General features: G+C 40.5%; 3 protein-coding genes, 3 long non-coding RNA genes and 2 other non-coding genes across 43 annotated transcripts; 5 read left to right on the forward strand and 3 right to left on the reverse strand.

Moving 5' to 3' along the window:
- Positions 1 to 19,825: 19,825 nt before the first annotated feature.
- On the forward strand, positions 19,826 to 22,274 carry LOC106980009 (zinc finger protein OZF-like). Its single transcript, XM_015077983.3, is given in 2 exon segments — positions 19,826 to 20,472; positions 20,475 to 22,274. Coding segments are annotated over 2 exon segments (876 nt in total). The 5' UTR covers positions 19,826 to 19,985; the 3' UTR covers positions 20,864 to 22,274.
- A 71,174-nt stretch (positions 22,275 to 93,448) lies between these two features.
- Positions 93,449 to 323,326, reverse strand: NEK10 (NIMA related kinase 10). Of its 22 annotated transcripts, XM_053221538.1 has the most exons (39): positions 321,870 to 323,325; positions 308,227 to 308,569; positions 304,900 to 305,010; positions 304,616 to 304,676; positions 298,914 to 299,044; positions 297,288 to 297,386; positions 288,298 to 288,382; positions 280,137 to 280,178; positions 278,698 to 278,776; positions 277,517 to 277,584; positions 275,742 to 275,821; positions 274,237 to 274,323; positions 271,312 to 271,536; positions 268,020 to 268,159; positions 265,951 to 266,012; positions 263,858 to 263,935; positions 261,962 to 262,026; positions 258,053 to 258,155; positions 257,816 to 257,944; positions 257,113 to 257,250; positions 253,961 to 254,006; positions 251,109 to 251,230; positions 250,869 to 250,971; positions 229,049 to 229,124; positions 188,363 to 188,492; positions 187,749 to 187,819; positions 176,195 to 176,408; positions 159,881 to 160,064; positions 159,687 to 159,773; positions 157,863 to 157,917; positions 147,362 to 147,399; positions 147,122 to 147,262; positions 128,305 to 128,334; positions 126,339 to 126,439; positions 116,363 to 116,473; positions 105,715 to 105,823; positions 103,738 to 103,790; positions 103,599 to 103,654; positions 93,449 to 99,507 (listed from the first exon to the last, which is right to left on the reverse strand). In XM_053221538.1, exons 3-39 carry the CDS (start codon positions 304,971 to 304,973, stop codon positions 99,459 to 99,461), a joined length of 3,522 nt encoding a protein of 1,173 aa, XP_053077513.1. In that variant the 5' UTR covers positions 304,974 to 305,010; positions 308,227 to 308,569; positions 321,870 to 323,325; the 3' UTR covers positions 93,449 to 99,458. The 22 variants fall into 22 exon arrangements, 20 of the variants coding, with proteins under 20 accessions (XP_053077513.1, XP_026896698.2, XP_026896700.2 ...); XM_027040897.2 differs by lacking the exon at positions 308,227 to 308,569; XM_027040899.2 differs by lacking the exons at positions 308,227 to 308,569; positions 321,870 to 323,325 and adding an exon at positions 321,677 to 321,862.
- LOC113594162 (uncharacterized) lies at positions 112,640 to 114,645 on the forward strand. Its single transcript, XR_003414482.2, has 3 exons — positions 112,640 to 112,823; positions 113,040 to 113,124; positions 114,286 to 114,645. It is a non-coding gene; the product is annotated as an uncharacterized LOC113594162 (long non-coding RNA).
- On the forward strand, positions 193,511 to 193,617 carry LOC113594178 (U6 spliceosomal RNA). Its single transcript, XR_003414507.1, has one exon. It is a non-coding gene; the product is annotated as a U6 spliceosomal RNA (small nuclear RNA).
- Positions 273,302 to 297,524, forward strand: LOC113594161 (uncharacterized). Its single transcript, XR_003414480.2, has 4 exons — positions 273,302 to 273,526; positions 291,446 to 291,682; positions 294,175 to 294,265; positions 294,651 to 297,524. It is a non-coding gene; the product is annotated as an uncharacterized LOC113594161 (long non-coding RNA).
- A 3,230-nt stretch (positions 323,327 to 326,556) lies between the features above and the next one.
- Positions 326,557 to 432,323, reverse strand: SLC4A7 (solute carrier family 4 member 7). 14 transcript variants are annotated; one of them, XM_053221548.1, is made up of 26 exons: positions 432,147 to 432,323; positions 390,633 to 390,714; positions 386,272 to 386,418; positions 381,218 to 381,356; positions 380,485 to 380,645; positions 378,860 to 379,009; positions 375,928 to 376,296; positions 369,947 to 370,062; positions 367,799 to 367,956; positions 366,098 to 366,185; positions 364,226 to 364,372; positions 360,458 to 360,564; positions 358,103 to 358,277; positions 354,404 to 354,537; positions 352,986 to 353,231; positions 351,247 to 351,352; positions 348,949 to 349,110; positions 348,442 to 348,555; positions 345,590 to 345,751; positions 345,155 to 345,406; positions 341,703 to 341,771; positions 340,237 to 340,410; positions 335,532 to 335,663; positions 332,937 to 333,034; positions 329,932 to 330,039; positions 326,557 to 328,086 (listed from the first exon to the last, which is right to left on the reverse strand). In XM_053221548.1, the coding sequence occupies exons 1-26, from the start codon at positions 432,192 to 432,194 to the stop codon at positions 328,005 to 328,007; spliced, it is 3,726 nt and encodes a 1,241-aa protein (XP_053077523.1). In that variant the 5' UTR covers positions 432,195 to 432,323; the 3' UTR covers positions 326,557 to 328,004. The 14 variants fall into 14 exon arrangements, with proteins under 14 accessions (XP_053077523.1, XP_026896683.1, XP_053077521.1 ...); XM_027040882.2 differs by having other exon boundaries at positions 378,821 to 379,009; XM_053221546.1 differs by lacking the exon at positions 432,147 to 432,323 and adding an exon at positions 427,500 to 431,104 and having other exon boundaries at positions 378,821 to 379,009.
- On the reverse strand, positions 336,224 to 336,308 carry TRNAR-UCG (transfer RNA arginine (anticodon UCG)). The gene has a single exon. It is a non-coding gene; the product is annotated as a tRNA-Arg (tRNA).
- A 53,563-nt stretch (positions 432,324 to 485,886) lies between the features above and the next one.
- Positions 485,887 to 494,788, forward strand: LOC106980014 (uncharacterized). Of its 2 annotated transcripts, XR_008298036.1 has the most exons (4): positions 485,894 to 486,478; positions 488,206 to 488,679; positions 490,065 to 490,244; positions 492,135 to 494,788. It is a non-coding gene; the product is annotated as an uncharacterized LOC106980014 (long non-coding RNA). The 2 variants fall into 2 exon arrangements; XR_008298035.1 differs by having other exon boundaries at positions 485,887 to 486,478; positions 488,206 to 490,244.
- The last annotated feature ends 81,928 nt before the right edge of the window (positions 494,789 to 576,716 follow it).

The raw sequence follows: 576,716 nt of genomic DNA on the forward strand, positions 1-576,716 counted from the left end.
AGAGTTGCTGTGAATACACGTGTAGTACGCAAGGGACAGTGTCTCGTGCACAGTGCCAATAAATATGAGTGATTATCATCATATGGACAAGCAGGTCCCTACCATCTCACAGATAAAGTATCTTACTTCCATATACTTGTGTTTCTAAGTGAGTTAATGGGAGCCTGGGGATGTGCAGCAAAATGCCAGGAACACTCAAAGCCACAAGACAAATGTAGTTCATGTTCCTAGAGTATCAATTGGACTCTTAAGAAGTAATTTAAAAGAATGAACACACCTATCTGTACCAACATGGATGGATGTCAAAAATGTCATTTTTAAGTGAAGAAAAAAAGCTATAGAATTGTTCTCAGTGTAACTATTATTTTTAAAACAAAAAAGGTGGGGCGCCTGGGTGGCTCAGTCGGTTAAGCGGCCAACTTCGGCTCAGGTCATGATCTCGTGGTCTGTGAGTTTGAGCCCCGCGTTGGGCTCTGTGCTGACAGCTCAGAGCCTGGAGCCTGTTTCAGATTCTATGTCTCCCTCTCTCTGACCCTCCCCCGTTCATGCTCTGTCTCTCTCTGTCTCAAAAATAAATAAACGTTAAAAAAAAAATAAAACAAAAAAGGTATCTTTTTTCCACATATGTATATATGAGTATAAATCTCTAAGGATTAACCACAAAAAAGTAGCAATTATTTCTAGGGAGTTGAGAGGAGACAGGTTACCAGCGGTGGTCAAAGGGGACTTCAGACTATAATGTTCCGATTGTCTTTAATGTGGGAGAATAGATTTATAAACTGTTTGTTAAATAACCTTTTCTCTTTAAAAAGTAATTTAAAATATTATTTCATTTTACAACAAGCCCAGCTATATCATGGGATAGAAAGTGAATAAATTTGTATAAATTTTCAAAATGAAACATGACATATCAAAGATGTTTTCCAATTGCAGTGTGAACTAGCTACCAGAGCCTCCCAAGATATACATTTACCTTGTTTTGTTGTTAAAGTAGCTTTGGAAGAAGAGATTAAGGAACACTGTATTGACTGGGTGGGATCCCATTCCATTTTTCTCAAACATAGCTGGTAACGCAACATGCATCCATTTACCCAGGCCAGAATGTCACCTAGCCATCCTTCGCATTCTCTTTGCTTTCAACACATATCCAAGGCTTAGCTCCTAGATCCCTCTAAAAAGTGCCCATTTCTTATAATTCTCATGTCTGGAGTCTTCCCTGGAAATATTGCAGATCCTCAGTACTGGTTCCCTTGCCTTTATTCTCCCAACTCCCTCCACTGACACTGATGCCCTCATGATCTTTCGAATGCAAATACCATCAGGTCATTCTACTATTTAAAATTCTTTGGCGATTCTCCATGAACTATAATTCATCTAAGCAGCTTTATAGCAAAGACAATTCATGACATGATAGGGCAGCTAACTGATCACTAAACTGTCCCTGTCTTCATTACCACAAAGTTTTAGCTTAGAGACAGCTGCCTAGAAGGAGATGCATTTTGTAGATCACCTTACACCTAGGTAGGGCCAGATGACAAAGTCTAGCCAATGAAATGTGAACAAAAATGATGGATTCCTCTATGGTTCGTTCTTTCTTTCTTTCTTTCTTTCTTTCTTTCTTTCTTTCTTTCTCTTTCTTTCTTTCTTTCTCCTTCCGCCAGCTGGATGCAGATCACAGGCTCTGGTGATGGTAAGGCCACCGGAAGAAGGGGGCCTGGATCCCTGAATCCACATGGAGGCCAGCTGCTTGCTGGTCAGAAACACCTATCTTAAATGGTGGCACACACAAAAAATAAACTTCAGTTGTAGTTGAGCTGTATGAAATAGTATATACATTGATGTCTGCCCCCAGTTCCCAGCAGACAGCTCGTAAAACCCTTGTTATTTCCTAAGTGATAAGATCCCTAAGGGTGTCTTTTGTTCTACTGAGGTAACTCTGAGCCTTGATTAGAAGCTTTGAATTTTCAGCCCCATCCCTGATCCTCCAGAGAGAGGAGAGGGAAGAAAATGGGAGTTAACAATTGCTCATGCCTACATAAGGAGGTCTCCACAGAATTCCAACAGTAGAGGGTTTGGAGAGCTTTCAGGTAGGTGAACACAAGCACACCAGTGCTGTGACACCCCCAATTCCATGGGGACAGAAGCTCCTGTGTTCAGGACCCTCACCCTACACAAGAAAACCTTGGTTTGTGAGCATAATTTATTCTGGAAACATGCTTGCAATCCAAAGCACTTGTATATCAAAGCAAATTTCCCCATAAGCAATCATGGAAACTCAGATGATTCACAACCGAAAATATTTCGGGTTTCCACAACCGGAAAATATTCATATCAAAATGACTACAGTACTGTAATATAATACAAAATAATAAATAAAATACAAAATATAAACAGAAATAAACAAATTAACCCGCACTTCCCTTTGAAAACCTTCGTGGCTGGTGTGAGGGAGACAAGAGAGAGGAAGGTAATTGTCTAGGACGACTTTTACTATCGCTAAAGAAACCACTGATATCTATCGGCTCAATGGAACCTTTTTTCTGCACGGAGGCCTATTATACGCTTGCACGGATGTTGACTAAGTACGGTATTAATAAACTCCTGTCACATACTGTATTTAATGTAACTGGCAATAAGGCAGCAGAGGAAAATGTCTATGTCTGCAGGCAGCCTGGCCTAGAATGAAGCAAAGCATCCCTAAGCTTACTCTTATATGCAAAAGCAAAGGACTGCCCACAGGTGCTTTGAAGTGACAAAAATACACCAGTGTCAGTTGTGGGCACCTGCCAATGTTCTGAAAAATCGCCGATTTCTGCCAAGCACCGCGGCCTGAGACAGAGTATCTGAGCATGGGAGACGATCACCCACAATCCCACAGGGAGGGAGGGAGGGAGAGAGGGAGATCAGCTGTGATTGGGTGACATTCAGCATCACATGCTACTCGTGTTGCAAGATATGGCTCATGTAGCGAGTTAAAATGTATTAGAAATGCTTGCGCATCATGGGGAACGCTTGCAGAACGAGCTTCTCGCATTCCAAGGTTTCACTGTGTATCTCTTTATCTAGCTGTTCATCTGCTTCCTTTATTGTATCCTTTAATAAACCGGTAAACTTAAGTGAGTTCTATGGCTGCTCTCACAAATTGTTCAAATCTGAAGAGGGGCTCATGGGAATCTCTAGCCAAATCTGGCAGAAGTTGCTGAAGGCAACAGTTCAAGTGAGAACCCTCCTAGCTTCTTAATTGTTTGCCACCTCCTTCCTCCCTATCCCACCCACCCCCAGTGGAATCCCCAACGGCAGCTGGAGAGGGAAAAAGAGAAGCAGCAGGACCAGGCAGGAGGTTCTCATTCGCAGACCCATCACTGCAGCAGGCCAAAGCTGGGGGCAGGGCAGAAGAGTTTCCCACGCATTCAGTTCCGGTTTCGAATTGTAACTTCAACTGAACACTTGAAGGACTAAAAACAAACAAACTGTACTTTGACCTGTCTAGGAGTTACAATGAATAGAAAAGTCATAGAACCACCAGAATTTCCATTTGGAAAAAGCAAACATTACCTCCCCTGAATAAATTTTTAAAAGACAGTGGAAAATAAAAATAAATTTGAACTTTGATTTGGTAACTTGAACTTTACAAGTTCTGCATATTCCATATACTAGTTTCATTGCTGTCAGAACCACTGAAATAATCATAATTTAGAGTCAGGGGGTAGACTGTGGGGAAATAGGTTTTCCCACAAAATAGAAATCCGAAGGCAGAAATATCATCCAAATCCAGGTGACGTGACTATACTTTCTCTTTCTGGATGAAGAGCCAGTCTTTATGGTAATGAATAGGATTCAAGAGGCCTAATATTTTTTAACATCGTCTTAAGTTGAGATGTCTAAAATGTTAGCTTGCTTTTTAGACCAACAGCATCATTATCACCTAGGAACTGGTTAGAAATGCAAATTCTCAGGTCCCTCCCCTGGCTTACTGAATCAGAAATTTAGAGAGTGGTCCCAGCACTCTGTGTTTAACAAGGCTGTGATTCTCCCCCACCTCCCATTAACCCTCAGTTTCCTAAAGTCTGAGGACCACGGGTGTAGGATATTCCAGAATATTGACATAAGCCTTTATATCAAAAGGCAGCAACAGAACACAATTCTAGCATTTAAAAAAAAAAAAAAACTCATGCAGTAGACAGGACACTATTTGAGCTGGGAGAGAACTGTCCCAGCAGATAGGGGTGGGGGTCATGTAGACACAGCTGACAAGCAGAGGGATGTAGTGTCAGGAAGCCATGCAGGGAATCATGCTAGCCCCCCTGTCATATGTGTTTTATGTGCCCATGAAGCAGTCAGGTGGGAATAAAGTCACATACAAAGATGCATACATTCACACAGGTCAGTGAAATGTCATGTCCATGACTATTATGCACATGCAGGTGCTTAAAAAACTTAACATTCTTCACTGAACACTTGAGAGTTCAAGAAAAGAGTGAATCTATATATGAGCCATACAACTGCATTATTTATTAAATGAGCTGGAAGCTTATGGCTTGTCACACAAATAAAAGGTTGAATTGTTTCTGTCTCTGTCTGTCTGTCTGTCTCTCTCTCTCTCACACTCAATCACACACACACACACACACACACACACACACACACACACCCCTATTTATTAAAACCTGCACCAGCAGGGGCACCAGGCTGGCTTAGTCGGTTAACCCTCTGACTTCAGCCCAGGTTATGATCTCACGGTTCTTCGTGAATTGGAGGCCTGAGTTGAGCTCTGTGCTGACAGCTCAGAGCGTGGAGCTGCTTTGGATTCTGTGTCTCCCTCTCTCTCTGCCCTTCCCCCACTCAGCTCTGTCTCTCTCTCTCTCAAAAATAAATAAGTATTTAAAAATTAAAAAATAAATAAATAAATAAAATCTGCACCAGTATAAAAGTGAAAATTACAGGTGTAGCTGGTCACCGTAAACACCCAAAGTCACGTGGCTAGGATGGGGTAGACCCAAGTCGCCCACCCAGGCAGTAAATTGTTCTTTTAACCACTCCACTATACGACTTCCTGCGAAACTGAGAGCACTTTATACATTAGTCTATAATAACAGATAGTCTGCCTGTTGCAACAGATTATCCATTTTCCATCTAAAATTTATCTAAAATTACTTCTTGTGAGAACTGGGGCAAGGTATCTAACCTCAATGAGTAAACCAATGTTTACTCTTTCAATTCATAAGGCTGTTATAAAAATGATGCAAAGTATGTGCAATAGCACCTAGGTCCCTAGGTGGGAGGTCCATAAAATTCTTACAAATGCTTTGAAGAGCGAAGAATACACCACCACCGGTCAGTTCCGACTCCCTCAAGGTAGACCCGTAAAGTCTAAGTGTGGGGGAGCATTACCATACATATTCCCAACTTGGAAATTGGTTGGCTTAATGGTATCTCCCGTGAAACAATGGATTTGTGTATTCAATTCACAAAGACTCAAAGAATACCAACATGCCCCCAATCACAGGAAAGTGCACGCTATAGTCAGAGGGCTACAAGCTGCTATGGACCAGCTCAAGTGTTCAGCCAGCCACTGTAATGGGAGTTTATTCACATTATCTTAATGAATCCTCATGACAGTGAGTTTGATATCATTGTCATCATGTTCTAGATGAGAAGATGACAGCATTGGTGGGTTAATCAACTTGTCCATGTCACGATTAGAAGATGTGACAAAATAAATGGAGTACTACATGGCAATGAGAAAGGACGAAATATGGCCCTTTGTAGCAACGTGGATGGAACTGGAGAGTGTGATGCTAAGTGAAATAAGCCATACAGAGAAAGACAGATACCATATGTTTTCACTCTTATGTGGATAATGAGAAACTTAACAGAAACCCATGGAGGAGGGGAAGGAAAAAAAAAAAAAAAGAGGTTAGAGTGGGAGAGAGCCAAAGCGTAAGAGACTCTTAAAAACTGAGAACAGGGGCGCCTGGGTGGCGCAGTCGGTTAAGCGTCCGACTTCAGCCAGGTCACGATCTCGCGGTCCGGGAGTTCGAGCCCCGCGTCAGGCTCTGGGCTGATGGCTCAGAGCCTGGAGCCTGTTTCCGATTCTGTGTCTCCTTCTCTCTCTGCCCCTCCCCCGTTCATGCTCTGTCTCTCTCTGTCCCAAAAATAATAAATTAAAAAAGTGGAAAAAAAATTAAAAAAAAAAAAACTGAGAACAAACTGAGGGTTGATGGGGGGTGGGAGGGAGGGGAGGTTGGGTGATGGGTATTGAGGAGGGCACCTTTTGGGATAAGCACTGGGTGTTGTACGGAAACCAATTTGACAATAAATTTCATATATTGAAAAAAAAAAAAAGAAAATACCAAAAATCAAAATTTGATAGTACTCCCTTCCACTGAAAGTTGATGAAAAGGAGATTTTCCAGTTTCCGGGGTGAGTAGAAAGTGGTAAGTTCCTGGAAAGTGATTTGTCAGTAGGTATCAATAGCGTTAAAGATAAAACTTCCAGGAATTTCTCCAAAGAAGGCGATCATATTTAAAACTATTTAAGTACATGGTTGTTTATTACAGCATTAAATGTAATTCCAAACTGATCTGAAAAAAAATCTAAGCAGAAATTTTAAATAAAATATGGAGTGTTCCTTTAAAAAAAAAAAGATGTGACAAAATAATATAATGTAATATATTACATTGCAATATAATATATAATAATATATAATATATATATTAGAAGATGTGACAAAATAATATAATGTAATATATTACATTGCAATATAATATATAATATTATGATGTATAATATGTATATAATTTTTCTTTTTATATATAATATATCTTTTATATATATGTATAATTTCTTTTATATATATATATAATTTATTGTCAAATTGGTTTCCATACAACACCCAGTGCTCATCCCAACAAGTGTCCTCCTCAATGCCCATCACCGCTTTCTCCACTCCCCCACCTCCCATTAACCCTCAGTTTCCAAGAGTCTCTTATGGTTTCCCTCCCTCCCTCTCTATAACTCCCCCTCCCCCATGGTCTTCTGTTAAGTTTCTCAAGATCCACATATGAGTGAACACATATGGTATCTGTCTTTCTCTGACTGACTTATTTCACTTAGCATAACACCCTCCAGTTCCATCCACGTTGCTACAAATGGCCAGATTTCATTCTTTCTCATGGGCAACAGACTTTACACATGTGTGGGACTCGATTAATGGTTTCTGGATTTTCGGCCATGGGTGCCACCTTCATGACTTATGCTATTTCCGGATGATACCTGTAAGGGACCACCATCATTCCTTGCCACAGACAAAAGGTATTTACAGAAATTAAAACAAAAAACTGAACAATGGCATTAGGCCCTAGCTACAGGCTGTTTCCTTTCTTTTTGTGAAAATGGAGATTGACAAGCATTTGGGAAGGGTACAAACATACTAGCCTTAACCTGAAACTTTCTACTTACCATAACCAATATGATTTTATAGTATTGGAAAGAGAACGCTATTGGGTAGGTGATTTAATGTCATTTAACGTCTTATCCAGAAACCAACTCCAATTGTGTCATGTGTCACCAAAGAACATTTGCAGTGGCCCCAGTGTTACTTATCTACACTTTAGGAAATGATGGACCAGAATGTTTTCAAGGTTCTTTCTGGTCCTTCAATTTTATGGAAAGTTTTCCTTCTTATGCCTTTGGAATCAACCTATTACCTAAATTAATGTACTTTCAGGCAGTGCTCAGTCATGCGTGGGTGTGTCATAAACATTGGTAATGGATAAAATGGATAAAATACATACATCACCCCCATTCAAACTTACGTCAGCGATCAGAACACAGGAATGCAAGTTATCCAATTCACCTGTAAATTTAACAGTTCCCTAAAGCTGAATATGTCTCCAGTGACTAGGAACAAACACTGGGGAGAAGGCTACCTGTCAAAACAGAACACAGCTCACATCAGCTCAAAATGGTGCGAAGGAATTTTGCTGGCTATTTTCTACTGAGTAAAGAGCACTATCAATTCACATCTGGAGTTTATCTGTAAATATAAATCACCTTCCAAATGAGCCTTTCTGCCTCCCCAGAAAGTTTCATTTCTATAAAGAGATAAGACAGACAATTCTTAGGCAGAAGGAAGAAGATATGGACAAAGAGTGTGCATGTCTGCTTGCTCCTTGCCGGCTTTCCCCAAACTGTAAAAATTAAAACAATGAATAATGAATTGGAAAAATAACAGCTGATTAGAAATAAAACAACTTGATAAAAGTACTGCAGAACTGTTCTCTGTTGATTGGCCTCACTACGGGCAGCAGAAGCTCCCAGATAGTCAATACTGGCGATTTTTAAATGCAAATGTCCCTTCCATTTCCAATTACCCTCCTGGGAAATTTCACTTGAACAATTCACTAGATACAATTTTCACCTCTGTAAATTTTGCTGTCCCTTTCACAGACTTGAGAGTCCGTGGAAAGCATGCATAAATGACTTAGTAAAGCAAGTGGCTGAATGTCATGCTTAATTTTAAGTGCTATCTGAAGATACCATGCCAAGAATCGAAAGATGCTAACAGAAACGTCAAGGAGAAAACCCCTGCTAGGGTCCAGTGTGAGTATATATCATCCAAACTGGAATGGACTTACAAAATTAAGAAGAAATGTATCAGTTACAGAATAGGATGCTAAAAACCACCCCAAAATTCATTCCCGTAAAAGAACGATTATTTATTATTTCTCTTGAGTTTTTGCATCGGCCAGGGGTTGACTGATACAAGTTGAGCTCGGCTGGGAACAGCTCTGGCTTCATGTGTCTCTCATTTTCCTCCTGGGTCCAACCGGCTTGTCTAGGCATATCCTTCTCATGTCCATGGCAGAAATTCAAAGGTGTAAACTCAACGGCATAAGTGCTTTTCTCAAGCTTCTACATGAATCAGTTAACATGCAAGTCACGTGGCTGAAGCTAGAATCAAGAAATAGGGAAATACTGTCCCTTCCTTGGCGAACAGAACTACAAAGGCACATGCCAAACAACACAGATATAGTGCACTGACCACTACAGTTGTTTAGGGAGAGAAGTATTGGTGCCACAAACTCACTCTATCTCGGGCTAGAATTAATAAACCAAGACATCTTAAACAATCTGCCTCAAAGTGAGTGTATATTGAAAAAACACAATAGAAAAAGATGCGGCTATTGTATGATATTAATCAAGTCACATCACCTCTCTAGGCCTCTCTAGGCCTCAATTTTCTCGTGGAATCTTATATCTTATGATTCTAAGTATTACTAGAAGCAATTGTATTCATTTCCTCCATAAATGAAGATACACATGAAAATTGAAATGAGAAAGCATACATGTTGTGATTTATCTTAAACCTTCTGCTAGATGGTCATTAATCTCATTACTCGATACAGATTCCAATCAGGATGAGGGCACGTAGGCCAGTGCTTGTTTCCATGACTGTGCAGCTGTCCCACCTACATGGAAATACCATAGGAACAGACTATTAAACCAAGCTGTGTTTGCAACTGCTCCCTAGAACCTTATTATGAATAATATGTGTGCTAATCAGAAATTCAATTAATAGGGATTTGAAAAGATTTAGAGCAATACATCCTTTTCCCTTACTTCATTCTCTTGCAATGAGAGTGAAGAATGGATGTGGTTATTTTAATAACAAAAAAAGCCATCTGCCTACAAGGGTGATTGCAGCTTGGTACCCTCTGTCCCAGGTACTCTCAGAAGTCCACAAACATCTTGGCCTAACACTGAAGTCTGTCTGCTTTCACATTTGAGCATTTTTTTCTCTCCCTCCTACCATCACTGCATTCACTTACACAACTGATCAAAAATAACCTCCCCCCCCGCCCACCCCCCCCCCCCCCCCCCGTGGTACCCTTCCAGCTAGAGTCTTGGACATCTTCCTTACTATACTCTGAAACATGTCAGGTGCCAAGAATAGATGGGCCTCTGTCCTATCGTAAAGGGGGCGGATGGGAGGTATTCTTGTATTTTTTCTTACTTTTTTTCCTTTTTAATAGACTTTATTTCTTAGAACAGGTTTAGATTACAGAAAAATTGAGAGAGTAGTAGAGTTCTGATTTCCCTCATATTACTTGCCCCTACTATTAACATCTTACATGAATATGACACATTTTTTTTGCATATAATGAACCAACAGCGATATACCGTTATTAACTAACGCTCATAGTTTATTTAAATTTCCTTGGTTTTTACCAAATGATCTTTTTCTGTTCAGGATTCCATATTACATTTATGTTAGGTCCCTTTAGGCTCCTCCTAGCGGTGGTCATTCCTCAGACTTTGTTTAGATTACCTGGAGACTTTTATTTTTTTTTAATTTTTTTTTTCAACGTTTATTTATTTTTGGGACAGAGAGAGACAGAGCATGAACGGGGGAGGGGCAGAGAGAGAGGGAGACACAGAATCGGAAACAGGCTCCAGGCTCTGAGCCATCAGCCCATGAGCCTGACACGGGGCTCGAACTCACGGACCGCGAGATCGTGACCTGGCTGAAGTCGGACGCTCAACCGACTGCGCCACCCAGGCGCCCCGACCTGGAGACTTTTAAAGAGTACTGGTCAGGTGTTTTGTTGGATGCTCTATTATTAGAATTTGTCTACTATCATGAAAGAGTGGGTTTATGGGTTATTGGGAAGAAGTCCAGACAGATAAATTTCCATTTTCACATCCTATCAAGTATATGTACCAGCAATGTAATTTATAACTATTGATGTTGGCCTTGACCACCTGACTAAGGTAGTGTTTGTCAGGTTTCTCCACAATGAAATTACTCTTTCCTCCCCTTTCTATGCTGTACATTTTGAAAAGAACTCCCTCTGGTCGGCCTACATTTAAGGAGGGAGAGTTTATGCTCTAGCTCCTTGAGGGTGGATCTCTACATAAAATATTTGGAATTCTTCCGTGCATGGGCTTTGTCAATTCTTACTCATTTATTAATCTATTCAATCACTTATTTACGTCATTTGGAGTCATGTATACTTATTTATAGAGTTAAAGTCTAATACTCTATTTTTTCCCCTCAAGTTGTCCCATTTTTGGCCATTAGGAGCTCTTTTAGTTGGCTCTTGTCTCCCATTGGTATGTCCCCCTTACTGTGTGTGTGTGTGTATGTGTGTGTGTGTGTGTGTGTGTGTGTGTGTGTGTGTGTGTATCACCTTCTTCTTTTTTATTTAGTTCGTTTTTACTTTCTGGTGCTACAAGATGATGCAGGCTCATCTTGTATATTTCCTCTCCAAGTCGTAGAATCAGTCATTTCTCCAAGTAGCCCTCGCAGGGCTACTTGTTTTGGAGAACGTTGTTAGAAACCAAGGTCCAGGTGCTAGTGTGTTTATTGCTATTGGAATGTTAATTCTATTAGTCTCTCTCAGCTGACAGAGCAAAAAAAAATGTGTTTATACTAATCTATATATATACTCATATCTATAAATATTTATATGCATAAAAATCTGTGTCTGTATGAAGCTAAACATAAGTTCATACTGATGGGCCCAACTCTAATCCACTGCATATGGGTCATTGTAGCCTCTTCTTGCTCATCTGGAACCTCCCAATCCAATAGTGGAAGAACTGGTCCCCACCATCAGCTATCCATTTAATTCTTAAATTCCAGGATACATGCATGGCAGTATCAGAATTGTTAAACTGAATCCTCATGGGAAACAACTTTATCAACTAGGATACAGTTTGTTTTTTTTTTCTTTAGTCTGACGAAGTCAACTCATTTCCAATAATACTTAGGTTGACAAGTTTCCCCCTCATCTGCTTCAGTGAGGTACTTCCACACATTTGTACTATAGTTAGATTCTTTTGTCACTGTCTGTATTCCTTCTTGAGGTCCCAAGATTCTTTATTTATATCTTTATATAGTAAATGGTAATTGGGAGTTCAAAGTCAATAACGTCGATCAATGTTCCCCACTTCTCAAACCTTTCCACACAATGATTCCTCTGTTTTTCATTTCATATCATTGAAGAATTAAATAATAAACTCATAGAATATAACAACCATTAGGAGTCTCAGGGGTTTCCTCACTCGTTCAGCCAAGGAATGGCAGGCCAAACAAATCATACAGTTTGTCCAAGGACTAGGACTCAGATCTCTTAGTTCCCAAACCAAAACCATTTTCCTTATACCACCTAATATACGGGGAGAAGAGTGCTGTCTGTAAGGAAAATCAAGCTTTGATTGTTCTGATATATCTAAGTTCCCAGTTCCCGGTGACATTGCAAACTTGGGCTTGCCACACTGTGGCTCTTTATGCAGTGTGCTTTCAAGTCAGTTAACTGTCCCTTTGTCCTATAAGAGCATGCATGCCGACCCAAGCAAAATGTGGTCATTTCCAGGGTAGCCTCTACGCTACCATTGCACATAGATTGAATATCCTTTCCAAATCTTGTGAAAAGGAAGGGGAAGAAGAGTGGATCTCTTTAGATCAACAAAAATCATAAATCTTTAGTTCTCATTGTTCAGAGCATCAGCTCCAGCGTTGCCTCTTCCTGCAGCCTTCCCAGATTCATCTCTCTCTTTCCCTGTGTTTCTATAGCCTTTGTCACACTACTTTCTGTCATTAGATATAAAATCTTGAGGTCTGAGACCGATGGCATTTATTTCGATTCCTTCCATAGATGACTTTATCAGTGGCAAATAAAATATTTTGATTAATATTTGTTTAGGCCATTAGTAAAGGGTGAATGAAGGGAGTTAGAAACACCATTAAGAAGTTAGAAAGAGGGGGCACCTGGGTGGCTTAGTCGGTTGAGCATCCGACTTCGGATGAGGTCATGATCTCACAGTTCATGAGTTTCAGCCCCGCATCAAGCTCACTGCTGTCAGCCCAGAGCCCACTTTGGATGCTTTCTCTCTCTCTCTCTCTCTCTCTCTCTCTCTCTCTCTCTCTCTCTTCCCCATTCATGTTCTTTCAAAAATCAATAAAAAAATTTTTAGAAAACGTTACAAAGAGGGGTGCCTTGGTGGCCATGGGATTGAGCCCCATGTCAGACTCCATAGTCAGCTTGGAATTCTCTCTCTCTCCCTCTCTCTATGCCCCTCTCCTGCTTACACTCTCTTACCCTTTCCCACTCTCTCTCAAAATGAACAAATACACTTTTTAAAAAAGTTAGAAACAGGAATAAGATGGGAAAAAGAGAAAACCAATACCAGCCATGAAAAGAACAAGAAAAGGATGAAAAAAAGTATGATTCAAGTTGCATTAGCAACCTTAGGGCCCAAAGGAGAAAGAGGATTCAGGCTACCTAAGAAAGAGTCCATACACTCTGTAAAAACATAGATATGGGATGATCATGAATATATAGTCCTTCTAGAATGCTAACCATCATGATATCAGTAAAGATCCTTCTGTGTCTCCAAGGTAGAGGATGCCCATAGACTTATGACATAAAGGTTAGAAGAAATCTAAAAACAACCTCATCTACCTTCCTCTCACTCATTGCTATACCTCATAGTGCCCAGCACTGTAAGTGGAAGTCAGAGTATCACAGGTCCCCAGGGTTGCATGAGAAGGGATTCTGGATAGAACCAAAGACCATGAAAGCCAGAGCCTCATATTCCCATTTGAGATACCTTTTAGCCAAGAGACAGAAACTTGACCTTGGGGTTCAAAGTCACAGAACCACAAAGATCTTTCCATAACAGTGACTGATGCCTTCACAAGGACATGAGAAAGGTAGATAGAATAGATAGATAGAATTTGTAGTTTCAGATGAAAAAGCTGGAAAAAAAAAAGCCTCTGTCATTGATAATGGACCCTAGGGTAATCAAGAACTGAACAGAATCATGGAAGAGACTGTTAAGTGAAATTGTTTCAGAAAAGTAAATAAAAATTACATGTCTAGGTGGCTCAAATGGTTAAGCATCCCACTCTTGGGTTCAGCTCAGATCTTGAGCTCTCAGTTCATGAGATCAAGCCCTGCATTGAGCTCTGTGGTGTCAGCACAGAGTCTGCTTGAGATTCTCTCTCTCCTCCTCTCTCTCTCTGCCCCTCCCCTGCTCATGATCTCTTGTATTCTTTCTCTCTCTTTCTCTCCTTCTCTCTCTAAAAATAAATAAATAAACTTTAAACAAAGTGGGACACTTGAGTGGCTCAGTCGGTTGGACATCCGACTTCGACTTAGGTCATGATCTCACAGCTCATGAGTTTGAGCCCTGCGTTGGGCTCTGTGCTGACAACTCAGAGCCTGGAGCCTGCTTCGGCTTCTGTGTCTCCCTCTCTCTGCCCCTCGTCTGCTCACACTCTGTGTCTCTCTGTCTCTCAAAAATAGTTAAACATTGGAAAAATGTTTAAAAAAAAGTAAATAAAAGTAATAGAGAAGAGCCAAAAATGTCTATAGACATGTATTCAAATCTGCCCACTTCTGGGTGATTTGGGGCATGTTACTTGCACTTGTCTAGCCTTACTCTCATTTCTTGTAAAATTATAATAATGATACTTATCTGGTAAGATTGCTATAAGGGTAAAATGAGAAAAAGTAGGTAAAACAACAAAGAGCCTGAAATACAGAGAAAGAAGTCATCATCATCACCATCAACAATCAGCAAATCAACAATTGCCAAAATTTGTCAAGTACTTATTGTTTGCTAAACATTGTACTAGGTGTGTTACATGTAGTTGTTATTATTAGTATTGTTGACCAATCAGCAATATCAGAAGGTTATGGATTTTCCTTTTTATAAAAAGGCCATCAAGTCAGACTAGTTTTCTCATGCCTTGAAGAATTTGTATAAAGCAGCCTAAAGGCAGGAGAATGGTAAGTGATCCCACCCAAGTCTTTTGCCTTCTTAAAATTCGTGGTGAAATGAAACATCCCAGGCAATGCTAGTCACGAGATAGAGAGGAAAGAGACGTGCCATTTGTACATTTCCCAGTCTTCTGAGAGTTAGCTTTCAATATCTACTGCCCTGTATCAGTCCAGAGAGGAGGTTTTATGAACTGGTTTCTTCTCAGGCCCAGATAGCTGCAGCCATGTGTCTCTTTAGAGTGAGGGCTGAATTTCTCAGTTACTGGTAACAATTTCTTTTAAGAAAGAGGAAAGCAAATTGCCACTTAAAAAAAAAAAAACCTGCCTAAATTTCAGGAGCATTAATTACTATTGCCCTTAAGCTTCTGGGAACTCATGCTGTCTTTTTCCATGGTGATTATCATGATTACATATGCTATTTAATTTTATATCTTGGTCTCTACAGAAATTACAGATATGTTTCAGCTTAGCTAGAGGAGTTTTCAATCAAAGCAAGTTAACATGATTTACCTCATTCTAGATTAAATTCAGTATGGTTGTGTTCATCTTAAATGTGTGATCATATCCTTGGGCTTTTCAACGCGAAGTTTTGTATAGATATCCAGTCCTTTTTATTGTCAGCTGGAAAGCCTTATGTGATCATTTGGTCTAGGTCCTGACCTTCACTGCTAGGCTAGCCCAGTGAGGAAATGGCTAAAAGGTCAGGCTACATCCTTCTCCCGCACTGATCTGGAATAATTTGAAGCCAGTGCCAGACTCCCACTGGTTCCCATTATCTTTGTCTGATACAACACAGTAAGAATTTCCTGGTCAAATCAAGGGACAGATAATTCCTGATGAGCCTGAGAGCCAAGAGGAGCTCACATCAAGGGCTTTGGAGGCCCTACTCTTCCTTTAAATGGAGATATGTGTTGTCAAAACCAAGCAAGGAACAGAGGATTATAACAGGTTCCTGATTCTACATTTCCCCAAACACCAGTAATTGTTTTATACCAACTTTTCAAAAGTGAGTACATTTTATTTATGTTTTTGCTCTTGAAGCTGGTGACAGAGAGCTCAATCTAGGAAAATCCATATTCGTGCTGAGAAGTTGTCTGCACAGCAGCAGAGAGAACTTATACTGGTTTCGGTTAAACCTGCGTACAGTTTGGGGACTTTTTGCCTTAAAGGCCCACATGACAAGTCAGACAACTTCCACAAGATGCCATGTATTTGTCCAGTTCGAGGACAGCCTGACATAGCTAGTGGCTTTGCCACTAACAGGACACATATACTTCAAGAAGACACAGCCTTCCTGGACTTTAAGTCCCTCATCTGTGAACTAAAGTAGTTGGGCTAAGTTAATATTTCTCAGCCCTGGACATTGGGGATTTGAATCACTTGGGAAGATTTTTAAAAAGCAATGCCCAGGCCTTACCTTAGACTAATTAAATTAGTTTCTCCAGGGTGTGAAGCTATTTGTTTAAAGTTCCTCTGGCTGAGACGCTTGAGGCCAGATTAGTCCTGAGTTCACATGGTGTGGACATTCTGTCACTTTCAATTTCACATCATCTTGGAATTTTTGGTCAGAGGTGACCGTCTGGTCTCCTGACCCACAGAAACTATGAGATAATAAATGCATATTGTTTTAATTTGCTAAATTTGTGGTAGTTTGTTATACAGCAATAAAAAAGTAATATGTTTTCGAAATGGTATGCTCATGCTCAGCGTGACGGTGCCTGGTGGTATCTTACAGAAAGGTGCGAGGTATATTTTGGGGAAAACTGGACTTGTAATCTGAAAGATAAAATGTAGAATTAAGATTTTCAAAAAAGTGATATACATATGTAAAATTTAAGTTATAATTCCCCAAATACAAGTGCTTAAAATTTATTTTAAAAATTTATTAATTTTTAATTCAGGAAAGACCTATGTGAAAATCTTTGCCATCACAAAACTAAATGCCTTAAGGCTTATTCTTGCCATGTCTTGACCTCAGGTCTCCCATTGGTAAAATGAGGTGAGCAGAGAAGTTCCCTTTCAATTCCTATGAACCTAGGCTCTTTCCATAGCAATCACATCCGCACGACAATGAAGGGTATGCAGTCTGAAGTCAGCCTGATCTGATTCAAATTCTGGTCCACTCATCAGTTTTAGATTTTGGCAAGTGACTGATCAATCTTACTAAGCCGCAGTTTCCTCATCTAAAAAATGGGAATAATAAAATAATCTTCTAGTTTTGTGGGTGGGTTTATCACACGGATTAATGGACATAATGGGTTTTATTAAAGACAGGACTTGACACGTAGTAGTGACTCAAAAACGGTAGTGGTGGTTGCTTTGGTTGCAAGCTGTTCGCTTGATGGCACGAGGAACAATTTGTTTATTTTTGGCACCTGTAATGATCCATCCTAGAAGATCGTTCAGAAAACCTAAGGGGTTGACAACACACATTTGAGAACGTGGAGTTGGGAGGAGAATGAAATCATGGTAGTGTCTGCAGAGGAGGGCAGTGTCCTGCTCCAAAACCAGCATGGAGAGGCAACGTCCTCTACCCCTTCCTCTATTTTCAATGCTTCTTGCTTCAACATCACCAAAGACCAGCACCAAAAGGATGGACGTGACAGAGATTAACAATGCATTCCTAGTAGTTTATCTGGGCTAAAGAACAAAAATATGAATTTTTCCCCCATTCTTTAACTTGTCCCCGATGTATTCTTTCCCTTTTCACTATTGAAGCTAGTCTTCTTCAGACACTATTCTGAACTACTTTCAAAGAGCAGATGTAGTTCTGTTGAAGTTAAATAATGGGTGGCTCGTTGACAGGCTTAAGAAGTCTTCAAATATTATTGTATTGAAGCTGCATCATCGAGGAAGATTATGGCCAAGAAAGATACTCTTTGCTCAAGCAGAGCTGTTAAACAAACAGTTTCCCAAGTCTCACCCTAAATGTGGAGAAGAGAACGATAAAGCTGGCCCCAAGGGAGACTTTATGATTGGCTGACGAGAGTTTTTAAGAAAGTTGCCTGACAACCCCCAGAGCCCGCATTTATTTGGCAAAGAATGGATTGCTTTTCAAAAGAGAAATAAATTAAATAAGAGATAACTTCCCTTGAATGAAAAAAAATTAATAGAAACAGAGGAAGTTCTTAGAGGATAAGTATATGAAATACTAAATTATATTGAAAGATGAAAGTCAAGGCTTAACAAATTCATGACCAGAAATTCCATATGAGCTAAAAATAAAGAAGTTTAGATAAATTCATGGATAAGAGAACCACAAGGAATCATCAGTTTCAAATCAGAGGTCTTGGAGGTGTTCAGAGTCTGAAATAACTTGTCTTAAAAATACAGTCTTGAAAAACATCAAGCACCCCATCCCACAAAAGGTCCCTTGATGATACCATCAGAAAAGTAATTCATCACAAATTGGCCCCTGTATTACATTCTTTTTCTCTTAGACACAAAAGAATAAAAGACAAGAAAAAGAATGATAGTCTGTTTTTTTCAAAATGCTTTTATCTTAAGCATACATACTTTTTTTACAATGTTGCCTATTTATTTATTTTTTTTATTTAATTTATTTTTTTAATTTACATCTAAGTTAGCATATAGTGCAACAATGATTTCAGGAGTAGATTCCTTAATGCTCCTTACCCATTGAGCCCATTCCCCCTTCCCCAACCCCTCTAGTAACCCTGTTTGTTCTCCATATTTAAGAGTCTCTTATGTTTTGTCCCCCTCCCTGTCTTTATGTTATTTTTGCTTCCCTTCCCTTATATTCATCTGTTTTGTATCTTAAAGTCCTCATATGAGTGAAGTCATATGAGATTTGTCTTTTTATGACTGACTAATTTTGCTTAGCATAATACCCTCCAGTTCCATCCACGTGGTTGCAAATGGCAAGATTTCATTCTTTTTGATTGCCGAGTAATACTCCATTGTATATACGTATATACCACATCTTCTTTATCCATTCATCTGTCGGTAGACATTTGGGCTCTTGCATACTTTGGATATTGTTGATAGCGCTTAAAGCATACATACTTTTAATACATACCATGGTATTTATCTGAGGGGCAATCTGCATGAAATTTGTCTTGTTCAGTCAGAATAATTGCTGTAAGCTTTATGATAAAAATCAGAAGAAAATGGCCTATGAGACAGTCCGGCCCCTGGGTCCATGTGGCGCAAAAGTAGGAGGGCCGTTTCCTTGTGCATCCCTGGAAACTGCACCTTCTTCCTCATTCAGAAGGCCGGGAGGCCCCAGGGCTCAGCCTGAGTTCTAGGATGGTACTTTGGCCCCCAGCATTAATATTCTAGTGCTGTGTCATTTCCCCAATAGCAGGTTATAAACCGACTACACCATACGTGATCCTCTGTTGGAACAAGAAGACAAACTCTGGATGGTGGAGAACAAAGTGGAAAGAAAATTTGTTCAGAAGAAGCCTGAGAAAATGATGAGCAGATAGAGAGGCAACAAGATTTGGGAGGCAAGTTGCATCCATCTCCAGTAAAGTACAGACTGAGGAAAAAAAGCAGTGAACTAAGAAAATTGGAAAGACACTTCCTCTGATCTCAGACCTTATATCTTTAAGGAAACACCTTTTTCAACTTACCTGGAAAGAGTCTGAAACACAATTTAGACTTAATCATGAGGGAAGTTGTGTAGGGGAGAATCATCAGTTTAATTAGGAAATCCTTCCTCTGCTCTCTCCTTATGCTAATAACGCCCTTTAAATGTAAATCAGTGCGGAAATGTCTTCAGTTAAAACCATTTGAACCCATAGAAAACCCCTATGAAATTACTGAATGTGGCAAAACTTTCACTCACATGTCACACCTCATTAAATGTGGAAGTCAGGCTTAAGAGAGACCATGTACTAAGGCATACCGAAGAGCCTTTAGCTAGATGACAGATCTCTGAGCAGAAGAAAATGTTTACTGGAGAGAAACCAGTGAATATAACAAAACTTCGTTGATTCTTAGAAAATTTGGACAGAAAGCTTTTAAATGTACTGAGTATGATAAAGTTTTCTGTCAAACTTCTCTCGAACTTTATCCCTTCCTCTACATTTGAAAGGTCATACACACAGAATCCTTACAAATGTTAAGAAATATGGAAATCCCTTTAGCCAAAAGCAAATCCTAATTCATCAAAAAATTCATACTGGAGAGAAACCTTGTGAATGTGGGAAAGCTTCCATTCATATGTCACACTTCAGTCAGCAGAAAACTTGGAGTGGGGAAAACCCCTTTGCCTGTAAGGTATGTGGGAAAGTCTTCAGCCACAAATCAAATCTTACTGAGCATGAACATTTTCATAATAGAGAGAAACCTTTTGAATGTAACGAATGTGGAAAAGCCTTTAGCCAGAAGCAATATGTTATTAAACGTCAGAACACCCACACTGAAGAGAAGCTTTTTGAATGTAATGAGTGTGGAAAATCCTTCAGCCTGAAGGAAAACCTTCTCACCCATCAGAAAATTCACACTGGAGAGATACCTTTTGAGCGTAAGGATTGTGGGAAAGCTTTCATTCAGAAGTCAAACCTCATCAGACACCAGAGAACTCACACGGGAGAGAAGCCTTTTGTATGTAAGGAATGTGGAAAAACCTGCAGTCGCAAATCTAACCTTACCGAGCATGAGGAAATTCATATTGGAGAGAAACCCTTTAAATGTAGTGAATGTGGAACAGATTTGGCCAGAAGAAGTACCTCATAAAACATCAAAACATTCACACTGGAGAGAAACCCTATGAATGTAATGAACGTGGAAAAGCCTTCTCTCAACGAACATCACTTATCATATATGTGGGAATTCATTCAGGTGATAAACCTTATGAATGCAATGTATGCGGAAAAGCCTTCTCTCAAAGTTCATCTCTTACTGTGCATGTGAGAAGCCATACAGGTGAAAATCCCTATGGTTGTAATGAATGTGGGAAAGCTTTCTCTCAATTCTCAACCCTTGCTCTGCATTTGAGAATACACACAGGTAAGAAGCCTTATCAATGTAGTGAATGTGGGAAAGCTTTTAGCCAGAAGTCATACCATATTAGACACCAGAAAATTCATACTCATTAAAAACCCTATAAATATCTTAAAAATTGGAAAGTGTTCATCAGGAGTTTAAACCTCATAGCACATCAGAAATGATCATACTGAAAGAAGATATCACAAATGAGGAAAACAAAAGCTAAAAACTTACTGGACACCATGGAATTTATACTGAAGAGAAAGACATTTATATGATTAAAAATCCTGCCCCCCCCAAAAAAAAAAGCTGATGGCCTAGGTAATGCTGAAACTTTAGATGCATTTCCACCAAACATGCTTCTTCTTGCTGTCTGCATTTATCTGGAGATCTTCACCAATGTAACCAAAAAATAACTTTTAAGTATTGGAAAGGAAGAGACTTTTATGGTATTGATTTAGTAGAACAGAAGAGATTCCGGAAACACCTATGCATCCATTAAAATTTAGAATATGATAGAAATGGCAATAGGAGGTGAGAAGATAATGGGACTATGTAAAAAGTGATTTGGAGGTAATTTGTTCCCCAAAGAAAAAACAGACCATGAACTGTAAACAGAGGTAAGAGCCAAGAGGATAAAAACAAGAATAGAAGCTGTAAACGGAAATGGTTATGACCTTCGGAGTAGGGAGACATCCCTTATAACGAGCTCAAAAATTCTCTGAATTTGTATGCTTAGGAAATATGTACCAGTGTGCTTCCTGTGGCATGATTTGTAGTTAGCCATAAGTTGGAAACGACTTAAAGGCCCATCGGGAACAAAACGGAAAATACTTATGATGGAATACTGTATATCTGTAAAATTTAACAAATGAGATCTGTATGCATTACAGAGAAAGATCTCAAAAGTCATGTTGAAGGGGGAAAATGAAGTTGCAGAATAACACATATATTACAATGCATTTCTGTAAATTTTAACTAAAACTTTACTCACGAAATTCAGTACTTTGTATTGGTAATTGATACATATATGTATGTATGTTTTTAAAATGTTTTTGAAATGGATTGGAAGGATACAGACCGAAATCTTGATAGTGGTTGCTTGTGAAGAGTGGAGCAGGGAAGGGGGTGAGGGTGGGAGGGATGGGATGGGGACTGTTTAAAGGGGGGGGGGTGTTCATTTTTATATATAAATATCCATTTCTCTTAAGAACTAAAGACTGCAAGTAAATATCTCAAAATACTGGATAATTCTGATTGTGGTATGTGGATATCTTGTCTTATTTTTGTACTTTTCTGTATTTTTAAATTTTCTCAAAATTAGTAAGAATGGGGGTGAGGATGGGAACATGGTACCTATAGAAATCATGTTCTAATGGATTCATTCCCAATCAAGTACTAAACTTTTCATAGAAAATATTTCTAGAATTTTATCAATGATGAGTGGATGGACTTGCTCTCTATGTAATATGAAATTATCTATTTTATTAAAATTAAAAATGATCATATAATCCAAAAAAATGGCCTATGAGAACCATATTCAGATGTACAGTTGGCCCTTGATCACACAAAATAAAACATGACTGCTGGTCTCCAGAGATCTTCTCTGGTTCAGTCTACAGATGCAAGGCTGAAAATAGAGCTGTGTAGAGGCTAAGTGTTGGGGAAGGTCATAGAAAAGATGTGACCACACATCGACCCATGAACTGGACCCAGGCCATCAGAGGCTCCTCACTCCCTCTTCTGTCCTTGAAATGTGGGTTCTGTTTGCCTTTCCTACTCTCAGAGGCTGCTCCAAGGATATAAGATATAGCCATGAAATGGGGTGTGGTGTTGAAAACACCTTCATGATGTACATGAACATGACTGAACCCAGTTAAGGCCTTTATGCAAACTTTAAAGGTTTGGCAGGCAGATGTAGGGATCCCCTGTTTTGCTGTTGCCCAAGACAACATCATATGTAAGTTCCCTTTGCTTATTAAACCTGCCACCTACCCACCTGGAGTGGCCTGCCTTTTTCTTGGGGCTCTCCCTGCCCTCCACGCACAGGATCTGGTTTCAGATTGTACTCAGGTAGCTCCCAAGGAGGTTACGGACCAACACTAAGGAGGGAGATATTACAAGGAGGAAAAAAGAAGACAACAATTTGGAAATTGTGCTCAAGATGGCTTCTTGTCAACTCTTGCTGTTGTCAACTTCCGTGGAGGGAAAAATGAGTTTTAGGATATACTGCACATGCTACAAACCCCACTGGAGGGATGTCCTCCACGCTGGGACCAAAGGGCTAAATCAAGCAACTCCAGGTGCAAGAGATTATTAAAAAGATGTTCCCACTTTTCCGATTGCTCTCATGGCAATTCCAAAACTACATCAACACTTTTTTTCAGCATTTTGGGGGGTCTGATACTTCTCCAACCAGTTAGAGAAACATTTTTCAAACCCTAATCACATATGTGAGGGCCAAAGGGATGTTTTCTGGATACATGGCCATACATAGGAATTTTAAAAATGTATAAATGTTTTATAGTCAAGCTGCAGAGCAAGAAGCAAAAAGACCAATATACCTTGGAAAAGCATTTAGCTTTATTTATAATTTAAAAAAATGGAAATGGAGACATTAGGATAGCCTCTTTCTCATAAAATTGGTAAAAAAATAAAAATATCAGTGATGGTGAGGATCATAGACAATGGTCATATTCATACAGCCCTGAGAGGGCAAAGTGGTACAATCTGTCTGGGGAGAGATGTGGAATTTGGCACTATTTATCAAATGCTTAAAAAATTCACATACTCTTTGGATTCCAAATTCCATTTCTATGAAATGAAAGTATCCTAAGAAATTAATTAAGGATGCATACAAGCATTGAGCTTCAAGAATATTCAGCACAGTATTTTTTTTTATAATAGCAGAAAGGCAGAACCTACGTTTTTAAAATTTACCAGTTCAGCAAAATATTGTAGATCCATATAATGGGATATGATTTTGTCCTTGAAAATTACACTGCAGATTTTTTTTACTGATATATACATGTTATATATATATATATATATATATTATACACACACACACACACATATATATACTTGTAACACTTTTTTTAATGTGTATTTATTTTTGAGAGAGACAGAGAAAGCATGAGCAGGGGAGGAGCAGAGGGAGAGAGGGAGACACAGAACCCGAAGCAGGCTCCAGGCTCTGAGCTGTCGGCCCAGAGCCCAATGCAGGGCTGGAACTCACAAACCATGAGATTGTGACCTGAGTCAAAGCTGGACGCTTAACTGACAGAGCCACCTGGGTGCCCCTGTAGCATATTTTTGATTAAAAAAATGAGTTAAGAAATTATGACTTGGGGCACCTAGGTGGCTCCGTCAGTCAAGCATCTGACTCTTGATTTTGGCTCAGCTCATGGTCTTACAGTTAGTGGCACTGAACTCCACTGCACTGCTCTGCACTGACAGTGTGGAGCCTATTTGGGATTCTCTCTTTCTCTCTCTTCTCCTCTCTCTGCCCGTCCCCTGCTCATTTATTTTGCGGGAGAGAGAGATCTCTCTCCCGCAAAATAAATAAATAAACATTTTTAAAAATTATGACTTTATTATGGTAAAACCCAGTGTAAAAGGTAGAAATGTGCACGAGGTTCTGCGAGGAACTCAGGAACACCTGGCTTTTGCCCTGACAAGTTTCCCTATTCCTTTCAGCTTTTCCAAAGAAGAGAAATACAAGGAACAGATTCAAATAGCAAACAGAGTAGTAGTTTCTTAGCTGCATCAGTGCCTGAGATGTCCATAAGACTTCTCAGTTAAAAGTAACTGGGAACCTATGTGGGGCTCCTGTCTCCCACCACAGCCCAAAGCAGGGATTTCAGTAAGACATGCATACAGAGAGTAAGAGGAGCCAATGAAAGGAAACTACCAGGGAACCACCTTTTAATTACAGTGAAGAGGCCCTTTAGTAGACATGGCCCCATGATTACTGTAGAATTTCATCAGTAAAATTACCATCCCTAGGGTGGAGGATTAGGGAGGGAGGTGTGTATGCAGATGCGATAAAAGACAGACCCAGAGCCACAAGATCCTGTCCCTATGACATTGTTTCAATAATCTTCTGCTGCATAACAAGCCACTCCAAAGTGCAATCGCTGAAAACAATGACACTATTTCTCCCAATTCTGTGGGTTGATGGGGCTCTGATGTGTGGCTCTGCCCCACGCAGTGTAGCTGAGCTTACTCAGGCAGAGACATTCAGCTAAGAGCTCAGCTGGTGCCAGAAACTCCAAGATGACCTCTCGTCCTCCAGGGTCTCACTCCTCATTAGGCAGTGTTTGCCCGAACCTCTTAATACACAGTGACTGACTTTAAAGAAAGGATTTTAGGAAAACAAACCCTGTTCTAAAAATGTGCCTGGGATTAGTTTTAGCCGGGTATGACATTCAGACAGAAATGATGGTCATGAAGATAGAAGTTTAACAACATCCCTAGAAACAAGGGCAGGCGGAAGAGTGGTGGCTTGGTGTGTGATTTGGATAAAAAAGATTAGAAGTTGTGGACTCTGGATTGGTTGGTTGGTGCATCAAAGGTACACTTGCAGGAGCCTGGAAGCTCAGTTGGTTAAGCGTCCGACTTTGGCTCAGGTCATGATCTCACGGTTGGCGAGTATGAGCCCCGAGGAGGGCTCTGCGCTGACATTGTAAAGCCTGTTTTGGATCCTCTCTCTCTCCCCTCCCCTGCGCGCGCTCTCTCTCTCTCTCTCTCTCAAAAATAAATAATGAAAACAAACATTTTTTTAAAAAAGGTACACTTGCAGGGAAGTCATTTACTATCTCTAGATATTAGAGAGCCTGGGAGGGACCATGTCTCCAGGACAAAAGTCCCAAACTAAGAATAAGGAAATTAGAAAGTACAGTCTGTACAAGCCCCACAGACAAGCTCTTGCCAAGCTTCTGCTTGCATCATGCTTGCTAGGATCCCACTGACAAAAACAAATCACGTGATCAAGGCTATAGGAGAGGACGAAACAAGGGCACAGACATGGGAGATATTGCCCATTGAGGGCCATCACTGTAACAGCTACTGCATCAATACTTACAAATGAAAGGCGATTTGCCATGGTCAACAATGGTCACCCTTGGAGTCTAGACTTGTGTACTGTTTTGTCCTTTTAGCTAATTTTGTCCTTTTCACCTTACGGATTTTCCTATGTTCAACAATGAGTATGCATTATTTTTGTAATAAGAACAAAGCCAAAATTAATGAACAAAATAAATACTACTGTCTTACATAAGTTTTCCCAGAAGCAGAACCGAAGATGAGGATCCTTATGTCAAGTGGTTTAGTATCCCACCCCAAGAAAACCAACCACAAAGGGCTGAGAAATGCAGGCTAGGGCAGGCGAAGGAGCTGAGGAACAATGTGATCTCAGCTGAAGAGCACTCGCAGCCCAAGACCACAAGGAGCTCTGCAGGATGAAAGTGCCATGGGGCTGTCTCTCCATGAAGCAAAGGGTCAGGCTTCGGTACTCCATTCCAGTGCGTCAGCAGCCGTGGCTGCCCTTTGGCAGGAAGACATAATCTCTTAGGCATCTCCTAGAAATATAGATCCCACCGGGTTGACAAGTCACAGCAGAAGGATGCTGCTGTCTGTCCTTATCAGGAAAGCCCAAAGAAGCTGAGGGACAGGTGCACTCACTCCATAAATGGGACCCAAACATCTACCATCACTACTCCAGCCTATTCCAAAGGGTTGCCTCTGTAACGCCTCCATAACTGCCTCCAGCCACTGCCATATACTCCATATATGCTATCTAAACAGAAAGTAGATATCAAGTAATATATATCGGGTAAGTGAATGATAGATACGTGAAACACAGCATTTCCCTGTTATGTATATACCATGTATCCTTAAAGATGGCTTCAGAAAGTGGAAATTTAGAGAGTATACCAGGATATTATCGATAAAATATCTCTTTGAATAGCTCTGTAATTGTGATGACGAGGCAGATTTTGCTACACTTTCCAAAAAAAAAAAAAAAATCTCCTCTGGGCTAAAATAATGCATGAGAAGTTTCAAGGGGGAAGGATCATTTTTTCTAAAGGTTACAGGCCTAAATTATAAACTCAAGTCAATAAGTTAGACGTCTAAAAACTCTAAAAATAGGGGCGGATAATAAGAGTGCTTTCTCAACCAAAACCACAACCTTCCCTCTGCTGCGCTCAGAGAAAGCAGCAGAAACTAATCTTTCTCCCCAAGTGGAAAAACGGGTAATAGAAATCCACCAGATGCCTTGAATTCTATGCACTGACAATGTATTTCCATCAATCTCATTTATTTTTGTCTGAAGTCTTATTTTCAGGTCATTACATTCAAATACCGAATCAGGCCATATTCACCAAGGTGCTCTGGGAGAAGGAAATGCCTTTTATTAGCAGGCACGCTTATTTTCTGGGTTTTACCATCAATGATGACAAGCCTCCACTAAAGAAGGGAGAGATGATGGTTCATAGAATCTTAAGCAAGCAATTTGATAGAGGTTCTCAGAAACATGGAGAAGTCTTAGGTATCTCTGTTAGGTGAAATATGGACAGGACAGAGAAGGCCTGGTCAAAAGGGTTCCAACTTCACCAAATGGAGAGATGGACAAAAAAATAAATAAAATAAAACAAAGTGAAAGAAAGAAAGAAAGAAAGAAAGAAAGAAAGAAAGGAAGGAAGGAAGAAAGGAAGGAAGAAAAGAAAAATAAAATAAAATAAAATAAAATAAAATAAAATAAAATAAAATAACAAAGTAAAATAAAATAAAATAAATGAGGGTTCTAGAACTATAGTGGTCCAAGTGAGATGGGGTTGGAAGCCACAGTCCTGCCCACTTGGCTTCTTCCCAAGCCCTACCTGTCTTCAACAACTAACCTATATGATTGGTCAGAAAGAAACTGGAAGCCTGGAAAGAAAAAAAAAAAAAAAAAGAAAAGAAAGAAAGAAAATGCACACAGCTATACAGCCAGTTAGAGAGACAGCCAAAACTGCAATCCAGAAATATCAGGACCTTTCAATATCATTGTTAAACCTTTGATTAAATATAATTTTATTCTTTTCAATATAGGTGATAACGTTTTAGACTTTTTAATAATTTTTTCGTATAAAGAAATGCACAGAACAATAGATAAATAAATCTTTTAACAGATTGTTTCTTGTTTGAACTTTGGATAATTCAACTGCCCTCATTTTTCTCATGTAAGATTTTCAGGGGGGCATACATCCAGCAAACTCGTTTCCTATTTTCAAGCTTCCAATTCTTGCTCAATCTCCCCTCCCTCATTCTTTTTTTTCCTTCTCCTTCTTTCCCTCAATCCCCTCCTCCTCCTCACACAATTAAAAGCTTGACAGATCAGTCCCTTCCCCTTATCACAGGGGCTCACCACAAGCCATCTGGTCCTGTGATTGCCAGGAAGGGCTGATGACGTCTCTGGGAGATTCTGCAGGATAGCAGCAGTCTTTTGAAGATGCCACCTGCTCTTTCTATGCCTGGGAAGTTGAAGGAGATAGCACCACATGCTGACGCTCCCTCTCCCTGAGAAGCTGGCTTTAGAAGAGGGGTGAGATCAGCAGGGGTCCCCTAATGGTAGCCTGCAAGCTGACTCCCCCCCAGGCAGGGGGCGAGCAAAAGAGAGTATTCTAAGTCCTGGGGGCTCCTCCCCTGGGTGTTTCCCATCATCCAGCTGGCAGGATGCAGCAGCTGCCAATGGACAGGAACAGCGTATTCTAGTTTCTGCTCCAAAACCAGAAGTTTCAAGCCAGTTCTAGTTATTTCACTTAGAATTCATTGGGTGAAATCCCATGAAATTGCCCATATCTGACTGCTCTTTTTTTTTGAAAAAAAAATTTTTTTAATGTTTATTTATTTTTGAGAGAGAGAGACAGAGCACGAGCAGGGGAGGGGCAGAGAGAGGGAGACACAGAATCCCACGCAGGCTCCAGGCTCTGAGCTGTCAGCACAGAGCCCGACACGGGGCTCGAACCCACAAACCGTGAGATCATGACCTGAGCCCAAGTCGGACGCTTAACTGACTGAACCACCCAGGCGCCCCCAACTGCTTTGACTTACAAAATGGTCAAAGCTAATCTCATGTGGGTCTACCTAATCTATCCTGTATGGTATCTCCGAATGACAAGGAAATCATGGCAGAGAAAGAAAATCTTTGGAAGGCCTCCACTCATCATTTTGACTCCCTCACTCCCCTGCTTAGAAATACTCATTGTATCACTATTAACTCCACGATAAAATTCACACACATCACAGAGGTGATCAAAGCCCTCTGCAAGTCCTCAGCCTACCTATCAGTAGTATTCATTCCTACTTACCAGCTCCCACCCCCCCTTTTCTCTCAACCTTTTTAAACCTTTCTTTTCCTCCACCTCTTGAAGTCTCAATGAAAGTCATAGAAGTTTGCAGAAAGTTTCCAACTTTTCTCTCACTCATTTGCACATTCAGTTTAACTTGTTAGTCTTCCTTAAAGCAAATGATAACAGAAGACATAAGAACTATAATCAAAGTATGATGAAGCTGCTATTAGCTTCCAGAACTGAATATTCATTTAAAAGTGACATCACAAATTTAGGGGTGTCTGGGTGGCTCAGTTGGTTAAGCGTCCGACTCATGGTTTCAGCTCAGGTCATGATCTCACGGTTCGTGGGTTCCAGCCCCGCGTCCGGCTCTGTGCTGACAGCGTAGAGCCTGCTTGTGATCCTCTCTCTCCCTCTGTCTCTGTTCCTCCCCTGCCTGTGATCCCTCTCTCTCTCTCTTTCTCTCTCTCTCAAGATAAAGAAATAAACTTAAAAAAATAAATAAATAAAATTGAAAAGACCATTTTGAGTTTCTGTTCAAATAGTAATACATTACTTGTTCTTCAACCAGTAAAATGCGAGATGTGACAGAAGTAAATTTCGGTCAAGCACGTGCTTCTATGGGGTTGAGGAAACGGATGTGCATTTTCCAGGGTTACCATCACACGGAATCCCTGGGAGGAAAAAAAAACCATGTTTGCCCAGTACCTTAGGTGAGGCACTCACGGTGGATCTTCCTCCAGGAGTTCCTTGGGGGATTGGTTTCACAGAAAATTGGTGTTTTTGGCACTGTGTCCTTCCATAATCGTGAACAACTATCTGAATCATGAGCAAGACAGAGCCCTACTGACCCCCTTGCTAATACTCACGCTATGAGGTTACTGAGGCTGGTTGGGAACTGCGAACATGTGCACTACAGAGGCCCAGTGTTCTTGACTGGATCTCTTCCCAGAGCTTCTACGGACCACATTCCCTACGTCATACTCTGACCCTTACAATGGGCATTATTTTCTGGGCACATGATATATTTTCAGGGATGTTCAGAGAGGTTGAATCTGGGATTGATGAAAGCCTGTTTTCGTTTGGATTCCCCTATGCGCATGGGTCATGGCCCCCAAGACATAGATTCAAGTGCAAGTGCTTTATCTGGGGGGGTGATCCCAACAAACACCTGGAGGGGTGTGGAGAAATGAGACAGGTAAGGGAAAGAGCCAGAAAGTGTTCAATATCAACGAATGTACCCCATGGGTAAATGGAGCTTAAATTGCTGAGGAACTCTGGGAGCAGCGTAGAACATGCTTCAGAGTTATCCCACTGGAGGGGCACAAGGGAAATGGAATTTATACACCTACTCCCTCAGTCATCTGGGGAGAGCTGCTGAGAGAAATTGGGGAAATGGGAAATTCCACCGGCGTTCTGGCCACCTGGCAGAGAAAGACATGAAGCAAAATAACTGCTGGCAGTTGGAAGTTAAGGGGATGAGGGACAGGAGTTGACAGAGAGGTACTGACAGTGTCTGCTACAGAGCTAAAACTCAATTAAGGGAAAAAGAAAAGCAAATGCATCAGGAAAAACAAAGTGAGAAAGATGCTAATCGGTAAAAAAAAAAACAAAAAAACCTGTGTCAGAGAATCTTAGAAGGCTACTCAATCCATTCCTAATTTCCAACCAAAACCATTCATAAATTATACTGAAATGGTACTTGTGGAAAAAGAGGCACTATCCTCCAAGTCCTGGGTGAATATTTGAGGCTCCATCCCAACCTTTCCAGTTAACTTCCCCACCGTCCAATTCACAAACTGTTGTCTTTAGGTAGACCATCTCCTTACTGCCCAGTGGGCTCACGACGGGCTCACTGTGACCATCGTACCTTTGCTCATGCTGCCCAGCCTGCCTGGACTTGTCTCCACATCATGAGAAGCTCCCTATTTTTAAGACCTAACTCGAACCCTCCTCTGCCCAATGAGGTCCTACCAACACTGATTGCTCCCTTGTCTGCTTGCTTGCTCATTGCTGTGGTAGGCAGAATAATGGCCCCAAAGAAGTCCACACCCTGATTCCTAACATCGGTGAATATGTTACTTTACTTGGCTGAAGGGACTTTGTAGATGTGATTAACTTCAGGATTTTGAGATGGGGAGATAATTTTGGATTATCCAAGTGGACCCAATGTATAATCAAAAGATACCTTAAATGATAGAAGAGTCAGAGTCAAACAAAACAAAACAAAACAAAACAAAAGACAAAAAACAAAACCTGAGTATGTGACCCTATTTGGAAATAGGGTCATGGGCCCTAAATTTATGTGACTGGTGTGCTTCTAAGAAAAGTAAAGATATACAAGAAGAAGGTCATTTGATGATAGAGGCAGAGATTAAAAGGATGCATGTAAAAAACAAGTAATGCCAAGGATTGTTGCCAATTCTAGAAGCTGAGAGATAGGTATGGAACAAATTGTCCCCACAGCCTTCAGGGAAAGCTTGGCCTTACCCAATGCCTTAATTTTGGACTCCTAGTCTCCAGAATTATGACAGAATGCACTTCTATTGTTTTAATTCACTTAGTTTGTACTTTAGTTAATAGTAGCTTTAGGAAACAAATCCACAACATTATAGGTTTCCGGTAAAGATTAAATGTAATAGTAGGTATAAAGTCCTTAGACCATACCTTTGTCATATTGGAATGTTGGAGAAATGAATAAAGTACTGCGCCAAAGATGGCCAAGGGGACTAAAACAAGCTCCGGTCTCCAGTTTAGAGACCCTCTTCTTGGTTCTTCTTGCCTTGTTTGCCATGCAGCCAAAAACCCACCACAGATATGGAAGCTGACAACTATCAATTACCCTTCCCCCCTTCATTCGGAGCTCAGATCTTTGGAGAAACGGTCTCTGAGCCCGCGGGTGTTAAATAAATCTCGGATCCACCAAGATCTTCGAGTGCCACTGGTTTTTCCGCCAGGGTTCCAGCCTGGTTCCATAACAGGAAGTGTTAAATAACAGTAAGTAATCATCACTGCTTCATATTTACTAGCCTTATTATCATTAATTTTTAAAAACGTGGTTGAGTGACTACTGACACACTCTCTTAAGCATCTCATGTGCAGAGATCACATCTTATGCTTCCTCACTGATAATAAATCTTTAAAAAATTTTCAGTTTTAACTTTTAATATGATAGACATACCGAACTATAGCTCACATAATAGAGGCTCTTAATGATCCTCAATAATTTTAAAAAGTGTAAGAAGTCCTGTGAGCAAAATGCTTGAGAAATTCTGGAAGCGAGTCTTTAAAATTAGAGGCTTTATTTATCTTTAATTATTCAGGCAACTGGTCTTCACTCAATATATAGTCTTTGCACAAAATTGATAGCGCCAGCCATCTGGGAGGTTGGATTTGGATAGTGATAGTGCAAAAATTATTTTACGCTTTTTTTTAATGCTAATTTATTTTTGAGAGAGACAGCGTGCAAGTGGAGGGAGAGACAGAGAGAGAGGGAGACAGAGGATCTGAAACAGGCTCCCCACTGAGAGCAGCAAACCCGATCCAAGCAACAGTTTTACTTTAGCCTTTCTAAACCTCATATTACCATCTCTTCGGCAAGAGATGTTTTGCCCTTAATTTCAGTGGTGTTGATAATGACGATGACGATGGCTTATTGACCCAGAAGGTATTGTATTTTGCATCGTATTTTTTTTCAATCACTTTTCCATCCTGTGACACTAGGAAGATTCTGTAATTTTATGATCACTTTCAGTTATTATAAGCTTAGATGTAGGACAGTTCAGTGTCTCCAGCTTAATCAGACATCTAATCTGTTTTCCTCTTTATGGAATATTCCCTTCATGCTCCACTCTCTTTGCTTAGGATTCTCTCTCCTATTCTGCAGAGAAAAACCACAACGCATCTCATTAGGCTAAAGAACTTTCTCAAATGTAAAGGTTTCTTTTTCCCTACCCTAGTCTTTTGAGTTTTTTTATTCGTGTCTAATTTATTCACTGCTTGATCCCAGGCACTTATTACAGTACCTGTTACAGGATAGGTGCTCAATAGATATTTAGTGAATCTGTAATTGATTGAGTATCCTAGACCAGGAAAGATGTGGCCCACACTTAGTAAGCCCTAGAAGGAATGTCAGGCCACCAATTCCTTTGCAGCTTCATTTGGATTATGGGGATAGAACCACCATCCCCCCGTATTATTTTACATCTTTCTCCTCAGGCTTTGGTTCTAGTTTCTAATCCTGGGGAAAATCAGGATGACTATTCTATTGCAATAATCCACTTAAAACAGCAACTCCTACTATTTACTCAGCACTACTGTGTCCCAGGCATTGTTCATATATTACCTTCATTTCTTACCAGCACTCTTGCGAGACAAGGATTATACTCTCCATTCTCAAATGAAGAAACTGAGTCACAGAGAATTTAGGAAATGCGTTCAAGGCCACAGCTAGGGAGTAGTAGAGCTGAGAAATTGAGAAAATCATGTCTCAACCTTTGGTGAGTCATTAGTTCTCAAAGTGATTACGTGTGGAAATGAAAAGGGCCCTGTAAATTAATGAATAACTTAAGTGCACATTTTTATCCATACTTTTCATTTTATTTTATTCCTTTGCAGAGCCTTAATAACCATCTTACTTGTCCTAAAAAAATAACACCAAATAAATTAATGAATATAAATAAGCTTCAATACTTCTGAAACACAACTATATTTGTATTTTCTGTCTCTCTTTCTCTCTCTCCCTCACTCTCTCCTTCTCTCCTATTCTCTCTCTCCCTCTCCCTCTTTCCTTCTCTTTCAGTTGAGAAGGATTAGTTTAAACATAATCTATGGTTCATGAAACGTGACCTTCATTTATTCATCCATAGCCCTCTTTCAGTATTATATTTATTACTTTCTAAATATTATCTAATATAACACCTACAAAACCACCATCTAATAATGTAAAACCTACAACAGCATCTGTAACTAGTATCTACTTATATATGTTTGTGCTCCTTCTATATCTCAACACCCTATCATATTTCAACTATCAAAATAGTAATTCCATCCTGAACCTGTGATCATCACTCCCTTGCTTTTTGTTTCTTGTTTTTGGCTACATTCTCCAACAATAAAATGAAACAGAATACATTTTTCTACTTATGTGGCAGGTCCTTAAAACAATGAATTCACTGACCTACTAAATATTTCCAGTCTTTTCTTTTCTGAAACCATACTGTTCTTTAAGAGTTAGAAGCAACCTTGGGGCAGGGCGGGTGGGGGGGGATGGAATAAGAGTTAGAAGCAACCAAACTTTAAAATATCCAGCTAGGGCCACCTGGATGGCTCAGTCAGTTAAGCATCTGACTTGGGCCCAGTTCGTGATCTCATGGTTCGTGAGTTCGAGCCCCACATTGGGCTCTGTGCTGATAGGTCAGAGCCTGGAGCCTGCTTTGTATTCTCTGTCTCCCTCTCTCTCTGTCCCTTCCCCACTCATGCACTGTCTCTCTCTCTTTCTCTCTCTCTCAATATAATCAATAAACATTAAAAAGATAACAAAACTTCAAGTAAATTTTAAAACATAATAAAAATAAAATAAAATAACATATCCAGCTAGTCTTCCATAAAAGAAAAAGAATCACCATAATCTAGGCTTGAAATCTTAACATTATTTCTGTCTTCAACCTCTCCCTCACCTCCAAATTCTATTTTGACTCTTTATTAATATACATTTTAGCCTTGGAGCAACCTAACTTGAATTTGGTGTCCAAATTCTACCAGGCTGCAGATTATTCTTTGGAGGAATCTTCTTAAGTGTCCAATTCTCTAGGTAAGAACAAAACTGCAAAGACACAGTCTTTGCAGAGAATAACAGGAAGCCATTTGGTTTCCATAAACAAAACCTTCTGAAGGAACACACCACAGGGGTCCCCTGTGTGGGACAAAAGAACAATTGGACACACCTAATAGCCCCAGGGCAGAAACCAAAACAACCACACCCTTCAAGTGATCAGGTCCTTCAAGATTATGCATACAAAAAAGCAACTATGTAAGGAACCAGTTTCCTTCATATCCCAGGGTCACAGCGGTAAACACATTGATAACTGATAAATTGCTTGATAACCTACCTAAATAATAATCACCCTACTAATAGTAATCCTTTTCAGAATCCTGGGGCAATTGCATCTGTAGGGGAACAACCAGGATTGGAAATGAGTAACCCTTAATGATTAAGAATGAAATAAAATTTAATTAAATTATTTCTAGGTGGTGGAGCACTGGTTTAGACAGAGCACTCCTGAAGGCTCAGGAGTACTGTCTTCAGTCAGTTTCCCTAAGTGGAGTCTGAGAGGGGTATTTGGCTGCCAACAATTAACTGAGGAAGTATTCTTAAGGGAAAAATGTTAAGACAGTGAGGGAAGCAGAACAAGAAAGGGAATGGATTGAAGCATGGGATTCAGTAAAGTCAAACTTTGCTGGACCAGTTCCACCACCAGGCAGGGGAGGGCTCTAGACCAGAGCATACAGGGCATCTCAGCAATGTCCCCGGCTGACAATCAAGCTAATTAACATATCCATCACCTCACACTGTGGTGTGTGTGTGTGTGTGTGTGTGTGTGTGTGTGTGTTGAGAACAATTTGGATCAACTCTCAGCAGATTTCAAGTACAGAAGGCAGTATCATGAACTAAAGTCACCATGCTCTACATTAGATCTCCAGAATTTATTAATCCCACATAACTGAAACTTTGTACCCTTGGATCAGCATCTCCCCATTTCCCCCATTCCTTAGCCTGTGGAGACTACCATTCTAGTCTCTGCTTCTGTGAGTTCAACTTCTTTAGATTCTACATGTAAGTGAGATTATGTAGTATTTTTTAATCTTTATTTATTTTTGAGAAAGAGACAGAGTGTGAGCAGGGGAGGAACAGAGAGAGAGGGAGACACAGAATCCGAAGCAGGCTCCAGGCCTTGAGCTGTCAGCACAGAGCCCGACATGGAGCTCGAACTCACAAACTGTGAGATCATGACCTGAGCCAGACGTTCACCGGAGCCTGAGCCACCCAGGCGTCCCTGAGATTATGTAGTATTATGTGCATGTCTTATTTTACTTAGCATAATGTCCTTCAGGTTTATCGGTGTTGTTAAAAATGGCAGGACATCCTGAATACTATCCGTGTGTGTGTGTGTGTGTGTGTGTGTGTGTGTGTGTGTGTGTGTGTATAGATAGATAGATCTATATATTTCACATGTTATTATCCACTCATCTTCAACAGATATTTAGGTTGTTTCCATACCTTGGCTATTGTGAATAATGCTGCAGTAAACAGGGGAGTGTGTGGAAAAAGAAATCCTTGTACTCTATTGGTAGGTATGAAAATTGGGGTAGTCATTGCGGAAAACAGTATGGAGTTTCCTTTTAAAACATAAGAAAAAGGACAACACTCTTAAAAGTGCTCAACATTTGATCCAGCATTTCCACGTCTCAGAGTTTGCCTTCAAGAAGCAATTAAGAATATGAGCAAAGATTGAGCCACAAGATTTGTACATTACTATTGTTTATAATGAAAAAAAAAAAAAACTTGGAAAAGTCTAAAGCCCAATCAGAGGGGACTTATTAACTAAATTGTAGTTCACTCACAGAAAGGAACACTAAAAATGGCCATTAAATGTTGTAGAGAAATATGAATTCACTTTAAGGAATGATATTTAAGTTAATTTTTCAAAGTAAGCTACAAAAAAGAACAGCTTGATATAATATCAGTTTTCTAAAAGAAATTGATAACATACAATAACTAATATATTGGCAAACCACGTACACCACACATATATAATATATAATGTTAGATAATATATATATAATATATATATAATAATATACATATAATAATATAATATACATAAAATATATATGTATATTATAATACATATAATAATATATATGTATTATATATGTAATATATGTATATTTTATAATATACATAAAATAATATATATATAATATATATATAATATACATATAATAATATAATGTTAGATAATATATATATAGATAATATATAATGTTAGATTATTCACTAGACACCTGGGTGGACCAATAGCTCAGTAACTAGAGGTAGGTGGTAAGTACTAGGTCGTAGGTAGTGGGTAGGCAGGTAGTAGTAGGTCGATAGCTAGACAGCAAGCTAAAGAGCCTGGAAGGAAGTGTAGCAGAATTCTGATATTTTCTGGGATGCTGGAATGAATTACATGCCATAGTAATCTTTACCTTTTTGCTTATCTGTACTTTCTAAAATGAACTTATTTTACTTTTATAAAAAACATGTAGTGGTGAAAAATACACATTTCTAATAAGATATGTCTATCAATTATGAAGGTAGTCCTAAAAGATTGGCCCCACGATAGCCACAACTCAGCGAAGCTGCTCCTTCTAGTGACCCTCCCTAGTACCTGTAGTTACCACAGACTTACTTACACAGCCTGTGTTGAGGCTTCTCTGCACTTGGTCCCTTCCAAGTCACCGCTTATGGATCTTAGAGCCTTGGTAAAGCCTGTAACTTCCCCACTCTTCTCTTCGTTTATATTCGCAAGGATTGTTCTCTCCAAATATGCCCCAGGCCATTTTGTTAATTTGCTACACTGTCCTCAACTTCCAGGTAACTTGACACAAAAGCACATCAGAACTCTTTCAAGTGGCAGTAGCCAAGGCTGGAAGACCCATGTTGTAGGCAATAAATTTCCCTTTCTCAGGGCCTCTTTTAATACCTCCTGCCCTATGCTTATACCCCAATGTTTATAGCAGCACTCTCAACAATAGCCAAATTATGGAAAGAACCTAAATGTCCATCAACTGATGAATGGATAAAGAAATTGTGGTTTATATACACAATGGAATACTACGTGGCAATGAGAAAGAATGAAATATGGCCTTTTGTAGCAACGTGGATGGAACTGGAGAGTGTTAAGTTAAGTGAAGTAAGTCATACAGAGAAAGACAGAGACCATAAGTTTTCACGCTTATGTGGATCCTGAGAAACTTAACAGAAGTCTATGGGGGAGGGGAAGGGAAGGAAAAAAAAAAAAGAGGTTAGAGAGGGAGAGAGCCAAAGCATAAGAGACTCTTAAAAACAGAACAAACTGAGGGTTGATGGGGGGTGGAAGGGAGGGTAGGGTGGGTGATGGGTATTGAGGAGGGCACCTTTTGGGATGAGCACTGGGTGTTGTATGGAAACCAATTTGACAATACATTTCATATTTAAAAAAAATACCTCCTGCCCTAGAAACTCCGCATGTTTACATTTCTGAATGGTACCATGTTGCGGGAAATGCTGTATCATGATTTGATTGGCAATAGCCCTCATGAGGAAGAGTTATTCAACTCATGATGGATTTGCAGCAGATGTGAAAGATGAAAAGGAAAGGTCTGTTTTTTTAAGTACGTAAGCTATCATGAGATCATGTTTTTAAAACTATTAATAAGGAGAATATGGCATTCAAAGCATTAAAACATTGAGTTATCCTGGCATTCATGAAATTAAATCCATATGGTTATGATATAGTACTAAATTCCATTTGCAGTTATTTTATTAGGATTTTCAAATCAATATTTGTGAGATTAATCACTTCTTTTCTTGCTACCCTATTCAAGATACTTTTTTTTCTGTTTTCTGTTTAATCAGTGACTATTAATTTATGGGAAAAAATGTAAGGCTCTTTGTTTTAGGTCATAGAAGCAAAGACTGCAACAAAGATTCTGTGCAACCTATTTATTGAGCGATTTCTTCCAGAAGAAACCAGTGAGGCAAGGACGGAAGCAGATAGGGCAAAGGAAGAAGAAGTCATGACACAGCCTCTATCTAATCCCACGGGGAGCTCCAGCATGTAAATGGTGTCACAGAGCTGTGCCACTTGAGGCAAGGGGTTAGGGTTTCTCCCTTCACCATAGTGTGCCATTTGCTGCGGGGTCCTCCAGGGAAATGAGCAGAACCTCTCAGGTATTTCTGGGTCAGTTGGCTGCCAGAGGCAGGGGGAGTTCTCCTGTGCAGAGTGCAAGTGTGAGGCATTAGGAGTCAACAGTCACAGCAGCTCATGAATGAGTACTCTGGACACATCAGATCAAAGTGGAATACCAAAAGCATCTACTAAGTGTCTTTACTTTTCTGTGCTCTGGAATATTTGAGATATACTCAAAATAATCTGTCACTTAAGGGACTGAAGAATTTATTAACGGAAAAAGTATGAGATGAGTATTTATTGAGTGGAAAGTCCTTTGACCACATTCCCAGTTGTGTACCTGACAACTGGTCTACTTAGATTTTCTGTTTCTTCCAAAGTCAGCTTTGGTAATTTGTATTTTCTTTAGACAACCATTACTTCACTCAGGTTTTAAAAATGTTTATCACAAAGTTACACAATGTAAATTACCATAATTCTTTTGATTTGTTTCTTTAGTTGGGCCAATCTTCAAGTTATGGTGGCTGCAGTATGGCCCCTCTCCTTCTGATAATTTCTGTCCACTAAATTGAGGAAATGTCTGCTCTCTTTGGGGATGATTTTTTGATCCTGGAGAAAGTGTCTACTTCATTCCACTTCTGGAATTCATTTCCAAGTCCTATTGTTTTCCTTTCCAATTCTCCCATATTCATTCTGGGTAAAGTGAGCAGAAAAGAAATGCCGTCTCCCTGAGGCTTGATTAGCAGTGATGCTTGCATGTCAATGTGTAACAAAATGGACTGTATCCACTGTTCCAGTGTTTACTGTAATTCTCTTTTTTCCCAAGGCCTCAATTAGGCTGAAACTGGAGTGAATTAACAGCCTTCTTATTGTGCTCAGAAACCTCCTAAGGCTTTATTAAAAGAGGCAATAGCTTTATACTGTGTCAACTTATCTAAGCTGGAACATTTCCCCAAATACCCTGCCTGTGTGGTTCTAGGTTAGGATTGGCCACAGAGAAATTTCATTGAGATTTGGGAAGTGGAACTGTATCCACAGCAATTTTGTTAAGCTCTGAAGGTAGGTGTGTGGCTGGGTACTGATGCAGCTCATACAGATTTCACTGGTCTGGCTTCTCTGGGTTCTACCAGATCTCCTCCTTCAGCTTCTCTCTAGTCTTGGACCACGTGTGTTTTCATCTCCATGGCGGGGGAGGGGGCTCAACATGAGCATCTTCAGTAGCCACCGTCTTCACTGGAATTATAGGAAGCGAGGGACAGACACGGATACCAGCTCATCCTCGCAGGTTTCATTTTGCCCTTGGTCTCCACTACATTCAGTCTTCCTTTCGCAACTGTCTGCCCAGGACCAGACACAAAGGCACCCAGCTCCACCTAGAGCTCTTAATCAGCTTCCTAGACTAGTTAAGGTCTAATTCTGTAGAATTTAGGGTGGGTATTTTCTTCTGCTTGGTCCCTGACTGATACAAACGATCAGGCTCATTAGCCTGGCTCCTCCTTACTGTAAGTTTAATTTTTGTCTGCAAACGACCTTAGAACTCCTGAAAATATACTTATTCAGGGTAAATCCATAAATTTGTCAGCTGCTGAGCCCCACAGTGGACCTACTCTATCTAGGTTTAAGCTGAGATCTCCTTGCTATAAATATGGTTTCAACTAAAACCCACCACAGTGCAATGCAGATATTATTCTTCAACTTTACAGATAGAAAAAACAAGGCTCAGAGGTTATGTATTTGGCTTAAAGTGACACAGCTGATAGGTAACAGAGCAGGGATTTAGGTCCAATCTGAATCTAGGCAGGAGCTATATCTTTCATGTATGTCCCAAATCAGTCAAGACAGAGCTAAGGCAAGGCAATCAAGGACAAAAATCCAGAAGTCCACTGGCCATAATTTCCCCTCTTCAGTTTACTTCTTTCAAGCTTCAGTGTCCTCTATCCTGCCTTTCCTCCCAAACCCTAACATTTTCCTATAAGTGGTGTGAGCCTTAAAAATACCTTACATGGGCAGGCAACCAGGGTTTGGGCCATGCAGCCCTCTAGTTTCAGACAATTCTTGCCCCAAATGGTATTAACTGGAAGTTCTATTCACCATTTTTCAACTCCACACAAGTTCCGATTGGCTCCTTGGCCCTTGTTCGTGGATTTTAAGTCATGCCTCCCTAACGTGACTTTTTGAGTGCTATACAGTTTTAGTACAGAAGGTGATTTTAAAGATAATTTTATATGAAACCTCCTTTTACAGGTGAGAATACTGAACTCAGAGAAGGCAAGTGACTCTTTCAAGATCACATCTTGTGATTTGCAGTTAATATTGAGGGGAAACCCACTGTCTCTGATTAGAAGCTAAGGGAAATGCCAAGGGCTACAGCCGTGGACGTGACATGGGTTTAGCACCGTAAAAGCTAGATTATCCTACAAACTTCTGCAAAGGAGAACATCAAATGCCTTCGAGCCTTTTATACTGACGGAACAGAACATTTTGCTGTTGCCATACTTGGTTTAATCCCTCTGCCTCTAATACCCACAAGCAGTCCATTTTTTTTTTCCAGTGTCACAGCCAGCTGTGCTCTAACATTGCAACAAATTAAAAAGTAATTACCTCAATAATGGGTTAGTTGCTGAGTTTAATCACTCTGAAAAAGTACTTGGCTTTTCCATTTATGGAATAATAAAATGTTGCATTTCTGTGTGGTCCATCATTCAGAGGTCCATAAGAAGATCATGCTTTGGTGGTATAGACTGACATTAACAACAGAAAAGGAGAGGACGGATGGATGGAGCCCCAGTATCTACAAGAGGGAAGGAAGGCTGGTGACCAACAATATTCAGGGGGTTGATTTTACACTTACCTAGGTAAGAAGTAACAACAAACAAAGTGTATCTCATACCTTCAGTAGACAAAATCAAACGAATAAGATATAATCAGTATTTTTATAATCCATAGCCTCATCCTCTCTCTTTCCATCCACTAGGTTTTGTCCAATTTCTCCATTTCTTCCTAACTGTAGTGAAATTCCCTTCTAATTCTATTGAACTGCACCTTAAGCAGAAAACTCCCTCACTCATTCTGTAGCTTTCTTAGAGTCAGCCGACCTAGGCTGGGCTCAGCACTGCTCTACAAGTATCTCATCCTTTTCTCTGGACTAGTAATGAGTCCAAACATGTTCTTATGGAGATGGCAGAGGCCCAAGAACAAAAGAAAAATGAATCTGCTTGAGACCTAGTCTTGGTCTGGACATAAGCATTTCTATTACCTTTTATCGACCAAAGCAAGTCACATGGCCAATCCCAAAGTCAAGAGGCAGAGTAGCACTCTTTGCCAACATCAGGAGGACACTGCAAAGTCACATGGCAAAGGACATGGATAAAGGGTGAGGTAAATAATTGGGACCAATAACACAAGCTATCACAGCAGGGTTTTCAGCATTCTATCCTAGAATCCCTTCCATTCTGTTCCTGGTGGTCTAAGAGGGAGATTCTTCATTCTCAAACCCACTCCACTGACTCTTTTTCTCTCTAGATCACTCTATTTTTAGTTGCCATTCTATCTTCTTTCCCTTCTCCCAAAGTAGCCTCATCTAATACTCCCAGAGGGAAAAGCCAACTTCATGAGACCGCCCCTGAAAACTCAAGTTCAAAGTATCTTGAGAGTTCATTTTTGATTCATTAACTAGAAGGAATAGGGATGTGTTTAGCTTTAAGTCTGGGCTTTTAATCTCTCTCCATCTTACCAGCCCTGCCTCTCTCTGTGTGGTTTTATTCTTTACACAGCCTCCTTCCATGTAGTAGGCAAGATGGCTGCTAGGAGCTCCAAAATAACATTCTCCAAGCCCAACACTCCTTCTTCCAAAGTGTACACATTCACCCTGGCAACATCTCTAATTAGCTCTGTTTGGGTCACTTGCTTAGGCTTGTATCAATCACTGCAGCTAGGATAAAGGAATGATCTTATCAGCCAATCCTGATCATGTGCCCACCCTTGCAAAGAGTGGTAGGGGGCTTGTTACTATGACATCAACAGGACCATATGGCATGGGAGAGTGATTATTCATATGAGCCAAGAGAAGGATATTAGGAAAGTAAGCTGGCTAAACAAAAACTCTAACTGGTGTGGTACATTAAAACTAGAGACTGAATAGAGCCTTGTTTGGATTTATATCGTCCTTATTCTAAGTATAATGGGCTTTGCAGGATGGCTGCTATTAATGTGAGGAATAACCCCTTCTGTTTCCCAGTTCCTGTATTCACTTACCTACATTTGCACGCATGAAAACTTTTATTATGTAATTGGGAGAAGATAAAGGAGACTATGAGAGAAGAAGAATTTAAGAAGAAAAACAATGATAAGTGGGATGAATATATAGAAATCTGTTAACCACTGGTTTCTTTTCATTGACTTTAGAGTCCCTTTTGTGAAAGGAGTCATTAAAGGGAAGTGCATCAAAGAGGACTTTTGATATTCTGGGTTTAAAGAGTTCTTTGGGGTCCAACTAAAGTGGAACAACTTTAGAAAGTATTACTCTTTTGTTCATTTAAAATCATTTTTATTGAGAAATAAAATGCCATACATCACTGTATAAGTGTAGGGCATACAGCGTGATGGCTCGATTTACATATATAGTGAATTGATTACCAAAATAGATTCAGCTAACAACCATATTTTCATATGGACACAATAAAAAGAAAAAAAATGTTCTCCTCGTGATAACACCTCATAGGATTTACTCTCTTAAAAACCTCCCTATATGCCATCTAGCAATGTTTGCCATAGTCAACATGTTGTACCTTATATCCCTCACTTATTTGTCTTATAAGTGCAAATTTGTACCTGTTGACCAACTTTCTACAGTCCCCCCAACCTGCCCCATTTCTACTAAGTCTGATCTCTTTTTCTAGGAGTTTCTTTTCTCTTTTTCTTTCTTTCTTTTTTTAGATTCCACATATAAGTGAGATCATACAGTTTTTGTCTTTAGTTCACTGTTTCTGATAATATAAACAAAAAGAGAAATAGAGAATGAAATTTAAAAACATTAACTGTATAATCCAAGTAATCCCAAATATCTTATTTAAGGTAATGTCATTACAAACCAAAAAGTATACATTTGGAAAAGAAAAGAACTTTTCCCTACATGTTTATTCTGTCATTTATTAGTTAATATGACAGATTATATTTTTATATTCTTTAATGTATGTCTATATCAAATAGTGAGGTCAGATGTAAATATAGCCATAATAAAAGCAGCAAAGCTTTTTTTTCTTCCCCAAACCCAAAATAAAACCAGAGTACCTAAATAGCAATATGAAAATCTACAAACAACATCTACAACAAAACTAAGTGGCAAGGTATCCCTTAAGTACAACCAGGAAAACAAAGAAAAACAAAGAATGACAAGCCCAGTAGCAAAGACTATCCCTAGCACCCAGGTTGTTGACCAGACAAGGAAATGTACAAGATGAGCCTAGAAAGTCCTACTGCAGAGTAAGGAAGATATCAAAGACTAGAGGGTTCACATGGAAACAGATTTGTGAACCAAACTGAAGAAGCTCCCACTGGCCAAATTTGGTACAGAGTGGGCTTCAGTAAAGATAAGAATTGCAAACTTATCAAATCATGTATTAATAATGATATAAAAATTGGTTGCTTTCAAAGGATTACAGAAACAAATTCATTGTTTTAAAAACTGACAAATAGGGGCATCTGGGTGGCTCAGTCTGTTAAGGGTCTGTTTGGCTCAAGTCATGATCCCAGGGTCATGGGCTCATCAGACTTTGCACTGAGCATGGAGCCTACTTGAGATTCTCTCTCTCTCTCTCTCTCTCTCTCTCTCTCTCCTTGTCTTGCTCACATGTTCTCTTGTTCTCTTTCTAAAAAAAAAAAAAGAAAAACTGGCAAATAAAGGGAGAAAATCAAGTATCTATTCTGTCATTCCTATGTGAACTGTACCACTAAGTGACCTCTACAACTCACAAATGGATCTAAGTATCAGCTCCTGCTAAAAGAAGAAATGATGCACCTCCTGATAAAAGAATACATTACCTAGAGTCTGGCCAAAGGGAGTGAAGCTGAGTCTGGTAAAACTTCATTTTATTTGCAGGAAATACACAGTTGAACTTCACCATCATTATACAATCCATAAAACCCACACTGTGCAAAACTCTACCGGTTAAATGGCCTAGGTTTTTTAGCAGATAAAATGTAAAGAAAACAAAAAGATAGAAGGAGAATCCTTAGATTAAAAAAATTTTTTTTTAAGTTCTTAAACGTGAGCAAATGTAAACTATTATATCAAGGGATAAACATGTGAGAGATGAAACCATAAAGAAATGCAAGAAAGTTGTAATTCAAAAGTTAAGATGGTGCTTATTTTTTGGAAAGAGGGAAGGCCTAGAGTTGCACATGGATGCTTCCTGGGATGCTAGCGACACTTTCTTTGTTGACCTGGGTAGTGATTTCACGGGTGTTTCCTTTATAATATTTCGATGACTTGTACATTTGTTTTCTGTGGTTGCCCTTCTATTTCTTTTATTTCTTTTTTGTTTTGTTTTATTTTTTCAATGTTTATTTATTTTATTTTGAGAGACAGAGAGAGGCAGGGGAAAGGGGTGGAGAGAGGGAGAGAGAGAGAATCTCAAGGTGGCTCCGAGCTGTCAGTGCAGAGCCTGATGCAGGCTTGATCTTACAAACCATTACATCATGACCCGAGCTGAAATCAAGAGTCAGTCAGTCAGTCAACTTCCTGAGCCACCCAAGTGCCCTTTAAAATATAAATGGCAAATTACGAAACAATGAAGGGCAAAAAATATAAGTGGGAAATAGTATGGTAAGCTTACCTTAAATTCAAGGCCATCTTTTCATTGGAACACCAAAGCCAATCACCCTGGGGCAGAAAAAAAAGGAGACAGAATGTCACTCATGGACAAAGTTGAGACCCTAGAGATAACAAAGTGTCAGAGCAGATGCTACTGTCCAGAATCTACAACTTCCACCAGGCAAAACATGCTGACATTCTAGTCCCTAGACGAACAGAGAAAGTAATCATAAAAATGCTTTTAAAAATAAATTATCAGTGAATGGAATCAAGGGGTTGAGGGGATTCTCAACTATAGATATCATATTCATAAAATGGGAAATAGAATCCACTAAATGCAAATGTACTTTGTTACCAACTTTTCTGGACTGCATTTTATCAGTCCTCTTACAGAAGCCTTTGTCATATACTTCCCTCTCATAGCAAACAATAGTGACTCCCTAGTAAGCCACTGAGTAACCTAGGAGCACCTGGGTGGCTCAGTTGGCTAAGCATCCAACTCTTGGTTTCAGTTCAGGTCATGCTCTCACAATTCATGGGTTTGAGCCCCCCATCAGGTTCTGTGCTGACAGTACGGAGCCTGCTTGGAATGATTCTCTCTCTCCCTCTCTCTCAGTCCCTCTCCTGCTCTCTTTCTCTCTCTCTCTCAAAATAAATAAATAAACATTTAAAAAATTATAAACTGAGTCACCGAAATGGGCAATTCAATTTGTCTATTTTGAGACCCTCCAGGTTAGAAGGGGCTTATACATGATTCTTTCTTTTTTTAATTGAAATACATTTGACATACAATATTGTGTAAATTTATGGTGTACAAGATGTTGATCTGATACATTTACATATTGTAATAAAATTGCCATTTGGTGGTAGCACCACTATCATGTGACAAAATCATCAGTTCTTTTTTGGAGTTATTCTTCATACTAAATCAGACAAAAGGAATGTAACTTGAGTTCTTGCCACAGTGGGGTCTACCTTGACATTTCCAAAAGCAGAAGATGAAAAGCTTAGACCTGGCTAATTGTGAGAGACTGAATTAGTGCACTAATTCTTTACCTATCTTTGTACCCACATCTTTTGCCAAGTCAATGAGGGGTTCCTCCTACTAGAGGTATTCTTCTTCTTTCTCTCCCTCTCTTCATGTTGGCCTTAACCAAGAGAATGGCCAAGAAGTGTGCCATTTTCCATATGTTATGCTTCTCTAATTTTTCCTTCTCCTTTAATTCCTGACTGCAGACTAAAAGAGAGGACGAGGAGATCCAAGCTTTAGCAATAAAATTCATATAGAAAATTCAGTTATCTATACATTGCAGCCTTCATCCCTGGCCTCCTACCTTTTATTTCTTTTCTCTCTTCCCAACTATGTGATTTTATGATTTGATCCCTCGCGTGGCCTGCATGAGTGGAGTACATGCACTCCCCACATTGTCTTTTGCCTCTATTCCTAGATAAGGGTTGGAAGTGGGGTGGAGGGAAGGAAGAAAAGGGGGAGGAAAAACTTGTCACTGTTCGTGTTCCATTTTAAACTGCATCCCACCTGCAGCCTATTTTGTCATTTCGGAACCATCACTCTCACCTATGATTCATTTCTGCATGTTTTGTTATTCCCAATTTCGCAGTCTCAAGACACTACAAAGAAATATGCCAGGCGATAAAGAAGATTCTCATAAGGAGAAAATGGATGCTGTCTTCCCCAACCCAACACATTACAAGGTAGTGAAATTGCCAACAATCCTCCTGGAGGCAAACAAACTGTCGCAAGAAGACATCCTCAAAGACTCCCTTTCATCCTGTGAATCAGGATGAAATGACAGGTGCCTCGCATTCATCCTGGGAGTGTGGGGTTCTTCCCCAGAGAGGAACCACTGGCCATACAGGGCTGGATGACCAAGCATCACCACTGCAAAAGAGAAAGAGTGGCCATGACAATGCTGCCACCTTCCACTGGAAATTTCTCTCCTCCCCTCTTTCTGGCTGGGTTACAGCCTTGTAGCTGCCATGGCTGGAGTTCACATGTCTGATGCTCCAGGGCAGTGAAATCTCATGAGTGGAATATTCCGTATCTTTGATGCAGGGAATTTTTTTGGATGATTACCTTTTCCAAACTGTGAACAAAAATTTGCATGACTACATCAGTGCTCCTAGGGATTGCCAAAGAGCCGTTACAAGCCAGTGTCTTTAAATCTGCCATTCAATTACCCCAGAAACATCTTCTGAGGGAATGAAGCTAAACATTGAGTGTGCGCTATTTACCATGTACTTTACATACCTTACCTTTTATTCAATTCTCATAACATCCCGATAAAACACGTATTTTTATTTCCATTCTACTGATGAGGAGGATTAAGGGTCAAGGAGATTCAGTTACATTATTTAAGGTTATATAGTTTCTAAAAGGTGAAACTACTTGTGGGAAGAACAAGACAGCTCACCAATTGCACAGAGCTGTTGTGAAGAGAAGATGCACTATTTTAATATTCTTAAAGTTTATTTATTTTTGAGAGAAAGAGAGACAGAGCACAAGTAGAAGAGAGGCAGAGAGAGAGGGAGACACAGAATCTGAAGTAGGCTCCAATCTCTAAGCTTTCAGCACAAGAGCCTGATGCAAGTCTCGAACTCGTGAACTGTGAGACCATGACCTGAGCCAAAGTCAGATGCTTGACCTACTGAGCCACTCAGGCACCCCAAGAGAAGATGCATTATTTTATATGATGTCACATGGTGCTTAGGTATATAAGAAATGCTCATGCCCTCCTCCTTATCCCTCAGTGCTCTACTCATTCACCCATTCATTTATTCTTGCAACAAACTCATACTGAGTGCCTTCTCTGTCAGAGACTGTGCCAAGCACTGGGAGGTCCAACCCTTGAAAACAGATACAGAGATAAAAATGGGCTCGTCCTCAGATTACACACAATATGCTCGGTCCACTTGGCAGGAAGCCTCTTGATTAATAGGAACTTCACTCTTGTTCAAGTTACCAGATTAGACCCAAGATGGAGTCATTCATGCCAAGCTCCACATTAGCAAACCAAACTTAACAAATTTCTGTGCTCAGATCTCCCAGAAAAGGAAGGCCTGTTTAATCCAATCAGTACTTGCCTGCTAGCACAATTTACCTAATCTAGCTGCTAGACCTCCCTTTGCTCCATGTAAGGAAAGAAATTTCACTTTAACCAATCAGCAAATGCCCAGTATGACTCTCTTGCTCTTGCCCTCTGTGGTCTATCACTTTGTTAAGGTCTTTGAAGCTCCTTTCTATCTGCTAGGTTAAATGCTGCCTGATTCATGAATCACTGAATAAAAGCCTATCAGATCAGTAAGTTGTCTGCGGAAATTTTTCTTTTAGCACTCTAAATACTAACTGCATCATCTGTCAGACCATTTTGTCACTGGGGATTCCTGATCACCCCCAACGTGGGTGCCAAGCTCCACTTTGTTTCCTTAGGCCTCCACAGGCTCGGTTTCCTCCTGGGGAGAAGGTTGATGTGTTTTTTCATAGAGAAATAGGTGGGCTCCAATCAAAGTCTCCACAGTTATCAGTTTATTATGTCATACTGACTTGGAAACTTTAATTTAAATTCACCTCTTGTCTACAATAATGCTGATGGGATTCAATCAAGTCAGGTATTAGATCAAATCACAAGCTTGTTAACTTCCTAATTAGCAATTTGTGGCCACTGTGTATATAGAAGTCAAACCCTAATGACAACCATTTAAACTTCACTTTGCCTTACTCGTTTTTAAGTGTTTAGGTCTTTTTGTTTTTACCTCCATAGCAAATTCTGCTGAAGCCCAGCATGGCTCTGAACCAAAAGGCTGACTTCAGCTACTCAGTTTATACTGCCCACATCCAGCATGGGGCTATACTCAAGTTCCATGCTCTCTTCAAAGTCTAAGATGCAGCCTCTGACCCAATGCCACTCTCTCACAGTCCTGGGCCCGTAGAAACCTCTTATTCATTTGTTAATTCATTCAGTCAGTCAGTCACTCAGTCAATGAACAAGCCTTTCAGTGCATCCACTTGTCAGCTCTGTGCTAGGCTGTGAGTGTAGAAAGGATATATCTCTGCCCTCAAGGAATGTTCAATATAGGGAGGCAGAAGTCAACAGGCACTGGCCATTCAATGTGACAGGAACTACAGTAGGGAAAGTAAGGTGCTATAAGGACATGTAAGAGAGGGAGCTGACCCAACGGGGAGAGCAGAGTAGGCTTTCCCAAGGAAGTTACATTCCAATCCTGAAGGAAAATTTAGGATTAATCTGATGTGTGTTTGGAGAGGAAGAGACACCTGAGTGAAAATGGGGAATGGGATGAAATGTTTCAGGCAAAGGAAGATGTGTACATGAAAGCTTCAAAGATAAAAAAAGAGAATGGTACTCTGTAGAAATTTTTAAAAAAGAAAAGTTCAGTATTTTTTAATAGAAGATAGCTCATAAGAGGAGAGTGGACAGGATAATTTTAGAAGGAAAGAAGACTTATTCAGATCTCCTTGCTCCATGTGAAGGAATTTGGACTTAATTATGAGCCAGGATCTCACCATAGAGCATGCTAAAATATCAATGATTTTCCATATTCTACTTTTGGAAGCCTGGTTCAGTGCCCTCTGTCCATATGTCTAAAGCCAGTTCAGACAGTGGAGATTATTTCTAAAGATTTCAATTGAGGTCTTTATTAACCCCCTCTGGTAAAATTATAACTGTTATCCCTGCCTCCATCCCTCTGTATTCCATTACAATGATGTCTCCACCATCAAAGAGCTATACATTATGGTGGGGTGGATTAGACATGTGTTCTGTGTAACTCTTATGAGCCCAGATACATATGTGGTCCGGTTTCGGGATAGTGCCATGATTAAAGAAACAGAGTGAAGCAATTAAGTCAAAGTGTTTCTTGACTTAAACACTAAAACTAAAATTTCTCAAATACTGAGAACAAGATCTGAAGAGATCTTGTCTGTGCCAACAGATCTTCATTTTTCCAGATATCTAAGCCAAACCTGGAGTAATTCTTGACTCCTCTTTTTCTCCTTATCCCACATCAAATCCATTGGCAAATCTTGTTAGCTCTACTACATAAGTTATTCAGAATTTCAACCACTCCTCCCAACCTTGGTCCAAGCTACCATTATGTATCACCCAGATTATTGCAGTAGCCTCCTGACTAATCTCCACACCCGCCATCCTCACTGTGCTGCAATCCACTCTCAGCACAGCAGCCAGAGTAAATCCTCTATGATGGAAGTCAGGTCAAGCTCCCCCTCTGAGCAAACTTTCCACTGGTGTCCCGTTTTAATGTCCTAGAGACCTCCCCCTTCCGTTCTTTCTTACCATTATTCATCATCAAGCCATACTGTCCACTTCACTGTTCTTAATACACATACCACACTCCTGCCTCAGGGCCTTTTGGACTTCCTGTCTTGTTTGCTCAAAATACGCCCCCCCCCCCCCCCCATGTATAGACAGAGAGAAGTCGTTCTTTCAGGTATGCGCTCACATGTCAGTATATTGGTAAATACTACCTTGACCGTTGTATGTAGAATGGTATTTCTACCATAACTTCATCACAGAAGCCCTTATCATTTTAATGTTATTTGTAGGGGCCAAGGTCAATCTCCTTTAAAATGTGCCACTTTGGCATATTGAATATTTTAAATAAAAGTAACTTAAGAAACAGCCAATACAAAAAGAACACTCTGACTGCCTCACTATCTTTGTTTCCAGAAAGTGAGAAATAAATCTGCCATGCGAAAGGCACTCTCCCTGTACCAGGGAGGAAGAAGAGAGCCTTATGACCAAAGATAAGAAATAGAGAGCTGAGAAGGCTGTATAAACTCCTTATAACTTTTTACTAATTCACTGCCCCAGCACAAATTTTGTTTAGAATTCCTTACAAATAGACATTCCCTTTAAAGTTAAGTTTTCTTTGTCCCGCGAATTCCTCACAGATATGTTGTCTCCTTTGTCTAAAAAAAGTATAAAAATGGCCTGCCTTGGTCATTTCTTTGGGTCTTAATTTCATTATTGGGCTTCCATGTGTACATAAAAGAACTTTGGATTTTTTCCTACTGGAAAAACCTTGTAACAGAGGAAGAATCTTACATAGAGGAAAATTTCTTCCTCCCCCACATACTTATTTTACTATATATATGTGTGTGTGTGTGTGTGTGTGTGTGTGTGTGTGTGTGTGTGTGTGTTGTCATCTCTTAGAACTTTGTGAGGACAAGAACTTTGTTTTACTTACCACTATCACCTATGTCTGGATAAATGCTGGAAACATGGCTTAACAAAAATCCACAGAATAAATGAATGTGGTCCCCTGACCAGCAGCAGCATCCCTAGGGAACTAACAAGAAATACAAATATTCAAGCTGCACCCCAAACCTACTAAATCCAACTCTGACGGTGAAGGCCAGGAATCTATATTCAATAATCTTCCAGGCAATTCTAATGCACAGAAAGTTTGAAAACCACTGCTCTTGCTAATACCTTCTACCTCCTACATACAGATAATGAAGTCTGAAAAGGCGAAATTACTTCCTGGGGTGGGAGCCCTGGATTACAACTACAAGTGTGTGATTCCCGAGACTGCCCACATAATCACGGCATTGTGATGGTTGCGTACAAGGTTACCTTCCTCTCGGAGAAATTTTTATATTCCCCTCATTGGAATATTTCCTACTCTGAAGACACAGTATGCACTTCCAAACAGTTGCCAGAATGAGGCAGAGACTAAGACCATGTCAGAAGCGAACTCCCTGGAGGCACAATTATTTCTTAGAACTCCTGTCTGCCTCCAAGACGTGCTTTGCATTTTAAACCCGGGCAGCGGAAAGTCAAAGTCGCCACCTGCCTGCTCCTCCTGGACACCTATCTGGGCTCCTCTCATCACCAAACAAGCGCAAACACCACTGCCTCCTGGAAATTGGTTTTTAAGAGAAATGAATAAAAGGAGGTCTGTGAACTTGAAAGGCTTCAGCGGCAAAGCAGACCTCCGGCTTCGATGGTCTGCTCCTGTCTCGGCTGTCAGCCGGAAATGCTAACAGCTAGTCCAAGGAGAAGTCGCTGCTGAGATGTCCTGCAAAAGTACTCCGGGAAAAGCCAGAAGCCTCTCCTGCGGTCTGTGGCCTCCCAGCTGCCAGTGGTCAGCATGGCGTATCCCTTTAAGGTGCTTTCTGACAGCTTAATCCCCCTCATCTCCCCACTGCCCATCTCCCAGCCACCCTCTCCACATTTGCCTCCAGCCTTAGGCTATGCTCCTGTGGAATTTTAGTGAGAGGAGGCAGCCTAATGCGGGCAGCCTCTCCCTGGAGATTCAAGAACCAGCAGGACAAATAAAGTTCAAGTTCTACCCTGTTGCTCTCACACAAGCCACCTGCTTCATTTCCTCCTTCAAATTCAGTCTCGCTTGGGATGTTTTCTGTCACATCAGGCAATCTCCTAAGGTGTAAAAATGCCGAGAAGAAATTGGCTGCATAGACCCAAGAATCTAATATCTTTTATTTAGCTAAATGCTAAGGCTGCCGCCCAGCAGATCAGGAGCGGAGAAGGCAGGTGGGGGTGCTGCTTGCCTCGACTATCGTCAGGCCTCAGCTAGAAGTGGCAAAGGTGTCTGCTCTTCAGCACTGAGCATCATGGCTATCGACTCAGCCTCTGTTCCTGGGAGTGTGTCCGCAAGAAAAACCTGTGACAACAGCCAGGGAAGCCTCGGCACAGCTAAACGTGCCATTCCGGGTCCTGGAGGCACCTAGGAAAATGTCCATTGACCCAGGAACATGCATCCTGCAACCACTGGGTCTCAACCAAAGCAGCACCACGACTGCCTTTTGCCATGGAGAGTTTCTAGAAAATCAGCCACATAAGACATGGAATGAAACGAAATGAAATACATTAGTTAACATAAATTGTGTGCCAAACACTTTAAATATCTTACCTTTAATGCCACACTCTTCCGTTTCCTGAGAGGCTGAGGCACATAAGCAAATGAGCATTACCTTGAACACTCACAGATTTGCTTTAAAATTTTTTTAATGTTTATTTATTTTTGAGAGGAAGAGAGAGACAGAGGGCAAGAGGGGCGCAGAGACAGAGGGAGACACAGATTCTGAATCAGGCTCCAGGCTCTGGGCTGTCAGCACAGAGCCTGACATGGGGCTTGAACCCATGAACTGGGAGATCATGACCGGAGTCAAAGTCGGACGCTTAACCAACTGAGCCACCCAGGCACCCCCAGATTTGCTTTGAAATGTTACCTCCAAAGCTTACTCATGCTATTACCTTGAGCAACTCAGTTAAAGTTACTGGCCCTCCATTTCCGGGGTGCCAAAGGGGCCACTGTGAGCAATGGATGGTTGGCATCTGACTGCAAACTGGAATCCCCTGGGGAGCTCCGAAAATACCAAGGCCTTGATCTGCAATGTGGCCCAGACACTGGGATTAGTGGCAAACTTTCCCAGGCGATTCTCACACAGTAGAGCTGAAGTACCACTGATTATAAGACATGAGATTATGGACGTCAGACCCTGACAGCTGCTTAATAAATGCGTCCACAACCGTGTTCACTGCTCATCGTCCCTTGAAGCAGAGAAAAGGCCCAGAAGGAGAGCAGAAATGCTCTAATTGTCTGACCATCTGACATGCAGTGTATTCACATCCAGGCAGAAACATTGACATTAAAACTGCTGGCTGCATGGGCTTGGAGGATTATCTGTAGATTTACGTTTTTTTCTAGGTCATCCGCCATATCCCGTGACAGGCAACTTGGCAGTGACTATCTTTAGCCGGAGAGCGTGTTATTGGACTTCAAGGTGATGTCAGTGAGATAACCATGAAGGATGATATACATGTAAGGAATTATTATTAGACCCAGTAAGGAACTGGGGACATGAATTTTCCCCTTGTGGGAATGCTGCAAATTCATGCCTCTCAAATTAGATATTGAATTAGCTTAAGCAATAAGAAGTTTAAATCCAGCCATGGTAACTCCTTACTTATCTCCCAGCTGATATCATCCAATTACACTATTCTTCAGGTTGAGATAACTTCTCCCTAATTATAGAATCCTAATAGGGTTTGAAATATTATTCCTGCTCTGACGGATGACACCTGAAATTCTTCATTTTCTGTTCCAGCCTACACCAGTTCTCGATTCCTGGCTTCTCAGTTCTCCATCAAATGTAATATGCATTTTGAAAAACAAAACAAACCGAACAAACAAAAAAGCAGGTAACCTGAACATCACGGCATTGTGGTAACCCAAGGTCTCCCTAACTGCATAGCTCTCAAACAGAGAGACAAATACATGGGCAACGGTAACCAGGAATGAGAAACAAACTTAGTTTTCAAAACCCAGCTGTGAACAGGCTGAGCCAAAGAAAGCATTAGTCATACATTAACTTGAAAATGCACTTTAACTTTAAGCTGCACTTTGGTGATGTCCGATGGGTTTGTGATTTTTTTAATTGATTGAACTAACTTATGTTTGGTAATTGAAAGTAGCTTTACATTCTAGTTCTCTGGGACAACATCTCTGCATTGACGATGCCCCAGCTTGGCTCGCTCCACAGATCACGCCCCAGGGCCATGTGTGTCTATATGGTAACAGACAAGGAGGTGGGATGCAAAGCGAATACAGATAGAAGATGAATCTTGAAGATGGATGGGCCAAAAGTGAAGGGCCTCACGGTGGCTCCGTGAACCAGGGTAATGCGAAACATGTCCATCTGAGAGCAGACCAGGAGAGAAAGCCCAGCCAGGGAGGGACTAGATGGTAAATGGGAATTCAGCCTGGTTCAAGGAGGCATAAATGAGTTGAAACGGACAATCATGTGGAGAAATCCTAGAAGAATACTAGCAGTAAGGGCACAGAGGCACACACAAGAGCCCATAATAAATTCTACCCAGTGCCTGCAGAATTAAGGAATGAATCATGTCTTCCCAATGGACATTTACCTCTCTTCTTCCCTCTTCTGGTAATCATAGCTCAGGAAGGATTGGGAACAGAACACACTGGGACTTCAGCAGCAAGGAATTTATGCCAGGACTAAATGGGAAAGGTCACATGCCAGGACTAAATGGGAAAGGTCAGAGAAGATAGGCACAGCCCCCCAAAAGGCAGGTCCACGAGAGTCAGTTGATTCATAATAAAAATAATATTCACAATAATAGGTGACATGCATCGATGCTGTGCTTACTACATTACACGCTTTATTCTCATTTAGAACTACCAATAACTCTACTTGTAAAGTTAAGATTCTTTTGGCCAAGGGTGCCTGGATGGCTCATTAAGCATTGGACTTTGGCTCAGGTCATGATCTCACGGTTCATGATTTTGAGTCCTACATTGGCTGAGCCCAAGACCCGCTTTGGGTAAAACAAGAGCCCTGCTTTGGGTGAACTCTGCTCCTCTCTCTCCCTCTCCGTCTCCCTCTCTCTCTCTCTCTCTCCCCCTGGCTCACTTGTGCCCTCTCTCTCTCTCAAAAAAGATCCATTTAGCTAAAATAAATAAAACCTCTTACTCAAATGGACTTAACTAGGAAGTAAATCTATTCTCTCTATTAGAGGGAATCCAGTGGAAAGGAGACTTCAGGATTGGGTTGATCCCTGTGCTTCAACCGTGTCATGCAAGAAATAGGTGTCTACCCGTGTCCATGCTCTTATATCCTCAGTGTTGGTTGCATCACCAGAGGGTAGCAAGATGGCTACAGCAGCTTCAGGTTGTCACATCCAATATCCAGACAGAAAAGAGACTCTCCTCGTGGCTCTCAGGAGTCAGGGACCTGGCCACGAGCAGATTTCCCCTCAATTCTCCATGAACGTAACAACATGCCCATTCATGAAGCCAGTGTTACAAAGCTCCCTTTCCCTGAGGATCAATGGAAGAAGGATGGAGACCAGAACAAAGCTGCAGTTCAGTTAGAAAGAGACAACGAAACTGTGCCTACTACATTGAAACTGCTGTTATCCTCTGAAAGAGAAAATGAAGCCCAAGGAAAATTTAATAACCTTCCCAAGGTCACAAAGCTATCCAGAGGAAGAAGCAAGAAATATTCCAGGGAAGTCCGACTTCAAAGCCCATACTTCAGACTTTTAGCCATACTGCTCTGTCGATGAGAGAGAAGAGGAAAGTTGAAGCCAAGAGAAACTACTCATGGATATCTGTCAGTAGTGTGGGAAAGCCAACACGTAATGCCCTAGAGCTTTTCAGCATTTGGTCCCTGGTCATCCGGATTCGAGCCAGTAGCTGGTCAAAGGGAGCACATCTGACCTCTTCAAATAATTGGGCAAAACGTGAGGCAGAGTATTAGCATTCCAGACATGTTCACAGGCTGAGACTCTGCAGGAGGACAGGGTAAGCTCCCAGGGAGAGAGCCAGCACCCAGGGCCTCATGACTGAGTCCAGGCCCTACTAGAACTGAAGGGAGCCTGAGGTGAGGTAGGACCTGGTTCAGGCAGGGGGTGAGGCCGCTGGACCGTGCACCCAGGGAGCTGGAAGCTGGCTGGAGCAGGCAGAAACTGATTCGAGTTTCACAGCCATAGCCAGTGTTAAAACCAGCAAAGTAGGGGAATCCACAGTCTGGAACGGACCTTGTAATCCCTTGGCACTTGTGAAGTCCACAAGAAGCAACAGGCCCCACCTCCCACAGTGTCAGCCTCTAATAAGAGACAACCTATTAAGTAGGTAAAACATCTACGATTGGAGGAATGGAAACAGAAGTAAGAAATAATGATGATGAGGTCAATGCAGGATTCTTTTCTCCCCAGCAGAAAGGCTGAGAATCGCTCAAACTATATCCTGTATCTCAATGAAAGACACAAAGGCTTCCTTCAAGAATATGTGGGCGACTGACTAGAATCATCCTTGAAAACCACAGACAATATATTTATTCCACCTCAGGCCCCAGGTGGTTTCTGAATATGCTTTTTTTCTTACTGCTTCTCTCAGATGTGAGGACCCTCCTCAAATTCTCTCTGTTCCTGGGTAGGAGATGCCTGAATGACCCACCTTAAAGCAACTTCTGAAGAGACAAAGGCAAAGACCCAAGGCTGCTTTCCAAGAATACTATTCCTATAAAAAAGGTTTTCATATTTCTCTTCTTGGGTAAAATCATTTATATTCAAATCACAGCAAAGCAGCATATGAAATGGGAAGTTGAGCAAGAGTCTGGCTAACTTAAGGTAACAAGGGCCCCAATTTCTCTTCAATTACGTGGATCATTTGCAAACATCAGGGGTGGGTGGGAAGTGATCTAAATGCTCTATGTAGCATCTAGTTTTAAATTAACCAATGCATGATGCTCCTGCGGTCCATTCACTGCTGTCCTGTCCCCACTGTACACACAGCAACAAGGACTTCCTGTTCTATATGCTGCCCTCGGGGTAGGTTTGCCACAGCAAAAATGCAGAGAAAAAGAAAGGAAGGCTGCACAGCCTTGAATTTCAAAATGCACTTCTGAGGTCCTTGGCAAAGATAGTTGATTTTATTTTTTTTTTATTTTTTTTAACATTTTTTATTTATTTTTGAGACAGAGAGAGACAGAGCATGAACGGAGGAGGGTCAGAGAGAGAGGGAGACACAGAATCTGAAACAGGCTCCAGGCTCCGAGCTGTCAGCACAGAGCCCGACGCGGGGCTCGAACTCACGAACCGTGAGATCACCACCCGAGCCGAAGTCGGACGCCCAACCGACTGAGCCGCCCAGGCGCCCCGATAGATAGTTGATTTTAAAAGAAAGGCTTTCTTCACAAGAACCTGGCTTTTTTGAGTAGCAAAAGAAAAAAATGCTGTATGATCAATAATAGATTTGAGGATGAAGAGCTGGCTACCCCTATTCCATTAGAGGATCAGGAAGAGATCTGTGGGTGGGGTGGGGACACATGGAGGGTTGCATGGAGAGGCTTGAAGGGACAACATAACTAGTAACAGTTGGTGTCACAAGATTCCTCAGAATTGGTCTGCAAGGAACACAGGTGCAGCACCAGGGAGCTCTCAGAAGTTGAGTCAGTGTTTATAGACCCTCTGATTGCCAGTAGAGAATGTTCTATACTGTTGCCTCTACCATCGCTAACTGTCCTCAGGTCATCAGTAAACAACATTCACCCACAGCGGCCAGTGATGAGCCTGTGGGTTCTCCAGCGAGAGTGATATCATTCGACCCTTCCCCAAATTACTACATGGGTCAGTTGACCCTTGTCAATGGTCCAGGGCAACCAGAAGCCCCATGGGTCTGAGGATAGGGGCTGGATGCCTAGAAAGTTGCTGATGGTGAAGATGGAAACACCAAGGTAGAAGAAGAGACTTGTTTGAGATCTTCCCCTTAAGGTCCTCCAATAGTGCAAGTGCCTGCCTTCCATCTCCAACAGAGTTGGCTTACAGCATTGACCTATCTAGGTCAAGTTCACAGTATCACTTATAAGCCCAAAATGTATTAACAATCTCTTAATAATGTCATAATAACTTCCTTCAGGTAATACATAATGATTTCCTTCAGCTAAGTGCTCACAGGATTTGACCTGAAGGACTGAGGCTCCTGTTCCAGCACAAGAGGCAGGATGGAGACCCAACTTTCCAAAAGAAATCCTTATGGAGCTCAGCAGGCCACAGCCTTGGAAACTTCTTTTGAACTGTGGAGGCCTTGCCTGTCAGTGAGACAATAATGTCACCTCATAGCCTCAGCTTCCTCCTCTGTAAAATTAAGGGAATGAGGCAGATAGTCTCTACAATCACAGATTCTACAATTTCCAGAGTCCTTGGCTGGACTCCAACAGAAATCTTTCATTTTTTTCATTCCTGTCTCCAAGACTAAAAGCTGTAAAGCTAACGGGCAATCAACAACAGCAACAAAATCAAGAAATGCAGAGAAAAAGAAAACCACATCCATTCAAACTGCCTGATTCCTCCATCGGTCACTATTAAAGATGCTGCCAACAGCTAGAGTGCCATTGACATTGGGTTTCCTTATCGCCTTGGAGACCCTGCCATCCTCTACCTAATTGATGGGCCCTATGAGAAACAGAGAAAACAGGAATACAAACTAGAGAGGAACATTCTTTGCCAAGTTGTCACTGTAGGGTTGACAGATGAGTTTTCTTCTTGAATGTAGGCTATGCCTCAAATGTGAGATGAGCTTTTACTTCTGACTGCCTTTAGTTTGGTGCTCGTCTATGGTTTCTTGTGACTCTGGCAAATGATAGGACACCCCTAGGGTTTCTAAAGCCAGAGGTCATAAACAGGCTACCTGTGGACATGCTTTACATGCTAAATAGCCCACCTGGAGCCTCAGTATTTTTTTTTTATCGCTTGTAATTTATTTATTTATTTTTATTTTTTATTTTTTTAAATTTACATCCAAATTAGCTAGCATATAGTGCAAAACTGATTTCAGGAGTAGATTCCTTGGTGCCCCTTACCCATTTAGCCCATCCCCCTTCCCACAACCCCTCCAGTAACCCTCAGTTTGTTCTCCAACCTTAAAAGTCTCTCATGTTTTGTCCCCCTCCCTGTTTTTATATTATTTTTGTTTCCCTTCCCTTATGTTCATCTGTTTTGCCTCTTAAAGTCCTCATATGAGTGAAGTCATATGATTTTTGTTTTTCTCTGACTGACTAATTTCACTTAGCATAATACCCCCCAGTTCCATCCACGTAGTTGCAAATAGCAAATAGCAACTTTTTGATTGCCAAGTAATACTCCATTGTATATATATACCACATCTTTATCCATTCATCCATTGACGGACTTTTGGGCTCTTTCCATACTTTGGCTATTGTTGATAGTGCTGCTATAAACATGGGAGTGCATGTGTCCCTTCCAAACAGCACGCCTGTATCCCTTGGATAAATGCCTAGTAGTGCAAGTGCTGGGTCATAGGGTAGTTCTATTTTTAATTTTTTGAGGAACCTTCATACTGTTTTCCAGAGTGGCTGCACCAGATTGCATTGCCCCCAACAATGCAAAAGAGATCCTCCTTCTCAGTGTCCTCGCCAATATCTGTTGTTGCCTGAGTTATTAATGTTAGCCATTCTGACAGGTGTCAGGTGGTATCTCATTGTGGTTTTGATTTGTATTTCCCTGACGATGAGTGATGTTGAGCATTTTTTCATGTGTCGGTTGGCCATCTGGATGTCTTCTTTGGAGAAGTATCTATTCATGTCTTTTTCCCATTTCTTCACTGGATTATTTGTTTTCTGGGTGTTGAGTTTGATAAGTTCTTTATGGATTTTGGATACTAACCCTTTATCTGATATGTCATTTGCAAATGTCTTCTCCCATTCTGTTGGTTGCCTTTTAGTTTTGCTGATTATTTCCTTCTCTTTGCAGAAGCTTTTTATTTTGATGAGGTCCCAGTAGTTCATTTTTGCTTTTGTTTCCCTTGCCTCCAGAGGGAACTTGCTGCAGCCAAGATCAAAGAGGTTTTTGCCTGCTTTCTCCTGCAGGATTTTGATGGCTTCCTGTCTTATATTTATGTCTTTCATCCATTTTGAGTTTATTTTTGTGTATGGTGTAAGAAAGTGGCCCAGGTTCTTTCTTCTGCATGTCGCTGTCCAGTTTCCCCAGCACCACTTGCTGAAGAGACTGTCTTTTTTCCATTAGGTATTCTTTCCTGCTTTGTCAAAGATTAGTTGGCCATACATTTGTGGGTACATTTACGGGTTCTCTATTCTGTTCCATTGATCAGTGTCTGTTCTTGTGCCGGTGCCATGCTGTTTTGATGATTACAGCTTTGTTGTATAGCTTGAAGTCTGAGATTTGATGCCTCCTGCTTTGGTTTTCTTTTTCAAGATCGCTTTGGCTATTTGGGGTCTTTTCTGGTTCCATACAAATTTTAGGATTATCTGTTCTAGCTCTGTGGTGTTATTTTGATAGGGATTGCATTGAATATGTAGATTGCTTTGGATAGTATCAACATTTTAACAATATTTGTTCTTCATATCCAGGAGCATGGAATCTTTTTCCATTTTTTTGTCTCTTCTTCAATTTCTTTCATAAGCTTTCTATAGTTTTCAGTGTATAGATTTTTCACCCTTTGGTTAGATTTATTCCTAGGTATTTTATGGTTTTTTGTGCAACTGTAAATGGGATCGATTCCTTGATTTCTCTTTCTGTTGCTACATTGTTGGTGTATAGGAATGCAACAGAGTTCTGTGCATTGATTTTATATCCTGCAACTTTGCTGAATTCATGAATCAATTCTAGCAGTTTTTTGGTGGACCCTTTAGGGTTTTCCATATAAAGTATCATGTCATCTGCGAAGAGTGAAAGTTTGACCCCCCTCCTGGCCAATTGGGATGCCTTTTATTTCTTTGTGTTGTCTGATTGCAGAGGCTAAGACTTCCAATACCATGTTGAATAACAGTGGTGAGAGTGGACATCCCTGTCTTGTTCCTGACCTTAGGGGGAAAGCTCTCAGTTTTTCCCCATTGAGGATGATATTAGCGTTGGCTCATTCATATGTGGCTTTTATGATCTCAAGGTATGCTCCTTCTATCCCTTCTTTCTTGAGGGTTTTTATCAAGAAAGGATGCTCTATTTTGTCAAATGCTTTCTCTGCATCTATTGAGAGGATCATATGGTTCTTGTCCTTTCTTTTATTGATGTGATGAATCACGTTAATTGTTTTGCAGATATTGAACCAGCCCTGTGTCCCAGGTATAAATCCCACTTGGTCGTGGTGAATAATTTTTTTAACATATTTTTGGACCCGGTTGGCTAATATCTTGTGGAGGATTTTGGCATCCATGTTCATTAGGGAAATTGGTCTATAGTTCTCCTTTTTAGTGGGGTCTGTGTCTGGTTTTGGAATCAAGGAAATGCTGACTTCATAGGAAGAGTTTGGAAGTTTTCCTTCCATTTCTATTTTTTGGAACAGCTTCAAGAGAATAGGTGTTAACTCTTCCTTAAATGTTTGGTAGAATTGCCCTGGAAAGCCATCTGGCCTTGGACTATTGTTTTTGGCACATTTTTGATTACTAATTCGATTTCTTTACTGGTTATGGGTCTGTTCAAATTTTCTATTTCTTCTTGTTTCAGTTTTGGTAGTGTATATGTTTCTAGGAATTTGTCCATTTCTTCCAGATTGACCAATTTATTGGCATATAATTGCTCATAATATTCTCTTATTATTGTTTGTATTTCTGCTGTGTTGGTTGTGATCTCTCCTCTTTCATTTTTGATTTTATTTATGTGAGTCCTTTCCTTTTTCTTTTTGATCAAACTGGCTAGTGGTTTATCAATTTTGTTAATTCTTTCAAAGAACCAGCTTCTGGCTTAATTGATCTGTTCTGCTGTTTTTTGTTTTTTGTTTGGTTTGGTTTGGTTTGGTTTCTATAGCATTACTTTCTGCTCTAATCTTTATTATTTCCTGTCTTCTGCTGGTTTTGAGTCTTATTTGCTATTCTTTTTCCAGCTCCTTAAAGCATAAGGGTAGGTTGTGTATCTGAGATCTTTCTTCCTTCTCTAGGAAGGCCTGGGTTGCTATATACTTCCCTCTCATGACTGCCTTTGCTGCATCCCAGAGGTTTTGGGTTGTGGTGTTATCATTTTCATTGACTTCCATCTACTTTTTAATTTCCTCTTTAACTTCTTGGTTAGCCCATTCATTCTTTAGTAGGATGTTCTTTAGTCTCCAAGTATTTGTTACCTTTCCAAATTTTTTTTTGTAGTTGATTTTGCGTTTCATAGCATTGTGGTCTGAAAATATGCACGGTATGATCTCGATCTCTTTGTACTCACTTAGGGCTGAATTGTGTCCCAGTATATGGTCTATTCTGGAGAATGTTCCATGTGCACTGGAGAAGAATGTATATTCTGCTGCTTTAGGATGAAATGTTCTGAATATATCTGTTAAGTCCATCTGGTCCAGTGTGTCATTCAAATCCATTGTTTCTTTGTTGATTTTTTGATTAGATGATTGGTCCATTGCTGTGAGTGGGGTGTTGAAGTCTCCTACTATTATGGTATTACTGTCAATGAGTTTCTTTACGTTTGTGATTAATTGATTTATATACTTGGGTACTCTCACATTTGGTGCATAAATGTTTACAATTGTTAGGTCTTCTTGGTGGATAGACCCTTTAATTATGATATAATGCCCTTCTGCATCTCTTGATACAGTCTTTATTTTAAAGTCTAATTGTCTGATTGATATAAGTATGGCCACTCCGGCTTTATTTTGTTGACCATTAGCATGATAGATAGTTCTCCATCCCCTTATTTTCAATCTGAAGGTGTCTTTAGGTCTAAAGTGGGTCTCTTGTAAACAGCATATAGATGGATCTTGTTTTCTTATTCATTCTGTTACTCTATGTCTTTTGACTGAAGCATTGAGTCCATCGACATTTAGAGTACTGAATGATATGAATTTATTGCCATTATGATGCTTGTTGAGTTGGAGTTTCTGGTGATATTCTCTGGTCCTTTCTAATATTTGTTGCTTTTGGTATTTATTTATTCATTTATTTCTGTATATATTTGTTTTTTCATCTTTTCTGCCCTCAGGGAGTCCCCCTTAAAATTTCTTGCAGGGCTGGTTTAGTGGTCACAAACTCCTTTAATTTTTGTTTGTCTGGGAAACTTTTTATCTCTCCTTTTTTGAATGACAGCCTTGCTGGATAAAGAATTCTTGGCTGCATATTTTTCCAATTCAGCACATTGAATGTATCCTGCCACTTCTTTCTGGCCTGCCAAGTTTCTGTGGATAGTTTTGCTGCAAACCTGATCTGTCTTCCCTTGTAGGCTAGGGACTTTTTTTCCCTTGCTGCTTTCGTGATTCTCTCCTTTCCTGAGTATTTTGTGAATTTGACTATGATATGCCTTTTTGATGGTCAGTTTTTGTTGAATCTAATGGGGTCCTCTGTCCTTCCTGGATTTTGATGTCTGTGTCTTTCCCCAGGTTAGGAAAGTTTTCCACTATGATTTGCTCACATAACCTTTCTACCTCTATTTCTGTCTCTTCCTTTTCTGGGACCCCAATGTTTCTGATGTTGTTCCTTTTTAATGAGTCACTGATTTCTCTAGTTCTTAAATCGTGCTCTTTGCCTTAATCTCCCTCTTTTTTTCTGCTTCATTGTTCTCTATAAGTTTGTCCTCCATATCACTGATTCTCTGTTCTGTCTCATCCATCCTTGCTGCCATGGCATTCATCTGTGATTGGAGCTCAGTTATAGCATTTTTGTTTCATTCTATTTTTTACTTCTTTTAACTCTGCAGAAAGGGATTCTAATCTATTTTCAACTCCAGCTAGTATTATTATCCTGATTGTAAATTCTGGTTTAGACTTCTTGCTTGTATCTGTGTTGGTTAAATCTCTGGCTGTTGTTTCTTCATGCTCTTTCTTTTGGGGTGAATTCCTTTGTTTTGTCATTTTGAATGGAGAAAGGGAATTAACGAGGTAGAAAAATTAAAATTAAAAAAATATTAAAATTAAAAATACACACACACACAAAACTAATAAATGATGCTAAATCCTAGGTGTGTTTTTGTCTGGCTATTGAAAGTGGTTTGACAGATTAGAGAAAAAAAAGAGGGGGGAATGAAATTGTTTGAGAATTTGAAAAAATGAATACACTGAAGTAGACTAAAAGGAGATGATGGGAGTAAAATAGAATTTGAAAAAATTTACCCAAAAATAAAGAATATAGTAGGAAAAAATTAAAGAAAAATAATTTCATTAAAATTTTTTTAATGTTTATTTATTTTTGAGTGAGACAGAGACAGAATGCAAGTGGGTTAGGGGGAGAGAGAGGGAGGCATAGAATCCAAAGCAGGCTCCAGGCTTCGAGCTGTCAGCAAAGAGCCCGACGCGGGGCTCCAACTCACAAGCTGTGAGATCATGACCTGGGCCAAATTCAGACACTCAACCGACTGAGCCACCCAGCTCCCCAAGAAAAATATTTTTAATAAAAATTAAACATAAAAATGATTTTTTTTCTTTCTGTAGTCAAGAAAAAGGAAAGCAACAAAAAAGAGAAAAAGAAGAAAATAAAGAAGGAAATTGTTTGAAAATTTGAAAAAGTGAATATACTGTAGTAGACTAAAATAAAATGATGGATGTAAAATAGAATTTGAAAAAATTTACACAAAAGCAAAAAATATAGTAAAAAAATTAAAGAAAAATATTTTTAATAGAAATTGAAAGTAAAAATGAAGTTTTTCTCTGTAAGCATTCAAGAAAAGAAACGAAAAAGAGAAAAAATAAAAGAAATAAAAAAAGGAAATCATTTGAAAATTTGAAAAGGTGAATACACTGAAGTAGACGAAAATAAAATGATAGAAGCAAGATAGAACTTGAAAAAATTTACACAAAAGTAAAAATATAGTAAAAAAATAAAGAAAAATATTTTTAATAACAGTTGAAAATAAAAATGAATTTTTTCTCTTTCTGTATTGAAGAAAAGGAAAAGAATTGTAAAAGAGGAAAAGAAAAAAGAAAAAAAAAAGAAAGAAAATTGAATAGATGAACCTGCTAACAGATTGAAGTAGGACTGAAATTGCCTCATTTTCCCCTAGAAGTCAGACTATGAAGCACTTTATAGTGCATAAAGTAAGCAGGCGGTGAGAGGTGTCTTCTTGAAGAGCAAGGTTGGCCCAGTTGGGCGGGGCTCAGTGTAATGGCTCCGCTCTCCACTAGATGGCGCTGCTGGCCTACTGGGGCGGAGCGTTGTGGCGCTGGTAGGTGCATATGCGCACCCGCGGGAGCGGTTAAAATGGCGTCACCCAGCCACCCAGGCTCTTCTCCTGGGTCAGCAATCGCGCACCTGTCCTCTGTCTTCAGCTTTCATCCACTCTCCGCTCTTTCACTCTCCGTGACCAGGCCCCAGGCAGTACCTCTCTTCCGAGTTTTGTCTCAGATGTGGCTGTTTTCCCTGGTGCCTTACTTCTGAAGGACTGTGGCTTCCACCCGTTCCGCCCCTCTGCAGGAGGGTCTCATGAAACAATGGCCGAATGTCGGCTGCACCCAGGAACACTTGCTGGACCCTGCTGCTGCCGGTGCCCCGAGACTACGGCCAGGTGCCACCCGCCCCAGATACAGTTCACGAGACGGTGTAGCAGCAGCGTTTCAGGGATTATGGAAAATCACAACACACATCCGGCACCAGGCTTCACCCTTAACGACCTTGTTCCAGCACCAACGAATGTGGCCGCTTTCTGGGGTCTGCTGAGACCAGGTGGCTTCAACAGTCTCTACCAAATGTCCTTCCAGCAGTGAAACCGCTTTTCCCTGTGTGGCCCGAGAACCTCCCGGACCCCACTCTGTTCCTGGGGATTCGCCCTTCCCACCAGAGCACCGCCAGGTATGGAGCCGCGGAGTTGCAGACTCTGTGCTCCCCTTGTTTACAGTCTTAATGGAATTTAAACCCTCTCCTTTCTCCTTTCTCCCTTTTTAGTTTAGTCCCTGCGGCTGTTTCCAATTTTCCACTTTCTCTCCAGCTGCTTGGGGGATGGGTGCTTTCCCCCCGTATTCTTCCCCCCCACCCCCGGCTCCGTCCTCTCTCCACCCTTAAAAGCACCTCCCTTCCCGCGGCTTCTTGCTCCCCAAGTTCACCTCTCCGTGCCGCCTACCTGCTGAATTCCGTGGTTCAGGTTGTGCAGATTGTTGGGTTAATCCTCCAACCAGTTTTCTAGGTGTGCAGGATGGTTCAGTGCTGGTCTGGCTGTATTTCATGGACACAAGACACACAAAGAACTTCCATGCTCTTCCGCCATCTTGGCTCCTCCCCCTCAGTATTTTTTTTTTTTTTAATTAATTGCCAAAGCTTGCAAAAGAGAATAGGATCTGGCAATTTTACTGGGGCCCAATAGCAGCTTCCCCTTTTTGAGTGTGTGGCTCCATTCTCCTCTGTCTCTACCCTGCTCACTTGCTGCTTGCCCTTGTAGGCATTTGAGTTTGTACATCCTGTCATGAAATCACACCTACAGAACAAAACCCATCTCCTCCAGAGTCCTAGAGGGTTCTAGACACTCACAAAATATGGTTGCTCAGATTCCTGGAAAGTTCTGCAGCTTCTCCATGATTGAGACAAAACTTCATTTAAGTGGGACTTGAAGCTCTTGGCACAAGAATGGTTGCAAATTTGTGATCAGATTCCTCAAAATATTTGGTAAAAAGAAGCTCCATATCACTGGAGAGTGAAGCAAAGATTCCAAGACTTCCCTGTGAAGACTAGTCTCCAACCTCCTGTGATCTCTCATCCCCACTTTCTCCACAACCCCTCCATCCAACTTACTTTACATATCCACAGATTGTAGCTGATTACACTGTATTGTAATTATTTGATTAAAAATTAATCAACTATGCTAACCCCGGGGGCTTCTCCAAAGGAAGAATACCCTGAATCCTAAACACTTAGCCTAGGGCTCAGCACATAATAAGTGCTCAAGAATTGGGTCCTCGGGGCGCCTGGGTGGCTCAGTCGGTTAAGCGTCCGACTTCAGCTCAGGTCACAATCTCGCGGTCTGTGAGTTCGAGCCCCGCATCGGGCTCTGGGCTGATGGCTCAGAGCCTGGAGCCTGCTTCTGATTCTGTGTCTCCCTCTCTCTCTGCCCCTCCCCCGTTCATGCTCTGTCTCTCTCTGTCTCAAAAATCATAAAAAACGTTAAAAAAATTAAAAAAAAAAAAAAAAAGAATTGGGTCCTCAAACTGTCTAGGAGCTGCTTAGGCAGTTGTCCTAGTCATTGCCAAACCTTGAGGAGAGTCCAAGGACAGAGCCCTGATCCATGCTGCGGCATGTACACGTGCATGTACACAGCTGTCTGTCCTCCTTGTCTCTAAGATGCTAAATCACTAGGAATGAAAATGAGCACAGTCGGATTCTATGCTGGGCCTCCTACGTAGCACCCCGTCCAGTTGGAATCTTCCAACATTAGAATGTCAATGGAAGTCCTAATTCGACATCCTAGTTCCCAAGCACAGTTCAGTTCTGTCGCTCTCAGACTTACCAGCCTCTGCAGTCAACATGTCACCTATGAGATAAAGTTCAGATGGCTTGGCAGACATTCAAGAATCCTTACTGTCTCATGCCAGCTTTCCAACTCCTGTCACCTGTCCACCTCATCTCTTCTCTCTTTTCTGGTCTTGGGGATCATCAACACTCCAGCACCCCAAAGTGCCATGACAGATTGCCCAGAAAGCCCATGTTTCCACCCTACCATATGTTTGTTCCTGCTGTTTCCTCTGCCAGGAATGCCCTCTCCCTGTTTCACCATTGGCTCCAGCAGCACACCTACGTAAGGCCAGGCCCTCTGGCACGGCGGCTGGGCTGTGGCAGCAGTACTTGAACAGATGGGCTTGTGAGTGCAGAGAACTGCATGCTGCTGCTTATGCAGCGAAATGAAGGAGTCATCAAGGCTGCCATGACAGCGGTGGACAGGGACGACTCCAATGTACCGGGTCTTATGACATCCACAGGACCGATGACAGCCAAATGGTAGGCCTACTCATTCATGACCAGACTCTCCCAAGTCTCTCTGCCTAGTGTTTGAAGTCAATGATGACCACATTGGACATGAGTAACCCCCAAAGTTCTAGAAAAATCTATAAGTGGAGTAGGAAGAGATTACAGAAAGATGTACTATTTTCTACTACCATGGGTAAGTAAGAGCTCAAGGGGGAAATATGTGAAATAAACAATATGTAGCTAGATTTGTAGCCCAACATGATGAAGCAGCTAGAACCCCTTATGTGAATGTTCTCTCAGCATGGAACATACCTCTTTCTTGCCCCTTCCTGGGAGGAATGACACGGGGTCCAAGCTTCTTCCCAAAGGAGAGTGAAGAGAAGGCCTTTGTGGTGCAGTCGACTTGCTCCTTCCCATTAGAAATCTGAAACTGAGGGCTCCAGGTAAGGCCATTTTGCCTGGGCTTGGGGCAGTATTTCAGCTGAAGGGAAGTGGCCAGGAGAACATAGAGTCGTAAGGCCCTCCTGACAGGAATCGGGGCCCATTCAGGACATTCAAACTGTGATGTGGGCCTGGTTTGCCCTCGAATATATGGCTTTGGGTCTCTGCTTCTGCTCAGGCTCGCCTGGCAGCTCTGTGATCTCTAAAATGGAGAAAGGAGAGGAGGAAGGAAGACAATCCATGTTTATTGCACTCAACGTGTACCAGACACACCAGGATAGAGTGTTGTGGAGACTGTAATTCAAAGAGACCTTCCGGGGGTGCCTGGGTGGTTCAGTCAGTTAAGCACCAGACCCTTGATTTTGTCTCAGGTCATGATCTCACTGTTGTCAGACTGAGCCCTGAGACCGGCTCTGTGCTGAGAATGGAACCTGCCTGGGATTCTCTCTCTCCTCTCTCTTCACCTCTCCCTGCTCACGGGTACGCTCTCTGTCTCTCTAAAACAACAACAAAAACAAAACCAAAGAGCGTTTCTGCCCTTCCCCTGCTTTAGGACTTTGACAAGCTTGGCTCAGGGAGTGGGGTGGGAGTACCTCTCTCTGTTTCTCACTGTCCTCCCAAAGCTAGCCAGCCAGGGAGAGAGAATTAGGGAAAGGGCAGCCGTATGGGGTCTTCTTGTGACCTGGCTTCAGGACCAGGTGATTCATTCTCATAGCAATTATCATGAATCATGAATATGATACAATAAAAGTTTAGGCACTTGAATACAGCAGTGAACAAAATAGACCTAAATCCCTGCCCTGGTAGAGCTTTCATTCCAGCAGGATCTGTGTCTCGGGATCTCTGGATTCTCAGAGGCTCTTGCTTCTGAGGCCACCACTTTAGGTGAGCAGTATATCTCCTCTTGCTACCTGCTTCCATGCCACATCAGCATCTGAAGGGAGATCACCGGTATCTGGGGGGGAGAAGCTGGAGTGGCACGCTTTGAAAAATGAGCTCTGACCCGCTCCCTTTGCCCCAAATGCACACAGCCTTCCTCTTTGTCTTGTGCTTCATGCTTCCTCCAGGAAAAGTGTCCCAGCCATTTCTCTTCACTTCAGGTGCTTACTAGGAGGACGTTACATCCCAGGCCAAGGGGTATGCACCACGCTCTTGGAGAGGGTCCCTTGGTGTTCTGTCACTTGGCTTGAGGTGGGGGAGCGCCCTTCTGGTGCCTGAGTGGAGAGAAGACAATGCCACAGCTGTCCACTTTCTTCAAGGTGTACTCCTCTCTGGGCCCTTTTAACTTTCACCTGTCACAGACTTCTTATCTGTGCTGACCCATCCTAACCACATATGGCTCACTGAGCACCGGAAATGTGACTAGTTCAAACTGAGATACGCCGTGAATGTAAAATTCAAACCCGATTTAGAAGACTTCGTTTCTAAGTGACAAAAAACCAAAACAAAGAAACAACAGTAAAATATCTTCGTAATAACTTTTGTATTGAATACATGTTGAAATGATCCTATTTGGGGAATAATATTGGATCAAATAAAATATATCATTAAAATGAGGTTTTTAAACTTTTTCAGCTGACTACTGGAAAACTTAAAATTACATAGGTAGCTCACGGGATATCTCTACTGGGTAGCACTGCCTTGGATGAATGATCTGGCTACTGGAGAGCTGGTTTCAGTCTCTTAGCCTGTCTTGCACGGATGGCCTTGCCCCTCAACAGAGAAGGTCCAGTATATGATGTCTAGTGTATTGTTCTAGGCCTCTGGGAGCCTAGAAATGCATTTCACACATTCATTTCTCTGGAGAGAGGTGCAACAGCTTTCATCAGCTGCTTTAGGGGTCTGTCATGCTGTCTCTGGAAAAAAAAAAAGTTAAGACTTCTCATTTAATATAATCCTAACGTATTCCAGGGACTAATGCATCACTGAGCATTGAAACCAGAAAATAAGAGAAACACATGCAGCTCCTTGGTCTGTAAGGCCAGTGGAATTCACAAGAGCTTGAAGAAAGGCAACTAAGCCTTGCCTGACATCCATATATAGCCTCCAGGACTAGAACTCTGTTTTTTCCTCTCATTGGGTGTATTTCAGAGTTTACAATCTTGGGATGCTAGGTTTCATTTCTTTTTTTTAATTATACTTTGTTGCATTTTTCCCACTAAAGTAGTCTACCTACGAATCCAAAAGACAGAGAAGTAGAAAAGGGAGGTAGGGGGGAATAGCAGTATCTATGGCCCTTGGAGTTAATTTTGGGGATCTTTCTCTTGGTTTCTATGAAAACGTGAGTAGAACAATTGATCTCTCTGAGCCTTTTTCCCCCCATCTGTTAAATGTGGATAGCCAGGCTACATCAGATAATGTTTTTGAGAATTAAGAGAAATAATTAATTGGACGAACTTTCAAGATGTTATTTTCCTCATTCTGATCTCATCAACCACCACAAACACTGGTGATTATTTTTGTATATTTCCTTCCAAATAATTTTCCAATAAATAAAAATATGATGGTAATGAACAGAACACAGATACGACTTTTTGGCATGCTTTTTAAATTTCTAATTTGATAATTTTAGACTTACAAAAAATCACAAAAAGTGTAGAGTTCCTATATACCATGCATCTAACTTTCCCTATTGTCAACATCTTACATAACCATAGCACAATTATAAAAATGATAAATTAACATTTACACAATACTTTTAACTAAACCACAGATTTTATTTGGGTTTCACACGGCTTTTAACTAATGTCCCTTTTGCTTGTTTATCTCAGGATCCAATCTAGGATCCCACACTGCAAGTTGTTACCATGTTTCCTTAGTTTCCTTCAAATTGGTAATAGTTCTTCAGCAGCCCTTCTTTGTCGTGAGCTTGACACTTTTGAAGAATACAGATCAATTGATTAATCGTTTGGTAGAATATCCTTCAGTCTGGGTTTGCTTGGTGCTTTCTCATTATTAAAGTTAGGCATTTGAGGCAAGAATACTGCGTAAGTGATAATGCCTTCCTCAATTGCATCAAAGTCTCATGACTGGTGACACCAACCTTGATAAAGTTATCACTATTTACTTAGCAATTGATACATGTCGTGCGGCAGATACTTTGAGACTATGAAACTATTCTGTCTTTCCTCAGTCTTCTTTCAATCATTTTAACAACCAGCAGTGGATCTTTCCTGCAACAATTACTACTACGATGTTCTAATGACGATTACCTATTTTCTTCATTCTTTCTACATTTCTTTGTTGCAATGATTCTATAAAGGGGAGAGCTTCCTCTTCTCCCTTATTTGTTCACTCAATATTATTTTATCTCTATGGACTCAGGGATCTTCATTTTATTATCTACCCTTGTTAATTATTGTTCAAATTGTTTCAGCTTTGGACATTGGGAATTTGTTTCCTTTGGCTAAGCATGGCCTTTTAACATGTCCTCACCCTTTTTTGAACACTATCTTACTCCAGACTCCTGTTGTAGCCCACCCCCCTCCCCCAGGGGTTAAGGTATTTTATTTTCTTTTGTTTTCTGTTCTCTTGCCCCAGCTACAATGGGCTTTTACCAGTGCCCCGGGGCAATGATTTCTGTTCCTCTCCCTCAAGATTAAGGATTTTATTCCATGTTGGAGAAAATAGGAAGGGAGCAGGGTCCTGGAGGAGTTTTGTGTCTCTCCTACAGCAGCTGCTTTTAGTCTCCCCTAGGCCTGCACCAGATGGAGGTTTTCTTGGGAACCTTCCATGTCTTCGCTGTGAACACCTGGTACATTTGGAGAAAAGCCTGCAAGGGCTCCCTGTGTCTGCAACCCCCACAAGCTTCTTACTCTCCCACCAGCCCAGACTCAGCTTCCACCATTTTGTCGACTATTCCAGATGAAATCCTGCAGGTGCCTGTCTCACGTCAGATTTTTAGGTATGTTGATTGCCTTGTGACTTAGCTATCTGGCAGGTTCCAGAAAAGCCAGGGTCTGCTATTCTACAACAATGCCTGCATTCTCGTTGCAGGGGTGGGCGTGATGTTCTTCCCCACTCCATTCCCAGTGGAAACTGGAGACCCAGCATGACTAAGGGCTTACACCCGTTCTTGTTTGCAAGCTTCCTTCCTCCCTGGGTCAGGGACCTGTCCTCATTAGCCTAAGCTTCCTGCTTTGGTAATCATCACACAAACACGCACAGTTCCCCAAGAGCTATTAGGCAGAACTTTCTGTAATTATAAATTTGGTTAACCTTGGGACCCCTCTGTGATTCTTCAATGACTGCTTCTTGTTATGCCAGCTGAAGTCCAGGGAATTTAAGCATCACATTGTTAGCTCTCAGAGGAGGTGTTGGTGCAAATGGGGGCTGGAAGGAAAGCACTAATGCATCCACCATGCTGGGATCAAGCAGGAGGCCGAGGAGGGGAAGTCCATCCAAAATACTTGAGTTAGATATGTGACAGGTGCACACTAAGCAAGGGGCCCACGTGGATTAGGATGGCATGGGTCTTGCCTCCTCCACCTCACAGTCTAACACGTAAACAAATAATTGCAAGGAATTGTGATAAATGCTGCACCAAAGGTATATACAAGCGCTAAGGAAAATAGGAAGGAAAGCAATTACTACTCCTCACCCCCACCCCCGGGGAGTTCTCAGAAAGCCAGAGGGGAGGGAAAGCAGAACCTGAGGTAAAGATACAAAGGTTAGGTAATTTTGAAGGTGATTCCAAGAAACACAGGTGAAGGGGAACGAGAGTTAGGGAAGGTGAGGTGATAAGGGACATGTTACAAGGTCAATTCTGCTGGAGAACCTCGGTGACTGTGTGCAGTATGCACCTGGTGTTATTCTGCCCCCAGAGCAATTGTGCTGGATACTGGTGACAGCTGCTGAATCTGGGGACGGGGACAGAGACACCAGGTTAGCTTCTCTGTGCTGCCAGCCAGTCTGGCCCATAGGCAGGATGGACTCTGTGGCCAGAGAGTGCTCTCAGGCAGAGTCACAGTGATCGGCTGTTGGAAGGCAGGTGGACATACACCAAAAAGAAAAAAAAAAGGTGCTGAGGGGGCACAGGAGGGCTGCTGACAGCCTTGGCTGTACGACGTGGCATTTGAATTGAACCTTGAAGGATGATGAGTAGCTCCAAAGGGAGGAAAACCCCCATGGGCGAGATGGAATGGCGGCAGCAGATAGTGAGAGACAACTTTGTTACAGTGTGACAAGAAAATAGTTTAGGGGATACAATCAATGGAAAGGAGGTGGGAAAAACCAGTTCTGGAGGACTTGGTGTTTACTCTGTGGGCAGCAAGAACCAGCAGAAAAGAGCAGGTGGGGGAGAAATGGAGAGCTGAGGAAATGGGGCATGATGAGGATCTGTTGTGATGTCTCCTCTCTTTCTCTCCCCATCTCTCTCTCTCTCTCCCAGACCTACTTCCACATACATTTTCAGATTGCTCTGTGTTGTGTCTTACCCCATTCTAGGGCTTGGATTTCAAAGGAAAATAGGCAGGGTCTGGTCCTGGAGGAGTTGACGTCACTGAGCTTTTCCTCTCCTGCCAACTTGGAAGGTGACCTGGATTTTGTTTCTTGTTTTCCCTTCAGAGGGAGCAGCATGCCTGGCTCAGGGCAGACCCTCAATATAGATTTGTGAGAGAATGAATTAAAGTTTGTCATCGTCCCTCAGCAATCAAGGCTGAAAAAAAAGAGCATCAGGGCCCAAATTTCACTCCCAACTCAGGCATACACTAGTTACAGGGAGATAGTGGATAAGAATAAGAACAGCTAATATTAATTGTTTTAGCATGCACAAGGAACTGTTTTGAGCATTTTACAAAGGTTAAAAGAATTTAAACTTAAAATGCCCCTATAAGTAAGGCATTACTATTCTTACCTTATAGACTTGGAAACTGAGGCAGCGAGAGGTTAAGTGGCTTGCTTAAGTGACAGAGTTGAGATTGGAACTGAAGTAGACTGGATCCAAAACACACACATTTGACTACTGTTTGTACTGCCTTCCTAACAAATGAGACAATGCATGTGATTATGACTTTCCCTGAGGCAAACTATAAAACAAACCCAGTGTCTAGTCGGGCCCTCTCCCACTCAGATGTCTTCTCACCATGGCAGCCCAGGTCCTAGTCCTAGACCTTGACCAACCCTTTAAAATGGATCAACCTTATTTGCCATACCCTTAAGATGCTACTTTCTAAATAAGGATTGCTAATCTAATAAACCACCTGTGCTTTCTCTCTCTCAGCTAGTACCCCTGTTTGGACATTTGTCATTGATCTTTCTACCTGGATTAAACCCTAGAGGCCACACAGAATACAACTTTCATTTTACAAATGGGGACACGAAGCTTAGAAAAGTTGAGTGACTTACCAAACGTCACACAGCAACGAGGCAGTTACTGGAAACTAACTAACTTACTTTCTCTCTCTCTCTCTCTCTCTCTCTCTCTCTCTCTCTTTCTTTCTTTCCTGAGTTTTTCTCAGTTCAGCATGTTCTTCTCTGCCTTCTCTACCTATCTAGAGCCTACTTCTCTTTGAAGTCGAGCTCAAATCCTACTGTGTCTTCGATGCCTTCTCAAATGTCTTATCAGAATTAACCTTCATCTCTTTGGGCTCCCACTTTATGTCATTCCCACAGCGTGGCAGCTGGTAAGCCGCTTGTGATAATGACAGCTGTTGACTGGGGACTCTTGGGGTAGGTGGGTGGGTGTTGTTAACAGCGTGGTCAGGGAAGGCCCACTCATGATGCGATGCTTAAGAGAGGTTAGGAGGTAAGCCGTGACCTAGGAGAGAAGCATTCAGGCAGGAGAACTGTAAGTGCCTAGGATGCAGGTGGCACCTGATGTCACAAGTTCAAGGAGGCCAGCATAATTGAAGTGGAAAAAGCCAGGCAGGAGAAATGGAGGAAATGTGGAGAGGTAGAAAGAGTTCTGATCATTGGAGCTTAGGTCTTTACTCTGAAAGAGATGGAAACCTTTGGGGAATTTTGAGCAAACAAGTGACATGATCCGATTTATTTTTTTATAAAATCGCTCTGACTACCATGTGGTCACTCTGGTGGATGGTAGTAGTGGGTGGTGAAAGCAGAAGATCAGTAGAAGCTATTGCAATAACTCATGTGAGAGATGGCTTGAGCCAGGACAGTAGAGGTGGAAATGATGCTATGGCATCAGATTCTGGATATATTTTGAAAATATAGCCAGTAGGGTTTGGTAAAGGGGGTCAGGATGTGAGAGAAAGAAAAAAGTACAGATTATTAAGAAGGTTTTAGCTTAGGAAACCAAAAGAATGGAAGTGATGTTTACTGAGATGGGAAAGACTTTGAGAGGAGGAAGTATATGACAGGCGGAAAAGCAGGATAACAGCATGGGAGGGTTCAGGATGCACAGTAAATACTGGCATGGACCTAGTCAGTTGTATACATGAGCTTCAAGCTCAGAGGAGAGGCCCAAGCTAGATGCAAATTCAGGAGTCATCAATATACAGGCTTAGGGGTGGTATGTAAAGCAGGATGTGAGTGTAGAAAGACAAGAGAAGTTTTGCGAGCCCCAGGTACTCCAACATTTAGAGATCAGGAGAGCAAGGAAGAACCAGCTGAGATAGAGAAAGTGAACAAGCAGTTAGAAAGAAAATCAGAAGACCATGAAATTCCAGAATCCAGAAGAGAATTTTTCAAGCATGAAAGAGTGATCTACATGGAAGAGTCATTGGATTTAGCAACATGGCAGTCATGGTGGCCTTGACGGGAACAGTTTTGTTGGTGTGATAGAGATGAGTGCCTGAGGGGCGGGAGTTTAGGAAATAATGAGAGAGGAAAGGAAGTAGGAACACTAACTGTAGACAACTTTCTCAAGAAGCTTTGCCACAAGAGGAACACAAACGATTTGGTAACTGGAGAATGAGTAGAAGAAAAGGACATTTTTTAATATATATTTTTTGAAATGGAAGAAATCATAGCATGTTTATATACATGGGATGATCCAGAAGAAAAGAAAGGCAAATGATGGAGAAGAGGGAGAAGACAGCTTCCTGGAGCAGTGTCTTTGAAGACATGAAAGGAGATGGATGTAGTAGGTAAGGGAGGGGTTGGTTTTGAGAGCAAGGGTACTTTAACCCTGGGAGGAGGATGGAGGGGGAGTGAGAGGCACCAAGAGGCTAGATTTGGAGTAGGTGAGATAGTAAGAGGGAGTGAAAGAGCTTCTAGATGCCTAGTGGAAGATAAGTAAGGTGGTCAGACTGAGCGAAGATGGCAGAGGAGGTGCTCAAGTTGTGAAAGAGTGAAAATAAATGATAAGAAGAGTGAAATAAGTAACAATAGGAACAACAGGAGTTTGTGAGAGCAGAGGCCCCAGAACGATATGGCAGTACCCCTCGGTGGCACTGAGGGCCCTTTCGAGTTTCACGAGACCAGCTAGCAAGACTGTGTGCTTTTCTCTGACCAGCTTCAGTGTCAGCTGTGGAAATGTGTTGTAGGATGACAGTCTGATGTAATCAGGGGAGGGGGTTGCCAGGTAATAAATTTGATCGTGAATGTAAGGAAGCAATTGTAATGACGATCCATAGAATCTATACTGGATAGGGAGGGAAATAAGGTTATGAGGGATATAAGAGATGGTAAAAATGTGGCAGGATCAATTGATTATAGCACCAGTGACGTCAAAGAAATGTTGAAAATGGGATGAGTTTCACACTACCCCAAAGTTCAGTGGCTTCAAACAACAATAATTATTCTCACTCATTTGGCTACAGGTCCAGTGGGGGTTGACTAATCCAGGCTGAGTTTGGCTGGGCCTGTTTCCAACCTACAGACTGAGCCAGGTTTGCTTCCTATCTTGCTCATTCTCCTAAGAACAGAAGGCTGTCCAGGACATGTTTTTCTCACAGAAATGGCAAAGCACAAGAGCTGAGTCCCCACCGCACAAGTACGACTGCTTGTGACACGTGTGGTTACTATCCATAGACGAAAGTAAGTCATGTGATGGAGCCAATATCAATGAGGGGGGGAACCACAGTAAAGAGCTTGATCTAATGATATCTCACATCCAACAAACCGGGAGGCTTAGGAAATTACCCATTATTTTTGCATAGGCCTAACTTCTCCTTAGGGTGACTGTTGAAGAAGAAAACGTTCCCACTGAAACCGGACTGAGCTTGAGAACAGCCAGATATTTGTCACATCCTTGCTCGGCACACAACGTAGTAACTCCTCTGCCCAGTAAGAAATGCTGGACTGACATTCTCTAAGAATGGGATTTGTGAAGACAGGGAAGAAAATGCAACAGAGCGCTGGAAACCCGAATCCAGAATATGATGATGTCACGGTCAGGAGGCGATGGGCACAAACAGCAGCATACAGCCATATAGCTTACACACTGCACACCCCCCTGAGCTGCCACTCACAGAGATGCCTATATGAGTGGAGCCTCTGACACTGAGGATGCATTCACAGTGGCCCTGAATATGAGTGGAGTATAAAATGGGAGGCTTGGAGAATCCTGATGTATTTTCACCATCCGTATGGTAGGTCAATTGTGGTTTATACATAAAACTTTTCAATCCATCACTGCATTTGCTCCTTATAACAATCCATTTTAGTGGTGAAAAAAAAACAGACTTTGGGGTAGGGAGGCAGAGAAACAAAGCTAATAAGTAACAGAGTTGGGATATAATCCAGGTCTGTCTGTTTCTAAAGCCCAGGCACTTATCAATATGCTAGTATCTTCAACAATCTCTCCATATTTCAATGGACATTCACCAACAAACAGCAACAGCTCAACCAGCAAGCAAACAGACCAAATGCCCTGGATGAGCTCCCATCTCAGGACCTCCCAGCAGTGAGCCTCAGACATGGAGTAGCTTGGACGGCTTTCCTATCTGCCTGATCACCCACCATCTCTCCTGGGAAGTGGACCGGACAAGGAACCGTATTTGAAGCAATTATAGGGTCAACATGGTGACAGCTGCTGTACTGAATCCCAAATTCCTCACAGCTCAAGATTCCTAATGGACAGTCTATCTGCAAGAATTCAAGGAGAAGCATTTATGTCCTTCAGGTAAACGAAGCCCTTTTTTATAAAAGCAAAAAAAAAAAAAAAAAAAAGGAAATGATTCCTCAAGCAATTCCTAATGAAATAGGACTTGTCTCTCTCTGTATTTAGTTTTAAAAAAAAAGTTTCTCTCCAGTCTAAATAAACGTTGACAGCTTCCCAGAAGCTTCCACAGCCTGTTGAATAAACAGAGAACATTTGAATTAACATTTTGTAGCTCCCTTAGCATACAATAGTTTTTTTTAACTAAGAATGAAAAACAATTTTAATTTGATGATGTAATCCTTGGCTTCGGCAGCCCATGTTTCTCTATTCTTTCAACTGGGTTCCAGAAGGAAACTCAAGGAAGAAAAGAACAGGACTGAGGTGAATCTGAAACTGCACTTTTCAAATTTTAATGTGCATAAGAATACCCTGGGGATCTTATTAAAATTCAGATTATGATTCCATAGGTCTGGATTATGGCATGAACTCCTGCACTCCTAACAAACTCAGATGATACAATTGGTGCTGGCCCATGGACCACAGTTTGAGTAATGATGGCCTAAAATTTAGACTCTCAAGGATTCAACATGGCTACTCTTCAGGATGAGCCCTTGGTCTTGCCTTTTCCCTCTCTTCAGTGTCATCAAACAAGTGCATGCATATAGGCAGTATCTACCCCCGTCAATGCACTGATATTCTAAAGTCTCAGTGTTGAGTCCAAAACTTGGACTCCCCACTCAGATGCCTCTCGATTTGGCATGCTCATTTTCTTTACCACTCCCTGTATTTGTTCCTCTCCCTTAGTACCTTGTCGCGGCCAATAGCACCACCACTAAATTATTCAAGCCAGACACACATGAGTCCAGATTCTTTCCTTCCCACTTCTTTCTTTATCACTTATGTATCTGGGCATTTTTTAGTAATGAACTTTACAAAGGTGTAACTTACAGTCAATAAAATACACCTATTTAAAGATTACATTCCAATAAGTTTTGACAAATAATAAAATTATATTACCACCACCACAATCAAAACAGAAAAAAGTCATCCCTTGAAAGTTATCCTGTTTCTCTTTGAAGTTAATCCAACCCCACCCCAAACACCTGGTAACCACGGATCTATTTTCTATCACGATAGTATTGCTTTTCCTAGATTTTCCTGCAAATGGAATCATTGCAGTATGTACTCTTTTCTGTCTGACTTCTTTCACTTAGCATAATACTTGTGAGATTCATCCATGTTGTTGTATGTACCAGTGGTTTGGTCATTATTATAGCTGTCTAGAATTTCATTTTTATAACACTAGCTCTACTGATAGCCACTGAATGGCTGAGAATTAGCTGTTTATTTAGCTATTTCTTTCTGTTGGGTCGGAAGAGAAAAAAGGAATGGAGCTGCTTCCTCCAGGATGAGCCACAGTGCAAGGCTGTCCCACACACATAAAAGATCACGTACAAAATCACATAGATCACCTACAGAATCAAATCTGTTTGTTTGAATATTTAGTTTTTGGGAGGGACAGAGAGAGGGGAACCGGGGATCTGAAGCAGGCTCTGAGCTGCCAGGCTGCCAGCAGTGAGCCTGATGTGGGGCTCCAGCTCACGAACCGCGAAATCATGACCTGAGCTGAAGTCGGATGCTCAACCCACTGAGCCGCCCAGGTGCCCCTCAAATCGATTTTTTAAAGTGCCATCTTCTGTATTAATATTAGATGCATTTGTGTGTGCGTGCGCAGCTGTGTGTAAGTGTATGTGAACACACATGCTTTTAGAGCCGTAAAAAGAGACTGACAAATGTAGAGACAGGGAAAATACCCCCCTTTGTATCCTGCTGTCTCCATTAACCTCCTCCCTCATCATTAGGAAAGATGGCAGACACTCTCCGTGAAATGCCCAGCATACCTCAGGTTACAAGTGGGGTTCTGAGGAACTTGGGGCTTAGATCCAATTCCAGGCAGCAGCATAAACACCACTTCAGGCCCTGGCCAAAGTGGAACTGAAGCAGAGATAACCTGACTGGTGAGACTCCAGCCATGACAGCCCCTCTCACCCCAGAAGAGGCATGTGTAGATGATAGCCCTTCAAGATGCGACACAAACCATCCAATGAAACCGCACTGGTATCTCTGAGCTGCCTCCACAAGCTGGCTATTTAAGTGATGGTATTTCTGTGACGATTGTGACGTAGGTTGAGCTGCAGGACAAAACCACTGGCATGGAAAAGGGATGGATCATCTCTCAGTCCCTGTGGCCAGCCATTCTTCGGGCTGCAAATTTAGAGCATAGTAATGGAGTGTCTCGCTACCAAGCTGCATGAGGTGGCCCAGGTGGTTTTTCAATCCTCTTGCTTTCTGAGCATAGTTTGTAGTTTTAGCAAGAGCAGCTATGGAAAGAGCAACATCTCCATTTTAGCAATTACTACCTTAGGAAAAGCTCCTCTGTCTACAGATGGAGAAAATATGACAATGGTTACCAAAATCCCTTAAGAGAAAGATTAAAAAATCCTTTAACTTAGTAAATTCCAATCCTCAGCAAGTTTCCTAATGGAAGGTTAAAAAAAAAAAAGGCAAATATTAGTGAATATGTTCAGCCCAGTGGCGAATGAAATGGGAAAAAATCTAAATGCTGTTTCAAATAGGAAAGAACTTGCATGAGCCTCGGAAGAAACTGGCTCAATCAATAGATATGATGATGCAGTGAAATATTGCTTAAATATTAAAAAGTGATGGTGTAGATCAGGGATCAGGAAAGTTTTTCTGCAAAGCACCAATAGTAAATATTTTAGGCTTTGTGGGCCAGGTTGTATTTTTTGCAAATACCCAACTCTGACACTGTAGTTCAGAAGCAGCCAGAGAAAATACATAAATGAATGAGTGTGGCTGTGTTCCCATTACATTTTATTTACAAATTCAGGCAGTGGGCAGGATCTGGCTGTCAGGCTACAGCCTGAAGAAACCTGGTATAGATGAGGGTTTTCTTGACATGTAAATGTGCCACTTATATTGATAAGTGAAAAAAAAAAACCTCTCAGGTTAGAAAATGTCCATTATCTTTAAAGAATAATAACAACAATGTATAAGCATTAAAAAAAAGCTTTAAATGGCAAGATTGTGTTTTACTTTTTTTCTCTTTGTGTATACTTTTTGTATTCCTTTTTTTTTTTTTTCCTGGGGGAAGAGGGATGTAAATCAGAAAAGGGTGTTCAAACCTAAAAATAAAAAGATAAAATCTTAGAGATACACTGTCCTGATATACAGATAACAGCGGCACTCTGAAAACCTTCCAGCTTTGGCAGCTGTCATCCAAATCAGAAGCTGAAAATGTCACCTTGTCACCAGACACAGCACCAAGCCAACACGCATTAATGGAACAAGCCCAACCCAAGCCATTTGTAATTCAAGTATGGTTTTTTCAATACATGCTTCCAAATTCAGCCAGAAGGTTCTCCTCAAACTGTATTCTTCCATGAATTTGAAGTGGTGTGACATTGAACGAGTTTTATAACCTGCAGAGTAGAGCCCTAGGATGCCTCTCTCCGGGCTCATCCTGTAATAAAAGTCCATGATTCAGTGACTACATTGAGGGACCATTAGCTGTTCATGGGGAGCAGTTTCAGTCCTTGGATGCTTGTAAAATCTACAATGGTTATAATAGCTAGGACAATGAAACTTTGAGGTCAGATGTGGCCTGCTCAAAAAGTTGATGAATGTTTTGGGTTGTCTCCTACAGCCAGCTGAATCATGGTCGTGGGATGTGCACAGTTCCACGCATGACCTCAGGTGAGCTCAAGTTAATGGCAGGTTAAACCGAAATGGCTGCACAGGAACTCTAATTTAATCCCCTTGCTATTTAAGTTGGAAATAGAGTCCATTCCAGAGAGAAGAGATGAAATGTAATTTGTAGGGGGTTTGGGTTTAAGAGCATAGGCAAAGTTGTTTCAGGTGATGTTTATAGGAAACTTACCATTAAATTTTACTTTAAAAAATTTGCCCCCTGGGGTACCTGGGTGGCTCAATTGGTTAAGTGTCCGACTTTGGCTCAGGTCATGATCTCATGGTTCATGTGTTCGAGTCCCACGTCGGGCTTTGTGCTGACAGCTCAGAGCCTGAAGCCTGCTTCGGATTCTGTAACTCCCTCTCTCTCTGCCCCTCCCTGCTCATGCAGTGTCTCTCTCTGTCTTTCAGAAAATAAATAAACATTAAAAAAATTTTTTTAAATATATGCCCCCAGCTCAACATATCTGAGGAACCAAAGCTCTGTACAGCTCCTGTCTGAGGCTATAGTGCCTGTGGCCTATAGGAATACAGGCTGGCAGGCAAGGAGGTAACCAATACACGAGCAGTCCTCATTTCCAGCAAGTTTCAGTTAAGGGCAAAGTGTTCATTTTGTGAAGAGCCGGAGTTCAGGGGTAGCAATGACAGCCCTAATGCTTCCACCAGTCGCCATTAGCCCCTCTCCAACAGCAGCCTCCTCTTTAGGCCTCTTGGGGACCTCTAATGAGCTCTTTCCAAGGCAAGATTACTATGATCCACAGAGAATGGGCTTTCAACTCACCTCTGTCAAATGGCTTACCTTTTACCTGCTGTGTTCCTCCTTCACAGCAAACTTCCCTACAAACTAGGCTGTGAGCTGAAAAATGAACTTTATGAGGGTTTGCTTTGTCCATCTTATTTGCTTTAACAAAGAAATCAAGCCAGGAGTGCCTGGGTGGTTCAGTCGGTTAGGCGTCCGACTTCGGCTCAGGTCATGATCTCACGGTCCGTGAGTTCGAGCCCCGCGTCGGGCTCTGTGCTCACAGCTCAGAGCCTGGAGCCTGCTTCCGATTCTGTGTCTCCCTCTCTCTCTGTCCCTCCCCCACTCACTCTCTGTCTCTCTCTGTTTCTCAAAAATAAACACATGTGAAAAAAATCAAGCCAAAACACAGTAAAAGGGGAAGAAAATAATAAAGATGAAATGTGGGGGGGGGGGCCTCATCTCTAGTGGGATATCTTGGGCACGTTCCATTTTTTACCTGACTTGAGCTTTCGTAAGGTTTTTGGCAATCTACACATGACATGCTATAAATGGGGCATGTAGGTTACTGGTTACAAAAAAAAAAAGCAATAATTAGGCATCGCGTGTGTGTGCGTGTGTGTGCGCGCGTGTGTGTGTGCATGTGACTCTAAAGCCATGCTTATACAGGGGGACCTGGGTGGCGCCCGAGTTTGGCTCAGGTCATGATCCTCACAGGTTTGTGACTTTGAGCCCCACGTTGGGCTCTGTGCTGACAGCTTGGAGTTTGGAGTCTGGAGCCTGCTTCGGATTCTGTCTCTCTCTCTCCCACCATCTCCAGCTTGGGCTCTGTCCATCTCTCTCAAAAATAAATAAACGTTAAAAAAATTTTTAAGTGCATAATATACAGAGCATATTGGAAAACTGTGAGTTCAAAAAGAACAGTCGACAGTCTTAAAAATCAAGTAATTGAAATGCTAACCTGAAGTTGGCTCTGTTTCCCTTAGGAAGAGACAAGGGAGACACCTCAAAAGCCATAAAACATGGATAAAGGGGAAACACACCAGGAAAGCCTCCATTGGCAAAGGCTTTAGCTTTTGACCCAATAACTGTCACTTATAAATAACTTGCCAACATTATGCCTCTCTTTTCTATCTATAAACTAAAACTTCTGTTCAAAACTTTGATTCAGGTTTTCATTCATTTAACATTCAACAAATACTTACTGAGTTTCTATATTCCATATTATTGACTCCCATTCATGAAATGTCTGCAGGTATATCACACAGAAACTTCTTAAAAGCACAGAAGCCCAGGCCCCACCCCAGGCCTACTGAATCAGGACCTACCTTTTAATAAGACCCACAGGTAATTAGTATGCATGTTAAAGTTTTAGAAGCATGGGGAACATTTGTTGTATGAAAAAATAAAGGGATGGACAAGAAGCTGACTCACAAAAGCTTCTCAATCAGGATGAGCCAGCTTTGCTGTGTTTACAGAGGGAAAATTCCCCCAGTGCCATAAGTCACATGAACAGGCTTAGCACCAAGCACACTGGAAACTGTGATGCCTGGTACAGAATTGGGCAGCGAAACAAGGAAAGTTGGCCCTCTGTAGGCTGAAGGGCTAAAGGATGGTACCCAAATATCATTATCCAAGTGGACATTGAAAACTTGGGCTTGATGTGAATGTCATTATCCAAGGGGTCACTCTGGTGTTTGGTGAGTAGCAGGCTCTGTGTGGGGTTTCAGGTGGTAAATATATTTGGGATTCAGGCAAACGGGTTGGGGTGGAAGGCCAGGCCAGGGCCTGGGTTACAGTCAGGCAGATAACTCCTAAAAGAGGGTTAGATGACAAGGCTGACAGAGGGCGTTAAGGGCTCTATCTGACACAAGTGACAGCCAGCAAGAACAATGCAAATCTCAGCAGCTACTGGTTGGGGAAGAGGTTTGGTGTGAATCTAGGCTTGCTGGTAACATACTGGCTGCCCCAGGCAGGATGGGACCAAGGCTCAGAAGGCCTAAACTTACAGGGTCACAAAGGTGCAAGCTAGGAGTACAGTTTGGGAAAAGGCTGAGGCGTGCTCTGGCCCAAAGGAGAAGAGTGGTGGAGAGAAACATGGGCAGCAGCACTGCATAGAAACCAACACACTCCTTTGGAGAACAAAAGAGCTGGGTATTATAGAGGAAATAACAGGTATTACAATAACAGAGCTGGAAACTGACCACAGGGAAGGATATGTCTATTTTTCCTTTTTCGCCGTTCCTACTTTGTCTACTATTACCCAGTGAGCTTTCTGACAAATGAAACACAAGATCTATGCAGACAATTGTTCCCCAGGCTTCCTAACTCACTTTGATTATATTTCTTCCCTGCTAAAGTCTTTTGCTTAAGAGATGGTTTATCTAGGTGCCTCTGAGCAAACTGAGATGATGGAGTAGTGAGGCAGGAAAAGTTTGGCCAGAAATCTCTGTCAATGGTCAGACACAAATGCCTCCTGCTAAGACTAAGCCAAGTTCATAAACATCTACTTTTTGTCTGCCAAAAATCCAGCTCCTCGTTTTCCTTAGATTCTTCATTTCCCTGCTATCACTCTTGGATAACTGCTCCTTCCCACTGTCAAATCACGGTGTTCCATGGGCTCCTCTCCTCCGGTCTCCACAGATGGGCATCTAGTTTCCCTAGTCACAGTGATCAGCTCAAGGTCAGGCACATGATCCAGGCCAAAGCCAATCAGCATATCCCATTATCCTCTCTTCTCTCAGCTTAAGTACTGAACCTGTTGCCCAAATTGGTCTACTGAGGCTTAATTCCACAATTTTTGTCAAACTGGTAAAGAAATCTTTCTGAAGGACTAGGAACTAGAAGGACATAATTTAGTGTTAGGGGAACCACTGTGGGAAGAGAACCTGTGTGGAAGTAAAATTGGGATGGAGGAGAACAAAACTTAGAAATGAGTGGCCAAAGGTGTCTGGGTAGCTTAGTTGGTGGAGCATCTGACTTCGGCTCAGGTCATGATTTCACTGCTTGTGAGTTCGAGCCCCGCGTCACACTCTGTGCTGACAGCTTGAAGGCTGGAGCCTGCTTTGGATTCTGTGTCTCCATCTCTCTCTGCTTCTTCCGTGCTCTTGCTCTCTCTTTCTCTCTCAAAAATTAATAAACATTAAAAAACATTTTTTTAAGTGAGCGCCCAAGAGAGAAAGAGATTGAGAAAGAGCAAAACAGAGGGTTTTGCTGATACCTTCTGAGCCCTCGAATTTAGCAATGCCTAAAGCTTGTCCTATCCTGTATATTTCAATTAAATAAGCCAATAAGTTCCCTTTTACTCTTTGAACTAGTCGGTATTCTATCTCTTGTATTTAAGAGTTGAACAGGATGCTCAAGTATCAGCAGACCCTTCTGACACTGTCTCGCTGGAAAGGGTGTCTTCGGTGTTGGACATCCTTAAGGAGGCAGTGCTGGCTGGGGTGTTTTAAAAATATGAAAACTTGTAAATTAGTCAGAAAGGCTATCCTTTAACCTCTGGGAAACTATAGGTTGATAAAACTGTTTTATTTACTTGATGTTTCCATGATTCACACATTATGGAACTATTTCTCATATGATAGCACCTTTAATCCTTATGGGAATACAGTAAGAAAAGCACTATTATCCCACAACATTGAGGTTCACAGCAGTTAAGTCATTCACCTTGGGTCATACAGCCAGAATATCTCTTTCACTTCATCTCTGAAAGGAAAACCTTTGGTCTGTTGTCTTTTTCTTTTCTTTTCTTTTCTTTTTTTTTTTTTTTTAACCCATTGACTTTTAAAGACTACCCATTGATTTTTGAGCCTTTTAATTAGCAAGTATTACTTGGGAAACTGACAACAAGTCAAGAGGTTACATGAGCAGGATCATCAAAGCACTTTATAGAAAGTTGGGTCCCACTGAAAACATTAAAAAGTGGGTTGAAGGGGCTCCTGGGTGGCTCAGTCAGTTAAGCGTTCACCTTTGGCTCAGGTCATGATCTCATGGTTTGTGAGTTCTAGTCCTGAATGGATTGGACAGCGCAGGGCCCGCTTCCAATCCTCTGTCCCTCCTTCTCTCTGCCCCTCCCTGTCTTGTGTGCACAGGAGCACACTCTCTCTCTCTATCTCTCTCGAAAATAAATAAATATTTTAAAAAGTTGGGTTCGTCTGTGAGTATCCTGGGGTGGCTCAGGCTCCAGCAGTAGAACAATCATTGAAATGCTAGTGTGGTCTGCGTTCGTGCTTTTGTAAAGAATGAATAGATCTTTCCCCCCTATAACTACTTAAGGTATTCATCAGTAAGACATACAAAGCAGACACTAGGACCTAGAAGCAAAATGATGCCATTAAATAAAGCATGTAGAGAATTTTTTAAATCTCATAAATTGAGTAAACTTATCTTGATGGTATAAACTAAGGGTTTTACTTGCTGAATTCTGGGATTCTAGGTTTTCTTGTTTTGTTTTGTTTTTTACCACTAGCTATTGGCTTCTTCACTTCCCTGAACCTTGTTTGTTTGTTTGTTTTTTCATTTCTACAATAATAATAGTTATAACCTTTTGCACAGTGGCTGTTAACGATGAATAGACATCTGGAAAGTGCTTTGCACAGTGCCTGCTATGCAGTAACCACTCAACCCATCTCTCCTGCCCCAGTACGAAGCACAGACTGTGAATTTTGAGGTGAGGATTTTAGAAATCACTCTCAGAAACTTACTGCTGTTGATAAATCTAGCACCTCTTTAAACTGATCTGATTACTGTTAAGTGAACGAAAGACTTTCTGATTCAGATATTACTGGTCAACTTTTCATTGGTGTGTTTGGTTTTTTAATCCATGTAATTCAGTAAAAAATTTTAAAATAGAAATGCTAGTTAAAGATGAGGTCAGATTTTTGTTTTAAAGTTAGCAATTCACCTCTATTGTTTCTGAGGAAAACAACAAAAACAAAAATCTATTGTGCTATAAATGCTCCTGAGGTTGCTATGGGGTCTACTGGATGAAGTGAGAAAACAAATAATATTTCCATCATACTTCATATCCCTTACAGTAAAAAATACACATTAAAATGTTTTTTAAAAATTAGGAGAAAGTGAAACAGAAGATAAGCTTTCACATTAAATAATATCAACAGTATTGACTCTTCAAGTCATTGTGTTGGACTAAAATAGTTTCCTGTTAGACACAGTGTTAAATAGGGTTAGCATTTACCCAACACAGTCCAAATCTACAATAGGAAAAAAGGGAAAAATAATGAAAGAGATGAGTAGATAATTGGAATCATGGCCAACATAATGCTTCAACTGACCACTGAAAATGCTAACCAACAGGAAAAGGATTGGGAAGATTCTGTCCACCTTCTGGAGGGATTGGTGGGGTGGTGTATGTGTGTGTGTGTTGTGTGTGTGTGTGTGTGTGTGTGTGTGTGTGTGTGTCTGTGCACATGCAGACAGGAGGGGGAAGGACTGGTATAGGGAGTAGAAGGGGCCAGGAAAGCGTTCCTAGTGACAGTTCTACTGAATCCTTCAGGAACCGGTAGTGAGTGGTCTTTTCCTCCTATCTGGCGCCCTGTGGGCAAGCAGACCGTGAAGAACCAGTATTTCACTATTACCCCCTGCCTTTCTGCACCTCTGACTTTGGAAGACCCTTTCCAAACTGGAGCACCTGTTACCAAAATGCTAAGGATGCTACTGCTAAGGCCTAACCACGCAAGTATGAGAGGAACAAAATGGGACATGACAACCTTTGAAGATTGTCATAACAATTTTTTTCCAATGAAAATAGTTCCTAATGTGTCACGGAGAATAGGTGCTGATAAGCATTTCAACAGAGTAGTTACTTGTTATGTAATTCATGCTGAAAGCTACATGTTTGTCATCAGAATTCATTTTTTGGAAAGGCAGAAGATACGATCATTTAAGAGGTTCACAGTGGGATTCGTAAGCAGAACTTGAAAGCATTTTAAAAATAAATTACCAGATACCAAGATGCTCTTTACCTTGGTTGAGGTTATTTGAAAAAAAAAAAATTTTTCAAAGGAAAACAGGTGAAGGACATAGAAGAAAACCATCCTTCTCTCTTAGAGACCAAATGAGAGTCAGCTAGCCTTTCTTTCTAGACAGCGGTGGATTGCCCCTCTACCCGAGTTATTCTGTGTGTGGAAGACCTCTTACTCTCTGCCTAAGTTTCTCTCTACTTCCTGTGACTCCCTTTGTTGAAATTCTGACCTCATTTGATCTACAATATAATAACAGAATTGCAGGGGCTGGGGCGGAGAGCGTAGGTGACTCCGCAGGGATGGGAAGGAATGCCTCCAAGCCATTTTAGGAGGCCAGGGAGGTGCCACAGCACTGTAAATCTGTCCTGTCTTCAAGTTGCTAACCCGTGTCATCCTACTGGCAGCCAGAGTACCCACTGGCCCCCCCTTGGGAGAGGAGGCCGGGAGAGTGCAGTCACCACGCCTAGTTTAATTCCTGCTTAGTGGGAATTCTACACCAGGGCACATCACAGTAACACCAACCATATCCTTGGGCACATGTACCTTTAGGAGATTGTCAATCCATGCTCCTCATCACAGAAATATTAAGCTAGTTTTAATTTACCAAGCCATTTATGTTCTGCCATTGCCTTGCGTGGTCTTCCCTAGAAGCCTATCCTGAGATATGGGATGGATTTATCAGGAAATGTTGCTGGGAAAACTGATTGATGAGTGGAGAGGTGAGGCAGGGACCGGAAGGAAGCCAGGCTAGGATACTTTATCGGACACAGTGACGTGGAGGGGGACAGGCTCAGTTCTGCCAGAGAAACAGTGAGACAGTGAAGGGCATACCTCAGAGCTGTCCCAGGCGGGGGAGAGGGCGCTGGAGGATTTGTTCCCCTGAGCCTCTCTGTAAGCGGTTAAGGCCTGCCTCTGGAGAATGAAGTTCTGGATGTTACCAGTGCCAGGAGACAAAGCCGGCTCCCGCAACCACAGGACGGTTCCGACCAAAGAGACACAGACACGGACTGTTGGGAGGAGAAAGTGCACAGGAGGCCACATGCACAGAAATCGTCCAGGGTCTGTGGGTCTGGGCGGACACAGGCTGACATGGCTCCGAGCGCTTACGTCTATTGTGGTGTTTAATTTTTACATCAAGCCTAGGCCCAATAAGCTTTGAAAGTGGAATCTGCTGGTACCTCCCTTACACAGACGGGGAAGCTAAGCCTTCAAGAGGTTAAGTCCTTGCTCCGAAGTCATCCAAACAGAAAATCATGGAGCTAGCATTCAAACCCAACTGCTTAATCATGTTTACCTTGTGCCTCGTGTGCAAATAAATTTAGGGAATTTGGGGCCTTAAGTGATTTGTTTCTTGATCCTTGAACAATTCACAATATGTGTACCTATATCCTCATCGTGAAAATTACAACTGTTTTCCTGCATTATATAAACAACCTTTTTGCACTTACCAAAGATGGTTAAAACATCTGTAGCAACACTGCATTGGCTCAAGAGATAAAACCAGTATATGAGCAAAATGAATTCATGCCATTTTGGTCTTCATATAGTATGGTAGCAAATTAAATCTGCATGATAGGGGCAGCTTCATACAAAGCTTATATAAAGAGCAAAATAAATTATGTGCTCAATCTTGAGAAGAGGGATGGAATCTTAAAATTTGGGCGACATTTTCATTTCTTCATTGCTTATGATGTATTTTTTTAAGATCGCAGCTTGTAGCTATATCCAGCTATACTCTATAATTCGCTTCTTTAATTCCTGTTCTCTGCCATAGAAACATAATCACCAAGAACAATCAATTTGTTCCCATTTGGTAAAGAACTGAAATGAGAAAAGCAGATCGCCCCGCACAGAGTTTGAAGGATGTGGTGTTCCCGAAAGCCTCTCTGGCTTCTAGAAGAACAATTTCCATTCCTGCTTCTCATGCCAGTGACTCAGGTTTGTGGGTCTGTTGGTTGGGTTAGATCTGGTCTTCAAATAGCCTGCTGGAGACATCTGAGTCCTGGGATGGGGACTGGAAATGTTCTGGAAGTCAGGCCCTATAGTCTGAGGTCATGTTCATGAGACTACTTCACATAATTCCTCTCCAGGTATGTTGATACTGTGATATTTCATATTCTGTGGCCCCAGTTGTCCAGATCTCCCTATATCTGTGCCCTTTAGTATTGCACTCCGTGGCAGACATACCCCTAAGGTGACCTCAGTGACCCATTTCCTTGTATAATCCCCTCCCTCTGAATGCAGGCTGTGTCTGTGACTTGTTTGTAATAACTAGAATCTGCTAGAATAACTAGAAGGTGACAGGATGTCACTCTCCTAATTTGGTTCTGTTATAAAAACTCTCTTAGTTGACAACGGGGAGAGAAAGAGATCAACTCTGACCAGCAGAAACGAGCTGCCTTGATGTGAACTATCTATGGGCAGGGCCTTGGGGCAGGGGACTTCAGGTGACCTCTAGTTGCTGAGGACTGCAGTCCTACAAATACAAGGAACTGAAGTCGGCCAACGATCACATGATCTTGGAAGAGGATCCCAAGGTTTGAGTGACACCCAGCCCCCCTCCCACACTTTGATTCCAGCCTATGAGAGGACCCTGTTTAAAACATGATCAAACTCCTGACCTACAGAAATTTCAAGACACAGAATTTCTGTTGTTTCTAACTGCTAAGTTGATAGCAATTTTTTCCACGCCAATAAAAACCTGATGTACCTCCCCACACTAATGTTAGATTTGCCCATGTGATCTGCTTTGGCCAATAGGATTTGGGAAAATCTGATGCAGGTAGAGTCTCGACAAGGGGGTCATTGCTTTCCGCATTGGCTCTTGTTACTGCCATAAAACACATCTGGACTAGGTTGCCGGGAGGGTGAGAGACACATGGAGGAGAGCTGACCTTTCCCACTGGGTCCATCGGGACCATCCAGAACCAGGCAACCAGTCTGCTGACCAGGCAGGCACATGAGGGAGCCCAGCAGAAGTCAGCCAAGCCCAGCTCAGATCAGCAGAACACCCAGCTGGCCTACAGACTCACGAGAAATAATAAATGTTGTCATTTTAAGGCACTAAGTTTTGAAGTACTCACTATTCAACATTGGGGACACACATAGTTGCCACCAATTAAAGCTGCGGAACATATTTGAGCATAAACGTATATACGATCACCTTTTTGGAACTTTTTTTTTAATCAAAAGGCTTCTAAGCATAAAGGAGAGATTTAGGAGAGCTGGTGAGGGAAAAGCAATGACCATTTGCTATAAACCTTTGACAAAAGAGAGATTCTTTTTCCATAAGATTGAAAATTCATTTTTAATTTTCTTTAGCATCTTACAGAGCATATTTAAGCAATAGCAAAAATAAAGGCCACTCGTATCTTTTATATAAATCTTTCATAGAGGCATGGCATTTCTCTTCTCTTCCAGGGCCCCCAACTTCGTTACTTCAGAGTCTCAGTACACTCACACCAGAGGTTTTGTTGGAGTTTGGGGAGGACGGAATCATGTGCAGAGAAAGAAGTCCATCATCCTTCTGCCTTCCCTGCCACGTACCACCACAGAACTCCGAACGTTCCCTCTAACAACGCAGGCTCCCTGCAGGTAACCTTCTAACAGCCTGCTCTTCCGGTAGGAATGGGAGTGGAGGTAGGGCCAGACAGCAGAGAGACCTGTGGGTGGGACTGGAACAGAAAAGGACCTGCTCCTAGAAGCTAAGGGGGAAAAAGCAAATGAAAGGTACTTTCCCATTCTGTGGGCACTGAGGGCCTGTGGTGGTCCAGAACACGGAAGCTCTGGGCAACATGACATCAGGGGCTGTACTTTTTCTCAGAAGACAGCTCTGTCCTTTTTGATCGCCACAGACTCACCACTGGGAACAACAGAATACAGGAAGCATCGTAACTCAGTTTTGATCCACTAAATGTCAGTACACAGGATGCACTTAAAAGATGGTCCTTTGGCGTGATTTTTGTTTCCCATTTTGGAAGAGCAACACGATGGCATCTTTCCGTAGCCTGATTATCAACTGGTTTGTTTGCAAACAACTGAAATACCTTGAAATGCTTCTTTCTGATCTAGCCAAGTGTAAATGTATTCAAATCTGCCTGCATTTATCTATAGAACATCCACACATATTTCTGGTAAAATGTATTTTGTCAAACAAAACAGGCCTAAGGCCATGGATGAAAGATGGAAGCAAACGTGGTACCAGGGGCAGAGGGCAGAACCACAAGACAGAACTGTGTCCCTGAGGAGCCTAATATCTTCAGAATGCTTCACAGGGACCCTGTCCTAAGGTCTGGACCAACACGTTACTAGGGAGCCTTAGGGGCCCATCTGCTACTCGCTGGGGTTTTCAGCTCACAGGTGACAGTGATCAGTCGATCAGTAACTGCATGTGGGGGAAGACCCCTGATCCAGGAGACTCAGAGCAGGAATCAGTGAAGCAACGGGAACTGCCTGGCCTCCTGCCAACCGCCCACCATCCTGTGACTGGCCTGCTGGGAGATGCCGGGCTCTGGGACACCCCTTGCCTTCCACTTGCCCTGTGACTTCTCAGTTTTTATTTGTAGATTGTCCTACCTCTTTGAAAGAGTCATCTTTTATCCTTAACAAGTTAGGACTTCACTTCTGAGTACTTCTATTTATATGCCTCCCTCAATGCTATGTGGGGTTCATACAAATACTTCACACATTCCTTCTTGATATAAGGTATCCTTAAACCAGCTCCATTACCTTCCAAATTTACTGAAGTATGAGGTAAACATACTTGTATGAAGGGCAAGGAAAGCTAAAATTTAATAGCCATTCGTAAGCATTCTATTTCTTTCCAGAATTCTGACTCAAGTGGTGCTTGAAACGTAGAACTGAATCACGGATTAAGAATATTATTTTCTAAGTGACCTCTGCAGTCTGACTTACAGGTGCTAAGGCCTTAAAGCTTTGGTTCCTCTTGGTTTGTTATTCTAGTCCAAACCTCTCTCCGCTTGTTTTATGGGGACTAGTTCATGACATGTTTGCAGAAACGTCAGCTCATTTTTCATTTGTGAGCTCACCAGATCAATTCCAAGCATCTGTCCAGACTTGCTGATTACCTGATTTTCTATAAACAACAAAACTTCTATCTCTGTTCAGAGGAAACAAAGGGAAGCTACCTCCAAATGACAGCCTTTAAACAGTCACATATTAGCTATAATGAATGCACTTCTGCTACCTCTAAATACAATTCCTGGGTACAGAGCAGAGCTTTATAGTATGAAATGGGAAAAAGAGGCCACTTGCTACAGGTTGAGGAATAATATTCAAGCTTCAATAGAGAAGAGAGTTCACTTTTAGGATAAAAATCAATGAATTTTTAAATTTAAAAATCGGTTCATTACTACATATATGTAGTAAAAAAAAAAAAAAAATCAAACATAGCTCACATCCCAACAATGCTGTTACACTCCTAGGGTGTGTGATCTTCATTTTGAAAACAACTGTTGCCCATGGACCCAGAGGACATGTAAATTTGCAATATCCATCAGTCACTCCGTCAAAATCATAAAATCCTTCCTGTCCCTGTTGCAGATCTCAAAGCAACATCACGGCAGGAATGTAATCAAGCATAACAGTCATATTTACAATATGCAATTTAACTGCAATGACACACATAAGAACCTCTTTATCGCAAAGTTTCCCTGAGACATTTGTGTCCTCCTATCAATATGAAAAATAGCGTCTAAGGGTAAGCAGCACACTTCAGTGGGGAAAAATAATCTATCCCAAACCCTGTCCATTTCCATCAAAGGATACTATCTGGAAGATATAAAGGTACATAAAATATACTTATTATCACATGCAGTTGTTGAACATGAAGAATTTCATGTTTTGATGGAATTTCACCCCCAAGAGACAAGGTCAGTACGTGATAGCTGCATCTCCGCGGTGCTGAAGACGTGCTTCACCCTGATTCCTTTGCATTGCCTCTCCAGCTGATTTCTGTATTGTGAATACACACCATAGAAAAAGTGAAAGGCAAACAATAAAAGTACCTTACAAAGAAGTATTTCCCACCTTCCAACAGAAGCCGAAGCCATTTCTAAAGGAATCCAACATATTTACTGCACATGGTCCCTCGTCATTCCAAAGAAGAGAGAGAAATAGCAATAAAAATATTTTGCGATTCAGCAAATCAACCAGAGGGATGTGGATTCTATGCATATTAATACTGACGGAATTGACTACACATTATTGCCCTCACACATCTTAGATATGAGTGGTGAAAAACTGATGCTATTGCTGGAACTGCATGTAGTCAACTGGTCCTGTATTTGTTTTTGATCATCAAAATTCATGGTATTTAATAAGTCATAGATGGTACTCTAAGAAGACCTTGACTCCCACTCAGTTCCATCATTTGGGTTAACTTCATAACAGCATTTCTTAATTAGGGTCTGCTTTAGAATGCCCACGCTGTGCACACTGCCCGGTGCCACACAAGTGTCCACATTATACTCAAACAGCCTTTCTCTAGCAAGTTCCTGAAATTCGCCCATGAGCACTGGGTCCACTGTCCACGTTACTATTCCTTAGGGACCTCCAATTACATATCAAATATCTGGAAGAAGACAAGGTTAACAACCAGCAAGCACATGTGACTGCTGCAGTCACTTCCCTGAAAATGGAACATTCTGCTTTTAAAAAGCAAATTCAGGTTTCAAGTGCACACGTCCAGAGTTGGTAGATCAAAACACAATTAACTGAGGCATGTGTGTATCCAAAGTGATCTGAAAAGACTGATTCAGATTCTGTCCTATACAAATATTCAGTGACAGAGAGTTAGATGGGGATTTCATTGCACAACAAATAATTAACAATTATATACAAGAGAAAAAGAAAAAAATTAAATGTAATCAAGAAAGAACTATGAGGCCGATTACACTCAACAACTTCTTTGCACTACAACGCAGTTCAGAGTGAAAACAAAATGATCATTCTTGTTCTTTTGTGACGACAGGGGACTCCTGGTTGGAGAGTTAGAAAGTGAGGGCTTTTGAAAAGGTAACATCACTGTTGGGATGAGACTCCATACCCAAAAGGGATCCCTTCCCAGTGCCTAACTTTCTCTCGGAGGCCTGCCCTTGCACCGGGAGAATGTGGATCCAGTGACTGGTAGTTTAAGAAGGGAATCAAATAAAACACATTCATGACTTTGGCAAAAGAATGCATCAGTCAGCATAGAGGTGACAGGCCTAAAGCTGCTGTTGAACAGGACATCCGTGTGTTTATCTTTGTTAATCCGTACTGGCTTCTAGAATAATAAATGCCACTTCTATGGTCTAAAAGAAATAGATGGAAACATTTTGCTCCCTTTCTGGTCAATAAGGGCAACTGTATGCATTTGAAAACACCTTTAAATAAATCATTTCTTTTTTTTTCTTTTTTATTTTTTTTACTAAGGTGTGACCTCTGACTACTCTTCTCTTCTAAATGTTGTTGAGCATATATTATCATTTGAGAAAGAACTTTATTGTTCAAACTTTCACCCACAGCTTGGTTTCTTTCCAGGTGTTGGCTTCTATCACAATTACAATTTATGCCCCTGTAGGCCTGTGCCTCCTACATAGTGAGGAAAGGTGCCCATTCCATACAGGAACAGATATAAAAAATAATAGTGCAAGTTCAAATTCAGTTGGGATGGAAATAAAATTTTACCTGGGTAAGTCAACAAAATCATAGCATTTTAATTTTACACATAAATTTCACATACGGATGGAATTGGTTTGAAGGCGGAAACTGACATTTTTCATTACTGTAATTGCATCTGTTATTTAAAATTACAGTGTATTTGTAATCATTAATTTGGCTTAAAGACAAAGATTCGTTGGCAATTTCAAAGGCATTAGTTAAAGGACATTTGGATATCTTTTAAGTTTTGGATGTACAAATTGTAAAAATAGTATGGATTCATATTACGAGATTTTCCATACTATACAAAAGGTTCTTAGGTTTCAGTCACTGTAAAATATATTGAACTAAATCCTGTTCAATGATGCTAAAAATATATCAGTGTAAATAAAGATACCAGAACTCAGTGAGAAGTAAATAAAAAGCAGAATTCCAGCTTTCAGATGACTAATTACATAGAATTAGAATGCCCTTTAAGCAGTTAGAAGTGCAGTCTGACTTGGCAATAAGGGCACGTCTTGGTGATCCACCAGTGAACAGAAGCCAGTTGAAGAGATTTTAGCCCAATAAGAATCTAGAGAATTTTCATTGTAAAGTCTTCCTACAAAGGAACGAAACACTATTTGGCGTTCTGATTTCTTATGTTTTTAGGGATGTCTCGGTGAATAAAGAAGGGACTTATATTTCATTATATAGCTTATTTTCATTTCAAATTCTCAAATAATAAAAACTGTAAAACAATGGGGCTAATTTTAGTAAGAAGGGAATTAGAATAAGGAATATTGCATCTCTTTCATAGATTCCATGAAGTCTTCAAAGTGCTCTAAAAACACTATAAGTTTGATTAGCAGCAAAGCATTAGCCTAATCAAAACCTCTCCTCCCTCCCCCCTTCTATATGTATATAGACATTGTACAGCAATATATTCTATTAGTGTAGCTTACATCCGACAATTTGACAGTTATTCCCAGAGGCTGTGCAAGGTTACAAATACTGTCTACCGTCTTCAGACCACTAGCACCCAAGTGGTTAAGAGAGAACCAATCCTTTCCTTAAAACAACAACAACAAAAACAATAAAATTCAATCACCTATTTTGAATTTCTTTTAAAATAAAAAAAAAAATGGGGGAATACAGTGAATCACCCAATATATTATTACTCTGGGGCCTGTGATTTTCTCTCTCTAAAACTATTTTTATACATGGAAGGCTAGATGCCTTTAAACGTAGTTTCGGCAACTCTAAATATAAAATATTCCGTTGAAAAATATGACTTTTTGTGTGTTTGTTTTGTTTTCTCTTGTTTTTCAATGTGGAGGAAAAGTTCTGTGAGGAGCGAGTTTTCTTCCCACAGATGAATTTTGCAGCATTTTCTCCCAGCAGCACGCCGAGAGCCCTGTCCTCTCGTGCCTGCTGGATGTGAGGAGCAGAGCCTTCCCACACTGCTGCGGCCACGTAACCTAGCACAGGACCTCCAGAAAGAGGCCTTGCAGGTGCCATGGCAGCTCGGTCTTTTCTTTTCCACACCCTTCCAGCAGCTCCCAATCCCTGGGCATCTGGTTGAGCTGAAGTCCAGAACCTGAGCTTCACTAGGAAAAACCAAGTCTGTTCAAAATGCAGGGTTTTCATCTTTTGGTTGGGTGATTCTTGGTCCCCCATGGATAGGAGTGATATCTAGAAGATTCAAAAGTGCAAAGAGTTTGCTGTAGTCACACATATTTGATTTCACACATTCAATTTCAAAAGCAGTAGCTCAGGTGTGTGTGTGTGTGTGTGTGTGTGTGTGTGTGTGTGTGTGTGTATATAAATCACCGTGAAGAAAAGATGATTCTAAAACAAAATAGGATGGGGGATTTTTAGAAAGTCACCTTTTTGCTGAAGTTCAGTGCTAACTGGCTCTTTCTCAAATTATAAACTCAATTAGAAATGATAGCCCTTGAGAGAAGAAAATAAACACCCAAAGTAGGTTGTGCTTTTAAACATCTAATTTACATGTTACTGGTTCATTGGGGGAAAAAGCAATGCAAAGCGCAGATTTTTTTTATCTTGCAAATTTTACTTCTCAATACAGATTGCATTGTTAAAAATGGTGATATGTGCCCCTAAGTATATAAGGATGATACGCTTGCCATTTATTCACTCACAGGATTCAAGCAGTTTTACTGTCACAAACAACAATGATAATATTAAGTCATGCTAAGCTGTCTCCTTCTGGTAAGTAAGCTAAATGTTTATGAATGTAAAATATAATTAATCATACATCCTGCAAATGATGAAGAATACAGTGTACTTCAGGCTGGCCAAGCCTGTTTTGACCTCGTTTCATTTTCTTTATACTACTTTCTTCCTCTCAACTCATTCTACTTCCTCTTCCTGGAAGCCCAGAAATGAAGGATTCCCCATTTTGCTGAGGGCTCCTTGCTGCTATGTCTCTTTCTGTTACCATTTCCTTTCCCTACTACAGCATTTTGTGCCCAAGACGGTCTTCCTAACCAACTGTCCAAGCAGTCTCCCCTTTATTTAAACAGTTGCAGAAACTGTCCCTAAAGAGAGCTAAGAGATGGATAATGGCTTCATCCTGAGGCTGTCCGTCTGATAATGGTATCTCTCTATCCCTGACTAAATGGTCACTCTATGGCCGAAGCTAAAAGCATGCTATATCTTGGCTTCATGCTTTCGCTGCTGACGTAAGTTTGAACTGACTGTCTGAAGTTGTAAACTTCGGTAATACAGAAACTATGTATGCACTTCTCGGTGTGGTGCTTGACCAAGATCACTAGTAACATTCTGCAATGATGATGACAATGGCAATGAGAGCAACAGCAGATCTGGGCAGGTGCTGGTGACTTTTGGGGAGTTAAAGCAATGTTTCCCACTTCCAACCACATGTGAAAGATTGAAGAAACACTGGGCTAAACAAGGCCAACAGATTTCTTCCTTACAGCACATCTCAGACTCTGTGATATGGTAACATGTGTCACCATCCTCTGAAAATGGAAAACTGTCCTTTCACAGTTTCCCAGATATGTTTGATCACAAAATTTTATTTTTCAGGGAACATCTATTAGCATCTGTGAGAATATTGGCTAGTCTATGGAACCAATTAAGGGAATACACTCCAGTGACTCTAAATACTAGTACAAAATAAATAGATAAATACATACATACATACATACTAGTACATGTCCAGTGATATTTAGCATCCTCCATCCTCTGACTACAGAAAAATCATCACTGACATGGCTGATTTGATTCATATCTGGAATTATGTGTGTTTCTAGCTTGTGAACTATTAGATGCTTCTAAGTGGAAGCTGACTTTCTGGGTAATTAATTTGGAACACCCATAAACAAGTAGTTTAGGCACAACTAAGGGTTCTTTTTACTAGTAAACTGTGAGGAGTCTTCCCTCAAGGTATACTCTATCATTGTTATTAGAAGATGAAAAGGGAATATCATGGCTGTAAGAATTTTTAAATTGCTGCTTCATTTTACTTTGGAGCATTTTAAGAATATTTTACGTATGTCCTATCCAACGTATGTTGCTTGAACTTGACCATTTAAGTCATGTCTCCATAGTCTATTCACTATTCTGAATAAAACTGTAAATAATTTTTGGTCTTTGTTACTAGGCATCTCATCATCTATTCATCGTAATAACAAAATGTGCGATGTCTTTTAATATAGGAGTGCATCTTTGAAAGTAGAAATAATGTTTGAATTTTTTAAAACTTAGTGACAGAACTTAAAAAGGATAAAAGCGAATTTAAAAATAAGACTACGACTAAATTTTTTAGGGAAAAATAAGAGCTCTTGTATGAGCTTCCCAACTTCCTTACACACCTGGTTTTTCACTGACATTTAGTTTATTTTCTGCCAAGGTATGAAGCCATTCATGGCCCGTGATCCTGAGTCTCTGAGCATATGTAGATAAATCATGACAAAAATGACTTTTGCCCCCACTCTAAGCCAAAGGCACTTAAAATAATAAGGGGCTAAGAGTCAAGAACAAAGACACTCATTCTATTCATGGAAAGTTGGATGTACTCAACCCAAATTGAAAATGAAAATTCAAAATCTCTCCAAGGAAGGTGGGAGAAGAGTGATTATGAAGATGGTGATTTCTATTAATAATATACCTTTGGAAAATGAGAATTACTCATCATATCTCTGTAGTTATAAATCACAACAGAACTAAATCTACAAAGGTAGTATTTTGGAAATATGTTATCAAGCCAAAAGAACAAGCAGTTGAATAAACTTAACTGTGTGATTCATACGAACAACTTGTTGTAATAGGAAAACTAAAAAAAAAAAAAAAGCTGGAGACTGAAATAACCTCAAAAAAGAATCTGATTTCCATATAATAACCTTCGCAGAATGCTCTCGAGGCCTCGTTCTCATACCATGGCTAATACCTTTGGAGATGACTTCTGGAATGATTGATTGATTTTAATATGAAATTTATTGTCAAATTGGTTTCCATACAACACCCAGTGCTCATCCCAATAGTGGAATGATTTAAATAGTGGTCACAAGATAGCTTCACCAGCTGGAAAGGAAGGCAGCTCCTTCAGGCATAAAAGGCCACTTTGAGAGAACAAATTAAAGCAACTTGGAGCCACGCAGAATGTGGATGTGGCTGCTTACGATCAATGTGATGGTCTGTTAGGAGGGGCTCCTTAGAAAAGTCCAGAGGCAACTCGGATGGCAGACACGGTGAGTGCCCACCTCCCCTCATCCACGCCACTTCACGGCGTGCTGGCCTACTTTCTAGCTGCCTGCACCTGCGTTTCTTTTCCTGAAGATTTCTCTGGCCTCTGGAGTCTGCTCTGTCCACCTTTACAGAAGGCCAGAAATGCCAGGGAACTAACATTCTCTGGGCAAAGGCCGCAAACAATGACGGATGGAAACTGTATGACAAATACCCGGGTTGCCTCAGCCCTTGAGTGGGATAACTGAGGTACATGTTCAGTACCAGCTCTCAGATTTCCCCAGCGGGATCAAGCCCCCATCAGCCACAAGGGTAAATTGCTTCAAAATGACACCTTTATTGAATTATTTCTTCACTCCCCTACCAGCGTTTCCTGGAATTGCCTCTCAAGTAAACTAACTGTAGTCAAACCTTTGTGCCCAACACTGTGCCCAACGGTAAATGGCAGGAATCAGAACAGGACAAAAGTCAGAAAATAGTATATTTTTTAAAGCACCAATAGTGGTTATTTTAGAAGATAATACATAGCTCCAGTAAACTGAGGTTTCTCACTTATGGTGATCAAGAGGCAATATATAACAACAAATTCCTTTCCCACCAACATATCTTAAATTCACCAGAAGTGATTCTTTGTTTAGTTGTATTCTCTCCCTCCCTCGCCCCTGCATTCTATACAAATGATGGGTAGATTTCAGTGATGGAAATCTGAGTTTACAGCTCTACTAGAATGGAACAAATGTTTAGTTAAAAAAAAAAAAAGCTTAGAAATGCCTTTCCATTTCATTATGTTTCTTATTTTTTAGGAGAGTAAATTACCACTAAGCTATCACCCTTTCTTTTTCAACACAGAAACAGCAGCTGCTTCCATACAAAAGATGGGCAACATATACTCTCCCCATGGTTGTATCTAGTCTAAGCCAACAGATTTTACAGAAGTATTTAAAATGAAAGTTGAAAAAAAAAATCTCTGGAATCCAGGATAGAGAAATCAGATCTAACACCCAATGATCTCAACTGATTTGTCACATTTGAAAGAAAATTCCAGATCTCACCTGTTAGATTTAAAGTTGTAATAGCCACTTTCTTCTAGGACTTCTTCAATCACAGTCTGGAGTTGAAAAAAAAAATCAGGTTAGTATTGAATTAAAAGCAACAAAATAAAATTGTTCAAAGGCACTGCAAAAACTTCACCTGCATCTGTTCATACGTTATTCCCTCCTCCAAATCAAAGCTGGTGCACAGACCTGAAATAGATAGATTATGGAAAGTCTGAACTCCAGTTCATATTTTCTTGATTAGACTTTATTGGCGATTACAACTCAACTGTAGTGAAAACGGTGAATTTAGACATGAGGAAGAGGAGTACTTATAAGCACATTCCAAATTGTCTTGCTTTGAATATTCAAACTCTTTCTTTCTCTTCCTTTAATAACTGGCTGCTTTTGGGGCATCACAAAATAATACGCAAATAGTACACAAAGGTATAGGGGCATCTCACAGGGTATAAATCGGGTAATTTTGTTAGAGGGGTGGGTGTGTGTGCACACTAAGGACAGGTGAGGAGTATTCCAAACGCAAACTACTTGGTGAGTTTTCCGATCAAGAAATTCTCCTTAATCTACAAGCAAAACCAGTAAATATGTGCTAAAAAGAAAATGAATTCTTAGAGGGAGGCAGAAATAGACAGTGAGAGACAAGGAATACCTGGCCCTTTCCTATGACTGCCTAAAGGGAAATAAAATACTTTTAGTGCCAGAAGGCAAGACTTTCTTGGATGTCTGTTCTAAGGATGATCTACCAGCACCTCGCCCAACTGAGAGCCACCCGAGGCAACGCTGACCAGCTTCCACTGCAATCAATCAGCACTGGTGTGCTGGGAGGCGCGGGAGCTCCCCTCCACTTAGGGGAGACAAGAGGTGCTGGGTTGACGTTGAGGGGAGGCGTGGGGCTGAGTCCTGGCAGGTCGTCTTCAATGCTCTGCCTTCAGGGGTTCCCAAAGTGCCCGCAGCCTCTGCTGTCTGAGCTGGTGGCCAGCCTGCTTGGACGGGACTCGTCCGCTCCACCTTGGGGTGGCATGTCAAGCTGCCACAGGCTGCCCCGGGGATTTGCACCAGAATTCTCTGTTTCATCAGAGTTGCCGCTGTAAGAAGTCTGGCCCGCAGACTGACTGGCCTGCCCTGGGGGGCACTTTTAAAAGCAAAAGACTTTCAACAACAGTTTATCTTGAGCTTATGGGTTTCTCAGGGAGTATTCTAAATGTAATTCTGCCTATGGGCTCGCTTCATCCCAGGGGTCCAAGACTTAAGGAAAGTTTGAGAATTCATATATGAGATGATTTGCCTAAATCGAGGAGTGAGGGCAGAGTGAGTCTCCCTCCCTTTAGCCATAATTCCTATCTATTTCAGAACTCAGTGATGTAACTCTAGTTTATAGGGACTTCAAACTTATTTAGGAACTCTAAAACCTCAGAGTAGCTTGAAAACCTCTTCTGAGAGTTCCATTATCATGAGAAGAATTACATTACGCTGAGCCCCTGCTGATGGCCAAGCACTTTTTATATGTTTACACTGGCCCTCACCATCACCCTAAAGTGCAAGTACCATTTTTACCCCCATTTTACAGGCAAGAAAACCGGGGCTCAAGGGGTCGAATAATTTGCCCAAGGTCAACTACTAAATGGTTAAGCTGAGATTCAAATATAGGTATCCAGGTTTTGAGAATCCACACCTTTCGTCCCTAGGCGATGTGGCCTCCCTATGTGAGATTTATGCAAAAAAAGAAAAAAATTTAAATATGTCTAATGTGGATTCTGCAGGTAAGTTTCAAATTTTCTCCATTTTAAATATCCAAACTCTTCACTTCTGCTTTTGGGCATTTGATTTTGCATCATCAGATAGCAAGAAGAAATAAAAGGAAATACAATTCACCCACACAGATTCTGCTGTTTGTTTATGGCATTAATAAATGATCAAGGAAGCTGCCACAGCAGGGTACAATAAATCTCAGGGAATTTCTATATTCCTACTGTATATCCTTTCCAACTATTGCCATAGATAATCAAAATAAGCTCTATCTTTTAAATTGAAGATAATCTTTTAAGGGTAAGCTGTTGATCCAAATAATAGATTTCTTTGTGAAAGCCAGATTTCCGGTGTTGCAGGCCATTACCTGTTGGGTCATCTGGGGACAGGCTGTTTCCACTTGATGAATGATGTAATAAATGGTAATCCACTGTGAAAAAGTTGGGCTCGATTGGTTCTGGAGATCCCTGAGATAACTGGAACAGAAAAGGCAAAGCCACATGTTATTCTGCACTCAGAAGCAAATGATAGGAGATCACTTTCCCTATGTCTCCACATGGAGAATTTAGTGCTGTGGTTTTCAATCCCTTGTAAATAGATAAAGGCACATCATCCTTTCAAAAGAACTTGTAAATTAGAGGCAGGCAAATTATAGCAGAAGCAAGGTAGACAATTCCCTGGTCACATGAAAAAGTAAAAACAACTCTGCACTTTTTAGTTTTATGAGAGCAAGATAAAAACGGATAGAAAAATAATGGCATGGGCTTGGAACATCAAAATGTTATTTGTATCAGGCCTATGAGGAATAACCTCCAGTTATTCAGCAGAACAATATGTTTAGCCCACATCATCATTGTTTTTCATGTATCTGCTTTGAACAATGCCTTCTTGTTTGACCAACACAACCAAGTTTCTTAATACATTTTGCTAAATTACTGTTGCTTAATTTTAATCTCCAAATATGAATCCTCAACACTCTAAAGGAGAGAGTTATTCACTAAACGACAGAATTTATTAAGGTTCCAATTATTTAATGGTCTTCTATAAAGCTGATTTTTTTAAGCAGAATTTTAGGCTATAAATATTTCTCAATCTCCTTTCACCTTTAATTCCAACCAGCACTCGGGCTGGCCAAGTTTTCATGCCTGTGTTAATGTAACATATTAAAATGCCAATTCTTATTAATAAACCAGAAACAAATGGCACAATTCAGACTATGCAATAGTAGTTGCCTTGGATTCACATGCTCTGCTCAGGAATTAAAATACACCATTGTTCAATCACTTGAGAAAACTCGCAGTATTCATTAAAATTCAACAACTATGCCTACCCTGTGACCCAGCAATCGCACTCTTAGGTATGAACACAAGAGAAATGAAGGACTTCTGTCCATCAAAAGAGGTACACAAGAATGTTCATAGCACCTTTATTCATAATAACCCCAAACTGGAAAAACCCCAAATGTCTACAGACAGAAGGATGGGTAGATATATTGTGGTGTGCTTATCCAATGGGATTCTGCAAAGCACAAAAAAGAACAAACTATAGATACAAACCGTAACAGGAACAAACATTGAGCAAAAGCAGCAAAAAGAAAACATAACGTATGACCTCACGTACATGCATGTTCACAATCTGGCAAAGCTAACCAATGGTGATGAAGGTTAAGATAACAATTACATTGTGGCAGGGGATTTGACCAGGAAAAGGCAAGCAGGAACCTTCTTCAGCACAGGAAATGTTCTACATAGTGATGAGGGTGGTGGTCACATGGGTGAATGTGTAGGTAAAAGTTCATGGAGCTGGCCAGGTACCTCACTGTAGGCATTGTGCACTTTGTACCCTAATGAAAAACATTTTATATGAGCAACTATTATTCCATCTATGTACTTTGGACACTATTAGTACAAATCATTTTTGTGTTTTCTAGTCTCCATGTTGCCAACAAATGTACTGTAGAAAAAACTAAGTTTCCACCCTTTTTTATTCTTGAAAATTTACTTTCTTTACTTCAGTGACAACTGATAAAACTAATAACCCATTTGTAAAGGGACAAGATCATAGGATTGTAACATATCGTAATGCAGGAGGATCAGATAGTCACATGCTTACTAATGCTCTCATCAGTGCCATTAGGATGCCACAGAGGTAGCCCTGATCACTCGGCGTTTCTCAGAGCCAAGCTAGTAGCTTGCTCCAACTAAGCTTAATACGTCTTGTAATGCTGAAAATGATTTCCTGGTATTGCCTTCCAAACGACTTCAGATGGGATTGTTTTTCATGTGATTGAGCATAGGAGTAATTTGGCTGCCTGAAGTGCTCATCCTAATTATAGAAGGCTTATTTAAGTCAACTTAATTATTTAGTAAACACCTTGGACTCCTCTTTCCCAGACGGGAAGTGTTTAAAGCTGTACAGTGATATATGTGAATTGTGACCCAGAGAGATCAAGAGAGCCATTTTACAATGACAAAGGCAAGTTCTTTTCCTTGATGCAAACCTTGAAGAGAGGAGTACTTGAGATTTCCAGTGCCTTTCACATAAGCAGTGTCCTTTAGCTTAAGAGCTGCAAATCCTCAGAGGGATGGGCCCATGGATGAAGGCAAGGGCTGAAATTCGGTTGAATCCCTTTTGTGTGTTTGAATCCCAGATACGTTTATTTTTATTCCAGAAACTTCTCGGAACTTCTTGCAGTTCAGTGTTTTGACCTACATATTCTTTCAGTATATCGTTTTTGCCCCTCGCTGTGTGTCATGGTCTGAGCAGGTTTTGTAAAATAGAGATGAAAACCATCGAATCCCATATACCAATGGTGTATCCAGCTTATCAGCACCAGGCTGGGCAGCATGGAGGACATAGAAATGATGTGGCCTGCAATTCGGGTAATTAGGCTAATACACACGAACAAAATGGTGAAGGAATAAACACTGAAGTGTAAAATGAGGTGGGGAGTTCTAAGCTTCCAAAAAGAAGTATGCTTCAAGAAGACCAGCATGATTTTCAGAAGCTCTGGAGCAGAAACACTGGAGCCAAGTCTTGAAGGATAGATTTGGGTGGATGCAAGGAAGTGAAGCAGACATTCCAGGTGAGTAGAACTTGGGGGCAAAGGCTGGGCACTGCATACCACTAGCAAGGTGAATACAGGGATGTGACATAAGTCCACATTATAGAGATGTGGGAATCTAGGCTGAAGAGAGGAAGGCAAGTGTCGCTCATTAATTCAGTGGGGATTTTCTACCAACTACTGTGTGCCACACACACAGATCCAAACAATGGAAACAACCAATGGTGGCCAAAAATTCTACCCTGGAGCTTACTGCCTAATTGGGGAGGAATATGTCGGTGAAACAACCACCTGGATATATGGGAAATTGCAACTGTGCTGAATGCATTAAAGGACAGATCTATGGTTCTAGGAGAACAGACAGATTTAACTGTCTGTTTAACTGGGGAGAGGTTTTCTGGAAAAAATGACACTTCTGCTGAGAGCTGAAAGAATCAGTGAGAATGAGTAAAGAATGGAAAAGGAAGATGTTTAAAGGCAGAAAAACAAGCATTTGCAAAGACTTAGGAGGAAGCTGCGTGGTAGACAGGCCTCAGACAGTGCCTGTGGCTGGTGTAATTTCGACCACGAATGGCAAGAGAGTAGGAGATCAAGGTGGAGAGGTGGGCAGGGCTTGGACCAAACAGGACTGTCAATATGGTGGGTAGGATTTGGCAGTTTATACTAAGAGCCCCTGAACAGTTTTCAGTGTGTAGGGTGTGTGTGTGTGTGTGTGTGTGTGTGTGTGTGACATGATCAGATTCTGTTTTGAAAGGATCATTCTGGATGCAATGTGCACAGCAGTCTGCATGAGGCTGGTGATGCCAGGGTGGGTGCAGACCCAGAGGAAGGCTCCTGCAAATAATGCCAGCCTAGAAGCTGGGAGCCAGAGTTTACATGGTGAGGCAGGAAACTGGAGGCTATACAGCTTTTCGAGTATGCCTTAAAAAAAAAAAAAAAAGCTAGTGTTTAGAAACTCTTAGTCCTGCAAGATGGGTTAGAGAACAGGGAGGTCATCAGAGAAGCTGTGGCACTAACACCAGCTAAGACTAACACCAAGCTAAGAGCTTGGACTAGGCGTTAGCCAAGAGGAAGATCAAAAACCCTCACTAATAACACTAGTAGTGCCTATAGCCATTTACTGAGGACTTAAACATTCTAGACACATTGGATGTTCTATCTGGTTCTTACATCTACCTCTACGGTGGGCATTATCCCCGTTCCACAGATGGGGACACCGAGAAGGAATGTGCTCAAGGATCATAGCTAGCAAGCGGCAGAAGCAGGGCTAGAACCCAGGGCTGTAACGTCAAGGGGTGAGCAAAACCGCGTTATGTGAAGAAGATCCCGGGTGTTGATGACTCATAGGGCAAAAGAAATAACATGGAGCAGCCGAACATGACTGCAAGGCTTAAAGACTGAGGAAAAGGAAAACATGCTTCCAGCGATGGCGATGCAGATGGAGGGAGGAAGAGGAAGAGTCCAATTCTGGACACACGAGACAGGCAAGAAAATGCTCACCCCGTAGGTGGAATACGGATGCTACCACAGAATGTTCGAAGCAGCGGCCCCCACGACTGGCAGAGGCTCGGAGGTGGCCAGCAGTCCTGGGCCATGTGGGCCCTTTTTTGCCTCTTGAGCATTCAGCTTAGAGGGGCACTGCCGTCTCTGGCTTGTATGTCCTGTTGGGAAGAATGCTTCTGAAATGACGGAAAAGGGCTCTCCTGCCCTGAACAAACATCGACAGTTCTAAGGAGCAAATGACTGTACACACTTTGGAACTAGAGCCAAGTAACCATTAAAGAGAACAAACTGTGTCCCTGTTACCACCCCTCCTCCCCCCCCCCCCCCCAACTCAACTGATTTTGAGCAAGGGCTGAGCAATTTTGGCTCGTCATTGTTCAAGTGAGAATATAGTACTTTTGGGGCAGAACCTAAATGAGAAGCAAAAAAAATGTAATCTTCATTAAATTCCCCAAACTATATCTTCTCTTCCATATCATAAAATAAGGGGATCTTCGCTGCAGAACAACTACACAAATTATTTGGAATCTAATGCACTGAGGTAGGACTCCGAAGGAAATGAAACAACATAAATGCAATGAGGTGCCAGAAATGAGAACATTTTTAAGGCACTAAATCACACGTCACTCACCAGCCCTCTCTGATCTTTCTCCCTTCAGATTTCCCTGTCCTCTTTGACTGAATTGTAACATGTTAAGACGGAACATACTGTCTTCTTTTTCATCTTTTCTGACCTACAGCTCCTCTCTAGTCTTTTTTGTCAGGCTCTTACAGGCCACTCTGTTAACAGACACGTCCAGTATCTGTGCTCACTATTCTCTTACACTTCAGCACTCTCTCGCGGATGCACCTGTATCTTCTCACGGGTGGTCACTTTGCCACCCTCGCCCCTACTGCCCCCGGCAGCGGCCTTGCTGTTTACGTTTGCAACAAAGACTGTGTTTCTGACAAAGAATTCCAAAACTAAAAGAGAAAGGCTGGAAAATCACCATCCTATGCTATTTACAACCAGGAGCTCGTCCTCCCAGGACCTGAAGGTGGGACTGAGGGAGAAGACGAACGGGGCCCGGCCCGCTGGGCGGGAGAACCCTGCCGTAGGCGCTTTCTCCACTTGGTCCAAACAGGTCGGTGTTGGGCGCTGCTGATTTATGATGCCTCCATGGGGCCCTGACAGGGGCTACGCAAAAATAAGGTAATTATTATGTGCATAAGAAGCCATTAATTAAAGCATGAAGACAGGGTCAACCTGCTAATTGTAAAAGAGCCAGAAACCTGGAGTTTAGGAGTTAGAGATTGCCAGCTACTGAATAAGGTAAGCTTGACCTTGCTGATCTGAGTTGAAGTACAGATTCAGAACCAAAGAAATGTGTTCTCCTCTCCTTGCAGTTTATTTATTTAAGAAAAAGGTTCTTCTTTTTTTTTTTTTTTCCTGTAGAATCCCCCAGTCTGGATTTTGCTGATTATCCCCATGGTGTCTTTTTTTTTTTTTTTTAATTTTTTTTTTTTCCCCAACGTTTATTTATTTTTGGGACACAGAGAGACAGAGCATGAACGGGGGAAGGGCAGAGAGAGAGGGAGACACAGAATCGGAAACAGGCTCCAGGCCATCAGCCCAGAGCCTGACGCGGGGCTCGAACTCACGGACCGCGAGATCGTGACCTGGCCGAAGTCGGACGCTTAACCGACTGCGCCACCCAGGCGCCCCTCCCCATGGTGTCTTTTAACATATTCTCTTGTCCCACGTATTTGCTACCCATTTGTAGTATCTGGATGTAGAGCAAGGGATTGGCAAACTTCTTTGGCAAAGATCAGGTAGGAAATATTTACAGATTTACAGGTCTTGCAGTCTCTGTCACAGCTACTGTGCCTACAACCATAGACAATATGTAAGTGAATGCATTGGTTGTGTTCCAATAAAACTTTATGTCCAAAAACAGGCAATACACCAGATTGGCCTGAGGACCACGGTTTGCCCACTTCCAATATACAGGCTTCCTCAGATGCAGATCCAGGTTTTTAGCAAATACACAGCCATTGGGAGGCGTATGCCTGGTGGCCCCTCTTTCTGTGACATTAGCAACCACTGGTAATCATGTCTAGGTCCATTATTTCATTACAGGCTGCAAAATGACAATATTTTTTATTCCTTTAGTTGTTACTAGCTGGAGTACTAGTATAATGAGAAACTTCCCCCTGATCAATTTAATTACCCTGGGATAGAATTCATAAGGGAACCACAGAATAAATGAATAAAGGTTTGATTCTTTCCTTTTGCAAATAATTTTCAAAACAATGAGTTGGTTACTTAGCATCCTCCAAAGGTAACCAGTGAGGGATTTCTCATTTTACTATCATGAACTCTTAGATTGAAACTTTACTTAAGGCTTTCCATCCATTGCAGTTATTATCCTTACTGATGCTCTAATTATCCACTAGACAGCCAGCGGGAGCCTCTTTAAGTTGGCTCCTGAGTCCTTTTGACACATCCCCAGTAATCCTTGATGGCATCCTCACTATGCATTCTATTATGTCAAGACATTCCATTCTAATCTCATTCAGCTCCTGTTCTAGCCCTGCAATCACTCTATCTCCTAGGAGCCATGGGTGCTCAGGGAGCTCTCCGCTGCTTGCTTAGTTTCTAGACAATTTAGTGGAAATATTAGGAAATATGTATGTATGTATGTATGTATGTATGTATGTATTTATTTATTTTTAATGTTTATTTATTATTGACAGAGAGAGACAACATGCGCAAAGGAGGGACAGAGAGAGGAGGAGACCCAGAATCCGAAGCAGGCTCCAGGCTCTGAGCTGTCAGCACAGAGCCTGACGATGTGGGGCTCGAACCCACAAACCACAAGACCCTGACCTGAGCCGGAGTCAGATGCTTGACCGACTGAGCCACCCAGGTGCCCCGAAATATGGATATTTTTAAAAGAAAAGATTTATCATGAATTCATACTTATTCATATTGGTATTTCCAATTCTACATTAACTAGATAATATATAAATATTATCTACATATTATATTGATAATATGTAAATATTATCAATATAAATGTATATTGAATTAATATATTCTATCTTGTTTCTATTTCTCCTTTCTCCCATGATGAAAATCCTAGTTTCCCCAAACTCTATACAATCACATGCTGTATTCTCCTACAATTTTAGCCAAGATTGAGAAGACCGGACTGAAGATCCGCTGAAGTAAGTCATAAATAAAGAGCTTAGTTTCTTAGAAAAGGGCTTTTCCCACTTCTTCACTCTTCTATATATCCTGCTGGGTCTTAGGCCATTAATCAGAAGGCAGGCACAATCATCCCATAACTGTTCCTCAAACTGGAGACGTAGAGGCCCTGGATTTCAGAACAGATTTCAGAGGGGAAGGTGGAAATCAAATGCATTTTATATGCTATCACTGCTTGCTTCTTCCATGGCCCCGATGTAGGTGACTGTTAGTAGTCAAAGGCCAATTGGCCACTCTACCGAGATCACATAGGGGATGAAAAATCCATTTCCAAACAAAAATTGTCACTAACAAAAGATTATACCAGAAAGCGTGAAAAACAGAGGTCACAAAGTTTTCTCATTTGTGTTTAGAGGAGGGCAGGAGGGCTTCTTTTTATATCCATATAAAAATATAAATATTAAATATATCAGCATATATCATATATTATATATATCAATAAATAGACTATATCATACACAACATACTTATCAATATAGAATATACTCTCTATTCAACGATCATACATTAAGCCCCATCATGTGCCAGGCTCTGTGCAAGACCACGGGCAATCAAAGATGGATACGACACACTCACTGCCTTTGGGAGAGACAGAAATGTAAGCCAGATAAAAAGCTCTTTAAACACAACAATGTGAGTAAACTAAAAAAGCACAGAGAAAAGGGAGATTGATTCTGTACAGGGAAAAGTGAGGGAGATTTTTATGGAGGAGCTGGCCTCTCAGTTCAGTGGTGGAGAATAGGAAGTGTATTAATATTCCAGGCAGATTTGTTTAGCGCACAGGAGAGGAGGCCTGCCTCCATGATCAGGAGCGCATACACCGTGATGGAACGAACCACCACAAGCTTGTAGTGTCAGAGGGGACTATGGCATTCCTCACCGGAGAAATGTGCCTCTAAACAAAGTTGAGAAAAGGGATAAGTCTTTGGGTTCGTCCCCCCCCTTCCCCTGCCACCCTGGGCTCCCTGAATGCCCTTGACCACCCCCATTAATCCCTTTGTATTCCCCAGACCAAGGGCAGAAGGTTAAGCGCTCTGAGAGAAGCCTCCACTGTACAGAGGAAGGCCTACAAGGTGGTGGGGTCGGTTTAACAAAAGAGCATCTTTTTTCTGTCTGGACAGAAAAGAAAGCCAGCAAGAAAGGGATGCAAACCAAAAATCTAAGTGACGGAAGAGAGAATACTCTGCTTTAGGGAAGGACATGCACTGGTGGAAAATCTCAACAATGGGGAGGGGGTGGGGGAGGGGAGGGAACCTTCCTGCAAGCTGTGATGCAGGCACTTTGATCTCTTAAAGCTGGGATTTCTGTTAAACTAAATTTGCATACAAAGAGGATTATTCCGCATATCATTTTAATAAGAATATGAAAACCCAGCAACATGTAATGTTTTCATGGGAGACTTGAGGCTCTGTCTTCCTAAAATACATTTATTGGTATTCGTGATGCAATATGTAAATACCATAAAAATAAATATCCACAGTCTCATCCACTTCTGTTTGATCTACTTGAGCTTTGTTTCTTGGCCTCATTTGCCAACACAGCCCATGAAAGAAATTGCGCTCTTGGATCTCTGATGAGGTAGGTTTATGTTCTGTTGACCTGCTGCCGTGTCTGTTTTTCCATCTCCTGTTTGTGTGTCGGCAGACACCGCTGATGTAAGGTAACAGAGCAAACACATACTGTTTGCATTTCGTATCAAAGGGCCCATCATACTGCCTGAATAAGGAGTACATTTATGCTTAAGATTGGATCCATTAAAGGAAAAAGAAACTCTAAAGGAAAAGAGCATTGGCGCATGATGGTTTCAAAGTTTAAGTGTAGGCAAAACTTTACAAATGTACGTATAAAATTGGAACAGGCCCAAACCGCTAGGGCCTGGGGTCTTTCGGGGACAGGAAAAGGGAAGCTTGTGACCAGCTCCAAGGGCTATATCGAAATGGCTACCGACCAGGACAGAGGGATTTCCTCTTCTCCAGTCGTGCTAATCAGAGATAGACAATTTTCTTTCCATCCGGTTGATTTAACCTTTTTGTGATTTAATATTCGTGGGTATAATTAGAAACATTTACTAACACCCAAGGTCTAGGGGAAAAACTTAAAAATACAGTTGGCTCTTGAACAACATGGGTTTGAGCTACATGGGTCCAAATATGTGGATTTCTCACAGTGCAGTGCTGTAAATGTATTTTCTCCTCCTTATGATTTTATTTCTAGCTTACTTTATTGTAAGAATACAGTATATAATATATAACTTCCAAAATGTGTTTTAATCCACTATTTATGCTATCGGCAAGTCTTTCAACAGTGGGCTATTAGTAATGAAGGTTTGGGAAAGTCACAAGTTATATATGGGTTTTCAACTGTGCAGGAGCAGGTGGTCAGTGTCCCTCCTCCCCAAGGTGGTCGGGGGTCAACAGTGGTTCATTCCACCCTCCTAGGTGATAAAAATCACAGCTTCACCCAGTTAAATGACTTGTTTGGGTGGTACAGCTCAATTAAGGGGCTTCCTAGAGAATGTTCTAATAAAATATTACATTCTCTTAAAAAACAGAATTCTTTTTAAAAAAGGCTAAAGTATATTTTTAATTAAAGATGTTTAATAACATTTATTCTTTGGAAAACATGTAATCATACTGAAGCAATTTTCTATTCGTCTTCTGAGATGATGGCCCCAGAAATAAAGGTGAGAAAATTAGAGGCAAAGATAACCTTGATTTAGTATCATAAGCAGTGCTGTGGTCTGAATGTTCGTGTCCCCTCAAATTTGTATGTTGAAACCTAACCCCCAAAGTGATGGTATTGACTCATTGTGAGGTAATTCGGTCACGAAGACAGAGCCCTCATGGAAGTGCCCTTATAAAGAGGCCCCAGAGAGTTTCCTTGCCTCAATTGCCACGTGAGGATAGGAGAAGTCAAAAGTCTGCAACTGGGAAGAGGGCTTGTACCAAACATGACCGTGCTGGCACCTTGAAATTGGGCAGTCAGTTTCCAGAACTGAGAGCAGTCTCTGCTGCTTATAAGCTCCCCGGTTTATGGTGTCTTTTTTATACAGCTTGGAAGGACCAAAACAAATAACGATAGTATCCTTTAATAGAAGATAGACTTTAAAAAGTACAAAGCAGAGAAGGTATAAAAATTTAACTCTCCCGATGTGTTTTTGTTAGCCAAAGAAGAATTCCTATATGTAGAATACGGTACCTTTTTAATTTCCGATTTCAAATTGCAAGGGTTACTCTGCTGGCTGAAGAGGGATTTCTTGAATCTCTCTATAACCCTTCTTTTCAAATTGTGGTGCAAAGCTGGAGGAAGCTGCATAAAATGAGAAAACAATTATTGTAAGCAAATTGTTAACACTGTACAGACAACTCCTGGAAGCATTTACTGAGGGTCAGTGTAACAATACGAATTCAACAGGACTAAATAAGAATATAAATTTGACTCCAAATATCATGACTAGGTGTGATAATTTTTCATTCCGCAATCCAGAAGGAATATATTACTCCTCTCTCTTTCAAAAGGCTGCTTCCATTTATACTATTGTTCCTTCATTTTCTTGGCATTATTTTTCATATAAAACCTAAATTGCACATATAAATTGAATTTTGCAAAGAACAGACTTCACGAGGAAGGATGCATTCTGTCAGATGTTTACGTGCTATGTCATGCCCAGAATTGTGCTAAACAACCTGACCAAGGTCCTAAAGGATCTGATGCTTTGTGTTTTATGTTTTGTGTTTTGTTTTTGTTTGTTTAGAGAGAGAGTGAGCACGAGCTGGGGAGAGGGGCAGAGGGAGAGAAAAAGAGAATCCTAAGCAGACTCCACGCTCAACCCTCAGTACGGAGCCCATCGCAGGGCTTGATCCCATGACCCTGGGATCCTGACCTGAGCTGACATCAAGAGTCGGATGCTCAACCGACTGAGCCACACAGGCGCTCCTGAAGGATCTGACACTTTGGAACAGGAAGCACATATCTGCACTACGAAGTCAGATGCCTGTCTGTGAGCGCTCCTGATATTCACATAGAGATCAGACTGTAGGGACCAATCTTGTCAAGAAGAAAAGAATGAATTAGTATACATTAGGGCTGTGCCAGGATGAGGTGGATTTAATAACTTAGTAGCAAGTCACTTTGAAATCTCTGAAAATATGGCAATTGGATGAAATTGGAGATTTCAAAACAGTGATTTTGTAGAGATCTGCAGGTTGAATTTACACAAGGAAACCAAAGATCCCGAGAAGCACAGGGTTGAAGTAAAGTTTGGAAGAAGGATAATAGAGCAAAGAAATAGGGTCAGAATGACAAGTAGTCTCAGAGTGGAAATAACATTTGGTTTGTTTAAAATATGGAGAGGATTTGGAAGGAGAGGAAAAAGAATCATTATGAAAAGAGATGGCTAAGTGGGAAGGAAGATGTAGTAGTAGGCGCTCTCAAGATTAAAAACAAAATAAAACAAATCCAGCCAACAAAAATACAAGAATAGAATTAAAGATTCAGGCCACAAGGAGACAAATGTGGCAGTGGCAATTATTTACCCCCCCATTCCATTTTTCTATACTCTCTTACTGTTTAGGTTTGGTGCCATGTGACCCCTTTGGCCACTAAAAATGATATGTGTCACTCCGAGGATGTGGCAATTCAAAGACGGCATCCTTCTCCTCCATCCCTGTCTGCCCTGGGCAAGGAGCTTGGCATCCATCCGTTCCAGATGGCACAACCACAAGATGGAGGAGGGCCACCTGACCCGCCCAAATTTAGCTGAGTGAGAGATAAACCACTGCTGTGCCAAGCAAAGAGATTTCGGGTGTATCTGTTAGTGTAGTGTAACTTACCATATCCTGGCTACAAGGAATGTCCATTCATTCCAGTTACATGAAGCAGGGGAATGTATAAAAGGTAATAGAGAAATGAATGGGGTCAGTGGGGTCTCACAACGGCTTCTTATACCCAGAGAAAAACTGTTCATCAGCCCAGACACAACAGAATGTGGGACCCATTATGAAGCGCTGTAATGCCATAAACAGAAAAACAATGTAATTGAAAAATGTTTTAACAGCACCATCTGTAATTCTAGTCAATCCTTTGATTTTACTTGAGTCAAAGCAGGCTTAATTACAGAGGAACCAAGATTCTGCTGGAGGATCTGAAGTCCTTTAGTATACTCTGGAAGGTTCTGTAAGTTGACAGCATTGAATCTACAATGAGCTCTTTTTATTTCAGAACTAGAGCATTCTTGTACCTTGCTCCAGATGTAATTGAATCACTCTCCTTATCCCCAACAAATGGTCATAATTATTGTCCTTGTATACGGAATGAAAAGGGAAATAAATGTGGACAGAGAGAGAGGGAGAGAAAGAGAGCGAGGGAGAGGGTGAGGGAGGGAGAGGGAGGGAGGGAGAGAGAGAGAGAGAGATTTCTTGGCATTAATAAGCAAATGGTTGGAAGACAGATGAGAAGGAAAATGAGTATAAGTTATACACGTGTGCATGACAGATTAGCAAAAGTAATGAATTTAACTTAAGAGTGGGACCAGACAAAGAAGGGAAGGGTCCTGTGCACACCTTTCTAGCAAGGGGATTGGTTAGAGAGGAGTGGATGGGAGAAGTGCCTGGAGATACCTTTTTGGTTCTGAGAATTCCCTACCCTTACCCACGGGAAGTTGCCACTTCCCTAAATCAAACACCAGAGGGCAGTGTTGGCCCAGGACCGTCTAGTGGTTGCCTCGCACGATTCCAAAGAGTGGCAGCAAGCCTTTTGTGATCCACCTAATTGCACAGCGGACTTTTGAAGGTGTGAAGTACCAGTGGGTCCACAGGTTCCTTTGAAAGAGACTAACCCCAGCACTGGCAGCTGTCACTACCGGATTGCTAATTCAAATAGTCTTAAAATCCTTTGCTATTCATTTAACTTGATAAGCCTCTAATTAACTCAGAATTGCTTTTATTGCTCCTGATTGCTTGAATTAATTCTCATAAAAGCTTTCTTGAATAAGTTAACAGTCGACTTAAGATTCATACACGAGACAGTATTAGAAAGCTATTTTACTTATTGGAATAATTATCACGATAGCCAGCACCCCACCTTTAAAATTTTCATGGAAGAATTTAAAATTTTGCGCAGAATGATACATAGTTCAATTGCTGAAGAAGTAAGTATACTATACTATATACAAGAACTATAATACTAAGAATAGAATATTAACACCTATGATTCTTATGTGCCAGTTACTATGATTACTCTTTTGTGTGCATTATGTCCCTTTTCTCCCCACAATAAACTTGTAAGGCAGCTACTGTGTTGTAAGTAAGGAAATCAGAGCTTCAAGACATTATGTAACATGCATAACGACTGAGTTGGTGCCTCTTTTAACACAACCCTTATCCCAGAGCACACACACCACCACTGGTATTTCTACAGTGTAACACTTTACAAACACTCCACATACATTATTTCCTTCATTGCAATAGTCCCAGAAGCTACCCGAATCTTACTGATGGAGAAACTGATTCTAGAAAAGATGAGTCTCTCAACACCACACATCTAAGAGCTTATTTCTTGTTTTTACCATCCCAAAGTAACAACAGAAAAGATGAAATCTGATCTCTATGTTCTATACCAGAGTCTTGAACTTGCATGATGTAGGGATACTTCTTAAAGATACATTCTCTAGTGTCTCTAATAATACCTAGTGCACACCAGCAATAATGGAGAGTGCCCCATTTGAAGTGACTTAAATAATATCTTTTCTGTAAAAACAAATTATTTTGATATATTACCGCCTAAAAGGAGATTTCCCTAAATGCTAACAAAAATTCAAAGATCATTATCACAATAAAGGCACAAAATGTAAGCTTTCTCTTGGAATCCGCGAACCCTGAAAACACGAGTCCACTTGGATGCATGGCTTTACCCTAAATCCGGTGTAATCTATCCCCCTTGCCATTAGGAACCAGGAGACCCAGATAAGAGACAGTAAGGAGGGTTCCAATTCCATCTACGACTATTGCTGAAAAGAGCAGTTTGTTCCACTGATGACAGCCAGGGTATAACTTCAGCTGAGGGACAGCTGTTCCCAGCCACAGTTTTTGTTCTATCGGCAACAATTGTGGTTGTTAAGATGGCAGTCTGAAGTTGGTCCACCTAACTGCCCGTCTGTGCTCTAGGAGACAGATGTTTGATTTTTAAAAGTTGCTATGTGCTGATTTTCAAAGCATTTCTTTAACCAAGTCATCGGATTCTGAGTACAGAATTAAATCCAAAGCATAAGTTGGCTGCATAGGTCTCAGCTAAGCAACAACACACAAAGACTCGTATTAAAAGGTAACGTATGTACCTTGGTCACCGTATGTGCCCGGAGATGGATTTTGGTTTCCAGCAATGGAAATGAACCACTGATTTTATTCTCAGCTGGCTGTCTTAAGATTACCATCTCAGTTTTGATAAAAGCAGATGTCAAATCAGTGAAGGCAGCGTAAGGATTTTAACATCCTGCCTTTTACAATAGTTGCTTTTAGATGATTTCCAAGATCTGTCTCCATGGAAACTGGATAGGAAAGGCCACCATCAGCCCAGAGTGTCCCCTGTAAGGTTATCTGCGGGTTGTCGGGAAGGGTGAGGTCCTGCAATTCAGGGCAGCTACCACAGGCGTAAGCCCACCAAGGAGTCTGACTAGGAAATAAACATGGGGACAAGAAGAGTTGTTTGTTTGTTTGTGTGCTCGTTTGTTGATTCAGATTTACTTTCAGCAGATTTCCTTTGGAATTAGCAGACAGAGAAGACTGATCTTGGCCTTCCACCTGTAGCAAATAGGAAGGTATCATGTTCAGACTTGTTTTTATCTCCTTCATTTGAAAGGCATTGTCTTGGGCTGGCATGATAATTTAAAGTTCCCCAAAAGGGAAACATTCCTTCCTATTTGTAATGTCATAAACTTTCAAGTGTTCTGGAAATACATTTTAAAAACCACAATGGTTACATCTGAACTTGTAGCAAGGAATGCCAGCTTGCCAAAAAATATGAAATCATTTGTTATGCTGAAGTGTGAGAGCATAATAATAAGATATTTATAATCATTTCATTCTTGCTTTAACATTACTTTGAAATCCAACAAAGAAATGGAACACATCCATCAAAAAGTTTTTTATTATATAAAAATTAGCAAGACAGGCATATGGAAACTATATTTAAATTTCAAAGTATATTTTCTCTCAATTTAGTAGTTAAGCATTGAGGTAATCAATAAGCTATTTAAAGCTATTTCCTTAACACTAAAGAATGCTTCCCCATATTTCTACATCAGCATTTAAATGGAAATGCATTTTTGAATATAATATCTTTACTCAATAGAGATATGGCAGATTATGTTTTGATTTATTAACCAATTTTCTACATCCCCCTCATATTTCCTTGTACCCCTTCACCCTCTTTCATTTAATCAGGTAGACAGTTTGGTGGGATTGCCTAAGGGAAAGGTTGACAGCAGAAAATGGAGGAAAAAAGTAATCAATTTCAGACTCTTGAGTCTCAAAAGGCTAGCCCTAAGAGTGATTGGAAGGAATAGCAGATTTGGGGGAAAACGTGACAGATAAGAGCCAGGCTAGGGAGAAGCCAAAGGGGAAGCAGTGAGAACTCAGAGGTGGGTAGGTCCCACAGAAGGGAGTCCCTTGCCTAGTCCCCCAGCCCAAGTGTGACAGTTGCCTACTTGTTGCCTCTCGGCTCCAAATTCACCCTTTGGTGCCCTGCATGTGACAGTGGAATTTCTCCCTTGCCAGGATGTTGGGCTCTGTCTGTAGAGAGAGAGCACTCGAGGGATGCTGGAGGAGAACGGTGCTTGACTTTCTGGTCCCAGTGATGCTCCCGTCTTGCCCCAGTCCTGCAGCACTGAGTGGTCAGCAGCCAAGGGGAAACCAGAGTGGTGCTTACCCCTAGACAGTTTCACTGGCACCAATCCTATAGGCAGCTTCCCAGAACGTTCCATGGAGCAGCACCTACCAGTGGGAAGCCTCCTCTGGTCCCATAGAGGGTATTTCCCAGCCCAAGCCACACGTGCTGCTTTCCAGCAAGTTCCACAGCATGACAGCTCAGCATGGATTACTTGCCCTAACCCCCCAGGGGAAGTCTTCCTGCAAATTTCTCTAGCACAGCATCTCAGTGGATTTCTCTGATCTTTCCGATGAGGTCTGGACCTGAGCCCAGGATGGGAGTGTCCTCTTTTCTTCCTTTCTTGGATGCTCTGCCTGAGCCCTATAAATAGTGACTTCCATAGCTGCTCTTGCTATATTCTTTAGATACTCTCTTCCCCTCCTTCTTAAATAATACTGTTACTATTAATAACTTTTAGTAATTCTTTATATTAAATCTTCCCTATTGAAATTACTGTGTGGTTTCTGTCTCCTAACTGGACCCTCACTGATAACAGATTAGGCTCCAGCAAGGTCCAAGAAGAAGGACCCATACAGATGGGAATTGGGACTTGGTTTGATTGTGCCCTTGGAACCGAGCCCAGTGCTGAATTTTGCCACAGGACACGGGCGATAGCCCATGACATGCAGTGGCATCACAACTGATCAAGTATCACCATGATAAAGAGCCAACTGAAGGAAGTGCCCTGGAAGCTTGAGTGGCTGCTGCACTACGAAGTAGGAAGACCACAAGGACTGCGTTGTGGGATGGATTCTTCAAAGTGCATCAGAGCACTTAGGAAAAAAAATGACAAGCTTGGGTCCTTGAACTCTTGGCTCACATCATAGTCTGAGCCCCAGAGAGATTCCATGACAGCCCTAAAAGAGCCTGTGATTTTCTTGCTACCACAGCACAGATACGGCTGATAATCAGATACAAATTTAATTGGGCAGGTTGCTAAATTACAACGTCAGTTGAATGCCTACTTTGCTGAGGTTTTCATGTGAAAGTTAGAAAAAAGAATAGGATCCTAAAGCTTGAAATAGGGACACCTTGTTGGATCCAGATAAAACAGACAGTCCTGTCACTCTGAGTCATTATTGCCAGCGGAAGTAGCTTGTCACTCTGTGTCAGAGAAGACCAGCCTTCTTTTGCTTGAAAACTCTACACTAACCTCATCCGGGATAGATGAGGAGTGAGATCTTAAAAAGAAATGCTTATTCCTCCTAAGACCCACAACAACGAGGGTCAAGTCCATCACGTGGGCCATATCTCGACATGATGCAGGGGAACTGGTGCACACTATGACCCGGAAGGAAATAGCTTACCTGTCAGAATTGCAAGACTTTGCTACTTTGTACCAGCAGCAACGCAGGGAACATGTGTAGTAGATTCAAAGGGTTTTAGGCCCAGAAGGGTGAAACACGACACTAAATCAGGCTGAATTCATTCATATGGGTGCTCTTACTAGAGAGTCCAGATTTAGTGTATTAGTTCCTGCAGCTGAAGGTAACTGCTTACTTGGTTGGCATGCTATACAACTCCAACTCAATGGTGACCTTCGTTTAATGGGGGTAAAATGCCAGAGCTACCCTGACATGTGGAGGAGGGAATCCAAAGGCTTGGGGACCTGCCACTCACCATGTGTGACCTGCACACTCACTCCCCAATTATGTTCAGCAAAAATACTCAGAAGCCACTCCTGTCACTAAGGTATGGAGAAGTACATTAGAGACGGGAGCACCAGCATCCTTAAAAATCTCTATGGCTGCTTTCCTTTGTAGGCCAGGTACAACACTGAAAATATAGGATCCCAACGGGGATGACGTGATCCCAAAGAAGCAGAGGCCAAGGGACGCCATTTACCCACCAGTGACAGTTAGAAGCATTTACCAGAAAGGGTGGGAGGAATGCACTGTTAATTAGAGTGCTTCGACCCCAGTGGTCTTTGGTGGTGGCTCAGAATACTGGACTATTCTTTAATCCAAATGACAGAAAAGAAACTCTGGGTCTGGTAGACAAAAATCTGACCCGATTTGCCGTCGCCACAGTGGACAGTCACAGCCTCTCATGCAATTTCTATACCTAGGTCAATTTAAAGACCCAAAGCCCTTGATTAGGGGGGAATAGCTGGGACTCCTTTAGGAAGGGCCCAGAAACACTGATATAAGTATACACTATACATTTTCCTCCAAGTCTGAGGCCCAAAGAGACCTACAGCCATTTATTATCATAATGCCACCGTCATACACCAATCAGCATGGATTTTTGTTTGTTGGCTTGTTGGCTTGTTTTGTTTGTTTGATTTTGGGGAGAGAGTAAGTGTATTAGCCCAGTGTGACCTACAGTGGGCCCATTCGGTCCACCAACCTGGTGGCATTTCTCTTTAGTCCTCGAACATATAATTGGAATCGCTACGATTGGCAAGTGACAGAGTCATAAGATTGGCTCTCTGGATCTTAGACTGAGTAAATGTTTATATGTTTTGCTCATTGATACGTCACAAATGCATAGAACAGTGGCATCTGATAGTAGGCACCTAATAATTATATGTCAAATGAATGAATGAATGAACAAATGAACTGCATAAGACACGCAATCTTAGACTCCAAAATGCTAGTTACTTTCTCATCCATATGCCTACACGTCATCTACAAAAATTTCTTTTCTTATTAACATTAAGACCTTGGTTAGCTTTGGTAACTTTGTGTATATATGTATACACACACACACAAGAAGAATTGACCAAAAACCAAATCAGAAACTATGAGCCTTATTCCAAAGAAAAAAAAGAAGCGGGTAGAAAGAAGAAGAAGAGAACAGAGAAGGAAAGAAAAGAGAGAGAGAGGGAAAAAAAGAGCAACAGACTAACATACAAAATGGCAGGACACTTGTCTGTTGGTGTCTGGAACCGGTGGCTGTGCGGGTCTGGAGGCGAGGCCGCCTGGCTTGCCCAGTGACAGTCTCACTCCAGTAGATGCGCAGTTACCAGGCACAGACAGGCGGGGTTTGGTGTAAGGGGGTCCAGCCTCCACTGGACCCGCTGCGCCGTGCCCTGAAGCCCCACCGTGTCGGTGTTGGGGAGAAAATGGTGACACCCAATCTCTCCTCCCCACTGGGCGTCTCAAACCATGCTGCTCAGGCAGCCCTCACAGAGTAGTGGGGGGCAGTCAGCTTGCCCTGCTCCACAGTCTCCCGCACCCCCTAGGCGCTCAGAAGGGATTCAAAACCCAATGTCTTAAGGGATCGCACACCATGCAGACCTGGTTCTGGGGAAATGCCAATCAGCCCTGCTGATAAAGGGCCTTTGGCTGGCACCTGCAGGGTCTTTTGTTCTTGCGGGGGGGCAGTATACCCTCTTCTCACAGTACTCAGGGAGGGAACCGTTTTCTCCCAGCGCACTCCTGAGATCACTACCTCGACCCAGGGCTGGCTCCCCTCCCCTCCAGGCACACACACACTTAGCGGCTTCAGTCCGGAGAAAGTCATGCACTTTTGAAAACTCTGATCTTCAGCTCCTAAGGCTGTTTGCAAAGTAGAGACTGGCACTCTCCGTATTTCTCATTCTCCAGTCCGTGGTCCAGAGCGCTTTTTCTCTTGTCCTAACACAAAACTGCAATCCACAGCTTCTCTTTCTCTTCCTTTTGTCTCTCCACAGAAGGGGATCCCTCCCTCTGTGCCCACACTGTTTTGTCTCCCCCAATTTGCATACACGCACCACTGTCCCGCCAATCTGTCTCCCTCCATCTGTGGAGATTTTTTCTGTCACTCCGGAGATAGACTTTCTGGGTATTCCAAGTGTTCTGACCTCAATACTGCTGTGTGTGTGAGGGATAAGGGAAATCCTGGTCCCCCTGCTTCTCCACCATCTTGACTCCTCTGAGAGGTCCTAGTTTTAACCCAGCATCCTCAGGATTCCTCAGTGGGCACTAGTTTTTCTTTCCTGTAGCGAGGCTGTTCAAAACCCAGCCCTGTCCCCACTTTCACCCCCATAATGAAGGGCCATTTGTGTTGAAATTTATTTTTGGTGGGACACGGACAAAAGAGTAGGTTATGAGTCATAGGGGGAAACTGCCATATTTGCTTTTTATACCCTACAACCTTTCCAGCTCTAGCTCTGCCGCTAAGCCAAAGTGTTCCCAAATATATGCAGCTGGAGATAATAAAAATGAGCATTCGTTCCAATTTAAAATTCCACAAAGTAGTTCTTCAATGACATTACCATCAAACTTGTACTTAAGATGAAAAGGAAATAAAATGCTAGCATACTGACCTGTGTGATGTAGATGATTTTGTGCAGCTGAATTAAGATCTGCTGAATAGGATCACTGATCTGTCGTACTTTCCTCTGGGACACAGCAATCCCTGCAGATGCTGTGGATGATAAATTCTGCAGTTAGTCAAGATCCTGGTTTTCTCTTTCAAAAATATTTAGTAGAAAATATTAGTAGAACTTGGGGTAAAATTCTGAAAAAATAATTAAGCTAAAATCTTGATCCTACCAATGAGATAATATTCAGAGACCTTGTAACACTTCCATATTTTACAATATGGTATGCACTTCTTCCTTTTACTTATATGACTTCTGAGTAACATAACAATGTTACCTTTTATAACAATTAAAAATACTCCTGGAAATTTTGCCTGCGATTACACCAGGCTGCCACCAGGAGTCAGTGGTGCTTTGGATACTGTGGCCTTTGAAAAGCTGGGCTTCAGATATGTGCAGTTAACAGACTATCAGGCTTTTACATTTTAAAGTCATTATGCCCTTAATATCATATTTTAAAACTAATTTTAGTAAAACTACTAACACAAACACCGAATAGGCAATCTTACAGAGGAAAAAAAACCCAGAAACAAACAAACAAAAAAATACACAATTTGTAATAAGGGTTTAAAGGTTACTGTAACCCTTGATTATTACAAATTATAATGTTCACCTGGATGTTTCTCTAGCTCTAAATAAGACACATTGGTAACTTATCCTGACTTCTCATCATACTGCCACTCCACTTTCACAGTTTGAGGCTGGCTTCGTGTCAAACTGCATATGAGTGGCTTCCTCACCTTCATATATCATAGCCACAAGTAGTCCATTCTTAACTTTAAAACTCTTTAAAGAAATGGCCTTAACCTCTAGATGGGCCAGAAGGCCACCTCTGCCCCCTCTCACCCTCAGGTCCACATTGGAGAAAAAGAAAAACTGAAGAGACACTTCAGATATGTGGATATATATTATCCTCTCCACCTTCCCCAGGTTCCTCCTCCTCTTGCTCTCCCTCCCTCTGACCCATAGCATGATTGCTCCATTAATACTCTTGCCAATTACCCCTTTTAAAAGAAAAGCTCCAAAGTCCCTCTTTTCTTCCCTCCATACGACCTTGAGCCTATATGAAATTAAATGTGAACATAATCATTGCTTTAGCAATAGCTAAAATTCTGAAAAATGAGTCTTATATAAATGCTTTCTGAGAAAGCTTGCATATTTTACCATAAAATTGTTTTCAAAACATTTGCAGAGAAAATTTAATGTGGTCATTAAAAGATTCAACCTATTTTATTATGAGCATGTGAAAATTTATATTTAGACACAAACACAAAAAAGAAAATAAACAGAACATTTAAAGAAATATTACTTTGTTTACAGGCATCTTTACTGAGTTAGTTGAGAAATTCTTATAAAAAATAATCTAATTGTAGTTTATCTGCATTTAATACCTTGACTAAGTGTTTGAAATTGAAAGGATCTATCTCCCCTAGGCAGTGTGTCCAACTCCTTTAAATCATCAATTACTTGACTATTAAGATGAGGTTTAATAAATTACCCTTAGGGTAAAAGTGTGAATATAGGTCAGAAAGGTAGCTCTAAAATAGAAACACACAAGGCTGGAGGTATCTGCTCCAGCCTATAGAGATAGCCAAGTTTACATATGTCCTATTATTTTCTACAGTGGTGTTTCCTATAGAAATGATTCTTACAACATAGCTATTTGTTTTTCTAGGCCAATACTGAAAACTACAGACCATGTAACGTGGCCAAGAGAAGGTTGTTACGGCAACATTACCTTCACATTTTCTGAAACTGGAGGGTTTGATTTTTTTGATCAACTATGTGCTGACTACTTTATGTTATTGATCTGTGGATATATTTCACAAGTTAAAATCTCACAGCGTGGCAGAGAGTTCTTAGACTGTGATGACATTTCGAGTGGGGTATCACACGGGTTTGACTCTACCTTGCCACAAGAATGTGCTCATCTGTGGCCCTAAATACAAAAACAGAAATAGTTAGCTAGAATGCCTGTCTTCTGAACTACTCAGTTATGCAATGCAGCTTAACAATTTTTTTCTTAAGACCTTTTGACCTCTGCTCCCTCCAACCCAGTAAATCTTTGACTTTTAAAAATAGTTTAGATTTATTCACCAAAAAAATAAAGAATAACACATGCCCGATGTAAAGCAAGCAAAATGAACATAAAAACAACCTAGGCATTACATAAAAGGCTTGAGGTTCCCTGTAACCACCACCCCTCAGCGCCTCTCCAGAGCTGGATCAGCTGTACCTGATATCAGCTTCCAGTTACTTTTCTATCCATTTACATACATAACTGTGTACTTTCACAACAGTATTTTTCAAGGGTGATTGAATCCTGAAAACAGTTTAATGTGTCAAGACCAGCATTTTGATATATGGGATGGAATGAGATGGAATGAAATGGGACAGAATAGAAAAATCTCAGAGTGCATTGAACATAGTAGGTCCACTCAGTTGTGATATAAAACGTGTACTGTGTTGAGGTTCGCTTATTCCCAAAAGAGTCTGAAAGCTACTACTGTAGAAAATCTATAGTATTACTAATGTTTTCTTTCTTTCTTTTCATGTTTTCATGTTTTCATGAAACATGAAACATTTCTTTACAATGTTTTCATAAATGATGACACCTTATAAGGCTGTGCTACTTTTTTTTCCCTCATGACTCTGTCTGTCATGGAGATTCTTTTTTCTCAACACACACAGTTCTAGCCCATTCTTTATAACCACTATTATATAGTACTACATGTTCAGCATACATCATAGTTACTTAGCCACTTCTGTCTGGAAGGGAACTTAATTTGCTTTTAGTCTCTCATGATTATAAATGATGTTGCAGCGAGCAAACGTGCGTGAGTACATTGCATAGAAGTACAAAAGGCCTTTTAGGGTAGATAAGCAGAAGTCAAATAGTTAGGCCCTTGGATATACGTGTTTCTTATTTTAACAAATACATATTTGAGTAGCTGAGTCAATTTTCACATTGACCAGAAGAGAATCAATTTTTTCTGCACCTTAATCAACACTACATATTATCAAACTTTTCAATTTCGCCAATCTGACTTTGTTTTATTTTGTGGTTATCTAAATGCTGGTGAGACTATTGGATTTCTTTGGTGAATTTCCTGTTTGTGTCCCATGCTTCTTTTTCTTATTGATTTGTAAATGCTCTTTATATAGACTGAATGCTAATCATTTTATTGTACCTTATATGTTAAGAGCATTTTTATCTAACCTGTTACTGCTTTTCAATTTCCCATCCTTATCACCTAGACTAAAGGTAATTTTTAGTCTTAGCTACCACCAGAACAGTCTCTCAGATACCTGCTGCTTCTGTACCATAGCAAGATTTACTGAAATACTTCAGCTAATCCTGGTAATGAGAACCAATTATTCCTCTGTTTCCACCTGATGAAATCCTTACAAGTTTTTATATTTCCTCATGCCAAAATATATTTATTTAGCCCTTATTAATTTCAGGAAAACAAAGTGATAAAAGTTCAAATAGTTAATTTTTAAAAATTTTTTATTATTTAAATATTAATAACTACCAAGTTTGTGGCAAATGTTAGCCATATCATTTTGAGTTTTAAAGCGTTCTCTCTCATCTTTCAGATTAGCACACTAAAAATACTTTGCTTCCTAACTGTTCACCAAAAAAATGCAACACATATTTACATTGATAACTTTGTCCTGAGTATTTTTATTAAAATAATTTTCTCCTAAAAAATATCACAGAAGTAATCATATTTCAATATCAGTCATACCTAGTATGCCTATAATTCGTATCTATAGGGTTCCTACTGCAAAAGACAGACAGTATTCGGTACCGTTAAAATTTAAATAAAATCAAACTTTAAAATTGATTCCATTTTAATTTCCTTTTACAGTTTTGTTATAATAGTGAATTTAATTAGTGTTTTAAAACTTAGGATGAAACTTTAAAATTCCTTATAAAAGGCAATTAATTTAAAGGTAGCAGAAATTTTTAAAAGTAACGGTACTTGCTAGCTTACTCTGGCGAGAATGACCCCACACAGCAATTTTTCTTTCCTCAGGGGTGGTAAGTAGAAGGACTTGGAGGAAGACTAGTGCATGAACTTGGGCCAGACACCGGGAAGTGTTTTACGTATGTAGTTTCATCTAGTCCTTCCAAACTTCTGAAGGGTAGTTGTTCTTATCCCATTTTACAGATATGGAGAGTAAGAGGAAAGAAACTGTCCAGTAAGTCCCAGAGCAAGTGAAGGCCGGGGCATGAAATGAGGCGGGCCCTACGACACCACACTGACTCAGTCTACACAGGAGCTGAGGTGCCTCCAGTTCTCTTTCCGACTCATCACTAGGACACTTCCTCTGGTTACCTCAGATCTAAACTTATATTTATGCTCCTTCCCAGGCCTCAAGGACTATTCCTCTTCTTAAAAGGGTCACTGTTTTTAACATGATGTTCTACCTAGACCTTTGAACATTTAATTGATTAGGTATTTTTGGAAAGCATATACATGTAATAAACTGGAAGCATTAGGTCCTTGTAGTCTCTGCAGTGACTCTATCTGTTGTTGTTGTTTTTAATCTCATGGCACATTAAATGGTCAAATTCCGGGCCCTTTCTTGGTGCTTTGAGACTTGGTTTATGCTATATATCCAGTCTACTGAAACTACACTTCATAGCACAAGCCCTGAAACTGTTCATTACTACAAATTGAACAAAAGATGGATTACACTGTATTCTTCCAAGTTAACCAAGATATGGTAAATCCCCCTATTTGTCCGAACTCTCTCTGCTAAGAGTCAGGAATTTTTAAACAACTGGAGAAGAGAACATTTTGGGCAGGAGTTGCCTGAAGAAGCAAAGAATATTTTTGCTCCACGAATGGGACCAAAACATACATCAGCTTCTCCGTGTTTGACCAAATGCTTTGTTGAAAGACAACGCAACCTTTTAAGTTTTAGCATAGCGGACAGATTTACTCTCACGTCTTTCCTTAACTGTTGTAAAATGAGACAAAGTAACTCAACTGTAGTCTAAATCTACAAATGCTCAATAATCTACCCTTATGGCCAGCAGTGTAGAAGGCACCAGAAGTTCCACAAAGGGTATGGCACTCACAAAGGCTTCATGAAAGGTCCACCCAGAGTAACAGGAAGGGAGATTGAGAGTTGATGCAAAAGTTTCATTTGAGAAGACCATGGAGAATTAGTAGGCACTCAACAAGCACAGGACATGGATTTGGTGTGCGGGAAGGTATACTTCAGTGGCAGCATCTGAGTAGAAGAAAGTTTCAGCAAAGGACAGGAGTCAGCTAAGCGAGGGCTGCACCTGGAGAGCAGCAAGGTGTCCAGTTTATCTAGTGTGAAGTATGATAAAAAGCTATAGTACTGAGTACAGCTAAAGAGGTAGCCAGGGACTGCATACGATGGTAAGGAGCCATAAGGGAGACTGTGTTTCAGAAAAGGTGATCTCATGAGAAGAAGCCCAGAGCTGAAGTCGGAAGGCCTGATTTGGAATAGCAATGTGGTGACCGTCTGCCCACGGGGAACAGGAGCTAAGGAGGGTGCTGAAGCTTGGGTCCCAGTCACTGAATGACATCCCATCATGGAAAGTGAGGCGGAAGTGTGGGAGAAGATGACGACTAGCGGGCTCGGGCATGGAATCCTTCCCAACACAGACCAACGGTTCCACAAGCAGGCAGAAATGATTAGGAAGAGACTTGACAGTCTGGACCCAGTCGCCCCCCTCCCTCATCCACCCTGCCCCACATCCTCTCGCTTCCCCTGGTGGAATTTCCCACAGGACAGCAGGAAGCTGCATCAAAGTCTCAGCACCTTTCACCCTCTGGGTGATCAGGCTTCGTTCACTCCCTTTCACTTGAACCGTCAGAAACAAGCTGTGTAAAGGCCAGCTTTGAATCCCTTCCCTCTAGAATTCTGGCTTAGGGGAACCTGGGTGGCTCAGTGGGTTAAGCGTCTGACTCTTGATTACAGCTCAGGTCATGATCTCATGGTTCGTGAGATTGAGCCCCACATTGGGCTTTGTGCTAATGGTGTGGAACCTGCTTTGGTTTCTCTGTCTCCCTCTCTCTCTGCCTCTCTCTCTCTCCTTCTCTGTCTCTCTCTTTCTATGACTAAATAAACAAACATTAAAAAAAAAATAATTCTGGCTTAATCACCTTTACAATAAGCATCTCACATCCCGTTCAGGTAATTTGCGCATGTGTGAGGATTAGAGCTTTCCTCACTTCCAAATTTGCTATCCCTTTAGTTACTTTTTCAAACTATAAGATACAATCTCAGGATTTTTAAACTTGAAGTTCCTAGAAGTGACTATATAATACACAAGGAGAATTCACTGCTGCATTATTTCCCACACTTTCTCTTGACTTCATGAGCCTCCTGTCATCAAGCAGCAGAGTGTGAGGCTAGCACTGCCCAAGGTGGGGTGGCCTAGAGCAACCAGGAACAGAGAGAGTACATTTCTGGGCTTTAAAAAGCGAGAGTCTAAGCAGAAGGCAGAGAGATTCAAAAGAATTGTTGCTGAGCAACCTTTCCTTCCCGCTCCTCAAAATAAGTCAAAGCTTCTCGAGGAGAGAGGACAGAAAGACAGAAGAAAAGAAGTCTCAGAAGAGACTCAAATTCCATCTCATTTTAGGCAGTCTGGGTGGTGGCAGGAGGAGGCGAGTTAGATGATGGAGCTCTCTTTAAGTTGGGGATTCAAGTGTGGTAGGGCTGGGGGCTCAGTTCCCATGGGGAACTCTGAGAGCTCTAGGCATGAGATGTTCCCTGCACCACAGCAAGGGGCAGGTTGGGGCAGGAGAGATAGCTTCCCGGGGTGTCAGAGGCAAAGAGGTCTTGCTGACTTCCCAAGTCTGTAGGCCCAGAGAGGTAGGGAAAAATGGGTTGGCCCTTCCAATCTCGCGAGAAGGTAAGCTGACAAAATGAGAGAGTTTGCCCTATAGAGAACTTGCCGCCAATCTAGGGGACGTGGCCACAGACGGAACTGTGGACCGGGGACTGGAAGTCAGATAGGGCTGTGCCACTACATTCTCTGGATGCCACATGGAAGTATAACCATACCCAACAATCAGCTCAGACACCAGCACAGGCAGTCTCAAAGCCCCAGTATCATGATGCCAAAAATACCACTCAGGCAAAAACAGAGAGAAGAGCGATCCTCAGTTTGTCCGATTTTAAGCTGACAAAGAAATACCAACATATTGAAACTTGCATTTAGGCTAATGGATTATGTTTTCTAATATGTGGAATGGGGCTCAGTATAAAAAATTAAGCTCAGTGTTGGGAAAATATAGAAAGTTAGATTTTTATTGCTCAATTTGTGGCCTAAAATCAGCATATGCATTCGGTCTAGTCCACACAGGCTGACTTTTTTCCATTGTCTTAGTTATTTCTTACACTATGCTACAATGACCACACAAGTCATGCTTGCTCCCTTTATTTGTCCTAGAGGGAACATTTTTTTTTAAAGTCAACTCTATTGATGTAACCCGCAATTTTCAAGAAGAAAATATTGTGGTGTAAAAATATAGTCTATTTGGCACTATGGATGCAAAGGCTGATCAATCAAACTAAAAAAACAAAACAACACAACACAGAAAGAAAAGATGGGACCCCAACTCCCATTCAATTACCTAAACAAGAATTTATCACAGTCATGAAGAACAGGCAAAATGATCATTGCTTGGTTCTCTGACATCACGCTAGAGCATTTTCTAATAACTCCACTTGATCCTAATCTAATATTGTTGGGAAATGTTCCAGTATATTTAACTAATAATCCACGCCAATAAAGGTACAGGCAGTTTACAGCCTGTAGAGTTCATGATTAACCTGTAGAAATTGATATATTGGTATGACTTTATAGGCTGATCAAGAAGTTAATCACAAAAATATATAGTATTATTTCACCAGTCTTATGCTCAATTTAACAATGTTATTTCAGCTTTTCTTTCTTGACTACTCTATAAATCCCTGTTCTTCAAATGTTCTTGGAACCAGGTCTTTGATTCCCCATCTGGTTCCATCAATAATGGGTTAAATAAAACTAGGACACTTGCTAAAGAATAACTTCAAGCAGAATTATGCTTTTGCGTTCCAATGCAGTAAAAAAACAGTAAGTTGTTATATACATTTAAAAAAATTAACTAACACCTTGTCTCAAATGTCCCAAATAATCTATGGAACCCATAGTGAGGAATGTCAATTAAGAAGGAGTGAGGTCTTGGCTATACAGGAGGGAAGGTGGTTGGCTCAGCTAGTAGAAAGCGTCTCTTGCCTCTTACTAATATTGGCTCCCCTGTCACTAACCACAATATTCAAATTATTTTAAGGGGATTGTAAACACCCTGAAACTATTTTTAAGTTCCATTAAAAAACATTAATAATAGCAGTTTAGAATTTGACAGCCTTGCCTTTCTCCATTGAATCAATTATTTTGTACACTGCTACAATCCATCCACGACACACTGAACTCCCTTTATTCCTACTAGAGGCTGGTGTAGCTTTCTTGCCCCACCCTTCCACTTAGCCTTCCCCCCCAGGGCAGAAACCCCCAGGACAGGGTTGTGAGCTACCACTCAATAGCTGATTTGCAATTTGCACTTGGTCTTGGATTCTAGCCATGAATACCTTCTGTGAGACTTGAGTATCTCTTTGGAAAGACTTTATCCTACAAAGAACATGAAAAAAATCAACATCTCCAGGAAGCATTCACCTGCGACCTGGTCCACACTCCCTCAGTGTCTCCCTTGGCAGGAAGAACTAGGAAGCAGATCACCACTGGTAAAAGAAACTTGTTGTCTCCCACCCCTTCCCCAATCTTAAATCTGACACTAAAATGTCATTGTTCCCCACTCTTTATCATCAGAATATTTATGCAGTTGCTCTTAACAGCAGTGCTCTCAAACAATGGTTTATACAGTGGTAGTCTGTATCAGTTACTCAAGAGGTAATTTTCAAGGGCCTGACCTCAGAGGAAGTACTCAAGACATATTCAAACTTTACTAAAGACGCTTACAATTTGGTTGGAAAATCTAACCAATATATCCAAATCCCAACAAACAATATTAAAAAAAGTATCTAATTATATGCCAAATTGTATGGTTTAGACTAGTATTATATAAATTGGATCGAAGTCTGGTGAGCACTTTTTTTTTATATGCTAAAGAATTGCCATGCAATAAAATAAGAGAAGGCATGTACTCAAAATCACTTTGGCAGTTGTAAAATTTAGTATTAATTACTTCATGTCAATAACTAACTTGAAAGCAAGCTTCTGAAGGTTGCTCAAAATAAGGACTGGAATATTAAGCCATACTCTCTGGAACATTTGGATGAAATATTGACTACTTAATTTAGATCTGACCTTTATGAACAAAAGACAAGTATAAAAATAGCTTCTCAGTCATCTAGTAAGAAAGCATAATTAAGAGCCCAGAAATCATGATGTGACAATTTCTATTCAGAATGCAGAGCATAAGAATTCCCATACATCAGCTCAGTGCCTGGCTGTTCGCTGCTGAGAAATGGGAAAACTGAGCAAGGGAGGGGGAAATATTGGTGTCAATCCAGTCAAATTAGGCCATATTCTTAGTTGACATTCCATTTGCACTTTAAATTTGGGTTTAACTGGCACTCCCCAAAATTTACATTTGACCCATGCTAACAGCATCCATATTATTAAACCGTACTCTAGTACTTGACAAAGGATAGATTTCTCATAATAATAAGTTGCGGTATAGTTTAATTTTCACAAATATATGATACCATTTTCCCTACCTCAAGAGGAAAGGTCTGTTTTTTATACACAACCTACCCCATGCTTCCGCCCCATTCAAAATATCCTGTTGTTTGATTGATAGACAACAGAACTAAATGATTATTTTTAAAGAACTGAGTCTCCTAAGTCATGAGGCACTTGTACAGGATAATTTTACCTAGTAAGTAGATTGGATATGAAACTTTTCCAATTTTCTTTTCTTTCTATTGATTCTATCAAGGAATAAGTTTCAGTGTGGAACAAGTATGTCATCATCACCATTTTTCAGATTAACTAATGTTCTTTCATAACAAAGAAAGCAGACCTCAGGATAAGCAGACAACAATATCTACTTAGAATTTAATCATGTTGTTTTGCTTATATTTCATTATTTTTACAATTGCCATCTATTTATGGTGAGTGATTCTATAGTGGTAGCAATAAATTATAGCAATAGTATAAACTCTCCTTTAATTAAATTTGGTAAAGTGAATCAAATTAAAGAAACACATATTAGGAAAATAGTAGTACAGATGATACTCAGATATGGCCAAATTTGTGCATTGGTAATCTATCAGTGACTAAAGTTAGGGAAATAGAGCTAAAATATTTAACATGCTAAAAATGTTTGTTCATTCACTCAATCCATGTTAATGAGTGTTAATATTTTCATTTATGCAATATAGAAATTCTTTTTTTAATATGAAATTTATTGTCAAATTGGTTTCCATATAACACCCAGTGCTCATCCCAAAAGGTGCCCTCCTCAATGCCCATCACCCACCCTTCCCTCCCTCCCAACCCCATCCACCCTCAGTTTATTCTCAGTTTTTAAGACTCTCTTATGGCTTGCCTCCCTCCCTCTCTAACTTTTTTTTTTTCCCCTTCCCCTCCCCCATGCTCTTCTGTCAAGTTTCTCAGGATCCACATAAGAGTGAAAACATATGGTATCTGTCTTTCTCTGTATGACTTATTTCACTTAGCATAACATTCTCCAGTTCCATCCACGTTGCTACAAAAGGCCATATTTCATTCTTTCTCATTGCCACGTAGTATTCCATTGTGTATATAAACCACAATTTCTTTATCCATTCATCAGTTGATGGACATTTAGGATCTTTCCATAATTTGGATATTGTTGAGAGTACTGCTATAAACATTGGGGTACAAGTGCCCCTATGCATCAGTACTCCTGTATCCCTTGGGTAAATTCCTAGCAGTGCTATTGCTGGGTCATAGGGTAGGTCTATTTTTAATTTTCTGAGGAACCTCCATACTGTTTTCCAGAGTGGCTGCACCAGTTGCAATATAGAAATTCTTGAGTTTTCATTTCTTTTGGCAAAGAACATGTATATGTAATGTATATGTACATGTAATATGTATAAAATATGTATGTAATAAATTATTTACCCAATCCAGTTAGTATTAAAAGACAGAACAAGAGGACTTTAATAGTGCTAACTTGAAATGGTTCCATGGTTATTTGTTCTACAGGAGTTTGAGGTGCATTAAATACTGCTGTAACACCACAGTATGAACCTAGAAGTTCACATTAGGAGTATCAGATATTTTTCATCGGGGGAGGGGCCAAGATGGCAGAGCAGCATGGAAGTTCTCTGTTTCTCTCATCCCTGAAATGTAGCTAGAACAGCACCAAACCATTTTGCACACCTAGAAAATTGAGCTGAGGATTAACACAATAATCCACATAACTTGAGCCACAGAACTTGGCAGGTATACGGTGCACAGAGGTGAAATGGGAAAGAGAGAAGCCACGGAAAGTAGGGAGCTGTTTTTGCAGAGAGAGGACAGAGAAAGTTGGGGGGGGGGGGGAGTAGAGGAAAAACACTCTCCCTGAAAGTAGCTGGAGAGAAAGAGAAAGAATGGGAACACCCACAAGTGACTGAACAAGAAAGGGAGAAAGGAGAGGGTTTTAATACCATCAGGACTCTATAAACAGGGGACAGCAGAGTTGGAAATTCCACAGCTCAATACCTGGCAGTGATCTAGTGGGAAGGGTGAATCCCCAGTAGCAGGCAGCAGGGTCAGAGGGGTCTGGCCGGGCACACAGGGAGAAGCGGTTCCCCTGATAGGAGGGCATGTGGTAGAGGCCCTAGGGCCTCCCCACAGGCAAAGGTCCTAGCAGACCCCAGAGAACAGCCACGATTGTTGGTATTGGAACAAAGACACCAGGGTGTGGTGAAATCTGGCGCCAGTTGTGTGTTGTGATTTACCATAATCCCTGCACTGCTGCCACTGTGATCACATGAATTTCTTCTGAGGCAAGCCAGCACCCAGCCACAATCTCTGAGCCTCTGTAGCAATGTGACAGCATGAATGTTCCCAGGGGCAAGCCGGCATCGCCCACTGCCCAGCGAGACCCTCCTCCAGAGGGTGGGGGAAGGTCCAAGTCGCAGGGGGTTTGGAAACACAGCCCCATTTGAGATAAAATTTGGGAGGAAGGTGCTGCCTAGAAGTCTGACAGCTTGGATGCAGAGAGTGTAGAAGCAGGGAGTGGACAGAAGCCAGAGCAAAGGAGGGGTGCTCAATTGCCGGTTGGTGAGAACACAGAGTTCTGGTGCTATGGACTGGGAAGCTGCGTAACACCATTTACACCTCTCCTGCGCATGTGCATACGTGCACACACAAGACACATAGATCCACCCCAATAAGCTAAGCAGCGCCACCTAGTGGAGAATGGAGCCATTACACCAAGCCCCATCCAACTGCAACAACCAAGTCCTAAAAGGACCAACACAAGTCTCTCCACCTGCTTAGTGTACAGACTATAAAGTGCTGCATAGTTTTACTTCTAGAGGAAACTCGATCTAATTTTATTCTGTTTCCTGGTGCATCTATTCATTTTTTTCTTTTTCTTATTCTTGGATACAGAAAGAAAAAAATAATATTTTTATTTTCCATTTTTATAAAACAATTTTAATTTTTTACTATATGTTTTATTTTTTGTAATTTCTAAAATTCTATTTCACTTTCATTTCATTTATTCTATTTTATTGTTTACATTTTTAAAATTTGCGAACATTTTCTTACCTTTTTTTTTTCTTTCCCTTTTTCTCTATGCTATAAAGCTTCCTTCAAAAAGCAGACCAAAACACACCTAGGATCTAGCTTAATTTATTTTCTTTTTGTGTTGTTTTAACGTTTTAATTTTAATTTTTTATTTTATTAATTCTTCTTCTTCCTCCAAAATGACAAAATGTAGGAATTCACTCCAAAAGAAAAAACAGGAAGAAATGACAGCCAGGGACTTAATCAACACAGATACAAGCAAGATATCTGAACTAGAATGTAGAATCATGATAAAATGAATACTGGCTGGGGTTGAAAAAAGCACAGAATCCCTTTCAGCAGAGATAAAATAAGTAAAATCTAGTTAGGAAAGTGTTAAAAATGCTATAACTGAGCTGATGCCACAGCGGGAAGGATGGATGAAGCAGAGCAGCAAATCAATGATATAGAAGACAAAATTATGGAGAATAATGAAGCAGAAAAAGAGGGAAACTAAGGCAAAAGAGCATGATATAAGAATTAGAGAACTCAGTGACTCATTAAAAAGGAACAACATCTGAATCATAGGAGTCCCAGAAGATGAAGAGAGAGAAAAGGGGGTAGGAGGTTTATGTGAGGAAATCCTAGCAGAAAACTTTCCTAACCTGGGGAAAGACATAGACATCAAAATCCAAGAAGCACAGGGTTCCCATTAGATTCAATAAAAAACGACCATCAACAAGGCATATTATAGTCAAATTCATAAAATACACAGAAAAGGAAAGAATTATAAAAGCAGCAAGGGAAAAAAAATCCTTAACCTATAAGAGAAGACAGATCAGGTTTTCAGCAGACCTATCCACAGAAACTTGGCGGCCCAGAAAGGAGTGGCAAGATATATTTAACATACTGAATTAGAAAAATAGGCAGCCAAGAATTCTTTATCCAGCAAGGATGTCATTCAAAATTGAAAGAGAGATAAAGAGTTTTCCGGACAAACAAAAACTAAAGGGGTTCGTGACCACTAAACCAGCCCTGCAAGAAATTTTAAGAGGGACTCTCTGAGGGGAGAAAAAAGACCAAAAGCAACAAAGACTAGAAAGAACAAGGGAACACAACCACAAACTCCAACTCCACAATGGCAATAAATTCATATCTATCTTTCTATACTTACTCTAAATGTCAATAGACTAAACACTGAAATCAAAAGACACAGGGTAACAGAATGGATAAGAAAACAAGATCCAGCGATACACTGTTTACGAGAGACCCATTTTAGAGCTAACGGCACCTTTAGATTGAAAGTAAGAGGATGGAGAACCATCTATCACGCTAATGGTTGCCAAAAGAAAGCTGGAGTAGCCATACTTATATCAGATGATCTAGATTTTAAAATAAAGACTGTAACAAGGAATGAAGGAGGGCATTAGATCATAATTAAGGGGTCTATCCACCAAGAAGATTTAAAAATTGTAAACATTTATGCCCCCCAAGATAGGATAAATCCCAATGTGGGATTTATTTATGCTCCAAAGGTGGGAGCACCCAAATATATAAAGCAATTAATCACAAACATAAAGAAACTCATTGATAATACTACCATAATAGTAGGGGACTTCAACACCCCACTTACAACAATGGGCAGATCATCTAAGCAGAAAATCAACAAGGACACAATGGCTTTGAATGACACACTGGACTGGATGGACTTAACAGATACATTCAGAACATTTCATCCTAAGCAGCGGAATACACATTCTTCTCCAGTGCACATGGAACGTTCTCCAGAATAGACCACATACTGGGACACAAATCAGCCCTCAACAAGTACAAAAAGATCAAGATCATACTGTGCATATTTTCAGACCATAACACTATGAAACTTGAAATCAACCACAAGAAAAAATTTGGAAAGACAATGAATACTTGGAGATTAAAGAACATCCTACTAAGGAATGAATGGGTTAACCAAGAAATTAAAGAGGAAATTCAAAAGTACATGGAAGTCAATGAAAATGATAACACCACAGCCTAAAACCTCTGGGATACAGCAAAGGCAGTCATGAGAGGGAAGTATATATAGCAATCCAGGCTTTCCTAAAGAAGGAAGAAAGGTCTCAGATACAAAACCTAACCTTGCACCTTAAAGTGCTGGAAAAAGAATAGCAAATAAAACCAAAAACTAGCAGAATACAGGAAATAATAAAGATTAGAGCAGAAATCCATGCTATCAAAACAAAACAAAACAAAACAAAACAAAACAAAACAAAAACAGTAGAACAGATCAGTGAAACCAGAAGCTGGTTCTCTGAACGAATTAACAAAATTGATAAACCCCTAGCCAGTTTGATCAAAAAGAAAAAAGAGGGGCGCCTGGGTGTCTCAGTCGGTTAAGCGGCCGACTTCGGCTCAGGTCACGATCTCATGGTCCGTGAGTTCGAGCCCCGCGTCGGGCTCTGTGCTGACGGCTCAGAGCCTGGAGCCTGTTTCAGATTCTGTGTCTCCCTCTCTCTGACCCTCCCCCGTTCATGCTTTGTCTCTCGCTGTCTCAAAAATAAATAAACGTTAAAAAAAAATTAAAAAAAAAAAAAAGAAAAAGAAAAAAGGACCCAAATAATTAAAATTAAGAATGAAAAAGGAAAGATCACAACCAACACTGCAGAAATACAAACAATAATACAAGAATATTATGAGCAATTATATGCCAATAAATTGGTCAATCTGGAAGAAATGGACAAATTCCTAGAAACATATACACTACAAAAACTGAAACAGGAAGAAATAGAAAATTTGAACAGACCCATAACCAGTAACAAAATTGAATTAGTAATCAACAATCTCCCAAAAAACAAGAGCCCAGGGCCGGATAGCTTTCCAAGGGAATTCTACCAAACATTTAAAGAATTAACACCTATTCTCTTGAAGCTGCTCCAAAAAATCGAAATGGAAGGAAAACTTCCAAACTCTTTCTATGAAGCCAGCATTATCTTGATTACCAAAACCAGACAGAGACCCCACTAAAAAGGAGAACTATAGACCAATTTCCCTGATGAACATGGATGCAAAAATCCTCAACAAGATATTAGCCAACCAGCTCCATCAATACATTAAAAAAATTATTCACCATGACCAAGTGGGATTTATACCTGGGATGCAAGGCTCATTCAATATCTGCAAAACAATTAATGTGATACATCACACTAATAAAAGAAAGGACAGGAACCACATGATCCTCTCAATAGATGCAGAGAAAGCATTTGACAAAATACAGCATCTTTTCTTGATAAAAACCCTCAAGTAAGTAGGGATAGAAGGATCATACCTCAAGATCATAAAAGCCATATATGAAAGACCACCGCTAATATCATCCTCAATGGGGAAAAACTGAGCGCTTTCCCCCTAAGGTCAGGAACACGACAGGGATGTTCATTCTCGCCACTGTTATTCAACATAGTATTGGAAGTCTTAGTCTCAGCAATCAGACAACACAAAGAAATAAAAATCATCCAAATTGGCAAGGAGGAAGTCAAAATTCCACTCTTTGCAGATGACATGATACTCTATATGGAAAGATTCCAAAAGATTCCACCAACAAAACTGCTAGAACTGATCCGTGAATTCAGCAAAGTCGCAGCATATAAAATCAATGCACAGAAATTGATTGCATTTCTATACACCAATAATGAAGCAATAGAAAGAGAAATCAAGGAATCAATCCCATTTACAACTGTACCAAAAACCATAAAATACCTGGGAATAAACCTAACCAAAGAAGTAAAAAATCTATACACTGAAAATTATAGAAAGCTTATGAGAGAAAGTGAAGAAGACACAAAAAAAATGGAAAAATATTCCATGGTCATGAATCGGAAGAACAAATATTGTTAAAATGTCGATTCTACCCAAAGCAATCTACAAATTCCATGCAATCCCTATCAAAATAACACCAGCATTCTTCACAGAGCTAGAACAAACAATCCTAAATTTTTTATGGAACAGAAAAGGCCCCAAATGGCCAAAGCAATCCTGAAAAAGAAAACCAAAGCTGGAGGCATCACAATTCCAGACTTCAGGATGTATTACAAAGCTGTAACTATCAAGACAGTATAGTACTGATACAAAAACAGACACTCAGATCAACGGAAAGAATAGAGAACCCAGAAACAGACCCACACATGTATGGCCAACTAATCTTTGACAAAGCAGGAAAGAGGATCCAATGGAGTAAAGACAGTCTCTTCAGCAAATGGTGCTGGGAAAACTGGACAGTGACATGCAGAATGAACTTGGGCCACTTTCTGACACCACACACAAAAATAAACTCAAAATGGATGAACACACAAAAAAAACCCATAAAACAGGAAGCCATCAAAATCCTACAGGAGAAAGCAGGCAAAAACGTCTTTGACCTCGGCCACAGCAACTTCTTACTCAACACATCTCCGGAGGCAAGGGAAACAAAAGCAAAAATGAACTATTGGGACCTCATCAAGATAAAAAGCTTCTGCACGCTGAAGGAAACAATCAGCAAAACCAAAAAACAACTGACAGAATGGGAGAAGATACTTGCAAATGACATATCAGATAAAGGGTTAGTATCCAAAATCTATAAAGAATTTATCAAACTCAACACCCAAAAAACAAATAATCCAGTGAAGAAATGGGTAAACGACATGAATAGATACTTTTCCAAAAAAGACATCCAGATGGCTAACAGACACATGAAAAAATGCTCAACACCACTTATCATCAGGGAAATATAAATCAAAACCACAATGAGATACCACCTCACACCAATCAAAATGGCTAAATTAACAACTCAGGCAATGACAGATGTTGGCGAGGATGTGGAGAAAGAGGATCTCTTTTGCACTGCTCGTGGAAATGCAAACTGGTGCAGCCACTCTGGAAAACGGTGTGGGGGTTCCTCAAAAACTAAAAATAAAACTACCCTACGACCCAGCAATTTCACTACTAGGTATTTATTCAAAGGATACAGGTGTGCTGTTTCAAAGGGGCACATGCACCCCAATGTTTATAGCAATGCTATCGACAATAGCCAAGGTATGGAAAGAGCCCAAATGTCCATCTACAGATGAAAAGATAAAGAAGATGTGGTGTCACACACACACACACACACACACACACACACACACACACACACACACAATGGAGTATTACTCGACAATCAAAAAGAATGAAATCTTGCCATTTGCAACAATGTGGGTGGAACTAGAGCATATTATGCTAAACGAATTTAGTCAGTCAGAGAAAGACAAGACCAGAGCTCTAACCCCTGAACTATGGAGCCTCATCCTGAGAAAGACAAATATCATATGACTTCACTCATATGTAGAATTTAAGATACAAAACAGATGAACGTAAGGGAAGGGAAGCAAAAATAATATAAAAACAGGGAGGTGGACAAAACATAAGAGACTCTTAAATACAGAGAACAAACTGAGGGTTGATGGAGGGGTTGTGGGTGGGGGGATGGGCCAAATGGGCAAGGGACATTAAGGAAGACACTTGTTGGGATGAGCTCTGGGTGTTACATGTAGGGGATGAATCACTGGATTCTACTCCTGAAATCATTATTGCACTATATGCTAACTAACTTGGATGTAAATTAAGAAAACAACAACAAAAAAGGAGTACCAGATAGAAAAGATCATGTTATAATACAGTCACTCGGTACTCTAAAATCATAGTTCTCACCATTTTTTTCTTCCATAGCATATGGAAAATGATGTTTACATTCTAGACAGAGTCCTGGAAGCATACCAGGTTTTGACAAAATTCTTCCCGCCCTGACAACTTTTTCCAGAACATTTAGACAATACAGGCTGTGGCTGTTGGTTGTACATAATGTTCCTTTCATCCAAGCATGTTCCTTTCTATCCAAAAAAGCTAAATCAAACATTAAGTGAAAATACATTAATACAGTCTGCTTTAAAAAAATTAATCATCCACACATTTCAGTGTTTTGCCTATTCTGAGTAACGAATATTTAAGATATAACCTACAACTGCCCAGACCAATGACACCGTGGTCCGAACTTATTTCCCTACTGTTGGAGAGCTCTATTTATGGCACCTTCTCTGGGGTGCCTGGGTGCCTCAGTCAGTTAAGGGGGCAACTCTTGATTTTGGCTCAGGTCACGATCTCCCGGTTTGTGGGATGGACGGTTTCTGCGCTGACAGCACAGATCCTGCTTGGGATTCTCTGTCTCCCTCTCTCTCTATCCCTCCCCCACTCATTCTTTCTCTCTCTGTCTCTCTCTCTCTCAATATAAATAAAACAAACTTTAAAACAAAAACAAATCACCTTTTCATTCTCTGAGTTAGGCTAGAGACACAGAGAAAACAACTGGAATGGAGCATGACTTGCAGGTGAGGTGAGCTAAGTGGATGGGGCTGGTATCAGTTGTTTGTGATCTGATAAAGCAAAAATAGTCCAAATTTACCCACAACGCTAAAAAGTATGACTTCTGTAATGAACAGAAAAATAATTTTGCCTTAAGATGGAGAAAAATAAAGATTTTTTTTTTACTCGAAAGTAGAATAACCTATAGGTACTAACCCAAATGTTCTCATATGCGCTGATGTGTCTACAATATTAATAGAAACATTGCCCTTTATGGGTGAACTTTTGTATTCACTGACAACACTGTAGTATATTGTTTTAAATAAGAAATATGTCAGTGAACTTTTAAAAACTGGACGGAACAGACTGTAAGTCTAAAAAATACAATATATTACATGTAAACTGCTATAATGTGATTAGTTTGTTTAAAGGTCAAGAGATCTGATCAATTTCATGGATATAAAATAAGTCTAAAACTGAGCCAATTCAACATGCCCTTTAGGAAAAGGAATTCCTATTATGAATCAGAACAGAATTGTGAATTGCTTACATAAATACGTGTTCTGCTCTTGCTATTATAAAATCAATCCACAACAATCATTTCAGCTTCACGATTATGTTACGTATGAACTTACCTTATGCCAGACAGCATGGTCAGCATGATAACTATGGACATCTTAATAACAAAACCACCTTTTTTTTTTGCATCTATGCTGATGGTGTAAATGGCCCCAGACTGTCAATAACTCTTCCAAAGCAAATTTAATAAATGTGAAGACATGGACTAATGTTACCAAAAATCAATTCCCATCACTTATGTTCACCATAGGTGTTAACTCTACAAAAGAATGTGAGTTAAGGAAGCCAAAATGAAAACAGCATTAAGCAACAATTTCAAATTAACCAAAGTAGTAAATTAGAACTCAAGAGTCATACATGCATACATATGTTAAGAGCACAATTGCTATACTTTTTCCCTGAATTGTCCAGACTTAGCTAACAGTTTTACTACTACTGTTGTACTTTGGTCCTCTTTAATGGAAATTCAAAACATTAAGCGATACACTCACCCTCCCCCCCAAACCATTACTATAAACTTTTATGTTTTAAGAATCCATAATTTTTAAATTATTAACAAAAACAGGATACAGTATTGTTTTAATCAGATACAAATAGAAATAACTAAAAAGGACTATCTATGCCAGAATAAAGGAGCCAGACAAAGATAAATTTCACTCCTTTGTATCATATAGGCATAAAGCTTATAGAAACATGAATATAAAACAGTTACTATTTTTTGCCAGGAGGTATGCATTTTAAGCACCAATAGTTTAACTGGCTAACATCCCCGCCAAAGCAGAAGTGTAAATTTTAGAAAAACAGCCTGTAATTATTTCAATCAAATAAGTGAACACAGAAAGCATTTTGATACTGTTAAATTGCCAAACTAATAACGGTGGACAAACAAACCAAATTCTCCTGCCGCCTGTATTAAAATTACCTCCCAAGCATCATTCAGACCCATTCAGTCCCAACTATAATTCTGTGTTCGCCCATCGTGTGCTTGACATCAACTTGATCTAATAAGTACTACCATGATCTCTGAGATTGCGAAGAATCACAGCGGGAAGGCTATGGGACTGCCACCCCGTCACTAACTCGGCCTCTAGCTCCTTAACGTGGGCCCTGAGCATGAGGGGTGGTACTTTCAGAAGCAGGTCAAGAGGCAGCAAAGCTGAAGAAATAAAAGGGGGAAAGATATGAAACTGTAACATAAATCATACTGAATATCAGGTAGGCATGTGTGATTTTGTTACTGCCAACACGAAATTACCTGGTCTTGGTCTGGATCCTATTCCACCAGTGAAGTCCCTGAAAACAGAATTAGGGGCCGTTACGAGGACTCATTCAACTTGGATTTGACTAACATTGACTGAAAGCCTATACCCCACTATGCTTTACATTGTAAAAATTGAAAGAAGATTATTTTCCCTCAAGATGTTCTTGAGAGCTTAACAAACAGAAGACCAAGCCCATGCAAGCCCACAGCAGACCTGACATTTTACTGGCACATGGAAAAACCCTATCTCATCACAGTGGTTTAGAAACTCTCAGAATGATTAAGCTGGGGAGGGGCAGAGAGAGAGAAGGTCACAGAATCCAAAGCAGATTCCAGGCTCTGAGCTGTCAGCACAGGGCCCGATGAGGGGCTCAAACTTGTGAACTGCAAGATCATGACCTGAGCCGAAGCCGGCCGCTTAACCGACTGTGTCAACCAGGTGCCTCGGGATTTAAATACAAATAAACATGGTTAATAAATCTCTTACACCGACACTTTCATTTTAAGCATATAATTCTTGATACATAAATGCAACACATACCTTAAGTTACCAAGCAAAACAAAACTGGCACTCATTTACCCACTGACCAGCTGACGTGCTAGATTAATGGCAAAATCTTTGCATTTGATGGCAAGTTCCTTCCCTTCCTTTCCCGCTCCTAACTCCCCACCATACCAGCACTCTCCTGATCCCATTATTTTCTCTGTCCCTTTCCCAGCCCAAGTTTTCAGAACCTGGAAAAGTCAGTGAAACTTGCCAGACTTGTACAGTTAATACACATCGCCTAGTTGTGGGAGAAGCGGCATGTTTAAAGAAAGAAAATGGGTAGCCCCCGCCCTCAGAAAGAGGGGCATAATCTCAGCAGTGTCCAAAATGGGCAGGATGCCTCCCGGCTGAGGAGCAGACCATCTGTTTCAGCACCTCATACCCTCACATCCATGACATACTTGCTCTATCACAGCAAGTGCCAATGAATAACCCTGCCCCTTAGCCTTCCGGGTGGGTCTAGCACAGCCCAATAGAAATATAATGCAAACCACAGACATAAGTCTAAATCTTCTGGTAGCCACATTTTTAAAAAGTAGAAATAAAGAAGTGACATTAATTTTCAGAACACATTTTGTTTAACCCTTTATCTTTAAAATATTCTCATTTCAGCATGCACTAAATACAAAACTCATGAGATACTCGACATTCAGTTTTGTATTTAAACCAATATTAAAATGAAATTAAAAATTTCGTTCCTCTGTCACACCAGCTACATTTCAGCTGCTCAAGGGTCACACGTGGCCAGTGGCCTCCATATTCAACAGTGCATTCCAGAGTCACTGTCTTCACAGAAATTACGACTGAGGCTAACAGTCATGTCACATAGCTGCAAAGCCTGTGATACCTCTTGGACTATCCTAAATGTTGAATTAAAATGTAATTTGCGAGGGGCACCTGGGTGGCCCAGTCAGGTAAGCATCTGACTTCGGCTCAGGTCATGATCTCACGGCTCGTGAGTTCGAGCCCTGCGTTGGGGGCTCAGAGCCTGAAGCCTGCTTCGGATTTTGTGTCTCCCTGTCTCTGCCCCTCCCAGCTCATGCTCTGTCTGTCTGTCTCTCTCTCTCTCTCTCTCTCTCTTAAAAATGAATAAATATTTTTTTAAAAATTAGAAAAAATGTAACGTGCAAAAATCTTTTATTCCTAAGGTTACAGGTACTTTTGATAGATCATAACCACTCACAGGTCGAGTTAACTAGATGAATCTTCCAGTTGTCCTGAAGAATCCAAAATTCCAAACATTTTTATATGTTAAAAAAATGGGCTAGTCATATATGTGAAATAGACTATCCTGACAATGCTGAGTTGCTGCCAACTTTGCTACTCCTTAATATAATTCTAAATTCTTCTTTAGGGGATCTAAATGAACTTTAGGGGATCTTTAAAAATAAACATCACACATTCATTCAACAAATATTGATGAAGTGCCCACTACGTGTAGAAACTGTGCCAGACATTAGAGACGGGATGGTGAAAAGAAACAATCCTTAGCCTTGGAACTTACAAGATTATACAGGTATAGCAGAAAAACTGTTAATTTCTCTGCAAATCATATCATGGATCACAAGAAAGCATACTCATCTGCAATTGCCAAATAGAACAGACTAATTGTAGCCAGAAGGAACAACATTTAACTACACAATCGTTAGGTCCAGATGGACAAAAGATTGAAATTATGCAAAGCCTGAAGGAAGTCTGCCTCTAGGACTGGATTGAATGTTTATGCGCAATAGAACATTATGGCTGCAGATGATGGTTTCCCATGAGAGTGTAAGCTGGAAAACCGGCAGAGATGACTTAACACAAAGAGAACAGTCTAGAAATGTTTTCTGGTGAAAAGGCTTAATATAATGAAGCTTGTGTCCTCTGAAACTTTTAAAATGGGCATTGACTAATAGAACTTCAGGCTGATTAAAACAGAATTGCAGAGAAACGGAAGGTTTCAAAGGATTCCAAAAGGTCATGCCTCCAGCTCTCTTCAGATCCGGGGCGACTTCGTCCAGAATTTATAACCTAAAGCAGAAATTGAAGCACTGCATCTGAGTGTTAGCCTACAACTTCCACCCCAAACCAATAACAGGTAAGGTGGAGATTGAAGGTTTAGCTTTGTAATTTTTTAAATCAACTTTCCGCTGAATGAATTCAAGTTCAGAGTAAATTACTGGGATACTTATTGTGTTTAGAGGAGTCCTGGCCGTAAAGAGATGGAGTTCTAGAATTTTATACGTTGTAAAACTGTTTCAAATATACTTCTGAACCAAGGAAATATTTTCACACGCATAGGAGGCACATTACATAACTTAATTCAGTGGTGAAAAGTAGTCAATACTATTTGATGTGGGTAAAAAGAAGAAATATTTAACCTTCTGAAATGAGAAGGTTGACTTACAGTACTAAGATAACGCTGTCTGAGGCTACTGCAATCATACCATCTGAGCTAACTAGCATTTTACCACTTAGAAGTCTCTTTCTGGTAGTGACATTCATAAACATGTCCTGTGTGAAAACACGGCATTATGCAGGATTGAGTTCTCCTGTTCAATATGGGCTTTTCACTTATCTATAATGTTAACAGAGGTGGTGTCACTACAGGAAAGGAAAATAGTGACCCTGTGGCTCTCCGTCCTTACTCCAATAACAGCCAGAAACCAACAAGCAATTAGCCAGAAAAGTTTAGAACTGTCACAGAAAAGAAATAAAGTGGTCTTACTGATCATTGTTTCTGTGAGGCTGCTTGATTGTGACATTGGCAGATAGGCTAGGTTGATTCTGGCCAGGAGTGATCAAGTATTCAATTTAAGTAAAACAAGATATGGATTATGAAAAGGGCGAGTAGAGAACACCTACAAGTCAAAATAAGCAAGGCTTCTGCTAAAAGGAGGCAAAACCCATAGGTCCTGAGGTTCTACAAGAGTCTTTCTGGTCACCTATATGATGCTGGATGGTCTCAAATGTCCACAATCATCTTTTATGTGACTCAAAGACTAACGCCAGGTGCACATCCTTGAGTACAAATTACGCATATCCTGATTTATCAAAGAAGTTGTGAACCAAACGCATCTCCAAGACCGCAAACATCCAATATCTCAAACCAACCTGCCAACTACACCCTGTTGCCTTGGCAACAGGATGCAAGCAGGCATGGAGAAATCTTGTTGCCTGAACAACAGAATCTTTAAGAAAAAAAAAATAAACTAAAATGGGGACTTATGCTGTGACTATGGCAAAGGCTTGTAGGTTCAAGTCAATAAGTGGGACTTTAGTCCTATTCCAAAGAGAGATATAGAATTTATGCTAAGATAACAGTCATTCATCAATTAATTAACAAGTATTTGGGGGCTGGCACCTATGCACAATACACTGCCACCTAGGAAATGCAAAGATGGACCTGGCATTGTCTGGTATGTGCCAGTGTACAATTATAAATATTAATTGAATGAGTGAACGAATGTTCTTAAGAAAATCATAATACAATGACCAAAGCTTACTTTGTAGTCAGTGTATATAGTAGTTAGAGAAGTTGAAGGCCCTGTGTGCATTATCAAATTCCACTATACAAGATAATTTATAAATTGAAATAAAAGTTAGAATGCAGTGGATTATATCTATCTATCTATCTATCTATCTATCTACCTATCTATGTATTGAGACTATAAAATCCAGATAGAAACTGGTAAAAGTCATGCCCATTCTTAATTCCTTCCTAACAAGTAGTAATGGAGGCAGGAAATTTTAGATTATTTAGATCACTGAAAATGATTAAAATTAGAAATTTCAAAAAAAAGTCCTAATTATTGAATTTGTGCTTTTTTTCTTGACACAGGCAGTAATTAATCCAGCTTTTGACTATCAATGTTCGCAAAACATCAAACAATAAGGATAATTACTTACTATGATTATTTCAAAACAGGTAATGTTTTGTGACAGATGGCTGTAAAGAGTGAATTGCGCTCTTTTACTCTGTGCAATTTCAGAGATGTCCACATCAAAATAAAAGATGATTTCCACAAACACTATCATGCACTTCAACATTTCTCAATATATGTGTGCGGTTCAAATCTCTAAAACTGGGAACTTAAAAATGGTACAACCACTCTGGAAAACAGTTGGGCAGGCTTCTTTAGAAAGTTAAGCACCACCTACCATACGTTCCAGTCATTTCATTTCTAGATATTTACCCAAGATTTTTAAGAGTATGTATCCAGATAAAGACACAAATGTTCATCACAGCTTTATCTGTAGCAGCCAAGTACTGGGACTCAAATGTCCAGTAACAGATGAATAGAAAACAAACCATGATATAGCCATACAATGGGCTACTACTTAACAATAAAAAAGAATGAACTATTGATAGACTATGAAAACAATATGGACAGATCTCCAAATAATTACGCTGCCTAAAATAAGCCAGACAAATAAGAGTATGTACTATATAACTCCATTTACATGAAAGTCTAAAATGCTAACTAATCTAGAGTGCAACAAGCAGCTCAATGGTTGCCTAGGGTGGGGAGTGAGGAGAAGTGAGGGTACAAACAGACATGACGACACTTTTACATGGATATGTTCTCTATCTTAATTGTTATTTCACAGGGATATGCATATTCAAAACTTATCAAATTGCACATTTTAAATATGTGCAGCTTATTTTGTGTGAATTATATCTCACTGAAGCTCTTACAACAAAATAACTTTTCACAATCTCATTCAAGAAAAGTTATTCAAATAGACCATCACATGACCTGTACATGTGTTAAAAGCAATATATAAAAAATATTCCATTAAGTTCACTTTTGTCTGCCTTCTGTTACTTATGAGACGGAAGCTAAATGTAAGCCAGTTCTAGTTATCTCATGGTTCGACATCTTCAAGAGAGCTAACTGGTTAGCCCTCAGTAGAGTATGAGTTTATCACATCCAAAGCAGCTATTTGGTGACACTCAGATCGATAAGCATTTACAGGAGTGTCCCAAGTGACACTCCTGTTCATGACTCTCCAATAACATGCAAAGAATGAAGATGTAAAATCAAATGTCTACTCTAGTAAGTCAAAAGCCTAAAAGCAAATTGTACTCAGTGAATATACATATAGTGTGAAGGACCTGTTCATCATTAGGAAATGTGGGTCATCTAGAAGCTCCCCATAGTCTACCTGTATAATGTCAAAAACGCTCTCCTGACATCTCCAGATTTTCTTGGGGTGGGGAGGGGTAGGAGAGCCCTGGGAATGGCTGCTGCCTGGATGGCATCCTGCTGAGGGAGATTTCATGTCTGGAGATCGGAGAATGGAGATTTGGAGATTCACTTTCTCTTCATGAATGCTACAGTTCCAGAACTGAGGAATGGGGCTCTCTCCACTGATATGGAACTTCAGCTTTGACTTTGGCTTCTAGGACTTTCGGTGATTTGGGGATGGGGGAGGAGATATGGGGAGGAATATGTCAAGAAAAGGAGCCCACAGGAATTATTTGCTGGCTTCATGTCACTTCTGCTCAGTAGTTCATAGAACAAGTATATACTTTTAAGAGTTGAGAACTCATTCTCTCTTGGTCTTGCTATTAGAGTCTGGAAAAAATTTCATAACTTGATGATGACTTGGCTCACCAGGATGCCTTCCAGTTCTAATATGATGTTTCCTCTCACCAGCCCTGAGACCAGTATTTCTCTGAGGAGGCAGAAGCTGTCCCTCTAGTTCCATTTGCCTAGCTCCATTTGAAAGTCTATGGCAAATTATTGGTCCTTCAACAGGCAATTGGCTTAAATCTGGTCCCTGATATCTGGGGTGATAGAATCTCAGAATTTATGCTCAAGTTTTCTCTCTGAGCTATTTAGCCAGGACCAAGTTTGAATTCTAAACTCTGTGGCTTTTTCTCAATGGTACCAATTCTGTTGTTTTAAGAGCCAATAAGGATCCCCAAGGGGGAGAGCTGCCCAAGGTCTCACTGTAACTGGTCTACCGTTTCATATGTGACACAGAATACCCAAAAATCTCTGCAGGCTTGATTTTCTACTTATTTTTATTCTACTTTATAGCTCTGCTATCTTCTTTTAGGTTCTAACTTCTCATTTAGCAACTAAATATTTTCTATTATGTAGCGTTGCTATTTTCTTTTAGATTCTAACTTCTCATTTAGCTTCTAAATATTTTCTATTATGTAACTTGGCTATCTTCTTTTAGAGTCTAACTTCTCATTTAGCTTCTAAATATTTTGCAGAATGGTTTCACATTTCACTTCAGTAAACCAAGAAACCCAGAAACATCCTAAACAAATGAGATGGCAAATAACTTTACCTTTAATGTCTTTTAATTTAAAGAATTAGAAATACATTTTCAAATTGTCTCCTTTTAATTCAGAGAAGGCCTGGGGGTTACTTGGAAGGACGTCAAACGTCATTAACTGTCTCTCCTCTTAGTTGGCATGAATCACAGGCTGTCTTTTGTCATTCATCTTCTTCTGAAGTCTGTCCTTGTCTCCCTGTTACACTCAGAGTTCCTCGAGGGAAGAGAGCTCGTCTTAAACCGACCTGTGTTCCTGATGGCATGTTACACTGCACCACACACAGCACAGCTTTCAAATGTTACTTTAGCTCACGTCCTATTCACCTATGCACCTTCTGATGCATCAGCCTCAACATCTGCGCCATTTTCCATTTTCCACCTGTTGGCTTGGTCATTAACCTCAAGTGAAAAGGGTTAATGTAATTGCACTCTGTAATATCCCTTTTTCGATAAGCTTCAGATTGAACGTCTCCTTTCTGTTGGTTCTAGTTTAGCCAATTCACTATAAAATCTTCAGATAATAACTAGTTTTAAAAGCCAGTTCAAGCTCCAAAATATATAGAACCTATGTTTCTTTTGTTTTTGAAGGTTTGGACTTAACTGGGCTCTTTCAAATAAGACAATTTTCCATGAATCCTTTTAGAAAAAAAGACCAGAATTATTTAACAACTTCAAGATGCCTAAATTCATCTGATTGGCAATTCCCATTTTAATATAAAATTCTTTTAATTGGGGAGTTAGACCCATATGTCATGAGGCATTTTTGTACTAAAATACTTGTTTTGCATGTATTTTATACTTTTAAGCACATTTATATCACTGAATAAAGTATCCAATAATAGGAGGGAAAAAAAAAAAAAAGCCTTTTAGGGATGTTCTTAAAAACATAAATAGTCACAAACCCAGTAATGGCTAGATTCCAGAGCGCGCTTGCTAGTTATGTTGTGGGAGAACTCGTTGGACATTTCCCTATGCAAATCAAATACTGTTCCAAGCAGTTGGCTAGATTTCCAGATCAGCTCACAAAAGTCTACTGAACTGGTGATGTGGCTAAGGTAGAAGCCCTGATACCGGAGTTGAGGAGGACATCCCACTCTGTGGTAGCATCAGACCCCCAGCTCTGCAGCCACATCTTCCAACCCTGTCCCCTCTCTTGCTGGGCCAGCAAGCAAGAGCTCCCATGGCTCCAGGCTCCTGTGTGTGGCTTCCTTGTCTGTGGAAAGTGGGAGCAGAGGTGGTGGCTTAGGGACAAGAAGCCAGAAGGAAGGCAATTGGAGGGAACTGCAAGCCCAGCAAATTCCTTGGGCGATCCTCTATTTCAAGTCCCAAGTCCTCTAAATCCCCCATTCTGGTTCTCCTGGGGTTCGGGACTGTTTCTCTTTCCCCTGCCCTCTCCTTTACGTCTGACCATCACTTCTCGGCACATCGGCCCACTAAAAAAATGTGTAGGATTCCCTCAATGGCCCTTCTGGTATTTTATGCACTCTGATAGGTTTTCCTTGGGTTTTTGTCACTAGCAACACTGGAAATGAATTAGGAAATTAAAAGGCTTCGTGCTAACCCTTTCTGAGCCTTACTTGGAAAAAAATAAGTAATTAGTGATGCTGTATCTTTGACTAGACAAAAAGTAGTTTTCTACATGAACCCTCCTTTGCCCCCTAACTGAGCCCTTCAGGATTTTGCAAGGCAGCTTCCTCATTCTGAAATTCATCTTCCCAGTGGACAGTAGTTCCATTCTGGCTGCCCAGTACCCACTGTGCTCCCTGCAGCAAGGACCTCCTGATGGACTTGGAGGGGGCAGTCGATCAAGGAACTCAGCTCTCCCGGCAGCGGTAAATAGGATTCTGATTCAATCCAGGCCAACTGACTCTCTCTAGTAAGACACTGAGTCCTGAGAAAGGTGACACATGGGTGCCAAAAGCAAACTGGGAGATCCTTTATCCCAGCATCAGGGCCTTTCTGATTCTGCCAGCAGTGCCTCCTCCACAGACTTCAGGGGCTCATCTGGCTCTTATTCCTTCCTAAGTTTAGAACCTCTGGGTTTCTAATTACATGAGCACTGCCCTCCCCACCCCCCGCCATAAAGGCTTTTAATGAACCTCTGTTGCATGAGTCAACAAAAGTCAGGTTCATTTGCTGGCATCCAGAAAGCCCAGCTGAGAAAGCACACCATAGCCTTACCCTTTTGTCACATTGCATGCAGCCACGTCCCTAGCCAGGGTCACCCACAGTGCCACAGACCACTGACTGGAATCACCACCTACGCGCTTATGCACAGGTAGCCTCAACTGGTGTCTCTGACTAAGAGCTGTCTGGCAGTCCTTCTGCCTGTCTCCACTCAGTTGTCTGCCCATCTTTATATTGGTTCTTCCCAGGTGACCACTCCTCAAATCTAGACCATCTTCACAGCAGTGACCTTGAAAATCATCTAGTAGACAGAAACCACCAAGTATAATCTTCTCTGCTTTTCTAGCTTAATTTTGTCTTTGCCCCCTTTTCTTCAGACACAGAGAAAGAGCTGTCCCTTCATCTTTCCCGGACCCACTCTCTAGGCTCAAGCTACTCTGTGCCTGTGTCTTATCAATTCCTTTTCTCTCTTTATCTCTCCTTTCCACTGGCTGCCTCTCCTTAGTACCAGTCACCCTGAAGTCATCCTGATTCTAAAAAGGCCCCTTTTCACCAAACGTCCCCTACCAGCTAACTACCTCGCTCACTCTTAGTTTTCTTCCCCCCCATCACTGCCTCTGTAACTTCTAAACGCACCACAATCCCACTGCTGCCAACCTCACTCAATGCTATGGAAACTGCCCTCATGACAGTCACCAGGGACTTCACTAGGCCAAACCTAATGGTTTCGTTTTAGTTTTAGCCCAAAAGATAACTCTTGCAGAAACTGTTGATTATCCCCAAATAAGTTTCTTTTTCCCTTTAAAACAGAATCCCCCAAACATATTCATCCCTCCCATAGGAGATGTGCTCCTATGATTACATTCTGGCCAATGGTATGTGAACAGAAGGGATGAGCACAATGTCGGGTCCTGTCCTTTCCACTTCCTGCAGGCTGGGGTGTGGATGTGATGTGGTCCACATTTGCCACATTTGCCATGAGGATGAGCCGTATAGCCCACCTGAGGAGGTGGAAAAACAAGATATAAGGAGCCAGGGCTCCAGAGGAGCCCATAAAGCACAACCACCTGCTTTCCTGGTCCACCCCTGAGCTCCGAGAGGCTAACTGCTTAGCTGAAGGTCACAAAGCTAGAATTAAACCCTGACCCAAGCTTAGTACTCTTTTCCTAATGTTTATTTATTTATTTTGAGAGAGAGAGAGCGAGTGAGGGAGAGGGCAGGGGAGGGGCAGAGAGCAAGACAGACAGAGGATCTGACGTGGGCCCTGCACTGACAGCAGAATCCGATGTGGGGCTCGAACTCAAGAACAGTGAGATCATGACCTGAGCTGAAGTTGGACGCTCAACCAACTGAGCCACATGGGCACCCCTAAGCTTAGTACTCTTTATGGTAGGCTGCTTGGTAAACCGTAATCACTGCTGGGAGGGTGGGCTCTCACAGCCTCTAGTACCACATGTCCATGGCGACTTCTAGCCATCAGGTTTCACTTTAGCCACCAAGAACTCAGCTCTGCAGAGTTCTGGGAGCTCAATGTGTACGCACCTTGTTTGGGATTGTCTTTCTCCTCCCGAGGCACTAAAACTTCTCTTTAAAATGCCTGGAACAAGAACATAAAAATATCTTTATATTTTCCCTCTACAAACCTTTTATTTATTTACCTATTTATTAATTTAAAAAAATGCTCCATCCTATAATATGAGCAATTTTACATACTCTAAAGATGGTCATCATTTATAAAAGCATCAGCTGAAATATAATGTTTCGAATTACTGTTTACTTAATGGGATTGTGTAAGGTCCTTTTTCCAAAGAAAAGGTACTAAAAAGGCAACTCTGTTACTAATAGCTAATAAAGGAAAATAAAATATCCATATCATAATTATCCTAAAGCCCTTGCCAAGATACCTACAAGTTGCCACATGCAAGTTTAAATGTTCAACTTTTCCTCCTCGTTTCCCCACTGACCCTCCCCACTATTGCTACCCAGAATATAAAAAGCTGAATTCATCTCCAAACAGCCAGTAATTAACTTCTTCTAGAATTTGCTACATATGAATGAATATTTTTCATTTCATTCATTTCATTCATTTCATTTCATTCATTCATCAATGAATTTATAACATTCATGTTTTCCCAATCACATATCAGGATATTATATCTAGCAGGCAGGAATTTGCAGGGAAAAATCAATGTTGGAAACTGAGATCGTTCCAGAAAATCTGGAACACGTAGTCACTATTTTGATGGACAATTAAATTCGGAAAGAAACAAAAAAAAAAATGAAGCTCAATCCTTAGGGTTTAACTTTGATCCTTAGGGAGATGATTTTAAACCTTCTTTTGAGATTTTCATAGTATACTCCTTAATGAGAGAAATTTATTTATACTAACTTTATTTCAAAATATTTCTATCCTGGAATGCCTGGGTGGCTCAGTCGGTTGAGAGTCCGACTTCAGCTCAGGTCATGATCTCACAGTCGATGAGTTCGAGCCTCGTGTTAGGCTTTGTGTTGACAGCTCAGAGCCTGGAGCCTGCTTCAGATTCTGTGTCTCCCTCTCTCTCTGCCCCTCCCCTGCTCACACTTTGTCTCTCTCTCTCTCTCTCTCTCTCTCAAAAATAAATAAACATTTAAAAAAATTCAAAATATTTCTACCCTAATTAATATGCCTTCAACTTACACTTTTAAAAGAATTATTCTTTCGTCTCCATATTCTATTTTAACTTCTCTTTTCTTTCAGTTTCAGATTTGTTGAATGCATTGAATCCTATCTTTCCTTACCAATTTTATCCAAATATATCTTTTCTTTTCTTTTCCATACCCCATACCCCAGACTATTTACTTTACTGTTTTAAAGTAAGAGGCAAAATTAACATATGGACTGAATTTATATAACATATTTTTCATAGTACTAAACAATTAAAATATTTATTCTACTTTAGTGTTTGAAATTATAATCTATCCCTTACATAACATAAATAAAATCATACAAAACTTAGTCTACTCCAAGACTAACTTCTTCTCCAGGTCTCTAACCCTTAGAGGACAGATTCACAAGAGGTCACTTCCATTATTCCTGTGGTTATTTAGTGTTTCTCCAAATTAGTTATCTCCACTCCGCAGTTATAAGCTGTATTTGCCGGTAGAAATAATAAAACTAACTATTCGTTTGACAGCTAAGGCAACAGCAGACCACAGTGCCGATTGGCCTCTGGGCCTGCCGGAAGGCTAGACAAACCTGTCCTAATTAGCACTGCACCTAGAATATAAACCGCTGCGTTACGCATATGATGGCGGTCACCCGACTCCCAAGCGTGATTCCCAAACCGCGACCTACCGGCACCCCACAAGCCGGCAAAGAAAACTTACTGAATGTAGATTCTTTCACAGGGCTCGAACTGGAGCTGCTGGAGTTGTCCGAAATGTCCAATTCCTCATCTAGCTCTGAGTACATGTCTGCACATGAACAGAAGAGTAACAGAACAAAGAAAGAGAGCAAATGAGCCTCGAAACAGACAACACTGAAGAGCGCATTCACGTGGCCACCACTTCACTAGAAATACCTTTGTCAATATTTTCCAAGTTGAAGGTCTCCTCGGACAGGATTTCATCACAGGCCCTGTCTTCATCCTTACTGCAGGGGGCCTGGAAACCCTCGGGGGGCAGGTCTGCGCTTTCTGAAAGTTCGCTCTTCAGGCTGGTGCCTCCACTGCTACTGCTACTCAAGCTTGCCTTCTCAAAGGTGTCCTGCGAGGGAAATTCAACGCACAGCTGTCTTTTCTTCCTTCCTCCGCTAGGACCCAACGCTTATTAGAACATACATTAAAATGCGTGCTAAGCATATATATTTGTGCTAACGTACCACCGGTTATTCTATCTGCGCATTTGTGGCTGAGTTCACTTAGTCCCTCTCTATAAAAAAATGCATCCCTGCAGGCTACCACGGGACAGACAAGAACAGAGGTGCCAAGATGCTCAATGACAAAGGTCTGTGCGATGCAGCAAAAGAAAATGCAGCGCTAAGGGAAAGATACGTATCAGTTAAGTGGAAATTACTGTCACCTTAATAACATTTGCCCTCTCAAACAAACATGGGAATAAAAGGTACAGCATAAGAACAGTCAATGGTGTTGTCATAGCACTGGATCGTGACATGTGGTAGCCACGCTTGTGGTGAGCAAAGCATAAGGTAGGGAATTGCGGGTGTATACTACACTATCCCGTACTGTGTCTTATACCTGAAATTAATGTGAGCTCACGTGCCGGCTATACTTAGTAAAGTACAACAATGCTACCAAATCTCAGCACCACAGTGGGCGAGTAGGACTTAGTTTTTTCAAATTTCAGGAAACTCTGCAGCAGTAGTGGATGCCGCCAGGCCATGGAGAGAGAAAGGCGCCGTCCTCTGAAAGGTGCAGAGACCAGCACAGGCTCCAGTGGTGACCAACGCTTGCTGGAGACAGGTCCAAGGGTTTACTTTTGTTTTGTTTTGGATACTCTTTCTGAAACTGAATTGACACCCACAGCCACCAGAGGCAAATTTCTAAACTCCATGGTGACAGAATTGAAGGTAAAGAAAATCTAAGACCATATGAGCAACGGGTGTTAGAAGTCTGCCTCCGAAAGCTCTCGCGTGTTTCTGTTCCCTAAACAAGACAAAACATGAAAAGAATAGCAAAGACATTTTGTGCAATGCAAACTGTCCCATCAATGTTATCTCTTTTTCCTAAGAGTTTTTTCACGGTACTTTCCTCAAGCTTCCACCAAGATGCTTGGAGATCTTTCTTGCTCTGTTGGAGCTAATGTGCAGTTGAAGCGTTTTCATTTTCTTTGTCGAGTCCTCCATCCAGTGACTGCTTTGTGACTCAGCATTGTTCCTTCCTGTTTTTTGGGTCTCCTCCTGTCTACTACCTTAGAACCTAAAATGGAAAATGCTTCGGACACCCTTTGGATTGCTCATGTGTTCTCAGAAATCTTCCCCATGCTTAAGACTCGTAAGGAGCTTCCAATGCCAGCCTCAGCGCTGCTGAAGCTCAGCCCGGACACCAAATTCAGGAGCTCCTTCTAAGGCTCACAACTTTCCTTCCGAACTCACTCAACCCCTTCCCTGTCTTCCTCCTTCTTCTGTCCCAACCTGCAGATCCTTCTTCCTCCAACATCTTCAAGTGAAGTCAGAAATGTACACAGAAATAAATTTAGGGCTTTCACATCCTTATGACTTTTTATTCGAAATCATTTACTGCCCTATTCTAAAGCCCACAACTGTACTTACAACCCTGTAGGGACCCTACACCCAAGATGCAACAGTTGCTATCAATGTTTAAAAAATAAAGAGAGAGATAATTTTTGAGTTGACAAAACTCTATTGCATTGATGCAATTAGATGTCGGAATTCATATATCTCGAAAACTGGCAAAACTTCAGCAAAGGCTTTGTTTCTTTTTAGAACAGGCATGGAGAAGACATCAAAGGAAGACATTTTTTCTTTGGACAAATGAAGAGTGAAGAGAAGCTGTGAGTCCTGACACAGGTATCCCAGACTTGAGGAGTTTTGACTTGTAACCAATACCAAAGAACCAGGAACCAGATGGCTTGCAAATCAAGTCATTTGCAACCAGTAAAATTGCATCCATAAGTAATTGGGTGTTTGCTTAACTTCTGAAAAAGGGGAATTCACATACTGAGAGCGATGCTTTTTCAAACTCTGTAAGAGGGGAAGCAATAAAGCGATAAAGCAATGTAGAATGTACAGTTTGTTTTAGTTTGAAAAAAACCCCTGTTTCTGTAATCTCCTGCAGCAGTTTTGCTTCAAAAAAATCTATATAGTTCTTGAACTTGACATAAAAGATACGTCACTGTAGACACATTTTCCCAAATGTGATTTCCAGTCTTTTTCCTTGTGAATATTTGAGTACCCAACTCATTACCAACTCACCCCTTGAAGAACTGGAGGCTATTTTAGTCCCTTTTGAATCCCTCCATGACTTGCACGATGCTTTACACATAGCAAATGCTTAATAAGTAGTTGCTGTATTGAGACAGAAGGGAGAAAAGGGCCAGGGAAGAAGGTGAACTCCCCTACATGATAAGTAGGTTTTGTAACATCTGTGTTTGTTTTCTGTTTGTTTGTTTTTTGTTTTTGTTTATCTTGCCCGTTTATCCAGAATCCTGGGTCAGAATCCATCGTGCTGTTTCTCTAAGAGCTGAAGAGACTATCTGGTGATACACCAATGAATAAAAGTGCATGCTTCCTTTCCTTTTTCCCCTTTGCATGTTTGAGAAGTTGTAAAGCTCGATTCATCTGTATTAGAGACGGCTGGCCCGGCAATGACAATCCAGCTCCTCTGTAACCCAGCAGGCCCTGGCTAAAGGCAGAAATGGTTAACTGTTTTTAACCTGAGAGTTGAGGCCATTAAGATGTTTTTGAAAGTTGCCTCCAGCAAGTACATACACCTATTAAAGGGAGCTGGGGGGAGCAGGGAGGTGCAGCCTTGGGGGATGCAATTTGGCTGCTGTCATCTTTTTTACTTTTTGATTACTTAAGATTTTTCTAGGAATAGAAGAGGGAGTTAACTACATTTTTTTTGGCATCTACATATCTCCCAGGAACGGATGGACACATTCTGTGCATCAATATGGCAGCAAGAAGAAGACAATGCAAATGAGACAATAAAATTATCACTGATATGGAAATCATCACCATTACTGGAGACACTTCCTGTCACAGTGCTGTTATAGGCACAATTATGTTTAGCTCGGTTTTGCTCATTATAATGTAATTTTTTATGTGTGCAGCACATTATAATACATTTTCAGTTGAATAGCAGTTCTAACAGTAACAGCCTGACATTGCCTAAATTAACTGCAACAGTAGGGAAAGAATTAAGAGAGCTATTTTATTAAAACTAGTGCAATTTTTTAAATTACCCAGAATGTTTTCTAAGGAGAGAGAAAAGCAAGAAATAAATATAAAACATAACACTAACTATATCCTATAGATGCTTTACTTTAGCACGATAAAGAATGTACTATTTCTTTTGTTCTAAAATAGTCACTCTATTTGAGCTATGTCTTTGCCTAGATTCTCCTATTTGTTTAGTTAATAACCATGACCTTAGACACATAAGTTCAGGGCTACCCACGGCTTGACAGCAATTCACCTGGCTGAGGTGATCTCTTTTTAATGGCAAACCACGTTCTATGCTTTTCATGGAGGATGGCACAAAGAAAGTCCAAATAGGAGACAGATCATTACCGCATATTATTGCGCATAAGTTCTGTCCCTTAATTTCAAAGTATTAAAAAAATCAGTCAGTGTGATCGAGAGGGCTGAAGGGGCCACACAGACCCAGGCCATAGCTGAGTGGACTGGCCACTTCAGCAGGTGTGGTGAGAGGCTCCTGTCCAGGACCTCACTCTGGGACACTTGGTTTTGCCATCACGGAGAGGTGGGCTGCAGGAGCAAGCTTGGAGCCTGGTCCCTTCCTACGGCAGCTGAGGATCTTTTAGCTGCAAAGTTGTTTGGTGGATACCCCTGTCTATTTTGTTTATGAAATCCTGAAGTATTTCCCTGCTCTTGTGTTCCACATATCAAGTAGAAGAGCAATACATTCAAATTAAACCAGAAAAACCGGTGTGTAAGGTGCTGGAAATAACTAAATTTACAAATATTATATAATAAAGGAAAAATATTATCTTCAAGTTCAGATATTAATTATTTTTTATTTTGGACTTCTTAAAAATATTCATACAAAGCTAAATGTTTGGCTTTAATATAATTAAATGCATATAATTATGATCCTACTATTATCATGACATTCTCTTAATTAGAACTTCTTAAGAGCACAAGAACATACTAACGAACTATCACCAAAATAAGTAAATTAGAGAATGAATTAATTATAACAATTCAGTATAAAGTTCCACTATCAAATTTACCATGCTTGATAAAGTTTCACTGCCACCCCATAATTAATCTAGTATCAGTAATAGGTTCTCTGTGTTTCCTAATTCAAAGACAGGTTTTCTAGAAGTAATACTACTAATAAGGAAGAAGAGAAGAACAGTGCTATAGTCTGAAGGCATCCCTTACTAAAAATACCGAAGATTTAGTCTACATCAACATTTACTGAGCACCCTTTTGTTTCAAAACTGCACATTACCAAAGGAAAAGAACTGAATGTATGTGTGAAAACTGAAATCATTTCAAAGGAGGCCAAAGGCAGGTAATTCCATTTGACATACAGAAGAAGTCATGCACAGAGAATCATCAAGTGGTCAAGTTTTAAGACATTCTAATTTGGATTGCTCAAAAACGAGAAATGCGGTTGAAAACCAGCACTGCTTACGGCATGAACACAGTATGGAATTAGACATGGGTGGTATCAGTATGAGTGAACCATACAAATTAGAATTCTACTTACTGTTTCATTTTTAATATGGAATTACACAAAGAAATGTCTACCTCTTGTCAAAGCACACACTTAGTACCTGACATCAAAATACCAAACTGATTAAGTGCCAGTAAACAAAGAGTTAAAAATCAAGGAGAAGAATCACCATCATCTGTTACCAATCTCCCTGCTTCCGTTCTTAGCTTTCAGTAGTCAATTGGTACACAGCAACAGCTATATCATTTTAAAACATTATGTCACCCTTTGCTCAAAACGCACATCATTCAAGTCTATACCATGGACCACACCAGCCTTATCTCTTCCTCTCACCCCCTGCTTCACTCAATTCCAGCCACACAGGCCTCCTTGCTTGCCCCTTGAATTTGGCAGGTATGCCCCGCCTCCAAATATTTGGATTTGCTGTTCCCTCTGACATCAATGTTGTGCCTCCAGATATTTGCAAATTTCACCCTTCTGATGTATTCAGGTTTCTGCTCAAACATCATGTAGTTATAGAGCCTTTTCCTGACATCCCTATTTAAAATAGCCTGTCTTCGCACATCTACCAATCACTATCACTTTGATTTCTCACATTTTTGTCCATAGTACTTAAATGTATATTAATTTATTTATTATTTGTCTTTCTTTACTACAAAGATGGAGTTCTTTGACCATTCCGCTTACTGATAAAACACCAGGCTAGAATATTCCCCAGAGAGAATAGATGCTCAATAAATTTTGATAAACAAATGAAATAAAAGACCAATTCTTCAAAGTACTGCAAAACTCTTCCCCATATTAAAACAGAAAGTAGAAATGAAAAGAGCAGCATTAATAAGGAGTGTAGAGGAGGGCCTGGATGTGGCAATTTTGGAGACAGCTCTGGTTATAGAGGAGGAAGAGAAGGAAGTGGTGGTGGAGGACCTGGATATGGCAGCCTGGCAGGGGAGGGGTGGCTACGGAGGTGATTATGACAAGCGTGGAGGAGGAAATTACGGAAATGGAAATTACAATGATTTTGGAAATTATAACCAGCAACTTTGTAACTGTGGTCCCATGAAAAGTGGAAACTGTGGTGTTGGCAGGAACATGGGGGGACCATAGGGTGGAGGAAACTCTGGGCCTGGAGGCAGTAGAGGAAGTGGGGATATAGAGGGAGAAGCTGATATCGGGCTTCGTTGTGTAAATAGGAGAGGATGAGAGCCCAGAGGTAACGGAACAGTTTCAGGCTGTCAAAATAATGTTAAGGGAACTCTTATCTAAGTCATGCATAAATCTGCAGTGATATAGCAGAAGATACCAGAGCAGATGCAGAGAGCCATTTTGTGAATGTGCTGGATAATTTAATAACTTTACCTGGCTATGGAGGAAGGAGTTGGGGAAAAAATGCCTTCGGGACAGTTTCTGAGCTTTTCAATTGTTATTTCTTTCTAGTGGTTTCGTAAGTGTAGAAGCATTCCTTCTTTGATAATGTTAAACTTGTAGGTTTCAGGTAACATGTGAAACCTTTTTAAAGATTTTCCTCAAAGTTTCAAAAGCTATTAGCCAGGATCATGGTGTAATAAGACATAATGTTTTTCTTTAAAAAAAATTTAAGTGCATGTGTAGAGTTAAGAAGCTGTTCTAGATTTATGATTTAATAAAATAATTCTAAAGGAAAACAAAATAGCAACATTATTTTTTTGAAGAAATTGACAAACTGATTCTAAAATTAATAAGTAAATATAACAGATCTAGAATGGCCAAATCAAATTTGACAAAGAAGAGCTAAATTGGAGCACTTATACAACCTAATTTCCAGACTTCTTAAAAAGCCAAAATAATCATGACTGTGTTGTATTGGCTGAAGAACAAATACACAGATTAATGCAACAGAACAGAGTTCAGAAATAAATCCACATATATAGTGTGAAATGATTTTCAAAAAAGACATGTAGTAAAGTCAGTGAGGAAGGATTAGGCATTTTAAGAAATGATGCTGGGGAAACTGGGCACCCATAAGGAAAAAAAATAAATTTCAATCTCTTCATTATTCTATGCATGAAGTTAAATCAAAATGGATCATGGACCTAAACATAAAATCTATAACCAGAAAGAATTTAAAAAACAAAAAAAACAGCCTATTTTTGCAATCTTCGGAGAGGCCACAATTTCTTTAACAGGAAGCAAAAAGCACTAACAACAATGAAAACCTAAATGAGTAAACGGGACTTGAACAAAATTAAAATTTAACAAAATTTCTGCTCATCAAAAAAATATCATTAAAATAGTCAAGTCATAGATTAGGAAAAACATTTGCAATACATATACATACATACATACAATACATAGTCATATATAGACTATTTAAAGAACTCCTAAAGTCAACAAAACAGACCTTCAGTAAAATAATGGCCAAAGATTCGAACAGATACTACACACACACACACACACACACACACACACACACACACACACACAGATATATAATTGATCAATAAGGAAATGTAAAAGTGTTCAACAGCCTTGGCTATCAAGAAAATGCAAACTAAAACCACAGAGAGGTACCCTTTTATTCCCAACACAATGGCTAAAATCTAAAAGACTGACAATACCAAATGTATACAAGAATGTGGAACAGGTGAGCAAACCTCATATATTACTTCTAAAAATGCTAACCAGTACAATTTTGGAAAACTGCTTAGTAGTTTCTTTTAGAGTGAAACATACATCTACCTTATGACCTGGAAATTCTACTCCTAGGTATTTGCCAAAGAGAAATGAAAGTATCTCCATAAGAAGACTTATATAAGAAAATTCAGAGCAGTCTTATATAAAACCCCAAATCTGGAAATGACGTGGTGTTCATCATCAACAGAACAAAATATGATACATTCATACAACATAATACTATCCAGCAACATAAACAACTGCCAAACACAGTATCATGGATGAATCTCACAGACATTAGGTCATGTGAAAGAAACCAGATGCTAAAGCATACATACTCTGCGATTTATATGAAGTCACACAATAGGCAAAAGTAATCCATAGTGTCAGAAATCATGGCAGTCTGTCCATGGGCAGGGAACCGCACGGCAAGGGGCATGAAGGAAATTTCTGAGGGCATGTCAATGTTGCGAGTCTGGTTTCAGGTGCAAGTTGACCTTGTGTCAAAAGTCATTAAACTAAGTGTAAATTATACTATATGTAAATTATATCTCAATAAACAAGGGGGGAGTTATGGTGTGGATGTAAGAATTGTGTGTATATTTGTCTGGGAGCCTAAAAGGCATTGCTTTATTTTTTTAACCCATAACAAGTATAGAACATTTCCAAAACAAGTCATGATTTTTCCCGATAGTTCTTTCACTGCATCATTATTTGTTGCCTTTTCACAGCCTTGGGGGAAATTCAGCCAACAATTAACCAGACAATAAAAGCAAAGATGTTCACAAAAATATTGTCCTTTTAAAATACATCATTTTCTACATGGCTTAATTTAATCTCTTAGCAGAGGATTGCAGACACACGCCTTTAGTGGCGTACTCAGCAATTGTAAATGACATATGGTATAATAAAAATAAAACAACTCAGATAAATAAATAGCACAACGGTTTTTTAAATTTGCACTACGAAAATGAGAATCGGGTGCTCGCGTATCTGTTCAATTCTCAAGTGGTCAACTTTAAAGATATTTGAGAATTTAAGATAAATATCCAATGCCTCTTGATAAAATTTGCTAAGAACATATAGATATTGTATTAGAAAGCTATAATAAGAATCCCAGAGTAAAGAAGTGAAATTATGAAGGGACTGTGGATTTAGAAATTAATCTATGCTGACAAGCACTCTACTAGCTGTTTCCTGCACAAGGTAGATGGAATTTAGTACAATAATTATGTGTGCCATATGTCAGCAGTTTGACAATATGAGACGATCACATAAATCTTTTGTAATTCACCGAAAGTTTAGAGTAAATTTCTAGGACTCACTACAGGAACATTTACTCACCTTTTTAATTTTTTTTTTTTAATGTTTATTCATTTTTGAGAGATAGTCAGTGTGGGTGAGGGAGGGGCACAGGGAGAGGGAGACACAGAATCCGAAGCAGGCTCCAGGCTCTGAGCTGTCAGCACAGAGCTCAATGCAGGACTCGAACTCATGAACTGTGAGATCATGATCTGAGCCAAACTCAGATGCTTAACCCACTGAGCCACCCAGGCACCCTAGGAACATTGACTCATCTTAAGCATGAGATAATTTATCAAGACCAAGTGTGAGTTTTGAAAGATCATCTTGGTAGCTACATAGAGGATGGTTAAGGGAGGGAGATGAGTCTAGATAACTTGAGTAGAATGGATTCAATCATTTGGAAGGTCTTCAAAGCTGAGGCTTCTTTGCAATGAAAAAGAAATTCTCTCTGTGGACAGCAGTTTCAGTCCATGTCCAAGAGTTTCAACTTGCCCTTCCTGCCAGCCTACCCTGTGGATTATGGACTTACCTAGTCAGCCCCCACAATTGTATAATTCCTTGCAATAAATCTCTTCACATGTATCTCCTACTCGTTCTGCTTTATACACTGTAAGTAGGACTGTTCTGTATCCGACATAATATTAGCATCCCTGGCTGCTTCCCCTTAAGTACCAGTAGCGGTCAACATCATTGTGATAAACAAAATGGCTCTCCTGATGACCTCCTGTAGACAGTACAGAGGCGATATACTGAATCACTGCTAGGGATGAGGAAGCGAGTAGAGGCAAGAAAGCTGGATATCTCACCCTATGTGAGATAATGAGAATGAGAATTGTAAGGATAAGATGGAATTGTCAGACATTTCAGAAATAGATTTGGTAAAAGACTGCTAATAAAATGGATGTAGGATTTGAGGGAGAGTGAGTTGAAGAAAATGTTCAGGCTTCAGTTAAGGTGATGAAGTGGAGAACATGACTGGGTTAAAGAAAGAGATTCCATTCACTGTGAGAATGGCTCAGCATAAGGTACTTATTAGAGATAAGGGTAAATGTCCAGCCCAAAATCTATGTCTGTCATGTAGGAAAGGGTACGATCAGGCACACAGTTTTGGAGGTCTTCAGAAAATGGATGTGGAAATTATGTTGTAAAACACATCCAATGTATTTCGCCTTCTTAATTATATTGTGTACTTTTTCTCCCAGAGCCCTTATACTATGGAGACCAGACCATGAGGCTGCGGCTTACAAACCCAAGGAAAGGCCTAAATGAAGAACACGTGGGGAAAGAGAAGGTCATGGTGGAAGGGCAGTTTCTGGCAGTGTGGATGGGAAACAGGGAAGTCTTTCTGAAGCTCAAAAAAGGAGCCAGATGGGAGGATAGAAGATAAGTCAGGTTTAAGAATCCATGTTTTTCCTCCTCACATCCTTTCTAGCAGGAGTGAACATTAGGAGTAGAGCAGAGGGTGTGAGGGGGCAATTCAGGTTCGGCCAGAAAAGACTAGAAGCTTCAGAGAAGCTTCATGATCATCATAACGCTATATACTATGTAGTTGATAAGGGCATTTAGTAGAAGGCCCATGAGGGTAGATACCCTGTGTTCACTGTGGTATCCCCCACCCCTAGAATATTATCTGACACTAATAGGCACTCAGTAAATATTTGTTGAATGAATAATGGAATGACTGGCACCTGGGATAAAGGAGTAGGAAAGAAAAAAGAAGATGGGACTGATACTATGTCCCTTTACTCTCAGTTCCCCGTGGACTGTGCCTGGCAGAGGTGCGAATCCAAAGCTCCCAGGCACCACAACGGGAACGTGGAAAATGGATGTGGAGCTTCCGGTGAGTCCACCAGGTTATCACTGCGTGGAGAGGAGCACAGAGAAAACAGTTCAAATCAGGGATGCCACGGTAGGTCCCCCAAAGCTCTAGAGATAGGCTCGCCTCATCTAAAGTCAAAGAGACCAAAAGAAGAAGGCAACATGCAGAGCCCCCTCCCATTGGTGTGAGGATGCCTGAGCAGTCTCCTGTACCCAGCGGCCATCTTGGGAGGAGGAAATGGTGAGGAGAACCCTTGAAATGGGAGACAAACTTTTAGACAAAAGCAGTTGATACATGTGATAATGGTTATATCCACCATTTTCTGCCACCGGCAGAAATAATATATATATGTTATATATATTATTATTATATATGTATTATGCCAAAATAATATATATTATAGAAAATAAAGTTCCCATTTTGTGTGATTTTTACCCAAATTCATCTGAAATGGAAAACCATGGAACTGGATAAAACTCACTTAAGGGAAGAGCAAGAAGAGAAGCAGAACATAAAAATTTAAGAGTCCAGGGAGATATAATAAGAAAGAGTATTCAGAGATGTAGGATGGAAACCAGGACAGAGGAGTGTGGTTGAAACCACAGGAAGAAAAAAAAAAGCTCAAGAAGGAGTTATGAACAAGAAGGAAGAATTAGCCCTCAGTTTGATAATTTGTTGTCAGTTATTCTGGAGAAATTCAAGGCTTTCGTCCATACTAACCAGGATTAAATTCAAACATCATGACTAGGTATTCACAAACTGCTGCCATTTAGCACCAGTTTGCTTTCCCAGACTTTGCAAAGTATACATATCAAAATATGCACTATAAATCAGGAGATCCAACTTTCAGTGCTAGGACAAACTGGCACACTAGCTTGGTGACCTTGGGCAAGCCTCTTCTCTTGGTTTCTCTTTTCTAGCATAAAACAGTTCTATTTCTGGGGCACCTTGGTAGCTCAGTCGGTTAAGTATCGGACTTTGGCTCAGATCATGATCTCATTGTTGGTGAGTTTCAGCCCCACATCAGGCTCTGTGCTGATAGCTCAGAGCCTGGAGCCTGCTTCAGATTCTGTGTCTCCCTCGCTCTCTGTCCCTCCCTGTCTCATGGTCTTTCCCTCTCTCTCAAAAATAAACAAACACTAAAAAATACTAAAGGGGCGCTTGGGTGGCTCAGTCGGTTGGGCCTCTGACTTCAGCTCAGGTCATGACCTCATGGTCCTTGAGTTTGAGCCCCACGTCGGACTCTGTGCTTACAACTCGGAGCCTGGAGCCTGTTTCAGATTCTGTGTCTCCCTCTCTGTCTGCCCCTCCCTCACTCATGCTGTCTCTGTCTGTCTCAAAAATAAATAAACGTGAAAAAAAAATGAAAAAAAAATACTAAAAACAAATACCATTTCTAAAATGTGATTAGTAGTCCTAAGTAAACCAAGCTGGTATATCTGGAGTTCATGTACTTTTGCTATTCTTTTCCATCCAGGAGTGACTTCTTACCTACTTTTCAAGGCCCAAACTTACCCTGCTTGCTTTGGAGTCTCCCTGAACTATATCAGCCATAGATCTCATTTGATATTTACCCAAATTTCCTCCATTTGATATTTACCCAAGTTGTATATGTGTCTTGGCTTCCCAGGTAGACCGTATAAGTCATTTCACAACGGGGACCACTCCTTATAATTATTTATAACCTTCACAGTACCAAGCACAATGTCTTACATTCAGAAGACATTCAACAGATCTTTGTTCTTCCACTGTTTTGTTAAATTTTTTTAAAAAGTTTATTTATTTATTTTTGAGAGAGAGAGAGAGAGAGAGAGAGAGAGAGAGAGAGAACACAAGCAGGGGAGGGGCAGAGAGAGAGGGAGACACAGAATCCGGAGCAGGCTTCAGGCTCTGAGCTGTCAGCACAGAGCCCAATGCTGGGCTCAAACCCATGAACCGTGAGATCATGACCTGAGCTGAAGTCAGACGCTTAACCAACTGAGCCACCTGGGGACCCCATGTTCTTCTATTATTAATTATAAACTGTAAGCACTTTCAATTTTTCTCTTTTTGTATTGTTCCCTGTTGCATTTATGGATACGAAAATAGTTATCCAGACTGAATGAACTTACCATACTAGTAAAAAAATCGTTTAGCTATAAAACAGAGATGATGAAGATAAAAGTACCTGACAAATATCACTGGAAGAGGAGTGGTGAATCCCTGCAAAACTTACCCTTTAAAAACATGTTTCTTTCATGATTACCCTTCGGTCCCCCTGGTACGTTCAGCTCTGCTCCACTTGTACACATAGAAATACACTTTATTTACCAATGTTAACATTAGTCTAAAGCTGTAGCCACAAAATCCCAATAATCTGAGTGAAACTGAAATTTTCTATCCAGATTATTGTAGGCTGGGTTTTAACCCTCATCCTCGCATTTGCTGGTGAAGATCTAAGCAGTGCACTGTTTAGAAATGCCTGCAACCAATTTTTCTGCCTGTGACATAAGACAACGCCCAAAGGGCAGCTATTCTGCGTGTTTAACACGTTGTGCACAATGCCGAAACACCAATCATGATTTTGACTACTACAATGCCACAGTATGCTCTGTAGTACGATAGCTTTTATTACATATTTAAGTAAAAGTTACACCTCATTTTTCTCTGCTTGATTCTTATTGTTCTTGACCATGTGCTCTCCTTGTGACCTGTTATTTTGAATTCTAAAAATTAGAAAGCTTATTCTTCAAAAAGAAAATATTGCTTCTCTTTCACAGGGTCTAAACCACAGTACACAGGGGTGGACTTTATTAGTGAAGACTTCTCTGTCCTTTTGAAATATATATATTAATACTCGTCTTTACCAGCCTATTATGAAAATTGCCATAATTAAGAACGAGCTAATGTGTGGAAAGGTAAGTAGCATACACCGCATGACATAAGAGCCCTTAATGTTTCTTATCAATTGTTTGCTTACCCACTAATTTGCAAAATCCAGCAATTCATAATGGATCTCCTTATCAGTGTTGAAAACTCATGAAGTTCTACCACACCCACTAATTTCTCTTTCCTTTGACTATTGCTTATCATTGGATTGTGTAATTATATTACTGATATTAACTGCTCTGGGAGGCATTCCACTACATTTGAAATGAAACGATCATAATCTATAACAATACTTAAGAAAAAAAGAGACATAAAATTCGATACCTATAATTTTCCCATCAGCAATGGTGTGGATGTAAGTTTTCTAAAAATAACAATTGGTACTTAGCGAGGATAATGCCAACTAGCTGCATGCTGTCTTTTGATGAAATATAATCATATTTCCTTCTCAGTTCTTTAATAAAGCTGCATTTCTCATTTTAGTTAACTTTCAATCAATCCAGAAATGAAAGCTTATCAATGTGCATAAAATAGTGCAAAAGGAGAAGATATTTTATGGTTTTTTTAAAGTAGTAATATCAACTTTGCCTACAAGTAAAGTACTTCTCCACAGTCCCTAAGAGACTGAATGCTCCATGAGGACGTTGAAGCTGGCTAGTAGCACGCGCTCAATAGATATATATTAACTGCATGGAAACCACACACAGATTTAGTACTAATGGACTAAATGAGCAAGTTGCATCAAAAACTTTTTTTTTTACATACTCACTGTTCATTTTATATAATTTTGTGCCACTTTTTAATTTGCATAGTTCATTCACACACATTAACTTATTTGATCCTAGTGCCTTCTGCAACAGGTAGTATTTTCCCCCTCTTTATGGATGCGTACAGAACCTCTAGAACCTCACAACTCCCTCGTCGATAATAGATCGCTCCCTTTGTTTAACCTGGTTATGGCCGGAGAGCTAGATTTCTACAGTTAAAATGGCCTTCCAAATACATACTGAAATATTGATAGATGAGATGATACGGTGTCTTGGGTTTGTTTCAGAATAACCTAGGGATGGCAGGGAGTAGGCAGTGGGGTGGGCATGAAGACAATATGTCATTGGCTCAAAGCAGCAAACTCTTGAAGCTCGAGGGCTGCTACACAAAGTGCTATCTTTACTTCAGTGAACGTATGAAATTTTCCACACTAAGAGTTTGAAAAAAAAAAAAAAAGCCAAGGAGAACAAGTAAATAAATAAAACAGTCATTCCCAAGGTGTTCTGCTAAAGATAAGAGGATTTTTGCTGTTAGATTTGAAACTAACTCCACCTACCCCCACATCAGCTACACGAATCTAATATAAAATGACTCTTTTATGTCCAACTGGAAATTGGCTAAGTAGCTTTGCAGTGCAGAACTTAATAGAAGGCCTCAAATACTTAAGATATATAGAAATGGCCAAATCTCTCACATTTTCGTTTACTGGGAACACTATACTCTGAATGCAACATGACATCCGTAGAATGGTGTGTTTCTCATTGTTGCCTACTTTTTACAAAGTCAGGTAGTAAAATAACAAGAAAAGTGAGGTCTAACTCACTGTATATAAGATTTAACTGTGTTTAGCAAGAGCTATAACTCCAAGTTATATGCTCCTAAACATAAACCAAGGCCTTAGATAATCACCATGGATTGTTCTGTGAAATTACAGCTGGACTCAGCAAGGCAATAAAAATGAGCTTTTTCCCCCCAAAAGAAAACTATATTGAACCTTCAACTACTAGATTCCAAGTATGTCAAGACAAACACACCAAACATTAGTGCTTTGCTTTTAATAGAAAGTAGTTTGATGGAAACTCTGTTATTCAAGAAATCAGAAAAAAAAAGGAAAGAAAGGAAAGGAAAGGAAAGGAAAAGAAAAGAAAAGAAAAGAAAAGAAAAGAAAAGAAAAGAAAAGAAAAGGAAAGGAAAGGAAAGGAAAGGAAAGAAACCCAGTTGTATCTTCTCTGAAATCAACTTTTTATATAATTTTCCCAGCTGAGGCAGAACAGTTCTTTAGGGTCCTGGAAAGGAATTCAATGAATAAGTACTCTGATCAAGAATGTTATTGACCCTCTTTTCTTGGGCCTCATGCCCAAGAGGGAAGGAAAGAACATCTACCAGGCTGCAGGGTCCCTTATGAGATCCCTGCTTGTGGGGAGCCCAGAGCACGAGCAAAGGACAGATCACGGGTCACAATGCAACAAAAACTACGGGAAAGCAAGAGACAGCAACAAGAGCATCACTGGTCACTTGCACATGTGGACATCTGTGGCTTTTCCCTTTTTCAAGCTATGCTTAGAAATAAACTTAAATATCAAAATAATTTAAAGGTTACTGGCAAGAAAGATAAAAGGATATATTCTGATTTGAAGCATGGCAACATTATTACCACCACAAACAGTAATGAAAGCAATTACACTAATAAGACAAAATTTTAAGGCAATTGTTATTTCCTTCTCTGAATTAACACACAACATTGTCATCCATCTTCCCCAAATCAGATTGCTAAAGAAATAAAATACATGCATTCACTGCTACCTATACAAAGAGCATAATATAAACTTAAAGAATTGCTAAGAGATGCCTCTAATTAGGTGTATTTCTTTGGAAAATGATTTATATTGACTTATTTTAACTATAAGTGTAAGATCTAGAAAAGGATGCAAATATGTAACTATATAATAGTGAAACACTGCGTGTAGCAATTAATATTTTCCTAACTTAAGATAACCTTCCAGTAAGACAAGTCTGAACAACTTCAGACATCCTTATTAGGTTTATCACGAAGAGACTGAAAGATCTGCACTTACATGAGATAACAGAGCCAGCTCCTGGTGACATGTGACAGCATTCCGATTGGCTTCCATAAAGTACCTCTGCGTGCGCTTCCGCTCCCGTTCCAGCTTCTTCTCCAAAGCCAGCTGGGATGTAGATAAGTTGTCTAAATACTTCATCATGACATCTGATATCATCGAGCTGACTTCTACAATATCTGGGCGGGCTTCTGCATCAGGAGTGAGGCACCTAAGAGAACATAAGCTAATTACAGCACTCTGGCCAATGTTGGGACCAAGGCCATGGGGTGTGGAGGTCAAAGTTAAACCCCACTGTGTGTCCACCATGGTGTCTGCACCCAAGAACACCTGAGATAAGATGGACATCAAGCATAGTTTTGAATCCATGACTTCTCAAAAGGTGTTTGGAATGTTTGGGAAGCCGAGGGAGGCAGCACTGTTCTCTTTGCAGTTGGGCTGACAGGCAAGGGCTACAGGCTGAGCGTGAATTGTTCCTCAGGTCTCAGGACAGGTGGATACGGTCACCCACTCCTGTGTGAACTGGTTATTTTCTATAATCACTGCCAAGTCATCACTCAGTGAAACAAAGAGGGATCCCAAGAATGTAGGCCCTGATGACCACCCTGATGCACCAAACGAAAGGAAGGTTTTTAAGGGATCACAACTTATTGGTTTTTCCCAGCTGTACAGCAGCAATATCAACCCAACTTGATTAGTGTGAGCCTTACAAAACATGAAGTCATAAAACTAAAATGCAATCCAGTTACTCAGAGGTTTAAGATGTCTGTAATATTTTTTTTAAGTAGCTAATGTGACACATTGCAAGCTAATATTTTCTGTGATTTGGAGGTAGGAAATGGCAACCAGCTTATTAAAGAGAGTATTATTTATGTCACAGCTAAACAGTAATACAAGGATATTCAAGACACCACAGAATCAGTTATCATGATCATTGTTAGTATGCTTTAAATACTTCTGGTACTCACTATGATATTTTAATTCAAATCCTCTAATTTCACTGAAGCCATGTTCTTCTTAATAAACTTTACTTTATTTGGACTTTGAGAAAAATACCTACTTTGCACATCTGTATTTGATTTAGCAACCTATAGTTCATACAACTTTCACCTATACTGATGTCTCCAGGAAATATTGGGGAACTATTTTATTTTTATTATTATTATTCACAACATAAGACAAAATAAGACTCTAACTTGTTAATTTGCTAATTACTCTTTTAGACTTGATTATGAGTAAAATATACATCTTTTAACTAGATTTTAAGACATTATCATCTCATACTTAATCTTTGTGTTATTTCTTGCTAAGGCAGTGGTCTTGCCCTCTGGTTATGACAGACACTTTACACATCTGCTCAATTCATATTTAACAAAGTTCAGTCTTTGCATTTATAACAAAGAGAGGCAAGAGATAGTACAGACAAGGCCGGCTACATAATTTGTGGAGTTCCCAGTGCAAAATCAAAGTGTGGTGCCCCAGCAGGGAGTGAGGAAATCAATCTCCCTTCCCATAGTCCAGGGTCCTAAATGATGGTAGACAGGAGACCCTCAAGAGACTTCAACCTCCATGCCCACATGACGTACTTGATACCTGAATTGGAGGTGGGCAAGAGGCCCCACTGTGTCACCCACTCAGTGCACCATGATGCTACCACCCTGGTTAAGGATGGCCTCATTTTTGCCTCACCCGAAGATGCCGGCAGGGCACATGCTGCACCCTGATCCTCTCCTTGTCTGCATCCACAAAGCAGAATACAGGATGTTGACACACCCAATCACCACACCAGGTAGAGAACAGTAGCAATGATGGGACAGGGACAGGGTCAGGAACAGGGAGCCAGAGGCCAGGTAGGGGCCAGGGCGTCAGGAGCAGATGGCTGAGAATCTATGTCAGAGAAGTAGGAAGTTGGAGGGACCACTTATGAACTGAGGCTCCCCAGCCTCAAACATACATGCCCCTTGCCTCCTCAGACTTAATTTCCAAAACATAAATTTAAAGATAAAATTATTAAGAATCTCATGACTTTTAATGCAGAGGCTTAAACACTAAGTGCAGGGCAGTTTTGAGTATGAGGCCATAGGCAGTGAGCACTGGTCATAGATCATCCCTGCTTAGATATTTCAGAGAATTCTTAAAAGTGAACAAATGCTGGGGCACCTGGGTAGCTCAGTCGGTTGAGCGTCTAACTATTGGTTTCAGCTCAGGTCACAATCTCACTGTTCAAGGGGATCGAGCCCTTGAACAGCACATCAGGTTCTGTGCTGATAGCAGGCAGACTACTTAGGATTCTCTCCCTCTCTGTCTGCCCCTTTCCTGTTCTCTCTCTCTCTCAAAATAAACAAATAAACATGAAAAAACAATTTTAAAAAAGAGTGAACAAGTGCTTCAGTGATTCTCCAATAAAATAAACAAAATTGTGTTGTAGCAAAAACCTAGGTCGTTCTACTCACCTCACCCCCTTTGTCCCCACTCTGCTCTGAGAGACCAGATGGAAAGAATTAGAAAGATGTGATGTTCAGTTGTATTCATTTTGTGTTTCAAGAAACAAAGAGTTGAGGATTATGGTGGTGTGAGTTGTTCCCTTTGTTTCTCTCCTTCAATGTATAACCAGTAGGGCATCCATAAACCGACAAGGTTTCTTCTGCACAGCACACCAGGATGCTGGAGTGATCCATACATCCGTATAACTGAGGGTGAGTGGATCGGACTTCATGGAGGTGGTAGAACCAAGTGTCAGAACTGAGGGAGACTGAAATTCTAAAAAAGGACCAAACAGACATTCTGGGGCTGAACAACCCGACAAATGGGATGAGGAATGCATTACAAAGCACTGTAAACACAACAGATCAGATGGAAGAGAGAATATGTGATCTGGAAGGTAGGAATCTGGAAATGATTCATATGGAGGAGAAGAGAACTTCTATTTTTAAAATGACTTTTACAAAGTGAAGAAATCCTATGAGAGCTATCAGACTGCTTTAAGAGAGCCATCAAAAATAATGGGTATACCATAAGGAAAAGAGAAGAAGGCGGCAGAGAGGCAGTTAAAAAAATAAGAGCTGAGAACTTCCCAAAGCTGGGGAAAGAACTAGACATAAAAGTCCACGAAGCTAATAAATCACCTTACTGTCTCAATGGAAAAAAACTTTGAGACACATTATAGTGAAGCTGTCAAAAGTCAAGGATAAGGAAAGAATCTTAAAGGCAGCTCAGGAAAAAGAGACTAACCTACAAATAACTCCCATTAAACTATGAGCAGATTTCTCTGCCGAAAATCTACAGGCCAGAAGAGAATGGAATGATTACTCCATATATTTATTGAAATATAAAAATCTTAGGCAAGAAAACTATCCAGCAATGTTATCCTTCAGGCATGAAGGAGAAATAAAAGATTTCCCAAACAAAAGCTGAATGAGTCTACCACCACTAGACCTGCCTTACAGGACATGTTGAAAGGAGCTCTTCTGCCTTAAACAAAAAGACAGAAGTACCCAGATTTTCAAGTAAGGTGATAAGTAGAATCACAAAATTGTACACAAAATTGTACTTCTATTTCAGAATAGGGTGTTAAACTATAACATAAAGGTTAAAGGATAAAAACGTTAAAAAAAAAAACCTGTACATGCCAACAATTTAGTAGTAAACATATAGCATAAAAAGAGATAATTTGTGACAACAAAAATATAAAAATGGGAGAAGGAAAATGACAGAACTTGTATAGACAAATGAAGATTAGTTGTTATCAGCATAAAATGGACTGTTTTATCTATGAGACGTTTTACATAAAGTTCATGGTAACCACAAAACAAAAATCTAGAGCAAAGACACAAAACCGCAAAAAAGGGGAAACTGAGAAAATTATCATAGCAAGTCGCCAACCTAAAATGTAAACAGAAACACAAAGAAAAAGAAACAATAGAGATACAAAACAACCAGAAACTAAAAGACAAAATGGTAGTAGTAAGTCTCCATATACCAATAATCACTGTCAATACAAATGGATGAACTCACCAATCAAAAGGCACCGAATGTCTAGATAGATTAAAAAACAAGACCCAACCAAATGCTGCCTTCAGGAGACTCATCTCAGCTCCAAAGACAAACATAGATTCAAAGCGAAGGGGTAGAAATTGATACTCTAAGCAAATGGTAACTAAAGGAAAACAGATATAACCATACTTATATCAGACATAGTAGGCTTTAAGCCAAAAAATATAACAAGAGACAAAGAAGGTCATTATATAATGACAAAGGGGTCAATACACCAAGAAGATATAACAATAATAAATATACATTCTCCCAAGATCTTCGCATCAAAATATAGTAAGCAAACACTATCAGATCTTAAAGGAGAAATAGACAATGCAATAATAGTAGACCACACTATCAGCAATGGATAGATCATCCAGAAACCAGCATTACCTTGATACCAAACCAGATGATAAAGACACCACAAGAAGAGAAAACTATAGAAAAATATCCCCGATGAATACAGGTGCAAAGATTCTCAACAAAATATTAACAAACAAAACTCAAGAATACACTAAAAGGAGAAAACACCATGGCGAAGAGGGATTTATCCCTGGGATACAAGGAAAGTTCAACACATACAAATCAATAAATGTAATTCGTCACATCAGTAAAATGAAAGATAAAAAATTACTTAATCTCAATACACACAGAAAAAGCATTTGTCAAAATATAACATTCTTTTATGGTAAAAATCCTCAGCAGATTGGCTATAGAAGGAATATATCTCAACATTAAAAAGTCCACATACAACAAACCCACAGGTAACATTATACTCATTGGAGAAAACTTGAAAGTGTTTCCTCTGAGATCACAAGCAAGGCAAGGTTGCCCACTCTCATCATTCTATTCAGGATAGTATTGGAAAAGTCCTAACTAGAGCAATGAGGCAAGGCAAAGAAACAAACAACACCCAAATCAGGAAGAAAGAAGTAAGATTTTCTCTGTTTACAAATGATATCATCTTACATATAGAAAATCCCAAAGAGTCAATTGAAAAAAACTGTTGAAATTAATCAGTGATTTCAGGAAAGGGGCAGGTTATAAAATGAACTTACAGAAACCAGTGGGGATTCTTTTACACTAATGATAAAGCATTAGAAAAAGAAATAAAGAAAACTATCCAAATTGCAATAGCATCAAAAATAACAAAATACTTAGGAATAAATTTAACCAAGGAAGTGAAAGATCTATACAACAAAACTACAAGACTTTGCTGAAAGAAATTGAAGAAGACACAAATAGATGGAAAGACATTTTGTGTTCATGTATCAAAAGAGTAAATATTGTTAAAATGGCCATACCACCAAAAGCCATCTACAGACTCAGTACAGTTCCCATAAAAATACCAAAGGCATTCTTCACAGAAATAGAAGGAACAATCCTGAAATTTGTGTGGAACCACAAAAGGCCCTGATTAGCCAAAGCAATCCTGAGAAAAAAGAATAAAACTGGAGATAACACACATCCTGATTTTAAACTATACTACAAAACCCTACTAATAAAAACATTATCATCCTGGCATAAAAATAGACCCATAGACCAATGGAAGAGTATAGAGAGCCCCAAATTTAAATTCCAGAATATATATTCAACTAATATTTGACAACAGAGCCAAGAACACACACTGGAGGAAAGACAGTCTCTTCAACAAATGATTCTGGGAAAAGTGAAGAAATATATACAGAACAAAGAAGTTGCCCCCCTATCTCACATCACTCACAAACATTAACTCAAAATCAGAGACTTAAACATAAGACCCGATACCATAAGACTCTTAGAAGGAAAGGAAGAAGCTCCTTGATACTGGTCTTGGCAATGATTTTTTTTTTAACATGATGCCAAAAGTAAAAACAACAAAAGAAATGACAAATGGGACTACGTCAAACTCAAAAGCTTCTTCCCAGCTTCTGCTCCTTAATTAACAAAATGAAACAGCAGTCTGCAGAAGCAGAGAAAATTTTTACAAGCCACATATCAGATCTACATCAAGAACAAAACACAATTTAATAACAATAAAACAAATAACCTGATTAAATTGGGCAGAACTAAACAGATATTTTTCCAAAGAGGACATCAAAATAGCCAATAGGCACATGAAAAGATGCTCAACGTCACTAATCACCAAGAAGACGCAAAGAAAAACCATGATGATCTATCACCTTACACCTGTTAGAATGGTTATCATCAAGAAGACAAGAAATAAAAGGTGCTCGTGCGGATTTGGTGAGAAGGGAACACTAACACTGTTGGTGAGAATGTAAATTCCTCCAACCACTACAAAAAACCATATGGAGTTTCCTCAAAAAAAATAAAAAATGGATCTACCATACGATCCAGCAACTCCACTTCTGGGAGTACACCCAAAGGCACTGAAAATAGGATTTCAACAAGGTATCTGCACTCCCATATTTATTCACAAGAACCAAGATATGGAAACAACCCAAATGCCCAACATCATATGGATGAATAAAAGAGTTGGGTGTATATGTACAATGGGACATTATTCAGCCATGAAAAAGGAAGATATCTTCCCATATTTGGCAGTAGAGATGGAACTTGAGTACATTATACTAAGTGAGGTGACTCAGAGAAAAACAAGTACTGTATGATATCACTTATATGGAATCTAGAAAAATCAAAGCTACAAAAAAAAAAAAGAAAGTAAATGGTGGTTATCAGGACACGAGATGTGGGGGCTATAAGAATGATGGTAGCTAAGTGTACAAACTCGCGATGAGTAGTAAATAAGCATAGAGACCTAATGCACCGAATAATGAATATAGATAATAATACTGTACTGTAACTATATATGATAAATATTGCTTCAACAGCAATCATATTACAATATATCAAATATATACAATACATCATTATGGAGACATTGTACACCATAAATTTACAAAATGCAACATGTCATATTTACTTTGGGGTGGGGGGGAAAGAAAAAAAAAACAGAGTGGGGGGGTTGGTAATGTAAAGATCCCTTTGTCCTTAAAACTAGCTGAAAGCATTAACTTTGTTAGTCATCATGACCGGCTCTGAAACAAAGCACCAGACAGCTTATGCAACCAGGCACAGATAGAGAAATGTAAGGCAATTGAAATATTTTGTGCATAAAAGGAAATGTTCTTCTTTTTAAAAAAGTAAACAGACAATACTCTCTTAACAGTGTACTAGAAGGTAAAAATAGTAATGTTGGTACTGGGCAGAGCAACAGAATGGATTTATTTTCTGCCCAAACTCTTCAGGGTTGCTAAGTTATCCTCCCAATGTAAAAGCCTACTAGGAAAGACAAGTTCCAGTGACAGAACGTGCTTGTATGCCATATGAACGGACAGGAAAAAGGAAAGATTCTACACATTAGAAACACAACTGCATGAACTCTACTTGAGACCGGGTGTAGACAGTGAAAATGAGATGGGAAAGCAGAAGAAGGATAATGTAATTGGAAACAACATCAAGTATGAAATTAAGAATGAGTCCAGTAAAGTTTCCCATTAATGGCTATCTTATATTTCAAAGGCTCTATCATGTTGTTGTTGATCAGCTCTGAGCCTAATTTGCTGAGTCATAAATTATTATTAAGACCAACTTTTACCTTTATATATTCCTTCCATCAATTTCCTAACGAAAATAGGAAACTAAAAAAATAGAAAATTGAATTTGCTTCCTTATTCTTTTGGAACTTAATTTTTAAAGACTAAAAATCCAAAGCAAATTAAATGTGTAATTGCATAAAATTCATGGCTGAATTTGGTTTTATGTATGTCAAATTTTGTAAAGATAAAACTTTGTGATGTGAACCCAGACGAGTCTCAAATAACTTAAATGAAGACCACATCTGCAACAGAATGCACACATCTTAATGTATGATCAGTTACCAAATTAAAACTAAATCATCAGTTCTTACTTATAGCATCTCAGTGTTTTGAATTAAAAGTGTCCTTATGAACATTTCATCCCGAGTCCCCTGATAGTGATCATTCATCCTCTTAAACCTTCTGGTGACAGGGAACTCACTCCCCACCCAGCAGCCTGCCTCACTATGGGCATCTCTAATCCTGACACATACTTCTTTTTTTTTTTTTTAAGTTTATTTATTTATTTTGAGAGAGAGAGAGAGAGAGAGAGAGAGAGAGCACAAGAGAGCATGAGAAAGGGAGACATAGAGAGACAGGGAGAGAGAGAATCCCCAGCAGGTTCCAACACCATCAGTGCAAAGCCCAACGCAAGACTCGATCCCATGATCCATGAGATGATGGCCTGAAACCAAGAGTCAGACACTTAACTGGCTGAGCCACCCGGATGCCCCCGGCACATACTTCTAACGGTGAGCTGACCTGGGCCTCCGTGGAACTCCACTCCATGGTTGTGGCTCCACTTTTCTGAAGTCCAGAGAATAAACTCAGTTGTTTTCACATTTTTGGTGCCATTCCATTTTCATGCTTGTATCCCAAACTTGTTGACCCAACCTCCAACTCCCCCCACTTCTCTCCATCAACACCACCACTATTTCAGTCAGATCCACCATCATCTCTCGGGAGATAGCTAGATCCGCTTCCCTTCCCTCCCCCAATCCTTCCTGTCTATTCCCCACGGAGCAGCCAGCATGATCTTTGCTATAGAAGAAATTTTCACTATATGCCAGCCTATAAATGACCTTAAATTTTCTCCTCAGTACTTGAGATAAAAATTCAAAGTCCTCAACGTGGCCTAGTTGATCTGGCCCCTGTCAGCCTCCCCAGGCCCTCAGCATTCTTTGGCTATTCTCTTCCTTACTTGACATGCTACATCTCCAATTTCTTTTAGTTCCTCAAACTAATAAGCTCTATGGTCTATGAAATGTTTTCTCTACTCTGTTTACTATTTGAGAATTAGTGGTTGTTTAGGTCTCGGATTACATGTTCTTTCTAAATAGAAACTTCCCCCAAGTCGCTAGACTAGGCCAAGTCCTTCTGGACTCTCTCATTGCTTCCTTTACCATTCTTCATCAAATTTATCAGAACTTATTTTAGATACTTAATCCCATAAATAGTAACACTAATATTATTAATAACAATACCTAATTTTACTGACGGTTCACTTGATGCTGGCACTGTGCGAAAAGCACTAGAAGCGTTATCCTATTTAGGCTTTGGAACCAGCCCATGAGTAGTTACTATTGCTACCTGTACATCACAGATGAGAAAAGGGGTTGAACGGAAGAGTAGGGATTAAAATCCAGCTGATTCCAGGGGCACCTGGGTGGCTCAGTTGGGTAAGCAGCCAACTTCGGCTCAGGTCATGATCTCACAGTTCGTGAGTTCGAGCCCCGCGTCAGGCTCTGTGCTAACAGCTCGGACCCTGGAGCCTGCTTCAGATTCTGTGTCTCCCTCACTCTCTGCCCTTCCCCTGCTCCGTCTCTCTTTCTCTCTCAAAAATAAATAAACATTAAAAGATAGATCGATCGATCGATCAATCAATAAAATCCAGCTGATTCCAGAATCTATTGATGTTCTTAAACTTTACATGTAATATTGGTATCTGACTCCTCCACTAACCTGTTAGCTCCAAGACACATGGATACCAGTAGCCAGGGAGCCTGTCAGAAGCAAATTATGGTCCCGTTTGCCCAGTGCCACAAACTCAGAATAATGTCTCTGTACATTTTCTCTGCACCACCCCTCCCCTGGTCTTTATGGCACTCAAATACCTATGAAAAGGAGAAATTAAATGACTAAATCTGGTATTCTTGTCTTCACATCTCCGGAGACTTCTTAAATTTTTAAGGCACTTTCCAGAAAACAAATAGCAGATAATAGGATCAAATTGTGGAGACGAGCAATTTAAATACATTTGTCTGGATTCATTAGCAACAGGGCATGATCTAATATATGCAGAATTCAGATTATTCCGAAAGGGGTTTCAGCTCATTTCCCATAATATTAACAATGATAATTGCCAATATTGCTTAAGATTTACCATTTGCCAAGCTCTATGCTAAGTGATTTTCATAGTTACTTTGTATAATTATCACACCAGCCTGATGAGTTTGGTATTATTACAGCCCCCATTTTAACTGGATGAGGCAACAGAGATGCAGAAAGATGGTCCAATGTTTGTTCAGAGTCTACAGTTAGTGAAACTCAGCCCCAGCTGGGCCTGGGCCCCTTAACTGTAGGACAGCACTGTGCTGAACAAGGAAAGTTTCAATATGTAATCCTACAAACTGTGAGAGTACCTATTAATGTGAACGACAGGCTCAGAGGAGAAAGTGAAGGGAATACATCTCTTACATTCCATCAGAGGTGGTGCTAGGTGCTGGGGCAGGTACAGAACCAAGTTTAAAGGCAACTGGGCAGGAGAATGGACAGATATTCTATCTTGGGGGAGTCTGGGATTTCTATAATAATAATGAGGATTTGACTGAGCTTGATGGGGCAGATAAGTAGTCTTGAGCCAACTTAGGAGCATACATTCGTATATAAATAACAGCCAGAAAACAAGTCATTTATTCATAGAACCAGTATTTGTTAAGGGTCTGTCTTGTACCAGGCACTGCTCTGGGCTCTAAAGAGCTATGAATGAGACTGGAGAAGACCCTGCTCCTGGAGAGTTTTCCTTCTGGTGGGGACAAGACAGACAATAAGGAAACAAGTCTGCATGGACCTGTCTAACATGTCAAGGGATGGGTGCCATGAGCTTTGTAAAGCAGGCAAGAGGGCCAGAAAGCAGAGAGGCTGTGGGGAGATCAGGCAGGCTCCCTGATGATGGCAAATAACATCAGAGACATGAATGAAATGGGGCCTATGCCATGCACTTACCAGAGGGAAGAGAAGTCCAGGAAAAGGCAAGAGGGAGGACAAAGGTCCAGAGGCAGTCGCATGCCAGGACTCGCAGGGAGCTCCCTGTGGCTGCAGGGAGGGAGGGAGCACCAAGGGAGCAGAGGGAAAGTGGGACGGAAGGGTGACAGGTCAGCGGGGACAAGCCCTGTGAGGTCAGAACTTTGTGAATGCAACGGGAAATGACTTTCATTAAAATCCTACTATACTGCCGGACGGAGCGCTTCTTTCTGACTTTCTTTGAAGAATTATTATACAACATAACATTACCAATTTAAAAATAGAAATGAAAAAGTGCTTGCAATTTTATCATTTTGCATGGCCTTTGCCAGTTTCCTATGTCCTTGTCTAGCCTTTTCTCACATCTGTGCATATATTTACAGTTTTTCTCAGAGTTACAAACAGCTTTACATCCTGTTTGCTTTACTTAGCTTCTTACCGTATTTGTTTTACGGCCTGATACAAAGCCCTCTGAATAATCATTCTGATGGCTGCATAATATTGCAGCCACTACCTCCTCTTGGACACTTCAGTGGCTTCCAAATGGTCACCATTACTGATGATACACAAATATTTTTCTGGGTTTGGATTATGTGGCAGCCCTTCTTCTTCATGAATATGGACACAGTAAATTCGGAGAGATGCGAGGTCTTTCTTGACGATCCCTATCGGTTCAGAGTTGTGAGGATAATTACCTGCTGATGGTATCTGTCACTTTCTCAGAGTAGGTGCCTTCTGGCACTGGTTCATATACCGCCTGCACTATCTGCAAAACAGACAGACTAGTGTGATGGACATAAAGAGGCCACGAGTATCTACACTACTTGGCCACAACATGAAAGCTGCTCAATAAGCATTATGACCATGCACACATTTTAATCAGAAACAAAAACATCCCAACAAATGAAAAATTAACATCAAGTAAACAGTTCTCGAGCACAGATTGTATTCTTCAAGCTGAGTTAAAGTTAGCCTCAGATTCATAATAAATGATGTGTAGGATAATATAATATGCCAATTGCAGGCAATCCAAACCACAATTAAAAATAAAAGACCAAAAGTAATTTGATAGATTTATTTGTATAATTTTCTATGATAAATGAAGACAATTATAGGGGGAAATGTGCCATAGCACATGATGTATATTTAGAAGAAAGGGGGGAAATAATGAACTAGATCACGTGGTTAATAAAACAATGTGCCTGCTTTTAATTGACATTTTCATAAAAACCACAAATGATCTATTTAGGGAGAAAAGAAATGGCATTTTTAGCAACACAAGACCCTTCTGTCTCCCAACACTGCTTACTTTTGTAGCCAGGGAGAGCATGTTGGTGCTGTAGAAGGGAGGATTCAGAGTTGCCATCTGATAAAGGATGCAGCCTGCCGCCCAGACATCAGCCTTCTCCCCATACGGCTCGCTCTTCAGTACCTCAGGGCTGAATTAAAATAAGGTTGTTAATAGATACTGTAAAAGGCAGAAGAAATCAGCACAGAAAGAAGTCCAATTTTCAAGCAATAGTTGGAGATATGAGGGGAAAAAATGGAAACTCTTTATCACTAATTCAAATAAATATATTGAAAACTATCTTTGAATTCTCCCAGACTCAGATGAATCAAGAAGCACCATCAAGCAATTCCATTTTAAGCACTAAATATCAATGAACCATATAAATATTGCCTATTAAGTGCCTAAGGAAGTTATTTCCAGAAACAATCACCTCTCTGTGGTAGAAGGAATTGTTGGCTCCGGATCTTTCCTATTCTGAAGATTTTGCACATCTCACCCTTACGACGGTCTCTTGGGAAGTGGTCATTACCCACCTCTGCCTTTGGTTTTGTTTTGTGTTGGTGTGGCCAGTGGAATATGGAAATGACAGTGAACCAGATCAGAGCCTTTGTCTTAGCAAATATTGAGTGCTTTCATTTGTCCTTTGAGGAGCTTCTGTCCATTACCAAGAGAAGAACATATCCCAGTGGCTGTTGTCCCACCAGCCTGGGTCCAGCATAAAATACACGGAGGAGATCTGCCCCAGACACTGCATAAACCTACAGCCTGAAGGAAGGAGAGCTTGCCCAGAAGACCCAGACCTATGAGTCTAACAATAAATGCTTATTGTTTTTTTAAATTTTTTTAATGTTTATTTATTTTTGAGAGAGAGAGAGACACACAGACAGAGCGCAAGTGGGAAGGAGCATAGAGAGAGGGAGACACAGAATCCAAAGCAGACTCCAGGCTCTGAGCTGTCAGCACAGAGCCCCAATGTGGGGCTCGAACCCACAAACTGTGAGATCATGACCTGAGCTGAAGTCAGACGCTCAACCAACTGAGCCACTCAGGCGCCCCAATAAATGCTTGTTGTTGAATGCCACTGAAATATTTGTGATTTGTCATACAGCATTAGTATGGGATAACTGACTGATACAGCCCCTCCCATTGCTCTTCAACTCTAGCCTATAAAGTAGGAGGAAGACCATATTTAAATATGTTGCAGAAAATGACAACATCCAACCTGTTCATCTCTTCTGAAATCACATTTCCAATCTGGACATGGATGCTGTCAGCCTTTAAATGAATTTAAGGTGTGAGAGTTTATGGTTTTGACATTTTTTTAAGTGGAGGGGAGTGCAATTCTCCTGGATATTTTGGAGTAATAGAAGTCTCCTCTATCATATTTGTAGAGTGAAACTCAGGAAAGGGTTTAAAGCACTTAATACCCACACATCCTAAATTAAGTACTTTAGCAATTCACTTCTGTATGTATTTAGGACTGTGCTCAGCCCTCTACATAAACAGAGATTAAGGGTTAGATTTGATGGTGGATTAAGGTATAAAGAAACTGATAAATTGATATTAGAACAACCAGAGTAGACATAAATCAATGTTGACTATTAAGAATATCCAAGGAGGGGCGCATGGGTGGCTCGGTCAGTTAAACGTCTGACTTCAGCTCAGGTCATGATCTCGCGGTCCGTGAGTTCAAGCCCTGCGTCAGGCCCTGTACTGACAGCTCAGAGCCTGGAGCCTGTTTCAGATTCTGTGTCTCCCTCTCTCTCTGACCGTCACTCATTCATGCTCTGTCTCTCTCTGTCTCAAAAATAATAAATAAACGTTAAAAAAAAAAAAAAGAATATCCAAGGAGTTGCTATTTTTGCGAGATTATGAAGAAGAATTCCTAGTTTTAGATTTATGTTATGTGCTTGCAGAGGAAGGTATGATTTCTAGGTCTCTCAGTTGGGCATTTTCATATTTGGTGTCTTTGAGCTCAATAGCATGGAAGTGGGGGAAATGGGAATGAAATTTTTAGGACTCTGCTGGTTCTAACTGTATAAAAAGTGTCTCCTGTTGCCACCTGTCAACTGTTCACATTTAAAAGAAAATGCCTTAACAAGAAATAATGTCCTCCAGAGAAAAAAAAATGTCCTTGGCCTCCCACAGAAAAATTTCTCACGTTTTAGTCTACTGAGAAGTCAGAGGATTTGTTTCCTATTTCCAAACGCTCATGAAGCAGATGCTACGAGTGTTCCGCCCATTTCCCCTTAGGCCCCTTTTCCATTTCCTGTTCCCGCTATGCGTTCACTCTCAACAGCCAGCATCTGTACTTCTTTGGAAAATAGCCTTCATTTGTTCTCACAAAAACAATCACTCAACCTGGGGGAAAACACTTGTAGGAACAGAATTTACTCAGTTTATTGTTCTCATCATTCCATCTCCTCCTTCTCACTGGAGACCACAAACCCTGCTCATTCCAACAGGCATTCCCCTTTGCACTCTGGCTTTGCAGCTCCCAGCAGGGCGTGGGGTCTATTTCTCTACCCTTTAAAACTGCACTTGATGTGACTTGCTTTGGCCAAGAAGATACAAGCAAAAGTGATATAAGGAGAGGCTTAGAAAATACTCTTTGGGGCTTTCTCTCCCTTCCTGCCCTGGAGAATCCTGTGACCACAACCAGGTGACTGAACCCAGGTTTGCCTGCTGGATGATGGTAACGCGTGGCCCAATTACCTCCACCCACTACCCACAGCCAGCCTACCAACAAACCTGTGCGTGAAGCCACTGGAAACCAGGTGACCACACATACTGAGCCCAGCCAATACTCTAATCAGCAGTCCTCAGTGAGACCAGCCCAATTTGCCCAATGCACCAGTGTATTGATGCTTTTAAAACGTTTATTGCATTAGGCCACCAAGTTTTGAGGCAGTTTGTTGAAGTTAACTGTTATAATAGATCTCATAAGATTCTCAAAGCTGTGCATGAGCCCTTGAATCAATGCTGTGCGTGAGCCCCTGAAAAAAGACCGAGAATTCCTTTTCCGGAAAAGAATTAAGAAAGGGAAATGAAAGACAAGCAATACACCTGCCAACTCTCATATCACTTTGCTGCTGGGATAAACTTCAAATATCCTCTGAGGTAAGAGTTTCCTAATTACAACCAAAAGCAACGACAAATAGAACGCAGAGTCTGATTTTGAGAAGCCACAACAAAATGTTGTTATGGTCTCAATTGTGTCCCCCAAGATTCGTATGTCGAAGTCCCAATCCCACTACCTCGGAATGTGACCATATTTTACAATAAATTCTGTATGAGATGATCAAGTTAAGACGATGTCTCTAGGATGGGCCCTACTCCAGTCTGATTGGTGTCCTTCTCCCCATGAGTGCACACAGACAGAACAACCACCATGTGAAGAGGCAACAAGAGGGTGGACTCCGGGCATCTGCAAGCCAGAGGAGACAGGCCTCAAAGGAAACTAAACTGGCCAACACTTTGATCCTGGACTCTCAGCCTTCAGAACTGTGAGAAAAGAAATTTAAGCCGCCCAGTCTGTGGTATTTTGTCATGGCAGACTTAGAAAACTAATGCAGGTTCTATGAGAAAACCTACTTATGTGTTTTTCACCTTCAAAAGAACCCAGCCTTTTGGAAATATGGCTAAAGTCATTGATTCAATCACATCTTACCAATATCATATAAGTTTTTTGGTGATTATTATTTGAAACCCATTGTAAAATAATTTGCTGTCTTGTAATGATTTCCAATTTCTCTGTTTAAGGTGAGCCCAACTACATTTAGAAAAATACAGAGATTTATAGCTAGCAATGCTTCCTTTAAGAGAAAAAAGTTAAATAGTATACACACACAATTTGATTAAAATTTGATTTGATTTGAATGAAAATAGGTTTTCATTTTTCCGAACAAAAAGATTATGCTGCATGTAAAAAATGGTCATTCCTAGATGATCCAATCATCTAAAATCTTTTAATGATCAAAGAAAACATAACTTAGACAATATTAAACAAACATAGGGGCTCTTCTGACAAAGATTAAAATATTTACAATTATGTGTGTTAAAATCACAGCCATGGTCAGTTATATGGCAATAAAAATGTATTTACTTTTACCATGTACAACATGGTGACTACAGTTAATCATAATGTACTATATACTTGAAATTTGCTAAAAGAGTAGATCACAAGTATTCTCGTCACACACACAAAGAGGTAACTATGTGAGGTGATGAATATGTTAATTAGCCTGATTGTGGTAATTATTTCACAATGTGTAAATATATTGAAACATCACATGGTATACCTTAAATATATACAATTTTTACTTGTTAATACCTCAATAGTGCTGGAAAAAAATTTTAAGTGAAGTCAGGGATAGTAAAGAGTTAGGTGGATGGCAAGGAACAATGTGCATTTATTATAAATATTCTAATAAATAAGTAAACATAACTCATATAGACTGAGTAGCCTTTCAGATGGGGCTGGACACTAACCACTACCTCTGTTTTAATAAGTCATAAATTCACAAATTGATAGTAAAAATGATGTAGAAGATAGATGAGGTTGAGAGGATGCTTAATTTTTTAAAAACATAAACTTTTTGTTCAGATTTTAAAATTCCACTACTAGTCCTTCCCTGATATATGAACAATTAAGTTGCTAATTGCCAAGGATTTATTTCTATTTCTATTTTTTAATTTTTTTAAATGTTTTTATTTATTTTTGAGACAGAGAGATACAGAGCATGAGCAGGGGAGGGGCAGACAGAAAGGGAGACACGGAATCCAGGCTCCGAGCTGTCAGCACAGAGCCCGATGCGGGGCTCTAACTCGCGGAGTGTGAGATCATGACCTGAGCTGAGGTCAGACGCCCAACCGACTGAGCCACCCAGGCGCCCCGCCAAGGATTCTTATTTACTAAATGAGCTAAACAAGGAGAATATTGGACCTAGATGTCTTTTAAAACATTTTAAAATATGAATATTTTTATAACTCTTAAGTAATTCAGTAATATGATAATTCATATAAGTTTGGAGGGGAGACTTTTTCCTTTAAATGGACCAAAGTAAATGAAGTTAGATAACAGATGTAAAAGGTTTTATGTATAAATAAGTATATTCCTTTTTCCTGCAGTAGTCATATAGTCGTCTTTCTTAAGTTGGATCATTGGCACTTACTTTGTCAGCACGTATGTGAAAATTAGAATGATACAGTGAAGATTAGCCCGGCATCTCCACAAGGACGTCATGCGAATCTGTGAAACATTCCATATTTTGGAAGCAGTGAGATGACAGGGAAAACTGTCATTAGGACTGTTCATTGGGATTATACATTAGGACTATTCTCTAGTCAACAGAGTAATGTCCTATAGGAGTAAAGAGTGACAATTCTGACACTGCTACTCATGCAGTCTGGAATTAGCAGATGGCGAAAGCCAGACTTCTCACTGTTGGAGGGAGTCTACTGATAAGCAAGGAAAAAGGGAGGTGTACTCGATCACAAGGCAATAAAACAGAGGTAGAGACAACACCGTGAACTTGTGTTTAGCCTATTATGGATACAGGTGATTGCATACAGAAATAGATAAAGATATGTGAAGGTACACAGGTTAGTATACACATGTATCTCCTCACTCTATCAGCTGAAAATGCTTGGAAATGACAATGCCCCAGTAGCAATGAGCACTCTTAGCACCAGATTTTGTATTTTTTTAATTGAACAGCAAAATAAATAAGAGTGTGTTATCCAGTTTGAGATGCCATAACAAAACGCCAAAGATGGGATGTCTAAGCAGGAATAAACAGGAATTTATTTCTCACAATTCAGAAAGCTGGGAAATCTAAGATCAAGGTACTAGCCAGTCCTGTTTCCCAATAAGGGCCTTCTTCCTGGCCTGCAGATGGCTACCTTCCTGCTGTATCCTCCCATGGCTGGGTGTGGTTGGGGGAGGGGAAGATGGCACGGAGGGGTGATTGATCTCCAGTGTTTCTTAAAAAAAAATTTTTTTTTAATGTTTATTTATTTTTGTGAGAAAGAGAGTGTAAGCAGGGGAGGAACAGAGAGAGAAGGAGACACAGAATCTGAAGCAGGCTTCAGGCTCTGAGCTGTCAACACAAAGCCTGAGGAGGGGCTCGAACTCACTGATGGTGAGATCATGACCTGAGCCAAAGTCAGTTGCTTAACCAACTGAGCCACCCAGGTGCCCCTCTAGTGTTTCTTATAAAAGGATCGATCCCATCTTCCCGACCTCATCTAAACCTAATCACTTCACAAAGGCCCAACCCCAAACATCATCACAGGACCTTCAGGAAACAACTAGTTTTCACCTAAAGCCAGGAGGTGAAGAGAAGAGATTAAGAGGAGACTGCTAATCTCAGAAGGCATTCCATGGGGTTGAAGTGGAAGAACAGGGCAGAGGGGAAGGAATGATGGTCAATGAAAGCCAGTGGAGAAGAGACCCAGGGCATGATCAGGGAGAACAGCATTCCCAGTTATTATCCCTGAAAGCCACGGCCCAGTTGTGTCCTTGACCCTAGTGTCTCCTGCTCCAGGCCATGCTCTCCACAGCCACTAAAGAGACCTTCCCATAATGGAAAGCTGATCCCTTCACCACTTCTTAGGACCAGATCACATTCTGCCATTGCCCTGTGAGTCTAACCCATTAAAAACAGCAACAACAAAACATGTAAAATCCTTCCTTGATCCCAAGTCCTCCTGTAAGTACCACCGTTTTCCTCATTTCCAAGCAGTTTTTTGAAAGAGTAATTCCTGCTGGCCCTCTTCACTGCTTCAACACCATCCATCATTCAACCCAACGGTGGTCCAGCATTTATTCCTATCTTGCCATTGATACAACTTCTCCCTAGAACCCCAATGGGTTACTAATTGCCTCACTTGTTTTAGGTGACTTCCTTGCAGTTTCTGACACTACTGACTGAAACTTACTTGTTGAGATATATATTTTTTTCATTTATTCAATAAATAGTTACAAAGTACCTCCAAAGTACCAGGACTGTTCTACCTGCTTGGAATACATTAACTGCTTGGAATACTTGCCCTCATGAAGCTTACCTTCCAGTAAGAAGAGGCAGGGAAGATAAAAAACACAGCACAACACAATGATTAAAAAGTAAATTATATACTATTTTAGTTGGTGATAAATGCTATAGGAAATAGAAAACTTAGATTAGAATAAAGGAAGTTAGGAATGGATGTGGGGAGGCAGGTTGCAATATTAGAAAGGGTAGTCCCTTCCTGCCTCGCAGTTCCCATATAATGGCACTTCTTTCTTTCACCCACGTGTTAAATGCTGTTTTGCTCTCATTCTTCACTCTCTTTTTGGATAATTTCTTTCACACCCAAGGCTTCCATTGAAACCATATGGGAACAACTCCCAGATCTACTCACCATCCACATGCCCCTCAGGCACACACAGGGGGCTTGTAGTGTCTCTGTCACAAACCACTGATTCTCAGGGTTAAAGCGCTGAACTCTGAATGATTTGCCTAGTTTACAAATCAGAGCGGAGAACCCACCCATCCCAGGTCAACAGCCCTCACGCTTTTTTGAATTCCAAGGGCTATTTCTGAGGTATAGCAAAAGGGCCAAGACATCTCTGCAGATGCTGCTGTCAGGGACATAGTCACCTCCAGGGAGCCGTCTTATTTTTTTTTTAAATATATGAAATTTATTGGCAAATTGGTTTCCATACAACACCCAGTGCTCATCCCAACAGATGCCCTCCTCAGTACCCATCACCCACCCTCCTCTCCCTCCCACCCCCCATCAGCCCTCAGTTTGTTCTCAGTTTTTAAGAGTCCCTTCAGGGAGCCATCTTAAACCCTAGGGCCTGTTTTCTTCATAATGCCTGGTGGGACCTGTGACTATCTTTGCCCTGATATTACCTCCTGAGGCAAACATTTCTCTTCATTTTTCTACTTCTGCCTCTACTTTCATTTATACTTCAAACAATCCTTTGGCTTTTAAAGATGTGTGTGTGTGCATGTATGTGCATGGGAGCTTTCCCTTAATCTGAGAGACTCAGGGCTGACTACTCTGCATCCCATTGGAACTTTTCCGATCTCAAGAGCCAATGTTTCCACAGCATCTGCCTTTTCAGATTTATCCCCAATTCTTGGTGTACCCACCATTATCATACTAGTGACCCACAGATAAACTTAACCTTCCAAATGCTAGTTCTTGCCCCAGAAGATAAACTTATGTGACAGCTGTGAGTTCATAAGAACGATCTTATATACAGCACTAATGAGCAGAAAGAAATACTAGAGCTGAAGCAGATTCATTTGTTGAAGGGTATATGAAATTGGAGAAGAAATTAGAATTTTTAGAGAAATCGAAAAACTATCATTGAGAAAGTATCTCATCAGCAATATAATGATGTAGCATCTTAGAAGTGGTGTTGGGAGACATCATAAAAGAAAATTTTGCCTAGCAAATGTTAGAAATTACTAATAAAAGAATGTTGAGAAGTTTGGGACACAGTTAAGGCTAAATTTTTAGAGATAGGTTTCTTTTATTGAAATAATTCGCCCAATATTATTTGCTTTAGCGGGTAAGGATAGAAAAAGGATTTTTGTATCACACTGCAATGTATTAATTCTGAGTCTATTAAAAAAGTACATTCTCAGGTTCTGGCTATCAAACTTTCATCTCCCTAGACTACCGGAAAGAAAAAGGAAAAAGAGAATTTGTCAATGTTAATGAAAAAGAAACAAAAATATACATTTTAAAAGAATACAAACTGGGGCGCCTGGGTGGCTCAGTTGGTTAAGCAGCTGACTTCGGCTCAGGTCATGATCTCGCGGTCTGTGAGTTCGAGCCCCGCGTCGGGCTCTGTGCTGACAGCTCAGACCCTGTTTCAGATTCTGTGTCTCCCTCTCTCTGACCCTCCCCCATTCATGCTCTGTCTCTCTCTGTCTCAAAGATAAATAAACGTTAAAAAAAAAATTAAAAAAAAAATACAATCTATCTGGGAACCCAAGATCCACTATTTGCTCAATCCAGGAGACAAAAGTCCATATGAATTCATGAGGATAAAAATCTGACTGACCTGACGTGACATAATTAACTGTATAGCCCAGTAATTATAGTTTGTTGAGACTGAAAAGCAAATCATGCTCTATCTTAGAATGATTCAATATAGCAGTAATAGGATGGATAAAGTGCATGCAATCACACAAGTAAGTGCATATCTGTGTGTGTGTGTGTGCACGCGCGTGTGTTGTGCACATGTTGGGGCACATGTTTATGGTTTCAGGAGGTAGGTATAATATTTCTGAGAAATAGCTCAAAAAACAATCACTATGGTGGGATGGGAGTCAATGAAAATTAATAGAGATGAGGGCAGCTGGGAGAAGCCAGAGGGAATAAGTGGCTAGGCACATTTTCTGGAGAGAGTGAGCAATGTGATACTCAGATATTCAGTGAGATGAGCAGAGTTTAGCAAAAAGGACTCTAGGCAGAATGGTGAATGCAGTTGCAGGATCCATCCGTGTTCTGAATTTTTTTCTGTGAGACCCTACTTATTAAGCACCTACAGGCACAGATAGAATATGGTCCAGTTTCACTAGACCACAGACGTGAAAGTGCATTCTGGTCCATCCAGTGCGTTCCCCACCACGGAAGGGTGAAAGAAGTGAGCTGGAGGAGAGGCAGAGAGCGGGGTGAGCTGCCACTAATGTGGGAGTTAAGGAAATAGGGAGAAGAGAGATTCCTCAGAACTAACTGGATGTGAGAAGAAGCATAAGGGAAGGGAAGACCCCTCATTTCCAGGCTCCCAAGTGTCTGGCCTGGATGATGGGGTAGGAATCAGTATCATTAACATAGATACAAGTGGATCAGGTGTGGGAGAAGAAACTGATCAATTTGGAATATATTAATTCATGCCTATGACCCCACAGTTGAGGAGAGCCAATGGGTAATACCATTCTGGATGTTAACAGTCTCTTAAAGTTTTATCTGTTGAGGTTATGTACCCTGGTATCATGGAAATGTTCTCAGCTCATAGAAGACTGCTGCCAGTAAGCAGGTAGTTACACAGAACAGTTCCAAGATTGTTTTAAATACAAACTTGTTACAGAGAGAAAAGATAATTAGACGACAGGTCAAGAACCACAGAAAAATATACTATGCCTGAAGAAAACTGGCCACACTTCGATCATAAATTTTAGGGCGTGCTGGCCCCTAGTTGCATCTAGGACTGGCAGATGTAACCAATAAAACTCCAGGATACTCAGTGGAATTTGGTTTACTAAAACGTGCAGTATTTGGGGACTTATTTACACTAAAAATACAATATTTGAGACACAAACTGAAAAACTCTTTGTTTATCTGAAACTCACATTTTATTTGGCAATCCTGTGTTTTATCTGGCAACCCTAGTTGCAGTGTTACTTGTGTACTCTCCTTTGTTAGTGTTCAAGTAGTCCTTCTTATAGAAAGGCAAACAAAAAGCTATTTACATACTAAGTATGGTTTTCTTCACTTGCTTTATAAAAATAATGAAAGCAGTGTACTTTTATGGGGTATTGGGGACATTTCTCAAAAGGCATCACATTTCTCTCATGTTGCATAGACACATGTATTAATGGTTTTAACACCAGTGAAATTGATGATTAAAAAGTTCTTTTAAATATAAGCAGCATCTTAAAGTACAAAACACATATAAATATCTGAAATGTTAAATCCAGGCCCAATTTTTACAACAATGAGCGTATCTTATCTGTAAGTGATTTAGTTAAATAATAAATACACTGGACTATGATTCATCCATAGTAGCCTCATTAGTTCCAAGGTCAAGGTAGGCCATGACCAGTTTCTAGATGCCAAACCTTCATATTGGCTCACCTGCCTCCTGTGGATTGCATTCAGGGAGATGTATGATTCAGACCTTCAGTAACATCTTCTAAACTAGAGTGCCAAGACACTCACTGGAAGAATTATCAATATATTTTCCATTAACGAGTAGAAGATGACTTTTAAAACTAAAACTGACCCATCATTTCACTGATTAATGCAGTACTTCTTTAAACTGGGAAAGCATTTATATGTAATATGGATAAAACTCATGATAGTAAAAAGAATAGATTGATGCTGTCTTATGCAAAATAGGACCTATGAATATCAGTGTGGACATCAATCTGCTTTAATTGATGTGTTGTGTTAACTGGAAAATGAAAAGTTAAGTTAGATTCAATTTTCATCTGCCCACTAGGATCAGTGGACATTGCCCAGGTGGCACAATTCATTTCAGATCATTTTATATGACACTGCAATTAATTCTTTAGGATCTGTCCATGAGATAATGTATGTGCAAGTGTCATGAAAAATTCTATGTGCTATACAAATGCAAAGTGCCACCACCACCACCACCACCACCACCACCACCACCACCACCATCATCATCATCATCACTGTCATTATTATTTATATAGAGAAATCTGGCACCTTTCATGAGGATTATTATAATAAGTGGCTTAGAAAACAACAGGCATCCCAACGGACATGGTAGTGAAGATGGGACCATCATATTTCTGAATCCTGAAGACAGATGTCTGACTGGACAACTACACAAAACAAGTATTTGACCTTTGACCTATTGAAGTCAAAGATTGGCCGAGGACTTTCACCACACTCGGTGAAAAAGATTGGTAGTGCCGACCGTGCTGTCAGGCTATGTTTTCGACCAGGTCGATCTGAAAAAAGTATGCGTGAGCTCGAAACACTAGTGGCTGCCTACTCTCACACGGTCTCACCTATGCCAACCTCCCTCCAGATCTTTGCTCCTCATTCATGGCAACACTTACCTAGGGTGTTCACTCCCTTCACCACCAAGCAATGTCACCCTTTCACATACAGATCAAGTTCTCCCTATCTCATGAAATCTTCTCTTACCAAGTCAGCAAACACAGATGGCCTGACACTAAATCGTAGCAGCACCACAGCCCATACTCTTCCCTAATCACACTTGCATCTACTAAATAAATATGAACGGAAAACCTACTCTGTGCCAGGAACTACTGTAGATGTTGGGACACAGCATGAAACACACCAAAAAATCCCTGGCCTCACGGGAGTTTCTGTTATACCAAGGGAGGCAACTAACTAACCTATAAGTAAATAAATAAAAACATACTAAGTGCTATGGAGAAACTAGATTCGTTATTTAGAGTAAAAGTAGATTTCATGAGTTAATTAGCATTTAATTGTTCTGTGGCATCAAGCACCTATTTGACCTTTGGAAGGTCTCGATTTTCTCATCTCTGTAAGAAAGGGAGATTTGTGAGATCTATTCTTAGTTTAAAATGCTGTGTCCGTCAATTAAAGTTTAAAAACATCTTGATGACATACATATTTATACAGTGTTGTAACAAAACTAAAATTTATTTTTCAGTATGACCTAAATTCTGAGGATAGAATCAACATTACATTCAAAATTAGATCACTTGCTACTCAAAAGCAAATCTGTGAGCAAATAAACAGTTTTTGATGATACATTACTTTTGCTACACAAGTAAAGCCTGTTTTTTGCTTAAGATTTTTAAACAAAACAAAGGTTTTTTATTCCAAAAGGCAACTAGCACATATTTCAAGTCATTTGTAAGAACTCATTCATTCTTTTTCATTGTAGATGTCTTAGGACTGAATCCTCACTGTATTTCCTCACTGTATTAGGGCAAATAGATCCTAAATCCATAATCTGATGTGGCTGAGGAAGAAAAGAGAAGTATTCTTCTTTCACCTCTAAAACAGAAGCTCTATAACTCTGAATATACGAAAAACTTTTGCCAAGGCCTCTGGCAGCCTTCTCACCATGGATTTCACTCTGTCTCCCTGCTCCTGGTAAGTAAATCATTTGCTAAACCCCAACAAAGAAAGCTATCAGTAAAACCAGGTTCAGTGTGATTTGGGGAGTACAGAAAAGCCTCCACCCACGGTATCTTCCCTGTGAGATTGTCTGCATCTCACAATAAGTGATCTCTTCTTTTATGTTAAACACTGTAGATGTTCCCAGGAAATTGATGAGGAGAAATTAGAGAGAAAAGATTAAAACACAGGGAATCAATGGCCAGAGTATTGACAGACTGGTTGACGATGACAAAGAATTCCAAACAGAGTCATTACGTATTCAATGCAAGAACAAGAAATAATAAATGTGACCGAGAGCCACAACAAAAATGATCATTGACAATACTAATATGAAACAAAGGAAACACTTGGGATGAGCAAATAAAAAAGTATTTAGTTCAATGACAGCCACTTGTCACTGATGAAAGGTACAACTGAAAATAAAGATTCATGAACCATAGCATATTTGCAATAAAATGCATAAACATAAACAAAATAGAATGTTTTAGAAATATAGAGACCACTAATATGGAATGATGTGAACCCCAACAGGAGAAGAGGAGTAAAGAAGAAAGAGATTTTAAAGGGCAAGGGAGAAAGAATGAAGCCACTTTTTACAACTGTTCCTGGCTGACTGTAACCCTGACATGACAAAAGAAATTATTTTCCTTAATACTTGGTTTTGCTGACATTCTGGTCTGCCATAATTGATTATTGTCTCTATTAACCTGACTAAAATTAAAGTTTAAAATAAAAGCAATCGTCCACTGTATGACTCCAAGATTTCTGTGTAAAAGTTCAAGAATGAGGGTCAATTTTTACCACCGTTTTATCTGCACTGAATTGCTAGTTTCCCTCCTGTAAGCAAGGAGCTAAATGGTCTACCTAAACGTTTCTTTTTCAAGTCAGTGAAATGCAAGGTAAGCAGCTTCATACTTTAATTAGAAGCATTAACCTTTAAAATCTCCACATTCCCAACTTCCAACACCACGGAAATTAATTTTAACAATGTGAAAGTTTATAAAAATAATCCTTTCTTCTCTCTTTTAAATACAATAGCTGCAGGCTTTCAAAACAGAAAGAAATAAAGCCCTTCATTCAGTACCAAATTTATTGTGTTCCATTTAGGAATTAACTGTTATCTGTGTGGTCCATGGGATGCCAGCTCTTTATGGAGAAAATAAATCAATTTTGCAATGAACCTGGTGTGGCTGAATGGAATGACATCTTGACACCATGGGACTGTGGAAAATTAGCTATCTTCTTTGTGCTTTGTTTATTTCCCAATACAACAGGAAAATGACCTGTCAAGTATGTTAGAAAGATTGCCAGATGCAACATATTTTAAAAATAAGGCACAGGGATACCATAGTCACTCAAGTAATTTCTACTCTGCCCTTTTCTTCAAATGTTAGCAGTTTAAATTGGAGAAAGGGAGAAACAGAAAAAGTGAAATAAGGATTGTACTTTGCTTTGTTTACCACATTTAGAGATTGTCACCTTAATTTATTGTACCAACACTGGAAGATTCAGTGGTTTTAAATTGATAACTCGATTTCTTTCTTTTTTCAAATGTATGAAAACTATAAACTAACAAGCATACCAATGGGTTCATTGTCTAAGAAAAGAAACAGGTCACACACAAAAGGAGGGTTCTTGATAGTCAATGAAAACACAAAGAATTCCAGACGGAGTCATTACAAATTCAATACAACAGCAAGAAATAATAAATGTGACTGAGGGCCACAACAAAAATGATAATTTACAATACTAATATGAAACAGAGGAAACACTTGGGATGAGCAAATAAAAAAGTATTTAGTTCAACGACAGCTACTTGTCACGGATGAAAGGTACAATTGAAAATACAGATTTATGAACCATAATATATTTACAGTAAAATGCATAAACATAAACAAAATAGAATGTTTTAGAAATATAAAGACCACTATTATGGAATGATGTGTGCTCCCCTAAAATTTATACGTTGAGATACTAATCCCCAATGGGATGGTATTAAGAGGGGGGCCTTTGGGAGACAGTTAGATCATGAATGCAGAGCTCGCATGAAGGGGATTGAATGAGACTAGTGTCCTTTTAAAAGAAACCCCAGAAAGCTCTCTTGCCCCTTCAACATACATTGGACACAGTGAGAAGACAGCCCTCGGTGAACCAGGAAGCAAGCCTCACCAGACACCAAATCTGCCAGTACCTTGATCTTGGATTTTGTAGCCTCTACAAGTGCGAGAAATAAACTTCTGTTGCTTATAAACCACCCAGTCCATGGCATTCTGTTATAAGCCTGAACTGAGGAAGACATCCACTCAATTAAAGAACAAACAAAACACACAATAGCAGTAGGAGATTTTTACACACCAATTTATCATTGACCTAAATTAGGATATAGAAGATCTGAATAATTTGTCAATAAATATAGTTGGATAAACATCTATTGAGCTCTGTGGCCTAAAAATAAAACACATGTTCTTCAAAGAATATATAAAGCTTGCATAAACTTAACTACATGTCATGTGTAACAGACTGACCATTCTCTTGGTAACTTGTCAACAAAATACTTTTACTCATAAGCATGCCCTTGTGTACTCCTTTCATACAATATTTCTGGGCTTGGCCATGTGACTGGCTTTAACCAATGAGATATTAGCAAGTGTTATGCTAACAGATGCTGGGTGAATGCTTGTATATGGAGGCTTTATTTTGTAACTCTAACTCTTGAGACACTCCCTCTCAGCTCTCAACCACCATAATGTAGGAGATGAAGCCTGATCTAGCCATGTAAAGAGAACACATGGAAGTAAACCAAGGACTCAGCCAATAGCCCAGGTAAGTTCCTAGCAAATGACCAGTACCAACCATCATTGGAAGAGATTTCTCCCACCCTAGTTGAGCTGCTCACTTGGCTACCCTTCAAAAAGACCTGGCCAAATTGCAGAATTTGAGCAAATAACTATTGTATCAATCCACCAATTTGGGGGTGAATGATTATCTGAATCATTAAGGTATAAGGAATTTCTTAACTTATTCTGAAAAACTGTAACTATGTAAGGTATATTCTATGACATAATAAAATCAAATAAAAAAATAATCTTCAAAGAAAAAGCCCCAAAACACTGAGATATAAACAAAAAAATTATAAGTTACTTATACGTGAAAGAGATCAAATTTTAAAAATGATTTAGGAATGGGGCGCCTGGGTGGCTCAGTCGGTTGAGAGTCCAACTTCAGCTCAGGTCATGATCTCTCGGTTTGTGAGTTCGGGCCCCACGTCGGGCTCTGTGCTGGCCACTCGGAGCCTGGAGTCTGCTTCGGATTCTGTGTCTCCTCCTCTCTCTGCCCCTCCCCTGCTCATGCTCTGTCTCTCTGTCTCTCAATAATAAATAAACGTTAAAAAAAACGATTTAGGAAGTAAAGACAATGAGAATGATACATATAAAAACTAATAAAATCAATACACTTAAAATGATTGAAGTTATACAAAGTATGTTCTCCAACCATGCTGGAATGAAATTAGGCAGCATTAAGAGAAGGAACTGGGGAATCCATAAATCTGTGAAAATTAAACAACACATTCCTAAATAAACAATAAAGAAATTAAAGGGTAATTGGAAAATACTCTGAGATGAATGAAAACAAAAATACAACATAGAAAAAACAAATGGGATGTCCCTATATCAGTGCTTACAGGGGAATTTATAGCTGTAAATGCCCATACAATGAGAAGAAATCTTAAAAATATTTCCTAGCCTACTACCTTAAGAAACCAGAAAAAGAAGAGCAAACTAAAAACCCCAAACAAGCAGAAAGAAGGTAGTAAAAAAATTAATGCAGAAATAAGTAAAATAGAGAATAGAAAAGCAATAAAAACAAAAGTTGGTTCTTTTAGAAATCAACAAAATTGACAACCTTTAACCTTTAGCTAGACTGACAAAAAAAAAAAAAAAAAAGAGAGAGAGAGAGGGCTCAAATTGCTAAAATTAGTAATGAAAGAGGGGATTAGAAATGAAAAAAGGAATTGACCTTATAGAAGTAAAATAATAATAATAATAATAATAATAATAATAAATAAGGGAATACTAAGAACAATTGTACCAAATTAGATGGCCTAGAGGGAAAGGAAGAGTTACTAGAAACATACAAAAATACCAAAAATACCAAAACTGAATGAAAGAGAAAAAGAAAATCTGAATAGACCAATAACAAAAAATTAAACTAATAACCAAAAAACTACCCACAAGGAAAAGCCAGGACCAGATGACTTCACTGGTGAATTCTATAATTGTAAGGAAGGAACAGTGATCCTTCGCAAAGTGTACCAAGAAATAGAAAAGGAAGAAACACTGTAACTCGTTCAATGAGGACAGTATTACTATGATACCAAAACCAAAGACCTAACAAGAGAAGAAAACTATAGGCCAATATCTCTTATGAATATAGACATCAAAACTTCAACAAAATACCACCACACTGAACCTAACAACATATAAAAAGGATTCTACACCATGACCAAGTGGGATTTCTCCCAGAAATCAAGATTGGTTCAAAATATGAAAATCAATCAATGTAATATACTACATTGACAGAGTGAGAGAAATCATCTCAATAGATGCAGAAAAAGCATTTGACAAAATCCAACTCTCTTTCATGATAAAAGCACTCAACAAGCTAGGAACAGAAGGAAACTTCCCTACCTAATAAAAGGCATCTATACAATCCTCAAGCAACACCATACTTAATGATAAAAACCAAAAGAGTGCCCCCATAACTGTAAATACAAATATATTTAAAAAAAAAAACACAGAATTTTTCCTGATGCAAAGATAACTTTCCAATGCCCTCCCCCCCCCCCATTCTTTTTAGTGCATTTACCTTAGAAAACTTGTCATTGTGAATTCCTTCTCTGTCCCTTGAAGATGTACCTAAATAAGCCTCTTGGTCAGTTTTACAACCAGGAGTCTTTTTCTTAAGGATCTGGGAGCCATCTCTTTGAAATGTAATCATCAAGGAGTTCAGAGCCCCTACCCCCGGTTTCCATGGGAGGGTAGGAGTCTAACTTCAGCTAGCACCTGGTTCCAAGTTACAAATCTACCTCCGGTCATAAAGATATGAGTAATTTGTTTTTCTTTTGGATAAAGGCAATTAGCAAACACAGGTGGCCACCCCAACTACCAAGTGAATGTAGGATGAACTATGTGTGACAAATGCTGTTGTCAAGTCCTCTTACTTGAAGACTAGTTTTCATTTATTTGGGGGAACATGTATGTATTGGGTTGCATCTGCTTAGTTTTACATTCTATCTGTACATTCTCTTTGGCGAATACCTGTGATGTAGATCCCATTCTGGTTCAATGCTTATTCAATAATAAAACAGTTTTATTTTTCTTTAACTTCTGTGGAGAGTTTGTCTGGGTTGGCAGGATACTTTCTTTTTAGTTTATACTTCCCTAACATCTCCTAAGATCAGGAACAAGACAAGGATGTCTGCTGTTATAATTTCTATTAAAAACTGTACTGGAGTTTCTAGCCAGGGCAATTAGGCAGGAACAGAAAATAAAAGGCATTCACACTCAAAAAAAAAAAGAAGGAGAAAAACTATTTCTATTCACAGATGACATAATATTGTATGTAGAAAATCTTAGGAAATATACAAAAACAATTACAGCTAAGGTTGCATGATATAAGATCAATATACAAAAATCAATTATATTTCTATACACTAGCAATGAACAATCCAAGATTAAATTAAGAAAACAATTTCATTTAAAAGGGCATCATAAAAGAATAATATACTTAAGAATAAAAATAACAAAAGAAATGCACCACTACTTGTACACTGCAAATTATAAAAACGTTGTTGAAACAAAGAAGACCTAAATAAAGGGAAATACATCTTGTGTTCAAAGATTGGAAGACTCAATATTGCTAAGATAGCTGAATTAATTTTCCCTTGTTGCTGCAACAAATTACCACAAACTTAATGGTTATCTTCCAGGTCTAGATGGTTCCAGAATAATTCTGCTAGGCTAAAATCAAAGCTTTGATAAAGCTTATTCTTTTCTGAGGGCTCTTTCCTTGAATTTCCCAGTTTGTAAAGACTACCACCAATCCTTGACTTACGGTCCCTTCCATTTTCAAAGCTAGCAATAGCCTGTTCAGTCTTTTTCTTCTAATATGAAATTTATTGAAAAACTGGTTTCCATAGAACACCCAGTACTCATCCCAACAGGTGCCCTCCTGAATACCAATCACCCACCCTCCCTTCCCTCCCACCCCCCATCAACCCTCAGTTTGTTCTCAGTTTTTAAGAGTCTCTTATGTTTTGGCTCCCTCCCTCTCTAACCTTTTTTTTTTTCCTTCCCCTCCCCCATGGTCTTCTGTTAAGATTCTCAGGATCCACATAAGAGTGAAAATATATGGTATCTGTCTTTCTCTGTATGACTTATTTCACTTAAGCATCACACTCTTCAGTTCCATCCATGTTGCTACAAAAGGCCATATTTCATTCTTTCTTATTGCCACGTAGAAGAACCTAAATGTCCATCAACTGGTGAAAGGATGAAGAAATTGTGGTTTATATACACAATAGAATACTACGTGGCAATGAGCCAGTTCAGTCTTTTGACACAGCACATCACTCTGACACTTTTCTGCTTCTGTTTTGTATTTAAAGGCATCATTACATTGGGAACACACCTCCATCTGCTTATTCCCCTTTACCATGTAACAACATATTCACACATTCCAGGGATTATATCAGGATTGTGAATATCTTGGGGCAGAAGGTAGGGTGTGGGGGAGTTCATTTTTCTGCTTATCACAATGGGAACATTCACAAAGTCGATGTACAGATTCAACCCAGCTGGGGTTTTTTGCAGAAATTGACAAGCTGATCCTAAAATTCATGGAAACACACAGGACACAGAATAGTCAAAACAATCTTGAAAAATAAGAACAAAGACAACTCACTCTTCCTGATTTCAAAACTTAATACAAAGCTACAGTAATCAAGACTGTGTGACAGGCCTAAGGGTGGCATATTTCTGGGAGTTCAGAAATAAATCTTTATGTTTATGGTCAATTGATTTTTTATAACAATGCCAAGACAATGAGTGGGGAAAGGATAGTCTTTTAAACAAATAGTGCTGGGACAACCAGATATCCACATGCAGAAGCATTAACTTAAAACCCTACCTCACATCATATATAAAAATTAACTCTAATGTATCATAGACCTAAACATAAGAATTAAAACTATAAAGCTATTAGAAGAAAATATAGATATAGGTCTTAATGACCTTGAATTAGGCAATGATTTCTCAGATAAGATACTTAAGCACAGCAACCAAATCAATAAGTTGGGTTTCATGAAAACTAAAAACTTTTGTGCTTCAAAGAACACTATCAAGAGAGTGAAAAAATAATCCACAGAATGGGAGAAAAATATTTGTAAATCATATACCTAATAAAGGCCTGGTATGCAGATTAAGTAAGAATCCTTATGAATCAATAATAACAAAAGTAATCCAATTTAAAAATGGGCCAAAAAAAAAAAAAAGTTGTTCAACATCATTAATCACAAGGAAATGCAAATCAAAACCACAGTGAGGTAATACATCACATTCACTAGGATGACTAGAGTCAAAAAGACAAATAATAATAAGTGCTGCTAATGATAAGGAGAGATTAGAATCCTCATATATTGTTGGTGGGAATATAAAATAGTGCAAACACTTTGGAAAACATTTTAGCAGTTAGCCAAAGAGTTAAACATAGTTACCATATTGAGGAGTATGACTCCAAACTGTGCCAAAATCCTGTGTGTGTTCCTTCAGGTCTGACCATGGGCAGTTGCCAGGCTTTGACTAGCAGATCTCAGGAAGGGGACGTTGCCCTCCCCACACCAGACAGAGTGCATTGCCAGTGTGTTACAGTTCCCAGAGGGAGTTGCAGTCAAGAACTGAGCCCACCCCCCAGCCCCAACCAGCCATGTTCATATGCACGGCTGCATTTCTAGCCCAGACACCTCCATTCGGAGGCCTCTTCCTTACCAGAGGCCTTAAATGGGGCACTTTCCTACGGGCTTCGGCTGAGACCACCTTATGGGGGCCTTGGCTGAGGCAGGGTTGTCAGCTACTGGCAACATTTCTACATACTACTAATGAATAGCTCCACACATCGTAAATGTATAAAAACATGGAAGAATATACAACAACTTCAGGTAGTGGTTACTTCTGGGGAGGGCAGAGAAATAGAGTTGAGAAAGGCCTCCAATTGAATCCATAACATTATTTCTTTTTTTTTCCTCCATTTTTTTGAGGGGGGGGGGGGGACAGAGAGAGAGGAGAGAGTCCCAAGTAGGCTCTGTGCTGTCAGCACAGGGCTCGAACTCACAAACTGTGAGATCATGACCTGAGCCAAAATCAAGAGTCAGACACTTAACCAACTGAGCCACTCAGGTGCCCCTAACATTATCTCTTTAAAGATTTTTTTCTTAAATAAATATAATAAATTTATTAAAATTTAATGTGCATATATAGGCACTTATTAATGTTTGAAATATTTCATAGTAAAAGATGAGAAGAAATATTGAAATAATAGCACTAGATGGTAGGATTCAGGGTGATTATAATTTTTTCTTGATATATTTATATATTTTTCAAGTTTTTCCAACCAAATAAATTTCTTTTATAATAGTAACAAAAAACACACATGTTTTTCAAAAACATATCACTACCAATAAGTTTACTTAAGCAGAGAACTTTAAAAAATGAGTAGTAGGGGTGCCTAGCTTGTTCAGTTAGTATAGCATGCAACTCTTGAACTCAGGGTCATAAGTTTGAGCTCCACGTTGTGTGTAGAAATTACTTTTAAAAAATAGTTTAAAAAGGAACCAGCATTAAAATCTCATTTTGGTGTAAAAGTCTCTATGGACATATGTTAACAGTTCAGGGCTGAGAAATGCTTAAAAAAAAATGTAAGCCAAAATTAGTATCTATTAGTATATATAAATAACTTCTACAACTCAACACCCCAAAATCAAATAATCCAATTAAAAAATGGGCAGGAGACATGAACAGACTTTTCTCCAAAGAAGACATACAGATGGCCAACAGACACACGAAAAGATACTCATCATCACTCATCATCCGGGAAATGCAAATCAAAACTACAATAAGATTTCACCTCATACTCGTCAGAGAGGCTAAAATCAACAATACAAGAAACAAGTGTTGGCAAGGATGTGGAAAAAAAAGGAACCCTAATGCACTGTTGGTGGGGATGCACACTGGTGCAGCCACTGTGTGAAACAGTGTGGAGGTTCCTTAAAAAGCTAAAAATTGAACTACCCTACAATCCAGTAATCCCACTACTGGGTATTTACCCAAAAAATACAAAAACACCCATTCAAAGGGATACATGCACCCCTATGTTTATTGCAGCATTATTTACATTAGTCAAACTATAGAAGCAACCCAAGCAATTCATTGGTAGATGAATGGATAAAGAACAGGTGAGATACACACACACACACACACACACACACACACACACACACACACACACAGTGGAATATTATTCAGCCATAAAAAAGAATGTAATCCTGCCATTTGCAACAATATTGATGGAGTTAGAGAGTGTAATGCTAAGTGAAATAAGTCAGCCATAGAAGGACAAATATCATTTGATTTCACTCATGTGTGTAATTTAAGAAACAAAACAAATGATCAAAGGAAAGGAGAGAGTGAGAGAGAGGGAAACCAAGAAACAGAATCTTAACTATAGAGAACAATCTGGTGGTTACCAGAGGGGACGTGGGTGGGAGGTGGGGAAAATGAGTGAAGGGAATTAAGAATATACTTATTATGATGAGCACTGAGTAATGAATAGAATTGTTGAGTCACCGTATTATACACCTGAAACTGATATAACACTGTATGTTAACTATAATGGAACCAAAAAAAAAAACTTAAAAAAAATACAAGCCAAAATTTAAAAGCTGAAGTTTACACATATCCAAATTATAGTGCTAGTCAGGAACTGAAATGCAAATAATTACAGTTACAATAGTTATTCCCTATTCCTGTCAGTTAAGATCCTTTTGAAAACATGACCTTAAATAAACCAGGATTATCTGAATGTGTTTATTCAAACTACTACTTGTAAATTACTCTGCATAGACCTATAGTTAATGATTAATATTTTTTTTTCTTTTTTAGAGCTGGAACATCTAATTAAATAGTTTATAAAGATTTTCTAGCACACTTTCTTCTTATTAAATTATGTGCAAATGCCCAATGAATAGAAGAGATCAAAACAAAGGCCCTGTGTTTGAAGTAGGAGGCCGAGTCCTGAGTTGCCGCTTGCTCCACAGATAATGGCCCCCTCTTACACCCACTTTAAACTCTCTCCATCAATGGCTCCTTCCCCTCTGAACAGCAACATCCTTTATTTCCTGGTTTCTAACCGCCACCACCCGTTAACATTTTTCCACAGTACAGTTTTCTCTACTGGCTGTTGCCAAAGTTCGACCTGCCACTGTTTATCACTGTCCTCCCTGAGGTCTTACATTAGCCCTTACCACTCCCCTGAAATCCATCTGTCTATCTGCAAATCCAAGGGATATTGTTCTTCAGGTTTCCCTCTGAAACCACTCTTGGTAATCACTGCCTATCTACAGATCCAAGGGATACCCTTCAGTTCTTTCCACTGAGTGATGATTTCACCGTACAAAAATGACAATTTTCAGTACTTGGTTTTTCTACATCTTCTGTAGAAAGGGATGCTGTTGACCTTGGAAAAGCATTGTGTTCCTTCTCAGAAACTTTCTCATGTCTTGTTTGACACTATTTCCTCTTGGCTTTCCTTCTTCTACCTCCTTTCTGCAAACTCCTTCCAGTTCTCCCCCAAGGCTTTCTCTCTCGGTGCCTACCCCCTAAATGTTGTGGCTCCTCAAGATCTTGCTCAGCACTTGTCTGTTTCAGCATCCCACCCAGATGCTGACGACTCTGTGTCTCCTCACCAGCCAGGAACTCTCTCCTGAGGCTCCTCAAACATATTTTGGGTTATTTATTGGACATGATAGCCTTACAGCCTCAACAGCAACTCAAGCTCAACGTTTTCAAAACCAAATTATTCATTTCCCCTTCTTTGAAAATTCATCCCTATGTCTTCCCTAACCATGTAGATGCTACTGTGGATTGAATTGTGCCCCCAAAAAGATGTGTTGAAGTCGTAACTCCTGGTACCTGTGAATGTAACCTTATTTGGAAATAGGGTCTTTTCAGATATAATCAAGATGAGGTTATACTTGATTAGGATGGGCTCTAGTCCAATATGACTAGGGTCTTGATAAGAGAAAGCACAGACACAAACATAGGTGCCCAGGAAGAATGTCGTAAGCTGATGGAGGCAGAATTTAGAGTGATGTGTCTACACATACGCCCATTCCCAGATCTGTCCTGTCCTCCTAGACCCTCATCAGCTTGTTCACTACAGAGCTCCATTTCCTAACACTGACAGCTGTCTAGTAACCCAGAGTGAGGACGGGCCTCTGTCATGAATTCCCTCATGGCAGTCTTGGGGAAAGCTACAGGCATTTCTGCACCCCAGCCTCAGCCAACTGCTCTATGGGAGACTGGCAGGATACCACTGACCTCGCAACACTTCCGATGGGGTAGAGGAGCACAATGCAGAAGCATGGAGAAATTAAGTCCTGTAGATATCTTTGACCAATGAGAGACAGGAGATTAATTATTCTCACTTCTTCCCCCAGTGGACTCCTTTAATACACAGATGTTTCTCAAGATCTGTCCAGAGACATCCCACATGACCAAGTAACTGGCTGTTTCCTAGTGAAGCTCTGGCCAGTTGGGATTACCACCAATCCCAACTGGGATTGGGATTACCACCTCCCATTCCCAATAGAGAGCCAGCATTTATGCTCCATTTTCTATGGAACCCAGGGCAAGACAGCAAGTTGTTTAAATCTCTTGTTTCCCATCTAAGAGTAGAGATAATGGTCCTTCTCAAAAGACCACTAAAAGTATATGACACGATGCCTGAAATAGTAAGTGCTCAAAAAAATGTTACTTATAAATACAAGATCCATTACCATTTTTGCATTCCTCTCTCACTTTGGTGGAGGAAGATGAAATTGGAGAAGTGTGCATGTGATGTCCCCTCTTTTCTTTAATCTTTACTGTGCTCCTTAAAAACTGTTACTACTACACCTGTGCCACAGAGGCACAAAAGCTCATTTATGCCAGAAAAGGCACTTGTTAAAGGCCATTAAGAAGCGTACAGAGTCTCTGGGGGGACCCCAGGGTCAGCCTCGGGGACTGTACAGTGAGGAACAACACCGCTGGCACAGTTAGCACCACTGACACAGGGCTACGGTCACCAGGATCCCAACATTACAGTCTTCCACCACCACCTCTGCCCTCACTCCAAATGGGACTCTGCCCAGCAGGTGCCCTCTCCCATTTTCACTTGCAAATCTAAGACTTGTTGAGGTTATCTGAGTGATGGAGTCTGAGCCATGTGGTAGTCAATTGCTATAGCAGCAAGGAAGGCTAAGCAAACACTTTTCTGGTGACTTACTTAAGGAGAGGATACTCATAAGGTGGGACATTCTCCAAATATAGAACGTGTGTTCAAAAGTCATCTGGACAGCCAGAAAATATGATAAATATCCACTCTGTATTTGTTTGAGGAATTGTTGCAAACCAAATAAAATATAATTGCAAATAAAAAAGAAAGGTAGAAAAAGAAAAGAGGATCTGGGGAGCAATCTACCTATGGAGGGAATTCTCGTAAAGGATATGTTGTGTCCAATAGTCCATGATGCTTGGGCCTGGGGGTGAGCACTAGCCATTTTGGGAGCGGACCTAACGGCTGCTGCTGGGGTCACAGACATACTGGGATGCCTCAGGCAAAGTGAGCTAAATGCGTTGACTCCGGGTGAACCCATTCCAGCTCTCAGCCAACTTCACAGAGGAACTAAAACTCAAAGTGAACAGAAGCAAATTCCACTTCAGCTCAATGTTATTCATCAACCATGAGTTAGAAATCTTGAAAGAGAACGTTACTTGGTCAACAAATATCTGAAACATTAAGATGATAGGGGTTTTATCCACAGAAGGAAAAGACGTATGAAAAAATGAAAATGAAAATATTGAACCAAGAAAACAAATCACTTCTATCAAGTATATCCATCCATTGTACCACTAATCAATCTTATCACCCAACATGGAATCCTAAAATTATGGTCTATTTTTTTTTCTCCTCTGTTACATACACATAAAATAAGTCACCAAGGATTTTAAGTTTTCCTTTGAAATTTATATACTACTTTCCCTTTTTTAAAAGACTTGATCTTTTTAGAGCCGTTTTAGGTCCATAACAAAATTGAAAGAAAGGTATGGAGAATTCCCATTTACCGCCTGCCCCCACATCCCCTTTCTCTTTTATTCCCATTAACAGCAGGTCCAAAACAGCTCACACCTGGACTATCACAAAGCCTTACTCCTTTAAGTGCTTTCACTCATTCATTCACTGAACAAGTATTTACTGAGCACCTAACATACGCCAAGTCCTCCCTTTCAGAATTTTGCTGTAAAAGAAAAGAGGAAAGTGGGTCAGTAACTGAAGAGAAAGAGAAGGCTTTTTGTTTTAAAGATGGGGAAAATGACAGTATGCTAGCAACTTGGTAGGAACGAGTCAGTGGAAGCAGAGAAATTAATACTGCAGAATCGAGAGGGAGCATCCTGGAGTGGTGCCCTGTCGGAAATGGAAGAACCACGGAAACAGAGTCACATGAGTGCAGGGCCACGAGAGGGACACAGGAGCAGGGAGGCGGGAAGGCATGGAGGCAGAGCTAGTAGAAGTGCTCTTCTGACGGCTCCTGCTCTCTCGGCAAAGTAGGGCACAGGGGTGCCAGAGCGCTGGGTGCTGGATGTAAGAGCGGAATCACTGGGTTCTACTCCTGAAGCCAAGACTACAGTGTCTGTTAATTAGCTTGAGTTTAAATAAAAGAAAACAAAAGTTGAAATTCCTCCCTCTTGCTGTGAATCCGTATCTTAGTCAAACGCCTCATCACACGCTCCAGCACACGCGTTTCCCGTTTCTCCAGGCCCCTGGGGCCCCTGCAGCTCCCTGTGTCTTTCTCCAGGCCTGCTCTGCTGCTCCCCACCGACACAGCAGCAGAGGGTTCACGCCAAACACTCGATTCCATCAAAACACAGATTGTTTCTCCTTAATTCATTAGCATAGAACTTGAAAATATATATTACTAAGTAGGTGATACCCACAAGCAAGGAAACAAAATTTTATTCGTATGACTAGAGCATAAACAGAAAATAATGAAAATCTTTCATGAATTGTATATGAACAGATTAGGAGGAAAGGCCCTGTTAATTAGAGAAGGTACCATAAACACGCCTACTTGCCAGTGGCCAACAAGTTGGTGGAAAGCTACTTAGTCAAAAAGCATTCAGTCAAGGGGCGACTGGGTGGCTCAGTCAGTTGAGCGTCCCACTTCGGCTCAGGTCATGATCTCACAGTTCCTGAGTTCGAGCCCCACATCGGACTCACCTCTATCAGCACAGAGACCCCTTCAGATCTTCTGTCTCCCTCTCTCTCTGCCCCTCCCCCACTTGTGCGCTCTCTCTCTCTCTCTCTCTCTCACTCTCTCTCTCAAAAATGAACATTAAAAAAAAATTCAGTTAAGCCTGCTGTAGTTTAAATTCTGAAACTGATATATATAAAGGCCTAAGAACTTCTAGCTAGCTATTCTTATTTTAATGGTCAACAAAAACTCTGGTGAAAAATGAAATTTCTTTTAAGAAAATGAAAAATTAGTCACTAATGAATTTTCCCAGTTACTGGATTTTCTACATATTGATAATTATTTTGCTATAAAAATTTCTTTGCCTTCTTATTTCTAATTGATTTGCAGCCAATTATACATGCCCTGTGTGACATGAATTAGGGAGAAGCTGGAAATAATTTTTAATGACTAAAAAAGGAGACTGGTTGACTAATTTATGATTTATCCAGATAATAGAACATAGTGTGGATATAAAACTAAAGGTACAAAAAGAGCATTCATTAACATCCGTGTGTGTGTGTGTGTGTGTGTGTGTATTTGTGTAGAAAAGGATTTAGTATTTGAAATTGCCACACAAAGTTGTTTTTGTGAGTTTTTTCCCACCTTTGGATTAGCAGGATTATGAATGTTCCTGATAGGATTTCTTTTGTTGTTGTTGTTGTTATTTTCTGCAATGAGAATATACTGCTTTTATAATAAGGAAACAATAGAAGAAACTGTAATGAAAAAGTTTTGAACTTTTGGGGGCTTAGAGGCTTTGCTGTTCTTTGTTTTGTTTATCTTTCTTTGTCATCCTTTAATTGTTAATTCACTTTTAGTCCATGATACCAGATTTGGCAAAATATCAGATATTTCTGTTTTTATCATAATATACATATACTATTGGTAACCTATCTTTTCACCTAACAGTATACCGTGGATATGCTTTTAGGTCAACAAATTCATTACTATAATACCACTTACCATTATTTACCTAATCAACCTAACCAGCCCCACATTTCACTGTTCAATACCCACACTAGCTGAAAATAACCTAGAAATAAGATATCAAATACACAGGGGAAAGAAGAAAAATTAAAAATAAGTCAAAACGTTTATGTATCTAAAAACAATATAAGCATTTCTGAAAATTACAATAGATTTTAAAAATCAGTGATGAGAAATGTTCATTTAAAGTAATTTCATTATCTGTTTACATTGTCACCACAACCAATTTATTGTCAATCAAATTCTTTGCAAATTACCTGAAACCCAACTGATACAGGAAAGCTCCAGGATTGGTAGGGAGGGTAACCATGGGGAAGGAGGAAGGCAAGAGAAGGCTGACTGGAAAATCTTTTAGGTACATTTACAATTTTAATTTGCTTCATCAGTAAATGAAGTCAGTAAGTGAAATGAAGTAAAACCAGCCCGTATGTGGAAAAAATGCATATATTTGAGCTAAAAATGCAGCACTGAAATTACACTTTAAAAAAGGAACTTGGATTCCTCCTAGTCAGACGAATCCATGTGGCTTTCCTAAGACATTAGAAAATGTTTAGTATGGGCAGATTTTTGTGTGGAGTATCTAGAAGCCTGAACTGAAGGTTTAGAGCTATTAAGAAAGAAAGAAGAAATTTAAAAGAAAAGACTTAGAATCTTTCATTCTATGAGGAACTGTTAAATGGTGGGTAGTGATCTGCTGCTTTGCATGGTCACTCAAATCCAGAAAGAATTTCAAGTCTTAAGAAAAGGACTTCAATTAGACATAAGAACACTTGGGGTTTTGGCTTTCTGGGTACAGAAAAGGTCAAAGCCCAAAACAATGAAAAGAATTTATAAATCACCTTCCTTGGAGACTTTTTCCCCCTTAACCTGTCATGAAGATGGTGAAAAATGAACCAGATAAACACTTGTTAGGTCTCTGCTTCAAGAAAGAACACAAATTAAATGTTCTTTTTCAGGTTTCTCTAATCCTATTGCCTTTATGGTATCTATTAGGAGGACCATAATGAGAACCAATTAACTGTAAATACAGTGAGGAGTCTGGGCAATTAAACAAATGGATTACATTCATTCACCCAGCGATTACACTCCAGCCATCAAATTATCAAGCGCTGCCTACTTTGAGTCACAAACAGAAATTAGATTCAGACCCAACAGCCTTGAAATTTCTCATTGTACACTGACTGCCATTTGCTTGTCTCTAATGATGTTTAAAAAAATAGCTAGCATATCGGTTGACATCACACATTTTGTATTTGTAGTCAAGGCAAGTATCACTAGCTTTTAAAATTCAAGTTCATAACTAAATAAAGTAATTATGGTAATTCTGCAAAGAAGGATAATACAATCTCTCAATTATAGTATATAATTATACAAATGCCTTCCTCTAAATATAAAATCGCATAAAAATTTATAGTCTTGCTCCTTCACAAAAGACTGATTTTTAAAAAGTAGTCAAACAACTTCCAAGTAAACTTCAGACAGTCTTTATTCAAGCTAGTAGACACTCTCACAGAAGATTCCTATCTGCTTCTGATTTACATCTCTTACTTTCACATCTATTTTCAAATAATCATTACATCATCAGTGTCACATTGCCGTCTTATTTACAGAGTCCAGAACTATAGGGAGGCAGAAAGTCTCTCCGGGTGAGACTGTGAAAAAAAAAAAATTTTTTTTTTTTTCTCACCTCCATCTAACTATGAGGAAAATCTAAAACCAGTTGTCAGGGACTTTTTTAAATTTTATCTTCTTAATGTTTGTTTTATTTTTGAAAGAGAATTTGTGAGCGGGGAAGGGGCAGAGAGAGAGGGAACAGAATCAGAAGCAGGCTCCAGGCTCTGAGCTGTCAGCACAGAGCCTGACATAGGGCTCCAACTCGTGAACCGTGAAATCATGACCTGAGCTGAAGCTGGGCGCTTAACTGACTGAGCCACGCAGGCGCCCCTGGGACTTCTTTATAATGACTTCCAACTATTGACATAGAAGACTGTGTCCAGGGCACCTGGGTGGCTCAGTCTGTTAAGCATCCAACTTTTGATTTTAGTTCAAGTCATTATCTCACAGTTCGTAAGTTTGAGCCCCACATCGAGCTCTGTGCTGATGGCATGGAACCTGCTTAGGATTCTCTATTTCCCTCTCTCTCTCCACCCCTCCCCTGCTCTCACTCACGCTCTCTGGCTCTCTCAAAATAAATAAATAAACTTAAAAGAAGAAGAAGAAGACTACATCCAGGAAGAGTTGGGAAAATTTTAGATTTGCTCAAAGAACCAAAAGAGGATCAAATATGCTTCTGCCTGGCTTGCACAAAGATTTTGAGGCCACGCTGCAAGTGTACTTCTCATGCATTTAGAGCATTTTCCCTTGTGAGTCAAAGAAGGTGCTGTAGGTATCTTGCCTACTCCCCTTCACCCTTACTTCTTCAGAGCATACTGGCCTGAATTCTAACAATTTGCATATGTGAGGATTTTTCTTAACCCCCTAGACCTTCTCTGGCAGTGGCACAAAAGGCCTGAAGCATCAGTGAATTACCCAGGAACAACCCTTAACAATGGTGGTTATGAGCTACTATAATCACCCCACTCTCTCCTTTTGAGTGGGATCGCTGAGTAATTCATTTAAAATAACCTCCAGTTGCCCAGTGGTGACCTGTCCCAAGAAACTCTTTGTCTGCTGCCTTCCCTTCCTTGTCTCACTTCCCCACTCCTCCACTCTTGTTTCCCAGGACCCCCTCCATAACAAACCACTTGCACATGAACCCTCGTCTCAGAGTGTGCCCTGGGGCAACCTGGACTGAGTCAAGTGAAAGGCGTGTAGCAACGGCAGGCAACTAGAAGGTTTTCATTGAAAGTCTTCTGTACATGCAAGGAAAGCAAAGTTGACATAGGGCTGGGTTTTAAGGAAAATGGAATCTAGGGTCTGGACATTGCTAGAACTTTCCCTCCTGTTCTCTACAAGTGTTGACCTCTTTCTCTCAGATGGACCTCCACCACGGCCACAAACATGGCCACCAAACATTCCAGGGCCTTTCACATCTCAGCTTCACCTCTTCACTGAGTCCCAGTTGAACACATTCTCAGGGAAGAATTCTAATTGGATCAGCTTCAATGAAGAGGAACCCCCCCCCCCCCGTCCCTGCCCCACTGCCATTTTCCCAACAGGGTCAGGAATGCTGGGAGCGGCCCACCTTATTGGGAGAAGCACCAAGTCTGGGCAGCCCAAATAGGCCAGAGAGGTAAGATCTCCAAAGCCATGGGAATTACTAAACCACTTGGAGCGGTACTTGGAGTGGATTGGGGAAAAGTTTTTTTCCTAAAGAATAAAGCTGTTGCTCCCAGCATAGAAACAGCTGATATTTATTGAATCCCTGCAATACTCAGGATGCTAGTGCTATCTACTAACTCACTCTATTTTTCTACCTACCTATGTATCTATCATCTATCTTTTCAATCCTCACAACAAACTGTTGAAGTGGAAACTATCATTATCGCCAGCTCCACCATTTCAGATAAGGAAACTGAAACCCAGAAATAGTACATTACTTGCCCTAATTCAAACAGGAAGGCATAGAGCCAGGATGAAACCCAGGCTGTCCAGCCTAGAGTCTGCACTATGTCATTGGGTCCTAAGACAGGACAGCCCTGCAGGCCAACCCAATGACATCTCACTACTACTGTCACTGCTGCTAGTTGGAGCACAGTTTATGAAATTTATGGATGAAGCAGCCTTTGTTATAAAAATTGAAAAATAAATTTAGAATAAACAAGGTAAGAGGATCTGGGTAGACAGAGAGGCAAATGCTTTACGGAGAATAGATAAGGTTCTCCTGAAACCCTAGAGCACTAAGATGAGATTAAGTAATACACATATATATAAAATCTTCAAAATTTACCCACCAAATATGTGGATCCTGCAAGTATCCATTTCTGTGAAAAGGAAGTTTTGAAATGGCCAAGTGTTACCAAGGTGTATCAAAGTTACCTACAGCTCACATTTTCAAATCTTTACTTTATAATTTTATTATAGGCCATAATAGTGTCACAGATTGACAGTTTATTGCAAAGGCAGCCTGAATTTCAAGACATTGGACTTGTAACTATCACCTTACTGTTTTAGAGAAGAAAATATCTGCCACTTCAAAAGAGGTTTTCTTTTATTGGCATTGTGCTATAGCCTCTCCTAGGATTGTATGGGCATTCTGAAATCCGAGATTAAAAATAAATAATTAAATTTAAGTTTAAAATGTAATAATCGTCAAGAATATTACTATTAGCTAAATAAGTTATGAAATAAATTGATGTAAAAGGATATATGATTGGTAAGGGATATACGACCATACCGATCCTATATCATAAGAATTATTCATAAGAATAAAACAGGTTGAATGTAGCACTGCAAAATAACTAAAATGTTTCTTTATTTTTAAGTTTATATATTTATTTTGAGAGAGAGAGTATGTGGGACAGGCAGAGAGAGAGAGGGGCAGAGAGAGAGAGAATTGGAAGCAGGCTCCACACTGTCTCCACAGAGCCCGACACGGGGCTCGAACTCATGAACCATGAGATCATGACCTGAATGGAAACCAAGAGTTGGACACTTAACCAACTGAGCCAAACAGGCACCCCTAAGATGTTTCGATTCCTTTACCTCTGATATGATAATTTGGCCTTCATATTTCCCCCTTGTTTAAATCCTCTGACTTCCCCCACAGTTTCCTTTCTCTGTTTACCCTCATCACTGTTTTCTCTTCCTCCCTTCTGACCATTTGATGTCAGCCACTTCCAAGCAAGTCCTGTCATAGTGTCTGTATGGGAGGAAAATATAGGTCACTTTGCATGAACCCTGCATAGTGCATAGACCATGGCACAATCATCACACAGAGAAGTATAATGCCTCGTGTCCACTACCCCACCTTGGGCCCGTTCTTCAAGTTCTGCAGCACTGGTAGGTCCCTGTCCTACCCATGGCTTCTGTACTGTCCCTGGGGACCTTCTCTGTGCACCTGACAGAGGCTCATATAAGCACTGTGTGGCTTACTAGTCCTTGATCCTTCTACTCGTGTGTGTGTGTGTGTGTGTGTATGTGTGTCCCCAAATTAAGTTGAATTCTCCCCATGGGAAAGGACTAAGTTATCTTCTCCTGGCAAGTGCTGGGATATCTATATAAAAAACAGGTGAAGGGATAAACACACATGGCTCCCTTCCTCAGTTTCACTCTGTGGATCTTCTGGAAAACAGTATTTCCATTAAGTAACTGCCATGCGGAGAGATATCCAGTGGCTCTATAATGCCAACAGGAAAATTCCAGGTCCCTCGCTATACCAACATAAATCCCAACCCATCCAAACCACAGCTCCTGCTCTCCCCTAAATATGCTGAGTCTGTTAAGAATTGAACTGAAGGATTTCATTTTCACACTCTGGAGATGTACCAATGCTTGAGGTACAGAAAAATGAATTGTATTGTAGTGTATTGTATGGAGGGAATAAAGGTATTGACAATGCCATGGCAGTGGTGTGGCCCTATTCTACTAATGCCTCATCCTCTGGTATGCGGGGCCAAACCCTGGAGTTAGTGTCTCAGCTATCGGTTTAATGCCTCTTAGCTCCTAATGCGCCCTTCAATAAGCAATGGCATTCCTTTAAGTATTTCTCCTATATAGTGTTAAGCTTTCTCAGCAGATAGTGTTAGAGGAACATTGCAAGTGTAAGAGGCTTCCTGCAATTTCCATCATGGGCCAGGGGTAGGCAGTATAGGCATGAGATGATCTAGGGGAGCCCTCTTGAAATGCCACTCTATCACAGGCACATAAACAAAAGGCCACCCGGGCCAGATTCAAAGGGCCCTCGCCTAGAGTCAACACCCACTGTCAGATACGTGAGGCCATCTTGGACCTTCTGGACAAGACAATACTTCAATTGAATGCATCCACATAAGTGAGCCCAATGGAACCAACAGAGGAACTGCATAGAACACCCACACAAACTGTTGTTAAGCAATTACATTTTGGGAGGATTTGTTCTGTAACAGTAGATAACCAAAATATACATTTTCCCATCATCAAATAATTCATCTAATTCCTTAATTATCCAATAAATGAAGTTGTGTTTAAGTACAGGAGGGCATTTCTTTTGGTCAAACCACCTTTCCCCTTCAGAAAAACATATTACAGTAAGACATCAGGCCATCCTGTAATCCCTCTCACATCTACTTTCAATAGGAAATGTGGAATATTCTACATAACTTGGATATCAAGTGTTTAAAATGACAAACTAGAAAAATAATTCAGGCACACGTAGGTAAAGAAGTTCATTGTATTGTTTACAGACCTGTGTATACTTGTAAAAATAAAGACCGAAGATACGGGATTTGGAATGACTAGTTGATGAAGGAGCAAGGACTTCCACTGACAAAATCAATCATCAGAGAACTCCCTTTCTTGCTTTTGGTGCTGCTGGGGAGTTCAGAACAAATTAGACCCTCAAAAATCCATAATATACATCTCCTTATGCATCTTTATTCAAACTCCTAATCTAGGCCACGCCAGTGTTTCACATTGCCACAGACATACAACATGCGAACTAGCCGTATCCTAACTGGATACTCTTAAGGTATCGTTTTCCATTTATACATTTCCTGCGATGTCAATGGAATCAAAGACACTAATATACAAAGGCATAAATGTTCTTGATTTGCATTTTTTTTTCTTTTCTAGAAACTCCATAACTATTCAGTTAGGATTCAGAATGTCTCTGGATATTAAATCTGTCATCAGTATTCAAGACTCATCTAAAATTGTTTAAAAGTGTTGAGTGATGAGAAAACAACCGTGGAAGTTAGAAAAAAAATGTAAAACAAGAATTTTTAATATTCAGTTCAGAGTAAAACCTGGCAAATACTACATGCGCGATGAGGGCTAACTGCCAGGTATACATTCTAGTGGACAAATCACAACATTCCTAAAGCGGCCATGAGTCGTGTACGGTATCTCTCCTTCCTGCCAAATGAGTTCAGTCTACCGGTGGCTGACCAGTTATCAAGCAGCACAGCAGAGTGCTTAGGAACACACATTCCTGCAGTCAGGCTGTCTGAACTTAAATTCAGGCTTTTCCACTTCCTGGCTGTGATGTTGGGCAGGATCATTCAACTTCCCCAGCGATTACTTAAGATAGTCGCTTTATGTTAAAGGAGGCTGGAAGATTAAATAACTTAATATTTACAGAGCCTTACAACAGTGCCTGTCACTTAGTAAATTCCATTCAAGTGTTAGATAAGTAAAAATAAGTAAAAATATGTAGTTGGCGACACAATGCTAAACACTATGGAGTGGAGTGAAACACTATTATTAGTGCTCTCTGGTAGTTTCTATTCAGTAGCTTCCATTTAAATTAATGAGACCTTGTGACCTACTCCATTGAGTCTTAAGATGTATTTAGAGTTTTATTTGTATAATTAAATCCTGAATTGGATCAAAATTCACTCCTACCTTACCTAAGCAGATAACAAAATAGTCCTCTCTCTCTCTCTCTCTCTCTCATGTGTGTGTGTGTATTTATAGAGTCTTGGAGGGTCTGTGGGCAGAAAAGAGTGATATTATTCAGGTATATCTTATCCTGCTAGGGCACAGAGAAGCCATAAACAAAAGCAATTACAGGTAAAAGTATCCCCACAACTCACCTGCTCAAGGTCCCACTATGGAAAATTCTGTTCCTCCAGGTTCCCTGTCTTTGCATGCTAAACACATACTCCTTCCCTCTCACACTCCTCAGCTGCTTGGGCCTGGCTGCTAGAAAAATCCCGGCCTCTCCTAGCAACCAAAGCAGCCATTCAGGGAGCAAATATAGAGACAGGGAGGGAAAAGGAGCTATAAATAAATACAGCATAAGTAATTCTTCCCTATTGTGATTATTACGAAATGAATCCGATTCTTAGACACAATACAATATACATATTCAAATGAACACCATCCTTTCAAATTTTAGAGTAACGGTTCCAAGCACTCAATGTATACCACCTCACTTAATCTGATGATAAGCACTAGAAGGTAAGTAATAATCCTAGATTACAGATGAGGAAACTGAGGCACAGAGAAGTTCAATAATTTATAACTCTTTTAACAGCAGACCCAGGACTTAAACCCAGGCAGTCTGATTCGAGAGCCTAAGATCTTAATAATGGCCCTACCAACCTGCCTTTCTACATTGTCTTTCTAAGTATGCTCTTATTTTTTAAAATTCCTCTTTAGCAATTTCCCTCAGGACCAATTTATCAGTTATAGAAGAATACTCGTCTCAATAATTTACAATCATTCTACATTTTTTTAATGATAATATCCTAGCAATCCCATTGTTTACTGTTCCAGAAACTATACAAGATATACGGATAAATAAATAGAAAAAAATACAACAGACCCTGGCATTAAGGTACTCACTGTTTCAAACTAAAAATGTTCCCTTTATGATGGGGGGTGGGAGGGAGGGGAGGGTAGGTGATGGGCAATGAAGAGGGCATCTTTTGGGATGAGCACTGGGTGTTGTCTGGAAACCAATTTGACAATAAATTTCATATATTAAAAAATAATAATAAAAAAATAAAAATGTTCCCTTTAGCCTTCACGAAGGCAAAAGTCAGAAAAATTCAAAGATGTGTTAGTGCTTTAGACCCTAATAAAAATGCACATGGATTTTTAACCATATTAAAATACAGAATGTGGGATATATATATATATATATATATATATATATATATGAATATTATTCAGCCATTAAAAGGAAGGAAATCCTGCCATTTGCAACAACCTGAATGAACAAAGAGGATATTGTGCTAAGTAAAACCAGACAGACAAGAACCAAAAAAAAAAAAAAAAAAGCTGAGAGTAGAATGGTGACTGCCCAGGGCCGGGGGTGGGGGCGAGATGGGGAGATACATGTCAAAGGGTACAAACTTTCAGTTCTCAGAAGAATGAGTTCTGAGGCTCTAAAGTACCACATGGTGCCTGTGATTAATAAGATGGTATTGTTTGCTTGGAAGTTGCTAAGAGTAGACCTTGAGCATTCTAACGAGAACACAACAGAAACACAGTTTAACTATTAGATGGATGTGTTAATGATCCTGATCTTAATAATCATCCCACAACATATACGTAAAGCCAATCACTGTGCTGTATGCTTTAAATATATACAACTCTATTGGTCGATTTTTCCCAATTACTTAATAAAGTTTTAAAAAAGACATTTTCAGACAAACCCAAAACAGGATGACTTATTTTCATTTTAATAATTCAAAATATTTATTAGGATTCTATCAGTCTACTCCCCCAGGCCCCAAGGAAACAACAGTGAACAAAAGAGACAACAGCCCTACTGTCATGGATTTCATGTAGTGGGAGAGACTGATTAAAATAATAATAACAATTAAAATTAAACTAATTAAACTAATAACATAATGTTAGATAGAAGCTGGTGCTGTGAAAATATAAAGCAAAATAAAGGGACTCCTTCAGAGTCTGAAGGAGGCTGCCATTTGGGATTGGTGATCAGGAAAACCTCTCTACAGAAGCAACATTTAAGCAGATACCGGAAGTAAGGAAGTAAGCTCTGTAGCTACCTGGAGAAACAGAAACCGTGTAGGAGCATTTTGAAGATCTGAAGGAACAGCAAAGTGGGAGAGTGATAGAAGATTAAAATTTTGGTAAAGTGGAAAGGAGCAGTTTTCTTTTTGTTTCAAGTACTGTTCATAACTATGCAAATACTAGATCATTTATACAGTAAATACTTCTTGTGAGCCTATAAAATACCAGACTCTGGGCTCAGTGCTGGGGATAGCGGTGAACAAAATCACCCGGGTCTATCACAAAATAAATGAAAAGTTCAACCATATGAAGGCAAAGTGCATGGAGTACATAGACCAGGGGAAACCTGCTCTGGCTGGGGTCGGGGGGTGGGGGTGGTTACCTAAGGAGACTACATTCCAGCTGAGTCGTGGAGGATGAGAAAGAATTAACCAGATGGCCAGTGAAAAAAAGAGTATTCCAGGCAGTGGGAGCAGCATTTGCTAAAGCCCTGTGGTCAGTGGGAACACATAGGCAACAGCTAGAGATCCACCGAGTGAGGTGCAGGCTAAAGTAAAGCTGATGACTTGGCAGAGGCTACAGTGTGCAGGGTCGTGGGCTTGTAGTCATACTGAGGACTTGGCCTTTAAATCATGGGCAACTGGAAGTTACTGAAGTGTTTTAAGCCATTTAAGAGTTTCAGAGTTCTGGGTACATTACAGCATTTTTAAGAATGAAAGAGGTGCAGTCAATAGTTGGGTGTGCTTTATTTTGTCTCTGCTTGCCCAGGTTTACATACAGGTTTATTTTGATCCATCCAATGGAAACGTCCCCAGCATTCTCTTAAATTATCTAATGTTATAATGTTAGTGAAATTAGGCTAAGCAATAAAGTCTCAAAGAATTCCCATTCCAAGAGCAGTCAGTTTTCTGTTTACATTAGCTCACACTTGCTTATCATCCAGAAGTCCCAAACAAGTGTTGCATGAAGAACGAGCCTAAAATGTTTCTCAGAGCTTCAAACTCTAACATCTGCTCTGAAAATGCAATTGAAGATAGGGTACAGTCTTGGACTCTGGAACTGAAGTAAGACATACAGATACATATCGGAACCAAAGACCATATTTGGGGATTATTTTCCACGAGAAGGATAACAATGACCCTGCCTCATAATGAATCAAATCAGAGGAAGGAAAGGGGCTTTTATTGACCTTGTGTTCCAGCACAATCAGTCCAGTGTGCACAAACCATTTATCTAGCAGCTGACATACAGCATAAAGAATGCTCTGAGGCACCTCCTACCAGAGTTGATGAACAGAACTTTCTTCCATTAAATAAGGTAATATCTGAGGAAGCAAAGGCAAAAGGAAAGGGCAAACACCAGGGGCACATCAGACTCGTGGAACTCTCAGGACCCTGCAGGGCAGGGACAGACATCCCCCGTCCACGTTAATAGGCTCAGAGAAGCTCAAGGTTGCACAAAGATTACAGAATTTGGAGGGAAACACTCTGGGGATGGCTAAAGAGACAATTCTTTAAAAGGCAGGGAGGTATGAGACTCAGAGCAGGGACCATAAAATATATCTGATTTCTGTCCAGTTCACAAATTCAGAAAATGAGGATATGGAAAATTCAAAAGGAATTGCACATGTCAAGCAATTTATTAAGAGACGTCTTAACTTTGGAACAATTACAACTTGAGAGAATAGTGGCCAGCAGTATCAGAACCCTGGCCAGAACGCTCACACTCTTCTGAACATTTCTGTAGGAAAGGACTTTTTCAAATGAGACTGTTACTTACAGAGAGTTTCCACCCTCCCTTGAAAAGATTTATTCTGAATTGTATCCCCAGGAATCAATTGCACAACAACAGACTAGATTAAAAAAAGAAGATGGAAGTGTCTTGATTGCTTGACCTGTTGAATAAGATTTAAGACTATTTCCCTGAATCTGTTAGGTCTATGGACTACTTTATCTGTTTATTAATTTCAAAAGATTCATGAACAAATGATATGTGATCAACAAAAGAAAATTCTTACTTCCTAATAATTAAAGAATGGTAAAGGAACCCTCGAAGCACATTAAATAAGTTACAAGGGTCTTAATTCATCAAAATATAAACATTCATTTCCCCAAGAAGCAAACAGCTTTATAAACATATGTCTAAGTATATATATATATGTCATCATTTATTCATTCATATAATAAATTTTATTCAGCACCCATTAGTAGCTAGATGCTGGGATATGTATTAGGACACAAAAAACCTTTCTCCTGCCTCTGGATGTTTACAGGCAAAGAGAAAAAAACATTCATTTTTCAAGTAAGTGCAATACAATATTCCAAGTGTCATGATGAGTAGCAAGTCTACTAGGTCATTCACAGATTCATAAACAAAAATTGCACACCCACTATATGCCAAGGATCATTTGGATTTACAAATAATAAAAGCAGTCCCCGTGAGGGGCAGAGTCACCTTAGAGGAAAGATAATTTTTTGTTGTTGTTTCAAATGTACATAATGATGTATAATTGTGTACATGTGTATTATCTGGGTAATTGAGCTGAACATTAAATAAGCTTCTTTTCCTAAAGGCATCTTTCCTTTGCAAGCTAAGACATGAAACTAAAGCCTAAATCAGTTAAGTATGATGTTTGAGAACCATAAAATAATTGTCCTTACCAGGAATACAGGATTGTTCCAACAACAGATGTTAGTTTACTGTTTTCTTGTTTTTGCTTTGCCAGCCCAAAGTCAGCTATAATTCACAAAAAAAAAAAAAAAAAAAGCAATGTTATTATACTTTCTCTAAATTATCATGGTTTCTTAGCTTTTGGCATTCTGTACAATAACTATTAAAGTTCACAACAGAAAGCTTTTTTATAACCTTCTGTCAAAATGCCCCATGTGTCAATCTTCCACACCACTCTCAGCTTTAATTAATAACATACATACAATAGGTCATTGCACTATATACTTTGTTTTCTTTTTAATTTTTTAAAGTTTATTGATTTATTTTGAGAGAGAGAAAAAGTGCACGTGGGGAGGCCAGAGAAAGGGGGAGAGAGAGAATCCCAAACAGGATCCAATCTGACAGTGTGGAGTCCAATGCAGGGCTCAAATTCAGGAACCACAAGATCACAACCTGAGCCGAGACCAAGAGTCAGAGGCTTAACCAGCTGAACCACCCAGGCACCCCATTGCATTATATACTTTGAAATAATGAGATACATCAGTAAAACACTAAAATAAGTCTTGCTGACTAAAAAATAGGGCAAAATACTTATTGAGCTGATGATGCCACCTTTTAGGTTATCTTTGTAATTTTCAAATAAACAAAGTGAATCTAATATTTTGGCATATGCCAGGCATCACCTCATCTGAGAGAAAGAAAGAAAGAGAGAGAGAGAGAGAGAGAGAGAGAGAGAGAGAGAGGAAGGAAGGAAGGAAGGAAGGAAGGAAGGAAGGAAGGAAGGAAGCTAAAATAAAAAATAATATAAGCTTGAATAACCACCATGAAGATCTGAAAAATCTGATACTAAATGGCATCAAACTGTATTAAGCCATAGTAATAATGATATTAAGAATTACCTCAATATATGTATATATCAACAAAGGATTTTGATTTTTTTGATTTTTAACTTAGAACACCAAATATTTATATTTCATATTAGCACTAGCTGTACTTTCCAATGCACCTTTAGATACTTTTTCAAACCACTCAACAACTTAGGTCAAAGAGATACAAAGAGATACTCTTCATAGCCTCACTATAGAGACTTACTAACATTCCGAGAGACTTATTTACCAGGATTACACAAAAAAGTGCTGAACCAGGGCAAGAATTCAAGTTGCTATGCCTAATAAGATTTGATGTTCACAATACCACTTTGTACAGTGCATCCAATGCTGATGGAATTTCACTGCAGTGAACTTGAATGAGAGTGTTTGATAATGTATCTGTACAATAGGTCTTTCAGGTTGAAAATATCCTAAAGTAGTTAGACTTCAAACTAACAATAATTAACATTATTAATAACAATGTCCATTTACTAAACAACAACTTTGAAATAACACAAATTTTGCTGCTTACATGAATTGTCTAATTTAATACTAATAGTAACCCTGAAAGATAGGTATTTTTATAGTTAGTGCAGCTTAGCACTTAAAAGCAGTAACCCAGGAACCGGACAGTCTCAATTCAAATCCTGGCTCTATTATGTGCTACCAGAGTACCCCTGGTCAAGTTACTGAACCTCCCTTTGTGGTAGCTTGCTTACCTGTAAAATAAGGATTATAATAGCATAAACACCCAAATAAACAAGGAAGAAGTCAAACTTTCACTATTTGCAGATAACATGACATTCTATGTAGAAAAACTGAAAGACTCCACCAAAAAATTTGCTAGAACTAATACATAAATTCAGCAAAGTCATAGGATATAAAATCAATGTACAGAAATCTGTTGCGATTCTATATACCAACAATGAAGCAGCAAAAAAAATAAATCAAGAGATCAATCCCATTTACAATTGCATCCAAACCAATATGGTACCTAGGAATAAACCTAACCAAAGGGGTAAAAGATCTGGATGGTAATGAAAACTATAGAATACTTATGAAAGAAATTGAAGGGGACACAGAGAAATGGGAAAAAATTCCATGGAAGAACATTATTGAAATGTCTATACTACCCAAAGTAATCTACACATTTAATGCAATCCCTATCAAAAATATCACCAGCATTTTCCACAAAGCTAGAATAAATAATCCTAAAATTTGTATGTAACCCCTAAAGGCCATGAATAACCAAAGCAATCCTGAAAAAGAAAAGAAAAGCAGAAGGCATCATGATTCCAGCCCTCAAGCTATATTACAAAGCTGTAGTCATCAAGACAGTATGGTACTGGCATAAAAACAGACACATAGATCAGTGGAACAGAATATAAAACCCAAAAATGAATCCACAAATGTATGGCCAACTAATCTTTGACAACTAATTCTTTGGCAGGAAAGAATATCCAATGGAAAAAAGACAGTCTCTTCAAAAAATGGTGTTGGCAAAACTGGACGGCAACCTGCAGAAGAATGAAACTGGACCACTTTCTAATACCATACACAAAAGTAAACTCAAAATGGAGGAACGACCTAAATGTGAGCCAGGAAACCATCAAAATCCTAAAGGAGAACACAGGCAGCAACCTCTTTGACTTCAGCAGCAGCAGCTTCTTACTAGACACATAGCTAGAGGCCAAGGAAACAAAAGCAAACATAAACTATTGGGACCTCATCAAGATAAAAAGCTTCTGCACAGTGAAGGAAACAACCAGCAAAACTAAAAGGTAGCCTATGGAATGGGAGAAGAATTATATATTGGATAAAGTGTTAGTATCCAAAATCTGTAACGAACCTATCAAACTCAACACCCAAAAAACAAATAATCCAGTTAAGAAATGGGCAGAGGACATGAATAGACATTTTTCCAAAGAAGACATCCAGATGGCTAACAGACACATGAAAAGATGCTCAACATCACTCATCATCAGGGAAACACAAATCAAAACCATGATGAGATATCACCTCACATCTATCAGAATGGCTAAAATTAACAACACAGGAAACAACAGATATTGGTGAGGATGCAGAGAAAGGGGGAACCCTCTTATACTGTTGGTGGGAATGCAAACTGGTGCAGCCACTCTGGGAAATAGCATGGAGTTCCTCAAAAAGTTAAAAATAGATCTACCCTACGACCCAGCAATTGCACTACTAGTATTTACCCAAAGGATTAAAAAAATACCGTTTCAAAGGGATACATGCTGCCTGACGTTTATAGCAGTATTATCAACAATAGCCAAACTATGGAAAGAATCCAGTGTCCATCGACTGATGAATGAATAAAGAAGATGTATATATATACAATATACTACTACTCAGACATCAAAAAGAATGAAATCTTGCCATTTTCAATGACATGGATGGAGCTAGAATATATTGTGCTAAGTGAAATAAATCAGTCAGAGAAAGACAAACCCCATGTGATTTTCCTCATATGTAGAATTTAAGAAACAAAACAGATGAACATATGGGAAGGGGAAAAGAAAAGAGAGGAAAGCAAACCATAAGAGACTCTGAATGATAGAGAACAAACTGAGTGTTGATGGAGAGAGATGGGTGCGGGTTGGGCTAAATGAATGATGGGTATTAAGGAGGGCACTTATTATGATGAGCACTGGGTATTATATGTAAGGATGAATCATTAAATTCTACTCCTGAAACCAATATTACACTATACGCTAACTAACTAGAATTTAAATAAAAATTTGAAAAAAATAGCATAAATAGTAGTAAGTAGTATAGTACAATAGTAAAATTTGGATAAATTAACATATGTAAGTATAGGATGATAAAGGATTGAACAACTGATACATATCATGATTCAATCTTCATAGCCACTAATTTATAAATTAGGAAACTGAGGTTCAGTTTACTCAGAGATTAAGTAACTTACTTATGGTCTCACCAGGAGAAATTAACAGTCAGATGTGAATCAGGCTTATCAAAATCATAAAATCCTTATCAAAACATTATACTGCCAACAAAGAAAAATTAGGCCCAGATCATTTCAAACATTTAAGAAATAAGTATCAATTCTGCACAAACTCAACTAGAAAATACAAGAGGAAAGAACACTTCCCAACTCATTTTGTAAAGCCAACATTACTCAGAAACCAAAGCCAAAGTCATTACGAGAAAAGAAAAATGCAGAATGCTATTCCCCATGAAAACAGACACAAAAAAATCAACAAAACATAGGCAAATAAAATCTAGACATAGATAAAAAGAATAAATACATAGGGACCATTATGCCAGAAATACATGGGTGATTCAACATTTAAAAATCAATCAGTACAGTTCACCAAATCAATACAATAAAGAAGGAAAATCATATAACCATATGTATAAAAAGGATTTGATAGGGGTGCCTGGGTGGCTCAGTCAGTTGAGCGTCCGACTTCAGCTCAGGTCATGATCTCACGGTCCGTGAGTTCGAGCCCCGCCTGGCTCTGTGCTGACAGCTCGGGGCCCAGAGCCTGTTTCAGATTCTGTGTCTCCCTCTCTCTCTGACCCTCCTCTGTTCATGCTCTATCTCTCTCTATCTCAAAAGTAAATAAACATCAAAAAAAATTTTTAAAAAAAGGATTTGATAAAATTCAACATCTATTGTTTTCAACAAAGTATAAATAGATGTTCATTTCTTTAACCTGATAAAGGGCATCTACAAAAAAGTACAGCTAACTTTCTACTTAATGCTAAAAGATTAAATATTTTTCCTTTAAGTTCAAAAACAAGGCTGGATGTCAACAAGATTTGTTGCGGTGATCATTTTACAATACATACAAGCACCAGGTTATTATGTTGTACACCTGAAAGTAATATCATGGTGTATGTCAATTATATCTATTAAAAAAACAGACAAATAAAAGATGTGGCAATCTTGGGGCACCTGAGTAGCTCAGTCAGGTAAGTTGTCCGACTTCGGCTCAGGCCATGATCTCACAGTTTGTGGGTTCGAGCCCCGTGTCGGGCTCTGTGCTGACAGCTGGGAGCCTGGAGCCTGCTTCGGATTCTATGTTTCCCTCTCTGCCCCTCTCCCGCTCATGCTCACGCAATCTCTCTCTCTCTCTCTCTCAGAAATAAACATTAAAAAATTTAAATGAAAAAGATGTGGCAATCTTATTAATATGTTGACGTAGATGTTGGAGAGAGTGTCACAATAGCACTTTTTAATGTGCCCTTGATAACTGAATTTTTAAAATAAAGCAAAAACATTTCTGTTTTCTGTTTCCTTCTGAAGATGGAGACAAAGAAGAAGAAAACAGAGACGGAGATGAAAAAGAAGAAAAACGAGGAGGGGGAGAAGAGGAGGGGGAAACATACTAGTACAGTGACAGAGACACAAATATCTAAGAATACTATGACAAAAGATGTGAAAAATCTATGCAGTGAAAATTATAAAATTTTGTTACAGAGTCATTAATGAAGGCTAAAATTAATGGAAACTCCAAGTTCAAGAATTGGAATTCTCAATGTTATAGCGATGCCATTCTTCTTAAACTAATTTATGCAATTCCAGTGAAATGCCTCCAAATATTTTGGGTAGGATTTCACAAATTAAGTGTAAAATTAGTGTACTTAATAAAAATAGAAAAGACCAAAAGGAGCCATGGATTTTGATTAAAAGACAACACAGTTTCCTACAAGATATTAAAAATTATTTGAAGGTATTGTAATTAAGACAAGGTAGTATTAACTCAAGGTACAAGAAAAGAAAGAAAACAGGGGAAAAAAAAAGAGAGAAGAAAAGAAACTAAGGCAAGAATGTCCGCTCTCACCATTCTTATTCAAGAGTATACTAGAGGTACAAGTAAGTACGATATTTGCATGCAAATTCTTGCAAACAGAATTTTTAATTTCTCTTTAATTCCTTGGAGATTAGTGGGTGATACAATAAAAATGTTACATTTTTTAAAAACCATCAAACCAAAATATTTTCCAATGTTTTCTTACCAGAAATGTATGAATTCTAGTTGCTTCTACATCTTCACCGGCATTTGGTGTTGTCAGGTTTGTTTACGTCTTTATGTGTTTATTTATTTACTTTTTTTTTTACATGTATATATTTTTAAGTAAGCTCTAGGTCCAACATGGGGCTTGAACGAATGACCCTGAGATCAAGAGTTGCATGCCCAGGGGCCGCTGGGTGAAGCCTACTTCAAACCAAACCAAAAGTTGCTTGTTCTACCAACTGAGCCACCCAGGGGCCCCTTGGTTTTTTGTTTTTAATTAGCACTCTAGTAAGTAGGTAGTGATAGCTAAGTATAGCTTTAATTTCCACTTCCCTAATAACTAACAGTGCGTAACATATTTCATGTACTTATTTGCCATCTGTGTATCTTTAGTGAAGTAATGTTCAGAAGTTGGACCGTTTTTTGACCGGGCTGTTTGTTTTCTTATGATTGAGTTTGGATACAAATTCTCCATCAGGTACTTACACCTTCATCAGGTACTTACACACATCAGGTAACTGATTTGTAAATATTTTCTCCCAGTCTGAAGCTTGTCTTCATTCTCTTAATAATATCTTTCACACAACAGAAGTTTTAAACTTTGATAAAATTCAATTAATTTTTTTTTTCTTTTATGTATTACGGTTTTGAGTTTGTAGTTACGAAATATGTGCCTAAGCCATGTAAAACAGTCCAGGCTAGTCTGCAGAAAAGGCCCAGCTACAGAAGAGCAGCCTGGAGGGTGAGAGGCCCAGTTCCAGCCCACTTGCCAGGCAAGTGAATGAGCCTTTTTGGCTCTGAGTCAAGGCTTCAGATGCAGCCAGGGCTGACAGCTCTACTGGAATCTCATGAGAGCCCCTGAGCCGGAACCACCCAGCTAAGCTGCTCGTGGATTCCTGTTTTTCAGAAATGGTGAGAAAATAAATGTTTGTTGTTTTAAGCCATTAAATGTTGCAGCAATTTATTACACAGGAATGAAAAATCAATACAACTGCTACCACTCTAGGCCAAACCACCATGAACGCTCATGTAGGGTCCCGAACAATACCTCCTGAACAGATTCCTGCTTCCATGGCTTCTTCCAAAACACAAATCTCCATGCCACAGCCGAAATGATCTTGGAAGAACCAAGAGCAGATACCACTACTCACAAAGTTAAAGTTCTACAGTATTTGTGATAGAACAGTAAAGTTCTATCAGTATTTATTCTGATAAATACTAAGAATAAAAGCCAAACTCCTACCAGGTACATAAGACCATATATTATCCAGGTTTTCAGAAATGTCTTTCTTGACCATACTACCCGTGAATATGTCCCCTTCTTTAATACTCTTCTATTACATTTATTTGATTAATGAATTTCATTATCTGAAATTATTTTTTACATTATACTGCCATTTAAAATCTTTAATTGGAACGCCTGGGTGGCTCAGTTTGTTAAGCATCCAACTCTTGATTTCAGCTCAGGTCATGATCTCACGATTCGTGAATCTAAGCTCAGCATCAGGCACACTGCTGACAGTGTGGAGCCTGCTTGGGATTCTCTCTCCTTCTCGCTCTCTCCCTCCCCTACTCATGCTGGCTCTCTCTCTCTCTCTCTCTCTCTCTCTCTCAAAATAAACAAAAAAAAATTGTTTTAAGTATTTAAAAAGTAAAATAAAATCTTTAATCAAATTTCATCAAAGATTACCAGCCATACTACATGCCATGATTATCTTTCTATAAACAACTTTGCTTTCTGTGTACAAATCAGTGTCAATGAAATACAAAATAAAACACATCCTAGGCAAAGAACTTTATTGACCTTGCTTCAAACCTTATTCCCAGGCTTCTTTAGTTTAATTAACTGCAAAGAATGGATTGTGTATATGCAAACACTGAAAAGAGCGGCAGTGTCCAAGGGGCGTGGGCTTAAAAATATTAGAGACCTAGATTTTATCAGATCCTGAACAAAATTTTAAAAAAGCAGTCACAATGTCAAATAGCAGCTCCTGATAACTTCTTCAAGTTTTAGCTTCTTCAGAAGTTGACTCCATTCAGTTTGCTTCCTGCTTGGAAGCTTCATCTAACTTCTCCACAAGATCTGGAGCCTCATCACCATCAACGTCTCCGGCAGTGAGTGGTGCTTTCCCATCCACAGATCGTGTAGGCAGAGCTTTAGCCAGTCTGCTTAACTAGTCAGACTGTCTGCACCACATCTGTTTGAGATGCTGGGCAGTATTTCGGTCAGCTGCTTTGTCTCAGCACGGCCTGTGAACGGTCAAGTGTTCACTGCCAGGGATCCCTGAACTTTAGGCTTGTTAAAAAGCGGATCCCTGCTCCTTGGTTTGTGAATATGTGGCCTCTTCAATACCAGAGATATTGTTTACCCCTAACTTCTTTTCTTTTTTCTTTCCTTTTTTTTTTTTTTTTTAGTGTTTATTTATTTTTGAGACAGAGACAGAGACAGAGAGTGAGCAGGGGAGGAGCAGAGAGAGAGAGGGAGACACAGAACCTGAAGCAGACTCCAGGCCCTGAGCTGTCAGCACAGAGCCCAACGCGGGGCTCGAACTCACAAACCGCGGGATCGTGACCTGAGATGAAGTCGGACAACCAACCGACTGTGCCACTCAGGTGCCCTGTTTACCCCTTACTTCTTTAAGGAGAACTGAAATGTTTTATCATCTGCTGTAGCCATTGTATGAACCGCCTTCTTCTTTTTTTTTTTTTAATTTTTTTTTAATGTTTATTTATTTTTGAGAGAGACAGAGACAGAATGCAAGTGGTTTAGGGGCAGAGAGAGAGGGAGACACAGAAGCAGAAGCAGAAGCAGGCTCCAGGCTCTGAGCTGTCAGCACAGAGCCCGACGCGGGGCTCGAACTCACGAGCTGTGAGATCATGACCTGAGCCGAAGTCTGACGCTCAGCCGACTGAGCCACCCAGGCGCCCCTGAACCACCTTCTTCTTTCCGGGAGCAGTTCCTTCCCCACCAATGTGCACTTGAGCTTGCGGTTTGGCGAGTTTCTCCTGGTTCATGATATTTTCTTTCATCTTGTTAGAGCAGAAATGGGACCATAAGGGAGACCAGGGTCAGCATTTCTATTTTTGTGTATTTCATATTCCCTTATGTATTTAGGGTCTATCATTTCTAACCAGTACACAAGATCCATACTTTGTGTTGTTTATCACCATATATTGACAGATACATATCTTTTGATACATATATAGATATACAGTTGAGCCTTGAACAATGCGAGGGCTGGGGTACTGACCCCCAGCACAGTAAAAATTCCATGTATAACTTTTGACTTCTCCAAGACCTTACTAATAGCCAACTGTTGACCAGAAGCCTTATAACATAAACTATCAACTAATACACACTATGTACATGATATGTATTACATACCATATTCTTACAATAAAGTAAAGGTAGACCCCAAAAAATGTTACTAAGAACATAGTAAGGAAGAAAAAAATACATTTACAACACCGTACTCTATTTATTTAAAAAAAAAATCCATGATAAGTGGACCCACACAGTCTAAACCCATGGTGTTCAAGGGTAAACTGTATATCCATGTCTGTCTGTCTGTCTGTCTATCTATCTATCATCCATCTATCTAAATACCTATCTAAATATGTATCTATCCTCTCAGTCCAGTAGAAGGAATGAGAAATAGTAGAGGGCTAAGTTTTATGAAGTGTTCTAAGACTATCCACAAGTTAGATGGCTTGCTGTAATCTTCCCGTTCCTCTACTGTATACTGGAGAAAATTAGTAGAAATAGTACAGTATATCAATATTTTTAGGAGCTCACTATAATTTTAGCACACAGAGACTTTATGAAATTACAATCTGAAATAATACTTTGACTTTTAGTTCCAGTGCTACATAGAAATTATCTTCTTTTTATAAAAATGCCATTGATTTTGAAAGGCCAAAACTAAGGAGTGGTAGTCACAAAGATTCTACCCACTCCATGTATTGTAGATAATGGCAGAAACTCAGATGGCTCTCTGAAAACACACAGATGGTTGACAAGTATTCATGAAGAGAACAAAAGCTAATATTATTTGGCCATTTGGAAAATTTTCGTAGTAGCAGTAATGTTTCTATTACTTGTCCTACATTTGTGGTCATATTTGGAGTAGAGGAAAAGGATTTATTTCAGAAACTGTGGTCATAAAAGCATTCATGTGCTATCATAGAAACTCAAAATGGCAATATCTTATGTGCAGCACATTATACCGAAGAAAGGGGTACAGCAATCTCTCCCTTGATAGAATGAACGATACAGAAAATGCTAAAACTGTAGCCTGTTTGCACTACAGCTTTGCTGTCAACCTCCAGAGAGAAAAGGTGTGCGGTCTCTGGTTGAGTCCCTCAATTCTTGCTCGGTTGTTTACTATCTATGTGACATTGGACCCATAACTCAACTACTCGGTTTTCTCAAAAAGAGCTTATGAAACTTACCCTTTGCAAGGGGTTGCTCCAACAACCTGACAACAGGTAAGAAGTATTTTGTAAAATAGTACAGATGTAAGGCATTCCCATCCCCCTCCGCAGGCTCCCCCCACCACCCGTGTCGGCAGTGGCCAAATTCACAGCCACACCACTTCATCCCCAGCTCTAGGTGGCACCTGGCCCTTTGCACCCCAGACCAAGCTTATCGTTCACGGTCATCTGGGATATCCGAAGTAGAGATGGCATCTTATCTTCCCCATTTTCTTGGCCTGAAAGCTCTGCCTTGTCTCTTTTGCCCCTATGTTCATCGACTCCTTAGCTCTTGTATCTGAACCTTTCTTTTGAGTCTGCGACCACAGTTTAAATGTGCCAGGAGCCCAGGCCCTCCCTCTTCCTACAAGAACCTAGGTGCAGCTCATCAGGAAACTTTTCCTTCTAATCCATTCCACAGATTATTTAACAATGGAACAATCTACCAACCCCCGTCTTCATCACAGCAAGCCCCCATATAAGTACCAGAACATCTCCTGATTGTTACTGTTTATAAAGTTTCCAGCTGCTCTATGCCTTCAAGACTGCCCATTTATTCACTGATTCACATATTTGTCCATAAGTACACACTAATTATCTACTGCGTGTCAGGTACTGGGATAGGTACTAAAGATAAGATAGTATCCAGATCAGAAATTATGTATGTTGACATAGCCCATAGGGACCCATGGTACAGATACACAATTAACAAAGAATCACACATATAAATTTATAATTCTGACAAGGTCACTAAAAATCAGGTAGATATATGATGTTATGAGAGAGTAACATAGGAGACACAGGTGATCAGGAAAAACTGTGACAAAATGGTGACTGAGTGAATAGAAGACAGAGGACAGGAGTTAACTAGGTAAGAGAAAGTGGAGAAAGCCATATAGCAGAGGAACCTGCATATACAAAGGTCCTGTGATCAAGGAAACACGATCCATTAAGGAACTGAGAGAAGGTCCTGTGATTAAGGGAGCATGGTCCACTGAAGAACTGAAAAAAGGCCAGGTCGGCTAGAGGGTAGACCATCAAGGATATGGCCAAATGATGCAAGACCCTGCAGGCCACGTTCAGACGGCGGACTGCCCAACTTAAAATGCTCACCTCAACAAAACTATTGGATTCATCCTTACACAGTACTCGATTGTGAGCACCCCACGCACTCAAGGATGCCTTTTTCTTTACCTGAAATGATCTTTCTAAGGGAATATTATAAAGCGAGCTGGCAACGAGGTGAACACTAGAGCCAGACGTGGTTCAACCCTGGCACTGCCAACTTATTAGTTGGGTGAATTGAGCAAGTCTTCTATCCTCTCCAACTCTTTCCATTATCTGTGAATATGCGAATGTGCCTCGGATATTGGAAGAGGTAATGAACATGTAACCTTCATCCCATAGTAAATGCTTAAGAGATGTAGCTGTGGGTGGTTACTCCTTTCCTTCAAAGCACAGCTAAAAATTCTACCATAATAAAAGTATCTTCTCGGAGTACAATAAAAAACCATGAACGACTGTGACAATTTCAGGAAATGATCAGTTGAAATATCTGTAGTGCTAGGCAATGACAGAGGCGTCTACTTGAGCATAACTGTATAATAGGCCAGAGAGATGTCCACCTCGCAACCCCCCTCCCATCTATCTCTCTACTCTTTCCTCCCGACCTAGTAAATGAAGGCCAACCTCTAACTTCCACAGCAACGGGATCATCAGTAACATCCTCTCTGTGCGGGGCTCTGGGGGGGATGAGAAGAAGGTTCCCAGAAAGATGCTCAACAAACCCCTGTCTCGTTGGCACTTCCTCCTCTGAAGGCCACTCACATTTCTAATCCTTGCCCTCCAGACCTCTCCTTGACCTTCTTACAAGTGAAGTTCAGCTGTTATTAATATTATTTCTACTTCAACAAGTGGAATTCTAATCAAGTCTAAAACAGAACTTCCTAAACAAGGGAAAAGGGGAGGTTTAATGCTGGTGTACAGTGAGTTCTTCCACTGGGCCACCGACTCTTCCAAAGCTTCTGCCCCCAGTGCAGGCCCTTCCCTGGATGAGGCAGAGTGAAAGTGTTTCTCTTTCTCAACAGCATCATTATTTGATTGATTTTTATTGATGGAGGTATTATAACAAAGAGCTCTGGGATGACAAATTCAATATCTGGTACAAAAGTACTTTCTGAATTCTAGGGAACCCCATTTCTTTGGTACACACACATATCATTTCACACTGTAGGATATCTATCAGTAGACTAGAATCTTGGAGAAACTAGTGTCCTTACTAAGTATGGGCTCTTCTAAAATCATTTTTCAATGTGGGGTTCGTTCTGGTTATGATTACTTGGAATAATGAATGAAACTTTAAACACACAGTTCTAATATTAAATAGGAATGCTAGGGGTCAGATTCTGATAAAAACAGGAAGTCAGGCCTTTGCTCACATGCTCGCTCTCTCTCTCTCTCTCTCTCTCTCTCTCTCTCTCTCACACACACACACACACACAGAGTTTATGACAGGACTATAGAGTCCAAAAGTCTCCAATGGTTTCAGTACCCTTACGAGGCTGGGCAGACTGATCAGATGTGTAGTACCATGTACTGTTGAACTAGTCTCTGTAAAAGTAGGCACTCCCACCTACTCACCATGCTGCTTCAGAGAACACGCTTTGGGAAAACTCGCAGAATGAAAATAACACGTCCAGAACACATCAGATTCTACCCTACACATTAAAAATTTCTTGGAGAACTAAATCATAACCCAATATGCCCATATGAAAACATACACTAAAATAAACTTTACTATCCTTGGTCTCTGATGTTTTTATAGGCGTTATAAACCCAACATTGGGAAGATTTTAGTTCCATTTTTTCCCTAAGATGGTAAGATTCGATGCCTCCTTATTCCCTCATGCAGTTGATTATGATGAGTTCATCTCACCAGAAGAGCATAACAATCATCTGGTCAGGACCAGGACTTTCAGGACACCCTGCACGAACTTTCTTGGGACTGCCATTCTCATCTTTTCCTCAAAGCCAACTGCTGTTCCAATCTCAGGATTACAGAATGACCCACTGGTGGTATGAGAATCTTAAAATTTTTTTTAGAAATTATATTTGACTGAGTTTGCTTCACTATTTCCTTATTTCACATGACCTAGCAGCAATATAAGGAACCCGGTGGGCTTGACAGAAAATATTCTTGCTTTCTCAGTGACATGAAGGCAATTTGCTGGCTAAGAGAAATTCCAGAAATCGTGTAGCCACCTTACTACACAGGTGCTATGTGGGTATGCAACACAAGTGACTCAACATTCTGTAGTCTTGAAAGAACACTCAAAGCTCTGTGCTGGCTTAAACTCAAATAGATACTGGTTAATGAGAAGTACTGTATCTGGTTAATGAGAAGTACACTACACAACAGGTTCAAAGCAAGACAGGTCAAGAGATCTACAAAAGCCACAGTCTTTTATGTGCCTATTTCATGAGAAGATTTTAGAAGTATAGGAGATAATAAGCATATGAGGGCTTTGATTTCCCTATCAGCAGTGCAATGCTAATTCATTTTTTCCTATAATGACATAGATTTCTCAGCAGCAGTTGAGCCAACGAATAACAATTAAAATCCTCTAATCCCCTAGAAAACAATTAAAATGCCAAGATCCTAGCAATACAAGACACATCTAATTTGATTTCCCAAACTTTGTTGGAATTCAAGAAAGTAAAGATTTTCCTTTCATGCTTTGCTGAGATGCTAGTGCGAGCTGCTTGTCCCTTTCCCCATTTTATACCTGATTTTCACCTTAATCCTCAGTCCCTCTTATATTGAACACTCTTCCCACAAAATCTCAGCTGTCAGATCAAGATCTCAAACCCAGGTATCTTCCCTAATCATTACTTTTTATTTGTAACTGACTTGTAAATATTTCTACATGGGGCTGTTTTAGTCTGTTTGCTCATTCATTCATTCATGTATCCATTTATTCAAAAAATATTACAGGGGCCCCTGGGTGGCTCTCAGTCGGTTAAGCGGCCGACTTCGGCTCAGGTCATGATCTCTCGGTTCGTGAGTTCGAGCCCCGTGTCGGGCTCTGTGCTGACAGCTCAGAGCCTGGAGCCTGTTTCAAATTCTGTGTCTCCCTCTCTCTGACCCTCCCCTGTTCATGCTCCGTCTCTCCCTGTCTCAAAAATAAATAAAACGTTAAAAAAAAATTAAAAAAAATATTATAAAGTGCCTTCTGAGAAACAAAGTCAGGAAAACCAGTTTCCCTTACCTCAAGGCGGGAATGGCAATCAACCACTGCCCTATGTGCTGTGAGAAAGGCAAGCCTCGTATACTACACTAAGGTGCCCAGAAACAGAATGTATCAGATGGGGACATCAAAGACTCCACCTGAGGAATGGTATTTGAATTGAGTAGCAGAGGGCAATGTAGGCAGATAGAGAGCCATGTTGGAAGTCACAGCGGTATAAAACCGCAGCCTGGTCTGTTCAGGAAAGAGCAATTTGTCCCATGAGGCCAGAGAAGGCAAAGGTGAGACCATGAAGAAAGGACTTTGGGTGCCCTAAGGAACCTAAACATTATCTTAAATGTTATAGGGGGCCACCTGAAGGACTTTAACCAGGAAAGGATACGAGCAGATTGCTAACGCAGTGTGTCCAAAACCTTACACCTGAAATCCCCTCACCCAGTTCTCTGCCAGTGGCATCACAATCTCCACAAACTCAGACTCTTTCTCACTGTTCTCACACGGAATCTTTTAAGTTCTGGGTCCCAATTAACTGCTGAATCCAATCCCTCTGCCATATCGTCTTCTCCTGCTGCCATAAGTAAAACCTACATCACATCTTTCCTGGACAAATGCAACAGTCTTTGGTGGCAAACACTGTGGACCAGCTCTCAAAAAGCTGTCAGCCCTTTCTCCCTTTCTATCTCCAACTGTAGAGGCTGAAAGCTCACCTAAATGGTCACTCTTACGGCTAAGGGTGGTCACATGACTCGGCTTTGGCCAACACAATGTAAGACATATAATGGGGACCTTCTACGAAAGATTTTCTTTAATGATAAAAGGGGATAGCCATAGCCGAGTAGCTGCCATCCTACTTCCTGTCTGAATTTGATAATGATGCTTAGAGCTCTGGCCAATCTGCTGAGGATAATGGAGAGAAAAGACAGAAATTCCTAGATCATGGATGACCTCCTTGAACTATTTTTTTTTTAATGTTTATTTTTCAGAGAGACAGAGACAGACCGTGAGCAGGGGAAGGGCAGAGAGAGAGGGAGACACAGAATATGAAGCAGGCTCCAGGCTCCGAGCTGTCAGCACAGAGCCCGACGCAGGGCTCAAACTTGAGTTGTGAGATCACGACCTGAGCTGAAGTTGGATGTTTAACAGACTGAGCCACCCAGGCGCCCCATCTCCTTGAACTATTAAATCAGCACTAGAATCGCCCACCTCCAGACCCCTTGTTACGAAATTACGTGTCCATTTGGCACAAGCCATTGTTGGTCTGGCCTTTTGCATCCAAACAGATTTTAACTGACACATCTCCTCAACTGGGGAATCTGTTTCCAATCTTTCCTTATGGTACCCCTTACCTACATTACAATTATCCTCCACATCCCATCTGATCACATAATTTCCAGCCTGAAAGTTTCCAAAGATAAGTCTCTGACCAAATATCAATGTTCGAGCTCCTCACCCACCCAAGTTTCTATCGTCTTGACATATTGAACATCCTGCTAATCCGTAAGCATACCGTACTGTTTCAGGTCTCTCACCCTTTGCATTTGCTGTACTCCCTGCCTGGAACGCTTTCCTACTCCACTCCTCACCTGAAGGCTCCACAGGCAGAGTCATCACATTTTCCCCTGTGCCTGATAGTTGTGATAGACTATAGAACTGTATATATATTAGTATATATTATTGTATACTAATTATATATACATTAGTATATATACAATTCTGTAGTAAACAATTATAAAATAATTGTATAGTAAACAATATATTATATATTTCTATATACAATTATATGTAATTGTAGACTATATATTTTTTTCCAATTCTCTTGGAAGGAGAAATACACCTTCACCCTTCAAACTTGACTTGCTTTGACCAATGAAATCAAGGCAGAAATTTTAAGAGCTGAGGTACGGTTGCTATGCCTTTTCTTCCCCGCCTCTGCAACGTGGAAACAGGTATAAAGGCGCTTTTAGCCAGCCTGGGTCTCTGAGCACAGCTCCCTTAGTGACCTACAGTGCATACACAGTATGTGCTAAGACAGAAACCTTCCTGTTTTAAGCCATCCAGTGTGGACAAATGTTTTCTTCCTTCCTTCTTTCCTTCCTTCCTTCCTTTCTTCCTTCCTTTCATTGTTTCTTTTTTTTTTTTTTTTTGGTAGATATATTGGATTATAGCTATTAATTTATATATTTTATACATTTTATAAGGTTATTAATTTATTTGTTTTAAGTAATCCCTCCACCCAACGTGGGACTCACACTCACGACCCTGAGATCAAGAGGGGTATGCTTTTCCAACTGAGCCAGCCAGGCGCCCCAAGGACAAACTTTTCCTGTAAACGACCAGATAACACATACTTAAGGCTTTAAGAGCCACACATGGTCTTGGTCACAAATTCTTTGGTTTTTCAACAGCCATCTAAAAATATAAAAACCATCATTAGCTCACAGGACATACAAAACCAGGCCACAGGTGGATCTGTCATACAGCCAGTGGCTTGCCATTGTTTTAAGCTACTGAGACTTGCAGGTCACCTTGTTACTGCAGCATAATATGACCTATCCCAACCAATATACTACTATTTTGCATAGACAGCTTTCTGGTCTTTATCACCCTGTAATGCAACTATGAGCTCCACAAAGATAGTAACCATGTCTGCCATGCTTCTCTTGTTCACAGCCAGATGCGGCAGCTCAGGAGTTAACTGCTGAATGAAGAACTCAACGTCTCTCCCATAAGACTGTGAGTTCAAGGAACAGAGGACACGGCTTTCATCTAACATGCACCCTGACATGCCTGGCATATGATGGCATTTGATAAGCGCTCGAGTCATTGATAAATGTTCCATTAAATCAAGTGGGGTTTTTTTGTTGTTATTACAGTAGCAACAACCAAATATCATTTGGGAAACATGGGGAAATGTGCACAGCCCTTTTGGTTGCGGGATGAACACGTGACCTCTTGAGTCATGCACTAAAGCCCATGTATAAAATCTATTAGCATAGTTGACTGAGTTTTATTTCTTCCTTTTTTCTTTTCTTTTTCTTTTCTTTTTTTTAATTTGGACTCAGGGAAGAAAATGGGAGCATGAGGGGCTTACACTAAAATGTGAGTATTTGAAAAGGTCAAGAAAAGGTGGGTCTACAAGCCAGTTCACTCCCAGAAGATCCCCTCCTTCTGAGCCATTCTACGATGGTACAGTATGGGTTTTACTTGACAAGTGGCAGCACTTAGGGCCGACCTTGACTATGCTTTGCCCCGCATGCCACTGAGGCAGGTCTGTTCCCTCATATGGCATCCAAAGGTTGCAAATAAATGCAGAGGCAAGAACTGGGCATGTTTCACAGGACAAGTCATTAAAATATACAGTCTTTTAAATGGAAATATATTTAGACATTAAAATTAGACAACATTTGTAAAACCACACATAGTTAAATATTAGTATAATAAGAGAAAGTTAATACTTTCTTCTCTGCTGCCTTATGAAGGCAAATTCCCAGCTAGTGTGCTTACTACAAATAACTGCACACCAACCTCAATCTTAAAACAGCTAATTCATCTACATTAAGAAAAAGAGAGGTTCCTGGGTGATTCAGTCGGTTAAGCGTCCAACTTTCGCCCAGGTCATGATCTCGAGCCCCGCATCAGGATCTGTGCTGATAGCTCAGAGCCTGGAGCCTATTCAGATTCTGTGTCTCCCTCTGTCTCAGTCCCTCCCCCACTCACCCCTGTCTATGTTTCTCTTTCTTTCCCTCTCAAAAACTAAACATTAAAAAAATTTTTTTTAAAGAATTTTTAAAAAAAATTCTTTAAAAATTTTTAAAATTTTTTTAAAAAAGAAAAAGAGTAATTTTATCTTTTCTAAAGATTTTCTTCTGCTTATATTTTCAATATATTTTGTCTCATGCATCTTAAACATCTCTTGCCAATTCTGTGTTTTCCTGGGAGTAAATAAGCCTTCTAGCACAAGAAAAGAGAAATGTAAAATATTCCAAGGCTGCCCCTTTGTGGTGACATACTTTCACACATACCACAGCCTATTTTTATAGGCTTTATGAATTGCAGCTTTATTTCAACCTCCCAAAATATGGGCATCTTCTACATTTGGTTTCAAATTAATGCTATACATTTTTTTTTTAATCTTTATCTTTGAGAAAGAGAGAGAGGAGAGACAGAGTGTGAGTCGGGGAGGGGCAGAGAGAGAGAGAGGGAGACACAGAATCTGAAGCAGGCTCCAGGCTCTGGGCTGAGCTGTCAGCATAAAGCCCAATGCGGGGTTCGAACTCACAGAGTGTGAGATCATCATGACCTGAGCTGAAGTCAGCCGCTTAACCGACAGAGCCACTCAGGCACTCAGTCTGGTGGTATTGTAAGTAAGTAAGTAAGTAATGCCTTCAAATTTGGAAGGAAAATGACTTCCATCTGAGAATACTACACCCACCAAACTACCAAGAGTACAAGGGTCCCATAAAAGTATTTGTGAATGCAAGCATCCAAAAATTATAAAATCCCAAACATTCTTTTTTTTTTTTAGGAAAGTACTGGCAGATACACTTCAGCAGAACAGGAGTGATGAATCTCTAAATTCTACACCTGAAACTAATATTACACTGTGTGTTAGCTAACTGGAATTTAAATAAAAATTTGAAAAAGAAAAAATAAATAAATACAAAGCAAGGGAAAAACACAGGATATAAGAGAGACTCCAATTAGAAAAGGGACAAATGTAAGTCTCAGGACAATGGCCGTGCAGCAGACCTAAATTCAAATCCAATCTACCTTTGCACCCAATCTATAGGAATTGGGTGTCCAAGAAAACAGAGTTAAAAGTAACTGCCCTGTGTGACCACATGAAAATAGTACAGAGAGGGCTTTTATAATCCTTTTAGAAGACGTGGGAAGAAGAAATAATAGGTATGTAGAAAAAGAAAACAAACAAAAAAGAAGACGATTATTAACTCCAAGAAAAACAAAAAAGGTCTATGAGAAAGGAAAGGTGATCAACACTGAACAATAATTATACAGTAATAATAATGTCAACACTGAATATTGACTTAACGCCAAATTGTGCAATAACTATATTGGAAGGATAGATCAGGAAAAAAAGGAAATAAGAAAACTAAATCCTCAACTATCGCAATAGAAAATCAAATGTCAGAAGAAGCTAAAGAGAATTAAAAGTGATCATTTTAGGAAAGCAGAACTGGGGATTGCAAAAAAGGTGTTTCTTTATAGAATTTTTAGCACTTCTATTTTTATTTTTTAGCACTATTTTATTTTGTCAAGTATTTTGATGTGCAGTACTGATTACAGAAAATAAATATAAAAATTAAGAAGTTAAGTTTAGATAGAAAATCAAGCTACAATAAAAAAGTAACCTCGGGGCGCCTGGGTGGCTCAGTCAGTTAAGCATCCGACTTTGGCTCAGGTCATGATTTCATGGTTCGTGAGTTCGAGCCCCGCATCAGGCCCTGTGCTGACAGCACAGAGCCTGGAGCCTGCTTCCGATTCTGTGTCTCCCTCTCTCTCTGCTCCTCCCCCGCTCATGCTCTGTCTCTCTCTCTCAAATATAAATAAAAATGTTTAAAATGAAAAAAAAAAAAAAAAGAGTAACCTCAACATCTTTAAATGTAACCAAAGGAAATAATTGCAGCTGATCTTAGTAAGAAAATAAAGTGCAGCATTGGCCAATACTCAGAAACATGGCCTGAATAGCCATCAGAGACACCATATACCAACACAGAACAAAACTGTTCAATCCTATTTAATAACATATAGATATAATAAATTTGATTTTTAATAATTCTCATTAACTTATAAATTAAAATACCTATATGTTTACAAATAGGAAAAATTATTAAAGAAACACAAGTCTAATTTAGAAATAGAAAAAAAAGTAAAAGCTCGTAAGTTTTTAAGATAAGTAAATATTTTATATTGAAATTATAATTAATTTCAAATGATTAAGCAAATGTGTGTCCAAGATGAGGATTCACAATTCTTTGGTCTCATTTTATATTTCACAAAGTACTGGCTTGGAAATATTTCCAAGTAACTTTGCATTGGAAGTTATCTATAGAGTTTCTGTTTGGGGCTGCTTTTTATATTTTAAACTAAGATATGATGCTCTACTATAAAAATCTGGACAATAGATCTAAGTGTTGTTACTGGAGACACATGGTTGTGGTAAAAGTGTACATTTGGAATTGACCTTATGAGGAATTAGATTCTTCTAAAACAAAGAGAATCAGCTTTAAAATGCTATAATGTGTCTCTCACATCAATAACATTCAGGGAAGTGATCTCCAGAGCTGAGTGCCTAAGGCAACCCATCGGAGGGCCCCCCCAAAATCTTGAAATCTGTAATTTTTTAGTGCACCCCTTTATATTTTATTTGTAGACTTATATACATTATGTCAAATAATTGTACAGTGCTATGTGTATAGAATTTATAAGTGAGCATATTATACTTTGGCAGTGTATTACAAAAAAAATGTTTTACCAATGGAATGTCATGAGCAAAAAGTATTCAGAGACCACTGATTTAGATATGTGTAGCCCTACTTAGAGTTGGTGAACGATTCATAGTCTATGAGAGGAACACAACTATTCACGAGTGAAAAGCAGGAGAAAGCTGAAGTATCAGTCAGGCTGAAAAGTGACTTTTAAGCTACGATTGAGAATTACACAGTTGTGGAGATAATTATACAATTTTATCTAACATTAGACCTACCTGCTTCAGTTGAAACTATTTTGATAAAAACTGATGCTGAAATATACAAATGTCTAGAATTTTCACAGCCTTTGATATGTACACTTGTCACCCATTTAGCACAGTCTCCGTTAAGAGTTCAAAACAATGCACTCACATGAGGTAGAGAAAAAAACCTAGAAACCACTGAATTGGGAAGTAAATCCTGAAGCATCCTACCAGTACTTTATTCTCTCACATGAGAAAAATGCAACTCAATCAAGAACTACACCGGTGACGTCCAGTTCAGTAGCCCCTCGTCACATAGGAATGTTTGCCTCAATGAAAACTTCATAGAATTTAAGATTCACATCTTCAGTCACACGAGCCACATTTCAAATGCCCAAAAGCCCCACACTGCACAGTGCAGATACAGAACATTCCCTTAAGTCCAGAAACTTCTATTGAACAACTTTGTTCTTGAATCATATTCAGGAGTTCTTAAAAACTTTGAAGATTCTTATACTTACTCACTGTTACTTTGTCCTTATCCCCCAACATAATGTTGTTTGGCGTTAGATCTCTGTGGACAATCCTCTTTTCCTTGTGTAAGTACCGAAGAGCTAAGCACAGCTTGAAGCAGCAAATAAAAAACAAATTTTATTTCCCCAAATACACACGTAACCGCTGATGATTACTACACACATCTCTAAGAAATCAGCTCAGAAATTCGCTGTTGTTTTAAAAAAGTAATGAAAATGAAAGTGTACCTGTATAAATATTTTCCATAGTCTTTCTTCAATAAAATGATGCTGTTTTTCCTTCAAAGAACTGAAATGCTCTCCAAGAGGGGCCCCTTCTATCAGCTCCATAACTATATACAACCTATCATCTATGAGAAAACAAGGGAAATATAACAGAAATTTAAATTCAATATATCTAGAAAAATGCATATGAATTAGAATCTGAGCTTCCCAGTGTGTATGCAGGGCACGGCACTGAAGGAATTAGAGAGGGGCTAAGATCCACTCAGCCCTGGGGGCGATGGGGGTGAGGGGCTCTCCAGGCAGCTAGAGCCCAGCGACAGTCTCTTCTGGCCACAGGCTACCTCCTAGCATAAGTTTATGCTGGCAAAAATGATCATTTTCGACACACACCAAGATGTGGAATGACTGGGAGGTGCTAAAGAGAACGAGTATATGATGCCAAGCCCAGGAGCCTTTCCTGAAGAGCGTTCCTCTCAGTAGTTTAAAATTTTACCCTTAAATCATGTCAGACATTCAGAAAATTGTATTTTTGAAGCGGACTGTTGCCCTAGCCTCATTGATGTACCTGACAGAATTTCGCACTGGAATCGTGCCACGGTCTTGCAATGACACAGCTGAAAACACAACCCATGATGGAAATTTCTGTGATGCCCCCTCTAGAGCAGAGAGAGAGCTGGACTGCCAGGGGTTTTATCTTAGGGCGACTGGGAACCTCATAACGGTGCTCATCTCCTTACCTTGGGTGCCAAGAAACAAAGTAAATTCTACTTTCTCCTCCAAAACCGATATGAAACTATTAACAATGTAGTGATATGCGTAATCTGTGATGTTTTGGATACATATAAAATATGTATGTACACAATATTTACAGAAATGAAATCGCACGATACATGTGCCACCACTTAATACTCTTTCACCCAACAGCCCGACATATCTGTGCACACAGATCCGTGCCTTCTTTCTGCTGCCTTCATAGTATTCCACAACACAGAGGGATCATCGTTTACTCTCCTAGAGGTAGACATTTGTATTGTTTTCCATTCTTCATTATCCCAAGAAGCACTCAGTGTATGTACTCATCTTACCCCTAGCATAACTTTTCCTCTCTTCTATTAATTGACTTTCTTTTTTTATTGAAGTATAATTAACGTACAAGGTTGTATTAGTTTTGAGTGTGCCGTGTCTATACATTACTCGGCGTACTCTGAATTCCCTTCCCCCGTCTCACCCATCCCCCATCCCTTAGCTTCATTTTTAATTTGCTACCTTTTAGTTCCTTTTCTCACAATTCCCTAATCTCTTTGATCGTATTTTAGGTATTTTTAAGCCACTTCCAATTCTTTTCGGAAGATGTCAGGTTGTAAAAGTTGTATTTTTTTTCTAATTTAAGATAAGTTGTGTCACTTCAGTAGTTCAAGTCAGAAGCCAATCTTGACCTCTAATGGGATGTGCGCTAAACTGTAAGAAATGACTCTAATATCAAGAATTCTATTATCAGGGGGCCAGGATTTACTGGACAGTTTCAGCACTGTGTTCCTTTGACTCATACAGGGGGAGGGAGATGGACAAAATAAAAAAATGCCACAGTACACAATAGGTTTGCATAATAATAGCACTTACAAAGAGGCAATGAGGAAGTCCCAACCACTGCTTTGTACATCCTTCCTCCAAATGATTTACTTTTAAACCTCATATGCTATGCACATCATCAAGGTTTATCAGTACTTTCATTGTTTCAGTCAAAAGTCCTGCATTGTTTTAAACCTGTAACTGAATTTGGCTTTACCTCAACCTTCCGCACCGATGACCTGCCTGCAGAATCAGTCAGGGATCCATTGCCACCTTGTGGCCATTATCGGAACTTCAAGTAAAAGAAATCTCAAAGACGTAGCCCCTCTGAATTTATTTGGGGGCGTGAAAAATGTCATCTAAGCCAACAAAACAATTTTTCATCTTGTCTTGAATAAGCCATGATTCTTAAGTTCTCTCATTGTTCTTAAGCTTCTTAAGCTTCTCTCATTTTTTTAAACGTTTATTTTTGAGCGAGACAGAGACAGAAACAGAGACAGAGAATCCCAAGCCAGCTCCGCACTGTCAGCGCAGAGATGGATGTGGGGCTGGAACTCATGAACTGTGAGGTGGTGACCCGAGGCCGAGATCTTGACCTAGGCCAAAACCAAGGGTGGGACACTTAACCGACTGAGTCACCCAGAGGCACCCCCTACTTTGCTTCTCACCTGATCCTACTAAGGTTTTGTGTGTGTGAGAGAGAAAATAGCCCAAATAACTGTTTGCTTTGTTCATGCGGTGTCTTTCAGGCAGGAGTCTAAGTCCTTTATAGCTGTATCTTTAGGTCATTGATTATACCACTGTTTCACTGATGAAGAAAGAGATGCACAAGGTCTTCCACAAATTGAGAAAATAGTTAAAAAAAAGAAAAGAATTGATTAAGCTTATTTTGTGACATTCTAGTGGAAAACTATATAATATAGAAACTTTTCCTTAATTAGAAATATCATGAAGTGCTCCTGGGGGGCTCAGTCAGTTAAGTGTCTGACTGCAGCTCAGGTCATGATCTTGTGGTTTGTGAGTTCGAGCCCCACATCGGGCTCTGTGCTGACAGCTGGGAGCCTGGAGCCTGCTTTGGATTCTGTGTCTCCTTCTCTCTCTGCCCCTCCCCCACTCAAGCTCTGTCTCTCTCTCTCTCTCTCTCTGTCTCTCAAAAAAATAAACATAAAATATACATATATATATATATATACACATATATATATGTGTGTGTATACACACACACACACACACACACACACACACACACACACACCTACACATGTATCATGAAAACTCATACTTACTTTCCAGAAATGTTTTGTAATAGCGTACAACATTGGGATGATAGAGCTAGAAGAAAATAAATAACAAACATTACATTACTTCAATATATAAACTTGTTTTCACAATTTAGTTGGACTTCATATTTGAAAACAACAAGAAAATTACTGTATTTATATTTATCTATAAAATTAAGCATTTTAAGATATCATCTAACTGAGATTTGAGATTTTTTGGGATTCTTTTTATTTGCTACCTACAAAACTAACCTGAAAATAGCAATCTCCCATTAGAGCCTTTTATCAAATAAAAAAAACTGATGGTGTTTTATCACCTAATTTAACATTTTAGGTAAATTTTAGAACTCAAAGTAACCTGAAGAATTCATTTAGCTCTCCCCATCCCAACACCACGCACACACTGCATTGAGAAGAAACAGAAATGAAGGAATTTGTGTTGAATACGTATACCATTGTTCCTTACCACTCCTTACCACTTAAATATTTATATATACTGTTTGTTTCTATTTACATTTTGTGTCTTTCTATGCTCTCCAAACTGGTTAGTATGAAACTGAAATAATCTAAGACTTACTAACTCCATTTAAATTATAATAGTTGGCAAGGACACCCTTCTTGGCCAAAATTTGGTCAGGTTTCTCTAAGACCTCTTCTTGACTAGGCCTCATTCTTGCCCTGCTTTGTTTCGTCAAGAATCCTGCCAAGTCAGGTTAGCAAGAATCTCCCCACTCCTGATATCCAATCAAGTTCCTCATCACCCCATCTTTGATAGCTTAGGAAGTTCTTTTGAGTAATTTTCCATCTATTCACCCCCCTCACCTGGCCTGTTGGTTGTAAATACTAGCTATTGCTGTTGTATTTGGAGTTGAGCTCAATCTCTCTCCCCTGCTGCCATAGTTTGACTTCTATCTCAATAGTCTTGAGTGAAGTCTTCCTGGCCACTTTCAAGAAGCTTTCAGTGCAATTTCTCTCTTGTTATTGTAATGTTTATTTATGTATTCTGAGAGAGAAAGTGTGCAGGGGAGGGGCAGAGAGAGAGGGAGAGAAAGAATCCCAAGCAGGCTCCACAGTGTCAGCTCAGAGCCCGACGTGGGGCTCGACCCCACAACAGTGAGATCATGACCCGAGCCAAAATAGAGTTGGTTGTTAAACCAACCGAGCCACCCAGATGCCCCTACAATTTCTCTCTGGTGTAGGTTTACCTCAGGATATCACATGAAAATTCTGCTTTTTCAAAACTTTCATTTTCTACAAGTATACTAAAATGTTTATAGTTGCTTTTTTATAATTTAAGTGTCTAGGCAAACTGAAATTTCTTTTATCTCAGAATTGTTGACATTTCATTTCATTTCATTTCATTTACAAATGGCTTGCGTTTCTTTTTGGTCTTTCTTCTTGCTTTTTTGAAGGGGAATCTCGTAACTGTCCACCAAACTCCTACCCGCCCAATCCTCCAATGCAATTGAGTTCTAGTGGAACATGGCTTCCCACGAGATTGTATCTCTCAGCCTCTCCTGTAGCTATGAGAGGGACTATCGCTAAGTTCGCACCAAGGGTATGTAAGGGGAAACGTGTGCTCCTAGGTCTGAGTCCTAAACGTTGGGAATGCCCCGACCCTCACGCTCTTCTTCTTCCCTCTTTGGATGTGAATATGCCTGTGGTAGTTTCAACCCTACAGATGAAGACAATGAATGCCCTAGGAGGCAGCAGCACAGTAAGAGAGGAAGAGCCAACATCCCCCAGATGACTGCGTGGAACGGAGAACATTCCCAACCTGGTCCACTCACTCTGGATTGTTACATCAAAGAGAAATAGCCCGTTGCATTGTGAGACCCCTTGTTTAAGCCAATGTATTGTGGAGCCTCTTTCTTACTGCGGCTTAGTCTTAATCTTAAAAAATATACTCTCCTTTTCTAGTTCCATTTCTGTCACTTCTGTCTGCTATCCCCTTTTCCTTTTAGGACTCAGGGTTATTTACTATCCTTTCCATTGGTTCAGTCCTCTGGTAAGAGTGCAACTGTACAATTTTGAGTTATCTCAAAGTCCAAACACGTGCCTCTTAAATGTCCCCGCCCGGACATTTTCTTTTCTGAGGAAATGTGCTAAAACAACATCTGCCTCATCAACTCTCCAGTGGCCAGCAGATTTTAAACAATAAGGGGCCAGGTAAGCAAAAGAGTCATATTCTAGACCCTAGCTCACTGGCCGGGACTGTATCCAGATCGGAGTTCAAATGACGATACTAAATCACCTTACAGCAAAAGCCACGCTCCAGCCTTGTGCTAGAGTGAGAGAGCACACTGCCAAAGGTGAAGGTGCCCTCAACACAAGCAAACACTGGCTTCGTAAAATCCAGTCTGTTAATGATAGTATTTACTGTAATTTGTGAACTGGAGAAGAACTACAGATTTCAATGAAGAAAGATCATATATATTTAATGATCTTTAAGTCCCAGCACAGACACTATACAAATTTAACTCCTGGAGAACACAACGCAGTGAAGCTGGTGGTTCTCCACAGGAGTTATAAATGAACAGTATCCACGATGAATGTATAAATAAGGAAAGCTGAAAAAGAAACCCATGTATTCTTGGATCACGAAATCCAACCTCACTTCTCTTCTGACATGTTTATTCTTTCTCCCCAAACACACCTTCATAATGATAGTTAATTGAGTTGTTACATTATGTCAGAATATTCAACTCATGCCAATAAATAATAACCCATCTTGGAAATCTACTTTTAGATTTAATAAGCTGTATTTGAAGAATGTTAACAGCTTGATTCCACTTGACAAAAGTCAGGGAACTGTTAGTCATATGCTTATGCATGTAACTAAGTAACCAAATATTCTCTACTCTAATGAGAAGGAAATGGATATGCTTGCAATTTAAAAAGAAGGATGTTTCACATATGAGGCATTCTCTTGTAAACTCAGTCATTCTGCACCCCAAACCTTGATATAAACTCCAGAAAGTCTTTCTGTGGTTCAATGTCAAGCCTCAGGAAAAAAATCTAACTAAAATGTTACCACTTCAATGCCAATTATTTTAAACAGAACCAGTTCTTAAATAGCATGGACAAGAATAGCACAAGAACTCTACTGATGACATTTAGGTAAGGTACATATCTTCATAAACAAGAAAAGCACTTACCTGCTCTTTAATTATGGTTAATTCAGAAACAATATTCTTTACACTGCTGTCTCGATCTTTTTTATCCTTTCCAAATGCTGGGTTATGTAAATTGACCTCTTTCATTGCCAAAAGATTTTGACCACTACGCTTTCTAACCTAAAATAAGACCAAAAAATAAAATAAAATAAAATAAAATAAAATAAAATAAAATAAAATAAAACAAAATAAAAATAATAATAAAGTGGGGGTAGAAAGAGGGGGAAAAGAGATAGATTAATAAGTCACATGATTCAACCAAGGAATCTAAATAATCTAAATAAGCAACAGAACTTTTACAATTTTATTTGTATGTACCCTAAAATCAGTTCAAAAAACTGGTTCTCTCCTGGGCGGTCTGCACCATTCAGTAGGATTTTACCGGGAACCTATCGAAAACTCTGGTGTGAATTTAGAGAAAGTGTCATGCACTAGGACAAGCCATTTTTACTATTTTTTGGTGAGACATTAATAATGGCTCTTGTCTTCAAAGACCAGTGGCCAATTTCTAGAGCTGAGAGGTGTACTGAGATAACATCAGTACAGCTATCTGATGGGCGAAAATCTAATTTGCGTATCTATTTTCCAATAATGAGGGAGCCAATCCGGTTGCATGGGTGTGTGCAAGTGGGATATCTGGTTTGCTTGGGAAGGTCAGAGAAGTGTTCTCCAAGGGCAACGTCACCTTGTAAACACAGCCGAAAGCCCCACTTCCAAGATGATCCAGAACTGCATAGTTGCCTATGTATTTCAAAGGAGCTTTATTCTGATTAATGCTTTCAATATTTTCAGCAATTTGCTTCAGTTCATCATCCTAACCAAAAAAAAAAAAACAAAAACAAAAACAAGGAAATGGGCACTATGATAATTTGCATCCTGCCCACACAGCAGCCTGCCCAAGTATTTGAAACTCAGGACTTACCGCTAACAAATTCAACTTGGATACCAATTCTTCATAAGCGCTGATATCACGAACATAATGTCCTATATCGATGAAGATCTCAAACAGGTCGGTGGGAAAAAGCCTACAGGGAAAATGCACACACATACACTTCATGTAGGTCTTGGTAACTGTTCCTCATTCCTTCCCTTTGGGAGCTAACCCATTCACAGATTCATTACATTAAGCAAATTTAACTTCCTTAGGATATCAACAAAGCGGGGGCAAATAGTACTCACCAGCGTATCTCACAAAAATGAACTAGAACTACAGTTCTTAAGGGATAAGGAAAAGCCACCAGAGAGGAAAGTTTCTAGAGATACAACACTGTGCTTACAATTGACAATACTGGGCTGTACACTTGAAAATTTGTCAAGAGAGCAGATCTCACGTTATGATAAAGGATATACAAAGACCTTATTTGTGAAATATTTAGGGGTGCAGGCATTAAACATTTGGGGAAGGAATGTTTATGGGGTGTTTATGGAGTGCTGAACACTTACATAAATGCCATTTGATTCAGTCCTCATGTTAACCCTAGGAGGTAAATACTAACCCCATTGTTAAATGTTTCATGAAAATAAAATAAAAATACAGGTAAATGAAAAAAAAATGGAGAGATTTATGCATCCTTTCCAACGTACTGGTTTCAAGGGCTTAGTAAAATCTTTTAAGTCCACAAAAATGAAGGGTTTAGGGCCTTGAAATAAAAGGTTATAATAATTTTACTCACTTTTCTTCCCTCAAATTCAAGGATCATTTGTAAATAAAGTAACAACATAAAATGTTCCAACGCTTCTGAACAAAAGGCATTATATTAACGTAAGCTCTTATTTCTGTTCTGCCGTTTAACAATAGAATCCTAGTAAGAACTTGGGCTATGATTTTGGCCAGCCTGCCCGATACAATGCCAGGCAGACCACACATGTAGGTGACTGTTTTCTTCCCAAGGGGGTGATGTTTCTGTCACACTCACCAGCACAGCCTCGTGAGCCAAGAAAACCCAGCCCTTTCCCCTTCAAATGAGCACCTACCCTATGAAAGACATCCAGACAAATACTTTTTCTATGGATTAAGAGCAAAGGATTAGGCCAACTTTGGCATTTCTGAATGCATAAGAACAGGCATATATTTTGATGTCATCCATTTAAAACATTAACTCAACAAGATACTAGCAAATCGAATGCAACAGCATATCAAAAGAATTATTCACCATGATCAAGTGGGATTCGTTCCTGGGCTGCGGGGCTGGTTCAACATTCGCAAATCAATCAATGTGATACATCACATTAATAAAAGAAAAGATAAGAACCATATGGTCCTGTCAACCGATACAGAAAAAGCATTTGAAAATTCAGCATCCTTTTTTAATAAAAACCCTCAAGAAAGTCGGGATAGAAGGAACATATTTAAACATCATAAAAGCCATTTATGAAAAGCCCACAGATAATATCATCCTCAATGGGGAAAAACTGAGAGCTTTTCCCCTGAGATCAGGAATACTACAGGGATGTCCACGCTCACCACTGTTGTTTAACATAGTGTTGGAGGTTCTAGCATCAGAAATCAGACAACAAAAGGAAATCAAAGGCATCAAAATTGGCAAAGATGAAGTCAAGCTTTCACTTTTTGCAGATGACATGATATCATACATGGAAAACCCGACAGACTCCACCAAAAGTCTGCTAGAACTGATACATAATTCAGCAAAGTTGCAGGATACAAAAATCAATGTACAGAAATCGGTTGCATTCTTATACACTGATAATGAAGCAACAGAGACAAATAAACAAACTTATCCCATTCATAACTGCACCAAGAATCCTAAAATACCTAGGAATAAACCTAACCAAAGATGTAGAAGATCTGTATGCTGAAAACTATAGAAAGGAAATTGAAGAAGACACAAAGAAATGGAAAAACATTCCATGCTCATGGGTTGGAAGAATAAATATTGTTAAAATGTCAATACCACCCAAAGCAATCTACACAATCAATGCAATCCCAATCAAAATTGCACCAGCATTCTTCTCGAAGCTAGAACAAGTAATCCTAAAATTTGTATGGAACCACAAAAGACTCTGAATAGCCACAGGAATATTGAAGGAGAAGACCAAAGTGGGAGGCATCACAATCCCAGACTTTAGCCTCTACTACAAAGCTGTAATCATCAAGACAGCGTGGTATTGGCACAAAAACAGACACATAGACCAATGGAATAGAATAGAAAACCCAGAACTAGACCCACAAACGTATGGCCAACTAATCTTTGACAAAGCAGGAAAGAACATCCAATGGAAAAAAGACAGTCTCTTCAACAAACGGTGCTGGGAGAACTGGACGGCAACATGCAGAAGAATGAAACTAGACCACTTTCTCACACCATTCACAAAAATAAACTCAAAATGGATAAAGGACCTGAATGTGAGACAGGAAACCATCAAAACCCTAGAGGAGAAAGCAGGAAAAGACCTCTCTGACCTCAGCTGCAGCAGTTTCTTACTTGACACATCTCCAAAGGTAAGGGAATTAAAAGCAAAAATGAACTATTGGGACCTCATGAAGATAAAAAGCTTCTGCACTGCAAAGGAAACAATCAACAAAACTAAAAGGCAACGGACAGAATGGGAAAAGATATTTCCAAATGACGTATCAGATAAAGGGCTAATATCCAAAATCTATAAAGAACTCACCAAACTCCACACCCGAAAAACAAATAATCCAGTGAAGAAATGGCCAGAAAACACGAATAGACACTTCTCTGAAGAAGATATCCAGATGGCCAACAGGCACATGAAAAGATGCTCAACGTCACTTCTCATCAGGGAAATACAAATCAAAACCACACTTAGATATCACCTCACGCCAGTCAGAGTGGCCAAAATGAACAAATCAGGAGACTATAGATGCTGGAGAGGATGTGGAGAAACGGCAACCCTCTCGCACTGTTGGTGGGAATACAAACTGGTGCAGCCGCTCTGGAAAACAGTGTAGAGGTTCCTCAAAAAATTAAAAATAGGTGTACCCTATGACCCAGCAATAGCACTGCTAGGAATCTACCCAAGGGATACAGGAGTGCTGATGCATAGGGGCGCTTGTACCCCAATGTTTATAGCAGCACTTTCATCAATAGCCAAATTATGGAAAGAGCCTAAATGTCCATCAACTGATGAATGGATAAAGAAATTGTGGTTTATATACACAACGGAGTACTACGTGGCAATGAGAAAGAATGAAATATGGCCTTTTGTAGCAACGTGGATGGAACTGAAGAGTGTTATGCTAAGTGAAATAAGTCATACAGAGAAAGACAGATACCATATGTTTTCACTCCTATGTAGATGGATCCTGAGAAACTTAACAGAAGACCATGGAGGAGGGGAAGGAAAAAAAAAAAAAAAGAGGTTAAAGAGGGAGGGAGCCAAAACATAAGAGACTCTTAAAAACTGAGAACAAACTGAGGGTTGATGGGGGGTGGGAGGGAGGGGAAAGTGAGTGATGGGCATTGAGGAGGGCACCTTTTGGGATGAGCACTGGGTGTTGTATGGAAACCAATTTGACAATAATTTTCATATTAAAAAATAATAAAATAAAACGTTAATGTCCCAAAAAAAAGAAAAAAGGAAAACTAAAACCCATAGCAGTCACAGTAATTAAGAAAAGTTGGATTGATAGAGTGATTGATTCCTTCTCTTTCTTCCGCATTTACTTCACTTTCAGTGTTAAGATATCACTAGGGTAATTCTGTGTTATCTGTGGATTCTAGAAAATCTGAAAACACATGTTCTATGTACTGACTCATTCCTCTCTTACTGTTTGCATCTAAATCAGGTGTGTGCAAACAGGTCGATCTCATGACCGCTGATCACTTAAATTTCTCTAAGCTCATACCTTTTAAAGAGTGGTCTGTTTCTTTCCATACTGAATAGAAACCTCAATGCTCTGAACGCGTAACACTGGAAAATAAAAGGATATGGGATTCTTAAATGGTAGCTCGACAAATGAAAACATTGCCAGGATAACATTATCATGAACTAAACATTACAGTGGCTTTACTGTGAGTGAGTGGCTGGCCTACGTGGGAGCCAAAGCTTAGGACTGAAAATGAAATCCATCAATACCTGGGGTAAGTCTCATGCTTTAAGAAAGCATTTATGGTGTAGAACGCTATGACGCTGGCCTTGTTTCACTCAGGACTTGTCATTAATTCCTTTCTAGAAAGTACAAAATGAACAGAGACCAGAAATAAAATTCCTACTCTGAGAAAACCAAACATCCAAAGATTTTCAGGAGCTCAAGGTTTATTTTGTTTCTAGCCTGCTATGTATGCCTCGATATTTATATGGCTTCTATGAGAAAATAAACACTCGAAATGATGACATATAAAAATAGCCACAGGCACACTGGACTCAAACTTGACAAATTGGTCTCTTGAGTAAAGAGTCTTAAGCGTTCCCCAGATAGAACAATCTACAGTAACTCCCGAGAACACTCAGAAAGAGGCCTGTGAGACTTTACCAAAGAAAAATAAATGTCTAAATGTCTGACGGTGTGCAATGCCAAGAAAAAAACCAGAGAGCCCCCGGCCTGCAGTTGGGCCTGTATAATAGGCCACCACTGGGGTGATCGAGGTCTGCTGAACTCGAATGTGGAATCCTTCATAAAATTAGTGGTCTGAATACAGAAGGGTGACAAATAAACTTGCCCAGAGAAGCCAGGCAGACAACACAATGATGTTAAAGAGCCTGGTGGAGGGCAGTGGAGGCAGTGAGAAAGGAGGACACAAATGTTCCTCAAAAGCCATTTCAATTTGAAGTTTTAAAAACCCTCTCCTGGCTTAACAAAATGCATCTGCACGATGGGTTTGATTTAATCTGCTGTCCAACATCACGTCCACACGCCTGTGGTGCACCAAGGAAATTAAGTCCCGCTCCTGTCCGTCGTCACGGGTAGCTCTCTTCTGCCTGCCAGCCCACAGATACTACCAAGAATTCTCTGCTAGTCTTGACTGTCATTCTGGGTGGGAGCTCTTCAGTCAGAATGGAGGCAAACGTGGTGTCTTATGTCCTTTTCTAAATGGCATGGGGGGAATACGAGCTCCAAGTACTGCAAAGGCTTACTTTAAACCGGATTTTATCTTTCCGGTGCCTTCGGGGACACTGTCCCCTGACACACACAGGACCCTGCAGTAACGTGCCCCCTTCTTACCCACACGCGAGGCCTCATGCCCCTCCCCTGACCACGCACCCCAGCCCCACCCAGCAGCCTAAGCACACTCTGAGCTGCCAGGCCCTCGCACTTTGCACATGGTGTTCCCTCTGTGCAGAATGCCTTTCCACCCTGTAGCAGATGCCATGGCTGCCCCACTCATATCTCCTTATTGACTTAGCAAGTCTCTTCTCATCCACCAAGATCCATTTCACAGGCCTTCCTTTGTAAAGGTGAAGTGTTACTGACTGTGGTCCATGCTTAAAGATGGAATATCGATTTCCTCTTACAATTTTCTGATATGTAAGCAAGTATTCCATATTTTGAAAAAATAGAACTTACTGATGAGCAAAGAAATACATAAATAAAATCACCTAATTCACCTCCCACCCCAGAGAAACTACTGTTAAGCCTTTTATGTTGTTTTCACAGCATTTGTTTTCATGCCAGCCTCCCTCACCAGATATTTTTCCCTCACGGTCGGTACAGAGACCAGTGCTAAAAATTACAGATTGTACTATTAAAGTTTCCCCAGATTTCAGTAACTTGATATTAAAGAACAATGGACATGCTTATTACCTGTAACAGATTAGTTTTTGCTGCATTCTTTTGTTTGTTTGGTAAAATTAACTTTGCTATTGTATATATACCATTTTCCTGGAAGAATAAAAGGGCCATGTTATCAGTGACAGTGACAATGCCATAAAGAAACACAAGCACAAAGAAGCAACTAAACAATCTCAAAAATTAATATTAGAGAAGAAATATTAGTATAATTTTGGAACTTTGTGTAAACTTATAGGGGAATATTAAATATGTCAATGTAGCACCAAACACTGGAGCCACAATCTTAAAATTTCAGCTGTCTTTAGAGTCATAAATAATAAAGCATGTCAATTTAAAGTAATTTAAATACTTCATTTTTTAATGTTTATTTATTTATTTTGAGAGAGAGAGGGATAGAGAGTGAGCAAGGGAGAGGCAGAGAAAAGGAGAGCATCCCAAGCAGGGTCCACACTGTTAGCATAGAGCCCAACACAGGGTTCAGTCCCATGAACCACGAGATCATGACCTGAGCCAAAACCAAGAGTTGGACGCTTAACCAACTGAGCCATCCAGGCTCCCCTTAAATATTTTAAAAACAAAGAATAGGGGATAAAAAGGCACACAGTAAAGGGATACAAGTATCTTTATACTTTGCATTTTAAATATCTGATTATGAAATACAATTTCTCCCTTTATAGTTTGGTAGTTAAACAATACACATAGATAAATCATTGTAGAAAAGAAAATGGAAAAAATAAAAGAAACAAGAGTAATAGATTTAAAGAATGAAGGTTATGCATGAAAAGCCTAAAGTATAGAAAGTGATCCTTCTATACTCTAATGCAAATATACACATGGCAGAATGAACAAAAAGTGCTAACTTACTGCTACCTTTTGATTATCTATTAAATATTTAATTTACTGAACTCTGTTATATGGGGGCACTTACATTATAACTGTGAAGAGCTTTACCTGCCTTAATGCATTTGGTCTTTATAGCTATTCTGTGAATTTGTCTATAATTTCCCTGCTTTATATATGACAAAACCAACTATTAGAGAGGCTGAGTCATTTTTTTCCAGTGGCCAAGCCACCAGGTAACGATATTAGGAACTGAACCTCAATGTGACCAAGTCCATATGCCCTGCTCCCCCGTGGCCTTCTGGTTTGCTGAGTTTCCCCTCGGGACTCTGAGCATCGGTGATCTGATCTCTTACTACCTCTCATGTATTTTGAAGATGAAGTCAGGTAGTGTATACTACTGTATATGTAGTGGACTGATTAATGAATCAAGCTTTGTGAAACTGGTTTCTGGGCAATAAACATTTTGTTGGCGTGTGTTTCAGTCACCTCTAGCTGAACAACCTGACGTACTCTTAGTTCAAGTGACCACCATCCTCAACTCATAGCATCCTATATACCCAGAATTAAAGCGGTTTAAAATAGCTTTTATTTTTTTTTTATTATTTTTTTTAACGTTTATTTATTTTTGAGACAGAGAGAGACAGAGCATGAACGGGGGAGGGTCAGAGAGAGGGAGACACAGAATCCGAAACAGGCTCCAGGCTCTGAGCGGTCAGCACAGAGCCTGACGCGGGGCTCGAACTCACGGACCGCGAGATCATGACCTGAGCTGAAGTCGGACGCTTAACCGACTGAGCCACCTGGGCACCCCTAAAATAGCTTTAAAAAAAAAAGATAAAGAAAATGAAAAAGATCGCACACAATGTAGGGAATAAGCATGAGAGATGAAATACAGAGCAGTTCTTTCAAACCCAAGTGAGTTAAAGGAGGGAGGATAAGAATATAAAGTGGAATTTTTGGGGCGCCTGGCTGGCTCCGTCGGCGGAGCGTGGGCCTTGATCTCAGGGTTGTGAGTTTGAGCCCCACGATGGGTGTGGAGATGACTCAAAAACAAAATCTTAAAAAAGAAATAGCAAATAAAAAATTAAAAGGAATATAAAATGGAGTTCTAGAACTTAAATAAGACATATCAAAATACTTGAAAACCACAGCATGGGATCCCAAAAGCTGTGTTCTGGGGATACAGAGTTTGCCCTGACGCGTGGTCCGCGAGTGGTGCCGGGTGGGGCCTGCAGCCGTACCCTGGAGAGCAGCGTTCTCACCTGGACCACCTGATGGGCGTTGGTGTCGTTCAGCACCAGCTCGGTGAGGGCAGCACAGCAGGCTGGAAGGAAAACCACCAAATGATCGCGTCCGTCCTCACTGGCTGCACCGGACACTGTTACTTCGGTATTCTACCGCCGCGGGGAATTCTGTTAGCGGAGTGACTCCTCAGAAAACAGTACCTTTCCCTCAGGCACGGCCCTGGGGGAAGGGCAGCTGACTTTCAGGGGTGCCTAACTCTGCTCTCCATGTAATTCATGTGCATGTACACGCCACAGCCGCCTTTTACTGAGCACTTACTGTGTACCAGGAGGCGGCTCCATTATGATCCCCAGTGCCCAGCGTGTGCCTGGCACATAGCAGGTGCTCAATAAATACCTCTGCAATGGTTGACTGAATGAGAACTTTAAATACATTATCCAAATTAACCCTTATAATCCGAGTATGTACTATGATTACCGTTTTGATTGATGAGAAAACAGAGGCTCACAAAGATTGACAGACCAGGCCACAGAACTCGGTAAGTGCCAGGGGCCAGAAGTCCAAGTGCGGTGTGTCAGATGTTAAATCCCACACCCTGAGCACTACCCCTCCCGCCTCCTTACAGCCACCATGGCAGCCTTCCGAGACGTTCTGTACTGAACTGCTTCTTGTCTACCAAAAATATGCTGACCCTACAGCACCATTTATGCGACCCTCGTGCTAGCCCTGCACTGGGCGACAGGCATTCTGTATATCCTCGTATCATTCTACGATAACCCTCTAACACTGATATCATGGTGACCGCCACTCTTTCACATGAGCAAAACTGAAGTCTGCAGAGGTGAAGGCACTTGTCCAAGGCCACGTGGCCATCAAAGTGGGTCGAGCAAAAACTCAGACCCTACTTCTAAGCACTTATGTTTTTAACTTTAAAATTTTTTCCCTTTTATTGGAGTATAAAACAAGCTGTATGAAGTAGCTATATCTTAAGTGTACAGTCTGGTGAGATACTGCATATCTACGTGCCTTGTAACTACTGCCGTTATGATGAATAAATAGGATAGGATACTTCCAGCTCCCAAGGGCCCCCCGTGCCCCTTCCCAGGTAATAATCTGCCTACCACCAAACATGGGGGTAACTGCCCCTCTGACTTCCAGCACCATGGATCTCATCCACTTTTTGAGAGAGGCCTAGAAATCCCAGAACTCTGATGTCAGCTCGATTACATTTCCTGGGGAGACTTCAAACAGGAAACCCCCAGCAAGTGCCCTTATACTGAGATGGAGTCCTTCAGAATAAGCAGAAACGGCAATTCGAGGAGCAGATCCTATTTCCCTGACTTCATATGCCTGTGAAGAAACTTCCCCAGTCCTCAGGAGGAAATACTAGGGAGCATAGAACACCTGCCTTTCTCCTACCCCCTCTCGTCCTCCCCATGACACATCTGTTCTCCTCTTGGGACCTGCCTGCCCTCCTGCTGACCCACCAGTGCCTCTCTGCTCCCCTCCTTAGCCACCCCAAGGCACCCAGCTTGATCAGCAGCACCGAAGCCCCACTTGTCGCAAAGGCCAGGTGCCCTTGTGTGAACCTTGTTCGGGGCTGTGCCAAACTGCCAAAAGTGTGCGCATACATTCTTGCTTCTGCTTTTGTGTGGCAAGAGAGGCTCTGTCCTCTCCTTAGGAGCTCACGTGGAATAAGGAAGGCATTCCCTTGCCCCCAGGGAACGAGTATGTGCATTGTACAGTCTCCCTTAAGGAGGGTGCTCTGAGATCTAGAAAGTATAGGAACCATGATTCTGGCCACATAGCAAGCTGAATTCTTTACTCCAGCTTTACCGATAATAAAGCTAATATTCTGCTCTCTTTATAACTGACTTCTATGCTGACTTCTCAATGTGTTCAGAATGTGGAAGGGAGAGAAAAGTTTGTGGCATCACTAACCTGCAAGCCCAACACAAGTACCAGGAAGTTTCAGACTTCTACATGGATTGTGCCTAATTAATATTATCACACTAATTTTATAACAGAATAAAACAATATGCTAACCAGTATCAAGTAGTATAAGATAATAGTATTATATAAGTACCTGCTTGAAGAGAAAAAGTATTTTCTTGTATTTCCCGAGGGCTTAGGTCTTCTGACAAATAAAGCTGCTGGATCCTGCCTGCTGCATTTGCACTCGACAGGCTGCCGATGGAAGAACGATCAGAAACAAAATTTCTGTCTCTGAAAACAAAAAGTTAATGCACAATTTATCAATTTTCCTTCATGGTCAGTACTTTGTGGGTCCTGTTTAAGAAATGTTTGCCTCTCCCAGGTAGTGAAGTTTTCTCCTGTGTTATCTTTATTGTTTCACCTTCTAATCTACCTAGAATGGATTTCTGAGTGTGGTGTGAGGTAAGGGTTCTTTTCTCTTCCTTCCTTCCCCTTTTTCTTTCTTCATTTCCTTCTTTCCTTTGTTTCCTTCCTTCCTTCCTTCCTTCCCTCCCTCCTTCCTTCCTTCCCTCCTTTCTTCCTCCCTCCTTCCTTCCCTCCCTCCCTCCTTCCTTCCTCCCTCCTTCCTTCCTTCCTTCCTTCCTCCATTCCTTCCTTCCCTCCCTCCCTCCTTCTCCCCCTTCCTTCCATCCTTCCTTTCCTCCTCCCCTAATGGTTACTGAACTGACTCAGCACTATTCATTGAAAAGACTGTCATTTCCCCACTGCTCCACATGTCCACCTTTGTTTTTCAACTCTATTCTGCTGCTATCAATACACCTGACTACATTTCGGTCTTCATCATTCTGAGTTTTCTTTTTCCAAGAAATTCCAATCTTATTTTGGTAAAGGTCTCTCCTATTACATCTTTGAATTTTTTTTATTCCTTCTGCTTTATTCTTTAACCCAGGATATCAAGTATCCACAAGTTCAAAACTCATCTTCTGCAAACCATATCCTTCTTTCTCTAATGGTTCTCATTCCTTTGACTTTTTCCTCCACATTATGTGCAATTTTTTTCAAGCTTGCCCTATCCTTGTACTAATTCCAGTTTCTGTCTGGTACTCTGATGAACATCTCAGTTCTGTGGATTATTCAGTCCTTGCCTTTTCCCTAGCTCTGCAATCTCTCTCCTCCCCTTTCTGTTGTCCTAGCATCTCATCTTTAATCTCGGGTCATAAATGTCATGTTCCGTTTAACATCTTTGATAAAATAAAGCTTTTGTTTTTCTGTTTACTCAAGGTAACATCTTCTACAATAGATTCTTCATGTCTTTTATCTGTTTTGTTCTGTTTTGTTGTATGTGAATACCATATTTTTTTCATTTACTTATTTTTTACGGCAGCAGCTCAATCTGGATTTCTTTGTGCCTAAATCTAACAAACATAGAGTCTCCTTGGCTTCCCTCCCGTGTCATCAGAGCCCACTAGTGCCTTGCCTTCAACTAGCATTGAGAAGGTAATGGAGCTAAGGTGTATGGACAGTCACAACTGGTGACCTTACCTGTCAACAAAATTATGTTAAAACTCAAATTTTAGAGATCATTCCCCCTACTCGAGTATACAGCCTTTTAGGAACCACTCTTGAGTTTAGGATTGTAGGTGAATGGGCGTGAACAGGCTTTCTGGAAACTGCCTTGACAACAATCCCTGTTCATACTCAAGCCGGCAGACAATCTGGCAACCTCCACCCCCTGTACCCGCCCCAGGCAGCTCCGGGGCAGGCACAAGCTCTGAGAGGACAGTGTTTACCCAGCTGGGGTAATAAATTCTCCCAGAGCACTGAGACATATTTAACTTAGAATGAGTGTTGACATATGTCATTTTCCCAGGGAACAGTTTTCTAACGTTGCACCATAGAAATGGACTGGCAAAATGACTCTCCACACATGCATGAACTCTTTTCTATTAAGGATGGTTACATCTTGAGCAAAACAGGAAAACTGCTGCCTTGTATTAAACTGAATTCTAAGTGGTAAAAAAGGCAGGTTTTATCTTTGAAGTGCTGCTTAACCAGGTAGAAATTCGCTTTGTCATCAAGGAAAATAAGTACCCTCTGAGAGGGTGGTCCATAGCTATTGCACTAGGCGTACTGGTGAATCATAATGCCCACCACTACCATCCGCATTCTACACACACAAACAAAAAAATAAAAAACTTTTGCTAAACGTCCAAGGAGCTAGCTTATTATGCCACAGTACAAATGGGAGATTTATAATTTGTACTATAAATTGAGATATTCCTATGATATTCGTAGAAGTGAGTACACTGTCAACAGTTTCTATTTTTTTTCCTTTGGTTTGGTAACGACAGAAATCATTAACAAAGCTATTGTTCACATCTCTATAGTCTGTTCTTATACTTGGAAACGTCCTCACAGAAAATGAAGTTGACAACATGGAGTTCCATAATATCCCTAGAGGTACAACAGGCACAAAGTCTAAATAATACTGATTTGATAATATCTGCTCGTATTAAGAATAAGTCATTCTGCTTTTATCAGAGTGAGCTTTATTTATGTACCATGGATTACAAGTGTGATTCCTTTCAGGCAGACGTGCTCCTTTTCAACTTTGATTCTGTACCTATAAGGCTGAATTATGCCTTATGATAATTGTAGTTACTAGAACTTTCCCACCGACATACCAAAAGATATCCTTATGCATTACTTCAATATATCTAATACACACTTATTGCCACATACTTCAAGAAAATTTCAATTTGAAACTATTTTAACCAACCATTCCTTCTCCACGCTCAAGTCTTGGGTGTCATTAGAATTCTACTTTTGAACGACAGATAAGGTGCTAGCCCACCTTCAGGCAAGAAAGATCAGAGAGGAAAGAAGGGCAACTGGACCAGGGTCAGCACATGCTAATCATTTGATAAATAATGTCTTCTCCCCTTTTACCTAAGGGTTATTCCTCTATTCTCTCATTGCAGGTTTTGCTTTCTCTTTGTAGATGAATGACATATACGCAGATGCAGACATCTTAGGAAAATAGCAAATTCAAAGGAACATTACTGTATTTGTTGGGATTACAATACGCATAGAGCACGTCAAGAAAAAGGGGGCAAGATAAATGTTTTCTTCAGGTTCTTGGGTCTCCATTCAATCTACATTTGCAGACTGATGGCCTTCTATATTCCTGGTACGGAACTGGAGGCTTGTTTTTCAAAGATAAATATTTGAGGGCTCCCAAGAAGCTTAAAAGATGCATGCCCCTGATATTGAGCTCACGCACGTCTGTGACAAGGATAAATGACTGTCCACGACAGCAATGGCCAAGGAGCAGGAGGAAGTTAGCTGGTAATGTGCCAATGTACTAACTGTGCCCTTGGATGGCAGGCTCCCCGGCCTTCAGTGACTAGGGCAGAGTAGGCCAAAGGCCCCCTCTGACTCACCCTCGTAAAATATGAAGAAGCTGCTTGATGCCTCCCCAAATGCGAATTTCCACACTGGTCTCAGGGTCCTCACAAACCTGAACCAGAATCCAGACAACACTCCAGAGCAGCTTCAGGTGGTCCGAGTGGAGCAGGCTGAGGAGGACGGGTACCCCCTCATAGAGCTTCACCTGTTCCTTTACCTGGGGTTCAGCACAAAGTAGGCGCAGTAATTCTGCGGTTAATCTGAAAGGGGAGGGGGAGGAGGAGAATGAGAACCCCGGCATGGCGGGTTATTGACTTCACATTTCGACTAGAGCCATCATCACTGCATCCCTGTAACATTTTCCAAGTCACAGGTCAACATATGTTTTCTGTAAGGGGCTGGATTGCAGGCCAGTGTTTTACGCTTTGCCAGCCACCCAACCGAGCCAATCTATGCAAAAGCAGCCACAGACAATACATAAAAACACAAGGGCATGGCTATGTTCCAATAAACCTTTATTTACAAAAACGGGCAGGGAGCCAAATTTAGCCTGCAGGTCAGAGTTCGCTGACCCGCTGTTCTAAGTCAGAGCCTCACTCTGAGCCCACTGGTCTGGCTAAAAACCTACTAACCAGCAAATAGATACCGTGTATCATACAATAGGACCGGCATTGTGCTCAAGCCAAAAGAAATAAAATCTCCACCCATGTCTTCAGAAACTTACTAGGTGGTTATAAAAACAAGACATTAACACAAATGGCAAAAACAAAATGAGAAACAACAACAACAACCCTACACTGCAAGGAAAGTAAACGCAAAGTGCCCAGTGAGTATCTGGACAGTAAAATAAAGATAATGATAGCATGTGACAGTGGGTTCAGTTGAGCTCTGAAACATGATGATGATGATGCACATTTCATAGAGCCATCCTTAACCCTAAACACTCTCGCTGGACAGCGGTATCCTTTCCTGTGGCTTCAAACACCCGCTCTGTCCTGGCACCGTGAGCCGGGCCCAGGCATCACTCTCAACCTCCAGAAGTTCTAGCCACATGGCAGTCCACCATGTGTGTCACCCCACTGGGTCTCAGCTCAAAGTCATTATCCTCCTCTTCACGTTGGCTCTTCCTCTTATGTGCCCAGTGTTGATTCATGAAACTACAGCCTTTTCAATTTCCCAAATCAGAAGACGGAATCATCCAAGACGCTTGCTTCTCCTTTCCCAATCTGCCCCTGCCAATCAAGAGCCTTCAGGGCCCCCTATTTCCTGGGCAACTGCCGAGATTAATTCTCTTACAAGTCATGTAGCTGGCTAACCCCGCCGCTCCTCCCATTCTTGCGATCCTTGATTGTGTCCAAGACATAAGCCCCTCTGTCACTCGCCTCTCCAATCTTCTCATGCCCACATGACTCTACAGTTCCTTTCCCCTGAGCCAATTTCTCACAGCTCCAATCCCTCCCAAACTTTTGTGCTATGACATTCAGAACGTATGTTTTTCGGCAAATAGTATTCCTCATCTCCTCGAACTTTCCACACCAAATGTTCCCTCCTTGTTCTAAGTGGAGCTCACTGTGTGGCTACATTCCCCACGTCACACACCCTACACACAGCCACCAGAGTAATCTTCCCCCAAAATGAATCTGATCATGCTTAAAATCTTCCTGGGAGTCCCCATAATGTTCACAGATAAAAACCACACTCTTATTCGGCACAAAGAGCCCACGGTGGCCTGGCTAAAGGCATCTTGCTGCTTCCTCTATAAAATATGGAAATTGACAGGGTTATTGTGCCAATCAAATGAGTTAACACACAAAAGCACTTAGAGCAGGGCCTGGCATATAGAAAGCTGGATAAAAATTAGCTATATTTTTAACTCAAGATTAACTGTCTAGTTTTCTGGCACTTTCCCTCTTGCACTCTGTTCCAGCTGTGCCCAACCATGCACTGCCTCAAACAAAGACCATTTCATGCCTCCATGTGGGAGCTCATTCTGTTTTCACTTGTTCTCTCCCTTTGCCTAGATAACTCCGTCTTCCTTCCGGAAACTTGGCATGACCCCTGGCTCTGACTGGGAGCTTCTCCTCTCTGTTCCCACGGTGTCCTGTGAACCCATCAACCACACCACTTACAGCACAATGGTGAAACCACTGACCTGCATGCCCGTCCTCTCTCCCACACTATACACTCTATCCTATTCATCTCTGGCATTCTAACATCTGGGCAGAGGCTGTTTCCTAGCAATGGGCTCAGGTAAGCAACTCTGTAAGTATAGTTTGGAAAAGAGGGTGAAACTGAGAAGAAAGATTCAAGGGGGTTTACTATGGTTACGTGTCAGGACTTCATTATTTGATGTCTGTTACCTGCTTTACTTCTTGAGAAAATTATGACTTACTTAACTAAGTATCAGATAATGTAGGTTGCAACTCCATTTAAAAACTACCCAATAACTATCTGGATACAGTAATTCTTCAGAGCAATATGTAAGTTCAAGTGAAAATGAATGCATTTTCGGTTCTGTTTAGAGTTATAATAACAGGTGGTCATGAAACAAGTCAGTAGCTATCTTAATGTATTTTACTTGACTTAAGCAAAATAGATTTTAGTGATCTAATAATTTATTCAACATATAATCTGAAATTACTAAAAATAGAGCCACCTCAGAGTTTCTTTCCTTAAAGGCACAGGATGTAAAAAAAAAAATTCAATAAACAAAAATATTAAGGATGTAATCGTAAGACTTATATAATTTGATTCTTTGCCCAGATCCAGAAGTGGTGCAAAACCAAAGATAAATCAATACACCCTCTCTGTTCTAGTTTATTTATAAAAACTTTAAGAGAAAATAAATGTCAAGGTGACTCATAACTTCAGTTAACAATGTAAATAACAGGACATCATAAAAATGATTATAATAATTTTCATCAACTATGGTATTGTCTTTTCCCTATTAGCAATCCTACCTTTTGGAAAGCAAGTCATATTCATGTAAAATCATCAGCAGATTTTCTACAATGTTGAGTTCACTTATCTTCTCCCTACATTCTGGACTACAAATTAAAAACTATTAGTAATTACTAAAGACATACTTTACCATATCCATTTATCTAATACTCCAGTTCTCATATTATCTCAGGAGGAGAAACAAAAAGCAATATAGCTCCATGGGCTAGGGCTACATCAAATTCCCACATTCGATAAATGTCATATGTCATAAATTCAAATTTGTTTAATGACAGTATGATGATAACATAATTCCCTTTCTCCAAAAAGAATCATATGCTGTTCATAAAAAAGTAATAATAGGCATTATTCACAGTAGCCAAGATATAAAAATGACCTATACAGGTGTGTGTGTGTGTGTGTGTGTGTGTGTGTGTTTGTGTGTATGTAACGTATATAATTGAATATTATTGTCTGTCTATAAAAAGGAACAAAATTCTGCCATTTGTGACAACATGGATAAACCTGGAAGGAATTATGCTAAGTAAAGTAAGCCAGACAGAGAAAGGTAACTACTATATGATATCAGTGATACATGGAATATAAAATAAAAATTAAAGACCTGATGACACAGAAACAGAGATTGAAATGGTCAATAGTTGCCAGATGCAACTAGCTAGAAGGAGGGGGAAATACAGGTTAAAGGGTACAAACTTACAGTAATGAAAAGAATGAATACTGAAGATCTAATGTAGAGCATGGACACTATAGTTAATAGTGTGATATTGTACACTTGACAGCTGATGAGAGCAGATTTCAAGTGTAATTACTACACACACACACACACACACACACACACACACACACACACAGAGTTAAGGAGGTGATGTGATGAGTGTATTAATTGTCGTGAGCGTGATAATCATTCCATATATATAAGGTACATCAAATCATCATGTTGTGCACTTTAAACGTATGTAATGACAGTAGTCAATTATTCCTTATAAAGTTTAAAAAAAAATAAAAAGAAAAAAGCATTGATCCACTTATTGGCATAAAAATATATTTAAAGCTCTTTTACTTAAACTGATCATGGTATCTATAAAGGGAACATGCTACCCAGAATTGTATTAAGGGTAAAAATGTTTGAAAATGTTTTAGATGTTAAAATAAATACATAGGAGAGAATGTTTTTTTAAGGTTGGGGAGATTTAGTTGTCAAAGAAAAATTGTGGTAATTTTGAAAGTGGAAATTATCTGAGGGTTGGATAAAAGACTAGGTAAGTATTTCCGGTTAGGAAAAAATGAAAAAAAAATTTAAACTGGGATTTACCTTTCCATCTTAAGTTTTAAAATGATACTTTTTTGTCCAGGATCCTCTTCTATATATTAATGCTATTCCATGCTTATTTTTCACAAATTATAACTAAGTAGGTAAGCAACTAGAGAAACTGATCTATTTTCCGTCTCTCCCACCTAAACTGCTACAGTAGTGAAACTGAAAAGTACAGTAAAATACACTTACCTTTCAGCTAAACTAGCCAGAGCCAGAAGGGCACCCAGTAAAACATTAGTATCTCGGGCACCAAGTAAATTTACTAATGTCTGAAAAATGAAGTAAAAGAAAGTTTCATTGTGTAAGTGCTACAAGCTTCTTGGGTGGTATAATGTTTCTTTCAAAGATCATTGAGCTTAACCTCAAGAGGAGTTTTATTAAACATTCACCACACCCAGCTCTTCCAGGGGGTAGGGCCCCTTCCTGCTTTGAGACTTAAGACAAGTTCCTTGTAGCCATTCCTTACCCAGGGCAGGAAGCCAAAGCCACCAAGCTACACGACCAAAGGTCTCACTCTTCCCTCTATTTTCATGTGCCCAGGAGGTCTGCTCTGCCTCTTCTGATCTCTCCCCAAGGAGAAGTAGAGAGAGTAATAATAGAAACCACAATACTGGTAGCAACCAGTCATCGGGAGCTCATTCTGAACCAGGCTTTACGGTAGCCTCTTTCCAAACTGAGGAACTATTTTCCACCAAAGTATTGAAAACTCTCTTTCCCACCCCCCCCCCCCCAAACTAAGTAAGGTATATCAACATTAGCAAACACTCCATTTGCCTCTGAGATTACTAACTGATGTTGAAAGAGCATGAATCGATGCTTCCAGGCATCATCCTAAGTAACATGACTTAGCTGCAAGTCTGTACATTATCAGTTGCCTCTTCTGAGGTCCCCTTCCCCAGAGACTTTTAGAACTCAGAGTCCCCCAAAAGTACACCCCCAAACACACTGCAGGCCAGAGCTGTAAGCCGTGCAACAACTGATGAGGAGATTTGGGTTTCTTTTATGCCAATTTTTCCCCTTTATGATTTCATTCGTGTTTTTATGAAGCTATCATTATCTTCATTTCTCTCATCCCCTCCTCTTATTCTTCTCTCACTTTTTTCTCTATCTTCTAATAGAATGTTCCCCAAACTTCAGTCCCTGACATATCCCTTCCACAATTTTTGCCATATCCTCCTTAATGCTATTCAAAATGTTCCTTAAATTCTCAGTGATAGTATCGGTGAAATATATGTGGCTATCAAAATGAAAAGTGTTGACTTGTATATCACCCAGAATCATCTCCTACACAATGGGCAGCATGTGTGAACACATTTTAGGCAACCTTGCTCTGGTACATGCTAGGAAGTAACCTCCTGGGATATGACAACTCAACAGATTATTAGAACTTGGCTGTAGGCAGCTCCCACCTAAACAGCTTTACTATAAATATAAATTTAGTCTGTTTTAATTAAACCTGCATTCATTTATCTTGAAATGCATATTCGATCCAGATGCCTGTAATACTATGCCATCTGATTATAAAGTTGAACCATATGAAATTGGCATACAGACATGACAATTTCATACGGTTCAAACAAATATAACCCCATGTGCCATATGGAATGTATTTAGATGTGTACATACGCTTTATTTGTTCACTTGTTAACACACACCTAGGGTAAGTTTATATATATATATATATAGCCAGGGTTTCTCAAGCAACATTTAAATAAAACAATGAACTTGGTTGTTCTTAACTGGCATAGGAAAAAGAAAAAAAAGAGTTTCAGGAAACCTGTTTGTTATTTCCATATATGCTCCTTAGACTAATAAAGAATATAAAAGGGTTGGCAGAGATGTACAATTCTAGGGTAGATTTTGTGAACTATAATTATAAGAAACTCGATCATGGGGCTCTCAAATTCAGCAGCAATCCACTGACATATGGAGCTGAAGTGTTCACTCCTTCTGGGATGGCTCACCTTGTGGGCTCCACTTGTGGTGACCCATTCTCTTTGGTCTTTGACAGCAGCAAGTTTTTGAAAAATATCTATAAAGAAAGGAAATAGCTGAAAGAGGGATTCGGTGCTTAAAGGCAGCAGTATTCATAGACACTCAGGTCTGAATTACCGGAAGGGCAAGCAGAGAAAGGGCAAATGGGAAGACAGATAACACAAAAGAAACAATGGAGGGAGAAGGAACAGAGTTTTTTGGTTTCTTTTTTTTTTAATTCTGAGAATTACCTCTTAAGCTCAACTAATAATTATTATATCTTAGTATTATAACAATAAATATGGAGACAACAAAAAAGACAAACATCTCCTTCCCCTTAAGGTCCTCAACAGGGTCCTCTAAAAGTTCATAGTGAAACCTACTCTTCAAAGATTCCCCCCTATAAAGATTTCAAGTATAAAGAGGAGGGGGGAGGCCAGTGAAGGTGATGGCCACAGCAAGGTTCCCCAGCTGAAGAGAACAGCTGTTCTCAAAGAAACTTCCTGGTGCCGAGGGCTTGTGACATACTCTCTTCTCCCTTTAACTGAGAATCAGTGTGCTGCCGTGGAAACAAGCACTGTAAATTAGACCATTCACACAAAGAAAATGGGCCAGCACCCAACAACAACAGGGGGCCTACAGATCGTCAAACCTGGAGAGGATGGAAGGTGGGGCCTTCCAAAGAGGGAAGATTGAGTGCCACACCCACAGGCCAATGATTTCACGTTATCATCATTACAGCAGGGTCTTTTTCTTTCTTTTTTTATGCGCACAATGTTTTAAATTTTATGAGGTAGGTATTATTAATATTAACCCAATTTAATAGATGAAAACTGAATAGCCTATGACATTTTAATAGACATCAAAGAAAGCAAAAAATATTTTTACCCAAATCTGCCATTATGGAAGTCTCTGTTGCATTAAAGTAGGCCTGTACTCACTGAAAATCTTCCACCCGAAACTGGGCTTTTCAAGGTAAGAGTTGTGATCTGAAATTTTCCTTCCGGGTATATTTTGCCACTAAATAGAACTACTGACATAGACTCTCAATACCATGACTGTGGATGGGTAGACTCATAAGTGTTCCAAGTACCCTTTTTCCTGCTGAAAAGACCATCCTGCTCATTCTAGCAAATCGGGAAAGTTGCTGTGTCCCTGCGACAACACTTACATGTCATGTTGACCAGCTTGTCCACACTGTGCTGGTCTTCCCCATAGCTGAGGTACTCATTGGCCACGATCTCCATGTACTGCAGGAGGGACCAAACCAACAAGAGAGCAGATGAAGGACAAGATGTGTACTTCTGAAAATGAGCTGTAGATGGCACAACAGATACACCAAATAACACTCGGGTCCCTGGGCCAGGTTCACTTAAGGGCAAAAGGTAGCTTGAGTTTCTAGATTCTTCACCTTCTCTTGCATGCCCTGAATTTCAGGGAGGGACCATGGAAAGATTATGTAAACTCTCAAAAGTCCTCAAATGACTCGTAACTAAATGAGTTCGTGGTGTAATTTGCCTCCAAATACCATACATATGCATGTATATGTATATGTATATGTATATGTATATGTATATGTATATGTATACACACACACACACACACACACACACACACACACACACATAACCGTCATACCCCATATACCAATAATCAGAATAAAATGGGTAGGGGGTAGTCTGATAATCCCTCACTGTAGATAATTGATTATATAAGAAATAGGCTCAGAGTAACACACATAGATTTCTAATATTACAAGGGAAATGAAGGTGGATAAGAGGATCCTTTAGAATATGATTTTATGAAAGACTATGCCATTAAATGAGGTAAGCCCCCAGCCAATTAAAAGACAAATCTTAAAAATAAAAACTAGACTTGATGTAGCAATTTCCCAGGAATGAAAATATAATAAAATAAGATAGGTTTAGCATTAAACTGCCATTAAATTTAATCTTCCATTAATATGGAATGAGTTTGCAGGGCCATTGGTTTCTTATGAAAATCATTCTTTCTGTACATGCCATAGGTTTTAGGAGAATGGGCTGTTCCAACCCAATGCCCTGCCTAGAAAATTTTGTTTTATCATACTAATAAACCCAAACATTTAACTGGCTCAACATATACAGTTACCTGTTCGCCTTCCCTCAGTAGTTACAAAAGCAGAAAACTAAGTGAAGTTAAAACCATTCCTCACATTGTCATGTATCTGGAAATATTTCAGTGAGCACGAGAATTCTTTTTTTGTGGAAAAATGATAAGCTTCTTCATAACCAATATTTTCTCCCCTCATCTGGTATGTGCAATGCTGAGGATTTGGTCCTGCCAGCCAACACCTATTTCTTTTCATTACTAATTAAAGACATGTGACCTTTTATAGAACTTTCTTGTTTCGGCAGGCTGGGTAAAATCACCTGGAACAAAAATGTCATGGGTCCCTTCCTGCTCTGTGAGTATCCTGCCATACGCACACTTATCCACCCTGCCTGCTCCTCCCCTTGGCCAGCAGCCTAAGGTAGGAAAGCCATCTGCTGTCACACACCTACGTAATCCTCGCCCCGAGCCATGGCGTGAAATGGAAAGGCAAGACGAGCCACCACAAAGGAATCTTACCTGCGCTAGGTTTTCAATCCCGCCCAAGCTATGGAGTATCTCCTAATAAAACAAAACAACAGAACATACACAAAAGATGAGGGTGGAGGGCAAGGTTATTTTACATGCAATTTCTTGATTAAATCATGAGACATAATTATTTTTTGAAGGTCCACATTCTAACATAAATTCAATGTTTGTTATTTGTACCACATTTAAAACAAACTCTTAATAAGACCTTCAGCCTGACTCCTCATTCTTTCTATTTCCTCTCATGTCATGATAAAATATTACAGCAGGAAAGGGCTGTTAGATATCATTCCCTTCACCCTCCTCACATTGCAGATTAGGACAACTAAGATCCAGAAAGGTAAGCCACTTTGCCTAAGTGACCAGCCTGGATAGGAATGGAATCCAGCACCACCAAGTTCCCAGGACCTTCCTGTGGGCCTCTGCCTACTGTGGTCCACAGACAGCAGCATCAGCCTTACAGAGCAGCTAGTAAGGAGTGTAGAATCTCCTGCCGAATTACACTCTGAATCTCCACAGATTCCCAGGTAATCCACAAACAGTAAAAGTTGGCAAGCATTGCTCTATGGGACTCCTCCTTAAAATGGAGAGGATAATGGTCTTATTAAACCCTGACTCTAAACAAAGGTAAGCATAATCATCGTAAGCGTCTCCTGATGCAGGTCTTTAAATCCAATTCCCAGTAAGAAGGCATTTCACGAAACTATTCTAAAAGTGGTAATTGGGGGAGACCGGGCTGTGAGGCTGCAGGTGTGAGAGGGGCCAGCTTGGAACTCTACTAACAGCAAATGCTCCCCTATTGACATCCATATTGACATTCACCTTCAGGCAAATGTGTTTCAAGTGGCCCTAACCTGTTTATTTATACTGGCATCTCTTTCCTTAACATGACTACAAGGAAGTCGTTTGAAAGACAAATATTAGCCATCATTCCAGTTCTGTTGGACGTGCATGGTGATGAGTGCTCAAGTGTGGGGAAGAACAATCTAGTTCCACCATGAAGCCAACTGAGTGGGCAGGCTGAACAAAAGGCTCAGATTCTTCAGGCCTCCTTGTCAAGGTTTCCTTATTCGATGTGAAGTGAATTTGGAAACACTAAACATACCCATGTTTCAATGAACTATGAAGCCACACTTATAACTCAATTTAAAATAGTTTTGTGGGGTGCCTGGGTGGCTCAGCTGGTTGAGCATCCACCTCTTGTTTTGGCTCAGGTCATAATCCCAGGGTTGTGGATTTGAGCCCCACACTGGGCTCCACACTGAACATCGAGCCTGCTTAAGATTCTCCCTCTCCTTCTCCCTTCTGTCCCTCCCCCACTCATGTGCCCTCTCTTTCTCTTTCTCTAAAAAAAAAAAAAAAAAAAAAAAAAAAAAAAAAAGTAGTTCTGTGACTGCCTACTAATTTGAATTTTCATCATTGTTTTTACTATAGAAGAGCTACAATTAAAAAACAGAAGAATATTGTACACATTATTCCTAGTTACGGCAGAATATTTTATACATGTAAAAATAACACATAAAACTCCTTATGTTTGTTCAACAATTTTTTTTCATTCTTATTACATAAAAGCCCTGTGTTAGGCTCTGAAGGGGACACAAATATGCAGTGAAGATGACCGAGGCCTACTGCACTGAGCTTTAGGCAAGCATATGCTAGATATACAAGTAACTGGCACTCAAGACAGAATTCGGTAAGCGTTATAAAACACTTATACATGAAGTGCTATGATGCTCCAGGAGGAACACATAATATCCTGCTGAGAGGACTAAGGAAAATGTCATAAGGATGGCAGCCCCTGAAAGGGCATAGAAGGATGGATAGAGTTGCTGAGAAGAAATTGGGGAAAACCAGGGAGATTTGGGCAGTAGGTCCAAAGGTGCACAGAAGTTGTGCAGAAAGAACATCAGCAGAAGCACTTCCGTGATTCCATGAAGGGCATTACTGGGAATAAAGTCAGGAAAGCCAGGTGGGACCAAACTGTGGGAGGGCTTAGATGTGAGCCTGAATGTGACCTCTGTCATGAGGGCCATGACATCTGATGAAAATGTGTGAACAAGGGATGATTAGAATCAGCTGTGAGGGGGCACCTGGGTGGCTCAGTTGGTTGAGCGTCCAACTTCGGCTCAAGTCATGATCTCATGGTTCATGAGTTTGAGCCCCGCATCGGACCTGCTGCTGTCAGCCTGTCAGCACAGAGCCTGCTACAGATCCTCTGTCCCCTTCTCTCTGTGCCCCTCCCCAGCTCATGCTCTCTGACGAAAGAAAGAAAGAAAGAAAGAAAGAAAGAAAGAAAGAAAGAAAGAAAGAAAGAAAGAAAGAAAGAAATCAGCTGTGGGGACTTCCCTCTGGTTTTTGAATGAACCAGAAAGGGAAAGAATGCCACCTAGAAGCCCAGTTGGTTGGCGGTGACAGTGGGAAGGAGAATGGAGAGGCAGAGATAGTCTGTGAAGTCGTGTGATCAAGCAAACACGAAGACATGCTAGAAGAAAGGGAACAAAGTAGAAGACATCACCCTATGTGAGCCTGGGGACTAAGGGGTGGCAGATACTAACAGACATAAGGAAGGAGACGGGAAGAGTCTAGTGTAGGTTAGAGAAGACTCGATCTGGGACATACTGAGCTACTGCTGGGATATCCACTTGAGAAAAGTACAAAAGACCGTGGAAAATGACGTGAGAGCAAAAGATTGAAATCTGGGAGCTGTTGACTTGAAGGAGATTTAAATTCAAGGCTTGGAAGTGAGAAGACACCACGGGAGAGAATAATGTTTAAATGATTGGTCATGGTCATGGTCGTTTTTAAGTTTTTACCTTGACAAGTAACATATCAATCCAATAATTAGTATTAACAATTTGGGACTAAGTCCCAAACTCTGTTCTGGGAATAACCCTTTTATTCTGTGCAGTGGGTAGCATTAGACATTCTATTTAAAAAATAGTAATAATTTCATGGCCAAATTCAAATCAGCTTGTAAAATAATACTTTAAACAGAGTTTGACAGTTGGTTTTATCATAGGGCCCCTCAGGGCTTTGAACACCCCGCCCTGCATTATAAGCCTCCAATGGGAGAACTGAGTGCAGTTTTTCCCAAACAGCATTAATTGAAGCACACTTCTTTTCACTGAATATGTATTAACTCCCGTGGATCACCATTGGAGAAGCACTGTTATGACGTATAGGAAAGAGAGAGAGGGTCTGTCACTCTCTGAGAATGTTGTTGTTACATACTCAAGAATTTGCCCTTCATTTACAAAATAAACACTCCCCGCTTCGGCCCCCCATGCTCCTATGGAGACTGGAGCAAGGCTAGGAGATTGCTCACAGAACCAGGGTCCTCCCTATATTTCATTTGGTCATACCAATGGGATTGCTCTAACCTGAGAGTGTCAGCTGCAGCAAACCAAAACCACAAGTTATGCATGCGCATACCTGGGCTTAACGGTTCTGACTACTAACCTGAGAAGCAAATATGACCGCACACTTGGATGACAGCAACACCTCCCGAGTACCCTGTCAGATCTCAGCATTTTCTCCCTGCTCACAAGCCACAGAGTCACAAGACTGGCTTCTGTACTTCTGAACCCAATGACCTGGAGAAAGTCCCCAAGTCAATCTGACCTTCAGTCCAATGTGCAGTATGTGAACAAATGTCCTTGTTCTATTCCCTGAGGTTTTCCTTTTTTTAAAAAAGTGATACAATAATATAATACGGATAAAGAGTATGTTCTTTTAAAAGGGAGCACAGTGCAACACCAAAATAGATGTCGTTATGCACCACTATTTTTGCAATGGCCGAAAACGTCAGTGACGTTGGATGCTCTCATCCTACACCTAATCAGCAACCAAATCAATGTCGAGCACACTGCAGTGAGCCCTTAACAGTGAATCACAAATGTGATCACTTTACTCCTCTGCTTAAACTCAACAGTGGTTCCACACTGCTCATTTCTGGGTCATGATTTTAGGCCCCTCTATGTACTGGCATCTTATCTTTCCAGATGGAATAGCAGTACTCTTGAAAACCTTGGTAGGTTCTATTTGTAGGGTATAAGTAAGAAGAAAATACAAGAGATGTTTTAAAGTTTCCTACCTTGGAGTCTGGAAGCAAGGTAGCGCCATTAAAAGGATTAAGAGTTGCTTCTGAAGATTCAAAGTGAGAGGAAGGATCAAAGAGCTCCATTTTAAAGTTACTGAGTGGAATGCACCACCACAGTGCTTCTCAAACTCTTTGCTCTCTGTGTTCCTTCACACTCTTAGAAATTACTGAGAACCTCAAAGAGTTCTGTTTATGTGGGGTATATCTACTTATCATATTACAAGTTAAAAGTGTGAACGTTTTAAAACACAGGAGGAGTAGACAAGCACACGTTCCATCAGCCATCAGAGCTGTGACATTTTCATGCATCCCACAGCCTCTGGAGAACGCCACTAATATACGTAAGACAGTGAGTGTGAAAAGTCAAACAACACCGTGGCATTATTTTTAAGATATTTTTGGCCTGGTAGAATCCCTGAAAGGGTTTCAGAGATCCATAAGCCGTCCCCAAATCGCACTTTGAGAACAATTACACTATTGTGTCATCCATATGGCCGTCCAAAATACTCCTGGAAATTTGTGACTTACATGAAGAGAAAAGTTGGAGACTGGAGGTATGTACTTGTGAGCAAAAAAACAACAATGCCAACAACGATAGTTGAAGCCAAGAGCATGGGAGATAGGGGAGAAGATGATGAAAGAAAAGAACTTTGGATGGGGCGCCTGGGTTGCTCAGTCGGTTAAGCCTCCGGCTCTTGGTTTTGGCTCAGGTCACCATCTCGCAGTTCGTGGGATCAAGCCCCGAGTTGTTGGGCTCTTTGCTGATAGTACAGAGCCTACCTGGGATTATCTCTATCCCTCTCTTTCTGCCCCTCCCCTGCTCGCTCTCTCTCTCTTTCTCGCTCTCAAAATAAATAAACTTGAAAAAATAAAGAACTTTGGGAAGGTTAACATTTAGGAAGGCAGGGTCAAGAAAAAGAGCAGTAATACAGAAAAACACAAAGTGCTAAGGAAGAGCTATGGCCTCCTGGGAGCGGTGGAGACAAACGGAAAATGCGGTGAAGCCTGTGGGCTGCTAAGGGAGTTGAGAAATGCAGGTGCTGGGATAAGGTCACTCAGCCTGCCCATCTTTTTACTGTGGTTGCTAAGATAATTGTACTTAGGAGCTTTTAAGATTTTCACTTCATCCTTGATAAACAATGTACTACAGCTTCACAGTAAAGTCCAGGTGGCCATTTCTCTGTATCTTGCTTGGGGTTCCTACCATACTTGAAACCTCAGACTATGTGTCTCCCCTTAATTGCGAACAACCCTAAGCACTCCATATTTTCAAAATGGCTTCTCTTTCATTCCTTCCAGGTTTTTTTCTTGCTGGAGTCTCCGTTAAGCATATACTGAAGTCTCTGGCAGGCAAGATCCAATCTCTGAGCTACCAGTTTGCAACCTCTGGATCAAGGGATGCTGACTGAAACATGGCTTCCAGGGAGAACCCTGTTCACAAGAATTCAGTGTGAAAGCAATACAGCCCATCAGTTCTGACAGAGAGGAAGTGGGTTCAAGAGCTATAGCCTGGCCTCTCAAGAAATGTAGTAATGAAGGGAAGGTGAAGATTCGAAGGGACATCTGGGTCCAGGAGAGGACATTTTTACAATAATAGAAAATAGAAAGGGAGACACTGACATAGAAATGAAGAGAATAGATAGATGGGTAAGCCTTGGCAAGGAGGAGGGATATTTCTTCTGAGACAAGAAGAACATAAAGCTTCAAGGTAACCCTAATATTTCAAGCAACAAAGAAGAGATAATAAGAGAGTTCCCACTGGAATGGCTTTGGTTTTCCCAGAAAGCAGACAATGCTGTAATTTGGTGAGGATGACAGGGTCAGGAGGGGATCGGAGTATGAGAAGCGGACAGGGTTTGGAACAGCCACTGTGGATCCTGCGGCACAGACTCAACAAGCGAGGAAAGGAATGCCTAGCAAGGACGAAGGCTCGCTGAGATTAACTGGCATAAATTACAGTAAACCCCAGCAAAGCTTTGTGACTTCGGCCAACAATTCTTGGCAACTCAAGATGTTCAACAACCGCCTGAGCACACGCTCTTCTTTGTGGAAAGAGTGCCAGGAGGAGATATTCAGAGACAATACCCTTCTATGGAAAGACTAGAAATCGGGGAAGGACTTCATTTTAATATGTGTTTAGTCACAAAATCCCATAAACAATGAGGTCACTGAATTCTTTCCTGGAGAGAGCAGGGCAATCAACCGTGTCCCGATCCATCAAGAACTAGACTAAGAAAGGCAATACTTTGATGGAGATCAGCAGAGTAGGACACAACGGTCATCAATTTTGTAAACAAACAGAAAATCTCTGAGGCAAATACTTTGCTAACTTCTGTAAGTCAGAAAATTAGAGCCCCTGCTAAAAACCTACCTTCATGAGAGTGAAAGGAGATGTTATTAATAATTAAGTGGGAACAAGGAACACATACTGGGACTGACCCGGGCAAAATGGAACACGCGGTCCACCGTTATGACATACGCTGCACACAGAATTGCAAACGGCCCTTCAGAAATACATGGAATGCATAGTTCTGTACGGCTGGTCATGGGGAAAAAAAAGGGTGCTGTCTTCCCAAAAAAACTCTGAGCAACCAGGACAGAAAGCCATTTGGAGAATGCCCTGAGTCACACAGTCAAAGGGCTCACTAAACTATAATAGCACAAGGCCAGCTTAGAATACAGAACGAAGAAGTGGTGATTCGTCTAAAGGAAACAGGTGGCACCACCATGAATCCTAGAAGACTCAGATCAGAGCGGGCTCTGTAGCGGACTAGTACGAAACGCTTTTTTTAAGTGCCAAGGTTGGAAAAGATGGTTATTGGGGTAATGAAGAGGAACGCGTTCCGACGCAAACAATTCATCAGTAAAACCAAATCCAAAGTAAAAGATCTTTGGAGTGGCCTGAGCTTCCTAGTAGCTCATCAGGACAGGGTGTAAAAGGAGATGCTTCTTAGGGGGGGTGAAAAATCTGTGAAAACACCGAAGCACGTATTTAGAATAGGAACGTTCTAAATACTTAACATTGGCAAGCAGTAACAATAATGACTAAATAAGCGATCTTGAGGCTTTGGAACAGTGGTTCTCAAACTGTGGTCCCCTGACAAGAAGCATCAGCTTCACCTGGGAACTTACCAGAAGAGCAGATTTTCCAGCCCTCCCCAAACCTACTGAACGACCAGCCGTGGGGATGGCCCCTAGCGATCTGTAGGTCGTCCATGTGTTTCTGACGCACACAGATGTTTGAGAACGGCTGCTTTATGGAAGCAGCTGTCTACCAGCCGATACTAGAAGAAATAATTTTGAAGGTCTGGGTGAAATGTTAGGCAAGCTTGTTTTTTAGAGCCTCACTGCTAAAGCACTAAGTCCTTGCTGTGCAACGTGTGGGCCATGGACCAGTGGCATTGGCGTCCTCTGGAAGCTTCACAGAAACGCAGAGACTCGGGCCTCAGTGTGTACCTGCTGAATCAGAATCGGTGTTTACAAGATTCCCAGTGGATTCCTGTGCACATTAAAATTTAAGAAACACTAAACTAGAGGCAGCAGCACACTCAAGTAACTAGTGAGAGGGGGGAAAGTTTCTCGGCCTCGCAACCCTCATCGGAGACCAGCGGCAGGTCCCGTGCTCACCTCTAACTTAGATGTGGGGCAAGGGCCTGGGCTCTGGAGCAGCTGCTAAAACTGCAGGCTCTGCCTTTCCCACGGGCTGCCTCGGGAACTCCCTGAGAAGGCCCCCACTTGTCACTGCTGACTTTGACCTAGGGAGCTGCTTAGCCTTGAACACACTCAAAGGTGTGGCCTGAACTGCCAATGGTTTAAACACACACCAGAAGTCCCATCCACTTAATACCATAGCTAATACAGCAGAAACATACAGATTTGTTTGTCGCTATTAAATTATTTCTCATATCTTTTTAAATAGCAGTTGAGATACCTCCTAAATTTGAAAGCTATTGAGTTGTGAGACAGAAAAAAAAAAAAAAAAGCTAACATGATCCCAGATCTTTACTTCATCTTCATAACAAGTAAAAACTACCTTTATTTTTTCCAACCAACCTGATAACATGGATCCCTCATTAGTAGTCTCAGACAGATTAATACTCTCAGAAAGTGAATAGATGGGGCTCGATTAACCCACTCTCTGAAAGAAGAAAACAAGAGAAAGCATGTTTGCCCGTGTTGAAGAGGCCAGCGTGACAGTTCATGAACAACACAAAACAGTGCAGGACAATAAAGGACACACAAAGGAATAGCATTAGTTTATTTCGAGCATAATCTACAACAAGGACTATTATTTGGTACCTGAACACTTAATCCATGTTAGCATGAAATGCATAGAAACTGCCATCATCATTTGGTTCGTACTGCCCTTGCTGACTGAGGGGCAGCGCCTGACCAAAAGAAATAGCTAAAAGTTCCAATAATTAAATTTGACTTAACAAGAACTTATGCCCTAATAACCTAGGATCCATTTGAACAAATTATACGCATACATTTTAAGAAAAATATTTTTATTTCATTCTTAAGCACATTTACTTACTAATGGTGTGTGTGCTCCTGTAAACAGTAAACAAATTCTCAAGCCTTGTGATCAGATTGGATACCACCACCTTCTCCTCTTCCACCTGCTTTTCACCTCGTACTTGCTTTTTATCATAACAACCATGGAAAACCCAGCTTCAGAAACATACGCCATCATCGAAAGGAAGGTAGCCCAATCTTAATATGGAAATCATACAGCACCTTGAGTAGTTGGCACTGTATCTGACAGATATTGCATAGCGTTCTTCTCCTTGAAAATTTCAAACACTCCATGACACCCTGGGGGTTCTCTGTAGCCTCCAGGGCACTTTGGTGGGCAGTTTGGGGAACACCGTGAAAAAGCATTTCCTTGGATCAGTTTCCCCAGAAGCAGACCCTGAGATGAAGGTTGGTGTACAGGTGAATGCCTAAGGACGTAATCTCAGGGGAGACCATGGAGAGTGGGGAGCACGAAGGAGAAGGGGAAAGACAAGCACGGGCACCATCTCAGGCAACACTGTCTCACACGGTCCTCTAAGCTAGCCCAACAGTGGCGCTTGGTGCAAATGTTAACAAAACACTAAAACAAAAAGTGTCTGTTATTCCATAGTTAGCCAAGAAAAACTGAGGAAGATAAGGAAAGCTGTTCCAGACTAGAAGCCACATAACTTCTCCCACCCCCACAGCTGGGTTAGTTATGCATCCAGCAAGGTTAGGATACTTTAAAGGTCTGCCCCTCGGTCAAGTGGAACATTTGCTTAAGCTGTGGTCCCAAGCCAACCTTTGCCTGGCCTGCCTCATATTAATCCTTAGCATTGGTGGTAGAATACAGCTTCATCTCCTCCACGGTCCTGAGAAATTCAGCTCTGCTCCCAAACCTGCACATCTCAAACCTGAGTGCATGAGACCGACCCTCCTCAAAGGCAGGACGAACATCTACGGTCACTGCCACTGGAGGTGTCACGCCCCACCCTACCTCCTTCCGCTCCACCCCAAACCCCTCACTATTCCTTCCAGAAGGAAGTTGGCAAATATGCTTTTCCCATGTTCTTATATTCCCGGGGATGTCTGAGAGCTCCTGATAGGTTAGAGCACCCCCCATCCCCCCACCCCACCCCACAGAGGCCTGGCTGCAGACAGAGGCCGAACAAGACGTCCCAAAAGCATCACTGGCTGAGAACTGCTCTCCCGCCATCACCAGGGCTCCGGGCAGGAGCTGCCCACCACACCCGCCATCAAACCCTGGCCCTCCTCTCGCCCAGGCACCATGACAGCGACACCTTTGCTACGGAGGCAAAGCTCAGTTTCTGAGAATAAAGGCAGGACGCAACCCATGCCGGTGCCGCCAGCCAGGCACAGTTAGCCAAGGCCGTGCCATCGTTCATCCCGACTTCCCTGCGTTGAGGAAAATACTGCAAATTTGAAATGCACTTTGAATTTAAAACAATCACCTATGGGGACACTTATTCTGAGACTCCTATTTCAGACAGAATACCTCTAATCTTTATAAACAGGGAGAGGGCACATGACTACTTTCCCCTTCAGGTGTTGGGGTCAGCTAAAGATAGCACGGAGCCTGAACTGGAGTGCAGAGATCCGACATCCCAAAGACCTAAAAGAAATAATGATCAAGTTGCAACAGCTGCTAAAAACCTAATGAGGTTTAATGCTGATTGCTTTTCATTATTTAAGAGGAAAAGCCATGAGACATATCAAGAGGTGATTCAAGCTACAAATATGTGTGCACTGGTATTTTTCCTGTTAACTATATATAATCTTCATGAGGAAAAGCCATGACGTTTGCAAAGTTTTTCATATTAAAATAAATACAAAAAGCTTTTTTTCCCCTATTTCCTCCCCCCTGTAAAAAAGAAAAAAAAAATATGCCAGGATAGGCTTTTTAAACTTATTATTATTGAAGGAGTAGAAATAAATGAAGAGTTCCAGAAAAGTCTGAGTTAAAGGTTCTGTTCCAAGCAAACGGCATTTTTTGTTTTGCAATTTTGGGACTAAAGCCCAAAGCTATTAATATTTCTACGTGATTCTGGCCTCTGCTGTTATAAATGTAAATAGAATTCCTGGTGTCTGAGTCCTCTGGCTTCTGCTCTCTGAGCGCTGACCTCTGAAGGAGCAGTTGTTCCTTCCTTGGCTCCCAGCCCCTAACCCCCCACAAGGACGCAGCACATGGGATGGAGCCCTGGTATTCAAGAGGAATGGCGTGTTCTGTAAGATGATATATATCTCTGTTTGCCAAGAGGTGGGGGACTAGGAAACACACGACTTAGTGCAACCAGAGAATTACAGAGAATAATAGCGGCAGGCCATAAAGACGGGTGCTCTCATTGTATCGAGCCAGCAACTGCAGCCCGGAGGAACCCAGAGGCTGGCCCAAGGCTGCACAGGAGAGCAGAGCTGGGGCCTGACTCCTGGGTCCCTCCCCGCCCCAGCACCACTCCAGGTCCCACAGGCGGGGGTGACTCTCCAACACGTACACTGTGGGAGCAGGAATGTTCAGCACAGCAGCCGGGGGTCCTCTGGGGCAGCTCTGAAAAAGCTGTCTGTCTGCAAAGACAGCGTTTCCCTGGAGGGTATGTCCCAATATAGCCGCCGCACAGCAGCGGATTCATGAGCGGGCAAATATTTATCCCCTCTTGTGACTGAACTTTTGCCACTTCTTTCACAGGACTATTAATACAGAACAGCGTGATCAGCTCCCACGGCCTTTGCCCATGACCACCTGCCACATCGCTTTCAGCATCACGCTCCGCTTTCAGTACAAAACAGGAAGGAAAAGTGGCACGGGCAACACAGCAACTGAAATGTGGTCGCAGGGCCTTCACCGTCTTGCACAGTGGAAGAAACCCGTGTGTGATGTGAGAGCTCTGTGTAAAAAGCAGTCACGAAGCTGCGGTATTGGAAGGTAAATACCACACAGGACAGCCAAATGGTCTGAGGTCAGCTGAACCCAGGGACGGATGCACAAGCCAGAGGTTCACCCTAGTCCTCATTCGTACCATGCTTCGCTCTCTTTCTCACTCAGAATAAGTGGCATCTTCATGGTGAGGTGTCATTTAAACTGCCCCTTCCATTAATACACAAAATGACAACAACAACAACAACACTTTCACCTCTGACTCAAAATTTAAGAGTGGAGAAATTCAATCAAGCCTGTTTCAAAATAAACATTATCTCGCATTCATACAACAGAGCCTGTATTCTTTTTGGAGGGGGAGAGATGTTAGAAAAGTAAAATTCACATCCAAATAGCCGTGGTAAGACTTAGAAGAAAAAAAAAGTATGCGTGAAGAAATTAACTACAAATGAATATTCAAGGCATCTTTACCGGCTTATTCCAGTATTCATAGCGGGTCTTTCTTCTTCCTTTGTGTTTCCCACTAAATTTAGCCCCAAATATGCACCCAACCGGAAGTCCATCCAATGGGTTATGCCAGTCCCTAAAGTCAGAGAGATATTGAGCAGAAGGGACTGCCTATATGTGTTTCTTCTACACAGTTGATGGAAGTTTCAGAGGTAGAATGGTTTCAAATATTTACTCATCACCTACTGGTAACCAGGCATGGTTACATGCCCAGGGTAAGGCAAAGGACAAAACCGTGCACTTGTGTTCATGGAGCTGACCTTCTAAAGGGAGAAGGGCAATAATAAAAACAAACAAATAAAACTTTATATGAGGTGGTGTATAATGGAGGACAAGAAAGTTTAAGGGTTTAGACAGTCCAGGGGATACTATTTTAGGGAAGTCAGAGAAGGGTTCTCTGGGCAGATTAGCATCCAAGTGAAGTGAGGAGTGAGTCTAGGTCAGAACAGCAGAAGAGTTAAGTATATAGTCCCTGAGCAGGAGTGTGATTGTTTGTGCAAGCAATAGTAAGGAAGTCCGTCGGGCTGAAGCAAAGTGAGCCAAGACAAAGTATTAGGAGTTGAAGTCGGAGAGATGGCAGGAGCCAGATCTGCAGGTCTTTGTAGAATAAGAATAGGGACTTTGGAATTTTTATTCTGGAAAGCCACTAAAAGGCTCCAAGCAGAGAACTAATATGATCCAACAGATTTTTGAAAGGACCCTTTAGGTGGCAGTATTGAGAACAGTATAGGGAATCGGGGATCAAAGCAGGGAACCAAGTAAACTGACTGCAATTGTCCAAGTAAGAGATGATGGCAGTTTGGACCAGGCAATAGGTGGGGAAGAATAAAGCTGAGGGAGGGCAAGTTGAGCAAGAAAAATCAAAAGTCCTGTTTTAGGCATGTTAGCTTCAAGATCTCCAAAGAAGAAAAAGTCCACTAATCACTATGTAAAACAAAAGATGAATTGAGAGTAATTATACACAACTTATAAGGCACAGTCTGTCAGAGCAAAGCTCTCCAAGTGTTTGGGGATTGGCTGATTTTAGCCATGGAAATGTGGTCTCTAGACTGTATCTGGAAGTCACTGCCTGGTTCTCAGAAGGTCATGTACTAATGGGAAGCTGTCATTTATTGGTTTGGCCACGTTAAAATTTGTTCCAGTGGTTGCATGTGGCCCAAGAACAAGCAGTGCTTTCCTGGGAAGGCTAGAACATTTTAATTTCATACCTGGTAGATATCCAAGTGATTGATTTTTGCAATCTATTTCCAAAATACGCCACATTTACAGTAGATATTTCAGAAAACGGGATGTAAAATACTAAGGACACCAACTTGTTTTTATTAGAAAAGTGATGGCATTTTTGGAGCAAAAAAGTCATGCTAAATGGATCAGGTGGTTCAGGTTTAACTGAAATGGCAGAACCTGGTATATATACTTACTTCCTCAAAAGTTGCAATATTCTGGCAATTGTAGAATAATCATACCAGGAAAAGAACAGCTAAGTGAATCCACTTTAAAATAACACCAAACATATTAAATAGCAGGGAGCAAGTTGCAATGAAAATCTTATCTTAAAAAATAAACTAAGATATATTTTATTTTACATTTCACAAAATTTAAGTTATAACCGCAACTCTGCCCTAATAACTAGAACAAAGCAAAAATGGATTCTGCTGACATTTTGGGGCACACTTTTTCTGACCAATCACATAACATGATCCAACATCCTTGAATTCACTTTTGGCTTCGGCAACATAAAGAGGTTCATTTTTGCAAATATATTAGAAAGAGTCATCAATTTTTCCTAAAGTCCTCTCCTAACCTTTGTGGTCCAAAAGTACTTTTTTGAACTCCCACCTTGTCATTGTCCTCGTTAATACCCCTTCTTCAATTTGTCAGTGGTCTAATTATGCTGGCGCCTCATTAGCCAGATTCCAACAGTTCAGCACTATAATTATTTTTTTAGTATCATCAGGATATTCTACATCTTTAGCCACATTTGCAAGTTCATTTCACAAGAAAAACTATGTTCTATTTGCACTGTATTACAGGATCTGCACATCATCTGGCAATCAGCAAGGAATGGACCAACAAAGAGGGAGCTCAGAGGAACAGACACACAGAAGAGATCCTTGAGTAGAGGTCAATTTTATAAGTAGTTAATTAGAGGATATGCCAATGTTGTGACAACTTTTACTTTCCTATGCAACCTCATAACAACCTGGTCTTGGATACCCAGCACCCTTTGTACTTTCCTGGACAGGCAGGTGAAATGGAAAGGGGGTGGATTTATTTTCTAACTAGACTCTCCAATAGATGACATTATGGCTGAATGAAAAGTTGGAAGATCAAAATTTGCTTTTGTACTCTGCCATGAGTCAAGATTTGTGACCATGTGTAACCAGGAGTAACCTCAGCTTCAGGGATGCTACTTTCACTTGCCCTCTGAGATGTACCATGAGGTGTCTGCAGTGCTTACTGTGTTACCTTATCTCACCCTGGATTAACAACTCCCATCTCATTTCAGATGCCGCCTCACAATCTTCACTAATGAGAACAAGGGAGTAATCATAGGCCAATCTTGGGAAATGCACCCAGAAAGGAAGTATCTAGAAGTATGGTTTAGAGGAAGACTGCAGTGGGGAAGAATGAAATAGAACAACAATAAGAACAGCATCACTGGGGCATAAACTGACAGAAGACGTGGAAGGGCTCACACTCCACACGTGACACAAAATTCCAATCAGCTATATCCTCAGGGTAAAACTGAATGGCATAACATCCTGAATGTGTCCAATCTCGTCTACAGCCTGAATTGGACCAAAGACCAAAGTCCACACCCCTCAATCTCCCCCAGTCTTTAGTTGTAATAATATAAATAGTTTATATCCACCATATTTTCCCTTGTATCGGGATAGTGGATAATTGTTTTGCTGACCAGAGTAGATGCTAAGTCCCTAGAAGAAAGGGATCATGTGTTTTATTCATCTTTGTATTTTCATTCTCTCTTCCTTCCCCAATGCTTATTCCCTCTCTTCCTTGCACACAGTAGATATACAAATGTATTCAAATGCATTGAATCCAAGCTTTCCAGACAACATTAAATCTGATGTTGGCAAAGAAATAGGATAGGAAGCTATACCAGAAAAGTCCCTGAGATGTAATTCTTCTGTAAGTCTAAATTTAGAGGGGGGTGGGGGGGGGGGGAGGTAATTCTGACTATCTTAGCAAGGTCATATGGGGTGAGGAACAATGGAAGACCTTTACACTTAAGCCATCTTTGACCCAACCTTGCTTTTAGAATAGAACTGAACGTAACAATCCATCAGCAGCCAAAGGATGACATAAAAGGATGCCCTTGATGTTCAACATTCCTAAATTCCTTCTCGTACTATGAAGGCAAAGAGATCTATAATCATCTCTTCCTAGTTTGAAGATTTCCAGGGACTACTCATGTTGCAAGCCAGTAATTCCATCCAATCTAAGATGCCTCATTAATCACTAAGAATTTGAAAAGGTCCTGACAAGAGATCTCTTAACTTCAGAATTGTTAAGATCTTTTCAACTGTTGGATGCCAACCCTTGCCCAATTAGTTTCCCTAACAATTTCTGCATCTAGTGCCCTCAGAGTGGGGACACAGTGACATCTCTCACATCTTTAATTCTGGAAGTATTCTTCCTTCCTCAAAGTACTGACCCAATAAATGGTCTATGAGACATCCGTTGAAGAGTCCATGAGAGCCGTCTTCACAATGAATTAAAGAACGTCATTTCCTAATACCATTTCAGGCATAATTATTCTGCTACTAACCATCGTTGTACTCTGTTCGAGCTCAGGGAGAAAACAGTCCAGGGCAATTTCAGGGTCTTTGTAGTGTTCATTAATCTTTCAACAATCTGAGTATACTGTCAAGAACTGAGCAGGGACCCGATTCCATAGCCATGATAAAGATTTTAGGCTTTTTGTATCATCTGAACCAGTCCTATAATCCTCTGCTTAAATCAGGTACAAAGACATAATAGATGCAGTCCCAATCCTGGATTGCTTTAAACTAAACAAATGTATTTGGCAGCCACTGTCCAACCCTTGAATATTTAATACCAAATAAGCCCCTTCTAAAGATCAAATCATTAGGCTGCCACTTAGGCATGTTTTGTAGCTGATTCATCATGGAGGACCCACCGGGATACTGTTCTATTTAAAGTCAGCTATTGCACTGGACCAAGCCAAAGTCTTATCTTGCTCAAGGCATTAAATTCTTAATATTTCTCCTATTTTCCAACAGGAGTAATTTTTTCCCATCTCACTGGGGCAGAATTCAGATATCTCAATCGAGTCACAAAGCGATGGCAGAAGATTCACGGTTCTTTATAGGCATCCTTTCAGCCGCTGCTTGTCAGGAGAGAGCCTGGGCCTCCAGGGAAGAGTAGAAGGCAAGGTCCTATCCATGTAACAATGCTGGGAGCCACCTTCGTAACTAGCAGCAGCATAACCAGCTCTCACTTCAAGCAGCCCAGAATGAATAGAAAATTCAGTCCTGACTACAATCCAGCACTAGTCAATGGCTCACCGAAGATGCCTGATGTTTGTGAGACAGAAAGAGGTCTTGCTAACCCTTCCCCATAGTTCCAACACTGCACTTGTGTTAAGACAATGAAGATCAATAGAGGGAACATTTAACTTGGTCCCGAGAAGAAATATCATCATTGGGCTGTACTGGGGGGTACACATTCATCCTTTCCCCAAGGTCAAAGCTGGGGCAGCCCATTTAATCAGTCCTTGTATCAACTGAAAAAGTGTACCATGAGGATGTTGGCCAGGGGGTTACGCAGTGTCTGTTTCATAAGGACCCTGGAAATAAACTCCTGAGTATCCAAATTCATAGTAAGAAAAATAAGAAAAACAGTGTAACATGGGTGTTTTCCCATTTTACCTCATCTGTCACAAAATTTGGCAAAATTCAGTATTTAATCAGAGTGATTTTAATGAGATCACTTGCAATGCCTATTCATTTGCCTCCTTCTAAATGATATTTGTTCTGTTTTATCCTTGAAGTATGTTGTATCCAATCTCATAAACTGCTTCAAACCATATGCTAAAAATAAGATATATAAGATATGCCATTCATGTGTAAATTGTTGGTCTTTTCTGCGACAGTCTTACCTGCATATGAGTCTATTTTTCACCAAGGCTGTAAAGATCTCCTGAAATAGTTTATGCTGCGGATGTTTACTGAAGTTTCTCTCATTCTTGTAGTTTATACTGAGATTAAACAAACAGAAAAGCATTTTGTAATAAAAATTATTTAGCCTGTCTCAAAGTTAGCAATGCAGGCAAAGATCATCTATATTCATGCAAATATTGAAGGATTCTCAGGATTTAACACATTATTAAAGGCACATGTCCACTGTTTAAAAAGGATTAAATTATAAAGCTAATAAAGATTATAATCAAGCATATATATTTCATTTTACCATTTAACTAAAGGATTCCCTATAAACACTTAATAGCTAAACTTGTTCAGAAGGAGGAAAAGGGTATGCAAAGAGAAAGAATGATTGGTGCATATTATCTAGACACCGCATTAGGCTGTAAACAAGTTTCTGTGGTTGTTGATTGTTTGCATATGGCATGTGTGTGTGTGTGTGTGTGTGTGTTTAACAAAGTCTGGAGATATCCCATTTTCGGCTTCTTTTTTCTGATATTACAACCCATTAAAGAGGTTATAAATACTACTTTAAATTATAAATTCCACTTTAAAACTGGGAGAGGATAAGAGATAATGCACAAAATGGTGGCACTGCTACAAAATATATGTTATTTTTGTGCATATTAAAATAGACCAATTTTAAGATCTAAGCCAATAATCTGGAATTACATGAACACATCACCTCAAAGGCAAGTACTATAGCCTTATGTTGTCATTTGTACTGTTCTTCCTTTGCAGTCTTTCACTGGTCTTTGGACAGCGTGTCCCTACCCTAGCCAGGCGAGGGCATTCTTAGTACATGGATACCAGTAGACTGAATATGTAAGCATTTTTAAAGAATTTAGTGTTCCTCACTAAATATAAACCATTTACTGTCGTATGCCTTTTGTAGACTATTAAATTCATTGCCATAAAATGACAGGGAGAAGAAATCTAGGTCAAATAAATAAATGATCATTCTAGAATATTCATGTTGATATTTCATACCATTCATTATTTACAGAGCACTTAGTGCCAGATGACCTCAGCACATTGTAAAGCCGAGAGACCCAGCTCCTGGAAGGGGAGTGGCCCACAAAAATGTGCAACTTCTGGCAGGTCTAAATGGTGACAGGACAGATGAATGTGGGTTGCCAGTTTCAATGTGAAAGGTGAGGTGTAATCCCTTCAACTGAAAACCTCAGTTGCTTTGACAACCACAGTCCTTAGCCACCATATCTGTTCAGAGCAACGGCTTCTTTTATGCCTCCTCATTGCTGGCAAGGCATGGACAGACCAAACGCTGAAGACAAAGCCTGGAATCAGCTGAGCCAGGCCAACAACTTGGAACCATTTCCTCATAGAACAAATGCCGGAGGTGTCTCAGCAAGGTGTCCTGAAACTCCCACGTTGGTTCTACCTAAAGCCACTAAGCTGTGATTTACACACTATTTCTGGGAATGGTTTAAACACTGAAATTATTAAGAATCCCCATGGTAAATTCTGAAACACTTGTAAATTTTAGCTCCCGTGACAAACAAACAAAGTTTTGGGCTAATTAGAATAGGTTGTTGAAGGCAGGGGAGATACTGGATTCTTACCTAAAATTTTCAAGTTCAACAGCTTCTGTGGACTCATGCCACTGACCTCGGGTTCTGTGTCCACCCACCTTGATGGCAGGCTCAGACTTCGTCATGCTATTTTGGGCACTATCGAAGTTAATGGCTGGAAGCTACAGAAATAGAAGCACGGAGCCCTGAGGATAACAATCCAGCACAGAATAAACAAAGTAACAAAATGGGGGAAGGGGTAATTGGAGGCCGGATAAAGGGAATGAGTTTTTTCCCAAAACAATAATTAACATGATAGCCAAGTCAAATTTAGGGGTTTTCCAAGATTTAAACATCTTTGACTTAAACATTTACTCTTTCTGCCTTATGCTGTTTTATTTTTCTTCATTGCTTGTAACGCCACCTGTCATATCTTACAGTTATTTATGTATTTTCAGGCTCCCTTGATTATAACAGCAGCTCAACATGAACCAAACTTGCTCGTCTCAGGGCACCTGGGGTTTCAGTCGGTTGAGCGTCCGACTCTTGGTTTAGGCTCAGGTCATGATCTCACAGCCAGGAGATTGAGCCCCAAGTCAGGCTCTGCACACAGAGAGCGGAACCTTCTTGGGATTCTCTCTCTCCCTCTCTCTCTCTGCCCCTCCCCTGCTTGCACGTATGCTCTCTCTCTGAAAATAAATTAACTTAAAAACAACAGCAGCAACAACAAGAACAACTAGGGGCACCTGGGTGGCTGAGTCGGTTGAATGTCCGACTTCAGCTCAGGTCATGATCTCGCAGTTTGTGGGTTCGAGCCCCACATCAGGCTCTGTTCTGACAGCTCAGAGCCTGGAGCCTGCTTGGATTCTGTGTCTCCATCTCTCTCTGCCTGTCTCTCTCTCACTCTCTCTCTCTCAAAAATAAATAAACATTAAAAATTTTTTTCAACATGTAGGGGGGTAGTTCTGGGGAATCCCCAGCTCATGCTGTGAGGACAAACAGCCCTGTGGAGAGAAGCCTCCCACCCACAAACAGCACCCATTGCCAGCTTTGTGAATGAGCCACCTTGGAAGCGGTGCCCCAGTTGATGTTGAAAGAATCATGGCTAGTGGGCACCCGGTGGCAGAAACCTGAACCAGAACCATCCAGGCTAACTGCTCTGAATTCATGACCTGCAGAATAGGTAAGACACAGTAAACGATCGTTGTTTTAAACAACTAAGTTTTGGAATGATTTGCTATGCAGTACTGAAAAATAAATCCACCACAGAATAAACTACGAATCTGCAAGTCCATATGATACAAATAAATAAATAAACAAAACATGCCAGAGAAATATAAAACCGTGCCCCACATTCTGGCCGCATTAAACCGGTCACTTGTCCCAGAAACGACCGTAGTGTTTGACCACTCCATGCCTGGGCATGTGCTGCAGACTGATTCCTGATCACCTTTCAGGGCTCAGCTCAGCCTCCTGGTGAGCACCCGCCTGAGCCTTCCCGGCAGAGCTGTTCACTCCGTCCCTGGTGGCGTTACTGTGTGGACCTCACTTATAGCACCTATCATGCCTGATACCCACCTCTGCCTTCAAGGTCAGAGTCCCATGGGGTGGGGGAGGGGTAAGCCAGCACGAGAAGAGGCTGCAAGTTGAGTGAACCAGGGTTTGTTGTGGCAGAAAGTAAGGGAGAGACAGGGTGGGCCACGGACCAGGATGCCAAGAGTATTTCAGAGTATTCCAGACAGACTTTTACAGGCTGCAAGACAGAGGACATCTGTGTGTACTCCAGAAAATGAGAGGTACCTGAGCAGCCTGACTAGCATGAGCGGAAAGAAGAAAGACTACAGGATGAAGCACAGAACCTTCCTAAAAATTTGACTGTGTCACTTCTGCTTGGAAATGTCAACATTCCCTGTTGCTTATGGGCTCATACAAAATCGCAGATGGGCCTTCAGACGCTGCCCAATTTCCTCTAGTATTATGTATCACTCCTTCCAATAGAAACATCCAGTCACCATTTTACTTAAATGCTTGTTATTTTCCTTGCTTCAGATACCTGATTATTCTACTCATTTCACCAATAATACCTTTCCACCAATTCCACTGATGGAAAACCAGCCCATTTCTTCAAGAACCATCTCCTTCCCTGTGATCTGAGCCAAAAGTGGCCTCCTTATGCCTGTCAAAATCCATACACCTACTGTCTGCACTCTTCATTCAGGATTCCTGTCTTGCCTGGTCACATCTATAAATGTCTTTTCCATACCTTATCTCTCAGAACACGAACACTGTGCCTTATACCTTTTCTTTCCACAGTATTTATCAAAACGTCTTCTATTTCGGGGCAATTAACTAGTCTGTAATTTGTTTGTTCTTCATTTGTTCTTTCTTCTATCTTTTTTACTTACTGCAAACCGATTTCTCAGCTCCCCGTGGCCTTGAATGTAGGGGGGGAAGATCTGAATTCCAGCTTTTGGCAGATTACTTCAATATTTGTGAAAACCTCTGGTGAAATCTCCAACCAACTTTGTCATTTCACTTTGCTTCAATAACCCTGGGGCAATTCCTTTCCTTGAATGATTTGTTTTACCAGGTTAGGATTATTGTAACCTTGTTATGATGAAGGGGGCTCCTCTGTCCCCTCAGTGTGTCTCTGTCCCCAGTTCTGTCACACTGTGGGACTGTCCCACAAAACAGCAAACTCTAATGTGGTTAAGCAAGACACACAGAGATACACAGAGCAGTCAAGACAAAGAACGAAAGTAGAACATTGGGACACAAGGAAACAACAGGGAAGTGACTTGGCTCATTAGAGATTCAAATAAAGGACACTCAGTTCTTTGCAATTCTCTGCCTAAACCGCAAAGCAAATTTCCTCTGCAACAGATTAATTGGTCATTTTTGGTCTATTTGCAAATAACAGGCCAGGTCTTGTTAGAACAGAAATTCAGGTGAGTGAGCCTTAATCCCAAATTACCCTTTTCAAATTGACTGCTAAAAATCTCAGAGCCAAACGTGTGGCCCACTTGCTTATTTCAATGGGCATTTCTGCCTCACTAACTACTTTGTCCCTGACCCTTGTTCTTCTTTCTTCTTTGGTCTTGGCTTCAATTTATCATAAATTGTCATACTCTATGTATATCCATAAACCTCCTTACTTCCTTCTCTCACAAACAAGATATAAACAAATGCTGGATTTGTTCTTTCCAATATCGTTCTTCTCCATATTATTTTACTATAAAGAGAAGAGGGTGTTCAGAATAACATTTATCATTGCTAAATTAAATAGAATTAGGAATGAATTTTGAGAACCTCAGGACCTTCATATTAGTGAGGACATTTTCATTTTTTCTTAGAACCATCTACTTTCTGAATAATTCAAGGATTACAAATATGCATTTTTGTACATATGAAACAGCTGACAAAAAGCTATGCCATGTGAACTTGTCAGACAACAGACTGCAAATTCTAAAATTTGTTAAAGAAGAAGAAACTATTAAATTCACTTTAGTTAACCCCTCCAAGTGTTAACAAGGAAGTGGTGTTGAAAGGGGATACAATAGATCTAGTCAGCATGAACTTCAAAGTTGGAAGATTAGAGGCAAAAACAAAAGAAAAAGAAAAAAAAAAAAAGACACCACTGGTGTTTCTTTTACCCTGGCCATATGGTTATACATGCTCATGATGTAACTCAATTTTTAGCCACAATTCAATATGAAAAAAACTGACCAAGAACTCACTGAACGAAGGCTACAGTAAACCAGAGGCAAAGTCAAAGTTGCTGGCATTGGGAAATATACAGTCTGGTCTGGAAATAAGACACGTAGACAAGTGTTTCCAAAATGAGGAAGACTATAAGGCTACAACTGTGGGCGGGAAAAGATGCTTTGGGAAGACAGAGATCACTTCAAGAATGCAAGATAAAAGAAAGCTTGTTTGCAGAAGTGGTGTCATTAGATTTGGGTCTTAGAAATAGATAAGATATTTTAAGAAAGAAATTTGGGAGAAGGACAAATTTGGGAGAAGGGATTGCAAAAGCAATAAATAGAAGTCTCTGACATCATGGTTACATCTTAGGATGGACAGGGAGAAAGAATGGGAACTACAATCAAAACCATATGCTGAGTCACCTTGCTTACCTTCTAAAAAAGAATGGATGTGATGTGGGGCAATTGTCCGTGAAGGCTTGTGAGCAGCAAGCCAGGGAGAGTCTTTTAGCAGAGTAGAGATAGACAAAGAGAAAGAGTGACTGCTGACACAGCTGGATGGGAAGAAATTGCTCCTGGGGGCCATAGCACGAAATAACAGAGAAGGATTGATAGGTGAAAAGGTATTTCACAACCGTGTTTACTCCGAATCAAAGATTATCCAACTATTTTTTGAACTGGAATCTCATTTCCCAAGTCATTTAAAAGACAACTCAGTGGGGAGAGGCATATATTGCGAAGATGTAGTGTTTGGGCCCAGACCTGTATTCCAGCCATCAGCTGGCGGTATGATCTCAAGAAAGTCACTTAATTCTTTGTGCCTCAGTTTCCTATTCTGCGAAAGCAGAAGTCGTGGTCACTCAACGGGGTGATGCAAATAAAGCACCAGACGCATGGTAAACGTGCCCTAAACAGGATGCATACTATTTGGCCTTCATATGCCATCAATTCACTAGAAAGTCATCCTTGACTATAAATAACTAGATGAAAATGTTGTGGTTCTCTGTTAGTTTGATGGATATAACAAAATCCATCAAGATTCCTACTATACAAGAGTTCTTCAACAAATTTATTTAGACAAGTATGACATAGTAGACTTTGGTGCCAGGTCACTGGGATTCAAGAACCATCCCTACCATTAGAGGTGCTAACTAAGTGTCTGCTGTTGTCATTATTATTAGCATTGCTGTGCTGTTCTCCAAATCTTCACAGAGAGCCTCTCATCTCATGATTCTCCAAAGTCTTACAGAAGTAAAACCAAAAAGAAAAGTTTAAAGATAAATTCAAGCAGAGGTACCATTCTTTCTCCGTCTGATAAAAATATAAAAAAGCTGGGGCACCTGGGTGGCTCAGTCGGTTAAGCGTCGACTTTGGCTCAGGTCATGATCTCATAGTTTGTGGGTTCAAGGCCCACATCAGGCTCTGTGCTGACAACTCGGAGCCCAGAGCCTGCTTTGGATTCTGTGTCTCCCTCTCTCTCTGCTCCTCCCCCACTCATGCTCTGTCCCTCTCAAAAATAAATAAATATACATTTAAAAAATTAAACATATATATATATATATATATATATAAGCTATCAGAAAAATAGCCAAATTGACTCTTTTCCCCTCTGAATTTTCAGTGAGATAAAGTTTGCAGCAAACATCAAGAGTCGTGCTCTAGGAACTGGGTAGCATGAGGTGGGGTGGAGGGGAGAAGAAAGAAAATTCAGTAATTTGTGTTTTGGAAAACATCAAGTTCCCAAAACTCCAAAGAGTCAAACGGTAGGCATTCAATAGAACAGTATACTGTTTCTAAACTGAAGAGCTTTGATAATTAGGACACATGGCAATAAACAGAAAATAAAGAGAAGAAGAATGAAAAGGCTGTAGATGCTGAATTCTGGCAGGACTGAACCAGGTATGAGAGAAACAGCCAGATAAAGAAAAACAAAACATATAAAAGAACAAAGAAAAATAGATACACTGTTCATAAAAATGTTAAATTAATCCCTTTGGAAACATGTGAGTTCTCTTTTATCAATGCATGCACATCCTTTGAACATACTACCTGTTGTTTGCTTGATTGAACGTTCAAAAGGCAACGAAGTCTTTTAAGATCTGAATAGTCCCTAGGAGAAAGAATAACACAGTGTCAACCAACCAAAGATTCCAGGTGAACTAGTGGCACCCACCAATGGTGTTGCCCTTTGGAGGCCTGCCTGTATAGACTGAAATGTATCCATTTCCTTTAAACCTCTAGAAATGAGCAAACCTTTCAGTAAACACCATAACCCAGAGTAGCCCTTGTCAAAGTTCTACTCTGTTTCTCAAATAGACTCAGTAAGGGGTTACCTGGTGGTGACTCCTTGTTGTTTTTTATCAGTTGATTTTTCTGTGGTCTTCGCCTTTTTGTCTTGATCAGGCATTGTAAAACATCAATGCCCCAGAATTAACATGGCATTCCTTTCAAAATAAACCAGAGGGGAATACTTTAGTTGGAGTCTGTGCTCCAAAATATTCTCAGGCGAAAGTCACTTTATAATACTTAAGTAGGTAAAAGCTAACATTTATTTCTAACACAACAATAAAAATGTTCATATGAATAGCATTTATTATTTATCTTTCAAAGGCCTTCAGATACATTTAGGGCATAGTTTATAGGTATAGTAGCCCATAAGCCTCTGTTTTCTGAGTCATTCTCAGTTTCAAATATTCTGACCCACTGTCTCAACAAATATACGTTTCTGCTTGTCAAGAAAAGTGCCCCCATTAGGGATTTCCAAAATATACATCTATAAGCAAATACCTGAAGCCCAACTAATGTTTTTATGCCATCCTACTTGTCTTTCTCAGCAAGTATCCTTAACTATATGCTGCTAATTCAAGGAGTTCGTCTCCATCATAGGTGATCCTTCTAAGAGCCTGGAAAAAGCCCCAGCCATTTGCAAATAAGTGTTACAGTGTCAGAGGTAATACACAAAATTTCACTGGATTTCCAGAATTCCTAAATCTTTCAAACTGCCACCCCAGGTGAGTCAACTGTAGTCAATGAGAACTCAGCAAGAATTGGGTCAGTCCTGCACAGCCCCTGCACTCACTCAAACATCCTGACAAAAGCAAGCCAACAGGCCCAAAATGGAGTCACTTATGTTAAGCCCCAGGTCACCAAACTTAATTATATTTTCAGCACTCCCAGGTATGAAAATTTAAACAAGCCAATCAGGAATCACCACATCAGCATTAATTAAATAATCTGCCCGATAAACTCATGCTATACCTTTAAAGAAAAGTAACCTTGCAATACCCAATCCACTTTTTGACCAGTGTAACTTCCTTGTTCTTGCTCCCTTCTGCCTGTAAAACTCTCAAGAGCTCGTTTCGATCTGCAAGAGTGGATGTTGTCCAATTCATGAATCACTAAATAAAGTTAATAAGATCTTTTTTTTTTCCAGCTGAGAAATGCATTTGTTTGTTTGTTTGTTTGTTTCAGGAGTAGAATTTAGTGATTCATCACTTATATATACCACCCAATACTCATCCCAACAAGTGCCCACCTTAATGCCCATCACCCATTTAGCCCGTTTCCCCACCCACCTCCCCTCCAGCAACCTTCAGTTTGTTCTCTATCTTTAAAATTTACTCAATTGAAGTTTGTTTTTAAACAATCTGGACAGTGAGACTGGCCAGCCTGGGAATACAACCCAATAGGCATTTCAATCTTCTAGATAAGTTTTGCTGTCATCATGGTCACTTTTCCCAGGATAAATTTTAATACTGTTTCCCACATCCCCTCAAAAGATAAGTAAGGAATAGTACAGATTACTTAACCAACGAACAGAAGGCAACTTATTTGTTTGCTCTTTTTTTCCTTAATCAATTTCTGATTCAGTTGTTTTAATTTCCAGAATAGAAACAAAAAGTTGAAGATACCCATGCTTTCAATTACATAGCAAATACAAAATTAAATATACTATCAGTTTAATTTGATTAGATGTAAAATTTCCCAACTATGCTTTAATGCCACAGCTTGACTTCAGTGTTATTTTCAGGCATGAAAAAGCATGTGTTACTGTCTTATAATCGCATGCCTCCATGTATTGTGAAATCGATGGTCAAAATCCAAGTGTTTCAGAGATATTTAAAGCAAAAAGGAATGTGCCAATGGGTGTTTCACTGCAACAGAATGAAGCAAAACTTCAGTTAAATGTGCAAAGACAGTTTAAGGATTTAAAAATTATTTTTCCAGTATAGTTGTCATATTTATGACAGAGTTGAGCGGGAATTAAGAGTTGGGGACCAAGGCTCTCTTCACAGATGCACACCAACAAAAGCGCAATATAATATTTTAGAATTGTGCTTAGGATATAACACCACAGACTCATACAATCAATAAATATTTACTGAACATTTACCATGTCCAATCTCCGACTAAAAACTGCTAAAGATAAAACAGGTTACCACAGGCATACTATCCTACCATAAGCACGTAAAATCCCACTTCATGACTTCGAAATATGTTTTGTGGTGGATTCAGATAGAGATTTGATTTCACTTTCCTCTAAAAAAAGAAAGAAGAAGGAAGGGAAGGAGGGCGGGAGGAGGAGAGAGTGGAAGAGAGGAAGAATGGATGACAGATAATCTGTAAATAATTTCTAAAAGCCTGAGATCCAAGTGCTTTTTATATAGAGATATTAAAATGCTCCCAAATGTTCTAAAATAAATGGAAATCCAGTCAAAATGAATAGCATCTGATTGTACTTTTCCCTCCCGGGCACAGGGAAAATTCCACACTGGCCTGCTGGCTTCCAATTCCCGTGCAAACCATAGCTACAGACTGCGTTAGAAGTAGGAAACGAAAGCCACAAAGCTTAGCACATGAAAACGTGTGGAAAAGCTCACTGGCTGCTTCTGCCAGCCTTGGAGAGCATATCTATCCAGATCATACCCTGCTAAACACCCCGCCTTATTCCCTTGTTTAATCCCCATAATTTGATTGACCTGGTGTGTGAACAGGAAATAATCATCTAATAGTTTTATCAATTTAAGATTAAAGTCTACTCTGTGAGCTGGAAGAGTGAGAATAGATAAGTCTCTGGAAACGTTTCACTTAATTAAACAGTAAACAAATCCACCGGAATCGGTAGAAACAGACAATTGCCTTAGGATAAAAAAACAAAATCCTTTCCACTTGATGGCTGGTGAAATGGAAAGTATTCTGAAGAAAACTTTGAGAAGTTGAGAATGCTGAACTATTTCCTCTAACCCCATTTTAAATGAACAAAAATGATCACGTTTACACCGACGGTTATAATCCAAACCTGGGAATGGCGGGGAGGGCAGTTTACATCAAGTCAAGACAATTTATTGGGGAAGGGTCCTCCGGAAAGATCAAGCAAGGGTGCTCCCCAAAGCCAGAGCTCTCCAGAGGGCAGCCTAGCATGGTTCCACGGGGAGCTCTGGAGTAGAGATTATACCAGTCACTGGTTAAGGGTCCCTGGAGAAGGTCTTAACCGCCACCCATACACTTCTGTCTGGGGGTAAAGAGACTCCAGGAGCTTGGGGGGAGTCCCCCCAAAAGGAGACACAGGAACTGGCTATAAGAAGCACAGGAACACTGAAGTCAACACCCGACACACCACCGGTCCCAGGGATGCGACAGGCTCCGGGTGGGATACTCACCTCGTCCCTGTGATCACCAACCACAACGGAAGGGCTGTGGGCGGCGATGGTACGAGAATCTCGCTGTGGATGCACACTCAGCACAGCCTCATGTTTCCCTCTTCTGCTCGACCTTGTCCGTGACTTTCACTTCTCCGATCCTTCCACCCTCTCTCCCTCTTGCTCACTGCACTTCAGCCCTGCGGGCCTTCTCCCTGGCTCATGAAGGTGGCAATCTCACTCCTGCCTGAAAGCCTCGGCACTTGCCACTTGCTGTTCCTCTCTCATTCTCAGGCTGGCTTCTTTGTGTCATTCGGGTCTCTGCTCAGATGTCCCCTCGGTGGTACGGGCTCCTCTGACAAACCTGTACAACATATTCACCCCCAGAGACTCATCCTTACCGCATCCACTCTGTTTCCTCTCCTTCTGCAGCTCGTCAGTGTTGGAAATCTTCTGGTCCATTTCCCGTATCCTTTGCACCAGACCATAAGCCCCATGTGAGCGGAGATCGTGTCTGTCTTATCCCCAAGTACATCCCCACACGCCAAATAGCAAATGGCGTGATACAAGCACAGTACAAAAGCTCAGAAAACATTTGGGTCATAATCTGTAAGGAGTGGCTAAGGTATCTTTCGCAAAGTGCATGAATTATTTGCTTTTTAACAATTATTTTAGGATCGTAGGATAATAACCTCCTTGAACCTCCCAAGCCTGGCACTCCTCCTCAGTGTCCTAGGGCAGCTTGGACTCCCCACATGCACAAAATATTGCAGTTGCCTGATTCCCCCATAAAGCAGGAATTGGACCTCCCTTATTTATTTTTTTTCATGTTTATCCATTTTTGAGAGAGAGAGAAAGAGAGAGAGCACAAGAGGGGGAAGGGCAGAGAGAGAGGGCAACACAGAATCTGAAGCAGGCTCCAGGCTCTGCGCTGTCAGCACAGAGCCTGACGTGGGGCTCAAACCCATGAACCGTGAGATCATGACCTGAGCTGAAGTCGGACACTTAACCGACTGAACCACCCAGGTGCCCCTGAACCTCCCTTATTCACCACACACAAGGAAGGCAAACAACAAATATTTACTGTATAAAAAAATTTAATGGATCAATGGATAATAGAACTATTTCAAAAACAAACCTGTGTCATTACTCGTTTAATTCAAAAATCTTTCATAAATCTTCCTCATAAATCAAATCAACTGATGAATATTTGTAATGTTATAAAAATCTTGAACACACTGAGGAATTATCTCAATTATTTAGTCTTCAGGAGGAACACTGGAGTTTTATATAAGATAATATTCATGAACAGTGCTTTTTAAACAACTTAGTAGGTTTTTTCAAATTCGTAAATCTATCGTGGACCAATACTGTTGGTCCATATCCTGTTCAGCAAAGTAAGCCCGCTGATCATGTGCTTAAATATCGCAGCAATGTTGAATTGCTGTAAACATTTCTAAACACTCTCAATTTTGTACTTGTCTCCTCGTGGACCAGTAACATACCAGTCTGAAGACCACCTGAATAGCCTAGAAATCTGAAGTCTCTCCTTCCAAAGAGCAATCTTGATTTCACAGCAATCCTAGATAGATGACTGTCTGAGAACCACTGCCCCAAGGGTAGAGCCGGAGAGGACCTGAGTAGCTGTGGATTCCAGGACAGCCAGGAGAGGGTGAGAGTGAGCCCAGGGAAAGGAGAAACAAGGCCAAGAAGACTGAACGTGGGCTCCCCACTTAAAACCAGAGCGGTCCCACCTCTCTGGGGCTCTGTGTACAGTTTCATTTGAGAAAAGGGTTCCACTGCTTAAAAAAAAAAAAAAAAAAAAAATTGAAACCCACGCATTTTCTGACATTTATTTTACAGAGGAGACGAGGCCAAAGAGATTACAAGACTTGCTACATAAACACTTGTGTTCAGGTGGATTTTCCTTTGATTCTGAGTGGGAAAACTGAAATTTAGTATTTTTTTTTCTTAAAAAAAAAAGGGAGGGGGCACAGAAGTGAAAGATTATACATAAAATCCTAGTGCATATTACTTTCAGAACAGAAACTTTCAGTATTTTTCCTTTTGCCCATTTCAGTCATGGGACCCAAATACTATCTCAGAGGGAGGAGAAATGATCTCTCCATGCCTCACAGGATCGCCAAATGAGTTTGATGTTTACAGTCCTAGTCAAGTACAGACATAATCACAGTACTGACTCACTGTTGAATTTTTTAATCCATTTCAAAGAGACTCTCAAAAGTAATTCCTATCTTCTATTGTCGTTTGAAATGTGGGTTAATGCTAAAAGAAGTCCCCAGAGAAACACACCTCATTTGCTCGTGATCTCTTGGTAATTGCAGGGTAAACACATATAACAGAGAAAGAAATCTGGGCTACGGTAAAATCACCTGACTGACTGTAATTAATCTAAACTGTACAATATAAACCCACTGACTAAATAATGTGGTGGGTATTTGTGATATGGTTTTCAGATTCTCTACCCGGAAATTCTTTTTTATTCCACAGTTGATCTTAACTTAAGATCCTTAAATGGCCTCATCTTTACTAAAGATAAAACAGAAAAGTCATTTGATTCATTATGGAAAATAGCTCCAAATCCCACTAATACCTTTTTCCTTATTAATCACTTAGGCTGCATCTTTGGAAATACCACACTTTATTTACTACATTTACTAATGGTTAAAATAAAAACAGCACTTGGAAAGTAATAACAGTAAGAGAGTTTAACATGACTCCAGTTAATTACCACTTGGGCTACATTAGGTTTATTATTTTGAAAAAACACTAAAATAAATTGTTATAATGCTTACCACAAAAGGAACTTATAACTTCCTTGTACCAACACAAGGGAGTCCTTACTTCCTTTGATGAATGACAGTTAACCTCTGTATCAGATTACAAGTTGCAGTTCTGTCTGTGCTCAAGTAGACATTAAAGAAACTGAGAAAACTTTCTGCCCCGTAACTAGTGGCAGTGAAAACGAGACATCATTTCTCTAAGTCCTTTACTGTGGCATTTTTTTTTCTCAATATTCCTTTAATAGTGGCTCTTTGAAAACAAAGTGGTTAAAATAAGATACAATTTATGTAAAGAATTTTAACCAGAAATAATAAAACTGTGTTAAAATGAATTCGTTGGGTGTTACTTTCTTAATCTTGATCATGCCACGGTGATGCAAGAGGCTAACACTGAGGGAGGCTGAGGGAGGGGTGTAAGGGAACTCACTGTACTATTTTTGCAGCTTTTATGTAAATCTAAAATTATTTCAAAATAAACAAACTGCATCGGCCACTTGAGCAGTTTAGCTCATTAAAAGTGCTGTGAGAATAGAGAAAGTGTTTTCTTTTTACAAAGAATAATAGCCCTTAATCTCACAGAGCTATACTGCTTGGTCTTTCCAAATTGGTTGTGTTTTAAAAAACTATTCTGCACAGAAAGTGTCATGTTAAATTGGTCAAATGACTGGAAAACAAAACACACACACACACACACACACTCTCTCTCTCTCTCTCTCTCTCTTTTTGAAAGTAAAGTGATCAAAAAGTCAAGGAACTCCTCTAAGAAACATGACTTGCTTATACCTGTTACAGCTGAAAAAGAGTCTGCTTCTCTAAACCGTAGACTTGATTTTATCCCTTATATCACATTGTTATTGTTCTTCAATGGGAAACACGTGTGGAGTTAGCAGAACAGAAACAGTCATATGAAAAACCTTAAAGAACATCTACTGTGGGGGTTTCTGACACCTTCCAGGCCCTGGAACAGAATGTAAGTGAATGACAGGTATAGAGGAGATCATACATAGGGCCTCAGTCAGAACTGAGAAAGCATACACCCTCCCTTAAAGGGATTCAAATTCACATTAAAAATGAAGCAAAACAAAACTCCTGCACAGGACAAATAAAACAGACCGGTCATCAGTTGAAGATCGTGATTCAGTGCACCTTGTTTAATACATGAGGAAACTGAGGCCCAGAGAGGAAAAAGGTGTCCAAGGCCACAGAGCACCTTTAAAAGTAGAACACAGCCCAGTTTACCTTCAGGGCCTAAATCCTAATGGCAAGCTCCGGGTAGATGGGAAGGGGACGATTTGTTGACATTGGCCCTGAGCCGAGGGCAAAGGGTGATCTAATAACAACTGATGCTTGCATAACTTCACCTCCTGGACCCTGGGGTGCTTGCAAACATCTATTCATTCCTCCTTGCTCACTCATGTGAAATAGGTAGGCGGTGTATTTTAATATTATCATATGGAGGAAAACAAAGACACAGTTGCTACAGAACCTCCTTTGGCAGGAATATGTCGCCAGCCAAGGGCAGGTATTATCATGGCCTTGCTCCTGAGTCAGTAGACTTGACACCTTCCTTGTGCAGAGAGTTTATACTTTAAACAATTTTCTGTTTTCTATTTAAACAAGCACTTGGAGGTACAAAGAATAAGAAAATTCCAATTGTATTCTAGCCATCTCCCACTCATTCCCACAAATATTTATTGACCATCTGCTGTGTGTTAGTCTCTTTTTTAAGACTCTGCCTTCATTTTCCTCTGGCCAATACTGACCTAAGTTGGACTGTGCTAAATCCAACTTAGCCCAAGTTGGTGATGCTCCCAAAATCAACTAGAATATGTGGCCACAGGTACCGTTATCATTTTCTTTTTCCAAGCTTTAGTCCCATTCAAACTCACACCATTCTTGCTAAAGGGAAACATCTGCAGATAGGAATATAGCTTTTATGGACGCCCTCCACTGCCACTGCCTGATGATGCCTGTGGTATGTCTGTTCACGCCTCGTGTGGCTGCTTACCCAAACCTGCTCAAGACATAGCTTATCGTGCACCTGTGTTAAACGAAATCTGAGGCCCATATGTTAAGTGGTGGTATTGAAAAGGCAAAAAAGGTCCAGATGATATGAAGGGAACATTTTCATTAACCAGTCAATGAAAGTAACGTAAGTAGCACACCAAACTTCTCTTTTCTTACTGACCCCAAACACAGCAAGATTACATTCTATTCTCTGTTTCTGTGTGAGAAAGGGGACAATGATATTCACTCATTCCTTCAAAAGGTGATTATTGATCCCCTCATCTATGCCAAGCCCTGAAGCTACTGCGCTGAATAAGACATGGTCAAAAATGTCTTACCCCCTAAGTCAGCCATCATGGTAATACGTCACGATAATAAATGAGTCATGGTGGTAATAAGTCAATATGGATTCAGCCCAACCCCCTGGACCTTTTCGGGGTAAAGAGAACACTGAGTTAACACATCCATGTTCCTAACGCTAGGCAGCACTGCAAGAAACTATAAGTACTTTTAAGCCATGAAATAGAATTAAATTTCATCCAGTAACACCCTATTTTAAGTGCATTTTATTATCTATCATGCTCTGACTGTGCATATGACATAACTGGGCACTGCAAAAACAACCTATCCACATCTCAGTGTGTGTGTGAAATCACAAATATGTAGTTTAGGCAGTAGAAAACTACTGATATCGGGTCTTAAAAAAAAAAGAAAAAACAGGGATCAAATAAGAACACAAGAAATGTCAAAAAGCAGGGGAAATTAACTTCCAAAGGAGACTATAAATTGAATGAATTCAGGAGAAAGAAAGATCGCTGTGGGCTGAAACGTTATGGAAAGGTTCATGAACTGGGGACTTGAAGAAGACCCAGGAAAATGGGTAGGGCTTGGGAAGAAGTTTCCAGGGGAGTGAATGAATAAAGGGATGGAGGCAAAATCCTAGGAGTGGTTTGGGGAGACAGTGAGTAGAAGTCGAACTGGGGCTGAGGAATGTGGACCGAGGTGGAAGATGGTACACGAACGAGTGGCAGCCTCTAAGTCTATAGCCAACGTATGGAACAAAACAGTCACAAACAAGTCTCAGAGCACGGCCCTTTGGGTGCACCTCAGAAAAATGGCACTTTCCTCTTCCTCACCCCCTCAGTCGTTTGGCCACTACATCCTATTTTTCTGCTATTTCTAATATGGTCCCGATCTATTCACTTCCTTCCACCCTCAGAGCCAACACCCTAGTCTACCTCATCACTTGCCTGAACTACAGCGATCCATTCCTAAACGGTCCCTCCACTTCCATTTATTCTCTCTGCCCAACAACACAAAACCTGATCTCCACACAGCAACCAAAGCACCCTTCATATGGTGCAACTCTGACCAATTAAGCCTTTGTGCGCCTCCCATCTCTCTGGGGGTAACAACAAAAATTAACAAGGCCAACGAGGTGTTCCAAGAGATGATGCCTCTGCCCCCGCTAGCCAGCTCCACTCATACCTGGTCTCTGAAACCCTGCTCCAGACCTGATTCTCCTGGACACCCCAGGATCTCTACTCCTGGACTCAAGTAGCAGATTGCTATGCGAAGGCCTGGAAGCCTTATCTGCCATGTCTCAACTCAAGTGTCCATTCTTTAAGGTACTTTTCATTGACCTCCTTGATGGGGACACAGCTTCACCAGGCACCACCTTGCAGTTCTTAATGAAAGGGTAGATTCAGGCAATAATTCAATAAATACACATTTCTGTCTCCTCTAGTTACACTAAACTAGTCAGAGAGAGGGATAGGGATTTGCTCATCCCCAGCATCCAGCACTGCTGGTTTATAACAAAAGAAGTATTCAATGGATGATTGATGAATGAATGAATGAGTGAATGAATGAATGAATGAATGAAAAAGTCCCAAGTGAAACATGATTGCGAAGCTCCAAGTATAACTGGTGTATCATTATTGAAACATAGAGAATAAAGGTAATGGGAAAAAAATTATCAGCAAACGATAAGTTTGCCCCAGCTGACCAGATCCAGTTGTTACAGAATGTTGGTTTGACAAAAATCGCATCATAAACACAAGGAAGCCACAAAGCAGATAAGATACTCATGTCAAACATGGGCTACCTCAAGTATACGTGAACAGGACAATAAAATTTCCTGAAGAAAAGACGAGTATTCACATTTACGTCTAGTATAGCGTATACGTGCACACTATATCACTCTGTGGTCTCCACTGAGGAGACTTCACAGGTTTGAGAGTGTGAATTCCTCTGGCTGCACCTCTGAGACGTAGTCAAAAGGGGCAATGGTGGTGGACGAGACCTGGTTTCCATGCGCCTGTGGCATGGCCCCGGAAGTCCCTGGGCCTCTCTAATTATGAGCTTCCTCCTTTACCACGAAACAGAAACAACAATATCCCCATTATAAAGTGGTAGTTGTAACTAAATGAAATAAAGCAAAACCCCTTTAACACTGTCAGTAGCTGTAGAAATATAAGTAATTGTTATTATGATAGCTGTTTATAAATACTATCGTGGGTAATATTACTATTACTTCAATTTGAAGAGCCTGTTGTACTAATTTTATTTTTTTTAATTTTTTTGTAATGTTTATTTTTGAGAGAGAGAGAGAGAGAGTACAAGCAGGAGAGGGGCAGAGAGAGAGGGAGACACAGAATCTGAAGCAGGCTCCAGGGTCTGAGCTGTCAGCATGGAGTCCAACATGGGGCTCGAACTCATGTACTGTGAGATCACGACCCGAGTGGAAGTCGGACCCTTAACCGACCGAGCCACCCAGGCACCCTCTGTCATACTAATTTTAAATCATTTGTCTATATTCACTGGCTTTGATTCATTGATGACGAATAGTAGACACAAAATGAGAAGAAAAAAAAAAGCTCTATTTTCAAAGTCACAAGTAGTCGGGGCGTCTGGGTGGCGCAGTCGGTTAAGCGTCCGACTTCAGCCAGGTCATGATCTCGCGGTCCGGGAGTTCGAGCCCCGCGTCAGGCTCTGGGCTGATGGCTCAGAGCCTGGAGCCTGTTTCTGATTCTGTGTCTCCCTCTCTCTCTGCCCCTCCCCCGTTCATGCTCTGTCTCTCTCTGTCCCAAAAATAAATAAACGTTGAAAAAAAAAAATTAAAAAAAAAAATAAAATAAAAAAAACAAAGTCACAAGTAGTCTTGATTTTAATTTTCTAAACCTAATATTATTCAAGGTTTACTATCATAATAAGTACTTTGATGTATTCAATTCATTTAATCTTCAAAACAATCCTAGGGGCACCTGGGTGGCTCAGTCAGTCAAGCGTCTGACTTTGGCTCTGGTCATGATCTCGGATTCATGAGTTTGAATCCCACATCCGGCTCTGCACTGACCGTGTGGGGCCTGGAGTCTGCTTCGGATTCTGTGTCTCTCACTCTCTCTCTCAAAAATAAATAAGCATTTAAAAATATACATATTTTAAGAAATGATCCTAAGTGGTAGGTAGTGTTGTTGAATCTCCAACTTACAGATGGAGAAACTGAGGCACTGAGAAGTAACTTGGCCAAGATCTCATATCTAGTAATAAAACAATGATAACAAGAGCAAATGTTTACATGGTGCTTAGCCCGTGCCAGTGCTATTCTAAGTGCTTTCCGTAATGTTAACTAATACAAGTCTCCTAACAAACCTGGAGGGCAGCTACCACTATTGTCCCCTTTCACGGATGACGTTACTGAGGCCCACAGAGGTTAAGGAATGTGTCCACGTTACACAGCTGGTAAGTGGCAGAATAGGAATTTATAGCCAGGGAGAGCCTTCCCTGTGAATCTAATGCTGTACTAACTCTCATTTATTGGTGGCATTTATCCAGCTCTCTATCTGCCTAAGTGAATTTTCTAGAGAAATGTTTACCATTGTAATAAAACAACATTACTTCGTACACACGTCCTTGAAATTAACAATCCCGTCCTTCATGAAAAATACACTGAATACTGAGTAACTGTTTCCTGACAGCCCAGGGACAATATTATGGCTGCTGTGCTTTATCCATTCTTCCTCTAGTTGTTACTTTAATTTTCATACAAGGGTTTTTTTTAATTTTCTTTTCCAGATATGAGCCAGTTAATTGTCATTTTGTCACTTTGACTTTGCTGAGGGTCAGTTATAATTATCCCCAATGTAAGATTTAATACGTTCTGAGTTGATGCTAAATCGATCGACTTGAGTGTATGACCTTTATTATGACTATAGAAATTTTAGCTGAGATGAGCGTAAGCCTTACCTCTAGGTAAGTATGAGTAATTATGAGAAACCATCTACTTTATTCAGCGCTCATTTTCATCGTTTCTTTAATCATCAGACATGTCAGCCAGATTCACGAGTGTGTTTAAAGCTCATTTTCCTATGGAAGACCAAGTCTCTCAAAAATGTGAGACCCGTTTCCAAATCCAAGCCTGTCCCCGGGCTGACACCTTCTATCCCTTTACCCTACTTTATTTTCACCTCTTTACTTGTCTCTCTCCCAAGTAGAATGAAATACAAATAGCTACATTTACATGGTACTTCCTACGGACGTGCCACAGTTCTAAGAAATCTGCGGGTACTGATTCAGTACTGATTCACGTAATAAAACAAAGCCATTTGACAGGAGACTGAGATGCAAAGGTGAAGTGACTTGCCAGAGGTCCCATATCCAGCAGTGAGGGAGCTGGGATTTGAACCCAGGCAATCTGACTCCAGAGTCTGTGCCCTACGGGCCCTGCTCTACTATCCCCGAGAACATAAATTCTAAAGGAACAGTGTCACTGCGCAATTCCCAGATGCTCAACAAATGTTCATTAACTGTTTGAATGACCTTCTAGCTCCTCTCCCTGTCCAAGTGCTCAACTCAGTTCACTCTGACTTCAGTCTCAAAAATGGACTGGCTCTGAAAGTCAGAGTAACATTCCAGGCCCTTTTTCACCTACTCAAGACTTGACTGGTTAGTTTCTTTCGACCCACCCTTATCTGACATGACATCCTGGACACCTCAGATGGTGACTGTTCATTGAATGAATGAGTGTCTTACCTGTAACGGAGCTGTTGACAATACACAAAAGTTTGTGACCAAGTAGGAGGATGTCCTAGAAATTGCACTTGAATGAATTAAAAGATTGATTTATAACTTCTGTGGGCTGACTGTGGAAATTTCACTATTCTTACCTTCAGTGTGTTATTTTTTCTTCTTTGTTAAGACATTTTTAGGACAGTTTTAGGTTTACAACAAATCTGAGAGGAAGATACAGAGATTTCTCATATACTTCCTGCCCCCACACCTGCATCGCCTCTCATATTAACAATATCACTCACCACAATGGTACATTTTTAAAATTTTTTTAATATTTATTTATTTTTGAGACAGAGAGAGACAGAGCATGAGCAGGGTAGGGGCAGAGAGAGAAGGAGACACAGAATCTGAAACAGGCTTCAGGCTCTGAGCTGTCAGCACAGAGCCCGACGTAGGGCTTGAACTCATGGACTGGACGGTGAGATCATGACCTGAGCTAGACTGAGCCATCCAGACACCCCCTGAATGGTACATTTTATACCAATTTATGAGTTTGAGCCCCACGTTGGGCTCTGTGCTGATGGCTCAGAACCTGCTGCCTGCTTTGGATTCTGTGTCTCCCTCTCTCTCTCTCTTTGCCCCTCCCCCGCTCATGCTCGCTCTCTCTCTCTCTGTCTCTCTCTCTGTCTCTCTCTCAAAAATAAATAAAAACGTTAAAAATTTTTAAAAATAAAAAAATAAAATAAAAATGACTTAAATATATATATTTTAAGATTTATTTTTGAGAGAGACAGAGCACAAGTGGGGGAGGAGAAGAGAGAGATGTTTATTCATTTTATCTCTCTCTCAAAAATAAACAAACATTAAAAAAAAACAAAACAATTTTTACACCAAGAATGAACTACATTGGTACATCATGATCACCCAAAGTCCACAGTTTACCTTAGGGTTCACTCTTCGTGTTGTACATACTATGGGTTTGGACAAATATATAATGACATGTATCCATCAGTCTAATATCATATGGTCTTTTCACTGCCCTAAAAATCCTCTGTTCTCTGTCTATTCATTTCTCCCCAACCTCCAAGCCCTGGCAACCACTGATCTTTTTTACTGTCTCCAAAATTCTGCCTTTTCCAGAATGTCATATTGTGGAAATCATACAACATGTAGCCTTTTCAGATTAGCTTCTTTTACTTAGTAATAAAGTGTTCCTCCACTTAATGGAGTGTTCCTCCACTTAAAGTTCCTCCATGATTTTTCAAGGCTTCGTAGTTCATTCCTTTTTAGTGCTGGATAATATTCCATTGTCTGGTTGTATCATGGTTTATCCATTTACCCACTAAAATGCAAATATTGGCAATTGTGAATAAAGCTGCTGCAAACATCCATGTAAATATTTCAATTTTGTAAATATGTGAAAATTTACTAAGTATAAGGCACTGTGCACTTGATAGGAAGTATGCACATTTAATCTTTAAAACAATCCTATGAAATATGTGCTATTATCAGCCCACTGTACAGATAAAGAAGCTGACTGGGGCCCCTGGGTGGCTGAGTTCCATTAAGCATCCAACTCTTGGGGTACCTGGGTAGCTCAGTCAGTGAAGTGTCCAACTTCAGCTCAGGTTATGATCTCACAGTTCACAAGTTCAAGCCCTGCATCAGGCTCTGTGCTGGTGCTGACAGCTCAGAGCCTGGGGCCTGCTTCAGGTTCTGTGTCTCCCTCTGTCTCTGTTCCTCCCCCACTCATGTGCTCTCTCTCTCTCTCTCTCTCTCTCTTTCAAAAATAAAGAAACATTAAAAAAAAAAAAAGCATCCCACTCTTGGTTTCGACTCAGGTCACAATCTCACAGGTTGTGAGTTTGAGCTCCGCATCGGGCTCTGTGATGACAGCTCAGAGCCTGGAGCCTGCTTCGCATTCTGTGTCTCCCCCTCTCTCTCTGCCCCTCCCCTGTTCTCTCTTTCTCTGTCTCTTTCTCTCAAAAATATTTATTATTACACAAACTTTAAAAAAAAAAAAAAAGAAGAAGAAGAAGCTTGTAAGAGGTTAAGTAGTTTGCTGTGGGCCACTGAACTAAAATGCTGAAGCCCGGATTCAATTCCTTGTATCTCTGACTCCAAAGCTTATCTCTTACAACCTATGCTGTAGTCCCTATTTCCCATTTGAAACATACACCATACAATAATAGCGACCATCCTAATGATTATGAAAGACTGTGAGTTGAAACAGTTTCCAATCACCAAGGGTCTTAAAATCTAAGTAAAACCCATCAGCTCAACTTTCGTATTTTGTACACAAAAGCTTCATTGGCCAGAAATCATTTCTGACTTTTCTGGAACTCATAGGGATGTCATGAAGAACGGTGCCTTCTCATTTTAGGGATTCATTCACTTACCCAGTCTTTGTTGAGCCCCCACTCTGTGCATGGGGCTGAGAGAGAGACAACAGTGCTGAGTAAGACAGGCAGAGCCCCTGGCCTCGCAGAGAGGGTCTAGAGAAGGGAGCAGAAAAGTAAGGAGGCAACACACAGAGAAAGATTGGGGAGCAAGTGAGAACGGGGCTGGAGAGGCTGCAAAAATTGGAGTCCACCGTGGGCAGTGTGAACAACAGGTGCAATTGCCACACACGGGAGAGAACATGGCGTGTTCTGGGAACGGACAAGACAGAATGGCTGATGGAAGGCCTGACTAAGGAGGCTGCCGTAGGATAATGGAGGGTCTTTGCAGGAAGCGAGCTGGCCTCACGTTATTTAGAAAGGTCACTCTAACACTCATGGGGAAAACGGATTAGATAGGGCCAGGCTGGAAGCGGGAAAGATGGGACCGCTGCTGAACTTAACCAAGGGACTGGTGAGAATACAGTGAGCATGTTGATGGTGATGTGGGAATTGGTTTGGCAGCTATTTAGAAGATATACCCTTGGGGCGCCTGGGTGGTTCAGAGGATTGGGCCTCGGACTCCGGATTTCAGCTCAGATCATGATTTCCTGGTTCGTGAGATAGAGCCCCGCATCAGACTCTGTGCTGAGTGTGGAGTCTGCTTGGGATTCTCTCTCCTCTCTCTCTGCCCACACCCCCCCCCCCGCCCACTCACTCTCTAAATAAATAAATAAATAAATATTTTTTAAAAAGGGTACAGACTTGATCGTTGATGGAAATGCGGAAGAAGAGGTGATGTCAAAGATACTGCCCAGAATGGGATTTTGGTAATTGAACGGATAGGGCTGCCCAAGATAGGGAATCCAAGGGTGAGGCAGGCTGGTGGGAGTGGAGTGAGATGGCTTTTAGGGTTACACACGTGTGGAGTTACCTGGCAGCTGGATTTGGGGGTCTGGGCCTTAATGGAGCAGCCCAGAGCTGGAGATGAAGGGGGGCAGGCATGTGAGGCCTGAAGGCATGGAAGCGGACAGGCTCGCCCCACGTGGCGCAGAAAAGCAGAGGGGCAAAGCAGCATCACAAAAGGGGAAGGCGGAAAAGCGGCACCCATAAAGCCTTTCATGAATGAGGCGGCAGGCGTATCGGGAAAGATCGGAAGACACACACTCGGGCGCCACGTAACCAAAATAACTCCTTCCTGGAGCTGGACGGGCCATCCAACACCGTTGATGCACTTGCCCGCCATCCCCCCGCCCGACACCAACCCACCTGCTAGGAGACGGGCTCTCGGAGGCTCGCCTACTCGCGACAGCCCGCACTCTCTGCCCCGAGCCCAAGGCGAGTGGAGCTTGACGCCCGGAGGCTTCGGGGCTGCTCCTCAAGGACCTGCGGGCCTCTCCTTGGAGACCCTGCCTCAAACCGCGCGCCGGCGCAGAGGAACGCCCGCTCCCGCCCCACTCACCGCGCCTGGGGGAGCGTCCCTCCTGTAGGCCAATTTCTAAATCCTCTTCCTCATCGTCCCTGCTGCTGCCACCGGCGGCTCCGGATCGGGGGGGCTGGCCCGCCCCGCCCACCGCCGGTCCCCTCCACCCGGGGGACTGCACCGCCGGCCGCACCGTTGGCACAATCAAATCCCGCTTTAGGCCACCAACCGGCGCCAGCTGAGCCAATGCCGACACCTCTTCTTCCGCTGCGCCGGCGCGCCTCGGCCAATCAGGAACAGCCGTGCTGCGGCGTACCGAGCGCCATGGCGACGGGTGACACCTGCCCCAGGGTTACCGTAGCAACCATGGAACGCGCAGGTTCTAGCCCCAAGGCTGCAAGCTGGAGAGAGCAGCCAGTCACCGGGACCGAGAGCTACTAGCCTGGGGACAGGCTTCCTCAACTCGGTGGATTTTCCTGGACTTGGCGTGCCCAACCTTTTGCATTTGAAGTAAAATGGGTGAAGTAAAATGGGAAAAGAGCTGCTTCATCTTAGTTTCAAGAAGTGCTATGGACGAAAACCAATTCTCTCCCAAAGCAAAGGGTAGGTTAGTTTGAAAGGATCAACACTATATGCTTTGCATACGGCGGGGACACATTTTTGGCTACTCGAGTGCACTGCACACTTCAGGCAATGAGAATAGGGTGTTGTGAAAATAAAAGGGACCTGGCATTCAAGACATCTGTGCCGCTCACCTAGCATAGGCACGTCTCTTCACCTTTTGTGAAGGTCTGAAGCTTCTTGGGGAAAAAACAAAAACAAAAACAAAAACCAATGTCATTAAAGCTTTCAAAAGATGATTCCCATTATCAAGCTTTAAAAAATGAAAAATATTCAGTGCTCCTCTTACACACACTATTTTACTATTCCACCACATCGTCTGGTAGTCATTATTTTTCATTCTAGTTTAGAAGTGTGAAATGGAGATGTAAGTTTCTTAAGCTGCCCGGCTGGTTACTGGCACAGCTGGCTAAGTGACGCAGGCAGGGTAGAACCTACATGATTCTACACAGTTCTGTGCAGTAGTACCTATACAGTTTGAATCCAGAGCCCAATTTTATCCACAGTGACGCTCCATATTTCTTCAAATATAAGACCTACTCAATCTCATGTTAATATTGCTCAAAATGACCAATGAGTCAATTAGTGCAGTGACTACATCTCCCAAAACTTAATATTTAAAAAAAAAAAAAAATTAAGTTTGTCTTGAGAGCGAGCGAGCTGGGGAGGGGCAGAGATGGAGAGAGAGAATTCCAAGCTGTGCTGACAGCACAGAGCCAAATGAAGGGCTCGACCTCATGAACTGTGAGATCATGGCCTGAGCCAAAACCAAGAGTCGGATACTTAATGGACTTAGCCACCCAGGCGCCCCCAAAATGCTCATGCGCTGAGCATGGAGCCTGCTTAAGATGTGCGCGCTCTCGCTCTCTCTCTCTCTCTCTCTCTCTCTCTCCCCCCCTCTCTTTCTCCCTCTCCCCACCCCCACCACTCATGCCCTCTCTGAAATAATTTTTTCAAAAATTTTAAGAAGTAAAAAAATTTTTTAAATCATAATTAGCCATTAAAAATAAACAAAAACCTCCAAGTCTTCAGTCTGAGAGAGTTCAGAATTTACACACTCACTGCACATCATGAAATGTGACATGTGTTAATTACACATCATATTGCAAAATTCTAAACAGATGTGTCTTAAATAATGAACCAGTCTATTCTTAAAGGGATTTAATTTTAATATTTCTTAATAGCAAAAAGCCGTTGTGAAACACATATTTTGTTTCATCTTCTTTTCTGTCTCCTTACTGAAATATATGAATATTAGGAAGCAGGAAACAGAAATCACCTATTTTTCCTTCACCCCCATCCCTCCACATGAAGAAGCTACGCAGCAATTCTAATAAACAAAGTACAAAGACAATATCCAACAACTAATTCAGTAGACTTTTATTGCTCTTTCAACTTCAATAACATCTCTAAAAAATAGTTTTCTTCTAACAATTATGAAACAAATTTGAAAGGCAGGATCATTCACATTATAGACTTGGTAGAGACTTGTACTTCATATAAATGAAAAATACCCAGTTCTACGTTTTAAATGTTTGATTTACCTTGCATTTTATTACCAAAGAAAATATTATCATTGTAATTATAAAAGTCATAAAAATTAGAACTGTACTGTGAAATTATACCAAGCTATCAAATACTATATAAATGAACAATAAAATTCAGTTTCTATTTATTTAAACATAGTAAACATTAGAAGATAACTCCCCTACAAAACAAACAAAACACCCCAAACTTTTAATATTAAAGCAACAAAAGAAAAGCCACAACACAAAAATCAATGCACAAAAATCTGATTAAAAAAACCACTGGGGTTTAACAATTGCTATAAGTCAACTGTAGAAGTCGGTATGTGCTAATTAAATTAAAGTTTAAAAATGATCTGTAGATGATTCCATTTCCAACTATATGTTTTCCTATTATTGATACTTATATTACTTTTTGATATGATAGGAAAAAAAAACCCGACTTTACATTAACATTGTCAAATTTTGAATTCTGAACACTATTTTAAATTTTCAACGTCCTTACAATCTTTAAGCTTACTTTCTAAAACATAAATAATTGTTGGACTAAACCAAAAGACACTTCACATATCTGTACTGTGTATGATAACAATGATGTAATCTACATAAATAAAATTCAGAACATTAAGTTATTTGATTTAATCATGTTTGAATCACAACGTTATATCAATGGCTTACACATCCAAAATCTGAGCACTTTAAAACGGGATTCACAGTCCAAACTGTTGAGCGCATTTACAGAACTGATGTCCGTGATATGATCCTCGAAAGACAGCAAGCTCCGGTGTAATACCTCAGTTTCAGACACCATTTTATGTTTTACAGGAATTTGGAACCTGTCTTTGTGAAAGGAAAAACTTAGAAAGCTATTATATACATACATAAAGTACGAGGAAGAAACAGAAATGCTTTTTGGATGGAGAAAGCAAAAGTTAATCTTTCTGAATGGTAAAGAAATCTGCTTCATAAACACATGCATTAGCACATAAATTTTGTCCTACATGTTTTACAAAGACTTGGCAAATGTGAACATTGATACGCCACAGCTTTTTTCAACAACTTAAGAGATTTAAGATTTTTAACATCATTTGCGCGCGTGCACACACACACATACACACACACACACACACACACACACACACCCATTAGAAAGTTTGTATGCTTCACTTCAACATACCTAATATTATTAGAGAACATACAGAATCATCCTTTTATCATAAGGAAGTTAGCTCACTGTTTTCTCAAAAGCTGCTATTTTAGAGTGAAATAGCATTCAAAAGAAAGTAAATTTCAGATGGTCAACATCAGGATTTATTATAGTCTCTGTAAACAGACATCTATAAATAAATAAAACAGGGTGGAGAGAAGAGAATCCTGAGGTGGCTCTGTAGCCAGGATATTCAGTAGCACTAAGTTCCATCCTGGAAACCAAGGCATCTAAGAAAGTGCAGGGCTGTTTATATTAATTTATTTTGTAAATGGAATATGTACAGGTTTAATTATTTTGCACCTTGAGGTAAATCAGTACATTGCAATTACTACTGCTCATTTACACCTATTTAAGGCAACATTTAAAAATCAATATATGTAGTAAATTATATTTTTCACTTGTCTTGCAATGAACACTATCCACGATCGCTATTTTTCAAAAACAGTGGAAAAATATCATAACCACATAAAACAAGCAGTTAATTACTTAATAAACATGAGTTACCTTTGCTCTTCAATGGAGTAGTCATATCAGATCATTTTGTAAGTCAAGTAGTCAAAGCAGAAACCATTGACAATTAGAAACATAGCAAAAACATTTTGAGTGCAACGTATTTTGCAAGTCATGGTTTTTCTGGCACTGGACTATCACTATACATAATTAAATAAAATTACAGAAACACTATGATGCCAGGTAGTTTTCAGTTTAAAATTTAAAACCCCTTCCTGTAAAATAAGAACATTTGTGAACCCTATGGTGTCCAAACACAAAGAAATGATGTGAGGAAATCCCCCTTGTTCAGGTCCATCAGGGGAGTTTACAAAATGTAGCAGCAAATACTGGGGTCTTTGGAAATGATTATGCTGCTGTGGATAAACAGGAATCATTTCAGTGCAAGCTCACGAAGAATAACAAGCACCATGGGTAATACTCAATTATCGATTGCCAACAGAGTCTAAAACTCTTCGGCGGGCAGTACCAAATGATGCCGGCTATGTTTTCTAAATTCCCATGTGAAGCAGAAGTCAAATCCCTTATTTTAACTAGAATCTGACAATATGGTCTCAGATGGGAAATGACATCTGAGTTATTAGTAAATAGTTTAGAATGGATGAAAAACACTTCAGAATTGCTAAAATATCAGCTTTTGGCATTCCTCATGATCCTCTATAAGATCAACTTTTCATACTTTTGTACCTTAATTACAAATGATTAAAGGGAGCATTGGAATTTCATTAAAATTTTCATCTTAATATTCATGTCACAATTTTGCTATTTCTCTCTGTGGCTTCTCAATACTCATTTGGTTTTTGTAAATTATCCTCTTGCCAAATCAGTTTCACAACCCCATTCATCCAGTCCTACAGGCTTAACAAGAACAACATTTATTTATTTCATGTAGAGCTAAGAGTATATAAAAGATGGCTAAAAAGATGTGCTAGAAGTTAAAAAGGCAGCTCAGAAAAGCAAAAACAACAATACTAACACAAACTAGAAAGAATGCCATCAATCTGAGCTATACATAAAATGTCTAAATTCCTTTTAAAATACAAATATGGCAGTGCTTTATATCAAAGATGTAAAATCTGTCAACTGCTTTCAGATAATAAACCATAAATGCAAGTGAGCACCAACTATTTACATTAACAATTTAAATTACTCTGTATTTGTTATCTTTTCAAATGTTTATATAATATTTAAGTATATCAATTAAAATAAATAAAATATTTTAAAATGCAATCACATAACAATCTATTAAATAGTATCTATACAATAGAAAGAATAACAACGTAAACAAGAAAATGAAAGGTAATTCTTTAGAATAAAGTAATACTGATCATAAACCCATTAAGAGAATTCTGACTCCTGATTATTTCCTCATATTACTTGTAATAGAAAAATAATCAAGGACCTGAACCTGATACAAACTAAACCACATTTTAAGTAAAAGACAGCAAAGGCAGAGAACAGAGTGGGCATTCTGGGCTCTGATAAAGCATTAGGATTCAGAAAATATTTCTATAAAGGCAACAAAGCTTAACTATTATAAATTTGCATTTTACAGCTTCTAAAATCCATAAAGTTATGACTGCTATAGGTTAAATTATAAAATCACCTGCAATTTTACTTGTCTATTGGAATATAAACCTAAATGTGGAGTTTTAAGATTTAAAATAAATTTTAAACACATAAATGTCAAAACTATAGTTCTTAGCTAGAAAATTTCTATTGTTCCACCTTTATAGCCAAGAAATCTCCACTGCTTATGAAACATACAGATTATCTGCATAAATGAAACACACATGCAGAGAAGCCGTGACATGTTACATTTGTCCCACAACACTGGCATAAAGACTCCCTGTTCTTCCCATAAAGAACGAACAGAAGTGAAATAATATGCAAAAATTTTTAGTAACTCAAGTAAAAATTATAAATATATGGACAAAGTACGTCATTTAAGGTTGGTATGAATTACCACTGATGGACAAAGAGATTTCAAGGAAAGCAGATTGAATGCATTTCCCCATATCTTTCTACCGCAGAACACAAAATGTTTTTCCAACAAAATAAATATTTGAAGAGTTAAGAACCATGTACCTCATTTCTAAAAGACTATTTCATCATATACACAGTCTCCATGGTGTTCCTAGCAAACTTCAGACTCTACCTCAAAAACTCAGTAGTCACGCATTAAATAGCATGACATACGATATTGTTATATATAGTGACATGAAATACACACATTTTATATATATACATATAATAAAATATATATATAGCTGTATAGCTATATATATAGTTCCTCTTGGTTCAATTCTATAATGAAGTTTCAGCATCCATGTATTTCTTTGTTGGTTCATCTTCAAAATTTATTTTCACACTGACAGGCTTTTCAGGGCTATTTAAAACAAAGAATGAGAATAAATGATTTTGAAATGGATACATACTACATTCTAAACACGGCCAACACTTAGCATCCATAATCACCCTTTTGAGATGACTATAAATACTATAAACTAATGACTTGTTATTTGTTACTTTATTGCTTTCTTTTAGTATCAGTAAATTTGATTGGAAAGACAAATATTAAAAATTCTTAGATTTTTTTCAATGGACATGTTTGCCACTGAAATTAATGTTTTTCTTACAAGTGAAGAGGAGTTTCTTAAAATGGGTCATTTTATGACTAAGTTTATTAGTTTTACTTTATAAATAAACAGTTGTAGCATGTGACATTTCACTGACAAATACATTAAAAAAGAGTGATCTTTGCTAATATAGATAAGCATCAAATAACTTCCTGCAAAATGTAACACATTTACAAACTTTCTCTTCCCAAATTCGGTTCACAAATATAAGATCAGAACACATCTATTTTATATTTTCAAGTTACTATCAAATACAATGATTCCATGTACACGGATTTAATTGACTAACTCATAAATGAAAATACACTGTGGTTTGCTGCCTTCTCCAGATAAGACTGAAGAAGGACCCCCAAACATTTTTCTGTTAAATGACATAACCCGAACACTGTCTTTCTTTCCCTTTGATTTTGACTTGAGGAACAACCTGAATGAAAGGCAGAAATATAAAAGATACAATAATATTATTGTAAGGTCTTTACATTTATCAAAATAATCTCAGCCACGAGTGCTGACAAGGTGTGAAAATTAAGAGTAAAAAAAATATCAAGCTAAATTCTAGCTGCATGGAATATACAAAATGACAAAGAGTTAAACTTAAAAACTTTTAAGATCAAAGACAGAAGGAAATAGTCCAGCTTAGAGAATCAGAACTCAAGAAATGATTAAAAAAAAAAAAAAAAAAAAAAAAAAAAAGGATAGAGATTAAGTAGGAGCAAAGCTCTAAGAAGAGGTAAGGAAGGAATGAACAAAAACCTAACCAATTATTATCAAAAGACAGTGGCCAGAAAGATAATAGCTAATGAGGAACAGCTAGTGATTGTTTGTCTGGAAAAGTTTTGATTGGATATCCAAGCAGAATACACCGACACAAAACGAGTCTGGTACAAAGTGACACAGAATACCTGCTGAGTATGAACGACTGAGTACACTGCTGGGTAACACCTCATTTCTCCACAGACCCAAGGGAATCAAGTACCCTTGGGCACCTAACAAAAAATCTAAGGAAGGAGGTATGAAATAGTTATGGAGTCCATGCTCCCTTATAAAACTGAATGACCGTTATATCCATGGATTAAATTTCTTCCAACTATCTTCTAGGAAAACATTTACCTCACCTGAAGAAATGGCAGGCTAAAACAAAACAAGACAAAACCAAACAAGGAAAACAATCATGTCTGTCTTTTTGCTTGGACCATCAGAAAGAATGACTGAGGGAGCGTCCAATTATAGAATTTATGTAACCCCTAATAATTATCTTTCTGTACATGGTTTCCGATCTTTTATATACTCATTCCATATTACCATAGGTGATATTCACTTTTATTCTAAAATGGCTCAAATTCTTTTTGGAAATAGGCAACCATGAGTTTAAAAAAATAACTTCTTTGGCACTTATATCTGATTTCCAGTATTCAGCGAAATGATGGATAGACAGATGAAAGGAAGAAGGAAAGAAGAGAAGAAGGCTGGTTTTGTTAAGAGAATAAAACTTATGCAGATTGAGTTAAATGTAATGGTTTTATTAAATAGCTATCTAGGCAGAAGTCAACTGAAAATCGGCTACGGTTAGAAAATGCGTAAATAGTTACAGCTACCTCGTGTTAGGCCTGGTTACTTTGGCATTCTCAGTATTCATGGAAAGTGCCTTCCATTGTGCAGTTTTGGCCATTTCATCTGATATGTTAACAACTGAGGGATCAACACTAAAGAACAAATATACTTTTTGGTTAGTATTCAGTACTTGCAAAAGCATTAATATTGTCGCTCTTGACTATATAATATTTGTCTTCATCAACTTAAAACTGAGAAAGCTCTTTGTCTTGCACTTAAACCAAGGTCTAGAAAAACATCAGAATTATGTAGTTCTGTTATAAAGATATCACGAAGCATTGTATCTTTCTGCATAATCAAAGCTAGGAATTAAGATTATAAATTGGCAACGATGCCCAAAGATGATCATCTTGGCTCTAAACGTATTACTGAAATAACATAAAAGACTACATTAATGTGCTTGTAAATATAAAAAATATAGCCTCAACACAATTAGAAAACTTTCATACCTGGCAAAAATCTCAATCTCATCAAATAAATATCCCCAGTTAAAGAAAGAAAAATTGAGATTATTATTTTTTTAAAAAAACTGATTTTTAATAGCTTTTAAAAAAAACCTTTAAAAAGAATGGTTGAAAAGGCAATCAAAATCAAAAGAACGAAATACTGTCCTTTCATTGGAAGAGAAAATGTAACCATTCCATGTCTTTATAAAATATTGCAACATTCCTTTGAGATGAATCCAATAATGATCATATCCATAAATAATCTGGGGCTCGAGGTTATCAGTCACAAGTCACAGGAAAGTGCTATGAAGTTAATAGAAATATATTTGCAAGCCCTTTTTCTTCACCAAAAAGTAACATTTCATGCACAGAAGTGACAACACAAATGTCAAATTAGACCTTAAATTCACAATGTGATGGCAGCTATGTGATAAATGACTAAACAGCAGTCCTTTAGAAAAGTGCTAGCTTTGTTTACACTTTAAATCCAGTATCATTTAAAATAATAAGACTGCAGGGGCGCCTGGGTGGCTCAGTGGATTAAGGGTCCAACTCTTGATTTTGGGTCAGGTCATGATCTCAAGCCCTATGTCAGGCTCCAAGCTAAGCATAGAGGCTGCTTGGGATTCTCTTTCCCCCTGCCCTTCCCCCACTCACACTCTGTGTGTGTCTCTCTCTCTCAAATAAATAAACATTTAAAAAATAAATAAATAAACTTTATTTAAATAAATAAATGAAGAAATAAGACTGCAGAGAAGTGTAACATGGTCCTTAAAGAATCTCTAGGAAAAGGTGCTTTACCAAGTCAATTTTTTTAAGGTGCAAAAAATTTGAAGGCCCAAATTCACAATGGCAGAGCCATTCCAACTTGAAACTACCTACTGTGACTAAACATTTCTTTGGTTTGTTGCCAACTTCAAATAACTGAAGAGAGACATTCCTGAAGCACTTTCTAGCTTCAAAATGTCCTCCTCTAAGAACTTTTCTGAAATTAAAGACTTTTCTGAAGACAGTACATGTTTCGTTATTCCCCAAAATAAAACTACATGGGGAAAAAAATCAATTCCTTTCATGTTTAATGGAGTTTTGCAGTTTCCAAATGTTTTCCTGCATTACCTCATTTGATTTTCATGGCAGGTAATCCAAAGCTACTTAAGACTATAAAACATGACAGATAAACAGATCAGCCGATTTCTGGCATTCTTGATGACCAAATTTTAAGCAAAGCAGCATTTATCATGGCCTGTGCCATCACTTAAAGAGACAAAAGTATATGTACAGATAACCATCCTTTTTGTTAAATATCAGACAGTGTAAGTATAGATTCCACTTAAATTTGTCAAGGCCCGTGTATAATCATACTGAGAAAGGGATAATGCAGACTAGAGAGACTAAGTGGCAAATAATTTCAGCAAATTGATGAGTCACTAATAACCATCACGGCAGCTCCTATAGTCTTAAGTCCAACAAAATTAATACACTAATTCATTGAACAAATATTTACAGAACCCAGCAAAGCAGAGCACTATAGCTGCGTATATCAAGACATCTATACTTGGCATTTAATTTAAAGAACATAAGAAAGATCTGAGGGAAAATCATAAAAGGTGACACAGAGTACTTAATACCAACGATGAAAATTAACAGTAAAAATTATAGAGGGAACATTACTTATGAATTCATCTATCAAAACGAATCAACATGTACAAGTCTAAATACAACATCTATAAAAACTATAAAGATTAATTAAAAATGAAAAAAATCTGAAGTTAATAAATACCAAAAAACCTTTTCTATTAAACGGAACCTATATACATTCTATACCTGACTTTTCTACTATCAAGCGCTAATCAGAAATAGAATAAATGTGGAACCAGAAATCAGATATGTGCATAAATAATATAGACTTTTATTCTTTAAAACTACAAAAAAGTACACAGAGTTTAAAGACAGAATTTACCACCATCTTTGGTTCTTAAATTTACATATAAACCACTAAAACCATACATTATAAACTATGTATGAAACGCAACTTGTCCGTGACATGAGCCCTCACTGACAATAGTCAAGTCACACCTTTGCAAAGTAGGAAAGTTCCAGGGCCTCTACACATAGTCAAAATTTGGAAGGTTATCAGACAATGGATTACCAACGTTTATCTTTCAGCACACGCTGACACAGCCCCAATAAAGGACAGAAGGGAAAAACCTATACTACTGAGAGAATGGGACTATTCTGAGTTTTGTGTTCTGATTTTAAACTTCATTAAAACAGAAGGAGTGATACAAGACAAGTAGCTCTTGTCTGCTTGGCATGTGGGTTGGTTTAATGTTCTGGTCTAAGTCTGGCCTATCACCTGCGAAGGGAAGGGCCTTGCGACTCCCTTTCAAATTCATGAAGCCCCCGGTTAGTTGATATGCTAGATGCCAGTTTTGTCATCTTTTTAAAAATAAAGATCGCTACTTTAATGAAGCATTACATGGTTTATTCATGTACTTGAAGTGTATACAAAATACATTTTACAAGATAAAGTTTTATCTCACCTATATTTCAGGGCTTTAACCGGAATCTGTAAGAGACTTCCTCCTTCAAATGGAAGGTGCACAGTGTCGTCATCAGCTTGAAGCATCCGTTCAGCTTCCTTCAGGGCACATACACAAAAAGATTACTTTTCCCAGAATATTTCCAGGAGGACCAATTAATATGTAACATCTTCAAGAATTGGAAACCCAAACTAACAATATTATTGAAATATAACATATTTGCCATGGCTGGAAAAGTCCTTTTACTCTTAGAAACATATACTTATGGCACAACAGAACACAACCATCTGGAAAGACTAAATTGTAAATGCTTATAACGTTCATTTAAGTTTAACCGTTAATACTATTTTAAAAATAGATTTAGCTACATAAATTTTATTATCAATTATTAGCACAGAACAAGAGATAAAATTCTGTGAAACCTCATTACAATACACTGTAAACAAAACTTCATTTGTAAAGGAAGGGTTTCTCGATCTCAGCAATACTGACAGGGCCAAACAGTTCTCTGTAGTAAGGGGCAGTCCTTACTATGACTAGTAAGTAAGTAACACTAGTCCTAGTGTTAAGTAGCATCCTAGGCCTCCACTTACTGGATGCCCCTCCAATTCTGACAATGAAAAATTTCTCAAACATTGAAATACGACCCCGGAGGAGAAAGGTCACCCCAGATGGAGAGCAACTTCTATTGGAGACATGACCCAAAATCATGCCGTCATAATCACTGGGGGCAGGGCTGGATGGACTGGGAGAGCATTCACACTCTTCTTCTTAACAACAGAAATCCCACTATTTGAAGGTGGCAATACGCCCAGCTTTTAAAAAGTCAGCGTTATGGGGCGCCTGGGTGACTCAGTCGGTTAAGTGTCCGATTTCGGCTCAGGTCATGATCCCACAGTTTGTGAGTTTGAGCCCCGCAAAGGGCTCTGTGCGGACAGCTCGGAGCCTGGAGCTTGCTTCGGATTCTGTGTCTCCCTCTCTCTCTGCCCCTCCCCTGCTCGCGCTCTCTCTCTCTCTTTCTCTCAAAAATAAATAAACAGTAAAAAAAAAAATAATTAAAAAGTCATCATCAAAAAAACCCCCAAAACCCAAAGCTCAATTTCCCAGCATCCCTTGCAACTCCATGTGGCCATGAGATGCACAAATAACTTACTGGATGACAGTTCTGGGGAGACTCCTTAAAACAGGACAGTAAGGGGAGGGCAGGTTTTGCTTTCTCACCCTATCCCCCCTCCTCCTTCCTGCCAGTCTCCCATGCTAATATGACAGCTCCGGCTCAGAATCCATTTCGACCTAGGAGGGGATGCTGAGTATGGAAACAGTGCTGAGGACGGCACAGCGCAGCCCAGGAGCGCCCGGACAACAACACGGTGCAACTGTCACATTAGCTCACCCCTCTTCTAAGTCTTCTTCTACCTGAGCCCAGGAGCTCTTTGTGTTTAAGCCCCCTGTACTTTTGTCTCCTGTTATACACACTGACCCTTATTCCGACTTAATACAGAAAATAATACGCAGGCAATTTAACCTAAGTATTTCATAAATAAATTCTACCGTACTTGAAAATTCACTAAAAGCTCATCAACATTTGCACATATAATACAGTTTTAAAGGAAACAAGAATCTTTAAAAAATTTTGGAGACTCCATTCAAATCAGTATTTCCAATTAGTATCCTGATTAAAGAGTCATGATTTTTCTTAAAAAGTAATCATGAAGCCAGCAATTCTGCCATAAATCAGCACTGCATAATCAATCCAAACTATGAAAAAAATACCAACAAGCCTTAAACATATTTGTCCATGAAGTTTAATAAACGCATTTTCGTAAATACTACACAATATAAGGTATATACTACGTTGCTTTCTCTCAAAAATTAGGTGGAAAAAGTAATTTTGAGTTTAAATTGTACTTTTCGTACAATGATATTTAAAGTCCTTTTTGTCATTATGTAGATGTCAGATTAAAATGTTAAAATTTAAATGTACGCTAAAATGTACTTATGAATTTAAGATTTCTGTTACCCATGTTTTAACACTGCTAAATTCTGTCACTGTTAATTAAGTACACATGGGATATGTAATTTTTATTTATTTATTTATTTTTAACGTTTATTTATTTTTGAGACAGAGAGAGACAGAGCATGAACGGGGGAGGGTCAGAGAGAGAGGGAGACACAGAATCTGAAACAGGCTCCAGGCTCTGAGCCGTCAGCACAGAGCCCGACGCGGGGCTCGAACTCACGGACCGTGAGATCATGACCTGAGCCGAAGTCGGCCGCTTAACCAACTGAGGCACCCAGGCGCCCCTAGATACGTAATTTTTAAAAGGCTGGTTTTGGGTCAGGGCTTTGAGGGGGCAAGTTGGTAAAATGGGTAAGAACTTATGTTTGGGACGAGTTACCTACTAACCTCCCTCTGCCTCAGTTTCCTTACAGGTAATCTGGGAATGACAAAAGTACCCACACTTCATAATGATAAGGTTCTTAGGAGGATTAAAGGAGCTGATTCCTGTAAAGTGACCATAAGAGTGCCTGCTACTTGGTGCGAAGTATTAAGCAACAATGAATCGTGTAAATTTAAAACTCTGGTCTTATTACCTCTTTCTCTTTTTTCTTTTTGTCATCTTCTTTCTTTTTCTTACTTTCTGGCATGAGATCATCAAGCCAACTAAGTTCTCTCTTTGTGAAACACAGATCCATGAGTTTGCGTACAAAAACTAATGCGAGAACCTTAAAAAAGTGGAGGAGAGAATATTAACTAAAAATTAACTATATCATTTGAAGGGAAAAAAAGTATCAAATGATAAATAACCAAAAAGTGATGCATATATTTTATTTAAAAATCATTTCATATACCATCTTATTTCAAAGAAAGTGAGTTACCTATTTATCTTTCAAACTTCCTGCTCAAAGAAAAGATATTAAAAATACCATTTTTAATATTTTCCTATATAAATCGCTTGCACTCTGCATAAAATTAGAAAGCAAATTAAGCATACATAGTATCTTCACAGTAAAACAAGATTATTAATTTTTATGACTAAATTATACACGTTATATAGATAGATACAATTTTAAAAATCTCCTAAGCAATGCATTAGTGAATCCATTTCCCAATATTAGGTTTAAACTTTTCAATTATATAATGTGCTTTCCTTTATTTATTTATTAAAAAAAAATTTTTTTTAATCATTATTTATTTTTGAGAGAGAGACTGTGAGCAGGGGAGGAGCAGAGAGAGAGGGAGACAGAATCTGAAGCAGGCTCCAGGCCCCGAGCTGTCAGCACAGAGCCCGACGTGGGGCTCGAACCCACGAACCACGAGATCATGATCTGAGCCGAAGTCGGACGCTCAACCGACTGAGCTACCCAGGCGCCCCTAATGTGCTTTCCTTTAACTGCTACTAAGGTTGAAGAAACGTTTGCAAATGTTCATTGACCATTTGGACTTCTTCCCTTTCTTCTTACCATCTTCCTTATTACTGTCTTTTGCCTGTTTTTCAATTGCTTTTTTATGACTTTTATTCATGAATTCGTAAGACCTCTGTGTAGTTTAGATAAAGGCATTTTATTCGCCTTTTGTGTTGCAAATACTTTCTCCCAGTTCACAATACGATTTTACTTACTACATTCATAGAAAACACTTAATTATCATGTGGCTAAATAGATCTTTCTTCCTTTTACAGTTGGGTCTCCCTATCTTGAGAAGTTATCCTCAATCACTGGACTATATAATATTCTTCAAAATCTTCTACTACATTTTAACACTTACGTCTTGAATTCATTTATGGTTTCTTTCTGAGTAAGGTAGTGAGTAAGGAAGCAACCTTAGCTCTCCATTCAGAGTCAAATCATCCAAGACTATATACTACATTTTCCCATGTAGATGAGTTATCATCTTTAATGAAATGTCCCACTTACGGTATTCAAGTGGTAAATTCTCACATATATTCTGATAAATTCTATTTTTCTGATTTATGTCTACGCCCATGTCAATTCCATACTATGTTAGCTGCCATCACCTGACAGCAAATTTTAAATATTTAGTTATCACAACAGTATGGTAGCAGCATAGGAACAATCAAGTCCCTCCCTCACCCCAGACCCCGCCAGGAATTCTTAATTATCTTTGTTTTGTTATTCCTCTGGTATTTATTACATCTTTACTTTTTTATTAATATGAAACTTACATTAAAATAGAATAATATCATATGTACAGTTTGATGCTTTTGACACATGTACATATCTGTGAAACCTACACCCGAACAACACACAGAACACTTCTACCATCCATGTTGTTATCTGTGACTCTGGCATTTATTTTTCTCCATAAGCTTTAAAATTACCCAGTTCACACTGACAACAACTTCCCCACATACACACAAACACATGCAAATAAACTCATACAACTCATTCCTGAAGTGACATCTTTACAATACTAAGAATGCAAAATAAAGAACATGGTATATCTTCCTATTTGTTTGGGTCTTAATTTTATGTACTTCCACATTTTATGGGTTGAATTGTGTCCCGCATGAAAGATGTATTGAAATCCTAACCCCCTGTACCTCAGAACGTGACTTTATTTGGAAATAGGGTTGCTGCAGATATAATTAAGAGGTCATAGTGGAGTAGGGTGGGCTCCTAATACAATATGTCCAGTGTCCTCAAAAATGGTCTTATAAAGACACAGTGATACACAGAACACATGACAACGAAGGCAGTTTGGAGTTAGGCAGTTGCAACACGAAGGCCAAAGATTTTCAACAAACTGCCAGAAACTAGAAGAGGCAAAAAGGATTGCCTCACAGGTTTTAGAGGGCCCCATCCACACCTTGATTTCAGACTTCTAGGATCCACAGCTATCATATAATACATTTCTTTGGTTAAGCCAATGGTTTTCTGGTAACCACCTGCCCTAACAAAATTCTTACTAATTCTATTAGAGCTTTTAGTCTTTTTTTTTTTAATTTGAGTCGTTTAAGTTAATAAGTATATAATCACATTACTGACAAATAATGTTATCTCTTCTTTTTGCCAATTATATTATTCTTATATCATAGTTAGAACCTTCAATTCATATCAAATAATAATAATAGCTGGCTTCCCTATATTAAAACTCATTTATAAATTTTTATTCACAGTGACTGCATTTTATAAAAAGTCTTTTTATCTTTAATTATGTTGATAATTCTTGCTTGCTGCTCAAGTATCCCAGTCCATTTAAACATCATATATTACTTATAGAAACACTATAAATTTATTTATTTGTTAATATCTTCAGATTTTTTACACTTATATTGGTAACGAGAGAAGTCACCATCGTTCTTTCATACTTTATTGGGCTTTGGTATTAAGACCTTGCTAGTGTTTCATGACCAAAAAAATGCAGAAGTTTCCATCTTTTCCTTTGGTTTAGAATAATTTAAGAAGTACTGAAACTAACTGTTCTTTAAAACTCTGCTGTTAACCCATCTGGGGCCCAGGATCCAAGAGCAGATCTTTAACCATTTTCCCAGTCTTGTGTGCAATTGACTTCTACATATCCATAGATTTTATACTTCTCTTTGGGTTAACTCCCAGAAATGTATGTATAGAACAGAAGTAATCCATTTCCTCTAGATCAGTGGTAGGTAAACCACAGCCCTTGGGTAAATCTGGCTCTACCTGTTTTGTATGGACTATGACCTAAGAATAGTTTGTAAAGATGAACATTTGGAATTGATTTGATAATAGGGAACACTAACTTTGAACGTCATTAAATGACAGAAAAATTATCCCAAATGAGAAAGAATTTCATTTTTCTCATTAGTAGTCTTTCATTTAAAAAAAACTGGACAATTACTTTTTAGATTTCAACAATAAGAAACTGTGGACATTTCTCTCCTGTTATAGAAGTGCCTATATATCTTATGACCCACAAAGCTGAAGATATTCACTATCTGACCCTTTACAGAAATAGTTTGTCAACCTCTACTCTGGATGTTCAAACTTATTCCTATAGATTCATGTAGCATTTTCTTAAAGTCCCTCATATCTCCTCCATAGCTATGGTTATGCATCTCTTCTCTCTCTTAATCTTGTATATTTTGCTCTTTTTTTCTTCTTTACTCAAGCTTGGAAGGAATTTATTTATTATCGATATTTACAAATAAAAAAATTGGTAGCGTTTAAGTTCTTCTTTAATAATATATATTGTGAAGGGTATACATTTTTCTACAACTTTAGGTATATCTTAGGTGTATCTCACAGACTTTGTTATAAGTTCTCCATTGAAATACCCACAATGTTTAACTCAATTTTCTACCCAGGGATTATTTCAGCATTTAATTTCTAAATACTTAAGATATCTTTAGTGTTTTTCAATATTCATTTGCAATGTAATTTATTTGTGATCAGGAAATATTACCTGGATAATTTTTAAGCTTTTTAATTTTTTAAGATTTTCTTTGTGGCCATGTACTAACCAATGTTTACACGGTATTTACAAAAGGATGAATATTCCCCATTTGCAAAATGTGATATTCTATGATAATTTAGCGAACAATACTGTCTTATTAATATGATCTAAAAAAATTTTTTTTAACTTCTAGATCTCTTAATTCCTGAGAAAGATGTACTGAAACATTCTATAAAAGAAATATGTTGTTTTGGTTGCTTTGCTTTTTTATACCTGGCTATCATCTTTGTTCCATAAACATCTTAAATTCTGAAAGTTTTTTAAAAAAACAAAACAGGGGGCGCCTGGTGGCTCAGTCGGTTAAGTGACCAACTTCAGCTCAGGTCATGATCTCTCAGTTTGTGAGTTCTAGCCCCACGTCGTGCTCTGCGCTGACAGCTTAGACCCTGGAGCCCACTTTGGATCCTGTGTCTCCCTCTCTCTGCTCTTCCCCCGCTCACACTCTGTCTCTCTTTCCTTCAAAAATAAATAAACATTAAAAAAAAATGTTTTTTTAATTAAAAAAAAAAAACAGCATTCTACAGCCCAAGGACTAAAAAAACAAAACAAACAAACTTTAGAAAATAACAAGCAAATTCGGTTTCTAAAGTGACTGGTTTAATAGCTAGAAAGGGCCAATTCATATTTCAAAACACCTATGGTGCTTAAAATGGGCTATTCTCTTTCTCATATGTAAATATTACTAATACATTACTACATTATATTACTAATATAAATGTTAGTAAAATAATTACTGTGTTCAACAGAATTAATGATTAATACATAAATAAGTAAATTGATATGTAATTATTATAAATAGTGACAAAGTCTGAAAAAAAACAAACAAAAACAAAACAACCTTACCATCATGGGAAAAACTACCGCAGCGGCTGAAGCTTTTATCACCCACAAAAGAACCAGACAAGTAAGCTGAATGACCGTGAAGATATGGACCTTCCAGAGAGGCACGTAGCGAAGGTATATCAGATCGGGCTGATGCTTAGCAGGCATTCCAAATAATTTTATACGGTCAAAGAACTATGAATTGAATGGTAAACGAAACAAAGCAAGACAATTAGTCAACAAAAATATCATTTCTGTTACTTAGGAAAAGAAATTACATTCAACCTTAAGAGTTTGTGATTTAAGCTAGAACTTCCTTGGTATGTTCTGAGAATATAGGAGAAGTTTCAGTACAGAAGCCCTGGACCCAGCAGGGTGGAATGGGGAAAGGGTATCAACAATCATTTTGAACTAACAGAATTAATTTAATGAGAAAACTCAAACCAAAGTGTCTTAATTTGGAAGATTAAAATATTTAGATAAATGTATCTGCTATAAGCAAATATGCAAGTCATTTAATCTCTTTGAACTTGTTTTCTAATATGTACAATAAAGGTAACAATTTTCAAGGCTCTTTCCAACTCTAACATAATCAAGTCTATGAATACAGCCTGAAGTACAATCACCAATTTTTTACCCACTGGAAAGAAAGCTATGAGCAAATTCCTTGGTCTTTTGGAGCTCTAATTTCCTCATTTATAAATTAGGAGTAAGACCAGACCTATCTACCTCACAAAATTGTTGTAAAGCCGGGGGGAGGCAAGTGAGTTAATGAGATCATTTCTTGACCAGTGGAGGAGGAGATCCAGGACTACTGAAAAAAATAAGATGCTGCTGGCAACTTTAGACAACATGCTTTTCATGATAGGAGGTGGGCATGTGGTACTAACAGGGCTTTATGAGCTAAATGTTTTACACAAAGACTGAATTCAAATCTTTAAATTTTATCAGGTTTGTTTTCCAGGAAGTATTATAAACAAGACAGAGTAGGAAAAGCACTGGGTTCCAGTCTTGGTTCTGTTGCTCAGTTAGTTAAGAACCTTCAGGGAGTCCCTCTATTTGTGTTTTCTAGTTGGCAAAATTAGTATTTCTTCCTTTCCTACATCCCAGTGTTGTTCCGAGAATCACAGATAATAAGACACACTAGGCTTTACAAACTGTCTCACACCATACAAACAGCCAGTATTACCATTCTAGTCCTCGACATCCTCCCTCTCCCTATACTAATCTTCGTCAATAGTTACAAGGCCTTTCATTGGCTTCAATTAAAAATAGGCAAGGACCATATCAGTTCATGACCTCATTCTTGAGGGGAAAATGTGTCGTCAGCAATAATCACTTGGAAAATGTGGATCTGAAGTCACCAGTTAACCTGCCCCCCAAAATATCAGAGTTGAGAATACATCACTACCATCATGAAAACAATCTTCGCAAACTTAAAGTATTTTTAAGCCTTTCAACAAAATCATTAAGTACTTCAGACTTGCCTGGATTCCTTTTAATGAGGAAACTCCCATGTAAAGGAAAACGCCATATAGGACAGGCATGGGAATAAACTGCAAGTAAAACGACCACAGTTAGAATAAGAACTCATGCTACTCAAACAATTTCACAATAATAAATACACAAAAACATAGTGAGTACCTATGCAGACAGAATTAAAAGATCTTTCAGAGGTAAGACCTAACTCTTCTAGAAATAAGGAAAATGCTAGTAAATGGTAGCAACCTTGAAAAACCGTTGGGTCTTCTGCATGTTTCTTCTGGAAACGGGAGTATGTTCAGTGGTTAAGAGCATGAGCACTACAATTGGACTGCTTGGTTTAAAAAGCCAGTTAACCTCCTCTGGAGCCTCAACCTCTCTATGCTTTATTTCTGCAACCGACTGCATTAAGATGAAAGGATTTCAAATACTAAAATACTCAGAAAAGCACTTGGTGAGTACTGATCACTCACAAGGCATTAGCCAGGAATTAAAATAAAAACTTACTTTAAAAAACTAAAAATTAAAAAAGGCAGGAGTTATTATTATTGCTATCACTTCCATATAGTAACTATTATACGACAGTACCGTTTACTGATATAATAATTGAACTCCACCCCCAAAAGACAGTCCATATTACTCTGGCAGTTAGAGGCATCCCCAACTGACTACCTGCCGTGCCTAGGCACCCTACAGGAAAGCCATTAACAGACTCCAGTCATCTACTCAAAAACCACAAGCAGCACTCTCACCAAGAGAGGCCTGTAAAGAAAAAAGACCTAACAGCTACAGAGGAAAACCACATTCACTTTACTGAACAACCAAGTATTTCCTTCCTAAGAAATGTGGGAGGAAAAAGTACTTCAGAAAGAGAAGAAAACAAGTTAAAAATCTAATAAGTACTAATAAACCCTCAGGAAATTTCAGGAAAATATTTTATCCATAAAGCAACTTCAGACTGCCAGGAAAAATAAATGATCAGAATGAAAAGAGGGAAATCTAAAGATATAATTATCAAAATAATTAAAATTAATTTTGTAATGATTTTGATGAGACTAAAGAGATCAATCTAAGGAAAACAGGAAATTTTCATTAACAGTGAGGTGGCAGGACAGGAAATGTGAGAACATATCCAGGTCTAGTATCTACCTAAGTGAAGTTGAAGAAATACCCAACAGAGAGAAGACAAAATAAACGGGAATTGGCAGAAAATTCCCGTAAGTTTCCAGAGAACAATGGCCCATCGAAAGACAAGCAGGATAAATGAAAGTCTTCTATCCATCTATTTACCTAAGTAACCAAGTGAAATTTCAGTACACCAGGAGTAAAAAGGAAATTGTGGTAACTTTTAGAAAGGAAAAAAGTGCCTCTGAAGTTACAAAAAACAAAGAGATGTCACACATATTATTCAGACCACTGATCTATAGGAAAAGATAATCTCAAAAAAAATTTTTTTGAACACTGACATGTATGTCTATCAATCAAATATGAGAACAATTTGAAACAAGCAAGAACTCTGAAAGTTTACCACCCATGGCATCACACGGGAAAAAAAAATTACTCCAGGAATTCCTTTAGCAATACAAAGAAGAAATGTAAGAAAAAGTGGCAATTTTCTTTTTCAAAGTAAGGGAAGTTAACAGACACTAAGAAAACACTGGGTCCTAAGGCTTGGGCGCTTACTCTTAAGCAGCAGCGGCAGATCAGTGAAATAGGGTTATTTCTGTCTCCACACGGGGAGATCACACACTGCTTGGTTCTCAGTGAACATATATATATCATACCATCATAATGCTGATTATGTGTTCCCAGAAGGTTTACATTTTCATAATTTAACGTACAGGGAAAAAAAAGCATGGACAGTTTAACTGTAATTACAGCAGAGAAAGTAAATGTTAGTAACCATTGCAATAAAGCTAAAAACAGAATCAACCCAACGCAGGTGACAGTTGGGAGAGCGGGTAGTGGACACTGAAGTGTGCTAAATCCTTATGAAACATCCACCCCTACGTGACAGACTCCCAGGCTTTTTGGTCTCAGAACCCCCTTTATGTTCTTAATAGGTACTGTGGACATGCTCCCCCCAAACACTTTTGCTTTTGTGAACTCCAAGAGGTCCCTGGACTAAACTTTTGCGATTCACTGTCTTATAGGTAAAGAGATTCAGTATAAAAATAATAAAGCAAAAAGTAAAATTATGAAAGTATGTAAAACTAGAATGTTTGTAGCCACCAAAATAAGAAATAGAGAAGTTAAAAAGAGTTTACCTCTGGAGAGCGGCTTTTAGAAAGTGAGGGAAAACTGGGAGACTAACTTTTCATGTTAGAGCTTTCTTGCTGTTCTATTTGAAATTTTTTGCCTATATGCAGTCAATACTTAAAAAAGTTAAAAGGCAACCTACCTTAATAGGGGACAATATCCCCGCAAGAGGTACTAAGTATTCCTCCTCTTATGCCAAGTACTTCTAATTCCTCCTCTTATGCCAAGTACTTCTAACAATACACTTACACTAGGCAGTAACTGCCCATTTACCTATCTGTTTCACCAACTAACTAGACTGCCAAGGTCTTAAAAGCAGACAGTAATGTATCCTGTTTATTATTATTTCCCTAGTCCTAATAGCACAGTAAGTACTCAACAAATATTTGGTGAATTAATTGGTTACTAGAAAGTTCATGAAATGAAGGTCAAAGAATTCTAGTATTTAACTTTTTTTTTTAGTTAATATGGTAACATACATACATGCTCTAAGTTTCTGCCCTAATGTATAAATGTACACAACTCTTAACTTAATAATTTTCTTTGCAATAAAAATAACTAAAACACCAAGGGAAAAAAATGGAATTGAGTTCATCCATAATAAACAGAAAATTACAGATTAGGTACTTCACTACACTTGCTATTGTTATTGTTACATTTCTTAATCACTAGATTCAATAAGATACATACAATAAAAGTCAGATATAAGTAAAAGATATTTAACATAAAGTTTAATTTCTTGCATGCTTCATTTATATTAGTAGTTTTTGTTTTTCTAACAAGTGCTACTACCTCTATTTCGTTTAGTTTATCAGAAATAATGCACTTATTTATTTAACAGCAATATTATTTTCATATTTTGGTCAAAGAATTGTTTCATCCATGTTTCAATATTACTTCCTTTAAGATGCCTATAAAATTCTCTGGGTATATTCTTCTTTTAGATCATAAGCCATGGACTAACTCCTTCCAAAACTCTATAGTCCTTAATACTATCCTTCTACAATATTTCTAAAATGGATGCATCTAACACTGAAATGCCTACTGCACTAAATACCAGTTGCCAAAATATTATTTTCTAAATAAGTTCCAGAAAATGAAACTAATTTCAGCTATTTTAATGTTCCATTTTCACACAACCACATATACACTTTGTAACAAAGAAGATTTTAAAACACTGCGGTGAAGAGATTTTTACCTTTAGCACTGAAGTCATGAACACAGACAGGCCCATGAGAATAAAAATCATTAGCCCTGTAACTCGCTGTTCACGAATTCCCAAAAACTTGGGTTGTTCCCCTGGAGCAGAACATTCAGATTCAACTTTTAAGCTGTTGACGTGACTTATTGACAACACTGTTGCAGCCACAAACCACGGAAGTCCCATGATAGAGCAGACGCCCAACATAACACCAACCATGAGCAAATCAAGGTGATAGCCAGCTCCTTTCTGGAAAGTGAAATGAACATGAATACTTGTAAGTCTAAACTGTTCTTTTGGGTTAAAGGACTAGACTACTTCATAAAGAGAGAAAAAATAACTTCCTTCCACCTCACATCTTTCAATTTTCTAGTTATTATGTAAACACCTCAAACTCTTGAAATAACACCTGACACAAAATGTAAAAATTACCTTCAATTTGTGCTCCTTTCTGTTTATGATGACAGCTGTAATCTGTTGATCCATAAAGATGAGAATGGTACAAAGCAGAGCTGGGATAGCAGCTATTAACAAAGTCCACCAAGGATTTTCTCCCAACGGGCTTATGATCCAGCCCCTACTTGGATCAGTAGGCTGTTAAAAAATTAAAGATGAGTAGAAAGAAAGAAGTTGCCTCCTACTGCACAAATTTCCACATCATAGGTTGTGTCTATTCCAAGAAATGCCAAGGAATCAAAAAAGGACTAAATTAAATCTTGGGACATATGAGGGAATTACTTGCAAAGACGGCCACAAGAATGCTTCCCATCCCTCGATGCAAGTCGCTAGTCCAAGTAATCAGTCTTTCCATCTAGAGGTGGGATCCATTTCCTCCCCTGGGACCTAGGATGTCTCTATGGTTTACTTCAGCCAACAAAATAAAGCCAAAGGGAAATGTGTGATTTCTGAGTCTTGATCTCAAGGGACCTTGCAGCTTCTTCTCTAACTCTCTTGGAAGCCTGAGATCAAGCTGTTGAGTAAGCCTGGATAAGTCTTCTTGAGGATGAGATACAATAAAGTGAGAGAGAGATGGGAGCCAACTACCCCAGCTGTTTCAGCCATCTGAATGGAGTATATTGCCCCATCAAGGCAATGGATGACTGCAGCCACACAAAAGATCCCAAACCAAGAGACCCTACTCTACCCTACTAGGTTTAAGTACCAAGTGCCACAGATTTATGTATAAATGAGGGATTGTTGTTTTAAAGGCTTAATGTTTGGGGAAGTTTGTTATAGACAAATAGGTAAGTGAAGCAGAGTGTCACTTCAACAGGCTCCTAACCTACTTCAAATAAAGTGAGGTCCATCTACTGCCTAGATCAACCCCTAAACTAAACTGCTTTGAAGATCTTGCAGACTAGTGATCTCAGCAGGGTCAGTACTAAATCAGAACTGGGGCCTCCAGACATACTTTTCCAAAGCATCTACTGACAAAAACCTGGCACTTTATTAGACACAAATACATTTTGATGCTGAAACATAACATCTGTTTCATAATAAAAATTTTAAAAGATCTTAAGAGAGTTTAGTTTTCTTGGAGGGCATTGGATATATTGAAATCTAAAAGTGTTTTCACTACCTAAACTTCACCTTAAGCCTGTTTTTTCTTCATGAAAACATTTGTCAACACATAGAGGAAATTCAATATTTTCAAATTCAGGTATTCTAATTTTCCCACACCGATACACATTAAACTGCTTAATATTCAATACTGTACCTGAATAAAAATATTTTACCTATACAATGCACAATTCTTAAGTGTTCCTTGATTTATTTCCCCAATGCATCTTATGACCCTTGAAATCAGTTTGCTACTGGAAAGCTAGATCAATGAACGGATAACAAAAATATATTTAGGAATGAAAATAAGGCACTGTGCCCAGGATTGCAGGAAATTACATCAATATTTCGAACCAGTATTAATTTACAGTTACATTTATTTCTAAGACTTGGTAAAAATAAAATGAGTTCCATATACTCATCTCTTAATTAAGGCCTAAAATCTTTAGTGGTTCAATAGCTATGCTTTTAAACAAAGGTATCCAAATTTTATTATATACTTTCAACAGCAAAATTTTAAAAATTTGAATAAAATTGAGTATATCCAATGGCTCTATACGCATCTATGTGTTATGTTACTAATGGTGCTCCATAGTAAAATTCATATAGTAAATATTATAAAGCTAATTTTCTCTTATTTTTAAATAAAAATATAAGGAGACCTTCTATATAATTTTAGTGGATCATTTTCCACCCATGCACTTGTACTTTGGAGGCCACTCATTTTAAAAATAATTCTTTCCTCCAGTGAAAGAAAAAACAGACTAAAATTATATTCACTGTATTTCCTTATTTCTAATGCCCTTTAAATCTTCTATCTTTAAAAGAAGTCATATAATTTGCTATAAATATAAACATAACCAGTGACACAAATACTCAACTATAAGAAAACCCCAGAAACTTCAAAAGTTACCAACTCCTACTTAGATAGGGAAACAATTCTTGGATGCTGTAATACACTTGTGGTCTGTTATGTACAACGTAACTACAGTCTGCCGATGAAAGCAAAGGGTTTCTAATTGGTCAGCTAAGTATCATTTTTCTCCTTGAAGAATACATTTGATTCTCTCCTGATTTTGCTGGAAAACGATACATGCAGAATTCCATTTCATTATCAGATTCACCACCCTTCTAGAAATTTAGCTAGAATCTCTTTGTTACACTTTTAAATTCAAGTTTGAGTCACTTCCTTATAAAGAAATGAAGAATGTTTCTTCTGCCTGGAAAACACATAGCAAACTCCAGCTATGACTGCAGGGTCAAAGTTTTTAAATGACTCCCAACTATTTACCATTAATATTTTCATTCATTTTCCCTCATGGGACTAACTTGGATACCTTCTTGCCTGTTTCCTAAGTATATTCATTTGTCTCTTCTCATCTTGTCATTTTTTATGTATGTGAGAAATATATATATATTTCTATAAAGTGTCCCACTTAAGAGGCACCTGGTGGCTCAGTCAGTTGAGCATCCAACTTCAGCTCAGGTGATGGATCTCATGGTTCATGGGTTCGAGCCCCACACTGGGCTCTGTGCTGACAGCTCAGAGCCTGGAGCCTGCTTCAGATTCTCTCTCTCTCTCTCTCTCTTTCTCTCTCTCTGCCTCTCCCCTGCTCACACTCTGTCCCTCTCTCTCTCTCAAAAATAAACAAACATTAAAAAAAATTTTTTTTAAATAATCTGGTATTCCCATGTAACAAATAACCAAATGTTTTAATCCTTACCTCAAATTTTTCAGGAACATGAAGTTTAGGAGATGGAACTCCTACAAGGTAGTCAATTGCAACCATTATTACTATTGTGAGAAATACAGCAAAGTCACTGATTGTCGATCGCACCTATGTTAAAAGGATCAAGTTAAAATAAACACAGAAAAACTGTGTGTCCTTTCTAAATAATTCTTATCTTTCACATTAAAATATGCCACTAGAAAGTGTCAATAAGGTTTTTAATTAGTAATAATGTGTCAATGAAGTACATTTATTTCTAGTATATTTTCAAAAAGATAAAAGACACATTTCACAACTAACCTACCATCCCTCATGGTACCATGATCTTCCTACTATTAGTTCAGACATGTAATATGCATCTTTCTCTAGAAGTAATTGCTTTACACCTATTTGACATCAAGTATTAACCTCAAACAATTTATTACAGTTTTGAAATAAACCAGAGAAACAAAAACTAAAAACATGAATATTACCAGAACTCCAAAATCACATCCCAGTTACCTTGGTAGGAAAATACCGCTTGGTCTTAAATTGCTTGAGGAATGAAGACAGAAAAAATGTTGTGAAAAATAAGATGACACTCCAAAAGAGCACATCTGGAATATAAGGTCCATGAAGACCACAGGCTGACCCTACAAACACACCATGAAAGGTTTTACATTCCTGGGGGGGAGGGGGGGAGGGGGGGAGGGAAGGAGAAAAAAATAGAAAAAGGAGAGAATAAGATTCTCAGATACCTAATAAATTACTAATGAACTCTATTGACTCTAAGATGCTAGTAACTGAAGACATGCCATTATTTTATATTTTACTTAGAAAGAAAAAACACTGCCAAGTCAACTTTAACACATCATCAACCGTAAGACATACCCTGAGTTCAGAGATGCTATAGTTTGAAAAATATATGAATCTTAAATCACTGAACGAAAATACAGTATTTTGCCAAGTTACATCACACAGTCCTTTCTTTCAACTCCACATACTCTTTAGTGAAAGCTTCAGAGTGAATAGTAATTTCTGAACACTTTGTATGCATTCTTGATGGTCCACAAGTTTACTATCTTTCCTTTACTTCTAAACAAGTCACTTAAAACAAAAGTGCCAAGTTCAAATGAGGAATAAAAAGTTGTTGGGCTTTTCTGACTTCACTCAAGACTCAGGATTAAAGCATGGGACTAGGAGCAGTAAATCAATCATTCAAACAGTATTTCCATTAAAAAAAAATCAATAACTTAATGATACAGCATAATATAAATGCAATAATAGAAATATTTTGACCAGATTTTCCTTTTGGGGAAAAAAAATAACTCAAAGGCAACCAGAGATTAAAAAGGACATATGCCTCTAACGTCATTTTTCTCTTACTTATATTCTAATGAGACTTGTTTTAACGACACAACTCAGGTTTACCAAGAGAAAAATAGTCTCAGGTTCCATTATTCTCAATTTCTATGTGCTGAAATGAGTAAAGCCTCAAATTTACAATATGGCTCACAAAAATAAAAGCTAAAAGTACAAAAAAACAAAAAACAAAAAACAAAACCCAGGCCTTTTGAATATTAAGACACAGCAAAAAGACCTGTATCTATAATATCAAGACCTCCTATTCACCACGGAATGAGATTTTTTTTTTTAAACAAATCACTTTCATTTGAGCAACTCTGTTAACTCTACCTCTTTCATAGCAAAAATGACTTTTTAAATAGAAAGCAGTCAAGCATGAATCTACGTTGATTACTGATATATAATGCTTTAAGTCAGCAGTGTCCAACAGAACTTCCTATGATGATGGTTCAATGTCTCCACTGGCCAACGTAGCAGTCAGCAGTCACACGAGGTGACCAAGTACTTGAAATGTGGCTAGTGCAACTGAGAATTGAACCTTTAATTAAATGTATTTAACTTCAATTTAAATAGATACACGTGGCCAATGGCTACTATACTGGACCACAGAGACATAAATTATCAATGAGATAAAATTTCAGATATCCTTCCAATGATATAGTTAGGAGTTATATTTAGTGAGAAAAAAATGACCTACAATTGCTTATATAAAATTGCTTATATGATATAAAAAGCACCACAGAAACTCAGGGGATCTTGATTTTGATATTGCTACAATCACTTTATGAGTTAATCTCAAATGCCAATCTGGGAAGTGCCCAAAACAGATATTCTACAGCTAGGACAATATGCCCCAACAGAATATAAGAACACGTAATAGTATGCAGTACACAGTAGGTGCTCATTACATGTTTTTTGTCCTTCTTCCTTCCTGAGGTGCTGAAGTTACGTTAGTCTCTACAAGTCTACAAGTCTCTACAAGTCTCTACAAGGCTCTGAACAAGGTTTAGTTTGACACTGAGGCATGAGGAAAGCACTCAGGATCTTCTAAATAAGCTGTTCATGGAGCAGATGAACTGATACAGAGCAAGCAGGACAAGAAGATGTGGGCTGTTCTAAACTGCCAACTCCAGTATGTGCAACCACAGTCATAGCAAACACTTCCCGTGAATTTATCAATCTGCATGGAATGAGAAACCAGAAGTATGTTCACATCTTTTTAATAATTATACCTTGGAAGTCATATTTAGTCCTTTTTATCCCCCTTACCAGGTTCATTCTTTGCAGCCTACTGTGTGATACAGAAAAATGTGGTAACTCCTATCTAGTCAACACAACACTGTGTTCTGAAAACATACCGTAACTACTAATCAAGAAGAAAATGTAGGTCTATTCAGAAAAAGCTAAAGAACTAGGTTATTATTTGCAAAATCCTTTATCTCATAATGTACTCACAGAAACAGTGAGATTCTCCCAGGAAATATCATGTGCTGTTAAATTCTTTTCCTTCCACACCTTGAGGGTTTCATTGCTAGGGTTGGAGGGTTCAACACATACACATCTGAGAAATGAGAACAGGGTAAAATTTTAAGGATCCTACATTTCATGTTTAGACTGTATTATATCAATCACCCAATGTAGTAGCTTTTAATCTAACTTTTCTCCCCATGTTGCAATGCATGGAGACTACAAAGTGAAAACACATCAGAAACAATGGAACGGACGAGGTTTGCCTTATATACATAAAATATAACAAATACAAATATCAATACAATGATATTTTAAAGAATATCTTAATGAAACTTGTTAGATGTATTCCTGGGGGGGGAGGGGCAGTGCTATTTTCTGTTAAAACCTGACAAGATACTACCATATTTAGTAAGGCCACTCTACTAAATCTTACCTACTTGACCCCCACGGGAGCAGCTCTGCCTCCCCAGGCACACATAAACGAAGCACGAAGCTCCCAATACAGAGATACTACTATTTCCGCTTTGTACTCTGACAAGCCCTACCTACTCACGCTCATCCTTTATGGATCTTAAGTTTCATTCTTAAAGAAATAAATGAAAAACAATTTTTCATCAGGATAGAACTAGGAAAGTCATAAGGAGATCGGAAAGTTCAGTTTATATCCCCAGAACTCACTCGCCTAAAGAAAAACTAGAAACACACACACACACAAGCAAAGAAATCTCTAACTGTGGATTTAAAAAGTAAAAAGGAGAAACACACAGGAATATTCCCAATTAGATTATCAGCTGTTTAAGAACAGGCAAGAGGCTGGACGTTGGATTCATTCCATGCTCTATCATTTCCTAGCTGTGTTTGACCCAAGTCAAGTTTTAACCTCCATGAGGCTGTTTCTTCATACACAAAAGGGGCTAGGATATGAATAACTAAGTCAAATGTGATATGAATTATGCAACAGCACTACACAGTTGTACCCCAGTATTTTGGTAACCACTTTCTCCTTGCAAGTCAATCAAATGCAGGATCACATTTATACTAAATGCTATATGCTACAGACAGCAAATACAGGCATCTACCTAGATATGCTATGTCAGACTTTTAATTGAATATATTTGTCAACCTTCTGTAACTATTATGATCACTTTTCAAATCCTATCTTATTCCAGAGTCTTAAAAGATGTTCAATTCATGCTTTTCTTATCACAAAGCAAACGGTCTACCAAACAGCATCAGAGTGTACTGAAATTACACCGTAAAAATAACTTCAAATAAAAATGATCAGACTTCAAAAATGTTAATGAAAATGCAAACTACGAGGAACATAAAAATCTCTGTGTCCTACATTCAGGACTTGGTTACAGAATACTAGATGGAAGACAAGATCTAACAAAATTGCTTGATTCAAATATACAGTGCTTAGTTGCCAAAGAATTGCATTTAAATTGACTGATCCAATTCAAACAGAAGACCAAAAATACACACATTTGAGAAAGTTGTTTCTGGAAATAAAAATGACTGAATTTGTTCAACTGTATTTATGTTCCTACTGAGTGCGTCGGTCAAGTCTCATCTGTAACAAACAAGTCAACCTCCACATGGCTAGTTGGGTAAGTTACGGTTAGATATACCATGAGCATCACATGCAAAATAAATGCTTTTAGGCTCAGACATTGCTGCAAAAAATACATTCTAATAATATTGGGGAAAACAGAAACACTTACGAGTAGCTGGTCAGTTTATCTAAGTTGTTGTGCATATTAAATGCATATATTTCTCCTAAGTGGAAGAGCTTCTCCAAAGCCTCGTAGATGAATATGATGCAAATAAGAGCTGCAAAAGCCTCCTCTGTAAATCGAGTGATATAGCACACAAGGCTGCTCGCATCTGTTGCAACCAAAACAATGCACAAGAAGGAAGTCCACAGACCAATACTGGTTCTTAAAGACAGATAGGAAAGCTGATAATCTCTGTTTAGGGAAAAAATGTGACATGATCAACATACACACACAGCAGTGTATATCTGTAATTAAGATTTTCACAACAAGCAATAACAAGAGTCTAAAAACATAAGCTTCCTAAAAAGAGTAAATTACAGAATAACAATAATGACTAAAGAAAGCCCTCAGTATGTCTCTGCTGCAACTGAAGATAACAGAATTATAAAGCTTACTTATATAAAAGATTTACAGTGAAAATCCGCTAGGCAATCAGTATTTCAAAAACAAAGACCACACTTTAGAAATCAGTTCTGAGGAGTAGAAGACAGACGTGCAGTCTACAGAACTACATGGGACTCTCTAAAGACCCGGAAGCTCTACGTTAACATGGTAACCACACCCCGTCCCCTCCACAGCCATCACTAACATCTCCTCTGCCACCAGTATCGCCACAGAAAGTGACTTCATTTTGTAAATTCAATTTCAAATAAGAAATTACTTTAAGACCACAGAGTCCAGAACACTTCAGGTCATTGCATTCTGTCTTAGTCTATGCAGCTGGCATGCCAGATTGGAATCAGAATCAGCTTGTTCAGTGAAGAAGCAATCAGAACAAGATGAGTTAGATGAATCAGATATTTTAATAGGATCAAGTGGTTTCAGGCTAAAATATTCAATGGCATTTATCTCACAAAAGGAATAGTATTGGCCATGTCAAATTCCAACTCTACCAGCTACAGTACCCAGAACTGATTCCCACAGTGAACCCTGCCAATGGAAACTGACATCTCACTCCGGCAGCTAAAATTCATTCTGCTAAATAGACCTGATTGGCAAAGTCAGCTACAGCCTCCAAGATCCACCTCTTTTTAAAATTCCTTTAAAAGACCAACATACCAGCTAATCAACAATTAGATTAACTCCTTCTTGCTGGGTTGATGCTTGCCAGCACAAAGGATTTTTATTGCACAAGTGATTTGTTGACCAGGACTCAAATCCACTGATTTTACACACACGGTGACGGGGTAGGTACAATAGCAGTGATGGGAGTAGGGTCAACCACACAGTAGCCCCCAAATACTGAAAATATATATACTGTCTTTTTCAGCTACTAAATATATAATGCACTTAACTAAAGTTAATAAACAACATAATTATACACAAATATAGACACATGTGATAAGTAAATAACTATTACGTACCTGCAGAACTTAAATAAAATTTTTTCAAACACTAAAACTGGACCTGTGCTCCCCAATATTGTTAGAGGTTGCCCAGCAAACAACGAATAGGCAATCCCAGTTAATGATGCTCCAAAAAGAGACTCTATTGCACTCTGTTTAAGGAAAAAAGAAATGAATAGAAGTAATACATCATAAACATTATCTCTGACCTACTGAAACACACATAAGACATCCGAAAAATAAAAACACAAATCAAGTAGTTAAACACACAAAGCAGACACAACTTTTGATTCTTAAATTTCTATTTTAAATATGGACAATTACAAATACATCTCAAATACATAGGGAAAACTGCTTTGTTTTCATATTAAAAGTGAGCTTTTGCAATCAACCTTTATACAGAACTCAGTATCGTGGGAGGCAGGAGGGAGGAGTAAATGGAAGAGAAGCCTAGATTCTAACTCTATCTATAGGTATTTTATCTCTTAAGACTGTAGGGAGTACAAATACACTTGTTATTGTGCATATTTTTATATGTCTGAAATAATTCATTAAAAAAATAGGAAACATTAAATACTCGATATGGTGTGCTACAAAAAAAGACTCCTTCAGATAGGTAAGTCAGAAATTAACAACTGATCCTATCAGTCGCAAAATGATTTCTAAAGAGCAATTTTCCACACGTTTCAAAGAAATTACTCTTATATGATAGGCTTAACCAACAGACATCAAAAATAAAATGCTTTTAACATAAAATAGATGGAATATCTCCTTTAAAAACTCAGAGCAACCATTCAATGAAGAAGTATGTGACTACTAAAGCTAGGTAAAAAAAAGGTAAAATAAGAAAATCAAAGACTCAAGAAAGTGTAAATCAAAGCTAGTACGTCAGCCTCTACCAATAGGACATCTTAACTCATTAGTTAATTAGATGATAAGGGGTACACGCTATGCCACTAGACACAGGGGAGGGATCAGAAAGAAAAGAACAGTTCATCACTCACAACATCAAGGTCAACTGGAATGCACTATCAAGAAAGGGGAAAGCCCATCATAGTTGGGAAAGGCAAGGAAAAGAAGCTCGTGAGAAGCACCCCGCCTGGATGTGGGAGGCAGCACAGCAGCAGAAGAGCAGGGCTTCAGAACCAGATTGGAGCAGACGACCCTTTACTACCAGATGCTAAGCCACTGGCATTATTCAAACTTTTCGAGCCCAACCCTACTCATTTTTCAGCAGGAGCGGTAAGAGCCGGGGGAACTTAATGAAGCGGTGTTTGAGAAAACACCTAGCCAGCCTACCGGCTGACACACAGAATGCACTCAATAAATGGCAGAGATTCTTATCAGCAGCAATAACAGCATCTTCCAAAATCAAAATCACAAAATAACAGTATGCAGTAAAAGTATTATTCAACTATTAGCATAAAATAGGACCAAACTCACATACATCGGCCAAAACAAAGGGCCCGTATTAACTGCTAAGCCACTATAAAATACTTGGTTCAATCAGAATACGCATATTTAGGAATGAATTGAAGCAGAGCTCAAGGCAAAGGAAAAAAATGTCTACAGGGTGTCGAGAGAGAGCAAAAAACCGAGAAGAGAAGCAAGCAGATGGCAAATACAGAAATGCTAACTGGGGGCAAACAGGCACAGAATAATAGTTTCCCTTCCCAACATGGTGTTAAAAAGGCAGAACCTGTCCCAGGAAGCCCTTCCTTTCACCACTGTGTCCACCACTCCTCTCCCAAGGCCTTTACTGGCACATTCACTAGTTCCTTCACCCAGATCTAGTCTTATCCTCATTTGTAAATGGTTTTTATGTTCATTCCCAAGCAGAACGGTCTCTCTCCCTAAGAAACCAGAGCCCTACCACACTGCCTTCCTCTGGCCACAATCAGAAGCCTCCATCTTACCCACCAGAAGCCCTACCAGTGTCTTCCCTGTACCTCTCCACTGCACAGCAGTGACCACTCCATGCTAATCTTTCTTCTTTCTCAGAGCCTCTAGTTTGGCTTTTGCAAACTTACATCATCCTGATTCCTCTTTTCAGGTTCTGGTGGCGCCGTGTCTCATCTGCTGGGCCATTTTCCTCCGCAGTCTCATTCCTCCTCCGGTCCACAAACGTAACTCCGTACTTTTCCCTCTCCCCTCACTATGAATGATCTCCCCTGTCACCGTCACCTATTCCCAACCTTTATTCTTGCTCCTTACAAACTTGCTCCACTGTACAAACTCTGGAACTGTACCTCCTACTCGACGTTCCGACAAAGCACCTGAAAACAAACGCATCATCTCTGTATCACTTTTCTCGGTAATACTCCGGATTTCCCACTGTGGTCCTTCCACCTGCTACAGCTCCCCCCTGATCTCATTCACATGTGCCACAGCACACCATGACGTATTCCCTAGGTACACACTACCGTATCTTCTTGTCTTGTTAGGAGCCTTGAGGACAGAAGACACATGCTCATCTGACACTTGTCTATGTCCCCCCCGATGCCTACAGCACCATCACAGGCACAGGGTATATCAAACAGCAGGATGAGAAAGGCAGGCAGTGCAGGAAAGTCCAAAAGCAAAGCAGCATTGTTTCCATGATGGTAACAGGTAAGACACATTTCCAGGGGGACCAGCAGAGTTACATGTATATTTTGCAACAACGCATAAAAAGCAACTTATTAAAAACAGATTTCCTCGATAAAATGATTGAGGGGTAAAAGACTCTAAATAACCAAAAATAAATTGAGTTCAAAGGAAATTTTAGTTGTCAAATTTGTCTCACGTTCAGATCATGAAATAGTTTAACTGAATAATGATCAATTAGCTTCTGGCTATTTTTTTCACCTTTTATCTGGAAAAAAATGAATTTCCTCCTAAGAGTAAATGTAATTAAATAAAATACACTTAAGAACTGCAAATCATCTCATTTAAATTCCATTAAAATTTAAACAAACAAACAAGTCTTTTTCAACATGTTACGAGGCACTGGATACTCTTATCATGCCTCCCGCAGCCCCTCATACAGCATTACCAAGAACAAAAAGTCATAAAAACTTTCATTTTAGTCACATCAAAATACGGATGCAGTTTTCAGTTACACTTTCCAATTAAAACGTTGGCTACTTTTACCCAATTTTAGTAACAGCAAAATAAACAACACTAGAAATCCACCATTTTTCTACAGCTTGCAAAGGCTACTTATCTAGTCTGGGCCTACCCACCAGGGCTGATGAGTTAACATTAATCCCAGGGCTCTAACTAATCCCATGATGCCTTACAGGATTCTATGAAGTAGCCCCACTGATACATTCACCCACCCTTGACCCACCCAGAACCAGTTCAATTTGTCTCCCACCACCAACCCTTCCCCACACCCCACAACAAAGACAATACAAGCCTTTTACTCAGTTTATAAAACCATTCATCCAGCAGGCCAGGATCAACTTTGTTTTTTCTTTTTCTTGTTTTCTTTCTTTTTTTTTTTCTTTCTTTTTTTTTTTTTTTTTTTTTTACCTCAACTGTGCATCTTCTCCTGCTCAAATGGCTTCCCCATGTTTTCCATAGCAATTACCCTTGGGGGAAGTCTGCTTTGGGACAGGTTAATCATGCTGTGGGTAGACTCTTCAAATAAAAGTAGGAATAGTGAGACAAATGCACACAGACACTTGCCTCTGAAGAGCTAAGAGCCTGGCCACTACCAATCTTTGTACTCACTATTCTGCCTTCTGTAGCTTCTCCAAGCAGCCCTCCAAAAGTGATTACAGGAGACATACAGGCACAGTATAGGAAAAGAATCGAGGCCAGGCACTGTAGACTTAATGCATCCTTGAAGTCACTCAAGAAAAAAGGTGCTTTCCTTTTGATGTCAAGTATCAAACCACCAAAAAGCCTAAATAGGTGAGATGAAACTCGTCAAACTGTACACTAGAGGCTTCTAGCTAGTTCAAACTAAATCTATGGGCTACATAAAACTGCTGGTGCCTAGTGTTTTGTCAACAGAAATTAATATCCTAGCTAAATCACGATATAAATTACAGAAGATACACTCATTTAATCTCCTCCACTGACAGAGGAAAGGCAGATCTCATTACGTTAAAAGACACATAAACATCTGTATTTTATGGACTATATACTGAGAAGACTGCAGGCAAATGATTTTATATGAGTAAACGTAATTTCAGACACAAATGTACAAGAAAATATACAATAAAAATAAATAAAACCTAACAGTCCATTCAAGAAAATATGCATAAGCAATTCTATCAGTTAGTATCTACATTATAAATCTTAAAGGCAAGTGTCAGAAATACCAGGAAGGCAATTATAATATAAACCGTAAGTCTTCAAATACCCTTTACTATGAATCCAGTATGCTGTGCTTAGACTCAGTAGCGAATTGAATAATTTTAATTACTTTTAAAATTACTACTTCAATCACATAAATATTTCTGGTCCAGGTAAAAAGCCTAAAAAATTAATGCAGGGTATTTAATTTACTGGATATGTACTCAAGTTCACGTGCATGTGGAGAAAACTTAGGTTTAAATGGGTAAATTTAAAATGTGTATTTGCACATCAGAGCCTTAGCATTTCAATGTAGGTGGTTTTTTGTCTTTTTTTTTTTTTAATTTAACTTTTGGATACATCTAACTTGAAAGCACTCTACTAAAATATAAGCCTCAGTGAGGGGCAGGGACTTTTCCTTGTTCACTGCCATTATCACCAGTGTCTAGAACACTGCCCAGGACATAGTAGGTACTCAGTAAATAGTAACAAATCAGTAATTCAAAAAGGTTTTGTGACTCATAAAACATACATTCTGCAGAAAATACACCAAAAAAGTAATCTTAAGCTTTAAAATGTTTTGGATGTTTCAAGGTTTACCATTCTACCTTTTTAAAAGTTAATATTGCAAACTAAATACTAAATACACATTGACAAGTTGACAGAAGTTACTGTATAAATAATCTGACAGCGGGGGAAATCAACTTGCAATAAAAAAAGGTGTCAATGATCATGTCGAAAATGAAACCACATCATCAAATCAACAACTAATCAACAGTTTATATGAGGCTCTCATGTGACGGACCGTGAGATCAGTGGGGGCCTGACTTGGTATTTCTCACTGACTAACCCGACCTCAGCCTGAAGTCCGAGGAAGTAACAGTAACTGCTAGTGTTCGGGGATACTTGCAGAGACCAATATATTAGACCATGAACAAATTGTGTGTTCAAGTTTCTCTAAATTTTATGTTCAGTATGCCAGTTGTTCTTTTTCTCTGATAGCGTCCTTTAGGCATATGTCATCAATACCCCTAATAATGTGGCTGTTATCAAGTATCCTGATGTCTTAAACAAATATGGAAGGTTCAAAATCTTAGTTTCACAGCCACCACCCGTGGACAACAGTATCAATATCCACATGCTTTTTTCTACAGTATGGAAATACCGTAACATTTCTCTATTCTACAAAATATTTTCAGACAATGTTTGCACCTAGCAGTATTTCTATTTTTTATTCCCAAAATTAACACCTTCAACAGTTTTTCTAACTAGGTTTCCAGGGATCATTACCATGGTTTCATTAGCTTTGCTGTCTCATTTTACACTATCTCATGATACAATGTTCACTTAAGAGTTTTAAATCTATGCACACACACACAAACTATTGGTTGTAATTCCTCTCTGTTCCCATAATTCTGTAACTTTATACGGAGAATTTTAATAGCACTCCATACCTTCTTCAAGAACCTTCTGAATGGGTAATGTAAATTACACTATATTCTATGTAACTGCTCAATATCCTTATCATATGGGCCATAATATTTTCATTTTAAATTAAAGCCTGATATAAAGAATCCAAGCATCTACTAGTAAAATTATTTTTAAATAATTTTCCTCAACAAAATACACTTACATAATGATGCATTTTAAATATAGAAAAAAAAAAAACACTGTACAAGATTAACTTCCATATACTTGCAAAGAAAAAGACTTTTTATGCCTTCTTCATCAAATCAACCCCTAGTCCTCAAAAGACACCCACACTGAATCAGTATTTGTACCCACCGTCCAGTCCTTTGCAGCTCAGGCCCGGCATGATGACCGGCCTCGTTAGGTGTCTCACCCGAGCTGGGGGCAGATCCATTGGGAAATACAGGAATCTTCCTCTTTTCCTGAATTTCACAAAAAACACATTTTCAGAATTCTGTTTTCAAAAAGTTCAGATGGCACTCCTGAATTAGAGGGAACAGATCTTATATTGATTGCATTATCTAATCAATACCCTTGGAAATAATGATACCTCATATAAACGTCCACTTGAAATGAACTGCACATTAGAACAGTTATGTAGTATTTGTCTCCATTAACATTTCAACTTTATGACTGATTGGCTTTTTATATTTTGTATCCTAAACCAAATATACTATATAAAACACATTCATACCCACCATCTCAAATTGTCACTCAGTAATAGGAAAATAAATACCCAAAAGCATCTCTCTAACCAGAATATTTAAAATATTGCTCATACTAATGAAGAATACACTTTATGTTAATAAAAAAGTAAATGCCATTTTCCTTTTACCACAATACTTCCCTGAAGATGAAAGTAGCACAAGAGTTATCTTTTAAAAACACGTTTTCATAAAAATCAATTTCCTATTACATTTTATTATTACTAATCTAAGACTTGCATGAGTGATAAAGGCTCCCCCTCCCTTCACTTGAAGATCAAGGAAGTAACTTCTAATCTGTTACCTCCAGAGGTCAGCGGTCAATGGGCTGTGTGTGACACAGCTGTGAGAAGGAAAGAAGGACAGGGGAAGGGTGTCCATCCCAGGAGACCCCCTTGGTCAAAAACCCTGGGTGAACTACAAACTTACACTACTTGGTTTATATGTTCGACATTTATAGCGTAGCAAGACTTATCTATAATCATAGGATTAGCGCTTGGAAATGTCAAAATTAAAACTAAATTACATCTTAGCTCAAAGGGGAAAGAAGAGTACAAAACTACAGAATTCCTAAAAAACAAAAGAAATGGAAAACACTACATAACACAATCCATGGGATATAGCAAAACCATTATTCAAGAAAATTGAGCATTTATATTAAGAAAAACAAAAGGATACAAATACATGAATTAAACATCCAGCTCAGGAAATATGAAAACAGATTCTTTCCTGAAGTGAAAGTAATGAAATGAAACCACTAAAAGCAGAAACGGGGTTAGAAAACAAAACACTTCTTCAAAAAAGAAGAACTGAAACAAGCTGTAAAAGCTGCTCTATTTCAGAAACAGGATAAACCATTAGCTAACACACAGTAAAAGACATGACAAGGAGGCAGCTTCAAACTGAAGGAAATTTTGTACACACACACACACACACACACACACACACACGTACGTACATACACCACCCTATGCAAATAAATTAAAAACCTTAAAGAAATGGGTAATACAAAGGAACACATAATTTCCCCAAAACTGAAACCAGAAAAACAGGAAATAGGCAATTTTCTAGGAAAATATAATACTGACCCCAGAAAACAGAGAAAGCTTACACAAACCAATCACTGCAGAAGAAACAAGCAAGTTGTAAAGTCCACCATACAACAAAATACTCAGGCTCAGAAAATTTTCCAAAGGAATTCTTCCAGACTTTTAGAACCAAATTACTCTAGCTATTTAAAGTTTTAAAAAAACAGGGAAGGGAAAATTTACAGATATGAAATAAATAGAAGAAAGATATGAAAGCCAGACGACTGCACAAAAAACTACGGACCAATCTACTTACAGTGATGCAAACAACTTAAAATATTAGATGTAGGCGACCAGCATTCTGAAGCCAAATTTGGGTTCATTCAATGCAAGAGTGTTTTCAAATTAAAGAATCTATTAATATGGTCTACCACAATAAATGATCAAAGGTCATACAATCATCTCCAGAGATGCTACAAAGCCATTTGAAAAATTTAACATCCACTTACATTAAAAATTTCAATGAAACAGACTTTAATTGGATTCTTTCTGAGCATGATAAAATGTGTATTTTGGCTTCAATGTCAGTAACTTAATGAAAGAAACATTAGGCACACTAACTACAATTGGGAACAAATTAAGAAATGCCCATTTAAAGTCAACTGCCACTCAACATTACTAGAGATTTCAGCCAATACAATCAGACAACAGAAAATACACTAGAGCTGTAAGGAGAAAAGGAGGGATCAAAATATCTTACTGCAGATGACATGGCTGAAAAACTATTACATACAATGAAAGAACTCAGAAAGGGAGGAGAATAAAAAAGAAATACTCAGTAACAAAGAGCCTTTATATATAAAAGTAACAAAGTGAAGATATAACAGAACAAAACCTCATTTACAATACAGACCTTAAAGATAAAATGCCCAGAATACATTCACCAAGTATATAAAGTGTAGATAAAGGAGAATTTTATGGCATTCCTTAAGGACACAGAAACTAACTTGAAATCGGAAAACAAGTAGGGGGAAACATACCATGTTCTTGAACGACTCAATGTTAAAACATGTCACCTCTCCCTCAGTTCATTTACAAATTTAACTGCCATCACAGTTTTTTAGAAATCAGGTTTTAGCTCTGGAAATTAAAAGCTCATTTTAAAGCTTACATAGAAAAATAAATATACAAAGACAGCCAAGAAAATTCAGGAAAGCAAGAGTAACAGAAGGGTCAAGAATGAATCTAGACCTACTGGGTATTAAAATATGCCAAAAAGCCTCAGAAATTAAAGTATGGAATTGGTCCATGAACAGAGAGACCAATGGAATGGAAAAGAAATTCCAGAAGGACTTGAATGCAAAGGGAAATTTACAAAACGATAAGGCAACAACACCAATCAAGGGGAGTAATGCTCAACTTTTTAACAAACTGGAACAAACTGGCAGCAATGTAGGTAAAAGATAAAGCTAGATGCATATTCCACATGATACACCACGATAAACTCCAAAGGATCAACAAATGATTTAAATGTTAGGAAAAGGTGTGGTTTTTGTGTGTTTCGGGAGCAGGGGGGTTGCAATGAACAAAATATATCCAGGAATATTCGATTTCACTAATTATAGCAATGTAAATGAAAACCACTTTAAAATACCTGACATAGTAGGATAAAGATACCTATCCACCTGACAAGTATCCAAAAGTTTGATAACACGCTGTTAGCGAGGCTGTAGGGAAAGAGGCATTCATCACTGTGGGTGTCCAAAACAGCACAACCCAGTAAGAAGGGATTCTGGTAATATCTACTAAAATTATAAAAACGGTTCCACATGAGCCAGCAATCCTATTTCTGGGAACCGACACTACAGATACACCTGCACAAGACTAAATTGGCATACAAATATTGTGATATGGCTTAGAAAAGGAAAAGACTGAAGACAACCTGAGCCCAGAAACAGCATAAACTATAGTATATCCATAAATGAAATAAAACAGAGCTGTGAGAAAAATAAGACATATTTCTGTGATGTCTTCTGATCCACATCTCCAGGATATACTGTTATACTAAAAAAAAAAGCAAGGTGCAGAACAGGACATGTGGTATGTTGGTAAGAAAGGAGGAAACAGGGCTATATTTGCATCCCCTTGGACTGAATACAAACTAGAAGGACAATGATGCTCCACAGGAGGTGGGTACAGGGGTAAGAAGGTAAAGGGAACATGACAGGGACACAACCGCTCTGAGTGTACCCGTTTATACAGTTTTGATTTGTGAATCATAAAAATGTATAACCTATCCAAAGATATTTTAACTAGGACAAAGCAACTCACAGGGTTGTGTGCAATCTTACCTGAGAAGGAACACTTTTTGGTGGCTCTATGCGTATGGAAGGGTCCCACTCTCCTGGAGGTAGGACAGTTACTTGATCTAAAAATTCATCAATTCCAGATAAGAGGTCGTTTCTGTCTTTTGCTTTATAGGCTACATCATGAAAAATCTACAGAAAAAAAAATTGAGTGAAAGGATTTTAAAGAAGAAAGAAAATTCTACATATAGTAAACCTACTCTAGATATTACAAGTAAATCTGAAACAAAGGTAATTACCTAAACTCTTATCCCAGGCAGGTCTCCATTCCACCCAGGGTAACAACCATAAAAAGTAACCCACTAATTGCATTATCAGATGAATTAATAACAATCAACCAACAAAAGAAAAGAGTGATGCATTAAGACAGAACAACTTTTTTAAAAAGAGTATTCTGGATGAGAAATGGTTACTAGTCATTACAGAATAAAATAATACTGTAGCATGTCATTTCGATTTCTATGACATTTTAGGGTCATTTATCCTAAGAAATGAGCATGCTTCTGCAAAATATTTTACTTAAAAAGTCAGGTACTTGATCACTTATATTTACTGTCTGCCTACCATTTGCTGGGCACAATTTTAAGCACTGTGGATAGTGCACTGGACATAGATAAGGCAAAGTCCCTGCATTCAGAACTCTTTTTTTTCTCCCCAGGAGGAAAGACAGCAAAACAAGTAATTACGTAAGTATATAACTGCAAGTAATAATAAATACTCTGATAAAAATAAAGCAGGGTTAAGGAAAGAAAGTTGATGGAGAAGAAAAGGGTGACCGAGGAAAGTCTAAGAGGAAGTAACACTCTAGGAGAAATCTGAATGAAATGAGACAAAAATGATGCAAATGGTGGGATGGGGTGATGGAAGGAAACTTGGGCAAAGGGAAGAGCAACTGTATTTGTTCAGAGGCAGAAATGAGCATAAATCATCAGAACTAATAGGAAGCTAATGTGGCCAGGAAAAAAATGGGGGAGGAAGGGTGAGTAGTGGTAGTAGGATAAAAGTTTCAAGAAATATGCAGAGGCTTGATCAGGGAAACCCTTTGAAGACAATGGTCAAGAATTAAATATAAACATACATATATAGCAAGATACATCTGGATATTAACGATATATTCAAATCTGCATGTTATTAGCAGTGTAGAGGAAAATACTGTAAGAGAAATATCCATAAAGTCCATGTTAATTGCCAAAGAAAAAAGGGTGAGAGCGTCCAAGCCAGAGAAATGGCCGTGGAGATGGCAGACTAAATGCAAAACACATTGAGGTAAATCAGTAGAATCTGGTGACTAAGTGGTTGAGACAGGACAGAGAAAGGAGGTCAGGTTCAGATATGTGGAATTTCAGATGCTTTAGGGACATAAGGCAGACATGTCTAACACCTGATTACAAAACTCTCCCCCAAAGAGAAACAATCCTGGTCAATATAGGCCAAGCGCAATGAAGGGGTTCAAAAATGGGAGAGAGAAATTATGGAGAAAAAAAGCAGGAAAAGGGGAAAAGACAAAGTCCTGAGCAAAACCCAAATAAATGATATCCTGAAATTCAAGATGGAGAAAATTTCAAGAAGGTAGTCAATAATCTCAGATGTGGAGGGGCTGGGGGACAAAGAGTATCCAGTGATCTTGACAGAAAGGTCTTGAAGATCTTACCAAAGGTAAATGGTTGAAGAGTGAATAAAAGAGTACAAACAGCAAGGACAATTTTTTAAGCTTCACTATGAACAAAAAGAGAACTGTAATTGACATATATGTTTTACATTCAGTGTCCATTTCGAAAGGATTGAAATTCCACTTCAAAGGGATTTTATATTATATACCACGTAAACAGTGTCCACCTCATAGGGCATTGTAATTACCTCATCTGTCATGAGAGTGGCTATTGATCTTCCAATTTCATGGTACTGTGGTGCCTTGCCTGCTGGACCCAATAACAGAAACAAAAACCTAAAGAAACATTAAAATACACAGACTTAAATACAAATAACATACAAACCTAAACACAGGCAGTCATAAAGAAATCATTCCAATGTAAACACGGAAACCACATTCAGCCCTCTTTTCCATCCCCGCACACCAATCACCAGAAAAAAAAATGACAACAACTCTACTCACACTAAAGCAGATGTCAAAACTAGGCAAGGCACTCATAAACTTTCTACCGACCTCCTGCTCCCCATCCTCCTTACGGTAAACGAGTGATTCAAGAATTGAGTGTTCTACATTACAAGTTCCCATTCCCTTTACCCTTTTGAATTTGAGTAAATAATTTGATCTAACCTGTACTGAAAAAAAGGTAAATGAGTAAATTGAGTAAATACCAATCCTATTAAATACTTACAAGTAAGGTTTGCCTAGTAAATTCAGTGTGTACAAATAAACAGTCACAACCCCTCAAACCACAGTCTGGATAAAGACTCTAATGAGTAAATAAGGGACTATGGAAAGAAAAATAATTTTTATGTATAGCTCCACAAATTTAACATCAAACCTCACATTTTATTTTTTTATTTATTTGTAAGTGTCTAAATAAAAAAGCATTTAGCTGCCTACCACATCCTCATGAACACCACAGTAGAATATTAATATTCACACTTGTCCAAATTGGAAGCATTCACCTTCTTGCTTTATGAGAATTTAAGTATGAATCTATGGAATTATTTTTTCTCACTTACCTTAACACTGCACCACTAATGCAACTCAGGAAAGCATACTAAAAATAGGCACATGTATTCCAATCAAATGGCAATTAATTCTTCATATTTAATATTATATGAATGATTTTTTAAAGATTTTAAAAATTACTCTTATTTACAATTAAGTTTATAATTAAATCAGTTAACTAACAAACTGATTATCCTCTATAACACAACTTGCTAATTCTTATGGATAGTCCCCCTTTTTAAATTACATATATTGAACAGAAAATTTTGGTCAGGTCAGAACAAAGCATTTTGCTTAATTCAGAGGTACTTATCAATCATCAATGAGGAAGTAATCATATCCTCATTCTATAAATGAAAAATTAAGTCAGACTTGACCTTTCCGGATTCAACTCCATTCTGACTCCACAGGGCATAATACATCTGTCTGAATCTGAACCATTGTCTTTTAAACCAAAGCTCCTAAAACACCAAACTTCTTATAAAGGTACAAATGCTAAGTATTATTTTTTAAATGTTTATTTATTTATTTTGAGAAAGAGAGAGACAGAGTGCAGGGGAGGCGCACAGAGAGAGTATCCCAAGCAGGCTCCCCACTGTCAGCCCAGAGCCTGACACAGGCCTCGATCTCACGACCTGAGATCACAACCCGAACTGCAATCAAAAGTCGGACACCTAACCATCTGAGCCACCCAGGTGCCCCCAGCTAAGTATTTTTCAAAGGATGCTTTCTTTTTGTTTTTGTTTTTTTTTTTTTAATTCCAAAAAGACAGAGAACTCTTTTATGCTCTACTAGTCAAAGCATCCAGTGCAATGAAAATATTAATTAAAGTAAGCTTTTATCCCTTTTATCAACAGATAAAACTTTTCAGATTTCGGACATGCTGAGAACATTACCTGGTAGGAACAGGGACCTCAGTCAACCCCGAGAGGAGAACAGCAGGGGCCAGTCTCACAAATGCAATTATAGGTCTTTCCAAAAAGTCTACTTCTCCCACCAGAACATTGGATGCCTCGGCTCCTGAAGGAATTTTTCTCATGAAATTCATATCAACCTATTGACAAATAAATAATAATTAAAAATCAAATCTGCATGGCATTTATAACTCTATTTTGAGGGAAATAAGAAAGAAAAAAAATGCTTTCAAGACTACTATTTGCTAATCAAAACTGGTGATCTAATGGATAAACACCAAAATCCCCACCCATGTAAAGAATGGAGTAGACAAATACAAAAAAAGCAAGCAAAACACATCTATCAAACAATGCTCCCAACCGTTTTAATTGTCATAATCTTTACTACTTCAGAGATCTAAGTTATCAAACATACAAACTAGAGAAAATTTTCAGTGATTATAGCACTATTCATTAAAAACTACTAAGGACAAAAATACAGCTCACAAACTAACAATGGTTCATGAAATTATACACAGTGCTAAAAAATATTCATTTCATGATTACTTTTACTTAATCTTAGAAATGAATTAGCCCCTTTGTGTTTTATACATATTTTTTATAAGTCCTTTTTATTTTAGAGCATTCTGTGTATTCCCCGGTATTTTCATTAAGTGGAAAAAGTTCTTTTTATTTTTATTTAAAACTAAAATAAATAGCCATTTATTGCTATAGACATAGGACAGTGCTATAACATCAAATTTAGTCGTCTGTGTATAATTACAAAGAAAAGGCTATAAACAGAATATCAAAGTATGGGAATTTCATTTATATACAGTTTCACACACATCACTAAACAACCACTTACAGGGCTATCTATTAAAAATAAAAGCAGCACTTACAGCGGGCCTCTTGAGTCCCACACCCAGTGTGCCACAACTACAGTGCCAGGAGGCAGACTCCTGCCCGACAGGAGACAAGGTGTACACAAGGATAGGCCAAGTAAAAAAAAGTAAAACTGTGACACAAGAACAAAAATAAACGGCACCTGCCATGTCTAGAGGAGATCTATAATGTAAGTTACATTTAATCCATTTAACAGGGATAAATTGCAGTATAGTTACGGAACACTCCTCACTCATTTGAAGCAACAGAAGCACCAGTCAAAATATGATCAAGTTAGACCGGAAGAATTAAAAATACGGTAACCTTTCTGCATAAGTTAATGTACCTTATGCAAGGCCTTTTGTAATTTTAGAACTAGTAGCTCAAGCAAAGCTACAATGCAAACCATCATTTGCACTCCTCTTCTGCAAAATGCGATTTACAGGTTTTGCACCATAAAATAAAAAGCCTAAGAAAAATGAATCTTACTTGAAATAATCGTATTTAATTAAAAGTCTTAAATTGGATACAACAATGTTAACATAGAGAGCATCTTATAGCAAGCAAACTGATACTATCAAAAAATTGTAACAGCCACACAGAATCAATGATTCAGAAGCAGTACTCAGAGAGTATGCTTTATAGTCCACTGTAATTTGAACTTGGGAGTTTCTTGCCCTGCTCTTTTGAAATTTTGAAGTTTTCTTTTTCTATTTCATCTAAATACTCATCTACCAAAACAAAAAAATCATAGTTCAGATAGGGGAGTTGTTTTTAAATCCATGCCTTTACCTACCCATGGGCAAACGCCGATTAGGTCTCCCAGGGACATTCCAGAAAATACTGACACCCTAAGACAGTAATTCTGGGATCTTATTACAGCCAAGAAAAGGCTGAATCGCCAGTGCTATAACATCATTCCCAAAATTAATCTTTCCAGTGGGGGGGGCAGCCCCAGAACAAATGAGTGTAATTCAAAAGGTATTGAAGTTTCATCTATGGGTAGCTATAGATGGAAATCCCGTATTATTCAGATAGTCTTTTGTCGAGATTCCTGAAACTAGTAAACAAAGTCATTCAAATGCTCTTGGACTATTACCCTTCTCATAATTTCTGAACTTGAGTTACATATCACAAGCATCACATGCAGGCTTATAAACCCCAATCTATTAAAAAATTATCATAATCAGTGCTAATAAAGCCACATTGCCAGTGATTTTCTCAATAAGGATGATTATGAAGATTTACAGTGAGTGACAGAATTACCTTGCTGAAGTCAACGGTACTATTTTCTCTGCTTCCTCCACTTCCATTACCTTTAATTTCTCCACTTTTACTATTATCCAAGTTTCCAGGTGCAGACTGTGGAGAGGCCAAAACACCTGAATTTGAATTTAAGAACAACAACAACAAAATCCAAATTAGTAAGGAGGAAATTCACTTTCTAAATGGACTCTGCTCATATCCTGAAAGTGATAATCTATCAAAAGCAAATGTGCAAGGTTAAAAAAAAAAAAAAAAAAAGTGCCAGGGGTTAGTACCATACGAGCAAGACCAGAGTAAAATTTTAAGCAACAATGAGGCTGTTTATTTTAACATTTAAAATAACTGGAATGTACGAAAACGGTGGTCTTTTGCCAACAAGAAAAAAAAATGTGAGTAGGTGAGGAGCACAGAAGATGGAAGATCTGGGTCAGCTCACACTACGAGTACCTGGGGAACGTGCTTCTAACACATCTGACATACACGCGAATCGCACTGCATGTGGCACACTGACATGAGTGACATCGTTTACTTTCTGAGAAACCCTAGATGCGACTCAGAAATCCACCATAACAACTTCCTCAACAATTTCATTTCTCAGGTAGTATTTATGTGCTGCCTCCTGCCGTCATTCCTAAGAAATAGAACTTGGAAAGATAGTAGCAATGTTTTTACAATATAAATAACAAAGACTAAGGGTTTTATAGTCAAACATATCTGTGTTGAAATAAGCACTCTCTGGGGCACCTGGGTGGCTCAGTCCGCTAAGAGTCCGACTCTGGCTCATGTCATGATCTCACAGTTTGTGGGTTCGAGCCCCACCATCGGGCTCTGTGCTGTCGGTTCAGAGCCTGGAGCCCGCTTTGGATTCTGTGTCTCCTCTCTCCACCCCTCCCCCGCTCGCACTCTGTCTCTCAAAAAATGAACAAACATTTAAAAAAATTAAAAAAAAAAAAAGAAAGCAGCACTCTCTGCCACTTGGTAGCCATGTGACTTCAACTCACTAAAACTAAGACTCAGACAAACCTGTAAAATTAGCTTGTTTGGATTACAAACAGTAGATAATCATTAGAATGCTCACTTCAAGTAACATTCAGCAGCAATATTTCACAATAAAATAACCTAAAAATAACCTGTAGCCTATACCCAATCATTACCACTATGAATTCTGCAAAAAGTTCCAATCTCAGTATTTATCAAGTATGTAACACAGATTTCTACCATTAAATGTATCTCATTTTTTCAAAAACACCCAGGATATTCTAGTTCAAGAGTATATAATCTTGCCCCAAACACAGAGTACCACAGGAGAAAAGGTGCTGGAGTGAATTACAACAGACTTGACTTAACTTTAACTCTGCCACTCACCACAATCCAGTGATCCACAGAAATCCAGTTAAGCAGTTTGTGCTTAAATCCTATAAACTTTAAAGTCAGTATTAGTGAAGCGCCTGAACTGTAAGCACATGGGCTACATCTGATGCATCTAATGGAATTTTCATTTTTCTGAAATACACTGTAACTAATAACTGAAACCAAGTCATCTGGGCCTACTGCTTAACCTCAATGACCAAAGACATTTCTTGATACCCCCTTCTCTGTCACAGAATGTTGCCGTGACCCAAAACCGTAAGTATAAAAAGCATATGCAAACTATTGGGGCACCTGACTGGCTCAGCAGGTGGAGTGTGTGATGCTTGATCTTGGGGACGTGGGTTCCAGCTCCCCACTCAGTGTAGAGATTATTTAAAAATAAAACCTTAAAAAAAAGGCATATGCAAACTATTTAGCTAGATGCTCTGGAAGTGTTAAACAATTCTGAAATAAACACTATTTCCTAAAACTTAGCTCCTTTCTCACCACCTTAGCTTAGCCAAGTTATTATGATCCCTCTTCTTTGACCTTTGTCTCTAAACTTCCAGAACAAGGTCCGTTCCTCTATTAATTCCTTTATTAAAATACACTGCCAAAGTGGAGAAAAAAAAGCTGACCCGTAGTTTTCAGTGGCTTCCACTGACTTCCATACAGGAAAATGAAGACTATCATTAAGGCCTTGGTGGCAGCTGCACATAAACATCAGTACATATACTTCTAACTACTAAATGTATTATATCCACAGGTGCATAATCAAAAGAAAACATGTGCAATTCCTCAGAATTGCCTCAGCCACTGGCTTCCGGAGAGAAGAGCAGGATAAGACCATGGGGGGAATGTAAGGACACAGTGGGAAGGGGAAGAAGAAATGAGGAGGAACCCATACTGATAAAGCCAGAACATGATCCGAAGTCATTCGGCTAGGTTAACCTGGTCATCCGGAACCTATTAAAATGGGCATGCCAAGTACAAGTTAGAGCTGTTCACCATGATCTTGTCTACGTGGTCCTTCACAGTCTCAGCTAAGATAAAGCTGTTTCCTCAATCAGTAAAGGAAGTCTCCCCGTCTGTGCAGTAAATTTCTGGTGCTCAGGATTACGTGAGTAAATTCCCCAAAGTTAAAAGTATCATTAGCGCAGATAGAAAGACTGAATTTCTTTGTATTTTCTTAAAAGAAGAAGCAATGTATGTACATATAAAATCAATACTCGGATTTAAAAATCATAGTTGGTAAATCTATTATTTTGCCCTTACACTTTTTTCTCACAACAGCATATCTAACTGGAGAAAGATAAAGCAAAGATATCAGATATCAGAGTCTTCTGTCACTAAAGGTTTGAAAATAAAAGTGGTTGGGGGAGGGGGGGCGCCTGGGGGCTCAGCCGGTGAAACATGCTGACATCTCAGAGCCTGGAGCCTGCTTAGGATTCTGTGTCTCCGTCTCTCTTTCTGTCCCTCCCCTGCTCATGCTGTTTCTCTCTCAAAAATAAACATTTTAAAAACTTAAAAAGAAAAAAAAAAAAAAAAGGAGTTGGAGCAGAGGTGCTCAAAGTGAGAAGGTTTTGTCCGCCAGGACACATCTGGCAAGATGTAGCGACATTTTTGGTCGTCACAACTAGGGAGTGTTAACTGGCGGCTAGTGAACAGAGGCCCGTGATGGTGTCAGACATCCTACACTGCGCAGGACAGCCCCTTGTGACAAAGGCATGTCCAGCCCAAAATGTCAATAGCGCCACGGCTGAAAGTCAGAAGACTGTTGCAAATACTACAAAACAGCTTAACTCTTTTACACGTAGTTAGTCTCTAAAATGGAACTGTTAGGAAAATAACTTCGTTCCCTGTCCAAAATGATACTGAGGCCACCTTCCTCCTGTAACATAACATCAGACTTCAAGGACACTCAACCAGAGTTTCTAGGTGCTTGAAGCACCAAAGGCAATTAAACAAGGGAATAACATATAGCTGTCCCTATTATTTTAATTACATACCTTCTATAGATGTCTTCAAACAGTAATTAGGAGCTTTTTCTTACCTTTAGAAATTCCCTCTTTTCCCTCCATTCTAATTTACTTTCTTTAAATCTCATGGCATACTTTTAGCAAAGGAGGAAAAGCAGCTTAATAATGCTCCTCGATTTTCAGGTAATTGCTACTTTTATCCCGTTAACAATATGGCCTAACAAGCCACTGTGAACTCATGTCACCTCCTAGTTACTATAGAGAATTTATAGCTCCTCATAGAAGCTGGTAAAACAAGAAATGCAGAGTGTTAATGCCTAGATACAGGTAAAAACAAATGCAAGGAATTAACTTTAAAATCACTTTTGTTCAAGGTGCCTGGGTGGCTCAGTCAGTTAAGCATCTGACTCTTGATTTTGGCTCAGGTCATGATCTCATTGTTTGTGAGATCCAGCCCTGCATGAGGCTCTGCACTGACAGTGTCCATGGAATCTGCTGGTTCCTTGTAATTAAAAGTGGTGATAAACATTTTTTGAAAGAAATCTATTTATTTATTTATTTATTTATTTATTTATTTATTTATTTAGAGAGAAAGAGAGACAGCACAAGCAGGAGAGGGGCAGAGAGAGAGGGAAACACAGAATCTGAAGCAGACTCCAGGCTCTGAGCTGTCAGCACAGAGCCCAATGTGGGGCTCGAACTCACAGACTGTGAGATCATGACCTGAGCCGAAGTCAGATGGTTAATCAGTTGATTAACCACCAGTTGAGCCACCCAGGTGCCCCCCAAAATTTTATTTTTTTAAAAAAGCAGTGCCTGGGAGGCTCAGTTGGTTAAGCGTCCGACTTCGGCTCAGGTCAGGTCATGATCTCACGGTTCATGAGTTCGAGCCCCACACTGGGCTCTGTGCTGACAGCTCAGAGCCTGGAGCCTGCTTCAGAGTCTACGTCTCGCTCTCTCTCTGCCCCTCCCCACTCGCACTCTGTCTCTGTCTCTCAAAAATAAAAAAAAAGTCAAAAAAGATTTTTTTAAGGAAAAATAAAATAAAAAAGAGTGCTAATTATTTCCAAGTAAATAATTCTAGTTATTTCTTTCTTTTTGTTCAGTTCCCTCATTATATATTTTCCATGAAGTACCAAAATCTACAATGAAATATTATAGATCTGAGTTCAATTCCTTGCTCTGGTCATTTATGGTATGATCTTAATACCTTTAATGTCTTTGTTTTCTTCATTTGTAAAACAGGGATGAACCTCATCAAATTGTTAGAATTATAAATGCGATATATTTAATATATCATTATGCCACTGTGTGTGGAACAATATTAAACAATAGTAGCTGTAACTGTCATCATAATTAATGTTACAATGATTTATCCACCTTACTTCCATCTTTTTATTTCTAAAAGTATATACATTTTGGCAACTACAATGAGCCTTGATGAAACATACTTGATATGTTTGGGGAAATTCAATACAGAGAAGTCTGTCATCTAGTGGTAGGACCATGAGGATTTTGTCGGGAGGACTTAGGCTTGTCACTTACTAGTTAGTTGCATGACTCGGGAAGTTATTTAACTTTTCTGAGTCTGAAGTCTCTGAAGATGGGTGTATCCACCTAACTTACACCACTTTGCCTAGACATTAAGTAGGCCAATATAATAAACGTAAGCTATCAGTGAAGTGTTAGGTGTTCTCAGTATTATGGAAAAATGCAGTAATTAATACCTGTGTGGTGATAACCAGTAGCTCGCAATCCTATGTCATACGCTTAGCTGTCAGTAAGAAGTAGTTACTAAAGAAGACTTCTTTATATAAACTGGGTGGAAAGATATAGATGTTTAAACATATGTATACCCAATATATTACAGAGAGCCAATATTACCATAATATATAACCGTAGATGAATTATGCCCCTTTTACCCACTAAGAAATAATTTTTCTAATTCACAGACAAAAAGAGATCCTCACTACGACTACAGGATTGCTATAGCCACGACTACAGGTCCTGAAAATTTCAAGGTGAATTTGGATTAAAGATAGATATGGCATTCAACAGAGAACAATTAAAGTCTATTCCAAATATAAAACTAGCCTTAAAATCATGATGATTCCTTCCAGGTAGCCACTGGAGAACTTCAATCTTCTCAGAGACAAAATGAGGAAGAGAACATTCGATCCTATTTGTGTCAGGAAGGTTAAAATACACCGCACTCTTTGGATAAAAGCACGGAACAGTAGATTAAGAGGCATATCGCCTCATGCAACTTATGTCCGACATGCGTTCATCACATCATGAATGAAGCGCACAAGAAGAAAAGCCACCGTTTTTTAAAAATCACGGCAAATTGAAAGATCGCTTCTAAAAATTCCTACATTTTTCTGAACTATCCAAATGCCCTGACCTGTAAAACGTCTGAAAATTCTTGAAAGGGCTACATTATGTGTATCTTCTTTGGAGTCGCTTTGGAGGTTAAAATTTTCTAAGAATTACGCTCCCTTCTACCATACGCTATAAGGAAAACAAACCATGCACAAGTCAAAGTTGTAAGCATGAGGTACATTTGCTGCTAAAGCTCCGTGCTGAGAGGCATTCCGCGTGCAAGAGAGGCAGCGGCAGGGGGCACCGCACACGGAGGGTATGAATAGTTGCCTGGAGTCATGCCAACATTGTCCTCAGCCTTCTGCTCCTGGCCTGTGGGCGCTGCCGAGTCTTCCTCGGGCGGATGAATTACTACTGTGGGGACAGCATCACTGGCAGGTGAGACCAGCAGCTCTGGGGCCTGAGGCTGACTCTGCTGGGAACTTCTGGAGGTCGGGCGACTGACGCTAGGGCTGGAAGGAGGGCTGTGCTGAGGGGTGGGTACTGGGGTTGGACACCTTGAGCCTGCAGGGCTTCCAGCTCTTGAAGAAGGAAGAAGATGACTGAGAAGAAGGGAGAAAGGCGACTCTCCTCTCAGGGAAAGGTTTGAGGCGGACAGGCCTGTTCGCAAAGAGTGGCGGGAGGCTGACAGGCCTTCCCCTGAGACAAAACAAATAAATGAAACACGATGAAGTTCGCTGCAGAAAGCAAATTGAGACACACACACACACACACACACACTCACAAAATCAATTTACAATGTAAACTGCAAGCTCCGAAGCCCCAAATTTGAAATCCATGCTATCAGAGTTAGCATGGCAATGAGATTTCTAAATGTGAGAAAGTCACTGAAAAGTTGCTGAAATTACCATTCATTCCCTGAAGGTGTATCCAAAAAAACAAAACAAAAAATACAAAACAATGCAAATGACAGACTGGGCAGGGGAATATTCTGTTAGTAATTACAATGCCCAATCATATAGCTTTAAAAAAAAAACAATATCAATGCAAAGTTGATAAATAATAAACAGCAAATGAGAATACGATTTAAGAATAATCCAAGAAATAAAACCCTAAACAAAACTTACAAGTACTGATAGCTTATATTCAGTGTATTTTTCCTAAACTGTACTGAACTGCTACAGACAATTATCTCTCACAATAAAAGTCGACATTAGCTAATAACTCTTAACTTAAAGTTGATATCAAATCTTCATATTAGTAGAGCATCATCTACTGGTAGTGCTCCCAGGTAAAATTCTAAAACATAAGACAAATTATAGGAATTTTTTAAAAATAAAAATATAGTGTCGATTTGAAAGGATATTCTTGTGCTCTCTAAAGATAGTAACACATGTCCTGAAATATGCCTCCATTTCTAATACAGCAGATAAAATTAAATAATACAATTGTTTAATCCAGCTAGATAATAAAGTATTTTTCACCAACAATGGCAATAACGAAATAAGTCTAGCATATTTCCAAAGGTCATATATATTTATATTTCAAACACCTCGTGTTCTATGACATGTACCTTAGTAAAATAACACTGATTTTAGGAAAAATATGGTATGACAGACAATCCCATATGACCTAAGTTATCAAAGCCAAATACTCAAGAGATCTCAAGACATATGAATCAACAAACCACCACCATTTAGTTTAAAACAAAAGCTACATGCAGAAAAACTGTTAGCTTACAGCTATAACACAACAAAATAACAGAATGTCCATGCTAAAACGGCATTTAAAAGAAAACAGCCATTGTGTTACCATTAAAAGGAACCAAATGACAATCAGGGAATCATCAGGAACCATCCACATGAGCAAAAAAGATTCAATAGGGTCTCTCTGAGTAAATGAACTCATTTCCCAAAAGTTGAGAGTATACACTACATGAAAGATGAAAACGAGAGGTAAAATGTGACACAGGTGGCTTGCTTTAAAATTACACTTACGCCCCGAAGTAAGTGTAATTCTTTCTTTTATTCTTAGGGTCACTTACGTATACAGAGGCATAACCTTAAACAGATTAAAAAGAGTTCTAATGGTCAAATGCTCAGAAGATGGTCTTGAGTATGTTTACACTGAGCTGCAAAAGACGATTACTGTCAAACTTCAGATGTATTAAATCCCATCACCAATGGCTGTTTGGAGAACACTTAAAAGCCATACTATTACTGCCGGGACAGAAAGGAGGAGCAGAAAGATACTGTGGCCCATCTTGCACTCCTCTTCACTCTAATCCTTTTAGGCCTTGAGTAATGGCAGCAGCTAGAGGCAAGAATGACCCTCATAAGCAACTCCAACCCTTTGTATGTAGGTTTTGCAGAGTCACTGTCTTCAGAGCTCTCTTCTGAGAGCCAAAATAGAACCCCAGGGCTGTATTCTTCTACTTTAAAAAGAGGGAGGCAAAGCCTCCGGGCGCTCCAGTCTTAAAACAGGGACAGAGGTAACTGGCTACAAGAACACTGCTGTATCCCACATGACCACTACCAGACCACGAGTGAGGGCGGAGAGCTAGAACATGTGGGTCCGTGCCACTCTCAGAGGTTAGGAGGACATCGGGGAGGTCATCCCTAGCATAAGAACAAAACATCCATAAAAACTTGCACAAACTGTATAAAGGGCAGTGAAATCATCAAAACAATGCCAGAACACTTGTTTCTGTGCAGCAAATAAAGTAAACTCAGGAAACGAAGAGAAAAATCACTATGAAAAACTCGAATACAGATAATAAAAGTTTAAACCCAAGACTTGGGATTTTAAGATTAAACTTACAGATCATAATTTATGCCTCCTTCATTTATTATACGAGAATTCTTGACAAAAACAAAAAAGCAAAATAAATAGGAAGAAGGAATTCAGGATTAGCTATAGTGACAGTGTTCTGTATGTCACCAATACTTAAATGTGCCATTTTAACTAGAGTGAATTTAAAATTTTTTCATCTAAACGATTTCTACAGATTAATGGTCACGTTGTCAAGAATGGTATTTTAGAAATGATATGTTTTAAATACAAAGATAACATTATTTTTTAAAAAGAATAAAAGGGATACTAAAATGACCCAAAGAATTATCTGTAAGAAATATCTTTCTTCTCCCAAATGCTAACTGTACTAGACTGGAATGCTGTTAGAGCGGAAGGGTTAGCGAAAATTGGATGCCACAACTTATCTCACCATTCCTTTCAAGCAAGTGAGGGTCAGAATGTTTCTTGCCTATATCTGCAAAAGATCGCACAAGGGGAATCCTACTGGTGAATCTTTTCTCATTCTGATGATGATGTCTCTTCAAAAGAGCTTCTCTGACATTTTCTCTTATGGACTCATCCAGTTGGCCAGAGGCTATCATGTTGTCCAATACCATATCTATTGAAAGAAAAATAAATAGATAGCAGCCATTGTTACTAAAGAAGCTAACACTTGGATGACTGTAACACAGAGTAAGCAATAAATTGTAAGTGGAACCTTACTGAAAAATAAGATCTTTAAATAGTTCTAGAAAGTATTATTCTCTTCTGATATTGTATAATGTACACGTAAGATAAATATGAACATTATCTAAGGAAAATAAACAAGTTACAAGGAGACCCTTATTTTAATAAGTCCTGTTATTTATTTATAAAGGGGCCCTTTATAAAGGGGCCACACTAATAGCTTCCCTGTAGTTGCAAGTGCTTTCCTGCTATGGACACAATAAATTCTATTAAAGTGAATATTCAATAATACTGGCTTCCTAAAACATGAAGGTATTTTATTGCTTCACTTCATATTTTTCATCAGAACTATAGATGGATATCTGGACTCCTTCATTCAGTAAATAACTATTTGCCTATTATGGTTGGAAATATAGCATTTAACTAAGCAGATCAAGTTTCTGCTCTCACTCCTCCAGAGGTAGAAATACCAGTGAGCAAATGAAAAGGTAAAATATCAAGAAGTAATAAATTCTAGGAAGATGAGTACATCGGGGTGTGAAGGGGGTGGGGGGAACTGATGTAATGCCATATGATACATTATTGTAGGGGCTGGACTATCTTTATAACTGTATTTGTAACTACTTTTAACCTATAAATAAATAAATATATATCTATATCTTTTTTTTTTTTTAAAACAGTGCCACTAATTTGAGATAAAGAGTCAAGTTTTGAAACCTGTAAGAGTCCTCTAACAGAAAACTGGAATCAACCTACCTAGCAGGTAAACTGTAACATTAACACAATGACTAGAGACTGGCATACAAGTGGACCCTGGATTATAAAACATTACATTGTAAATAATGAAAATATTACATTGTATTATGCGATCACTGCAAAGCCAAAGTAAACGTCTCCTACTCAAGAAATCTGTACATTCACAGGGAACTGACTTTGATATGAAATTCATACCTCTCTATACTTTCTAGACCTTTCTTCCTTTTCCTCCTCCTCCTTAGATTACTTTCTTTTTCCTTGTACCACCTGTTCCTTGTTCCCATGTGTTCAGTCTAAAAATAGGTAATACATTTAATGTATTCGTGGATCCTCCCCAGATACCTTCGTCCAAAACTTGAAGAAACAAAAGCTCTTTTCTCTACATTTCCCGAAACAGACCGCATATCCCACTTATGGCACTAGTCACTTTCTTGCTGGTACTGTAGTTGGGACTTTCTAACTCAATCTCCTAAACTCCATTAAAGACAAAAGGTGTTCTTTATATGTGTACTCCTCATGTGGTCCCACACAGGATGGAAACTCAACACAGAGCTATTAAATCAAGGGTCTAAAATTCCACCACATTTCCCTAACTTAAATACCTCTAATTGCAGCGCAAATTAAATATTAAAAAAGGCAGACTACTATAACCTGCTATTTCATCTAGAGTGCTTGCTCTCATATCCAGCATGACTGTTCCATTTAAGATGCAACTTCTGAGTTCAAAAAGACTATGCAAAGAGAGAGTTGCCACATAAGGTTTACTCCACCGGTCACCGCCATCTTCAACATCCTCTTCAAATTTCAGCCATCTGAAATGTGTAATACATAAAAAATATTTTATAAATAATGAGGATTATAAATAATGAAATCCTTATTATTTGCTTCTTTTAATATGAAACACATAAACCTGTTCTTTTAAAGATAAACAAAGATCACCGCCACCAACCACAAAATTTGGCTACAGACACATCTTTGCAAATCAAACTAACAGTCCACGGTATCTATCCTCCCAGGTTACCTTACAGCTCCTCCTCCTACTCTATCGCAACAGTGACCCGCTGTGGAATTTCCATAGTTTCCACTTCTAATTCTCTTTGAAACTGAAAATATGCAGCAGGATCATGACTTTTCCAAATGTATTTCTCTTATCAAAGACATTAGAAAGTACAATTCACATAATCGCCTTCTGTGCTGTATTAAAGTATTCCTTAAGAAAACGAATTTTGAGAATTAAGAGATACACTGAAGATGTAACTTCTAGACACAAGGAAATTCTCTGCTCGGTATTTCAAAGCACCAGGTAGCTCATAAATTCATTATATTTACATTACAAGAAGAAATCAAGAAAAGCCAACTAAATACTGAGACTCAGTATTACTACCTGGCGGTTTCTTTCCATTCGTACTCTTCTCCATCTCTGTAACACAGTTCATCCATTTCCGTAAAGAGGTCATGCGGAATGTGCTCTTCATCATCATCTTCAGTGCCAAGAATGAACTGAACTCTTTGGGATGGTGTGTCTTAACAAAAGAATTTAAATACGCTCAAAAATTGCCACAATTCATTCAAAGATAAACTCAGTTTGAAAGTGACATGTTTTTGTGATAAATAAATAAATAAATAAATAAATACACTCTTTTATTAAAATACTATAAATTTTGAAGGAAACAAGGACCAACAATCTGGAAATAAGAGTCTCACACAGAGGTCACCTCCACAGACAAAAAAAAGAAAACCTGTATGGTAAAAATAAACAAATGAGGGATGCCTGGCTGGCTCAGCTGGTAGAGCATTTGACCCCTGAATTTCAGGGTTGTAAGTTCGAGTTGCACGTTGGGTTTAGAGATTACTTAAAAATAAAACCTTTAAAAAAAGATAAACAAGTGAAACTAATCTTATAAGTGATGTAAAAACAAATAAAAAAAAGCAACTTCCAAAACCATGGAACACTATGCTCAAAGACAGGACTTTTTTCTCACTCAAAATACAAGAACATGCTGGAGAAAACAGAATTTGTAAAAATATCTAATATGTAGCTAAATTCAAGAGTGAAAAAGGAAAATCTCCAAGGTCCAAAAAATGATGAGAAAAAGCAAAGCTAGGGGTCTACAGAAAGTGGCCTTTCCTGCTATCGTAGAGAAGTAAAACTCTTGTCAGCTGAGGTTAGGGAGGCAGGACAAGTCACTGTTAAGAAACAGATACCGCACTTGTGGCATCTGAATTTAAACTACACAGTACAGGCTCTCAAGAGAAATCAGTATAAATCCTAGTCCAGGACAGTGGAAAGCCCCGTGGCCACCAAACAACCAAAAGCACCAATTGAAAACAAAACCGAATCCTGCTGAATAGGAGACAGGAAGTCAAACTCAAAATTTACACCAAAGTAAACAAAACCTCCAGGCACTTACACGTGCAATGAACAGGTTAAAGAGTAGAAGGAATTCACATAGGAAAAGACAAATCTGAAGAAATTAGACAGACTGCATCAATGACAAATAAAAAGATGGGAAACAGAAAGTTAAGAGATGTAGAGAACAGAGTAAGAAAATCAACCAGGGGGCACCTGGGTAGCACAGTGGGTTACGCTCTTGGTTTCACCTCAGGTTCATGGGTCTGAGCCCCACATCACGTTCTACACTGGAGCCAGGGCCTGCTTGGGATTCTCTCTCCCTCTCTCTCTCTCTTTCCCTCCCTCCCTGCTCACACTCTGTCTCTCAAAACAAATAAACTTGAAAAAGGAAAAGAAAAAGAAAAAGAAAAAGATAAAGAAAAAGAAAAAGACAATCAAACAGGAAGAACCCCAGAATGAAGAAAATACAAAGAATGGGGAAAAAGCAATAAAAACTGTATTAGCAAATTTTCCAGTATGTATATCACATGGATCTTCATATAAAAGGACTACCCTTGGACCTATGCAGGACAAACTAAAACATACTGTGACTGAAGTTACTGATGTTTTGAAATTTTCAACATTTAGGTCTTGCAATTCCTTCATCAGATTTATCCCCAAGCAGTATTTCTGGTGCTACTGTAAGTGGCAATTTCTGGCTGTTCATTGCTACTAGAGAAATATATGGAAAGATAATTGATTTTGTAGAGTGCAACCTTCCTAAACTCACATAGTTCTGTAGTTTCATAGACTGCTCAGGATTTACTAGATAGATGATCCTGTATGTGTAAATAAAAACAGCTTTACTTCTTCCTTTGCAAGCTGTAGGCCTTTAATTTCTTTCTTGCCTTATTACACAGGCTAGGTCCTCCAGTACTATGTTCTGTAGAAGCAGCACAGAACAACCTTGCCTCTCTCTCTCCAAATCAGAAGGAGAAAGCATTACATCTCTTCAGCACTAAATGTGACATTAAAGAAGTTTCTTTAATAGATGTTCTGTATCGGTCTGAGAAAGTTTTCTCTTATTCCTTGTTTGCTGAGAGTTTTATCATAAATGAGGATGGAATTTTGTCAAAGGCTTTTTCTGCACCTACTGAGATAATTATATGGCTTTTCTCCTTTATAGTATAAATATGATTATTTATATTGATAGTTAAACTTTACACCAACTCTGCTTTTCCACAGGTTATCACACTAATTTCCTATTGCTGTTGTAACAAATTACCACAAGCCTGGTGGCATAAACACAAATTTATTCTCTTATATATAATTCTGGAGTCTTACAGTACTAACATCATGGGGCTGGTTCCTTCTGCAGGCTCTAGGGGAAAATCCATTTCCTTACCTTTTCTAGCTTCTGGAAGCTGCCTACATTCTTTGGGTCTGAACACTTCCCCCTTACTACAATCACTTGCTTCTGTGGTCACATCCACTACTTCTTTGATCTGTGGCCTGCCTCTTACTAAGGACCCCTGTGATTGTAACTGGCCAACCTGTATTATCCACTATAACTTCCCTATCTCAAAATCCTTAACTTAATCACATCTGTAAATTCAAATTTGCTATAAGATTAACATTCACAAGTTCCAGACATTAGGAATTGGGACATCTTGGTAGGCATTATTCCCCCTAACACAGTCATAGTATCCTCTTTAGATACTGCTGTATAAAATATGTTTTTAGTTTGTTAAGAATTTCTGAAACTACATTCATGGGAAATATTTAGTTTGTAATTTCATTTTCTTATAATATCTGTATCTAATTTTTGTATCAAGGTAATGCTGGGTTCATAAAAATGAATTAGGAAGTGTTCCTTCATCTTCAATTGTCTGGAAGTCTGTGTAATTTCTTCCTTACATGTTTGATGGAATTCATCCATGAGCTCTGTGGGAGTAAATTTCCACTATTAAACTGTTTTAGACTACAAATTTAATTTCTTTATACATATAGGGTAATTTAGGTTATCAATTTTTAGTACCTTTTATTCTTAACGAATTTTCCCATCTCATCTACATTATCAATTTTGTTGGCATAACATCAGTCATAATATTCCCTCATTAGTCTTTTAATATCTGTAGTGTATGTACAGAAATATTCTGCTACTGGTAATTTATATCTTTTTTTTCCTCCTAATCACTCTAGCTACAAGTTTATCAATTTTACTGGTTTTTTCAAAGAATCAGATTTCAGTCTGATTTCTGCTATTGTTTTTCTGAGTTTTATTTTATTCATTTCTGCTTTGGTTTATATTTTCCCTTTGTTTTCCTTACTTTGGTTTACTATGCTCTATGTTTTCTCTTAGTTTCTTAAGTTAGAAATGTAAGTCACTCATTTCAGATCTTCCTTTTCTAATATAAGGGTTAAGTGCTATAAATATTCCTCTATGCATTGCTTGGGCTTCATCTAACAATTCTCAATATATATGGGCAGTCTAACTTTGCACAGTACCATGCTAAAGGAACCTGCACATCAGAAGCATGTTCTCACTCCACAAGATTTTATCTCAATTATTGCCAGTACTGTGTTTTATTTTTATGAGTTCAAAATACTTCCTAATTTCTGTTATGACTGCTTTTAACACATGGGTTATTGAGAAGCATCCTGTTTAATTTCCAAATATCTGGGGATTTTTCTTGATGTTATTGTAGTTTAATTCTACTGTGGTCAGAGAATACACTTTCAATCTTTTAAATGTATTAAGACTTGTTTATGGACTAGAATATTCTGCTTTTGTTGGGTGGAGGGCTCAATGAATGTGAATATCAATCCATCTGATAATGTTATGTAGGTATTCTATATCCTTATTGATTTTTTAACTTGTTCTATCCATTACTGACAAAAGAGAGTTGAAATCTACAACCTTATAAATGTATCCAACAACTATACATTTATCTATCTTTTCAATTTTATCAGTTTTGCTTCATGTATTTTGAAGCTTTTACTACACTCATATTCATTTAGGATTGTTACACCCCGGTTTCAGCAATTTAATTTTTATGTGCCTTTGTGGGGTTCTCTTCATATTTCTTCTTGAGTTTTGTTGAACTCCTTGAACCTGTGTGTTCAGAGTTTTCACTAAATTTAGAAATTTTTCAACTAGTATTTCTTCAAATTTCTTTTCTGCCACCCTCCTTTCTGGCACTCCAATTATACATATATTAGATTAACTGATATTGGTCTACAAATTATTGATGCTCTATTCACTCTAGGCTTTTCTGTTTCACTTTGGGGTAGTTTCTATCACTATTGTCTTCAAAATCACTGATCCTTTTTTTCTGTTGAGTCAAATCCTCTGTTAATCTTACCTAGGGTATTTTTAATTTAAGATACCGTATTTTTCATCTCTAGAAGTTCCATTTGGGCTTTCTTACATTTCCAAATTCTCTGTTCATCACAGTTACATCTTCCTCTATCTTCTTGAACATTCAAAGTAAACAGTGTAGTTGCTTTAACATGCTGTTTTCTAATTCTATCAATTCTGTCATTTCTGGATCTGTTTCTACTGATTTATTTCTCTTGGTTATGGCTCATATCTTCCTATTTTTCATATTTCAAGTAATTTGTAGATATCAGATAGTGTGAACTTTACATGTTTAAGTGCTAGATTTTACAGTATTTCTTTTAGTAGTATTATACTTTGTTCTGGCAAAGACCTTTAATTTAATTTAATTCTTTCAAGACCTGCTTTAAAAATTTTTGGAGATCTACTGCAGATTTTTGTGCAAAACTAATTAAGACCTGCTCTTATGGCAATACCCTTCTGAGAACTCTACACAATGCCCTGTATGTCAAGGTCTTTCCACTCTGACTGATGGGAACACACCCTATTCCCAGTCTTACGTGAAATCCAAGAACTAGTTAGCCTACTAAGTATCTTTCTTGTAGAAAAAATATTCCTTCAATTAGTATTCTTCAAGACTTATAAAATATGTATGTCTAAATTACAGCAGACATAAAATTTAAGAAAGAAAATATCCCACTTTTTTGACAAAGCTTTCCAAGAGAGAATTTTAAAGTGTTAACAGAGAACTACTGTCTTCTCTTACCATAGGAAGGAGACTCCCGTCCATCTTCTTTATCTGATTCTTTATCTTTTCTCCTCCGGTGGTGATGTTTGTGTCCCCGGTGCCTGTGACGCCGACGACTCTCTTTACTAAACGGGACGTGAACACCAATATAAACAGCTCGATGACCTAGCCAAAAGTTCAGAAACATTACTGGTTTTCCAAAAGGGACAAAGGTAATATACACAATAGTATACCAAATTTTGCTTTGATAAAAAAGAATTATATGTAAGTTCATGTAATTAACAGTGTTATTTCCTGTTCTTTTATTTTACAGAGCACTAAACAGAATGTTACATCATGGGTTAATACCACTGACTGATAAACATACTAGATAAACAGGTTTCTTGTGTAAGCATTAGTTTGCAAGGCTAAAAACGTATTTTGAGAAAGAAATCATAGTATGCAGACATAAATTTATTCCATCTACATTTAACGTCAACCCTAGGTGATAGAGATTCTTAAGAGATATGTCTTAATGATAATACTTTATAATCAATATTTACAAATGGACATTTATAAATATTTATTAAAGTTTTGAAAATCCCAAATCAGTAAGGTCCAAATTCCTGAAAGCTACATTAAATGTAAATGGTCCAAATATTCCAATTAAAGGGCATGAATTGTCAGATGGGAGAGGGGGGCAATGCAATAAGGTTATCATATGCTTCTGGAATATAAAAGGCCACTGCTGATGCTGCATTATTCTGAGTTTATACTGTAACCAACAAAACAGTTATAAAAGGCAGTCTCTGCTTTTGCCCACTAAATAAAACTTAATCAGGGAACTAGGACAGCTAGCAGCACTATATCAAATACTGAGGCATGAACTTGATTTCTTAAATAGTTTAAGTAAAGTTCCTATCTAAGCTGTGTGAAGTGAAAGGGGTGGTGGGCTACAAATTTAACTAACTTGCAACTATGCAAAAGCCTTCTGACACACAGCTGCTATTTGCCATTATGTACATTTAAAAATTAACACGCTAAAATATGAATAGTCAAGGACACTCTTTTCCTAACAAATTTCATTAAAATGGCCAGAAAATAAATACTTCAAGAAACTCAAGATCTTCATCTTTACATGAGATTTGAATGTACAGCCAATCCTCATTATTTGTGAATTCTTTATTTTCCAGTTTGCCAACTTGCTAAAATTTATTTGTGACCCCAAAATCAATACTCCTAGCAATTCTGCAGTCATGTACAAATATCCAGAGCAGCAAAAAATGTGAATTGCCCAAAACACACATACCCAGCTAAGTCTGAAAAAGGTGACACTCTTGATTTGTTTCAGTTACCAATATATTACTATCAGTAAACTAAATAATCACATTCAAAGTAAAAGAGAACTAGACCTATAGAAACACAATGAATTAAAATTATCTGCTTAAACATCTTCCAGGACCTAGCACTCTGCCTAATATATGGTAGGCCCTAGATTTAAAAAAAAAAAAAAAAAAAAATGTAGAAATTAACTACCAATTTTTTTTAATGTTACCAGAGAATCCCAAAATTAAAAATCATTTATATAGCACTGGGGTGGGGGGGGAAGCAATGATGAAAATGTTCTGGAATTAGTGTGATGATGGCTACGCAATACAGTGAACATACTCTAAAAAATTAATTACACACTTTATTTTTTTAATGTTTATGTATTTATTTTGAAAGAGAGAGAGAGAGAGGGAGTAAGCACAAGCAGGGGAAGGGTACAGAGAGAGATGGAGAGAGAGAATCCCAAGAAGGCTCCACGTTCAGCCCAGACCCCGACCATGAGATCATGACCTAAGCTGAAATCATGAGCTGGATGCAGGGGCGCATGGGTGGTTCAGTCAGTTGAGCGTCCGACTTTGGCTCGGGTCATGATCTTGTGGTTTGTGGGTTCAAGCCCCGAGCTGGGCTCTGTGCTGACAGCTCAGAGCCTGGAGCCTGCTTCAGATTCTGTGTCTCCCTCTCTCTCTCTCTCTGCCCCCACCCCCACCCCACATACACTCTGTCTCTCTCTCCTTCAAAAATAAATAAACATAAAAAAAAAAAAAGAGTTGAACACTTAACCACCTGAACCACCCAGGCACCACTAATTTATACACTGTAAGATGATAAAATTTACGTTAAATAAATTGTACTTCAGTAAGTAAAAAAAAAAATTATAACAAAACTCATGATTACTATCTAATTTTAGTGAAACTATTTTCTTTTGAACACTACGGAAAAATGTCAATTAAAGAGTCACATTCTCATCACTGTGCCCTGGGAATTACAAAGTTGCACTCAAATTAGTATTAATGGGTTCTGGCACATAGCCCCAGTACACCAAAGTAAAAATAAATTATAGGAGTTTCCAATTTAGAAAGAATACATAAACGGGAATATGCCAGAATCCAAAGATTGGGAGATCAAGCCTTATCGTTTATTTGGCTCTTATTATCACCCTTGGTGTCCTGTTATAACTTTTTCTTTCCTTTTTCTTTAACCTTTAACTTTATTCTGTCAAAGACCTATTCAGACAAACTCTGAGATAAACTTAATCTCTCCCTCAAACTTGATACTGAAATTTAGATACGTACAAGGTGCGTAAAGCTAAAGGCTCTGGGGTAAACAAGGGAAGCAAAAGAACAAACATATAGCTAAGTCTGCTCTTCACGTTCTGGGTCACACATATTTGAGGGGTGACATTAAATGCTAAACGATGGATTCACCACACATTTTAATTGATAAAATTATTGCTAAACATTTCAACTGCCCTAGTCCCTGGAATTCACAAAATCTAAACCTAAACTTATAGATAGCAGAGGTTCCTTCTAGAAGCCCTAGTAAGCCTAGACTTTCAAAGTCAATTTTAGGGGCGTCTGGGTGGCTCACTTGATTGAGTGTCCGACTTCGGCTTAGGTCATGATCTCACAACTCATGGGTTTGAGCCCCATGTAGGGCTCTATGCTAACAGCTCAGAGCCTGGAGCCTGCTTCAAATTCTGTGTTTCCTTCTCTGCCCCTCCCCTGCTCATGCTCTGTCTCTCTCTCTCTTTCAAAAATTAATAAACATTAAAAAATAAAAAATAAAGTCAATTTTAATAAACAGGGCTTTCTTTCATCTCATAATATGGAGAAGACTTATTTGCCTCTTTCCATGTCCTTTTTAAGAGCAACAGATTAAGGCCCCCATATGGTACCAGCTTTCACAAAAAGCTGTAACTTAAAAATGTAGTTCCCAAAAAGACCCCAAAATAAATCTATCAAAACATTTGCCACAAACACCACCCTAACCAAGTATTCAAGGTTAACGTCACCAGTAGGTCACATTGACATGTGTCCTCTGACATGATACCTTGAAAAGAGCACGTCACTTCTGTGGTTTGTTCCCCAAATATCTATCATCTCAGTCTGTTCATGTAACATTAGACAAACCCAAACTTAGAGACATTCTCTAATCACTACCCTTCAAATATGCTGAGGTCATGAAAAACAAGGAGAGACCAAGAAACCGTCCTAGAGAAGACCGAGGAGATGGGACAACTACATGTACTACCAGATCCTGAACTGTTCAACTGGATCCTGGAACAGAAAATGCACATCGGTACAAAAACTGGTGAAATCCGAATAAAATTTGTACTCTAGTTAACAGAAATATACCAATATCTTTCTTCATTTTCATTAACTTACGATGGTCATGCTAAAATTTAAAAAAGCTGGGTGAAGGGTATACAGAACACTCTGTACTATCTTTGCAACTCTTCTGTAAATCCAAAATTATTTCAAAAGGAAAAAAAAAAAAGAAACCATTTGCCAAGACTTGTTCCTGGAAGACAGACTAGCAAATAATTCATTTGCTCCATAATTCTATGCTGAGGTTATTACAGCACTTCAAAAGGCTGATGTAACAGACCTAGAATATGAACGTCTAGATGACAACTAGTGATAACTGTAGCTTATTAGTCTGGCACTCTAGTTTGCTAAAAACACATATTACGTAGCTTGCTAGAAATGAAAAAAAAAAAAAAAGAATCAACTGATTTTGCAACTGTGGTATTTTAATTTCTCAAGGCAAGTAATGGTAACCACCAATGAAGTCTGAAAACCATGGATTCTGAAATCTACGTTATGTCAATACTTTCAACAAAGATAATCAAGGAAATGTTCTATTAACAGATATGAGTATGGTTACATGGGTGTTTGCTGTATTATCCCTTAAACTATATTTAGAAAAGCGTTAAAACATTCTCCCAAATGGTATGCTCTACCTCACAAAAACGAAAAGTTCCACAAATAGCAGGTAAAGTTTAAAGAACAGTAACAAACTTTCGTTAGTAATTTATCCTGCTATACATAGGGTATTTTAAACAAACTTACTTTCTAGTTCTTCTTTTTCAAACTTGGTGTTCACAGTTGAGCTGGTTTTGCCAAGATCCACAACGGCTTCTTCATCAGGACCCTAAAATAAATTATTCTCATTTACTCATGACATCAATATACACCAAGGACCTTCTACTAATAGGGGCATTATTTGAAATAGTTAAAAAACAGGTAACAGATTACCTTCCTCGCAAAGAACCTCGCAAATAATTCAATTCTTATTATAGCTAACTGCATTCTTTTTAAATTATTCTTCTAGGCTTTTCTCCCCCCCAATCCACAGATTATTTCAAAATTTCTTGGTAAGAATTGAGGTGACAATTTTTCATTGGTCCTTCTATGGCAGTTTACTAAGTAACTGGTACGTATATTCACTTCAACAGAAAGACCATCCAGATCAGAAATGAGAGAAAACTGGGGCTGAGGGGTGACCCTTAGATATCAATATGGAATGTTTTCTTTATTGTTCTTTGCTCTTGGGTCCTCTAGTTAAAAGTGAACACTGAATGCAGCTATACTGGGTTGTATTATGGTTCCACATAAAATGATCAAAAATGAGTCTATAGATTAAATATGTAGCACCACTTCCACTGCAAATTAATCAAGAGCCAATCAAAGTTAGAAGAACTTTTCATTTCTCTGCAAAGAAAAAGCCGTGACAAAATTTAACCTTTAAGGAGATCCTAACTTTGAGTTGTCTAAGTCTACCTTCATATTTGTTCCCTTCCTCAGTTCAACAAAAAGAAACATCTATATTGTAAAATATTGCAGAGACTGTTTTTAAGAGAATAAAATTTTAGCTTTAACTTCCCTTCTGAAGCTTCTAACTTAACTTTGAAAGAAATGTTATTACGCTCGAGATTCTGTGCCACAGATAGAGACAGATGAGCAAATGCCCTTCCCTCAAAAAGTCTTCAATTTGAGCTGTAGCCCTCCCTGGACCCTGGCCCGGCATGCGTCAACTGCAGCTGTGCAAGGAAATATTCGGCCTGGCCAACGTTTCCCAACGCTCGGAGGCCTTGCACTTTGTCTAACACAACTACCACAGGGGCACCCAGACTGGGCGGGCAAGGAGGACATCACCACTTGCAGTTCCTCAGCAAAGTCTATTCCATTTTAATACTAGAGAACAGTGTACAGTGAGGCAACAGTGGCCAAGGACTGTGCTATGTCCAACCAAGCCTGGGACCGGGGAGACACGCTGAAGGAAGACTTTCAAGAGTTTGCAAAGATATGCCAAGGATCTGAGGAAGAGCTGGCCGATATTGAACAAGCCCGGCTGAACTTCGAGAGGAACACGGGGCAGCCCACAGAGTCTGTGCTGCGTATGCAGCCCACTGAGGAACCCAGGATACGAAACGTCGTTCAGCAAACCAATCACACCGGAGAGGGCCCAGCCTATGATGCTTTTGCCAAAGAATCAAAGCAAAAGATGAACGCAAGGAAAAGGATGGTCAGGGAAGAGGCTAAAGACCCAGAAATGACCTGGAAGGGGCTGGGGGCTTGATGAAGACACAGGTGGGATACCCTGGATCCAGTTGTTCAAAGCAGGCAAAAGGATGAGCAACAGGAAATGGACACTGTTCTGACTCAGATGGAATCGAAGTATTACAAACCTTCCAAAAGCAGGAGTAAAGAGCTTTCAAGAAAGAAAATGAATCTAATTCATTCTCTTTGAAGGTCCTTATGCTTGATTGGTACTTTTGCAGGCAACAGAGACCACTGGAGTTATAGAAGAGAATTAAATAATAATAATAATAATAATAATAATAATAATAATAGCAACATTAATTACAACATTATTAATGGTCCACTGAATATTACTCTTCTAGAATACTTCTTTATCCATCCAATTATAGTACTTTTCAAGTTTTGCAAGACACATTTTCAGCCATTCCCATTTTTATGGGTGATCTTATAGTCCAGGATCTCCTCTAACACTCAGAATAAACCAGAAAGAACCGTAACACAGTTAGCTTCTAACCACTGTCAATGCCCAAGCATAAACTGAAAGACTAGTTTAAGAAAGAATCAAATAGGAGGTTGGTTAAAATGATCTTCTGAATTCTCCTCCTACTTCTGATCTACAATATCACACTTTTGCGTATACCTTTTTTCAATGTATACACTAGATTCATACACAACTGTTCCTTATTATCTAAACTGTGTCTAAGTTCTCTTATCTGAAAATTCAGAAACTGAAACAATTTGATTAAGTTTTTAAACAAATCCCCTGCTACCCAAACCCTCAATTATATGCTTCCCAAAACTTCCCCAAAACCCAGAAACAGTACATTAAGGCAATGCAGATCTTGATATCCAAACTTACTTTCTGAAGGTTAGATATCCAAATATATAATCAGATAGATTTGGCTATCAAGAGGTTGTTGTATAGGACTTTGAACGACCGGTGTTCAATTTAATACAGAAAACTCAGAGAAGCTAAATGACTTACTAAGGTTCCATATCTAAAGGAGTGGGAAGCAGGCTGTGTAGACTCCAAGATATTTTCATATAATGGACTAACAAAGAAGACCAAAAACAAACACGATTTACGGTTCTTCAAACTGCCTCACAACAATCATACACCCTTAGTAATGAGGAAAGGCTAGAGTAGAAAGTATAGGAATACACACACACACACACACACACACACACACACACACACACAGTACAAGAAAGAGTAGTTAGTAATTACCACCCATTAAACATGTCACACTCTGAAATTTGTAGCTCTCCTCCAGTGATTTCATGCCCAGGTACAAAACACAAGCAGTCTCCTAAAGGACAATTATCCAAGAGGTAGCATACTGTGTATTCTTAAAGGGATTAACTGCTCCCATTCCAAACTTTCATTAGCAGGAACAATTGCCAAGATAGAAAGCTAGGAAGCAAAACATTTTTCTCTTACCCCTAACCAAAAAAAACCTCTTTTCTTTCTACACAGATACACTTACATGTTTAGATGTATTACCAACACAATCAGCTAACACTCAAAAATAGCTTAAGTTGGACACCTAAACATCTATCATACAAAAATCCTCCCAATATGTCCAAAAAGTGGCATGTTGAAAAAAGGGTGCCATCAGCATATCCCCTCATGACCCACCCAGCTTTGCTCCCATTCCATAGTGTCTGTGAAGCCTTAACTAAGTCACTTCACTTAAAGCCAAGTAAGAAGATCATTTTATTGTGACTGGGCTTTCAACAAGAATGTTTTCATGTGTAACTGGCAGAACAAACTAAAGTTCAAACTTTTAAAGTCTAAAAATTTACAATACTAGTTCTGTAAAGACAGGGTTGGGGGGAGGGTTCGTCTGCATTTCTCCCTTCTCTTAAAAATTTCTCGTAGCTTTTCGACAGCTGTGCAACATGAATCAAAAAGGCAACCTGCTATAAATGCATTTACATTAAGGAAGCCACACAAATTGGTCATCTTGACATATTACGAGTAATACAACAAAGTATTCAGGCTGCATAAGGCTAAATACTGAAAATCGCTAAGAACAAAGCCATCAATGCTTCAAGGGGGTAATACATTTCTGAATTAAATAGACTGCATTTTAAATCCTATCATTTTAGGATAATGCTTCAAATAAATATATAATATAAAGTATGTTAATATACCGTATAAACTACATTTGCGTTAACATATATACAAAAAAATGCACGTACGTAATAAATCTTCGGAAGGCTAACTTTGAAACTGCTAACACTGTCTCACACTAATGATTAGGAAAGCAATTACACACACATGTAGTGTGTAGATTTTTTTTGTTACAAACATGTTTAATTTTAGTCATTTAAAAAGAGAATGAATTCAAATTTCTATCTGTTAAAATATCACTTATTTTTACATTAGCATCTAGAAAAAAACTCTTCCTCATTTTTTAACTCCAAGAATATAGTGGAAAACTAAAACCAGTAACAGCAAAGAGCAACCCCTGACATCAAAATGTTCTTAACATCAGATAAGTGACATAGGCCGATGCCTATGAAGTCTTCCTAAAAAGAAATAATGCTAAGGCATTAAGAAAATTCAAATACACGGAAGAATTAAAAAAGCACCCAAAGTATGTCAATGTAAGACTGACTCACTCTAATCTTAAAAAAATTATTTTGCCTTAATGTCAAATTTCTATCCCATTTCTATTTATAAAATAAGGTAACTATTCAGAGTACCATGATAAAGTACCAGTGTTCCATGATAAAGAAGACAACAGCTTTAAGAATTAGCCATAAAAGATCATAATGAAAATTTAAATTCTCTATGTATGAAAGGACACATGCACAAGGTTATTTATTTATTGCAGCTTATAACGGGAAAAGACTGGACACAACCCAAGAGTCCCTTAATAGAGGTATGGCTACACACCAATGGAATACCAAGCTACTGGGGGGGAAGAAAAAAAAAACGAGGACAGTCTATGTACGGGCATGAAAAAATATCTAAGATCTATTATAAAATGAAATACACCAAGGTAGAGAACAATATATATGGTCTGCCACTTTCTGTGTAAGAAAACCCCCAGAATAGGAACATCTGATTTTGCATAACGAAACACTGGGAAGGACATACAAGAAAAAGAAAAACTTATTACCCATGGCAGTAGAGACAGACTTCTGAATTCATTATTGTTTACATTGCTTTGATTTATTTTAACTGTGTGAATACAGAGGCTTAAGTACGCCATGTTCTGAAAGTCATTTACCTATCTATCTTGGTGCACGGTGGGAGGAGATACTACATGAAAATGCCAAGCACAGGGCATAACCCACCCAAAAGGCTCCCATTTTTACTGAACTAAATGAGGAAACTATTCTGTGTTTCTACAAAAAATGCTTCCCTAGATTAGATAAGCCTTATGAGTTACAAACAAATATCTATTAGTTTCCTAATTAAAAGTGAAGTGAAGGCTTAAAATGTATCCTGAACAGTATTATGGTCATATAGAATTATTCACAGGAAATGCCTACATAAGTATCTAGGAGAAAACGCCAAGATGCTGCAACTAACTTTCATAACAATATAAAACTATTACTTTAAGGGATTGCAGCGGGGGGCGAGGGCGGGGGGGGGGGGGGGGGGGCGCGGCGGCACCTGGGTGGCTCAGTGGGTTAAGCGTCCGACTTCGGCTCAGGTCATGATCTCATAGTTTGTGAGTTCAAGCCCCACGTCGGGCTCTGTGCTGACAGCTTGGAGCCTGGAGCCTGCTTCAGATTCCATGTTTCCCTCTCTCTCTGGCCTCTCCCACTTACTCTCTCTCCCTCCCTCAAAAACAAATAAACATGAAACAAAATTTTTTAAGAGATTTTTTTTAACGTATTGTAAATTCAGACATACCTAAAGAACTTGTTAAAATTCACCTGCCGTTGCTCTACATTAGACATGCTGATTCAGGAGGCTGAGATGAAGAACGAGTGTGTCTATGTATAATGACCTCCTTATGTGATTCTGATGCACACCGAAGTTTGAATACCACGTCCTTGGGTTATGATTCAGACTGAAGTCCTACATATTTAAACTGCTCTTCACTAAAGACTGCTTCGTGCCCTTAATCATTTTAGTAGGCCTGCCTGGGACCACTGCCAGCTTCATTTCCATGGTTTTGATCCTTCAGAAAATGAAAAGTACATTCCAATTCACAATACTGTAAAATTATTATACACTTTCACTGTAATACACAGAACCCCAAATCTATTAGTAGAGTTCTAAAAGTTGATCTGTATGTTAGAAGATTACGCCCAAAATGTGCAAGGTAATTTACCAAAGTATATATAAATAACAATGTTGTCCCCCAAAATACAAATTTCCTCCAAATAATTCCAATTCCCAACCATATCCCCAACTACCACCAAGAGGTGAACTTAATTAGAAAATTTTAAATTTATGGCCAAAAAGCTTAAGAGTAAGGCAAATAATCTTTCCTAATCCAATTAAAGAGAGATCAATATTCAATGACCACCATTTCATAAAATAAAAAGCCAAAGAATGATATTCATAGTTTCTAAAGAACTCATTTAGTATTTTTTAATTCATTCATTACTCTAAAAAAAAAAAAAAAAAAGCAGAAAAGAAATAAAAGGTATATGGGAAATTATTGCAAATTTAAAACTGCAAATATTATTTTTATTTTTTTAATGTTTATTAATTTGAGAGAGAGAGAGAGAGAGAGCGTGCACATGCAAGCAGGGGAGGGGCAGAGAGAGGGAGACAGAGAATCCCAAGTAGGCTCTGCGTGGTCAGAACAGAGCCCAAAGCAGGCATCAACCTCACGAACCCCGAGATCATGACCTCAGCCAAAATCAAGAGTCAGACACTTAACACACTTAACTGACTGAGCCACCCAGGCGCCTGTAACTAAAAATTTTAAACTCAGGCAATCATGCAATCACCACAGGAAAAAAAAAAAAAGAAAGAAAATTTTGAAGCCTTGAGAAAAATGCTTTGTCCCCAGACACAGGAGGAACTGGGCAGATTCAAACACTGTAACAAAAAGCCTTCAGAAATTTATTTCAAATACCACCGTTAAAACTAAAGACAATGAGTTTTAAAAGAAAAATTTCAAAAGAAAAAAGTGGAGAAATGGAAGAATGTAGGGGCGCCTGGGTGGCTCAGGCGGTTAAGTGTCCGACTTCGGCTCAGGTCATGATCTCGCGGTCTGTGAGTTCAAGCCCCGCATCAGGCTCTGTGCTGACAGCTCAGAGCCTGGAGCCTGCTTCCGATTCTGTATCTCCCTCTCTCTCTGTCCCTCCCCTGTTCATGCTCTGTCTCTCTCTGTCTCAAAAATAAATAAACGTTAAAAAAAAAAAATTAAAAAAAAAAAAAAGAAATGGAAGAATGTAAGAGTAAGAAAACTGAAAGAGGTATGGGGCAATAAAAACTGGCAATTAATGGCCTCCAACAGTAAAGAGGATCACTGGAGACACTCTACTGTCACACGCTTCATTACAAGGCACAAGAGTAATGGGCAAATGGAAAGCCTCATCAGGGTTCTACTTGAAATTATAAATCACAAATATGTGTTACTTTATTTCTACGAGGAGATGCATTCATTCCAAGTTCTAATTCAGTACATCACACCAAAAAACATACAGAAATCGCTTATTTTAGGGTTATCAAATATGTATATAGTTATTGACAGAAATAAGCATAGTAACAAAATCCATTTCCAAAACAGGTTTTTAAAGAAACGATGTAGACTTCATTGGTGGTATAAATGCATAGAAAGGCACAGGCATTCTGCACCAAAGGGAAGAAACCATGCACACACAAAGATCCAATAGATGTTTTTCAGCAAAAGAAGGCCCAGTAGGTTTCCTATCATGATTCCCCATCTTCAGTCAGCATGGGGTTCTCATTACCTAGGTATTTTTAGAGTTCCATTGCATTTTTCTAGTGTCTCCCAACAGGAGACAGGCAGGAAATCCCTCAGCAATATGGTCTGTTTGCCTCTTCTTCCCCTGGATAATACCCCTGGATCCCCATAAATCCAACAGATGATGAAAGAAATCTCATTCATTTAAAGACCAGCAATTAAGGAACTCATCCATTCATTCAACAAATATTTAGTGAGTGTATACTGTGTGCCAAGCATTATGCCAGGTACCAGGGATATATCAGAGAATGAAAAGCGAATACAGTCAAATGTCCAGCTCAACAATTACTTTATAGCTGCATGGCTCCCAGTGATGAGAAATCCAGAGGTAAATGAATTGTCTTTTCCGTTCCTAATGAATAAATGAGACCTCATAAGTATCGACAGGTTTTACTTTTTTGGTTCAATTTTCTGATTTTATATGTACATTTTACACACACACACATGCACGCGCACACACACACGCACAAAGCTTAAGTGACTTAAGATCACACTGAGCTGGTCAAAGAACTAAAATTAAACACCAGGTCTCTAGTCCCAATTAGATGGGTTCTTTATCCACTAGACAACAGACCAAGGTCACTAAAACATATGTTGAGGACACACAGTACTTTTTCTTTACACCATTTCTCAAAACTTATAATCACATATTTGTGTAACTACTACTTTGGCTTTCTTTACATGTTTATGCAACTACTCATTTAACTTCTTTCTACTATCTTCCAGTAGAAAAATAAGTTCCAAGATGCAGGAAATCGTGCCTGTTTTCCTCACCACTATATCCTAACATTGAGCAGGACTCTTAGTTAAGCTCTCTAATAAATACCTGAATGTCGAGTATGTTTCAAAGGACAAGACACTCGGCTAAAAATTTCTACTGGATTCACTCAAAAACTCCTTACGAACACAATTAAAGCTCAAACATACAAAGGTACTCAATATTTTGAAATTTAGTAAATTGGTTTAAAAACAAAAAAGCCCATCATCGACACATGATAAAACCTAAATTCAATTCACAAGCAGGAATTCGCAGCATAATCAAACAAATGAGGTTTTATTTGAAACAGATTTTATAACTACATAATACATTTCACTAATTCTTCGCCTAAGTCATTTTCCTACCTGCAAAAGCAAAATCTGTGATGTGTATTTTCTTGGCCAAATGATCAAAAGTCAAACTTTAACATGTCAAAGGCATAATATTGAGGAAAAAAGAAAGGCAAAGATTAACAATATATTCATAAATCTAGTCACATCCTTTTTTGACACTTGAGATTTACAAAATCTGTTATTAAAACAGCATCAGAAGATGCCTACCACAAATTAACCTCTTTCCCAACAGCCTGGCCAAAAAGAATTTTCAAAAGCCTTATTCAAGTAATATTAACTGATCAAAAACCAAATTTTATAGAATAATAAAGATGCTACAATCATTGCTAACTTTTCACAAGGAGTTACTCTTTTCAGCAGATGACTTCCACAGCCAAGGACACAGAGGATGATACTATTCTAAGCCAGTGCTAATAAGCCTGACATTTCTTCAAGCTTCACTATTAAACTGAAAAAGCCAAATCTGTTTGTAAATAAAACACAAGATCACAACTAGATACATACAGGTAACTTCTTCTCCAGGCGAAATCTTTCCATGGTAACGTATAAATGCCTTGTCTTTGACAACGTAATGCTGTTAAGTCCCTTGAAGATTCCAGGGACAGTGAGTACATATCTGATTTAGGTCACTGTGCTTTGCACAGATGAACTCTTCTAAGTTGCTCTCATGGTACAGCCAATCACAGTCTTCTACGTTACCTAATCTTCCAAGCTAATAACTTATACAGGGTCACAGAAGAGACTCCAAGCATAATACACACATTTAGTTGTAACTGAAAACACCAAAAGAGAAACAAAGCCATCAGTTTTCAACGGAAACCTTTCTGCAAGGTTAGTTCGAAAGACAACATACTCTAAAGCTATATGGGGATGACTGGAGGGAGGGAAGGAAAAACTGCCAACAACACTGCTGGTTAAATCTAGCCCTTTCACTTAATTTCAGTTAAGACCCAAAGATGTTTTCATCGAAAAAAAAGTCTCGTCTTATCATTACCACATTTATGCCAACTTGGTGTAACTATATTAATAGCAAGACGAGGAAATCATATTATGGTTTATAATTATTCTAACCAAAATGAAGTATTCATATGGATAACAGCTAAGTGAGAAAAAAGGAAATGAGAAGCACTGCTCCAACTTTCAGACTCAAAATCTTACACTCTAAAAATGACAGAAGACCTCAAAGGGCCTTTGTTTACACAAGTTTAACACCTGTATTTATCATAGTGGAAGTAAAACTGAGAAAGCTTTAAAATATTTAAATTCAACTTAAAACAATAAAATCATTGCATGTTAACGTAAATAACATTATTGAAACATAATCATTTCCAAAAATAAAATATTTAGTGAGAAAAAAGGCTTTTACATTTTTGGTCATCTCTAATATCTGACTTATTAGAAGACAACTAGATTTTCACATCCACTTCTCTAATCGAGGATACGATTTATTTGATTGAATTATATAAAAAATCCCGGGTTGGGGAGCCTGGGTGGCTCAGTCGATTAAGCGTCCAACTCTTCATTTCTGCTCAAGCACGATCTCGCAGCTCATGAGATCGATCCTCGTGTCACGCTCTGCATGGACAGCACGGGGTCAGCCTGGGATTCTCTCTCTCCTCTCTGCTCCTCCCCTACTCGCTCGTATGTGTGTGTGTGTCTGTGTGTGCACGCACGTGTATGTGTGTGCATGCACGCGAGCTCTCTCTCAAAATACACAACTAAAAAAAAAAAAAAATTCCCGGTTCACATAATACTGTTGGAAAGGGGAAGAGTGTTTTAATATTCTTTTCAAGTAAGGTGGATGTTCCTCTTTGATACCTATCACCAAACTTAAGAACTAGTCTTTTTTTCCTTATTTATTTGTTTGTTTGTTTATTTAGAAGTAAGCTTTACACCCAAGGTAGAGATCAGGACCCTGAAATTGAGTCACATGGCTCTACTGAGCCAGCCAGGCATCCCAAAAATAGTCATTGCTTAAATGTCAGTTTGCAAGGTGGAATCTAAAACAATTTCAAATGATGGGCACCTGGGTGGCTCAATCAGTTAAGCGACCAACTTCGGCTCAGGTCATGATCTCACAGTTTTTGAGTTCGAGCCCCACAGCGGGCTCTGTGCTGACAGCTCAGAGCCTGGAGCCTGTTTCAGATTCTGTGTCTCCCTCTCTCTCTGCACCTCCCCCTCTCACACTCTGTCTCTCTTAAAAATAAAGAAATATATTAAAACAAATAAAACAAATGAATGTTGTTACACATTGTATACTGAAATCCACTGGTCTATCACGCACTTTGAATGGCTCACCCATTTGCAAAATATGTTTTCACTGGGTACTAGAAACTTTCCAAAGTTCACATTTCATTATGCAATTTTTAAAAAATTACACTTGTTAATATCAGTAATCTTATCAGAGACATTCAACTACTAAGAAACTGACAAGGTCAGGCTGGCAGACACGTTTTCCAAATTTCCTTTTTTATCATGAAAGCTAGATTTATTATCACTGGTAACAAATATTACCAGCTGTTTTTCCTGAAGTGGCAGGTTCACTCATTTCATAGCTTTTTAAAGAAATATCTGCCAAATGTGAAGTCTGAATAAACCACAGTTTAGTCTGCAGTTTTTCTTTCAAGTAAAAAGGCAGCTAGTTTGAACTCACATTTCAAGCAATCACACCAGTGTTTTTTACTCCAGACAATTACTGGTACTTCAGTATGTAGCAGAAAGTGTTTTCATGCATACTTCCTATTTTCTCATTCAGAATATTAAAGCAGTGTGCACTCAAAGGTTCAGATTTACTAAAATAGTGCTTCATCAGGACATCCTTAAGTGAAAAATTCATTTCCCTTTTTAAACAGAGAATGCCTCCCAGTGCGGTTTGGTACCTCTGCCTTGTGTTGGGCTAAGAGACCCATCATTTCACTCATCATTGTGTCTGCACCATCAATACAAATTCCAAAACAGTGGAAAAAGCAAATAATGTCTTAGCACTACTATAAAAATAGTTTTGACCTTACAGATCCCCTGATCTCAGGGACTGGCAGGGGTCCATGGACAGCACTGCTAAAGCACTGCAAAAGGCTTTATGTTTAAAATATAGAATTAAAAACTGTGGGTGAGGGGGCACCTGGCTGGCTCGGTCTGTGCAGCATGTGACTCTTGGTCTTGGGGTCATGAGTTGAAGCCCCACACAGAGCACAGCGTTGACTTAAAAATAGATAAGTAAATAATGAATAAGTAAATAAAGTGTTGTGAGTGGATTATATTCTTTTTAGTTTATGATGATGTTTGTGTAACATTTTATTTATTTTTTTAAGAACTGTAAAAAGTTTTTTTTTTAATATTTTTTTATTTTTGAGAGAGAGAAAGAGAACAGAAACCAGGGAGGGACAGAGAGAGGGAAACAGAGGACCTGAAGCAGGCTCTGTACTGACAGCAACAGCCCTAGGACTCGAACTCACGAACTGTGAGATCATGACCTGAGCTGAAGTCGGACACTTACCCAGTTGAGTCACCCAGGCGCCCCCAACAAACATTTTAAAGAACGAAGACTAAAAAGTATCATTCTGTTATTCTGGGTTTCTAGAAAATAATAAAAATACTTATTGAGCACCTATTATGTGCCAAAACTATGCTAAACACGATTGCATATATCCTATTTTTCTATAGCACATTTAACCTTCAGATATTTCATTAAATCCTCCCAACTCTAACTAAAGCTCAGAGATGTTAAATTACTTCTGCAAAGTCACAGATCTGGTAAGCAATAGGTTTAGGATTCAAAACTAGTCTTTCTTGGCCCATGCTTTTCCTCTACTCCAACTATGCATAAAGAAATGTAAGGAAGGGGCGCCTGGGTGGCTCAGTTGGTTAAGTGTCCGACTTCAGCTCAGGTCATGATCTCACACTCTGTGAGTTCGGGCCCCGCGTCAGGCTCTGTGCTGACAGCTCAGAGCCTGGAGCCTGTTTCAGATTCTGTGTCTCCCTCTCTCTCTGCCCCTTCCCCACTCATGCTCTCTCTCTGTCTCAAAAATAAATAAAAACATTAAAAAAAAAAAAAAGAAATGTAAGGAAAAAAATTTCCAACCAGAAATGATTAAAACAAAATTCTAACTGAACATGAATGAAAAAATGTCTACGAAATTCATATAACATATAATCTCAATTAAATTAAACACATTCTTTTTGGATAGACACATTTGCTCCCCGGTACCATCAAAGTCTTTACTTTAACAAAGCAAATAAATGGCATTTTCTATAGAAATATCTATTTCCCAAAATGTAATCTTAAATTCACTGAAGACCTATCCCAAATTAAGAATTAGAAGCCCCAATGGCATCAAGTTACACTAAAGCATATAATTTATCATTCTTTTTTAAATTTTTTTTTAATGTTTATTTATTTTTAAGACAGAGAGAGACAGAGCATGAATGGGGGAGGGTTAGAGAGAGAGGGAGACACAGAATCTGAAACAGGCCCCGGGCTCTGAGCTGTCAGCACAGAGCCCGATGCGGGGCTCGAACTCACAGACTGTGAGATCATGACCCGAGCTGAAGTCGGACGCTCAACCGACTGAGCCACCCAGGCGCCCCTATCATATTTTAAAAATATTCAACCTTTCTGTGATTTATACTTGGCAAATAAACATAAATTTTAAAAAAGCAAATAGAAACCAGAAAAACTGATTTCAAAAATTCTCAATACATCACACCCAGAATAAAAAGCATCTGCAAACAATCAGGTTCAATACCAATTCCTACAACTGCCTCTTGAAATTTACCTCCTATAGAAAATCTTGGCCCTCCCCACTAGTATTTAAGAGCTTAAAACCCTGGTCAGGCATAGGTCTCCCCCAACTGGATTATAAAACCCTGAGCACAGGGATTTAGGTAGAAGAAGGGGGAGGAGGATGGGCAGGGGAAGAGAAAAGGAAGGTTAAGAGCTCGCAGGGAGACAAGAAGGAATCACATACATAGATGTTTAATTTCCAAAATTGCAAAACAAAATTAACTCTTCATCAAAATACAAAAGATTCATTTCTCCAACATGCTCCCTGTTGTGATGGTATCCTGGGCACTACTAAAGCCAATATTCAAATTAAATGTTAAAAATCAAGTTTACAGATTAAATAGAAAGGTAAAGTTTTACTCCACTACTCTCGATAAAAAGCTATTAACTCAATATATAAGCTCAGGAATTTTAACCTGGCTATTTCTTTAAAGATTTTTCAGTTTTATGTAATAGCAATCCTTATTTTTTAAGGTGATCTACTGAGATATGGTCGACATGTAGAAATCTGTACATATGAAATACATACAACTTGATGAGTTTGGAAATAAACACACACCCATAAAACCACCACCACCACCAAGGCCAAAGACTTGCCTGTCACCTCCCCAATTTATTACTACTACCACTACTACTACTACTATTATTATTATTATTATTGTTATTATTATTATTATGTGTTTATGTGTGGTAAGAACACTTGTCTTAGTCTGTTAAAAAAATGTAAGTATATAATACAGTATTGTTAGCTGTATGCTGTTACTGTGTAGTGTATAACACATATCTAGAACTTAATCATCTTGTGTAACTGAAACTTTGTACCCTTTGACCATCACCCCCCTCATTTCGTCCTGGCAATCATCCATTCTACTCTCCACTTCTGTAAGTCTGCAATAAGTGAGATTCCACTGTATTTGTTATTCTGTATCAGGCTTCTTTCATTTAGCCATACACTTATGTAAATCAAAACAGTCTCCTTTATTCCCTTGTTCTCTCTGCTCCATTTTCAACCTTGTCTCCATTTCTGTAATGCAAACAGAAGTATATACATGCCTACAAAAAAAGGTAGCCACGTTACAAGTCACTGTTATGTACATAACAATTTAAAAATACATCCTAAAGATTTTTCGGTATGAGTACACAGCAACTACATTTTGAAGTAAATTATTAAATTAACCTGTATGTGGTGGAAGAAATCAAGTCTTAACACAAGACTCCCCAAAGAAGTATTCCTCGCATACCACAGCCACTCACCAGACAGAGGTACTTTCTGTTTCCATCTTGTAACTGTTCTCTCATAACAAGAGTCGCCATCATAACTTTAAATAATATCTCGTTTTAGGCAGTATCTGCTAATTTTACAAAAAGAAAAACAAGGATTTTTCACACACCACTCCCCTGACATACACACATACACACACACGCACACACACACCTTTTTCATGTACAATCTCTTCAATATCTCTGTTTTGAATTAGATTTTTATTTTTATATCAAGACTGATTAACATTTACATTCTGTGCAATATTTATAATAAGCCTTCTAAGCTGTGTCCTCTGGTGAATTCTAAAATTTTGAAATCCATGTTAAAAAACATTTAGAGTATAAGGATCACTTAAACATTACTATCTAGTTCCAGAATCAAGATTTATGATCGGACCATTAGAAAATGTCACTAAACCTCTGACATTCAAGAAACTCGCAAGTATTAAAGTAGATCTCTTTCTTTTTTTTTTTTTTTTAATTTTTTTTTTTCAACGTTTATTTATTTTTGGGACAGAGAGAGACAGAGCATGAACGGGGAAGGGCAGAGAGAGAGGGAGACACAGAATCGGAAACAGGCTCCAGGCTCTGAGCCATCAGCCCAGAGCCCGACGCGGGGCTCGAACTCACAGACCGCGAGATCGTGACCTGGCTGAAGTCGGACGCTTAACCGACTGCGCCACCCAGGCGCCCCAAAAGTAGACCTCTTTCCATGTGACTTCAATATAATGAGAATAAAAAGAATCTGCCTAAAAATGATAAAATTATTGACTAGATACCAAGAGCAATCCTTAAAATGCAAAATACTGAAGACTTCAGTCTTTATACAAGTCATAAGATGCCACTATCTCTAAGATAATCGATTCCCAATAAAATCATGAAAAAAGTTGGGGGAGGGGGAGCACTTTGCCTAACATTCCAGTATACTATAAAACTATGATAATGAAGACTATGGTATCAGCACAGAAATAATACATATATTAAATATTTTGTAAGACAAAAGAGAGTCACGAAACAGAAAGGAATGCATTTATTAAATGCAAAGACTTCTTTGGTTTTCCATTTTGTTGAAATACAGCTATCTACAGCAAACCAGAGGTAAAAAATTAATTCTAGGTGGATTAAAGATAATTAGAAGGGTAGGGGTGCCTGGGTGGCTCAGTCGGTTGAGTGTCCGACTTCAGCTCAGGTCATGATCTCACAGCTCATGAATTCAAGCCCTGAATCAGGCTCTGTGCTGACAGCTCAGAGCCTGGAGCCTGCTTTGGATTCTGTGTCTCCCTCTTTCTCTCTGCCCCTAACCCACTCACATTCTGTCTCTGTCTCTCTCAAAAATAAATAAACATGAAAAAAAAATTTTTTAAGATAATTAGAAGGGTAATATCTAAAATTTAAAACAGTTATTTTATATTATTGGAGTTAGGATATATTCTTAGGCAAGATGAGAAATCTAGAAGCCATAAAGAAAAAGACTGACACAGATTTATTTCACTCTATTAAAAAAAAAAATCAGGGGTGTCTGGGTGGCTCAGTCAGTTAAGTGTTCGACTTCAGCTCAGGTCATGATCTCGTGGTCCATGAGTTCAAGCCCTGCGTCGGGCTCTGTGCTGACAGCTCAGAGCCTGGAGCCTGCTTCGGATTCTGTATCTCCCTCTCTCTCTCAAAACTAAACAAACATTAAAAAAAAAAAAATCAAACATTTCTCTAAAGCAAAGAACATCACAAGAGACAAGGTAGAACGCAAGGAAATATATGTAGACATGACAGACATGGCATTAAATATCTCTAACACCAGAAACTTCTTGATGTAAAAAAGAAGTAAAAGGAATACGAAAATGGACAAAGAATATGAACCAAGTAATTCCCTTAAGAGAAAATACAAATGACCAATAACCATATGATAAGATGGACACTCTCACTAGAGGTTAAGCAAATTTTACTCATCAGATTTGCAAAAAAAAAAAAAAAATTGTAATTAGCATCTACAGCTGATGAAGGTAAAGAGACACAGACATTCTCATAATTCTCAGTGGGAATATAAATTTCTCAACTTGTATTTTTGGAGAATAAGCTAGCGAGAATCCATTTTATTTTAATCTTTAAGAATATTCTTTGTGCAGCAATATAACTTCTGAGTATCTACCCCACAGAAATAAAAGCACCAGAATATTTAGATAAGGTCAAGCATGCTTACTGTTCAAACTAGCAAAAACAAAACACAACCTGAAAGTAAACAAACAGAAATAGTTAATTACCATTACACGGTAGTAGAATATAAAGAATGAGACAGAACTAGGAGGTTGTACTCAATAAATATCAATTAATATGTTAAGAAAAAAGCAAACTGCAGAATTATTATGTTTAATACGATCACATTTTCATGTTTTACAAAGGGTAAAACATATTTGTGAGTAACTGTTTCTATGAACATAGACAAAGTATAGGGGATAATACATTGGTCTGTTTCAACAAAGATCATGGTTCTCTAAAGACGTTAAGTATACGGTATATAGTATAAGTGTATAGCATAAAATTTAATACCAAAAATAAACATTAAAAAGTCACTAAAAATGAAAAATTATCAGTTTAGTCAATTCTTCAAAACTATGACCAATTCATGTTTTAATAAATACAACTTTGATACGAAAGCAAGTAACATTATGAAAGCATATTTCACAAGGTCAGAAGACGGTTCAAGATTTTCCTCAACACATTCCCAATTTTTTTTTTTTTTTAACGTTTATTTATTTTTGAGACAGAGAGACAGAACATGAACGGCGGAGGGTCAGAGAGAGAGAGGGAGACACAGAATCTGAAGCAGGCTCCAGGCTCTGAGCTGCCAGCACAGAGCCCGACGCGGGGCTCGAACTCACGGACCACGAGATCGTGACCTGAGCCGAAGTCAGACGCTTAACCGACTGAGCCACCCAAGCGCCCCGCCATTTTTTTCATTTTTTTTTTTTTTAATGAATTTGTAGTTAAGAGTCTGTTTTTTGGTTTGCCTCTCTTTTTTATTCCTTTGCTCATTTGTGATGGGTTACCAGGTGGGAGGTGGGTGGGAGAATGGGTAAAATAGGGGATGGGGATTAAGGAGAGCACTTGTGGTGAGCACAGGGTCTTGTATGGAAGTGCTGAATCACTGTATCGTACACCTGAAACTAATACTGCACTGTATGTTAACTATACTAGAATTTAAATAGAAACTTAAAGAAAAAGAATAAATTTGTAGGCACAGTGGGAAGAAACTAGCATTTTCTCAGCATCCTGGTCAGAAAATTACATAATCACATAAACTGGTTTTTTTATCTTAAATTCAGGAAAAAAATAATACAAAAGCAGAATTCTAATTGTGAATTTTAATCAGCCAAAGGGGAAAAAAAATCTAGAAATGTTAAGTGTGGTGTAGAATTGTACAGGAATCAAAATGATTTTAAAAACATGAAATCTGCATTTAAGTTCCCTTTACAAATGTGAAGTCACTTTTCCAGTACAGCAGTCCCCTGACCAGCGGGGGATTCGTTCCAACACCCCCAGGGGATGCCTGAAACCACGGATGGTACCAAACCCTGTATATGTCCTTCCTGTGCATATAGCTATGTATAACTTACATACACAGGACATTAACAACAATGATAAAATAGAACAATCAGAACTACATACTATAATAAGTTATGTGAATGCAGTCTGTCCCCCTCAAAGTATCTCACGGTACTCACCCTTCTTCTTGGGATGATGTGAGATAATAAAATGCCCCCATGAGGAGATGAAGTGAGGTGCATGACAGAGGCACTATGATGTGTGTTAGGCTGCACTGGCCTTGTGACAACAGTCAGAAGGAGGATCATCTGCTTCTAGACCTCCCTCATGGCAAGTGAAACTACAGATGGGGCAAGGACGACCACAGAGGAACACAATACAGGCGTGATGGCTAACGATGTAAAGGATGCTGCTGACATAAAGCAAAGGACCCAGTGAAGTTTCTTTATCTGCCCAGGAAAAAGGGGGGGGGGGGGGAGCCACATTTTTTCTTAATTAAAAGAAAAACATGTTTTAAATTCTTTAACTTAAATTGCTACATTCTCATATTTTCCTAAACTCTTAAAAAAAAAGAGAGACGTGGGAAGAACAATCTCCCTTAACAGCAATGGACAGGAATTTAGTTGTATTTCTTACTACACATAGACCTACACTGGGGTCATTACTAGCTTGTATGGTATCAGAGGACAAAAGTAGCAGATATTATTTATTAAAACTTTCTATATGCCTTACATGCATTCTTTCATTTACTACCCTAAACATTTCTGAAGGAGGTATTACTATCCCAAATATATAAAAGAAGAAACTTAGGCTCTAAAAACTTAAGTCATTTTCCCAAGGTCCCACCGGGTACACTGGAAGAAGCTAAAATTTTAAATCACATCCATTTGCCTCCAGGGAGAATGCACTTTTCAGAGAGCCACTTACAAGCCTTATTTTCAATCCTCTCAAGATCTGCAAGGTAACACAGCTGATCATTTTCCGATCCAGGGCCATCTGACTTCAAAGCCTATGCTCTTTCCACCAGGCCACGCACCTTCCCCGAAGTTGAACTACATACAGTTTTATTTGTTCTACATATAACTTTAGTTGCTTCTATGCCTCATTTAGGGAATTGTAAGTAAAATGTACTGAATCACAAAAACACTCACCTAATTACTTTGAAATACTACTTTAAATTTATCAGAAATTTGGTAACAGCCATAAAATAACTCCGATCAAAAGCAAAAACTTTAACACAATAAATTAGCATCAGTATTATAATAAAGTTATGGGGATATTATTTTACTTTGGTTTCCCATAGATAAATGTGAACCGAAGAGCCAAGAAAAGAAAAAACCCTCCAAAACAAATGAAAACATGCCTCATTTTAAAACATGTTTCAGAGGGAAGCATAGCGAGTCCACACCCTTCACCATTGCTAAATACCACTGCTGAGTTCACATGGCTTAATTTGGGCAACCAATTCAGTTTTCACCAAGCATCCGGCTTTATCAACGTATAAGATCACCATCTGGTGGCGATCGTCAGACATGCAGGATGTCCAATGATAATGGAGAGTTCACGTTTCAGGCAGGAAATTCAGGGTTTGAAAAAACTTCTGTGGGACCTGCTTTAAGAAGCCTGAACATTAACGTCATTCAGATCAGACGGTAAAGAGCTACTGAATAAACTGTTCCATTGATATATTAGAATATTTAGGAAATGACAGCTATATTTTTTATATGGGCATTTTACATATGCCACTGAATAATCAATGTGTTATAGTGAAGCAGACTTACAGTCGTTTTGTTTTGTTTTTTTTTAATTTCTTTAGTTTTAGAGAGAGCGCACATGAGTGGAAGAGAGACAGAGAGAGGTGGGGGAGAGAGAAAATCCCAAACAGGCTTCACACTGTCAGTATACAGCCTGATGCAGGGCTTGATCTCATGAATTGTGAGATCATGACAGCCAAAATCAAGAGTTGGATGCTTAACTGACTGAGCCACTCAGGCAACCCTACGGTCATTTTTTTTTTTTTTAATGTTTACTTATTTTTGAGAGAAAGAGACACAGAGTGCGAGCTGGGAAGGGGCAGAAAGAGAGGGAGACACAGAATCCGAAGCAGCCTCCAGGCTCTGAGCTGTCAGCACGGAGTCCAATGCGGGGCTCAAACTCACGAACTGTGAGATCATGACCTAAGCCGAAGTCAGATGCTTAACCAACTGAGCCACCCAGCACCTCCCCCACCCACACACAGTCATTTTTTTTTTAAGTATTTCAAATACCTATAGCTTTCAGGAATTTTGTTTCTAAAAATATTTTGAGATTTATCTACAATTTCATGAGAATTAAAGAACTGAAGAATCTAGTTCACAAATATATTTCACTATAAAGTAAAAATTGTTTTATCAAAAAACTTTCTGGGGTACCTGGCTGGCTCAGTCGGTGGAGCATGTGACTCTTGATCTCCGGGTCATGAGTTCAAGCCCCATGTTGGGTACTGAGATTACTCAAATAAATAAATCTTAAAAAAAAAAAAAAAAAACTTTCAAGAAAAAAATACATCATAAAAAGTAGCAACTGTTCTTGGGAAAGCATCTTTTTCTCAGTTAATACTTCACATGTAAATGCTAGGGATGAAGGAGATGTAGTTCAATTCATATTTGCACTAAGAAAATACTCATTTATAGTACTCCTAAACGTCAATTACAAAGAATTTTTCATTCTTGTAGGTCTCATCTTGGACTACCATTAGGAAAACATACCTATGAAATTAAAAAGTAGTATGATTGGTAAGAATTAAAATGTAACTAAAACTGGTTTAAATATAGTACAATTACCAAAGTCAAAATGCAGATTAATGTAGTAAACTCAGATATATTTACACACAGGCTTTTGGTAGAAATGATCTCCTCTCTCACTTCCCCTAAGGCATTCAAAAACCAGTGCTTAACTCCAAAATCGTGTCTCTTTTGAACCTTGTAACCTTTTTTTGGCTCTATGATCCTTGACTCCGGACAACAGAGCTTCTCAACTTGGGCACCACTGACATTTGGGGCTGGATGCTTCTTTGTTGTAGGGGGAGGTCCCGTGCACTGTAGGCTGTTCAGCTGCATATCTGCCTTCTTCTCCCTACTAGGTGCCAGTAGCAACACAAACCCCCTCTCCCCAGTTGCGATAAGCAAAAACGTCTCCGGGAACGCCAGAGGTCCTAAGGGACGAAACACACCTCAACACGCAGACCCACTGAGGAACCGCTGCTCCAGAAACACCTGAGAGCTACTACTTATCTCTAGTATTTTAAGATCAGTAAAACAAACAAAATCTACCAGCTTCTTCCTCAGAAGTCAGCATGGATGCCCACCGAGGCAAACATAAAGTGAAGCCTTCATCCTTATATAAAAGTTGCATTTAGCAATGAACTCTACAGACAGAAATGCATCTTGAGCTTGAAGGGTTTTACTGAAAGGTACTTGTTCTCAGTGTACAGGAATCCCAAGGATGTCATGTGGATAATTTTACTGTATACACTATCCCTACTGTAGTTTTAATAACAGTAGCTCTTAGAGAAATAAAGGCAGGATGGAAATCTTTTTACATGTGTACCTTTAAGACATTGTAAAACAAGTCCTCAGACCTTACTTATTCACCTATAAACCTTCCCCTTTCAAAGTGGTTTTTGAAATATAGAGCATCTCTACGTTAACTCCTCCAATCGGCTGAATGAATCCACTAGAAAAATCATCACAACTTGTCCCTGTATGCATTTCACCACAAGGGAGTTATCTGGTTAATCTGGTAAATTAAAAGTCATAGACTCAACCTTGCTTAGAAGGATCCAGACAAGAGATTGTCAGTTTGACAACAAAAAACTGGGGAAATTGAAGCAGATGAGGACAAAAGACACACGTGACTTCAAGGGGCACTTCATAAAGAAGCCACGTGTCAAAGATGAGGAAGAGGAAGATTAGAGAGGTTGTGCTCTGAAGCCATCTTCCCTTTCTGAAGCTTGCGTTCAGCTTTTCCTGGATCCCAGCAAAAACTCTACATACTTGCAATAAAGATCTCTTTAACTGTAGAAAGTTTAAATAGATTTCTGATCCCAGGCAACCAAAAGAATCCTGCCTGGAATATTCAAAACCATTCTATTTGTTTTCACTTACTAAGGTAAAAGCTGTCCATTATAAAACAGTAGTAGTTTAAAAATCTAAAATTAAAAGTTGCCAAATTTAATTGTTGTGCAGATAAACTAGCAAATTCTAACCATTACAACAAATGGTTGTTGCTATTTCCTCTGATACTAGTTCTTTTATGGATTCAAGATAATATTTATCTTCCAAATGGCCCAAATTTGAATGAAATTAATTCATCAGGCAATTATCCTCAAGTTGAAAAGCACATCATCTAACTTTAAGTATTTTCAGCAACTAACTCAATTGAATTCAAACAAATGGTCATTTTATTTCACGTTCTTCCAATATTTTCCATATTTGTTCTCTAACAGAAGACACATTTTTTAACATTTATTTATCTTTGAGAGAGAGACAGAGAGAGGGTGCAGGTGAGGGGCAGAGAGAGAGGGAGACGGAGAATCCAAAGCAGGCTCCAGGCTCTGAGCTGTCAGCACAGAGTCCGACGCAGGGCTCGAACTCATGAACTGTGAGACCATGACCTGAGCCAAAGTCGGATGCTTAACTGACTGAGCCACCCAGGCACACCAGAAGACACATTTTTATCTGAAAAAAATAAATAAATAAAGGTTTCTTCCAATAGTAACTCACTTTATGCTTACAAAAGGCAAGGAAGTAAAGAAAAATGACTTGGGTCATCAAGGAGCATGACAGATCAAAGACTGGGTTTGGGTTTACCTCTTCTCCCTCCCAAAATTCACTAACTTGATAGTAATTTTTAATTTTTTTAATGTTTATTTATTTTTGGAGACAGAGAGAGTGCAATCCAGGGAGGGGCAGAGGGAGAGGGAGAGAGAAATCCCAAGCAGGCTCCGTGCTGTCAGTGCAAAGCCCCACACGGGACTCAAACTCATGAACTGTAAGATCACAGCCTGAGCGAAAACCAAAAGCTGGAAGCTTAACCGAGTCACTCAGGTGCCCCGATACTAATTTTTTAAAAGATAAACTGACAAGTACAAAGAGAAAGAAGAAACTACAACAAACAAGAAACATAGTATCTTTGGAAGACAAAAAGTACATGTTGCAGTGGTCAGAGCATCTGGAAAATAACAGCAACATTAGAATATGTGGCTAAGGAAGAAATAAAGTAGGACTCAGAAAGCAAAATCATGTTTAAATAATGAAACACTGCATAAAATTTCATTAATGAAAATGACTTACATATATTTGAGAAACAGCTTCTAATTAATGACCTAATCCAGCAAATTATCTCCATAAATTACATTAGATATAAAATTAACACTAAATACTACGGAAAACAGTGCCTATATATACGTAATGCAACCCGTCAACAAGTTTACTCTGGCTACAGATAAAACATTAATTACATTAATGAATATAGATTCTAGACTCAGATTACCTCAATTCAAATCCCAGCTCTACTACTCGCTAGGCAAAACTGGACAAATTACTTAATCTCACTGAATCTCAGTGTCCTCTATCTGTAGTATGTATTACAACTGATAAATTATAACAATGTAACAAGATAATGAAGGTAATGAGCTCAGAAAAGTTCCTGGCACAAAACTATTAAATATTAGGTATTAGAACCATCCTATCATGTGACCATCTTCACTGGTCATCCTATGTTAATTTTACATTTTATATTTAAGTGAAATTGAATTTTTTCTTTACGTATTCACCACTATTTCCCACCTAATTTTAAGCTCCTTGAAAATATAATTTTCTTCACACAGAATTATTAACTTTGTATGTGTACAACAGATCCTTACTGGTAAAAACGAAATACTCCTTTCTAGACAGGTTTGATGCAAGTCACATAGGGCTTTTTTATCTTTTTTTTTTTTTTGCTTTCATTTAAAAACATGGATATTTTGAAAGGTTTAAAAAAAAAACTGGTTTCAGCATAGGTAAGGCACTTACTGTCACTTGTCTTTCCAGGTGTTAATGGTTTCATACTCACTTAAATGGCGACTTAAGTCATGAATTCTAAGAGACAGAGGAGGCAGTCAATAATGTAGCCAGCAGATAGTATTCAAACCTAAATCTAAGGAAATGGGAGTGCCATCCTTTAGATCAAGGGTTTCTTCAATGCAAATGATTTTCCATTCATTTTATACAAATTTGCATCTTACTGAAAGCACTATTGTAACTATCCAAAATGCCCGTACATTATTAAGAAATTCTCCATTTGGATATGTGATTTTAAGTGTATCTTTTCACTACCTCAATCATTTGGATATCTATGTATTTTTTTCAGAGATTTTAATATCTATCCTTATACTACAAGATACTTTCATTTATTCCTTTATTCACTTAATCATCTAACAGATATTTACTGAGTGCCTACTATGTGTCGGGAACTACGCTAGGAGTAGGGATTTAATATACCCAGACCCAGAGATGAGAAAGTCCAGTGTGTTCAAATAACTAAACGAATTTGACAATGGTTGAAATACAAGAAAGAGGAAAGAGCAGACAAGGCAGAAAAAAGGTAGAGAAAGGGAAACGGGCCAGACCTTCCAGGGCACAGATAAGTTTTAGATTCATCCTTAGAGCAAGAGGCTTTAAAAAGGGAACTATAATCACTGGTACCAAGATCCCCTAGCAAGGTGACAATGTAGAAACTGGTGACAAAGACTCTCTCCTTTGACCAAACTTGAATCAGGCTTCTCTGAGCAGACCTTGGGTTCCCTCTCTGTCCTTGTAGAATCCAGTTTGAGTGAGAATCCTGACAAATGAGTTTAATGAAAACCCCTCATCCTTGGCATCTGACCACCTTGGATACCTGACCACCCTGTCCTCCCTCCCAGATTCTGCTGAGTCGGTCTAATAAGGACCCCCTTACCTCTGCTGTTTCCTCTTAGTAACTTTCCACCCACTGATCCCCATCCCTACTTCTTGGATTTAAATGCCTCTTGTCCTCATTAGACTCAGGGTTGGGTCCAATCTCTCTTCTCCACTGTATGGCCACTACACCCGTATCAGGATAGTCTCCCTTAAATACAGTCTGCTTTACCTTCTTTAGCAAGTGTCGAAACTTTTTCCTTAACAAAACAGTACTTTTTATTTAACACTGGAAGCCAACTGGAAAGATACTACATTATTACAGGCAAAAGAAGACAGAGGCCTGAACTGCAATGATCAAAGGAAGTTTGGAGAAAGGAGACTAGAGATAGGATGCTGAATCCACTGGATTTGGGGTTTGGGCAGACGGAAAGAAAAGCCATGACAATGCTCCCATTTTCAAATTTGAGTCAAATTTGCCATTCATTGATAAGAAACACAGAAGAAATGGTTTTCTAAGTCCTATGTAAGACACCACAAGGTCTAGCTGAGCTGTCCAACAAGAAACAGTGGATGAAGCTCCTTCTGGTTTCCTCTACTGTCTCTGTGAAGAAAGCAGCACTATTTACTAAGATTGAGGGGGCAAGAGGATACATTCTGGAGAGAGCAAGAATGTTTGATGTGCCCACTGTACAGAACAGGAGATAATTAGACATGGGAGTATCTTCTATGTTTCATGAGGAACCAGAGGAAAGAAGCAGGAATGTATAGGAGTACCCATCTATAAAGCTGTGTAATTTAATTTTTCCAGCTGTTCTGAGTATCTCCAGCACAGGTAAACTGACTGAGGATTAGGAATTTACCAAAATATTAAAAACCAAGAGACATGATGATAAATGTCCTCAAACAACAAAACGGAGGCAGAAGATATGGGTCATGGATTCTAAACTGGATAGGAAGTGCAGGCAATAGACAAAACCAGAAAACAAACCAAAAATGAAAGATAGATTAAGAGCCTCAAGGTTCACAGAATAAGAATTACGGGAATATATCACATTAATGACACTGTAAAATAGAAACTAACATAAATTCCCACATTGGGTCCACTGAAGACTTCTCTAACAGTCGTCAAAAGCTCAAACATTGGCAAGGCTTGAATACCTCGTAAAGGAACTCAGTCCTAGAACAGCTTTAGAGGACCTCTCATAAGATAGTCATGCCTAAACACACTTAACTTCATCAAGAGCCTAAACTTCAACTATATGAAAATTGATATGAAAATTTTCACTACAGCCACCTTTCCAGTTAAAACTCAACACACAGGGTGTGCCTACATGACTCAGTTGGTTAAGTGTCCAGCTCTTGGTTTCAGCTCAAGTCATGATCTCACAGTTCATGAGTTCAAGCCCTGAGCTGGGCTTGCTGACAGTGTGGAGCCTGCTTGGAACTCTCTCTCCCTCTCCCTCTGCCCCTCGCCTGTGCACGCTCATGCACTCTCTCTCTTTCTCTCTCTCAAAAAAAATAAACTTTAAAAAAATAAACTCAACACACAGGTCAATAAGTAAATCACTGCTAAGGTGCCAACATGATGATCCAGTGAAAAAATGACCATTTTGTCTAGTCCTTGCACAATAATTTAACTCTTTTAGAGATATCTTTATTAAAATATCTTTATTAAATGTCTTTAAATCTTTATTATAGGGGCACCTGGCTGCACATGCAACTCTTGATCTCAGGGTTGAGTTTAAGACCCATGTTGGGCATAGAGATTTCTTTAAAAAATAAATTACAGCTCATCAAATAGAATCAGACTCATGCCTCCCTACATCAATGAATTTGGTTCCTATTGAAACAAATGGACTCTCCTTCAGATCCCTCTCCAAAAAAACCTAAGTCTATAAGGATTATCCTGTACACAAATAATACCTGTTTTCCTCCAAGCCTTCTCAAAGTATGTGTATTTACATACACATAAAATCTAAAAATTACAGTTTAATGTCATTAAGCAGTGCATGCTGCTCATCTTGCTTCTTATAAAATCCTAAAGCAGTTAATGCGTAGCACTAAGGAATTGATTCAGTTGCTAAGGTATTAAAGGTAAGATTTTCTCCATGGAGTTTCCATACAAGTCCTTTCTAAATGATCATCTCATTAACAATAATATAACATCTCAGGTACATGTAGGTCAAACTGACTAAACAAAAGTCTTTCTATTTACATATCATAAACATTTATATATTTTACTTATTTGTTTATTTGTGTGTGTGTGTGTATATATACACATACATACATACATACATACATACAGGCACTTCTTTCTCATTATGCCTCATTTATTGTACATGGAACCAGAAGCTAAATTCTTCAGTATAAAACCTTTTGATGTAGCTTTAACTTAGACATCAAATAAGTGTTTAATCTGGACATTTATTTGGATTTGTTAAAATTTTAAATGAAAAAACAATACATGTGTATGTACATATGTATATATAAATCTCAAAAGAATGTAATGAAATGTTAATCTTATAAAAACAGATTTCCAATTTTTTTTCTTAACAGTAACCCCTGGAAATATAGTACACACATTATCTGTTTACATCCATGTATGTATATGTAACAAAAGTTTCACAAAATAATTATTTTTCCAACTGTACTGTCTGGTATTTTCTACTTTTTTTTTTTTTTTAATGCTTGTGATAATATAATACGTTATTTTTACAAACCAGTAATAAATCATAACGGCTTGGAAAACAGTGAGAAGATACAGAGAATGAATATTCTGACATTAAATATCCTTCCTAAATTTTATTTAATCATACCTACTTTAGAAGCTGGACAAGCAGAGGCTACTCAGGGTTTTAGCTTCATAACTATTTTGAATAATGGAGGACAAAGTAAAAAAGGGTAAAAATTAACATTTTAATTCACCATCTACACCATGAGTAAAAAGTTTTGATTAAAGGCCCTAGTCCTATGATCTAAAATACAATGGTCAAGTTCATTTATTTCAGACAACAAACTAAAGCAAAAGCTGTTTACTCCAGATTCAAGGCATTAAACACTAAACAAACACTAATCAACAGGTCCCACCAAAATTAGCCTATCAATGTTCATTTGTTTTGATGTATTGTTATTCTCATGAGGCAGTTTGAAAAATAAGGCTGAAATGGTATCATTTTGTCTCTCTACAAAAATTTTTCTCAATGAACATGATTTACTTCTCCCATCAGATGCCTCTACCTATTGTAGAGGCAGGAAAATGCAGCAACCCCCAGTGATCTGAGATTCAGTGCCACAAAATTAGAAATCTCAAACTGCCCCTAACTGTTTGAAGTTCACAACGGGAAGTGAGGAGGCACTGGCACCATAAGTATAAAACAATCCCTCGTGGCTAATCCACTCAATATTCACCACTTAACCTTTCAAACCCATTTATTGCTAACTCTATGCAATTAGGACATGATAGCAAAATTAATTAACATCTAAAAACTGAGTATTAAATGCAATTATGTAAAACATGCAATTTGTATTTTTCAATTGTGATCTAAAATGATGAAATTTAACCTGAAAATTCTTTCCCTCACTCCCTTTTTGACCTTATCTCCCACCTCTCCCTAACACACTTCCAATATGATTCTAATTCTGGGTGAGCCCACACGTTGCTATAACACCTATGTTATTATAGTAAAATACTGTTTTGGCTTTTAATCAATAAAATTATTTATCTATATCTTACCTCTATCAAAACTGTTTTTTTTTTCTTGAAAGAAAGCGAGCACGTGAGCTGAGGAGGGGCAGAGAGGGAGAGAGAATCCCAAGCAAGCTCCACATTCAGCGCAGAGCCCCGCGTGGGGTTTGATCTTATGACTATGAGATCATGACCTGAGCCAAAATCAAGAGTTGGACACTTAACCGACTGAGCCATCCAGGCACCCTAAAACTGTTTTTAAAAAAGATTTGAAGTAGCTTGAAAAATGGAGGTAAGAAAACATCAATCTCAAAACAAAACAAAACAAAAAATGCAACTGACAATGGTCTATGACCTCCTTTTTTTTTTTTTTTTTTTTTAATATTTATTTACTTTTGAGAGACAGAGACAGAGACAGAGCACCAGCAGGGGAGGGGCAGAGAGAAGGAGACACAGAACCCAAAGCAGGCTCCAGGCTCCGAGGTATCAGCACAGAGCCCAACCCCATGAACCTGAAGTCAGATGTTTAACCAACTGAGCCACCACGTGCCCCCTTACATGACCTCCTTAAAACAAACTGCATTACCTTAAAATTCCTACAATAAGGACCTTTTGAGAAATCACATTTTTGTGGTAGAATGGTATCTTGACTAATATAACCCATTAAAATTCAATGCTACAGGTAATCTGAAAATTCCTAAATATCTCTAAATTGTTTAGTGATCCAATGGTTCAGATTAACACATACTCATGTATATGAGAGTGTATGTGTACCTATATATGTACATGTGTACATATATATGCAAAATTCAGAAGCCTCACTTTATCCAATTAAGTACACTTGTACTTAAATAATTCTTGTTATTTCAGATTACAGAAAAAATATAAATGACAATTAAATTTAAGATGAAACTATAAACTCATAAAATTTCTTGTCACTGAGCCTTAGCAGAATAACAATTAGGAACTATCATACCTACTCTGCCAAGCAGTGTGCTAAATTCTTCTATACTGCAATACCCTACAGACTAAATTCTGAAAATCTAACACTAATAAGATACAACAAGATCTCCTGAAAACAGAATTAAGCAATCTAGTAACCTCAACTATCTATAACAAGTCAAGAATCAGAAGACCATCTGAAGAGGCAAGATTTGTATATCACAGAGTGACACAATACAAAACCCTTCTCCTCCCCACCCACATTTAAATGACTCTGTGACTTCCTCTGTTATCTTTAAAACACGTTAAGAAATTCAATGACAAAAGAAAATAATTAAAATAAGATTTTAACAGACCACAACAGCCTAATACTAGTGATCAGTACTCATTTTTAAAAGGAGACACACATATCACATTTCAAATGTTCTGTCAAATGGTTAAAATTATTTAAATCAAAAAATCGTATTATGCTTTAAACGTCTAAACATTTTGTCAAAATATCTTAAGTTTGGTGCTTAAGGCAATAAACCACCACCTAACCTGTGAGGTAGCAGAACAAAATATATACTAGTCTCTGTCCCTGGTTCCTGGCACAGAGCTCCTAAATCCCTCATAATCTTGTAAGTGATAAAGGCACCAGAGGCATCTTTCGTTCTAACATTTGGTCTCTGTCTCTGGTTCCTGACACAGAAGTCTTAAATCCCTTGGAATTTCCTGCATGACAGTAGGGTCTTTTGTTCTAACGAGGTAACTCTTGGTGGCTCCTGGATGGGGGCTGGTCACCAGAAAGCCCAAGCCATGATGAGAGGCTTGGAATTCAGCCCCAACCCACTCTCCAGAGGGGGGAGAGAAGCTGGAAATGGAGTTAATGATTGTCATGCCAACGCGATGAAGCCTCCATAAAACTCCCCAAGTACAGGGTCTGGAGAGTTTCTGGGTGGCCAAACACGTGGGTGGAGGTGCCGGAAGAGTGGCAGTGGCACTCTTAATGGACAGAAGCTCCACCAGCCCTTGCCGCACCCCTCGCTCTATGCATCTCCTCCATCTGGAAGTTCATCTGGGTCCTCTACCATATACCCTTTCAGAATAATCTGGCAAAAGTGAACAAACTTTTCCTGAGTTCTGTAAGCTGCTCTAGCAAGTCAATGGAATCCAAGAAGGGGTCATGGGAACCTCCACCGTATAGCTGATCGGTCAGAAGGACAGGTGACAACCTGGACTGGCAACTGACATCAGAAGGGGCAACTGTGAGTCAGAGTGCTTAACTTGTGGGGTCTGATGCTATCTCCCGGTAGACAGTGCCAGAATGGAGTTAAATTGTAACACCCAGCTAGGGCCACAGCATTGACTGGTAGGAGGAACCTCCCCCCCCCCCCCCCCCCCACACACACACATCTGTCGTCAGAAGTGTTGTAAGTGTGGCAGTCATGTGAGAGAAAAGGAAAAATACAGGAAGAGGACTGAGTTTTTCCCAATACATAATTCCTTCCCACAGAGCTATCTAGAAGATCTCAATGCCAGAAGTTAAGGATAGTTAAGACTTTGTTTTCTATTTCTTCAATCAATATGGAGACTAATTCTTTTAGAATTCTGTTACATGAGACATTTCATAAAAATATATGATGGTTACTAATTACAAGTTTCCACAGGCACATTCAGCATTTTATGCACACTATATGCTTTTCCCTGATCCTGAAGAAGCCCTGTAAGTATTATAATTTCAATTTTATAGATGAGAAAAATGAGATTCAAAGATGTTAGTTGCCCAAGGCCACCTGATGGCAGATGACGATGTATGGGAACCCGACGTGTGTCTCAAACCCAAGCGTGTACTTGTCACACCAGGGTCTAAGGTTAGGCTACATCCAAATTTTACCTTGTCTTAAAAATAAGGCTTGGGACTTGTGGTTATTTCGTGAATTTCCTATTACTGAATAAAAACAGTTCAAAAAGCTAAAATGTAAGACCACATAAAGGCCAATTTTGGTCTGAATGAATCCCTTATTCCTAACAAAAGGGAGGCCAACTGCCCAGATTTAAACAGGCTCACAGCAGAACCTCATCCTGAGGATACTGCTAATGGTACGCACATAAATGGATAAAGAAACTCCTCCTCAACGTGTTAGAAGGTCATCTGGGAACAATTATAAACAAAACAAAACTAAGTACAGAATATTACTGAAAGGACTCTATTGAGCCAGGGCACTGGCCAGTTATGGCACCTGTGCAAACACGGATGCACAGACTGGGAAGTCAGGAAGGTGGACTGGGAAGTCAGGAAGGCGGGGTCCAGGAAGGAAGGCGTGGACTGGGAAGTCAGGAAGGTGGGATCCAGGAAGGAAGAAAGCCCACAAACCACAAAATCGTAAAATTTAAAGCAAATGAACAGAACAAAAATTCTTTTATGTAAGTAATAATTCTAAAGAATTTAGAGAAACAGCACAATTTCGAACCAATATATATAGCAGCTGACATTGTATCTGGGCTTGAAGATCCCTTTTCTTGCTACTGGTCCTTTTGTAATTGTATACATGAAATGTCACAGATTTTCATAAAGCAAATATTACACAAGTGTTACTATACAAGTAAAATACCAATGCACTCTTTTCCAACAATCCATTTAAATGTATTTAGAACTTGTGAAAATATACTGAGCCATAAAATTTTCACTTTAACGTGCTTAACACTCACTTGCCTGAAATTGTATCTCAGGGCAAAAAAATATTAAGTACTCTTACTCTGGGATCACTCCAAACTGTATTTATTCAATATCTCCACCCCCCCCACCCCCATCCACCACAACAGAACAAAGGCAAAAAACATTTTCTTCTACTGGCAAAGTAAGAGTCTTTTGCTTCATGGTAACACCACCAGACAGAAGCTATATAATTTCTTAACTGACTGATTGAACAACTCACTAGGAACATATTCAGCTTCAAATCTTAGGAGTTCATGACATTATCCTTATATTCATTCATTGAACAGTCACTGAACATTTTCTACACGTTAAACCACAGAACAGACCTAATTGTGGGAAGAGACCTAAAGGAGGATTCATTCCACAATGATCCAGAAAAATTCAGATTTCCTGAATCTGGAGGCAAAGAGGCAAATTTCTTTTAAATACTTAATTTCTATAATATTAGCAACAAATTCACAAAAGTTACAGTAATAAAAGCTGTTAACTATAAAACTCGGCTCAATTATCTAAGGCTTTCAAAGTATCATACATGTAAAATGATCTAATGTGATTAATGTTAAATGGCATTGACAAACAGGGATCACGGATTACTCTAGAATAATGATACGGAACACGAGCGATTTCGCATCGACCATGAGTTCAAATCTCAGCTTAGCCTCCTACTAATTGTATGGACTGGGAAATTTCAGAAAATCTCTCTGCCCAGGAGTTCCCATCTGTAAGAGGGATAATAAGTGATTAAAAGATGCCTAATAAGATGCACGGCTCAAAGCAGGCTTTCTCTAAAGAGTCAGTTACCTGTTCTTCCCTTGCCCCCAGAGCAAAGGACAAAACCCCCAAGTCCTCGATTAGCGATTCCCAACGTGAGAATCACAGCATTCCTCCTCCTTATCCAGCGTGCCCACTGGAAGAGGTTTCATTATTCCATCTCAGGTGCTGGGAAGTCTAGGAATGCCATGGAGGTTTACACTCAAATAGAAAAATACTTTCAAGAGAAGAAAAGAAAAGATTCTCTTTTCCAAGTTACTGACTTCTAAAACCTGGCTCAACAGAAGAGCCCCCAGGGTGGCTCAGTCGGTTAAGCATCTGACTCTTGGTTTTGGCTCAGGTCATGATCTCAGGGTTCCTGGGACTGAACCCGGCATCGGGCTCTGTGCTGACAGCACCGACCCTGCTTAGGATTCTCTCTCTCTCTCCCTCTCTCTTTGCCCCTCTCTTGCTCCTCCTCTCTCTCTTTCTCTCAGACTCTCTCAAAATAAATAAACTTTAAAAAAGTTTTAAAAAAATGAAAAACCTAGCTAAACAGAAATCATTTTAGTCTTATTTTTAGCTAGCTTTTTTAACTAACTAAAATTAGTTAATTAGTGAATTAATCAATCCAGCCTGAGGATCAACACTTCCCACGTGAGGAAGGCACAGGCACAGTGTTGTCCTCCCACAGCACTTCCAGGTCACACAGCTCTGTGGGGAAGCAGCTGTACCACTCTCAGCGTAAATGGTGCCTTCTGGAGCAAAACCAGGAAAACAGCATGAATGGTGCCCCCTGCCGCTGCACCACTGTAATCTCAACAATTCATTGTAATTAGTCTGGGTGATTTTTTTTTTTTAACATTTATGATCCTCGATTGAAGGTAAGTATAAAAATTGCAAAGGAAAATTCTAAGTTTAAAAAAATATACAACCAAAACAGCTCTTTTCCTATGCCTAAGGCATTTCATGTATAACAGCATCCTCAGTGTCTTCCCACTGGCTTCTACTGGCTCTTCCACAGTCTAAGTCCCTGGACAGAAATGAGGTGAAAGTGAGAGGACAATCAGGACATTGGTAACATGCAAACCCAAAGGTGCCAAAGGACTCGGACATTCGGTAACACCAGGAGGCACGGAGCATGTGATTTTACCGAGTCGTGTGTTCACGACTCCCTTTCCAAGTTAAAGTTAAGCAGTTCATAACATATTAGACTATATCAAGCCATAGGTCTCTCACGAAATATGTTAACCCACGACATAAAGTGACATAAGAAACCATCCCCTCTTTTACCGAATAGCTACTATGTTTGCGAGGTTCAAAATCCAAAATTACATAGAAAGGGACACACTGGTTTTGTCCCTACCCCTGGCTCAGGTCCTGTTCCCTCATACTCTCTATGGCAACCATTTCTTGTTAGTTTTTTTTATTTACCTTTCCAGTGTATTTATAAAAATCCTAGTAAATACAACTATATGTTCTTATTATCCCCCTTAAAGAAAAGGCGCTGTATAGTGCCCTCTGTCCCTCACGTTGCTTCTTTCCATCAATTTATCCTAGAGATCTGCCACATCAGTACAAAGACATCTTCCCCCCAACCTTTTTTTTAAGAGCCGTAGTACCCCACTCTGTGGATATACCATAATGTATTCAACCAGACCCTATCAGGTTGCTTCCAAAACATCTTCTTAAGTGATACATTTTTTTTTTTTTCAAATCTCTCCTGCCACTGTAACCAAGTGAATTATCCCTCTCACAGGACTTGTTTTCTTAGACCTGTAATAAAACAGATGAGTGACCTACTGTTCATATTTTGTAATAACCATCAGAAATTTCCACTTCACATGGCTGCATTCTCTCCCCAAAGTTTAATGTATTTATTAGAGGATTTCACAGAGCCTTTAATATACCATTATGCATTATGAATCTCCAAAATGTATACTGTGTGACATTTCCCAAACTTATCTGGCTACAGAGTAGTTCTTTGGCCAAACCTGCTATAGATGAAGTATTCCACAAAACAAACTTTAGCAAATACTGGGGCATATATAATTACTGTCATCTATTTAAACAAAATGTAAGACTACTATGAACGTTAAAGAAACCGGCTAAGCCAATTTTTAGACTACGTATTCCTTAGCTATTTTTTGGATTATAAACCCCTTTGAGATCTCGATGTAAAGCTACCTGATCCTCGCCTACAAAGAATGCATACAAGCATAAAATTTTCCAGTGTCTGGGAATTCATGGACCACAGTCCCCATGGTCTTATCTATTTTAAAAGTAATTTTGAATAGAAGTGCTATATTATCTGTGGCCTCACTGATATTTCAAATGCTAGGACAGAACCCAGAGCTAATGAAAAAACAGCACAGAATTCACCAAGAAGTGTACCTTGATGTAAAGCAAATAAAGCACCCTCAAAAGGGATCATGTTTAACAATTAATGATATCACACAAAGTAAATCCTATTAAATAACTGTGGAAATGGTTACGAGGGGTTGTAGTCTTATTTTTACACAGGTGGCTCCCATTTTAAACAAATACATTAGATTCTTACAGGATTAAAAAAGTTGGTCTTTAATTCATTTTGTACAATATAATCAAGATCAAGGATTTTCAGAATGAAATGCATTTCACATTAGACAGCAGAATCTACCAGAAATATAATTCTGCTGCAGATCTGAATGTGACAATGTGAATGCCCAGGGGAAGAAAAAATTCCAGGAGTTTTAAATGTAGAACAGAAAATCCCCAAGCATGATTACAGTCTAGCAGGTGAAATGATTAGGAGAGAGAGAGAAGTATTAAATCGAAAACTGACAAACGCAGGACTACCACATCTGATTTGGGACTGGTACCCTACAGGAGGGCAAAAGGGCAGAAGGGCATTCCACGGAGAGGGCCAGTGGGGGCTGAAGCCCAGACCAGGCTCCTCTCATGGAGCCTTGTGCTGAAGTTTGAATCTGCTTACAAGGGGCATCTGTTGTAATTCAAACAAAGAGTTCAGTAATACCCTTCTTCCCTCTCTTCCCAGACAACTTCCTTCCCCCCAAAACCCCATCCACCCATGGCAAACATTAAAAAGTCCTACAATTTTTAAAAAGGAAAGATGTTTTCTAGATCATGATGGTATCCCAGCAGCCAAACTATAATAGAATGGAAATTTCTAATTTAAATTCTTATCAAAAATGGTATTTTTTTATTTTACAGAGAGAGAGAGAAAGAGAGAGAGAGAGAGCACGCGTATGTGAGCGGGGGAGAGGGGCAGAGGGAGAGAGAGAGACAGAAAGAATCTCAGGTAGGCTCCAAGCTCAGTGCAGAGCCCAACACAGGGCTGAATCCCACCACCTTGGGATGATGACCTGAGCAGAAATCAAGAGTCGGATGGTCAACCGACTGAGCCACCCAGGTGCTCCCCAAAATTTGTTGCTTGACAGAACTTTTTTTTTTTTTTTTTAATGAAAACATCTCCAATACTTCCATGGAACTCAATGGGAATACAGTCTATGATACATGAATTTGCTTTATTCCTATCTTTGTTGAGTACATCAATTCCCAAGGTAAGAATCTGTGTGAGTATCTTCAGTATTTTTCCAGAATAAAGAATGGTATCAAGCTGAAAACACCCTATATATAAAAGAACACGCACCAAACATACAAGCACCAAGTGTTAATTATATGCTATGGCAAATTCTGAGAAAGAGATTATATGTATCATGTTTACCCTTCTCATGCTCTTCTGAGAAACCATTCCACACTCTTGTCTATGATATAAAATAAAGTATAGCCACCTTACACATGTGAATCCATTTCCAAAGGTACATCCAATTCCCAAGTTCCTAGTCAGAGATGATACAGAATTCAACAGCTTCTCCAAATCGGGCAATCTGACAAAAAAGAAGCAGTATAGTCCAGGAATATAGAAAGAGAAGACAATTCTACACTGACACGTGAACAAAATGAAAACCAAATGACACTAATATACATATTCCCTACAAAAGAAAAAGAAATAGGTAAAATATTAAAGTATTTTTCCTACTTCATTATGAAAGGCAGACTACGCTTTACCCTTCACTTGGATATTATTAAAAAAAAAAAAAAAAAACCCTGCTTAAACTTACTAAAATCCAAACTATGGCTTAATAAAAATTAAAATATTTAAAAATATCCTCTTTGGAGTAAATATGAAAATCTGCTTGGGATAGCCCATCTAGAGCCTTTCTGCACTGGCAAATCAGCTCCAGATAAAAATGCACATTTACATCATTATCACATTATCTTCATAAACCAAGCATTGACAAAAAGTTTTGGCCACTCTCATCCTCCATCAGTCATTTAAAAATGTCTAGCCCAGGGAGGCAAAGAGTCACTAATTTCGAAACCTAGCACTACTCCAGGCTAAGTCCTCTGCCCTCAGGAAGACTTAACAGCAACACTACCAAACACTATCTTAGCACCATGCCAACCATAGACCCCTTCACGGTTTATCATCATAGTTACAAATAATCATCAAAGTCTCCCCAAGTTATGTAATTCAATGAGTATCACTCAACAAAATACATGAAGTTGCTTGCTAAACAAAAACAGAGGCAAACTTCACTACAAGCTAGAATACTGGAATAGCTACCTGCTTTGTACAGGAACCAAGTTCTCTTGTTTCAAAAGGAGGTTTAAAAAGGGGCGGGGGGAGTGAGTTGCTGCACCCTTACACATATATACACAGATCTTTATTACTAATACGTGCTTACTGCAAAATTTGAAATACTGTATCCATAAAACTGGTAACTATAGGAGACTCCACAATCAATAAGAGAAAGCTACAATATGAATCAAAAACCACACTGCCTAATGTGTAACACTAACCCTTAGACTCACCTGTATGTTCCTTTATGTAAATGGCTCATTTTGTGAACTGCAGATTCTATCCACTTTAACATCATATTTGTGATGAAATATAGTAAGAAAGAAGGGGAAGGAAAGAGGAAGAAAAACAACCCATTACAGGATGTTGACAAGTTTAACTACTAAGGCTTTAGAATATATTGGTTCATACCCACATACCACTAAAATAAACCAGGTTCCTCTAACAACAGGTTACTTTGGCTTTCGATTTTAACCTACTCAAGTAACAGGAGTCTAGTGTAACAAAATATTCTAATTTTCATACCCTAAGCTCCCTTAGAAGAAAACCTGTGTACTTCTCGGTCTCAATTACCAAATAAAGCAATTCTTCAATCCAACTCAATTGTCCTACAGCTTAATTTGAATGGATAAGATTTCCTATCTCTCCCTTTATTACAACTCCATAGATTGTGGTGCAGAGAAACAAACCAACTACAGGCTGAAAGGTAACGAAAATTCTGATAATATGCGTGGGGTACATATGATCTCTAGAGCTATCAATACCTAACCACAGATCCCAAAGGGTATGCTTACTTACAGACCTACTGAAAAAACCTTCTACTTGCCAATAACCACTGAATTCATCCTGGTTTGTTGGTATCTTTTATTTATTCTAATGACTACTTTTTTAAAAGTGTCTCTAATGGACTCAGGAAAATGTTTTAACTGGCACTCACAAATGGAATTAGCAGGAATGCAAATGGCTATCACTGTGTTCACTAACACACGCCAAAGTAAACTCAATGAGGTTAGGACTCTGTCTACCTTGTGTGCCCATACCCCAGTGCCTGGCACCTAGGAGATATCACAATACCCATGAAATGAATGAAATTGTGTACCAACAAAATTCATGGAGCAGCCTGAAAATTTCAGTGGTAACAGAACTGTATTAAATAATGTACTGCCTAAAAGAACGAACAATTGTCAAAACTTGGGAACCTTCTAACCAGTGCTGTCTGTGGTAACAGAGTATTTAACCTATATGAGAAAATACGACTGATGGTTCAAGTCAATTCCAAAGAGAAGCCTGCAATACGTTTTTGTAATAAAGCAAACAAAAGTTGCATTTTTCTAAGATAAATGACTTTCCTCCTATCCCAAAACCATGATCAATGAAAATTACAGAATTTTAGAAGCAGAAGAAACCTGAGAGCCAAAATTATGGAACAGATGAACTTGGTTCAGAGTCATATATACTGCCACCAATTTATTCAAAAATTTTGCATAATCACATACCCAAGATAGCATTTGATGAATATTAACTTTATTCTACTTTTTTGGCTATGCTAAGTAGTTGCCAGTTGGAGAAGTAATGACTGATGAGTATCATACTCTTCCATTCTTCTGACTTTATCTACCAGGGGAAAACTGATGAGAAAATATAACTTTATTGATACAAATAGTTCCTCTCTTCCCAGTTTTCAAGTTACAGTGTTCGTACTCCATAAACCACAGTTCTATGGTTCTGTCATTCTATTTTTAGACTGTGTGGTAGTTTATTACATTTGATTTCTATTACTGACTTGTATGTTTACTGTGGCCAAGTCTTATTTTCCCAAAGATTTAGAAAGTATACCCTTCCAAAGTGCTCCCCTGCCATGCCATTATTAAGTGCTTGATAATTTCTTTGTCATTCATTTGGATGTAAGTTTCATTAGTGCAGAGTTGGTTCTGTCTTGTTGGATATTACACAATAGGTTCTAAGTGTTATTACAATGAGGAATGAATGAATGATTTGGAAGGCAATAGCATTATCATGCCTTTTTTTTTTTTTTTTTTTTTTTTTTAACGTTTATTGATTTTAGAGAGAGACACAGTGCGAGCTGGGCAGGGGCAGAGACAGAGGGAGACACAGAATCTGAAACAGGCTAAAGGCTCTGAGCTGTCAGCACAGAGCCTGATTCGGGGCTCAAACACAGGAACCATGGGGTCATGACCTGAACTGAAGTCGGAGGCTTAACAGACTGAGCTACCCAGATGCCCCTAGCATGCTTCTTTTGATAGCTAAGCAGCCAATATCTGAGAAGACATCATAATTTCTATCCAGTTTTATGAAAACTAGAATGTTCTTTAACTGCTCTAAGCTGAAAATTTGCAAACAAATCTAAGAACAGACAACACTGTATTTGATACACAGTAGTAGAGAAAGTGCTAAAAGAAAGAAAGAAAGAAAGAAAGAAAGAAAGAAAGGCCTCCAAAATGCAGTTTATTCAAATGTCACACAAAGAATTACGGAAGATTCCTTAGAACGAGTTTCCAGTATTCCATTACCACCACTGTGACTTGATCCTCCCCAAAACCACTGCTAAATGACTTCACTGTCTGGAGACTCCCTTTTCCTCCATGATTTGAGAATTTGTAAGTGAACATACTGAAGTAATAATCGACGACTACTCTCCAGGGCCTTACAATAATCTTTAAAAAAAGATGGGGGGGGGGGCAGCTGGTTAAAAACGCGAATAGAAACACACAAAAAGCAATTTTCCTGTTAGTTGTGAAAGACTGGAAAATTTTCACTGCATCCTTCCCTCCTCTGCTGGTCACAGAGTAAGAATTGGAAGCGGAAAATTTACAACACTTCCACGCCGTTTGAGTCAGGAACTACGAAGAGAGAGGAGAATCACAAGTGTGGGGACACATGTATTCTACATGAGAGCAGGAAGTCAGTTTGTCGAGCATGGGCCGCCCGTCCAGCATCCCAAATGGGAACGCCGGCCTTCTGCAAGCCCACCCCCAGTCCCCTCTAACGCCGAAGCGAAAGCCACCGGGATACGGGATTTTGCTAGGCTGACTGAAAATGGAGCAGCTCGCAGAGCTCAGGACACTTTCCTCTTTCTATTTGGCCTGCGGCAGGAGGCTACTCCCCTGGTTCTCGCCAAAAGAGGAGGCGGACCAGGCAGAGTCAGCAGCGAAAAGCAGCCTTGGCTGCTGCGAAGGCAGCTCGTCCACGCGGCCGGAGAACTCACCGAACAAAAGCACACCGCGCGGACCGGGTGGGGAGACGCGCAAGAAGGGAAAAGATCCACCCCAAGTCTTCACCACTGCCTGGGGCTAGAAACAGGTGGAGCCGCGCTTAGAGGGAGAAGAAAGATGGATTTTCGAGGGGCTAATCTGAACTCCAGCGCCAAGGCAACCGGAACCGAGACCCCCGGCCGGAGAGCACGCCCGGGAATAAGGGAGGCGAGCGCTGCGGAGAGAAAGGAAGAGATGGTCGGGGTCAAGGGCTGACGGACGGCCCCGCAGGGCGCCGAGGATGCGGGCGGCGAGGATGCCCGCGGCGCGCTGCCGGCTGCCCCCACTCGGGCCTCCTGGGCGCCGCCGCCGCCGCCGCCCCCTCGCCCCCGCGCCCCGGGCGGCCACACAAAGGGGATGGCGAGGCGCGCCGGCTGCGGGGCGGCGGAGGGGCGCCGGGCCCGGGACGAGGTGGCCGGACCGCGACGGCCGCCGCGCCCCCGCCTTTGTCTGCCTCGTTCCGCGCTTCCCCCACCCCCGCCGAGCAGCCCTGCCGCCCGCGGCGCCCTCACCCCGCTCATTACCCGGGTGAGTAGCGGTCTCATCTGCTCGCCGGCCCCATCCGCCTCCATGGCCCGCCGGCCAGCCCGCGGCGGCCGCTACGGAGCTGCCCCGCGCGGTCCGCCCGCCGCCGCCGCCGCAGCCGCCGCCGCCGCCGAGACCCGGGCGCGCGAAGGGAAACGAACGTGCGTCCGTGAGCGAGGCGCGCGCGTGGGGAGAGCCGTGCGCGGGAGACGCGGGGCGGCGGGTGCGCGCGGCGGCCGCAGGGCCGGCTCTCACCGGGGGAGCGAGGCCGCGGCGTGGAACGTGGAGCGAGAACTGAGCGAGCGGGAGGACGAGGCGGGGGAGGAGGAGTGAGCCGCGTAGGGCCCGGGGGCGGGGCCGCAGGCCGTGACGCGCGCGGCGCCCGGGGCCCGCCCCGACACGCCCCCTCCCCGCCTCCCTCGTCACGCCCCCTGCCAGTCTGGCACCGCCAGCCCGCTCTGCGCGCCTGCGGGCCCCGCCGCGAGGCCACCCGGAGACGGGGCGGGAGGGAAGCGGGACGGGCGTCCGTCCCAGCCAATCGGCGGCTCGCGGCGTTCCGCGTGCACCGCCACCGCCACCGCCGCCCCGCCTCCTCAGGAGGCTCCGCCCCTCTTTGTAAAATCGTGACTGACCCAAACAGATTGTCTAACTCGTTCCGCAGGTGCGAGATTCGCCTGAGGTTTCGAAGTGCGGTGGACGGTTACCGTGGCCCCTACCGCCTAACCAGGTTCCTTACAGAGTCGCAGGAGGGTAGGAGGACGGCTCCCTTTTCCAGGACGCTCACGGGAACCCCAAGGGAGCTAACGGGTCTTCATGACTCCTCCAAGTTGTTTTTTCTTTTTTTTAGTCTCTCAGTTCTGCAGGTGTGAACCCCAACTCTGAAAACAGTATCCTCGCGTGCTTGCCCCCCTTGACCAGGCACCACAGCGGCTCCCGCGCTCTTGAGTCCACCCTCAAATATCCACACCTCGAGGTCGGCTCTCAAATATCTACACCCTCACTGGGAATGATGATGGGATCGGCCGCACAGGGTCACGGGTGGGTTAAGTGTATTTCTATCCGCAAACGTGCCTGACACTTAGCATGCTTCTTATGAGCATCACTGTTCACAAGCTTATCGTGAATGTTTTTAAAAGATAACAAAATGTTAGCTGAGAGGAGCGACATCAATGCTTTGGAAGGAAACTGTATGTTACGCCGGGTCTGGAGCACACGTCGTCCTATCCGTCTCTAGCAGTAAAGCCCTTTGTCAGAAAGTTAAGGATGCTGCATGCCTCGTCCTTGTTTGGGTCCTAGTCCCCTTTTGTTCTCAATTTCCCAGAGTTACTTCAAGGCAAGCACACATTATTCACTTACTTGTATAAGAGCATATGTGTTTCTATTAATAATAGCTACCATTTAAAGAGGCCAGCAACTAGAGACTGCGATGTTTTGTAAACATGGTTCATCGCTAATCCTCACAACACTACAAAATATGTTTTATTATCCCCATTTTACAGGTGAGGAAGCAGAGGCTCATAAAGATAAGTAGCTTTAGGTCCTGGTCAGTAGACCTGCTCTTTCAGTTGCACCATTCCAATGCCTCATTAAAGATAGTTGAACAACAAAAAGAAAAGGGGAAGAAAAGGTGCAACAAGAATGAAACAACGAATATGGAGAAAGAGAAAGACATTCTTTAAAAAGCACCTCCTATAATTGTTGAAGGCATCAATCACTTGTACCCATCACTCTCTAAGGTGAATGGATTCATATTGAAGAATTAGTTCTGGACTCTCGTACAATGTAGCCATAAAACTGTAATTAGTGTGTGCAGAATACCCTCCACCCCCCTTCTCTGCCTTGTTTTTCTGTACAGCACTTACCCTCTTATAACACTTTGTATATTTTATGTTTTATTATGCTTTGTCTATACACATAGATTAACATAGTAATGTGTGTTCCATGTACGCTCCATGCAAGCAATGAAAGCAGTGATTTTTTTTTTTGTCTGTTTGCTGTTAAATTCCTAGTGCGCCTAGAAGAGTGCTTGGCCTTTGTAAACTCTCTGTTAATTGAATGAAGTGGAGGTGGAGGGGAAGGGGGGCATCCGTTAAGACCCAAGAGCATCCTGGGTGACAGCTGAGGTTGTGGTTGAAGTAGTAACAGGAACAAAGTAGGAACCAAGACCCTTGGTGCCAGAGTTGAAAGAGCTAAGTAGTCAACTTCAAGAAGGCTTGAACATATATACTCAGGAGACCATGCTAGAAAAATTGAGTTTCTCCTCACCCATCTTGCGAAAGGAAAAAATAAGCCCCTGGTTTATTTAATCCACAGTTGTTTTTTGAGTGACTTCTGTGTTGCCGTGCACGTTTTCCATTTCTCACTTGGTCCCAACTGCTAAAACAATAATGTAGTAAAAGTCTGAATTATAGAATTTATTACTCTCAACTTCCCACTTAATTCTGGCTTGGCCGGGGTTCATCCTGAGGTGATGGCTGTAGTGAGTAAAGAAGGTAATGTGTTAAAATTACGTTCATCAAATGTAAACGACTATGAAATGCTCCAAGGTGCTGAAAGGCAAATTATTATCTGAAGTCTTTTAAATATTCATCCAAAATGTAGCACAGGGACACAACTGCTAAACAAAAGTGAATGTGAACCTAAATTCATCACTAACAATGAATTCGTAGCACCTAAAATTAATGACATTCAGCTGTAGCCCAGGACACTTCCTGGGTTCCTGAAACAGTAGGTAATAGTAGCAGGGTCCTGGATGCAAACTCTTGGCAAGAGCTTCACCTTGAGGAGTGAATAATCTCCTCCCAACGGCTCTCTAAAAGTCAGAGCATATTTTGTAAAGACAAATAGCAGCTTCTTTGTCATTTTGAAAAGCCTGGAACCATCCTTAACCTTTAACAGAAGATCCTTTGACAGTTATGTATCACTTCATTGCCTCTTCTTGGTCATAGCTGAGATCTAAATGTTCCCAAGCAGCTGATCTTATAAGGAAAACTAAATTCTTTGGAATAGTGTTTACAAGATCACCGGGGCAGCTGCAATGGGAGAAAGACAAAAGGAAGATGATTGAAAAAAATTGTGGCTCTTCTGATAAATTTAAAAGCCAAAACAAAGGGGTTGCCTGGGTGGCTCAGACAGTTGAATGTCTGACTCTTGATTTCAGCTCAGGTCATGATTGATCTCAGGGTTGTGAGATCTAGCCCCTCGTCAGGCTCCACACTGAGCTTTGGAACCTGCTTAAGATTCTCTCTCCTTCTCTCTCTGCCCCATCCCCCACTTTCTCCCTCTCTAAACAACAGCAACAAAAACTGAAAGACCTAATCCCTGGTTTCATGGAGTTCAAGATGAAAGACATCAATATGTAGACAAATGCGAACAATGCAGTGTGTGCAGCTCTAATGCAGTCACGGGAATCTCAATGGGAAACAATGGGATCAACTTTTTTTTAAGTCTGTTTATTTTGAGAGAGAGAACGTGCCCAAGTGGGAGAGGGGCAGAGAGAGATGGAGAGAGAGAGTCCCAAGCGGGCTCCTCACTGCCAGCATGGAGCCCGATGCATGGCTCAAACCCTGGAACCTGGACATCATGACCTGAGGAGACATCAAGAGTCAGAGGCTCAACCAACGGAGCCACCCAGGCAGGCGCCCCCAGAATGGGATGCTTTTTGAGGCAGGAGAGGAATGAGGACTACCAGTTGTGGGGAAAGGACATATGTGAAGGTGTTTGGAAAAGTTAACGATAGTAGACTTAAACTGAGTTATGAATGATAATGGTAAAACTTGATCACGTTGGGGAGAGGGGGAGGAAAGAGAGCATTACAAGCAGAGGTAACAGCAAGATCAAGGGCACTGGAAGAAAACATCAGAAACAGACTCATAAATACAAAGAACCAACTGGTGGTTGCCAGAGGGGATGGGAGAAATAGGTGAGGGGATCAAGAGGTAGAAAGTTGCAGTCATAAAATAAGTAAGGCATAAGGGTGAAGGGTACAGCACAGTCAATAATATTGTAATAACATTTTATGATCTGTTAATAAAACAAAATTCAGCTGAGTAAACCTGAAGATCTAAATGGCCTTATTAAAGGATTCATGAATCTGGCAGCGTCCCATCCAGCATGTGGAGGGAGGCTCTGAGGAGTTGTACCAAATGGAAGATTTTAATAGAAAGCAGCGTGGAGCAAGAACGCTAGAGGCAAAAGAAAAGAATGGATTGTTTTAGGCAAGATCACCTTCCCTTATGGGGAAGGCAAGGGGTCTTATCGTGAAGATTACTTCATCTTCCTATAGGGGATGGAGAGGGTCCAAGTGACAGATTACCTCGTTGACACGGATCAGAAAATTCCTGACTGACTGGTTAAAACTACATTTCTGGGGGCTATTGAAACTGCAACTGGATTAGGTAGTAAGCCCCTATTTGGTGACTTGGCCTGGCCCAAGTGACACCATTTTGGACCGATGGTTTTCTTTTTGGCAGGTGGCAGATGGTAACTTCACTTAATCGTGGTGAGCATTGTGAGCATATAATTGTCAATTCACTATGGTGTGCACTTGAAACTAATATAACATCGTATGTCAACTCTACTTTGATAATAAACATTTTTAGAAAAGATCAAGGTGATTGATCCGAAGAAGCAGGGTAACCAAGTGCTGAAGCATCCCTTCTCACCCAGGCAGATTCCCTGGACGGGTTCCCTTTGTTCTCATTCTCTGTGTTTTTAGGCAAGTGACTTCATATGGCCAGCCTCCTTTTTGAGATTGTAAATTGGAGATAATCGTGGTATTATCCTCATGGGTTTGCAATGACGAAAATGAAATGAGGCCATCTAGCACAACACCGAACGTATAGGACAATGAGAATACCGCCTGATACCATAATGATGGATACATGTCATTATACATTTGTCTAAACCCAAAGAACGGCCACCACCAAGAGTGAATTGAAATGCGATCTATGAACTTTGGATGATTATGATGTGTCAGTGTATGTTCATCGGTTGTATGTAACAAATGTATCCCTCCGGTGGACACTGCTGGTCATAGAGGAGGCTATGCTTGTACGGGGGCACAGGGTATAGGTAAAATCTCTGTACCTTCCCTCAGTTCTGCTGTGAACCTAAAACTGCACTAAAAGAAATAGTCATTAAAAAGATCCTGGGGTGCCTGGGTGGCTTAGTTGGTTATGCATCCAACTTCGTCTGAGGTCATGATCTCATGGTTTGTGGGTTTAAGCCCTGCATCAGGCTCTGTGCTGACAGCTCAGAGCCTGGAGCCTGCTTCAGATTCTGTGTCTCCCTCTCTCTCTATACCTACCCTGTTTGCACTCCATCTCTCTCTCTCTTTCTCTCAAAAATAAACATTAAAAAAATAAAAAGAACTCGGTCATTATTATAGGGCGCCTGGGTGGCTCAGTCAGTCAAGCATGCAACTTTGGCTCAGGTCATGATTTCACGGTTTGTGAGTTCGAGCCCCAAGTCAAGCTCTATGTGGACAGCTCAGAGCCTGGAGCCTGCTTCAGATTCTGTGTCTCCCTCTCTCTCTGCCCCTCCCCTGTTCACACGCTCTCTCTTTCTCAAAAATAAATAAACATTAAAAAAGTCCTAAGGAACAAAGTTTAAGTTGGTGCCACAGGAAAAAGGTTAAAAGCGTTTTAATCTGCTTTCACTAATAAAAATGGTAGGTAAAGTATATGTTCAGGTATGTTCATTGATACATTGATAGAAAAAACTTGGCAATAATATGTCAATGACGGGGAATTGGTTAAATATATTTTGGTACTCCAAATGATGAAATACGATTTAGCACCAAAATAATGAGTTATATAAGTGTGCCAATAAGGAATGGGCTTCAAGATATATTATTAATATTAAGTTACCAAAAAAAATGCAAAGTAAGTGGGTATGCTACGATGCTTTATGTAAGAAAAAAACCCACTTATATATTTACATCAATATATCTATTTCCTCTTGGAAACATATACCAAACTATTTGTATGCCCACTTCTGATTATTTTATGCACATGTATACTCAGAAGGAACTACGATTATTGTACAAGTACAATTATGTTGAAGTCTGTAAGCCCTATCATGATCAAATAACATAGCAAGTTAAGAACTGAATTCTATACTAACACTCAGCTCCTTGTTTCTTTAACAATGCTGATTTTTTCCAAGCCAGTTCGAAGTCATTGGTCACCACCTAGTTTGCTCAGACATTAGGTGAAATACTATAATCTACCATTGAGTAGCAGGTGGCAAGTAAGTACAGAATAGTATCCATTGGCACTTGAGATGGGCCAGCAAACTTCTTTTAAAGATTGTTACACACTTGGACTTAGTGTTCTTTAAAAGTCAGAGTCCATTTTGGTAACACCTAGGTACACTTGGGTGTGGCTTATGTTTTGGTTGCTTTCCAAGGACCATTCCTCCTAGTACTTGGGTTATGCAAGCACTGGAAGATTCTTGCTCATTTTTTTTTTCTTCTTAGCACCACTCTTTACATATGGTTAAATTTCCATAAACACATACCCCTTTTATGAAAGCAATCCCTTCGACCAGGTCCATGACTGAGACCACAATGAATTTTGGAAAAGGACTGATCTGAGCCAAAGGGGAAATCTAAAATCTCAAGGTCCCAGGGTGCCTGGGTGGCTCAGGTGGTGAGCATCTGATTCTTGATTTTGACTCAGGTCATGATCCCAGGGTAGTGACATCAATCCCCCTGTTGGGCTCTGTGCTGATTCTCTCTCTCTTCCTCTCCCCCGCTCAGGCTCTCTCTCTCTCTAAAATAAAAATATAAAATAAAACAAACGAATAAATAATAAAATCCCAAGGTCCCATCTTGAGAAAGGTTTAAAAAACATATAAGGAGGCAGAGATGGAAGAAAACAGTTGTTGCCATGGATGGAATCAAATTTCGTAAAAGGTTACCAGGCACTAATGGATTTTTTTTTTAAGATTTTATTTTATTTTTTTTTAAACATTTTATTTACTTTTGAGACAGGGAGAGATAGAGCATGAACAGGGGAGGGTCAGAGAGAGGGAGACACAGAATCTGAAACAGGCTCCAGGCTCTGAGCTGTCAGCACAGAGCCCGACGCGGGGCCTGAACCCACGGACCACAAGATCATGACCTGAGCCGAAGTCGGCTGCTCAACCGACTGAGCCACCCAGGTGCCCCTAAGATTTTATTTTTAAGTAACCTCTACACCCAACGTGGGCTCAAACCCACAACCCCGAGATCAAAAGTTGCACACCTCAATGACTGAGCCAGCCAGCCATCCCATACCATGCATTAATATTAATATAAGTACTTGGGTTGGTTTAGATCAACTTGGAATATTCATGATCATCCCATTTTATGATAATCTAGAACTGACAGGAAAAAGGAGACTTAATTTCTGCCTAACATTGCACATATCACTTAACGTCTCTGGACTTCTGTTCCCTCATCTGTCAAATGGGGATAATTGAGGCCACAATCCTTTACCCCCACTTGCAAACTCCATAAATCTCTGAGAAACTAAATGATTTTTGTAACTCATTTGGCTGCAAAAACCTAACCCAAACTGCAATGTAGTGTTTATAGTCTTTCTCTCCTTATTGTGAGTATCCATTTGTCTCATTGCCTACATAATGTGTCTGATAACGGGATGATGTCCCAGACCCTGTTTAAGGGTGTTTCATAGCATGCACAATTGGCATTATGTCATTTGTCTAAATTCTGAAAACTTCTCAAATCTAAAATACCTGGCCCTAAGGGTTTCAAATAAAGGATTGCACATCTAGAATACTTGTTCTGTTTATTTCAAAGATGTAGCAAAAGCCAAATAAGGTGATAGGTAATAAAATACTTGGACAGAATGAGTGTTGTATCTTTTTTTTAACTATAGGGAGCCCTGGAGATCCTACGTTTTAGAACTTCTTCAGTACGGATGATCTCGCCTCCTATGCTAGAAGCAGCTTTGAGCTTCTGCCTGTCTTACAGTTTCTCCTGTTCCACTTTCATGCTGTCCCTCTCCATAACAATCTCTCCTAAAAACAGCTCTCTATGATTAGGGGTTCATTTCCCAACCAGGACCAGTCTGGATATCTCTTACTGTTCTGTAGTTTTGCTAAATTCAGACTGTTAATGAAGTGCCATTAGACAGTGGAAAGAAATCAAATCAAATGGAAATTTAAGCCCTTGGGGTGCTTCCAAATGCTATCTAGACATCCTGGGGACTTCTGCAATCTTTACTGCTTGAAGCCAGAAGCCAGCATATGGTAACCTGTGCCAGTATGTGAAAGAGTAGATCTACTTTCTTTCTCTCTCTCTCTTCTCTCTATCTCTCTCTCTCTCACACACACACACACACACACAAGAAACATAAGCTGTAGTCTTATAAATTATGGTCCTAATCAAATAAATCGTGGTTCCTTTCTTACACCAACTGATTCATTTGGTAGAAAACAGCCATTTCATCACATGTCACTGGGCACACTAACCCACATGACAACTCCACTTAAATAACTGTGTCAATGAGGACTGAAAAGTAGTAAGCTTTCCTTTTACGTGTTTTTCATAGCTGAGATCCATTGAGGCATTACAGTTGAAAGCTGAGAATGGGGAGGGAAAGAAGAAAAAGATATTTTACAAAGTATGAAGCTACAAGCACCAGCATTTCCTCTTTTCCTAAAGACAGTTCATGGGAAAAAGCACCAAGAATTTGGAAATGTTTCCACTGGAGGGCTGAGTATATATCCCCTATAAATGATAATACTAGCATTATCATTTACCAATGACTCACTAGCGAATATCTCCTATTTATTTATTTATTTATTTATTTATTTATTTATTTATTTATTTATTTTAGAGAGAGATAGCATGAGCAGGGGGAGAGGGGCAAAGGGAGAGAGAGAGAATTTCAAGCCGGTTCCATGCTCAGTGCAGAGCCCGATACAGGGCTTGAACCCATGACTCCAGGATCATGACCTGAGCCAAAATCAGGAGTCGCACACTCAACCAACTGAGCCACCCAAGGGCCCCCATATGTCCTCTTTCAATGCCAATTTACAATAATGCTTATAATATGAGTAGAGACCAGACCATGGTTTCACTGATAAGCTGCCCTTTGTATATAAAGATGGCATGACTATTCATCATCAGGAACATATATTCTACAAGACTTTGGCACAATAGCAGAGGTAGGTTGATAAGGTTCTTTCCACATCCTACTTATGATATTCATTTGTGAAACTATGTTGTCAGAGTTAGGAATACAAGTCTAGGATCACAGAGCACAAGGAGTCTAACTGGTGTATCCATAAATCACAGCCATTTCCTAGTGCTTATGGGTCCCAGTGGATCCATCTAGTCAAGGGTACTTTCTAGCCTCTCCCTCTAAAGACACCCTCTGGGCCTAAATTGGTACAAACTTCCTGAAAAGCAATTTGGCAACATGTATTAACAATCTCAAAAAACAGCATGTCCTTCAACCCAGTAATATCATGACTAGGAATGTCTTGAAAGATGGATCATAGATATAGACATTTATTTAATTATGTACAAAGAGGTTCATGCCAATGTTATGAAATGTTAGGTTATACGTATGAAAGTGAAAAATTAAAAACCACCTAAAATTGAACAATGAAAACATTTTTAAATAAATGCTTGCATATCTACGTGATGGAATGCAATATACTCATGAAGACATTCTAAATTTTAAGGGAAATATACTCATTGTATAAAGTTTTGTTAGGAGATCTGGATACAAACTTGACATAAGTATAACCCTAATTATAACTACTTATCAGTGAATGATCAATTGAAAGTAACATATTAAAAATTAACAATAAAATGATTAAAAGGAAATAGACTAAAATGCCGATAGTTATTATTACTGGGCAGTAGGAATACAGGTGATTTTTAAATTTTATTCTTTTTAGGTTTCTACAAATTTCTACAATGAATAAATTACTTTTATACTAAGAAAAAAACCCTGTAAACATTTTTCAGGCAAAATAGTCTACATGAGAAATTTTTGCAGTGGCTTATAATAAGAATACTGGAAAGTTAAATACTACTTTAAAAAAGCCAATGGGAATGCAAGCTGGTGCAGCCACTCTGGAAAACAGTATGGAGATTCCTCAAAAAAACTAAAAATAGAACTACCCTATGACCCAGCAATTGCACTTCTAGGTATTTATCCAAGGGATACAGGTGTGCTGTTTCGAAGGGACACATGCACCCCCATGTTTATAGCAGCACTATCAACAATAGCCAAAGTATGGAAAGAGCCCAAATGTCCATCGATGGATGAATGGATAAAGAAGATGGGGTATATATATATATACACACACACACACACACACACACACACACACACACAATGGAGTATTACTTGGCAATCAAAAAGAATGAAATGTTGCCATTTGCAACTACATGGATGGAACTGGAGGGTATTATGCTAAGTAAAATTAGCCAGTCAGAGAAAGACAAATATCATATGATTTCACTAATATTAGAACTTTAAGAGACAAAACAGATGAACATAAGGGAAGGGAAACAAAAATAATATAAAAACAGGGAGGGGGACAAAACATGAGAGACTCATAAATATGGAGAACAAACAGAGGGTTACTGGAGGGGGGTGCGAGGGGGGGATGGGCTAAATGGGTCAGGGGCATTAAGGAATCTACTCCTGAAATCATTGTTGCACTATACGGTAACTAATTCGGATATAAATTTAAAAAAATAAAATTAAAAAAAAAAAGCCAAAGAGTAGTTTGTAGTAAGTAAATAGTAGTAACTAAAACTAAACACTGTAATTACAGTACAAGAATATTCATAACATATTAAGAGGGATCACTTCTTTCATTGAGACCAAGGCAAAAATTCAATGGGTTAAACTAAAGCCTTCCATGAGGTCTATGGGGTATGCTGTGAGGGTCCAAAAGGAGAAGAATGTTAAGTTTTTAGAGTAAATATTCTCAATGGCATCATTTCTGGATAAATATATATATATATATATATATATATATATATATATATATATATATACATTTTTTTTTTAAGAGAGAGAAAGAAAACAAAGAAGTTTCAGAAAGTCTCATGTCCAGGAAACTAAACCCAGTCCATAGAGAGAGTACTCATTGCCTAGCAACCTAATGAGGGTTTCATAAAGGTGGCATTTAAGTCCATAGGTCATCAGCATCAGCAAACACAAGTTTGACATGGAAGTTTTCTGCCAATTATGACAACAAATCTTCAAAGACCTGCCTAATAATCCTTCTTTAGAATGAAAGCTTCTAAGATTACTGCCTGGTTGGAAGCTAGAGTTTTTGTCTTTGTTTTAAATTCTATTAGACCAGGGTTTCCCAACTTTGCTTGTTCCTAAGTATCATCCGGAGTACTTGTGAAATATGCAGATTTCCCTAGAGATTACAATTCAGCAGGTCCTGGACGGAACCAAGTATTCCCTAATTTTCCCAAGGGTCCTGGATGATTCTTCCAACCAGGAAATTTGAGAAATATGATGACAAACTTTCATTTCCCTTCTAGCACTTCTGGCTCATTCTAGTAACATGCTGCCCTTACCTGTTCCCTGACTCGTATCACCAAACAATAAATTCCATGAGAGCAGAAAGTCACCCCTGGAAACCTCCAAGAACCAGTATGGTGTGTGGTACATATGATTAGGAGCTGAGTAAATATTTCTTGAACCAACCAATCAACAAATCAAAATTTCTTTTGTTGTATCAAATAAGAGCCCAATTGAAGTCTGGGTCATCCTCCAGCTTGTAGGAAAAGCTGTGCCCCTGGAAAGCACATTGTAAATGTAGAATATGCTCTGGCAGGTACCTTTTGTTGCCTTAAGGAGAGTGCCCATGCAAAACTGGAAGAATATTGCAAAAGAGTGCATGCTGCCTACCAGGCACATTAAGACATCAAGTTCATAAAGAAAACAAATATCCTCTCCATATCTACCTATCTCTCTAGATAATATGTGTTATTTAGGCAAGCATATTGCATGCTGATCTGATATGGAAAAACAACAATAACACAAGACTTCACTCCCCAGCTCCTTTGAGGTCACTCACTCCGGGAGAAGTGATTGCCAAGCAGGTCAGGGGTTCCACTTTCTCATAATATTTAGGCTCACTGATTACTTTAAGAGCAAAGGATGTTATAGAAATCTGGGGTCTGCAAAGTGGCCCCTCAAAGAAACCTATTCTCTGGTCTTTAAAAAGATTAAATTCCAGATGGCTTCTGAACATTCACTGGATGACATGTCGCATCCGTGTAGATACATAGAGTATACGATAGGCCTGCTGTGAGAGTACAGTAAACCTTTGCATACGGAGCCCTGAACAAGGGTCTCTAAAATGCTCATGGACTCCATTTGCCAGGACAAAACTAATTCTGGTGAGTGAAATCCATGGAGTTTTCCGGTTGTAGCCTCCCTACTCCACGATGGCCACCAGCCCCAGATGCACTTCCAAGGACATGCCCCCCAGCCCTCGCTTTGGGCCATCCTATCTATAGAAGCCTGTGACTACTGTGACCTGGGTTTCAGATGCCTCAAGTCACCATGGCTCCACTCCTGACTCGTGGCTAAGCCTTCACCAGCCATTCACACTCAAACCCATCAAAAAGGCCTAGACGAGGGGTAGCAAATGAATTACCCACACACCGGATCTGACCAGCCACTTGTTATTATAATTAAAGTTTTATTGGAAGACAGCCATGCCCATCCATTTATGTATGGTCTACCACTGAGTTTGGCATTACAACAGCCATTAGCAGTTGTGACAGAGATCATCTGACCCACAAAGCCCTAAATATCTACTGTCTTCCCCTTTAGAGAAAAAGTTTGCCTGTTCCTGGTCTAGATGCATAAGGCCAGATAATAATAATTATTGTAATAAAAATCTTAATGTGGCATTTACCATATGCTAGGTAGTATTCTAAGGTCTTTGCGTATGTTAATTTATTTAGTCCCCACTACAATTCTATGAGGAAACCAAGGCACAAGGAGGTTAAGATAACACTGCTAATAAGGGCCAGCCTACATAGGAAAGGTATTGTAAAATAAGTAGGTTATCACTGGGTTCCAAAGATGATGAACAAAACCATAATTTAGAAGTTGTAACAAAGCAGCAAACAATTCATGGTAAAGATCGTAAGAACAATGTCATCATAGAAGCAGGTTATTAATAATAACCACATTCAGATCACCTGCAAATTCCTTTTGCATACGAAACTAGATGAAAAAGAATGTTTAAGAAAATAAAAAAATAGAAATTTCCAAAAACAATACTTTCTTGGAAAAAAAAGTATTAATTCCAGAGCTTCTACATTTATTTATTTATTTAATTTATTATTTGTTTATTTATTTATTTACCCAGAGCTTCTATGTGTAAATCGTAATTGCTGCTTCAAGATAGTCACTGGAGCAGGATTGGGGCGGGGGAGGGGGTGGTGCCCCAGTGGCTCAGTTGGTTGAGGTTGAGAGTCCCACTTCCGCTCAGGTCATGCTCTCACAGTTCCTAAGTTCAAGCCCCACATTGGCTCACTGTTGTCAGCACGGAGACCTCTTTGGATCCCCTGTCCCCCACTCTCTCTCTGCCCCTCCCTGCTTGTTCTCACTCTCTCTCTCTCTCTGTCTCTCAAAATAAATAAATAAACTTTAAAAAAAATTAGCAAGTCAAATCCAGCAATATGTAAAAAGGATAATATATCATGACCAAGTGGGATTATCCCAAGACTGCTAGGTTGAGTTGACATTTAAACATCAGTCAATGTAAATTTATGACATTAATAGAATAAAAGAGAAAAATTGTACACCCATTTTAGTAGATGCATAAAAAGCATTTGAAAAAAATACTCATTTAGAGTGCCTGGGTGGCTCAGTTGGTTAAGCATCTTGTGACTCTTGATCTCAGGTCATGATCTCATGGTACCGTATCTCTGGGAGCTCACAAGCCTGCTTGGGATTCTCTGTCTCCCTCTCTCTCTGTCCCTCCCCCACTCGCTCTCTCTAGCTCTCTCAAAACCAATAAATATTAAAAGAAATAAATAAAACATTTTAATAAAAAGGAAGTAGTCACCTTGGGATACTCTTCATTTATTCAGAATCGGTTTACTCACATAAGAAACCCAATGTTTCTAATTTATGGTTGCACAGCTATAAAGTTGATTTTAGTCCCAAGAGCTCCCAAGTGGTTACTATGTAGTTTTATGGTCCACTGTACTCAGCAGATGTTGTCCCTGGAGACTTTTGCTTCCTTAGAAAATAAATCCACAACAAAGCAATTCTAAGGGTAAAGATGTTCTACAACCTTATCTAAATAGTTCACTGCTGCACACGAGAACCTGGCACATAGTAACTACTCAAAAAATAATTGCTGAACAAATGAGTGACTTTCTCAGAAAGAAGTTCCAAAAAGTTTTAGGAAATGACCACCCCTTTGGAAAATCTCTCTGGGTAATTGCTTGGGGGAAAAAATATGCATTTGGTTCATCAAATTTCTTTGATTCAGCTATTCAACAAATATTCGTTGAGAGCCAGGAGTAGCTAAATAATCTAAAGGGCCTAGTGAGAAATGAAGATGCAAAATCCCTTGTTCCAGAAGCAGGGGGAAAAAGTGTTTTCTTTTCTCTATGGACTTCTTCTCAACCTGCCATTGTGTTTTTTATTTGCTACTCAGCATTGTACTCATTTGGACGCCTGGGTGCTCACAGAGAGTGCCGAGCCTCACAGGCACCACAGACTCTGTGCTTGACTCCACATGTGGGCACGAGAATCCAACCAATCCCTCATTGTTCTGCACCTGGTGTGGGAAGGGAAATGGGGGACGCGGTGGCGGGGGGGGGGGGGGGCAGTGGTCACTGGGTACAGCAGGGAACATCCCAGGGAGTGAGACCAGGGTTCCAAAACACAACCCCAAAGACAAATGGTTAAAAAATTCAAGGGGTGACCTGACTGGCTCAGTCGGTGGAGTGTGCAACTCTTGATCTTGGAGTTGTGGGTTTGAGCCCCACATTGGGTGTAGAGATTACTTAAAAATAAAATCTTAAAAAAAAAAAAGTTCAAGACAGCAACTGATGGGTATTAAAACCGAAACTCCCTCCCAAGTGCCAGTGAAGCTGGCCCAATTAAGAAACCACTGTGTTCTGGGCAGTAAGTCTACAGCATGGACAAGACAAAGGCTGCCTGTCCCACGGACCTTTCTGTCTAACAGAGAGAACAGACAAGGAAAGAGGAAATTACCTGCAGTGTATAAGAGCATCGATGTGAGTACTGGTAACTTCAGTCTGGCAGTCAAGGAAGGAATTCCAAAGACAGAGACTGCTAAGTGAGACCTAATGTATAGAAAAAATAAAACCAGAAGTAGAGTGCAGACAGACACTTGGAAAGCTAGGGGTGGAGAGCATGGGGGCACCCCAGAACCTGAAGAGGTTGGCTAGAGTGGGAACACAGGACTCAGGGCTGGCAAGTGGGGGTTGGGGGCTTTCTGAGAACGATGGGGAGCCATTTTGAGGGATGAAGGCAGTGACTTGATCAGAACTGTGTTATGTAAAGTCACTCAGGTTGCAATGGGAAGAAGAAAAGTTGCAAGTAGGAAGAAGAAAAATTCCAAAGGGCAGGACGTTTGGTAGGGAGAGCAGTCAGGCAGGATCAAAGGAGAAGAAGCAGAGGACAGTTTGGAGATTGGGCGGCACTAGACATCTACAGGGGCTCACACTGGGATGAGAACGATCTATGCTTCCAAAGATTGAGGCATACAGAACTCATTTCAATATCCACGGGATAGCTGGGGACCAGAGGCATCAAACAGAACAGCAGGCTGAGCCTGCATTGAGCGTGTCTCTTTAGGAAGCCTAAACCAGATCAGCAACAGGCTCCCACCCCTCACTGTTCTAGAACTGTCACACAGCACTGAGAGGCCTGCCACTTGCTCTGGAGCCCATGATCAGCATTCATTCTACACTCTTCATTACAGAAGAACTTACTCTGCAAAGCAAATATAGTACCCCTGAGGAATGTTATCTGAGCAATCCACGAATGGACCAGAGGTAAAATATGAAGACAGATGTTTCAGCCTCTTGGAAAAACCACAAGATGTATGCCTGTGCTTAATCCTTAGGCCTGTGCACATAGGAAAGCACCATGCGCTGATGAGTGTTGGGAAGATGGTATCCTAACACACTCAATGTGCCTACTTTTTGAGTACATGAATTGTCTACCGTATTTTAGGAGTCGCCAGCTTGTCTATCAGGTGCAATAAAAGAGATTGATAGTTTCGAGAGTCATTTTGCAGTCGTGAATCCAATTTGCTGAGCAGTTTAGTTTGGCAAGGGCTGCAGGAGGATAAGAGCTGGTGGGAGGAGCTCGCTGGACACAGTGAAGTTCAGGAAACAGAGCTCTCAAGATCTCCTTCCTGACCTTGAGAAGGTTAGCATGGAGTTGGGAAAGTTGTAGGAAACCATTGAGGGTAGAATTTTAACAACTGCTGAATAATATGGTGTGAAATAGAAGAGGTCTAATATTTAATGAGAGAAGGGCTATCAGCACCATTAATTTCTCACAGGCTATCAGACCACTGTTTCATTTCTTGTTGGATTATAATCAATTGCTTTCATGCCTTCTGTGTTAAATACCAGTAAGTTCTGGAAGGACTGCCAACATGGCCTACTCATTTTCACCTCCCTCTCAGCATTCTGTACATTGTACATAAGCTACATGAAGATTTGTTAAATAAATGAGTTAACTAAACATCTTCCTCTTTGGTAATATGATCCTGGCTGATTTTTTTTTTTTTTTTACAGATTAAATTTGGGAGGCATTTTCTTCGTTAAAACATAAGAGGATGTTCAGGGTCAGGATAGTTCTTGTTCTGGGGTTTATTGTGTGTATTGGGAGCCACAGAATTGCTCTTCAGCTCCCTGCGGGAGGAAAGACTAAAGCTGTCCGTGATCACACAACAGTAATCTGAGTCAAGGATATGAAACAAGCCCTTCAGGAAGTGAGCTGATTAAATGTTATTTCCTCAGATATGAGGTTAATAAACAAAATTTAGTTAAAGAATGAAAACACTTTAGATTCTTATGTTCCCTAAAGGGGTAGAAATAATTGATATCCCGTCATAAAAATAAACCAGGACCAGGGGAAATTCTTCTCATTTTCCCCATCCCGTTGTCTTATCATTCATGCTTTATGCCCACCGTGACGTTAAAACCAAGAACTTTTCTCTTTTCTTTCCCCTTTTGTTGGGGGGTAAATACCAGCTGGAGCTTTGTGAGCAGTGAGTAATCCACCTGGCACAGGACCAAGGTAATAGCCACCTGAAAACTTTCCACTCTGCTATTATTCTCCAGCTCAGGAGTCTTATGGTCCAAATGAATGAACCGAGGAAGCTGTCCTCACCGACTCTCACTCACAGGACTTTTCCTACAGCATTGGCCTGGTCACGCCACCGTCAGCTCTCAGTCTCTCCCCTGTGCCTAGCCCATGCCCAAATGTTGGATCTCAGAATGATTTCCTCTTGTTTGGGTTCTCTCTTTCCTGGCCACAGCTTGGCACATCCTCGGTGATGGAAACCAACTTTAATTTCATAAAAAGAAAAATATATTTAGGACCATCAGTGTAGCAGGGGCCACAATGACAGGTTTCTGCATATATCTCTATATCTATGTCTATATTTCTGCACAGGTGCTATACTCAGGGTTAATTTGTAGGCTACCTCTCTATCCCCGAGGCCACTTCCTTAAGCCCAGAGAGGCTGCTCACCTGTCACAAAGCAAGCCTGAAGTTTAGGAGAATCAATATGCCCAGGAGCAGCCATTACTCATGACCAAATTCTTATCATGAACTCCAAAGCCAAATATACATAATTTTTGAGTCACCCATGGGATGATTAAAAGTTAATTCATGGGGTGCCTGGGTGGCTCAGTTGCTTAAGCGTCCGACTTCGGCTCAGGTCATGATCTCACTATTTCCAAGTTTAAGCCCCCCATCGGGCTCTGTGCTGACAGCTCAGGGCCTGGAGCCTGTGTCAGATTCTGTGTCTCCCCCTCTCTCTCTGTCCTTCCCCCACTCATGCTCTGTCTGTCTCTCTCCCCAAAATAAACATTAAAAAAATTTTTTTAAGTTAATAACTCATAAATAAGCCAAGACTCACACTGGCGAAACTTAACAGCATCAATATTCATCAAACTTGCTTTTTCATGCTCTGAAAGTGTTCTTCTGACTGAATGACCTCTGCTGGTAAGTAGTTGAACAGAATGCATTTCCAGTCATTCTAATGTGCTTTGAAGGTTATAGTACAAGCCTCTGAATCATGATTCACAGGTGCTTTCCATAACTATTTCTGATGTACCAAGTGACCTTAGCCATTTTAATGCCTACATTCAACTGGAATGTGTGTGTTGCGAAATCATAGTCAGTACCTGGAACTGGTGCTAAGGTTATTTTTTATTTCATTGAATTTTTTTCTATTCTTTATTTTCTTTTTTCCCCAAATACTGATTTATTGTTTTTTCTTCTCTTCCCTTTTTATTCACTTTTCTCCCTCTGTTTATTTCTATCCTGTCACCATTCTCTTTTTCTGACATGATGATGTAATCACACATAATGTGTATACAGTGGCTGCTGTGTGCCCAACCGATCCTTCTGGGATCAAGGAACTCACAGCTCTGGCTCAGGCATATTGGCTGCGAATGGCTCACAACTCAGTTCCTCTTCGGGGAATTGTCCTGAGCTGAAGGAAACTACCTTGCTCCAGGTTATACTCTGCCCTGGGGACAACCAGCATCCAAAAATGTTCAGACCGGGGCGCCTGGGTGGCGCAGTCGGTTAAGCGTCCGACTTCAGCCAGGTCACGATCTCGCGGTCCGTGAGTTCGAGCCCCGCGTCAGGCTCTGGGCTGATGGCTCGGAGCCTGGAGCCTGTTTCCGATTCTGTGTCTCCCTCTCTCTCTGCCCCTCCCCCGTTCATGCTCTGTCTCTCTGTCCCAAAAATAAAAATAAACGTTGAAAAAAAAAATTTCAAAAATGTTCAGACCAGTTGTCTCAGTTTGGAGCAACTCTGAAGAATCATTCCAGCTCCCAAGCTCAACGTAGGATCAGCTGAGGCCTCTTTGCAACTGGACTGTGGTTCACCTCTCCTTTTGCGTTTCCTTCTGTTTTCTTACTCTCCGCCGGTACTGTTCCCGAGAGCACCCTCTAATGAAACTTCTGTCCGAAAATGTAAGAGTCTCAGAGTCTGTTTCCCAGGAACCTGACCCCTGACACTTCCCAATGAAATTAGAAGATCAAGAGGGATTAAAAATGTGTTCATTTAAATTTACTATCATTTGTATATTCTGCCTAGTATATATAAGATGGTGTCACAAAACTTACCAGGTGCCAGCATATATTTTTATGTATTACTACTTAAAATGTATAGAAAAATAAAATGCAGAGGTTGGGTTGAACCATAGAAAACATACAGCTGACATACAAAAGGAGCTCAACACATATTTCCTGAATTTTGACTCAGCTTTCTTATAATACAAAATGATTTACACTTGTCTCATTATTCAGTGCTTCAAAGATTGTGTTTTTAATTGTAAATAATTGTGTTTTTAATAAAAAGGTCTACATTTGGGGGCACCCGGCTGGCTCAGTTCGTAGAGCATGTGACTCTTGATCTCAGAGTTGTAAGTTCTAACCCCACATGGGGTATAGAGATTACTTTAAAAAATTTTTAAAAAAATTATTTTAATGGTTCATATTAAAAAAAAAGTTTGGGGTACCTTGGTGGCTCAGTGGGTTAAGCGTCTGACTTTTTTTTCTTCTATTTCAGAGAGAGAGCATGTGCTTGAGTGAGTGGGGGAGAGGGGCAGAGGGAGAGAATCTTAAGCAGGCTCCACACTCTGCAAAGCCCACCACAGAGCTCCATCCCAAGATCCTGGGATCATAACCTGAGCCAAAATCAAGAGTCAGATGCTCAACCAACTGAGCCACCCAGGTGCCCCAAGTGTCTGGCTCTTGATCTCAGCTCAGGTCTTAAACTCAGGGTCGTGAGTTCACCCCCGCATTGGACTCCGTGCTGGGTGCAAAGCCTACTTAAAAAAAAAAAAAGTTCATATTTTAATCTGTATACAGGTCAATAAAACAGTTTAAAATAAATTATTTCTTGTGGTGCCTGGCTTGATCTCTGGATTGTAAGTTCGAGCCCCGTGTTGGGTGCAGCGATTACTTAATAATGAAATCTCACTGGGCGGGGGGGGGGGGGGGGGGGGGCTGGGTGCCTCGGTTGGTTAAGCGTCCACCTGTTGATTTAGGCTCAGATCACGATCCCAAGGTTGTGAGACTGAGAGCCACGACAGAACGGAGCCTGCTTGAGACACTCTCTCTGCCCCTCTTCTGCAGGTTCTGTCTCTTTCTTTCTCTCTCAAAATAAATATAAATAAACATTTAAAAAATAAGTAAATAAAATCTTACAAACAAAATTATTTCTTTAACTGCAGAATAAGGTTGGCTCCTGCTACCAGGCTGGCTGTTCATGCTGTAAACAAAGTTCATTCTATTGAATGAGAATTTCACAACCTAGCATCCTCAAAAGTAATCCACCATGGTCCCTAATGAGCAGCCTTCTTCTCACCATCCTTGTGATGGAAGTAATTCAAATATCCTAAACGCTCCTTAGGCTCTCCTCCATTCATCACCACGCTTCTTCTCCTCAACTAGCCTCCCCTAACACTCCCCTTCTCATCCTCGGAGAATTTATGAAAATCTTCCCTGATACCTGTTTCCAAATTCAATCCTATTTGTGGGGTGAGGGTAGAGGTGAGGGACAAGGTTTAAAGAGGAGATTTTACTACCAATTAATTAATTAAAACCAAAACAAAAGTAGGAAGTGAGCCAATGACAAACGAAAAATGAGAAACAGGAACAAGAGGGAACTCATTTTTGCATACCCAGACACAGAGCCTTTGTGCAGCTTAAGGAAGATAAGCAAATACCAAGCTTCTCAATCCAGGCTGGGGGGGGAGGGGGGTGCGGGTCTTAAAGGTGCCACCTCGGTGACTGCTAGAGCCAGTCAATGGAAGTCCACCTTCTTCAGCTCTCCTTGGAGCCCCTAATACTTAATATCTAATAGTAATTCTAATCTTTCAGGGATAGTTGTACCCCTGCACCAAAGCAGGCCCCACAGTGAAGCACTCTGTCTCTCCAAGACAGGATAGATGGCCTCTTAGGAGCTGACTGGACAATTAAGTCCGTCTTTCCTCCCTCCCCCTTCCCCTTCTAATGAAGCAGTCACATTGTTTGGGAAGGTTTCTGAGATCATTATCTGGATGCCTCATCACTCTGACACCACTACTCTGGGCACTAGAATTTCAATCACCAAGTCCTGTGAAACTTAACCAGTTCGTTTTCTTAACATTTCATCAACAAACGGAATATGCTCTTTCCATAAAATGACAGTTGAGAACAAAATTCATTTCTCTTGACCCACCACACAAGAAAACAGTGAATCTTCCGTTTCAACATTCAAGCCAGAGATCAGACTTTTATTTGAAGAAGATGACAACTTTGTGGCTAATGGTATTCTTTTTGTACTTACTCACTCTTCCAGATGAACGACAAAGAATAATTGGTCATTCTGAAGATGGCTTCGCAAGAGAAGAGCTTACAACCCATATTGTATTTTTTTTTTTTTTTTTTTAGTTCAGAAAGGACATTCCAGAGGGAAAATGTGATCAGGTTTATATGAGTCAAATGAAACCATCTGAGTAGGAGGCTTTTACTTTGTAGCATAAATGGTTAACTCAGGCGTGTCTACACGTAGAAGAGCCAAATTATAATTAAGAAACTTTGGTGAACATCATTACACTAGATATTATCAGTGTTTACCAGTAGTGTCTGCTCATATTTACAAATCACTTTTTAATGTTCATGAAAGTATCTTACTTCAATTATTTATAACTACTCATATAGCATGGGTGGATAATCTTTTTTTTTAATTACTGGCTATATCCCCTAAAGCAAAATCAACCTTGTAATTAATTTAGAGTTGTTTTTCCTTAAAGAAATATTAAGCATCAAAATCACTTTCTTTCCAGCCAAGCAAAGAAAGCAAAAAAGTACGTAATCTTTACAGAAATGCTTTACAACATATTTTATTTCCACATTGTGGCCAGGTAAGAAGAAAGGGAACGAGCAAGAAGAGAAAGAAGAGGTGGGAGGTGGGAACAAAGGGTGGAAAATAGAGACAGAGACAGAGAGGTGAGTAGACATGGCACCCTCCAGGCACCCCCATAGATTCTTCTTTTAAATTTTACATATTTTTTGTTTATTTTTTAGGTAAACTCTAAACCCAACATGGGCTTGAACTCATGACCGTGAGATCAAGAGCTGCATGCTCCACAGACTGAGCCAGTCAGGCGCCCCATAGATTCTTCTTTTTTTTACTCAACATATAATTTCCATACCATCAAATTAGCTTTTTCAAAGTGTACAGTTCAATGAGCGTCCAACTCTTGATTTCAGCTCAGGTCATCATCCCATGGTCATGGGATGAGTCCTCCATTGGGGTCCACACTGATGGTGGAGCCTGCTTAAAATTCTGTCTCTCCCCCTTCTCTTTCTCTCTCTCTCTCTCTCCCTCTCTTTCCCTTGCTTTTCCCCTCTCCCTGCTCTCTCTAAAATAATTAAAAAATAAGAAAAATAAAAGTGTACTGTTGAGGGCATTTGGTAAATTTACAAGGTTACACATCCATCATTAACTCAAGAATTTTTCATCACCCCTAAAAGAAACTGCACACACATTAGCAGTCATTCCCCATTCCCTCCTTCTGCCAGCCTCTGGAAACTAAAAATTTCCCTTGTATCTCTATTAATTTATATGTCCTGGGAATTTCATATAAATGAAATCTTATAATATGTGGCCTTTTGTGTGTGTTGCCTCTCATTTAGCACGTATTTAAGGTTTGTTTGTATTGTACATTGTAGAGTACTTTATCCCTTTTCATAGGTGAATAATACTCCATTGTATGGATATATCACATCTCTTTATCCATTTGTCAGTTGATGGACATTTGAATTGTTTCCATTTCTTAGCTATTATGATAATGATGCTTTGAACATTGTTGTACCAGTTTTTGTGTGAATATCTGTTTTCAATTTTCTTGGGTATGTGCTTGGGAATGGGATTGCTATGTGACATAATAACTCTGCATGTAACCTTTGGAGGAATTACCAAACTATTTTCAAAAACAGCTGTACCATTTCATTCAAACCAACAATCTGTAAGTGTTCCAAATTCTTTATAATCTCATCAACACTTGTTAATGTCCAACTTGTTGATTATAGTCATTCTAGTGGGTGTTAAGTAGTTCTCATTGTGTTGTAGATTTGCATTTCTCTAGTGACTAATGAGTTGAACATCTTTTTATGTGTTTCATGGTCATTTGTATATGTTATTTGAAAAGCTTTCTTTCTTTCTTTCTTTCTTTTTTTCTTTCTTTCTTTCTTTCTTTCTGAGACAGAGTGTGTGTGCATGAGCGGGAGAGAAGGGAAGAAGGAGAGAGAGAGAATCTTAAGCAGGCTCCATGAACATTGTGGAGCATGATACAGAGCTCATTCTCACAACCCTGGTATCATGTCCTGAGCTGAAATCAAGAGTCAGACACTCAACTGACTAAGCCACGTAGGTGCCTTGAAGAAATTTCTGACCCTGACTCGGTTTTTAATTAGGTTATCTGTCTTTTTTATGATTGAGTTATAGGTGTTCTTCATATATTCTGGATACCACACCCCTATCAGATATGTGATCTGCAAAAATTCTAACCACTCTGGAGGCTGTCTCATCACTTCTTGATGCATAAAAGTTTTTAATTTTTATAAATCCCATTTATTTATGTTTTTTTGGATTAGGCTTTATGTGCCGTATCTAAGAAACTGTTGCCTAATCCGAGGTCATGAAAATTTACACCTATGCTTCTTCTAAGAGTTTTATAGATTTAGCTCTTATATTTAGGTCTTTGATTTCTTTTGAATTAATTGTTGTATATGGCATGAAATAGATGGCCAAATACATTCTTCTGCACATGGATACCAGGTGATCTAGCACCATTTGTTGAACTGGACTATTCTTTTCCCACTGACTTTTCTTGGCACTGTAGTGATTTACTCATTTCATGTAGGTTATCTCATCTGTTGACAATTGTTTATAGTATTCCTTTATACTCTTTTTTATTTCTGAAAGGTTGGTAATAACATCACCTCTTTCATTCTTGGTTTTAGTATTCTGAGTCCTCCCCTTTTTTTCTGTGTCAGCCTGGCTAAATTTTTAAAAGTTTGCTGATACTTTTGAAGAGCCAAATTTTACATTTTTAACATTCCCTTCATTGTTCTATTCTCTGTTTCATTTATTTCTGTTGTAATCTTTATCATTTTCTTCCTTCTGCTTGTTTTGGGTTTAGGTTAATCTCTTTCTAGTTTCTTAAGGCAGAAGGGTAGGTTATTGATTTAATAGCTTTCCTTTTTTAAAATTTTATTTTTAAAGTTTATTTTAGAGAGAGAGGATAAGAAGGGGATAGAGGCAGAGAGAGAGAATCCCAAGCAGGCTCCACGCTCAACATGGAGCCCGACAAGAGGCTCAATCGATCCGCAGCCCTGGGATCATGACCTGAACTGAATCAAGAGCCAGACGCATAACAGACTGAGCCACCCAGGCACCCTGCTTTACTCTTTCTTAAACTTTATTTTTAATGTTTATTTATTTTTGAGAGAGAGACAGTCAGAGCATGAGCAGGGGAGGGGCAGAGAGAGAGGGAGACACTGAATCTGAAGTAGACTTCAGGGTCCAAGCTGACAGCACAGAGCCCAACATAGGGCTTGAACCCACCAACGGGGAGATCATGATCTGAGCCGAAGTCAGACACTTAACTGACTGAGCCACCCAGGCGCCCTTGCTATTTTTTAATATAAGCATTTCAAACTATAAATTTCCCTCTAAGTATACCATAAATTATGGTATTCTGTGTTTTTGTTTTCATTTATCTAAAACTATTCCTAATTTCTCATATGATTTTTTTTCTTTTATCCATTATTTATAAGCATATTGATTTCCAACAGACTAATTTATAAACGGGAATTTCCAAAATTTCTTCCCTTATTATTTTCTAACTTCATTTCATTGTATTCAGGAAACATACTTTGTGTGATTTCAATCCTTTCAAATGTTTTGAAACTCCTTCTATGGCTTCATATATTGGTCTATCTTGGAATATATTCCACGTTCCCTTGAAAAGATGTGTTTTTAGTATTTTGGGGTGTTCTATAAATGTCTGTTCTGTCAGGCTGGTTCACGGTATTGTTTAAATCTTCTGTTTCCATTGTGATCTTCTGTCCAGTTGTTCTATCCATTATTGAAAGTAGGATTTTGATGTCTCCCATTATTACTATTGAATTTTCTATTTTTGCTTACATTTTTGCTTTTTTGCTTCATGAATTTGGGGACAATTAGGTATATTTAAGTTTCTAATTATTATATCTTCTTGATGCATTGACCCTTTTATCATTATAAAATGTCCAAAAAAGGACATTGTTTTTAGTAACAATTGTTTTAGTAACAATTGTATCTTAAAGTCTATTTTGTCTGATATTCATATAGCCACTCTCATTTTCTTTTGGTTACACTTTGAATGGTGTATCTTTTTCTATCATTTTACTATTAACTTATTTGTATCTTGAATCTAAAGGTTGTTGCTTCTAGACAGACTATACTTGGATCATTTTAAAATGGCCATTCTACCAATGTCTTCCTATTAATTGGAGTGTTTAATCATTTACATTTAATGTCATTAATGATAAGATAGGATTTACACTTTCCAATTTGCTATTTGTTTTCTACATGTCTCATGTCTTTTTTCTCTTATTGTGTCACTGCCTTCTTTTGTTAATGTCAGGTTCTATCACTATTAGTAATGCTAGTCTGAATCATTCACAACTAAGAAACATCAACTACTTTAAAGTTACCAGGTGACCTTAAATCTCTTTTGAGATATTGATTATTCTTCACTATTCTGATAAAACCAAATCATGAGAAAGATATCATGGTATGGTTTTGAGTTTAGTCACTGCTTACTTGAAAACTTCAACATATTATCAATAATAATAAGATATTTTTGAAGAGTTTTGTTTTGTATCTTAAATCCTTTCATTATTCACTCACATACAAGATATTAAGAGCCAACTTTATACCAAGCAATGATTTAAGCTTGGGAAAACAACAGAGAATGAGATAGATAAGGTCCTTGTCCTCATGAAGTTTGAGTTCTAGTGGGAGAGACAGTCCATGAATAAGTGAATAAGTACATTCTAAAATATAGAGAGAGATAAGGGTAGGAAAAAAAAATAAGGTAGGGGAAATATGTAGAGATGCATAATGGAGGGGCTATTTTAGATTAGGGGATTCTGAGACGTGCTCTCTGAGGAAGTGACATTAGAACAGATACCTAAATGAAAAGAAAGTTGACGTCATAAGCATCTGCTGGGGCGGTGTTTGAGGTGGATAAGATAACAAATGCAAAGACGCTCATGCCGAGGTGTGCTTGGTTCAGGAACAACAGATTCCCATTTGGCTGAAGAGAAAGAAACAAGGGAAGACCGGCAAAAAATGAAGCAAGTGAGGTAGCCAGTGATTATACACGCATGATCTTATAGGCTTTATTCTAAGCCAGGAGAGAGTTGTAAGCAAGAGAATGACATTATGAGTTTTACATTTTCAAAGGATCATTCTGGCTGCTACGTGGAGAATAAACTGTAGGAGGGCATGTATGGAAGTTGCGATACCACTGTGGTGGACACACCTTAAGCTGACCTCGAATATGAATCGTGCTCTTGTCTGGGACTCTCCCCTGAATGTACACAGAACCTATAACTTGGTTCTAATGAACAATATATGACAAATCTGATGCAACTGTCTTCATTATGTTACATTTTCTAAGACTTCATCCTAGCAGACTGGAATGTGAGATCTGCTCTTGACTATATTTAGGAAGCAAACCGCCTATGGCCTATGGAGTGGGCCTTGTGTCAGGGAACTACGAGAGACCTCTAGGACCTACGGGCAGTCCCCAGCCAGGAGCCAGTAAGAAACCGGCTCTCAGTTCTATAACCGCAAGGAACTGAATTTTGCCAATGGATTGTGTGAACTCGGATGTGGATTCCAGATAAGAATGCGGCCTGCCAACATCTTGATTAGACTGTTAGACCCTGAGCAGTGTATCCAGTTATTTCCACACTCCTAATCCATGACACATAAATGTGTGTGGTTTTAAGTCACCCACTTTGTGGTAATTTGTCACACAGCAACAGAAAACCAACACAACCAACCAAGATGTTTTTGTAGTAGTCTAGGCAAGAGATGATGGTGACCTGGATCTGGCTAGTAGTCATGGATATAGGGAGGAATGGTCTGATTTGGGATGTATTTTGAACATAGAGTATAGACTTTTTCCCAATAACATTTACCAATAGGTTGGATATGGTATGTGCGAGAAAGAGAAATCCAAGATGACTCCAAGAATGGCTCCAAAAATATAAATATTCGGTGTATAAAAATCAATCAGCTTATACTTTGCCCATCTTATAAATAAAATCTGATCAGTCCTTGTGGACATGCTATAGGACCTCTTCCAGGAATGTACTCCCCTCTTTTCTAAGCCAGGCTGGTTCTACCCACACTTCAAGTTTTAACTGAAATGATTCCTTTCAGTAAAACCCCATCAGGCAGGATAGTTGCTTAATTTTTTGTTCTCCGTCTTAGTTTGTGCTGCTGTAACATAGTTCCATAGACTGGGTGGCTTATGAACAACAGAAGTTTATTTCTCAAAGTTGTAGAGACTCAGAACTCCAAGGTCAAGGCACTGGCAGATGTGGTGTGTGGTCTATAGATAGTTGTCTTCTTGCTATGTCCTTACACGGGAGAAGTAGCAGGGGAATAGGATCTCTTTTATAACTCATGAGGACTCCACCTCATGACCTAATCACCTCCAAACACCCCACATCCAAATACCAAATCCCCATTGGGGTTCAGATTTCAACATATGAATTTTGGAGGACACAAACATTCAGTCTATAGCATTTCCCTAACACATTATTCAAAAATCTCTAATCTTTCTCATGAACTGTGATTTATGTTTATACCTCAATCTCTTACATAAGGCAGCTATCTCATGTTTTTCATCTTTATATTCCAAAAGTCTAGGACAGAGTCTAGTACATCTGGGAAATATTCAAAAGGTTGATGAATGAATTTTTGCAGTTATTTTGCAATTATATGATATCCACTATTTTCTATCTGATCTGTCCTCTCATATCAATGTAGTTCATGTCACTATATGATCAACTAAAGCAGAAAAGATGTGTACTCCTATAATACCTGTGTAATAAATAGATTGTGGTGTGCTCATTTGACAGTGTTAACCACCTTAATAATATGACTCATATAACATGTACAGGATCTGTATGTGTGCATGGACTTCTGTGTGTGTGTGTGTACGAGAGAAAGAGAGAGAGACAGAGACAGAGACAGAGAAAAAGGAATCTGTAAGCTGAAAATAATTTTTAAATCCTATTTGAATTCCAGATACCTTCTTGATTTATTTTTTTCTACCCTTGTAAAAGGATGAAAGTAAAGTTTTTGAAAAGACTTTAGAGAGTGATATTTCGACTATTCAAGAATGTGGAAAAGGGATAAGATAGATGCTGAGTCCCTTTAAAAAAGGAAAGGAATGTTCCAATATAAAAAAATATGGCATTCATGGGCTACAGTTTGTTCAAACACACCGAGGTGAATTTCCAGGCTTCAATCCAATTGTATGATGCATTCGGGAGCCCTGTGCCTGCTCATAAAAATGTCTCAGATCAAAGACATAGAAAATTGTTCAGGAGCTTTAACTCTCCCGAGCACAGCAATGTTGGCCATCCATTTAATTTTGGGACCAGAAGTTCACTACTGAAGCTGATAGACAAATAATTATAGTTTCTCTAAGTCCAGAAAACACACACACACACACACACACCTCCTAAGAGGACAAGTAGCCTAAGAGGATTGGAAGGAAGAGCCTCTCTGTGTCAATTTACCTTTTGCCCTAAAGTGTTCACTTTCCAACTCTTATTATTCTGGAACACTCAAACTCTCCAATAAATCATAAATACATAATTACTGTCACTTGTGAAACTTTTTGGCAACAAGACTTATGACCTGAAGCATGATAGAATTGTTGTCTCTCCAGTTAAAAATGAAGCTTAAACCCATTACTTTGGTTAGAGTCATTCACAGATTGGAACCAAATCTGAAATGCCAAGCCCAGAAGAAAGCCAGACCTAAAAGCAACTGAAAGGGTTTTCCATGGACAAAATCAAGAAGCAGAACAAATTTAGGCTGCTCAAAAGGTCACTCAATTTAAACTTAGTTCTTAGACAAGGATGGAATACCAGTTGATAAAGACCTTTACCAGTATGGGTTAAAGTGCCTTTACCAATATAGGTTAAAGCCACCTAAGAGATACTACCAAATGGTAAGTCTCAACATTTGACCTATGAATACCTTATAAACATTCACACAACTGTCATTGCTGACATGGATAAGAATTGGAAATTACTTTTGGAAACACATTTAGTACATTCATTAAGCCCTTTATAGCTCTCTCAGTGACTCTGCTATAAATAATGCCATTTAAAATGCACATGCTTGTGAAGAGGTGTGGAGGGGAATCAGTAAGTAAAGGAATATTTGTTTTATGGTTACAAAAGCATCTTTCAGAGCCAGAAAACATATACAAAACTTTTCTTTTCAAGAAAATCATGTAACTTCCAGATTAAAAATAAATAAAAACAAAACACCCAACACTGAAAATCAGTAACCCAACATGGCTAAAACAGTGAACAACGCCAAACTGCCCAGAGTTTCCATGAAGACATTTATATGCAGAAAGGAGATATTTCGAAGACTGTTTTCCTGTTGATCTTCAAGTCAGGAAACCAGGCCTACACAGCCTTAACATGTTATTTGCGTTTACTAACCGTTAAATTTCAAATCATTATCTTCCCCAGAAATTATCATATTTTTTTAAGATTATTTTTTAAGTAATCTCTACACCCAATGTAGGGCTCAAACTCACAACCTCAAAATCAAGAGTTGCACGGTCTATCGGCTAAGCCATCCATGTGCCCCCCCAGCAATTATCATCTTGCCTCATAATTTGCTCTAGTGAAACTGAAATATCATGACCACCTTTTTTTTTTTTTTTTTAAGTTTTAGGTTTAAGTTGGCCAAAATGAGATAATGGAAAGACCAATGGATTTGAACACAGAGAGTATAGGTTTAAATCATGTAGTAACTGTGATATCAGGTCTCATTTTCTCATCTGTAAAATGGGGATGTCTTCTTATTTTTTGAGACATGGTGAAAGTAATGAGAATCTAAGGGTTTCTATACAAAGATGGTAGAGTAAACACATTCTTCCTAAAACCCAAATGCAACAACAATACAAGTAATTTTATAAGGCATAAATCCACAATGGTGGAGCAGGGAAGGAAACCATAGCAACAGAATTTTGAAGACAAGAAGATAGACAACTGGTGGTCAAACTGGCAAACCCAAGAAAGTTGAATCTTAAGCCAACAGTGGGGAACTCTAACTTCGGATTCATTACATGTTTCCAGAATTGGGGCACCTGGGTGGCTCAGTTGGTTAAGCATGCGACTCTTGATCTCAGCTCAGGTCTTGATCTCAGGGTCGTGAATTCAAGCCCCATGTTGGGCTCCGCACTGGGCATGAAGCCTACCAAAAAAAATTCAGGAATTGATGAACCCCTATGAACGTGGGGTGGAGATTTTTAAGGTAATATTGACAAAGGAGGACTGATTGAAGGATGTTTGAAAAGCAGTTGCGTCCCTATATCCCTTCTCCCACTTCACGTGCTTGGGCAAGCTGCCTATCTCCTACCCTGGCAGAAGTCTGGAAGTTTATTCTCTGGAAAGAGTAAATCACAGGGTCTCTTTATTTGGGTAATATCAGGCACAGAAGAGCAGACAGGGTCCATGACAAAACCAAGATTCAGTGAAGGAATTAACAGTATTCTAAGACATTCCTCCTCACCAATCCAACTCTCCACCCCAGCAACTTTGGTAATCAGACACGTGCCCTCCTCTGAGCAGGAGATTGAAAGAGTCTTCCTTGGAGAAAACTGACCACCTTAAAAGACCCAAATACATTGACTTCAGAGGCTCTCTAACCTAGAGCATCACACATATCCAGAGCTTCCAACCAGCTTTAGAGTTCCCCACTATGAAGCATAAGTGGAAAAATCATTGACTACCAACATCCAAGATAAATCTCTAATATAAAAAACACAGAAAATAACAACAACACATTATGGGGGGAAAGCCATTCAGGGGAAACACACTATGCAGAAAAGAGAAAACTTCAAATTAATATTATTAACATCCTTAGATAAGAAACTATGTTATATCCATGAAATATGAAGGAGATGCTATTTAAGAGAGAAAACAAACAAAATTTAAAAAGCTTTTAGAAAACAATAATGTTATAGAAGAAATGAAAAACTCAATAGAAAAATTAAAAAATCAATTTAAGAAAAACTCCCAGAAGGTGGAACTAAAATACAGAGGTGGAAAATAGAAAATAAAACATAATAAACAAAGATAAGTCATGGACATACAACAACTAAGTAATACAATTTCCAGAGGGAGAGAACATAAGAAATGATGAGAGGATCTTGTCAAAGAAATAATTCAAGGATGTATCCCAGAAGTAAAGGACACTAATTCCCCAACTGAGAAGTCCCTCTAAAAGCCAGGACAGACAATGAAAATAAATGAAAATAAAGCCAGGACAAACAATGAAAATAAAATAAATGAAAACAAACTCATGCCGACACCTATTATTGTGAAATTTCATAATAGAGCAGAGATGATCCCAAAATCTTTCAGAATGTAAAAGTAAGTAATATAAGTTGGTTTTCAGAATGGCATTGGATTTCCCACAGAAGCCTAAAACCTAGAAGATGAGGAATCAACACCTTTGAAATTCTGAAAAAAGAAAATTAGTTCCAGTCTAAAATTCTGTACCTAAGCAAACTATTAATCAACTACAAAGCTAGAATATACACGCTACTGATTACACAAAGCCTCAAATGATTTTCTTCCCATACAACTTACTCAGAAAGCTACTGGAAGGGGGACACCTGGGTGGTTCAGTCAGTTAAGCGTTCGACTCCTGATACCAGCTTGGGTTATGATCTCACAGTTCATGGGATTGAGCCCCCAGTCAGGCTCTGTGCTGACAACGTGGAGCCTGCTTGGGATTCTCTCTTGCTCCCCCTCTTTCTGCCCCTCCTCCACTTGCTCTGTCTCTCTCTCTCTCAAAAAAAAAAAAAAATAAATAAAATAAACATTAAAAAAATTAAGAAGTAGTTTTAAAAAAGAAAGCTACCGGAGGATATGTCCCGCTAAAATGAGGGAGTAAACCAGGAAAGAGAAATACACGAGATTCAAGATGCCGGAAACCCAACACAGGAGAGAGGTGAAGATAATCCCTTCAATGATGATGAAGGGAGCTCCTAGAACATCAGCTCTCTCAATTCCAGAGCACAATCCGTCAGTCCAGACCGGAGCATATACAAATGGCACCACTGGCAATCACTCTAAAAAACAACAACAACCCAAAACAGTTGAATTTGACAGATTATCTGATATACTTGAACACAATCTTAGAAGATGGGGGACAATCTGAAGATAAATTAACCTAAGGTACATAAAAAAAATTAAGCAAATAAAAAATGAGGTAATTATTCAATCCAAAAAAAAGCAAGAAATGTATTCAAGCGAGGAAATCTGATCACCACCCTGCATGGCTCAGCTATGATAATAATACATGATTAACTAAATATTGACGTAACCAAAATCTATGCATTGTTTAGGATGTCAGAGAAGAAATGTTTGTGTGTGTGGCAGAGGCAGAGTGAGAGAGTTAACTCCTTACCTTTTACATTAGGAAGTCAACAGATTATCGCTAAGAAATAGCAAGGGAAGCCTGTTATCCAGACATATGGGACAATATTAGAAAACCAGCTGGAAGGGTAAATATGTTTGCTGTTGGGGAGTGTGAATTGGGAAGGGGAAGGGGTAAAAGTAAAGGATTGCTATTTGCCATAGTAAGCCTCATTCAACTTTTAAAACAACGTACATACACAACTTTGAGAAAAATTAACACTTGTGAAAAAAAACGATTAAATGCCACAGTCGTGCCTCAAAATCGTCTCTTTTAGAGTACCCGGTTTGTAATTAACTGCTAAGAATTTTTTAATTTGTTTAAAATAAGAGTAAGAAGATGAGGTGGTTTGCCACGGTTCTTTCACACAAGAAATCAGTGACCCAGAACGTGGAATCTAGGAGCACGATGCCTAGGAGTACATGACAATATCCCAACTTTTGCAATCACATGGATTTCATTCGGTAGTAACTCAGGCACAGTAACGGATCAGTGATTGATTTGTCCTTATTGGCCCAGCAAGTCTGTTGAAACACAAATCAGGGAAGCAATCTAAGCAAAGACCTTATGTGCAATGTGCGACGTGTAGTAAATGCACTCACTTGGCCCAAAGGGAAGTAGGAGATAGGTCAGAATTATGACACAATTTAATGGGATAGCTCCATGAAATGGATCCAATTCTCACTCTCAGGTTATCCCGAGTGGCTTTCAACCTTAACTGTGCACTAGATTCACTTGGGGAGCTTTAAAAACTCTTGATGCCCCCAGCATCCCAGACCAGTTAAGTCAGGATCTTCTTCAAAGTACCTCAAATGATGCCCATATGTAGTGAAGGTAGAGAACCATGGCCCTACGGTGTGAATTCATGCGACTGGGCCATCTGCCATTCCCTGAATCCATCAAAGCCCAGGGTAAGGTAGAGACACGCATGCTCAACGGGAAAGTTGGGTATCCCTCCCTGTACCAGATCCAACGAGTACTTCTTACTCAATCCCACACTCAATTGGCACACTAGGTTGAACATGACTTCTAGGTCATCTTAGGGCATGTATTCTCAACAGGGTGTCATCTTCTCCCCCCTCAGCCCCCTCACCAGAAGAGGAGCTCTGATTGGTCGAAATCTGAGACACTGATAGGCAGTGGGCCTTGAAGGCAGAGACCAGGTTCCATCCTTTGCCCGTTATTTCTAAGGTCCAGCAAAGTGGACCATTTTTTCTGTTTCTAGGCCACTGGCTTTCACAGGTGGGTTCAGGCACACTGGCCTCTTCTGTTTCAGCATCTCTACCCTGTGAGAGAATCGTGAGAAGCCAGTGAATGAGGAGCAGGGCACTGACCTGGTCCCCTTGGGCTGCCACAGGTGAAAGAGCCGGCCTCTATGTCTCACAGCTCTGGAGGTTGGAAGTCTGAGGTCAGGGCGCCAGCATGTTTTGGGTTCTGGTGACAACGTTCTTCTCGACTTGCAGAATGCTACCTTCCTGCTGTGTCCTCACATGACCTCTCCTTTGTGCACAGTGGAGAGGGAGCACGGGGAAGAGGTCAGCCAGAGAGAAAGAGAGACAGAGATGGAGGGAGGCAGGGAGGGTTCTCTAATCCCATCATGAAGGTCCCACCCTTATGACCTCATCTACACCTAATTATCTCCCAAATACCACGAAATTAGGGATTTAACACAGGTTGGGGGGGGGGGGGGCTCGGCACACAAACATTTAGTCCATAACAGGTGTGTGGGGCTTCAGGCCTGGCCCTTGCCCTCCAGCCCAGTCTTCCGGAGGCTGTCAAACTTTTGACTAAGTCAATAAATGGAAATGTATTTTATTCCTCATCCAGTCATTGATCTTTGTGTGGGCTTTTTCTCCGTTCAAATACCTAAGAGACTGAATGATAAAATTGAAGCTCTGACTCCTTTACTAGAAGCACTCAAATACCACTTATAGGGAAATCCTGAGCTGGTCCCTCTACTACCCCGATGGGCTAAGGAAGCAGCTGAATGCTTTCCTTTCTTCTCCTTAATCAATTAGTATCCCCGTTTCAAACACAGGGCAGGGTACGATGCCAAGCATTAGAGGAGACCAAGAAGACTCTCTCCTAGCTCACAAAGCAGGGGTGAAATCCAAAATATTTAAGAGTGGCAGAGGCATAGGCAATGACTACTTACAAGTCAATATAAGAGTATTTCAATATACTAGCCACATGCACGGTAAGACCAGTGTGGTACAACTAGATTTTAGCCTTGCCCCCAAGCACTTAGGAGTGCAAAGCTGCGTGTGCGTTAATGAATTCCGGAATGAACTGAGGAATGCAAGGTATGGAAGCCAAGCCAGGCTGGGGCCTCCTTTCTCCTCACTTTCTCCTTTCTGTCCTGAACTTCGGATTCCTCCTCCCGGAGATCCAGCCACAGAGGGGTGCCCTGCCTGGAGGCAGGGCCCAGAGTTGGTTATAAACCTGAATCAGCCTTTCCACCAGACAGGCCCTGGCTTGGGAAATAGAGAAGTGAAAAGAAAAAAAAAAGGTCCTTCCACGCGGCTGGAGACGGGGAGGGTCACGAGCAGAGTAAAGAGGAGGCTCGATTCAAGTTGCCTCAAATTACATCTGTCCACACATGCATGCAAAATGGTGCTTAAAAAATAAATGAGGTTAATTTCTCTTTACGGGTTCCCTTTCATCTCAGGGTTTCAAAGCACTTTGCCACAAAAGATCCCCATCTTCACTCAGTTTTTAATCCAAATATAAACGGAGGGCCCTAAGGGTTAAGGTTTGGTAAAGCCCTTTGAACTTTTGAAAGAAAAAGCACTAAAGAAAACAAAAAGTATTTTATGATTATACGATCCAAGTGGCAACCAAGGACCACACAGCCAGCAAACTCTCCGTCGGAAGAAAGGCCACGCCTCCACTCCAGTGACAAGCTTGCTAATTAAAATCACAATTAAACCCAGCAGGGAAGATGGAGGGCTGTGACTTAAACGCCCTTGCCTGGAAACAGCAACACTCACGACTGACTCACACAGGATACTTCAGATTTTCTCCAACAGGCATTTGGAAAAAAAGCAAAGAGATCCGAGTCCAGGCTGCCCTCCATCTACTGACCCAGTAAACTCCACGTCTGGGTCGGTGACACATCCCTGACTCGCTGCCACCTCAGCAGAGTCCCCGTGCGGGAGGAGCCAGGAACCAGCTTGGCTTCCTGTGGATGGAAATGTTGTTTGCATATGCATTTTTTCAGCAAAGGAAAGTCTCAGAATCTCCCCAGTTCCAGCATCTGAGTCATTAGTGGGTGTTTGTTTTTTGGGTTCTGGGTTTGAGTCACCACCCTTCCTGCTGCCGGTCTTTCTCTATCCAGGGGGAGCGATCGAAAAGAGAGAAATAGAAATATCTGTGATGTTAAGAGCGGGCACCCGAAAGTGGGTCGGCTGGCAATTGTATCCGCGGTTAGTTTTAAAGATCATTCTTCTCTGTGTAAACAAGCATATAACATTTATAAATAACAGTGGGAAAGAGGAAGGAGGAGGAAGGAAGGGAAATAAATCTATAAAGGATGTGATTGAGGTAAGCGGAAGTAGAGTCTAGTCAAAGTAAAAATAGGCAGACTGCCTGTTTGTCAGCTGCAGGAGGGACGGGGCATAGACCAATCTCTATGCCAGCAGCTCTCTGGAGTCTTTCCCCATTGGCCTGGCAGCGTGGCTGAGGAGGGAGGGGGTGGTGTGGGTAGGTGGGCTACCAACATCACCCAACAGTTGTGGAATCTGAAAGACCGCCTTGGCTTTGAAAGGATATCTTCCCGATGTCCCTCTCTTCAGTGCTATGCCTGGCACCATTCATTCCTGGAAGGGACCTCAAGACCACCCAGAATGCTCCAACAGGAATGCTCTACAAAGTCCTAGTGCCATGCCGGGACCAGGAGCCAAAAAACACCAGCTTGAAAAAAGTGATCAGACAGTTTGGGCTGCCCTAACAGCTAGTTTTTATTTTGCTGATATTGGCCAACAGATCAAGCCATTTAAGATGGCTGGAAAGAAATAAAGGTGATCATTAAGCAACAACAACAACAACAACAACAACAACAAATAAACAGGTTTTGAGCTTGTCCAAACTTGACCCAGGGAAGGGGTCTGACCACAGGCATTGCGGGTTCCCTTTCAGAAAGCAGAGACTGCAAGTGAAAAGAGCTTCAACTTCTCAACTGCTTTGAGTTTGTGTTGTCGAATCAAAACTTGGCCTTTTGTATGTAGTTGGAGGCTGGATACTATGTTTTTGTTTTTGTTTTGTTTTGTTTTGTTTTTTGAGAAAGAGAGCATGAGAGAGGAGGGGCAGAAAGACAGAGAGGGACAGAGGATCTGAAGTGGGCTCTGTGCTGATAGCTGTGAGCCCCATGGGGAGCTCAGACTCATCAACTGGGAGATCATGACCTGAGCCAAAGTTGGACTCAACCAACAGAGCCACCCAGGCGCCCCTGGATACTATGTTTTATTTCAAGTGTATATAATTAAAATGTATCTGGATGCCCACACATTCTTGCTGCATCAGGGACTTTACAAAGCTCAGAAAAACAGAGCCCTGCCCCACTAGCATTCCAAATGGTAGTGAACCTACACAAATCCTTGGCAGAAATGTCGAGATAAGGAAAACTAACTCTGCTGTCATTCTAGGCTGAGTCACAAAGGAAGGAGGAAGTATTATTTGATTCAAAACATTCTCATTTGGGGGAGAAAAATATAATGCTCATCACCACCAAATGGAAAATAAAGGTTGTAAACTTGGAGCTGTTTTCCCGGGACCTTGACATTTTAAAATAAAAGCCGTCATTGTTTACAGAATACTTTTTACATTAATGTCTCAGTTTCTTGTTTTTTAAAGATAATTATCTGTGGCTATTACAGAACTTCCTGAACTACCCATTTTCTGTGGGCACAGACGCTTGAAAGATGCCTGGGGCCTATTCCAAAACAAAACAAATCAAAACACACTCCTGATTGTAACATTCTGTTTAACTCATTATTCATGACATCGCTTTAAAAATTCTCTCAAAAAAGTGAAGACCTGGGATTTGACTCTGGAGTTATTTCACTGTTTCAGAATAATTCTGCTCTTAACCTGCTCAGTCTTGGGTACCACTCCTTGAAAAAGTGACTGATGAGAGAGATGTCCTCAGATCTTACGACAATCCGTCAAATAGCTTCTGTATCCAAACTGAGCTAGCAGTGCAGCTGAGTATATCCAAGAAGTAGGCTCTTAGGGATCACGGCTTTCCTGTTATCCTGATTCTGGGCCTACAGATTATCAATATAGGTTCCACACCTGACCCAAGTCAAACCCATGGCAGTGCTACCTTGGAACTTGTCAAACTGAAGTGTGAAAAAGGACCCCATATACTCTCGACGACACCATGAGATGTGCAATTTGGAGGTATAGGGCTTCTTTGCATACAGAGGAAGCCAGTCTCCAGAGACAAAAAAAAAAAAGAGCTCACACCTAGAAAGTGCTGCCTGCATTTGAATTTTTAGTTCCAACTGTCCCTAAGATTACTTAGCTTGTCTTAAAGCATAAGCCATCCCAGAATCCTTAAAAAAAAGCAAAAAACAAAAAACAAAACAAAACAAAAAAAAAACAAAAAACATCTCCACTACCTTTCCCTGTCCCCACGCTACTTTGGTTTCTAACACACCAAAAAGTCCTATTAAATACAGTGATCCAGTTGATTGTGAAAAATAAATAACTGTTGCCAGGTGGGTTTTTTTTTTTTTTTTTTTTTGAGGAAAAAGAAAATCCAAGGAACTCTACAGAGATATTTATCAACGTTGTTAGGAATCTTTCAAGGGACGTCTGGGTGGCTCAGTGGGTGAAGCATGCCATTCTTGGTTTCGGCTCCAGTCGTGATCTCACAGTGTGTAAGATCGAGCCCTACATCAGGCTCTGTGCTGACAGTGTGGAGCCTTCTTGAGATTCCCTTTCTCTCCCTCTCTATCTCTGGCCCTCCCCCTCCCCCACGTGCACTGTCTCTCTCTGTTTCTCTCTCAAAACAAATAAATAAACAAACAAGAAAAGAATCTTTCAAGTGTCCGGGCAGTACACATGTAGGATACAGGACCCTTACAGGCTACAGGGGTTACACCTCCTCCCTTCTAGGAGCTGAAAGGCTTGTCTGAGATATAATTAGTATTGTTTCCATGGGAACTAATGTTTCTTGCTACTGTGCATTCCCGGCCCTCCCGGCCCCCCCACCCCCGCCCCCCTGCCCGCCTCCCAACAGGAGCTACACAAGGCAAGGATCTTGATTTTGTTCACTGACGTACCCAAACACCCAGAACAGGGCTTGGCACATAGTAGGCCCTCAAGAAAGATTTACTGGGTGGATGAACTAACCTTTGCCTGTGCTCTGATCCTGCTAGGTATGTTAGGCTCTTCAAGGGTGCTAAGCTCAGAGACAGGAGGAACAACGAAGGTGAAAGGAGGGAAGACAGGCACTAAGATACTGGAAACAAAAAGCAACCCTAAAGGTCAAAAGGGAACTGTTTTTAAATTGAACGGTTTGGAAAACTTGCCAACATCTCTGTTTCAGCAACTGATCAACAGGTGAAGCAAATGTATCTCTCTCCATCCCACCTTTATTTCATCTGTTTCTCTATTTTACTTACTGCTGGTTATACCATCACATATTCTTTCCTTCCTTTAGTAACAGGATCCCTTCAGTTTTAGCTAAGCAACTGGCATCCCAAACAAGAACCACATCTTCCAGCCTCCCTTGCAGCTAGATAAGACCATGTGACTCAGTTTTGACCAGTAGGATATTAGCAGAAGGGAATGGGTTTTAATTCTGAATCGTGCCTTGAGAAGGCATGAGTACGCTTACCCCTTAAACCTTTTCTTTTCTTCCCATTGACTGTGATAAAAGTATGATGGCAGCACACTGGGGAAGGTCATCAAAAAGACATGACTGCTGGCTGATACGTGAGCTGGACCTGGGCACTTGGAGACTCACCCCCTTCCCCCCATTCTTGGAATACGGGTTCCATTTGCCTCTCCCACTCCCAGAGGCTGCTCCAAGGACACAGCCTTGAGATAGCAGTGTGATGTTGAAAACACCTGCACAGTATACATGGCTGAACCCAGCGATGAACTTTTAAGATATGGTGGGCAGGTGGGAGAATCCATTCGCCATGCTGCTGCCCAGTACAAGCTTCGTATATAAGTTCCCTTTACTCGTTAAATCTGCCACCTACTAACCTGCCTCTTTCTTCCATCTCTCCCTGCCCTTCACATAAGGAGGCTGGTTTCAGATTATAGCCAGGAAGTTCCTGAGAGGGTTGCAAACTGACACAGAATCCAGACTAGCCATTTTAGACTACCAGATGGAAGCTTTGTGCCAAGGATGATAGAATAATATGGTAGTTAAGGTTGATGGCATCATGGGTGTGCCATATTAACCCCAGACAACTCACATTTGAACAGTTAACACGAAGGAAAAGTAATCGTCTATTTTATTTAAGACACTTCTATGCTTGGGTCTTTGTTATTATTCTCTAAGCTGTACTAAGATAACTTTGTTATTATTCTACTAAGCTGTAGAGTACTAATATACTGACACAGTCAAAATGAATCTGACCTGGAACTTTCCCTGTCTTCACCTGGCTCACACCACATTTATGTCCTTCAAAGTTTTTATTTTTAATTCTTTTTTAAAGTTTATTATTGTTTTTTTTTTTAATTAATCTCTACATCTACCACCGGGCTCGAAATCAGGACCCCCAAGATCAAGAGTCACACGTTCTTCCGACTGAGCCAGCTAGGCGCTCCTGTCCTTCAAGTTTTTGACAAAGTTATTCTATGTACTCTATCACTATTTCCACTCATATATGCAACCTATATTGTCACGAATTCTTAGCTCTCATTCCTGTTGTGGATTCCCAGGGAGCACCAGTCTTCAAAATGAAGTCGGAGTGATCAGAAGTGGTTGCTTGAATCCTATAAATCCTGAACCATGTTGCCCAATCATTCTGAGTCAGTAGCTTGAAGTACATCATGAACTTGATCACTCACTATTTTCAGAGAGGTCGGTCTCTACAGCAAGATGAATTTTCCTTAAGGAAAGAGAGCCTGTCTCTGCATTCCCAGATCCCACCCGGGCAGTGCTTAGCACAGAGTGGAACAATTATCAAGGGCTCCATAAATACCCTAAGCCTCTATAAATATTAATTATCTGCACAACTTATCTGGGACTTATACACAACCACAGATTGCCAGTTGTTTTGGAGTCACAGTCCATCATAATCATTGGCCAATAGTAACATGCAAAGATACCAACAAAACAGGATCATCTATGCTAAGTTCTGGATGAATGACAGACAAGAGGGCATCATTGGAGTCCATGGGAAGGAAAGGATCGGTTCAGCACAAGCTGGCCCCTGCTCTAGATGTCTAGATGCCAGACAGCAAATACTCACAGGAAGGAAGAGGAATGAGCTAGGATTCTGTGAGGTGAAAGAGACTGCCCAACTCCCTAAGCAGGTGCCAGCAAGAGAATTGCAAGACAGTTTCAAAGGACAGAGCTTCAGTTCTCAGACTCCAGGCAGCAGGCAAGCTTGTTTCTGGCCCTTGTTGCCGGGTTGAACGGGCTATAGATCTTAAACCTCATTAAAGAGAAAGGCTGAGGTGGCATTGACCTTTTGCTTGGTTCATGCCCTGATCTTTGAGGCATGGGGAGGCCTATAATTAGATAAACACCAAGTAGAGAGGAAGTTAAGATCCCCTTGGGAAGGAGAGATAGATACAGCTTTTTATTTTATTATTTTTTTAAGATTTTATTTGTAAGTAATTGCTATACGCAACCTGGGGCTCAATCTTAAAACCCCAAGATCAAGAGTCGAATGGTCTATCAGCTGAGCTAGCCAAGCAGCCCGATACAACTGTTTAGAAGAGGGAGCTTAATCCAGGTCCTGAATTAAGGGCAAACATTAGGAAACAGGAATAGTCTGGAGTTTGAAGGTGGGGAAGGGGGATGGGCAGAATGAACAGTAGCTTAGAGTCAGGAAAATGCGTACCTTGCTCAATCAGAGTTGATAGCTGATGTAGCAGGTGCAATGGACATATTTTTGTGGGGTTTCTTGTTCATTTGTTTGACTTCCTTTGCTTTCAGGAATCGTTCCTCCATGTTTCTTCGTGATTCTGATTTTTTGGTCAGTCACAGGGCTCCACCTACCACCTGACAGTCTGTCCAATCAGGGCACTCTATACCCCTGGATTGGAACAGAGAACTTCTCTGAGGAAGCACGTGAACTAAGCAGAGCCAATCAGAGTCCTCTGGGGAGATTAATAAGGGTGCAAGAGAAGAAGGGATAATTTTCCCTTTTCTGTGATTGCTAGTTATGCATTTACAGTGTAATACATTTACAGTGTAAATGTAGCTTTGCTATGGGCATCACTGTCGTTACAGAGAAGGTTGCCTAAGAGTTAAGTCAACTTGGAAGGATAAAGAGCCATGAGGGGAGGAAAGGAGTTCCCGAGCGCAGAGTTTGAATCCTCGGAGCCAACTGGGCCTGAAGCAAAACTTTCCTCCCACATTGGACTTTCCAGTTACAGGAGCCAAACAATTCCTTGTGTGTTTCTGCTATGTTGCATTTCTGTCACCTGCAGCTGAAAGAAAACTAATGCTGGGTTAACCCAAGATAAGATTAGAAAGTAGATACACTTGTGTTACGGTGGGGGCCCTGAATGCTCGACGAAAAAAGCTTGAAAACGACAAGATGAGCCATTTAAATTAGGAGGCTGTGCAGGTGGTATACTGGGGTCTGTTCAGTGGAAGGGGCACACCCTAGAGCTGCTTCAAGTCCCAGGAGTGTTTTCTCAACTGCGGAATGGGAGTAATCTCATGTACTTCGCTGGGGGGCTGTGAGAAATACATTATGTAATATATGAAGCACCTAATACATTGTCTGGTACATTTGAAGCATGATAACCCTTCCTATGGTGATAGTGGTGGTGGTAATGGTGATAGAAAATGCAGGAGGAACAAGAGGAAGGGAAGGAGGAGGAGGGATGGAGGGGCGTGCTGTTCTTGGAATAGGTCATCAGGAGTGGAAATGAATAAGAAGGATGGTGATGAGAGCTACTTTCAACCATCAGCAGGACTATATGCAGTCTGGAAGTGTGAAGAGAGTGAAAGGGAAAAGTCTGTTATGATCCCAGGTTAAAATATCTGTTGAACTGACTGATTCTTGAACTTTTTCTTCTTTTGCATTCATACCATGAAAAATAGGAAAGGGGCGCCTGGGTGGCTCAGTTGGTTAAGCGTCAGACTTTGGCTCAGGTCATGATCTCACAGTCTGTGAGTTGGAGCCCCACATCGGGCTCTGTGCTGACAGCTCAGGGCCTGGAGCCTGCTTCAGATTCTGTGTCTCCCTCTCTGTCTCTGCCCCTCCCCCACTTACACTCAGTCTCTCTCTCTGTCCTCTCTCTCTCTTAAAAATAAAATACCCCCCCAAAAAAGTTTAAAAAAATAGGAAAAACAATAAAACAACTCTGTGTGTGTGTGTGTGTGTGTGTGTGTGTGTGTGTGTGTGTGTGTGTAGATGTGCTTGCATATGGGAGGTAGTGAAAGCTAAAAAGACTCCATTGAGTATTCTTCCTACCCTGTGCCCACTGCAGAATTTGCAGGGTCCTGTGCAAAATGAAAATTCAGGTTCTTTGTTCAATAAATGAAGAAAACAGGTTTTTTTTTCCTTTCCTTTTCTTCTATGGTGTTTTTCTGATCTGTCTTGGTATTTTTGTTACTTGTTCGGTTTTGCTATTTAGAGTCACATTATTGCAGATATAGGGATACTTAGAGTGCCAGCTCAAATCCTCCAGACTCCGGGGCCTTGCCCTGCAACTTGGCTGGTGCCTGACCTTGGTCCTTCCCACACTTGTGCCCAGGCCCCATGCCAGGAGCGGAGGGCAGCAGTGGTCACTGGGCAGGGGTACAGGGACAGGCAGACAAAAACAGGAGACGGGGAGGTGATGAGAGATGGGACTTTGGGTGGGTTGAGGTTCCAAAACTTCACACATGCTGCAATGTCCCATTGGGCTTCAGTTAGAAAATACAAATAGGGATGCCTAGGTGGCTCAGTCGGTTAAGCGTCTGACTTCAGCTCAGGTCATGATCTCACAGTGCGTGGGTTCTAGCCCCGCATCAGGCTAAGTGCTGACAGCTCAGAGCCTGGAGCCTGTTTCAGATTCTGTGTCTCCCCCTCTCTCTGTCTCTCCCCCGCTCATGCTGTTTCTCTCTGTCTCTCAAAAATGAATACAAATGTTAAAAAAATTTAAAAAAAAAGAAAATACAAATAAAAGATGATTATCAGGGAGACTGGTTCAGTAAGTATAGTGTGGGACTCTTGATTTCGGGGTTGTGAGCTCAAGATCCATGTTGAGTACAGAGATTACTAAAAATAAAATCTTTTTTTAAGAAAAGATAAGATTATCAAATATTTCTTTTTTTTTTTTTTTTTTTTTGATTATCAAATATTTCTAATTGACGGCCATAGACCAAAAACTCCAAGCATGTGTCCTCTTCTATGATAGTTAATTTTATACATCAACTTGACTGGGCCATGGGGTGCCCAGATATTTGGCCAACGTGATTCTGTGAGTTTCTGTGAGGGTGTTTTTGGATGAAATTAATATTTAAATCAGTAGACTAAGTTGAGCAGACTGCCTTCTCTAATATGGATGGAACTCATCCAATCAACTGAATAAAACAAAAAGGCTGACTCTTTTCCAAGTAAGAGTTTTTCCTGCTTTCAGATTCACACTGAAACATCAGTTCTTTCTGGCTTTTGGACTGACATTATTGGCCCTCCTACTTCGCAGGCATTTAGACTCCGACTGAAACTAATCAACTTTCCTGGGTCTGAAGCTTCCTGACTTACCCAACAGATCTTGGGATTTGCCAGCCTCCATAATCCCATGAGCCAATTCCTTATAATAAATACCCCCCATATATATCTACTTCTTTGGAGAACCCCAAAGAACCCCCCTGTACTTTTGGGGTACAGGGCTTGTGTGACTACACCGGTCACATATCCATGAAGCTGGCCTTGGTCCTACTTTCCCCACTTGCTACCACCATCCCACACAAAGATAGAGAGAGGAGGAAATTGATCAGTAGGGAGAAGAAACAGCCTTCGTTCTAATGAGCTATCAGTAATGTCTTGCTATTATAATAAAGTACAAACAAATTTTTAATATCTGATAATAAAGGTTTAGACTCTCTAAGTTAGCATAATTTCCACTGTTCCTAGATCACAGATTGAAACCGATCGAGGCAGAGGAATATTAATTTCATATGCCACAGGGTGAGAATTCAGAGGTAGTAAGTGAACCAAGGTCCATCCTTCGTACAGTGAGCTCGGCTCCTCCCCCTGTGTGCGATCAACAGTACGTTTTGTGCTGTAGGATGACGAGGCCTTAGCCAAAAGCCTGGGGCCAGATGTCCGAACTTCAGAATTATCTTGGAATTTTACAAAAGTAATACAGTGTAAGCACTGTATATTATTTACACTCACAGCAGACTCTGGGACAGCACTCTGTGCTAAAATACATTCACATTTCTGAAGTAAAACACGTGAATATTTATACTAGTTGGCCAAAGACTATAAATAGCCTCATGTCAGTCTAGGTAAGATTTAGCTTTCAAATGAGTTCAGGTGAGGTCAGATTTTGCTGCCAAATGAGTTACAAAAACTCAGTTTGTAGAGCTTTCTGGAGTTTGGAAATGCAGGTCAGAGTTAGTGAATTCGTAGTTCCTGTTTCCATGGTTGGCCTCACCTGCCATTCACATCCACATTCTTCAAAGTAATCAGAACAAAATGAGAGGGGGGAGAGCTTGTGGGGAGAGCATCCTGTGTTACAGAAGAATGGCCAAGAGGAAGGCTTAGGGTTTAGCCTTGCAATTGCTTTCCACACCCTGTGGCCCTGCCACCTGAGAGCTACATGAGCCTAGGAAATGAATCAGAACCAAGGTGGAGGAGACAAAAATCCCCACAACCTCTCCTGGAGTTGTTCCTTCATGCACTGTAACACACCCACGGAACCTTCCTCCTAAGGCGTCCCAATGGTGGCTGCCAGCCCTTGGGGCCCTGCACTGGGAAAAATCATCCAGCTCTTTAAAACACATTCATGTCTGTCAACTAAGGGGCTCGTTGTATTCACGCTAGGGACACAAGCTTTAAGAGACCGTCTCCAACATCCAGTCACAGGAAAATCATTCGGAAGCATTGTCTTCAAATACATGGGGTGGGGAGTTATCTGTGACTATCACAGACGCAGCTAACTTCCCGCCCATGTTTTCTCAGTGTATCTCTGTCGTGTTTTAAAATATAGCTAGGGGCCTTATTAACGTTTTATGATGCCATCTTAGAAATTCTCAGGCCATTGTGTAAACATTGTTTGAGGTTTTCTTTAGAGGATGTAATTTCCAAGCGGTTGAATGTTGCTCCTGTTAAAGGTAAAGGCAGGCTTTAACCACGGGGACCCTTCTGTGTGGCCGTGCCACATCATCCATCTTGGAATCTTACCTACCCTCGAAGGCCCAGGACCAATACCATCGTGTCTGACAAAAACCAGGAACAGAGTCTTACCTGGTTCTTCCAGTTGAGCTCTTACATCTGAGTTCTCACTGAACATTTCAGGGTGTCTTATGTAGCATCACTTTTCCTCTTGCCAAATTATATCTTATCCCTAAATAAGACCGTTTTTGTTTTTGTTTCTCTGGAAAGCACTCATTTCTACATCTGGAACTGTTCCTAGGACAAAACCTCCAATGGAAGCAAATACTTAACGATCTTCTTAATAAATGAATAATTTTGGACTTAAAACTCATTTTCCTTGTGGCAATCTAGGTTAAAAATTCCTAGTAACCTAACAATTTTCGCATGTTCCAGCAAATGCTGAAAAAATATACTAAATGGTGTAACCAACTGTGTATTAAAGATTTTTCCCTTCATTGTTACCAATATCTTGTTATGCTACTGTTTGTTGTTATGAATACTTGTGCACTTAATTTATCAGTGTTTGTTTCCTTATTAGTTCACTAAGAACATACGTTCTTTTTTTTTTTTAATTTTTAACGTTTATTTATTATTGAGAGACAGAGAGAGAGACAGAGCATGAGCATGGGAGGGATGGAGAGAGGGGGAAACACAGAATCTGAAGCAGGCTCCAGGCTCTGAGCTGTCAGCACAGAGCCCGACGTGGGGCTCGAACTCACAAACCACGAGATCATGACCTGAGCCGAAGTCGAATGCTTCACTGACTGAGCCACCCAGGCGCACCACTAAGAACATAAATTCTCTCTTAAAAAGGATCTAAGAATCTCTGAAAAAATATTGGTGAAACTGGATTGGAAAGATATAGTGTATTATGTTTAAAAATCAGATTACTCATTAATTACTCAACACCAGTCACTACTGATTGTGCAATAATGAAAGTAAAATTTAAAAGCAAAGAGACTCAAAATGGAGTCAGTGAATTAGACTATGAATGGAATGTGTAAAAGAATTAGGATTTAGCAATTTTAAGGGTCACCGCTGTCCCTAGGAATTTAACTAACCACAGTGTTCACAACAATAGAGTATGTAAAGGAATGCACGTTATACTGGTTCACATTAAGCCAGGGCTTTGAAGTGCTGAAATTCAAGCGAGAAAGCTACATAATCCCCATTGCTTAAAGAAAGAGAGAGAGAAAGGATTTATTCATCACCAGCTGCGTGATCATTCAGTATATTGACATGCTAAGGTAGTAAATAATCTAAGATGGTTTGTTGAAATTAGTACATTTATCTCTCAGACATGCAGAAAGAGGTATTGAAATTAGCAAAGAAGGGTGCCAGATAAAATATAAAATGCTTGGTTAGATTTGAATTTCAGATAAACAACAGATAATTTTTTTTAGTATAAGTCTGTCCCAGATATTTCATGGATAGTTGGGACTGATGTCTCAGTTTCGATGTTTTGTCACCTTCTTTTTTTTTTTTAATGTTTATTTATTGTTTTTAAGAGAGAGAGAGAAACAGAGCATGAGTGGGGGAGGAGCAGAGAGAGACAGAGACACAGAATCTGAGAATCGGAAGCAGGATCCAGGCTCTGGGCTGTCAGCACAGAGCTTGATGCGGGGCTCGAACCCACAAGCCAAGCTGTGAGATCATGACCCTAGCTGAAGTCGAACGCTCACTGATTAAGCCACCCAGGCGCCCCTGTTTTGTCACCTTCTGATGTCATAATTCATTCATTCATTTACTGATTCAGCACTGACTTATTGAGGGCCTTACTCAATGATGAGTACTATGGAAAGCATTGAGCACACAGTGGTGAGCAAAACAGACATGATCTTCCGCATATTGTCCCTGAAGTCTAGTAGACTGATATAGACAAGTGAAAAGACAATCACTCTACGGGGCACCTGCCTGGCTCAGTCAGAAGAACAAGTGACTCTTGATTTTGGGGTCATGAGTTCAAGTCCCACGTTGGGTGTAGAGATTACATAAATAAAAGTAAACTTAAAAAATAGGAAATCACTGTGTAATGTGATAAATGCCATGATTCACAGTTTATTAGAAGGGCAGATAGTGCAGCCTTGGGTCAGAAAAAGACTCCCAGAAGAAGTGATATCTAGACGAGGCCAAAGGCAAGAATGTTGGGAAAGCAGAGGCTTATCAGAGACTACCTACCACACAGGCAAGGCTTGGGGGACAAGAGACATCATGGAACACTCAAAAAACTGAAAACTCCAGTGTCTAGTGTGGTTGAACCATAGACCAGAGGCTGGGGGTGGTGAGAAATGGGACTAAAGAGGTATGTCACGGCCAGATCACCATGGGCCTTACTTAAGCCCGACTGAACAGTTCATGCAGCAAAAAGACATAGTCATATTTACAAATTAGAAAGCTCCCACCAGCAGGAGAAGAGAGAATAGGCTGAAAGGGAGGACAGTGTGATCGTGGGCTAGGGAATGGGTGTGGAGAGAAAGGGATACCAAGAGCTAGTTGGGAGGTCACTCCAAGATGGTCTTGATCTTTGGAAAGGTGCAATATCTTTGAGCCTCTTCTTTGCCTTTGCTTTGATGTTGCGTATTATATAACAAGGCCCTACTAGCTCAGCTTGGCAGGGCAGTTTTGTCTCAGCTATTGCTCTCTTGCCAACAAGACAGAAATACGTGTCTCATAAAGGGATGATGAACCAGATGTGTAATTACGTGTATTAACATGTTTAGTAACGTGTACATAATCTACCCCCAGTGCGGTTTGGATTGACCTGGAGGCACTGGGGAACCAGCCCGAAAGTGGACACTTTGTCAGGGCTGTGGACAGAAATGACCAAGGGCCTTACTTGACTAGCTGCCTAAGGTCACCAGTTATATAGCCTATCCATACAGACAGCTCGTATGAGTAGAGGAATATGCTTTAGCTTTTTTTTTCATGAGGATGAGCTGTGCCCAAACATGATGAACGAATTAATGCAAAAGGGAAATCAAAAAGAGTGGTCAATGATATGCAAAAGAATCACGACCAGAGGTGAGCATGGGTGAATGGGAAAGAGGAAGAAGTAATCCATGGCATCAACTAGAACAAATAAGCAAACACAAGTAAGCAAATAAGTCACAGTTACTCTTTATTGAGAGTGGACTGTGCACCATAAACAGTATACATGTCCTTTAATTTAATTCTCACAAATGTGCTAAGGAATTCATTGTTGTTCTTATTTTCCAGATGAGGAAAATTGTGGCTCAGTATATTTAAGTAACTCTCCCAAGATCACACAGCGTGCGGGTGCTGGGACCAATATTTGTACCCTCTGGGGTGCAATAGGCTCTGGTGTGGCATGAAAGAAAAGATACTTTTCTCGTGGAGTGGCATGAGATGATATTTTGGAGGCACCCTTCCGTGCGGAACAGAACAATAAGAGCAGTTCACAGGCACCGTTAAGTTCATGGAATGTTGGGATCTCCCTGCCTGGAGGTCCAAAAGCATCCATGCATAGAACCGACAAGGCTAACAGAGATACATACTTGACGTTATTCAAGATTCAATACATCCACCTATTACTTCTTAGTTCTATGGGTTTAGACGAACACAGGTGATTTAGCCGAGAAAGAATAAGTTACTGCTGCTTAATTTATGAATAGTTAGAGAAGAGCAACATTCATTTGCAGCCAGTCCTAGGAGCGGTGGTCACCAAGATCAAGTCATGTCGGACTAATCTCATTTCCACCTTATGTTGATGCTGTTCTGCTGAGCTAGAAGATCAGGGGCATGCCATGGAACTACTCAATTTTGATTTCATCCAAGTTCTTAGAAAAACTCTTTCTGATATCCTTGTGAAGCAGTGTGAGAATGGTAAGCTGAATACTAGCTCCACTGAATAGAGGTGTGGCAACTGGAAAAAATTACAGCCTGAGAGTATCATGACTTGGGTGTACGTAGTGATATACTATAAGGCATCATACTTAGACTTGTCTTTTTCAATATATTTTGGATGACTGGGAGAATGTGATCTATCTTTTGAGCTTCAGTGTCATAATAAAGTAACTGCTGGAAATCTTCATAGGGATATCCAAGGCAACTCAACCTAAAATGTCCAAAAGTGACATCATAATCTTCTCTCTCAGACTTGCCTCTCTCTGTTCCTCCCTAACTCAGTTAATAGACTGCCATATTAGTCAAGTGTCTTAGCTGCAAGTGCTTGAACTCACCTTGAACTAGCTTAGGCAACAAAGGGAAAACATTGTCTCAGGAAATCCAAGGAAAATTGTATAAACAAATTGTTGGGAAGGACAGGGATGCAAATGGGCCCCAGGAACAACTGAAGCCAGGGTCTCAAACATTATACAACTTTCCTCTCTGGGGATACCTGGGTGGCTCAGCCAGTTAAGTGTCTGACTCTTGATTTTGGCTTAGATCACAGTTCATGGGATCAAGTCCCAAGTCGGGCTCAGTGCTGATAGCGTGGAGCCTGCTTGGGATTCTCTCTCTCTCTCTCTCTCTCTCTCTCTCTCTCTCTCTCTCTCTCTCTCCTCCCCCCCCAAATAAATAAATAAACAGGGGCACCTGGGTGGCTCAGTTGGATAAGTGTCCAACTTCAGCTCAGGTCATGATCTCACGGCTCATGAGCTTGAGCCCCGCATCGGGCTCTGTGCTGACAGCTCAGAGCCTGGAGCCTGCTTCCGATTCTGTGTCTCCTTCTCTCTCTCTCTCCCTCTGCCCTTCTCCCGCTTGTACTCTGTATCTCTCTCTCAAAAGTAAACATTTAAAAAGCAAATAAATAAATAAACAAATAAGTAATAAATAAATAAAATGTATATTAAAAAAAAAAAAACTCCTCTCTCTTTCTCTTCGCCTTTTGGTTTCATTTTCTTTTGCTTCAGACCAACTCTATATGGTAGAAAATATGGCTGCCAGCTCCATCATTTATATCTTGAAGCATTCTCCTAGTTCAGGCTACTATAACAAAATACCATAGACTGGGTGGCTTAAATAACAAACAAACTGTGAGAAACATCTTCCCAGTAAGCTGGGAAGGCCAAAATCAAGGCTGTGTCTGGTGAGTACCTACTTCTGGCTTGTAGACAGTTACCTCCTTACTGTATGGGAAGTACATGGCTGTGAGAGAGCTTATTTCTCTCATGTCACTTCTTAAAAGGGGCCCAATCCCATTAATGAGGTCTCCTTTCTCATGACTTAGTAATTTTCCAAAGGCCCACCTCCAAATACCATCATGTTGGGGATTAGGCTGCAATATATAAATTATATCAATTGGGGGAGGGGGGGCGGTCACAAAACGTTCAGTCCATGGAAAACTTCTATCTCTAAAAAGGCCAGACTAAAGCTTGCTTTGGTTCCAAGTTCAAAAGTCTGGACAAGCACTCTGATTGGTTTGGTTCGAATCAGTTGCCCTCCTCTGTATCCATTAACTGCTGTTAGTGGGTTGGGGTTCTATGATTGTCACAGGGGAGGTGTCCTTCTAGACCTATCAGTTAAGGCCGTGGGCTCAAAATTATGGGAAAAATAGTATCTCCCTTAAAGTAAATTGCTAACAGTTCTCAGAAGAAAGGGTGTAATTTTTTTCCTCAGTAAAAAGTCATAGGTGTCCACTATCATTGTGAGAAATCCATCCCTTGGAATCATTGAATGTTATCCTGGACTCCTCTCCCTCTTGAACTTCCCCAGTCAATCAGTCAACCAATCCCCAAATGGATCAAATTTGCCCCCTCCTGGTTTTTCCAACTAAGTTCCACTTTCTTACTTTAAATCCTGTTCATTTTTTGCCTGAAAAATGGTGGTAGTTTTTTGGTGGCACTGTCTCTTATCTTCACCATACTTGGTATAAACCATCAAAATGAACTTCCTAAAACACAATCTGGTCACACTTGCAAGATTCTCCACCACTCAGTGAATAAAGTTCCAAACCTCACGTATAATGTGTGGTCCTTCTAAGCTTGAGGCCTCTTCTGCTCCTAATTTATTCGCATGCCAGGATTTCAATTTGCTTCTTCTGGAAATTCACCCAGATGTCTCACTCCAAAACACAAGGAACAGGGGCGCCTGGGTGGCTCAGTCAGTGAAGCGTCTGACTCTTGATTTTGCCTCGGGTCATGATCTCACGGCTTGTGAGATGGTGTCCCGCCTCGGGCTCCGTGCTGACAGTGCAGAGCCTGTTGGGATTTTCTCTCTCTCTCCCCCTCCCTCCCTGCCCCTCCCCCACTCGTGCTCTTTTTCTCTCTTTCAGAATAAATAAAAAAAACATTTGTTTTAATCTTAAAAAAGACAAACAAGGAACATCCACTCAACTGCGGAATGAGACAGCTCTGAAGACGTCTTTTTTTCTGCTGTTGATGGGGAACTGATGTTACACAGAACCTAAGGAGGAAGTAGATAGGGAGCCGCTCTGGTTTGAACTTTAGTTTTACAGACGAAATACGGAGTCTGAGCAGAATAAAGTTGCTTCGTGCGCTGATGATCAATAGCCTAAGTCTTCTGATTCACATTCCAGTGCCCCAAATCCAGATGGAAGTGAAAACAAATCTGACGAACAGTAGGGCTAACAGGGGAGGAAGGGAATACAATCCTAGGGAAAAAAGATCCAGAAAAGAAGGAAGGGCTTTCATTTTCTGGAATCATCCCTAACCCCAAAATGTAAAAGAAAACAAGAGAAGCTGATAAAGTCTAGGGAGAAGGGGGACGTGTCGCTACACACAGGAAGCGGAGTCATAAGAAAAGGGGAAAAAGGAGCAATGGTTAGCTTAAGAAATCATTTCCTTAGAATGGGCTGGATTCAGGTCCAGGAATAAAGGGCCCAGATGGTTTTAATGATCAAACTCTGCCTCTTGCTTTCATCCGGCTGCAGCAGGAACTGTCACCAGTGAAGGGCCATATCCTGTCAGTGGGTGGCCTCACGAGCTCCCACTGGTGCCTTGGAAGTTGTTCACTGAGGCTGAGATACTTTGCCAACCCCCAAACCTCGCACCGGGAAGCCTGCCTACCCACCCCCAGGACTGCTCTGGTATTCAGCAATCTGGTGGAATGTGCGAGGGGAGTAATTCTCTCAGTCTTGGACGTCTCTTGGTCCTGTCCTTCATTCACTTTAACATATAAGTCATGTTGGAATATGATTTCTGGATCATCCTTACCTCCTTGATAAAGCAAAGAATCGTCAGCGTTTGTGAGAAATACAAAAATACCGGTCAACCTGAGGCCCCAAAGGATACTTTGAATGTATTTGACTATGAGGAAAATAACTGCTAAAATTCACCTAGAAATAATTCTCTCTTTTCTTCTTGTTGCCTTCCCTCAACCGAAGCTGAACTATTGAGAGATCACGATGTTGAGGTTACCTCCAAATAAGGGAGTATTCACAAAAATTTTACCCCTTGATAGCAAAGCAGAAAAGTCGCCCCAGTTCAGAAGAAAATCACTGGCCTTCCGTAGACTGACCCAAACTCCTTTTCCAACACTTGAGTTAATACCAGTATCATGAGACCCCAGTCTGTGTTCTTCTTTTTGTTAGTTTGGAAAGAATGACTAATCCCTGTATACTATTCTTGGACTGTTATTTTGGCCAGTTTAGGAGGAATGGATGAATACTAATAACATCCGACGTTTATAGCACGTTCAGAGTTTATAAAGCCTTTTTCCATTGACTCCTCACAGCAGTTCCCAGATGAAGTGACTTGACCTGGCTCATCTGTGACCAAGCGATGAAGCTAAGATATAAACATGAGTCTTCTGAATCCAGCCTTCAGTTTTAACTGTGCACTAGACAGGGTAAGTAACGGTGGCCGTAACCAGCAGCCTTCACCTTCCAGTGGTGCAGTGCAGAAAAGTTGCCTCCTGTTCACAGCAGTGTGGGCTGGAGGGGATGGGGATTCTGTTTCATCTAGTCGTGCGGAGATTCATGTTCAGGCCACCTGTGCGTCACGGTTTTCCACACGTGGTCTCCAAAGCCACTGGAGAGGGAGAGGGAAGGGGAGAGGGCACACGGGAGATTTTGACGGGCCAGGCCTGCAAGTGGAGAACATCACTTCCGCCCAGGTCCTTTTGTCCAGAACGTCATCTTAGCAAGGGAGGCTGAAATGTAATTCAGCTGTTCACCCAGGCTCACAAGCCTCAGGAAAGTGTATCTGAGAGCTTTGCCCTTAGAACTTTGGTTTATCAGGCTTCCACAAAGTCTGTTTTGTTGGGGAGGCCATGTTGAATACTCTCTGGAAGTGACTTATTTGTTTTTCCTTTCCAGAGTCTTTTCCTCCTTTAAACTCCCCAAATTTCTGTCTATCCTATTCACTTTTAGCCCTTCCCCAGAGGCTGCTTTGAGATCAGTTCAGTTCTCATTTTAACTCTTCACCTGTGTATTTCTCTTTACCCTCATGAATCATAAGTTCTTTGTTGTTTTAAATGCTTAAATGTTAAATGTCTTTTAAATGTTTATTTATTTTTGAGAGAGACAGAGTATGAGCGGGAGAGGGGCAGAGAGAGAGAGAGGGAGACACAGACTCCGAAGCAGGCTCCAGGCTCTGAGCTGTCAGCACAGAGCCCAACGCGGGGCTCGAACTCACAAACCGTGAGATCATGACCTGGGCTGAAGTCAGACGCTTAACCAACTGAGCCACCCAGGCGCCCCTCATAAGTTCTTTGAAGACAAAAACGTGTCTACTAGCACAATACTGTGAGATACATTCCCTCCAATCTCCTTCAGCAACCTTCTGCTTTCATCTAAAAAAACTCAGTGCTGCCCTACTATGTACGAGATGCTCTTGGAGCCATAGGGAGAAGCAAAGAGGAGTTAGCCCTGGGGTCTTAAGAAGCTTATGAACAAGACTAATGTGAAACTGCTACAAGGCATGTAGAAATACGGTGCTAAGGAAACACAGAGGGAAGAGACTGATTTTGAATTGAGGGGAAGGGGACTCAAAGGACCTCACTGAAGAGTTAGGAATCATTCTAGAAGTAGCTAGCAGTTATGGAGTTGTTACTCTGTGCCAGGGCCTGCCCTGCAGTGCCTTACATGTACTATTTCATTTCCATCTCATTACAACCTCATGAGACGGCACTAGCATTGGTCCGTTAGCCAGACTGGGACACTGAAAAATGTGTGATAAGGGACATCATTGGGACAACTGGTGAAATGTCAATACAGACTGTAGATTAGATAGATAATAGCATTGTATGAATGCTACTTTTCTTGATTTTGATAGCGTTTTGTGATGATACAGGAGAATATTTTTGTTCAGAGGAAAGTCACCCCGAAGTATTTAGGAAGAAAGGGGCATGATACACACTTACTCTCAAATCCTTCAGAAAATAGTTATAATTGTGTGTGTCAATATGTGGGTGCACACGCACGTGTGTTTGTGCGTGTGTGGAGAGAGAGGGAAAGAGAGGCAGGGGGAGCGGGGGAGAGAATGTCAAAAGCAACGTGGCAGAACATTAACAATTGGTGAATGCAGATGACGGGTATACTGGAGGTTTTGTGCCACACTTGAAATCTTCTGCAGGTTTAAAAGTTTTTCAAAGTGCAAGCGACAAGAGAAAAGACAGAAAACTCACAGAGAGGAATTCAGTGAATTGCCCAGCTCATACAGCTTGTGAATCGTGGGAAGCGGTCTCCTCCAGAATCCGCGAGCTTTACCGCCTGGGCACCGCGAAGGATGCATATCCTCTGTGTCTACTCATTTGTCTGGCACCGCCCACCTCCTCAATCCCATTGCAGCTGCCCAGGACCAACGAGGCACTTCCCTTGAAGTGGAAAAGGTTTGCCATCTGGCTGGCACCTGCTGCTGGTCAGGCAGACACTCTTGTGTCCCTGCTTCTGGATTTGGATGAAACATCCTGCTGCGGGACATGGGACGGAGAGAAGGGAGACAATGATGCATCCAGGAGTGGCCCTATGGGGCCAACTGCCACCAAGGGGAAACTGGAGAGAAGCTTGCCCCTCCTCTCTGTCTCCTGTGGCTGTGGACGACTTCGGGGTGAGAGAAGTTCCATGTGCAGAGCAGACACACACGCATGACAACCTGTGTTCAACGCAGTGGAGCATCAGGTCATATTGCTTCACATCCTCCCTTGTCCCACTGCACTTTCCCCATCCCTGCTGCCTTGGATCTATGCCTCCCCAGTGTAGTGTGAGCACTTTAATCCTTGCCTTGGGCTCTGTTTTCTACAATGGGGGGGGGGGGGTGGCTAGAAAAATAATTATGCAACAGTGCTCCTCATTTGAGCTGGGTCCCGAAAGATGGGTCAGAGACTGACAGGCAGAAGGATGAGATAAAGACATTACAAGTAGAAGGAGTGGGCTGCAGGAAAGCACAAAGGATAGTGGGAAATCGTGGGGTTGGGCAGGGGAGTGCAGACAATGAAATTAAGATGTAATAGAAGGTGGTGGGCGTGGATGCCTGCTGTAGAATTGTTGCTGTTTTTTTTGTAAGCAGGCTTCATACCCAATGTAGGGTTTGAACTCATGACCCGGAGATCTAAGACCTGAGGTGAGATCAAAAGCTGGACGCTTAACTGACTGAGCCACCTAGATGCCCCTACCTGCTGTAGAGTTCAAACATCGTTTTGTAGGCACCAGAGTGAACCATGATGACTCTTCAAGGTACGATGGATAAAATAATTATAACAACAACAACAACAACTAATGTTTATTAAGCACATACTATTTGCTAGCCTTTGCACTAAGCATTTTTCATAAATTATTTTCCTTAATCCTAGCCATAGTCCTATGAGATGGGTACTAATTATTATTTCCTAAGACGTAGAAAGGTTAATAAATTTGCTCAAGGTCACCCAGATTTTGAACTCCATATTGCATGCTCTTTGCCACCAGGGCTGGGTTTAGAGACATAACTTCAGGGGAGGTATAGAGGACTGGTTGGTGGTAGAGACTTTAGAAATAGAGCTGCTCTGGGGTGCCTGGATGGCTCGGTTGGTAAAACATCCAACCTTAGCTCAGGTCATGATCTCGCGGTCAACGGGCTCGAGCCCCGCCTCCGGTTCTGTGCTGACAGCTCAGAGCCTGGAGCCTGCTTCAGATTCTATGTCTCCGTCTCTCTTTGCCGCTCCCCTGCCTGTGCTCTAGCTCTCTCACTCTCAAAAGTAAATAAACATAAAAAATTAAAAAGAAAAAAAAGAAGTAGAGTTGCTCTGAGTTGAGGATTCTGCCAACTTTCACAAAAAAGAAGCAGGGAGGAGGCGTAAAACACACCTTTCCTCCTCCACACGCAGTTTTTCCATTTATTCATTCAAGGTAAATAGTTACAACACAACGGACACTGATCTTAAAGCCGGGGATGGACCTTGCGAATTAGTGAGGGAGGTACAAATTAATCCAAGAATCACGCATCTATCATTGCAGACTACCGTGTGCTCTGGAGGAAAAGCCCAGGGAGTGAAGAGGGCATATTCCAGGCATGGTCTAGCTTGGCAGACACGGATCCCACTTCGGAAAGTAATCCCTCTACTGAGAGGCTGGGGAGCTAATGAAAAGCAGCCAGCCAATGGAAACATGGCATGTGCTAACATATTCTGAAATTTAGTAAGTCTGCCATATGCTCCTGATTGCTTCCAACCCCTCAATCTCCTCCGGTGGTTCTCATCTTTGTTAATGAAAATGCCATCTTCCGAGTTGCCTGAGGCTAGAGCATGGTAGGCATCTTTGACTCCTGTTTCTCAGGACTCAGATGGAACTCATCAGCAGGTGCCCCTGCCTTCATCGTTGAAATGCGCTCGGGGTACCATTGTTGCAGGGATTTCTACCTTAATACCTGGGATTCATTGTCTCTCTGCTTCGAAGAATGAAAAGCTGGACACAGTGAAATGAGCAGCGGGCAAAAGTTTCTTAGAGTATAAGGTTATGAAGTGAGAATAGTATGGAAGCTCTTCTTACACAGAGGGGGCATTTGAAAGTGAACGCCCCCGACAACAGGCAAGGGTCTTTCTTTTATCGGCTTAGGTTGGCCCCTTTTCCTTCCCCCTCATTCCTTCTCCAGTTCTACCCTTATTGGCTTGAGAACTGTAAATGTCTAATCCTTCCTTTTTGATGGGCTCCTTTCCATTGTATGAGGGGTGGTCTATGGTCAAACTGTTCCTTGTGGGTCATGCATTTTACGGTCTGCTTATTTTTAGTCAGGTCTTTTGTTGGTCAAATTCCTGAGGGAAACCTGAGGGGGAGTAGGTAGTTGTCCGTCCCATTCTCAAGAGGAACTTTATGCCTGAGGGAGTTTGCTTGAGGCCTGCCCTTCCCAGAAGAAATGTTTTAAAATCGGTGTTTTTTGCCAAGCAGGGACCTTCAAGTCCTAGCCTCTCCCTTTCTGCCTACTGAATGCTATCTTTTCCTACCTACCATCACTTCCCACCATCACAACTGCTACCGCCCTGGTCCAGTCCAATCCATGCTTGATCTGTCAGCGGGACCATTGTGATAGCCTCCTTCACTGCCTTCCTTGCTTCTGCTCTTGTTCCCCATAGTCTATTCTCAACAGATCTCAACAGATCTTGTTAAAATGTCAACCACATCATGTCCCCTGTGCCCAGGACCCTCCACCAACTCCCCATGTCAGAGGAAAAATCCAAATTCTCACAGTGACCCACAAGGCTCGTGGAAATTCCAGGCCCTTGCCCAATGGCTCGGCTCACCTCTGGGGCCCCTCCTGAAAGTCCTGTCTTTTTCTTTTGCACTAGTCCAGCCATGGCAGCCTGCTCGCTGTTCTCAACAGCCAGACTCAAACCTCTGTCCTTCCTAGTCGGTCTGCCTGGAAATCCTTGCCCCACCCCCACCCTATACACTTCCCATCCCCCTTCCTGTACCACAGCGAACCTCACCACAGTACAGACTGTGTCTTCTAATCCGTTCTTTTGTTTATGGTCTGCACCCCACCACCTCTAGAACGTAAGCACTGTTGTGCTAACGCATTGCTGTGATGCTGGCGTTGACACTGCAGACAGTAAGTAGTTGTCAAAAAGATTAAGAACTTTTGAGGGCTTTTGGCAAGGCCCTTTGCCACTGCAGAAGCTCAAGAGGAAAAGGAGAGGAGATCCTCCTGGAAGCCTAGGGCCCCCATGGATTTCCTCGGGTGTCAGGAAGGCCCCTGGATGCCTCACCTCCGGGGTAGACATTGTGATGCATACCTCAGATCACACTTCAGGATGGGAAGTCTTATGCTCTCAGCTCAGCCCCTGCTGGGGATTGCCTCAGCTGAGGAGAGCTGCCTCTCCCAACATGGCGTCTCTCTCCCACAGCCATCCAAACCCACTGCTGACTGGCATGGGGTGTAAAGGCCCTGCCCTCTTGTCCCAGTCCAGAACTCTGAAGGATCCTCCCATCTTCAGAACTCCCCGTGAGGTTGGCTGAGGCCCTCATTGGACCTGCATGACTGCTCTCCCTCCCCCCCTAGCTGACTGTGCTTCATTTCCTTCCTCTCCACAGATGTGGATCACAGGAGCCCTCCCCTGTCAGCCTCTGGCACAGTAACTCCATCTCACAGCGAAGTTCCCAGAAGACACAGTCTGTGACACTCCCGACCCCCCCCCCCCCACCCAAATCAAGACGCCTCTCTTTCAGATACTGAGACTCACAAATAGTGACCCTTCGTCATTACAGGCAAAAACAGACTGTCTCCTGGAAAAGACAATTGGCTTCATGAGGGCCAAGCGGTCATTCACTTCTGAACTCACAAAATCAATGGCACGCCATTAAGGAGAAAATACGAAGGATCTCCAAGAAGCTCTGAAGAAAGGGGATGTCATCACTGGGACTTTGGGAATTTAGTGCCATGCTCAAGTAACATAGCCGCTTTTAAGTGGGACCTCCTGAAGCTAGTTCATACCCCTTTGTGAGGATGATGGGAAGGCTGTGGTCTTCTCTGTACCGTGACTTCCCAGAATAATGAGGGTTAACAGAGTCTAGCTTTCAGGAAGACTCGGGTAGGGAGAGGTCAAGGGGAGCGCTCACAGACGGCTGGGCATATTTCTGTGTTGTTTCAACACATCAGGAGCAAGAATTAAGTTACTCGTCCAACACAAATGAACAAAATATGTAAAGACCGTAAAATAAAACTCATGCTTTCTTAACGTCTTTGCAGCTGGAGGACACAGGAATCACCCCACTGACAGCATGTCTGGTGATCTCTAATCCAGACCCTGCTGCCTGCTGCTGCTCTCTTCGAAAACAAATCTACGCAGGTCTTTGAACCATCTTAGATGCCGCTTCAAGATACTTTTGGCTGATTACGTAAGGACCAAACTCCTCACTGCAATACTGAACATCTTTCACAATCAAACCAAAAGTAAACACTGCGGGCTCCATTCTAATTCTTGGGACATTTTCCCTCCTCCCTGCCCCCACCTTTCAGAATCACTTTCTGTTCCTTAGAGAAGCTGGGCCCTTCCCAGCTCTTCGTTTTTGCATTTGCTAATTCCCCTTTCCCTTTTCCTCAGTTCCGCCCCAGCTTCAATGTCACCTGTCTGTCAACCTCTGAGTCTCCCCAACTCCAGCCATAATGCATTGCTTCCACCTTTGCTGTCACGCAGCACGTCGTCCGATCACTGCTCTGACTTGTCTTGTTTTTACAATAGGAATTTTAAATTACAATAGGAATATAAGCTTATGTGCTGATGTTGTAAGATATAAAAGTATACAGAGTAGCAAATATGAATCCCTTCCCCCATGTTTTGATTCAGAAGTTCGTTGGTGGGGGTCGGAGAGGTACACAGGTGGCCATGACTTTATTCTGCGTGCCATTTAATATCTGAATATTTCTTTAAAAAATTTTTTAAATTTATTTTTGAGAGAGAGAGAGAGAGAGAGCACGCAAGCACGAGCTGGACAGGGGAAGAGAGAGAGGGGAACAGAGGATTCCAAGTGGGCTCCTGGCTGACAGCAGAGAGCCCGATGTGGGGCTCAAAGTGAGATCATGACCGGAGCTGAGGTTGGACACTTAACCGACTGAGCCCCCTAGGTGCCCCTAATATCTGAATATTTCATTAAAAAGTGACAGTCTTTCCTTTTCTTTGGCACTCATCATCTGCCAGAAGTACTTTTAACAGTTCATGGTGTACTGGTCTTTCTAGACTTTTGCTGCTTTCAAACATGTAAATCGTCGCGTTTACCAGTGCAATGATGGTTTATTCAAATAGAATCATACTGTTCCTATTGTTCTATAATTTTTCATTAATAGACGAGTGGTTTCAGGCTGCAAGGAAATTGAGCAGATAGTACAGAGAGTTCCCATTTACTTCCCCTCCCTACCATGGCTTCCCCTATTATTATCATCTTGTGTGGTTCATACGGTAAAATTGAGGAGCGGTTATTGATATATTACTAACTGGCGTCCATAGTTAACATTAGGGTTCGCCCTCCCTGTTGGGTTCTCTGGGTTTGCCAGATACATGATGTCACATATCCACCATTACATAGCATACAGAATAGTTTCACCCTCCCTAAGGACCCACCGTGCTCTACCCATTCATCCCTACCCACCCCACCCCCACCCACCTCAGCCACTGGCAACCGCCCATCTTCTCTCTGTATTTGCACTTTTACCTTTTCCAGAATGTCAAAAGGTTGGAATCACACAGCACATTTCCTTTTCAGACTGCCTCCTGTCACTGGGCGATATACATTTTAGGCTTTTCCGTGTCTTTTTGAGGCTATAGTTTACCTTTCTAATCGACATGTTCCCCCCATATCCTTACATGCTTCCTGTACCTTTTTCTCTTCAGCAGCTACCTACGTATCTTTTGGTACGATTGTAAAAACTTCCTTATCTTTTTCCTTCTCAAGGGACATGTGGGTTTCTCAAGTTTTTTAGCTGCATATTTACATATCTTTGACTCCCCATAAACTTTGCACTCCATAACCAATAAAACATGGTGTTCAATAAACAGCGTTGCTTCTGTTCACAAAGAAGAACTGTAAACACAGGAAAAGGGTGGGTGGTGGTAACTCAAAGCAAGAAGAGGGAAGGTCCCATAGGGTCCCATAAGTAGTGGCAGAGGGGCTCAGGGGAGAGAGGGGGTAGCAGGCTGGGAAAAAGCTGGGCCACAAAGACTTAACAGAGGAAGCAGGTTTACAACTGAGTCTTAAAAGGGTAGGGAGGGAGGGACACCTGGGTGGCTCGGTCAGTTAAACATCTGACTCTTGATTTCAGCTCAGGTCATGATCTCAGTTCCTGAGATGGAGCCCCACATCAGGCTCTGCACTGACTGCCTGGAGCCTGCTTGGGATTCTCTCTCTCTCCCTCTCTGCCCCTCCCCCACTGATATGCACACGCTCTCTCTCTCTCAAATGAACAAACTTTTAAAAAAATGGTGGGTAGGGGTTAGGAAGACGGGGGGATTTTCATCTTTTTTATTTCTAAAATCAAGAAGCAATCTCAGGGGGGCTCCTGGCTGGCTCAGTTGCAATAGTGTGCAACTCTTGATCTCAGGGTTGTAAGTTCGAGGGCCACATTGGGTGTAGAGATTACTAGAAAGAAAATAATAATAAACTTAAAAAAAAAAGGCAGCAACCTCAGTATGCTTGGGCTGGCATCACTGCCCAGCAGCCTGGGGGCCTGGACATATGCCCACCTTGACTGCTGCCGCCTCCCCAGCTGCCTGGCCTGGAGAGCACGTGAAGGAAAGACAGAACGTTTTTCCTAAGAACATCGTGTGCATGGTATGACTCCCAGGCAGGCCCTGGCCAAAAAAGGCAAGGAGGACTGGCCTCCAGGAGTTCTCGTTCCAAAAATATTCTTTGCTAGTGGAAACCAAGGAAATGTGGAAAGACTCATGGGCCGATGGCCTGACCACTCCTGGGGCTGCATCTCGTAACATTTCTGACCTCTCTGGTATAGAATGTGTCAGGGTGTGGTCCATCTCCCCCTTCCACACAGACTATTCTCATGCTTGAGAGCCACATCTTCACCACCTTAATTTCTCCTGTGGCACCTACCACCCAGAGGAACTGCTGGTGTTTGTTGCTAAATGACTATCTGAACCAATAGTGTTAGGAGCTACCACTCCTACTTTGGGTTCCCCCAGAAGCATACCCTGAAACGAAGATTCCAGGGAGAGTAGTTTATTTGGGAAGTGACTCGGGGACAGCCATAGGGGAGTGGGAAGTGAGATGGGGAAGGGAAGGCAGCCAATAAGTCATTAAGCACGCTATTTCTGTGGACATCTAGAGCCTAATCTCCCAGGGAATCTCTGGGAAAAGGTGCAAAACACGTCCTGGGAATTATCCTACAAGATGGCAAGATGGCTGAGATATTTATATGCCGACTCCTAAGAGTCACTGGTGGAGGGCGGCTCCTGGGGGTATAATAATTTGCAGCCCTTCAAGCCTGCCGTACACAGGATGACAGGGCGACCTTCTACAGTTCCAGAAAAGTCTCTCAGGTTCTGAGGGGCAGAAGCCGGAAGGTGGAAGTCAGCCAGAGCACACTGATACGGCAAACCCAATGGGCCACAGGTGGGGGGACATCTGCTACACTACCTTTTAGGAAAAATATTCACAAGAGAACTGAATCGCCTCTACAGATTTGTGACAAGTGGTTGCCCCCACGCCCACCTCCAAATCTGAAGTGACAGGAAACTTAGCACATCCCGGGGGTGGGGGGGGCTACTTCAGTGTCAGCAACCCCAATGTTAGAAGCGCTTCCCCATTCATTCTAAATCTCCCCATCTATAAATACACCACAGGCTGCTAGCAGAGCCCTCCCTAGCTACTCGGAACATAAGTATGTTCCTTATGTCCACCCTTCAAATATCTGAAGATAATCACAACAGTCCCTCTGTGTATCCATGGTTCCCTTTCTTTTAAACTTCTCCCACCCCTTTAGCGTATTCCTTACGACGTGGCTTTGAACCCCTCACCATCCCTCGTACACTCGCCTAAGCAAAATTAAAAAAAAAAAAAAAAGCAAATAAATGATCTACTGAAGACCAGGCACAAAGTTATTCTCACATGTGGCAATCTCCTCAACCCGTGTTTTAAAAATCTATGGGCAGGGCACCTGGGTGACTCAATCAATTGAGCATCCAACTCCCCATCTGGGCACAGGTCATGATCGAGCCCCATGTTGGGCTTTGCGCTGTCAGTGCTAAACCTGCTTGGGATTCTCTCTCTCCCTCTCTCTCTGCCCCTCCCCAGTTTGCACTCTCTCTCTCTCTCTCTCTCTCAAAATAAAAAAACTTAAAAAAAAATTTTTTTTAATTCTATGGGCATGTGACCCAAGCCAGGCCCATATGTCAATTAAATGAAAGAAAGCAAGGAGCATCTCTTTCCTTTGTCACTGACAGTTGGAAGGTTAGTGTGAGCGTGAACCCACCAGGAGCCACTGTAGAAAGCCTAATAATGGAAGCATCCAAGAGGACAACTGAGAATGAGGAGAAAGGGTGGGGCCAGATGATATCACTTGAGTCCCTAGATCTGGCAGAACCTGAAGCCTATAATCTTCAGACTTTTTCGTTGTGGGATCAATAAATCAATCTCAGTCTCCCCACCCTACTCCCCTTCTTTCCCTCCCACCCTCCTTTTTAAGCAAGTTTGAGTTGAGATTTATTACTTACAATGGAACAACCAGAAGAATCCTAACAAATTTGGACTCTTCTCCCATGATACTATGCAGCCTACATTTTGGTATAGACACACACACACACACACACACACACACACACACACACATACACACGTGACAGACACACAATCATTGGTTTTTGTAGAGCACTTTGTAAAGCACCCTCAGAGCCGTTTGCTCTGACAGACCTCCGAGAGAAGGCAGATAGGCATAAAATTGCTATAGTCATTTTTATAAATATGGAAACTGAAACAGAGACACTAACTGACTTATCTAAGACCACCCAGGCAGCCAGTGGCTGGTAGACCAGGTATAAGAACCCAGATCTGCAAGGTCATAGGCCAATGTTCTTTCCACTGTATCTTGCTGGAGTCTGGGTTCCTGACCCATCTAGGTGCTCATCAAGCTATGTGACCAGCCTCATAAGTTCATCTCTTTGGGCTTCAATTTGCCATCTTTATTGTATGGGGTTGGCAACTGTGATTTCTAAGGGGCCTCCCCAAACTTGCCTTCTGGTGGGCTATGATTTTGCTCTGTAACCGTGCTTAGGACTGGCTGGGATGGCTCTAAATCAAAGACCTTGAGGAGAGGACATCCCATCAATCAGAGACTCAACACACACACTCGCGCACACTCCTGTCGGATGACATTGAGGTTTCCGATGGTTCTGTTCTGAGTAGAAGCAAACATAACAACCCAAGAGTAACAAAATAATTGTGTAGACGCCCTGTATCCCATCTGGTCTATTCCTGTTCAGAAAAAAAAAAAAACAGTGCCATGTGCTCCAATCTTTTTGTTTCTCAATCCTCAAACAAAATGAAATAAAGCAGGCTTTGTGTTGCTGCATTCCCCCTGACAATGAGGGAGTGTGCCCTGAACTGCCAATCCCCCCCCACCGCACTTGTATGGCTTTGCATTAGGGATTGAGGGGCAGGGGCGCTGAGAAGCCTGCCTTCTTCCGCTCCTCGCTCCTCGGGGTGGACACAAGGTTCTGACACAGCTCCAAGGCCATCCATGTGCTCTCCCAGCTTATGGCTTCTCAAGACCGCAGGCAGGGAAGCAGTATGATCACACGCTGATATATTAATGAGAATGTAAAATCCACTCAAAGTTCCTGTTTGTTGTGGGCACCTCCGTGGCCTTCATTTGCTTTGCAGATTCTCTTCACCTTTCTTGGACTTTCCTTCTTCCTGGAGACCGTTTTAAAAGATTTCTAAAAGAAAGGTCGTTCGCCTTGCCGTATTTTGCTGGACCCCGACACAGTCCTTCTCCGTGACCTGCAACCTAGTGGCTTGTGAGAGAGTCGGGATCCCTGTGCCCCACAGGACATTTCTTAGGGGGAAACTGCCCTCCTCCCCAGGCGGCTCCCCCTCATAATCTTTGTTCCAGGAGCTTTGTGTGAAAGGGAGACGCTTTGTCCTGACAAGTCAGCTCATGTTCTGTACTCTGTTCTTTGGAAAATTAATATTACACTGTCACGTGATCACCCTTTAGTGGCCCAGATGTTATTTCAGAATTCAGAATTAGTTTTAGCCAGGAAGACTTTGAACCTTTGCTGGTGCGAGGGCGAAGTGAGCTTAGAGGAGGGGAGAGCGTATTTCGAAAGTCAGAGGCCCACGAAACAACAGCAAAGCCTCACTTATCATAAGGTGGGACGCAGTCCCCTGCCTGAAGGAAGAGAGGCACGTGGTGTAATTCTTACTTTCTCGGGACTTAGAGGTTTCTGGATTGGCCAATTATTGAAGTCCGAGCTGCTTCAGAGAGAGTCTCAGTGACAGACCTATATTTTGAATAATATGCATCTAAAACAAAGAGTGATAAACCTGTAAAACAGATTCCCTGCGGCACAAGCTCACAAAAGCCCAGCCCTATCTTTTAAGCTTTGGACCTTCTAGTTAGGTGCAGGGCAATCCCTTGATATGGACATCAGATACTTCATTCTTGGACCACTGGGAAAGTAAAGACCAAGGGGATTCATGGAGTAGGTAACCCTCAAAAAGCAGTGCCTCCTATTAAATTCTACGTAACCACAACACCAGCTCGCTGTTCCCTGATCAGGCATACAGCCAGATTTGTTTAAGTCTCCTGAAATAACTTCCTGGTCTGATCAACCTTGCCAACCCTTTAAGGGCCAGCTCAAACCCCATTATCACTTCTCTCATGAGGACATTGTCGATGACCTCTCTCTGGCCACAGCCCACAGTTTTAAGCTACCCTCCTTCCTCCTTTGCAGTCAGAATCGAATTCAAGGCTCCCCATTCCCCAGCCTTGTTCTCGGTCTATAATTTTTTTAAGCCTTGTTCTCGGTCTATAATTGTTTTTAAGCTTATTTTATTTTATTTTATTTTAGAGAGACAGAGACAGTGTCAGTGGGGGAGGGGCAGAGAGGGGGGGCGGGGAAAGAGAGAATCTCAAGCAGGGTCCCCACTGTCAGTGCAGAGCCCGAGTAGGGCTTGAACCCATGAAGCCGTGAGATCATGACCTAAGCTGAAACCAAGAGTCAGGCGCTTAACCGACTGAGCTGCCCAGGTGCCCCTCTTGGTCTATAATTTGAAGCTGTTTGCTTCTTCTTCTCTCTTCCTCTTCTTCTTAGCTTGTTTCTCATCTCTGGGGCTCTGGTTCTTGTGTCTCTTCCCCTGTATCTAGCTTCACACCTGTCCCCTGGATCTGATACTGATTTGGCTTCTCTGGAAATGACCAGAGTTCTCTTCTTTGGCTCTAGTATTGGCACTTGCCTTTTGGATTTTATCTGCTAATGGAAGATCTGGGTATGTCCCCTGACTCATCACCCCAATGCTGAGACCTATGATCAGCTGGTCTCTGGTTCTGTCCAAAGGAAACTGGACAACCATAGCAAGTAAGGATCTTTTTCCCTATGACTAAATGCCTTTCTGGGGTGGGCAATGAGGCAGAACACAGGTCATAGAACAGGCAAGGCCTATACTCATAGCAGTTAGATGTACCAGAATTTGAATTCCAGCTTGCTCTTGGCTTCATTTACTTACGATACCAACTTGGGCCAGTAAGGAACCTCTGTGAGTCTCAGTTTCTTCATTTCTCATGAAGTGGGGATAGTAACAATAGTACCTACTTGGCAGGATTGATGTGAAGATTAACTGAGCAATAGAGTGGAACTTTGAAATACTAACTAAATCTTTTTGGACCCCTACAAACTCTTCTACCTGGTCCTAAGGTGTGTGTGTGTGTGTGTGTGTGTGTGTGTGTGATGATGAATCTTCAGGGAGCCTTGAGGATTGGTGTGTCAGCACAGCACCTGGCACAAGGCAGACAACAATGTTACCCTAAAATGGAAAACCAATAGAGGATTGAGAATCAACAGATGGAGGACCAATCCTTCCAGCTCAGAAAAGCAGGTTGTAGCCAAGGACAGTTGCTTATGCTTACTTTACAGATTTTCCAGGGTTTAAGTCTGCTGAGTTCGAGACTCAGATTTTCAGAGGAGAAGTTGGTCTGTTATACCTGAGTGGAAGAGCCTAGCCTTTAGATGGATCTAAGGACACACTGGTGAGGCCCAAATTCTCTAGATGCTATTTTTTTCTGAACACTGGGACATGCCATCTTTAGTGTTATCATCCTTCCAAATCCAGTTTTTCCCTGAGGTTTGAGCAGAGCTCCTGACTGAAAGACCCAAACAACTTAAAGTTTGTGTCTGCACTAGTGGTCCGCAAATTAAGGCCTAGGGGCCAAATCCAGCCCACTGACAGTACTTGTAAATAAAACTGCATTAGAGCACAGCCACACCATTCATTTGTACATTGTCTAATGGCTGCTTTCTCAATATAATGGCAGAGTTGAGTAGTAGTGACAGAGACCAAAGAGCCTGCAAAGCCTGAAACACTTACTATCCGGCCCTTAGAAAATATTTGCTGACCGCTGCTCTGCATCATACATGTTAAGACCTCAAAATGTCCACATATAACGATGTATCCTCTTTTCTGTTTCCCACTCTAAATTTCATCTCTGTTACAAGAAGTACGATCTTGAGGGCAAAGACCATTCATCCATTTCTTTTCTTTTTAAGTTTATTTATTTATTTTGAGAGAGAGTGCGAGTGGGAGAGGGGCAGGGAGAGAAGGAGAGCAAGAATCCCCAACAGGCTCCACGCCACCAGCACAGAGCCCAATGTGGGGCTCGAACTCACCAACTGTGAGATCATGACCTAGGCTGAGATCAAGAGTCAGATGCTTAACCGACTGAGCCACCCAGGTACCCTTCCTATGGATACTTCTTAATAAGCCACTCGAGGCCTTCCAGTCAGGCACCAACTGCTCCTGCAACCTTAAACCCCTTCAGTTTCCTGCATTTCCTCACCTTTCTAGTTTAGGCAAGTCAATGAATCTTCCTGCCTTTCCCTGAGTACATCTCTCTCTACCCAGCTGACTTCTCCCAGGCTCCTTATCTCTCACTATGTCTTTCCTGATATTCCAGTCAGAAAGCATCTCTGCCTTTTTTTGAACTCTGTCAATGGACTTTATCTGGTTCCTGAGTGCCATAGAGACTGCTTCATTCTTTAGATACTGAGTTTCCCCAAACAAGCAGTTAGAGCCTGGAAGGCAGGCACTGTGTCTTGTGGAGTTGTCTATTGTCTCCCCCCTTCCTTCCTTCCTTCACAAACTATTGCCTTCTTAACAGAGGCTGCCGTGGGGGTGGGTAGGTCCTGGCTGACCATCATACAAATTTGGACTTCCCTGCTTATGTAAAATAGTGCCCACGAGAATCGGTTTGCATGTTGTTGCTTTGCATAGTGGGGGAGGGTCATTCCAAGAGGAAGTTTAGTGCACGGAGGTAGAGAGGATGGCGTGATGTTTGCTGCCAAAGCTGGGCCCAGGGATTTGTTTGGGCTCTGGGGAGAGAAGGAGCTGTTGCAAAAGCAGAGGGAGCAGATTCTTTTGTAGCTCACAGCGCATTAACCATACTGCTCTGGGGCCAGATGATGATGTGGCATGGAGTTCAGGATCCCTCTCCTCATTTCTTTATAAATGCAGTATGGTTGTTAAAGGAAGGACTAAAAGAAATACACTTTTTTTTTTTTCTGAAGGTTTTCAGCTTTAAAAGAACTGGTAGATAGCACCCTAGCCTAGGGTTCAGATTTTCACCAAAGTCTTCTTTGATGAAGCTTATAAATTTTCCTTATTATTCAGATATGATGAGGCCAACAGATCAGGAGACAACTGCTGTTGGAAAGATGGCTTATTACTTATAGTTTCTGAAAGGAGCGGCCATGGCATGTCCCACAGGGCCACTGGGAAAGCGCTAGAGTCAGTTAGGAGGCAGAGGGAGAGGTGGGAAAGGAGAGAAAGAGCCTTTATTGTGGTTTCCATGGGAAGGAATAGTGAGGCAGGGCCCGATGATTTAGGACTATCAAGTCTGAATAATTTTAGCTAGTGCTGGGGTGTTGGGGCTATCTCTAGTTGTCTGGTACCTGGCCCTGGGGTGGCTGGGGTAGGGGGATCATGACCCCCAGTGTGAGAGCCCAATAAAGGAGGGAGTGGGGTAGGGTTCTGAATTGGTTAGTTTGCATATGCATGCTTATAGGTTTGCATAAGGTGTGCTTATAGGTGAGTCCTTTACTATCTTTAGGAACTGGCAGGCCCTAGAGGGGCAGTCCTTCCATGCTCAGCAAGATGCCAAGATGTCAAAGCATCAGAAAATCAAGGATAATGGTCTCAACAATCACGGTTATGGTTAAGGACTGTGTTAATTTGCTATAATAAAATATCACAGACGGGGTGGCTGAAACAACAGAAATGTATTTTCTCACAGTTCTGAGGGCTGGAACTCCAAGATCAAGGTGTTGGCAGGGTTGATTTTATTCTGAAGACTCCTTGGCTTGCACATGACTGCCTTCTCACTGTGTCCTCACATGGTCTCTTCTCTCCATATCCCTGGTGTCTCCTTACGTGTCCCACTTTCCTCTTACAAGGACATCAATCAAACTGGATTAGGGATGACCCTAATGGCCTCATTTTAAATTAATCACTTCTTTAAACACCCTATCTCCAAATACAGTCACATTCTGAGGTACTGTGGCTTAGGTCTCTGACATACGAATTGTGGAGGCTTCAACAATTCTGTCCATGACAGGAGCATTGCTCAAGTAGCCTGTGGGATTGTTGGAGCCGAAGGACATCAGAGGGCTGTTGGTGAGGAGACCCTTGAGGACCCCCTGAGACTAAAGGGCATGGGCTTGGGAGAGGGAGACACAGGTGAGGACTATGAACCAAGGAAGTTTGAGGAAACACGTAAGTATTATTTAGCTCTATGAGCTTTGGGAGTCCTAATGAATTTGTAGTACTCAGACAGTTGCACTGTGAAAAGATTATCAACATATCCATATGGAAACAAAATTCCATCAATATCAAAAGCCAATGTCCACAACCCCAGGGAGTCAATCCCTCTTTAAAGAGCACAGAAAAAACAAACAAACAAACAAACAAACAAACACAAAAAAGAGCACAGCGATCAGGGGCGCCTGGGTGGCTCAGCTGGTTAAGCATCCAACTTCGGCTCAGGTCATGATCTCACGGTTTGTGAGTTGGAGCCCCGTATAAGGCTCTGGGCTTGCAGCTCAGAGCCTGGAGCCTGCTTCGGATTCTGTGTCTCCCTCTCTCTGCCCCTCCCTTGCTTGTGCTTTGTCTCTCTCTCTCAAAAATAAATAGACATTAAAAAGAAAAAAAAGCACAGCAATAACATTTACTTGTATGAACAGTTAATGTCCTGACAATACAGAATCGGGGTCTGCTTTTTGACAACAAAATTTCACTCAAATCTCCCAGGGAAAAGTATCGTCAACCAACTTGAATGTCCGAAAGAAAGAACGCAATGTCCAGTTTTTAAAAGTTCACTGGAGGACAAATTGGTCATTTAACTTCCTTCTTCTATCTCCTTCTTGTGAGAGTCTGGTACAAGCTACCTTGCCCCTTTTGCTAGCTTGTGCCTGTGCGTGCGCGCATGTATATATATATGTATATATACACGTGTATATATACATACACGTGTATATACGTGTATATACACGTGTATGTATACATACACGTGTATATATATATATATATATACATGCACGCACACACACACACACACACACCTTTTCTCCTCACACCCTCAACATCCACTCTTCTAGCCAGCCACATTTCTTATCTCACTAACTACCATGCAGGGCTCTGCAGAAATCTTTCTATTCCCTCTGCTGTCTGCTTGAGACGCAGGTTGGAAACAGCTGGCAAGAGCCAGGGTACTTGCCTCTCTACTCTTCTGCATGCCTGCTCCTTCGCACAGGAAGCATAACACCTTTATTCCTAGAAGACTCTCCTTACCTGAAAAAAATAAAAATAAAAAAAAGAGCATGGATCAGGAACTCTGGCCCCAGCTTTTAAGGAGGCGGGGCCCCGGATGTGTTTGTTGATTACCACAGTGTTTTCGGCATTATCAAAATTAACCAACCCGCAGGCCTGGTGGGGGCAGGTTTAGACAACACGCTCTGAAAGGCTCTGTATCGATCAAAGGTGTTGGTGGCAGGCAGGCAAAAAGAGGATTTCCTCCGTTGAAAGGTACCCAGAAGTGGTCCACAGAGTTGACCAGAAGTGGGTCGAAGGTGGCAGGGTGGGGAACAAACCTTGGGGGACAGGTAGGAACTGAAGGGCTTCAGAAACTGTCACGGGAACACTTTGGCTAGGGTGCTCCTCCTCCGGCTGAATGCCACCCCGCAGCGGGACACGACTGCAAGAATGGCCACCAATGGGTATCGTCGTGTGCAGGTGAACACCAGCAGTTCCTGTGCTTTTGCACTACACTCTGCAGACTCAATGTGCCAAGAGGCATCATCTGATCGTTTAGGAAAGTCTAGTCCCCTTGCACGAATCCTTACCGCTGGTGGCAAGAAAATGAAGGATGACCCCCCACCTCTAATTTTAGATAGAGGGGAACCGTGCCCTGTAATGACAGGCGTATTGATGGATTCCTCCAAAATAAGAAGGGACGTTGAATGTTGAAATAAAAAAATTTCATCAATGTGCACCACAGCTATGATTGCACCTAGGAACATTAGAAGCTGTGTCAATAAAAAGAACATTGAATCTAGGATTTTGTCTGTGCACCAGCTCCCTGGTTGATGAGGCAAAAATTGCTACCCATCCACTGAAAATCTGTGCTCTTGTTTCATACAATAGAACTCTCAAAGGGATGTGACTTCCGATCTAGGGACTATATTTCCAAACATTGTTTACAATGAGGCACAATCAAGTGACCCAGTTACAGTGAGTAGACTGTGTAAGTTATACAGCCTCAGTTTACAAACATTCTCCACTAGTGATTCTCCATGCTCTTTCCCTCCCTGGCTGTGTAGAATGAAGATGGCTTTTGTGTTAAAGATGACAGAACCTGTGGGGCGCCTGTGGGGCTCAGTCGGTTGAGCGTCTGACTTTGGCTCAGGTCACGATCTCACGGTTCGTGAGTTTGAGCCTTGCGTCCAGCTCTGTGCCGCCAGCTGGGAGCCTGGAGCCTGCTTCGGATTCTGAGTCTCCCTCTCTCTCTGCCCCTCCCCCGCTCACATTCGGTCTCTCTCAAAAATAAGTCAACATTAAAAAAAAATTGAAAACGATGACAGATCCTCTGACAACTTGGCCCCTAAATGATTTCAAGGTGGAAGGTTCCCTCGCTAACCTATTCATCTGTCCAGTGATTTTACATGAACAAGAAATAAGTTTTGTCTGGGTTTGGGTCATAATGCATTGTTAGGTACTAATACACATAACTTGTTTCTCTGTTCTACGTGAGACATAGAATGAACACAGGCTTTAGAACGAGACAGACCTAAGTTCAAGTCCATGCTCCACTAATTAATTTCCTGGGAGCCCTTTCTTAGTCCCTGTTTTATAAAATGAGGTTAACAGTATCTATCACAAAGGGTAGATGTAAGGCTTAGATGAAATGTTGAAAGGAAAATTGCTAGCATGGTACTTTGCAGTAGGTACTTTGCATGTGGTACTGTGAGCCGAATATGGTGCATATGGTAGGAAGAGATGTATAAACTGGAAATTAGGAGACTAGTGTCACTCCGGGACTGCTGCTCTCTGTGTAACCTTGGGGACATCCTTTCGCCTCCCTGAACCTTTCTTTGCTTATCTATAAAGCAATGACGTTAAATGACACCTGGGGTTTTCACACTGCTCCCTATGGAAACTCTTGGTTTTGCAACATTGCTCAGGGACCCTTCCAGGAGGAGTTGAATAGAGCCAAGCAGACTCTAGTCCCTGCCTCCCTTCCAAACAGAGAAGCTCTGATTTGGTTTTTTGACATACTGGATTTCCAGAAGAGAGTTTATGTGAACAGAAAATATCACTGCTTTTGTGAAATAATTAAATATACGTGTACTCCCAGGTCTTCAAAATCCTTCCCTACGCCCATACTCTGGGATCCTGGGAGGGTCTGACAATGATGGCTTAGCCCACCAAGTCGTCTCGGGAGAGGTTTATCCTTCCTCCCCGGATCTGACCAGTTTGCAAGAAGCCAAGGGCCCCCTGTCATTTCCAAGACTGCCCAGGCATAAAAGTGCTCAGGTGGGGCAGAATCATGACTATGAATAAGCGCTAAAAATGCAACCAACAGGTACAGTGCCTGGCCCCGGGACCTCAGAGAAGGGTGGGTGCACACTCTTCTGGCTGGAAAATGCTGAAGTCAAGTACATGAGTGGGCACGCCCTTTCTGACCAGTAAGCTGAGGATAAGAAAGAAGACAGGCTTATAGGCTCACAGAGCTCCACCAAGGAGAAAGTAGCTGGCTCGGGGTCAGGGCCTCAGCATTCCAATATGGCTTTCTTTTCCAGCACACCATAAGAAGTGTGGCCTCTAACACACATACGCCACAGAAAGGGAGGTTGGCCAAAGGCTACATATTTTGCTAGCATTATGACTTTTTGGCCACTAAGTCCACAAGTATTTATTATGTTCAATGTGTTGGATGCAGTTTTAGCTGCTGGGGGTGAAGACAAATCCTTATATTCCACGTCCCAGGATGGGGAGACAACATAAATAACTGTTAAATAAAGGGGACAGATAATAAAGGGGGTGTTATTTTAGAGAAGTTAGAGAAGTTCTTTTGTTTCTTTTAATGTTTATTTTTATTAAAAAAAAATTTTTTTTTACATTTCTTTATTTTTGAGAGACAGAGCGAGACAGAGCACAAGCAGGGGAGGGGCAGAGAGAGGAGACAGAGAATCCGAAGCAGGCTTCAGGCTCTGAGCTATGAGCACAGAGCCCGAGGCGAGGCTGGAACCTACGAACCGTGAGATCATGACCTGAGCCGAAGTCGGTCACCTCACCGACGGAGCCACCCAGGCGCCCCTTTTAATGGTTACTTTTGAGAGAGAGACAGAGAGAGAGCTCACACGAGCTTGCAAGTGGGGGAGGGGCAGAGAGAGGGACAGAGAGAACTCCAAGTAGGCTCCATGCCGTCAGTGCAGAGCCCTACCCGGGGCTTGATCTCATGAACCGTCAGATCATGACCCCAGCTGAGATCAAGAGTCCAACACTGAACTGAGCGAGCTGCCCAGGCGCCCCTAGAGAGGTTCTTTTGATGAGAGGTTGAGGTTTAGGCAGAGACAATGAAGGGAGTAGCCTCTCTGGGGACAAGTGGCTCAGGCAGGGGGCCAAGTAGCCCTAAAGGCAGTGCAGCCAGGAGAGCAGAGCACTGCCTGGGGTAAACAAGGAAGAGTGGCAGGAGCAGTGTCATGAGGTGGGAGCCAAGGGGTTATGTCACTTCGAGCCCCGTGGTCCACCGAAAGGGATTTGGAATTTGTTCTGAAGCCATTTAAAGATTGCGAGCCAAGGAGTGACTTCATTCTTAAAAGGGTCACCCTGCGCAATGCATCAGCTGCATCAAGGCAAAGGTGGAATGAGAGTGAGCAGTCGGGAGTAAAAGAATAACTTAGGCAGGACATGGTGGTGATGAAAATATGGCAACAGCAGTGGAGGGGTGCCTGGCAGTGGGGTTCTGATGCGTGCAGAGGGTGGAACAGTGATCTCAACCTAATGACCGGGACGCAGCCACCACCTTCGGTCTTACTAGGCGTGCTTCTGCAATCCCATCCCCTTCCTCCACTCAGGAGAGAATCTTTCCTCTTGGGCAAAGAAAGGAGGAAAAAAAAGCAAAGCAAAGAGGCAGAACACAGGATTAGATAGGAGTAAGAACACTAAAAGTAGATATAAAGACAACAGAGGAACAAAAATAGAAGGGGCATGAAAACCAACAAAAGAAAAAAAAAAGCAAGAAGGAGAAAGAGATGTGCTCCATTCTTCCAGCTTTTTCTTCTGTTTCCTTCTCTGCTCAGAGCAGAAAAGTAAAAGAAAGGTCAATTGCCTCTACAGGCAAAGCCCTCTTGGAAAATACTGCTAACCGTTTTGTTCTCGGTGGACGTGTGCACAATGCCAGGCTGAAGGAGCAGAAATAAATTTCTGTCAAGAGAAATGAAAACCAGTGCTGGAAGGTGAGCCACATGCTTCGAGATCTAAATTCAACCCATCATCACTTCTGATAACACCCAAGTCCGTAATAGGTGCTGGCCCAGAACACTATTTTCCCTGCCATCTTCCAGAAAAGAAAAACCTCATTTCCAAAGAGAGAGCAATTCCCCGTCCCTCCTAGGTCCCCTTCAAAACTGTAGAGCTCATTTTATGAAGTGTTTCGTGAAGTCACTGTACCCTTGGGGGTAACCAGAAACCATTGTTTTTACAAGGGGGAAGAAAAGCAACCGGACGTCCCATTGCGCTGGAGAATATAATCATATCCCCTTGCCAGCGTGGGTGAGAACATTCCCTGACCATTGTAGCTTTTGATACTGTCAGTGAAGGAAATGTTGGTCATAAATCCAGATGAAAGATTACAGGAGCCATTTCCACCTCGGAGCGTTGCGATGTGTTAAGTGTTTAACATGATCTTAAAATGCAATAACCACCTTCCTCTAATTGAATCTTCAGTTTTCAGCTGTCAGCACAGATGCACTAAGTTGGTAACCGGCAAAAGGAAAAAATAAAGAAGTGGTTGTGCAGAGACCAAAGGTACTTTCATTCCCCTCGAAGCCAGGCTTAATCAACAGTTGCAAAGAGGCACACAGCAGTCTGTATGAAATTTTGCCGGAAGGAATCAAACCGAAAAAGAGTCTTTTCCCTTTAGAGGCTGCAGAGTTCCAACCGGGACATCTTATGTAATAGATCCGCTTCTCTACTGTGAGCATGCGATCTATTTATGCACCTTCCTTCAATAAATGAAAACCCAAAACAAGGGCAGGGCAAATCCAACGTTGTCAACTTCAATTGCTCTCAAATATTTTCTGCACTCTCTCCCTCTTTGTTCCTTATTCTCTCCATACCCTTCCCTTTTCTTGTCTGACCAAACCCCAAACTCCCAGAGGCATTTTCAGGTCGATCTACAAAGGGATGGTTGCTACGACGTCTATGGCTTCAAGCCTGCTTTCACCTTCCACCAAAACTCAGTTAACAAGAGTTCTTTTCCAGCCTGAAATTTTGAATTAAGTTTTCTCGTCTTCACTTCCTCAGAAGGACAGGATGTTAATGGCTCATGGTCTACTAGGAAAAGCTTTGATCTGAGCTGAGGAGGGGGCTTTTGAAGACCAGTGGCCTGCATCAATTCTAAAAATTACAGACGGTGGGGTCTTCTCCACGATTTGAACTAAGGTGTTCTCTCTCTCTGTCTGTCTCTCTCTCTCTCTCTCTCTCTCTCTCTCTCTGACACACACACACACACACACACACACATACACACAGAGTCTACTAGTAGAAAGCCTTTATCAGTAACTTTGACTCTGGAAACTAAGCAACTATCATTTCAGCAGGGATCTCCTTAGAAGTTCAAGGTCAATAGGCAGGTGGCTGCCTCCTACAAATTAAGTGTTGCAGTAGCTTCTTGTTTTTATCTCCAGGAGTAGAATCCAGCTGAGTACATTAGATGTAAGAACAAAGCCCAGGAACTGTGGACTTTGAATCATCACTTCCTAGGTAGCCCACTCTCATATCTCAGAAATCAACTGGTAACAACAGCTAAGCAATGTAGGGAAGCCATGGGAAGGAATCACTGATGACGTCAGAAGAAAGGGCTTCTGGGTGGCATGTCAGCATTGGAAGAATAGAGCCATTTAATTACACTACAAATTAAATTGCATTTGATTGCATTAATTCATATAATGAGTAATACTAGACTCCCATTGCTTTTGTCATCTTTTTTAGGATTTTTTATTTTTAAGTAATCTCTACACCCAGCATGGGGCTCGAACTTACAACCCTAAGACGAAGAGTTGTGCGCTCCACTGACTTAGCGCTAGGTGCCCCGGTTTTGAAATTTTTAAACATTTTACCCTTCCTCATCCTCCTCCCTACCTGCCTGAACTATTTTGTCTTAACTGAAGCATTCCTCAGGGACAAGAACATGTAAGGGACCCCCAGAGAGGTGAAAATCTCAAAAGACAAAAAATGGCATTACTGAAAATTAATATTCCACGTGAAAGGACACTTGCGTGAGATTATTTTGAAAATACCACCATTTAAATGTGGTTCCTTCACCATTTGAAAATAACACAAGCTTGTTTCAAAGTGAGGACATACCTCTTCACTGAAAAAAGCTAGCTCACTTTTGGGAGCAGCCAGTAAACATTATACGGTCTTTTTTTGCTGAAAAATATGTGCTTTCCATTTTTCCACAGCAGCATTCTTTATTTTTTACTCAGATGTCAAATATATATTGATGATGTGCTCAGTTGAAGGCTAGTATGTTCAATAATGCAAAAAATGCATTTATAAATACATTTTTCTTAATGTATGAAATGTAATATTCTATGTATTTTACCATGTATTATTCTATGTATAATATGTAATATACATGTGTATGTACTATGTGTAAATAAATATATAGATATTGGGATAACCCGACGGAAAGCTTAGAATAGTTACGCCTTTTGAACCACAAAGATATTATGAGAGAATATAAATGTTTCTACCAACTCAAGTATTTCCATGGTACTTCTGGCAGGTATTGCTCATTGAGTGATCCAACCCTCATTCATACCTCTTTTCCTTGTCACTTTCTTGTCACTAGATACTTGCTTTCTCAGCTTCCCTTGCTGTTGGAGAGACAACTGGTCAAATTCTGCCCAGAAAGGCATAATGACAAACTTTCCAGAAAGATCAGAGCCAAGTTTTGTTTTCCCAGCAAAAGGCTAGATGGTGTTAGCACGACACCTTTTGTTTTTCTTCTTCCTTGAATGGCGGCTGTGATGCCTTGAGATACAGTAGCTATCTTGTCCCTGTAGAATGATGAACATGAATGAAGGCAATGAACTAAAGATGACAGGGCATAAAGCAAGAAAGAGAGATCCTGGGCCCTAGGTATTATTCAGCTATCCCACCAACTATTTTCTTTCAGCATGCACCCAACAGCATTCTTGACTGACACGAAGTCTATAAGCCCTAGACAGATACTGAAATGTAACAAAAACTCAAGAGCCAAGGTGAATACAAGTAATGGCAAGAAGGAAAGTGACAGATAAGAGGACAGGAAAAGTAGTCAAGCATTGTCTAACCCAAAAGAGCCTGAGGGAATCTCATAGCACTTTGATTTGACCTTCTTTTAAGAGTTAAAATAAGATTGGAAAAAAGAGTCTTTGAAATACTGCACCTTACCAATGGGAACAATCTGAGAAATTAGCCAAGTAGTGTATTTATTTATTATTCATTTATTTATTTATTAAAGAATATTTTTTAATGCTTATTTATTTTTAAGAGAGAGAGAGAGAGACAACAGGAGAAGGGCAGAGAGAGAGGAAGACACAGAATCTCAACCAGGCTCCCGGCTCTAAGCTGTCAGCACAGATCCTGATGTGGGGCTCAAACCTATGGACCAGACCACGAGATCATGACCTGAGTTGAAGTCGGACACTTGACTGACTGAGCCACCCAGGCGCCCCTAAATTAGCCAAGTAGTTTAAAAGCAGAACAAAAACAAGCCTGATGAACCACTATTCGGAAATTTGCTTAGAGGAGAATGGGGCAAACAGGAATAGAGAGCAGAAAGGAGGGAGGAAGAGAAGAAGGGATCGTCTTTGTCACATCACAGGCCCCCAGCTGGAGAGATGCCTGCTACTGGGTAGATGTTGGTGCCTCACCTATATCCACTTTTTGTGCATACTACATTTTTTTCTGCATGCAGACTCCCAGGGTGCTTTCACTCACAACCGTCAGAACCTGGGTCTCTTGGTCAGAGGACTGTCCTTAGTTCCAGACCTCCCTTTGGAGGTCTGATGGGCACACAGGAGGTCTGATGGGCACAAGGGTATAAGCACTTCAGCTCCCTCCTCTCCGAGACAACTACCTTCTCCAGGGTTCTCCGGCAGCTATGAAGCAGTCCTTGGTGACGATGCTTGATACTCCCCTGCTGACCAGCTTCCTTCTATTCCCCTTCAAACCTCCCCACCGCCTTCCTGTTTCATCCCAGGAATTCTTCCTAATCAAGCACTTTCGTGTAAATCTTGGTCCCTGGATCTGCTTGCAGTGACCGCTACCTAAAACCTCTTTTCTGTGGGTTATAAATAAAATTGCTCACCTGAGGCCAGAAGAGCAACAAAGCAAAAGAAGTTAGGCAGACAGCGAGTCAAAAAAGAAAATGGGAAGAGTTTTGCCAAAAGTCAGAAATATGAGCCATAGTTCTCTGGGCCACGGTCGCTAGAGTGAGGCAGCGGTATTTTCCACAAAAGTACAAAACAAGTTTGATATCCTTGCTAAACATTAAGCCATTTGTAACACTTGACCACCTAAATCTCATATTGCTTATAGTTAGTAAGGGGGGCTGGGCAGCAAAGAAGGGAGACTGGGAAACTACCACAGCACAGCTGGGACGTGTTCCGCAGCCTGGCCCTGGCCCTCTTCCTTCCAAGGAGAAATGGAGAGGAGATGCGGAGCTCTCTCTCTCGGTTTATGAATTTTCCCATCCTAGGTGCGTGACTAGTTGCCGGGTTGAATTACACAGTGGTGTTATCTTTCCTGTTGAGCAGCTAGTCTCCACTGACTTCAGCTCCAACCTCACACAAGAAAACCAGACCATGGCTCAGACTACCTGGCGATTCATGTATCTCCATGCCTCACCCTGGGTGCTGCCTTTTGGGTAATTTTAGCTAGAAGATACCAGTCATTCATCACGGAGCCAACTGGGTTACATCAGACAACTAAAGGTTCCGCTTCCGAGGCTCTGGGAGGACTGGATTTCACATAAAGATGAAAAATTTTTCTTCTTCTCCTTCTTCTCCTTCGTCTCCTCCTTCTCCTTCTCCTTCTTCTTCATTTTTAATTAAATAAAGAATCTGAGAACCAACAGACCAAGGGAAATAGGAAACTATTGTATACAACGTGAATATCAGTGTGTCTAACAGGTTCATTCCTAATTCACCACTCTAGAAAGAAAATATTATGCTTTCTTGACAAAAATGAACAGTTTCTAGAAAATGTTCACCTCAGAGTGAAGAACAGCACCTTTAGTAACTCATAATGCTTACTGACCAAGTAGGTATCACCAGAATTCAACAGACATTCCCCAAATTCAATGATATATTGAATTTACTAAATTACTAAAATAAGAACCATATTTAGCATTTAAAAAAACGAGTAGAATGATTCAACAGAAAAGAGATGAACTTGGACCTTTCTGTAAGGTTTTATCAAATGTACTTTTAGCCCAATGATGACAGCTTGTGATTAGTCCACAAGATAAATTAATTTTAAAATGTATTATATTAAGGAGATAAGACCAGGTTGAGTAAGGTCAAAAGTTTACTTTTTATGGCCATAGTAGGTCACTTTACTTGTTGTACTTGTTATTTTTTCGTGGAAGTGTAAAAACATTTGCAGTTTGGTAGGTTTTGACAAATGTATATACCCACGTAACCATCACCAAGATAATGATTGAAAAAAATTTTTGTGCCCCAGCAAGTGTCCCTGTCCCTTTCCAGTGTGCCTCCAAGCCTCCCAGGGTGACCTCTCTTGATTTCTATCACCTGTTTTCAGTCTTCATGTAAATTAATTGACCAATACGTTCTTTTGTGTCCGTCTTCTTTTCCTCGGCATAATGTAATTGTGATTCATCCACATTGCTGTATGGAATGCTAATTTGTTCATTTTTCTTGCTCAGTAGTACTATCCGGTTGTACAAATTCGCTGCAATGTATTTTACCTATCCGCTTGTTGATGGACATTTGGGTTGTTTCCAGTATTTGGTTATTATGAGTAAGGTTGCTATGGACATGCTCATACAGGTTTTGGTGTTTTGTTTTGTTTTGTTTTGTTTTTGTAGACATGTTTTCAATTGTCTTGGGTAATATCTAGAAGTAGAATTTTTCATTGTAGGGTAGGATTGGCCTTCACTTTACGGGGAACTTCCGACGGTTTTCCCAAGCGGTTGTACTATCTTCCACTTCTCCCAGCAACACAGAAAGGTCCCAGTTGCGCCACATCCTTGGCAAGATTTCCTAACGATGATCTTTCCCAGTTTAGCTACAGAATGGATACTATGGATAGAAATCATTTTGAAATAACAAAACAGACTCGGATCTCAGCGACGGTCCATCCCAACTTGCCGTGAGCTCTTACCACGTTTGCGGTTTATGCCCGTATCACATCCATTGCACACAAACCAAAACACGAAGCTGCCTCGAGCGTTAACAAGCTGTGCATATTGCACTAGATAAACCAGCGCGTCTGTTTCCCCAAACACTTTAATCGCATCTCCCAGCACGGGTAGGGTTTGCGGCCTGCGCCGCGCACCAAGCAGGCTCCGCTGCTCCGCGCTGATGGTCCGTCCCGCAGGGAGGACCCACGATCGCGAGGGGAGCCTGGCGGCCGGGTGCGTGGCTGCGAGCCACGCTGTCAGTCCTCCCGGGCCGGCAGCTTCAGCTGGGTCACGCCTTCCGCCCCAGGTCCTGCCTTCGGCAAGGAAGGCCCGCGGCCCTGGCGGTGCCTCTCTCTCCACCTGGAGCCCCCTCCGCGAACCCGGCCTCCCGCTCACACGCCGGCCTGCGCCCAGGCCCCTCGCACCGGAGGATCGCCCCCTTCCTTGTCCGGGGGCCCCCTGCGGCTCCTCCGCCCGGGAGGTGCTCCGGGGCACCGTGCACAGGCCACTGGCGCAGCGCCCCAGCTTCCTGGCATCGCGGCAAGTGGCCCCCTCGGAAGATGTGACGCCGCCTCGAGTGACTAGCTCTTGGCTCGGGTGGCCACCGATGCGTGGCATTTCCCCGCCGCAGGAAATGACTCAGGAGCGGGTGTGAGACCACATTATGGACAGCAGTGCAGGAGAAGGGGATTTTCTGGGAGCTTTCGGGAAGTAATTTTTTTTGCTCTCATCAAAGCGCTCCTAGAAACCGCTTATCTCGTTCTGAATACAAAAGAGGGAGGCTGAAGGACTAGCGGCGGCCGTAAAGCGGAACGGACACACCAGGGCTTCACGGAAATAAACTGAGACAGACCTTGATGGCACTGCTAAGCCGAAGGAAAAAACAGCTTGAAACCTCATTTACCTCTGGACTCTGCTCAAGTGAGTCTTGACATTACCTGCATGGGTCAAGACACTTTGATCTCAAACCTAATAATGCCTGTGATCTAACGGAGGAACCAATGTGGAAACCAAGCTCACGTTCCATCCCTAGCGCCGGTCCTGGGCCAGTCCATAAAGCCACCTAAGTTTGCCTCTAGGGCAATCCAAGCATCTCTCACCTTTCTGCTGGTTTTCTATTGAAACTCTGCTTCCTTTCCTCTCTCTGCTTCCCCTCCATCTGCTCCCATCTACTAGCCTTGTTTCTCCTTCTCCTCTCTCTTATTTAAAGCAAACGAAAAATACTACACTACTACTAATAATAATACTAGTAATAATAAACAAAGCAAAGTTCAAAGTGCACCATCTCAATGTACTCTCAGTTTGGGAAAAAAAAAAGGGGGGGGTGCGGATCCTGATTCACAGTAAAGTATTGGTGACTGATATATTTCCATGTAATAGAAGTAAAGCTACAACATAGTCCAACGATCCTGATAATGGTGGGGTTGCTAACACTGTCTGTAGCAAATCAATGGGCGATGCCACTCTTGAAGCCTTTTCCATTGATTGAGCTGTGAAAGCAGCTACCGTTTATACCTCCACAGTTCATATGTTTACCACTCCACCTCCTGTAGTTTTCATTTTAGGCCTGTCCGATGGCAGCATCTGGAAGAAGGCCATGACATCCCCATCCTACTGAGATTGTAGGAGCTAAAAATAACAAAGGAAGTGAGCAACTGGAAAGCATCCCGTCATTAAATATTCAGGAACCAGAGCGTATCTGATTGTGTCACCTCAGAAAGTCTCTGCCCTTCAGACACTACAGGATCAGGGCTGGGTATGCCAGCGGGGCGAGATAAACACAGACAACTGTGTCCTTCACTTCTTACACTTGAACTGATCTACTTTTCCTACATTAGAATTTTAACTTCTTAACCCTCCAACATGTCCCCCATTCTCACATTTTGACCTCCGCACAATTAGCCCCTAGTTTCCTTCTCCCTTTGTTTAGATGGTCCGGTTCCTTGGTCAACCAGAGCGTTACACGCTCACATTCTTGGGATGGATGTTTGTCTTATAAAAATGTACAAAATGTGAAGCCTACTTACCTTCCAGGGTTATGGATCACCCAGTGAAGACCTCATATCTCAGGAACTTTAGGACCTGGTCCTATCCATTTCTCTAGACTGAGCCGGCCTCATGCTTTGGCCACATCCTTCTCAATTCTGTCCACTCACTTTGGTTAGATTTCCAAATCCCCAGGGGTTCGTAAAGCCTGAAGGGGTTTGATTCCACATTAGCTACGTACCCAAAAGATTTCAGATCTCTTCACGTCTTCTTCAGCATCCAACACTACTGCCTCAGAGAAGACTCCTTTTTACCTCTGTTGTGTGCTTTGCATAAGCTATGGAACTAAGACCACGTGTCTTTGAGCCTGGGTGATTGGGCCACCTTCTTGGTCAGGAAATCTTCCTTACGGTGTACTAAAATCTCCCTTAAGCCTTTATAGCCACATAGAGTGAGCAGTCGCCGGGGACTGTGGTTTATCATAGCCTCGGAGTGAACGCAGCAGAACCAGCTGCAGGATGCTACGGCATCTAGTTGATAATGGAAAATTCAGATCCGGGCAGATGGACGTCGTGCTTGGAGGAAATGCTATCATGTGACCAAAGTTCCTGCTCTGAGGAGAGAACATACAGATGTTCACATACCCGAGAAGTCACGGTGCTTCCAAGTGGATAGCGCAGCACTTTATCATCTCCCATCCTTCACAATCTTAAAGCCATAGCACAGGCCACAGAAAGGAAACGAGGCTCGTGAGCGAGGAAAGAAGCTTTCTTGCTCTTTCTAAGCAATACGTTTCCTTTCTTTATACATTCGACAACCGTGGGGCCGGAGGAGAATGGTATTTGTTTAGTTCCTGTTTTAAAAAAAATGTATCTGCTTAAAGTCAAGTTAGTTAACTAATGGTATTATTTAGTTCTTATTCATAATGACCTTCACCTTTAGGTGAGGCAAATATGTCATTGTAACCTTACTGTGATTTCAACAGAACATTTCATACCTCCTAAAAGGTTTTGGTATTTAAACATGTTTGAGTAAGAAAAAAATAAATTTCTCCCTCCCTTCCTTCCTACCAACCTTCCTTCCTTCCCTCCTTCTTTCCTGCTTTCCCTTGCTGCTTCCTTGTATCCTCAGCCAAGACTCCTTAGGTGGCACAGAAAGACTGGGGTTGTTCTCCAAAGATAAAGTTCAACTGCACAAGCATCTGTTGGGATCTTACTCTGTACTGAGGCAGGTCCTGTACGCACATAAGAATGAACTTAACAGAAATACGCCCTTAAGGAACATGAAGTTTAAGGGGTGCCTGGATGGCTCAGTTGGTTAAGCATCGACTCTTGGTTTGGGCTCAGGTCACAATCTCACAGTCTCACAGTCTGCGGGATCGAGCCCCACGTCAGGCTCTGCACTGACAGCACAGAGCCTGCTTGGGATTCTCTCTCTCCCTCTCTCTCTCTCTGCCCCTGCCCTCACTTGTTTTCTCTCTCTCTCTCTCTCTGTCAAAATAAATAAATATTAAAGTAAAAAAAAAAACCACGTGAAGTTTAAGGACAAAAACAAATGTATCACAAATGACTGTAGTATAAAAGAGAGCAATAAAAATGTGACCACAGTGGCATGAGCACTCAAAGAGGGGAGACTGTCATGTAAGGCACGAGACCTTGAAAGAAGGAGGGATTTGAGACCAACAGAGATGTGGAGCAGAGTTAGATACACCCGAGTTTTGAATAGATTCACTAGTCAGTTCATATCATGCTTTGACTGGTCATGAACATTGAATTTGACTGCTCATAGGTATTGGCAAGTATTTGGCCATCAACTTCACGCCTGAGTGGTCAATTTTCCTCATATTTTATAAAGAAGCAACTATATATATATATATATATATATACATATTTTTTGTTTGTTTCTTTGTTTTTATTTTTAAGTAATCTCTAAGCCCAACATGAGGCTCAAACTCATGACCCTGAGATCAAGAGTCACATGCTCTACCGGCTGAGCTAGTCAGGTGTCCCAAAACTGTCTAATTTTTAAGAGCAAGTTTTAAGGGGAACCCAGATGTTCTTCAGACCCCCTCAGAAACCTGGCTTGGGATTGTGGCAGCACAGTAATTTGGCCTGTTTGTAAAGTCCAACTCTAGAAACTTGATGAGAAAAGAAAGTGTAAAGAGATATCCACCACGGTGGTATGATGGATGAAATTTGTTTGCTATACTTGGCCTGAACTTTGAAAAAAATGCAAGAGCAGCCTTTTGTGGCTGTGGATATGACTGTTTTGATCAGAATTACTAAAACCTCTCTGACTAGAATGATCGTATTTAAAAAAAAAGTTTTATTTATTTATTTAGAGAGAGAGCACAAGCAAGGGAGGGGCAGAGAGAGAAAGGGAGAGAGAGAATACCAAGTAAACTCTGTTCTAATCAGCACAGAGCCTGACACACGGCTCGGTCTCACAAACTGTGAGATTATGACCTGAGCCGAAATCAAGAGTCGGATGCTTCAATCGACTGAGCCACCCAGGTGCCCTGAATGATCATATTTTTAAAAATGAAAAAAGTCTCATCACTAGATCCTGGGAAACCTGGATTCTTTTTCTATTACTAATTCTGACACGTCAAAACAGGGCACTCCAATTCCCCTTCATTTTCCCCAGTATTTTACATGTCACGGGGTAACAAAGTTACTAAAGGGGAGTGCTAAAAATGTGTAGACGTGTCACACAGATAGGCTCTTTTCTACCAGTTACTGTCAGTGTCTTCTTCTCCTACATGATACTTGGAAGAAAGTAAGGCTCAAGCTCCAGACGCAAAGGCAATGGGGACAACGCAGGCTCAGAAATGCAGTCAGTGGACCAAACCCTGCAATGGTGTGGACACCAGAAAGATGGTGGTAATCTGAGAGTTGATGCGGGGGGGGGGGGGGGGGGGTGGCGGAGGGAGGAGGGGGGATGGGCACTAAGGAGGGCACTTGCCCGGATGAGCCCTGGGTGTTGTATGTAAGTAACGAATCACTGGATTCTACTCCTGAAGCCAAAACTGTGCTGTATGTTAACTAACTTAAGAATAAATAATTTTTTAAAAAAGTATATTATGAGGAAAGGTTAAAAAAAGAGAGAGAGAGAGAGATGATGGTAGTGAGAGATTGCCAGACAGGTTTGCAAAATACAAGGAGCCAAAATTGATCAATGTCAGAAATACCAGTCAAACAGAAACCAAGAAGGGACATTGTCAGAGAGGTGGGTGGGCGTGACACCAGAAGACACACAACGGGACGTCCCTTCTCTGTTACTGTTCTCTGGACAGTAGGTCTCAACCAGGGGTGGTTTTGTTTCCCAGAGGACAAGTGGCCCTGTGTGGAGATATTTTTGGTTATCACAGCTTGTTGGGGTGGGTACTGCGACTGGCAACCCCTGAGCAGTGGCCAGAGGCACTGCTAAACGTCTTACACTACACAGGATAGCCCTTCCGGGAAAGAATTCTCTGGCCTAAAGAGTCCATAATGCCAAGCGCGAGCAACCCTGCTCTAGGGAGGAGGTGATCACAAGGGTCACTGCTCCATCATATTTATGGTTGTTTTTCTGACGATAAAAAGTAATCGGTCACGTGTAAAAATATTATGTATTTAATCTGGGACATTTTATCAATACATCAAATAAAGTGTTATCACCACCCCATCAATTATGCCATAGAAGTTCATAGTCTGTTTTTTCACCCCGACGGCCAGAGGTTACCAACTCAAATGTCAAATGCACTTCGGCTGATGTGTAACGCCAAAGTGCCTGATAAAGTCCGAACTTTCCCTAATTGCTGAAACCGACAGGAAATGGTCTGCCATTATTTTTATAGAAAAAAAAATAATAATACTTGTGGCCAAACTCTTTCCAGGAAAGGGCGATTTAACGTTGTTGAAGGGAGAGCAACAGTTCTTGACATGTCGAAGTAAAATGAAATTTGTTTCAGATGAAGAGCTGGGGCCTTGGGAGCCTGCACCTGGCCTAGACGCAACGGCACCCACTGCGGGGCCGCGAAAGGCGCTGCAATCAGCAAGATCCGGAGTGCCGTTACGAGAAAATTGCAGGAATTAGGAGCTGATGGAGATGAAAAGCGTCCTGATTACATTATGGGGCTGGAGGCTGAGACAAGTCAGGGTGACAAAGGACGTCCTGCGTGAAGGAACAACTTGGCTCGCCTCGGTGTGTTTCCAGCTGTCTGCAGCACAAACCGACACGTCGACGTCACCTCTGAAACCAGGATGTGGAGTGGCTAGGAGGTTCGGCTGATACCAGGTTGAAGGGCACAGATTTACTTGGGAGATGGCCTGCGGAGATTTAAATCCTTCGTGTCCGCTTACTTACTGGCTCTGGGATGGGAGCAAATCCCTTAATCATGTGCTTCCTCTGTGAAATGGACCCTTTGGTTGTTGTGAGGTTTGCGGGAGACATGGTTGGCATTTTGCCATACCTCCCAACATCCCTTTAGTGTTTTCGGCATCCTTTCTCTGGCTTCTCTGCACGTCAGCTTCCGCCTGCGCATTAACACCTACAAATGGCTTTGGGGGACTTCCTCCCCCTCCCGGAGCTGCTCACCTGCAGGAGCAGAGAACTGGAAGGACCTTGGGGTTTTCTTTTCCCTGGTCCTTAGCCCAGGACTGTCAGGGGTCTCAATATGAAAGAAAGCCCAGCCATCAAGTCCTGAGGCGTAATTTACACTGCAGTGCTCCCCTGTGGGATCAGAGCTGAGGGAATGTACCAGAAATTGCACCTACTTTTCTCTTTCGACCTGCTTCCCCCACTCCCTCAAGGGTCAAGGACCACTGCTCTTAATAAACCACTTGCCTTTGAATCTTGTCTCAGGAAACTTAAATGAGCTAATACACATAAATTACTTGGGACAATGGCAGTGTGTAATGAGAGATTAATAAACGATAACAGATATTCCACATATGATTCTTTTCTTCACTTTTAAAAAGGGTTTATTTATTTACTTTTGAGAGAGAGGGAGAGCACAAGTGGGGGAGGGACAGAGAGAGAGAGAGGGAGACACAGAATCTGAAGCTGGCTCCAGGCTCCGAGCTGGCAGCACAGAGCCCGACACAGGGCTTGAACCCATAAACCGTGAAATCATGACCTGAGCTGAAGTCGGACGCTTAAACAACTGAGCCATCCGGGCGTCCCCGAGTCTTATTATTAGATGCTGACTCTGTGCCAATACTGTGTCACTTACACTCCATTGTGTCATTTTATCCTATCCAAATCTGTACTTCCTTCATGAGAGAAGGAAAAGCCAGAAAAATAAGCCAAGCCTAAGCAAGCAGGAAACAAATGAGGACTCCATACCAGGGTAAGAATTCTGCATCCAAAGAATTGCAGAACAGATGTTGGGGTAAAGAGGCAGCAGCCAGTCCCAAATACTGGTGGAGTTCACAGCCTGAATTTAGAAATGGGATGAGGTACGAGAGAGTCAGTGTGTGGGCTGGTAAATCCTGGTAACAACCTGTCCAGTTGAAGTGATTTTCTGACAGAAGGGAAATGGAGTCCCAAGAGGTAAATTACCTGTAGAGGGTGGTGCAGCGGGGGAGGCCACATCTGCTCCTCCGTGTCCCCTTCGTGGCCACGGGCTCCTGGCTTCCCCCGAGCATGTCAGAGGTGAAGGCAGGACACTGCTGATGTCCTCAAACCCAAATGAGCGGCACTTATGAAGGAAGCCCAGAGGTGGCAAGTCTCCATCTGTCTCTGTCTCATCAGGAGGCCACTCCCTGTAAGACACGTGGAAATTATTTATGAAAAATCGTAAAAGGTATGATTTTTTTTACTTTTTCCTGTTTTAATGATGAAGGACAGCAGAATACGCCATCCTTTGGCATGTTGGTTATTTTGAACTGTAGGCACTTGAAAAGCAGCCAATGCAGGGAGAGGCTTTCCCCGAACTCTCCCCATCTGCCTAAAGACAAACCCTCTGAGAGGAGCTCAGTTGTCACAGATCCCTTCCATGGGAGTGTCTTCCCAAGGTAGGACTGAGTCTTGTTGTAGAGGAGGGGACCAGAGGTTGAGCCCACACGGTCAGAAACCATCCTGTCTCCCATCTGTTCTTCTGAGGGCCCGTTCATCTTTCATAAACATCCTTTACTGTCCCCTGGAAGGCCTATGTCCTCCACCCCTCCCCCACCAGGCTACTTTTAACCTGAATTCTAATCAAGCCACCCAGGGAGTTACTCAGTTTTCCTGGGTATGTCCACTCGTATAGATAAGGTACACACATTGATAAACTTCAGATTGTTTTTCTCATGTTAATCTTTTATTATGGGACCAGCAGATAAGAAGTCAGAAACATAGAGAGAAAATGATCTTTTTTCCATTACAATGGCATGCCCACACAGCTAGGTGATCTGTTCCCTGAAGGGAAGTCCTCACTCTGTTTTCTGCTTTTTGAAACACCCTGTAGTATCTGACACTGGGCCTTCTACATGGCGGGTCCTCAACATTAGTCAACTCATTCATGTTTCACTGTAGGGGTTTATCCGATAGAAACAGAACTGGAAAAAAAGCAAAAAAGCCAATGCAAATCAGCAGTGTTTAATTACAATGTGATAATCACAAACCACATTTCACCAGCCCCATCTCCAGCTATTTGCTAACTTTTCTTTGTCCCTCTTAGTATTTCAAACAAGGTGGTTGTGTTTCCCCCGCCCCCCAACCCAGAGAGTTGACTTATTTATTTATTTATTTTCAAAGTCTATTCATTTTTGAGAAGGATTGAGAGAGTACACACAGAGAAGGAGCAGAGAGAGTGAGAGAGAATCCCAAGTTCAATGTAGGGCTCGAACTCACAAACTGTGAGATCATGTTCTAAGCCAAAGTCGGACGCTTAACTGACTGAGCCACCCAGGCACCCCTTGACATTGTTATTAAATTTAGTTATTTACTCCATAAACATAGTCTATCCCTCCACTTATGTAGGTTTTAATTCATTTCCATTATCAACGTTTTGTGGTTTTCATTGTGGAGGTCTTACAAGTCTTTTATTAGATTACTGGGTGTTTGGTACATTTTAAAATTATTTTATATTATTTTATTTTTCATCATGATAAGTGTACCCTTTGATCTCCATCCTTTACTTAACCCATCTCCCCACCCACATCCCCTCTGGTAACCACCAGTTTGCTCTCTCTCTCTCTCTTTCTCCCTTTCTTCTTTTTCCCTTTGTTCATTTGTTTTGTTTCTTAAATTCCATATATGAGTGAGATCATATTAGATCTTTGTCTTTGTCTTTTGTCTTTGTATTTGTCTTTCTCTGACTTATTTTGCTCAGTGGTATACTCCCTGGCTCTGTGTTGTTGCAAAGGCAAGATTTCATTCTTTTTTATGGCTGACTAATATTCCATTGTATAAATATACCACATCTTCTTTATCCATTCATCTATTGATGGACACTTGGGCTGCTTCCATAGTTTGCCTATTGTAGATAATGCTGCAATAAACATAGAGGTGCATGTATCCCTTTCAATTAGTGTTTTTGTATTTTGGGGGTAAATACCCAGTAATGCAATTCCTGGATTATAAGGTAGTTTTATTTTTAATGTTTTGTGGAACCCCCATAGAGTTTTCTGCCATGGCTGCACCCAAATGCGTTCCCGCTGACAGTGCGAGAGGGTTCCTTTTTCTCCACATCCTCACCAACACTTGCTGTTTCTTGTATTGTTGATTTTAGTCATTCTGACAGGTGTCAGGTGATACGTCATTGTAGTTTTGATTTGTATTTACCTGATGGTAAGTAATGTCGAGTTCCTTTCTATGTGTCTGTTGGCTATCTGGATATCTTCTTTGGAAAAATGCTTATTCAGGTCCTTTGCCCATTTTTAACTGGATTATTTGGCGGGGGATGTTGTATCAGTTCTTTAAATATGTTGGATACAAACTCTTCAGACGGAGTTTTTTCTGTTCTTCCTCTCTCCTCAGTGTTTGCATGGTTGCTGTGGGGAGACAACATCTCCCACCTCCCTCCCCCCAATAACCTAAGTGTGTAGGTGGAATATTGTTTCTGCCTGGGGACAAATAAGTAGAACATGATATGTTAGAGAAAGCAGTGAGGTGGCAATGGCTATTGAGTGAATATTTGCACCCTCCCCCCCCAACCCCCCATATCCATATGTTGATGCCTAGTCCTCCGTGTGATGGTATTAGGAGGTGGGGCCTTTGGGAGGTGGTTGGGTCATAGGGGCAGGGTCCTCATAAATGAGATTAGTGCCCTTGTAAAAGAGACCCCAGAGGGCTTCTTGCTTCTGCCATGCGAGGCCACAGTGAATAAACTGCTGTCTCTGAACCAGGAAGTAGGCCCTCACCAGAACTCAACCATGCTGGCATCAGACCTTCCCACACTCCAGAACGGTGAGCAATCAGTTTCTGTTGTTTATAGGCCACCCGGCGTATGGTATTTTCCAGCAGCAGTCTGAATGGACCCACACCGTGGTCAGTGTCTTTTCTATGCTTTTGCCGTGCCTCTACCCAGTTGTGAGGTCCTGTCTGGGACCCGGCGAAATGAAGAGATCGGGCTATCCAAGAGATCTGTGTGATCCAAGAAATAGCACTAGCCGCATATGGCTATTTAAATTTAAATTAGTTACAATGAAATAAAGTTAAAAATTCAGTTTCTCAGTCACACTGGCCACAGTTGAAGGGCTCAAGAGCCACCTGTATCTAGTGGTTACCACACTAGACAGTGCAGGTATGGAACGTCCCCATCCTTGCCAACTCTTCTGAATAGCACCAGACTAATGGGCTCACAGGTCTTTTCTAGCCCCAAGACTCAATGACTCCACACCTCGGGTAAGGAAACAAGTTCACCGTAGACTGAAAATATGAGTAAATGAATTTAATCTCTGCATGATTGAATATAATTGTGGGAAGAGAAGCAAAACGGCCATGTATTATTAAGAGGTCTAGACACACTAAAAACAAAACAAAACAAAAGTCATGAGGTACGACTGATGTGAAGAGCTTTATTCCGGCTGGAATGACCTTGAAAGCAAGAACATTTAAATCGAACATGGAACCGCCAATATCCCGGCGGGGCAAGGGGGAGATGTAACGTTTCATGGCTGCAGCGAAGGGTGTTTGGCTGCTTCTCCCAGGCCCCATATCGACATAGCCGTGGCCAGTTTATCAATGTGTCCCTAGCTGGCTGTTGCTAAAGACAGGAGCGACTCCTCTGAGGCAGCACCCAGTAATGCTGTCCAAGACCAGCCATCACCCAAGCCAGAAAATCCCCTTTGATTCTGAAGTCATATGTGCCCTCTGTTATCTGGGGCAGGGTTTCTTTCTTTTTTTTTTTTTTCTTTCCTTTTTCTTTTTTAAAAAAATTTTTGAGGAGAAAGAGAGAGCACGAGCAAGGGAGAGGGGCAGAGGGAGAGAGACAGAGTCTTAAGCAGGGTCCGCGAAGAGCCCAACGCAGGGCTTGATCCCAGGACCCCGGGATCATGACCTGAGCCAAAAATCAAGAGTCAGAAGCTCAACCAACTGAGCCACCCATGTGCCCCTGAAGCAGGGCTTCTTAAAGAAAATGTGGTGACACAGTCCTGTCATGATCATCTGTGACAAGAGTTGGCGGTATGTTACTGTTAATAAAGTGTGAATGTTTGCACTCTATTGACTTTATTGCGATGTTATTTACTAAGAATTTTTGTGATATTATTGTGAATTATTGTGAATTATTGTGATATTATTTACTAAGAATAGCAATTGGTATTTATCGTTTGTGATATTAAGTATGATGTCCCAGGGACTGTGCTCAATAACGTACATCTCGTAGCTCATTCATTTCTCAAAACAACCTTAAAAATGACTGTGGGTCTATTTCACCACCGCCCCACTCTAAGGAAGAGGTACCGGCCCATCAGATGGGCGCCACACCTCTCCTAATCCTCCTGGTGTCCACGAGCCCCACCTCCATCAGTAGTGGGGCAGCTCGTCAGTGTTATGGTTGGTGTGGAATGTGTCACAGGAGCACCACACACATTGAGGCCAGAGAGGCATCACTTCTGCTGAATGATGCCTGGACAGAATAGCGTCTTTGCTGCCTGCTGAGGCCGGGCTGTCTTGCCTGGATGGCTGGTGCAGCTACTCAGCACAGGCAGTACTTCTCACTGGAGTGGAAGCTGGAGGCACCGTGGCACTAAGTACCCACTCAGCTTCTTGGTGCCAGCAGCAGAGAATGCTCACGCTGGCCGGTGGAGCCCGGAAGACTCTGGGTCTCTACGTGGACCCTCTAGATCTGGTTCTTCTATCTCAAGACCCACTGACCTATTGCTCTAAGCCAGAGCAGTGGTGAAACTTACCCGCATGAAGTCTCATTTCATAAGGCTGTTTTGAGGAATGCAGGAGGTATGAGATATATCTCATTTTGCACTGTGCTTGGCATGTAGTAAAGATTCAACAACCAGCCCCCATTATGAGGATGATCACCACCATTGTTGGTAACGGTCATCGTACAGGTAATAATGACACTGATAACGCAAACATTGGCATTTTATTGTTAGTAACTCGTTCTTTGTAATTCAAGAATCTGTCTGGTCCGTCTGTATGAGTGTTGTGGAAAAGCTGAGATAAAGATTTGCTCTGACCAATCATCCCTTCCTCCCTGCCCTGAGCTCAGCCCACACCCAAAGCATATATTTTCAATTACATTTTGCAGATGTGGAAAACTGACGCTCAGAGATATTAAGAGCATTGTCCAAATGGAAACCCTAGGAACATTACCCTTACTGTCTGTATTTCCACAACACATTCTTGAACGGGAAAGAAAGAGATAAGGGTGGGTGACACCTAAGCCCATAGGTGAAGAACACTCATGGCAGTGTGTTGGGCATGAGGATTTCATTAGTCCTGTGTGTCATGGACCGATTCTAAAGAATCAGTTTTCTGGAAATGTAACGTGTCACTATCGAGAATGGCTCACAGTGTTTCACTGTGTTTCACTAACGAGAATGGCTCACAGCAACGACGCGGTGTTGCTGCTGGCTGAGGTTGAAAAAAATTCAACCAGCCAGCCAGCCAGCCATGTAGTCAAGAAAGACAATGACATAAGATCAGTGTGGCCCATCTCTGGAATCCAGTTGTTTGCTTTGCTCTAAATAAACCCAGCTTCAAAAGCCACAACCAGACAGAATTCTTTTAATGGCTAGAGGAATGTGAAGTTAGGATCTGTGACAATTACCTGAAAAATGCCCTCTCAGGCTGGACGGCCAGTCTGGGCTTTGGGCTTCCATAGTCCTTTAAAGAAGGACCTTGGGTCACCTCCAGAATCATTTCTGGAGCGTAGGCTTGGTCCCAGGGCTTATTCTTCATTCTGACATTTTCATTATGTTGTTTGCATCGCTTTTATTAATGGATTGGCCAAGGGCTACTTTGCTTGTCACTAAGACCAGGGTGATAAAGTTCAGCTTTCATGTTTGTAAAGTGTACATTCCTTGTAAGCTTGAAAAGAGCTGTAGGGCGGGGTTTCCTCAAGACTTAGCAGAATGTAGAACTTACTTAACAGCTTCAACTCCAGGGTCAACACACCAGGGCACAAGTTCAGGGCCACTGCCTCTTATCTGTGTGGTGTGGGACAGGTCATTCAATCTCCCTTAGGCCTCAGTTCTCCCATTTGTCAAATTAGAACAAGAGTTTCCATTTTGCAGGAGGGCTGGGAGGATTCCATGAGCAAAGGTCCTTGAGGTGTTGAGGTTTGACCTTGACGTTTGAGTCCTCAGACATTCAAATAGCCAGTTGTCAGCACATTTAACAACTGGCACGGGGAAGGCCTGGGCTCATCCGGATGGATGCCCTTAGAGCCAGCGTTCATGCTGACTGGTCGATACTTCTGCTGTTTCAGTCGTTAAGCATTTTGTATATCATTTGCGGTATTGATCATTCAATAAATGTTAATTCTGGTTATTAGTGTTGCTGTTCTCACAAGGAGGAGAATCAGAAATTCACAGGGCAGAGTGTTCCGCACAATTTGTACCCACACACTGTGTGTTGTATTCCTGAGTCTTCCATCCCCACCTCCTCCTTGTTGCCAGGAGGAAATGGCGTCACCATAGCAAACAGCATTCATGTGTCATCCGTCAAATGAGGAACTGTTCAGTGTTTCATCTACACTGAAGCAGAAGAGAAGAATCCTTTGCTTCCACAGCTGAATGCTTCCAAGCACACAGAACACCATTAGGACAAAGCGATCGTGTACCTTCAGCAGAGAGAGGCACTTTTTCCAACCCCTTTCGTGCAGAGTGGAAAAACAGTGAGACCGAGAACACAGGAGACAGAATGAGCATGTGAGGACACAGAGATGAAAGTGATGGTTACTCCCATTTATTAGAACAAAAGCAGAAATAATAAACCGTGTCACTTTGTGTTCAAATAATGAACCCATTTATGGAAGTCTTACAACGATCTGGCATGGGGTGTGAGATGATTTCCTCCATCATTTGCACCAAAAATGTGGTGTCCAAAATACATACCTTTTTTTTTCTAAATTATTTAGGTAATCTCCACACCCACCGTGGGGCTCAAACTTATGACACTGAGGTCAAGAGTCGCCTGCTCTTCCGATGGAACCAGCCAGGTGGCCCTAAATTACACAAATCTTTTCATTTTCCCCCACAAGGTTTCTTAGGTTGTCTGATTTATTCAGAGTATTGAAACAATTGCTTTTGGTGTTATGTCATTTTTTTTTTAATGTTTTATTTTATTATTGAAAGAGAGTGTGCGTGGGGGAGGCGCAAAGAGAGAAGGAGACAGAGGATCTAAAGCAGGCTCTGCCCTGACTGCAGCGAGGCCGATGTGGGGCTTGAACTCACGAACTCTGAGATCATGACCTGAGCTGAAGTCAGAGGCTTAACTGACTGAGTCACCCAGACGCTCCCGTCCTATGTCATTCTTAAACACGAGCTCTCTGAAGGACTCCAAAAGTATGCACAGGCACAGGTGATGTAAAATAAAGATAAATTGCATTAGATGGAAATGAAATCTTACTTTCCCTAAGGACGCTAAAAAGGACCATTTTACACTTTCTCCGTGAGGTTGGGACTGGTGGAAATACTCATGCCCATTCACAGAGAAGGACAGGAAATTAGGGCATTAAAAATAGCTCAGTTGTAGTAGGATTTTCAAGTTCCTGATGTCCCAGATTTTAATATTTGAACTGGATAGTTGATTATCGTACTTGAATTTATAGCTATCTGCCCTGGAATGGAGCTAAAATTCATCATTGACAGTCTACTAATATAAAGCTGTTTGTCTTAACAAACAAAGAGGGTAACCCAGGTTTTCAGGCAGATATAAACTGTGGCAGACAGACCCTAGCATGGCTCCGTGCTTATGCCCTGCATAGGCTTCTCCCCTTGAGTGTGGGAGAAACAGATTACTTGCTTCTAACCAATAGAATATGACAAAGCTGATGTGATGTCCCTTCTGTGGTTGTGTTGTGATATGTATATCGCCATTCCTGCTGGGATGCCTCAGAGACTGTCTCTCTATTGTTGGCTTTAGTAAGCCACCATGAGGAAGAGAGCCATGCGGAAAGGCACTGAGGACGGCCTCTGGGAGCTGAGCACAGCCCCGGCCTGACAGCCAGCAAGGAAACAGAGACCTCAGGCCCACAAATGAATTCTGCCAACAACCTGGAGGAGCTTGGCCGTGGATCTTTTCCCCATCAAGCCTCTTATGAGCTTGCACGTGAATTGCAATGTGGTACGCACCCTGAAAAAGAGAACCCAGCCAAACTATGCCCAAACTTCTACAGTTATCATATGGGTGATGTTTTATGATCATTCGTTGTATAGCAACAGATAATTAATACATAAACTTTCATCAGTCAGCAAGTACCAATGATCTCCTCTGCGTGCCCAGCACTGTAGCCAAACGGGATGGTGGTTACGAAAGAAACATAAGACCCGGGTCCTGCTCAGAATCTAGTTGGAAACAGAAAATTCTGGGTGGATGGAGGGGGCTGACCACAGTTCATGAATTTCCCTGAATCTCTCAGAGGAACAGACAGACGACCAAAACAAACACAGAGAGGCAGCGTCCACAGTGGAACTGCATGGCGCATCTCCTCACAAACCCTAAACGTGTAGACGAAGACAAACTACCCAATGCCTCAAGACCCATGTGGGACGAGGAACTGCCTGAGATGGAACAGAGGTTAGGCAGCTGGGCTTGAGACAGCCCCTAAGTCACCAACATGCACTCACAAGAAAGCACAGTTGGGTCAGTCTGAGAAGAGCCACGACAACTGGAAGGTGGTTCTGCAAGGTCCATTGTGGGTGTGCCTGCCGGGAGATGCTCACGCGGTAGGGCTTGACAGTGCTGGAGCCATCTGGGCCCTGGACAACCTCAAAACTAACAGACAGGAGCTCCCTGCCAAAGCAAAGCCCTGAAGTAAGGAGAAACTGCTGGACGTGGAATCCAAGCTGAGGACTAGGACAGTAGGGGCAAAGGGAAAAATGAGGTCCCAACATTAGTAGGGAAGGAAGCAGCCCAGATATGAGTCAGTCTCAGAAAGTTTGGGGCGCCTGGGTGGCTCAGTCGGTTAAGTGTCCGACTTCGGCTCAGGTCATGATCTCGTCGTCCGTTGAGTTCGAGCCCCGCGTCGGACTCTGTGCTGACAGCTCGGAGTCTGGAGCCTGCTTTGGATTCTGTGTCTCCTTCTCTCTCTGCCCCTTCCCTGCTCATACTCTGTCTCTCTGCTTCTCTCTCTCTCTCTCTCTCTCTCTCTCTCTCTCTCTCTCTCTAAAATAAATAAACATTTTAAAGAATTTAAAAAGAAAAGAAAGTTTGCAGACACACACACACACACACACAGAGAGTTTCTTCTCACTTTATGAAAACAACAGGACAGTTCTAGAACCCTGAATTTAGAAAAGCTCCTGGCCATCCTTCTTTCCCAAACAGAAAGGAATGTTTATTTCACTTAAAAAGTTACAAACAGAAAAAAAACATGATATATTCCTATATAAAATGACTCATATTGTGCCAAGAACACATGGCCACAAAATAGATGAAAACTCATATTTAAAAATGAGCTAAAATGTAGTAAGAAAATCATAGAAATTCTGTAAGAGGAGCATAAATCAGAACTGGAAAGTCTCAGCCATGAAGCAACCAGGGAAAAGGACTATTTGAAAACAATGGTGACTTAACATAGGCGAGAATTACACATAAAAGAAAAAAATCATTTCATAAATAAAGACTAAAAAACAACACAGGAGAAATAGGCCCAATAGATAACACCTACAGAAAAAGGGCAAAAGAGATAAAAACAAAGTAAATAAATGAAGAGATTTCTGTTTCTGACTCTGATAGCGTAACTTGAACTACACTAACCCTCCCACTATTAACGATCATAAAACTGGACAAAATATAAGAAGCAAATGTTTTCCGGCATTAGATAAGAAGCAATGTAAACCTGGGAATCCTTTATTAAAATTTTGTTTAAACTCAAGTTAGTTAACATATAGTGTAATAATGGTTTCAGGAATAGAATTTAGTGATTCATCACTTACATATATCCCAGTATATGTTGGCCCATCCCAACAAGTGTCCTCCTTAATGCCCATCACCCATTTAGCCCATCCCCCCACCCCTGCCCCTCCAGCAACTCTCAGTTTCTTCTCTGTATTGATAAGTCTCTTATGATTTGCCTCCCGCTCTGTTTTTATCTTATTTTTCCTTCCCTCCCACTATGTTCATCTGTTTTGTTTCTTAAATTCCACATATGAGTGAAATCATATGGTATTTCTTTCTCTAGCTTATTTGTTTTCTTTTTTTTTCATTTTTTAAAATATTTATTTATTTATTAAAAAAAATTTTATAATCTTTATTTATTTTTGAAGGAGGGACAGAGTGTGAGCAGGGGAGGAGCAGAGAGAGAGGGAGACACAGAATCCAAAGCAGGCTCCAGGCTCTGGGCTATCAGCACAGACCCTGATGCAGGGCTCGGAATCAATCACGAGATCATGACCTGAGCTGAAGTCGAACGCTTAACCCACTGAGCCACCCAGGCGCCCCTGACTGACTTATTTCTAAGCCTGAGAGCCCTGAAAAACAGGGAGGCTTATGAAGCAAGCTCTATGGTTGTCCCAGCTCTGCTTAGGGAAAATGTTCTGATCCTGGTACAGCAAGATAAAGTCCGCGAAACATGAGGCAGGGAAGATAGAGTCCCGTTTCACTGAGGTTAAAGATATATCTAGGGTCACCTAAAGAGACTAGATTATATGCTGGATTAAAAAGCAAGATTGCAAAAGACTGAAACTTTATAGATTACATTCTCTGTCAACAACAGAATTAAATTAGAAATCAAAACAAGATATCTAGAAAATTTGCCAATGTAATAAATTAAAGATTTCTAAATAATTCTTGAGTCAAAGAAAAAATGCCAAGGAATATTAGAAAATATTTGCAAAGGAATGATAATTAAAAACAATATCGTAACATTTGTAGGTTACAGCTAAAGCAGTTCTTAAAGGCTAAAGTTTTATTTATTTATTAAAAAAATTTTTTTTTGAACGTTTTTTTATTTTTGAGACAGAGAGAGACAGAGCATGAACGGGGGAGGGTCAGAGAGAGGGTGACACAGAATCTGAAACAGGCTCCAGGCTCTGAGCTGTCAGCACAGAGCCCGACGCAGGGCTCGAACTCATGGACCTCGAGATCATGACCTGAGCCAAACTTGGCTGCTTAACCGACTGAGCCACCCAGGCACCCTGAGGCTAAAGTTTTAAATGCCGGTATTACCAAGGAAGAAAGTTTAAAATCAAGTATTTAAATTTCCATCTTAGTAATCTAGTGAAAAATATTAATTAGGCATAGAGAAAGAAAAAAATGAAGCTACTCTTTATAAGTCTACCGCATTGGATGTTTCTTTTTTCTTTTTTCATTTTTTATCTCACCAATGTGAGAATGTAGCTTTCAATGAAAAGGTTTAAGTGAAGAACAGAAATAGATGAGATAGAAAACAAACAAAACCCCCAAATTTTAAAATCTTAAAGTTGGTTATCTGAAAAAAATAATTAAAGTGGATAAGCCCCTAGTGAGAAAGAGAGAGAAAACAAAAATTATCTGTATGAGGAATGAAAGAGGGAATTATCTTTATAGATCCTACAAACACCAAAAAAATAATGAGGGAATATTAGCAAAAACTTTACATTAAGAAATTTAATAACTTCATTGAAATATACAAATTTCTTGAAAAGCTCAAGTCACCAAAACTGAACAATAAGAAAAAAGGAAATTTGAATAGCTCTGTATGTATGTGTTAATGGAACACAACACTTTAAAATCTTTCCACAGAGTGCTCTAGAATGAAATTCTATCAGACATTTATGGAAGAAATAATAGCAACATATATAAATTTGTTTAGAAGATAGAAGTTAATGCATCTATCTCGTTCTTAGACCAGTATAACTCTTAATCAAAATCTGACAAAGACATTATAGGAAAATTACTGACCCCCTAATAACAATATGTGGAAAAATGGTAAAAAATTTTAGCAAGTTGGGGTGCCTGGGTGGCTCAGTCGGTGAAACGTCTGGCAACTCTTGATTTCGGCTCAGGTCACAATTTCATGGTACCTGGACTCGAGCCCTGTGTCGGGCTCTGCACTGATGGTGTGAAACCTTCTTGGGATTCTCTCTCTCTCCTTCTCTCTCTGTCCCCCCTCCTCTCGTGTTCTCTCTCTCAAAATAAATAAATAAACTTAAAAAAAATTAGTGCATTGATCACTTCTAAAAAATATTCTTTTATGATAAGATCTCTCAGTAAATTCAAAATCAGAGACAAATTCCTAAATTCAGTAACCAGATTATTTAAAAAGCCTACAGCTAATAATATACTTAATGACGAAAGAGTAAATGCTTTCCCTCTAAGATTGGAAGCAAAGCAAAAGCTGTCCATTCCTACCATTTCTAGTCAACATAGGACGGGAGGTTCTAGCCAGAAACATAATGCAAGAAATAAAAATTTGGGGGCAGTTGGCCCAGTAGAGCTTGTGACTTTTGATCTCAGGGTCATGAGTTGGAGCCCCATCTTGGGCGTGGAGGCTACTTTTAGATAAATAAATAAATAAATAAATAAGTATAATGTCAACTTGCACCATGACTATTTACATAGAAAATCCTAGGCAAGCTATTAAAAATACTAGAATTAGGGGCGCCAGGGTGGCTCAGTCGGTTAAGCGTTCGACTTCGGCTCAGGTCATGATCTCGCAGTCTGTGAGTTCTAGCCCCGCATCGGGCTCTGTGCTGACAGCTTGGAGCCTGGAGCCTGCTTTGGATTCTGTGTCTCCTACTCTCTCTGCCCCTCCCCCACTTGTGCTCTGTCTCTCTCTATCAAAAATAAATAAAATATTTAAAAACATTTAAAAAATATTAGAATTAATATTGGAATTTATCAAGGTTTTAAGATGCAAGGTCAACTGAATTTGTATATGCTAGCAACAAATAATTAGAAAATGAATTTTAAAATACATTATTTACAGTATTTACAATAGCATCAAAGGATAAATTACTTCGGGATACATTTATTGACAGATGTGGAAAACCTTTACATTGAAAACTACTAAGCATTGTTGAGAAAAATTAAGGAAGATTTAAATACATCAAAAGACATTATCTGTGGATTGGAAGAAGTCCAGTGTCCCTAAATTGTCCTATAAAGTCAATGTGTTTCCAAAACCAGTTTTGTTTTTTTTAAGGTAATCACAAGCGTATTCTAAAATTTATGTGAAAACGCAAAGGATCTAAAAATCATAGAAAAAAAAATTGGAAGATAACAAGTAGGATGAGGTGATGGCTTTGCAATGTGTCAACTTGGCTGCGCTGAACTACATGCCCCAGAATTCCCTTCACTGTATGTTTCCAGGGCCCCACGGACATTTTTTGTGTGTAAGATCTGGAGAGCAGAAGCCAAGCAGCAGGCATGTCGGAAGGTGGGGGTAGGCATGTTTTGTAGCGAGTGCACACTGTCGTTTATCTGCCGGATTGTGTGGTTGGCGTGGGCAGCAGCCAGCCCTGCACCTTCTCCTGGGTCTTCCTGTGGCTTCTCTGAATCCTGGGCCACGTCTATGAAGATTGTACGCGGTGAGAACTGACCTAGAGTTCTAACTCATGTTCGTGGATTCCAACTTTACGTCTGTCTTCCTTTCCTGACTGCCTGCCTGCCCTCGGACTCCAAGCTCCAGTGTCTGAGACTTAGATAACAGTCTTACAGAGATTGTTCAACCAGCTAGCACAACTGCTCACAATCAAATCTCTGTAACAAATCCTTATTAATGACATATTATCTGCAAATGGTTCTATCTAACTGAACCCCAATGCAGAGAATTTATACCAAATGATCTCAACGCTCACTATAAAACCTGTTATTCGTGTGTAAAGATACATACACCAATGGAACAAAACAGAAAGTCCTATGGTTGACTGATTTTTGATAAAGGGAGTAATGCAATTCAATGGCAGAAAAGATTGTCTTGTTAACAAATCCTGCTGGTGGGGCACCTGGGTGGCTCAGTCTGTTAGGCATCTGACTTCGGCTCAGGTCATGATATCACAGTTCGTGAGTTCGAGCCCTGCATTGGGCTCTGTGCTGACAGCTCAGAGGCTGGAACCTGCTTTGGATTCTGTGTCTCCCTCTCTTTGTCCTTCCCCCACTTGCACTGTCCCTCTCTGTCTCTCAAAAAAATGTATAAATGTTTAAAAAAATTAAAAACCACAACAACAACGAATGCTGCTGGGATAACTAGATATCTATAAGGAAACAAAAATTACCTTCCACCTGTACATCACACCACAGGCACAATTTTGTTCAAAATGGACCATACATCAAAGCATGAGAGTAAAGCTATACAAATTCTAGAAGAAAACATAAGATGAAAATCTTTGTGAACTTGAGATAGGGAAAGTGTTTTTAGAGAGAACACAAAAAGTATTATATAAAAGAAAAAATAATAAGGTTGCATTCATTGAAATTGAAACTTTCTTTTCAAAAGTATCATTAAGAAAATAAAAAATGAAAAAGTAGGGGCACCTGGGTGGCTCAGTCAGTGAAGCGGTGACTCTTGATTTTGGCTCAAGTCATGATCTCATGGTCGTGAGATTGAGCCTTATATCAGCTTCCTTGTTGGGCATGGAACCTGCTTAAGATTCTCTCTCTCCCTCTCCCTCCAACCCTCCCCCAGCCATCCTTTCTCTCTCCCTCTCAAACATAAAATAAAGTAACATAACATAAAATCTAAATGTAAACTAAATTAAAATAAAATAGGTTCCAGAGAACCAGCTCTCCTCTTCCTTAAAAAAAAAAAGAAAAGAAAGGACGCCTGGGTGGGTCAGTTGGTTAAGCCTCTGACTTTGGCTCAGGTCATGATGTCATGGTACATGGGTTAAAGCCCTGCGTCAGGCTCTGTGCTGACAGTGCAGAGCTTGCTTGGGATTTTCTCTCTCTCCCTCTCTCTCTGCCCCCTCCCCTGCTCACACTGTCTCTGTCTCTCTCAGAATAAATAAATAAACTTCAAAATTAAAAAAAAAAAAAGAAAAGAAAAAGTAAGCCATAGGGATGGAGAAAATATTCACAATGGCTATATCTGACAGAGGATTTGTATACAGAATATATAAAGAACTTTCACCACTCAGTCATAAGAGACAAACACCCAACTGAAAAATAGCCAAGTCAAAACAAATGTAATTTTAAAAAAAGCTTTCTTTTTTCCAGGTGTTTGTTGTCTGGTTTTTATTCTAATGAGGTAAGAAATTGGTCAGTTTTAAGTAAGGAAATTATACAATCTGATGATTTACATAAATCAACTTCTTTCTATTCCCTATAACTCCTAGTCCTGGCACATTATTCAAAAATTAGCAAATTAGTTCATCACTATTTTAAAAAGCATCAAAGACCTTAAACAGAGACTTCACACACTGACACAAACATATATGTGGCCAAATGGCACATGTTAAAGTGTTCATAAAAGAAATGAAAATTAAAACCGCTATGAGATTTTCTTCATCCTGAGTATAATAGCTAAAATCCGATGCCAACATCTGATAATATGAAATGTTGGCACGAATATGGAGTGACTGAAAGGCTCAGGATTTTTTTTTTAATTAGAAGTGTTAGAAAACAGTACTTTGGAAAGCATTTCAAATATCTTATGAAGTTAGAACTTTATGCATTTGCCAAATCATCCAGCAATTGTATTTCTAGGTATTTATCAAAGAGAAATGAAAATATATGATCAGTAATAGATTTATATGTGCAGCTTTATTCATAATAGTCCCAAACTGGAAACAAATCTTAGGTAACATCAACAGGTAAATGGAAAAGCAAATTATAATACAGTTATACATTGGAGTATGACTTGGCAATAAAAATGAATACATTATTGATGCATCATGGATGAATCTCAAAAATACACTGAACAGAAGAGCGTAATCAAAAGAGTATATACTGTTTGTGTTTATATGGACTTCTATGGGAGTCAAAACCAATGTATAGTGATATGAGTCAGATCAGTGATTGCCTGAGAGAAAGAGGGAAGAGAGTACAGGGGACTTTTTTTTAGAGAATGATGGAAATTTTCTGTATCTTGATTGGAGTGATGCTTGCATAAGTGTAAACTTTGCCAGAAGTCTTTACCTGTATGCTTAAAATGTGTGAATTTTGTTGTATATTAGTTACACCTCAATAAAGCTGATTTAAAAGAAATTTCTATTTCTTAGGTCTGTCCACCGAAAAGGCCTAGCAACAGTGATCAACCCATTGCCAATGGATACCCTAGCACTTTGACTATGATGCCTTGGAAAATCACTAATTCCAATCAGGAATATGTACATTTCCAGATGCAGAATGAACCTACAGCATTTTGTCTTGCCATAAAGCAAGGTAGTTGTAAAGACTACCAGAATTGTCAAAAAAAAAAAAAAAAAAATGGTGCAGCCACTCTGGAAAACAGTATGGAGATTCCTCAAAAAACTAAAAATAGAACTACCCTACGACCCAGCAATTGTACTACTAGGCATTTATCCAAGGGATACAGGTGTGCTGTTTCGAAGGGACACATGCACCCCCATGTTTATAGCAGCACTATCAACAAGAGCCAAAGTATGGAAAGAGCCCAAATGTCCATCGATGGATGAATGGATAAAGAAGATGTGGTATATATACACAATGGAGTATTACTTGGCAATCAAAAGGAATGAAATCTTGCCATTTGCAACTACGTGGATGGAACTGGAGGGTATTATGCTAAGTGAAATTAGTCAGTCAGAGAAAGACAAAAATCATATGACTTCACTCATATGAGGACTTTAAGAGACAAAACAGATGAACATAAGGGAAGGGAAACAAACATAATATAAAAACAGGGAGGGGGACAAAACAGAAGAGACTCATAAATATGGAGAACAAACTGAGGGTTGCTGGAGGGGTTGTGGGAGGAGGGATGGGCTAAATGGGTCAGGGGCATTAAGGAATCTACTCCTGAAATCATTGCTTCACTATAGACTAATTTGGATGTAAATTTTAAAAAAAAAAAAATAATGTTAAATTACAAAAAAAAAAAAAGACTACCAGCATTGTCTTAAAAAAGCAAATGTCACACTAAATCTCCAAAGATACAGCAAATTAAGCATCAGTAGTAAGTTAAAACTCTCAGATATGTTTAAATCCACAAGTTCATTACAATACTTAAAGAACATCAAATCTACTAACTGAATCCCTCTGGAGATACTAGAGGACTGCTTCCTTATTATTTTTTTAAATGGCAAATAAAAAAATAAAATGTTTATCCTACCTTTACTGAGCAAAAAATGACCAAATAGTTGATATAGGAAGTTACTCTTTATAGAAAAATTGCAGCTAATAAATAAAGAATGAGTGATAGAGTTAGAATACTACCATTTGAATTACTAGATGTAGGCAATGATCATTAAGAGTCGATAACATCACAAAAAGAGAGAAAGCCAGACATTCCATACCTCCAGGAGAAACACACAGCACTATCTATGGCACAATTTTGCCAAAATAACAATAATTGAATCTAAGCCTGATGAAGCCTCCTGAGCTGACTATGCATTTATGGGAGATACAAAGCATAGAGAAATGTGTTAAAGGACACCACAGGGATGTAGTAACAAAATTCAGACTGGGGGAAAGTTCAAGTCAAACCACTCAAGTTACTTCTACAGAAAAATTGCAAGGAGAAAAAAAAAGAGGAAGATGTTGGAGGAATCTATAGGTTAAGAAAATGAAACAAATGAAGCAATCACAATATATGGGCATTATTTTGATCCAGAATGAAATAAATAAAGTGTAAATAGAGTATGTAAAACAAAAATGTGAATACTGGATATTTGATTATATTAAGGGATTCTTGTTAATTTGCCCAAGCTTAGAAAATGGTGTCATGTTAAGGGAGCATTAAGATATTAACAAATGAAGTGATATAATGTGTGGAATTTGCCTCAAAATAAGCAGGAGTGGGGGGACTGGGTGGGTTATAGGTGAAATAAGTTTGGAAATATATTGATTATTGTTAAAGATGGGTTATAGGTACATTTGATTTATTAAGCTACTGTCTATGTTTTGTATATATTTAAGAATTTCCATCACAAAAAGTGGAAAGAAAAACAATCGGTTTGGGGATGGAAGGGAAAAAATGGACACATGCGGAGCTATTAGCAACATGCCAAACAGATGTTGGGACCTATATATAGGCTCAAAACAGCAAATTTTTATCCCCTAGACTATGTTACAACAAAGGGATGAGTGGTTTTAAATTCTAGCCCTTATAAGTCTCTGTCATGGGTCTCTGGCTCAATGATTTTATTCTGAACCGTAAGTATTCATCGGAAATTGTATATTAATCTGGAACCACTTAAATCAATACTAGGTTGAAATTTACAGATTATCAAGTGGTGAAGCTGTTTTAAAAGCAATGCAGAGATTCAATAAAGGTGTAGTAATTATTCCTCTCTTGCCTCCTAAACATTGGCTGTTTATTATAGAGAAGTGAGTTTAAAACAAGATCACTTTTTTTTTTTTATTTTTTAAAGCGATTCAGTGATTCCAATGAGGAAATCGCACAGGTAAGCGATGTACTATGATGTGAAGAGCTACCTGTAGCTTGGAATATATTTTCTAGAGATAGCCCCATAAGGGATTTCAGAAAGGACTTATTTGGAAGTGAAGGCTTAGCTTGAAGGAAAGATGATATCATCTAGACACTGCAATTCATGACTCAAAATGTATCCCTAGTGATGACTAAGAAATTCAGTTGCAATGAAGTTTTAAATAAGACTGTCTCATGAAATGTGAGATAAGACCAAAAGGAAGTATTTCCAAATCAAGGTAGGAGTTTACACAAAAAGCTATTTTAAAAACTTCTGTGTTGTTTACGTGAGCAAATGAAACACGGTAAGCAGACACCTGACTATTCTAGCTACATCACCAAAACCTGATGAATTTAAGTTGGCCAAATCGCTTTCTGTTGGTAGGGGTGGTTTCTCTTTGGAGAAGTGAGTGAATGTTCCCACTTGGGGCTACCTGTGTCCCAGCACGTATGGCAAATTAACTCTGCCGGAGCTCGGAATACAGATAAATGCCGGTGGTTGCAGTCAGGGAAGGACTCGCGAAAAAAAGGTGGGATTAAAAGGGGTGGGGTCTGTAGTCGTGGAGTGGAGCGCTTTCCAGATGTGGAAGAAGTGAATAAAGACACACTAACAAAAGAAAATGTGACCCGGGGCTGTCACCGAAATAATGGGTGGAAAAGGAAAAGATTGGCTAGCACGGAGGGCCCAAGCAGAGGAAAATGAGTAAGAAGTTACACGTGTGGAGCGAGGCCAGCTTGTGGAAGACCTTTATAGTCAGCCACAGGGCTTTGGATAAATTCAGACAGAATGACCCTCTTATTGCAGAAAGGGCTCCAATGGGGCTTTCAGGGGCCCTCGGCACTTTCGTCTTTACGGGCTTCTTTCCTTCATAAAAGACACAAAAGAATTCTATTTTATGACGACATTCACATAAAGATGAATGCAATCCAGGCTGAATTTATTATTACATTCATATTATTATAGCTAGTTTCTCTTCTTATTTTAAAAGAAATTAAAATTAAAACATTTTTACAGTCCCCTAAAGGTCTCGTGGGCCTTAGACATTGTGCCTGCTTTGTCTGGTAGATAAGTGGGCCCTAATTAATGTTCGCTCGGGTGGGTTTTATATACGTTACAGAGATTTTGTGCTTACAGAATTGTTATGGCCATTTCATACATGTGGACCAACCATTTTCTGTATGTGGAGAGGCAGATCTCACCTGGATCACAAAACACTCCCAAGTGGGCAAAGCTGGCTCAGGAAGGATGAGATCATTTGTTGTGTCTACCATTTGGCCATGGCCGTGAAACAGCTCCTCACCCCCACCCCCACCCAGACTAGCTGGGAAGCAGAACTTAGTGGGAGAATGTAGGGTGTCTGAAAGGTTTCTATCTGGGCCTAGCTATTGAGGAAACAGCTCCTGGGACACTAGAAATAAGACGACGCTCATCAAAATGGAAGTTTGATTTCGAAAGGAAAATCAGATCATCTTCTAAGTAAGTTAGACAGGGCTTTGGGACGGGAGTGTATTGCCTTAAGATTAGATACTTGAATCTGATCCCCATGATGTCCTTTAGAATTTCTATCACACTTCCTTTTTGTGCTGAGTATAACCGCCTCCCCCTCCCCAAAAAAGGGGGGGTGCTTTGGGCCATTCTCAGGTAAGGGTTTTAAAGCGGAAACAGAGAACCCTTTGGGACTGGTATGCTACTGCAGCGGAGATCACAAAGACTGCCCAGAGAATGGGGGAAATTAGGGGGAGACTGCATGTTTACTGGGTCAACAGAGCTATTCCAGAAAAGTCAACTAGTCAATACTTCACCCCCAGAAACTGTTGGAATGCCTGCATCTCTTTCCCTTTAAGGGAAGTTGATTGATCCCTTCCTGAAACCACCGGGGCTGTACCCAAGAAACATTTATCTGCCAGTGGCATATAGGAGGGGCTGGGAGAGACAGATTTACCTGCAGGACCAATAAAGTTAGAGGTTAGAGGGTGGGGTGGCTAGAATTGAGGGTAGGGTGGGAGGAAAGTGTAGGCTACTCAAGGGTGGAACTCTGGGACAACTAGAATATATATTTTAACAAAATCTCCACAAGATTTGCCCATATATTTGAAATTTAGGAAGCACTGGGCTAGGATGTTAGCAGAGAGAGTAAGGGAAGGGTAGATTTGAAAATCATGAGAAGGTAACAAGGAGCAGACTTTGGTATCTTGATATTTTTGGACATAGGGTTGATTCAAATATGACTCCAAGAATACAAATTTGGGAGATTAAAGAAAACAAGTAATTTCCCAACACTCATTTGCCTACAGATAATTGACAGTCTAATTAAAATCTGTATCCATTAATTAAAGCACTGTGAGATCACATGTTTTGTTTACCTAGTTTGATGCACCCATTAGCATTATTTTTAAGCATTCAAGAATAATTAAATTGTCTTTTCCCGCTTGATAAGTCAAACTCTGTTGTGCTAATTCATGCCCACTTCCTTCTTCCTTATTTAATCTGGGTTCCCTTTCTTTCTTTCTGTCTTTCTTTCTCTCCCTCCCTCCCTCCCTCCCTCCCTTTTCTTTCTTTCTTTCTTTCTTTCTTTCTTTCTTTCTTTCTTTCTTTCTTTCTGTAGGCTTTGCACTCAGTGCAGAGCCTAATGTGGGGCTTAAAGTCATGACCCTGAGATCAAGACCTGAGATGAGATCAAGACCTGGGATGAGATCAAGAGTCAGACGCTTAACCAATTGAGCCACCGAGACACCCTGTGGCTTTTCTTTCTATGCATTTTTTAAATGTAACTTTGGACATTGCTCATTGTTGGGGCCGTTGCAAGCAAGGTGCCAGCCAGATTTCTCAGTGTGCAACGTATTCAATTACAATTAGACAACATGAGCGTTATACATGTCCTCCAAATATGAGCCCCTAGGATGTTACTTAATTTAGAGGATAAGTAAGAATGGTCTGGCACTCGGGAGCTATGATAGGTAGGGGTATACTGGTCTTCACGGGTATCTTGTTCAGAGTACAGGAGTACTAAACTGAGGGACTCTGGAATCCTTTGTTGGGTGAAAGAATGAAGAAAAGAAGGGAAAGGCATTGCATCTGTAAGTGGAAAGAGCACCCTCTTGGTATTTGTATGCCAGCCATATATCCAGAAGCTGACAGTTTCAGCGACTCACCCAGTTGTTTAGACTACATGATACCAGCGTCCCGGATATTTGCAAATATCCTATAATTGAATACCTCTTCCATTTTCATGTCATCATTTTCTTTCACCATGTAGGCACTGTTCCACCTTCTCCTCCATATGCAGGGGGGAAATTACCAGTGAACACGATCCATCCATTATCACCTAGCTACTTCCAAATTAGAAATTCTGATTCAGACCGAGGCAAACTGTTCTCTGAATCTTTTTCTCCCTGGACCAAAGGAAAGAATACAATTCTTTTCTGTCTGCTACAGCTGGGAGATGATAAAAGCGACACACGTTAATTTTCATAATATGGGTGATCTATTCCTCAAGACAAAGAAGTATCTCAGATCAATTTCAGTGCCCAGGATGCTGGGAGGTTCTGGTTGGTGTCTCAGGAAACAATTGCAAAGCGAATTCAGTGGCCTACAGCTTACTTTACCATAACTGGGTAACTAGCTGTGCTTCTCAGACGTGATTGTTTCCCATCTCAGGTTCCAAACTTGAAGACTTCCAGCTAGATCTGGTCTGCAGACATGTTTAGTTTGGACTACCCAGTGTTTTTATAAAATTTCAGCCAAAATTTAAAAATAGGGAAATGATACTTTCCTTGTTTGACAACGATCAGCTGGAACGGGCTAGTGAGTACTCCCGGGTGCTACAGTCCCCGCCATTCCCAATCATTTCCCTGACTTTGAGGTTAAGAGCCTATGAAATAAGAGACAGTAGACAGAGAGATATAGATATAGATATAAAGTTATAGATACATTGGTCTCTGCCTCTGGTTCCTGGCACAGAGCTTCTAAATCCCTTGTAATTTCCTGGGTGATAAGAGCATCTTTTTTTCCCAATGAGGTGACTGTTGGTGGGGATCCAGGATAGGGGCTGGTCACCAGAAAGACCAAGCCGTGATTAGAAACTTGGAACTTTTAGCCCTGCCCCCACTCCGGAGAGTGGGAGGAGGGCTGGGAAAGGGATTAATAATCCCTCATGTCTACATGACGAAACCTCCATAAAAAATGCCAAAGTATGGGATTTGGAGAGCTTCCTGCTTGGTGAACACATCTACACTCTGGTAGGGTCCCCAACTGCATGAGGACAGAGGCTTGTGTGATTGGGACCCTTCCAGACCTCACCTTATGTATCTCTTCATGTGGCTTTTCATTTGTATCCTTTAATCATACCTTATGTTGTAGAATAAACGGTAAATGTGTTTCTGTACGTTTTGCGAGCTGTTCTTGCAAATAGTTGAATCCAAGGGGGAGGGTCATGGGAACCTCTAATTTGCAGCCAAGTTGAACATAAGTTGTGGGTAACCTGAGGACCTACCACTTGGTGACTAACATCTGAAGCAGGGGGCAGACTCATGGGCCTAAGCCCTTAACCTGTGCGGTCTGCCTTAACTCCAGTTAGTGTCAGAATTGAGTTGGCTTGTAGGACACCCAGCTGGTCTCATAGAGAATTACTTGGTATTTTCAGGGAGGAAAAAAAAAAAAATCCACACCTCTGGTGTCAGAAGTGTTGTGAGTGTGGGAGTAGCATGAGTGTAAAGGAGAAACATAAGAAGTGAATTTTCCTATTCACTGCTGGTTTTCATTTATTGATCTTTGTACTTGCTGTTATTTTTCTCGAAGTAGAGAATTACTTATCTGGGTTCATGTCTTTATTAAGAGTGAAATAGTAGGGTGCCTGGATGGCTCAGTCAGTTTAGCATCCGACTCTTGACTTTGGCTCAGGTCATGATCCCTAGGTCATAGGATCCAGCCCCACGTCAGGCTCAGCACTGACCGTGGAGCCTACTTAAGATTCTCTCTCTCTCTCCCTCTGCCCTTCTTTCTAAAATATATATATTTCTATTTCTATTTCTATTTCTATTTCTATTTCTATTTCTATTTCTATATACATACATATAAGAGTCAAATAGCAAGAGATAGATCATGATTCAAGGAAAATGGGAGTGCACAAATTTCTTTTTGGACTTCAGGAATATTTCTGCATGTTCAATATGCAGACCGTATGTGTGTGTTGAAAGATAGTTTAAGACCCTGGTGACAGCCTGGACCCTGGGGTCAGTTGAGTGGATGACTCCTTCCACTCCCAGATTTGGAAAGGAGTGCCTAAATTGCCAGTGATAAAACCAACATAAGTTTGCAAAACCGCATGACACAGTGCATGAGATGTTTCAACAGATATGCACCTTGAACTGAAGGAGCCAGAGCTCCTGTTGAGTGGTGTTGTATAGGAAGTGTCATAGTTTTCTCATTCTTGCCTTTCCAGGGGAGAAACCTATTCTCAGCTCAGACTTCAACCAGGAAATAACTCTTCATGTCAAAGGCAGCCGAATAAAGATCTCTCCCACCTTCCTGCAGATGTTAATACAGCACACTAAATGAGATTACTGTCTTAGTTTGGGTTGCTTGTAACAGAGTATCATAGATGAGTGGTTTATAAACAACAGAAATTTATTTGTCTCAGTTCTGGTGCTAGAAGTTTGCTACAGGGTGCCAGCACAGTCGGGTACTGGTCAGAGCCCTCTTCTGGGTTGCGGTTGGCTGACTTCTCATAGTATCCTCACCTGGCAGAGAGCAGAGAAAGGAAGCAAGTTCCTCCAGACTCTTACAGGGACTCTAATCTCATCATGCGGGCTTCATCCTCATGACTTCATCTAATCCTTATTACCTCCCAAAGGCCCCACCTCCTAATGCCATCATCTGGGAGGAGGTGGGTAGAGGGTAGGATTTCAACATCTGAAGTTCGTGGGGACACAAATCTTTAGTCCATAACACTGACCCCTGCCCAGGTTAAAGAGCAGACCTGTGGCACCTTGCAGACAGAGGACAATGAGTAGAATAGCAGCCCAAATTTCCAGAGCACATGTACAGGTTCCCATTTGTGAAGAAAGCAAGACAAAGATCATAAAATTCAAACTGTAAATGCATGAACAGATCTGGGTATTAGGTTGTTGTAGAGTGAACAGACAGAAGACAATTAGAGCCCTGAAGAAGAAAAATCCAGACCATAGCAGAAGAAAGGTGACTCCCTCAGCTAAGACCTCTTGTCTACCCCTTAACCCTCAACAATAATTCTTGAGCAGAAGGAGCCAGAAATCGCTACAGATTGTTCTTGATGGGATGCCTGGCAGAGCAGAAACTATATTCTTCTTCTTCTTCTTTTTTTTTTTTTTTTTTTTTTGTTATTTTGAGAGAGAGTGGGGACAGGGCAGTGAAAAATAGCCAGTTTTTTAGTGTTCAGGGAAGAGTCTCTTTTCAGGAATTCTTAGGAGCAAAGGAAGGCGAGAGGTGTCCATTGCTCTGGGACCCTCGCCCCTTACAGAGCTGTCCTCCAAGGGAAAGGTAGGAAAAGTTTGTAGGCAAAAAGACAGATTGAGAAGCCCCAGTTCTTACTTTTTGAGATTCAACACCTTGAGAATCTCTCTTCAGTTGAGAGGTCCACTGACAGCTGCCATCAGGTAAAAGCCTCAAAAAGGAACTCCCCATGAGGGAATAGAATGTCAGGAATGGTAACCTATGTCCACGGCAGAAAGAAGTAGGAGAGGGTCTCGGGGAGGGTGACTAGTGGCACAGCATACGGCTGGGTCAGATAGCCAGGAGGAGGGGCACACCTTAGGAATTATGTGAAACACATGAAGGTTAATTAAAAGAGCTGTAATCTTGACTCAATCCTGAGTTGGGGCTCTACTGGCTCAGGCATCATTGGACCGGTAAGAGTCTCACTGTCATAGGGGATACATGTCCCTTAGCCTGTGTGGGATCAGACTCAACAGCCGCTTGGTGACTGGCATCTGAAGTGGGGGGCAGTTCCATGGGGATAAGCCCTTAACCTGTGCTGAATTCTCATTGTAGCCTCACATGGCAATCAAGGCAACAGTGGTAGGAGACCCTGTGGTACTTTTCAGCTCTCTCCCCAACTTTGGTTTGAGTAAGTCCCTGAGGTTCTTAGACAATTCGAGGAGCGGGGAGCTGGTCCTTGAGAGATATGCTGTGCTTCTTGATAATATCAGTAGGCTTGAATTCACTTGGGCTGATCAATCAAGCCATAAGAGTTACCTGGTCTAGGCAAAACGTAAAGACCAAATGCATACGGTTTTCACCCCATCGCGTCGATTCAGTCTTTCTTTATTAAACCGCTGGCTGTTTTCATGTGACTTTGAGTCAAAGGAGAAGCGATACCTGACAAGGGAGACCTTACTGAACCCTTGTAGATGTGACTCTAGGGATGAAGCAGGTGATTAGATCTGCCTTGCGAATTTCTGCTTTGATGAGGTTATTTCCATCTGGATACACAGCATGGTTCACTTGCGCATGTGTATGAGGCGGGAGCGGGGAGGAGGCCGAAGACGAGTGGCGATGGTAAAGAAATCTCTTTACCTTCCATAAGGCCACTTGGCTGCCAGAGGGTGGCAACAATTACTGGCAACAGGTACATTGCTTGCACCTACTCAAGGCCAGCCCTGAGCAAGGCTGTTGTGTGTGTGATGGGGCGGGGGGGAGGGTGCCAGCCCCATGGAAATGGGTTTCAAGGCACAGAAGTCAACACAGGAGTGGGGACTGACTCCTCTCAATCCCCCACCTTAAACAGCGGGAGCACTGGGCTCGGGGAACACACCCATCGGTCAGTTGCACCTGGGGGCGTTTCAGCATGTTCCAAGGTATAAGAATCAAGTTAGCACATACCAGCACAGCTTGAAATGGTAGATAATAAGCATTAATCTCCCTAATAAATTCATTAGTCAGCTGTACGGTCTTGAAAGAGGTTTGTACACTCAGATCATAAATTAAGTCCTGGTTAGGCATTAACCTTCTCTGGCTTTGCTCTGCAAATCTCCCAGTAGCTCTAATGGGATCAAAAGTTATTTGAGCCTTCCATAAGACCTGTTTTCCTTTGCCTAATTACACTGATACAAAGCTTTAGAGAATATCTTTATGGTATAGTTAAAAAAAAAAGTAATGCCTAATCTAACTTCTATGGGCATATTTGTTGGAAAAAAGAGTAATGTAATGTAATGTAAACAGTCATTCAGGATCCTGTTTCTGGGAGCAAATATTCCCCAGGTCACCTTTGTAGGCAGTTTAGAAGAGCTATCCATCACTCACATGATACTTCTTTCATGTGGGCTCCCTTCACACTTCGGGCAGCTGCTTCTTGGTCCATAAAGCCATCCCTCTGGCCAGGTGTCTTTTTCTCTGGCTGTTCCAACCCATATTTCTAGGGTGTAGTGCAATATCTCCCTTAGAGGGTATTTTTTATGGGATATTTTTTAAAGTCAATTCTACCCAATGCGGGGCTCAAACTCATGACCTCGAGATCAAGATCAATTGCTATACTGACTGAGGCAGCCAGGCACCCTATAGGGTATTTTTAAGCTTAATTATACATTACCTAGCCAACACTTTGCAGTCCCTGTATGTAGAGCACTCTGGACTAGCAAAGCTGAGAGAGATACCAGGAACTCTTGGCAGAATGGCTTTTCTGCCATGACTCTACCAATTACTCCTCTCCCTCACCCCCTAGTCTCATTTTTCTTCCCCTCTGCCTTGTGCTGCCTGCCTGAGGAAATCCTACTTTTGATCCCTTGTTCTGTCACTTCTTCACCCTGAATCACTGCATGTATGTTCAGAATGCCCATCTCTCTTGGTGCTCCACTACCTCGACCACTAACCCTTATCCCTTCAAACTCTGCCATCAACCTCTGCTATTTACTGAAACCTTTCCAGATGCTCCCTTGTACTTTACCGTTCCCTCGTGTACCTCCCTCATTAATCAGCCTCGGGAGATACAGGTGCTCTGCATAACAAAAGTTTTAGAACCCTAAAATATTTCAGAATGTAAATCTTCCAGGCCGCTGATATCCACCACCAATGAGCAAATGAGACCAAAGCCGGAGCGCTGAGCATCTTCGTGACAGGCATGATTCTAGGTGCCTGGGGATATGGAGGTAGACAAAACAAAAAATATTCCTACCTCCTAAAGCTCACATCCTGGTGGTACAACCTATTGGCTTGTGTTTAACTGGTGACTGTTGCCAAAACATGGAGATTTTTACTGAAGCTCCTCAAGAGCAAACACAGCAAGAGTTTGTACTTATAAACATACGTTTAAAAAACTTAAGGTAAAAAGGTGGGGGTTTTTCCAGCGTGTTTTTATGTATCCCTGATGACAGCACAAGTACAGGTGTTCTGTTGAGAATGTAACTGTCAACGAAAGGAAGATCAAGAAATGTTTAGATCATTAATTGTATCCTGCTGAAGTATATGCCCTTCCAATAAAGTTTTTTAAGTTTATTTATCTATTTATATTTTTTTTTTGAGAGAAAGAGAGAGTGAGAGCATAAGGGGGCAGGGGCAGAGAGGAAGGGAGACAGAGAGAATCCCAAGAAGGCTCTGTGCTGTCAGTGCAAAGCCTGATGTGGGGCTTGAACCCACGAGATCATGACCTGAGCTGAAATCAAGAGTCAGATGCTTAGCCAACTGAGCCACCCAGGCACTGCTCCAATAAATGATTTTTAAAAGTAATCTTTATGCTCAATGTGGGGCTCAAATTCATGACCCTGAGATCAGGTTCTACTGGCTGGGCCAGCCAGGTGCCTCTTCTAATGAACTTGTCATAGAAGCTAAGGTCCCTTGCACCTCTTATTTCACAAATACATTTATCTATGCATTTATTATTCATTTAAATTTTTTTTCTGTGTATTTATTTTTCCATATTATGAATGCAAAAGGTAAGTTTTTAAGGGCAGACGACAGAGGAGAGTGTGGGTATATTTTCAGTTCTTTGGTATGCTAGTTGCATGAACTCAGAGGTCATAGTTAAATACTTAAGAATAGTTACAGCTGGGCCCTGACCACTTAGAACAAGTATGGCCTTAGCAGCATGTATCCGCTGAATGTAAGTCCCTGAGTGATCCCAGGAAACCATCTCCTCTCAACTAAAGGGGAATAAGTGAAATTAAACAGGCATGTATTAGTAGTGAGCAAACATGAGCCCCAAAGTGTTTTTTGTTTGTTGACTTTTGGCCAACCCAGCATTACTGAAAATGAGAAAGAGTGTGCATTCTCTCGTTGCCACGGGCGTCCCCGCTCTTTATTGTATTTTCATAGTTGCTTTTCATGGATTTATACCCAGTCATGATAACTGTCTGGCCCATGATGGCCTCTGAGTTTGCAGGCCCTGAAATGGAAGCTTTTCTACATCCTCCATTCGGCTCTGATATTCCTCGTTCTAGTTCTTTCTCACTGCCTGCTTAGTGCTGTGCTGTTTAAACAGGAGACAGCAAGTGCCATGGGAGACGAGTTAAATATACGCCTTTCAGATCCCTCTTAAGCTTCACCTTCTATCCTCCCAACGATTCTGGTTCTGAGTTCAATTTTGTTGGTGAGAGAGGCAGTGACAAATGTTTAAACATATTTGAAATGTGAAACCCAGACAGTGAAAGCAAGCACAGAAACTTCTGCCCCTTCCTCATCCATCCAGAGAACTTTAACTTTCTCACGATTGGTGAGACAGGGCTGTTTCTGGTTGGTTGCACCACCCGTCGGTCTCGGACAGGAGGCAGGATCCGACTGCCTTGTGCGATCTTAATGAATTACCGGTCTTGTTTGGTTCACTGCTTAGGGTACAGTTTTGTGGGCTGGGGATGAAAAGAGAAATGGGAACATTTTCAGTTTCATATCATTTAGAACCCTGTTGTCATGGCCTGAGCTGCCATACTGGGGCAGCCCAAGGTCACCTGCAAATTTAAAACATGCTTCTCAAAGTGTGTTCCCTGAGCCAGCTGAACAGTACATTAAAATGCAGGTTCCCGTCAAAGCTCTGCCCCAAATCCCTCTGACCCGCCTCAGAGTTTGCCTGCAGCGTTGATGGATGGTTCCCTGCCTTGATCTCTCCACTCTTCTGCCCGCGGGCTTTCTCTGGCTTCAGAGCAGTATGCCAGTGACAGGGAATTCATGCTCAGTAAGATGACCCGCAACCAAGAAGGGAAAGGCGTCAAAGTACCCCAGCTTCTCCACCCTTCGGTAGGGCAACTCTAACGTATGTTCTTCATGGTCCTTTTGAGGGTCCCCAGTGAGACTGAGCCCTGGCTACCCGTGGCAGCAACCAGCTCATTGATGCGCAGTTTCCCCTCCCTCGCTTTCTTGCTTACTTGTTTCTGCCTCTGGAACCCTCGGTCCAATAAATTGCCTACATCTAGGGTTCCCTTTGGGGGACTCAGATTAAGGAGCCTCACCAGACAAGACGTGGGAGTGTCATAGTGGGTCAGAGACTTTGGAGCCAACTGCTGGGTGCACATCCAGTCTCCGCTACTAAGTAGTTAACAACTAGTTAACTAGATATCAACCACTCTGAGCCTCAGTTTCCTCATCTGCGAAACAGGAATCACAATAGCAGCTACCTCATACAGTTGTTGTGAGGGTTAAATCAGTTCATACAAGTAAAGTGCTTATGATAGTGCCTGGCACAGGTAAATGCATAATAAATGCTTGCTGTTATTATTATCTAATAAATCAACATTTCTTGGGTGGGGCCCAGAAACATGCTTTTTAAATAAGCTCACCAGGTGCTTGTCATGCACCATAAAATTTGAGAACCGCTGAACTAGAGACACGCCCCTTGGCATTCCTCAAAGAAAACATTTGAGGGAGCCTATTCTATCCCAGCAGATAAGCAGCCAAACATCTTTTTGCACGAGAAGCCTCGAGAAACAATAAAAAGCGGTAAGGGCGCCCGGGTGGCTCAGTCGGTTAAGCGTCCGACTTCGACTCAGGTCATGATCTCACGGTTCATGAGTTTGGGCCCCACGTTGGGCTCTGTGCTGACAGCTCGGAGCCTGGAGCCTGCTTCAGAGTCTGTCTCCCCCTCTCTCTCTGCCCTTCCTCTGCTCACGGTCTCTCTCTCTCTCTCTCTCTCTCTCAAAAATAAATAAACATTAAAAAAAAAAAGTAGTGTCACTGTTGAGAGCACCGGAGAAAACAATGACAGGTGATTCCATGTCTGTGAGCTCACCAGGACACTGAATTCATCCCTTTTTCATCCCATGGTTTTAGCCATATTCCCACTGGCCATTAGGTAAAATAAGTCCTAAAACATGCTAGTCCTTTCAAACCAAAGATAGTGGTTCCCAAAGTGTGGTCAGCATCAGCATCACCTGGGAGGTTATTAGAAATGCAATTGTCAGGGTACCTGGGTGGCTCAGTCGGTTAAGCATCTGACTTCAGCTCAAGTCATGATCTCATGGTTCATGAGTTCAAGCCCCATGTTGGGCTCTGTATGGCCAGCGTGGAGCTCACTTGGGATTCTCTCTCTCTCTGTCTCTCTCTCTCTGTCTCTCTCCCCCCTCTCTCTAGCCTTCCCCCACTTGTGCTTTCTCTCTCTTTCAAAATGAATAAACTTAAAAAAAAAATACAGTTCTCAGGTTCCAACCCCAGATCTACTGAATTTTAAAGTCCAGAGGTAGACCTGGCAATCTGTGATGTCATAAGCACTACACGGGATTCTCATGCAGGCTAAAATTGGAGAACCACTGTCCTAAATAAAGGGAATTCTTGAAAACTCCATTTGTTGCCAGTGAGATACAAAAGGCAGAATTTTTTCATAAGTATTTCTTTCAGTCAGATACTAGCAAATGCAGTCTTTTAAAAAAATGAAATATTGAGGCACCTGGCTGGCTCAGGCAGAAAAGCATGTGACTCTTGATCTTGGGGTCGTGAGTTTGAGCCCCACGTTGGGTGTAGAGATTACTTAAATATTAAGTAAATAAAACCTTTAAAAAAATGAAATCTCAACTCTGCTTAGTAATTTAATCCTGCTTAGTAATAATTGTGACTAATGGGGCCCAAAGGTAAAACGTCCAAGGGTTATGCAGTCAGCTTTGCAGGAACACTCCTGAGTTTTGCAATACTAGGAATATTAGAAAAATATAATTGTTTATTCATAATAAGTCCTAAATATTTCTTGCATCTGGCTGGGCAAGGGATCTCACAGATAACATTCTGGTGTTTGGGCCCTCTGATCCAGAAACAGTATAGAACAACAAAAAAATGGAAGAAACAGTAACTTAGGAAACTTTTTGTTCACATTCAAGAGAAAAATTACCTTTAAAAGGCAGAAAGAGAGTGAAATGAATGTTTGCTTTACTTAAATTGGTTCTCCTTCTGGTACCCACTGGGACTTAACAAATATGGCTTAATTACACCTCTTTTTATCCATCTCTGACTTTTGGGCTCATTTTCTGACTCATAAGTAAAAGAATTGTGTGGGGGGAAACTGATTTTTTTCAGGTTATTTCTGGCACATTTTAGAGGAGCTCTACTGTTTGAGTGTTATCTCATTTAATCCTCCGTTATCCCTAAGATACAGCATCAATCTCATTTTACAGATGAAGAAACTGAGGCACGGAAACATTAAACGACTTGTCTGAGGTCACATGTAATGAGGAGGATTCAAATCCAGGCAGCCTGAGTCTTCATCTACTGCTGCTAAATAGTGAAATACAAGATAGAGATTATTAACGAACCATTTCTTTCAATAGCAGAAATAATTAGAACAGTTATAAAATCCTAGGAAAGATTTGAAATCTTTTTTAAATTTCAGAGTCATTTTAGATTTATAGAAAATTTGCAAAAATACAGAAAGCCCCAAATATCCTTCACCCGTCTTCTTCCAATGTGAACATCTAACCTCGACACATTTAACAAAAACAAGAAATTAATGCTATTCACTCAGCTACAGACTTTATTCCAATTTTAACAGTTTTACACTAAATATCTTTTTCTATTCCCAGATCCAATCCTGAATACCGTGTTACATTTAGCTCTCCTGCCTCCCCAGTTTTCTCCAATTCATGAGAGTTTCTCAGTCTTTCCTTGATGTCTATAATCTCGACAGTTTTGAAGAGATACCTCTCAGTTTGGGTTTGTCTGACAAGTTTTCGCAGAACAAGACTGGGGAACTGAGTTTGGAGGAAGAAAACCAGAGAGGTGAAGTGACCTCCCATTATATTAGAGAGAGTATGATATCAGTATAACATGTCACCAGCGATCTTAACCTTGATCACTTGGTTAAGGGGATGGGTGCCAGGCTTTGTCACTGCAATGTTACCACCTTCCCCTTTCCATACTCTTTTCATTGCAAGCAAATAACCGGATTCTATTGTTGTTGTTGTTTGTTTGTTTGTTTGCTTAAAACTTTTTTTTTAAGTCTATTCATTTTGAGAGAGACAGAGCAAGCGGGGGGGGGGGGGGGGGGGGGGGGGGGAGGGGGCAGAGAGAGAGGGCGAAATAGAATCCCGAGCAGGCTCCGTGCTGTCATACTGGAGCACTGGGCTTGAACTCAGAAAACGTGAGATCATGACCTGAGCCAAAACCAAGAGACAGACGCTTAACCAACTGAGCCACTCAGGCGCCTGGAAGTGAATCACTGTTAAGTACAGCTCACGCTCAAGGAAAGAGGAATTAAGTTTCACTTTCTACCATGGGGAGTGTCTACATTTATTAATTGGAATTCTTTTGCATAGAAGATCTGCCCCTTCCCCTTCATTTACTTATTTATTCAATCATTTATTTATATCAATATGTAGTCAGGGATATTTAGTTTATTCCTCGTGTTATAACCCAATATTGTAATTATTTATTTTCTTGCTAAAAACGTTCCAGCATTGGCCACTGGGAGAGATGTCAGGTTGGCCCCTACGTCCTTCTGACATGCTCAATTCCTTTTTGTGTGAGTGGTGGGGGAGGGGAGAATTTGTTCATTTATGAAACTACGAGATGTTCATTTGCCCTGTCCCCGCCCTTTCTCCAGGCAGCCTTGGCTCTTTTCTTTGGACAATGGCCTTTAGAGACCAAGACCTTGGCACTGTTTTGTTCATCGCTGCTGGGTGTCATTACTTCCAGGCCCTGTCAGCTGGCAGAGTGAGCACTTTTATGTGTCCCTACTAAGCCACGTACACACACATACCTGTATTTATTTCTGCATCTAACCTTCTGCATGTATATATATTAAAATAGATTAAAGTTAAATAAAATACATATGTATATATTAAATATATATCAACATACATATCTTAAAATACACATACATTTATACTGCTATTTCCTATTCTACTCCAATCTAACGCACGTTCTGGCCTTCACTTCTTTTCTGACAGTACTTACTTCCTTGATCAATCCTGGTACACACTGCTAATCCACTGCCCTGCAAGAAACAAATTTAGCAACCGGAGTACGGTGTTTGTGCAGAATTCTTTGGCCTTGAGTCTTACAGTACCCAAAGTACCATCTTCTGAAGCTCCTTTCATGGTTGCTCAGCTCCTTTTCCCTTCCTTTTTAGGTGCGGTTGTAGCTTAGACTTGTGATACAATTAAATTCATTTGTCACAGTTAACCTTCCATTCTGGGATGTAATAGATTTTTATAGTCCACTTACACAAGGGTTTATTGAATATTAGGACTCCTAGAAACCATATAATGCTTTGTATGTTTTTAGTGTATTTTAGCGTACGTATGTATGTAAGGCTGTATATATCATTGTCCAAATGGATAAAAATATCCGCAGATACAGGAAAGCAAGGATAAAATAAGTCACCAGGGAATCTATTGCCTGGAAATAACCATGGCCAAAAGTTTAGGATACTTTCAGACTCTTTTTTTTTTTTTTTAATATTTTTTTTCTTTTTTTTTCAACGTTTTTCATTTATTTTTGGGACAGAGAGGGACAGAGCATGAACGGGGGAGGGGCAGAGAGAGAGGGAGACACAGAATCGGAAACAGGCTCCAGGCTCCGAGCCATCAGCCCAGAGCCCGATGCGGGGCTCGAACCCACGGACCGCGAGATCGTGACCTGGCTGAAGTCCGACACTTAACCGACTGCGCCACCCAGGCGCCCCAGACTCTTTTAGATAATGAATGACAAGGGCATTGTGCAACTCATATTGTTTTGGACTTGCATTTTTCTCTTAGTATATCATGAACTTGAGAGTATTCTGATATTCAACAACACAAATTAAAGAAAAAAAAAAGCTTTTCTCCTCCTTTCCCCAGGAATTTCGGATTAGTAGTTAGAGACGCCGGCAAATGCTAATATATCTCTACCAGTAAACAACTGGGAGTTCTCCTGGCAATGGGAACTGCTTAATACAATGTGTGCAAACATTAATTGATGGTGTGAATTAAGAATAGAATCCCTGTTTTAAAGATGTCATACACGCAGTGCAATCAAGGAAAGCATTTAACCAGATTTGTTCATGAATTCCGTTGTGTGCCGTTGAATAGCTAATTTATAACTGCATTAGTCTGTAAAATAATCCATTAATAAAATTGGAAGTAAAATTGGGCATAGATTCATTATCTCAGTCAGTTGTGGATGCTCACTAAAGAATATTTCCCCTGCAAATGAGGTGCAGACCTCATTACCATGCTCAGCAGAATGGGGACCACGTCTCTGTCCTTTATTCTTCCTGCGCTGAGTAATGTTCCAGCAATGCATCTAATTCATTAAAGTTAGTGGAAAACTTGAGTGCCTGCTTAATCTTCTTTGGTGTTAATTAGTGTTGTCATTGGCTTAAAAAAATGTTTCATAATTTACTGAATTGAAAAATCAATTGCTTATCAGCTTTGTAAAGGTAACTGCATTTTCTGCTAGTAGTTTGGCCTTTGTGGAGAAAAAGCTGGGCCCTTGAGTCATCTTTGCTTTTCAGAACCTTTGCTTTCCCACTGCTGTTTGGACTCGTTCAAAGTTGGAGTAAAATACCCAGAGAATCCATCCAGGGACTACTGTTTAGATTAGATTCCAGAAAAATCAAGAAAATCCACAACCAAAAGGGAAAAGAGTGAAAAGCCTGATGCAAAGTATTCATTCAACCCACCAACCAGCCAATCGGGCATCATTGAATCAGGACTGACAGTGTGCTAGGCACTGTAAATATAGAGTTAAAGATTTGGGGTGTCATGGCTGTAAGAAAGAGGGGGACGAAGGGAAGAGGAAGAGGAGGATTGGAGGAGCTGGCCCTGCATGTACTCCGACCCTGGGGGGACCGAGGACCCGATGCTGGGAGCCCAGGCTAGCAGGGGCAGCCACAGCAAGGCCCAGAGCGAGGCAGACAGTGCTGAAGATATGACCCTCAACCGTTCTGGAACCAGCCCCAAGCCCTAGCCGTTGCCCTTGCCTGCCTCTGAGGTCCTGGTGGAGAGGCCAAGTGTCCACTGTCCAGGAGGTGATCATCTGCCCATATTGTCTCCCAGAAGGTGACCAAAATATTCATGGGGACAAAATACAAGATAGACGAAAGCCACAAGTTCTCACTGGTGACGGTGATGGAGGACACAGCCTGGTTGTCTGGCAAATGACTCCCAACCCCCAAGAGCTCAGCAACCGCCTGCAGACCTAGAGAGAGCCTCCTGCTCTCTCTCGAAATAATGAATCTATGCCCAATTTTACCTCCCGTGTTCAAACTGGAAGGCGTTTCAGCCTCATCCAGAAGAAAACTGAGCTTCTAGTCGCTGAGAACTTGCTGACAATTCCTCCCGGATGTGGTTTGCACCATCCTGTCTACAGTCATTTGTCCGGCCAGCCACTGGTCAACCTGCAAGAACGTGAAGAAAACGTTCCAGTGCCTGTTTCTTCCTCAACGTTGTTTATATCCACAACGGCTCTGATGAGGAAGAGAAGACGTGCTGGAAACACGTTTGCCTTCCTGCTCAGTCTGGATACCAAGGCACCAGTCACAAGTATGAAGCAGGACTGACCAGACCAGTCCTTGAGCCGCACAACTGCTTGGTCAAGCTCTTGGCTCATACACCGCAGTGCCCCTGCCAGACCTAGGCATCCTGTGGCCCTGCTGGAGAAGCGGTGAGACCGAGGCCACTGTCTGAATGCCCCCATACAGCTTCATCTTCTTGTACAGTATAGTCCTTTGCCTAGAGTGCCGGTTCTCAAAACGGGCTCTGTGGGACCCCTGGGAGGGTTGTTCCAGGAGGCATCCGGGGCACCTGGAGGACTCCAGAAGGAAATCTAAGATTCCAGGAAGGATTCCAAGGGATTCTGGGCACCCATTCCCTTCCCTATGTCTCCCAGCCCACACTTGATTACCAGTTTGTCAGTTGCAATTTGTTTCTTCCCTGTGTGATTCTGTCATCAAAATAAAACTTTAAGTCTCCCCGGGGTGCCTGGGTGGCTCAGTAGGTTAAGTGTTGGACTTTGATTTCTGCTCAGGTCACGATCTCACAGTTCATGAGTTTGAGCCCAGCTCGGGGCTCCACGCTGACAGTGCAGAGCCTGCTTGAGATTCTCTCTCTGCCTCTCTGTCTGCTGCTCCCCGACTCAGACACTCTCTCTCAAAATAAATGAATAAACTTAAAAAAAAAAAGTAAGTGTCCCCAATTCAGGTCTACAACAACAACAACAGATCTAAGGTCTGGTCTAAGGTTGAGAAGTGCCTGGGAAAGTGAGAACCCTCTCATAGCACTGATGGCAATGCAAATTAACATATAATTAATATATATATTCGTATATAATATAATTAATAATATCTAATATAATAAGTTAATGAAGGGTGGTGGAAATTTGACAGTATCTGTTGGTACTTAACGTGTATATACTCTATTACCCAACAAGTCCAAATCGAAGAATAGATCCCATGAAATACTGTTGATCCTTATTATTCGTGAATTCTGTATTTGCAAATTTGCCTACTCACTACCATGAATTTGTAGCTGCAACATCGTTACTCATGACACTTTCACGGTCATCCATGGACATAGGCAGAGCAGCAGAAACTTTGAGGCAAGAATGGATTGTATGTCTACCTACAGATGTGAGAAAAAAAAAATCCATGTTCATTCAGTTCTTTCCGCAAACATGTTGAAAATAGCAACATAGGCTTTTGGAGTTCATCTCGGACGCAAACAGAAAAGGAACTTGCCCTTGCAGAGGTTACATTCTTGCTGAGGGAAGATCACTGCAGAATTGTTTGAGAAAACAGAAAGATTAGGAAAAAACCTCAATGTCCAAAAGGAGGTGACTGACGGCTGATAACCCCAGCAATCCCCCCTCCTAGGTCATCTCAAGAGAAACGAGGTGCGTGTCCAAAAAAAGGAATGTACAAGAGAATTCTTAGCAGCCTTATCTGTAATAAAAGGCTGGTCAAATCATGGTACATACATACAAGGAAATGTGCCTGCGGAAGTCCGGGAGCAATCGCTGACTGAAAAAGTTTAGCCCAAATTTGTGAAAATGTATAGTTATATTGACATTTACACACACACTCACACATTCGTAGAGAACAACTTAGATGATTTTTACAAGGGCTTTTTCTTGGTAGTGGGATTTGAGAAAACGTGCAGTTTTAAATTATATCTTTCTGTACTGTTTCAATTTTTAAAATATCGTATGTGAGAATACGATAGCAGGGCCCCTTATTATTACAAATCTGCAGTCCATGCTTTCAAGGATTCATAGGCGTTACCAGCTCACCACCTGCAGGGCTTTCTCAGAGGGTCACACACTTGTCCACATTTGTCCTCCAGGGAGTCCTGACTTTCCTGGTCTTTGGCCTGATAGTAGAGAGTGGGAGCCCGCACATGTCCAGTGCCTCACCCCTTCCCCGCAAACCTCAGAAGGTGAAGCTCCCTTCAAGCTGTGTTCATGGGCTGACCTTGGCCTCTCTCAGGAGCCACCACCCCGGTAGCAAAATTAGCCAACCGTCACTGTCTTTTCCTCAAGCTCCCTACTCCCCTACCAAAGGAACACCTCCACTCTGGTTTCCTTTTAGTGTTGGGAAATAATACGAGAGCGGTTGTGTTCTCCAGTTCCACAGCCAGCAAACCCAAGCCCCAGATGCGAATAGGTGTGTTGGGGGAGACATGGTGCTCCCCTCTGCATTCCAGCACCAGATAAGAGAGAATGGCCTCTGAGACACCTGTGACCATCCAGGTCCAAGTGGTCCCAGAGTTCTTTGCCGTCATCTTTTTAGCTGTCTTGTTAAAGACTCTTTGTTCTTGTGTGTGCGTGTTGCAGGGGGGGTGGGGGGTGGGGTGGCTTGTTTAATGCTACTAAACTCAAACACTCTTCCAATCACGAAAGGGGGGTTTTGTTGAAAAGAAATGAGGCATGGCTCACGGCATAAATGGACAGCATACTCACATTCGTTTGTGCTGACCGTATGCTTAAAATGCCTGCTTAGTTATTTAGTCAACATTGACACAGCAGCCTGTCATCCAAGGTCCGCATTCTGAGACACGCTGGCACTATTTTTGAAGCAAAGGTAGGGGCCCTGAGAGAGCGCGCTGCACCTCATATGGTCTGTGGGGCATTAACAGTCACGACTGTAAGGTCTTTAAGCCCCACCTGCTTTGTCTCAGGCAAATGCCCTCTCTAGCCTCGCCAGTCCCCCATGTGGGGTACAGGGCTTATCCTCAGGCACAACACTAAATCTCAGGGTATTCTTGAGCACTGGTTCTCAAACTTGTTGCATGCTCTAATCACCTGGGACGTTTTAAGAAATAATGGAGCCTGCGTCCTTCCTCAAGATAATCTGATTCAACTGGTGTGGGTGTGGTCTGGGCATCTGGATTTTTTAAAACTCCCCAGATGACTATAATATGCAGCAATGTTTGGGAACCACGGTCCGGGAGGGCACTCTGTGGCACCAGATTATGTGTGGGGGGGACACATCGGCTTCTCAGAGGTACTTTTTTTTTTTTTTAAGTTTATGTATTTATTTTGAAAGAGACAGAGACAGTGCAAATGATGGAAGGGGAGAGAGAGAGAGGAGAAAGAAAATCCCCAGCAGGCTCCGAGCTGCCAGCGCGGAGCCCGACACAGGGCTCGAACCCACTAAGCCGTGAGATCAGGACCTGAGCCGAAACCAAGAGTCAGAGGCTTGACCGACTGAGCCACCCAGGCGCCCCTCAGAGGTACTTCCAACCCAACTGATGAAAATCCCTGATTCAGAGACCTAGATACAGTGAAAGGAGCAGCTTCTCACAACCGTGCTGTTTATACACAGAGACAGAGGGACCGCACAGGGCAAGTGACTCAGGCCGCAGAACAGCCACAGCCAAGCTGCCCTTCACCTTCCATCAGACAATCCCAAGGATGCACCTGACAGGGAATAATAGGACGCTATGCCACGTTGCAAGTGACTGAAGTGAGTGTGCTTTGGGGTGCCGTGGAGCTCATCCACGACTCCAACCAGGGCGCAAAATAATCAGAGGGAATGCCTTCCAAGACATGTTCCCTACGCTTTGTGTATTGGTGTCAACCCAATCTTTCATTTGTCACAGCTGATGCCTCTTAATACGGCGGAGATGCATTGAGCACCGAGACTGAGCTGGACCGCGCGGCCGAGAAGCATTCCCACGTGGAAAAGGAAGACCTTGCTTTCATCACATCGATCCAGACCTAACCCCTCCCCCCCCACCTCCCAGCACCTCTTCAATTCGGCCTTCCAAGCAACCAAAGGACCCTCAGGGACCCAAAGGGACCCAAAGGACCCAGCAGCAGCTGTATGCTTAAATTAGCAGATACCGTGTTATACCTGAAGCCAGGTTTGCCACGACGTCAAAGACGCATCTGCAGATCTCCAAATGTAGTCACCGTTCTAAGGCGGCGAGCCATTTTGTTTACTGGTGCAAAAGCAGTTTCCTGGGGGCAAGGAAAGCAAGATTTTTTACTTACGCCGCCCCCCCCCTCCAGTTGGCCTATCCCTCATCGCTTCAAGCTGAAGCAACAAGTCGCTCCTCCTGCGGTTTCATCTCATTTCCAGCACTCCACCCAATACGTCACTAATCCTCAGGATTGCCTACATCAGCAATAAGGTGCAAAGGTTTTCTCAAACAGGCAGTTTTAGACCAGATACCATCGTAAACCCAGAGGCCTAAATGTAGTTCAAGGGTCATGAAGGAGAGAAAAACAAATCGCAAATGGACCTTCTTGGACCCTAGAGGTCGCAGTGGAGACAAAGGTGATTTTAATGGAGTTTGGACCGCAAGAAGAAACCCTTGAACATAACCCCCTTGAACGTAACCTTTCCTCCCACGTTTTCCTCAGTAAGGAAACGGTGAGTACTTGAAGTTCTTGACTTTTACCCTTAGAATATCCTCTCAGGTGTGGTTCACTTTGTCTGGAAGTCTCTCTGGAGAGCGCTGATTATAATTAGAACTTTTCCTCAGAGTTCATGGAGAAATGCCATTTGATCCGATAGGGTCATGAAGGACTCGGTTTAGAAGTACAATAAAAATGTTAAAACTTCAAGCAAAATTTCCCCCAGTCCCCATAACCTCCTTATGTTCTTAAAACCACTCTTGCTGCTTTCTGTTGAACGGCTCCAGGGAATGAGGCCCTTGGCCTAATGTCTATTATCATTTGGTCAAGAAACGAGAATGTACCTTTCTGGCTCGATTCCCTTCTCCTTGACTTCTCGGATGACTTCTGGCAAGAATGGGGAAGGGCCTTCTTTTTTGGGAAAAGGACACCAAGACTGTTCACAACCAGATCTAAAGAGTCAAAAGATCTGGCCCACAAAGGGCAGGAGCTATTTCCTGAAGGTGAGGCAAAGGGGAGAATAGGAAGTGGGGGGTACAAAATGTCGCTGGCCCTTGGCTTTGATCAGTTAAAGAAGCACTGGCTGCCGACACCAGGAACAGATGAAGACTGATCCTGCCTGACCACCCTTGCTGCCCGGCTCCCACCGCCAGCCCAGGAACTTATTTTTCCTGTCACAGCAGGCCAATACACCCTGTATCATATCTGAAAGAGTCAGAAGAAACTGGATTTGGAGCTTTCCAAAAGCCACATTCGAGGTTAAAGTCTTAAACCCTCCAGCAGCTGAATGGCTGTTGGAGATCCCCCTCCATCAGAAACATTAGGGACCTGTCAGGGGTGGGGCTGGCTTTCCAACTTTTTCCATAAGACAATTTCAAGGCACGAATCCAAAATTCTCTGCCCCATCACTCAGCACCTCGTTCCTGGTGAACACATCACATAGCAGACTTCCCGGGTTCTAAGTCATTATTGCTATTTCCATCCCCCTCAAAAGGAGGTGGAGTGCTGACTTCCAGTGTTTTCCAGAACACGGGGCAACTGTGCTGTGCATGGCCCTGAGCTACCTACAGCGCATCACCACTGGGTTCAGGAGACTTGGCTGATGACCTTCAGGCTGCCGGGCAAGGTACAACGTCACTGGGTGCCTGGAACCCTCACTTGGCTTCTGAGGGTTAACCCAAAATGCAGAATTATATAGAAAGTTAGGCCCGGGGCTATTTTTGAGCCTAAGCAAGCTGCCTTCCCGTGGATCATTGAGTAAATAAGCTCAGAGTGGTTAAGTGACTGGGTGGACCAGTTTCACAAAGCTGTTGCCAATGCCAGCCCACGACCCCGGATTTCCTGACCTCTGGACCAGAGAGCTGTATTACCTTTGGTTTTCTTAACGAGACACTCAGGTTGGCACTAATGGACAGTCTGCCTCTGTCTGGCTGTGTTCTTGCTCCCCAGATGCCCCCTTGCTTTCCTTCATCTTGCTGCTTCCTACTCTTCCTTCAAAACTCAGCTCCTTAAGTCTTCTCTGGCCCCAAGTGTGAGAGGGGACCCTCTAGGTGGCCCCCTATGTTCCCTACATGCACAACACCCACAACGTTTCCCTGGAACCACCCCCCCCACCCCCCCACCCCCACTAATCTATATAAATTCCTTAAGGGTGAAGGTAATGACTGCTTTGATTTGTACAAAAACAATGCCCAATACAGTGTCTGATGCATGTTGGGGGCTCATTCCTGTCTGGTGAATGGCAATTTGAGCAATATTATCATCAGTGCGTGACACAGTCCAGGTACGTTGTGATGATAATAAGCTTTACTTCTGTAATCTTATAGTGCACATCCATGGCAATGACAATAGGTTATTTAAAAGACAAATAAAAACACACAAGTGTGTTAAGCAAGGTCCTGGTATTGTAAAAGGCCATTTTCCAGATGAGGATGGGGAAGGGGAAGTCAACAGAGGAGCTGAGATTGTATAACAATTTAGTAGTCAGACCTGACTTTCAAGTGCCTGATGAGGAACCCATGGTCTTGTCACTCAGACAAGAAAGGATTTCTCAGTGGAGTCTGTCCCTTAGAAAGCAAGAAGAGTATGGGTTTCCCTCGTCCTGTACCCACTGTCTCCCATTATCTCAGCTGGCCAAGGTTAAAGTATAACCAAACAGCTAAGACCTCTTAGGTTATTGTCGCTGGAAACATCAGCTCGGGAGGCAGAAATGCGCCCAAAGACTCCTTGGCTGTGAGACCTGTGACTCATGGTGTGCCTATTACAACTATGTCAGGTGGTGGATGGAAAAGAAGAAGGCTTCCCTTCCTGGCTCAGATCAGAGGAAATTGTTGGCTTCTCACAGCCCTCTGCCTCTTTGCTGAGATTAACTCAATCCGGGCAACTGGAAAAGAAATGTTGTCTAGATTGTTGTTAATAATAAGCATTTGGGCGCCTGGGTGGCTCAGTCGGTTAAGTGTCTGACTTCAGTTCAGGTCAAGATCTCACGGTTTCTGAGTTCGAGCCCTGCCCTGGGCTCTGTGCTGACAGCTCAGGGCCTGGAGCCTGTTTTAGATTCTGTGTCTCCCTCTCTCTCTGCCCCTCCCCTGCTCACACTCTGTCTCTCAAAAATAAATAGGTGTTAAAAAAAAGAAAAAATTTAAAAAATAAGAAGCATTCGTTACAACTTATTAATTACATAGCAGTTAATACTAATAGTAGTTATTCATTTCTAGTATCTATTTCTACATCCGACTTAGGGTGGAGGTGGAGAATAAGGCTCAGAAAGAATAGTGGGGAGGAGCTCTGAGAATGAATGGACACCCTCTGCTCATTCTTGTCAATTCTGCAGCCTGGAAGTCTAAAGCCTGAGAGTCCACTAAGTGCCACAGCCTCCTGCTGGCCACAAGCTACAGTGACATCATTGAACTTCCCTTGAAGACCCAATCCGGAGGCAGAGTCATTAGAATTAGAGAGCTTGAAGGAACAGGAGCGGTGGGGACCATGGAATGTCACTTACAAAGCTCGCCCCATTTATTACAGCCAGAGCCTGAAATGGACAGAGCCGGGCGCTCTTAGAGTCTCTAAAACCACAAATTGTTGATAGAAAGTGTGCACCTGCCTGTATACTGTTGAGTGCTTTCTTGGAGAATCAGGATGGCTGTAAGAAGCAGCTTAAAGGTTTAGAACTTGTCCTAAAACTTTATAAAGTCCTAACACCCTACTTTTTCTTTTCAAAATAAAATGTCCTGTTTTATTAGCAAGCAAAATATGATAAAAATCTAACTCATGTGGTAATAACTTGTGTAGGAACATCAACCATCTGAAGTATATGTGGGAGCTGGGAAGTGAGTAGAAAAAATTCTAGGCATTGTGGTCAAACACAAGAAACTTTGTTAATCTCTTACCCAGAGTTAAGTAATTCTAAAAAGCTTCATTATATGGTTTTCTAGCCCCAACAAGATCAGAAGAAGGGAATTAACAAAGAAAATGTTAGTACCATTGGAGTTAAGCATACTGCCACAGGGAAAAAAAACAGTAATGACAAAAAACTCTAAGAATCCAGCCCCACAACTAGAGGACAGCCCTACACAGCTCCCTAACCCTGGAGCTGGGAGTGGACCCGGATCCTTGTAGGATCTGAACCTTATACAGCTTAAGGGACTTTCCTGAAGAAAAAGAATACAAATAAGTAATGCACAAGTAGATTGAAAAGTGAGTATTTATTTCAGGTAGGAAAACACACACATACCAGGTTGCCAGAGTTCTGTGGATTTAGGCTCCCCTTTTCTGAGATTTCTTGGCAGTTGACCAGAAATGTTTACATGCAAATACTTCCTTATTGCAATCTTGCCTCCCTCCCCACTTCAAACATGCTTGGCTGGAGCTCACATTCCCAGGCCTGTGATAATGCGGGTCCTGACACTTAACATTTCATTACCTTCCCTCTACCAGAGAGAACATGAGCTCCCTTCCCCTCAAATGGATGCCCCTGAAACCCACGGCAGAGGTAAATTCATATGCAGCTTATCTTGTTTTAAAAAAGTCTGAGAAGTACACGTTTTTTAAAAGAACAGTCTTTTATTTATTTTTCTTTTATTTTTAATGTTTATTTATTTTTGAGAGAGAGAGAGAGGGAGAGACTGAGTGCAAGTCGGGAAGGGGCAGAGAGAGAGAGAAGGAGACACAGAATCTGAAGCAGACTCCAGGCTCCGAGCTGTCAGCACAGAGCCCGACACAGGGCTCAGACTGACAAACCATGAGATCATGACTCAAGTCAAAGTCAGAAGCTGAACCAACTGAGCCACCCAGGAGCAATGGTATTTTTAAAAAAAATTTTTTTTGTAAGTAAGCTCTATGCCCAATGTGAGGCTTGAACTCACGACCCCGAGATCAACAGTCACATGCTCTACCAGCCAGGAACCCCTGGGAAGTACACATTTTAATATTTCCTCTAAAAAGTGTAGGAATTTTTCTCCTTTATTATTTTTTTATTTAGAAAATTATCATACAATAAAATTGACTCTTGGCAATGTGTATAGTTCTGAGAATTTTAACACATGTATGGATTCATGTAATTACCACCCCCATCAGGATGCAGGACAGATCCCTTTATCACCTGAAAAAAACTTCCTCGTGCAAAAGTGTATAAATGTAAAGACAATATTGAAAGAAGTCATTTCCGTTAGCTGTGACACTCATTGCTACGAAATACTCCACTCTTCCCGGATGACGGCCTGAGGAGGTTGTACTATAACGAGGGTCTATGTCATGTTGGACAGATTGCACGTGCGACTCAGGAACGCTGTCTGGACTCTTTTTTAGATACTTTTTTCCACGTGGTCAAAGTTTAACATCTCCTTTTTTGATCAAACCTTTCCAAATTATTTGTTTCCTGTTTTTAGTTACTAACTTCTTTCTGAAGCTATTATCTTAAGAAGTACCATGTTCTCCAATGAAATCAAACCAGGAGCTCCAAGCTTTGGCCATGGAAAGAGAATGCCCAGACTGGAACAAAGGTGGGTGAACCGCGCCCCCGGGACTGGGGCCCCCTCTGCCAGCATACTTTTGCTGTTGTCTCACTTCGAACCCACCTGGCCATCATCACGGTGGCCTCAAGGCACTCTGATCCCTCTGTGCCAGTCTGACCCAACTGTAAAAACCCTATTCTCATGGACTCCCTAATTAAATTTTAAAAGGGTATAATCAGTACCACCACCACCACAACAAAAACAACAACAAACAGGAAAACAATGTGTAGGTAAAAAAAAAAGAAAAAAAAGAAAGCGTGAACCATACAATGAGCTGGTTTCTGTTCCTCTGGCTGATGGGCTTTATCCGAGTTCACCAGGCTAGGTCGCTGCACACCTCCAAAGAATCCTGCCCACGCCAGGGCAATAATAACATAGCAGAGGTTTCCGAATTTGGGCTCTGAACAGAAATTGCCCACGTTCAAATCCACACTCTACTGCTTCCTGGTTTGTGACTTTGGACGCATTACGTAAGCTCTCTGTGCCCCAGCTTCCCCTCCGGTATTACTAGGATGCACTTCGTGGTGTTATTGTGGAGAATATATAAAATAATACCTGATAACCATTTAGGTTAGAATCTGGCACAGTTAGAGGTTTCTTTTCTTTTAAGTTTTTGATTTATTTTGAGAGAGAGAGACAGAGAGAGAAGGAGCAGAAAGAGAGGGGGAGAGAGAGAATCCCAAGCAGGCTCTATGCTGTCTTAATCTCACAAACCGCCAGATCATGCCCTGAGCGGAAATCGAGTCAGACGCTTAACCAACTGAGCCACCCAGGCATCCTGACACAGTTAGTGTTTGACAAATGGTTGCTGTTATCTTACCTGGGGACATTGATCTCAGTTGAGGTTCTGAAGGGTGGGCTGCTCCTCAGATGACTGACCATACAGACAACCCCCTCCCCCCAACCCCCTGCCCATCCCATCTATTTACAGAAGGCAGGCTTCTCTCTGGTCTAATGTTATTATAGCCACAGAACAAATGCAACATCCAATCTAGGCTTACAGAGCTACAGGAAGAGGACTGTTCTCCAGTAAGTTTCTATGCCTCTTGACCTTTTTTGATAGTGATTCACCTAACTGCTCATTATCAGTTTCCCTAATTCCTTACAGAAATAGTTTCTTCTGAACTTCACCGCACCGCATGTTTCCCAACTCATGGCCTGAAAAGAACGTGGAAGTTTTCTCTGGTCAATGATGGATAGCCAGAGGTAGTGAGCAAGACACATACCTGAGAACAGAGAACGAAGAAGTGAGCCCCCAAGTATCTGCCTCTGGAGCCTCTGGAACAAGTCACAAAATCCTGAGCTCTAGATGAAGCCACTGCCCCCTATAGGCAAAGGGAAGCCTGGGAATGACAAGGTTTTTATTAGTCCTTTCTTTAAAACAAGATCTGACATCTGTAAACGAGAGGACTACCGCAAAACAAAACAAAAAACAAGGAGCACTTGGCTGTCAGTAGAGCGTGTGACTTTCGCCATCAGTGTTGGAAGTTTGTGCCCCACGTTGGGTGTGGAGTCTGCTTAAAAATAAATACATAAAGGGGCACCTGGGTGGCTCAGTCGGTTAAGCGGCCGACTTCAGCTCAGGTCATGATCTCGCGGTCTGTGAGTTCAAGCCCCGCGTCGGGCACTGTGCTGGCAGCTCGGAGCCTGGAGCCTATTTCAGATTCTGTGTCTCCCTCTCTCTGACCCTCCCCTGTTCATGCTCTGTCTCTCTCCGTCTCAAAAATAAACATTAAAAAAAAATAAATAAAAAATAAATACATAAAACAAAACAGACGTCTAGGTTGTTTTTTGGTTTTTGTTTTTCTGGTGCCATAAAATCTTCACCTACTCAGGAAACAACTTTCTGACGACGTACTTATGTCACAGGATGGGACTGGGGGCCACGTGTGACGTTTCCCCCCCGTTTTCCCAGAATTGTGAATACGGGTCATCGCTGGAAACAAAATTCACCGGGGAGCCCAGGGTCTCACCCCAGAGAACCCGCAGAAGCTGGGGCCGACTGCCTCCTTCCCAGACTTGCCAGGAGGGGCCGCCTTAGCAGGACCACCTCCTCCATCCAACGCACCCCAGTCTGCACAAGAGGGACCTGAGGAGACAGGAGGGGTCACCTTTTGGGGGGGAGGGGGGAGGAGCGTTTGCAAAGTGAAGCTATTTGCCTTTCCTCCTCCTGCTTCCTGAGCGCAGAGGAACTTAGGAGAATCGCCTGTGATGGTTGAAGCCGTTTGGCATTTTATTCTTCATGTAGCCACCACACTTGCCAACCTGCTTGAGTGCCACCAGGACCGGGGAAGCGAATGTGGGAGCGGGGCAGTGTGGCGGGGGCCTTCAGGCGTCCACACTCGCCATCCTGTACCGCAGCCCGCATTCCCAGCTCCCAAGAGGTAAGAAAGAGGCCCCTGCGTGCCCAAATGCCCAAGGGAAGGCAGACGAGATGTGTGGCCACCACCTTGCCTGAGACTACCACAGCCTGGGCAAGGGGGTGCTCTCACGTCTGACCAATGCCGCCACGAGCCGGGGGTCTGCCAGACAAAGCGACTGGATTTCCACAGGGATCACTCACGCCTCGGAGAGCTACTCAGACGCGCCCCCTGTCAGCAGGGCCCATCGGCGCTCACGGAGAAGAGTGAGGGCAAAGGCTCAAAATCCCCCAATCCCCCACCCCCATTTCACTCCTAGCTTGTAGACCCCCAAGTCTAGTCTACGGGGGATGGTTGAAAACGAGGAGAACTCGTGTTCTCAGAAATGAGACTGAAGTTTTAAACGAGTAAGATGAAATTTAAACACGAAAGTGGGTTGTTTGACAAAGTAAGAGGACTTATTGTTAGCTGGGGGACTTAATCCAGCCCCGTCCGTTGAAATGATGGGGAAAACACGTCATGATTGGAATTCTTCAATATACCAGGTACTCATACATTCTTGCTCCGTTCCCAGTCACTGACTAGACAGAAAGTAATTTCTAATAAAGTTACAGCTTCCGAAAAAGCCAAAAAAGGGAATATATAATATATATGTGTGTGTCTGTATATATACATATGTATATATATGTTAAGTATTTTATAACAAAACCTGCTGGCTGAGAACAGCACCAGGAACATAATATGTAACTCAGAACTTCCAGCAGCCATATGACATTCATTATCCATTAGTAGAAAAAAAGCCGGCGGGGGGGGGGGGGGGGCGGCACGCTGGGTGGCTCAGTCAATTAGGCATCCGACTTCGGCTCAGGTCACAATCTCGCAGTTCGTGAGTTCGAGCCCCGCATCGGGCTCTGTGCTGACAACTCAGAGCCTGAGGCTGCTTCGGATTCTGTGTCTCCCTCTCTCTCTGCTCCTCCCCCCATTCACTCTTTCTCTCTGTCTCTCAAAAATAAACATTAAACACAAAAAAAAATTTTTTTAATAAGTCCCGTTCATGAGGAGAAGTAAAACAAACTTTTCCTGGGCCCCGAGTTCTCAGAATTTATCATCAGACTCTCGCTTATAGTAAGGAAGTTTCCCTACCGTTGTTTTTCACAGGAAATGCAAAGACGTTTCCCATGTGCCTTTGGTGCAAGACCCTGTAAACAGCAGTCTTGAGAACAATGTCAGAGGAGCAAGTCCTTCCCAGGAGCCTCCAACCCATGACTGACAACAACACACCTATGGCTTGTTTCTGGCTCAACAGGAATGATATTTTCCTCCCAGAGGAGCTCTTAAGCACCAAAGGAGCTTCCTCTCACTAATCCCCGAAGCATTTCTACAGCAGGAGAACAGGAGATCAAGGGTAGGCTCCCGCTATTTTAAAAACCACTTAATAAGGTGACTTGGGGTCCCGGGCCCACGCCTCCCCTCTTCCACCACCTCACATCTTAAGGACACAAAATCCCCACAGGAAAGCAAGTTCTAGAAACTCAGAACAGCAGCATGACACGAAGAGGCAGGGGCACAGTCGTGTGGAGATGCCACAGAGTGTCCCTGTGCTGCCTCCCACCAGCCATGGCCAGGGAGGGAGCAGAGGCCTAAAGAGAGAAATAGGTCTTCCTCCACCTATGAGGCGGTCACCTCCCAAGAAACCCATCGTAAATTGAAAATATCCTAAGTCGAAATGCATTTACTGCTCCTAAAACTAGCAAATGTCATGGCTTAGCTCGGCCGAGCTTCAGCGCGCACAGAGCACTTACGTTAGCCTACAGTTGGGCAAAATCATCTCCCACAAAGTCTTCTTGATAATCAAGTGTTGACTGTCTCATGCAATTTGGCGAATACCGCGCTGAAAGTGACAAGCAGAACGGTTATGGACACAGAAGGGTTGTCAGTGTCCCTACTTGTTGTCACCCCTTGGGTTGTGTGGCCCATTGGGAGCCGCACTGGCCGTGCTGCTCGGCATCATCAGAGAGGATCTGACCGCATAGTGCCAGCCCAGAAGGAGACGCAGATTCAAGACTCACAGTTTCGACTGAGCGCATATCACTTCCACGACGTCGTAAAATGGGAAGATGACGAGCCGTGAGTCAGGGACCATCTGTAGTGGCACACACTGATGCTGTTCTTGTGGATGGTTACCATGGGAACCTGCCTCTCTGCTCCAATGCTCAGACTCATTCAGTATCACATCCTTATGTTCTACAGGCCAGAGTAGAAATACTAGAAAGTGGATGCACCGAGGGGGACAGGTCAGGACTGGCGAGGGACATGAAGCAAATAGACCGCTAGAGGATCAGGGCAGATGTCACCTGCTCTATTGGAGGTCTCAAGAGAGAGGCAGAAGACGGGTGGGGCTTTAGACGCAGGCCCTACTCTATATCCTGCAACAAATCCATTCATTCATTCATTCATTCATTCTTTCATTTTTTCATTTATTTATACACTTGCTCCTCCTCACATTAAACTAAATTTTATGGAGCACCAACTGTACTCCAAGTACTCTTCTGGACATTGGAGATGTGAAGACAAATAAGATACAGTCCGCACACTGAGGGAGCTCATAGTCCACAAGGGACACACACACACACACGCACGCACGCACATGCACACACTCAATTAGCCATAATATAGTGTTAGTACAAAAAATATATGTAAGATACCATAGAATTAAAAAACTGCGAGCAATTATTACTTAGGTTGGCATAAGGAGCTGGTCAGGGAAAGCTGCATTGAGAGGTTAATAGTTGAGTGGGGTCTTGAGCGAAAAGTTTGTGAAATGGACTGAAAGGTGGAATGTGGTCCAGGCAGGGCACAACACAAGCACACGCTGTGAGTTCCACATGTGATGTACTCGAAAACTACCAACAGTAATAGAACTTACAGGACACCCAGCTTCTGTTCTGTCACGGTGACTCAGTAGACTAAGTACTGCTATGCCATTTTACAGGTAAAGTGACTGAGGCACAGAGAGGTAAAAATCACTTGCCCGAGGTCACACTGGTATTGCCATGGGTAGTAGAGCCATGCTTCTGGCTCCAAAGCCCATGCTCCTAACCTTGGTGTCCTGCTCATCCAACTGCTCTGGAAAGGCCAGACCGCAGGACACATGGGAAGGGGAAGGAAAAAGACACAAGACCTTGAGGAGCAAAGCTCAGGGCTCGATCGTGATGTCCTCAAGTGCCATTTGAAAAAGCTTGAAGTTGGGATGTGGGGGTCATGAGAAGCAGTCACAGATTTTGAAGCTGCAAAGGGTCCTAATGAGAATTACATTATGATGGTGATTTGGGAATCCATGCGTGGGGTAGAATGGAGGTGAAACAGCCTGAAGATTTCAATGGTGAGGAGGAAGAGAGAAAGAGGAGAGCATGTGTCGTTTAAAACAGGCAAGACCCGGGGTGGGCACCAGGGTGGCTCAGTCCATTAAGCCATTGACTTTGGCTCAGGTCACGATCTCACGGTCTCACAGTACGGGGAACCACGTTGGGGGTCAGTGCTGTGAGCGTGGAGCCTGCTTTGGATCCCCTGTCCCTTTCTCTCTGCCCCTCCCTCTCTCCCTCTCTCTCTCTCTCTCCCTCAAAAAGAAATAAACATTTTTTAAAAATCCTAAAATAGGCAACATCCATGTCATCTGGTTCATCGCAGTGCCTTGTATACAATAGGCATCCGGTAAACGTCAGTTAAATGAATGTTTCCAAGTTGTCTTAGTTGGCTCTCCCTGGAAGCAGACCCTGAAATCAGGATTCCAGAGCAAGTAGTTTATTTAAGAGGCACAAGGAGCACCCGTAGAAAATGAGAAGTGAGTCTACAGCCGCACCACCCAGAATGCGCCCAATCTCAGCTGATCTCTGAAGCCAAGCAGGGTTGGGCCTGGTTAATACTTGCACGGGAAAAAATGGGAAATGAGATAGGGAAGGAAGGCAGCCAATGGGAAGCACATTCACCAAGGCCGCTACCATTGTGGGCAACAGGAGCGTAACCCTGGGGGGCAACTTTGGGAGTCAGTACAACACACGCACCTTAGCCATCCCATGAGAAGAGTGGGGGAGTTGGGATATTCACACGCCAGTCCCATCAGTTCGTAGTTGAGGCTTCCTCTTGGGGGATGTTCACTTCCTGGCACCAGAACAGAGTTGCGTGTGGTTGGGGAGGACGTGCACCCAGAAATCACTGGGGCACGCTGACCGTCTCACGTGCATGCTTGCGAATAGGGGTGAGGGGGGCAGAAATCAATCTAGGGCCCGCGTGGAAAGGGAGTAGAAGCTGAACTGTGAGATAGCATTTCTCCTACGAGAACTTTCCCCTTGAGATCCTTACCCTCACTAGGACATAGACATGTTTTTCTTTCTCCGTGAGAGATTGTGTTCTCAGTTGTGGGAACACTTGAATTTTGTGACTTGGGTGAGACCCTTGAATTTTATGACTTGGGTGAGTGCCAGACAATTTACTACACAGTATGGGTGGCTTCTGATTATATCATTCAAAGCAGAAAGCTGGAAATTCTATCAAGCAATATTTATATCAGAGCTTGAGTAAGTAGAAGAGAAGGACGAGGAGGAGGGGGGTGTGTGGAGAGGGTTATGGGGAGAGAAAAATCATCTGCTAAAACTAGCAAGCCCCAAACCCGATGCTGGTATCTGACTGTTTGTGCAACAACACTTAGAAGAGCACTTACAGTTTCTAAGCCAACGGAACCAGAAACTAACATGAGATTTTGTTTCCCAGCCATGAAGCATTTATCTGAGAAGCAACATCCCTTCCCATGCCCATCCTTCTCCCTCACCTTGGTAACCCCCTCACCTTCTCACCCCACCAAGATCTGGTCTATGTGTTCTATCACAATCGCGTTCTATGAAGGTAGGTCTCTATGGATTCTTCAATTTGAACACATAAAAACTAGTAATTCCCAAACTTGGAACACTTGTGTGTCTGCTCCCGCAGGGGATCAAAGGAAACAAACCCACAGAGTCTGTTCTGTTGTGCACAATCCAGGGGGTTTTGTTTCAAAGTCTGCTCCCAGGGCTACCTCAGTGGCTGATGCCATGGCTATGTGGCTAGACCATTAAATTAAAAGAATTTCTTGGGATGCCTGGGTGGCTCAGTCGGTTGAGCATCCGACGTCAGCTCAGGTCATGATCTCACACAGTTTGTGAGTTCGAGCCCCGCGTCGGGCTCTGTGCTGACAGCTAGGAGCCTGGAGCCTGTTTCCGATTCTGTGTCTCCTCTCTTTCTGTTCCTCCCCCACTTGCACTCTCTCTCTCTCTCTCTTTCTCAAAAATAAATAAACATTTTAAAAAAAGGATTTCTTGAGTACCCCAGAATATATGATACTGTCAATGGACTTTTCAAACCTTAAGGACATCTTGCAAGTAACTCTTGTACCCAACTTCTCCATGGCAGAAAGCAGGTGACAAACCCACTGAGTGAAGACAGGTCAGCACTTCAGACACATAGAGGGAGACTTGAGTTCTTTTTTTAAATTTTTTTTATTTTGTTAATGTTTATTTGAGAGAGAAAGAGAGAGAGAGAGAGAGAGAGGCAGAGCGTGAGCAGGGAGGGGCAGAAAGAGAGGGAGACACAGAATCCGAAGCAGGCTCCAGGCTCCCAGCTGTCAGCACAACCCCACACAGGGCTCAAACTCACTGACAGTGAGATCGTGACCTGAACTGAAGTCTGACACTTAAGCGACTGAGCCACCCAAAGGAGACTTGAGCTCTTAGCATGGCTCTTTTAGTCAGCACATCCCTCCTTTGGCAAATTAGAACTTCCTCTAACAGTCTCGTTAAAAAAAATAAAAAAAATTACAGCCGGCATTGAAGCAAACACAAGTGGACTGACTTAACAAGCCAATATCAAATGTGAACCTGTCAAAACAGAGACAAATTAAAAGCACGTGTAGACCACAGCGCCACAGGCCGTTCGCATACCTTCAGCACGCTCAAGCCACTTTCCAGACATGACCTCATTTACTCTTTCAGCCTCGGGAGAGAGGACACTTCTGGCAAGTTCAGAATATTTCCCAT

Source organism: Acinonyx jubatus, chromosome C2 (genome assembly GCF_027475565.1).
Source record: "Acinonyx jubatus isolate Ajub_Pintada_27869175 chromosome C2, VMU_Ajub_asm_v1.0, whole genome shotgun sequence".
Lineage (NCBI taxonomy): Eukaryota > Metazoa > Chordata > Mammalia > Carnivora > Felidae > Acinonyx > Acinonyx jubatus.

Excerpts from the sequence above, each read along its gene's own strand:
- NEK10 (XM_027040897.2), bottom strand. The coding sequence starts at position 304,973 with ATGCCTGATCAAGACAAAAAGGCGAAGACCACAGAAAAATCAACTGAT. Across the intron at positions 257,945-258,052 it reads CCAAGTTGAATTTGTTAGCG|GATGATGAACTGAAGCAAAT; the intron begins GTAAGTCCTGAG and ends TTTTTTGGTTAG. Across the intron at positions 254,007-257,112 it reads TAACCATAATTAAAGAGCAG|CTCTATCATCCCAATGTTGT; the intron begins GTAAGTGCTTTT and ends ATTTTCTTCTAG.
- SLC4A7 (XM_027040882.2), bottom strand. The coding sequence starts at position 432,194 with ATGGAGGCGGATGGGGCCGGCGAGCAGATGAGACCGCTACTCACCCGG. Across the intron at positions 379,010-380,484 it reads CACTCTAGATGAAATAGCAG|ATATGGTATTGGACAACATG; the intron begins GTTATAGTAGTC and ends TTCTTTCAATAG. Across the intron at positions 370,063-375,927 it reads CAATGTTGGCATGACTCCAG|GTGTTTTGGCCTCTCCACAG; the intron begins GCAACTATTCAT and ends ATTCAAATTCAG.